The 576,716-nt window shown below is 40.0% G+C and overlaps 5 protein-coding genes, 1 long non-coding RNA gene and 15 other non-coding genes across 26 annotated transcripts; 5 read left to right on the forward strand and 16 right to left on the reverse strand.

Annotated features, from left to right (window-relative positions):
• Positions 1-9,055: 9,055 nt before the first annotated feature.
• Positions 9,056-9,196, forward strand: LOC124861668. The gene has a single exon (XR_007036709.1). It is a non-coding gene; the product is annotated as a U4 spliceosomal RNA (small nuclear RNA).
• Positions 9,197-18,235: 9,039 nt separating this feature from the next.
• On the reverse strand, positions 18,236-38,197 carry LOC124879929. The gene is made up of 3 exons (XR_007041174.1): positions 38,066-38,197; positions 31,453-31,511; positions 18,236-18,467 (listed from the first exon to the last, which is right to left on the reverse strand). It is a non-coding gene; the product is annotated as an uncharacterized LOC124879929 (long non-coding RNA).
• Positions 38,198-39,920: 1,723 nt separating this feature from the next.
• LOC124861598 lies at positions 39,921-40,061 on the reverse strand. Its single transcript, XR_007036682.1, has one exon. It is a non-coding gene; the product is annotated as a U4 spliceosomal RNA (small nuclear RNA).
• A 754-nt stretch (positions 40,062-40,815) lies between these two features.
• Positions 40,816-40,956, reverse strand: LOC124861653. Its single transcript, XR_007036706.1, has one exon. It is a non-coding gene; the product is annotated as a U4 spliceosomal RNA (small nuclear RNA).
• Positions 40,957-43,694: 2,738 nt separating this feature from the next.
• LOC124861605 lies at positions 43,695-43,835 on the reverse strand. The gene has a single exon (XR_007036683.1). It is a non-coding gene; the product is annotated as a U4 spliceosomal RNA (small nuclear RNA).
• Positions 43,836-44,588: 753 nt separating this feature from the next.
• LOC124861638 lies at positions 44,589-44,729 on the reverse strand. The gene has a single exon (XR_007036699.1). It is a non-coding gene; the product is annotated as a U4 spliceosomal RNA (small nuclear RNA).
• A 2,738-nt stretch (positions 44,730-47,467) lies between these two features.
• LOC124861611 lies at positions 47,468-47,608 on the reverse strand. Its single transcript, XR_007036684.1, has one exon. It is a non-coding gene; the product is annotated as a U4 spliceosomal RNA (small nuclear RNA).
• Positions 47,609-48,361: 753 nt separating this feature from the next.
• Positions 48,362-48,502, reverse strand: LOC124861659. The gene has a single exon (XR_007036707.1). It is a non-coding gene; the product is annotated as a U4 spliceosomal RNA (small nuclear RNA).
• Positions 48,503-51,240: 2,738 nt separating this feature from the next.
• Positions 51,241-51,381, reverse strand: LOC124861616. Its single transcript, XR_007036687.1, has one exon. It is a non-coding gene; the product is annotated as a U4 spliceosomal RNA (small nuclear RNA).
• Positions 51,382-52,134: 753 nt separating this feature from the next.
• Positions 52,135-52,275, reverse strand: LOC124861646. Its single transcript, XR_007036704.1, has one exon. It is a non-coding gene; the product is annotated as a U4 spliceosomal RNA (small nuclear RNA).
• Positions 52,276-55,013: 2,738 nt separating this feature from the next.
• On the reverse strand, positions 55,014-55,154 carry LOC124861620. The gene has a single exon (XR_007036688.1). It is a non-coding gene; the product is annotated as a U4 spliceosomal RNA (small nuclear RNA).
• A 753-nt stretch (positions 55,155-55,907) lies between these two features.
• LOC124861663 lies at positions 55,908-56,048 on the reverse strand. Its single transcript, XR_007036708.1, has one exon. It is a non-coding gene; the product is annotated as a U4 spliceosomal RNA (small nuclear RNA).
• Positions 56,049-58,786: 2,738 nt separating this feature from the next.
• Positions 58,787-58,927, reverse strand: LOC124861625. Its single transcript, XR_007036689.1, has one exon. It is a non-coding gene; the product is annotated as a U4 spliceosomal RNA (small nuclear RNA).
• Positions 58,928-59,682: 755 nt separating this feature from the next.
• LOC124861630 lies at positions 59,683-59,823 on the reverse strand. Its single transcript, XR_007036694.1, has one exon. It is a non-coding gene; the product is annotated as a U4 spliceosomal RNA (small nuclear RNA).
• A 570-nt stretch (positions 59,824-60,393) lies between these two features.
• LOC124861635 lies at positions 60,394-60,534 on the reverse strand. The gene has a single exon (XR_007036695.1). It is a non-coding gene; the product is annotated as a U4 spliceosomal RNA (small nuclear RNA).
• Positions 60,535-61,680: 1,146 nt separating this feature from the next.
• Positions 61,681-61,821, reverse strand: LOC124861594. Its single transcript, XR_007036681.1, has one exon. It is a non-coding gene; the product is annotated as a U4 spliceosomal RNA (small nuclear RNA).
• Positions 61,822-72,721: 10,900 nt separating this feature from the next.
• plxnb2b (plexin b2b) lies at positions 72,722-252,690 on the forward strand. Of its 2 annotated transcripts, none has more exons than XM_047387797.1 (37): positions 72,722-73,180; positions 104,013-104,215; positions 186,918-188,047; positions 189,276-189,464; positions 189,595-189,720; positions 192,995-193,095; positions 194,562-194,688; positions 195,228-195,387; positions 198,705-198,816; positions 199,310-199,421; positions 201,409-201,510; positions 203,232-203,327; positions 203,907-203,994; positions 204,115-204,293; positions 206,574-206,722; positions 209,604-209,715; positions 211,274-211,410; positions 211,803-211,985; positions 213,895-213,988; positions 216,091-216,288; positions 217,381-217,560; positions 224,183-224,319; positions 224,499-224,599; positions 224,944-225,173; positions 228,095-228,276; positions 231,580-231,646; positions 234,674-234,820; positions 235,819-235,975; positions 237,761-237,861; positions 239,897-239,981; positions 241,757-241,908; positions 242,126-242,286; positions 245,044-245,191; positions 245,998-246,062; positions 246,203-246,278; positions 249,119-249,193; positions 249,709-252,690. In XM_047387797.1, exons 3-37 carry the CDS (start codon positions 186,920-186,922, stop codon positions 249,811-249,813), a joined length of 5,562 nt encoding a protein of 1,853 aa, XP_047243753.1. In that variant the 5' UTR covers positions 72,722-73,180; positions 104,013-104,215; positions 186,918-186,919; the 3' UTR covers positions 249,814-252,690. The 2 variants fall into 2 exon arrangements, with proteins under 2 accessions (XP_047243753.1, XP_047243744.1); XM_047387788.1 differs by having other exon boundaries at positions 104,013-104,199.
• Positions 252,691-265,949: 13,259 nt separating this feature from the next.
• Positions 265,950-310,773, forward strand: tubgcp6 (tubulin, gamma complex associated protein 6). Of its 2 annotated transcripts, none has more exons than XM_047391538.1 (25): positions 265,950-266,281; positions 271,621-272,425; positions 272,537-272,700; positions 274,592-274,805; positions 278,033-278,191; positions 279,682-279,803; positions 279,959-280,022; positions 280,123-280,232; positions 280,357-280,448; positions 283,417-283,556; positions 285,805-285,954; positions 286,197-286,278; positions 286,694-286,782; positions 291,958-292,073; positions 294,915-295,053; positions 295,214-295,303; positions 295,401-297,021; positions 297,977-298,126; positions 299,190-299,358; positions 299,753-299,894; positions 305,608-305,802; positions 306,372-306,504; positions 307,950-308,163; positions 308,604-308,797; positions 310,401-310,773. In XM_047391538.1, the coding sequence occupies exons 2-25, from the start codon at positions 271,643-271,645 to the stop codon at positions 310,490-310,492; spliced, it is 5,424 nt and encodes a 1,807-aa protein (XP_047247494.1). In that variant the 5' UTR covers positions 265,950-266,281; positions 271,621-271,642; the 3' UTR covers positions 310,493-310,773. The 2 variants fall into 2 exon arrangements, with proteins under 2 accessions (XP_047247494.1, XP_047247486.1); XM_047391530.1 differs by lacking the exon at positions 265,950-266,281 and adding an exon at positions 271,324-271,360.
• A 2,512-nt stretch (positions 310,774-313,285) lies between these two features.
• On the reverse strand, positions 313,286-380,742 carry appl2 (adaptor protein, phosphotyrosine interaction, PH domain and leucine zipper containing 2). Of its 4 annotated transcripts, none has more exons than XM_047389226.1 (25): positions 380,611-380,742; positions 379,850-379,922; positions 377,290-377,451; positions 377,117-377,212; positions 376,873-376,989; positions 333,677-333,775; positions 333,146-333,205; positions 332,295-332,366; positions 331,356-331,443; positions 331,233-331,274; positions 331,086-331,144; positions 330,595-330,741; positions 327,464-327,546; positions 325,416-325,568; positions 322,573-322,761; positions 322,432-322,474; positions 322,125-322,181; positions 321,209-321,303; positions 317,796-317,951; positions 317,546-317,595; positions 317,289-317,463; positions 316,243-316,279; positions 315,997-316,152; positions 315,840-315,887; positions 313,286-314,277 (listed from the first exon to the last, which is right to left on the reverse strand). In XM_047389226.1, exons 3-25 carry the CDS (start codon positions 377,320-377,322, stop codon positions 314,146-314,148), a joined length of 2,187 nt encoding a protein of 728 aa, XP_047245182.1. In that variant the 5' UTR covers positions 377,323-377,451; positions 379,850-379,922; positions 380,611-380,742; the 3' UTR covers positions 313,286-314,145. The 4 variants fall into 4 exon arrangements, with proteins under 4 accessions (XP_047245182.1, XP_047245172.1, XP_047245194.1 ...); XM_047389216.1 differs by having other exon boundaries at positions 317,289-317,466; XM_047389238.1 differs by lacking the exons at positions 377,117-377,212; positions 377,290-377,451; positions 379,850-379,922; positions 380,611-380,742 and adding an exon at positions 335,728-335,926 and having other exon boundaries at positions 376,873-376,980.
• Positions 361,672-371,631, forward strand: LOC124882700. The gene is given in 14 exon segments (XM_047389204.1): positions 361,672-361,833; positions 361,940-361,999; positions 362,086-362,164; positions 362,252-362,355; positions 362,451-362,723; positions 362,835-362,928; positions 363,147-363,214; positions 363,306-363,450; positions 363,453-363,538; positions 363,626-363,691; positions 363,784-363,918; positions 364,006-364,068; positions 364,281-364,418; positions 364,605-371,631. Coding segments are annotated over 14 exon segments (8,169 nt in total). The 5' UTR covers positions 361,672-361,737; the 3' UTR covers positions 371,367-371,631.
• A 1,738-nt stretch (positions 380,743-382,480) lies between the features above and the next one.
• LOC124879842 (overexpressed in colon carcinoma 1 protein homolog) lies at positions 382,481-396,860 on the forward strand. The gene is made up of 6 exons (XM_047384620.1): positions 382,481-382,852; positions 388,854-388,878; positions 392,788-392,823; positions 394,158-394,237; positions 394,726-394,756; positions 395,242-396,860. The coding sequence occupies exons 1-4, from the start codon at positions 382,810-382,812 to the stop codon at positions 394,231-394,233; spliced, it is 180 nt and encodes a 59-aa protein (XP_047240576.1). The 5' UTR covers positions 382,481-382,809; the 3' UTR covers positions 394,234-394,237; positions 394,726-394,756; positions 395,242-396,860.
• The last annotated feature ends 179,856 nt before the right edge of the window (positions 396,861-576,716 follow it).

The raw sequence follows: 576,716 nt of genomic DNA on the forward strand, positions 1-576,716 counted from the left end.
CACAAATGCCTTGGCCCATACAGCGGTATCAAACTGAAGGGTACAAGCTAGTGAACATTTTAGGGTGCGCTAATGCTACCAAATGCTAGCTTTCCATAGTGGTCATATACACAGTAAGCCCAGCGTACAACTATTTAACGGTTAAAGATATTAGTTATTAAAATATGTTGTGACTAGTGAAGCCGCCCCCTCCCCAAACAATGACCGACAGTCTTCTGGCAGTGCAATTTCAGCAGGCACGGTCGGAACCGCATCCTAAGTGCTATTTGACCTTTATGGATATAACAAGAGAAGCAAAATCTTGAATTGACAATGAATTAATTCCTGAATTTTCCCACTGTGGGACCACAAAAGGTATTTCTATTCTAAAAAAAAATACTTACCTGATAAATCAAATTGATGCAGTTATTGTTACATCACAAAGCCTGAAACTCCCTTTTAAGGTTTGTGATTTAGACATTTGCTACATTAAAAGCTGGTCTTCCTGCAAAGACTCGGCGTCTGCAAATGCTTTGGCTTGCTCAAAGGTCAGCTTCCACACACAAAGTATATTTATTCCAGCAGGCGAGTTATGACTCATGCTCATATAGTTCAAAACAGTTGACCACATTCAGTTGGCTATAGTAATGAGGAATGTGAAAGTTTTCATTGTAAGATACCATTATTATTTCATATCAGCCACATCAGGCAAGAAGTGTATGAACCAGAAAATTTTAATGATCCCATTTACACATTCTATTACTGTCTTCTTTTTTATGAATCATCTGAGAACCTGATATAAAACAGGAGATGCAGAATCTACTCAATTAAATAAGAACAGTAATGTTAAAATACCAGTCCATTAGAGAGACTGCATAAAACTGAATCGAGAAGCCTTTCACACCTACCATCTTATGTGGTGGGTCAACGCATACAATAGTCTCATTGTGTAAAAGCAACACAAAAAATTATAAGACCAAAGGCCAAGAACCAACAGATGGTCCTAATGAAATGTATTGCGATTGGAAATCGGGATTAAACCTCTTCATACTTTTAATAATCTCCCATGTGCACCTATGCAGATATGGAATATGAAAAATGCTCTAAAACCTGAGGCAAGTTCTTTAAAACATGTTGTTTACAGTGCAAGCTGGTGTTAATGTTCAGCCAAGCTTACCCATGAGTGAAACTATATTCAACTCTTTCTGTTTTCTTTTCAAGTGCAACTAGTGAGACCTGTATCAACATAAATATCCAAGGTTATAAGGGTAATATGTCACAATGAGGTGGCACAGTTGGAGGAGCACCATAAGCATTCAAGGTCATCTGTTAGCTTTCGTCCTATTCTCTAAGCCTGTGTTTTGGACTGTTAGGATGTGGACTAAAGAGACAAGAAAGATGTTACAGGCCTGCTTTGACTGCACAGATTGATGTTTTTGAGTGTGCAGACTGTTATGATTTGTGCGTGTTTTTGGGTTTTGTTGGTCTGTTTCACAGTTAAGGTTTTCAATCATGTTTCTGTTTATTATTTTCCTAGTCATGCTTTAGTTTTTGTCTTCTAGTTCATGTGTTGTCAAGTTAAGTTTTTGGATCTGGTTATGCTTTCGTTTCATGTTTTTCTAGTTATGTTTCTATGAGTTTGTATTCTTGAATTTGTTTTGCTCAGTCACGTTTGTTCTCTCCTGTCAATTAAGTTTATTCGGTTCACCTGCACCTAGTTAATCTGTATTGTTTCACCTGGTTCACACTCCATATATACACACCTGTTCTGTTTATTTCTTGTGGAAAACTTTTCTAATCATGCTCAAGTCTTGTTTACTGGATCATGCTCATGTCTAGTTTTTTTTGGATCATGCCAAGCCTGTCTTGCTTGCCCGTTTATTGTTTTGTTTCTGCCTCTTCTATGAGTGAGTTTTTTGTTAATTAAATCCTTTTGCACTTACCGTCATGCTGCCCGCTAGTCTGCATTCTGGGTTCCTCCGTTGCTCAAAGGCTAACACAGACAAAGACCTTTCCTTTCACAAATACAACAATAAACATGGTTCATTTCAAATCTGAGGAAGCTGTGTAAGACCAAAGGGGTTGTGGTAGTGTGGGCGGTCGTCCTCCCAGGGTTCTTGTGCTGTGGGGAGCCTTTGTGTGTCTGTGGCTCAGATCTTCTCCGTGTCTGTCTCGGGTTCTAGGGAGCAGGTTGATGGCTCCTCACACTCCCTGTTGCATATTTTTATAAAGAAACCTTATATACACAAGCACGCTCATACATCCACACACAGGTGTTTGGATTCAGGTGTTAACAGATACACAAATATCCTCTATATTGAGCTGCGGTTGCCACTATATACATCTTGCATTTTTCCCTTTCGTTTCCGTCTCCGTTTCCATTGAATTTGAAAAAATCCCAAAGCAATTTTTGATAAAGTTTTTTTTCTATATGTCAAGCAGAACATTATAGCGTTAGCTGTATTGCTCCACTTGTGTAAAATCTGTTGGACTTTTTGGCACTCAGACAACAACTCTGAGGGCTTCTCCGCCAGACAGGGCCAGGATTAAAAAAGGAAAAGAAATTGAAATAGTGAAATCAGAATACATTGCAACTCTAAATCCAATCAAAGATAATGACTTTCAGCTGAAATGGTCTCTAAAACAAATGTCTTCTTTTATCTTTATTTACTGTTTTTATATTAATGTTAAAGAGTTAAGTCTCAAATGAGACTCCGGGTCAGTTTGTCCCTTCGCCAATGCGTACCCCCATTTCACACCCACCCGCTGCCATTTCTTTCCCTCTTACTTCCACTTCATACCCATGAGCAAAACATTTCATACCCATGCACTTAAATTCATTTTATGTCAGTTTCTTCTCTTTGCAAGTTAGTAGTTTCATGAATTATTAAGAAAACTTTTGATTTCAATTAAACGTACTGTATACTATTTTCTAGACTGCACAGTTGCACAGTTGATAGCACTGTTGCCTTGCAGCAAGAAGATTCTGGGCTCAAATCCCAATCTGCGGTCTTTCTGCATTGAGTTTTCATGTTCTTCCCATGAGTGCATGGGTCCTCTCCGGGTACTCCAGCTTCCTCCCACAGTCCAAAAACATGACCTTAGCTGTGAGTGTACCCGAAGGACAAGTGATGATAGATGGATGATTTATTTTCTAAAAAACTTAATACACTATATTTTCCTTTGTTTTGGTTCTGCAGAGTAAAAAAAAATAACTTTTTGAACAGTAAATTTTATAAAATTACCTTTAAGCAGACACAAAACGCCCCTTTGGTGGGCATTACATGTTTAGTATGAAACACGTAATGGCAGATGGGTTCTCACCACCAAAACTACAAATGTAAGAAGTGACCGATGCCTAGCAATTGCACAGTACAGGGGAAAAGTGCTTCCTTGACAGCTTGCAGGTAATGTTATGACGCCAAGCAGTTCATATCCTTAAACAAACTCAAGTGCGATATGTTCTCCCGTTTACAGTCAGAAATCTTCAACATGAGTGAAAGTGATATTAAACATATTAACCTTCTTAAAGGTCCTTGTGCGTGTCAGCTGCCACTCTGCACCCTGATGTAACAGCTCCCCTCGCACCGGTCTGAGGAGGTTAGTGAATCCATTAGATGCCTTTGATCAACAAACAGCCTTGAAAGGGACAAGACACTCTCCTTCCCCTTAGCTAATTATTGGCAGTGAGCTACCAGGACAATGACAAAGCCTAGCTCACTACTACATACTGATCATCGGCTGTCATAGTTAACACACAGTTACGAGGTCATCGCATGGAATCACTGCTTTGTGCTGGGCTATAAATAATAATCTGCTGAAAATATGAAAACATACAGGATCATTTGTGTACAGCATGATGAGACTAGAGCTTTTAGTTGTTTAATGTGAGAAGTTAAAGGAATAAAATACATCAAACTATCAGGTTTTTATGTTTATAATTACACGTTTGAAACAGACTATTTAAATAAATATCATTATTTATCATTTGTAAAATATTTCTATCTACACATAAAGGTCTACACATATTCTGTGTAGACTTGCATGCATGCTCCAATTAAATCTGTGTGAAGTTTCTAAAGCTGTGAGGAATGTAACCGTGAAATTGAAGTACTTGCAGGAACTTCAATTACCAAAGGACACTGAGACTCTCTCTCTATTAAGCTGCTTTGGGATTTCTTAGAAAATAAAAATAGACCTTTATAAGCTCTCTGTATTGTTGAGAGGGTTTGAAAAGTTGTTCTGATTTCACCCTTGGAATAAAATGGCTAGATGGGAAATTTGTAACCCCCTTAAGAATGTGACCCTTACAGATCTCACTTTCAGCTTTTATCTTAAGGGTTGTCTGAACACATTCATATACCTTCTAACTGTAGTATGCTCTTTTGAAGTTTAACAATCACTGTGCAGGAGTAAAATGAAAGAGCTTGCTGAAAGAGACATTGTCTTTGTGTTTTTAGTGAATACAACTGAAGTAACCTCCTTGTTCCAAAAAGGAGACTCTCATGGAGAACATTACTAAAGTAAAGATTAAAGATGATGGTAAAAAGTTAAGGAAGAAATGAAAAGGTGCCATAGTTATATAAGGTCCGACAATTACAAACATTTTGGTGCTCCTGCTTTTTGTTCAGGATGCCTGTGTGATAATCTGAGAAGAAATTTGTAATCAACAGTAGCATCAATATCTCATAAACTCACATCAGTCAGTCACTATAATCACTGCTTGCTGCACACCTTCTTTAAAAGTCAAACTCTCATCCACAAACTGCACAAAGAAAGCAATTATGGAAGCAAATGTGTCCCAATATTCAAATTAAAATGTATTAATAAAATGCTTTTTCATTTACAAACTGAAGCTGCATTTTTTGACTCATAAATAAAATTAAAAATAAATCATCCAAACTGCATTTTCATTTTCTTCTCCAAGAATGCTCAATTTGTAAATTAATTACAAAGACAGATACTATCAGATTTTGTTGCCCTTCCAGGGCAGCTGCAGCTTCCCTTAGCAGCTCTGGTACAGATTTGGAAATGGTGATTTCCCATTGTCTCTGAACACAATCTTCGCGCTCGCTTTTCATCTCGGGAGCAATGCACACTGCTTCCTGGTGCATTATGGTACGGTCTAGGGCAGGAGAAGAACAGCCCTGTCCCAATACCCACACTACACCCTACGCCCCTCTATGAAGTGGGTACGTTGTACAAGTGCATGTAAGGGTTGAAGTGCGCAGGTTACAACCTGCAAAATTGGAGAATTGGGACAGTAGGGGTTACGTCATCGACTTGCACCTCTGCACCGTAACTGCAACATCAAAAAGGGCAGGAACCAGCACTGTTTTCACAGTCTTGCTGTTAAAAAAAACTATTTAAAACTGCAACAAGCAATTGTTTTGAGGAGAAGAAAGTGCAGGAAGCGAAGGAGGCTTATACACCAGACTCTCGCCACGCCAGTGTTTGTTTGAAAGGTAACTTCAGTGTTATGGCCTACTGACTGCCCAGACTCACTCTGAACCCAGTGGTATCTTACAATATTGAGCCTGGAAAACCAGTAATAAAAATTATTTGTCGGCTTGCTGTCTAAAGTTTACGCAGTTCTTATTATTCTGATTTGATGGCTGGTTACGTTGACGGTTGTGATTGGTTTTTGCTCAGAACGTCATCTGCAGCAGTGAATTGTGGGTAATATACTTCGGCGAAGTCCGCTTAGATGCGGGCTTCGCCGAAGGGCGGATGTGGGGCACAAAGGGGGTGGGGCTAAGGACAACTCTGGAGAAATGGGACACACTACGCACTCGAACCCATCAACGGGAACGCGCAATTCAGGGACACAAGGGTGGAAGTGCAGGTATTGGGACAGGGCCGAAATTTATGTTTATATATAATATATATAAATATATATATATATATATATTATAATATTATGTTATATGTTTCTCTCACTCGCTTGAACGCACGTTTTGAAAATTGCGATTGTTTTTTTACACTGGTGAACTCTTACGGCTGGCCGCGTACACGGCCAGTCAGTGAACGTCTGTTTGTTCACGTCACGTACAGTCCCAACTCGGCCTCGCTTAGCCTTACTAAGAGGTACCAAAAAAGTAAGTACCGGTACTGAAATAACATTAATGGAAATGCTCGCGAAGCATTTGACTTCGCAGTTCCTTGCGGCGCAGGAGAGTGACGTCAGTGGCAACACTTCGGCCCTGTCCCAATACCCGCACTTCCACCCTTGTGTCTCTGAATTGCGCGTTCCCGTTGATGAGTTCGAGTGCGTAGTGTGTCCCAATTCTCCAGAATCTTCCTTAGCCCCACCCCCTTTGTGCCCCACATCCGCCCTTCGGCGAAGCCCGCATCTAAGCGGACTTCGCCGAAGTATATTACCCACAATTCACTGCTGCAGATGACGTTCTGAGCAAAAACCAATCACAACCGTCAACGTAACCAGCCATCAAATCAGAATAATAAGAACTGCATAAACTTTAGACAGCAAGCCGACAAATATTTTTTGTTACTGGTTTTCCAGGCTCAACATTGTAAGATACCACTGGGTTCAGAGTGAGTCTGGGCAGTCAGTAGGCCATAACACTGAAGTTACCTTTCAAACAAACACTGGCGCGGCGAGAGTTTGGTGTATAAGCCTCCTTCGCTTCCTGCACTTTCTTCTCCTCAAAACAATTGCTTATTGCAGTTTTAAATAGTTTTTTTTTAGCAGCAAGACTGTGAAAACAGCGCTGGTTCCTGCCCTTTTTGATGTTTCAGTTACGGTGCAGAGGTGCAAGTCGATGACGTAACCCCTACTGTCCCAATTCTCCAATTTTGTACGCTTGTAACCTGCGCACTTCAACCCCTACATGCACTTGTACAAAGTAAACACTTCATAGAGGGGCGTAGGGTGTAGTGTGGGTATTGGGACAGTGGAAATGCAACACACAATTTGCAGAGCCGTGCGAGCCGTGCGGAGCTGTTCCGAGCTAGCCAAATCGAGTCAGTGGAAAAGGGGCAAAATTGATTTATGGAACACTTTGTGCGCGCGGGCATGAAAACGAAAAAGCATTTTGCTCTTAGTTTGCTCTTTCGTTGTGTTACACAATGAACAGTCTTGAAGAAGAAAATGAAATTGCAGTTTGACAGATCTATTAGCAATTTAATTTATGAGTCAAAAAATGTAACTATCACCTTAAAATGAAAAAGCATTTCGGTTAATATATTTTTATTTTGAAATTTGACATTTCAAATGAATTTTGGTCACTATTTGCTGAGACATCTTTTGAAAATGAAATGCTAAATTTTATTTTATTTATAAGTTTAATTAATTTACAAATTAGGCAGTCTTGGAAAAGAAAATGAAAATGCAGTTTGAATGATTTATTTTGAATTTTTAATGTCAAAAAATGCAGCTTTGCCAACATGTAAGGAATGCAACATTTGTAGCTCATGTCTAGTGTTGGTCTGTGTGTGGTGGTTCTTGATGCACTGACTCCAGCCTCAGCCCACTCCTTGTGAATGGATTTTGCTCGGCAATCCTCTCAAGGCTGCAGTTATCCCTGTTGTTGGTGCATCTTTTCCTACCACACTTCTTCCATCCACTCAATTTTCTGTTAATATGCTTGCATACAAATCTCTGTTAACAACCATCTCCTACAGCAATGAACTTTTGTGGCTAATCCTCCTTGTGAAGGGTGTAGATGACTGTATTCTGGACATCTTTCAAGTCAGCCATGCTAGTGTAGCCTATGACCCAGGGTGAGAGAACGTTTAAAGGCTCAGGAAACCTTTGCAAGCGTTTTGAGTTACTTAAATGATTAGGGTTTGACCCCATGAGTTTCCAATAATGAACCTTTTCACTGTATTCTACTTTTCTGAGACACTGAATTGCATTCCTCAATCCACAGTAAACAGGACAGTTTCACACCCATCATAGTCTTACCAAGAAAATTAGCCCCCCCGCCCCCCCTTCTAATGGTCACAAAGCATGTAGATCTAAACATGCAAAACCTTTGGTGTATATTGAATTGATTTTTTTTTTCACTAAATTACAGTATGTATTTCCTTTTCATTTCTGTTTATTTTTGGCAAAGTTCATTATATGAATTAATATAATGTGATTAGAGTTTATTCAGCAGAGGAGTTGCTAAGTGATGATGAATTAACGCTTACAACCATCAGTAGATGGACCTGTACTTTACCAACATGTAAGTATCAAAATATGTTGTTTAACCAACTCATTAAACCAAGAAAATAATAAGTGTTTCAATGCCTTGGTTACTGGTAAAAATATGTCCTTTTTAAATATATTTAGAAAACGTTATTATTTCCAAAACAAGGAAGATAACAACAAATAGCCTCTTGTTTTTTCAATGTCATGACTACAACAGAAGATATGTAGCTTTATATATTACACTGAGTGTTGTACAAAACTATCATGATCCAACACCTTGCTATGTAAACCTATCTGCTCTATACATTCAGTGCTGGAGTATATCAAAAACCATTTTTGATACACCTGAAGATTTCCACCAACTGAAGAGGAAGTGTAGTGGCAATGGCCTTTTTTGACAATTGTGAAGAAAGTAGATGGAATACATAGGCTGTTCAATTCTGTGGACTTCATTGTTCTTCATCAAAGTTATATGGAAGAACTTGATAAAATATTGTGTTTTATGAAGTGAACCCGAAATTTGGTTAGTTTGGCTGCTGTCAGTTGAATTTTTGAGGTCTGAATTGCATTTCTCAATCCACAGTAAACAGTACATTTAATCAGTTTCCAACCACACCCATCATAGTCTTAACAAGAAAATTAGCCCCACCCCCCCAGTAATGGTCACAAAGCATGTAGATCTAAACATGCAAAAACCTTTGGTGTATCTTGAATTGATTTTTTTTTTCACTAAATTACAGTATGTATTTCCCTTTCATTTCTGTTTATTTTTGGCAAAGTTCATTATAGGAATTATTATAATGTGATTAGAGTTTATTCAGCAGAGGAGTTGCTAAGTGATGATGAATTAACGCTTACAACCATCAGTTAACATGATAGGGAGTGAATGGCATACTGCTCCGCTTAGCTCATGAAATCAGCTTTGCGCAGTGGCAGTATCGTAGCCTATGAGGTTTATCCGAGGTGCGATTTTTGCTAGTTGAAAACTTTACCCAATACCCCGCCTTGACGACTTGAAATACAGTCTGCAATGGCAATTTTTGGCCGTCTCTCAGGAGGCTGATTAGTCTGTGAAAAGAAAGAGGTGATAATGTACAGAACCACACTGTGACTGTATAACCAGAATTGCCTTTACTGTCTGCATACGTATAGGTCAGAAAATTTTATTTATTGGTTGTACGTTACTTGGCTTCTTGCGTTCCTGATTGAAGGTTAATGACATAGTGATTTGTACAGTAATTCCCAACAGCGTCTCAAATCATCCAAATGTATGTCGATTAACATCAAGATTGATATCATAAAAGGTAAGATCTTATCACTGTTAGAACCTTAACACCTTTTGGGTTGGTAAATGCCTGAGTACAGGTACATCTACATAAAAATTTGAATATTGTGTAAAAGTGCAATATTTTTGCTCAGCTGTTTCAGAAAGTGAAATGGTTATTTATTAGAGATTCATTCCACATAGAGTAAAATAATTCAAGATTTTATTTCTTGTAATTTTAATGATTATGGCTTACAGGTTAAGAAAACCCAAAATGTAGTGTCTCAGAAAATTTGAATATCATATTAGAAAGATCAAAATGTGAAGCTTCTGAAAAGTATGCCCATTTCTATGCACTCAGTACTTGGTTGGGCCTCCTCTCGCATTAATTACTGCATCAATGCGTCATGGCATAGTGGTGATCGGCCTGTGGCACAGCGTAGGTGTGATGGAAGACCAGATTGCTTTGAAAGCAGCCTTGTTGGGTCTGGCGTCTCTCATCTTCTTCTTGACAACAGCCCATAGATCTTCTAGGGGTGTCAGGTCAGGGGAGTTTGCTAGCCAATCAAGAACAGCAACGCCATGGTCATTGCACCAGCTTTTAGTACCTTTGGCAGTTTAGGCAGGTGCCAAGTCCTGCTGGAAAATAAAATCAAACCTATCGTGATCCAACACCATGCTATGTAAACCTATCTGCTCTATACATTCATTGCTGAGGTACAGTACAGACCAAAAGTTTGGACACAACTTCTCATTCAAAAAGTTGTCTTTATTTTCATGACTACTCTATATGGAGTGAATCTCCACATAATTTTGATGCCTTCACACTGAATGCATCAAAACCATGAATTAACACATGTGGAATTATATACTGAACAAAAAAGTGTGAAACAACTGAAAATATGTCTTATATTCTAGGTTCTTCAAAGTAGCCACCTTTTGCTTTGATTACTGCTCCACACACTCTTGGCATTCTGTTGATGAGCTTCAAGAGGTAGTCACCTGAAATGGTTTTCACTTCACAGGTGTGCCCTGTCAGGTTTAATAAGTGGGATTTCAAAACTTATAAATGGGGTTGGGACCATCAGTTGTGTTGTGTTGTATCAGTACACAGCTGATAGTCCTACTGAATAGACTGTTAGAATTTGTATTATGGCAAGAAAAAATCAGCTAAGTGAAGAAAAACGAGTGGCCATTATTACTTTAAGAAATCAAGGTTAGTCAGTCCGAACAATTGGGAAAACTTTGAAAGTGTCCCCAAGTGCAGCCGCAAAAACCATCAGGCGCTACAAAAAAACTGGCTCACATGAGGACCGCCCCAGGAAAGGAAGACCAAGAGTCACCTCTGTTGCGGATGATAAGTTCATCTGAGTCACTGCCTCCGAAATCGCAGGTTAACAGCAGCTCTGATTAGAGAACAGGTCAATGCCACATAGAGTTCTAGCAGCAGACACATCTCTAGAACAACTGTTAAGAGGAGACTGTGTGAATCAGGTCTTCATGGTAAAATAGCTGCTAGGAAACCACTGCTGAGGACAGGCAACAAGCAGAAAAGTGTTGTAGAAAAAAAACAACAGCTGAATTTTTACTCTAGGTTTATTTTTGTTATTAACCTACAAAAAAAAAATACTAATAAAAACATACTAATACTCTTTGCTCCCTCAATATGTATTGAAATCATGAAGTCCAAGGAACACAGCAGACATGTCAGAAAGAAAGTTGTAAAGTGTAAAGCTGGGTTACCCTCAGCTTTGAACGTCTCACAGAGTCATATGAAAAAGAAACGAGTATAGCATAACTGCAAACATTTCAAGACACGACCATCTTCTAAACCTGACAGGCTGGGTAAGGAGAGTATCAGAGAAGCCGCAAAGAAATAAACAATATACCTGGAGGACCTGCTGAGAACCACAGCTCAGGGGAGTCTGTTGACAGGACGACTATTAGCAGTATAATCCAAAACTGTGCTTAGTGGAAGAGCGGCAGGAAGAAAGCCATTGTTGAAAGACACCCATAAAACGCCTTGATTATTGTTCACCATGACCAATGTAGAGGACACATTGGAAGAAGGTGCTCTGTGGACCAATATTTATCTTTAGGTCTTATGTGCACAGTAATGCACAACACTCTAAACACACAGTTCCCACCCTGAAACCTTGTGGAGGTAGCATAATCCTCTGGGAATGCTTTTCTTCAGCAGGGACAGTCCTGGACGAAAACATTTAACCTTAAAGCAGGAAAACAACCCTAAACATTCAGCCAGAGCTACAGTGGAATGCTGCAAAATAATATTGCAATGATTGAAAGCCGAGGTAGAAAACATCGATTCTCCACCATTTCATCATAGAAATTTATTTGGTTTCCTTCTTGTGCACGTCTCAAAGGTCTGTCCCTCGGACATTATCACTTTGCATGTAAATCCTATTTAACCTATTTTGAATCTGGGGTGAGGTCATAAGCAACCATTAAATGGCAGCAAAACAGGGAAGCTGGTCCATAAGTCAAATTCATCAGCAGCCGCAGCATGAAATAGCTGTCTGCTTGAACTGACAGGAAAGGGTTCAGAATGAGCACAAAACAGAGGAACCTGAACATCTGAAATAAGGTCATGCCCATGTGTTATTTTTCTCCCTTTAGTCAAAGTTTAACCAGCCAAAATAGAGCTGCCCCTATCCGAATTTCCTCCATTTCTGAATTTTAGTCACTGTTAAAAGACAGATGGATATTGCAGGATTCATTTGGATTCACAATGTAGTGCAGAACTGAGCTTGAGTTCAGAACACTAGAGAACATGTTGTCCAGAAAGATTAATATTTAATATGACTCAGTGTCTGAAGGTCTGTTTTGGAAAGAAATAAACACCTTGTCAAATCCTGCTCATAAAAAAAGAGTGAGGAAAAACATAAATCTACTAGACATTTGTTGATAATACATATCGCTGCAAGCACTTTTACTCTGCCACTAATAACAATTTGCAACTTTTAAGTGCTACGTTTTTGCCAGAGATGTTACTTTAATAAGCTAAATGCAGCGACTGCTTTCATGGCTGGGTGATCTTGCCAAGGACCCAAAATGCATAAATAAATGGCTGGGTACCTATTAAGTCCCCTGTTCCTTCCACCATCTAAGGACAACGTGCGATGTCCCCCTGCTAGATAATCACTTGTCCTAACTTGGATGTTTTTCTTAACCTGGACTGTGTCTGATGGACCAATCAGAAGGCAATAACTAATAGGTTGCTGATTAAAGGAGTCAGCTGAAAATTACTTCATTATTAGATTGGCTCAAAATGTGTGGAAAATTAAAATAAATTACTGAATTATTTTATTTGCTGCCCTTCACACAGGGAGAAACAAGCAACATCTTCTATTTATTTTTAGACTAATTGTGTCTAAGATATGAATCAGTGAAGATTTTATTTTTATTTCCATTCATCTTGTGCGATCACACCTTCTAACCAAAGACAGCAATGAAGACCCAGATCTTGTAACATAAATTGTGTTACACAAAGCATTTTCAATATAGCCCCAGTATGGTTTGCCTGTCAGAGACCTATATGGATAGCAGATATCAGAGAGATATGTATAAGACATTATTACCCATTCTGCTCATGATCATTTGCTCCTCCAGCATGCTTTTACTGTTTTGATCACTCTGGATCTATTCCCTCTTGTGCTGGATGAAATAGTGGGCTCTTTGAAAGCCCACTCTGGTACAACTGGGGGTTATTTTCCCTCTCCCCCTGATAGAAGTTGTTGATGAAATCAAACCTAATGTTCACCCTATCAATATTACCCTATTGGACTGTTCTGATTTATTCAAAAGCATGAGAAAACAAATTGATCAAATGAAAAATAATTTACACTGAAGGAACTACTCTTTTTCTTTTAATTTTTGGCCTGAACGCTCTTTTCTCTCAAACAAAGATGACAACAAACCCTCTTAGAAACAAATGTGTCCTCTTAAAAAGATCTGATTATGTTTAGAACATAATTTAGAACAGTGCTACAACAAGTATGAGTAGTGTCATTTATAATTTAGTGTATCCAGTATCTCAATCTCTCAAACTGAATCATTTAGGGCCATTAACAAACTGTTCAGATGGTTTAAAATACATTTAACAGAAATACATTTTCTGTAAGGCTCTGAGTATTTTATCTGATTGCCGTTTAGATAATCTCATGTTTATGACCTTAAAAAATCTACAACCCATGGAAAGACATTGTGGGGCTGTTTTGAAAAAGACAGGTGGCACCATGTTTTTAGGTGTGAGTGAGGCAAAAACAGAAGAGCTGCTTTTTTTTGTTAACCATGTCCTGTCTGGGACAGTAGCACACACCAAAGCACCCAGCCCTTGGACACCGAGAACCACAAGTACACCAGCAGGCAGAGACAACGACCACCGGCAGGTCCTGTGGCGGAGAGGAAAGAGGCCCCAGATTTGATGGGCGGCCTAAACTGATCCAGGAGAGAGAGCAGTCCGACACCCAACCAAACACAAATACCGGCACACACAGTCACGATCATACATTCCCACCCTCATGCGTACACATAAAAACACTCACAGCCACCCACCCAACGTAAAGACAAACAATAATGGACATCCTACACTCACTTACACACCCCATACATACTCTATACTCCCAAGTCCAGGTGCCAATACCCCATAGGGGCAACCAGCTCCCAGACCCAGGAGGTGGTCCCCTTCCCTCCGGGGGTGGAGACAGGCAGACCGCCCCAGCACCTGAACCTGGGTTGGGTTAGCCTGGGCTGGTGCGTGAACCTGAGCGACCCCAGCCCGGACACAGAAGGTTCCTATACTGGTTAATATTAACAAGGTTTTTATTTTTCCAATTCAGGAGGATAGTTTTCTTAGCGATACATAAGGCAGTGAAAACCATGTGAACTGAATTTGTGTCTGTAGTGACATCATCTAAGTTGCCCAACAAGCAAACTGAGGGGGAAGGTGAAATATTACACCTCAGACACTTTAATAACTCTTCACATATCAGGCACCAGAACCTCTGAACAGGTGTACATAACCATAGTACGTGGATGTAATTGTCGGCTATATTGCCTATGCACTGTAAGCAAGTATTAGACGTTGCAAACCCCATCCTGAACATCCGTTGAGCTGTATAGTATACTCTATGAAGGACTTTATATTGTATTAATTGTAAACTAGTGTCACTAGTCATTTTAAAAGTTCTGGAACATATCAGAGACCAGAATGTTTGGTTAAGGTTAACTGATAAGTCCACCTCCCATTTTGTAATAGGAAGGGAAATTGATTAATCTATATAAGGCAGTATCCTGTATATTTTAGACAATAATTTGGGGGGGTTGATGGTATTTGTAACCCAACGTTTTAGGTCTAAATTTATTTTTTATTATAGATTTAATTTGTTGATATTCTGAAAATGTATTCTTGTCCATCCCGTATTGTATAATTAATCTTTTAAATTGGATTAACTGAATTCCTTCAAATATATGTTCCAGGTATTCAATTCCTTTACTCCTCCAATCTGAAAAGTGTATCATATTATTTTTTGTAGGATGTCAGGGTTGTTCCAGATGGGTGTATGTCTGCATGGGATTAGTGAAGACCCTGTCATTTTTAGATATTCCCACCATCCTGTCAGAGAGGTGCTGATATTGAGGCTTTTAAAGCATACATGTCGTTTTATATTTGAGCTAATAAATGGTAGATCTGAAATCTTAATATAATTACATAATGTTTGTTCTACGTCTAGCCAAGGTTCATCTAGAGGACTGTGTTTAAACCATTTTGAGATGTATTGTAACTTGTTGGCTAAGAAGTAATGATTAAAGTTAGATCTAGTCCTCCTTTATCTTTGGTCTTTTGTAGTGCTTTTAAGCTAATACACGGTGGTTTATCTTTCCAAAGAAATTTAGTAATGGAGGAGTCCAGAGATCTAAACCAGTCAGATGATGGTTTATCATTGAGAATAAGTAATTTGATTTTTGGCAAGACCATCATTTTTATTAAAGCAACCCTGTCCATGAGTGATATGGGTAGAGATTTCCAACTAGCGAGATCATCTTCCACTTTTTTTAAAAGCGGGATGTGGCTTAGTTTTGTTAAATCTGCCAATCTAGGAGAAACATTAATACCCAAATATGTAATATTACCTGACTGTAGCTGTGTATTAAGGGAATTGTGGAAAGAACAATTAATGGAAAGAACTGTCGATTTTAACCAAATTATAGGATAATCTGAAATTCTTGAGAAAGAATTTACCAATCCAGTTACCTGAGAGACAGAGGTTTGCAAATGCTGGAGAAAAAGTCATACATCATCTGCATAAAGACTGATTTTATGTTCGATATTCATGCACTTTATGCCTTTAAAATCTTTAGTTTGCCTGATTGCTGCCACTAGTGGTTCAATAACAATAGCAAACAATAAGCAGAAGAGCTACTTTTTTGACTAGTCAATGTTTTCTGCAACTTTATTAGTGATTTTGGTTCTTTGAAAGCTCATCAGCCTTTGCAGGAAAAAAAACTAGTTATTTTGACATCCCCTTTACACTTGACAAATACACACTGTTGTCAAAGTCCATTTCTTGCACTTATTGCAATAATATAATAAAGTTTATCATTCATAATCTAGTTTTGTTTGGAATAGAATATTGAAAACATTTGATTTTTAAACCTTAAGAGGTTATCTAAAAACCTTATCCATGAGTCAAAATATATCTAGTTCCCAAAAACTGCTTTAAATATTTTAGTCTTTCAATACTACTTCAGGGTTCAGGGTTCTACAAGTGTGTATGCAAGTGTGTTTTCAGAAAATTAATTTCCATAAAGGTGTATTTCCATAAAATACATACACAAACTTGTTTGGACACACCATTGTTCAGTATCGATAATGCCAGACATTTACTTCAGTAGCAATGTGTTCTTGCAGAAAACAAACCACTAAAATAAAACAGAAATTTTGCTTTATGCTTTGAATAGTGAAAAAATAGTGGAAAAAGCTAAAACAATAAAAATTGATAGCCAGTAGTCCAAAATGAAGTCTTAACGTAAAGAAAGGCATCAGCTTATTTTAAGGTAAGCGTTGGATAAAAAAAGCATTTTCAGTGGTTTTCGTTTCATAGGCTAACATCATGTTGTCTATGTGGTCATATCATTTTATGAATTTGATCCAAAAAGGTCACTAGAACAGATTATTATTATTATTTTGCATCTTTGATGTACACTGCCAGTTCACGTGAAGGAATTTAGGCTAAGACGTTTTCTTCATCAAGGTCACTTCATTATTTTGCATTTTAACAACAGTGATACATCATATTTGCTGTTTCTTTGTTCTAGTTTATTTGTTTGGTGAGGTTTTTCATTGCCTTATTCACTCAGTGGTCTCTTTGCTTGAAGACTCTACATTTTGTCTGCTTTGATAAACTAACTTAATGCAAGTTATTCCACTCTTTAAAAACAACTGCTATGAAAAGAGCTGGAATTTTAGAATTGAAAAAGTGTGTGTTTTTCTCAAGGCATACCATGAACACTTCATTTGAAGCTCAGGAATCTGTCACCTAGTGGACATAGTGTATATGTCTTCTTTGAAGCAAGGCAAGCTCAATCGCAGGTGAGGTTTGGAGCTTTAGCATTTCCTCTGATCTGCAGCAATCATAATGTAAAATCATTGTAATATTTTCCATTAGCCTCTGCAGTACCAGTAAGACTTATCTAATAGAAATATAAAATTTCCATTATTTTCTCATCATTTGCAACTATTTTTCCATTAGCCTCTGCTGAATTAATCGTATGTATATATGTAAAGGCTGAAGTGTCAAAATTATGATACCATCCCAGCTAAACTCTTATAAGCATGTACGGACATTAATTGCAGTATCCCCCCCTCCACTCAGATTTTACTTCAACCAATAATGATTATTTTGTTCTTAAATATTCTCTCAAATATAATACTAATATCACAAGCACTCTTCAGAATTTGGCTTTGCTGGAGGTCATCCAAGTGGCAGCATTAGCAGACTCTTTATCCCTGTGTTTACTTTGGTTCCGGCAAATATGAGGGAGGCAACATTCAGCGCACTCTACGCCTCATCAAATGCTGAATACATTTTCACCATTGATCACATTCCAGTAGTATAATTACCTCTGTCAAACACAAGTAGTGTAGCAGTTTCTTAGCAACAGCTATAAGATCATTTTCAGCTACCCAAAAACACGTATTTCTGATGGGCCTCATTACTTATAGGACAAAACCCAGCACTGAAGAGATTGTTCTAAACACAAATGCATATCTTAATCTTCTGGTGGAAAAAATGTCATATATATAACACAAGTGTGCAGTCAGTTACTGAATTTAAATATTTGTTAGGGGGAAATTTAGGAGTCAAAAACAAACCATAACATGGTAAATAGAAAAAAGGGAATGAAAGCAGTCAGCTTTCTCTGTTTATGGCAAAACAATTCTAAGCTGTAAAAATGCTGCATTCATTTGTATAAATGCTAATTCAAGGATAGCATCAGTCAGCAATGGAATGAGTTTCCTTAAACCTGAAAGGAACAGCGCCTGGCAGTTACATGAGTTAATATGATCTGTTGCCAAAGAATCAATCATTGAATGCATTTTATCTTCTAAGATCATTCTGAAGTTCTTCAAACAATGCCTGAAGGGAGTTCCGAGAGTCTAAGTGGTAGATATGGAGGCTAGAGTCCTTGATGCAGCTGTACCGGGTTTAATTTCTGGTCCAGAGCCATTCAGCACGTCTTCCCCTTCTCTCTATGTGTCATTTTGCTGGTATGTAAGACCCTGGTGTCAGAAACAACTAAGGACAAGTGAGGACACTTTAAATGGTTTATTAACACAAACAGCAGAGCGTTGGAGGGTGGACAGGCAGGTGAGAGTTGTAGGTGCAGTAACGAATGGTTCTGATGTTGGGTCCAGGGTATCAGCCAGGGGAGCAGCCATTGGAGAAACCAGAGGAACATTGAGGAATTTCCAGAAGGTAGCTCTTCCAATAACCTTGACAACTAGGAGGCAGTGGACTGAGGTCCTGGACGGAACCATGGACTCTAGACAAGGGATTTGCAAGGAAGGAGACAAGGACATAAGCAAAAGGACATAAACGATTAACAAGCTAGAGATTAGAAGGATGATTACCACACTGTGAGTAGGAACAATCTGGCATCTGCCTCAGAGGAACCCGCTCCTCTTAAACTTTTCCTGGTTAGCCATGATGGGCGGTAGCTGTGAGGATTCACCTCCTGTCTATCTTCTACTGAATAATTATGTAACACTTTTCTGTGTCCTTCATAGAGTATATACATCAGCAGTATTCTTCCAAGATAATCCTGACATCTACAATTATGATTGCACCACATCTTTGCCCTGGTCCAGACTCAGCTGGATGCTAGAGGATCATTTGATGATACTACTGTGCTGCTGCTGCTGCTGCTACAGGCATCACTGCTGCGGCAGAATGTTTTCATGACTTTGCAACAATAAAACAAACCTCCAATATATAGTTTCTATATTTAGGAGGTTTTGGGGCTTCCACCATCTGATTCATTCTTGGTATGAAGGAGCAATGACTATCTCACCATGTTACCAGCAGCATGAGAGGATCCAGGTGAAACGATTTTAACCTTGCACAGCGTTCTCACATCATTAAGTATACCGTAATGGGTTCAGTTAAAAGTATGATGAAACACAGAATCCAAAATGTCTGTTTGATTATCCAGTATGCACTCTTAATTGAAACTGTGGGGTGGGAACGTTTTTGGTTATGTGGAGCCAGGACCAAGCACATACCAACTACTACTTGGAGCGTCACTGGGGTGTAAGGTAATGAGGTTGTAGTCTTGACATGACACAACCTTGCTCAGCCTTGCTTCGGTTTTTCTAATGACCTGGCAATGCCTGTTTTTGAGGGCCTGAAGTTCATGGACACACTTTTACCATCAAGTTTTGTGTATATTAACAGTCTTTCACAAAAAAACGAGAGCCCTTTTTGACCCAGATGACTTTGCTAAAATTCTGCAAAGACCATCTATGTTGAAGCTGATTTTTAATAATGTAGCACAGTGTTACTATGATATGAAGGAACGCTTACTTGTGACAGCCAAACAAGCTTGAAGGTATTCAGGGCATCCATATATAATCAAGAGCATTTACTGAGAGCTAAAATATCATTACAGTTACACAGACACGCAGGTTCTGAGAAGCATGCTCTATTAATTGGGTTGTTATATGGAGCTTTCTGTTTTTTCTTTATTGCTTTGGTTTCTTCCTCTTTTTCTTTTGCATTATTATGTTAAACTGGAATTCTCTAAGAATGTGGTTAAACATGCAACAAAGAATGTGACAAATTCTTTCTTTATTTTTTAAATAACTTTTTATTATTTCTTCATTAATATGACCCTTGTGTTGGAAGCTGCATTGTTGTTATGCATGGATAAAGGGGATCCCCCAAATGTCCATACTGGCTCCCAGTATGGGGACCCAGTATAAAAAAACAATTACTTATCTTTTACTCCAAGAAAAAACTTACACCACCTAAATTGTATTAATACTTTACTATGGAGACATTTTGATTTCATGTAATGGTATTTTCTCTGAAAAAGTTAGACTCAGTGTATTATGTAGGATTAAGATTTGTAACCGAGTACAGTATTGAGTTATATGAGAAAGTTGGTTGGGCTTCTTTGCACAATCATAGATTGAAACATTAGATTTTCTTTACAGGACCATTTTAGGTCATTGCCCTCTTGTTTTTTATTCCTGAAGGAATGAAAATCTTGATGAAAGTGCCTTTAAATTCTTTGCACCTTTGTCCCTTCCTGATTTAAGGAGACATCCTAAATTGGATTTCCTGCCAAGTATAGCTCATTTTTAAAATAGGATTTTAGACTATTTGAGAACTCAGTGCACATGTGTTGTTAAAGCTGCACATGGTTATTGTGCTTTGATGAAAATGGCCAATTGTTTTAACTAGTTTTGTTTCATGTTTTCTGTCTTTAACTTATTTTTTAATTGAGTAACCATCAGGTTGCTGTCTTGGCCAAAAAACCGTTGAAAAATAAATATCTTGATCTCAGTGGGAATATCCTGGTTAAACACATTTTTAAAAATGCACACAATTCATGCATCTAGTTGTAAGAGATTTCACTTAAGACTAACATTAATATTTGGCACTTTGCTCCTGTTATAATCAATAGTACTTATATCTCCTACTAGGTTGAAGTGAAGTGAAAACGTCTTTGAAATGATCCCCTTCACATTTGGAGTCACAGACAGACACGATAAAGACAGGCTCATGTACATTGAAGGAAGAAATGAAAACCTCTGGCTTGCCTTTGGTCATTATTCATCCACCCTTTTCGAGCTGGCCTGAGTTCTGCATGCCAGCATAGATGGCAGATGACAACCCCAGGCAGCAAGCTGAGGGAGCCAGCCTGGGTTTTCATCATTGAGCTTGTAGCTCAGATGGCTGCATGAGTGGCAGCCAAGCAAACAGAAGGGACTGGAGCACAGATATGGTTGAGACCTTGTTTAGGAACGTTTAAATCAGAGAGATGGTATTTGAAAAGCTTAATCTTTAATCCTTTCCGTTTATTAAATTAAATTTAGAGCTCAAAAGAAGCCAGAACTTTCAGCTTTGTGAAACTGGGCTTTTAAGACATGTAAGGAAAGACTTCTTAGGAAAATTAATTTTAGTAAGAAATTGTACACAAATGGGTTTGATCATCATTATTCAACAGATGAAATATGTTTGCCAAAGCATTGTAAAGCTGTAAAGCAGCTGTGGCCGCTGCAACTGAGAGATCTATCAGGATGGGAATCAGAAAAGATTGGCTAAAAATTATGGAAGCAAATCGTTACCATATTTCAAATGAAAAAGCATTCAGAAATGCTTTTTCATTTTAAGAATGTGGCTGCATTGTTTGACTCATAAATGAAATTAGTTATCAATAATCCTATTTGCATTTTAATTTTCTTCTTCAAGACTGCTCATTCTTTCACTTAATTAAAATGAAAAAGAAAAAGACATTTGAGATTTATTTTTCAAAATATGCCCCAGCAAATAGATACCAAAATTCAATTTGAAATGTAAAATATGAAAATGAAAAAGTATTTCCAGAAATGCTTTTTCATTTTAAGAATGTGGCTGCATTATTTGACCCATAAATAAAATTAGTAATCAATCATCCTATTTGCATTTGCATTTTCTTCTTCACGACTGCACATTTTATGCCATAATCAAAAAGAAAACAAAGCAGACATTGCCTTTTTGTTTTTGTGGTCTGCCCGCAAAGTACTGCCCAGAACTTGAAAACGAAAAAGCATTCCGAGCTGCGGGCGCAGCAGAGTGACGTCAGCAGCCGCTCTTCCTCAGCTCCCTGCTGACCGAGCTACCCATCTTGTTCGGTGGGAGGCGCTGTGCACGTCTGCATTGCATTACATTGCAAACATGCTGAGAAATTGATTGAATTGCAGCAGGACCGAACTCAATTTGTGGCAGTGGCAGACAGAACTGGTAGTTCCAGTGGCAGGCTGTGGTATCCTCATGGCCTGGGACATCCAGCATGTTTTTAAGCATTTATTTATATTTTTCTGTGAGTGACAATTCAGAATAGCCACTCGAAGCTGGGAGGGGATTCCGCGAGGATGCCAGAAGGTGCCAAACCGGCCGTAAAAGCTTGCCTAACTAATAGAATACTATAGGCAAAATGCTTTTCAGCAAACAAGGTGCAGTCAAAATAGACACTTTAATACCAAAACTTTACAGATTTTTAGTATAACTTCACATAAACTTGCAAAAGGGAAATCTTTCTTCATACCTTCTGTACTTCCACACAGATTGATTTAATCAGTTTGATATAACTCAACTCATAACCCAACACTTTGTTAAATGTTGACAGTTTGAGTGCAGAAATTAACTGGAGAAAAGGCTAGTTCTTCTGAGAGTTGTGCAGTCAGGACCAAGAATTATACATTAGCTGTTTTAGACAAATATATATTCCATGGTATGCAGAAAAACTGACCAATGGTTGCCTGAGATTAAATCTGCACAAGGCAATGCAACTAAGTTACTGTGCAAATATCATAGTTCTGGATTGTGTGTTTGTGCGCGTCCGTGCGTAGGTACTCATTTATGTTACCTATTTAGGACTTTTTCTGGTGTATCTACTAACCTTCTGAAAACTGACTGGCCTTATGGGGACTAAGCCTGGTCCTACTGCAGCAGACAACCATTGTTAAGGTTAAAGTTAGAGGTAGGGTATGAATTAGATTTAAGATTCGGTCTTAGATAGAAACCGGTAATGATTAGGGTGAGGTATTAGTTATTACTAAAATGAATAGAAGACAATACAAAGTGAACATGGTTGTCAAAGGCTGGACCCATGTTACATGAAAATACAGATTGTAAGAAAGTAGTGGGCAACCTCCATCAGTCTCTATATCTTGGTAGAAATACAATTGTGTGTGCACGCTTCTTTACCTTCATTGAGCTGCAGGTTTCCATCACTTGGTGTGGCCAGGAAAGATGCAGCATTCACACCTGACTACAATCTCCTGATTAGGCGGCTTGGGATTCAAAGAGCTGGATGCTGCCCATTCCTAATCTGCTAAACTACCATAATGGTAGAGTCAAGCCTCCTTTTGATGAACCTGTTGTTGGGACCCACAGCCATGGAAACAACATTAAAACTCCAGTACAAACTTTTCTGGAACTTTCAAAATAAATTGCATTTAACTGACTTCCAGCAACTGAGGGAAGGGGGGTAACAGCAGACTTCCCATGATGCCACTGCCCGCATAAAACCCCCCACTTCTCCCACAAGTCTTTTTCTTCCACGCCGGTGATCATCGGGATAGGAGGAGGCAGCGCCCTTATGTCTCTTTGCTGGCAAAAAGACAAACTCTTCAAACTGGATCCAAGGATGTCATAAGATCAAGCGATAATATGCAAAGTTAAGTACAAATGAAATACTGTATGTGTATCCGGTATTTTCATTCATGAACGGGGAAATTAAGGTGTAAGCATTGCTTACTTTCTCTCTGAGGCCTGCAGAAGTAAACTGTCCCAGAGAAGTTCCCTACAGAGACGCGGTCTCAACAAAGCCGAACGGTTTTCCCTGCCTGAGAGAAGGACAACAGGAGCCGCATCATCGTGGTAACGGTAACGTGCAGTTTTGGCTGGCCGACAGAACGGCTGCCACTCCCCACAGCTAAAGAAGTTAGCTGTAGCTAACCATTTAAAGACTGTGGACGTTTCTTCAAACTTCGCCGCCCCGGACACCTTTTCCTCAGCATGGTTGGGTTTGGGCAGAACAATAATAGAAATTTAGATTGAAATGATCTAAACGTTTTTCATTTTATGAAGTTTGGTTTTGTTTGTGTTGAACTCAGCTATCTTGGTGCTAGAAGGCTATCTGCAGCACACATGTTCAGTTTTGTGTTCTATGTTTGGGTGTTTTTAAAGTTAAGACAAACTTAACTTTACTATTTAAAGGGTGATTTTAAACAGAAGGTTAATCCTAACGCACCGTCTGCGCTTATGCATTTTAACCCTTTTATTAACCCTGGTATTTTAAAGGTATGTGTTGATTCTGGTGCTAAGCTATCAGCTTCTTTTGTTAGCTCAACTGCTAACCGGTAAGAACACGTGCTTGCTACTAAGCTAGTGAATAATAGTCCCTGAACATCATTTACTAGATTTGATAACTAAGTAAACACCATTAAGCCCCATTTCTCCAGAAAGATTTGGCTCTTTTCCAAAATACTCCCTTAATAATATTTCTTTAAATATTATTTTAATTAATAAAGGTAACTAATTAGACACCGTTGAGAAATGGTCATCCAGAAGGTTGGTTTTATTCAGCAGATCATTATTTAAAACATTATTTTATTAAAATAATATTTTATCTGATCTTGCGTTGTGAATGGTTGTCTAAACGTTTGCTGATTATTGCCTAAATTTGTTCCAAGACTAACTTAACTTAATTTCCAGATTCTTCAAGATAATCCTTGGTCCTCAAACATAAATAACATTGCATGGTAATGTTGCATCACTCTTTTGGTCATGGTTTTCAAACATCTTTAATCAACTTGTTTATATTGTATATAGCCCATTAGTCTTCCCTATTCTTTAATTCTGCTTGGTAGTTACTTGGATTGTTTTAGCATAGTAAAGAGTTTGTTGATTGAAATATGTTTGACTTGAGTTGACTTATTTTTGTTGATAAATTCTTGTATTTTAAGAAATTGTCTGAATTTATTCCATGTGTGTGCAGAGTTTTGCTGTTCAATAATGTCAGAGCTCATCTACACCTTTCTATTTTGTCCTAATGCCATCGCCTTACTGGGCTGGTATTCACAGGACAACCCTTAACACACCGAAATATTATTTGATAAAATATTTAAATATTAATATTAAATATTAAATAATATTCTCAGATTAATAATCACAACACTGTTACTTGCCTTCGAGATTTACCTCATGCGTCTTGTATGCTCCCAGGTAACCTCTATGGATGTACTTACCTCCTGAGATGACGGGAGCTATCCTTCAAGTAAACAGAGCTGAATACTGAAATGCTTCCACATTCGTCTTTCCAAGCTTCCTCAGCTGAAATGACTGCCTACCTGCTGTCCTACATTTACCTGCATGCAAGTTTGAACAGAGGCCTCCTCCACGTCAAGTTTCCATGCCACTCCCTTTTGGAATTACCAGGATTTCCTATATGTCATCATCTTCTGAAATCTGTAACATACTACCCCTTCTCTGAGAAGTCCTAAAATGTCTCTTCTTCCCAGGGAGGATCAGAATCTTCCTCGACTGTACAGAACTACTATTTTCTAAATTTTCTTTAGGCCTATGATATAGCTGTTGTGTAGCTAGACTGATCATGCATGAGGGTGGAGTCACTTCATAAATGAAACTACAGTTTGAAGCAAAGTGTACTTCAAATCTGAAATTCCCATTAAATATCAATTGCATTTGGTAGTAACAAATGGAAATTCCTTCTGAAATGTTCATTAGTCCAAATTCTTTGTTTAATTTTCTGTATTTTACATAAGCGAAAATGTAGTAGATAATGATTCTAATAATTTCATATTTTTACTTTATTGCTCAACCTTACTTTTTCACAAAAATGTTTGTCTTAAAGATTTTAATTCTAACTTTCACATTCTGAAATACAATTTACGAAATGATTTATTATGTATATTTTTTATTCATTAAATATTTTGCTATTTTTTAAAGTTGAATTTCTTTAAAATTCTTGAAATGAAATTGGCAAAAATTATTCCTCAGAAGCATCTTATTTCATTTTTTTTTATTTTGGGAAACAGTAACCACAAACAAATTATTCACTTTTTGTCTATTAAATCAAGACTAAATAAAATAGGAACTTGTATTCGTATGACTTTCCGCCATTTGGATTAAATCTGGACGTGTGTGTGCTAATTTCTCACCAGGGTTGGGGTTATTGCAAAGTTTCTAGAATAGTTAGTGACAAACTCGACGCAGTACTCGATGTTTAAGAACAGCACAGGCCAGGTAGCTTCGGCCCCCGAAGGCCATGGCAGCCCCAGGCAGACAGACACCCCCACAGGATAGTCTTATGGCCAACATAGAGGTAGGTTTGTAGTAAAGAACAGGAGCAGCCCCCAGGCCAAAGAGAGAACAGGAAAGCTGCAGGGCACCGGAGCCCCCTGACCCAACACTGCAGCCATCTTTCCCACAGCACTGACCAAAGCCCCAAAATTCATTCCCACACCACCAATTCCTACAGAGCTGGCACAGGGGCAAAAGAGAGGCATGTTGTCACCATGTGCCTAGCACGGGGGCTTCACCCTTTTACTCTTAAAAGAAATCAAACTTATTTTAGCATCTCAAAATGTTTTCATAACTGAGTTTTGCAGCGTTGTGTCATCCATCCATCTTCTATACCCTCTTCTTTTGTACAGGGTTACAGGGAGCTAGTGCCTATCTCCAGCAGTCTACGGGCGAGAGGCGTTGTACATCCTGGAGAGGTCTCCAGTCCATTGCAAGGCAACACAGAGACACACAGGACAAACATCCATGCACGCACCCACTCACACCTAAGGGTAATGGGGAGAGACCAACTAACCTAACACCCATGGTTTTGGACTGTGGGAGGAACAGGGAGAACATGTAAACCCCATAAGAACATGCAAACTCCATGCAGAAAGACCCCCGGCCAGCAGTCAAACACAGGACCTCTTTGCTGCAAGGCAACAGTGCTACCAACTGTGCCACCGTGCCCCCCAGCACAGTGTCATTTCAGTATAAATATTCTCTGTTCTGTCATCCCCTTCCTAAAGTGTCTAAGGTAGTTAAAACCACACAGGACTAAACAAACTGGTTTTAAGTAATATTAACAACTCGGGAATTTGAATTGATTTTAAATTGTGAAAACAGCTAAGACAACTGGCTTTGTCAAAACAGCACAATTTTGATTTATTGTGATTCTATTATTATTTTGCTATGCAGTCTGAATCTCGTTGCATCCTGTTCCAATATGTTCCTTGAAATGCAAAGGTTCCGCATCCAAGGTAATATAATTTATGTGTTTGGTCTGTGGAATCAGAATGAGTCTGGCAGTAGATTTGTTATGGACACTGATCTTGAACTACTGCTTTATGCCTCCCAGGGTTCTGTGTGGGCGAATGTGACCTAACAGACCAGGAACCAGACACAGATCAGCCTGCTCTTTGGGAAATAATTGACACATGCACAAGAGCAAGTAAAAGGTTGCAATAGAAACTAATACCAGGGCTGGCTAAGCCCTTGTTGCTGCATGCTGGTTTCTCCATTGATATTCTTACACTCAATAGATCCACCTTTTGATAAAGCTGACACAGAGGAGCTTTGAAAAGCAAATGTCAAAGCCAAGTAGTTTCATTGACTACTGCTCTTCCCCCACATATAAAGCTGATATCACTAAGAACGACTCTTTCTCTAACAAAAGACTGTGGGATGCTGAGTTAGTTGGCAAAGTTTAACAGACAAATCTGTTGGAGAATTTTAAAGAAGGGCTATCTTGAAGTAATTTAATGAGTGCCAAAGATGGTCACGTTTACTGGAAGGAATGGTTTATATTGTGTTCCAAAGTTGTCATGAAATTGTTGATCAAACATCTTGGTTTCATTCTGTTGTATTTTATTGTCTTAGAAATGATATGTAAAATTATATGTAGTACCAAAAATGTAAATTTTGAGCTTGACAGATTTCCAGTGGAGCATTATACTTTTCAATCGAATACCTGCAGGCAATTTATCTTCAAAAGGAAAGTAGTCTAAATAGATTAACACCTGTACATGTTGAATTTTCTGAATGAATCAAATAGGAAGTATTTTTTTGCCAACTTTGTCATTGTAAAGCTTTAACTCCACCCATCCATCGCTTACCCTTACCTAGGTGGTGCCTATCCCAAGCGGTTATAGGGGGAAAGGCAGGGTACACCCTGGACAGGTCACCAGTCCATCACAGGGCAACACAGAGATGCACAGGTCAAACAACCATGCACATACTCATACCTAATGGCAGTTTAGAGAGATCATTTAACATGACATGCATATTTTTGGACAGTGGGAGGAAGCCCGAGTACCTGGAGAGAACCCACACACATGCAGAGAACATGCAGACTCCATGCAGAAAGGCCATAGGCATGGATTTGGACCCAGGACTTTTTTGCTGGAAGGGGTCAGTGCTAACCACCAAGGTGAGATAGAAAGGCAGGGTGCGGTGATGGCACAGGGGTAAGGAGCATGACCCACGTATAGAGGCTACAGGCGTCACGGGTTCGGTCCCAGCCTGTTGATCTTTGCTGCATGTGTTCCTCTCGCTCTCCACCTCATTTTCTGTCGGTCAACTTTCAAAATAAAGCCTGCTAGTGCCACCAAAAAAAAACATATAAATTGCTTTTATTTAAAAAAACCATGAGTATTTTGGTAATGATGCACGTTTAACAGCGAGAGTAAGATGTCAGCGTTAATAGAAATGTATTTTCTTCTGAAACAACCGAAAGTCATTTATTACAGAGGTAAGTTTGAGAAAAGTCTGTTTGTTCATTTTTATGATGCTATGATCTAACATAAAGACATTATGAGCAATAACATCCTACAAACATCCAAGGACAAATGAAATGCTCCCTTTAAGAGTAAAATGTCAGAATCACCTGTCAGAGATGAGGTCATATTGGCTTCTTTTCATCCCTCATTACATGAGATACAGATTTATCTCAATAAAAGTTGTTAATCTTGGGAAGATCCTATCATTCTTGGGGCTTTGAAACAGTAGCTGGATAGGTTGTGTTTTGTAGTGGCTTTCAATTCAATTTCAATTCAGTTTTATTTATATAGCACCAGTTCACAACACATGTTGTCTCAAGGCTCTTCACAACAGTCAGGTACATACATTCCAATTAATCCTAACAATTGAACAGTGCAGTCGGAGTTAGCTTTTTATTCAAATTGGATAAAAGTTTTTCTATCTAAGGAAACCCAGCAGATTGCATCCAGTCAGTGACTTGTAGCAGTCACTCCTCCCGGATGAGCATGTAGAGACAATGGACAGTCACTGGCGTTGACTTTGCAGCAATCCCTCATACTGAGCATGCATGTAGTGACAGTGGAGAGGAAAAACTCCCTTTTAACAGGAAGAAACCTCCAGCAGAACCAGGCTCAGTGTGAGCGGCCATCTGCCACGACCGACTGGGGGTTTGAGAGAACAGAGCAGAGACACAAAAAGAACACAGAAGCACTGATCCAGGAGTACTTTCTATGGGAAGGAAAAGTAAATGTTAATGGATGTAACTCCTTTAGTCGTTTCACCTAGAAAGAAAGAACAGATAAACTCTGAGCCAGTTTTCAAGGTTAGAGTCTGAAAGAGAGCACATAGAGTCAATTACAGTTAAGCTCAGTCAATCGCCATGTCTAGGAGAGAGAAAGGGCATTGTAAAAACTTTTAAGTCAAATGCACTTCCAGAGATCCACCGTACATTGTACACTGGACAAATTGTGATGAGGTGCACTGGGGCAGATCAGATTAATGTGGCCATAGCTGTGGATGGTTTAAGTGTTGATGGTGGAAAATACAAAATATTACTAGGGATAATAATAATAATTTTTGACTTGATTCAGGCGCCACAGATTTGTGTCCCAAAACACAAAACCCAGCAAATAAAAAAACCCACTCAATATGTCACCTGAAACATAGCCCACCTCTAACACAAGATCTCACGTAATGGGGCTTCAACACATGGTTAAAATCAGTCCGTTGCTTTAGTGTATTTTTTAAGCAACAATATAGAATATAGGGGTCTTAAAAATATGTTTAAGATTTTATTGTATAAAGGAAAGAAAGCACATTAAATTTAACATTAAAAGATTAAGACATTGAGGTCAAAATCTCAAAATCAGAAGATCCCCTGACCTTCTGCTGGTGTATTATAAATAAGATTAAAGAACAAAGGGAAGTAATAAGTGTAGAGGTATGTCCTCAGTACAATGATTAAGGATCTCTCCTTCAATGACACTCACAACATATATCATAAGGGTGTCATCTTATATCCCATTCTGTAAATAAATATGAGGATTAAATGTCCCAGTGTTTTATCTTATATTAGAAAAACAATGTTAATTAAAACAAAGCAGGGTCGCATGACAGTTTCACTTAGAAGAACAACAAGGATTTTCTCACAGCACATTTCAGTAACCCCTTATCATTCATGTTGCAAGGGACTGAAAAGTTGACTGCTTCACAACAAGGGACAACATTGATAAAATCATGGACAGGGGAGGACAATATTGGCTTTTTAATTTGCATCTTTTATTCTCAAAGGGTCTGAAAGGTTGGACTACATTCGACCAAATGATCTTTATTATCCCCTAGGGCCCATTTTGTTCACCACAGGAGTCAGCATAATACACTCTCAATAATTGTTATGATTCTGGCACATCTGCTCTACCCTGTCTCCCTGGCTGCAATCAGCTGATGAGATGCACCTGGTGGCTGCTGCAGTGTAGTGCAATCTGTGGAATGCCAAGCACCTGTGTCTTCCCTGATATATACTGACTCTGACAAGCAGACGGTGCCAGATTTTTGAAAGCCATTGTGTGAGTAGATATCCAGCGTTCCTTCCTGTCTGATCATTGTTCTTGACCTTGCCTTGCCTTTTGGATTTATGCCTCTGCCTGCTCCCTGTCGGACTATTTGGATTTTGGTTGTCAACCTTGTTTCCTGCACCTGGTTTATGCCTCTGCCTGCACCTTGCCTGACGCCTCTTGTTCCGATCGTTGACCCTGTTTCTGTCCTTGGATTATTGAGCCAGCCTAGCCCTCAGATTATTGAGCCCGGAGTCACTTCTTACCTGTGCTGTGGAGATCACCGCCTGCCGCCCACTGAGGTTTCCCCTCTGGGTTTCAAGTTCCACTCAAGACAAAAGCAAGTTAGTGGCTTTTCTGATCCCTGCAAAATCTGGAGAGACTACAGACACACTAATCCCTCTTTCTGCCTCAGTGATTCCTGGAAGCTGTGAGGAGTGTTACCTGTGTGACGTTTTCCTGTGGCTGAATAAACCTTTTAAACTTCCAGTGCTGTGTCTGGCTGAATCTTGGGTCCGCCTTTTTCTGATTCATAGCAATAATCGTTAATTCACACTCTTCATGATTAAAGTCCTAACCATCTATGGATCTACTTTAATTTCCCTTAAATTAAATGGACTTTAAAGAATCTGCATCAAACTATTCTGCTTAAGTTGTTTTAGTCAGAATTTCAAGGACATTATAGAACAGTAACAGCATCAGGGAAGTTAGCTCTGGACTTGTGCGTAATGCTGGGTTGTTGGATCTTAGCACTGCTTTTGTTTTGATCAATCACCATTTTGCTGGAGTCTTGAAGATGGTATTTTGTAAGAGTTGTTTTTCTGACTGATTTCAGTTAGTTCACATACACAATAAGTCTTCCTTGTCATCAGAGTTTGTGCTTCAGTATTGTTAGATAAACATAGATACACAACAACTCACACATCGATGACTTGTTTTCCTGCTGAGATAGTGTGTCCTCTTTGTGGCACTACCTTGGCCTGAAATGATAAAGATATTTACTCGAATTACTCGGTTACAAAAAAACCCTGTTGGCAAAAACATTTGATTCAATGCTTTGTTAAATCCATCTGACTGCCATCATGGTTGACTGGGGCAATAATTACTGTTGAACAGCTTGCAAACATCATGTAGAATGGAGAGAGACAAAATATTAAGGAGACAATCTTAGAACAATGTCAGAGATTAGGGACGATTTCAAACAAAAGTCAATATCCTTTACTGTTAAGCCAAATTAGCCACCATAAGAGTGCAATGTCAACAACTCGGTACAAGGAGTATATCAATGCATTTCTGATTGAAACAGCATTCCCCACAGACACAATCAATCTTTGCAAGACCAACAAGCTGATTCAGTGCCTTGAAACGCTGTGCAGTTTGTTTACTTTTTAAGGAGGCTTTATATATTCCAGCTACGTTCCACTCAATAGTAACAGTTCAAACATCTACAAAATATTACATGGTTTATGAAAACCACAGGTTGATGTTTTCATTCAGAATGTAAGTGGTCGTCATTAAAAACCTACAGAGATAACATGTCGGAAAACAACCTCGGCTTTACAGCATTGCACAACATGAACAACAACTACTTGGGGGGCCTTTCACATCAATTTTTATGTTTTTTTTTTTTTTGAGAGATTCAGTTTTTTTTTTTTTTTAAGCTTATGTGTTATAAAGAAAATATATTATTTTAACAAAAAAGTATCTAGCCCTATGGTGTGCTGGGGAATGCCTTATCTTCTGCCAAATCAATTTCTTTGAACCACCTGGAAACTAGGGACTGATAACTAATAACAATATCAGTCTCTAATGTGGCTGAAAATAAATGGCTTTCCATCTGCTGAGCTTTGTAGGGAACTGAAGGCTTGCAGTGGCTTTTTGAAAGGCAGGAACTGCTTTAACCAATTAGAAGGCCAGGCCTTTGGTGCCAAATGCTTCCAAATGTAACAAAATCTCTCTACCTTCTCTCAAAGTTACCTCCAGAGTTCACCCCTGGATCCTTCGCCCTGTGATACCTCCCGGTTCTTCGCTCAGTCTCCCTGGACCTCTCCCTTCAACATCCAGCCCATGAGATTTATTTCTATCACTCCTCTTTCAAGAGTCCCTGTTCATTCCCCTGCTCATCTCTTGCCTCTTTTTCGCAGTGATCCGCTGTTCCGTAATCCCGGACACTCTCCCGAGTCCAGCCATCAACTTTCCTTGTATCTCAATAAACAGAATAAACTTTTACCACCGTCTCCTGCATGTGGGTCAGAAATATGCCACAGACAAAATTTGGAGTTCCTGTACCCCAAGATGAAATAATATACTTTGCAACTAAGCACCAGCAACCTAAAAGGAAAACAAAAAAAGAGAAAGAGTGGAAGAAATCAGACCCTTACCAGAGATGCAAATTAGTTAAAGCTAAAATACAATCAGGACAGCTGCCTTCCATGTTATGGTGTCACAGAAGGCAACTAATTGGTGGTAGTCCCTTGTACACCATGCAGAGATTAGACAGCTTTAAAGGACTGCAACAAGTTTAATTGGGTTTGTTAAATAGTGTTTGGGTTTTCTCATGTGATCTCTAAATGTATTACTTGTCTCCTAACATACCTTCCACTCCCACAAAAAAAAAAAAAGAGGACCAGAGGAGAAGACTTGCTACAAAGGTGAAGCAACAAGGGTGTCCACAATTGGATACAAATCAAAGCATCTCTTTTAGATTTGCACCTGCTTTTTAAATAGAATTGGCTGTGATCTCTCAGTCTTTGAAGACAAGCGTGGTTTTCTATTTACAAAATGGAGATGCAACACCCACTGTGACAAACAATACAAAACCTGCTTAAAAAGCAGACTGCAGATTGACTGGACAAACATTTGAGAAAAATGTTGAGGAATAATTTTGTCTGCTGTAATAAATAGTTAGCTTTTGTAATGGAGTTCGCGTAATGATTTTTGAACCGGTTTTTTATTCGTTATAATAAAAGGCTGGGTTTACGTTCAGACATTTTTCAATGAGTATTGGAGCACACAGGCTTTATTGAAATGATTCCACATCATAAAATGATTACTTTAAAAGTAATCAACATTTGAAACAAATGCCCTGACAAACTGAAGCCAGGGCACCTAAAAGATAATATTTTATCACACATTTCCTAACAGACATTAGAGAGAGAAACAGAGATTGAGAAAGAGAGAAGGGGGGTACACTGGTTTCCATAGCAATTGTGAGCACTGTCACATGGTTACCTAGGAACTAGTCCTGTCATGTTGTGCTGTGTATTTGTTTATGTTTGGCATTTATTAGGTTCCTGTTTACACAGAGGACAGCCAAATCTTTCATATAGTTTTGGATGGCTGAAGAATCTTCAACAGAACATCAGACATTAACCCAATAAAAGGTTCATCAATTTTTTATCTTGTGTCATCTGCAAGAAACCATAATTACATCCCAACATGTAGCAATCACTGGGTTATAAGCAGGTCAGGAGGACCGCACACAGGAAATGTAAGCCTAAAAGATTCACCAAGCATGGACTGATCTAGGCTCTGTGGATCTACATAATAGACAGCAGGCCAATGCATACGCTCCGTGGATCGTCACTTGATAAGGCTATACACAAAGGTCATCCTAAATAATTTTAGTAAATATAAATCGCTCTTCAAATTTGTTTTTCATATGACCAAATGCTCCATATGTCTGTAGGCATCATGTTTCTCTTTTTCACTGTCTCATTCCTAGAGCTGGCGAGCAATAACAGACGGCTTTCTATAATTGCACTCCAACATCTGAAACGATGATTCATTATGAAGGGTAAGATAAAGAAACCACACTAAATGATTTAGTGAAATAGCATGTCTAAACACTATTACTTTAAAAAAGCAAAACTGTAGGCAAACATAAAAAAACATATTTACAAGTGTTAGCAAGGCAAATTGATTTTATACCATGACATTAATCCCCTTATTTTCACTGTCGTAAACAGGAACAGTGCAAGAAACTGAGGAACTTAAGAATGTTTACAAAACATCAAAGTTATAAGGTCATTAGTGGGGTGAGACAAGAGTCTTTGAGTTCAGCTGGTAAATGAGCAGACAGCCCTGATTAAGCCCTCCACTACTGTGATTGAATAAAGCAAATCTTTTTCTAATCCAAGAGCAAAGCAATGATGTCTCTCCCTCAAACACTAAAAGAGTTTTTAGGCCAAAAAAATGTACGAAGGAAATGAATTCCAAGTGATTAACCTTTCACATAAACAACTAGATATTCCACTGCTTCAGTCTGTTTCCTCTTCTCCGTTATCACGGGTCTAGAGCGCCCCTACCTGTTCTAGAAAGCACAATGCATCATAATATGGATATTTTCCATCAGTTTCCAGGCATTAGAAAATGGTCAGAATTTAGCTCATTTTAACTGTAATAGGTAAAAAAAAAAAGAAAAACAATCTGTATGTTAATTAAGGAGGGGCTGATAACTTCAAATGCCAACAGCATCTAAGTACAGTGTTATTTATACTGATACAACAGGACTCATCCATTTGTTTTAGTTTTCTTCCTTGGGGAAGCAAAGTTGGGACTTGATGTTTTTTCTGAATTGTTAGAAGTTATGAAGCTGTAACACATGAACTAGAGATGCAATTCAAGCCTTATTAAATTACGTTAATGATCATTTGCCACTCTGCTGTGGTTGGAGGTAAGATCTAAATGAGCAGCGGTAGAAAATCTAGATAGCAACATGTCCTCATACACTCTGCTGCAGGCTGATATTTGGGATGGCCTTACATTTAAGCAAAGAAATGTTACTGACAGCCAGACAAAATTAAGACATAAAATACAAGTACAGAGAAACCAAATCATAACAAGAATTCATAGGCCGATTACATCACAGAGAGGCGGTGAAGGCTGTCCAAATTTGTAGAGCCCTTCAATTGTGGCCGCCAAATATGTCCTTCTTTTTCCCCAGATTTGAAGGATGGGTCCAGTGCATCCTTCATGGCCCATCCTATCCCATGATTTATTGCAGGTTAAAGCGGATTACAGAAGCAGCAATGGCGGAGGAGAGCGGCAAAAGCTGGTCTACTGGCTGGTATATGACACAAAATGAATGCTTACAATGTTTTTAGATGAGAATGTAGCTGTGTAAACCTGGAATTTCTGCTCGGTTTATCAAGATATTGCCTAATTGCGAAAGTGCTCTGACATTTTTGGAGATGTCCATTTCTGGGCAGTCGAGGCTCAATGCAATTCAAAGGACCCCGTCTACGTAGGCTGGATCCTTTGAAGGATGCAGGCCCTGCATTTGGACACAGCTCTTATCTGTGAAAGCGCCTAATATAAACGACTGAGGATTCCTTGGTTGCAATTGCGCCTCCTCAGGTGCATCATCCCAGCATCACTCAAACACAAACATTCAATTCAATTAAAAAAGACTTTATTAATCCCAAAGGGAAATTAAAGGTTGCAACTCATATTATGCAGGTTTCTTCAGAGAGCTGTTGTAGAGGCTAATGGCTGTGGGCAGGAAAGATCTACTAATCCTCAACAAACATATTTTCACCTTCTTATCTTCTCACACATGCACTGAGGATTCCTGTGTAACAATTACTTCTTTTGAAAGCATCTTTGTCCTGATTGGAAATACGTTCTCCCAGAAATTGAAAAAAGGGAAACAAGAGACTTTCATGAACATGTGAGATTTTAACCACACCTTCACATACTTTTAATCACACCTTCGGTCATGTTAAGCAGGACACCATTAACAAAAAGCTCCTAATATACCTGTAAACCTCATAAGGTACAATACCATCACTGCGCAAAGCTGATTTCATGAGCTAAGTGGAGCAGTATGCCATTCACTCCCTATCATGTTAACTGATGGTTGTAAGCGTTAATTCATCATCACTTAGCAACTCCTCTGCTGAATAAACTCTCATCACATTATAATAATTCCTATAATGAACTTTGCTAAAAATAAACAGAAATGAAAAGGAAATACATACTGTAATTTAGTGAAAAAAAAATGAATTCAAGATAAACCAAAGGTTTTTACATGTTTAGATCTACATGCTTTGTGACCATTACTGGGGGGGTGGGGCTAATTTTCTTGTTAAGACTATGATGGGTGTGGTTGGAAACTGATTAAAAGTACTGTTTACTGTGGATTGAGGAATGCAATTCAGACCTCAAAAATTCAACTGACAGCAGCCAAACTAACAAAATTTCGGGTTCACTTCATGAAACACAATATTTTATCAAGTTTTTCCATATAACTTTGATGAAGAACAATGAAGTCCACAGAATTGAACAGCCTATGTATTCCATCTACTTTCTTCACAATCGTCAAAAAAGGCCATTGCCACTACACTTCCTCTTCAGTTGGTGGAAATCTTCAGGTGTATCAAAAATGGTTTTTGATATACTCCAGCACTGAATGTATAGAGCAGATAGGTTTACATAGCAAGGTGTTGGATCATGATAGTTTTGTACAACACTCAGTGTAATATATAAAGCTACATATCTTCTGTTGTAGTCATGACATTGAAAAAACAAGAAGCTATTTGTTGTTATCTTCCTTGTTTTGGAAATAATAACGTTTTCTAAATATATTTAAAAAGGACATATTTTTACCAGTAACCAAGGCATTGAAACACTTATTATTTTCTTGGTTTAATGAGTTGGTTAAACAACATATTTTGATACTTACATGTTGGTAAAGTACAGGTCCATCTACTGATGGTTGTAAGCGTTAATTCATCATCACTTAGCAACTCCTCTGCTGAATAAACTCTAATCACATTATATTAATTCCTATAATGAACTTTGCCAAAAATAAACAGAAATGAAAAGGAAATACATACTGTAATTTAGTGAAAAAAAAAATCAATTCAATATACACCAAAGGTTTTGCATGTTTAGATCTACATGCTTTGTGACCATTAGAAGGGGGGGTGGGGGGGCTAATTTTCTTGGTAAGACTATGATGGGTGTGAAACTGTCCTGTTTACTGTGGATTGAGGAATGCAATTCAGACCTCAAAAATTCAACTGACAGCAGCCAAACTAACAAAATTTCGGGTTCACTTCATGAAACACAATATTTTATCAAGTTCTTCCATATAACTTTGATGAAGAACAATGAAGTCCACAGAATTGAACAGCCTATGTATTCCATCTACTTTCTTCACAATCGTCAAAAAAGGCCATTGCCACTACACTTCCTCTTCAGTTGGTGGAAATCTTCAGGTGTATCAAAAATGGTTTTTGATATACTCCAGCACTGAATGTATAGAGCAGATAGGTTTACATAGCAAGGTGTTGGATCATGATAGTTTTGTACAACACTCAGTGTAATATATAAAGCTACATATCTTCTGTTGTAGTCATGACATTGAAAAAACAAGAAGCTATTTGTTGTTATCTTCCTTGTTTTGGAAATAATAACGTTTTCTAAATATATTTAAAAAGGACATATTTTTACCAGTAACCAAGGCATTGAAACACTTATTATTTTCTTGGTTTAATGAGTTGGTTAAACAACATATTTTGATACTTACATGTTGGTAAAGTACAGGTCCATCCCAAAAATTTTTATATTGTGTAAAAGTTCAAAGATTTTTGCCAGTTTCAGAAAGTGACACAGTTAGTTTATAGAGATTCACTCCATATAGAGTAAAATATTTCAAGCTTTTGTTATTTGTCATTTGATGGTTATGGCTTACAGGCTAAGAAAACCCAAACTTCAGTGTCTCAGAAAATTAGAATAAAGTGAAAAGGTTCATTATTGGAAACTCATGGGGTCAAACCCTAATCAGTTAAGTAACTCAAAATGCTTGCAAAGGTTTCCTGAGCCTTTAAACGTTCTCTCACTCTGGGTCATAGGCTACACTAGCATGGCTGACTTGAAAGATGTCCAGAAGTCAGTCATCGACACCCTTCACAAAGAGGATTAGCCACAAAAGGTCATTGCTGAAGGAGCTGGTTGTTAACAGAGATCTGTATCCAAGTATATTAACAGAAAATTGAGTGGAAGGAAGAAGTGTGGTAGGAAAAGATGCACCAACAACAGGGATAACTGCAGCCTTGAGAGGATTGCCGAGCAAAATCCATTCACAAGGAGTGGGCTGAGGCTGGATTCAGTGCACCAAGAGCCACCACACACAGACCAACACTAGACATGAGCTACAAATGTTGCATTCCTTGTGTCAAGCCACTCCTGAACCACAGACAACATCAGAAGCGTCTTACACGGGTGAAGGAGAGAAGGAACTGCACTGTTTTTGGTCCAAATTCTTGCTATTAGATGAAAATCAATTCTGTATTTCATTTGGAAATCAAGGTCCCAGAGTCTGGAGGAAGAGTGGAGAGACAAATGATCTGTGTTACTTGAAGTCCAGTGTGATGTTTCCACAGTCAGTGATGGTCTGTGGTGCCATGTCATCTGCTGGTGTTGGTCCTTGTGTTTTCTGAAGTCCACAGGCATTGCACCCATCTACCAGGAAATTCTAGAGCACTTTGTGCTTCCCTCTGTTGACAAGCTTTATTGAGATGCTTATTTTATTTTCCAGCAGGACTTGGCACCTGCCTACACTGCCAAAGGTACTAAAAGATGGTGCAATGACCATGGTGTTGCTGTTCTTGATTGGCCAGCAAACTCCCCTGACCTGACCTCCATAGAAAATCTATGGGCTGTTGTCAAGAGGAAGATGAGAGACGCCAGACCCAACAAGGCTGCTTTCAAAGCAATCTGGTCTTCCATCACACCTACGCTGTGCCACAGGCTGATCACCACTATGCCACGACGCATTGATGCAGTAATTCATGCGAGAGGAGGCCCAACCAAGTACTGAGTGCATAGAAATGGGCATACTTTTCAGAAGCCTCACATTTGGATCTTTCTAATGTGATATTCAAATTTTCTGAGACACTACATTTTGGGTTTTCTTAACCTGTAAGCCATAATCATTAAAATTACAAGAAATAAAATCTTGAATTATTTTACTCTATGTGGAATGAATCTCTAATAAATAACCATTTCACTTTCTGAAACAGCTGAGCCAAAATATTGCACTTTTACACAATATTCAAATTTTTATGTAGATGAACCTGTACTCAGGCATTTACCAACCCAAAAGGTGTTAAGGTTCTAACAGTGATAAGATTTTACCTTTTATTATATCAATCTTGATGTTAATCGACATACATTTGGATGATTTGAGAGGCTGTTGGGAATTACTGTACAAATCACTATGTCATTAACTTTCAATCAGGAACGTAAGAAGCCACGTAACGTACAACCAATAAATCAAATTTTCTGACCTATACGTATGCAGACAGTAAAGGCAATTCTGGTTATATAGTCACAGTGTGGTTCTGTACATTATTACCTCTTTCTTTTCACAGACTAATCAGCCTCCGTAGAGACCGCCAAAAATTGCCATTGCCGACTGTATTTCAAGTCGTCAAGGCGGGGTATTGGGTAAAGTTTTCAACTAGCAAAAATCGCGCCTCGGATAAACCTCATAGGCTACGATACTGCCACTGCGCAAAGCTAACAAGCTACAGTCGCAGAGGGATTCTTGGGTCTGAGCTGTATCCCTCTGGGTCACGGTTTTACAGTGACTGTGGTTTCAAAGTAAACAAGTAGGTTGAGTTATATAGTTGTAATTACAAGTGTAGGCAATCCTATTCCTAAAACGAATATCAAAGATTCACTTCTAGAGATGTTAGGATAGCCTCTAACAGTTTATAAAGGACGACTAGCGTAAAACACAGTGACGTTTCAGGATGTAGCCAAAAGTTGCCGACCGCTTTGTTTATATACTTGAGAACAAGCGTGGATAGTGTCACTTCTGAGAATAAAAGAGACAAAAATCACTTTCAGTTCAGCAAAAGCCAGTGCATCCAAGTTACAAAAAAAAAAAGTGATGGCGTCACATCCTGTGCATCATCATTTAAGGCTCGACAGACGTGGTCTCGAGCAGCGCGAGCTCCAACAATTATTGTTCCACAAAAAAGTTCTCACTGCTTTAAACATTCAAGCCATTTACTAACCCAAAACATGTGAAGGTTCTAACATTGATACGTTTTTACCTTTTAAGATATTAATCTTGATGGTAATCTAAGTACATTGTGGGTGAGTTGAGAAGCTGCTGATAATTACTGTACAATCACAATGTTATTAACCTTTAATTAGGAAGCAAGATTTATATATCAATACATACAGAATTATCAATGTGTGTTCTGATATTCTTAGCGTGGGAAACATACAGTTATAAATATTTTTAATTTCAACAAAAATAATAAGCCTCCGCAGAGACCGTCAAAAATTGCCATTGCCGACTATATTTCAAGTCGTCAAGGCGGGGTATTGGGTAAAGTTTTCAACTAGCAATAATCGCACCTCGGATAAACCTCATAGGCTACGATACTGCCACTGCGCAAAGCTGATTTCATGAGCTAAGCGGAGCAGTATGCCATTCACTCCCTATCATGTTAACTCATGGTTGTAAGCGTTAATTCATCATCACTTAGCAACTCCTCTGCTGAATAAACTCTAATCACATTATAATAATTCCTATAATGAACGTTGCCAAAAATAAACAGAAATGAAAAGGAAATACATACTGTAATTTAGTGAAAAAAAAATTAATTCAAGATAAACCAAAGGTTTTTACATGTTTAGATCTACCTGCTTTGTGACCATTACTGGGGGGGTGGGGCTAATTTTCTTGTTAAGACTATGATGGGTGTGGTTGGAAACTGATTAAATGTACTGTTTACTGTGGATTGAGGAATGCAATTCAGACCTCAAAAATTCAACTGACAGCAGCCAAACTAACCAAATTTCGGGTTCACTTCATAAAACACAATATTTTATCAAGTTCTTCCATATAACTTTGATGAAGAACAATGAAGTCCACAGAATTGAACAGCCTATGTATTCCATCTACTTTCTTCACAATTGTCAAAAAAGGCCATTGCCACTACACTTCCTCTTCAGTTGGTGGAAATCTTCAGGTGTATCAAAAATGGTTTTTGATATACTCCAGCACTGAATGTATAGAGCAGATAGGTTTACATAGCAAGGTGTTGGATCATGATAGTTTTGTACAACACTCAGTGTAATATATAAAGCTACATATCTTCTGTTGTAGTCATGACATTGAAAAAACAAGAAGCTATGTGTTGTTATCTTCCTTGTTTTGGAAATAATAACGTTTTCTAAATATATTTAAAAAGGACATATTTTTACCAGTAACCGAGGCATTGAAACACTTATTATTTTCTTGGTTTAATGAGTTGGTTAAACAACATATTTTGATACTTACATGTTGGTAAAGTACAGGTCCATCCCAAAAATTTTTATATTGTGTAAAAGTTCAAAAATTTTTGCCAGTTTCAGAAAGTGACACAGTTAGTTTATAGAGATTCACTCCATATAGAGTAAAATATTTCAAGCTTTTGTTATTTGTCATTTGATGGTTATGGCTTACAGGCTAAGAAAACCCAAACTTCAGTGTCTCAGAAAATTAGAATAAAGTGAAAAGGTTCATTATTGGAAACTCATGGGGTCAAACCCTAATCAGTTAAGTAACTCATAACGCTTGCAAAGGTTTCCTGAGCCTTTAAACGTTCTCTCACTCTGGGTCATAGGCTACACTAGCATGGCTGACTTGAAAGATGTCCAGAAGTCAGTCATCGACACCCTTCACAAAGAGGATTAGCCACAAAAGGTCATTGCTGAAGGAGCTGGTTGTTAACAGAGATCTGTATCCAAGTATATTAACAGAAAATTGAGTGGAAGGAAGAAGTGTGGTAGGAAAAGATGCACCAACAACAGGGATAACTGCAGCCTTGAGAGGATTGCCGAGCAAAATCCATTCACAAGGAGTGGGCTGAGGCTGGATTCAGTGCACCAAGAGCCACCACACACAGACCAACACTAGACATGAGCTACAAATGTTGCATTCCTTGTGTCAAGCCACTCCTGAACCACAGACAACATCAGAAGCGTCTTACACGGGTGAAGGAGAGAAGGAACTGCACTGTTTTTGGTCCAAATTCTTGCTATTAGATGAAAATCAATTCTGTATTTCATTTGGAAATCAAGGTCCCAGAGTCTGGAGGAAGAGTGGAGAGACAAATGATCTGTGTTACTTGAAGTCCAGTGTGATGTTTCCACAGTCAGTGATGGTCTGTGGTGCCATGTCATCTGCTGGTGTTGGTCCTTGTGTTTTCTGAAGTCCACAGGCATTGCACCCATCTACCAGGAAATTCTAGAGCACTTTGTGCTTCCCTCTGTTGACAAGCTTTATTGAGATGCTTATTTTATTTTCCAGCAGGACTTGGCACCTGCCTACACTGCCAAAGGTACTAAAAGATGGTGCAATGACCATGGTGTTGCTGTTCTTGATTGGCCAGCAAACTCCCCTGACCTGACCTCCATAGAAAATCTATGGGCTGTTGTCAAGAGGAAGATGAGAGACGCCAGACCCAACAAGGCTGCTTTCAAAGCAATCTGGTCTTCCATCACATCTACGCTGTGCCACAGGCTGATCACCACTATGCCACGACGCATTGATGCAGTAATTCATGCGAGAGGAGGTCCAACCAAGTACTGAGTGCATAGAAATGGGCATACTTTTCAGAAGCCTCACATTTGGATCTTTCCAATGTGATATTCAAATTTTCTGAGACACTACATTTTGGGTTTTCTTAACCTGTAAGCCATAATCATTAAAATTACAAGAAATAAAATCTTGAATTATTTTACTCTATGTGGAATGAATCTCTAATAAATAACCATTTCACTTTCTGAAACAGCTGAGCCAAAATATTGCACTTTTACACAATATTCAAATTTTTATGTAGATGAACCTGTACTCAGGCATTTACCAACCCAAAAGGTGTTAAGGTTCTAACAGTGATAAGATTTTACCTTTTATGATATCAATCTTGATGTTAATCGACATACATTTGGATGATTTGAGAGGCTGTTGGGAATTACTGTACAAATCACTATGTCATTAACTTTCAATCAGGAACGTAAGAAGCCACGTAACGTACAACCAATAAATCAAATTTTCTGACCTATACGTATGCAGACAGTAAAGGCAATTCTGGTTATACAGTCACAGTGTGGTTCTGTACATTATTACCTCTTTCTTTTCACAGACTAATCAGCCTCCGTAGAGACCGCCAAAAATTGCCATTGCCGACTGTATTTCAAGTCGTCAAGGCGGGGTATTGGGTAAAGTTTTCAACTAGCAAAAATCGCGCCTCGGATAAACCTCATAGGCTACGATACTGCCACTGCGCAAAGCTAACAAGCTACAGTCGCAGAGGGATTCTTGGGTCTGAGCTGTATCCCTCTGGGTCACGGTTTTACAGTGACTGTGGTTTCAAAGTAAACAAGTAGGTTGAGTTATATAGTTGTAATTACAAGTGTAGGCAATCCTATTCCTAAAACGAATATCAAAGATTCACTTCTAGAGATGTTAGGATAGCCTCTAACAGTTTATAAAGGACGACTAGCGTAAAACACAGTGACGTTTCAGGATGTAGCCAAAAGTTGCCGACCGCTTTGTTTATATACTTGAGAACAAGCGTGGATAGTGTCACTTCTGAGAATAAAAGAGACAAAAATCACTTTCAGTTCAGCAAAAGCCAGTGCATCCAAGTTACAAAAATAAAAGTGATGGCGTCACATCCTGTGCATCATCATTTAAGGCTCGACAGACGTGGTCTCGAGCAGCGCGAGCTCCAACAATTATTGTTCCACAAAAAAGTTCTCACTGCTTTAAACATTCAAGCCATTTACTAACCCAAAACATGTGAAGGTTCTAACATTGATACGTTTTTACCTTTTAAGATATTAATCTTGATGGTAATCTAAGTACATTGTGGGTGAGTTGAGAAGCCGCTGATAATTACTGTACAATCACAATGTTATTAACCTTTAATTAGGAAGCAAGATTTATATATCAATACATACAGAATTATCAATGTGTGTTCTGATATTCTTAGCGTGGGAAACATACAGTTACAAATATTTTTAATTTCAACAAAAATAATAAGCCTCCGCAGAGACCGTCAAAAATTGCCATTGCCGACTATATTTCAAGTCGTCAAGGCGGGGTATTGGGTAAAGTTTTCAACTAGCAATAATCGCGCCTCGGATAAACCTCATAGGCTACGATACTGCCACTGCGCAAAGCTGATTTCATGAGCTAAGCGGAGCAGTATGCCATTCACTCCCTATCATGTTAACTCATGGTTGTAAGCGTTAATTCATCATCACTTAGCAACTCCTCTGCTGAATAAACTCTAATCACATTATAATAATTCCTATAATGAACGTTGCCAAAAATAAACAGAAATGAAAAGGAAATACATACTGTAATTTAGTGAAAAAAAAATTAATTCAAGATAAACCAAAGGTTTTTACATGTTTAGATCTACATGCTTTGTGACCATTACTGGGGGGGTGGGGCTAATTTTCTTGTTAAGACTATGATGGGTGTGGTTGGAAACTGATTAAATGTACTGTTTACTGTGGATTGAGAAATGCAATTCAGACCTCAAAAATTCAACTGACAGCAGCCAAACTAACCAAATTTCGGGTTCACTTCATAAAACACAATATTTTATCAAGTTCTTCCATATAACTTTGATGAAGAACAATGAAGTCCACAGAATTGAACAGCCTATGTATTCCATCTACTTTCTTCACAATTGTCAAAAAAGGCCATTGCCACTACACTTCCTCTTCAGTTGGTGGAAATCTTCAGGTGTATCAAAAATGGTTTTTGATATACTCCAGCACTGAATGTATAGAGCAGATAGGTTTACATAGCAAGGTGTTGGATCATGATAGTTTTGTACAACACTCAGTGTAATATATAAAGCTACATATCTTCTGTTGTAGTCATGACATTGAAAAAACAAGAAGCTATGTGTTGTTATCTTCCTTGTTTTGGAAATAATAACGTTTTCTAAATATATTTAAAAAGGACATATTTTTACCAGTAACCGAGGCATTGAAACACTTATTATTTTCTTGGTTTAATGAGTTGGTTAAACAACATATTTTGATACTTACATGTTGGTAAAGTACAGGTCCATCCCAAAAATTTTTATATTGTGTAAAAGTTCAAAAATTTTTGCCAGTTTCAGAAAGTGACACAGTTAGTTTATAGAGATTCACTCCATATAGAGTAAAATATTTCAAGCTTTTGTTATTTGTCATTTGATGGTTATGGCTTACAGGCTAAGAAAACCCAAACTTCAGTGTCTCAGAAAATTAGAATAAAGTGAAAAGGTTCATTATTGGAAACTCATGGGGTCAAACCCTAATCAGTTAAGTAACTCATAACGCTTGCAAAGGTTTCCTGAGCCTTTAAACGTTCTCTCACTCTGGGTCATAGGCTACACTAGCATGGCTGACTTGAAAGATGTCCAGAAGTCAGTCATCGACACCCTTCACAAAGAGGATTAGCCACAAAAGGTCATTGCTGAAGGAGCTGGTTGTTAACAGAGATCTGTATCCAAGTATATTAACAGAAAATTGAGTGGAAGGAAGAAGTGTGGTAGGAAAAGATGCACCAACAACAGGGATAACTGCAGCCTTGAGAGGATTGCCGAGCAAAATCCATTCACAAGGAGTGGGCTGAGGCTGGATTCAGTGCACCAAGAGCCACCACACACAGACCAACACTAGACATGAGCTACAAATGTTGCATTCCTTGTGTCAAGCCACTCCTGAACCACAGACAACATCAGAAGCGTCTTACACGGGTGAAGGAGAGAAGGAACTGCACTGTTTTTGGTCCAAATTCTTGCTATTAGATGAAAATCAATTCTGTATTTCATTTGGAAATCAAGGTCCCAGAGTCTGGAGGAAGAGTGGAGAGACAAATGATCTGTGTTACTTGAAGTCCAGTGTGATGTTTCCACAGTCAGTGATGGTCTGTGGTGCCATGTCATCTGCTGGTGTTGGTCCTTGTGTTTTCTGAAGTCCACAGGCATTGCACCCATCTACCAGGAAATTCTAGAGCACTTTGTGCTTCCCTCTGTTGACAAGCTTTATTGAGATGCTTATTTTATTTTCCAGCAGGACTTGGCACCTGCCTACACTGCCAAAGGTACTAAAAGATGGTGCAATGACCATGGTGTTGCTGTTCTTGATTGGCCAGCAAACTCCCCTGACCTGACCTCCATAGAAAATCTATGGGCTGTTGTCAAGAGGAAGATGAGAGACGCCAGACCCAACAAGGCTGCTTTCAAAGCAATCTGGTCTTCCATCACATCTACGCTGTGCCACAGGCTGATCACCACTATGCCACGACGCATTGATGCAGTAATTCATGCGAGAGGAGGTCCAACCAAGTACTGAGTGCATAGAAATGGGCATACTTTTCAGAAGCCTCACATTTGGATCTTTCCAATGTGATATTCAAATTTTCTGAGACACTACATTTTGGGTTTTCTTAACCTGTAAGCCATAATCATTAAAATTACAAGAAATAAAATCTTGAATTATTTTACTCTATGTGGAATGAATCTCTAATAAATAACCATTTCACTTTCTGAAACAGCTGAGCCAAAATATTGCACTTTTACACAATATTCAAATTTTTATGTAGATGAACCTGTACTCAGGCATTTACCAACCCAAAAGGTGTTAAGGTTCTAACAGTGATAAGATTTTACCTTTTATGATATCAATCTTGATGTTAATCGACATACATTTGGATGATTTGAGAGGCTGTTGGGAATTACTGTACAAATCACTATGTCATTAACTTTCAATCAGGAACGTAAGAAGCCACGTAACGTACAACCAATAAATCAAATTTTCTGACCTATACGTATGCAGACAGTAAAGGCAATTCTGGTTATACAGTCACAGTGTGGTTCTGTACATTATTACCTCTTTCTTTTCACAGACTAATCAGCCTCCGTAGAGACCGCCAAAAATTGCCATTGCCGACTGTATTTCAAGTCGTCAAGGCGGGGTATTGGGTAAAGTTTTCAACTAGCAAAAATCGCGCCTCGGATAAACCTCATAGGCTACGATACTGCCACTGCGCAAAGCTAACAAGCTACAGTCGCAGAGGGATTCTTGGGTCTGAGCTGTATCCCTCTGGGTCACGGTTTTACAGTGACTGTGGTTTCAAAGTAAACAAGTAGGTTGAGTTATATAGTTGTAATTACAAGTGTAGGCAATCCTATTCCTAAAACGAATATCAAAGATTCACTTCTAGAGATGTTAGGATAGCCTCTAACAGTTTATAAAGGACGACTAGCGTAAAACACAGTGACGTTTCAGGATGTAGCCAAAAGTTGCCGACCGCTTTGTTTATATACTTGAGAACAAGCGTGGATAGTGTCACTTCTGAGAATAAAAGAGACAAAAATCACTTTCAGTTCAGCAAAAGCCAGTGCATCCAAGTTACAAAAATAAAAGTGATGGCGTCACATCCTGTGCATCATCATTTAAGGCTCGACAGACGTGGTCTCGAGCAGCGCGAGCTCCAACAATTATTGTTCCACAAAAAAGTTCTCACTGCTTTAAACATTCAAGCCATTTACTAACCCAAAACATGTGAAGGTTCTAACATTGATACGTTTTTACCTTTTAAGATATTAATCTTGATGGTAATCTAAGTACATTGTGGGTGAGTTGAGAAGCCGCTGATAATTACTGTACAATCACAATGTTATTAACCTTTAATTAGGAAGCAAGATTTATATATCAATACATACAGAATTATCAATGTGTGTTCTGATATTCTTAGCGTGGGAAACATACAGTTATAAATATTTTTAATTTCAACAAAAATAATAAGCCTCCGCAGAGACCGTCAAAAATTGCCATTGCCGACTATATTTCAAGTCGTCAAGGCGGGGTATTGGGTAAAGTTTTCAACTAGCAATAATCGCACCTCGGATAAACCTCATAGGCTACGATACTGCCACTGCGCAAAGCTGATTTCATGAGCTAAGCGGAGCAGTATGCCATTCACTCCCTATCATGTTAACTCATGGTTGTAAGCGTTAATTCATCATCACTTAGCAACTCCTCTGCTGAATAAACTCTAATCACATTATAATAATTCCTATAATGAACGTTGCCAAAAATAAACAGAAATGAAAAGGAAATACATACTGTAATTTAGTGAAAAAAAAATTAATTCAAGATAAACCAAAGGTTTTTACATGTTTAGATCTACATGCTTTGTGACCATTACTGGGGGGGTGGGGCTAATTTTCTTGTTAAGACTATGATGGGTGTGGTTGGAAACTGATTAAATGTACTGTTTACTGTGGATTGAGGAATGCAATTCAGACCTCAAAAATTCAACTGACAGCAGCCAAACTAACCAAATTTCGGGTTCACTTCATAAAACACAATATTTTATCAAGTTCTTCCATATAACTTTGATGAAGAACAATGAAGTCCACAGAATTGAACAGCCTATGTATTCCATCTACTTTCTTCACAATTGTCAAAAAAGGCCATTGCCACTACACTTCCTCTTCAGTTGGTGGAAATCTTCAGGTGTATCAAAAATGGTTTTTGATATACTCCAGCACTGAATGTATAGAGCAGATAGGTTTACATAGCAAGGTGTTGGATCATGATAGTTTTGTACAACACTCAGTGTAATATATAAAGCTACATATCTTCTGTTGTAGTCATGACATTGAAAAAACAAGAAGCTATTTGTTGTTATCTTCCTTGTTTTGGAAATAATAACGTTTTCTAAATATATTTAAAAAGGACATATTTTTACCAGTAACCAAGGCATTGAAACACTTATTATTTTCTTGGTTTAATGAGTTGGTTAAACAACATATTTTGATACTTACATGTTGGTAAAGTACAGGTCCATCCCAAAAATTTTTATATTGTGTAAAAGTTCAAAAATTTTTGCCAGTTTCAGAAAGTGACACAGTTAGTTTATAGAGATTCACTCCATATAGAGTAAAATATTTCAAGCTTTTGTTATTTGTCATTTGATGGTTATGGCTTACAGGCTAAGAAAACCCAAACTTCAGTGTCTCAGAAAATTAGAATAAAGTGAAAAGGTTCATTATTGGAAACTCATGGGGTCAAACCCTAATCAGTTAAGTAACTCATAACGCTTGCAAAGGTTTCCTGAGCCTTTAAACGTTCTCTCACTCTGGGTCATAGGCTACACTAGCATGGCTGACTTGAAAGATGTCCAGAAGTCAGTCATCGACACCCTTCACAAAGAGGATTAGCCACAAAAGGTCATTGCTGAAGGAGCTGGTTGTTAACAGAGATCTGTATCCAAGTATATTAACAGAAAATTGAGTGGAAGGAAGAAGTGTGGTAGGAAAAGATGCACCAACAACAGGGATAACTGCAGCCTTGAGAGGATTGCCGAGCAAAATCCATTCACAAGGAGTGGGCTGAGGCTGGATTCAGTGCACCAAGAGCCACCACACACAGACCAACACTAGACATGAGCTACAAATGTTGCATTCCTTGTGTCAAGCCACTCCTGAACCACAGACAACATCAGAAGCGTCTTACACGGGTGAAGGAGAGAAGGAACTGCACTGTTTTTGGTCCAAATTCTTGCTATTAGATGAAAATCAATTCTGTATTTCATTTGGAAATCAAGGTCCCAGAGTCTGGAGGAAGAGTGGAGAGACAAATGATCTGTGTTACTTGAAGTCCAGTGTGATGTTTCCACAGTCAGTGATGGTCTGTGGTGCCATGTCATCTGCTGGTGTTGGTCCTTGTGTTTTCTGAAGTCCACAGGCATTGCACCCATCTACCAGGAAATTCTAGAGCACTTTGTGCTTCCCTCTGTTGACAAGCTTTATTGAGATGCTTATTTTATTTTCCAGCAGGACTTGGCACCTGCCTACACTGCCAAAGGTACTAAAAGATGGTGCAATGACCATGGTGTTGCTGTTCTTGATTGGCCAGCAAACTCCCCTGACCTGACCTCCATAGAAAATCTATGGGCTGTTGTCAAGAGGAAGATGAGAGACGCCAGACCCAACAAGGCTGCTTTCAAAGCAATCTGGTCTTCCATCACATCTACGCTGTGCCACAGGCTGATCACCACTATGCCACGACGCATTGATGCAGTAATTCATGCGAGAGGAGGTCCAACCAAGTACTGAGTGCATAGAAATGGGCATACTTTTCAGAAGCCTCACATTTGGATCTTTCCAATGTGATATTCAAATTTTCTGAGACACTACATTTTGGGTTTTCTTAACCTGTAAGCCATAATCATTAAAATTACAAGAAATAAAATCTTGAATTATTTTACTCTATGTGGAATGAATCTCTAATAAATAACCATTTCACTTTCTGAAACAGCTGAGCCAAAATATTGCACTTTTACACAATATTCAAATTTTTATGTAGATGAACCTGTACTCAGGCATTTACCAACCCAAAAGGTGTTAAGGTTCTAACAGTGATAAGATTTTACCTTTTATGATATCAATCTTGATGTTAATCGACATACATTTGGATGATTTGAGAGGCTGTTGGGAATTACTGTACAAATCACTATGTCATTAACTTTCAATCAGGAACGTAAGAAGCCACGTAACGTACAACCAATAAATCAAATTTTCTGACCTATACGTATGCAGACAGTAAAGGCAATTCTGGTTATACAGTCACAGTGTGGTTCTGTACATTATTACCTCTTTCTTTTCACAGACTAATCAGCCTCCGTAGAGACCGCCAAAAATTGCCATTGCCGACTGTATTTCAAGTCGTCAAGGCGGGGTATTGGGTAAAGTTTTCAACTAGCAAAAATCGCGCCTCGGATAAACCTCATAGGCTACGATACTGCCACTGCGCAAAGCTAACAAGCTACAGTCGCAGAGGGATTCTTGGGTCTGAGCTGTATCCCTCTGGGTCACGGTTTTACAGTGACTGTGGTTTCAAAGTAAACAAGTAGGTTGAGTTATATAGTTGTAATTACAAGTGTAGGCAATCCTATTCCTAAAACGAATATCAAAGATTCACTTCTAGAGATGTTAGGATAGCCTCTAACAGTTTATAAAGGACGACTAGCGTAAAACACAGTGACGTTTCAGGATGTAGCCAAAAGTTGCCGACCGCTTTGTTTATATACTTGAGAACAAGCGTGGATAGTGTCACTTCTGAGAATAAAAGAGACAAAAATCACTTTCAGTTCAGCAAAAGCCAGTGCATCCAAGTTACAAAAATAAAAGTGATGGCGTCACATCCTGTGCATCATCATTTAAGGCTCGACAGACGTGGTCTCGAGCAGCGCGAGCTCCAACAATTATTGTTCCACAAAAAAGTTCTCACTGCTTTAAACATTCAAGCCATTTACTAACCCAAAACATGTGAAGGTTCTAACATTGATACGTTTTTACCTTTTAAGATATTAATCTTGATGGTAATCTAAGTACATTGTGGGTGAGTTGAGAAGCCGCTGATAATTACTGTACAATCACAATGTTATTAACCTTTAATTAGGAAGCAAGATTTATATATCAATACATACAGAATTATCAATGTGTGTTCTGATATTCTTAGCGTGGGAAACATACAGTTACAAATATTTTTAATTTCAACAAAAATAATAAGCCTCCGCAGAGACCGTCAAAAATTGCCATTGCCGACTATATTTCAAGTCGTCAAGGCGGGGTATTGGGTAAAGTTTTCAACTAGCAATAATCGCGCCTCGGATAAACCTCATAGGCTACGATACTGCCACTGCGCAAAGCTGATTTCATGAGCTAAGCGGAGCAGTATGCCATTCACTCCCTATCATGTTAACTCATGGTTGTAAGCGTTAATTCATCATCACTTAGCAACTCCTCTGCTGAATAAACTCTAATCACATTATAATAATTCCTATAATGAACGTTGCCAAAAATAAACAGAAATGAAAAGGAAATACATACTGTAATTTAGTGAAAAAAAAATTAATTCAAGATAAACCAAAGGTTTTTACATGTTTAGATCTACATGCTTTGTGACCATTACTGGGGGGGTGGGGCTAATTTTCTTGTTAAGACTATGATGGGTGTGGTTGGAAACTGATTAAATGTACTGTTTACTGTGGATTGAGAAATGCAATTCAGACCTCAAAAATTCAACTGACAGCAGCCAAACTAACCAAATTTCGGGTTCACTTCATAAAACACAATATTTTATCAAGTTCTTCCATATAACTTTGATGAAGAACAATGAAGTCCACAGAATTGAACAGCCTATGTATTCCATCTACTTTCTTCACAATTGTCAAAAAAGGCCATTGCCACTACACTTCCTCTTCAGTTGGTGGAAATCTTCAGGTGTATCAAAAATGGTTTTTGATATACTCCAGCACTGAATGTATAGAGCAGATAGGTTTACATAGCAAGGTGTTGGATCATGATAGTTTTGTACAACACTCAGTGTAATATATAAAGCTACATATCTTCTGTTGTAGTCATGACATTGAAAAAACAAGAAGCTATGTGTTGTTATCTTCCTTGTTTTGGAAATAATAACGTTTTCTAAATATATTTAAAAAGGACATATTTTTACCAGTAACCGAGGCATTGAAACACTTATTATTTTCTTGGTTTAATGAGTTGGTTAAACAACATATTTTGATACTTACATGTTGGTAAAGTACAGGTCCATCCCAAAAATTTTTATATTGTGTAAAAGTTCAAAAATTTTTGCCAGTTTCAGAAAGTGACACAGTTAGTTTATAGAGATTCACTCCATATAGAGTAAAATATTTCAAGCTTTTGTTATTTGTCATTTGATGGTTATGGCTTACAGGCTAAGAAAACCCAAACTTCAGTGTCTCAGAAAATTAGAATAAAGTGAAAAGGTTCATTATTGGAAACTCATGGGGTCAAACCCTAATCAGTTAAGTAACTCATAACGCTTGCAAAGGTTTCCTGAGCCTTTAAACGTTCTCTCACTCTGGGTCATAGGCTACACTAGCATGGCTGACTTGAAAGATGTCCAGAAGTCAGTCATCGACACCCTTCACAAAGAGGATTAGCCACAAAAGGTCATTGCTGAAGGAGCTGGTTGTTAACAGAGATCTGTATCCAAGTATATTAACAGAAAATTGAGTGGAAGGAAGAAGTGTGGTAGGAAAAGATGCACCAACAACAGGGATAACTGCAGCCTTGAGAGGATTGCCGAGCAAAATCCATTCACAAGGAGTGGGCTGAGGCTGGATTCAGTGCACCAAGAGCCACCACACACAGACCAACACTAGACATGAGCTACAAATGTTGCATTCCTTGTGTCAAGCCACTCCTGAACCACAGACAACATCAGAAGCGTCTTACACGGGTGAAGGAGAGAAGGAACTGCACTGTTTTTGGTCCAAATTCTTGCTATTAGATGAAAATCAATTCTGTATTTCATTTGGAAATCAAGGTCCCAGAGTCTGGAGGAAGAGTGGAGAGACAAATGATCTGTGTTACTTGAAGTCCAGTGTGATGTTTCCACAGTCAGTGATGGTCTGTGGTGCCATGTCATCTGCTGGTGTTGGTCCTTGTGTTTTCTGAAGTCCACAGGCATTGCACCCATCTACCAGGAAATTCTAGAGCACTTTGTGCTTCCCTCTGTTGACAAGCTTTATTGAGATGCTTATTTTATTTTCCAGCAGGACTTGGCACCTGCCTACACTGCCAAAGGTACTAAAAGATGGTGCAATGACCATGGTGTTGCTGTTCTTGATTGGCCAGCAAACTCCCCTGACCTGACCTCCATAGAAAATCTATGGGCTGTTGTCAAGAGGAAGATGAGAGACGCCAGACCCAACAAGGCTGCTTTCAAAGCAATCTGGTCTTCCATCACATCTACGCTGTGCCACAGGCTGATCACCACTATGCCACGACGCATTGATGCAGTAATTCATGCGAGAGGAGGTCCAACCAAGTACTGAGTGCATAGAAATGGGCATACTTTTCAGAAGCCTCACATTTGGATCTTTCCAATGTGATATTCAAATTTTCTGAGACACTACATTTTGGGTTTTCTTAACCTGTAAGCCATAATCATTAAAATTACAAGAAATAAAATCTTGAATTATTTTACTCTATGTGGAATGAATCTCTAATAAATAACCATTTCACTTTCTGAAACAGCTGAGCCAAAATATTGCACTTTTACACAATATTCAAATTTTTATGTAGATGAACCTGTACTCAGGCATTTACCAACCCAAAAGGTGTTAAGGTTCTAACAGTGATAAGATTTTACCTTTTATGATATCAATCTTGATGTTAATCGACATACATTTGGATGATTTGAGAGGCTGTTGGGAATTACTGTACAAATCACTATGTCATTAACTTTCAATCAGGAACGTAAGAAGCCACGTAACGTACAACCAATAAATCAAATTTTCTGACCTATACGTATGCAGACAGTAAAGGCAATTCTGGTTATACAGTCACAGTGTGGTTCTGTACATTATTACCTCTTTCTTTTCACAGACTAATCAGCCTCCGTAGAGACCGCCAAAAATTGCCATTGCCGACTGTATTTCAAGTCGTCAAGGCGGGGTATTGGGTAAAGTTTTCAACTAGCAAAAATCGCGCCTCGGATAAACCTCATAGGCTACGATACTGCCACTGCGCAAAGCTAACAAGCTACAGTCGCAGAGGGATTCTTGGGTCTGAGCTGTATCCCTCTGGGTCACGGTTTTACAGTGACTGTGGTTTCAAAGTACACAAGTAGGTTGAGTTATATAGTTGTAATTACAAGTGTAGGCAATCCTATTCCTAAAACGAATATCAAAGATTCACTTCTAGAGATGTTAGGATAGCCTCTAACAGTTTATAAAGGACGACTAGCGTAAAACACAGTGACGTTTCAGGATGTAGCCAAAAGTTGCCGACCGCTTTGTTTATATACTTGAGAACAAGCGTGGATAGTGTCACTTCTGAGAATAAAAGAGACAAAAATCACTTTCAGTTCAGCAAAAGCCAGTGCATCCAAGTTACAAAAATAAAAGTGATGGCGTCACATCCTGTGCATCATCATTTAAGGCTCGACAGACGTGGTCTCGAGCAGCGCGAGCTCCAACAATTATTGTTCCACAAAAAAGTTCTCACTGCTTTAAACATTCAAGCCATTTACTAACCCAAAACATGTGAAGGTTCTAACATTGATACGTTTTTACCTTTTAAGATATTAATCTTGATGGTAATCTAAGTACATTGTGGGTGAGTTGAGAAGCCGCTGATAATTACTGTACAATCACAATGTTATTAACCTTTAATTAGGAAGCAAGATTTATATATCAATACATACAGAATTATCAATGTGTGTTCTGATATTCTTAGCATGGGAAACATACAGTTATAAATATTTTTAATTTCAACAAAAATAATAAGCCTCCGCAGAGACCGTCAAAAATTGCCATTGCCGACTATATTTCAAGTCGTCAAGGCGGGGTATTGGGTAAAGTTTTCAACTAGCAATAATCGCACCTCGGATAAACCTCATAGGCTACGATACTGCCACTGCGCAAAGCTGATTTCATGAGCTAAGCGGAGCAGTATGCCATTCACTCCCTATCATGTTAACTCATGGTTGTAAGCGTTAATTCATCATCACTTAGCAACTCCTCTGCTGAATAAACTCTAATCACATTATAATAATTCCTATAATGAACGTTGCCAAAAATAAACAGAAATGAAAAGGAAATACATACTGTAATTTAGTGAAAAAAAAATTAATTCAAGATAAACCAAAGGTTTTTACATGTTTAGATCTACATGCTTTGTGACCATTACTGGGGGGGTGGGGCTAATTTTCTTGTTAAGACTATGATGGGTGTGGTTGGAAACTGATTAAATGTACTGTTTACTGTGGATTGAGAAATGCAATTCAGACCTCAAAAATTCAACTGACAGCAGCCAAACTAACCAAATTTCGGGTTCACTTCATAAAACACAATATTTTATCAAGTTCTTCCATATAACTTTGATGAAGAACAATGAAGTCCACAGAATTGAACAGCCTATGTATTCCATCTACTTTCTTCACAATTGTCAAAAAAGGCCATTGCCACTACACTTCCTCTTCAGTTGGTGGAAATCTTCAGGTGTATCAAAAATGGTTTTTGATATACTCCAGCACTGAATGTATAGAGCAGATAGGTTTACATAGCAAGGTGTTGGATCATGATAGTTTTGTACAACACTCAGTGTAATATATAAAGCTACATATCTTCTGTTGTAGTCATGACATTGAAAAAACAAGAAGCTATTTGTTGTTATCTTCCTTGTTTTGGAAATAATAACGTTTTCTAAATATATTTAAAAAGGACATATTTTTACCAGTAACCAAGGCATTGAAACACTTATTATTTTCTTGGTTTAATGAGTTGGTTAAACAACATATTTTGATACTTACATGTTGGTAAAGTACAGGTCCATCCCAAAAATTTTTATATTGTGTAAAAGTTCAAAATTTTTTGCCAGTTTCAGAAAGTGACACAGTTAGTTTATAGAGATTCACTCCATATAGAGTAAAATATTTCAAGCTTTTGTTATTTGTCATTTGATGGTTATGGCTTACAGGCTAAGAAAACCCAAACTTCAGTGTCTCAGAAAATTAGAATAAAGTGAAAAGGTTCATTATTGGAAACTCATGGGGTCAAACCCTAATCAGTTAAGTAACTCATAACGCTTGCAAAGGTTTCCTGAGCCTTTAAACGTTCTCTCACTCTGGGTCATAGGCTACACTAGCATGGCTGACTTGAAAGATGTCCAGAAGTCAGTCATCGACACCCTTCACAAAGAGGATTAGCCACAAAAGGTCATTGCTGAAGGAGCTGGTTGTTAACAGAGATCTGTATCCAAGTATATTAACAGAAAATTGAGTGGAAGGAAGAAGTGTGGTAGGAAAAGATGCACCAACAACAGGGATAACTGCAGCCTTGAGAGGATTGCCGAGCAAAATCCATTCACAAGGAGTGGGCTGAGGCTGGATTCAGTGCACCAAGAGCCACCACACACAGACCAACACTAGACATGAGCTACAAATGTTGCATTCCTTGTGTCAAGCCACTCCTGAACCACAGACAACATCAGAAGCGTCTTACACGGGTGAAGGAGAGAAGGAACTGCACTGTTTTTGGTCCAAATTCTTGCTATTAGATGAAAATCAATTCTGTATTTCATTTGGAAATCAAGGTCCCAGAGTCTGGAGGAAGAGTGGAGAGACAAATGATCTGTGTTACTTGAAGTCCAGTGTGATGTTTCCACAGTCAGTGATGGTCTGTGGTGCCATGTCATCTGCTGGTGTTGGTCCTTGTGTTTTCTGAAGTCCACAGGCATTGCACCCATCTACCAGGAAATTCTAGAGCACTTTGTGCTTCCCTCTGTTGACAAGCTTTATTGAGATGCTTATTTTATTTTCCAGCAGGACTTGGCACCTGCCTACACTGCCAAAGGTACTAAAAGATGGTGCAATGACCATGGTGTTGCTGTTCTTGATTGGCCAGCAAACTCCCCTGACCTGACCTCCATAGAAAATCTATGGGCTGTTGTCAAGAGGAAGATGAGAGACGCCAGACCCAACAAGGCTGCTTTCAAAGCAATCTGGTCTTCCATCACATCTACGCTGTGCCACAGGCTGATCACCACTATGCCACGACGCATTGATGCAGTAATTCATGCGAGAGGAGGTCCAACCAAGTACTGAGTGCATAGAAATGGGCATACTTTTCAGAAGCCTCACATTTGGATCTTTCCAATGTGATATTCAAATTTTCTGAGACACTACATTTTGGGTTTTCTTAACCTGTAAGCCATAATCATTAAAATTACAAGAAATAAAATCTTGAATTATTTTACTCTATGTGGAATGAATCTCTAATAAATAACCATTTCACTTTCTGAAACAGCTGAGCCAAAATATTGCACTTTTACACAATATTCAAATTTTTATGTAGATGAACCTGTACTCAGGCATTTACCAACCCAAAAGGTGTTAAGGTTCTAACAGTGATAAGATTTTACCTTTTATGATATCAATCTTGATGTTAATCGACATACATTTGGATGATTTGAGAGGCTGTTGGGAATTACTGTACAAATCACTATGTCATTAACTTTCAATCAGGAACGTAAGAAGCCACGTAACGTACAACCAATAAATCAAATTTTCTGACCTATACGTATGCAGACAGTAAAGGCAATTCTGGTTATACAGTCACAGTGTGGTTCTGTACATTATTACCTCTTTCTTTTCACAGACTAATCAGCCTCCGTAGAGACCGCCAAAAATTGCCATTGCCGACTGTATTTCAAGTCGTCAAGGCGGGGTATTGGGTAAAGTTTTCAACTAGCAAAAATCGCGCCTCGGATAAACCTCATAGGCTACGATACTGCCACTGCGCAAAGCTAACAAGCTACAGTCGCAGAGGGATTCTTGGGTCTGAGCTGTATCCCTCTGGGTCACGGTTTTACAGTGACTGTGGTTTCAAAGTACACAAGTAGGTTGAGTTATATAGTTGTAATTACAAGTGTAGGCAATCCTATTCCTAAAACGAATATCAAAGATTCACTTCTAGAGATGTTAGGATAGCCTCTAACAGTTTATAAAGGACGACTAGCGTAAAACACAGTGACGTTTCAGGATGTAGCCAAAAGTTGCCGACCGCTTTGTTTATATACTTGAGAACAAGCGTGGATAGTGTCACTTCTGAGAATAAAAGAGACAAAAATCACTTTCAGTTCAGCAAAAGCCAGTGCATCCAAGTTACAAAAAAATAAAAGTGATGGCGTCACATCCTGTGCATCATCATTTAAGGCTCGACAGACGTGGTCTCGAGCAGCGCGAGCTCCAACAATTATTGTTCCACAAAAAAGTTCTCACTGCTTTAAACATTCAAGCCATTTACTAACCCAAAACATGTGAAGGTTCTAACATTGATACGTTTTTACCTTTTAAGATATTAATCTTGATGGTAATCTAAGTACATTGTGGGTGAGTTGAGAAGCCGCTGATAATTACTGTACAATCACAATGTTATTAACCTTTAATTAGGAAGTAAGATTTATATATCAATACACACAGAATTATCAATGTGTGTTCTGATATTCTTAGCGTGGGAAACATACAGTTACAAATATTTTTAATTTAAACAAAAATAATGAGCCTCCGTAGAGACCGTCAAAAATTGCCATTGCCGACTATATTTCAAGTCGTCAAGGCGGGGTATTGGGTAAAGTTTTCAACTAGCAATAATCGCGCCTCGGATAAACCTCATAGGCTACGATACTGCCACTGCGCAAAGCTGATGCAATAATGTGACCGATGGACTCTTGTATTTGAGATGTGTCTCTCTCGGTTATGGTTTAACATTGGGTGTGTTTTCAACATACACAAGTTGAGCTATAGAACTGTAATTGCAAGTGTGTGCAATCCTATTCCTAAAACGAATATCAAAGTAAAACGTTTTAGTTCAATAAAAGCCAATAATGCATTCGAGTTACAGAAAAGATGTACTAAACAGCGATGACATCACATCCTGTGCATCATTTAAAGCTCGACAGAGGTGGTATCGAGCAGAGCGAGTTCCGACAATTGTTGCCTCACGAAAAAGTGCTTCCTGCTTTACTCAAGGCATTTACTAACCCAGAACATGTAACAGCGATACTTTTATTTTAACCTTTTAACAATCTTTTTGTTTATCTAAGTATGCTCAGGTACCTAACTACTGATTTGACACCACCGTCTTAACCTTTTTCCTGGTAACACAGATGCTACATTTACGGTGTTTGAAGATTAAGTCCTTCAGTTCGTCCAGACGGGTTTATGTGGTGACATTTTAAAGTCAATAATTTTTTACTTAAACAAAATTATCAGTCTCCGTAGAGACCGTCAAAAATTGCCATTGCCGACTATATTTCAAGTCGTCAAGGCGGGGTATTGGGTAAAGTTTTCAACTAGCAAAAATCGCACCTCGGATAAACCTCATAGGCTACGATACTGCCACTGCGCAAAGCTGATTTCATGAGCTAAGCGGAGCAGTATGCCATTCACTCCCTATCATGTTAACTCATGGTTGTAAGCGTTAATTCATCATCACTTAGCAACTCCTCTGCTGAATAAACTCTCATCACATTATAATAATTCCTATAATGAACTTCGCCAAAAATAAACAGAAATGAAAAGGAAATACATACTGTAATTTAGTGAAAAAAAAAATGAATTCAAGATAAACCAAAGGTTTTTACATGTTTAGATCTACATGCTTTGTGACCATTACTGGGGGGGTGGGGCTAATTTTCTTGTTAAGACTATGATGGGTGTGGTTGGAAACTGATTAAATGTACTGTTTACTGTGGATTGAGGAATGCAATTCAGACCTCAAAAATTCAACTGACAGCAGCCAAACTAACCAAATTTCGGGTTCACTTCATAAAACACAATATTTTATCAAGTTCTTCCATATAACTTTGATGAAGAACAATGAAGTCCACAGAATTGAACAGCCTATGTATTCCATCTACTTTCTTCACAATTGTCAAAAAAGGCCATTGCCACTACACTTCCTCTTCAGTTGGTGGAAATCTTCAGGTGTATCAAAAATGGTTTTTGATATACTCCAGCACTGAATGTATAGAGCAGATAGGTTTACATAGCAAGGTGTTGGATCATGATAGTTTTGTACAACACTCAGTGTAATATATAAAGCTACATATCTTCTGTTGTAGTCATGACATTGAAAAAACAAGAAGCTATTTGTTGTTATCTTCCTTGTTTTGGAAATAATAACGTTTTCTAAATATATTTAAAAAGGACATATTTTTACCAGTAACCAAGGCATTGAAACACTTATTATTTTCTTGGTTTAATGAGTTGGTTAAACAACATATTTTGATACTTACATGTTGGTAAAGTACAGGTCCATCCCAAATATTTTTATATTGTGTAAAAGTTCAAAAATTTTTGCCAGTTTCAGAAAGTGACACAGTTAGTTTATAGAGATTCACTCCATATAGAGTAAAATATTTCAAGTCTTAACCTTTTTCCTGGTAACACAGATGCTACATTTACGGTGTTTGAAGATTAAGTCCTTCAGTTCGTCCAGACGGGTTTATGTGGTGACATTTTAAAGTCAATAATTTTTTACTTAAACAAAATTATCAGTCTCCGTAGAGACCGTCAAAAATTGCCATTGCCGACTATATTTCAAGTCGTCAAGGCGGGGTATTGGGTAAAGTTTTCAACTAGCAATAATCGCGCCTCGGATAAACCTCATAGGCTACGATACTGCCACTGCGCAAAGCTGATTTGAAAATGTGAGCGGAAGGCTAGTCACTTTGCTACATACCATTGTAACTCACGGTTTCATGATCAGCGTATGAAGCACTCGCTTATTGAAACGTTCAGACCTAAGCATGAACACTTTTAGAGATCTAGTGGACAAAACGTTTTTGTCTTCATTTGTTTTATGTTAAACCTATTCCAAAACTGTCGACTTTGGTGCAATGCATTCTGGGTTCTAACAAAACTATGCAACGTCACTGTTATCACGGGTTTGCTTTAAAACACCACGGAAACGGTGGTCGGCTTATGCTTGGCTTGAAAAGAAATAAAACTGTCAAGAACGGCTAAGCGTTGTATTTTAAAGATTAAAGACAGTTCAAGTTATTTCCATTGGTCCCCGATCACTAATTCTCACACACTCATCGCGTCAAAAACGCAATGCTAGGTCCTCGCCACCAGATGGCAGTAGAGACAAGTGGAAAGCTAGTCTGGCTTCTCAAGAAGGCCGAACACAACTTTTTTTCTTCTTTTTCTATGACACGTCGAAAAATAAGATATAACTTTTTCTAACCTATAAACAACTGTAAAAGCACGTTTGTTAAGTGATATAACTTGGTTTACACCTCCATAGCTTCCTTACTGGCACCTGTGTGAAATTATTTATTACCCTCCAACAAAGCTTAAGCTGATATAAAATAACTCCATATTGAATAAATTACGCTAGGTCAGGTAGTACTATTTCCACTAATTGTGCCTGCGTCAGAGAGGCGCCTTTTTTCATCGACTGACTCAAATTAACACGATAATTAAGAAAATTCTCACGTTTTTGCTCGATGTTTGAATGGCTCTCAGTCGATGAAATGTTTGAGCTGAAAACTGGATAATGTTGAAATAAAAAGACAATCACCAAAACTCAGTAAATAAGTCCATTAGGGTCTTCAGTGTGATTTATAAGCAACTGTTATTAACTGGTCCAGAAAGGCCGTTTGGTGATGCAGACCTGCTCACTCTAACTACTGACGAAAAAACAAAAAAGCCGAACCGTAAATTGAATGAATAATTAACATATTTTCTCAAATTTGTTTTTATTTGAATTGTTTATTTTTTTTTTACCTTTGTTGTTTTTTTTAGTGTTTTGTTTGGCTAATGATTTCATGCAATTGATATACATTGTTTTTGCACAGTGTCAGAAGCAGATATGCTACTTTTATTTTCAATTTTAAAACATAACACTTGGATGCAGCATTTAAAATTTCAGCCCAGGCCTTTCATTTGTGTTGCTTTTTTTAGTGTTCACCTGTAGTAATATTTTAAAAAACAGCTATCATATACCCTTATATCAACCTTTTGCCATTTCTCTTTAGGTTATGCAGTCTTTACTAACTGTAACATTTTAATGATTTTAGAAATCTTTTTCATCAATTTATTGTGAATGTCTTTAATCCATTCATGGCCAAAACTACACACTTGGGTTCAAATAAATACACACACCCACTAATATTTAGTTAAATGTTCTTTGGCAAATTGTACTTTTACCACAAGGCTTTTGTGGTCATCAACTAGCTTCTGACCTAATTCTGGCTGGATAATTTGCCACTTTTATCAGAAATGGAAGGATTAATTTAAATTGATTGGTGTCTTCAGGAACCATGATCAGGAGTTGAAATACCAGTGGCACTTACCACACTGAAGCAAGCTTGACATCAACATGGACTTGGAGGATGGAATTTGTAATGGTTAAACCGACTAACATAAGGGACTTTGCTTAAATGTCAGAGCAGCGCTTGAAAACCACCTAACTGAAATCAGCTCTGCCAATTCGGATCGAGATTTTTATTTAAATATTAGTGTGGGCGTTGTTATATGTTTAAGCCTCTATTCATAATTTTTAATCTGTCTGGATTAGAAAAATTCAGCAATAAATTCAGACTTTTGCCCAGCCTTCTAGTATTATCAATCCACCACAACAGTTAAAATAAATGATTAAATGGTCCAAATTAATATGACATTCATGCCAATGATAGGCAAACGCATCCTGACTGTAGCTGGATGTGTCATACAGTACATGTACTGAAATCCGGTCTTAAGCCCTTAGAAATGGACTGAGCTTTACACATTGTCTGTTCGACACAAGCAGTAATTTTACTGTGTGGATATTAGAAGCCCATTCACTTGCTGTGAAGCTTCAGCGGTGTAATGCAGGTGCTTTTGGGTGCTCGGCAGATAACCGTTGCTGTGCCAGGTGTTAAAGCTGCCTGAGCTGACACATTAGACAGGGATTTGCTCGTGCCAGAATGTCAGGCCAATGAGGCTCATAGAGGTAGGCTTGGATCACTGTCAGGGACAGGTAAGTACGTAGATAAGGGGATTACACTATGTTTGCGCCGAGTAATCTCAAATGAATTCTGCCGGCTTCTGTTTCATCTTCAACCTGGAATGCACAAATGTCTCTTTTCTCAACCCAAAAAGCATGTTACACAAACAAAGTTTAATTCACGAAATCAGTCTTTTATCCATGCTTAAAGTGCATTTCAGGGCATATTGGGTTATGGTCATTTAATAACCTTGACAGTAATATTTCCTCTAATTTTCTTAGAACCATAATTTCTTTTAAATTTCCTCATATCAGCAGCTATGCCTGCTCTGTGCAAGTTTTGCAATCACCTGGGCCTTGTCATTTGGTGGTGCCACTCTACAAAGGTTAAAATTGACTTGTTGAACAATTAGGACCTTTTAGGAGTAGTTTAATTTCCTCTAGCCTGCGACTTTTCCTGATGGCATGCAGTGATGAAAATAGAGTTGAACAGATGGCTTCGCTGTTTCTGCCATTCAGCACAGGATGGTGGGTACCTTGCCATCTAAAAGGGCCTCAGAGAAGAGCCGGCAGACATGTTGAGAGCCATCTTCCAACTGAACCATCAAAAGCAAAGAAAGCTAAAAAACTAGTGTCACATCTTCTAGTTCCAGTTTAAAAGATCATAGGTAAGGTTCTGTTTGGGCTCAGGAACAAGAAGAGAAATACAGAGATCTGGTCGGTGTGATCTACACAGCGCAGCTTTCGCCTGTAATCATGCATTGACAGCATTTATCAAATGAACGCCATCTCCTTATCTCTGATCAGTGGCTGAAATGGAAGGTGCATGCTTCTAGGAGCATGTGAGTGGAGCCAGGTGTGTTTGTGCTTTTAGCTGGACATGAAGAGGGTAATTTTGTAATCTGGTCTGCATCAGATCAGGGCTGTGTTAAACATGTTTAGCTATGTTAAAAGTCTCTTTGTCTCTCCACACTGGGGCCACCTGGAGATGGTAAAAGTGTGATTAGATTGTGTTAAGAACAGAGGGAGGGAAACAATTAAATTTTTCTTGGGTGATGTGACAGCTGAGCAAGTATGAATGAACATCTGATATGAGAGGGACAAACATGGCTCAATGTACCTTCTGGTTTCTGTCTAAACTTTAAAGCCAAAACCACACTTTCTGTGTTTTATTGATCCAGAGAATTTACCACTTGGCTTATATAACTCCACATTTATTATGACATATCTTTATGCATCATTCTACTCATTTAAATGTCGCTCTTTCTGTCCAACACTTGCAGACTGTTCACAACAACCCACACACTGCTGCCACTCTGCTATTCCCAGCTTGTGGTTTTTCCCAGACTGAGTCAGAGTGACACCATAAGCCTGTCTGTCCGTTTTATCCAAACCTGATGTCTCCTTGTCGCACGTGGCTTTGCCAAGGATGTGAGCCTTGCACACAGTCCATGGCTAGGTTAGAGTCACATCCCCTTCCTCCATCTGCATACCTCTCTAATAACTTATAAGTCTTCCACCTGGAGGTGCTCTCCACTCAGTCAGGAAGCCAGCCATCTAAGGGTGTTGTCTCCGCTTTAACTAACCCCCTCACTCCCTCATGAGTCTGTCTTCACACCTTTATCATCACCCCCACAACAAGTTCCTGTGTCTGTGAACTGCTCCATCTGTTGACCTTGCATTTCATGATCTGCCACAAACGCATATCAAAACTGATAATGCAGAAATTAAATCACTCATTTGAACTTTTTCTCATTATGGCACATCACAGACACAAACCCGAGGGTATTTTTGTGGGATTTTATGTAATGAGCGAACACAATGTAGCACAAAATATTGAAGTGGAAGGAAAGGATACATAGTTTTTATACGTTTTTCAAACATTTTTTACAAATAAAATTTATGTTCATCTCCACTGTGTCAATAATTTGTAATGCTACCCTTTGCTGCAATTACAGCTGCAAGTCTTTTGAGGTATGTCTCTACTGGCTTTGGACATGTACAGATGGAAATTCCTGCCCATTTCTTTTATTCAAAATAGTTCATACTGTGTCAGACTGGATAGAGATATTTGAGCATCAATTTTCATGTTCTGCCATAGATTCACAGTTGGACGTATGTCTGTGCTTTGATTGGGTCATTGTAACAGCCGAAAATGCTTCGATCTAAACCACTCCATTGCAGCTTTGGCTGTATGTTTAGGCCCGTTGACCCTGGCAATTTAGTTGTAACTATGTTCCCATCTATTCTGACAAGTTTTCCTGTCCCTACTAAAGACAAGAATCCCCACAGCATGATTCTAGTTAAACGCCACGCTTTAAGCAGGACTTCTTATGGCTTGGTCTTCCACCCATATAGATCGGATTTGTGTAGTAAATGACTAAAAAGGAGTTTTCCTCTTCACTGTTACTACATGCATGTTCAGTATGAGGTATTGCTGCAAAGTCAATGCAAGCCTCTGTCGCTGCATGCTCATCCAGGAGGAGTGAACGCTGCAAGTCACTCACTCGATGCAATCTGCTGGGTTTCCTTCAGTCCAAAATCTTTTGAAGTTGAAATATTCTCCCATCTGAGTTGTGGATCTTCCAGAGTTACGATGGACCTCTTGGCTGCTTCCCTGCTTCCTCTGTAAACATGTTTGTGTGAATGACTACTCCTAGATTACGCATTAAAATATTTATATGTACATCATATAATACCCTTTCTGGTATTGCGTTAGTTTACAAAAAACATAAAACATTTAATAATAAATTAAGTGCAGAAAAATGTGTCATTTGTCTTGTAAAATTTTTTGGAAAGTCCTTCACAACTCGTTAGGTTTTATTGATACTTGTTTGCAATGTTGTTTTCACGAATGTGTACTTTTCTTTTATGAAGCTTGTGTCCAAAAACTAAATGTTATCTCAAACTGTGTAAAAATTCAAATACTGTTTTAAAACGATATAGTCATTTACCCTTTCAGAAGAAGAGTGTACAACAAATAAACATAAATAAAAAGGTTTTAAAAAAGGATGACTGAATATATTAAACTTTTGTGTTCAGAACGCAATAACGGATGTGGCCAACAGAGGGCAGTCTGTCCTCAGGGCAAACATTGTGAACTATGAACCTTGAAAGTGTTATGACCACTACATCATTGCGGACGCCTGGAATACTGCATCATAAATGAGGTCATATAATGTGTTGATAGTCAAACATTTCAGTGCCAGGACCAGCCGAGGGACACTGTATGAATAATGGCAGTGTTTGACACCAGCATAATAACAGATCATCACTATTCGAGCAACATAAAGGGACCTTGCAGGCAGGTGTAAACGCATTGATCAAAATGTCATCGGGATATCTAATAGAACAAAGTAAAACTGTTCTGCTCCAATGAATTTCAAGAGCCTCAACTTGGCCTTTCTTTATTACCCCTGGGCTAACATGCTTCAAGACACGGCAGCCTCATTACTAGACAAACAGATCTGGACATATTGAACTCAGACCCAAAACAACCCGGCTGTGTGCCGCCACTTTCCACTCTCCAGGCTCTGTGTGTGATTGGAGGGTGTTTGTCGCTCTCACCCTTGTCTCTGGCTGTCTGTTTGCCTGACACTTGTCTGGCTTGGCCTACTTTCTTCTTGATCTCATCAGTCAGCATGAAGACCTGTGAAGGCCATCTTCCCATCTAGCTCTGTGAATCCCTGCCAGCTCAGTGCCTGTGTCAGCAGTTAGGGACTGACTCGAAACCCACGCCGTCTCCAGTGTTAGCTCCAGGGCCCACAAAGCAAAGGCAGCACTTCTCCCTCAATTCAGCAGACAGGCTCGTTTGCATGCTCGTGAATCACTCAAAAAGCTGACACTGAGCCATGCACTAAGATATGTCACAGTTGTAAAACTCACAGAGCCAGCTTTTAATATTATGAGAAAAATACTCTAATCTGGGAAAATCATTCATATAACCCTACACAGCCAATGGGCTTTAAGTTCTTCTAAAACCTTTTATATCAAGTACCACCTCAGTAAATAGTAAGGATTCATTACACAAACATACTGGCAGATAGTTAAAACTGGTAACACAAGATAATTTATTATTTCTTATTTTGTTGTGTTGTTGGGCATTGGCAGTATGTTCAGCTGAAGGATGTCATTTAAGTATGGATTTCATTTTTACTTAGAAATGATATGTCCCAAGGTGAAAAACTGGACAGGAAGTCAACAATCCTAAATTTAATATCCAATCGCTGCGCAAACAAATTGTAGGAATTGCTGTAGTAATACTGTAAACTGCCAATGGCTGGATCGCAAAAAATCTTTTTAACAAACAACCTGCCTTAGTGTTTGAATACAAAAATACAGTTTTTAGCTATTATTACTAAAAGAAGTTAGCTTGTCACTGAGCCCAGCAATTAACATGTCCTACTTGTTCTCTAGCTTTTTATGCCCGGTTGCGTGCTGATAAATCACTCAGAAACCTGACACTGAGCCCTGCATTAAGACATGTCACAGTTTGAAAACTCACAGCGTCAGTTTTTACTGTTATGTGAAAAAATACTCTAATTGGGGAAAATCATTCATATAATCCTAAACAGAACCTTTTATAACATGTACCACGATAGTTATGAACTAAAGTACCACCATACCGGCAGATATTTTGAAACTGTAACACAACACAGCTTTAAATTTTTCAATTTGTTGTATTTTTTTTTTTTTTTCAAAAGAGAAGAACATGATCTGCCGTATTCCGTTTTTACTCAGAAGTCAAAACTGTCAAGTTCCAAGTCGAAATGTTAAATGGGAGTCGGTTTACCAATGCCAAAACATAAAATCCAACATGGCCACTGTATGTTTTAAATATAGCGCAAGGTGCAATTAAAAACTGTTGATTTGCATTTCTTATGGTTTGCATCTCATTTTGTCTTTTCCACAAATAGTACTGTACAGCAGTGGCGGTTCTAGACCACATTTACCAGGGGGAAAAGGTGGGGCTGTGTTTTTTCATGCTGGCAAATAACAAAATAATGAAACCAAAAAAAAAAAAAAACTGGCCAATATTCCATCATTTAAGATATTAAGTGAGCCACTTGTGGCTCTGGAGCTGCAGGTTGCAAAGTCCTGATCTAGCAGATGAAAATTGTAATCCTATCTCAGTAACGCTGAAGCTAAAACACATTACTTTTTTATTCATTGTTAAAGTAAAACTGTCAAGACAAATAATTTAAGTAATCCAAGGGACCAATCAGTTATGGTTTCTGTGCCAGCATCATCATAAGAAATTGATTTAGTATGTCTTCAGTACAGGGGACATAACAGGGGACAGAATCAGTTCTACAGGGGCCAGAATCCCAGTTGGCCCCTGTCTAGAACCACCAATGCTGTACAGGTTCTGTTAGGGAACATGTTTCTTTATTGCATGTTTAGCAGTTGACTGTTATTACCTAGCATTGCTAATAGCAGTTGGCTTGTCACTAAGCCCAGACATTAACATCTTGCACTGGTTTTCCTACTGGCTAATAGAATCGGTTTAAATTAATGTTTCCAAATCCATGTTGGATCATAGGAGGCAAAGTCACTAGCATTATTCCCTGGTTTACTGATGTCAGCCTTAGTAGGAGTTCTCAAACTACTCCCCACGGAACATATGTTTTTTGTAGTTTCTGGAAGGCACACAAACAAACGTTAGTGTGCCTTAACAACTTATCGTCTTGGTCAATTTTTAGCTCTGCATTTCTCATGTTAGTGGTTTGTATCAAGACTTACTCTGAGGTTACCAATTGTACTTAAAACCTTGCTTTTTAAGCAGCAGCAGCACTCAAAACAAATGTGCCCAAAGCCTGTTAAGTGTTCAAAGCTTAAAAAAAAATTAAGAGCTCCAAAATTATAGCTACTTCGTCTGATTAACGATTCAGCAGCCGAGGTACAGAGCGCGCACAAATAATTTGTGTTATTCAGACAGCTAATCCTTCTCTTTTGAGGACACAGGCAAATGGGGCTGTGTGAAATCTAAATGAATGAAGAGGGGTTGGTTTAGAAAAGTATTTTTAAACCAAACAGTCTCCCACAGAACCCAGAACTGCATTAATCAGGACTGATTTATTTGGAATAAGGGTGGTGTGTATATGCTTTCTTGCTTACGTACCAAGAAAAGTGCAATTAACATCATTACATCTAGCCACCTGAAATACAACGTATATGTGTATAGTTTACAGTGACAGCTAATTTCTAATTACTGTCAGCTTGTTTTAATGCGAGCTGATCCTGAGGCTTTTGTTGCTGCCACAACAAAATGGAAACTTGCTGGATGATTCAGACAGGATCACCATGTGACAACCGTTATGTCTTCCCTTGCAAAGCTGAAAGACCTTGTTGTCAACTGGTTTATATCCAACCAAAGCAACACAGACCAGAAGCTGTCCACAATGATGCCTGTCGTTCATTCTGAGTACCATGAGATTGTTTCTGGATAAACGCACATTATCTCTGGAGTGTATTTTTCTAGGCTAGTTATTAAATGCTGTAAGCATCTGTAGCGAAATAGCTGAGGTCATGTCCTCCATCTTGCAAGTGGGAAGTAGAACAAGGACCTGTAGAGGGGTTTTTTACTTCATATATAGATAATCTAATAATAATCTTGAGAATTATATTGCATTTTAAGGAAAAAAATAAGTCATTAAAATGTGCAAAAACTATTGGTTTATTCGCGATTGCATTAGTTTGTACAGAATACCATAATACCAAATATATTTGGGTTTACATGAGCTTTACGCCACAAAACATCAACAGGCAAATGGGGAGGAATTTTGAGTTAAACTTGGGGTGTACCCTGCCTCTCGCCCATAGACTGCTGGAGATAGGCACCAGCTCCCCCGTGACCCACTATGAAATAAGCGGTAGAAAATGACTGACTGACTTGGAAGTAAAAGAAATAATTGAAACTCCTGACCGCAGTATTTTGTAAATAAAGTCCAATAAATCCGTAAGCTGTTTTTTGTATCTAACATTTTGACACGAGCATGGAAACGTGGAATAATTAAAGTAATTAGAGCTGAATTTCAATCAGCCTCTTTAGTTTTACTATAATCTCTTGTTCTCGCACTACTAACTGTAAAGATTTAATGCTACACTACACATCTGTGCAAGCTATATGTATTTATGTATATTTTTAATGAGTAAAATTCAATATTAATGTGCAAAAAGATCTGTGAAGTATGGCAAACTTCCCAATTTTTGATTTTGATAAGATTTCCTTAGAGACAATGTGAATGGGGAACAAAATGTTGTAATAAAAGTGATTTATAACAAGCAAAGCTTTGATATATTTACAGTAATCAAGTTAAATCATATAACAGAAAGTTTAAACCTTTATTTTTCACAAACAATTGGTTCTTCTGCTCAGAATACTTTTCTTTAAAGTTTTTTGTATAACAAAAAATGCAAAAAAAAAAAAACACAACCAAGCATATGTGTAAAAAAACTGCACAAAAAAAAACAATTGCAAATAAATAGTACTGAAGTGATTGAATAACTTGAATTAAGTGACTAGTAAAGTGGCTGGAGAACTTAAGTTTAACAAACTTATGCATATATAACCTGCTGTTTGATGAAGTTTCACACTTATAAAAGGAAGTTAAGACCCTTCTTCCAGCTGGTGCCAATCTGTTGAGATGGATATTTCGCGATGATCCTGGATGGAAAGAATGCACATAACTAATCCCATTTGAAATGGGTTAGATCAAAGTGGAACAGATGCAGGACTCACTGAAGTGCTAATAATATACCAGGAAAGAACTCCAGATTTACCTAAATGTGGCACTGATTCTAAATTGCCACAATGAATATTTTTCAGACTAAGACAACATGTCTGAAAGTCTAGAATATGTTTAGTTTGGTCAGGAGAGAACCACTGGACAGCACCCAACATTACTTGTTTGTTTATCATTCAGTTTGTTTATCTTATTTACTCACTGTAACAAAGACAGTAAAGGGTTAAGGTTCAGTTTGTGGTGGGTTCAGAATTTTGCTGAAACAAGGAGTTGTCCAAAACATATGGATTAAGGTGGTCTCCCAAACATTAATTTTAACTTGTCACATCAAATACTAAATGTCTTGGATATTTTTTTACATGTTTTTATGAGTTTTACTTCATAAAGTGTTCACAATGGATTGATATAATTATGTAACAGCGTACCGGACACACAGCCAGCTAAATTATGGTAGTGAAGTAAAAGCCGTTACTTTTCATAATGAATATTAGGCTATCTTGCTTGAATTGACCTGGAAACGCCCGCACAGAGAGCTGAATTCGGGGCAACACTTTGGGAGCCACAGCGCGGGGCTTGCCTTAACCGCCTCCGTGCCGCTCCTTTTCCCTACCCGCGGTAATATTTCTGTGTGCCTGTCTATCGGAGAACATGCGACACAACCTGTAGCCTTCTCCTGGTTGCCTCCACACACAGCGGCTTCGCTTTGAGCCTGGAACGGAGTGGGGGAGAGAGGAATACTTCCTCCCCCCTGGTCGGAGTCGTCTCTCCTTCAGTGCGCGCTTGTCTCCAACCCTCCCTGCCTGCCCGCTTCGCTCCCCCCCCCCTCCCCTCGTTCTCCCTCCTTATGTACGCAACCCTCCGCGTCTCCAGAACGAGATGAGGGTCAGGAAGAGCGCGTGAGAGACACATCCCACAGGTGTGTTGCCGCCAAGTCGAATGGTGCCTCGCGGCTCTTCAGGACAGGCACGCGCGCGCATACCTGGAAATTACCATGTGACTCTGCACCTGGGCGTGGAGAAAGTCCTAATTCCGACCGGAGACTCTTTTGTTGAGGAGTTGACCGCGCCGTCTTTTAACAGCAGCGACAGTTCAGTCAAACACTGTAACCCGGGGGGTGTCTTCCCTGTTTTTCAGCGGACTAGTGCCTTTTCCTGAGACCTACTCACCGGACGCGGGAGGAGATGTGAACTTCCTCACGGACATTTTTATTTATTTTTTGCAAATAAATAAAAGTCGGCAGATTTCATTTCAGCGGGATTCTTCAGTTGGCTTTCTTGGACTGTTTGCATTTCAGTAACTGCTCCGCTCTTCCACCTTCAGGGTGAGTTCCGGGGAAAGCTTGTCAGTGCTATTGTTTTCATCACCTTTTGACTTTGTATGAATGTCTGTCTGTGGTAGGTGGGAACGTTGACACACATTTAATGCCTGTTAGTGTTACGGGAGTAGCAAACCCAAGAATGTTATTTAACTGAAGGAACCTCTTTACTCCGCTATAGTGCTGTCTCAAAAGTGGCTTCGGCTGCTGTTTCGTTCCAGTGAACAACCATTTCGTACCCACGTTCCTTGACCTTTTCTTATCGGGTTATTTTTGTTGGTAGGGTTATGTCCATATTAACACATATGCATTCCTCCAATTTTCTAAACTGTCAAGAGTTTACCCCGATCACAACAGCAACTGATATTTCTGGGAAAGTTCTACAAGTTGTAAAAGTAAGTTATTTATGGAGAGCCTTGTGAAGCCAGGTCTTGTCAGCTGTAAGGCAAACCAAAATAACGGTTTTTATATGAGGACAGAAAGCTGTGGCAAATGGTTTGAGAGTCAAATAGTTGCAGATCATGACGCATTCCAAGGATATAATCCAGTCATCGGTTCAGAAACTGCTTGGTTGAAGGTACCAATAGTTCCCTGAGGACCCATACTATACCAAGTGTCAACAGAGAGGACCATATTGTGTAGTGTACTGGGGGTTGAGTAAGTTTTGTGAATGTTGTTCAGATTTTGTTGATGATATGGACTATAGGAAGCCAAAAGAACATTGCCAAAGATTGCTTTCCTGTCAAACTGCTGTTTACCACAGGGAGGTCTTTAATCAGGTTGCTGCTTGTGCTTTTGATATCTTTTTAGACTGTCAACCCTTATGGAACATGAGATTATTACCCCTGATCAAACCAAACTGACATCTGCTGATCTAGATTTCCCAGAAATCATCAGTTGTCAAAGAAGGTATGAAACAATACCAGGGCGTTACAAATTGACGTACCCACATGGAAAATTAAGGGTTGAAAAGAGCAGAAGTGTAAAAGCAAAAAGGGAAAAGATGACCGTCACCTCTTCAAAGCTTACGTCCTATAGGCTATAGTCTGTCCTCCCCAGAAAAACAACTTTGAAGACAAGCCTTCCTTGTTCACAACCAGAGCATCATCCTGACCATGTAACGCACCAGTAACATTGTGCTGCATATCTAAATGTTTAAAAAAAAGTCGTTTTGTGCACAAGTAATGAGCTGTGTCATTGTAGCGGTTCACAGTTGCACTCATGACTGGGTGAAAACTTGTCCTTCTGTTATTAGATTGAACAGCTGATTGATAGTACAAGGCGAGGGAATAAAGGTCCTAGAAGACATGTGCTTCGCTAAAACCATTCATTTAACGTCAGATGCACTACCGCCACTGCATCTGCCCAGTCACCTCACAAGGGGCCGTGCGTCCCTCTGCATTGGCAATTTCAGTGAGAAATGGGAACGTGAGCCGTTTTCCTCACCTCTGGACAGTCGAGCCGTACATCAGCATCCGGGAGCACAGATGTAGTAGAGAGTGATGCCTCATGTTTGTTTTTTCCCCTTACTCTGTATCCCCTCTGTCTTGTCTCCCTTATGGAGTACAAGGAAACAGAGGCACTATTGAATCTCAAATGCTGTTCTCACCAGTCTGTATCTCTCAGTCCCTGGCTCTCAGAAAACCACTGTACTGCTTTGTTGCCATTTAAATCGACTTTTTTATCATCTCCACCCTTGTTTCTGTAGGAACACCTACTGTATGCGGAATGATAAACCTCCTGGAGATTATCCCAATTAAATAACTTCATGCAAACAGACTCATAGTGGGAATGGATTAGCACAGGAAGGGGGCGTGCGAAAGCCGGAAAGGTGGCTGGAAGGGGGTTCGAGCAGGGGGTCAGCCTCCAGTTTCTTCTCGGCACTGGGGGAGATGCCATCTGGTCACACAGAGCAGAGACACACGCGGGCAGTTTAAAAAGTAACACCACCTCACCGTCTCCATTTAGTATGTCTTTCTCTTTCTCCCTGCCACACAATGCTTCATTCGGTGTTTATCTCCTCTGCTCTGAATAAATAGAGACACCTTATCTGTGCAGAGGAGAGTGTGATAAATGTTTTCTCCTGCTCCCCACAAGGGTGAAGAAGACAGGCGTACCACACTTCTTCATCATAGATGCTCTTTTCAGGACAGGGGAATGGGAGACGTTTCTCATTCAGGTCATGTAAGGGGTTTCAGGAGTCTGCAAAACAATTCCCAAAGCTGAGCACAGACTCATACCCTTTTAATACAAGAGAAACAGGAAAACAAATTGAGCTTTCCCCTCAACCTCTCTCCCTTTGGGTAAAAGGCTGCCATATGTGGAAATAAACTTTTAGATTAAATCGACTCAAATGCAGCATAGAGTAGCGTGTGAATGTTTTCATACCACTTAAACTTTTCAAGATTTGTTATATTTATATATTTTAGTGGGATTTAATGCTAGAAATCAATGCAAAGTAGTGCTTAATTATGAAGCTGAGTGAAATGAAATGTGGCTTCACTTTCTTTTTTTTTTTTACAAATGAAAAAGTGAAAAGTCTATTCATCTCCTCCCTTTCAATACTGTGTTGACCTACCTTTTGGTGCAATTATAGCTGGTCGTCCTTTGAGGTATGCTTCAACCAGATTTGGATCTCTGCAGCTCCTCCAGAGTAACCTGGCTGCTTCTCTGATTAATGCTCCCCCTGTTCAGCTGGTTAGTAGACAGTAGACTGTTCTGATCAACAGATTTGGTTTGTAAATTAATTTAAAAACCATGTATCATTTTCCTTCCCCCTGATTATTAATTGCTACTGTGTTTTGGTCTATCACATCAAATCCTAATAAGATCTGTTGTAATGTGTTGTGGTTGTAATGTGACCAAAATGTAAAATGCTTGTGGCATGTGAAGACTTTTTCTAAGGCCCTGTAATGGTGTTTGGACTCCTAAACTGGGGCATTTTTTTTATTATGCAGCAAAGGCTGCTTAATGCGATCTATTCTGGGCAATTGTAAGTTCTTGCTATAAGTTGGCTAAAGTTCAAATTCAGCATGTCCTTTTTAGTTTCTTCACTGAGTCTAAACTATGTCTCCTGAATGCATGTGGCACATTTTAGGGAATGACAGGATTTTTTGAGGTCAGATGAATTCATACTCATCCATTGTCCCCTTTGTTTCCATTGCTCAGGATTACATACTCCTGTCATTTTCATTTGGAAAATAAAACCTTAATCCTCATAAACCAAAAGAAATCCCATCCCTCCTGTCCGTAGCACACAGGCAGCAACAAAGCACTGGACAAGCAGAGACGTGACAAGTGTTTATATCATTGCTCAGAGCCGGTGGTAGATAAGCTGCTCTTTTTAGTCCTTTCAAATCTATATAATCAAAATTATTATCCTCTTGCTTTCCTTATGTGCACATAGCTTTCAGGGGAGTGTGGGCAGAACCTTGAAGTGTGTGTCAGCCTGGCGTTAGGCGGTTGAAAGATGGAGGGGAAATTAAAATTTCCTTTAAATTTTCACGTCTAAGGATTATCCGGTGATGACAGGGGGCACCACGCAGAGGTGGATTTTTGATCTTATCTCCGCTGGGTTTTACAGCTGCCACTCTTGCCCTTGGAAATGAAGGCCTTGTCCTGAACTGTTCTTTACAGGGATTCTGCGTCTTTTTGTCCCTCCGCCTCGATCTGACTGGTGTCTGCACTTCACACACCTAAACACCCGCTACCCTTTCCACTCAACACTTTTGCTGTCCTCTCACGCGCTAGAGATCAGAGTAAACAAAGCAGATGTTTGACAGATCGAGGAGTTGTGATTATGTTAATTCTCATCTTAAGTCCCCTAGCACCAGGCTGTGAAATTGGCTCTGTGACAGAAGAGCCTGGCACCTCTTTGCAAGCTCAAACATCAAAAGATGAAGTTCACCTTAAGGTTCTGTAGGCTTTCACTCTGAAGGGTCAAACACAGCTCAACATGTTTTACTTTTACTGCTAAAACAACCATGACGCTTTCACAATTCAAGCTGTTTTATCCCCATGTCCACCAGCGACCACACCTACCAGTCAACCCGTCATAGCCGCCAACTCATGCTGGTTACTCCTGCTGCTCCTCACTCCACTTGTCCTCTGCCTTCCCCTCTGTCTTTGAGCTATAGTCACTCCCCCTCCCCCTTTCTCTTTGAGCATGAGTAAGAGAAACATGATGAATCTTGCAAATGCCTTTCTAAAAAAGCTAGGTGAAGCACCTGGGGCGAGAACTGCTTTAATTGCTTAGTTGAGGAGTTGTGGGCCAGTTCCTCGCTGATAAAGATTTTTGCTTTTCTTTGAGGACTGACTTCCCAATGCTGGTTTGACAAATTCAGATTTTCTTTAACTCCTAAGGACTTAAAAGCATAAGCAGAGTGTGCTATGGGACAGGTTCTTTGATGGAGGTAGTAGATTTGAATCCAGTCTATAAAATGAAGAAATTACAAGATTATCCCCATTGACAGTGGTTTGAAAAGGTATTTGCACTCTCACAGATTTCTTCTGATTTTGCTTTTTTGACACACTTGTTTAAGATCTAATGGAAAAATATGCATATTGGACAAACATAATCTGAATACATACAAAAAGCATTTAAAAAAGATTTTTTGGCACTAGTGGCCCTTATTGTACAGTAATCAGACATGAAAAAGGGTGGAGAAAAAAGGGGAAAACATGCAGCAAATGGCCTGAGAACGTGAATCGAACCCAAGACTATAGCCTATGCGCATGGTGCTTGTGCACTACCAACTGAGCCACCAGTGCCCCAAAGAGCAATTTTTCAAAGGCTGTAATTTTATAAAGGGGAAAAGCTACCCTAAGGAGCCTGGCCCTTTGTAGAAACATTAATTTCACTAGCCATACACAAGCCGGATTACCACCAGAGCTGTAAAATCAAAATTTCACTTAAATAGAACCTGTCTGACAACAGGAAACAGTTTAAAAGATCTCAGAAAACAACACATTATGCCCCAAACTAAAAGAGTTCAAGAAAAGAAGACAAGGTAACTTACCTCCATCTGTCTGAAATGGGTTAAAACCCCAATTTGAAGACCTTGGGACTCCAGTAAACCACGGTGACAACCATTGTAGACAAATGGAGAAGATATGAAAAAGCGGTGAACCTTCCGTAGAATGAACCTACCAAAATTACTCCAAGAGTCTTTTGACGACTCATCTAGGAGGTAACGGAAGAACAGCATCCAAAGCACTGCGGACATCGCTTGGCTCAGTTGATCATGATTTAACAAAAGGAAATGGGCTGAGTATAAATTGCATCTATGGGAGAGTTTCATGGCCAAAACCTCTGCTCATCAAAACGAACACAACGGCCCGTTTCACATTTGCCAAAAAACATTTTGATGATCTCCTAAACCTTTGGGAACATTTTCAGTGTACTGATGAGACAAAAGTGGACATTTTTGGAAGGTGCGAATACTGTTACATCTAGCATAAAACTAACATTGCATTTCAGAAAAAGAACATCATAGTCATAGTGAACATGTTTGTGGTAATGTTATGTTCTTGAGCAGCTATGCTACTTCTGGACCAGGACATCTTTCTTTAATTGATGGATCCATGAATTCGGTTCTCTGCAGAAAATTCTGTCGGAGAATATCCGGCCATCAGTTTGTGACGTTAGTTGTAGGCACACTTAAGCAGCAGAACAATGATTCAAAGCATGTACACCTCTGAATGGCTAATATAATAATGAGCACTGGCCTAGTCAAAGTCTGCACTTAGATAGAGAAGTTCTGGTGTCCCTTTTAATGCTTAAAAATCATACAATGTGGCAAAATTAAAACAATTCGGTAAAGAAGAGTGGGAAAAAATTCCTCTTTAGAGATCTAGACCTGTCGCCAGTTAGCGCAAATGCTTGGTTGCGGTTGTTGCCGCTACAGGTGGCAAACCAGTTATTAGGATCAGGGGCAATTGCTCTTTTAAATATGGCCCAGGTTAGTTTGGATAGCTTTTTTTATTTTATAAATAAAATAATTTGTAAAAGCTTTTTAGTTATTAGTCATGCTGTCTTTGTCTGATTATTAAAATGTAAAGTGAAACGTTTAAGGATGACAAACCCCCATGCACTGCATGGGTGATTGCACATGTCCCTAACCTTTATCTAATTTTAATTAACTCAAAGTACATGCTGCACATGATATGTTTACTGACCAAAAATTCTCAGTTTTGCTCCATTTAATAAATTGCAAATAAATTCTTATTTTCCAGTATTTGAGCTTTCGATCGGAGTTGATCAAAGGGAAAACCGTTCGATTCCGGCCGGTTGATTGGCGCATCACTCATTACCATGGCTGTTAGAAGGCCTCTTTGTAAACAGCAGTATAGTGTGTCGCCAGCAGTAAAGACTGAAGCACAACGATAGAAAGGGTAAACAAACATTTGCCTCAGTCCGCCTCCTCTGAGCCACTTTCATTTGGCTTAAACAGACACTGGCTTTTGATGGTGCCTGTTTACTGGAGGCATGTCATGAAGCCCACCAACTCAGCAACATTTCACACACAGTAAGGCATTGCTCCTGGTACCACATACAGTTTTCTGAAAACAAATAGAACACTGTTCAGGTCACCTTGTTTCCCTGTATAGAAAAATCTTGGATTGTTTCTTACGATTTAAGAAAATACAAGAGGAGAAAGTTAATTTATCTGTTGCTTTTATAATTAAGCCTTGTTTGATTCACTAACCAAAAGTCTTATTTAAACACTTTAGAGGATAGTTGGCTGTTTCATCTAGTGTGATGTGGCAGCCGATGTTTAGTCACCCTCTCTTTGCTTATGATGAAAAGATCCCTCAAACTGAAACATACCGTAGATGAGTCGATGCTTCATTTCTGTGCAAATTAAGGGGGCCTGTGAAGGATTTGGCAGCTTGCTGATACATCTGCCTCAGAAGGCTTTGGGGCTGAAATGGACTTAGGTCTACACTCCCTGCAGAATAATGGAAACTGTGTAGAGCTACTTATTCCACCTGTAATGCTTTACCACCGCACTTTTTAAGTCTTCAGCTGAGGGTTTCTCTACAATGAGTGGCATTTAATCCCAGCAATGGCACCAGAGGATGCAATTCATTTTCATTCATGTGAGTCATTTCACAGTTAATCCTCAAACTGACCAATTTACTCCCGCCAAGATCATTTTTAATAATCACCTCTGCTTTACAGCTAATGGGATGTCCAGCCGGTTGATGTTAATAGGGTAGTGGCTGTCGACTGTTGGCCCTCTGTTGCTTTTTCTGTCTCTCCTTTTTTGCCATGTACACTGGGTGATTAATTATACACTGCTGAAAATGAGGCTCAGCCAGAAATGGTAGGTGATAGATGCATGAAGGGGTCAGCAGCTGGAGACTAAGGTCATAACACCAGATAGCAAAGAGATACGATAATGTGACAAACTGTGGAAGAGAGAGGGATGTCGTGTACAAGTGAAATTTTAAAGCAGGTTTGCACAGTAATATCAGGTATTTCACTATTTTCAAACTAATTTTGTCGAGATGCATTGACAGGTTTTTTCTGGCTGCTGCTGATTTTAGTTTCTAAGGCCTATAAAGCACAACAGAAGAGTTCTGTAGAGTCTTTGATTGAGGTGGAATTTATAAATCCAACAGAAAATTAATTGTGATCATCCCCATTTATGCCTGAAAACATGTTTTTCTTTTTTTTTTTTAAACCAAGATAAATATGCAACAAAGTTCTTTCTGCTTGCAACATTTAATTGAATTATAACAGATTATTTTTTCGGTATGTGACCTGCCAATCCCCAGGCAGAGTCAGTTCTGGTTGCAGTTTAATTGATAGGGGGATCTTTATAATTTTGACCAATAGCCAATGTAGATCGATAATTTCTAAACCCGCCACTCTGGCAGAATTGAGATATTGTTTCTACTCTTGTCATGATTGTCTAAGGTTTGTCATCTGAAAAGAAGGCTCACCTTCTATAGTAATTGATATTTATTTAATGTTTTTTTTGTTGAAATGTCCTGCTAAAACACAATTAAAACATGATATGCAGCAGGAATAATTAGGTAAAAATAAATAATTGAGTTTAAAACAATAATTTTGCAGACCTGAGCTCTCAAATAGCATGAACAACATAAGATCATGACACCATATGCTGTCATTATTTCTGGCATGTATTGAAACATGCTGGCAGGCAGTACTGCAGAAGGTTGGATGTCTGTCCCTTTGGTAGTTTCAGTCAAATTTTGAAGTCTGCCTTGGATTGGCTGCAGAAAGATGATTTGTTTCACTTACCTTGCTTATTTGCACAAAGCATGACGTCTCCTTCACACCTAATTGTTGTGTATCTCAATACAGGATGTAATAATGAATAACATGTAGACTAGACAACACATGTTTTCTAAATATAGCATATTCAGCAGCACTACACAAATCCAGGCAGTTTAGTAAACCTTTTGCCTTGCTCTGATTTAAATCTACATCCTTTTATTATCAAGCTGGCATAATGAAGTATATGGACAAGGTTATGCTTTATTACATTTTATAATGAAATAGTATAATGATTTTTTTTTTTCTTTTGTATCATGCCCTTGTCTCTGTTAAATGAGGTGGGTATAGTGGCCTTTCGGTACCCTATGATCCAAGAGGGACCCATTAAAATCTGTTCATACTGCGATTGTTAAAGTTGCTGAGAATCTAGTTAAATGCCAGTGGCTGTGTTGCTTCTCATCTGTAAACTGACAGACCGTTTTACTGTGGCTGCACTCTCAGCAGCAGTAATAACACCGCCTAAAAAATGGCCTCAACCTCAGAGACTGACATTTTGCCAGTGACCGTCGGTCGCAAAAAATTAACTAGACTTTGCAATAATTTTTTAAGGGAATCTCTTTTTATTGATCCCCATGAAGGAACTGGCTCCTGGGAGTAACTGTAGAGTGATTCGGCAGGAAAAAAACGAGTACAATGCAAGCATAAATATAAATAAAAATGCACCCAAACAGCGAAAAATGGCCCACGTGGAGGCGAGCTTTGTCATATTTCGTTGCACATTTAATTTTGCTGTGCAGATTTATAGCAGGCGTTGGTGTGAGTCAGGTTTTTACCTCTGCGATGACCTTGTCATGTTGGGGGGCATGGTTGTGGGCTAAAAGCAGCCCTGCAGGACTTTATGTAGTTCTAGTTTCATGATAATAAACAGCAGCATTATTTACAATGCCGTTCAAAAGTACAGGCACTTCTTTTCGTAAAACAATTACAAATTTCAATAATTTTCATTGAGATTTTATGTGATTTAAACCAGGACAAGGTAGTCCGCAATTCTGAATTGGAGGGAAAGGATGCATGTTTTTTAAAATCTTTACACATAAAAAGTATTTAAAAAGTTTGGCATGTAAATGTATTCAGCCCTCTTGGGTCGATACTGTTTAGAAATACAGCTGCAACTACAATTATTTTTCTACGAGCTTTGCACTTTTAGTATTTTATTTTTTACAAAATAATTCAAGGATGGAAAGAATCTGTGAACATCATTTTTTGACTCTTGGCACACATTCTCAATCAGACTTAGGTCTGCACTTTAAGTAGGCCATCCTTTGTCTCTACTGAAGGCAAAGAAAATCCTCATAAGATGATGCACAGCTTGTGGCAAATGGAAGACATGACACGATGAAGACATTTCTTTTAACAATGACTGTCTTCTTGCCACTTCTCCATCACAGTCAGATTTGAGGAGTGCATAGTTATGAGTTGACCTGACAACAGATGATCCCACTTGAGCTGTAGCTCTCTGGAGCTCCTCCAGAGTTACCCTGGGCTATTTGGCTTCCTTGCTTTTCATGATGTCGTTTGTTACCTAATGTTCTAACAAACCCACGAGGGCTTCACATAACGGCTGGATTATACTGTGATTAAACTAGAAGATGTTATTAGATGTTTGAACTACATGATGGACTCTATTTACCAATTAGATGACTTCTGAAGAGTGTGGGTTCCACTGGATTTTACTTGGAAGTATCAAAGCGGGCTGAGTACAAATGTATGCCAGACTTTTTAGGTTTCATCAACCAAAAAAAACCAAAATCTACAAATACCATATTCCCTTTATTTCACTTCTGTTATGCTCTTCTTTGTGTTGGTCTATCCCCATAAATTACACATTGACATTTGTGGTTGTAGCATGCCAAAAAAGGGGAAAAGGTTCAAGTGAATGAATACTTTTGCAAGTTAGTGTATGTCTAACCAGCCAACCAAAGTGCTTTTAGTACAACAATGTGGAAGTACTCCATGCCCTCATGACCATAACTTCCCTGTAACATCTCCTCCACTGAACCTGCCTGCTTGTTCTTTATCATACTCTCCTGTTTTGCTCCGTTACCTTTTTTTTTTAAACTCCATTCTTCACTGTTCTTCTTGCTCAGTATGTCTGCTCTCTACGTGAACATTTTTCGTGGCATTCTGAACCTGCCCAGAGCCTGAAGCTGTCTACTGAAATGTAGATCTGTGGAAGTGTCATCATTGCTCTATGTCTTAGGTGCCTGCTTTTGCCCCCTGGTCTCACTCCTCTATTCAAGCAGCTGTGATGGCATGCATTATTCTTCACTGACTCATCTGGGCAGCCTTAAAACTACCCAGTTTTGTTTCCCCATCTCAACTTTTTTCAGCTGAGAAAAGGAAGCTTGTCGGCAGTTTTTGCTGGTGTCTGCAAATCATTTAGACACCGAATCTGTTTTTTTTTTTTTTGTTTTTTTTTTTACTGCTCTAATAGATGGTCAGATTTGTGAAGCTTATTCTTTAGCATACTTTTTTTTTTATCCTGCAGCACATTGTTTCACACTGTTCCCCTTTTATTACAGATCTCTGTTTACAGTTGCTCTGCACTGGCTGTTCAGCCTCTAACCAAAGCAAATGGTAGTCTTGGGAGAAATGACATCAGAGTTGCAGCCACATACCCTTGTAGGAATGCCTAAATATTTGTGAGCTCTCATAACACATGCTAGCCAACCACTTAGTGGTGGATATGTACAGCCTGTTAGTTTTTTAAACTCAGCCTTGTGGTCCCTTCAATCCAAACTCAGCCTTGTGGTCCCTTCAATCCGGTGCAACTACGTCTATCCTCCATCTCGCCTGAGCTGAGCCCACGTCACGTCCTTCTTTGAAGCCCAGCTCTTTAATTACAGTCATTAGCCATAGTGGATGTGCTGCTGGGGTTACAGAACCTTTATTACCAAGACTTTGTCTCTCTTTTTTTTCTTTTTGTACCACACAACAAACAGCCTCATGCTTTCTCTCTAGTGCCTTTGAAAGCAAGTTGCTGTTACACTGTTTACAGAACATATTCTGCCAAATTGCATCCCCAAATCACGTATAAGTCTCACCAAGAGACAGCACACCCCACATCTACCATCATCCTCTCTCAAATGGATATGGACAAGTGTGCACAGTTTAATAACAGACTATAGCAAAGTGGGGATGTTAGACAGCATGTTCACTGTAGCTCGCTTACTTGTTGACTGGTGCCAATTGGTGTTTAGACCAGACCTCAGTTGCCATTTATCCAGCACTCTGGACCTCCATTAAGGTCTCTTTGTAGTTGTTCTTGTTGAGATCAACAGTACACTTACACTAGCATGTCTGTGCTTTTCCCTTAGCTAGTGTATTTTTATCTATTTATTTATTTATTTATTATTTTTAACCAGGTTCTGCTCTGTTTCATCTCAAGTACATGTTTTTGTCTGCTGTCAGGAATTCATCACACATTCCTCTGTGTCTGTTGTTTAATTAGTAATACAGAGTCGCATGCCTCTTTGGGTAATGGAAAAACTAAGTCACATCTTGTTCCCACTGGGTTTCCATGCGTCTCTCTACCTTCCGACTTGAAAACAAAACATTATCCCCCTTGAGCAGAGTGCTAAAACCACACATCTGTTCTCCACAGAAGATGTAAACAAAGCAAATCCTAATTACTGAAAACCAGTGGGATTATTAAATATAGTCTAATTCCATGCATAAAATGTATTTGTTTTCCTGCATATGAAAACTGATTAAACTGGATTAAAATAGTAAATATTTTGCTAAGACTTGGCCATACACCGATAAGGCATAACATTATGACAGGTGGCATGAAAGCCGCAGATTATCTCCACATCATGGTACCTGTTAGTGATATATTAGGCAGCAGGTGAACATTTTGTAATTCAAGTTGTGTTTTAGAAGCAGGAATGGATAACCAACTCGGTCAAAACCTGTCTAAAACTGCAGCTGTTTTGGGGTATTTATGGTCTGTAGTGGTCCATCTTTTCAAAAGTGTTTGGAGGAATAAGCAAAGGAGCGAAGGGTGGCTCACGTGGTCCGATCCCACTAATGGGCAACTGTTGCTCAAATTGATGGAGATGTCGTTGGTTCTGAGAGAAAATTGCACCAACAGACCCAAAACGGTACTTATCTTTTTTAATGCACCATTCCGCAAATCAGAAATCGTCCTGTTGTGGTTTGAGGAACACGAGATTGAGGTGTTGGCTTGTTCTACAAAACTGCCTCAAATCACTATAACAAGCTCCTGTTGCATGTCCTAGATAAACGATGTGAGGAGAGACCTTCACCTTACATCTTACATTACTTTAAGGATCTGCTGCTAATATCTTGGTTGCTAAAGACAATAGCAAACATTCACTGGTTCAGTGGAGACTATCTCTCAGTGGGGCAGGGTGATTTTGTTTTTAACCAAGACATTCTATAATGTGATCAGTAAGCATTAGTCTATTAAGGTTTTAAATTTAACCATGATTTTAAAATGCTAAGTTTACCAAACCGCTAAAACTTTCCATAATACAGCTCCTCAAGTTTAATGTCCTTTTTATTCGATATGAGAAAATGTGGCGGAATGACCAAAATGTTTGCCAGCTGTACAGAGCAGAGAAGCACAGTGTTCCCCCATCCCTCATCTGCTGCTGCACACTGCTGACCAGATGGCTGAACCCAGGCTTCTTCACTTTTCATTTGCTTACGAAAATGACAGATGCTTCTGTTTGGAAATGTTTTTGCTAACAGGAAACGGGAACTGTTGCTGCTAGAAAATAAAGGACCCCTACCTTTTACTCTCATTAGGGTAAATAATAAAACTCCATTTGGAGCTACCTATGTGTGGTATGTCAGTTATACATCAACGCTACATGAGCAGATAGCACTACTAATGAACCAGCTAATATCAGCTTGTTATATTTGATAAAGGGCAAAATGGCAAAAAGATATATTCTTCACAATATACCTTCATGAACACATGACTTAATTTAGCAGGTATTGTAGTTTTTCTTAGCTCTATGTATTAAAAGTAAAATAAAAATTACAGAACACATTATTTAAATTGCAATAATCAATATGCTACTTTAGCTTGGGAATAATTGTTTTTCTATTTTTAAATAAAAGAAATTTGATCATGTGATACATTTTTATGTAAACATTTTGTGTTAATGCTGTAAAACCATGCTCTTTTATCCTCAGGGTTAGTAGAGTTACCGCCTTATGTTCAGTGAGCAGGGCTAAAATCATTTTAGGTCATAAACCTGTACTTTTTTCCTGTGTGCTGGTATTTGAGAAGCCAGTCCTGGTCACATGTCTGTGGGTCCAAACACCCACATGACCTGGTCCAGGAAACAATTAGTCACACTGTCCAGTTTGTCATGCTGTCCAGGATTCAGGAAGTGTTGGAAGGTTAGTAGGTAAGGTTGGCATTTAGACATGACACCCTTCTGACACACACACCCAGTTCTACCTCTGATGTTGTGAATACCAGTGTACTCACTAAGATGAGCTTTTTTGTTTTTGTTTTTTTTGCATTATCAGCGGCAGCAGACTCAAATCCAGCTCTGAAATTGTGCCTCTACCATTTCTGTTGGTGGTATTAGAAGCTCAGGATTGTGCTCAGGAAGAAGGAACTGTGTGTGTGTGTGTGTGAGCAGTTAAAGCTCTTCCGCGTTAAGGTTGAATGAGACTGAGGCCTTCCTTCCGTATGCATCACCCCAGTCAGCCTGATCAATTCATGGTTTGCTCAAAGTCCTCTTAAGTGTGAGCTCACTGTGGCCTCTGGAAATAATGTGGACATCGACCAGAGCAGACTGCTTCCCCTGCACACAGCCACGTGCACAACCACTCAGAATATTTACATGGATAGAGATTCCAGACACAGTCTTACAGCCTGGGGGAACTGGGCGACCAAGGCATGGATCCATGAATTTCTCATAACACAATCTGTTGGCTGATCAATAATTCAATTCTATCTGTGAGCAAGCATGTCTGGATCCAATCTCACCTGCACCTCCGCTGGCCTTCTCTTAACAAGGTGGGTGTTGTCTTCTTGGGGTCAACTCAGCTTATGCCAGTATTGGGTTTTCTGTCTTTGTGTGTGGTGATTAGTTTGCTTCAGTTAGTTTGCAGGCAGTTGCTGTTGCAGAGTCCATCTCTGTGTATAGACTTCCCATGTGCTTGTGTGTGCACGCATGAGACCTCTTGGTCACTTTGGATTTCCGTGTGTTCATTATTTTGACTGTATAAGTCCCTCTTATCTCTCTTTGTCTCCACAGCTGCATGTGTCTATCCACTGCTGTCAGAGTTGAAGTGCTTCTGATGTGTGTGACAAAGCTCATGCATGATCTGTCTCTCTTCCAAGCACCAAGACAAATCAAAGACAGAGAGCTTATTAAAAGGTATGGAGCCTGTGGAGAGGTCACCAGCCAAGTTCTCTGATTAGCTGGATGCAGTGGGGTATCAGGCTGCCCTGTTTGCTTCGCTTGGGTTGGGAGGGGTACCCTCATCGTAATGCCTCTCATCTCTCTCCAATCCACACCTGGCTGGTGCTGCGGCTAACAATCTTTCTCACCGCATGCCTCGATCTCATCTGACGGGGTCAAGGACGGCACACAGGGGTACGGATTTGCCCCCAGCCACTGTGCCCCCACTATCTTTGCTGATTTATGCGTCAGTCTAATAGTTTTCCTACTTCCAGTTCTGTTTTTATCTCTCTTGAGTGCTTTATCTAAGGCCACTATAAGTTCCGATCCTGTGACAGCATTTCCTGCTGCATATCAAGCTCCGCCCGATGAGGAGCTTTTTGGGTCGTTAGCGGCTTGTTCCAGGGCTCAGGCTAATATTAAAGCAAATGACCATAAACCAGGGATGACTTTGAACCAAGGGTATACTGTCCATATGTGTATGTGTGTTACTAAGTTAGTAAGACGGGACACATCTAAAGGGTTCCTGACTTTGGACAGGTTCTGTTTCCTTTGAATGGTCTTTTTCTTTATTCTGGCAGTCATGTCCCGTGTGTGCCTCTCGGTTTAATGCCCTTCCAGATAAAACATCAGTAAATTTCCTTTTTGTTTCCCTCCTCCTTTCTCCTACTGATAACCACACTATCTGAGAGTAGATCCTGGCAACATTCTCTGTCTATTCACTCTCCCTGCTCCACTTCCCTTCACCTCCCCATCCACTCTCAGTATGGTGAGGTGCATTCTATGTAATCAGTAGATGGGATGGGGGAATTTTTTTTCTTTTCTTTTCCTGACCGCCAGAGGAGATGCTGGGAGCAATTGCGGATTGAGCGGACCGGTGCATATCTGCTGACTGTCACTCCTAGCAAGTATGCTGTCCTTGGCTGCCTCCTTCATATGCCCAGAACCCCCTCTCTGACACCACCTTTTGTTTGGTGTCTGGCCTCGCTAGTTCACAAGCCCTTCAACCTAAAACTTCCATACATAAAGATTTATTTTATTTTCAATGTTTATTTTTTTTATTGCTAAATTTGTTAGAGGTGCCACAAAGCCATACAGCAGTTATTGCCTACTTAGCCATAAGAATAGGGCCTTAAGCAATACCATTTGCTTTGTCTTTTCTGGGCTAGCTCAAGGTTATATACAGAAGGGTCCAGTGGAACCTCCAAACTCAGACATTTCTTAACGTCCGTGAGTATGTCTTGCCAGTATCTTGTTGATAATGGATAGTCCCATGTGGTGTCCACATTGTGGTGGCAACATCATCATGTGGGTATGCTGTACTTGAATATGGACATGGAAGGTTGTCAGAGTTTGTAGGAATGTGTAGGGAGTGAAATATTAGTTTGCTAGAGAAAACAAAAGGCTTGAGTTTGGGACAAATTTGGGTATAAATTTCATCAGGTCAATCATGCTAAACAGACTGCCAGAACTGCAAAGGAATGGTGTAGATCAAAGCATTTTCAATTGTTACAATGGCCAAGTCAAAGTCCAGACTTAAATGTAATTTAGAATCTGTGGTAAGACTCTAAAATTTATATTTACAGAGGTTCTCCATCTGAATGAGCTTGAGATATTTTGTAAAGAATAACGGATAAAAAAAATTTCTGTCTCTTGAAGTGCAAAGGTTTAGGGATATGAATACTTTTACAGTGCACTTCATATGCATTTTTGTCAAAGACTTTGGTATGTCAATATCTTTCTAAAACTAAAGAAGAATAAATTGTCTGCACTCTGTTTACTTTCCTCCACCTCTTGAGCTTAGTCAGTTATTAAAATTGGACATTTGTTGCACGAAACAAATTCAGGTGCCTAGTTTTGCCACTGACTAGTATGAAATCCCCTGTCTAACTTTTGTTTTCTGCTTGCATATCAGAGGTTTCTCTGGACAACAGCACGCTGCCAAAACGACGTCCGTCAAGGAATTTTGTTTATTGCCGTGCAAAGTGCCTTCTCTAAAGGGCAGTGCTGTGCTTCTGGTTGTCTGTGTCCGTTTAGCAAAATAATCAGTGCCTTAATTAACAAAAGTCAGCTCAGAATATCAATTATAGTATTACTTTATCTGCAGTCTCGTCACACCAACAAGCAATTATGACTGCTTGCAAGTTTCCATTGTCTATCGCTGGTGATAATTGGTAATTTTTTTGCTCATAAATAACTTTTGTCCCGTCTTCATGCGCAAGTTCCAGTCATGAAGATGAAGAGACATTGGTGTTACTTTGGAGCTGAAGGCTTTTAACAGCATTCTCTCTGTCTCCTCCAGGTCCAGACATGCTCTCTTCCCTCTGGTATTACAAAGATTGCTAAGATACTGGCTCAAAGCAAAGTTGATCCTCAGTAAAACCCATTCACCTCCACTGCCAAACGCATTCAAATCAATTTTTTTTTCCCTATTCTGTCTGTTTATCTTTCTGTCACCCTCACACAAACACTCTCCTAACTGTCATGTTTTCTGAGAACACTAAGCCCTGGTGTTCCTCTTCTCCTCTGGCTGAAGTAATGACATGGTTGTAGACCTCAGTGTGGTGGGGTTGAAACAACAGATCTGCTTCACTGCTGCACCTCTGTCCGCCTGTGTGGCTTGATGAAGTGTGTGTTCTTATCACAAAGCTTTCCATGGGTCCACTGTCGAGCTGTCATCACATCTAGTCTTCCATAGCAGATAAACATTGTTTTTGTTTCACCTCCTGTCTTCTTTTTTCTGTTTCATACCTTATTTCTGTCGTGTCTGGTTTAAAACTAAGCTCCTGTTTTCATTTCTTCTCTGTTTGTAAATAATTTGCCATGCTTGATCATCTCTGAGACTTACCTGGGATATGGTTCTCCTACAGTTTCCGTCGAATAGTTTGCATTTGGAGCCTGGGCCATTCAGAGCTGGTACAGGGTGCAGTGAAACCAATTATAGCAATAGGTTTTGTGAGCAGTAAGCATAGCATGGTTGTAGTGGTTGTGATGGGTTTTTAATGGGACTGGGCCAGAGTCACAGATGTAAGGGATTGTTGTTTTTGGTGATTGCAATGGTCAGTGTGTGATAGGTGAGCCAGCACAGCGTCGCACACTCTACTTGAAACTGTGACTGATTGTTAGGCTCAAGCAGCTCTCAAAGCCAGATGGTTTCTCAGCAGTGTTTTACTTGTTTGTTCCACCAATTTTTAATTGAAATGTAACTCAACTTGCCAAGAAATCTTGCAAAAACTCAAAATGGAATGAAAGTCCTGTGTTGCTGGGGTTTTGTGTTTGTGCCTCCATCTGTTCATAACATTTTGTTATAGGCTGTGCTTGTTGGTTGGGTGTTGCCGAAAAGGTTTGTCAGCGCACTTTAATGTTTTGCCGAAATTACTATATGTGTTGCATGGCATTGAGGCAAGTCGACTTGTTCCATTGCTAAGGTGTTACTTTAACCCTCTAGCCTTTTACCTTTAGGCCCTAAACTATATATATATGGTTGTGAGTTGTAAAATGTAGCTCAGCTTTCTAAAAACTATAGTTTAGTCACAGTTAATTCATTATATATTAGAATATAATATATGCACTGCTGAGAAGGCTGATCGGTGCAGCCTTAGGCAGGATAATTTTGCATAGTAACGTTGACCTTGTTTGCCTGAGAACATGGTAACAAACTGGCAAATGTGTAGAGACCTAATATCGCCTTGTTACCTTACTGATATAACGTTTTTAATTTGACTTCACTAAAATTGTTAAAATAGGGATGCATATCTGAAAACCAGTTGGCTGTCCATTTCTCTAAGGATTTCTTCACTTTTCTACAAGCCTAATGTGATCTGGACACCTGTAGACTACAGGTAAGAGAGCTATAACTGATAACATCCCAGAACTACCCTTTTAATAAAACCTACCCATCCCTTTAAGTAGGGAAACAGAATTAAATTACCTAAATCTTTAGTGCTTAAAGTCATAATTGATGTGCCATTTGTGTGCTTATTCACCAAAGGGTTTTAATGCAAAAACTCACCCCATTTGAAGAATTCTTGGGATGTTATCTTGTGAATAATGAAAGTGTATCTTCCTCCGTGTCGTTGGAGCCGCTGTGAGATCCCGTATCTGCAAAGGCCCGTGTGCTTAATGATATGGCCAAGGCCATTAGCTAGATCTTTGTCTTTTCATCCTGCTGGCTCCTCCTGATAGCTGACGTGTTCCTCTTATTAACCATACTATCATATGCTCTGTTGTAAAGATGCACATTAATCTAAATGCAGACTATTACATTGAAATTCCTTCCACACATTGCTCCACATGAGGTTTGATCAGCTAAGAAATGAGCGAGAGTGTGCCAGTTCACTAGTTTTTGCTTAGCTCAGTTTGGCCCATCAAAGAAGTGATTTGTATTCGCGCCGCCTTGCATTAGCAAGTCTGGACAGGGGGGTTGTTATCAGAAGACCTGAATGAAACAGCTGCCTAGCGCTGCTCACCGCTGTACACTTCAGGGTCTTTTATGCTTTTGAAAATGCCATGTTCTAGCCTGTTGTGTCGGACACATTGCTTGCTAATGAATTCTGGCTCTTATCCAACTTCATCCTGCATTCTCACCCACAACATGGTCTTAGCTTTTTCATAAGGGCCTAGGCTTTGACAGCTAGCAGACTTTTCTGGGAAACGGCTTTCCGCAGCGGTGGAGACATTTCGAGGATAAACTCTAACCCACAGTCTCCTCTTGGAGTGGATGGCTAGCACCTACCGTTGTCAACGGCCTAATATTCTGCGACGGAAGGATGTTGGCAAAGCTCTGTGGGGGAGCCACAGTGAATTTTCCACTTCACAAACAAGCCCTGTTGCATTGAGGTGGTTTCTCTTGTTTTGGTCTTGCACTCTCAACGTCCTTGACTCTGTTAGGTACCATTTAAATTAAGGGCACGTAAAAAGTTGGCGGCTCCATATAGCTACTACCTGCAAAGCCCTGGTACATCACCTTTATCTGTGATGTCACGTGTTGTCACTTGTTTCCTCCCCTGTCCGCGCTTCTCTGATCCAGGTCATAATCGCCCTCCCCTCCCTAACCACAGATATGTCTGTTTAGGTAAAATACAAGGGCATTATCCCACATTTGTAGGCACAACTTTTTTCATCCACATATGGAAAAGGCTGCACCAAATGAGTGATTTTTCACTACTTTCTGCTTGTGCATCTTACGAAACTGTGTTAGAGCCTCTGGTTAATGTTGACCCTACATAGTTTTGATTACTGCAGGATGTGACCAACAACCTAAATGAAGATAAAATACAGAGGTTTGCAGTTTGTTTTTATCCTTTGCATTTCTGTACTTGTTTTTGTGCGCCACCTAAAAGCACCATCCCTCTCCATCACCCACCCTTCCCAAAATGTTTCCCCTGTGCAATCTCATCTCCAGCTTCGACTCTGCTTGGGGGGCTCCCATCAGCAATTTGGAGTTCAGCTCTCATGCCTGTAGGCTGGTGTAATGATAGCTTTTGCAAAAAAAAAAAAAAAAGCACAGGTGTTTGCTGAACACCTCAGTGTGAGGCTAAAAAGTAGGAAAGGGAAAGAGGAGGCCCTCTATTGTAAGTTGCAGTGTCACACTGCTTATGACACACTCTTAACAAAAGCAGCAACACGTGCACCTTGAAAGATTAATTAGTTGCTGTTAGCTCTAACTCATCACCTGCAGCAGGGAAGGCAGGGAATAAAATGTTTGCTGGTTTTAAGTTGTTTGTAAAAAGCAATGGCAAAACGTTTCTCTGGTCAAACACTGCAACATTGAAAGCAGAAGCTGAGATCCAGTTGATTTTTATGTCCTCTTGTTCTAGTTACCTGGGTGATGTCTCATTGGGTTGCACTGATTAGTCTGTGGATGGGGTTAACAGCCCTTCTAAAGGCTCCTTTTGTGTGTATGTGTGTGCAAGCATGCGTACAAGGGAACAAGTGTGTGAAATCATAGTGAGTGTGCCGCGTACCACTGTCCAGACGCATCTGCTTGGCTTTAATTAGTTTTGGCTGGCACAAGAACCCACCAGTCTCTCTTGTGTTTAATAACAGCCAAGACAGTGGGCATTTATCAAGGTCTGAATCCAGCTGAACGGGTTGTGTGTTCATTTGGTAAAATCACTTTAAAAGTAATTGTGCTCTTTTAATTTTCTCACGTTTGTTACAAAAGAGGTTCCTTCTCTCTTCAGGGAAAGAAACAAAGTTGCTCTGTGCTGTACCTATTTTGGCCATCTATCAATTCTCCTTTCTCACTTTTTTCTTTTTATCAGTCATTTTATTAATTTTTAATGTGACTGACCCAATTATCAAAGGCCTTGGAGTTCTTCCTGGGTTCTGCTTGGCCTTTCCTTTTTCTTTTTAAAAGAACCATCATTTCTGCAGTTTCTGGAGAAACAGAGGCTGTGTTATTCCTCTGTCTAAATCAGTAAGCAACACTCACCGGTCTCTCTCAGTCTACTAAAAAGTTTTTTTTTGTTTTTTTTTAATCAGGTTTAAAGATATCCGTTGATGAACCGATGTAAGCTGACAGACACTCCTCTCACCCAGCCCATCTCCTGCCTCCTGCCTCCTCCTTCCCTCCCATCCTTTCACATCTGTGAATCTTACCTGACGGGACTCATTCATCAGGCCCCCTCCCAAGTCTCTTCTTTCCTCTGCTTGCCCCAGCCACCTGATCCCACCCTCCTATTGTTCCGCCAGCATCAACCGAGCTGAACAGACTATTGCTTCTGAGAGTCTGAGGAGATAGAAACTAAACTGAGCAGAGACGAAGGGCACACAGGTGCAGCTCCACTTGCTGCCTGAGGGATATCTGTCAAAGTCTCTTCATTTTGTCCTTCTCTCTTAGTGGTTTTACCCACTAAGAGCTATAACTTTTTTTTTTTTTTGCTGAAATATAGCTCCAGTCTGGCTTCGTACACTTTGAGGTCAGGGTGGTCCCAAGAGCCACAGTCCCCACAGGAAACATCCCTGCAGGCTGCTACTACAGAAGGAGGCAGGACCTGAATGAGATTCTAACAGAAGGATACCCTGCAGTCAGAATACCAGAGTATCAATATATGAACACACCAAAAATAAGATCAGAATATATAACATGATATAATTCCTGGTATTCAAAACAGATATAGTATCCCTTCTGCTGCTAAAATAAAATCACATATTTGATATTGTCAACAGGGGTGTAAAGATGAATCCAGCTCATGAGACCAAATATTGGGTATATGAGAATAAGATGAGATTTTTTACAATATTTCAGATGAAGCTAAAAATCAAAATTTAATTTGTTTCCACAAATTTATTAAAGGTTTTATAAATCTGTGTTATGGAGAATAGAATCAGTGTAGAATATCCCAGTCCAGGTTTGATAAGTTTAGTATTTTACATTTTGAACCATAAATGATTCATTGCATTTAATCATAGAAATGGGGTGAAATAGCTCTTTTGTCTAGCACCAATAGAAACCTCCATAGCAGATGCTGACTTTAGCATCAGTAGTTGCTTAACGGATTGTCAGTTATGGTATTCTGAGTGCTTAGAAATTGTATGTTGCCCGTCACTCTGTCTCAGTTTCTTTTTACTACAGATTGCCCAAAATCCTATCAGATCAAATACTTTTTAGGTGGAGCCTTCTTTTAGCCATTTTGCTGGCAGTCCACAGCAACAGGTGGGGGAGGGGAAGCGCTGCATTTCTTAGTTCTCAGTAATTATCAAAAAACATTAGCAATGGTATGATGAAAATTTGAATGGTTTTGATGCTTGTCTTATGTCACCAATGTGTGTTGACCTTTAATTTCCATGGAATGACTGTCCGTGCTTTTCCCCACAGGAAATATGTCAGAACACCTAAGTGTGTCTGTCTCGTAACCAAGAGCAAAAGTTTGAGGTCTTCTTTTAACGACTGACCAGCAGAGTGCAACAGCACTGCATTACTATATGTTCAATAAATAAAAAAAATTGCATTGATATGATAAAAGGTTAAAAGATTAACCATTTAAATTTTGAGTATGCCAATAACCAACACTCCCCTTAGTATTTTTCACTTTAAGGAAAAGTTCCCCAGAAAGGAATGATAAAAATGTCCGCCACTACTTTAATATATTTGATACCCTAAAATGTGAAGAATTGGACGGAAGTTGAAGTATAGCTCAGTTTGGCTTCCAATTCTTCCTGTTCATGTGAATGCAGCTGAAGTTGTTTTGTTTTTAAATAGTGCAGAGTTTCCCCGTTTTAATGTCGTGCATATTTTACATAATGCCGTTTAGCCCATATTGTGTCGTTCAGTTCCCCAGCAAGTTCCTCTCGGGTTGTAGTTGTCTGTCTAATTCAGCTCACCAAGGAGGAGGGTCCTTTTGATTTTTGGGGCACACCTGACCAGATTAAATGGAGCCCGTCCAGGCTGTGTGGACGCGTGGCTCCCAGCCATTTTCTCATTTGTGTTTCTCATTGTCGGTTGCAGCTCTCTTCCCTTCCCTTTGTTTGCCTCACGCTTCTGCTCAGTATCTGGCCAACGATTGATAAGACCCAATCCCTGACAATGCTTGGCACACGGCACAGGATCAGTGGCCACAGCGCTCGAACATTGTGGTGACTGTGTGTCTTTGCTGGCTTTAGGAAAGAAGTGGAATGCAGCTCACATCATTGTTTATCTACCTTTCCACTTCCAGATGGCACTCAGCAGAGAGAATGTGCTTCTTGACAACCTCCGTCTTTATCTCTTTTTCTTCCTTCTATCCACCCCTTTCTCCATCTCTCCTGTGGTTCTCTCTGGTCTGTGGATTTGCTTTTGGGTCCAGAATATGCAGCATGAGGTGAGACAGAGAGAGCCAAGAAGGCAGATTGGAACTTGAGAGGGAGCCCTTGAAAGTCAGGTGGTACTTTGATTGTTTGGAAAAAGTAATATATAATTTATCCTTTTTTGTGTAGTATCTTACAAAAGTATTCACAGCCCTTGAGCTTGTATACGTATTGTCACATTACAACTACAAACCTCAGCATATTTTTGGGGGATTTTCCATGATGGATCAACACAAAGTACTGCTTAATTGTGAGGTGAAAAGAAAATGATACATGTTCAAGTTTTTATTTGTATATCTGTATAATTTCAATGTCAGTACTTGTGGATCTAAATTTCAACTTATAATCTTACACCGAAGTGTTTGAAGCGCTTTCAAATCTTTTATTTTTTTTCTCAGGTCTGTGAATCATAAAAATCTTGCCTCAGATAACAATTGAGTCACCCAGCCCCAGTTCTCTTGGTCGTCTTGATTGATGGATGGTCAATTCCAGCAGCTGGAGATAATCACAGCATGTCAGCCTCCACCGATCAAAAGCCTTATCTGTGTCTGCCCACTGCCAGCATGCCACAAATGACCACAGGGACGTGTATTTTCAGTTTATTGTTTCGAAGCCCCTGGGAAGGGGAGCATGTTTGTGTGTACTAAACCTAGCCTTTTCAGGATTGTGCAACTGCATGCTCTGCTGGATGGATGCATTCACACGGAGATCACTTTTACAACAGGGCTATTTGCACCAAATGCTCCTTCCTACATTGGAAAACACATGCACTTCAATAAAAGCTGCATTTAAATGTTTTTTTTTAACCTATTTTACCTTGTGCCATTTAAGATGGAACATTCTCTTTCCTCTATTTTCCAGTGATTAGCTATTTGCTTCACAGTCTATGTCAATACCCTCAAACTGGATTGGAGCAATGCTCCGTGGTACTGTGTGATGCTTTTACTTTATAGTCCCTCTGCTTTCACCATCAAGAATCTGAACAAATCAAATTATCGGTCTTGAATGTTTATCTCAACAGTGGACTTGGACGAAAGTCTTGCTTCTCGCATCCGCTCTGCAGCCCAAGGGGCTTTGGAGGGGCTACTTTTCCCCCCAATGAGCTGCGCTAATTGTGGCCTAATGGCAAGCTGTTATAGCCTAGAGTGGTAAAAAGCCGTCGGTTGGTGAGGCTCACTGCTTTTCCTGTGCGGGCTGATTACGCTGTCCAGTTAATGCACCCTCCTCAGATACAAATGGAGGGTGGTTATTGCATGAGCAGAGACAGTCAGCCTGTCAAAATCACCCTCTCTGCCAGACAAGAGAGAGATAAGAGACAGGGAATATATTCTGGAGAGCCAATTTCACTGAGGGGACACAAGCATGGTGGTGCAATTATGAAATATAGCTTTCTGTTTCCATAATAACCTTCTATCCAAAGTCCATATACTGTATATAGACCAGTAACAAATGACCTGGTTACTGGTCCAGTGTAAATTTGAACCCATGGAATCCTACCGAAAGATGAAGCACTCCACAGTGAAAGTTTGTCTCGCTGGCTCAAAATTTTGTATTTGGATATTTGAAGTGGCAGACCAGACGAAACAGTAAAACACGTCTTTTTCGAGTTGTTATTGCTCCTGTTAGCCATTTCCAGTTTGCGTGGGAGTACGCGCCTGTGTGCCTCGGCTCCAGTTCTTCAGAAGTAAATGGAGAACTCTCATATGGGCTGTTTTTCTCTTACTATAATTAAACACCAGAGGATCACATGATTGTTTCAGCTTAAGATGCATTTTCTTTAAAAATATGTCCCCCCTCAGCATAACATTTGCTGCAAGACACACACTGACACCCAGTGAAACATGGCCTCAGCACTGCTGCCAGTTGTGTACAACACCCCCAGCCACTGCTGTACTGCTTACTGCGCATCCGTCTGGATAAACACTCAGACATGGTGCAAACCAGCTGTGTTACCAGCTCTTGAGCAAAAGTCTGAGGTGAAATAAAAATAGAGGGTTGGAAAATGATGAACTCAGCCTTTGCCATCTTTTTGGCAAAGGCTGATTTTTGTTGAAAGAAAAGCACCTATAAACCAGAAAACATCCTGGAGTTAAATGCGTACACCGGCTACTGAGACACAACTTTTTGCAAGAGAGTTCCAACCAAGTTTGTGGTTGTTGCTGGACAAACTTTGGACAGAAGAAAAGTTCAGGAGTGTGGATACTTTTGTAAAAAGCTACATTTATGCAGAACCACTCGACATTTGTTCCTCATATGTACTGTATATGAACAGACATCTAAACTATAATTTATTACATGACTTAGGATCTGGTTTGGACCCAGCAGCAACACAGTTACATACAATCAGTCTAAGTAAAATATGGTGAAACTCTTTTTTCTTTTTGCATCACTGCACATGCGAACTCTGCAAATCTTGCATCATTAAATCCAAATGTAGCTGGCATCAAATTACTCTCCTCAATAATTTTGTTATAAATCAATGTTTTAATTACCAACTCACATTTTATTGCTTAACTTTGTGGAAATGAGGCATTTCCAAGTCATTTCTCAGAAACCTGCTCGTTGCATACTGCAGTATCAGGTCCGATTCTGTCATTGTCCTATAACTTTTTTTTTTCTTAGTCGTTTTTACACCAAGCTAATATTTGTTTTCAATAACATAACCGGTAACTTTGCAACATTTTGTCCTTTTATTGCTAGCACAAACTTCAATGTATTTTATTGGAGGTTTGTGCGATTGAAACACAACGTAGAGCACAACTCTGAAGGAGTTCGATAAATTGTTTGAGGGTTGTTTTTCTTTTTTTTAAATAAGTGTTTAGTTAGCCCCCTTTACTCTAATGTTTCCAGTTAAAATACACTGAAATGCCTTCAGAAGTAAAGAGTGAATCTGTGTGTAATTCAATCTCAGGATAAATACTTTTGCATTGCACTGTATATCATAACACAGTGACCCAACTACTTACTTCCATTGGAGATGTTCCCATATTATCTAGAGCATGCACATCTCTGGAGAAAAAACAGTTTTTAATTTAGGTTTGGATTAAGAAAATCATTGAACACACCACGACATCGAACGGTTGCCGATGAGACGCTCTCATCCCTTTGGTACCAGAACACAGCCATGCCTGAGTCCACTTGCCATTACTGTGATTGTCTGCTAAAGGTGGTGGGATGCTGAGCACATTCACTCTGCCAGACAGCTTCATAAAACTGCTACTGATGATTCCCAGGGGAGCCCTCATCAGCGGCAGAGCACAGTGAAGCGCCTGAGGACTCTGCTTTCAGAAGTCACAACAGTTCTCCTGCCCACGGAGGGATAATAGCGAGAGGGGAGGGTAGAAAACAAGATGGCCGCTAAGCAATTGCATCTCTTCAATGGCTCATAGGGAGGTCATCCAGGAAGTAATGAGGTAAAGCGCTGCAGTCAAGCAGTAACTGTCAATCAGTTTGAAGATCGTTGGGTTATAATGAGCGCCTGTTGTGAGTAAGCACCTACATAACTTGGCAGCTCGGTTGAATGTAGACCACCTTTTAGCCTCTTTCAGCATCTGCCTCTCCTTCTGTAATCCCTTACATCCCTCATATCCCACCCCCCCCGCTCATTGAGAACTAGACAAGTAAAGCTAGCAATGGACCATTTCCCAAGCATAATCCAACATCTGTCTTCCTCATGTCTCCTACTTTGGCATGAAAACATTCCCTCCCTTCCTGCATCTTGTCTCCCTCCTCCCTCCCCACTTGCTGGTAGCCGTCACAGCCTCCGAACGATTTCCTCTCACAGGGAGCTTTCTCAGAGTCATTGTGGCAGTGTCAAACCAGCCTCCTATTTAAGCTCATTAAATCTTTCCAAGAGAATAGGAAATCAATGGTCCATACCGGTGCGCAAGAACTTTTCTCTTAATTTAATTTCCCCCTCCCCTGCATATCTGTTTGCATATCTTCTCCCTTTCTCCCATCATTTATGTCTGTTCTCCCCATCTTGTCATTCTCCTTTAAGTGGCAGAGGTGGTGGAGTGAAGGCCAAAAATGGTTGCCTTCAGAAACAGACCCCTGTTTGTGATGGGCTCCATGGTGAGAAGCTGTCCAGGCTGTTAGCTGTTGTTTAGCACCTGCCACTTGGAGCAGAATTGACTTGAAAGTTTTCTGCATGCTGACCAGAGTCAGGAGTTTGGGCTTTTGTTTCAGCCCATGGTGTTAGGAAGCAGCTTTTGAATAATACAGAATGTACTGGTGCAAAAATGTGGGGGATGTAGCTTGCTGATGTTTTAGACCTTAAAACACTCCGTCTTGTTTCCAACCTTGCCATTTTTTCACTTCATGTTTGCTTGTTGCTCCTAGGGCTACTAGTATGGAAAAATATTAATATTTTAAGATTATTGCCTGTCCCATTGTTTAAATAGTCTTTCTGTCTGTCCTTCCATCCATACATCCTTGCATTTGTTCATCCATATACCTGTCTATTACTTACCATCATTACTTACAGCCCATTTTTTTTCCAGTTCCCATATTTAAAGCCTGACCTCTGTAGAAATGGGGACCATAAAGTCAAAGTATACTGTAGCTATACTTGGGACAAATGACTAAAACAGACTGAAAACTATAGAAATCTCGGTCTGAAAAACGATGGGATTTGGACATAAAAACGCTGTATGAGCCCCGTATACAAGCGTCTGTGTGTGTTTGCTTGTGTGTCCTTGTGAGTACATGTCTGGCAGGGCTTTGTGCTGTTTGAAACCATGCCTTGGGACCAGGCCCACACCTTCTCTGGAGCTCCTGTAATTGCTCTTTTGGGGCCTTGTCTCTGGCTCTGAGCCTGTCGCCATCACTCTTCCTGTCATCTTTTTTTTGCCCTCCCTTTCTGTCTTCTTTCCCTGCATGGCTCATTATGGCTGATCCCCACCTGCCCAGTTGGGGAAATTCTCTTTGTACACATACACACTCATATTCAGTCATACATACAGAACCGCTCATACATACAGAACCGCTCAGCAGTTTTTTAGAGCTGCCTGTCACTCGGATGGTTTGTACACTATCTGCTATAAAACAGCTTTGCTAATACAATTTGGCAAAGAAATGGAAACAATAGGGCCATCAAAAATCCCCCCCCCCCCCCCACCCCCCCCTACTGCTGGTGCAAACAGACAGTTTTTCATTTATTTTGTGGCTGTTGGGGCAAAATGTTTCATCAAACCCCAACCCTTCAACAGTAGCTTCTGCTTTAGTACACATTAGCCTCAGGCACAGGCCTTTAACCACAGCCTTCTTTTCTATTTTAAATCCAGCCTTCCTTCTGCCATGTCACCCAGCAGCCCTTTCCATACCTATTCCCAGGCTAGTGGGCTTCGTTTGAACGATAATGGATATGGCCAGTTGCAGCTGCTCAGCAGCAGGCACTATCACAGGACTTATCTAAGGACCTGAGAGTGGCCTGTGATGAATGGCTTGGAGCTGTGTGTCTTCTCCAATCAATAACCTACTAGCACCCAGATGAGCTAGATCCCTCTTCGTTCGCTCTCTCTCCACACCCCAACTCATCTACTCATACATCTCCCCCTCATAATATCCCACCATGTTTGTGAACTTTTCCCTCCCATTCTTTCTCTGAATTGGGCCATTGATCTCTTATCCTTGACTTGTTTTAAATAAAGAGCTGGTATCTCTTCCACCCGAGCATACAAACCTTTTGACAGTAGTTATTGCTATTCTGGCAGCCCACCTTACACACACTTTTTTTTTTTTTTTAGGTAGGTCAAAGCCTTGTGGTCCCAACGCTTCTGTAATGGAGAAATTATTATTATTATTTTTATTAATTTATTATTATTATTATTATTATTATTGGACAGATTAAATACAACTTGAGTAATTTTCAAAAACATTAATATATAAACAAGACGTGTTGAATGTATTTAAAATTTTCTCTAATCCAAACAGGATTAAAATGGCACATACAGGCTGTAATAAATGTATACACACCCAGTAGTATTTGGATAAGCATCCCTTAGTAAACAGCAGGGAAACCCCTCACTTTTTATATCCATAAACAAGCTACTGATATAAATCTAGCTGCATATTTGACCACTCTTTTAATAAGAGTTGGTAGAGCACATTTATATTGGTTTGTGTCCTGAGACTAAGCTTTTAAGCGTAGCCCATAATTTTTCAACACAATTGAGGCTGTTGCCATTCCAGGAGCTTTATGTTAGTCTGCTTGATCCAATCCAAAACCAGATTTGATGTTCTTTTCGGGATCGTTGCCCTGTTGGAACAGGTCTGAACTCTATGATAAACTGGAAGATGCTAGAACATCAATGTGACTCTTCACAGGGAAGTGATGTTCATACCAACATGGACTGAGAGGATGCTGATCAAGAAAGACGTTGATTGATGCAAGTTGGGCTTCGGACAAGACAATGATCCTAACCATCAAACCTGTTTTTTCTTGGATAAAGCAGGTTAACATAATACTTCTGGAATGACCTCAGTCTCAACTGTACTGAAAATGCAGTGACTATACCACACCAACCAATTTGAATGAACTGTACTATTTCTCATAAATATAGGCATATATCCAATCAAAATCTAGCCAGAACCGTGCTAATGGCTAATAGATAGATAGATATAAAATCAACAATTTCACACTAGTGCACCCAATTAATTAAAAAACTTTTTGTTTTTTGTTTTATAATCATAACAAACTAAAAAAAAAAGAATTCACAAAAGCCCAAAACTAATCACCTTCATGCTGATGATGAGTGAAAGTAAATCTCTGATCGACAGTGTAGGTTGGCTTTTGATCTACATTTTCTGCACTTTTTCTGAGGAACTGGCGATCAAAAGAGCGTTACTGAGTTTTTTTCCTTCCATCCTCTAAGGACATGTAGTAGTGCATCCTCTCTTCCCTCTCATCTCTGTCTCCTCCCATCCTGCTTCTCTCCTCTCCCCCTGTAGCTCTAATCTTCCCTCTGATCTGCTCTTGTCTCTGTCACAAAGAGCAGAATCTCAGCCTGATAATTGCATGTCTGCCGGCCACCACACCTGTTGCTGTCACTACAGCTGTGTTGGGGAGCCGTGCAGGCGTTGCCCTCTGGCCTCGGTAGCTCTAACTCTCACCTCCACCACCTTTGCTGAAGGTAGAAACCTTCAGAGATGTTGGAGTGTGATTTTGGCAGTGGGTACATGTGGAGTTGAGTGCATTCCCACACTTCATTGTGTTTATCTGTAACCTTCAGTTCCACCTTAAGCATAAATGTCTGTGCAAAGGTGTGCATGCATCTTCCCAAACCTTCACCAGTACTGACAATCTCCTCTCTCACCTTCTAATCATCCCCTCTTTCTTCCCCTCCAGAACCCAAGCCCTTAATGAAGCTGGGGGTCAGCGGCAGAGTGTGGCTAATTGGCCAAGTTTGCCCGGGGCTCCGGCTACCTGTGATTGAAGTGTCCAGTGAGCACCCACTGTGCAGCCACTGCTGCACCCTTCTCTGTTCCACTCCAGCAGCCAAGACGCTCCCTGCACCCCTGTCGGCCTCTCTCTAGTGAGTAGCACCCAAGGTCATTTTTTTTTTCACTTATCCTCTAATTTACTTGGTCTACTTTTCTCTGTTCTTGTGCTTTTTTGTGCAAAGAAGAATCCTCAGAGTCCAGATATTTTCTGGATCAATAGCTCTGCTCATCACACTTTTTGGAATATTCTTAAAAACCTTTACAACTTATATGCTCTTTCTGAAGCTGTGTTTTTGCTGCTAAACTTGTTAAATTTCCACTTGTATTCCCTTCATATTCTCACTTTCTGTGGCTTGCGCTCTGCCAACACTCTTTGTCCTCACAGTTGGACTTGAAATTTTTGATGGTCTCCCATTTGTCAGCAGCCAATGTGGGAGGAAAAAAGCAGTTCATCTCCTGTTTTTCTTCTGATGGGTGAATCAGTCTCAGGCTTTGAGTATACAGCAGGATGTGCATCTAATGAGGTGGAGGTTGTATAATGTCAGGGTTACTATGCAGTCTGAAAAGGTATGGAAATAGGAATGGGTGTTTTTCAGGTCTGGATGAGAAAAGAGGAAGAAACATATTTGTACATCCAGATTTGATGATCAATCCCCCTGTCTAAAAGTTATTTAAGGGGAAAAAGTCCCACTCTTTTAGATGTTAAATAATGCAATTATAGCTGTACATGAGTATGACCTAATAACTGTAACTATTCAATCTTAAGCTGTTTGTCCCCCTTTTTTTTTTACTTGCACATTTTTCACATGGTTTCTACTCATTTCCATCCAGCCATCCATCCATGCATCCAACCAGTAAATAGTCCAGCCCCCTCTTTCCTCTTTTCACTTGTTAACAGTTTTGACCCCTATGTTTAATCTGTTTGCACACCAGTTTTGGAGGAAAGAAACTGATGAGATTCAAGAAAAGGGTCGTCGAGGTACAAGTCCTGTTACCCAGCAGATGGCTGCAGACCTCACCTGGGAGATTTGCTGGTGGTGTGTAACTCCAAAATACCATGAGGTGTTTTTATTTTATTTTATTTTTATTTTTTGCTGCACTTATGGATGTGGAACATTGCTGGACAATAAATGGTCAGCACTCTGTGTCAGGAAACAATGGCCCAATTATAAGTCAGACTTTCTCCTACAAGTTGAGAGAAGTTTATAAAAGTTATAACTCTGTCCATCCTTGTAAAACCTTATTTGCACACTATTAAGATCTCTGCTTGTTTAGTAACGGATATGAGTAATTAAATCTGCTCTGATGCTCATTAACTGAAGATTCCCAGTAATTAACTGCTGCTGTAATGGTTTTATGGAGAGCGTTGTTAAAACTTTTTCTTCACATGTTTAATTGAAGGGGAGAAACAGTACACTGCGCACCCAGTCAAAGAGATGAATTAAGGTGAACAACATTGCAACATAGTTGTGAATGATATATTATTGCTTGTCTGATATTTATCACTTTGTCATAAACTGTTTCTGTGGCGTTCCTTAAACATTCAAGCCATCAGAACGCTCGAGGAGTTGCTAATTTCTTATGATGCCTCTTACTCATCTGTCGAGTGCATAGCTTGACAGATTACTCATTTTTTTTCTTCATGCATCTTCCTCATTATCAGCTGTTTTCTTTGGTTATTACTGTTGTGCTCCACGTTCCATCACGTTTCCAGCAGTCTTCTGCAACCACCAGCTAGCCCTCTGCTGTTACAGATAAATAAAATGTGGATAATTTGAAATCTTGGCTACCCCAGGTGGCAGAGCACAGGCATCTCTCCATCCCAGTTCTATTAAGTGAGCACAGCCAGAATAAAATATTTAAACTACACGTGTGACCCAAAATACATCCCATTAAATATTCACACTCCTTATTTATGGAGTTTTCACTGTTTATCCTTTTGTTGTTTACATTCTTTATCTCATGTCCCAGAAGATGGTGTAAATGTCATGGTAATGACATACTTTTTGCTATCCATGAGGATTAGGAAGTGTCAATCATTTTTCCCAGGAGGCTTTGCATTGGCGCTACCCCAGAGCAAAGAGCTACGTGGGGGATGAATGAATCAACATGCACAAATAAATGTTGTTTTTTTTTCTAGTGAGAGGGCAGGGCCTGGAGTTTTTTATAGTCTTGTGCAACAGAATTATGCAAATTTTAGGTCAAGATTTTAGATTTAAAATCTTTCTTTTTTTTCTGTATGTTGTTTAGGAAATAGTAATCAAAGCTGTTCATGGGGCAGTATTGTCTTATGAAACTTCAAACTGAGCAAAAATCATTGATGCACAAATAAAAATTCTGCATGATTTTCTCATTACCAGTTTTTGTTCTTGTCTTCAACTTGCTTGATACAGAGTTTTGCTTATTCTGTTTTCTCTTTAGGAACTGTAGAAAAAGAAAAGCAATGTTTTTCATTTTTCCTTCCCCATTTATTGCACAAGCAGAGGTGATGTCTGTGTTTTTAGAGTGCACTCACTGTAAAACAGGGTTTTAATGCAAAACAAATCCTTTATGATTATGCAGTCGACGTTTTAAACTGCCAATAGCAGTAAGCACAGTTAGTGTGGCGAGCATTGCTAAAACAGCCCGACTCCAATGCTGAGATTTACAAAAGGCTGTCAGCATGTTTTATGACAGAGGTCTCAAGGGAAGAGACAAAGTCCCTTTTCTGTACACGTTCACCCTTCCTGTTATCTGCTGAACAAACTGCAGCCACGTCTCAATGTGTCTCAACACTTGCTTGCATCCTTTTGCTTCCTCTGTTTTTATTTTCATCATATTATAAATCCTAAAAAAGCAGAGCTTTGAGTTTTCTTCAGTTAGTAACATCATCCACAACAAATATTGTCGTCGTGCGGTGTGTTCACTGTCCTGTTAGATCTCAGTGCTGCATTTGATACAGTCGATCACAATATTCTCTTAGAAAGGCTGGAATATTCTATAGGGATCAGGGGAACAGCGCTAAGCTGGTTTAAATCTTATTTGTCTGACAGATTCCGGTTTGTTCATGTAAATGATAAATCATCTTTAAACTCCAGGGTTAATTGTGGAGTACCACAGGGTTCAGTACTTGGGCCAATTCTTTTTATTATATACAGGTCCTTCTCAAAATATTAGCATATTGTGATAAAGTTCATTATTTTCCATAATGTCATGATGAAAATTTAACATTCATATATTTTAGATTCATTGCACACTAACTGAAATATTTCAGGTCTTTTATTGTCTTAATACGGATGATTTTGGCATACAGCTCATGAAAACCCAAAATTCCTATCTCACAAAATTAGCATATTTCATCCGAACAATAAAAGAAAAGTGTTTTTAATACAAAAAACGTCAACCTTCAAATAATCATGTACAGTTATGCACTCAATACTTGGTCGGGAATCCTTTTGCAGAAATGACTGCTTCAATGCGGCGTGGCATGGAGGCAATCAGCCTGTGGCACTGCTGAGATCTTATGGAGGCCCAGGATGCTTCGATAGCGGCCTTTAGCTCATCCAGAGTGTTGGGTCTTGAGTCTCTCAACGTTCTCTTCACAATATCCCACAGATTCTCTATGGGGTTCAGGTCAGGAGAGTTGGCAGGCCAATTGAGCACAGTGATACCATGGTCAGTAAACCATTTACCAGTGGTTTTGGCACTGTGAGCAGGTGCCAGGTCATGCTGAAAAATGAAATCTTCATCTCCATAAAGCTTTTCAGCAGATGGAAGCATGAAGTGCTCCAAAATCTCCTGATAGCTAGCTGCATTGACCCTGCCCTTGATAAAACACAGTGGACCAACACCAGCAGCTGACACGGCACCCCAGACCATCACTGACTGTGGGTACTTGACACTGGATTTCTGGCATTTTGGCATTTCCTTCTCCCCAGTCTTCCTCCAGACTCTGGCACCTTGATTTCTGAATGACATGCAGAATTTGCTTTCATCCGAAAAAAGTACTTTGGACCACTGAGCAACAGTCCAGTGCTGCTTCTCTGTAGCCCAGGTCTGGGGAATGCGGCACCTGTAGCCCATTTCCTGCACACGCCTGTGCACGGTGGCTCTGGATGTTTCTACTCCACACTCAGTCCACTGCTTCCGCAGGTCCCCCAAGGTCTGGAATCGGCCCTTCTCCACAATCTTCCTCAGGGTCCGGTCACCTCTTCTCGTTGTGCAGCGTTTTCTGCCACACTTTTTCCTTCCCACAGACTTCCCACTGAGGTGCCTTGATACAGCACTCTGGGAACAGCCTATTCGTACAGAAATTTATTTCTGTGTCTTACCCTCTTGCTTGAGGGTGTCAATAGTGGCCTTCTGGACAGCAGTCAGGTCGGCAGTCTTATCCATGATTGGGGTTTTGAGTGATGAACCAGGCTGGGAGTTTTAAAGGCCCCAGGAATCTTTTGCAGGTATTTAGAGTTAACTCTTTGATTCAGATGATTAGGTTCATAGCTCGTTTAGAGACCCTTTTAATGATATGCTAATTTTGTGAGATAGGAATTTTGGGTTTTCATGAGCTGTATGCCAAAATCATCCGTATTAAGACAATAAAAGACCTGAAATATTTCAGTTAGTGTGCAATGAATCTAAAATATATGAATGTTAAATTTTCATCATGACATTATGGAAAATAATGAACTTTATCACAATATGCTAATATTTTGAGAAGGACCAGTATATGCTTCCAATAGGTAGTATTATCAGGCAGCATAGGATACATTTTCACTGTTACGCTGATGATACTCAGCTTTACTTTACCAGGAGTAATGTTGAAAAACTTGTCCATGCATTTGTTACTTCAAGGCTGGACTATTGTAATTCGTTACTATCAGGATGTCCACAAAATGTAGTTAAAAGCCTTCAGCTGATTCAAAATGTTGCAGCAAGAGTTCTGATGAAAATTAAAAAGAGAGATCATATTTCTCCTATTTTAGAGATCATATTTCTCCTATTTTAGCGTCCCTTCATTGGCTTCCTGTTAAATCCAGAATAGAATTTAAAATTCTCCTCCTCACATATAAAGCCCTTAATAATCTAGCTCCATCATACATCAGAGATCTGATTGATCCATATGTTCCTAACAGAGCACTTTGTTCTCAGACTGCAGGTTTACTGGTGGTTCCTAGAGTCTCTAGAAGTAGAATGGGAGGCAGATCCTTTAGTTATCAAGCTCCTCTCCTGTGGAACCAGCTCCCGGTTTTGGTCCGTGAGGCAGACACCCTGTCTACTTTTAAGGCTAGGCTTAAAACTTTCCTTTTTGATAAAGCTTATAGTTAAGAGTGGCTTAGGTTATCAGGGAGGGAGCCTTCCTCCCTCCCTATTGGATGGAGTAAGGGGGAGTCAGGTTTAGCCTAAACCGGCTCAGTTATGGTTGAGATGCAAACACACCCTCCATTTCTGCTACCTGTATGACCCCCTCTCTTTTCCAATGGTTATGGTCAATCTGACAGAGAGAGGTATCCCAATCATTGTGATTTTTAGTATAACAATGACCATCAGTGGGCTCTAGATGGACAAACTGTCTACTTTTAAGGCTAGGCTTAAAACTTTCCTTTTTGATAAAGCTTATAGTTAAGAGTGGCTTAGGTTATCAGGGAGGGAGCCTTCCTCCCTCCCTATTGGTTGGAGTAAGGGGGAGTCAGGTTTAGCCTAAACCGGCTCAGTTATGGTTGAGATGCAAACACACCCTCCATTTCTGCTACCTGTATGACCCCCTCTCTTTTCCAATGGTTATGGTCAATCTGACAGAGAGAGGTATCCCAATCATTGTGATTTTTAGTATAACAATGACCATCAGTGGGCTCTAGATGGACAAACTGTCTACTTTTAAGGCTAGGCTTAAAACTTTCTGTTTTGATAAAGCTTATAGTTAGAGTGGCTTAGGTTATCCTGAGCTATCTCTGTAGTTATGCTGCTATAGGCTTAGGCTGCTGGAGGACATAATGACCAATTTCACCCTCTTCGCTACATTCTCACAATACTCTCCAATTTTGCATTATTTGCTGTTATTTTAGTTTTTAACTTTATGTTCTCTCTCTTTTCTCTTCCTAGAAGCTACACCTGGCCTGACTCTGTGTCTACCTGTGAGAGGGGCATCGTCCAAGCTTCTGTTGGCAACAACTTAATGCTCACCCTCTACCGATGATCCACATAGCCCTGTCTTTCAGTGTTTAACCCTTTCTCTCTCCTAGACATGGCGATTGACTGAGCTTAACTGTAACTAATTATATGTGCTCTCTTTCAGACTCTAACCTTGAAAACTGGCTCAGAGTTTATCTGTTCTTTCTTTCTAGATGAAACGACTAAAGGAGCTACATCCATTAACATTTACTTTTCCTTCCCATAGAAGGTACTCCTGGATCAGTGCTTCTTTGTTCTCTTTGTGTTTTTGAAAACCTTTACATTTTCGTCACGAACATTTCTTTGAAATTACTAAAAGTAACTTTTTTTTACATAACACATAATATTTAATGATAAATTTGTTTTGCTAAAACACAGGAATTCGTTGTTTGTTTTTCTTTAAAGGATATTTTCCCATGGTCTCAGTGACTTTATTTTTGTTTTTTATACCCGTGAGCTACATGAGCTCAATCCTGTCTATTTTTGTCTCCAATGGTAATTACATAAGCTAACTGCAGGCTTTAAAGATGTATAATCATCAAGCAAGTTTTGAATGGTACAGGGTGTATATATAAATGCCTAATAAATGTCTGAAAATGTTCAGAAATGCTCATATGTCCTCCAGACACATGTGCTAGCTGGTAAACGTTTTTGCCTGAGGCCAGCATAGACATGGGACCTCCTTCACCCACCCAGGTCTGGTGTTGCTCATCAGACTCTGCAAATGTCACGTCCTTGCGGTACCAAAAATAATATAAACCACCTTGTTCCTGACTCATCACAGGCCCCCGGCCCTCCTCCTGCAAGCTCCCCCACCTCCAACATGGTACTGCAATGTTCCAGTTTTCCATTGCCCCCTGCGAATATCCAAGCTGTCGAGTCGGACCGGGCTGAGCGTTTTCTTGCCGGGGCACAGTTGGAACAGATCCGGCCTCCAGGCCACATATAATGCTCCACTCCAGGTCGTGCAAACAAGGCCTGCCCTATGCAGCTGTCATGTACAGCCTTTGGATTTCTACTGTGCGTTTCTTTTTGTAATTACTTTTTCAGTGTTTGTGATCAGTTGCTTATTTTGAATGTGATAGCTCTGCATGCTTGACAGCTTTAAGCTCATTCTATGAATGACTGAATTTGCACTGAATCATAGAGATCAGCCCTTTGTTTATCAACAAGGTGTGGAATTGCAGATGTCTATATAAATGATGCAGATGGTTTTTTTGTTTTCTCTGCCTATTTTGCAGAGATGTGCTTTTTTTTAAATCAGCAGGTGTAATAACGGTCGTCTTTCAGTGGATTTTACGAGCTATAAAATAGGCTGAGTTAATCACCACATCTGCAGCTTTTGTTAGGCTGGGAACTGAGGCCTTCAGGAATGATAGGAACATAACATGAGCAGCGAGGGGAGGGTGATGGCTTGTTGAAAGACGGATTCCAGACGAGCCTCTCAAACAAGTTTCATGTCAAATGCACAGACATACAAATCTCCACAATGATCTGCCAAGTTTCCACAGAAATCACTGGAGCAGGAATAGCCGAATTTCACACCCCCGCCCTCAGCCTCCCCCTTGCTTCCCTCCTGTCAGCTATCACTGGACGCTGCTTGGCAGGAGGGGGTGATGGGGAACATCTGTGAAAATCTGTGTGGTTGAATACACTTACCCGATAAAGAAGGTGGTGTTTATTTATTTTAATATTTTTGAGGATATATTTAAAATGTAAGCAGTTCAGTCAATTATTTCTGCACAGATCACATTGTGGAATGACTGAAATTTTAACTTCTATTGGAGGAGAAGTTAACACACTTCCTACGTAGCTAAATTACTTCCTGTGGCTGACAAGAACAAAGTCAGAGCACTTCCCTGTTGGTTTATTTCCAACTTTTTTTTGCATATGTGTGCACCGTCAGTGCTCTGTTCGTCTGGTTACTAGTTTATCATCAGGTAAATAAACTGGGAGAATGATTCAGCAGGTCTCTGGACGCTCCTCTGCAGCTGCCAGAGATGTGAGTGCTTGGATTAACTGAAGTCTCTTTTATTTGGTCGCTCGGTGGAATATAAATAATGAAATGGAGCTCGTAATTGGTGGTTCTCGGTAATTAGGACCAAGCTGTCAGCTAGTAAAGTTGCTTCAGTCTGATGGCGCAGCAGCAAGGGCAGTAATTACTATTATCTATGGGGGTTTGTTGACACAACAATAATCCTGTCCTCAACTAGGATGGTAAGGCTTATGTTTACTGTTACTAGTGTTTAAAGGTTCAGGAAGAAAATTGTGATAAAGACAGAAATGTTTTTATATTTGGTCAAAGAATCTGTAGAATGAGCAACATCAACTCATCGCTGTAAATGGAGCAGGAGACCCCTGTCTCAGAATTTTCTGCTGAGAGACCGACTGTGAGAAAAACTTGTCCATATTTTCATTAGTGAAACAGTGTGACCTTCAATCATAAACAGCATTATCAACCATTTCAGCAGGTTTTCTAATGCCCATGTAACTCTGTCATTTCATTCATGGTCACTGCCGGGGTCATCCTTGGTGTGGAGCATATCTGCCTGCCTGACTCTGCTCCTCAGTGAGATAGATTGGATTCCCAACTTCTCACATCAGAATCAGAATCCGCTTTATTGCCAAGTTCGTACATACAAACAAGGAATTTGACTCCGGTACACTTTGCTCTTTTGTTCTGTTTTTGCATTACAGAATATCCAAATTTACAATTTACAATGTACAATATACACATATCTAACAGAAAAGGTGCATTTGCAACATCTGTATGCTGTTGTTCTGTACTCTATTGAATGTTCATCAGAGAAACGGCCTGGGGGAAGAAACTGTCTTTGTGGCGGCTGGTTTTAGTAAACAGTGCTCTGTAGCGGCGGCCTGAAGGTAAAACTCTAAACAGTTTATGTGCAGGGTGTGTGGGGTCTGCAGAGATTTTAGCAGCTCTTTTCTTGACCCTAGACCTGTATAAGTCCTGGATGGAGGGAAGGTCAGCCCTGACTATTCTCTCTGCATTCCTGATTATTCGTTGCAGTCTGGACCTGTCCTGTTTTGTGGATGAGCCAAATCACACTGAGATGGATGAAGACAGGACAGACTGAATGATGGCAGTGTAGAAGATGACCAACAACTCCTGTGGAAGGTTGAACTTCTTGAGTTGCCTCAGGAAGTACAGTCTCTGCTGGGCCTTCTTTCGAACACATGCCTCTATTTCTACACACACACACACAGCTTGAATCTTTCTATTCTTACAGGGACTTTGCATTGACTTCCATTCATTTTTCATTCCGTTATATAGCCTAACCCTGACACCAAACTCACCCTAACCTAAACTCAATTCACAACTTGATCCTAAGCCAACAACAGCATTTTCCCCCATGGGGACTAAGCTTTGGTCCCCACAAGCAGCAGTGGGTCCTAACAACTTTGTGGATTTTCAGAAAATGGGCCTCATCATGTAACAAACAACCAAAAAAAAAAAACAAACTGATGGTTACTTCAGATTGTTAAATCATAATCTTATGTTAACTACACAGGAGCCCTAAGTAGCCTTTCTGTTGTGATCGACAATTAAATTTTTATATGAAGACTAGAGCTTTACAATATATCGATTCACAATCATCTTCTTAGTAACAATGTCTGCAAAATTATAATTTCAATGGATTGCTTTGATACAGTTTTTGAGTTTCAATCAACAGGCTTTAAAACTCTGGATACCAATGATATATAATTGGCCAGTTGGAGAAACTCGTACTCCTCCTGATGCCTACATGAGATTCATATTTAAATGGATAAGAAGCTCACATGGTGAGGAGATTGAAATGATGGAAAATAAAGAGAAGAGTCAGGATAATGTAGGTCAGTCTTAATCAATATAGTCATTGCAACAATCGGCAATACTATCACTATGACATGTTTTCTTGAGTTTTTATTAAGACCAAGGGTGACGTCACCTCATGTATGCAGTTAAATACGATTTCACTATGTCAAAACATAGACAAAATGATTTTGAGTTCCCAGTTAAATGCATGTTCTATATAGTCTTTAGCATGTTATATTTGCATGTAGCACTATTGGCACAGTTAACGTTACACAGTTATCTCTGCATGTATTCTCTGAAGAACTAGTGGTCCTTTTGAGGCCTCTATAAGGCTGCAAAAATTACTTTATCCAGCATTTTCCATAGCAGGTGGAGTCAGACTCCCCAAACATATAAAAACAAAGCAACTGTTGAAAACGTTCAGCTTCCTGTTATCTGCCAATGTCTAATTTCTTGTTGTAGCAGTCGGATGGAACAGCAGATCTTCCTACATTAACAATAAATAGAAAAATAAAAAAATAAATATATATATACAGGGGTTAGACAATGAAACTGAAACACCTGTCATTTTAGTGTGGGAGGTTTCATGGCTAAATTGGACCAGCCTGGTAGCCAGTCTTCATTGATTGCACATTGCACCAGTAAGAGCAGATTGTGAAGGTTCAATTAGCAGGGTAAGAGCACAGTTTTGCTCAAAATATTGAAATGCACACAACATTATGGGTGACATACCAGAGTTCAAAAGAGGACAAATTGTTGGTGCACGTCTTGCTGGCGCATCTGTGACCAAGACAGCAAGTCTTTGTGATGTATCAAGAGCCACGGTATCCAGGGTAATGTCAGCATACCACCAAGAAGGACGAACCACATCCAACAGGATTAACTGTGGACGCAAGAGGAAGCTGTCTGAAAGGGATGTTTGGGTGCCAACCCGGATTGTATCCAAAAAACATAAAACCACAGCTGCCCAAATCACGGCAGAATTAAATATGCACCTCAACTCTCCTGTTTCCACCAGAACTGTCTGTTGGGAGCTCCACAGGGTCAATATACACGGCCGGGCTGCTATAGCCAAACCTTTGGTCACTCATGCCAATGCCAAACGTCGGTTTCAATGATGCAAGGAGCGCAAATCTTGGGCTGTGGACAATGTGAAACATGTATTGTTCTCTGATGAGTCCACCTTTACTGTTTTCCCCACATCCGGGAGAGTTACAGTGTGGAGAAGCCCCAAAGAAGCGTACCACCCAGACTGTTGCATGCCCAGATTGAAGCATGGGGGTGGATCAGTGATGGTTTGGGCTGCCATATCATGGCATTCCCTTGGCCCAATACTTGTGCTAGATGGACGCGCCATGCCAAGGACTACCGAACCATTCTTGAGGACCATGTGCATCCAATGGTTCAAACATTGTATCCTGAAGGCGGTGCTGTGTATCAGGATGACCATGCGCCAATACACACAGCAAAACTGGTGAAAGATTGGTTTGATGAACATGAAAGTGAAGTTGAACATCTCCCATGGCCTGCACAGTCACCAGATCTAAATATTATTCAGCCACTTTGGGGTGTTTTGGAGGAGCGAGTCAGGAAACGTTTTCCTCCACAATTATCACGTAGTGACCTGGCCACTATCCTGCAAGAAGAATGGCTTAAAATCCCTCTGACTACTGTGCAGGACTTGTATATGTTTTCCCAAGACGAATTGGCTGCAAAAGGAGGCCTGGATTTTGAGTCACACACAAAATTAAAGTGGAAAAACACTACAGGCTGATCCAACTTTGATGTAATGTCCTTTAAACAAGTCAAAATGAGGCTCAGTATTGTGTGTGGCCTCCACGTGCCTGTATGACCTCCCTACAACGCCTGGGCATGTTCCTGATGAGACAGCAGATGGTCTCCTGAGGGATCTTCTCCCAGACCTGGACTAAAGCATCCGCCAATTCCTGGACAGTCTGTGGTGCAACGTGACGTTGGTGGATGGAGCGAGACATGGTGTCCCAGATGTGCTCAATCGGATTCAGGTCTGGGGAACGGGCGGGCCAGTCCATAGCTTCAATGTCTTCATCTTGCAGGAACTGCTGACACACTCCAGCCACATGAGGTCTAGCATTGTCCTGCATTAGGAGGAACCCAGGGCCAACCGCACCAGCATATGGTCTCACAAGGGGTCTGAGGATCTCATCTCGGTACCTAATGGTTATCAGGTTACATCTGGCGAGCACATGGAGGGCCATGTGGCCCTCCAAAGAAATGCCACCCCACACCATTACTGACCCACTGCCAAACCAGTCATGCTGAAGGATGTTGCAGCCAGCAGATTGCTCTCCACGGTGTCTCCAAGGTGCCAGTGGCGAATTTGCCAATCCTGGTGTTCTCTGGCATATGCCAAGCGTCCTGCACGGTGTTGGGCTGTGAGCATAACCTCCATTTGTGGACGTCGGGCCCTCATACCATCCTCATGGAGTCTGTTTCTAAGCGTTTGTGCAGACACATGCACATTTGTGCTGGTGGTCATTTTGCGGGGGCTCTGGCAGTGCTCCTCCTGTTCCTCCTTGTACAAAGGCGGAGGTAGCGGTCCTGCTGCTGGGTTGTTGCCCTCCTACGGCCTCCTCCATGTCTCCTGGTGTACTGGCCTGTCTCCTGGTAGCGCCTCCAGGCTCTGGACTCTACGCTGACAGACACAGCAAACCTTCTTGCCACAGCTCGCATCCATCCTGGATTAACTGCACTACCTGAGCCAGTTGTGTGGGTTGTAGAGTCCGTCTCATGCTACCACGAGTGTGAAAGCACCACCAACATTCAAAAGTGACCAAAACATCAGCCAGAAAGCATAGGTACTGAGAAGTGGTCTGTGGTCCCCACCTGCAGAACCACTCCTATATAGAGTGTGTCTTCCTAATTGCCAAAGATTTCTCCCTGTTGTCTATTCCATTTGCACAACCGCACGTGAAATTGATTGTCAGTCAGGTGTTGCAAATCTTCATCACATAGTAACAACTTCATCACCAAAGACTGGGTGTTTGTGCAACCTGATAGTGCTTAGGTATGGTTCGATTTTCTGGTGAAAATATTTTTGCTACACTTCCTGCTGTAAGCAGTCAATACATATCTATTTAAGGAGCAGAGGCAACGTTACAGCATATATGATTAGTCGTTTTAAACATTTATTTTTGTATTATTTTTGTATTATTTTTGAAGAAAAACGTTATTATGGAATGTACCTTCTAAACTGCCTTCAGGATCTTATATCAGTGATTAGCACAGCTGCCTTTACTGAATATAAATGTCACACTTTTGGTAAAGAAAGTAGAAAGAAAGCAGATCACTACCTTAACTCATCCAACACTGAAAGCTGAAAGCATAAAACTTTGCTGTACTCCGTTTGGCCTTCCTGTTACCTGCTGAAAGTCTTGTAGTCTGAATGAACCCCAGACATGCCTTTTTACATAAAGTGCATTCTTTGATTGGAAAATTATCAGATTTTGGTCACCAGCTGATTTGTCATTCTATCTTTGTATCTAACCAAGGAGAGGAAGGAAATGAATGGCCATAAAATCAGAGAACCCAGGCAATAATTCTTTTTCAGCTTTCAACAAAAGTAATGAGTCTCAATAACATCTTGTTAAAAGGTGCAGCTTGTTAATATTGGGTGTATGGAAGGAAGATACAAAGGTTGCACATGTTGCTGTTTTCATCTATACGGTGACACAACTCATATCTAGCTGTGGCTCTGAATTAAACATGTAGCGCCTGATTGCCTGAGGCATGATGGACATTCAGACATATTGGGAGGCAGAGAAAATGCTTTTTTAAGTAGGCTATTTATGGTGAAGATATTGTATTCATTTTATTATAATAAAACATCCATTAGTTTTTGAGTGAAGGGCATGGGGAGTGTGAGGCCGGGAGAGTGCAGCTCAGATAATAACAACAGCGCGTCTGCTCTAAATGAGCCAAGGAAAAGAGCAGCTTCCTGCAGATATTAGTTTCCTATAAAGGGGTGCTCAGATCTGGTGATATGCTTTGTGAAGAGTAATAAAGAAATATATCTGTTTTTATTGTGCCTTGGCGACACAGTTATGTTTAGATCTGGCATAAGAAGCCTGAACATGGCATAAAATGATATTATGGCCCATTAGGTGGGGGCCCGAGCTAAGCGTTGCTAGCAGTAAGCGAGTACTGGGGGTAATGGGGCTGTGGCGTATTGTCTGCGATCTGCTCTTTCACTTCTCTCTGATTGAATCGTCTACATCACTGACACTCCATCTCCTGGGGAACCGCAGTAGACAGGGTGATTTTGGCTGAGGACATCACTCTGTCAAACATGGGAGATAAGAGAATATGGTGGGGGAATTGGAACAAGTGCGTCCTGAGATGTTAAGGCTGGATGACGCACAGGAATTAGAGCTGACTGAAAAGTGTGATCTTTTGTTTTGAAATCAAATCAGCTTTCTTGGGCTTTGATGTTATAACAAATGGCTTACTGTGGTTTAAAAATAAAAAGTACACCTTTAACGTTTTGATTGATCCCTTTTTTCCCCTGCCATACTACTTAAAGTAGCAGTGCCAAATATCTGACTTTTTCACTGGTTCAACATGCCTGTATCAAAAAAAATGTTCATTACTACATAATTTGTTTACGTGCTGAGAGTAATTCAGTCATTTGGATCAGGTGTGTTGGCAACACCTAAAACAGGCAGGACAGCACACTGTTAGGACTGTTAAACATCACTGCCTTAAAGGGATACTTCACTATTTTTTTTAAAATACGGGTGTTGTGAAGCTATCAGTAATAGGTTTGTTCCCTGTATTAAACAGATCTCTTCTCGCCGTGGGTTTGTTGAAGAGTGATGAAATCATCAAAGTGGTGGAAGGCTGACAGCCAGTCAGACAGACCCTCGTTTGAGCTTATTTTAACCTTTTCAAACAGCTCCAACTAAAGGTCTTCACATGCTGGGCATACAGCTCTATATTAGTGGGTTTTACCATCTATGTTTTTACAAGATATAGCCAAGTGTGGTTCTGTTATCTCAACCGAACAACAGCCATGTTACTACAGTGAAGTTTCGGTGATTGAGGCTGCCGCTTTGTTAATCTACTTTACCAGTTGCTGCTCTAGTGGTGCTACCTTTTAACTATTTGGAAGTTATTGTTTTTTTTTTTTTTGAGTTCCCTGTTGAAAATGCAATAGAAGACCCCCTGAAATTGTAGTAGATCGCATTCCCAAATTTAGTATTCAATATGGCTTCCACGCACAGGAAAGATAGTGAAAGTTGCAAATATAAACGGTTTATTAGCACCTCTTACTGCGTGTAACTAATTTAACCAGTGATAAACACTGTATTGTAAAATATCTATTGGTGAACACACACACACACACACACACACACACACTTTAAAATAGAGAAAAAGTCCCAAATTGGAGCCACGACTTATGAGACAAATAGAGTACAGCATAGGTTCGTGAGAAAGGGAATAAAGTTTTTCATTTTCAATCAGGATGTTATTTGTGCAACGGCATCAAAGATGTTACATTCTTGGAATTTTCCAGGTCTCATAGTTATTTGGAAATGATCTAGGCAGACTCATGATCAACTGATCGGATGATCCAGAGAGTTAATACAGCCAATAGACTGGTGTTCTTCAGCTCAGGATAACATCAACAACCTTAATGGTCTCTTAAAAATTATGTAGATGTTTATCATCTTCTAATATAGTGTTGCATCCCAGAGACATTAACATTTTTCAGTTTGAGTCTATTTAAATAGCTGGGATTAAATACAAGTGGGGCTCATTCTCACTAACTGTTGCTCTACTACATCTCTGAAGCTTTCAGTTTTAGAGAAAATAAGTTTCTTTTTAGTTTTCTATAAACTCAGTGATATAACATCCTTCTGTTACAGGTAGAACTCCACAGAGCTTCACTTTAAAAACTCTGAACTTTCCCTTTAATGCCTACCAGCTTCTTCATGCCCTGACTTGTGTATTTCAATCTTACTGGCCTAAGTCTTTTTATTGCTGACCCTTTGTTGGTGGGGATTTGCTATTAGAAATAAGTGGGAGGGGTGAAGGTTTTTTGCCCTGGCAAAACATGCCCTTCCTTTGGGAGTTCGCTCCTGCCCGATGCACTGTAGGGGAGGCTCTGCAGCAGGTTAGAAGGCATAAATAAGAGCAGCTGCTTCTTTAGAGTTTTCTGCTTAAGGCTCATCCACACTGAATGTAAACTCGTTGTAAATCCATATCACTTGTTGGATTACACCATCTTGATTGCATGTTGAAAAGTCAAGGCATTGTGTTGAGGGGCAAAGTTTATCTGTTGACCTGCACAGAAAGCATTGAAGCTCAGGAAGTAATGTGAACCAAGCAGCAGAAGAATTCCTGGCATTTTGAATAGAACCAGATGTTTCTGTGTTTTGTTCTTATTCAGCCACACAGCGTGAGCTCTGAAAGATTTTAACCAGCTTGTAAGACTGAAAAGACGTGTGAATTTGTTTTTATATGAAGATTTGCACATGTGCAGTACATTCCATGAATAAGCCTGTGGGGCATTCTGACATTCATAACAAAACAAGATGATGCGATAAGAAATGCGCTGGTTTGTTTATGTCTGCATAGCACACTGACCAAGCCGCCCTCTGTCCTGACATAGATCTCCAACAGATTACCATTCAGACCGTCTGTTCCGAGGCCGAGATGACATGGGCAACACCCGTGTCTCCACACTTTTCCACAGGTTTGACTGACGAATCTTTTAATGCTTTCTTTGTTTTGATTTTGACAGCCTAAGAGAACTAGTGTTGAAAGTTCTTCCAGAAGAACATAACTCATTTTGTAAATGCCCAATAAATCACAGGCTTTTCAATGCCAGGCTATGGTAAATCATTCTGTGCTAAGATTTCTGGAATTAGAATATCTTATTGACACGTGATTATTACACCTGGGCTTTTTTTGTCTGCCAAGAAAATGTCTCATATTTCGCAGATGGAATAACAAAAGCGCAGGATGTTTGTCTTTCAATACCTTTGACAAGAAATTATTCTTTGCAGGTTAAAACATCAGCCTTGTTTCTGCCATTACACCCACATTGCATAAGTGTTGACCCTAAGGTAGAAGGCTGAAAGACTTGGATGTTTCTGCTAGGGCCACATAAAGGCTTTTCAGATTTATTCATTGTCCGAAAGCCTTGTTCCTCCTCCTTTTTTGGCCCAGCTGTACCATCAAAGGAAGTGGAGTTCACCAGCTGATGTTTTGCTAACAGGAATGTGTGACTAAGTGTGTGCGTGCTTGTTGCCTGAACATGCAGGCCCATATCAGCCATCATCACAGGAAATGGCCAGCCGTTTGCTTTGAAGTCCCAGCAGAGAGTTTTTCATTATTCCCGCTATCTCCAGAGACATAAGGCGACAGATTCTTCCTCCTACTCAATCCACAGATTCACTGTGCGCTCACCCTCTGCTGTTACATGCTCTGAGTGGGGCCTCCAAATGTCTGTTATAATGCAGAACAAGCGTCTATTAGCATAGAAAATGGTAGCACAAGTTGCCACGGGGCACAAACTGCAGCACTAACCTCTTACTTTACACACCACACTTGCCTGAAAAGCCTGAGAGGGCATGTGTAATTGCATTTTCTTCACCTCTTGTGAGAAACTGGGAATTCTAAGATTCCTCAACCTTGGCTCATCCTTTCCTCTTCCACTTTATTTTGCTTTCCCACTTGCCTCACTGTGCACCTCCACCTTATTGAAACCTCCACCTCATCTCCTTAACGCTCCTAGCATGTTGAAATGTGTGGTGTGTGGAGATGAAATTAATTGGATCCAACCATAAAAATGTTCAGCTTCCCCATGCTGTGCGGCTGTGTGAGGCAGGATTGGCACACTCACACTGGATCCTTCTGCAAAAGCCTGCTCTGCTACTACATTGTGCCAATCTGAAGCCCTGCTTCCTACATACAGTCTTGCATGGAATCAAATGTTTTTTCCTGACACCACTCTATACACTCTCTGCCTTGTTCCTACAGAGCAGATGCCTTTTAGCAGTGTCTTATGGAAGATATGTGAACAACTTTGATAGCAGAGAAGCAGATGTTACTCTGCCAGCAGGATGCATGCCAAGGCAGCATGCCTGGGTTGGGTGTGGTTGAAATCTGGGTCAGGAAATCCCCTGTTGAGATTATTACATGTAGAAATGGTAATTGTTCCTGCAAAATCCGTGTTAATAAACAACGAGCCCTCATCTTCTGAATGTGCACCATAAATTGGAGAGATTGTCATGATTACAAAACAACTAATCTGCGAATGTCAGTATGATCTTTATTATTTGTATGGTAATACAGGCTTTTAATTAGAAACCAAAACAGAAACCATTGGCTTAAGTCTGATTTAGGAACTTATAAAAAATCTTTTACCCTGAAATCTTCTAAATTTGGATAAAACAGAAATGTCTTTTTTAATAAATACCGTTTAATATAGATTCAGTGCTTATACAGCTAACTGGCCGTTTACCATCAAGTTATACCAAAGTTTTAAAACCACGTAAATGATCTGTCATACAAGGTTGATTCCTAATGAGATTCCAGAGGAAGTGCTAGAGTTACTAGAGTTTTCTCTGGCGCTATAGAACCTAGAGTGATGCGTCACTGCCAATTACCCAACCTGTTGCTGCACACTCCTGGTCAGCTGACTGGAACATGACCACAACACCTTTCCCTCACTTACAAGAAAGGCAAATTTAGCTGCTCGTCACTCCACCCATCACTCTGATTAAGTTGACCATGTTACAAGTTTAACAGTCGGCAGGCTACTAATAGTATGTTTGCTCGGACACTAAAAACTGTTGCGTTTGCATTTTCACTTTGGTCAAGTCAATGTGTCAAAATAATGCAACTGTAAAAAATATGTGTTAAGATGAGGAATATTTTTTTCAGCTGTTATGTTTGTTTTTAATGTCAGTTTTTAATAAAGATAATGTTTATACAATTTTATTGTAACTGTTTCTGTTAATGTGATGTGATGCCATTAAATTCAAGGTTTATACTAAAATCTATCATACAGTGTACTGGCCCATGCTTGGCACCAACAAATGATGTTTGCAGATTCTGGGTACTGTGGTGTGTTAGGTTGTTTTAACATAAGGGATACTTCAGGAAAATTCAGGATGGCATTGTGGCTCAAGGCACGGATTAAAACTTTACGGAGACTAAGGGCTAGATGGACAATGGATGGAAGTGCAAGGCTGAGCATAATTGGCCAAATCTACTTCCTGTTAACACTGAGGTCTTATTTCAAGACCCTTTGTCTCAGTGACAGTTTTAAAGCCACCTAGCAAGCTTGTTGTAGATTTATGACATCCAACACTAAAGCATTTGTTTCATTTGTTTCTGACCGGCCATTCCAGAAGGAAACGGTTAATGTGAGCAATTAGATTTTTTTTATTTATTTATTTATTATTTGTTTTACTTTTAACCTTTTTTTAATTAAAGATGCAACAAATTGTTTGCCGAAATCACATCACAGAACAATGTGTTCGAAATATTAGCTACAGTATACAGATAAGGACCCAAACAAAAAGTAACATTACAGTAAGATTACAGACTCAACACATCACCCAAGGTTGTTTTTTTTTTTTTTTTTTTTATGAATCTGGTCTAAATAATGGAAGTAGGAAGCTGCACACCTCCCAACTGAAGATCAACTCTAATAAGTACATGGAGCGCACATAGGAGAAAATGTTTATTTTATCTAGCTCCATTGATCCCAGACGCTCGGCAGTCAACATTGCTTTGGTTTGTCCTTCTGCCTGTCTCACAAATTAAGACACCGCCTCTCATTGAGGTTACTTTAAGTTTTAGCTTCCTTCTCTTTATACTCAAACAGTTGCCAAATACATTTTTCAAGATTTTTAAATACAGCAACATATTTTAGTTTTGATAGATTCTTATGTAATTTATAGATTTTCTGTTAGTAATATAAAAAATAATAATAAATGCCGTGGTTTGAAGCAAGCCAAATGTAGCGTCTAAATATTTGAGTGAATTGCACTCTATGCACTCTACCAAACACAAGGTGTTGCTGTTGAGAAAATCTGCACAACATGAATGGCAGTAGAAAATGAGTTAACAGGAAGTATCTCTTCACATGCAAAAACAAACGTTGCATTTAAACTTATCTCTGCATGGCCAACTGCAAATTTGCAGCAGTTTTATATGACTATATGTAAAATGTAAATTGATATAAAGATATGTACCAAAATTAAAAACAACAAAGGCTTCAAAGGATGATAGGTGTAATATTCATCTTCAATGTATTTAGCCCTCTATGTTTGCAGATGTTTATATCAAATGCTTCGACTGTCCAGAGGCTGTGGTTTGTTGCCCCTCCCGGCCTGGTCGGTGGTGTGCAGCTGTTGTTTTTTGACTTCTCTGTTTGGCCTTCTCCTTGGTCCTGCTGGCTGGCTTTGCCTGATTTATGACAGTCTGGAGCTAATGGTACAGAACCGGGATTTGTGTCCGTTGTGTTGTGACTGGGCTGGTGCCGGCTCATTGGCCTCCTTGCTTTGTCTGTCCCTCTCTGTCTTGCTCCCTCTAGATGTTGAGAGCAACAGAGGGAGAGGGCCGATGAGTGACTCTGCTGTTGATCAGCATCCCCATTCACCAACTCATTCGTCTTCATTCCCTGCACTTCTTTACGCCAGATGAACCAGGCTGAAGGCTGGCAGGGGAGCTGACTCACCTTCAGACAAGGCCACCAGCCCTCGCCTCACCTTTCAGCCCATTTCATCTCTCACACTCCCCCAGCCCTTCCTCTCACACAACAACACAGCTTTCACTCTGTTCCTTCTTGTAGGAGCACAAGGCAGGGGCCAGCCTGAGAGGCCAGCAGGGGGCCTTGTATGTGGAATTGTGTTAATTAGCACAGCAGTCTGGAGACGAAAGCTGCGTTATCTACTCCCACCACCCCTTTCTTCATATAACCCCTTCCCCACTTCCTCTCTCCCTCTCTCCTGGCATCTCTTGAGGTTGCTTCCATCATGCCGCTTGCGCCGCCAGGTTTGTGAAGGATGTCGCTGCCAGCTGTCTTTTCATGGACGAGTGCCAGCTTCTCTTCATGTCTACAGTTTGCTGTCATTTTTTCGTTTATTCCCATCTCTCATTGTTTTTCTTCATTACCTTCCGTTGCGTATCTGTTCATGAACTCTGTGTCCTGAGGCAATTTTGTTATTTTCCAGCCTCACCTTGGAAGAGAGGGTTTTTGTGGAGTACTAATGGCACATTGGTGCAGTTTTAGAAAGGTCGGGTAGGGCAGAGATCACTCAGGATGACAGACTGTCTGCATCCACTTTGCCACACCAGCTCTGCAATCCGTGAGCAGTGTGTTGAGAGCAGAATAGACCCGATTTCCCTGACACCCCAGTGCTGTTTGCTTCCTATAGCGTCAAAGGGGAAGAAAGCACAAGCAGACAAATGGGGCTTTTACATTCACCAGCCACTTTTACAGGTATGGCTTTATCAATGCCTATTCAAATCAGCCAGTCACTTGGCAGTAACTCAATGCTTTGAGGCGTTTAGACATGTTGCAGATTATTTGCTGAAGAAAGGGGATTCAAGTGAGTGTGATTGTTGCTTGGTTGTTGGTGATGGGCTGGTCTGAGCATTTCAGAAACTTCTGATCTACCAGGATTTTCCTGCACCACCATCTTCCATGTTTACACAGAATGTTCTCAAAAAGACAAAATATCCAGGAGTGCCAGTTGTGTGGGCGGAAATGCCTTGTTGATGTCAGAGGGGACTGGGTTTGAGAAGATAGAATGGCAACAGTAGCCCAAATAACCACATTAAAACCAAGAAGAGCAGCACTGTACAAACACGATTATCATCGCGGTGATAATGTGTGCAATGTCACAATCACATAGGAATGCTTTAAGGTAATATTTTTTATTTTTAATATTTCAAGTGGCAGCTTGCTGGTTTGGTGAGATGGATGGACTTTCGCTCTCCTTTAAACCCACTGATGTAGACCTTTGTGACTAAGATACTAAAGTTCAGGAAGAATGATGGAAAATAAACAGTTACGAAAATGTGGGTTAATCACAATCAATATAATCATCGCAATATTCAGTGGTGATATCAAGATGGCATGTTTTCCTTCTATTTTGTAGCTCTACAACCAATGTATGCAGAATAATATCTTAAAATGTATAACACAATGAAGCCTATAGTATACAGAAGGAGAAAACCCCACTGGGTGCCACTGCTTTTGAAACTAATACTAAATACTGAGGAAACTGAGGCTACAAATCACACAAGCTCACAACAATTGGACATTAACAGGTTTTAAAAACCTCGCCTGGTTTAAGACTCCACTGATAATGAGACTCCATATTTCTTGGCACACTTTGGGATCCATAGTACCTGCTAATCATCATTTATACACCACAGTCTACCTGATTATTGTTGCTGACAATGTCCATCCCTTCATAACCACAGTGCACCCATCTTCTGATGGCTATTTCCAACTGGATATTGCACCATGTCATAAAGCTCAGATAATCTGAAACTGGTTTGTTAAACATGACAACAAGTTCACTGTACTCAGATGGCCTCTACAGTCACCAGATTTACAGTACCACCAAGGTCTGCCTAATGAACTGCCCGGTGAGCATGTATATCCAATCAGACCAATGAAATTTCCAATCATATTGATCTGATCTGGTTCTACATGACCTTCCTCACTTCCCAGCAGGCAGAGTAGGTTGTTTTCCACATGTAAACCCTTCTGCCACTGAGTCTTCAACCCTGATTGAATTCTTTGCTCTGTGGGTGAATTGTATCAGATTTCATTGCTGAGTTTTAGATGGAGAGGAAGAGAGAGACAGAAGCAGGAGATGTGCGGGGACACTATTATGACTTATGAAAGTGTTGATGTGTTAGCCACACAGACGGCCAGCTTCATTTAGTTAAAGGCGAGTACGGTCTGCTGTTTGTCTAGAGATTTTTAGTTTATCTGTCTGGGGAATTTTTGTCTGTTTGAGTGTGAAATAGTTTGATTTATTTAAATGTCTGTTTTAGTTGTGTTTTAGTTGTTGGGAAGCACAGTCTCCACTGCTGTGGGGGAGCTGTTTAGATCTGCACTTTGTCTTACCCTGGCCTACTATGAGGTGGCAAACTGAGCCAATTGTAACACACATCTATAAAGACATGAAACACGTCCTCCTGTGGAAATGAAACTCTCTCTCCTACATCCGAAAATAGTCATTGCACAAACAGGGATTTCAGCATTTGCTCCTCAGTATTCTGGCTTTGTAAATTAAACTCCTTTGGTCTGTGATTGCATCGTATAATCTATTGGCGGTGGTTTTTAAAGGACACACCGGGCGAGAATAATTGCACCTTTAAATTAGGTACATAAGACAGTTCCTTTGTTTGAAGTAACCTCTTTTCAAATTAGTTTTCTCCAAACCCACTTCATCTTTGTTGTTTTGTCTTTTTATTTTAACTGGCTGTTTTTCCATTATGCATCACCCCCACCACACACACACAGCCTTCCACTAAATTCCAAACATGGTTCTTTTGCGCTTTTCAGATATTAAATTTTAAAATTCTCTTAATGATGAAGTACTTTGATACCCTTGGTAAAGTGAACCAATTCCACCGTCGGGAGAATTAGAGCTGCTTTTGTACACTGAAGCTCCCTTGGTACCGTGCAGAGCTGTGATAGTGGTTTCTCTCAGAAAATAGAGGAACAGGGACAGAGCGGGTTGGGTGGAGAATCTCTCTGATCTTCTGACTTTCTCAGAACCTTCTGTGTGGTGCTGGCCCAACATATTAACACTTACAAATATATATATTTCTCACATCTAGAGTCGCACTGCTTGCTGAGAAAGGCTTGTGAATAGGAAAAGCAAATTGGAGCGCAGCAGAGTTCTGGGAGCGAGTTCTGTCATTATCTGATTGATGGCAGAGGTGAGAAGCTAGTAAGGGGTTGGTATGCACACAGGACCAGAGGTTGGCTGTCATCAGGGCTTGCTATAAATCCCAACTGACAAATGGGATACAGTGCCTTGCAAAAAGATTAATAACACTAGAACTTTTTCACATCTGCCACGTTTTAAACACAAACATCATTGTATAGTGGGAGGGAAACCATACATAGATTTCAACTTCTTACAAATAAATGATTGGTTGATTGGGTTGGATAAAGGTCTGGTCGTTGACTTCTAACACATGAATATGTTAAACGGTTCCATTGTAGCTTTGACTGTACAATTAGGGCCTTCTTCCTGCTAGAAGGTGAATCTCCAAACAGAAATGTTTTGTAGCCTCTTGTTGGTTCTCTTATAGAATTGCCCTGTAATTTTACTGTATCCATCTTCCAAGTTAAAGAAAAGCATCCTTACAGCATGATGCTACCACTCCCCTGTTTTACTGAGGGGATTGTCTTCATGCTGATGTACAGTTAGTTTTCTGCCTAACATAGTATTTTTGGGCTGCTGTAGCTTAGTAGGAAAATAGGTCTTCTGGCAAAAGAGTTGTGATTTCAAGTCCAGCTTTTCCCACAACATGTTTATGTGCTCTTGGGCAAAACACTTAAGCCCAAGTTGTTTCCTGCATCTGCATCTAGATATACGTGAGTGTACCTGAGTGTAAAAGTTCTGTTTTGACCTTATAAGACTATAGCACCTTCTTCAACATGTTTGCTGTGTCCCCAACATGGTTTGAGGCAAATAACAAAAGGTGACCTCTGACCTGTGGATCTCTGTAGCTCCCCCAGAGAAAATATGTGGTTCTGAACTGCTTCTCCAATTAATCTCCTTGCTCAGCTTGTCTGTTTAGATGGATGGACATGTCTTTGTAGGTCTGCAGTTGAGTCATATTCTTTCCATTTTCAAATTATGAATTTAAAAGTCCTGTGAGATGTTCAAAGATTAGGATATTATTATTAACCTAACCTTGCTTCAAACTTCTCCAAATCTTTATCACTGACCTGTCTGCTGTGTTCCTGTTCCTTATGCTGCTGTTTATTCCCCAGTGTTCTCTAACAAACGTCTTTTAAAGTTTGAGAGGGTTTAAATACTTTAGGAAGGCACTCTGTTTGTTTCCGGCATGTCATCATGGCCTGCATATGTATCAGTCTTTCTCCTTCTCTGTTGGTCGCCTAAATCAAGGATCAGCAACAGGTTTTATCCTCCACCATTTAAGCTCTCTTGTAAAAACAAAGACTTTATTACCCAGCATGCATAATAATGGATTTATTTTGATTTATTTCTTGTCATATTATTGCACCAAACAATAGCGTTGCTCTGTTAGTTGCAGGTAGATGGTTAAGAACGTTTAATCGGGGCACATGCAAGGTGGTATCCTCAAATGCTAATAAGCTACATACAGTGTGTGGCTCTCTCTGTGTCGACTGTCAGCTAGGTAAGCCTTAGAGACACGATTTGGTGTTATGTCTGTCTGCTGCTCTCCTTTTTTTTTTTCTTCTTTTTTTCTGTTTTTTGGAGATATCTTAGGGTGAGCAGCTTTTATCCATGGCTTCTATTTCTCTTTAGAAGCCAGTGACTGACTCCCCCGCCCCTCCTCCTCGGTTCCGCGCTGCTGTGAAATGGAATTGCTTTCTCGTTCGTTAAAGATTTTCTTGTCGGTGGCTCGTAGTACTTCAGGAGTGAGATCACTCAAGTGGCTGAAAGTTCTCCAAAACCCCTGGAAAATTATGGTGTTTTAGTAGGAAGGTGTTAGAGGATGGATGGGTGTGGAATCCAAAATAAATAGAAAAATATCTTTCTTGTTTTTATTCTTCAGAATTGAATCTATTCGGGGGATCTTTTATTTTTTTTATGACAACACACAAAGGAATTCCGGCATGTTGTCGGTTCACATTAAAGCATGAAGCGGCCTACTGGTGTAGGGGAAAGCAATCTGTCTTCTGGTTGCCATGGAAGCAGTGGCGTTGTGGGATTTGGTACCAGGCATGCTGGTTCTGCCAAAACCACTGCCCACCTATGTCATACAGGCTTTTCCAGAAGGTGAATGGGTTTCCTTTCAGACCATGAAGTCTTCTCTCTGACAAACATTTGGATTGTGTTTGTATTTACTGCTCCCATGTGTGGCTTCCTTCAGTCTTTTCATGTGATCTCTTCCTCTCGCTGTAAGAAGGAAACAGAAGAGGATAATCTGCATGTGCTTGAAATAATCCCACTATTCTTACATGATGTTTCTCTAAACAGTTGTTTGGAGCAAATAGGCTTTTGGATCACATTCTCATAACTCTACTCCCGGTTTCCCCTCCATTTGCTCTGTCCTCTTTCACTCAAACTCTCATCATCGTTTCCATCTGCCCCTTAACAACGCAACTGTTCCCAGCATCTCGCAGTCATGCCCCAGCACTCATGGTGTTGGCGTACCAGAGCAGCGTCACTCGGTGGGTGCGTAGCGCCAATCTTAATCACACTGGGCGAGCACACCTGTGAAAACAGATGTCCACCGGGGCTGCCGTGCTGTTCCTCTTTAGGTGGACCGTCTGCATGTGGCTCCGAGCCACTCGTTCCCTTCCCTCCACGCTGCTGTGCACAGATTTTCTCAGGTTTACAATGAGCTGGTCTGGACCCAAACACCCAGATGGGAAGATGCCACAGCGGCATCAGGCGGGGAACAGGAAACCCCGGTCCTCAGGCACTAAGACGAGTCCTGTTTACAGATGATGTAATGCAAAATCAAATTTAGAGAATTTTGATGCTGCTATGATCCCAAATCAATGTTTCAGCTTTTTTTTTTATAAGAAAAATCAACAAACATCAGGCATTGACCTTTAAGGATGAATCTCACTGATAATGAGAAGATTTGCAATAAGAATGGGCTTCTGATGACCCTTGGCATATATAAAGGGATTACTTGGAGCACACTAATGCCTCCTTTTATTTCATTTGTTTAACTCTGCAGCAGTTAATACAATATTTAGTTTAGGATAGTTAAATCTGTCTGATAGAAGGCATCTTTTAAACCCAGAACCACAGCCTAGCGCTGTTTAGAATAATGTATGCTCTTAATTTTTTTTGCCAGATAGCTACTGATGTTAATGAGTTACCACTGAGTAGTCTATATTAGTAAATCTAAAGAGGCAATAAACTCAATGTTAGCCTTAGTAAGAATGGATTATATGCTTTCTGTCCAGTGAGGCTTCACCATTGCATTTGCTGAAACCCCAATCCATGACATGCTGTCAAATTCTTCTGGCTATACTTCATTTTGTTCAGGTGCTCCTCTTGAGCAACCAGCCTACAGAGAAACTGCCCATGCGCATCTGAGCTAAACCTTTCAACAACTATCTCATCCATATTACGTAAAGAAAGCAGTTAAAATTCAATTGAATGGTTTTTAGCCCTGTAGATAAAATGTTTGCATTTTGAGATGCCCATCTTATTTAACATTCTTGACACCATGAAACAACAGCAAAACTGAAGAGACTTCCCTTTTACTGCCAAGTGAAAATTACATTTACAGTTTTTGAACATATAGTGGCTCTCAAAGGTCTAAAACTTCTGTTTAAAATATCAGGTTTTGTCATGAGACCATAAGAAATCATTTTAATGCATTTTTTCCTGTAATGTGACATTTATTCTGCACAGTTCACCTTTAAAAAAAAAAAGAAAAAGAAAGCTTTATGGGGTTGTAAAACAATAACTTGACAGCAAGTGTGATGACAGGTGTGTACCTTCTTAACTAATAATTAGCTAGAACTCCTTCTGACTAATTTTTAGCATTCAGTCATCGAGTTTACACCTACAATGAATTATATTAAATATGAACAAATGTTTAAATGTCCTTGTCGGGTTTCCCACATTTTCTACATTTTATTCCTTCAGGTAAAGCAACTGTTTGCAGAGAGGCGACAGAGGATCAAATGGATCTTATTGTACAAAAGTATCAGTCAGGAGAAGGATCTAAAAATGCCATTTCATTATTTATACACTGTGGCACAGTGAAGGTCATTAATATTGGTAGAAAATGTGGGACAACCACCAAAATATAAACTGGTTAGGGAAGCTGGTAAGAGTCTGAAAGTAACACAGAAAGGGGTGAAAGAGTTTCCTACAAGGACTGGTTGTGTTCTACATGTGATAACAAGCTCCACTATGTTTCATATGTCTGAACTCGGAGGTAAGGCTGCAACACTGAAGCCTTTTGCTCCAAGGAAAACATCCGAGCCTGATTTAAATCTTTCAAATCCTTGTGAGGGAATGGCTTAACTTTGTTATTGGTCAGTGATTTCAGGGCACTTCCACGAAGTATTACTTTAAAGGTGGACACACTGTTGCACTTTTTTTTTTAAATCTTTTTTTTTGCCTTAACAGATTTGTTGTTCAGTTGAATTGTGCGGGATAAATGTCACATGTGGGAAAAGTTTTAAAAGATTTATTATGATCTAATTATTTAACCTCACAAACATGGCTTTTTAACAGGTCTCTGACTTTTAGGGGCCACTTCACTTTGTACACTTACTGGTTGTACTTTCTACCACAAAAGTTAGTCCTATATTTCATTGGGGGGGCGGGGGATTTATATCCTAGGGGGACAGGTATCATGATTTCACAGTTACTTGCGCTAGGTAGTGATTTCATCCAGTCTGGAGACTATATGCCTGTGATATTTCTGTTCTGTCCCCACCCGAGAAACTGCTATTATAGAACAAGTTATTCTTTCATTATTTAGGTCTGTCCAGAGAAACAATTTGAACATGTCATATCGTTTCAGTGCATAGCACTGCCTTTGCTGTTAATGGCTTTCATCAGCCTTGTTCGCATTAGGTTTGCTGAAGTTTCAGAATAACTCTGCTGACCTTTTCACTGTTGGTGTAAAAAGCTTGGCACAAGATCTTGTGATATTAAAATGTGATGAGCTATATCATTTTTTTTCTTTAGCAATCTGGACTGTATTTTATCATCTCTAGTTTAAAGTCTAACATTCTTAGGCTGGTCAGACTGGAGCTGGGTGACCAAAACATTATGACCACTGACATGTTTGTTAAATACTATTAAACCATGCTTATCTTATCTTTCTACAGTCCAGCTGACTGATGAGAAAACTTAGCTTTTCGACACAAACTCCCCGCAAGGAAGACAGCGATGCTGAGGTGTTCTCAATTTTTCATGCATGTCTATATTCCAATGAGATAGAATCTGATGGCACTTCTGTAATGCTGTCCTGCTCCATGAAGACTTGTAGCCCAGAATCCACCAAACACATGGTTGCTTCAGCTGACTGCTCTGCTCAGGCACTCCAGAATAGTCTTGGGTTTGTATAAGGCTGGTATGATAACCTGGACTGAAAATACAATGATGTCACAGTACCATGGTACGCAAAGATTTCAAACAAAGATGGATACCATAACCTAATTCAGGGCTGTGCAATTCATTGCAAATGTACCATCATAGTAATATCATTGTGCACAATATTATCGGATGCCAATTTTGCCAATGTGGAGTCTGTTGCGTAGAGCCTTTCTGCAGTAGACACCCACACCTGACGCAGATGGTAGTGGCCACACGAGACGAATAGGAGTTGGGAAAATGTGGAGCTATTGCAACAGATATCATCATAGTTATGTTTACAAATAACATAACCATTGCATATTTTAATACTGTACAGCCCTTATCGAATTAGTCTTTCTTGTGAGTGAGGGAAAAGCGACATAGCCTTTGTTCAGTCAGCTGACCAGCAGTGCACTTCAGCAGGTTGGGAAGAAGGACCGCTTCTCTCCTCTCAAAACAAATAGAAAAACTCTCGTCACTTCAACAATTTCTCTGGCATCCAATTAAAAGGCCCTTACATCTATGAACAAGATGTGATGGAAACTGAAACTTTAAAAACCTTGTTACACCGTGATGCTCTAATCAGCTCATGCTTACTCCACAACAGGGGGTGGGAGGAAGAGGGGTGGGGTGGAGTCCTTTGTCTTATTTCAAATTTTTACTATGGGAAATATAATTAAAATATTTAATGACTCAACTGAAACCAATGCTTTTGGTAACATTAGTTCCTGCAGGTTGTCATTACCTACCCTCATTAATTTACCATTTGCTTAAATACTGTCTGGAATTGTGGCTCTTAGTTAAGGAGAGCGGGGGGACTTTTTATCACCCGCGGTTCTCTTTAACTGTCCTCACCAAACTGACCTCATGGCAGCTTTCAAAACCACAATTAATTTGAAGTGAATAGTTCATTTTCCCTTTAGGGATGTGTAAATTATGTCTAGTCAGTTTTAACCTGGAGTCGACAGTGTTTGTACACTCAGTTTGGAGGAGCTTGGGGTGTGTTTTTTTTCAGACAGGAAAACTAATTTACTGGATGTGTACAACATATGAAACAACTCTGGCCTTAAAAAACAATTTAAACCACAAAATACTCAGCATGGTTTGAGCAAAGCCGTACTGTGTGATTTTTCCACTGTGCCAGTTTCGTGTCATGCAGTTACATGGGTCACGTCTACAAAACGTGGTTCATGATTTTTCACACTGATTGTATTGCAACACATACATTTTGTTTCTGCATAATTAACTCTCTGATGCCAAAGTAATGGGGTGGAAAAATCCCGGCAGTTTTGTTCACTCAAACTGTTCTGAAATCTGTGAAGGATGGAGTTGTTTTGGATTGCAGCAATTTGCTCCTCAGGTTCTTCTGTATGACCATCATCTAGCATGACTCGGATCACAAATTTTCAATCTCTCTTAACACTTCCATAAGAATGCTGTGTATCTATAAATACATAAATCTATGTAGAAGATAAAAAGGTGCATTTTATGATATATGAAACTTCTTTTAATTTTCTTGACATGGCAGCGAGTTCTCCACGCTCACAGGCTCTATACCCTCCACCCTTGCTCCAGCCTTGCATCCAAACAGCATCGATCCAGCATCTTATCTTCACTCTGATCCCTATGTTATTTCAGGAGCATAGGGAAAGCTTAATGATCTATTGACCTGATCTATCGATCTGTACAGTCAACCACAATGGACCATCAACTAAAGAGGTGCTTGTAGGGCACGAACTCCTCTCTGGCCTGAATCCATTCAACTCACACCCTCCCACATCCTCTGCTAGCAATCTACACCCTCCTGTGTACCCTCTTTACTTCCACAGAAATTAGGTCTTAAGTTGCTTTTAGCCAGTGGCTGTAAAGTGGTTTACATATTTCAGCTCTGCAACTAGTAGTGTTTGTCATGTGATTGTAGATCTGTTGGCTCAAATAACCAAAAGCACAGGGTTAACAGCTAACTTTAGGCCTATATGTATATAAAAATATAGTTTTAGCACAATCTTCATGCATTTCGAAGGGATTTTGTGCAATAGACTAACACAAAGTGGACGTAAAAGGATACATGAGTGTTTATAATTTTATTTACAGAGGTAAAATCTGGAAAATGTGGTGTGCACTAGTTCCTTTATGGATTAGTCAAATCTAAGAAGTTTATCTGGTTCCAAATTAAACTGTCAATATACAGCTGTTCTGCAAAGGCCTGAGATGTTTGTTAGAGAACATTAGTGGAAAAAAAAGCATAATGAAGACCAAGGGATCTAGGTCCAGGAACAGAAATTGCTCATTTGTGTACATATGGAAGAAGGGGCTCTAGTCAGAGCTCTGGTTACACTGAAACCAAACTCTGTGGTGTGCATGCAAAATGTGGATGGCAAGCTAACGATGCACATCACCCGAAACACACCAATCCATAATAAAACATGGTAGTGACAGCGAGATGCTGTGAGAAGACCTTTTTTCAGTAGGGAAAGGAAAACTGATGACAGTTGAAGGGAATATGGATGAAGCTAAATACTAAGAAATACTGAAAGAAAACATGTTTTTTTTTTTCAGCACTAAGTGGCCTTTATTTGTTTATTTTTTGACAGTAGGCAGACAGGAAAGAGGGGTAGAAAGGGGGAGACATTCAGCAAATGTCGCCGGGTCCGGGACTCAAACCCGGGACAGCCGCTTCTAGGACTGTAGGCTCTGCACGTGGTCGCGCACCTAACACCTACACCATCAGCGACGCGCCCTCGAAGGAAAACATGTTTGAGGCTATAAAAGATTGGGGCAGCGGGGCACTTTATAGGAGGACAATGACCCTAAACATACAGCCGGAGCTACGATTGAATGGTTTAAATCAAAAACAAACTTATATAAATATATTTACACCATGGGTGCCGACCCCAAAGCACCCATGGAGATTCCTGAGCACCCATGTGTACCAGGCAGCCTACACTTGTCATTGATCTGCTAATGACCACTTCCCCGCCATCTATCAACACATTGTGTTGTGATGTCTAAACAGCCAAAAAGGTTGGATGGCAACTTGCTGATAAACTTGTATAGTGGTTGATTAAGCAAACAAAATAGACAAATTTGTGACAAAAACACCAAAAATATCCACTGACCCACACAGTCTTCCAGTAAGAACTCTACCGTGTTAACGACTGAGGACAGTAGCAGTGCAGATGTCAGGCAAAAAAAAGGTCGACCTTTTCAATCTAGCTGGAAAGGCTTAGGTGTTGGATTATGAATTTTGTTTTTCCTTTATCTTTATCTGAGTCTTATGCGTTAGCTTACATTGACATTACCTCCTAGAATCCACCACCAGTGTGTAGACTGTGTGTGTTTGTGAAAGAGAGCAAGTGCGTGTGTGTGTGGGCGTGCGCATGTAGGAAAGAGCATACGTGTGTGTTCATTGCGGTTGCTGCTGATAATTGATCTAATGGGTGTTTTGCTGTGAGTTTAACGTGCGCATGTGTCAACATAGCAACGAGTCATGGAAGCAAGGTGAGCACCCACCAGCAGAAACATAAATCTGGGCCCCTGATTTACACTCATTTTTTTCCAATTCCTGATTATATGTAAGTTTGTATCCTAGTAAATTAATTTAACGTTTGTGGTTATAACGTTACATAATTAAAGGAGCTCACGGTTTCTGACAGTTACTTTGTCAGCCGCGTATTTAGATCAAGTTGATGGATAGGGCTGCACAATATATCGTCATCGTGATATCATTGTGCGCAATATTCATATCGCTAAGCACTGCTTGGAGTGCAATAGTTAATGGCTGATATATTCCAAGTGTTATTAACTAGATGCTCACAGCGGATACAAATGACCTCGCCCAATATGCTAGAAGTCAGTCATGAAATCCCAGATGGGAAAGACGGGAAGGAAGAAAATGTACATATATCGTACCTGATATTGCCACCACTATTATTACCGACATTATCGCCATCACAAGATTTTCGAATATCATTGAGCCCTATTATTACATAGATGTGGCATTCAAATATAGCCCAGTTTAAGAGTGTTTGTGACACATTTTAGTTACTGATGATGGTAAACATACAGAAAGTATCACCCTGACAGTTTTAAATGGGTCCTGAGTTCATGCTGTGTATACAAGTTAACATGCTTGGTATAGTCCAACAAATGTGAAGAAACTAGTTGCACATCAGCAACACATCTGATTGGATCCTGCTTCGTGTCTTATTTGCAATGTGGCACCTTTGAGTGTGACTGCAGTTGTTGAGGTTGTCATGGGTGAGAACCTTTGGGATTTGCAAGACTCTGCTAAATGACTCTCCTTTGTTTAATGCATTTTTGCCAGATACTTTGTGAGTTTATTTTTCTTCCCCGCTGCACCGCTTAAAGATGACGAGCCTTGTTGGTCAGCGTGCCGGCAAGTCCGTGACAGCTTCAGGCAATTTCCATTGAGTCTGAAACTCATTTTTATGCTGTTAAAAAGAATGATTTATGAAATATCAGTCTTGTGGTCCTGCTTACTGGTAAATGCTGTTTTTTGTTTTTTAAACCATGTAGGAGAAAATGTTTATTGTATTGAATTTCTGTTTTTGTTTTTGTTGTTTTTGAGTGTTCATTCAGGTTGCTGATGATGTTCTGAGTGCTGAAGAATTCATTTTTCTTGACAACAGATGTTTTGTCCCAGGAACAGTTTCTGTTGGACAGCCTTATTTTTATATGGTTCCACACTTACAGCTACAGTATATAAAAAGCTCACATATTGCTCCTACCTGATGATATTTTTATTTGGAACATGTTTTCTCTCAGTTCTGATACAGGTTGTTGGTAGTTCAGCTGGCAAAATGTTTCAGAGCATTTCCTGTTTATCGCTTGCAGGCAGTATTTTTTGAGTATTTTGAAAATTTAGGTTTGTTTTTGAAATGCAATGCAAATTGTGCCCAAACTGGAGTGTATTAGACAAAACGAACTCAGACAGCAGACCTACTATAGGATTTGGGAGTTGAGTTTAGTTGGGCTCTCCTATATGGATAATTGAAAATGTGATCACGATTATTGAATCTCATCCGGACATCCTTAGTAACATTGCTTTGTTATAAAAAAAAATATTGATCTTTCATAATGGCCATTATTTGCCATGGTATTATAAGGGTTAGTTGTAAAATCAATTGAAGTCTGGAAATGGGGTTCGGATTAAAGATGCTCCAGTTAAATCAGCGGTTTTTCACTTTACTGGCTCCGATCGGTGATCAGTAATTTCAAAAATTTGAATTCCCCCCCTCGACTCAATACTACTTCCTCTATCAAGAGACCTGCAACACCTTTCCTATTTTATCTGTTGTCAACCTTAAAAATATAATCAGAATCTGCAGGTCAGAGCTCACCTGGCTTCTAATTGGCCATTTAAGGCCAGAGTTTTGCATATGAAGATCTTTCTATAAGCAGCTGAGCTTTAGATCCTCTAAGTTAATAATAAACTCCTTTTTATTTATAATAATGAAAAACTGTTGCTCAAACCATTACCACTTACAAGAGAATATCACACCTATGCATCAGACTTGCTTGGTTAGATTACTGAGATAAAAAGTTAATGTAATTCACTGGTCAGGTGTGAACGACACAGTAGGTTACTATCCACCAGTTAGGAACTGCGACACATAAAATCACCACAAATGTTACATGCAACTCTCGCAACAGATACACATACATGACACACCAACAGCAAGTCACGCTGATTGCAAGTCATGAGCGGTGGCACAAGCGGGCACACAGATTCCGTGATGCGATTGTGAATGGTGACCCACTGTATGTGACATTATGAAATTAATGTGGCTGCGATCGATATCGGATGACTTTCAAGCAGCTCAATTTTACACTTGCGGCAGGGAACAGATGGTACTCGCTGATAGTGTTTGCTGGAGGTGGATCTGTGGCGGAGGAGCTGCAGAGAGAGAGATGGGAGGGAATAGATCCTCCGGAGCACAGGGGAAAGAGGGGAAAAGAGGTTACGGTGCTATGTTTAAACGTATACTTGTAACCTGTGTGGAAGAATGATTCCCTAATCAGTTTTGTGTAATGAATAGTTAATTTCACATCATCACCTACTGGTTATGTACCCAACACATGACCCCCTCGTAGATTCATTTACACTCAAACAGCAGCAACACAGCTGAACTAATGTCTGCACTCCTCCGATGTAATCATTAACATCATCGCTTCATATAGCCAGCGGGTACAAATCTTCGTTCTTACTGTTTTTGCAGGCAACAGCGTTCCAGAGAAACTTAAATATTTATGTGCACCCCCATGGCACACTTCTGAACTGCACTTTTGCTTTTTAGGGCTGCAGAGATACCTGCTCAAGAATTTCTGGGTCTAGAGGACTTGTCTCTGTATAATTGATAAGGTATTGGCAATCCCATTGATAGGACTAGGCATCTATGGAAAAGAAATCCTCTGCCTCCTCCTTGTAAATCTGCCCTGTCATGCTGAATCTCTTCAAACTACAGAGACGTCCTGTGGGAAAGGGCGAATGAAACAAGCGTCCACTGCTGAAAAGCATGTTATTGAAATCCTGTCCAGGTCCTGCATTCCTTTTAGACCCTTGTGATTACAGGGCTTCAGTGAAACTATGAGTTTGTGCATTGTGTGTGTGTGTGTCCTCGGCCTACCAAATTTGTTGTGCATCTGCTGTAACTTGTGTGGCTCACTCGCAGCTGAAAGCAGGACGGAGCACGGAGTCAGACTTCTTAAAACAAGTCTGGGCACATCTGGTTCTGATTGGCAGGGGAAAAAAGGGCTCTTGTGTTCTGGGAAATGGCAGCAGAAAAAATCCTGACCCAACCCAGCATAACCCAGCTCAGGACAGTATAGAACCAGCCAACATGGGGGAAAAATGGCATGACTGATCCACTTCACCCCTCCCTTTTTAGCCTGACTCTGGGCCAATTCTCATAATCCCACAGTAAAGCCCCTGGCAGCATTTTTTTTATAAACAGTGTTCAGGGCTAGAACATTCCTTCCATTTCAATTTAAGAAAGTAAAAGCTGCCATGAGCCAGGTGGACCCAGAGCTCCATTATTTTTGGCGGCAACTCTTGTGTCTGGGATAATGATACCCTGGGGATGAGTGTGTGCTTGAATGTCTGTTTGCTCATCTTGCCACCTTACTCGACGAAAGAGGGAAGGAAATCACCATGAGCAAGCGGTATATTGAAAAGCTTTTCATGATGGGAGCTAAAGTGGATTTATAGTTCCATTTGCTTGATTCATCCAGTTAAAGGTAGAAAGGTCTGTATGTCGCTTTTATAAAGCAAACAGAAAAAGACCCCCCCTCTGTTCAACCAAGAGAACAGAGGCAATTAGAAATTGATGCCAGAGTTTAGAACCGCTGCCTGAAGCTATTGTTTGCCCTGCCGTCTTTCATAAAGCTCATTATCTGGAGCGGCATTTTACCTGTGGCACGTCACAGTGGTGCTGGTTTAAGAGATAGCCAGGTGGCGAAGTCCGAAAACAAGTCCTGTCACCTCACGAATCCAGCTCTGATTCAAGTGGAGCGTTTGCATTAAGCCTTCTGAAACTGCAGCCCTCCACTTGGACACGGAGACAGTTAAACTCCCCTCTACAGGGAGAATATCATGGCTTCTGTTATTGTGCTGTTAGTGCTGGAGGGACCATTTGCAGTCCTTATTAGGCAGTCTGATTGGTGACTGGGCAGCGAGCCTGAGTGTGCGGGCCTTCACAATGTTCATGACTCTGCTCACTTCGGGATGTGCATGCATATACAGCAGGCAAGGGAAGTTATCAAATATGTCTATGTTTTTTCTGTTAATTTATTTCTAGGGGCTATGGCCTTGAAATTCACACCAGCTGTCAGTAACATCCCAAGTAATCCACACATGCAATGACATAAAACAATGAAGGGTATATTTTTCGTGTGTATTAAAGTGGACTGAGAGAGGGAGCTGGTATTGAAGGCACAGAAAACCAAGAAAGTAGTTGAAATTTGTCTGTATTTAAAATAAAATCCTCCACCCTGTCAGTGTAAAAATAGGATCTGCTGGTAGCAGCTGATGACCTATTGAAAGGTTTTTCCGTATCAAGGTATCCTACAAGAAGCAGCTCATGGTGGTTAAAAGTAAAGAGCTGAGAAAGAGAAGACTTGGGGTGCAGATGTATTTTAAAACTTGAATGGATATTCCACTGAGCCATGATGGACCTTAATCCAGAGGTGCCATATTTGGAAGACCCATGCATGATTTCTTAAAGTGGGGTCAAAAAATGCTTAGAAAAGCTGTCAAGCAAAGGGCTTTGGAAAAACTTGGTAGTAGCAGGAACAGTTTTTCCATGAAAACAATAAGTTATGCTCTCCCCTGGCCTCTATTCACACTTGCTGCAATGACTGATTGGAGTTCATTTTAGACAAGCCACTGAAATACTGAAAAAAAGAGTTTGGTTAGATGAGGCCAAAATGTAACTGTTTGATTTGTATTGCGCAGACCATTTTTAGGGGAGAAAATGCACTCCACATCACTCCAAAGACAGCAACGATGAATTTTGGAGGTGGTAATATCGACTATTGTCCAGCATATGGTACTGGCAGACTTTATATAACTGTATGGTTGGAGACATTTTTTGAGAGATACTTGATAAGAATGTAAAGATAAAACAAAGGTGGATTTTAAGCAAGACAATGATCCCAAAGACACAAAAAAGCTCTCATTTGGTTTCAGAGAATAAAAAAAAGTTGCTAGAATGTCCCAGTCAATTTACAGACCTCAACCCAACTGAACATCTATGGAAAGAACTGAAAATCAAAGTGCATAGATGAGGACCCAGAACCTTCAGGATTTAAAGACTGTGTAGAATAAATATGCTGAAAATCACACCTGAGCAATGCATGCTACTACCCACTGTACAATTTATAGTCATGATTTCCACCTATATCTCGTCTAGTTTTGGTCCAAGCGAAACTGTCTGGTCTGAAATTGGTCGAAGGCTAAAATTAAAAAAAATTGTGAGGTCCTATTTGATTCCGTATTATAACTATATTTATACCTTTTTTCTATGTGATGTCGCTGTTACCTTGATTAGAAAATATATTTGCTGACCATGTGTGTGTGTGCAGGCAGGCATGCTGACAGGATGCTTGAAGTTGAGAACTAAAGTCAGAGAACTGCTGGTGTTTCCACACATGCCATAGATCCACTGACCCTTACCAGCATAATGACTGCGGGGTTAATTCCCCAGGAGCGCCCAGCACTCAGGGAGAAGAGATGAGAAGAAATGCAGGGAGGGGTCACAGCTAAACAATGTGCAGCCGCTCTTATTCTTTATGCAATGCAGAGCAATATGTCTTAACCTCATCAGTCATGATGGGATTTAGCGAACCACCAGTAATCCACTGCCACTACACAAGACATCTTTCTCTACCCCCTCTTTTTTTTTTTTTTTTTACTTTCTCCCAGTTTCCCATTCTGGACTTTTAAAACTAAAAAAACAATTTCACCGCAAACTGGTGGAAAGCTTGAGTTGGGAAGCGAATGGTGCTTTTGTTCTTTTTTTTTTTAATCCCCTAAATCATGGCTGAAATGTTTTTAAGGGAGGGCTTCACTGGCAGAGAGCAAAACTGGAATTACACTCTTGCATTCTTCTACTCCATCGCAAAAGAGCCTTTAGAGCAGAAAAAAACGCCCATTTCCCCCATGGCATTAAGTAATTTGCTGGGCAACGTTTGAGGAGAAATCATCCATTTGCATGGCATTTTGCCTCTCAAAGGGGAAAGTTACTGCTATTTGCTTCTACGCACAGTTATGTAAAAAATGGTAAATATTGTGTAAATGTTTTGGGATGACACTGCAGTTACCTATTTGCCCAAGAATGTCCCTGAATCAAACCTCCAAGGCTCATTTGCCCTGCTGCTATTTTACGTTGTTCACTTATTATTTCTGCTAATGTTGCATGTCTGTGCTGCCACTCTCCATTTGTATTCACAGTGTACGATGATGAGATCGAAATGGTTGAGTTTATGCTTTGCATGAAAACCATTTTGTAGATTTGTAGATCCTTTGATTGTAGTAAGTTTTCAAAATTCCAATTTCTCAGACGTGGCTGCAGTATACTTGCCCATTTGCCCCTTTTTTGAATTGATGAGGGCTGTCAGTTTTGACTGTAATCTGGCACAGAAATAGTTTTGTGTGGAGTGTGGAGAGCAGTGGCTGCACTCCCTGTTGTTACATAATGATAAGATATCGACTGTGTGACCCAGTACGGCTTTATCGCGCTGTGCACAGATTGCATTCCATAATCTAATGAGACAGATATTCTTTAATGGAAATGCTCGACAGGGTCATGATTGCAGTGATAAAGCTTAAGGTCACACTTCACATTATGCAAGGCTGACATGCATATACGCGTAACAATTAGAGTTGTTATTGCAATTGAGAACATATTGTAATCATATGTCTTTTCATATTATTTTCTTTGCTTGTTAAAAAGCAAGACAAAATTGTTTGTGTCATGGTCCAATGTCACAAAGTGTGCCACAACGTAATTACTAATAAATCGGAGCTCCGCAAATATTTCAGGGAACAGAAAGGCAGGGATCTGCTATAACAAGAATTATACCCAGAAAGTGCACTAGAGTGCATTAAAAATATTCATGCAAATTTGATCATCACAATGTCTGGCACTGTCTGGGTGTTAGTACTGAAATATGGGCAACAAATAAGTCAGATGATGCACAGTCAACATGCAGGCTGTGTTTGTTGCACTGAGCTAAATACAAGATGAAGCAACCATATGGAAAGTCCTGCCAAACAAGGTTTAAAAGAAAAAATAAATAATAATTTTAGACCCTAAAAAGTCTTAAATATACAGATTTTCAATAGAAGATCTTAAACTTTATTTTCAGTTGGGATTAAATTTGTATGTCTATTTATTCATAGCTTCTTCAATGTTTTGGTGGAATTCATTTGTTCTATAATTTGTAGTTCTGGCTGAGGATTTGGGGTGTTATAATGTTGTTACAAAACTACAAGCTCCATGATTCATAACAGCAATAATTCTTGTTGACAGAAATTTATCCCAGCACGTTCCCTTTCTATGCAAACCTGCAATATAATTTTGCTTCTGGAACGATTTTACTTGATGTTTAGCCAATTCAAATCAAAATGTTCTTATTAGGTTCCTTCTAGCTCCTTAGTCATGAGAAAGTGTGTATTTAATGAGACGTGGCTTGAAACAGGGATGATGTCAGCAACTGTTTTCTAAAGATACATCTCAATAAATGTGAGTATCATCGAAAAGATAGTTTCAGTAATTTGATTTCAAGTGTTTCATTTTAATTTTGATTATTACTGCTACAAATAATGAAACCCTAAAAATTCAGTTTCTCAGAACATTAGAATATTACAGAAGACCAATAAAAATGGATTCTTAATATCGAAATGTTATGGCCTGCACAATCATTAGAAACACTGCTAACGTGACAGTTTTCCAGCAGTCATTCACAACCTTTATCCTATAAATAGGATAAAGACCAAATGTAATTACCAAAGTACTGGCTGTTCTTAGCACTGTATTGATATAATGGAAAGTTGAGTGGAAGGAAAAAGAACAGTCTAGAATGGGGCACAAGCAACAGGGATAACCACAGCCTTGAAAGAACTGTAAGCAAAACCCATTTAGCAGTTTCTACTGTCTTGTATCTGGGATTTCCTGATATATAAATGCTCTTTAAATGTTTTAAAGAGAAAGTCAGACAGATCCAATTTAAGGGCTTAATTTAATAGAAAAAAAAATCTTTCAGTGCAAATTTAATTTACAACACAAAGAGTAAAATAATTCAATTCAGTATATTAATATAAATCGCAAATTACAGATGTAATTTCAAGGCACTTTACAAACAGGTTCTGTCAAATGCAGTTATTTAAGATCCAATGTTGTCCAAATTAATTTCATCTTAACTCAATTGATGTTGTCAATATTCATTCCAAATGTGTAAAGAATTACAATGGATAGTAAAAATATGATTGAATATGTGGATTTGACATAAAAAACCAATTAATCATCTGCATAATGAGAAACTTTAAACCTTCCATTAATGTAGCTTTTTTAATAAATTCCTGTTACATTGTGCTAAATCTTTAAAGAGCTGATGGTAACAGAATGAAAGTGTCGTAGCAAAGCAGAGATGTATGGGGCTGAAGAGGGGAGGAAAACAACATCATATATTACGTAAATGTCAGCACAAACTGCTGCATCAGTGCTGAATAAATTCCTCCAGCCTGAGATGCCACAACAACACCATCAAGCAAAAAGTCATCTTACCAGACGGTGAAATGTCTTAATTTATGATCACCATCAAAAAAAGAGGCCTTTAATTATGCCTGAATAAAAAGAAAGAGAACATACGAGCTTTGCAGCTGGATAAACAAAAGACTACCACAGATATTTGCCTCAAAATCCTTTGGCAACTTCAGCGTGTTTGGTTTCAGATCATTATCATTGACACTAAGAGCAAGGGAAAGTTTAGGTTTCCGAATATGGAGTCAGAAGCCTCAGATACCGCGCTACATTCCTCCATTTCATCTTGCTCTAACTAGTTCTCCCAGTAATTTTTTTTTTTTTGGCCTCCAAACTTGCAAGCTCCTCACTAAGGGGTTTCTCTGCATGATGCCACAGAGAAAGCCCAGCTGCACAGATGTGTTGCCTGGCTCACAGCTTTTTTTAGCATTCGCCTGGAGCAGCCACCCCTCCAGGACGGCCAGCCCTGATGAAGAAGCTCCATTTGGCAGCTTCTCATTCGAGATGGGGTTTCTGTCCCTAGACATTCACCCTCCCTCGCACTGTTTCTCATCCTGACTGTTCTTTTGAAAACAAGGGAAGCAACCGGAATAGGGAATCCATCATTGTGTTTGGCCCAGGGCGTTACATTTAACGTTGGCGCCCAAATGGAAAAACGTGCATTGCACGACAAGAGCGCTGTGATGAACGGACCATCTCTTTCCTTTGTCATCCACCGGAAAATCAGGAGCACTCAGCCCACCTTTTCGTTTTGATTATCCATCACCCTGGAGCTTGTTGAAAAATCATTTACTGTACGTGAAGGTGATTGACGACTCAAAAGGTGACTCTGCCTTAGTTCACCCCCACAGACATAATACTCTCTCAGAGGACAAAGGGATGTACAAACATGTCATAGACACCATCTCTGATTGTTTCCAGAGATGTGAAAGTTAAAGTTCAAAGGAGACTGGAGGGGTTTTGCTTGCAGAATGCATCACACTTCTCAACAGTTGTTAACACCCCCAGAGAAATGTTTCTCTCGTCTCTCTTCGCCAGCTTCTCTTTCAGAAAGTCGCACTAACATGCAGAGGAAAAGTTGACCTGCTTGGTTCAGTGCTACAGTATCCATCACAGGAGAAGCAGTGAAAGCAAAGATAAAGATAAATGGTTTATTTCTGTGTTTTTCAGAAGAGACTACCACTCTGACCAGTGTCCAGTGACCTAATAGCATCAAGTGATTTGGTCGAAGTTAAAAAAGCTTTTGCTTGATGTAGTGAGGGGCCTTAGCTCTGCAGAAGTCTAATCTGACCTTGGCACAGGGCTTCAGTTTGCTGTAACTTTTACTGGCGGGTTTTAAAAAACGTTTTGCGGATTAAGTAGAAACTTCTGGAGAATCCTTTCTAATCCACCATTCCTTCTGATCAAAAGGGAGCCAGATAGCTCTGACTTAAGCTTAGTTTTTTTCCCCACCTTTTTTTCAGTGTCACAGCTGCACTGTAGAATCTTTCAAATGTGTGCTTCGCCCTTCCCTTGTCTGATTGCATTCTGAGTGAAGGGAGTCTGAAAATGTAAATGGCAATATATTTTGTGTGGCCAATGGCTTTTCTGTACCTCCAACTTTAGTGACCTAAAATGTTTAGTTACAAGCATGTATCCATAGACTAGCAGTATAACTAGGTGTATCAGCAGTTATTGTTGCTAATTTGACTCTCATAGCTTATTGTTTTTTAGGGTTATTTGTGCATCTTTAGTTGCGGGTTCTAAAGTTGTGACTCAGATAGACAGGCTATAACTAATGAAAGACAAACATATGCTTGTTTAAATACAAACAACATTTGTGAAAACATCTGGAAGAGCATAAGTCATTTACCACTCAAAACTTCCTGAAACAACAACATCTTGTTTCAGGTTGAACCTAGTTATTTCTCCAAATTTGTTTCACTCAAATATTTAAATTTACAGCTTTTACTTTCTTAGAAAATGTGAATTTTTACTTATTGATTTTATATTCCTGAAAAAAATGTCCTCATTGAGAGCAAGCCAGATTCCTTGTTTGTGTTCTCAAACTTGGCCAATAAAGCTGATTCTGATTCTAATCGCACTGTTTGCGTTCTTTTTCTCCACCTAAAATATCTCTGCCTGTGAGGTCAGACATTAATTTATAAGCAGCTCAAATGAAGAGGCACTTGTGTACAGCAGTTATTGGACCATAGAAATAACAGCCTGAGACCTTGGAGAAGAAATGTTGAGTTTTTTTTCCATTTGCTAAGCAAAGATAAGACAGAAGTATTATAGGTACAGTTAAAATAATGCATTAGTCTCCCTCCTAATGGGATTATTTTCTTGGAATGAATATCATGCTGTTTAGAAAAAAATGGGGTGTACTTTTTGTTTTGTTTTTTATGATGGGTTTATGTTTATTTGTGTTCCACTATTTATATACTGGTCCTTCTCAAACAATTAGCATATTGTGATAAGTTAATTATTTTCCATAATGTCATGATGAAAATGTAACATTCATATATTTTAGATTCATTGCACACTAACTGAAATATTTCAGGTCTTTTATTGTCTTAATACAGATGATTTTGGCATACAGCTCATGAAAACCCAAAATTCCTATCTCACAAAATTAGCATATCATTAAAAGGGTCTCTAAACGAGCTATGAACCTAATCATCTGAATCAACGAGTTAACTCTAAACACCTGCAAAAGATTCCTGGGGCCTTTAAAACTCCCAGCCTGGTTCATCACTCAAAACCCCAATCATGGGTAAGACTGCCGACCTGACTGCTGTCCAGGAGGCCACTATTGACACCCTCAAGCAAGAGGTTAAGACACAGAAAGAAATTTCTGAACGAATAGGCTGTTTCCAGAGTGCTGTATCAAGACACCTCAGTGGGAAGTCTGTGGGAAGGAAAAAGTGTGGCAGAAAACGCTGCACAACGAGAAGAGGTGACCGGACCCTGAGGAAGATTGTGGAGAAGGGCCGATTCCAGACCTTGGGGGACCTGCGGAAGCAGTGGACTGAGTCTGGAGTAGAAACATCCAGAGCCACCGTGCACAGGTGTGTGCAGGAAATGGGCTACAGGTGCCGCATTCCCCAGACCTGGGCTACAGAGAAGCAGCACTGGACTGTTGCTCAGTGGTCCAAAGTACTTTTTTCAGATGAAAGCAAATTCTGCATGTCATTCGGAAATCAAGGTGCCAGAGTCTGGAGGAAGACTGGGGAGAAGGAAATGCCAGAAGTCCAGTGTCAAGTACCCACAGTCAGTGATGGTCTGGGGTGCCGTGTCAGCTGCTGGTGTTGGTCCACTGTGTTTTATCAAGGGCAGGGTCAATGCAGCTAGCTATCAGGAGATTTTGGAGCACTTCATGCTTCCATCTGCTGAAAAGCTTTATGGAGATGAAGATTTCATTTTTCAGCACGACCTGGCACCTGCTCACAGTGCCAAAACCACTGGTAAATGGTTTACTGACCATGGTATCACTGTGCTCAATTGGCCTGCCAACTCTCCTGACCTGAACCCCATAGAGAATCTGTGGGATATTGTGAAGAGAACGTTGAGAGACTCAAGACCCAACACTCTGGATGAGCTAAATGTCGCTATCGAAGCATCCTGGGCCTCCTTAAGACCTCAGCAGTGCCACAGGCTGATTGCCTCCATGCCACGCCGCATTGAAGGAGTCATTTCTGCAAAAGGAATCCCGACCAAGTATTGAGTGCATAACTGTACATGATTATTTGAAGGTTGACGTTTTTTGTATTAAAAACACTTTTCTTTTATTGGTCGGATGAAATATGCTAATTTTGTGAGATAGGAATTTTGGGTTTTCATGAGCTGTATGCCAAAATCATCCGTATTAAGACAATAAAAGACCTGAAATATTTCAGTTAGTGTGCAATGAATCTAAAATATATGAATGTTAAATTTTCATCATGACATTATGGAAAATAATGAACTTTATCACAATATGCTAATATTTTGAGAAGGACCTGTACAAGGCAATGTAAAGAAGCCTGCTTTAAAGAAAAAGCTAATATATATTCTGATTTAAAGGAGCTGACATCTTCTGGCCATCTCATGTTTTCCTGGAGTTGGTTCCAGAGCTAAGGGGCATTGGAAATAATTGCTTCCTCTTGTTTAGTTCTGTTCTTAGGAACACTGACGAAGCAGGTCTGAGAAGACCGGGGGGCTAGATGGTTCACACCTGACAAGTTAATCTTAAGATATTTAGACCTGAGACCGTTCAGTGCTTTAATGACTAGTAACAAGATTTTAAACCTAAAGAGTGGTGTGATTTTCTTTTTTTTTTCAGTCTTTCCAGGCTTTCTATAGACTCTGGCACCAGCATTTTGGGTAAAGTTTAGTTTCCTAATTCATGTTCCCTTCAATGACACAATTATAATAACCTAACCCATTGAAAATCTTCTAATCACCTTAAGATCAGTTTTCAAACAGTGTTTTCTTCTTTAAAGGAAAAATAATTTCTTCAATGTCTCTGGTAGTAAGCAAATTTAGTAATAGTCGTTTATGTGCATGATTAAATGTAGTACATAGCTATACATAGGTTTCTGGTATGCACTGCTATTTTTAACCCTCATTTAGTCGAGACAGGTGCTGATCTCAAACCTTGGCTTTTGCAGCCAAAAAGAAGTCATATTTCTTTTCTATGATAAGCAACAGAAAATTCCTACTTGATATTATAAACACAAAAGTGACTGTGGTCATGTGGTGACAAAAAAATCATAAGTATGGCAGGAGACGTTGTAATAGCTCATAATCTGAGCTAAGCGGAGCATGTGAACATTGAATAAAAATGGCCTGAAAACAGAGCCTTGAGGAGCTTTACATGTGAGCTTTATGCATTCAGAATCATAATAAAATATCAAATGACAATGTGTCAAATATGCTGTTTAGTGTATTACCTCAGTAAACATTTTCTAAAACTAAACGGGGTTGAGATCTGGTTCAGATTACTTGAATTTCATCTTTCTGTTTGAGGAGTTAGGTCCCGAAACACTTGTGCACTGGCTTTATTTTTTTTTTTAAACTTAAAACAGGCCTGTTTTGATGAGTCACTAGATTCTTAGTTAACATTTGAAGGGGACCATATCATTAAAGGTACAGTCAGTTTACTTTAGCGAATGAGGCAAATACACAATTTTATAATATCATAAGAATTATAAAATTGTTTCAGTATGGTTGTTTTCTTAACATCTATCAAGATGACTTGTTATGGAATAATTTTAAATTGCTGTTTTTTTGTCTTCTAAACCTAAAGTGCTGGGCACTTCTTCCATCACAGATGTAAGAAATTAATTGCAGAGAGTGATTAAGACTACATAAGAAAATCTGTTTGTTTTCGTTTTCCAAATGTGCCAACAAAGCCAAAAAAAACAAAACCGACAAAAACGAAACAAACCCAGGTTTTTTGAAGTGGGATATGTTAGTTGGCCTACCATCTGCTTGAGTTGATCAAGACAATTGACATGTTCATGATTTCTGTGATGTTTTAGTCAATAGGTTCAGTCTCTCAGCTTAGGGAACAGAAGGCGCTGTGTTGCAATCCACATTCTCAAGAAGCTCAGGCTTGCTTATTTCAAAACTGGAATGTGCTTCTGTGTTACTGCCAGAGGGGGAAAAAAAGATAAAACCACAACAGTAGGATCTGTTGTACATGACGGTAGGCTACTGAAGGCCCCTTATTTTAATATGTTATCTTATGTGTGATAGGAGACATGCAGCTGTTGCTATGTTGAGTCTATGTAAATGACCCCTGACCCCCCCAAAAAAAAGAAATCTCAGTACATTTTTGGACAGATAAGCTGGAGAAAATGAGTGGAAAACTGAAATGTTCAAATGTTTGAGGTTGACCTTTGAAATGTGGCGCTTTAAGATCTTAAAGGCCACTTAATGTACAGGGTAGATTCAGTTCTTTACCAATTTGAAAAAAAAACAAATATGTCAACAGTGTAATTTAAGTTTTTTTCATTTTTTAGAAATTATATCAGACATTTCCCCATGTCTAGGCAGTGTTACAAGCCTTACTGTAGGCGCAGAACTAAATATAGGAACCCTTTTATGTAATAAGAACATTAATAAGAACAGAGATGGCTTCATCTGTGATACAAGGGTGCTAACAGTAAGGAAAAAACTAAACATTGCCTTGGATAAAACTCTTTATGCTGATAATATGAAATGACCTAAAGCAGAAATATGACTGTTTCATGATTTTCAAGGTTAAAACAATGCTTCTATTCCTACTCTTCAAACTATATATCAACGCTATTTGAAATAATGGTTGTTTTTAGTTGTGATGGACAGAAACACAACAGAATAAGAGAATAAATAAAAACCTATACCAATATCTAATGTATTTCATTCAAATACAAAATTGTTGCAACTTTTATTACTGCTGCAATTATATCATATATTGCAGCAACTTTTAAATAAAATTTTCTTTTTAATTTCAAACTGTTTTGATGAACAGAAATTCATAAGAGTGCCAGAGAAAACAAGTTTATTGACATTTTATTTTCAAAATCAGCCTGTTGGCAAAAGGACTAGAGCCAGCTGGCAGTTTTCAAAAGATGCCATTTTAAACTGTGGTAGAAATAAAACCCCCAAGGAATCACGCTGTGTTCTGTTTGTCTTTGGAGCTGGAAGATGGTTTTGGGGAAGACCTCGGACCTAACTGGACAGTGTTTCAGGTGCAGGTTGAAAACCAGTGGGACTAATTGCTGTGCTCAGAAACTGGGAGAACTGTTAGCAGCACAAGCCAATGGGAATGAGTTTCACTCCATTTAATGCTTTCAAGTAATAAAGGAACATGTTTGCGAATAGTGTACAGGACTATAAATCCACTGGCCACTCTATTAGGAACACCCAGATTCAGTGTGTCGGAAACATTCCTCAGAGATTTTGGTCCATATTGATAAGATAACATCACACAGTTGCTGCAGATTTCTCAGCTAAATGTCTATTGTTCAAATCTTCTTCACCACCACAACCCAAAAGAGCTCTGTGTGACTATGGAGGCCATTGGAGTACAGTAAACTCATTGTTATCTTCAAGAAACCAGGGTGAAAAATGTTTTGAGCTTTAACACGATGGCGTTACACAGTTGTTACAGATTAGTTACATTACCCTGCTGACGATGGCTAACAGATCATGGTCTGTGGTCAAAAACGGACAGAGATGGTCAGCAGCAGTGCTCAACACTGTAGCTAAAACTACAAAGAACTGTATAATTGCAAATGTTGGTGAATTTGCAACATGTCTTGTAAAACTGTGGTATAGACTCAAACCAGAAACCATTCACAACTTGGGTTTCAGTTATTGAGAAATAGGACAAAAACGCTGCTGTTTTAATTTTCTTGGTTTCCCTTCAGCAAGCAGATTTCTCAACTTTGTGGATATTTTATTATGCTGGATTTGCAAAGATATAATGCTAAACATTAAGAATTGCATTGAAACGTTAGATTTTTGCCTTGATCCTCAGCACAGCTTCACCCGCCTCGAATTCTCAAGGAGCTGCAGCAAAGATTTTGTTTGTCAACATGACCGCTGAATTTCTAAACTATGACTAAAATAGCAAAATCATCACAATCCTCCTCGTTTAACATCCATGATTAGAAACCCATACGCCTTCAACTTTACTGGCAAAGCCAAGTAGAGCCGCCACAGAGCAAGAAGATGATTAGATGATATTTAACAAACAACAACAGGGCTGGGTAAGTATCAGTCTTGTATGTTTTGAGGCCTTGCTTGGAAGCAAAGTCCAGTCCAATGTAATGTTACTCCTCCAGACTGGAGCAAATGTGCAAGTCAGAGAGCTTTCAAAAACATTCAGAAGAATACACTTGTAAGGTTTACACATTTCAGAATGCTGCTTTAATGCATTTTAATAGGAGTGGGCTATATTTAGTCAACAGAGGATAGTTTACTTTTTAATCTCTACTTTTGAAAAGGGGGTAATTTATATGGATTTTAATTTCCCAGTCCCATCCTCTGAACCTGCATTGTAAGTGCTGATGATGAATGGTCTATGGAAACTGTCATTTCTCCTTTCATACTGCTGAAACTGGATAATTTATTTTCTCACAAGCAAATGTCTTCCACGCTGAATGCACCGATAGGTCATTGAGAGCCACTAAATTCATAATAAATAACAGGTAAGTACAAAAACATTAAAAAAGCATACACTTAAGCATCCTTTAAGGTGGCCCTGTCTGCAGTGATTCATTTGAAAGAGAAATTCGGGCAGCGTTTTACTAAAACGAAGGTAATCAGTTCTACTTCAGGCTTATTTAAAAGCTTACAGTTTCTTTCTCTTTTTGTTTCCCCATCTGAGAATATCTTGAATGCTTCAGAACCTGCCGATACCAATTTTTGACAGTTCTGGTTGCTCTTTAAGAACTTTAATGAACATATGAACATTTAAAGTATTTTATTTTCAGTGTTGCATTTATTTTGGTGTTGTAATCAAATATAAAAAGGCCACACTGTTAGCCATACTGCTGCAATTTGTGCCCATACTAATTGATAATTATGTAATAAGCCTTAGAGTGATCCTTTCATGCTTATATTAAACTTATGCTGCAGAGCAGCCAAATCTGTAAACAGACGGCAGAGACAAAGGAGGGGATTGAGTCCCACAATGGACCTCACAACAGTTTAAAATAATGCTGCTGCCTACTTTTTAGCTTTAGTTAGGTGTTAATGTTGCTAAAATAGTCTAAAAAGCTGCTACACCTAGCGACATAAACCCACAATACTATGTTTTTCTGGCTTGAACAACCATCGTTCATGGCCACGGCTATAACCATGTTGTGTACATGAGGGATTAAGAGAAGTTGAAACAAATGGCTCAATAAAATACCTTCTATTGTAGTCAAACGATACCAAGAACATATGACGGTGACATCTTGAACACTGTTTTTGTTTTTTGTGATTAGCACAGTTAGCTCAGTTAGCAACACAAACTGTAACTGAAGTCTCTTTGTGTAAACATTTCTACTTGGGTGAAATTCTTTCAGTGGGCAGCGAGCATTTCCACTTCCTTAATGCTCCCTGGTGAGTAGAGGTTAAAATTACAAAGCAATAAGATAAGGCAGCTGTCTGTATTCTAGTTAGTCTTCCTGTTGTCTTGTGAAGCTCCTTCTAATAATTTGTAGTTTTTTCTTCAATTATTTTTACTGCAGCAGTTTGAGAGAAATTTCACCACTCTTAATGTTTGCCTAACAATATATTTAAAGCATTTAATTTTATACACTTGTAGAGATTAATATGTTTGCAAAAATGTTTATAATATTCTGTCTGGATAACTGGATGGATGATCTCAACCGGATATCCAACGATTGATTTCAGTGTTCGGTTGAGTTTCATATTTGATTGGATCAATCTTCTCTACTGAAAATGGCCAACTGAGTCTTCTTCCTACAGTAACATCTTCTCCACTGAAGTGTGTTCTTGCTTGCGCAACCAGTGGACGCTCAGGTATGGTGTCATTGATCGACAGATGAGGGCCAGTCGAGCGAAAAATTGTCTGATTCTTGTCATCATCTGATTTCTCATTGTATCTCTAGGATTATTAAAAAAACATCACAACCATGGATGAATAAATTAAACATTTGGAACCCCAATGAGGTGATTTTTCTTACCACCAGCAGTACTTTTAGCAAGATTTTTACCGATCATTTGACGGGGGCTTCACCTAACCTTTCCCCCCGTTGTTTTTCTGTCTGACTTAAAAATCAGGGAAATGAATTTGTCTGTCTTGTGTTATCTCAGCATTTCTACAGCAGTAGCTCTCCCAGGCAGCCTTGACAGGATATTGATGGGTCTCTTCTCTTACGTCTCTTCGATTTCCCACTCTTTGCCTAACTGCCCCCCACCCCTCCACGCTATATCCCAGCTGACACACCCATCGCTCCCTGCAGGACAAAAAGCGGAAATCTCTGGCAGAGAGGAGTCATCTGGCTCACTGTCAACTGTCGTCTTCCCCCCATGGGAATGCAGAGTTCAGATGTTAGACGGGGTGATTGAAAATAAAACCACACTCAAGCGGAGGGATGCTGCTCCACTCTGCGCTGGGTGTTAACATAAGTGATTGGCTGTCATGCATTTTGTTAGTATCAACACTTTTCTTTGGGCAGGCCTGTGGAGAGGGATTGCCTGTCCCAGGGAGGAGATAGTTTTCAGGGCCTGGCAAGGTTGCTCCCAGAATGGAGACTAGCAGGGGCCCTTCCGCCTGCCTCATTTCTAAGAGCAAGATAGGAGGGGAGGGTGAGAGGATGAGAAGAAATGGGGTTGTAGGAGATACTGGAGCAGACTGGTTCCTGAAGATCTGAGCAGTGAAGTGGAAAAAAGGCACTCTCTTTATCAAAGCTTCACTTCAAACACTGTTTGGTGACCTGTCATTTCTATAGAAGACCCTATGGCCTGGTCAGGGGAAAAAGAGGCACCATCAGTGTTCAGGGGGAAAGCAGTCTTAACAGCCCTGGTGGGAATAGAGGACAAAGTTGAGTCTATTAGCCCTTTAGAAGATTTCTGTGTATGCAGATGCATCTCAATGGGACTCTTGCTCTAATTTGACCAAAGGAAGAGCTTTTATTAAATCACTTAATGCGGAGAGGGCGCAAGCTGTTTTTCTGAATACCGAATGTACTTTTCGATTTAGCATATTATCCACACAGCCGCTTTTACTACAGGTTATTCCTGTCTTTTGACTTAAACAGAAACTATTTCCAACCATCCAGAAAGATATCCAGCAACCCCCACCCACATCTCTTTCAGTACAGGGAATGGCTTCCTTCAGTACAGACAGAATAACAACAGTGTGAGTTTGAGAAAGTTGGAACGCTAGTTGTTAAACTAGACATTTACTTGCTGCTTCTAAAGAGAAATATGAAAGATGTTATACTGCGTTCTCTATTTGCTACAGAAATGCACTCGCTCCTCATCTCTTTTTCAATATTTTGTGATAGAAAACACCGTTGACATGTTATCAACATCCAGCATTGAGGTTGTTGGTTTAGGTCATAGATAAGGGGGCTTGAGGAGTTTTAAAGGGGGCATTTGACTTTATAACCAAGCATGTGACTGCCTCTTTCACTTCCCTTTTTCTAATCTTGTGCTTTTTTGTTTAATTTAGTGCTTCTTGCTTAATCATAGGCTTTAAAATCAAGGTACAAGTTTTCTGAATATATGTTTTACTCCATAAATTAATATACCTATAGTTCAATTGATTTTCTTAACAAAATCAAAGAAAAACCAAGCAGGATTTAATGTTTCAGAAAATGAGCTTCATGGTAAGGAAAAGGTCAGGCCTACTGCACCCTCAGTGTATAATTATTTGCATTACAGCCTTTTGCATTTTGAACACAAATATTTGTCTTTTTGCATAAATCCTATTGTCAACAGCTGTAGAGATGCATCAAGCAGTCAGCCAGAGACCAGTATTAGATGTTTCCCTTCTTCTTCTTGTTGATCAGCAAGTCAAAATAAAATATCAGTTTTTGTTTCTATGCATGAAGTTAACAAAAACTAACAATTTCTACCAATTACCTTTCATTGACACATTTTGTTATTTTATCATAAATTGGATAAAGGTTAGCAACATACTCTTGGACTGATATACAGGAATAATACTTTGATCCATTTTAAATGGTATAGTCTGATATTGGCCAGGAAAATGGTGTGAATTCACCTTGTAGGTGAATCTTTAAATGGAAATAAATCAAGCCCTTTTTGTAGTGCTTAGAGATTAAAAACTGCACCTAATATAGCTTAGAAACCATCATGATGACCTTAAAGTGCATCATTTTATTATAAGAAGCTTATTCAGTTAATATCACAGTACATCTTGCGACTGTTTTGGTATCGATTGGGAAATATCCTCTCGGCCAGTACAGTAGACCAAGTGTCAGCAAACAACACTCCACTCAGAAAAAACTGGTCATATCAGCATTATTTGTTTTAAAACTGTGATCGCTATATCCTAATGTAAAGTGTGCCATGCAGCATTTAATACTCTTAACACCATAAGCATGCTTAACCATACTACAGTTTTGAACCTCAGTTTCCTTCTTCCCAGTTTTCTGTCTGAATTCCAATTTTTTCCCCTAATATTTTTTCTATTCGCCTATATCATCTTCATTCCTTGCTTTCTGTTATGTTCCTCCTTATTTTTTTTATCTCCTTCCTCTGCCTTCTTTCCTCTGACCCCATCTGTCTGAACTCTGTCCATTTCTACTGCTGACCTCCATAAAGAGGAAAGTAAGAGGATTGCACTCCTTCGCAGTGTCAGGCAAAAATCACGCTGCAGCCTTGTATAGGATAAAGAGCTTAGATTCCAACCATATTTCTGCTATAAAAAGCACCCTGTGATGTCCATCTTCCAGTCATAATGTGCTTCTTGATTTATGCTTTCCCAATAGATTGTCAGTACTACTCTTACAGAACTCATTAAATCTCTTGCATCTCTGTCATATCAGTCTGTTAAATCATTTGTTTGTTCATGAAAAAGTGCTTTACTTGTATGTGTCCTGTTTACGAAGTCTTTACATTTAAAAAAGTAATTGGAAGGGTTTTTGTCTTTGTTTCTGTTTTCCAATTCAATTTAATGAGAACCTAAAGATCAGACCAGTAATTTTCCACCCAATCCCCAGATGTGGGATTTTTGACATGCAGGGTTTTAGCGAAATCTCAATGGCATACCTGGGTAGCAAACGATGAAACGAACTATTGAGCTGTGCAGAGCTGTGCAAGGTCATTGGCCTTCACAAAGTGCAGTGCTGTGAAGTATCAAATGTTTGGCACTAGACAGATTTTTTGTTTTGCATTTTTTGTAACCTTTAAATGTTTCAACTAGTCAAATAATTTTGTCATTAAAGATGCCTGAGATGATGCAATAGACTGATTTCACACTATTAAGTATATTCAGCAGTAAAACGGCTATGCAAACCAACCTGTTTTCTTGACCTACTAGCTGGTAGTTTCACCCTTGGTGGCATTTAGAGCTATAGAGATGACTCTATTAGTGTTTTTCATGATAATGTAGGCATTTTGTCCAACTCTTTTTTGCAGAATTGTTTTAATTCAGATGCATTGGTGTGTATTCGAGAATAAACAGCATGTTTATAGGTTAAATTTTGACTTAGCCACTCCTAAAAAAACTTTTTAGGAGCTGTGTAGACCTGGGCTTGCTAGTGTGCTTTGGATCTTTGTCCTTCATCCTTACCCAGGTAGAATTTGAGCTTAAGGTCACAAAACCAACCTGATGCTCCCCTTCAGGATTTTCTTGTAATGCTGCATTCCATTTATACTCAGAAGTCGGAATTTCCAATCTCCGAGTAGGACATTTCAACTGGGACGACCCAAAAGTCGGAATTACAAGTTGGAAAGTCAGGGTAACACGACCATACCCAACTTCGAATTCGAGATGGTTGCTATTTGCATCAACAGTAGTAAAACGTTCTTACTGTTTTTAGCAGCTCTTTATTGTTTATGCAATATGTAATCAGTCGTACACGTACTACTTTTCAATGTTTATAAGACGAGATGTTTCAACACTGTTTATATGCACGGAATACCGTGTAGAACAGTGTTATTGTCATTTTTATTGTTGTAAGCCTGCTGTTACACTTACTCGGAGATGACGTAAACTCCGACATTCTAGTTCTGACTTCCGAGGTTAATGGAACGCAGCATTAATATCTAAATTTAGGGATCCATACCATCACACTACCGCAACCATGTTTAAGAATGGTCATGTTTTTTTTCCAAACACTTTCACTTTTGCCACAGAATAATGGGGCTACTTGTCTCATCAGTCCACAAAATATTTTCTCAAAAGTCTTGGAAATCATCAAGATGTTTATTTTGGCAAATATGAGATGGACATTTGTGTTCTTTTTATTCAGTGTCTGTTTTTACTTTGGAATTCTACCATGAAAGCCATTTTTGCCCGGTGTATTTTTTATTGATGAATCATCAGTTCTTTTGAGACTTCTTAGATGAGTCATCAGTGCACTCTTGTAGTAATTGTGGTAGGTGGGCTAATCCGGGAAAGGTTGACCACCATGTTTTGTAATCAAGCCCTGGTGTGGCTAGTGAAATTGAACTGCTTTTCTGAAAATGTTGACCACAGTAAATTCATGATTTAACAAAGGGGGTAGTTATTTTTCCAGATAGTGCTAGTTGAAATCATCATTTGAAAACTATTCCATATTTAGTGGGGTTATCTTTGTCTGAAGGTCTGAAACAATTTAAGTGCGACAGGAAAGCAAAAGCAGAAGAAATATTAGGGGGTAAATACTACCTTACAACACTGTAGTTCCTTCTCCCTCTTGTAGAGGCTAACCATTCATTTAACTAGCAAATGATCTAAATGGAAACGTAATTTGGTTCAGTATGAGATGTTAAATTTGATAAGACGCCACTATTTTCCTCCATTTATTGATTGAAGTGAAAACAAAATGTCTTATTTGTGCAGAGTGAAAAAGTAAGCCTGGTATTTTCCCTGATGTCAGGGGGTTGTTGTAGCAGTGCAGAACTAGATTTAGCAGAAAACAATTCTTCTCTCTGCTAATGTGACCCTCGGGTGAACTGTGTCAGCTTAAAAAAAATGCTTCTTTAAATCCAGTGAGCACCGTAGATTATTTTCAGCGGCAGCAAATTCATTACAAGTGGGGTTTGATTTGTTTGGTTAATGTTTCACCTTAGCCAAGGAAACGTGACCTGCTGCCTCTGTTCTCTCTGTATCTTAAAGGCTTGCTGTGCCTGTGTCTCCCCAGAGAAGCGCTGTGTTGTCTGTTAGCGCTCTGACACTCTGACTCTCAGAATCTGATACCCATTTAGGATTGGCCATAGCTACTCTGTCTACTCTCCTGCATCCTTCACACATGCACTCACACACATTTACTCAGACACAATCTCCCTCTGAGCCCCGAAACCGTCTCTTACATATAAATAAATCCTAGCCAATCTACCATAACTGATTTCATGCGCTTGTCATCTGTCAACCCTATCCTTCCTTTGCAATTTCAACACTTTTCCTTCAGTGCTCGTAATCAATGTTATTTATTGTGATAGAGATTAACCCGGCTTAATCGACACCACCCAGAGAGAAACTATAAACACGCCTGTCTCTATTAAGTGCCTTCTTATAAAAATTCACACTGAAAGTTGATGAGGGGAGCGGCAAAATGGGCACACCACAGTGAAATTAGATTTTATTTTAAAGTTGGCTGGCATTGATTTTATCCTAAATGCATGTTTACATAACTCTGAGAGCTACTGTTGGTGTACATACGGGTTCTTGATTGAGAAAGACAAAAACATAAGCAATGTCGGATTAGCTGCACGGCGGGTTGTAAAGATTCTCTTGTTAGATTCACACAAACTGCTTTCTATAAGTTTCTTTTTTTCTGCTGAAAGTAGGAATACACGGGATGTAGTGAAAGAAGATTGTCACTCATGGCAGAGATGTAGGTAGGATTTTAGGATTTCACTGCCAGTTGGAAGCTTAGGCCAGATGAGTTTCTGAGACAGATTGGAGAAAATGCTCCTGCACGCACACTTGCTTACTTGTGAATACTTACATGTAAATATCCATTTGTGTGCATAGGCCACTTGAGCTGCTGGTTGACTGTGATTTTAAACCTCAGAAAAAAACTCAGATGCACGGCCTCACACAGCTATGAAGAGCTGCACGCCATGCAATCTAACCTCCTGATCCTTGGTCCGCAATTGTCATGGTAACAATCAGTTTTTACGCCACCCAGCCACCACCACCGCTGCCGCTGCTGCCCCATCCCCCGTCTCCAATCAGATGTGACTTGTCAGTTGCTATTCAGGATGTGGATTGCCAGGCCACAAGCCCAGCAGGTCCTCTGCAGAGCTAGAATAGAACCAATCAAGGAAATGGACCAGGTCGACCAGGTGCCACTTATGAGCATTACCCGCTTTGCACACTTTCATGCTTATCTGTACAGCTACTTATTTATTTGTACCTGTCATCAGTACACACGTCTGAATTTATCAAGTAAAATGCACAACGCTGTAGTTCTTCCAATGGCCATCAGTGATAAGGCAGTTATTGTTTATGTTCCCCGAACGCAGACCCGTGACAATGTTCTGTCAGACATCAACAGCAGATCTTTTAAGTCCTCTTCATAGATTTTCAGGAAGACATATCAGTGGATTTGGCAAATCAGCATCTTTTTTTTTCTCTTCCTAAAACTTTACACAGTTTTCATGGTGTGCCAGCAAAATCTTAGAGGAAGCTGTGATTGTTGTCACGAAACGCCAATGTAGTTGTGCAAGTCTAAGAAACTTTTAACCGGACATAATTTTTATTGAGAGAGCGCTCTTACCAAAAGCTGAGAAATCGATTGCCAGGCAATAAGACCCTTCAAACTAAGGGTCTTAAACATAAAGACAAGTTGTCATAATAAAAGCAGTAACTTGTATTTTCAGGTCTTGCAATCATAACTTACACGTCAGGAGATCTTTGCACCCCTATTATATCCACTTTTTGTTCTAAATCATTTGCTGGCGCTTCATAGATCCTTCAATAGAATGAAGTTAATGAGGTAAAATACTGCTCACGGCTGTCTTAATTCTTTACAGTGGCACAGATTCAGTATATTGTGATCCACACTGACATGACAATATCACACAGTTATTGCAGATTTGTTGGCTGTACCTCCATGATGCGAATCACCCGTTCCACCACATCCTAGCTCTGTTGGACTGAGATCTGGTGACTGTGGAGGTCTTTCAACAACTCGTGTTAAAGAAGTCATCTGCACTAATACTGAGGTAGACTGTGATGATCAAACAATGGTCAGTTGGTACCAGGAGGTCCAAAGTGTGCTGAGAAAATACGGCTCCTGCCGTGTGATTGGTTGAGTTGCTGTTTGTATTAATACGCAATGACACAAGTGTGGATAATAAAGTGGCGGCTGATTTATCCCAATTTGAGTCCAATTTAGGCAGTGTATCCAGAACATTCACCTGATATCTTAGAGTTCTGTTCATGTCAAGTTAATCTAATTATTGTCCAAATTTATACAAGTAGTGAATTATGAGCTATAAACTGATTTTATATAAATTTTCCTTTAATTCAATCCCATGTTCTGAACTTGATTATTACAAACTATGTGATCATAGTGGCTTAAGCTTTAAGTGTTACTTTTCAATCTAAATGGGTAAATAAAAAGGTTGTGCGGTTAATGTTTCAGAAGTAAGAAAAATGAGACTAACCAACTCCAGAGGGAAACTTAAATTTGGTCCATATCTTTATACACCTGGAGCCAATGACTGACTGAAGAAATCAGCAATGATCTGAAGTTTGCTTTGGACCAGACACATACAATTAAAAGCAATCTCAGAAAGGCAATAAATGTCCCCTTTTTAAGTTGTAGCTGATTTGGTGTGCAGGTGCAAACAGACATGGCTATGCTAGCTAGCTGTAGGACTGTAATCTCAGCCAGAGAAAAGCACTGCAGGACTTCATTCAGTTGGGTCTAATTCTGTGATAGACTGTATGTGCTTTCCTTTTTACTGATGCGGGTGATTGTGGAGCACAGTAGACTTGCAGTTGTTAAAGGGTAACAGAAACATGCTGGGATGAAGCAAAGCCTTCACTTTGCTGCTGGTACACCTGAATTTTCCCACTGACGGACAATAAAGGTTATTTTCTTTTTTTATTCTCCTAAAAGTCTGGCTCCTTTCTAGTCCACTGTAGAACTTTCTTTGGAGACAATTATGTGCTCATTAAAAAGCTTAAAGTTTGCACAGGGGAGAAGAATGATCACAGCACTAAATGCTTAAATTTTCTGTGTCATATGTCAAAGTTTCTGGGATCTCTTACCCCGGGGCATAAATAGCTGGGGGTCTGAGAAATGTCTTTCATGCCATGGTTCTTGCCAAGGAGCTGGTGATTCTTTTTCACCCAGTGAGCTTAATGTTAAATAATGTTCTTTCTTCTAAAAAACTTCACTTGAACTCCTTTGTCAGATGCTTGTATCTCAACTCCCTTGGGTGCCATTTTAACGGCTTCCTTATATAGCTGCAACCAAAAATGCAAAATCACGGTGTCATTGAAGCTCTTCAGAATCCAGGCCGCATTTTTTTCTCGTCTGTCTCTTTCTTTAAGAGACAGCTGGTGGATCAGGCTCTATAGGCCGTACTTTGCCGGCATAATCCACAAACTGTTTCATGAGCCCACAGTTGTTGGCCATGTTTTGCTGTTGTGATTTCATCAACAGATTTTCCTTTTTTTACCCGAGCAATCATCATTAGCTAGTGAGCCCGAAAGATGGAGACACTGACAAGTCAAGCAGCCACTTGCTCAAGCACTCATACAAGGAAATGTATTTAATTAGTTTAAAGATGGCCGGGTGATCTCGGCATCAGCAGCATAGGGAAGCTGAGTGCTGTCTTTACTTTCGTCTGTTATTTGATGAATACAGGGCAGGAAGAAAGAGGCACACATTCCTTCATCTGAATGTACCGTCCTTTGGATTTGGGTGTAATTGTGTGCATGTTAGCCTCTGGTATAACAGATACAACTAATTAGGCTCTTGTGCATGTAATTAAAACAATGTACCATGGCCAAGCTTTCAGTGGGGTGTGTGCTCTACAAAAGCAATTAGGAAATTTATCACCTGGAAAGATCCTTTATCTGTTTTTATCTGCATATCAGGCACATCTCTCTCTGCATCTCTCTTTTTGGACAACAAAGAGAAGTCTGTCCTTTGTGACAATCCTCTGCAGCTAATCGAGACTCTGCTGAGGCAGTAGAGGTGTGAAGAGTTAGGTTGGTTTTTGGCGGAACATAAAGGGATAGTTCTGGAGTCTTTGAAGTGCAGTTTTGTTAAAAATATTGTATGCAGATAACTTGGACTAAATATTTTTTTGCAAAGTCTACGATGTGTGCCCTATTCTGAGAAATTACAACTTGATTTTAAATTATCAGACCCAAAGGTCAATGAAAAAGAAGTCCATGTGCATTTTTGATGATCGTTTTTGTTAAAGATAAAAATATATATGAAATAAATAAGTACTGTCATTCATCTTTACTACAAATTTGAGATTGGAGTTGTTTTAAGCTGGTAAAAGTCCAACTTGGTTTTGGCCTGTCTCAGACTAAGCATTCATTTAATACTCCAGGTCTAAATACTAAATGAAGATGCCAAGAAAGGTATCTACTGTAGCTCAGATATTAACTTATAGTCTCTTACCAGAACCTAACTTGAAAAGGTCAGAACTATCCTTTAATGTGAGTATTGATATACAGGGAGCTCAGTAACTTCCTGAAATTCTTTCTTTTTTATATACATATTCTCCCCTCCTCCCAAACCTCCATATTAAAGATTCATATGGCACCTACACTGTATTCAGAATACACTACTCCCCTGTTGCTTGCTTCCTCCTTACTCATTCTGCTCTCTGCTCCCTGCTTTATGCACTCAACCTTTACCCCCCCCACCACCACCACCACCACCATCCACCCCAGCTCCCCTCATATCTGTACGTCCCTACTAATAAGAATACTTAGAGCAAATCCTCCCAGCTCTACTTTCCACAGCGGATTAGTTGTCTCACGCTCTGTGAAGCCAACAATCAGTTGAAAGAAGCAAAAACAAAAGGCCTCCTTGTTGGTGATGTGCTGTTTTGGCTCTTTGAGCTTGTTTTCCCTCTTTCCCACTCTCTTTTTTTATCCTTCCCATGATTTAGATAGAGGGTTACTCATTCACTCCATCTCCTTTACCCCTTTTCACTCTGCCTTGAGCTTCCATTTCTCATTAATAGATGTGACGTTGGCACACGTGTGGGCCGACGACAGTTTATGGATTTGTTTTCCAGTAACAATTTCCAAAGTCCTCCTTGAGATGGACTCACTCTAACAACTGATACCCGTAATTTCTGTTGGGTTAAACACAAGCTCCTTAAGGATTGAATATCTTTGCCCATCTCTTGACACTTGGATTTTACTCACTGCAAACCAACAGATGAGACAACAGAGCTCACATAAATAATCTGGTGGTTTGTACCTCACTGTCGCAACCTTCTCCGTCACATATAGAGACGAGGCTTCTTACTCCAACCCCACCGGAGTCTTCCAGCAATTAGGCAAGTGCCAGAAAAACACATTAATCTTGCTGTTATATCTAGCCGTTTTAATTTATGGTAGGGTTGGGAAAGCTTGCTCATTAATTGGCTGTGTTGGACGACACACAGAGAAATTACATTTACATAGATCATTTTTAAATTGCCACACAGCATCCTGCTGGGAGCAATGCTGAGAATAAACCTTTTGGTTTTAAAGCGTTTGATGGGAGTCACGTTGATGAGAAGGAACATGCATGGAGAAAAGGTGTCTGAGAGAACTGTGTGGGAGCTGCAGAGCATTTTTTTTTCTCCTAGACTGGGCTTTGAGGTAGCCATCTCGCCCACGTCTCCATACAAGCCGAGAAATTGGCTGTACTCAGCAGACCAGGACAGAGATAGCGACTGGCGGGGGGCAGAAGAGCGGGCGCCCAAGCAAACTGAGGGTGGGAGACGGGTGTTGGGGGAGTCGATTCCAAAAGGACTTGAGTTTCATTCCAAAAATCGAATTGTCAATTTCTATTCAGTCCACCACTCTGCAAGATTGGAAATGAATGAGTGTCAAAGCAGTGGTTCTCCTGGAAATAAGGGGTTAGCCTTAGAGTGAAATTCAGTGGTGACAGTGTGGGCTGACTCTGAGAGAGGAGTGGATAAGTGGTAGGGGAGAAAGGAAGGTGGACTGGAATCAAAAGTGTAATTGAACAGAGGCCCTGACCTTGGGATGCTCTGTTTGGCAATGTCCAGAGCTGATAATTCCCCCGGCTCAACATTCATGGTTCGAATGCCTTTGGGTGACAGTGTCCAAAAGAAGGACAGGTTTAATTAACAGAGAGTTTCGGGAGACGCAGACTGAAATGTTGGATTTAGCTGCAGACCTCTGCACTACAGCCAGGCTTAAACTTCTGGTCATTGTTTTTAGTCTGTTCACCCTCAGTGTTAGTTAGAAATTCACATAGAATCATCCTGAACATGATTCATGAATTCCTGGCCAACCCTTCCGTTTTAGGGTGGGCAGATGATTGAACATTAACTTGATTCATTTTACAAACAGTAATTTCAATTTGGTGCGCTTATTTTCTAATCCGGACAGGGATCAGTTAATGTCCTTTTTAAACACCAAAGCATGGTCAAGTTTCAATCATTACTTGTTGATTTGAGGGGAAGTTGAAGAATGTAGAGTTGGTCTGCCTTCATTATTTCACTTACTGTGGGCAATTTACTAGTACCACTGACTGCCAGACAGACCCTAATCATGATACTACCACCTCCATGCCTGGCAGTTTGTGCTGCATCTTTAGACTTGAAAGCATCACCATCCTCCTCATACTTTTTATCATGATGGTCAAACAGCTCTATCTTTGACTTGTCTAACTATAAAAACTTTCTTCAGAAGATATTTAGGTTGTCCATAAGGGCAGCTGTTGATTCCACGTGTTTAAATGTGTTGGTTTTCAAGCTGGTGCTTCTTTCATTAAACTGGATTCATGGTGGCACTGGTGTTCTGAGGCTTCAGCCTCGAGGGTTCGGGGGTTGTTCCTAAACATCCTGACTGAATCTAAGGTCACATTTGAGCCAAAACGTTAAAATTTGGATTTAGTTTGGTGTTCCAAATGTATAATGATCCCAAACACATGCTGCAGGATGGATAAAGCAGGGCTAAAAATCAGGGCTAAAATTACAATCATGCTTTGTGCAAGAAAACCCAATTTTGAACTGTACCATTACTGGCCAGAAGAGAGGTCAAATATCCAGTCAGAATTATGTTAGAAGCTTGTTTGTGCCTTGTCAAGATGCAACTTGCAAATATCAGTGGAGGTTAATTTATATATTTAAGCCTGTATGTATAATTTTGAAACTGTCTATATTAGACAAAATCCTCAACTTGCCCATGATGAGTGTATCTTCTGACTGGAACAGATACTGGCCCTCTACCAGCAACTGTCCTCTACCACCCCCTCACCTGAGGGTGACAAAGTGACAAAATGTCAAGACGTTCACCTGACATGAAAGACACAGTGACCTCTTCAGAGATGAGCTGCAGATGCTATTGCTGACGATATGCCACACAACTGGTTCTCACTGTCACACTGCTGCTCAGACCATCTGCATCCTGATTAAAGCAGCTTATTTTTAGACAGTGAGGTGCCTTCTGACCTTTGGGCATCTGCATTTGATTAGAAATGGATTGGGCAATTAATCAAAGGGAGTACAGAAAGTAAAACCTAATCATAGCCATTTATCAGAAGGCAGTGCATACATATGCAAAGCATTGTGGTTGAACTTCACTTGTGGTGTATTAGGTATACAGATCCATTACTTTAACCAGCACCTCAGTACCTTTACATTTAAATTAAATGGTAAATAGTCTACTCCTATTAGTGCCTTTTCAGGTTTATCTGTACTCTCCAAAGCACATTATAATGTGTTTCTCAATACGTTTTGCATTGCTTATACGTATGCATTGCAATTTAGGATCAAAGTCGGATTCATCTATTTTTTTTTTATCTATTAGCAGCAACTTTATTTCTTTGGCAGAAGAGAGGCAGAAGAAATAAAGTTCGAACCCTCATTTTTCATAGTCCACACTAATTTTTCTCCTTCACATAAAATAACCTCCTGTTTCATTCAAAGTTATGCAAACAAACACCCCCTGTACCTGTCAGACAAGCTCAATAATAACAGAGAGGGAGGATGGCAGACCAAGTGGCAGCACCAGTGATCATCTCTACGATTTCAAACTTAATTGACCTGGGCATCACGCCGCACGTCCTCCTGCCCATCAGCAGCAAGTGCCGATCTCCTCTGAGATCTGTCGCAATGACGGCTGGGGAAGAAAAAAAAAAAGATGAGACAGATGGAAACTTGCCGCACCACTACCAGCACTCACTATAGCCTTCTGTTTTCAAGTCATTCCTGTTTGCCTCAACGTGAGTTTTGTTTTTATACTTTTAGTCGGCACTTCTTCTGCATATAACAGCGTCGTATTTGCCCAATTAGCCTCTGATGAGGGGTCAGCCAGCTTGACGGGTTGGAAACATTGACAAAAAACTCCTCACTTGGAGGTTAAACTGAAGGCAAGCAGTGTAATAATAAGTTATAATCCAGCCCCCCACCCCCGGAAATAAGAAAAAGGTGTGCTGATTTACTTACCTAATTATAACCATTGACCATAGAGTCTAATAAAAAGTCCACCATTTGGGAATATTTTTATTTTCTCCCTCAGACTGATTTGCCTAACCTCGGGCTAGTTTGAAACCTCTGATTTTCTGGGTGCTCCTTTTTCACTAAATGTTAAATGATGAGGTGTTGTCATTATGACTGTACCGAACATCATGTAGTTTTTTCGGCTCTCGTTTAAAGATATTAAATTTGCTTACAACCTTATAGCTTATATAAATATATAGAGACCCAACCACATGGGTGACAATTATCCTTACCCAATTAAATAAATTAACTGTAATTTCTTTGTAAAGAAAAAAGAGTAGCTAACAGCAAAGCAAGATACATTTCTATGTGATAATTCAACAAATCATATAGACAAGTGTAATATTTTTAAGTGCACAATCTTGAAAACAGGTCAGCACTTTACCAGCTTGAAGCAGGAAGCTGTGGAGCAGTCTGCTGGTTCTGCTTCTGATGTTGTACTTTTTTTCTGATGGCAGCCATTCAGAACATTCATGGAGAGGCTGTGAGCAGTTCTGAGCCCTGTACCTGCACTGACTCTGAGACAGATTTTGGATCGAGGCAAGCCCCCTCAATTACTTGTTCAGCTTCCCTCACTATCCTCTGCAGGACCATCTTGTCTTGCATACTGCATCCGGAGTTCCATGAGATGCAGGCTTTAACTAGGCCTGGGCCGTTACTATTATCAAGGTGTATGCCAAGGTTTTATAAAGTTATGGCTTCAAAACCACAGAAAATGTTCCTTCATACGCTTTTTAGAATTTAAAATCTTTTAATTAAATGCCAGAATTTTCTTTGATATTATGGAGTACCATGGCACTGCCGCTTCTCCACCTGCTGCTGCACTCATTCTGCCTGTTAGCTAGCTGAAAGAAGGCAATTACACCTTGTCTTGCTGAGAAGAGAGACAAATTTGGTTGTTGGGAAATATTTACAGTCTCAAAAGACGCCGATGGGCATTGTGTGAAAACTAAATAAGTGATATACATCATTCTTAAGGTAATGCTGTTTTAAAACAAGCGCCACATTCACCAGAAACATCTCAGAAGGAGAGATGCTGTATCTCATTAGGACTTTCCACACTAAATAAAAAGCTACAAAGGGGATGTCTGTTAAGCAGCCCACTGCAGGCCAGCACAATCAGACAGCTTGTCTAATTAACACGTTAATATTAGTTTGTTATACTTTGTTAGACATTGTCTATAAAAAAACCGCTAAACATACTACTAATAAATTTAGCAGGAGTTTATTCTTAGTGTTTGCTTTAAGTTTATGTGTCAAAATCATGATTCTGACTAAATGTTATAGGTAATAATTAAAGCTATGATTTAAATATATTTAGATTGTAATATATTTCACATAAAAGCTGTTAGATTTTGTTAGACATTTTTATGTAAGATTCTTATGTAGGTACAGTGAAACTTTTGTATATTTTTAGTCAAGGTTATCATTCCATGAGAATCTCATACAGACCCATGTCTAATGTTGACACATTCTCCGACACTCTCTGAGATGTTTGCTTCAGTTTCCTCATAAAGTCCGTTCTTTGCTGGAACGTTTTCACAATCCTAGGTGTGTTTTCTGACCAGGTAAGGTCATCAGAAATCTATTCTCCATGGTGTTTAATGCTATCCACTCCCTTTACTGCACAGGTGCTGATGCCAGGTGGTGTATGTTCAGTTAACAACAAGACTCTGCACATACAAAAGATCTCTGGAAGCTATTATTTTAGGAGTCCTGACTTGGACTGTCTGCAATTCTGTCCGTCTAGAGATCCGGGAATGCGGAGTGCAGACTCGACTGTCTGGTGGCAGATGGGGAGGTCAGTGCCCCCTAAAGGGTTGTGCAAAATTCCCTCAACTCAACAAGGACTTTAAAAAATATGTCTATTTATTTTAGTTTTGCTGTTACTCATGCAGAGAGGAGGAGTCAGACAGCAGATTGATTGGTAAAGGGATTCATTCCTTCCTTCCCTAGTATGTTTGGATGCTTCTGTTAATGCCCCCTCCCCACCAAATAAATAAATCATACCATTGTTACATTTTCCTTGTAAGCTTATCCTCAGCTGTTTCTTTCTCTTCCCTGCCTGTCCCTCCTTCATCATCACCCTGTCTGCCTGGCCATCTCATTTAAATCTGTGACATTTGATGTGAAGTGGCGTGAGCCTGAGAGCTTATAGCCACTGACTCATAAAAACACACATGCGCGTAGAGGACTGGATGTGGAAGGAAAGGTCAGGCCTACTCTCCGAGGGCCTAATCACCCACTCTCATTGAGTGGCTCGCTCGCTCAGTCACACTTGATTGAGTGTGTTTGTCTGCGTGTGCGTGTGTGTATGTGAGATGTTATGGCGGGTGTGATGGGTTTATGCAGTAAGGCGACTCGAGTGTGAGTGGGATAGATTGCAAGCCAGAGAGCGCTGATTTGTGGGTGAAAGCGTGTTCATCAGTAAATGTGCATTCCTGAGTTGGGAACATACAATTAGCAAAGGACCGCTTTAGGTCAGGTGGCATACCCTTTGGAAATGTGCATGCAAATATACACACCATTCCTCTTGCTTCCAGACGTGTGGTGCAATCAGCCGCCCCGTCGGGGGAGCTATGGGGTCATAACAGGCTCATTAACTTTTCCCTGAATTTTTTTTTATTGAGGAGAATTGGCCGAGACGACTAGGCCGCGCTTGTCCCCACACCCTCTTAATACGGCCTTTAACAGCTCCGTTGTTGCACTAAATGATTGCATGTGTGAGCCTGAATATGTGACCCTTCTTTTTATTCACACCTTATCCTTGCTCATGTTTCTGTGCTTATTCCCTCATTAGAGGACCTTCCGCGCTGCCCATAGCTTTGAACAGCCGTAGAAAAGCAGGGTGGCAGGGATTAAGTATTAAAGAGACTCAGCTGCTCTGGGGCTCCTGTAGCTCAGCATTTGGCCACCAAGGCCTGATAATGGTGTTTGTTTAGCCATTAGTCAGGCCCTGCTTAGCAGCTCTCTCCCCTCTGGCTACAGCAGCGCTGATAGATGATGGATGAAGATTGCAAGGATCGGCAGACTGAGGGATGAGAGCTGTGGAGGGATTTCAGTAACCCAGGGAGCATTTTTTTTTTTTAGCGTGCTCAATTAAGAAGCAGGTAGTCTAAGCAAATGTGGTTTTTCATTAATATTTTAGAGCTGAAGTGAAAGTTAGAAGGTGCTCTTGCGTTAGGAGTTTTGTACTGAGGCATGCAGACGTTTATCACAGTCCACCCATGCTGTGATTAGTTTTCTGCGTCCAACTAATTAAAAAGAACTCCAGTCTATTTCCTTCTTCTCCACCAGCAGAAAGCAACTCAAGTTTAATTCTATGAGGTATTTTTGCATCTATTAGACGTTACCTTCTAAGTTCCAAATGTGACCTTTTCTCCATATGCTGATGAGAGCTAGCTCATTTCAGAGCCATTAGCTGTTAGCCATTACCAACAGCTGGGATCTTACTGGGCCTCAGTTAATATACCCATCACAACAATGCTCTGTCACCACCACACTCTGACTGATCTTGACAAGTGACAGGCATCTGCCAGCTCACACAATGAAGTTATTGAACCTCAGTCAAGAAAGTGTGATGCCCCCCCTCTCTGTTTCTGTCCTCCCTCCTTTTGATCCTCCTTCCCACCTTTTTCTTAGATATTCAACAAACGTATTCATACACCTTTAACTTTTCCACAATGTATTTTATGTTATGATAGGCACAAACTGGTGTCTAATTGTGAAGTGAAAGAAAAGGCTTATTTGTTTTTTACAAACATGCATCTGAAAAATGTGGTGTGCATGGTATTTACTCCCCTGAGTCAATATTTTGTAGAACTGTCTTTTGCTGCAGTTCCACCTGAAAGTCTTTTGGGCTGAGTCCTTCCCAGCCTTGCATGTTTTTCTAGAGAATGGCATTTTTGCCCATTCTTCTATACAAAATAACTCAAGTTAGATTGCAATGATAATATCTCAACATCAACATTTTAAGTCATGCAAAGGATTCTCAATTAGATTTATGTCTAGACTTTGACTAGGCCATTCCAACACATGAATATGCTTTGATCTAAACCATTCCACTGTAGCTCTGGTTGTATGTTGAGGTCCATTATCCTGCTGGAAGGTGAACTTCTGCCCCCAGTCTCAAGGTCTTTTGCAGCCTCTAACAGTTTCTCTGTTGCAAGGTTGCCCCGTATTTAGCTCCATCAATCTTCCCATAAACTCTGACCAGCTTCCCTGACCCTGCAGAAGAAAAGCATCTCGGCAGCATATTGCAACCATTACGTTTCACAGTAGGTGCTGTGTTGGTTTTCCACTGCGCATAGCGTTAGAAAAAAGCTATTTGGTCCCATTTTACCAGAGCAACTTCTCCCACATGTTTACAGTTTCCCCTACTTGGCTTGAGGCAAGATTTGTAATTGTTCCCCTGACAGATTCTAGCTCCTGAGCTGTGGATTTCTGCAGCTCCTCTAAAGTTACCACGACTGTTTCTGTGGTTAATTTTCTCTTTGTCTGGCTTGTTAGTTTACATGTCTTTCCTTGTCTTTCCATTTTGAGATGATGGATTGAAAATCGCTCAGTGAGATGTTGAAAGCCTGGAATAATGTTTTATAACCTAACCAAACCCTGCTATAAACTTCCCTGATCCGTCTGTGTGTTCCCTGGTCTTTATGATGCTGTTGTTAATATTCCCTAACAAGCCTCTGAGGCTTTCTTGAACAGCTGGATTTGTACACTGGATTTTATTTTTGAGCATCAGCATAAAGGGGGCTGAATACAGCTATATGCCATATTTTTGATTTTGTTTTTTTCTATTTGTAAGAAAACAATTTGAAACACTTTCACTTTAGTTCTACTTCATAATTCTACACTTTGTTGTGTTGGTCTGTCACATGAAATCTCAATCAAACACATTGAAGTTGGTTGTTGTAATGTGACAAAATGTGAAAAGGTTCTTGATGTATGAAAACGTTTACAAGGCACTGTGTATGCCTGAAGCATTTGTTTGGATGCATGTGCATATTTGGTTTCCCTCTTTTAGCGAGATGAGAGGATTATGTCAAACTTGCCCAAGAAGGAGAAAACGAACCCTACTAGAGCTCCAGAACTCCTCAAATACACAAATCTTTGACTTTACTGCACACATTGAAACCAAGACAGGATCAGGAAGGCTCGCCTGATAGACATGTTTCTTGGCAAATAGAACTGACCATGCACAGCCAACTTTCTCCATTGTTTTGCGGTCATAAGCTGCTTTCCCACATGTGACGTCTACACTATCAGGTTCAGCCATTGTCCAAAGTTGCCTTTCGACACACAACAGGAGTTTATCTTTGTTAGACAGCAACTCATTACTGGAAATTTTCCATGTGCGAGTTTGTCACGAGAGGCAGGACCTGATAGAGAAAAAATTCATTAACAATTAAAATCTTTTTTTTTTCTAGTAGCATACTGGGAATGATTTACTCAATGATTGTGCCGTTACGATATCAGTACTGCCTGTATCTGAGATTGCCTCCATAAAAGTTACAAGCAGTGGAACTCCACACAGAAGCAAGTAGGAAGCAGTAGCTGTTACAGTAAAGTTTCTGTCCTGGGCTTGATGAGACATTATTCACCTGCTGTCTTATAGAGCTGACAGAGGAAACTCTCCGCATACGTGCTACAATATTGTAACAATATGGATTATCATACAACGGTCAGGTTACAATCTAGATATCATCAGTTTGCAGAGCATGCGTGTAATGGCTGGTACATTAGAAAACAGTTTTTTGGCAATGACATTTATTGTAATTGATTATTAGAATTGGATTTCTGTAGCTGAAATTTACAATAATGTTTATCAGCCTTTTACAACAATTGTAAACCTCAAACAGGGAAACCTGCAGAACCCTAATAAAAAACACATCAATTCATAGTGTAATCCTGAATGACTCCATCTAAAATCTGTTTTAATTTACAATACCAGCTATCTTTTAGAAAACAAAAGCAATGCATTTTCACAGCTTGTCATTTGACTGTCAAATTCAGGGACATTTTAATGCCACAAGGGATAGCAGAGACATCTGAACAGTCAGCAAGCGTTCTCTACACAAAGATTTCCTCAAATATGCAAACTAAGGTTTTAAAGCAATAAAATGTCAAAACTGCTAAAATGTTCAGTGTTATTGTTACTAATTTACCTATTTTAACTGCAGTAGGAATAATAATTGCTTTTCTGTTTTAAAATATAAGCAACTGGATCATGCTCTACATTTTTATTTTACATTTTGGTATAACCACTATGATACCAAGACACTATGATACAGTGGAACCTGGAATTTGTTCAATTTATAAATTTGTTTGAAGGAAAGGAAAAAAATTAAATGTTTTGTTCCAACCTCTCCACTAACACCTCTGTCAAAGTGTACACAGCAGCTACAATTTGTGTAGCTGCTGTGTACAGCTTCCCCCCAACACCAACACCCATAGAGAGCAACTCAGACTTGTTGATATTAGAGCTGCGGAAATTATTGAATTGCAGTCTCAGTATGTGCAATATTGCATTCGCAACAATCTGCTTATGTGCAACATTTGGTAGGATACTATATTTCAAGTGTCGCACATTCACGCTCTCCATATTGATTTGGTCAGCTAGATGGACTCTAACTGCCCTTAATAACCAACTTGACCAATATATTTAGTGGCTGAGGCGCTAAAACTCATGGAGTGGTGGGAGCTTGTATAATGGTAAAGAAAGGCAAGTGTCAGGAAAATGTGGGTTAATAATAATCAGTACTGTTACTAATTATGGATATTGTCGTTTTATACATTTCTAATACTATGATATTTAGTTATATCAGTGGATGCATGTGTAAGCTGCTGGCAGATATTTGAATTTCCCCATGGGATGATGTCAGTATGTAGGCAGGTACATATGTATTTAATGAATGGTACAAACAGACTTCTAAATTTTCGGCAACAGTGTGGGTGTTAACTATGTTTCTGATATCATGCAGCTCTAGTTCATATTTAGAGGTTTCACATTATCTTTAATCAAGGTTATCATACCATGAGAATCTCATGCTAGCCCATGTCAACCCCGATGCAATCGGTAGTAGAGAAGAAAACGGGTTTGCTTGTGTCCTGTTTAAGAAACATTTGCCAGAACACTGAATATAGTCTATATTACTATATATATACTATATATAATATACTATATAAGTTAGAATACATACAGTGACTCCAGCTGCGCACTGACACTTATTTTGCTCTTCTCATCCTATGCTTGGAAGGAAAGCAAACAGCCATATTACAGTGTTCCTTGAACTCAGAGCCACTAAACTGACAGAACAGTTGTGTCTTAATGTTCACCATTACATAGGTTTCATGTAAATATCTGCTGGAGAGAAAGCGAGCAATCCGTCACCATGAGATCAGTATTCCCCTTGGAACCAAAGGAAAGCTGGCCACTGAGACTAAACCACATTACAAGATACCTTCATGGCTCATTGGCGTTTATGCTCGTGAAGTGAAATCATTATAACCAATAAGGTGTGTAATGGATTCCTTCCCAGCAGTCAGTCTCCCGGCTTGACTTCTTAATTGTCACTGCATGAGTGTTGGAACATGAGTGTGCACTGTGTAAGAGCAGGACGATGAGCAGGGTGTCACCTCGGGGTGGGGCATGGATTAAGGAAGCTGCCTTCCAACCGGATGAAGCACACATTTTAGGTTTCTAAGTGTGAGAGAGGGAGCTTCCAACCTGCTGAAATGCCTTTTAGCAAGACACTGAGTTATTACCTGTTTCCTTTTAAATCTAACATGTGGAAGTAAAAAAGAAATTGCCTGCAGCCATCAGTCTTGTGTCGAACCGAGTTAAGGGTGAAACCATTAGTTGATCATTTGATTAGTGGATATACAGAAAATTAATGGACACATATTTTGCTAATCAAATGTTGGAGTCATTCATCAAACAAAACATTGCAAGCTTTGACATTTTGTGGACCTAACAAATTTAATCAATGCATCAATAAAAAAAAAGAACATGTTGATTGATGGCAAAAGCATATCTAACTGGAGTCTTGGCATGGGTGACAGTTCTCATGTGCTGTTGCAGATTTGGTTTTTACATTCAGATCCCTGAATGAGTCAAGGAAATGAGCTTGTACATGCATGGCTGCCTGCGACAACTGTTTGTGTGTATTATGGCAACCGTCTGGACGTGGCGGCTATGTTGGGCTGAGGATGCATTGGCTCCCAAAAGTAGCTCTCCTCTGCCAGGCCAGGCCATTTAATCAGGTTCCCCACATCCGCCAGCTGTGTCCACACAGCGAACAGCCACTCTACACCACTGGAGAGCTGCAGCATCCAGCTGGGGAGATGGCGTTGTAGGGGGGGCAGGTGGTTTAGCAATGGGAGATTAACCGAATATGCCCAGACAGACAGAGGTTGCATTTGTGTGTTTTGTCTGAAAGACAAACAGAGATTGAAAGATTACAAGAGACTGCTGAGAAAAGAATGGGTGAAAATTCAAGCACCGAAATTTCTGCGCGCGTGTGCACCAGTGCACACAAAGCGCGTTAAAGCATGTGCGCAGCTCAAGTAGTTTGTGTGTCTGAGCCTGTGATTTTGTGCTTTTGCTGCTCAAGTGTCCAGCTGGCAGAGGGGAGATAGCAGGAGCCTTAAAAAATGGTGATGGAGCAGTAAACAGACACACAAACAGTCTATCAGCCCTAATGAGGAAAAGTGCTGCGCCTAAACGGATGGTGTATGTGTGTGTGCACATGCTTGGTTCACACCTCCTGACTCGTGGTCATACATCACAGCAGACGGAAACACAACACACATGAGAGGACACACAGAGACAAACAAAGTAAATAAACATTAAATTTGGGACACATGCTAAAAAAAGTACCCTGGCATGATCCACATACTCTTTGGGTCACGGGCCAACTTTAAAGATGTTAACTTATTTAGGCCAGAGCAGCTGGATCCCTCTGAAATGGACCAGGCTCATCACTCCCCCGCCTCTGCTTGGTGCCCTGAATACAATGGCCTGGCTGCCTGCTTTGGTGAGCGAGCTTCTCCCAGTCAGTCAAATTGAAATAAATGAACTGCCAGCCCTGACGGCAGGGTAATTGTTCATATGGAAATTGGATTGCCATCGTCACGGCAGCCTCCAGTTGCAACTTGTGAAACGTTGCTGTAAGGATTGGACAAGTGTCTGCATGTCAAAAAAAATTTAAAAAGGCCGAATAGAAGACGTGCAGATAAAGAAAATGTTCTCCATAGTCCCCCTTTTCATGTGTCTCATCTTTAACAATGCTTCCTGTTCTGCCCGTCCCCCCATTGGTGGTGGCAGGGAAATAAAGGACAGACACGCCCCATTTTTCCAGTTTGTTGCTGTAGCTCCAGACCTATCTTGTGCTCCATCTACCCCCTTCATAAACTCACATGGTGTAAGAAAAATGGTGAGGAGTCCTTGAGATCAGTTGGTGTACAAAATACTGTCCTCATACATTGCCTTGGAAAATAATTTATAACTTTGACCTTTGTCACATTTTGTCACCTTTGAACCCAATCAAAGTTGTGATTTAAATCCCCGGTATTTAATATTTAAACCACCTTTCAGTGCAATTATAGCCGCAGGTTTTTTGGTCCATGTCTCTTACTATGGCTGCACAATATATCGTAAATATATCTTAATTGCAATATCAGTGTGCCCAAAATTTATATGGCAATGGACTGGAATTCAGTAATTGTTTGCTCTTTTTACTGTCGTGAGTGCAAACTTTGCATGCCAGTAATATGTTCAGCCTGTTGGATGGAGTCTTGCTGCAGTCGATGCCCACAGATGACATTGATTACACTGTCAAGGTCACAGACTGCTGGACATACACATGAGAAAGACTTTACTTAAAATATAACCTTTACAGGATTTTATTATATCATTCAGCACCCAGCTCAACTAGCTTGGCACATTTGGACACTGCATGATTTTAAAGACATCTCAAGCTCAGTCAGATTGGATGAAGAGAATCTGTGAAGATAAAATGTTAGTTGTTGACAAAGATCAGATTTCAAGTCAGATTTAGGTCTGGACTTTGATTTGGCTGTTCTAACCAATGACTATGCTTCATCTGGCTGTATTTTAAGACACGTTGCCCTGATGGAAAGTGGACCATCACTCTAGTCTCAGTCCCTTCAAAGGCTTCAACAGGTTTTCCTTCTGGGTTGCTGGATTCCTTCTGGATTGATCTATCACATCAAATCCTGCTAAGCTGTAGGGCTATTAATATTTTTCCAAGGCATTATATCTAACCCCTTGGAGACCTCCCTATGCATCCCTCTTTGCACAAAACTGAAGCCTCTGGGGTACCGGACAGTAATTTAATTGCATTCCGCCTTTTCTCTTTTCACATCAGTAAATGCACTATGATTAGGAACATAGCCACCACGTCAATGTTGGAGCTGGTGTCTGTTGAAACCAGCTCTTCTGTAAAGAAAGTGCTGATTGTGAATGATCCCATCATGGGGTGATATCCTATTATATTTTCTGTGTGGCATGTCTTTTGTTTATCTATGACATCCGTTTCTGTATCTGTTTAAATGTGCAAGGCAGCACTCGGTGTAAAACCTGCCAGGTCATCAGTTCGAAACTGTTTGTGCGGCTGATCGAATCACAACTGATTCTACCCCTCCAATGTTTCCCATCATTTTATCCTGTATGATCTTTGGCTCACTCTTCCAGCCATGTTGGCAGATTTTCTTCATGGCAAGAGGATTGGATCATAGGCATGCGAGCTTGCATGCTGGGTTTTACTTCCCCTGTGTCAAAGAAACACAGCATGGCAGTTTGAGGAGAGGAGTGTCTCTGTGTGGTCAGAGGGGGATTACTTCGTCAGCACTCCAGCCTGAGTCAGTGCATGAACTGCTGTGTGCACATGTAGTTCAAAGCCTGTGTGAGACTGCATGCATGTTGCGTGTACACCTACAATTTTTCAATTATCTGTCATTTTCCTCTCCTGAGAGCTGCCTCTCTTGTCTTGGCTTGCCCTAACCTGTTGCAAGTGACTAAAAGAAATTATGTTATGTATGCCAACAAAAGGTAGGTGTGTGTGTGTGCGCACGCAGTACTTGGCAAGCTAACAAAGAGGCATGCCTTCATGAGGTGTGTATAAATCTGTGTAAATAGTGTCCTAAGAGTTTTTCTTGTAAGATTTAACTAAGAACCCTGAGGTACAAAGAGGATGTCACTTCCCTTAATCAAGTCTTCAAGGTAAAATGTATTCACCACCTCATGTCATTAGTTTTTAGTGGGTTGCTCAGTTGGCCAATCAATTGCAGAGGTTTGGCTGTAAGATCTTATTGTTTAAAATGTATCGGATCAATCAGAAATCTCTTGAAACTGAATAAGTCGAGAAAATTATTAGTCGAGACGTATCAAACGGACATTAGTGGCAGATATTCAATCTTTAGGTTTTATCAATTCAGATTTATCTTTAAGAACTATAATACTGATTGTATTCTCTGCCAACATTTCACAATCCAGCCCATTCCAGGTCTGTTCCATGAACGACAGAAGTTGGAAGCTGTAAAACAGATCAACTTTCAGTTAAATGTTTAACCTTCCTGTTATTTGCTAACATCTGCTCCAGATTAATTTAGCCCAAAATGTCCTCACTGTTGGTACAAATTATCTTCCAGTGCCAAAAGACTTTATTTCAAACCTGACTTTTTTAGGTGGGAAACGACTGAAGCTGCAAAAGCAAAAATATCAGTACCAGCCTTGCTTTCTGATGTAGCGGCGTGAGTGAACGGCCAATATTCATTTGCAGAAAATGCAGTTTCCTTTTAAATAACTTTTTGTACTTTTTGTTGTTTCTCCAACTTCATTTTCAAACATTGTATGGAAAATGGCAAACATTGAGTTTTATTCCCTTAGTAACAGCTCCTACACTGCAGATTATTTTAGTGCAACATGGTAACACTTACGTATTCACTGATTGGGGAAAAAACATTGAACTTTTGAGTTTGTAACCAACTGTCCATTTCTATGTGCATCTCTAGCTAGGCAAAGTGTTTGACTGTCCAGGCCTGTTGTGCTGCATTGTAATGCAAAATGCAGAATAACTCTAAGAAAGAGCATATTTTGACTCAACCTATCATTATATCCTTTGCCCAACTGAGTGATTTTTGTTGCCTTGGGCGACTGTAGATCATTGGTAAAGTAGTCATGTCTGGGTGTCCTTGGGCAACCACTGCAGCTCCAGGTTGCACCCGATTATGCCTATCGGTGAATGAGTGTGAACTTAAAGGACTGTGTAGGGTTCAAATACATAGTAAAAACAGTTGGACTGTGTGGCTGTTTCAAACAACATATTTCAAAGAGCTATGTGGAACCCTGAGGTTGAAAAGGAGCTATGCATGCGAAGATTGAAGAAAATGTATTAGTGAGCACAACTGAAACTGGATGTAAGTAAAATCTAAGACTTGTTGTAGTTTTCCTACTTTCATAACCCTCTTTGCATCAAATACCACAGCTGGTGCACCACAGCTCACACACCACAACATCTGCTGCAGTGTTTCCTAAATCATTTGACAAAATGGTGATATTAACACCCAGACTATAGAGATTATGTGGTAGTTCCTAAATTGTACACCCAGCCTTCTGTGCTGCATTTAAACAGCCATTCATGAGAAAAGACATGGGAGTTTCGCTATATTGCCTGCTGGCTTTATATCCACGAGCGAGCTCAGCGGTGAACCATTTCTTTACTCGGTTACATCTAACAGCTCTTCAAGCAAACTCAGGTAGATGTCTCCTTTTTGTACCTGAAGAAGTTGGTAAAAAAACAACAACAAAAAAACCCAAAACAGCCAAAACTGTACAGAATGACAAAAACCCGAAATGAGCAGCACCTGTTGAAGTCTATCTGTTGGATAAGCCTGAATGAACAGCTGACATGCTTCCTTAGGGATTAGTTTCTTTAACTAAAAATCGTTTTTTTTCCTCTGACTTTATATTGTAAACACCTCGCTGGTGGCGAAAAATTAGCTTTCTCTCTGAAGAGCGTTGTGGTTGGCACAACCTGGTCACGCTTACATACGAGGTTTTCAGTCATCAGAAAAATATCAGATTTTTTTCCTCCACTTATCAGTTGGAGACATTTTTTGTCTTGGTGCACCTCTGGTGACAACCTCTCGTTGTCATTTAGGCGTCCCCAAGGCAAGATGAGGAGAAACTTTTTTTTTTTTGGCAGATTTACTACTACCAGTTAAATTCTTTCAGCTCATTAGTTTTTTTTCAAATTATGTTTTAATGAACTGGTTGTTCCTCAGCCAACCACCTTTAGGATGTCAAACATAAGTATTCAGATAGAGATTGAATTAAATTAACTAATTATTATTTAGGTTCTTTACCTGCCTTTCATATATGTGGGTTTGCATGTTTTAAGAGGATAAGATGCATTTATCTTAAACTTTAACTGGGGGTGAGGGGGGGGAGTCCATTATTACTAGATATTCATGTAGTCGAGGATAACTGCATTTTTAATTTGAGACTTCTCTCTTCAATATGTTCTTTGAAATGTAGTGTAATACAGGGATAAATTGGACTAGATACCTAATTCAGCGTCAGTTCGTCACCCCTGTAAAGCTTGCTGTATTCAACAATAATATTTTCTTCTTCACAGGATGACATTTTTCATATGTGCCACCTTCATTAGCACCTGATGTGTTTCATTATATTTATTCCAGACCATTTGAAGCGTCATTAGCAGGAGGCTGATGTGGCACAAATGTCGAATAACATGCCCAGTTGCCATGCTCCCCCATCAAAGCTTTCACATATTTGAAGAAAAAAGACGTGGGCTGGTCTGAAGAGAATGGCTCCTAATTCACCTGTACCACCCCTATTAGGCTGCAATCTGTCCTCAGCTCTTTAAACCATCTATAAATCTCATATTAAGAATTGAGCTAATGAAAATACAAGTGGATTTATGTGAATTTGTTTGTGTGTGTGAGTAAAATAGTGGCCAGTAGCAATACCTGTTTGGTCTGTTCATATTCAAAAAATATTTTAATATTTAGTGGCTTTGAAAAACCTAATTTTCTGTTTATAATGGTAAATACAGACGGCTTTCTAATTCATTTATCAGTTTGGTAACTTAAGTTTTATTATCTTTCAAACCTTCTTAAACAATGGACATCATAGAAGATCCTGCTAATTCTGAATCCCAGTATGTTGTCTTAGTTCTGACCTTCTTTCTACATGTACAGTAGTCCATTTCCTTCATTTGTCTTCCTTTTTGGATCTTCTGGAGTCGAGTTGGTGGGTCTGCCTGATGCAATTTCCTCTTTATTGATTTTCAGTTATAATAATTAGGTCTAAATTTCCTGTCATATGATACCCACCTAAATAATGGTTGATCGCTTTCCTTTACAATTTTGCTGGCAATTTTACACCACATTCTGAATGTAAAATTTGCAATTTAGTCTAAAGTGCATTTCTATATTGTTCTTCATCTCCTGTCAGATTTTGAATTACATTTATGTTTTGTCTTGATTCAGTTTCTTTACATTTTGCTGTACAGTCTGGTTGAAATTAGATAAATCTTTCTAAGTTTAGATTAGAAAAAGATTACAGTTTTGTGCCGGAGTTTTATATCCTTTTTGTAAATCTTTGAATTGCCAATATACATTTTAGTTTGATTCAGATTTCCCTTAAAGAACTGTGAATATAAGAAGATATAATAAACAGCATTTAAAATGTTTTTTGTTTTACTTTCTGGTTGTCATTATTTATATTAGAAGAGAGGATGATGTCACTCTGTGTGTAAAGGAAAACATGGTTTTTACCTTTTTTAAAAGGTAATATTGTTAGAATTCAGATATTAAACTTTCTTTAGCTTCTTATTTATCGTTAAGCATGATCAGCACAGGTAGGATTACTAAAACAGTAGTCTCCTTGTGTATTCTGCCAAGAATGTAGATCCTTTTCTGCTGTGTCCTTTAATCTGCCTTATTTCTCACTCTCTTCCAGATATCTCTGCAAATGAACTGTAGACATATCCTGACATACAATGGTGTAGTGAATACAGTTTCCTTACATCTCTGACGTAGTTTAAAACACTTCTCTGCTACTGAAAGGAGATGACTTGAAGTGTTGTAGGAACGTTCACACTGGAGGGTGTTCTTACCATGGCCAAGTAGCCCTTACTTATGTTGCATTGACCAGTCAGAAAAAGATTAGCTTTTTAATTTCAGATTCCAGGTACCAATCAAGCTGAAACCTGACAAATTGCTTGCCAGATTCTGATCAATAGCCATATCCTCTTTGCATCTCTAGATGATATATAATATGCTTTTAGATTTGGAACGGAGATCTGTCTCTTTATTTTTGGAAGTTCAAAAAGTCAAACTTAACTCTCAGGTTTTTTTCTCTCCATATAAATTGATAAATGTTTTATTTCAAGTCCTGACATAGGTCTGTGGTATTTCAGTTTTTAATGATTGAAACAGGTTTGCCTCCTCTTTCCAGTTTTAAACAATAAGCATAAAACTTCTTTTACATCACATGTTTTGTTCAGGGACTACCCATTCAATCCCAGTAAAGGTTGTATGCCTACATTCTTCTATCAAATACTGCTTAAATATCAGCTTTCTGTGAAACACTAGTGTGTTGTAAGGAAATGCAATGAAATTACTGAAAAGAATTGCTAAATGTGTTTTGAATCTGCACTCACTAAGGCTTGTTTGTAAGAGCAAACGTTTTCATCCAATTCTGTGATCATTTTGTTATTTTTTAAATCAGTGTGTTTAATCATTTTCCTATAGGACACGTGTCTTTGTCAGTACCAGGTGGCTGCGTTTTGCTTATTTTCCCAACAGTTTGTGGCAGCAAGGATGTTTTGCAGCTCTTGCGGTTTTTGTGACGTTTCCTTGAAAACCTGGACATTAAAGTTTTCTTGCCGTCTCTTCAAGCTGAGACAGGCTCATAATTGCTACTAGAAATGTCTTTGAAATTGAGTTTTTGTCACTTTGAAAATGAAATTATGGTTCACCCATTTTATTTTATTTTATTTTTTGAAGCTCACACTGCAGTATGCGTGTAACCTCAAGAAAACTCTTTTGACAGAACACTGGCTACCCCTTTCTTTTTAAATAAAGCTGTAAAAAAAACAGGCATACACATTTCTGTCCTGAATTAGCAACGACGGGGATTTTATTTCACTATTTCAATTTTAATGGCAATATTTTAACCTGTAAAATAAAGGGCATGATACATGTATGCAGGGAGATTGGCTAAGGTGAGAAGAAAGATTGTGGTAGTAACTCGAGAAAGAAAAAGAAAATCATCAAATTGATTTGTGGGCACTTAAATGCAAATGAGTGTTTCTGGTGAAATTAAGTCATTCCCCCCTTGAGGCAAGTTTCAAATCAATGGTCTCCCCACTTAGTGGAGTAAACAATGGCAGGTTAAGGCAATAGAACACAGCTTTGGCAAGTTTCATCAGGGTACTTTCATTTGACAGAATGTGGCTTTGGATTTGAATGACAAGGTGAAATAAGACAGGAGGCTACTACAAAGTGTGGAAGCTCGAAGCTGCCTTCAAACATAGACGCACATTTGTTGTGTGGGCAATAGCTGCTGCAAAACCACCTGCGGTTCCATATTTACCACAGCTTGGGCAAACAGCAGTGAGCAAGGGCTCCATAGGCACCTGCTGTGGCCTGGTACCTGATGTTGTCTGTACTTGATATTGTGTGATCGTGTTCTCCTGAGACAAAACGGTGTTCTTCCTCAGCACATTGTTTTTGAGGTGTTTGTGAGTTGAGAGGACAAAGTGCAAATGAAACTGGCTAAAATCCAAGATCTTTATATAGGCCTTGCTGTGTTTTGGTTTGAGATCTCATTCTTGGCCTTAATCTTTCTTTACCTCCCTGAACAGAACAGCAATCGTTGTCGATATTAATTCAATTAAATCCAAAATAGCATGCCCTTTTTATAAGTGGAGCACAGATTTGAGTCATACACAAACACCTACACTACACGCTGTTAGTTGGAGGCAGTTTTATTTTTAAAGATTTTACCCTGATAGCTGAACTATAAAAATACCTTTATGTTTTAAAATATGAATCACAGTTCACTACCAATATTGTGTTTAACCTAGGGCTGTAGTGATATGTCTATCGTACGAGAAGAGATGAAAAACAAGATTGGGGTCACAAGATTTGTATTTTATTTTTTAAAGTTTGTGGCACTAATGGCCTTGTAAAAAAATGTCACAAAACATGAACTCTGGAAATTTGAGTCTGCAAATGTTTGAACACAACATATCAGCTCCTGAACTACTTAATGTTTGACTTGGAAATAAGAATCTCATACATAGACATGGGTGCCAAGCTTAAAACACTCAGCTTTCATATCAGGGGCTCTTAGTTTAAGATTACTTTAACACATAAAGTAATGCTAATGTAACTGGTCAGGGCTTTGTGAGACACCTTTGATGTAATATACTATGGCGTTTTAATATCAGGGGATCTCTTATTATCCACCATTATAAACATTGAACCGGTTTGGATAAATAATGTAAACAATGTCTAAGTTCATTTCTAGTTGTTCTTTGTTGCTCAACCTGTCATGCCACTTTTTATACCACTCATAAATGTGTCCAATGGGATTGTCTGGACATAAGTGCATTAACCCTGTTTAAATGGTGCTTCTCTCTTTGACAGCAGGCTGTACCTTTTGAGTGACTAAAAAATTACCTGTCTAAGTTTCAGAAATCAGAAATTAATACCTTACATGACCCTGACCTTACATAAACTCTTTGTATATGCACTGATGTGTTGGATCTATGTTAACCACCCAAATGCTGTTGAGTCCATTGTTTCTGGCCTTTAGAGTGCATTGATATATGCGTTTAACTTCATTAATAATAAAACACTTCCTCCTTTCCTGTTCCCAACAGAGATGGCAAGCTGGGTCTCCCTTCTTCTCATCCTGTTATGGCAATCAATATCACAAGCCCAGGAGGAGAGCAGCAACGCCCCCATCCTGGAGTTCATCTCCGAGACGAACATTAACAATGTGGTTCAAGACCCCCAAACGGGCCGTATTTATCTGGGAGCAAATGACTCCATCTACCAGCTCGGCCCTTTCCTCAAGCTCCAGGCCCGTGCCGAGACGGGACCCAAAGAAGATGCGCGTAGCTGCACACCTCCAGCTTCAGCCTGCCAGGACATAAAGCCAATGTCCAACCTCAACAAGCTTCTGCTAATCCATCCATCTAATGGTACACTTATAGTCTGTGGCAGTCGCTATCGAGGCATCTGCTCCCTCCTCAACCTGTCCAATGTGGAAGAGCAGATTTATTACAGTGACAATAAAGGAGAGAGGACTTATGTGGCGAGCATAGAGGATAATGTGAATGTGGTGGGAGTCATGTCCTACTATAAAAAAGATGGACAAACTTTCAACGTGTTTGTTGTGGGGAAGGGCTATGGAAGCTTGGACAGTACAAAACTCATTAGCACACGAATCCTTCAGGACTACAAGGAATGGGTTGTGTTTGAGAACATAATTGAGGCTTCTACAGTACAGACGACGCCATTTGTTCCAAAGTACTTGCATGATTTCAGGCATGCCTTCAAAGAGGACGGTTATGTGTATTTTATCTTTTCCCGGACTCTTGATGGTACGGATAACAAAAACTTGACCTTTGTGTCCCGTCTCTGCGAAGACGACCACCACTACTACTCTCACACAGAACTTCAGTTAAACTGTGGACCAAAAAATCAATACAACAAAGTCCAAGCGGCTTTTGTGGCTTCTCCGGGAAAAGAACTGGCACGGGCAATGACTGAGTCAGGTATGTACGGGAAGGTAGTCTCATGGAATAAGGTCCTCTTCATGGTGGCAAGTTCAGATGAAGATGACAGTAAGTCAGCTCTATGCATGTATACCATGAACTCCATCAATGAGAGGCTGATGGACATCATCAGCGCTTGTTACAGTGACCATGGGAAGATTTCAGGCTTTCCTGCTGTGGACATCCCCTACTCTTCGAAAACAGATGAATTCTGCTCATCAAAAATTGGGGTAAGATTTCAAAAATCTGCAGATTGTTTATACGTAGATAGTAATTGTTCAATTCTAACAAGTAGTACTTGAATATTTGAAATAATGTATTTTTTTTAAAGAAATATCACTGGCATTCAGGCTAGGCATACGTACTATGGATGGTCCACTCAGGAGTATTTTTTTTTGTCCCCTGTATTGATCAGTCATTAAAGAGGCATTTACAAAAGCACTCTTAGTCAGATACTATATTAACATTAAAACTTTTAGTGCCAGCCCATAATTATTCATACCCCTGCCAGATTGAGATTAGTCACTTTATGTGAACCAAGAAGTTTGTTTTTGAGGAAATCCCACAGGCATCTCTCAAACATTAAGGCTTTTGAACAATAAATGTCTTGTTGAAATAATGTATACCCTTCTTAATTAACAGGGGGAAAGCCTTTATTTGCATTGCAGCAATCGAACCCTGTTTCCACTGGTATCTTTGATCATGCAAGTCTGAGATCTAAGTCTGAGGTTGAAGGGCCTCCTTGCCATCACCCTAATCTTTAGTCCTTCATCAAGTCAGGCTCTGGCTGGGCCAAGATAATTAGATGCATATTATGTAAATCAGTAAAAGGTTCATGTCCGATTGAACGTTTGAGCGTGCTTACCAATTTAACAAATACAGCTGAAAATGTTCTAGCAAATTTTTTATTCTAACTTGTCAAAAAAGAAGAAATCAAATCAGAAGTTGTTCTCAATCAAAATTCAATGAAGGTTTATTTTCATTGTATTAATTAATAATTTTACTTTAGTTATTTCCTTCAGTGTGTTAATTGACTTTTTGTGTTACAAAGCCATCACTGAACTAATTCTGCTTTTTTATAAACTACCTGAAATACCGGGCTTATAGTCCATAATTTTTGATTTAAAATTTTTGCTACTTCTACAATCAAACAATGAGTTTTTGTCTAAAAGCCTACATATGACAAATAAGCTGCGCAATCGGGTCTAACGTGACTTTTTGGGTAGGGGGCATAGGATGTGTATAAAGTTAAAACTGTACATTTCAAATGCAAGAAGATAATGTAGGTTATGACTGTAAAAGCAGAAAAACGAACTAGTTTACACATATGTGGCCAGTATATATTTTTTTCAACAAACAAGTACAGGTTTATTTACAGTCAGATTGTTTATCATGTTTAGGAAAAAACAAAGAAAAGGTAATCTGTCATCTTTCTGTGTAATTGTCTACCTTTCACAGAAAGACATGCTGGAAAGCTACAAGTGTGGTGCAGACTTTCTGCCATCACCTCTGGCAAGCAAGCCAAGATATGCCTTAACGGCCGGTCCAGTGTGGACCACTTCAAGCCTGTTGACCGCTGTGGCTGTTGCTGTGGAAAATGATCACACCATTGCTTTCTTGGGCAACAACAAGGGAGAGGTCTTCAAGGTGCTGTTATTTCATCAGTTTCTTTTCTCAGCTTTTCATTTTCTTGAACCCTTTGCCAGAGGGAGCTGGTGTCAGGTTAATGGCGAAGCTCATGTCTGACAGTGTTGCCCTTCTTTTCTTGTTTGTCCAGGTACATCTCACATCAGAAGCAAAGGATTACAGCAAGGCTCCTGGTGACACCATTGGGGAGAAGGTCAACAAGAACCTCTTCTTTGACCTCAGTCACAGCCACCTGTACATCACCACAGAGAAGAAGGTACATCTGGCAGGGCTTCTGTCCACCTCATTTTTTTTATGCAGGTGGAAATGCCAGAAGTAGGGGTCTTCGTAGAAGTCACCTGCTTTATAGCAGTGCTCAGAGCCAAATGCAGTCTCCTCTTGCATATCAGCACAATAAAAAGTTGTAAACTCCTTCAGGTTACATTGCTCCCTAGAGGCAAACAAGGATCCCTTGTAGATGTTCGATTTTACTAAAATGGATAACGTGGTGACTGAAGAGACTTTTTTTTTTGGAGAGAAAATCTCATCCTGACATTAATTTTTTTTATTTGCCATTTTTTTTCCTGAACATTTAAAATTGTTTTCAAAGCAAATATTGTCTGGCTTATTTATTTTTACTGATTGCAAGATTTATTTTTAATCCTGCTTTGTTAAAAAGCTACAAGTCTTAAAGTTAATCATCAGTTCAATGCTGTTCTTTGAAAGGAAAACTTCGAGGCTTGGACCCTTCACCCTTCCCATCAAACCACATAAGGAATTCTGCTCCTGAAACTGTTTAGGAAGTTAAAGTCAAATGTTCTTGCAATGTTCGCCATTGTTATCAGCTATGATCCACTTAAGATATTCTGTCCGTGACACCACTCAGAGTTATTTAAAAATAGGCGCTGGCCGATACCAAGTCGCAGTCCAATAGTTAAAATGAATAAAACCAATCCCATCTTCATTCTTGAACTCTCAGTAGCTTTACAATTATAGCTTTTGGCTTTGCAGTGAAATATGATTCATGGTTTCATCAGTAGAACAACTCACCATTCTGTCAATATGGCCTGTGACCCAATCAATATCTCACAGGCTTTGTTTTTGGGTTTGTCATTGTGTTTACATTGATCATTCCTATAATTGTGAGGAACAATTAGGAAAAAATAAAAAGCCACTGGTTGAATACACACATTTTATTTTTGATTTACACATCATAGGTAAAAAAATAAGTAAATACATTATTTGTTGATATACAGGTCCTTCTCAAAATATTAGCATATTGTGATAAAGTTCATTATTTTCCATAATGTCATGATGAAAATTTAACATTCATATATTTTAGATTCATTGCACACTAACTGAAATATTTCAGGTCTTTTATTGTCTTAATACGGATGATTTTGGCATACAGCTCATGAAAACCCAAAATTCCTATCTCACAAAATTAGCATATCATTAAAAGGGTCTCTAAACGAGCTATGAACCTAATCATCTGAATCAACGAGTTAACTCTAAACACCTGCAAAAGATTCCTGAGGCCTTTAAAACTCCCAGCCTGGTTCATCACTCAAAACCCCAATCATGGGTAAGACTGCCGACATGACTGCTGTCCAGAAGGCCACTATTGACACCCTCAAGCAAGAGGGTAAGACACAGAAAGAAATTTCTGAACGAATAGGCTGTTCCCAGAGTGCTGTATCAAGGCACCTCAGTGGGAAGTCTGTGGGAAGGAAAAAGTGTGACAGAAAACGCTGCACAACGAGAAGAGGTGACCGGACCCTGAGGAAGATTGTGGAGAAGGGCCGATTCCAGACCTTGGGGGACCTGCGGAAGCAGTGGACTGAGTCTGGAGTAGAAACATCCAAAGCCACCGTGCACAGGCGTGTGCAGGAAATGGGCTACAGGTGCCGCATTCCCCAGGTCAAGCCACTTTTGAACCAGAAACAGCAGCAGAAGCGCCTGACCTGGGCTACAGAGAAGCAGCACTGGACTGTTGCTCAGTGGTCCAAAGTACTTTTTTCGGATGAAAACAAATTCTGCATGTCATTCGGAAATCAAGGTGCCAGAGTCTGGAGGAAGACTGGGGAGAAGGAAATGCCAAAATGCCAGAAGTCCAGTGTCAAGTACCCACAGTCAGTGATGGTCTGGGGTGCCGTGTCAGCTGCTGGTGTTGGTCCACTGTGTTTTATCAAGGGCAGGGTCAATGCAGCTAGCTATCAGGAGATTTTGGAGCACTTTATGCTTCCATCTGCTGAAAAGCTTTATGGAGATGAAGATTTCATTTTTCAGCACGACCTGGCTCCTGCTCACAGTGCCAAAACCACTGGTAAATGGTTTACTGACCATGGTATCACTGTGCTCAATTGGCCTGCCAACTCTCCTGACCTGAACCCCATAGAGAATCTGTGGGATATTGTGAAGAGAACGTTGAGAGACTCAAGACCCAACACTCTGGATGAGCTAAAGGCCGCTATCGAAGCATCCTGGGCCTCCATAAGACCTCAGCAGTGCCACAGGCTGATTGCCTCCATGCCACGCCACATTGAAGCAGTCATTTCTGCAAAAGGATTCCAGACCAAGTATTGAGTGCATAACTGTACATGATTATTTGAAGGTTGACGTTTTTTGTATTAAAAACACTTTTCTTTTATTGGTCGGATGAAATATGCTAATTTTGTGAGATAGGAATTTTGGGTTTTCATGAGCTGTATGCCAAAATCATCCGTATTAAGACAATAAAAGACCTGAAATATTTCAGTTAGTGTGCAATGAATCTAAAATATATGAATGTTAAATTTTCATCATTACATTATAGAAAATAATGAACTTTATCACAATATGCTAATATTTTGAGAAGGACCTGTACAGCAAATGTACATATCCAACACTTCCTATTTGGACAAAAAAACTGCATCATATGTAGAGAGAAGACTGAAAACTGAACCCAACTTTGATTTTCCTTCATTCAGTCGTTTTGAGCCGGTCTAACAGAAGAGAGATGCAGGGTTAAAGGGTGACTTGTACTCGATCAAAACAGGTTTGAATGACATGATGTTTAGCTGCGTTGGAAGCGACAAGCGTTGCTCTGCCAAGCTCAGTAAAAAGCGGAGTTAAATGCCAACTTCCTTACAGATAGACGAGATGTGAATCCTTTTAAAATATGGAGAATATTTTTAGACTGTTTCTCCTGGAAGACATTCATAGTGGTAAATAATTGAATCAGGACTGGATAAAGAAAATAAAATCTGCAACCTTCCCCTAAAACATAGAAGCCATTCCAAATACATTTAGGTAATCATACAAGCATATATTTTGAAGAATACTGACAGCAAAAAGTAACATCTCATCTCATGGAAATGCATAGGGTAATACAGTAAACATTTACTGAGTGCTCTGTGTAAATTGTTTCAGTAATTGAACATGACCGTGTGCTTTGACAAGAGCACTCTTCCAGCAAACCAGAAGGCATCTCTAGTTGAACAGCCCGTGTTCGCTGCAGTTTCTCCCCTTAGGTGCACTGTTTGATTGTATTCTGCTTTATAATTCTCAAGATCACCAAGGTGCCGGTGCAGATGTGCCTCCACAAGACAGACTGCCAATCATGTGTGGGGCTGAGGGATCCTTACTGTGGCTGGTGTGTCCTGGAGGGCAGGTGAGAATCCCACGGTCACAGAGAAACGCATGCATGCACCTGCAGATGTTTACGCACAAAATCACAGTAACACAAACACCCAGGAATGCTATTCCATCTGTATAACACAGTGGGATATTTGTTTGGTGTGTTTTATGGCAGACTCTTTTAGTACCCCTTGGTGTTTATATTCTATCTTCTGTAGTCCACGCAGCCGTAAGGAATTAAAGCTGTTTGTCAGTCTCATGACTTGTAGCCAGACTGCAGTTTACTCTCATCAGCCTATATTTATCAGGGTCAGCAGAGTAGGAAGGTGTTAATATATCATATGTTTCACAGGGATAAAGTTTGGAGCAGGGCGTTCTTATGAAAGTTAGTGCTACTTTTAATATAAAATGTTTGTGTTTGAAGGGATAAACAGTTGTTCAGGAATATGCCTCTGGCTTTAGTCAGAAAATAAAAAGAATACCAGTTAATTACAGCATATATATATGTAAGATGGAAAAAAAAAAAGATTTGTAATTTTGTTTAAAGTAGTGTTCCCTTTTATAAAGTGTTTGTATAGTTCATACTCCCTGAAAGAATTTATCTAGTAGTGGCAAAAGAAAATAAAACAACTTTTACTAAAAAGCTAAATTATAAACAGCATTTAGAAGAGACGGACATTAGCTGCTGGCCTGATGTGTTAGATTGGTAGAGTGTAGGTATTGAGTATTACACAAGCAGACATATGTACATATCGTACTTTTATACAGTAAATTATTCCTTTCTGGCGTTCTGTCCTTTATCAAAGAACACAAGGTTATCTAGAGCACTAAGGGGATATTATCTGTGGTTAGTTAGTCATACTATGTTGTTATTCATTAGAAATACTGTTACAGTTACCTTAACAGGAGTGATGGGTGGCACTCCTTCAGTGTTTTTCCTGTCCGGAAATATTTTCAAACAGCCAGTTTCATTTTTGTAAGCAAATGCAGTAGCTTTCTTCCAGCCAGCTGGGGGACCCTGCCCTATCCTGTGGTCCATATATAACCAGGGGAAAACTCAGTCATTCAAGCTGTTTCTCTGGAATCTCATTAAAAGGTCTTTAAACTGCAGGAACAGTATGACTGAAGACTTTGCTTGTATCAAACACACTGGTAACATTTGTTACAGAATAGTGGTATTTTGGTCCAGAATTTCTCAAAACAGGGGAAAATGGTCATTTAATTTCCAGTTTCCTCTTAGTGAGTAGTCATTTTTCTAAGTAATTTTACACACCTTAAACTTTAAATTAAACAGATCTATTATAAATGAGCCTCTACACACTGCAATGCCTTCATGCCTATATAAGTTTGTTTTATAAATATGGATGTTTGAGGTCACTTTGGTGCTGAGCTATTGTTCACAAAGCATATTGAAATTCTGCTGGAGTCGGTGGGGTTAGGGAAAGTGTTTACGGGATGCGGAGCAGATGCTGATGGGGGTTGTTCATCTTTCATTTGAAGGTGTACCAGGAGGTCTGAGTGCCGTCGGGCAGAGGAGAAGAACGGCTGGCTTTGGAGCCCCAGGCAGCAGTGTGTCAAGATTGTGTCCTTCTATCCCTCAAACCTCTCCTGCAAAAAAACAGACAAGGTACACCACTCCTTATATTTGCTGTTTTTGTTTTTCTCTCCCTGGCTTCAAATGCATGTTTAACATCCATTATCTGAGTTATAAACTGTTTACACTGTGAGTCAGAGACCCTCAACTCTGGGTCTTCCTGTTCTGTATTGATCTACCCAGAAAGCTCCAAACTTTCTTATTATAACCAGGCTGGCTGATTGGGCCTTTCACTGTGAAGATGGAGAGCCTTTCTTATGTGCTTTGCTTCTAAAATGGTTTTTCTCATTCCTTTGCCTTCTGTTTTTCTGTCCCTCCTTCTCTGAGTCACTTGAATTTCCATCAAAAGCATGTCTCCTCCTTTCTTACTCTCAATCAATCTCCTGTCTTTTAAAAGGAAATTGTTTCTTGTTTTGTGACTTCAGATTCACAGATGTGTTTGATTCATTAACAAAGCAGAGAAATTAACTGAGGTCTTTTTATAATCAAAGTGTGTGTGATAAGCAGCATTGATTTTTTTATTTTTAGCAAAAATCAATTGGTTTTAAATTCTTTGTGTGTTTTTCCACCAGATCCAGATCAACATCCCCTCTCTTCCTACTATCGGACCCTCTGACCGTCTGCAGTGCAACATTGGATCGTTCCAGAGTGACGGCACCATGCTGGACTCCAGTCAGGTCTCCTGTGATCTGCCACAGCCTTCACATATCCCCAAAACACCTGAGGATGAAGGTCTGGCCTACCTTTTTAATGACCAATCCAATTTCTTTAAGGTGCCTTGCAAAAGTTTTCAAGCCCCTTTAGCTATTCCACATTGTCACATTACAGCTACAATCTTAACATATTTTATTAGCATTTCATTTGGTGAACAAACACAAAGTAACACATAATTGTGGCGTGGCAGGAAAATTCGTTATGGTTTTCAAAATAGTCAGTCAGTCACTTTCTACCGCTTATTCCATAGTGGGTCGCGGGGGAGCTGGTGCCTATCTCCAGCAGTCTCTGGGTTTCAAAATTGTTTTTAAAATATAAATGCAGAAAGTGTGTCATACATCTGTATCGAGCCCTGTTTACTGTGGCACCCCAAAATACAGCCCCATAGTCAATATTTTGTGGAACCTCCTTTCACTGCAATTAAAACGAAAGTTACGTATGTAACTACGGTTCTATGAATCCCGGATGACCGCCAGAGGGCGGTGCTGAAAGCACTGAGTGTTCCCTTCGTGCATGTGCAGTTCGAGTAATTATACCAACAGAGTCACACCTGTGACACCGGATGACCACAGAGGCTATATATGCCTTCGTCATCCAAGGCTCTGTTCCTACAGAATCTTCTCACAGAAGCAAGGATTCTGAGTGACAGAGAATCCCTGGCGGTCATCCAGGATTCATAGAACCGTAGTTACATACGTAACTTTCATTCTATTTCATCCCTACTGACCACCAGAGGGTGGTGCTGAAAGCACTGAATGACTAATACCAACCATGTCACGAGGAATCCTGAGCACATACCTCACTGAGAGGGCCCAGTGGAGCCTCGCAAAAGAACCTGGCCCATCGGATGAGGCGCGGCCACATTAACATTGTAGAACTTCGCAAACGTGCTTGGCGAAGCCCATGATGCAGCAGCACATATGGCCTCCAGCGGAACCCCCCTCATAGCAGCCCAGGAAGCAGAGACACTCCTGGTAGAGTGGGCCTTCACATGGACCGGCAGTGGACGGTGTCCTGCACTGTAGGCGTGGCAGATGACATTCACAATCCAGTTGGAGAGACGTTGTCTGGAAAGGGGACAACCAAGCCAGGGACCACTATAGCACAGGAAAAGCTGGTCTGAGCGTCAACAGCTTCAGTGAAAGCAACGTATGCCTCCGGCGCCCGTACTGGGCACAATAACTCAGACCCATCCGCTGTTGCACTTGACTGAGGCCGAAACCGAGCCAACCTCAATGGCTGGTTACGGTGCGAACTGGACAACACCTTAGGCACAAACGCAGTGTTAGGCCACAAGGCAACACCAGAACCATCTGGACCCCATCAGAGACATGAGGGACTGACAGAAAGAGCATGCAGCTCGTCAACCCTCTTAGCCGAAACAATAGCCAACAAAAAGGCAGTCTTATAAGAGAGCCACTTGAGGTCCGCCTGCACCAAAGGCTCGAAAGGGGAGCAGCACAAAGCTTCGAGAACCAAGGGCAGATCCCAATCGGGCACTCTCCGAACCAGCGACGGGCGCAACCTAAGTGATCACGTCCAAGGCAGGTAGGACACAGGTCATGGCCATCCTCTGCCTGAAGCACAGCCCCACAATCCATGCAGCAGTGGGAGCCATCCATGTCCAAGATTGAAAACAAGGCTCACCCAAATTCAGATGGGAAAATAAATACGCTAAAATCGGGAGAGGGGGCCCTAACGCTGCCGTTACCAATTATAGCAGAGCAGGCAAGCAAAAAGAGCCAGGCACAACTAAGAAAAACAGACACTGCACTATCTGTTACACTGGGAGAGGGGGCGAGCACTGCTGCAGTCACTAGGTATAAAAATTTAATAGTTTTGTAAATCAAACCGTTTTAAGGAAGGCTTAACGCCGTGAGCCAAAACGGACCACGCGGTCGCACTGGGAGAGGGGGCGGACACCGCTGCCGTCACCAGGTATAGAGCCAAATAACACCACAGACACCGTAACAAGATGCCGTGAGCTGGGAGAGGGGGCGCGAACGCTACCGTCACCAACAAACAGCAAACTTACCTGCAGAAATCCTCCACGAAGATCAACCCGTTGCAGCCCTAGGTGGGCGAAAATACCACAACTCCAGCCACCAAGTGACAGGGCGTCCAGGCAACGGGGAAGCAAAGCTCATACGAACAGCACGCGAGAAGAAATAAGGAACAGAGCCTTGGATGACGAAGGCATATATAGCCTCTGTGGTCATCCGGTGTCATAGGTGTAACTCTGTTGGTATAATTACTTGAACTGCGCATGCACGAAGGGAGCATTCAGCACCGCCCTCTGGCGGTCAGTAGGGATGAAATAGAACTGCAAGTCTTGAAGGGCAAGTTAAGGTCTTCTTTAGCTTTGCAGAGAATTACATTTGTGACCACTCTTCTTTGTAAATTAGCTCAAGCTTAGCCAGATTGTATGGAGAGCATCTGTAAATACTATTTTTAAGTCGAGTTAGTGATTTGCAATTGTATTTATGTGTGGACTTTGACTGGGCCATTCTAAGTCATGACTGTATTTGGATCTTAATCATTGCATTGTTGCTCTGGCTGTTTGGTTAGGGGTGTTGTCATGCTGGAAGGTGAACTTCAACCTAAGTATCAAGTCTTTTGCAACCTCTAATAGGTTTTCTTCCACGATTGCTGCAAATATTTGCTCCATCCACCTTCCTACAGCATAAGGCTGCCACCTCTGTGTTTTTAAATTGGGAATGCTGTTTTTAGATGCATAGCATTTTGAACATAAGCCAGAAAGTTAAATTGTGGTCTCATCTGATCAGAGCTTCTTCTTCCACGTTTTCTATGTCCTTTGGATGACCTCTGGGACTTCCTTAGGTATTTTTCCTGCCACACTACTTTCTAGAATTGTTAAAAAATAGTTTTCTGTTCATTTTAAAATTAAGTCCTTCTTTGTGTTGGTCTGTCATATAGAAAATGTAAGGGGTGTGAACACTTTGGCCAGGCATTTTAGATATTTAAAAGAAGCTAATTCTGTTTTTTCTAAATTTGTTTAACTATGATTTTTGTCTTTTATGATATAGGTGCCATCTGTTAAAATGTTGACATTTTCTAAGTTGTGGTTTTTTAACAAAAATCGTTATAGATCATGACACAATCTACGACTGTTTTTTTTTTCTTTTTGTGGTTATTTTCTTGGTTGGCAGATAATCTTTCAGTCAGTGAACAGAAGATTTGTGCCAATGGTTTACTATCTCTGTTAAATACTCTATTTACTGCATCACTATTTTTTCTGGTCCTGATGAGTACACATAGAACTTGTGCTTTCCCTGTGTTCTACAGAATAATTAATTGTTTTGCCCTCTCCTTAGATTTTGTCGCTGTTTCAGTCAAGATTTTAGTCAACAAGACCGTGGAGCTGGCCATGAGGGAGTTCAAGTTCTACAACTGTGCCGCCACTGTGAGGAAATCAGAAAACACACCGTGAGTGAGATTGTTACCTATCAGTACCGCTCTGTCACTCACCAAAATGCACAGTGACACTGAACACAGCATCGGCTTGACAACCTTGATGTAAATTTATCACCACGCATGAATAGATGAGAGATCAAGGCTCTGTTTGTAAATTGTGATGCATGGTGGTTTTGAATGCACCTCTCGCATTTTTCTGTGCCTTCATTACCAAACCGAGGAAATTGCCTGTTTCCTTTTCATTAATCAAAAAATTAAAGTCGATCACACCGGTGTCCCCCCACACCCACCCCCTATATTTTTTCTTCAATTCTTTCACACTGAGGCATTTGTGATGAACGAGCTTTGCTTATGTGAAGTTGCAGAAATCCATTTTAATGTCAGCTGCATAGATTTTTGTTGTGCCGGACACTCTTTGATGAGTTTGCATGTTTTAAAATTTTGTCGGCATGGTCTTTTATTTATGTGCAATAATACAAACATGCAAATCTAAATTCTGTAATAGGTGTAAGGCATGTGTGACAAGTCCATGGGGCTGCCAGTGGAATACGCATGATCACACCTGCAGTGACAAAGATGACAACATAGCGGGGCCAAACATCATTGGACACCGTAAGGTCAGTCCCAGCAAAGACAAGTCTTCTATCACTCATAATACGTGCATGTTACATGAGAGGAGTTGGCATGACCCCAGGCCTGTGTGAAGTTGTTCATGCCCCAAGAACTGTTTCACATTTTGAGAACCACAAACTTTGACGCATTTCTAACATCATGCACTACATAGTAGTGCAAAATTAGGAAGTAGAAATAAAGGATATTGTTTTTTAGCATTTTCTTTTTCTAATGAAAATCTGAAAGTGTGGTGTGCATTTCTGCTTAGCCCTCTTTGTTCTAATATACCAAAATAAAATCCAGTGCACCGAAAATGCCTTTAGATGTTACCTATAGAGTTCACATGTGTGGTTATTTAAATAAGCCATAAGCACATGGTAACTCTGGTTGAGCTGGAGAGATCCACAGCTCAGATGGGAGCATCTGTTGACAGAGCAACTATTAGTTGTGCACAATGAAAAGCTGGTCATTAGAGAAGAGTGACAAGAAGAAAATAAATGTAATGGAGCAGCAAGATGTCAAATTTAGACTTTGCCACTAAATGTGTAGGAGCATACATTGAAGGAAGGCACTCTGGTCAGATGACACCAAAATTGAACTTACTGGCCTGTATGCAAAACATTATATATGGCAGAAAGCTAACACTGCATGTTGAAATATGGTGGTACTAGAGCTATGGGGTAGAAATGCTTTTTAGCAGGGACTGGAAAGCTGGTCAGAGTTGATTGCAAGATGGATATAGTTAAATACAGGACAATCCTGGAAGAAAACTGTTTGCAGGAGTTCAGACTGGGGTGGAAGTTCACCTTCCAGCAGTACAGCAACCTAAAACAATACAGCTAAATCTACAATGGAATACTTTAGATCAAAACATATCCATGTGTTAGAAAGGCTCAGATAAAGTCAGAACAAAAATCCAATCTAGAAAATTGCTGTACTTCCTTTAATCCGACTGAACTTTAACTATGTTCCAAAGAAGAATGGGCAAAGCTGGCAGAGCCATACCCTGATAGGCTTGCAGCTGTCATTGCAGTGAAAGGATGTTGTACAAAGTTTCGATTTGGAGAGAAGAATTCAAATAGATATCACACTTTTCAGATTTCTTTTGAAAAACAAAACTCCAGTATTATGCATCACTTTCCTTCCACTTCATATTTATCCCATATGCTGTGTTGATCTGTCACATGTAATTCAAATAAAATGCATCAAGGTTTGTGAGTTCTCGGCGAACGGGGGTGTATTTTCGGGTCAGCTGGGGAGCTGGCTCCTTCCCTCCCCATCCCCGGCACCTCGGTAAAAAGGCTGGTAATACGAACATTTCTGCAGGTGTAGAAGCCAGCAGGGTGTTATCTAATGTTCTCTTCATCCTTCTTTCTTTCCTCCATTTTATTATTTTTCTCTCCCCTTTTCCTTTTTGCCCCCCTTTCTCTTTTTCGTGCTTCTTTTTTTTCCTTTCCATTTCTGTCTCCGTGTCCGTAACAATTGAATAATCCCAAACCATTTTCTAATAGTTTCTTTTTATGAATATCATAGCAGACCTTTAAAGCGTCAGCTGTTATGCTCCACTTGTGAAAGTAAATCTGTTGGGCTTTTTTCCTGGCACTCAGACAACAATTCTGAATGCTTCTCTGCCGGACAGGACACGGTTAAAAAACAAAAAAAGGTTTGTGAGTTCTAATGTAATAAAGTGTGAAAAGTGCAGGGGGTATAAACACTTTTAAAAGAAACTGTATCTAATCAACACATGTGACGCAGCATCCGAGCAATGCACAGTCTTACTGAAAATTAATAAAAACGCAAATCCCTCAATCAGCTGCCAGCATCTTCCATAATAAATGCTGGGGGTGGAAGATATCAATTTACAAGTCAGCAGATGTTCCAGCGATACACTTATCTGTTGCCACAGATGAGGGCCTCTGTTAAGTGGCTTGCATGTTTGAAATGCAGATCATTAAAAGTGGGTGTGTCTGACTTGCTTTGATGTGTTTTCAGAGATCAGAATGTCCTCAGTTTGAGAATCCAGATCCGGTTCTGATCCCAGTGGGTTACAAGACTCGGATCAGTTTTGAAGGGATCAATTTAAGCAGCCACAAGGTAAAGTGGATTCTCAACGCACCACATTCAGTGTTTTTAGGAGCAAATAAACATATGCGGTAAATAAGTTATAAATAATTAACTATACACATTTTGACTTGTTAAAAAGCAAAAGCTACACCTGGAGAAAGTAAAGATAAAGCTATGGTTCGATGTGCTAAATTCCATTAATCACCTACAGTGTCTTGCAAAAGTATTCACCCCCCCTTAACTATTTTGCTACATTCAAACCTGCAATTAAATTGGTGTGATGCATCTTGCTTAGTGGTGCTGCAGCCTCTGTTTATACTGACAGATTATGTGACACATAGATTGCCCACAGGTGGACTTCACCTTACTAATTATGTGACTTTTGAAGATAATTCGTTGCAGCAGAACATTTTAGGGGCTTCATAGCAAAGGGGGTGGATACCTTTGCAGATCACTGTTAATCACAACAGGAAGCTATTAGTGAAAAGCGAAATGGTAAATGCACTGTGTTTATGTAGCACTCTGATAATATTATTGACCACTCAAAGTGCTTAAAACATGAGCCACATTTATGCCCATTTATGCTGTGTTTTTATGTCTGACATAAAATACTTCTTGTATCACAGACACACTGATACATCAGTGGCAAAAGATAGATTTACCCGTGTTACTAAGAACCCGTTGACATGTTGACCAGACTGGCCGTGGATGAAGCACCTACCTTCTGGTTAATGGTGGACTCCCTATGCCCATTTAATCATCACTTCTGATTAAAACTTTGAGTGTTAAACCAAGTCTTAATCCAAGTTTTGTAACCAAACTTGCCACTTCTCTGTGGTTTTATAAGACTGTGATGCTGAACCATCTATAAACTTACCTGCAATTTACTAACATATAATCATTTCGGTGTGGGAGGGCTGAGCAGTTTGCATGTATATTTTTTGCCGCGCTAAAAGAATAGGTGAACATTGATGAAAACAGTATGTGCCAACAGGTGCACCAAAAAAATTTGCATTTTATTATGAAGTTAATTTATTCCATAATTGACTCAAAACAGAAAAACTGAGAAATTGATTAAACACAGAGTGATATATTTCAAGCTTTTTTTCTTTTAATTTTTACCTACATAATCATGAGGCTGAGATGCTGGCTGTTCAGAGTGCTACATCAAAGCATATTTAAGAATAAAGTTTAGTGGAAGGAAACAATCTGGTGGAAAAAGGTGAACAAGCAGCAGGTATAGTAGCAGCCTTGAGAGGATAGTGAATCAAAAGTTATTCAAGAGTTTGGGGGATATTCACAAGGTGTGACCCGAAGTCAGAGCTTGAAGAGCCACCACACACAGAGGTATCAAGGACATGAGCTACAACTCTCACATTCCTTTTATCAGTCAAATTACCACAGTGTGCAGGAATAGTGGAAAGGCACAGAATCCAAGTTACTCAAGGTCCAATGTTTGTGACCCTCCATGTTAGACCCTGGCCAAGTGTTGTTGGGGCCTGTTTTTGTTGGTCTCATGTAACATTCTAATTTTCTGAAAAACTGAATTTTAGGCTTTAATTTGCTAGATGTCTTACTCATCAATAATAATGTAAATAAACACCTGAAGTATATCACACTTTGTGTAATAAATCTAGATAACCCACAGATATCACTTTTTGAGTTCTTTTTCAGTAATATAGTCATTTACCAAGATGCTCCTCTGTGTGAATGTTCCAAGTTTTGTTTTTTTCCTCCTTGTGGTCATGCAGGGTCGTGTTTTCACCATTGGGACCGAATTGATAAAAAACATCGAGGAAGAGGTCATATCTGAGAGCGGTCCTTTTTTCACTTTTAGTGGCTTCAGTGTGAGTATATTACAACAGTATATACAGCACAACACTTTCATTGCTTTCCTCACTTTTGGCAAAAAATTATCCTCCGCTTAACTATAGCTCCTAAACTACAGCTCAGTTGTGGAACGTTTTCTTAGAGTGCAGTTTATGGTGTTACATAAGGGACAACATATATTGTAGCACAGCCTCAATTTTTTTAGAGGACATCAGCTTGGGTGCATACTTTGTTTTATTGCCAAGCATTCTGTATGTTGCATAATTATAAATGAAATCACCCTTTAGCAGCTTTTCACAGTCCTTTGATATTCTCTAGCTCCCTCTAATGGACAGGCTCCACTCGTTTGAGTTATTTTAGCTGTGTCTCTGAACATTTTTGAATTCTGTAATTGGGAAACTGTACCTTGCCCCCAGCTATGTTCTTTCTCCTACATTGATTTCCACAGCTGAAAATCTGCCAGACTGGATATAATTTCTTTTTTTTCCCTTGGCAGCGGGTAACAGCAGCAGCCCACACTGTTTTTAGAGAAGAGTTTAAATGTAATAAATCCCTGGATCTTATGGCATTTATTTAGTCTGTTTTCAATTTCCTAGTTTTCCTACAATAAGTCACCGGAGACCAACATCCTTTTCTACGTGAAGGATAGGGAGACTGGCAAGAAGATGGACAGCACTCTGAACGGTGCATTTCTTAAACTACCTTTAATCTCCAGTTGAAAATAAATAGTACAGATGTACTTCTAAAAGTAAAAGTGAATTGGACAGAAACTGTATAATTTTACTCTCCTTGCTTGTCATTCAGTCACCCTGTACAACTGCTCCGTGGGGAGGGAAGACTGTAGCCTCTGCAAGTACGCTGATCCAAAGTACCGTTGTGTATGGTGCAGCAAGCAGAAGGCGTGTGTGTATGAACAGCTCTGCAGTGGTATCCAGCAGGAGGACCTCCACAACACTGGGTGCCCCAACCCTGAGATCACCAATGTAAGTACTGCAGGACCTCACATTTATATGTTGAAATGTGAAACTGTGTCTTCCTCTAGAGCCTGTGAACAGCAGAGAACACCCTGATCTTTGTGATTGGATTATTGATTGGACCAGTTTATTGGCTGTGTATTGTCTGTCTCATCTTTGTGTTGACAGGAGATTTGAAAGTCTCTTTGCAAGCATGCTGCAATGTCCCCTCATTATGTCTAGATTGGATCAATATTTTGTTTGCTTACTTGGTTGTTGGTGCCTATTTGTCATTGACACAAAAAAACAACCAGTAATTGTGTTGATAAAATTCAGACAGAGGTTATCTCCAGACATAAAGCCGACAAACAGACATATTGGTTGATGAAACTACTGTTTATAAATGGCATTGGCGGGATTGTTTAGGGTGTCAGTGGGTTGATTTTTGCACCAATCGCTTTGAGTTGTTTAAGGATCCCAGAGGGCAAATCATGTTTGTCTGCTTACCCTGACTTTACCTGGTCACATAAACAGCGCCTCCTAAATATCCAAACCCTCAATGTAAAACCTCAATGTATTTCATTTGGATTTTATGTGACAGACCAACACAAAAGTGTGAAGTGCATTTGTATTCAGCCCTCTTTACTTTGACGCCCCTACATGAAATAAAGTGCAGTAATGTGCCTTCAGAAGTCCCCTAATAAGAAAGTACAGTCCACCTGTTAGTAGGTTAAACACAGTATAAATGGAGGTGTTTTGATGGAAAATGTTAGCTCTCGTGATGAAGACCAAGAAAGATGGGAGGCAGGCCAGGGATAAAGCTGTAGAGAGGTTTAAAGCAGGGTTAGGTTAAAAAAAAAAACAGCATCTCAAGCCATGAACATCATTCAATCAATCTTCTGAAATTGGGAAAGAGTATGTCACAACTGTAAACCCACCAAGATATGGCTATCCACCTAAACTGACAGGTTACACAGGGAAACAGGTTAGACAGGGAAAGCAATATTAAGAGAAGCAGCAATGGTAGCTCTGGAGGAGTAGAGATTCATGGCTCAGGTGGAATCTGTTTATAAGAAAGCTAACAACTGTGCACTTTACTAATTTGACATTTATGGTGAAGTGGTAGGAACAAAGTAGTTGTTTATTTAAGACTGCAAAAGCAGTCCAGTTTACCACAAGCCTTAAAGGGGACACAACAAAAACGTGGAAGAAGCTGATCTGGTCAGATTAGACCAAACATTTTTACTGCAAGTCACTATGAACATACCATCCCATGGTAAACATAGTGGTGGCAGCATCAAGCTTTGGGGATGATTTTCTTCAGCAGGGAATGGTTGATGGAAAGATGGATGCTGCTAAATACAGGGCAATCCAGGAAGAAAAAAGGTTAGTAGTTGCAAAAGACTGGAAACTGAGGTGTAGTTTCACCTTCCAGTAGGACCTTAAATATACAGTCAGATGCAATGCAATGGACTGTGTTTAGATCATACCAAGAGTGGTCCTGTCAAAGTGCAGACCTAAACCAAACTGAGAATTTGTGGCAAGTCTTGAAAACTGATCTTCCTAGGTGTTCTCAATCCAATCTGATTTATCTATTTTTCATAGAAGAACAGGGAAACATTTCTGTGTCTAGATAGATCTGTCTGTAAATAGAATATAATAGAATAGAATAGTCTTTATTGTCATTGTACTGGGGGGTACAACAAAACTGAGCCGTGACACTTGCAGCTGTATAATTGTGAAGTTGAAAGAAAATGATGGATTTTGATGTAAACCTATAAAAATCATAAAAGTGTGGTGTGCCTCTGAATTCTACCCCTCTGAGTCAATACTTTATACAAACACCTTCCTTTACAAATACAGCTGTTACAGGTGTTTGTATAAAGTATTGACTCAGAGGGGTAGAATTCAGAGGCACACCACACTTTTATGATTTTTATAGGTTTACATCAAAATCCATCATTTTCTTTCAACTTCACAATTATGCACCTTGTGTTGGTCTAACACATAAAATCCCAACAAAATATACTGAGTTCAAGGGGTATCATACTAGTGCTGCATGTACTAAACACTGTAAATTTAATTCTTTTAGACTTTTGTGCTAATCAGTAAATCCCTGATGCATGTATATGTGCGTGAACATATGGCTCATGCAAGGTTGATATTTTATAGTCACAGTAAAAACAAATCATAAGCCTGGTCAGACACAATCAGTAAATCTTTTGAAAATGTTTGCAGAAGTAATAATTAATTTTAATGTATTTCTCCCTATAAATTTCCACATCTCCCCTCCAACCTTTCTCCCTCCAGATCATTCCTCATTACGGGCCCATTCATGGAGGCATTACCATTACCATCCGTGGATCCAACCTTGGTATTCATAAGGAGGACATTAAAAGCATCACAGTTGTCGGAGTGCCCTGTATTCATCAAGAGGAAAAGTACTCTGTCTCTACAAGGTAATGTATACATAGTATGATCTGCACTCTGAACATCCTTAAATGTAGAATTGTGTCAGAACATTAAAATATAAATTTCCTAAACCTTTTTTGAACTTGTATTTTGAGTATTTTTCCCACTCCTCACTGTGGTCTTTCTGCATATGTTATATAGCTCATTATACAACTGTATTGATCAGAAGGTCTGCAGAGACAGGCTGATTTAGTAAGAAGTCTTCTAAAAGGAGACTAACACTGCATATTCTTTTCTCAGTAATAATAAAACAACAGATCAAATTCAGCTCCTTCATTGAAATTCATCTCAGGTTGAAATGACCAAGGTGCCAGGAGTCCCAGGTTAAATATTTTTGTAAAGCTCTAATTCTTGAAATCCGTGGAAATAAATATGGAGTCAGGATTGCTGAAGAACATCTGTAAAAAAAATGTTTTATTAAATTTCAAGCAATAATGAAGTAATGTTTTTCAACAACTCTTGTTTTGCTAATAACATATATAAAATATAGCCTGTCTGTAATAAGAAATTGTGATTGAAGCTTCTTATGCCCCTTTTCCACTTGCATGTTTTAGGCAGGGCGGCTCCGCTCTGTTTCGCTCTACTCTGTACGGTACCTGTTGGGTTTACACTGACCCACTGACGGCTGGAGCTATGGCGACTGAAGCTCCGCCTCCAGCCATCAGTGTAGTGCTGTGCTGCCATTAACATTACTGTGAGATGTTATTTCATTAAAGTAATCTGTATGAAATGATTAAAAAACTAATAATTAAATAGAAAATAAAAACACAAATAAACTAAATACTAATGTTTGTATATTTGTATATGCAAAAATGTCTTTAAATATGTTTTCATGTATAAAATGGTCCACTGGGATAATTATCTGGCCCACATCCCAGCCAGAACTTAATATAATAAGACTCGAGGTTCAAGTTTACCTGAAGAAGTTACAATTTTGGGCTTTATGATGAAGTGTTTGCCTGAGCCCTGGCAATAACAAGGACAAGGACATTGAAGTGCAAAACTGTGGACTTCTGACCGCTTCGAAGTTAGTTTTAGGTTGGATATTTTATATTCACGCTCTGCTGATTCAGCGGGCTCATCCTCCCATTTGATACAATAAAGCCAGTCTGATTACGGGCAGCTGCTCTCTGCCTGCTCCCTCCTCCTGCAGCCTGTGGTTCGCTTAAGGACCGTCAATAAATTTCCAAAACAGACTGTTTCATAGTGGTGTTGTTTTGTGTTTTGGGGAAAAAATTTAGGGCGTCTAAACAACTGGTTTTATGTGTGATTTGCTGGTTTAGGATGTTATTTAAAACATTGCCCCGATTGCATGTAATTCAGAAAGCTGATGTGTCTTTTTTTCTTTTCTTTCAGCCTTCAGGCACGGTGTATGATTTATAAATAGTATATTTATATTTCGATAGAACCGCTTCGGCAATTGTGGTCCTTAATATTATTGTAGTTGCTCTTGAGTTTTATTAACTTTTCCCTGCACTCCCTCAGCGAAAGCCTTCTCATTTCTCCTGGTCCCACGGCCAATCAGAGAGCAGCAGTCTGTTCACATCACATGTGGTCCCGACTCGGCCCTGATCGTACCTGCTCAGGAGCAGGGACCAAAAAAGTAGGAACCGGTACAGAAAAAACAGTAATAGAAACGCTCGCAAAGCGAGCCGTGTGGAGTCGAGTAGGGCCAAATTGAGCCGGTGGAAAAGGGGCATTAATTGGCTTTTTGTTGAAACATGGAAGTGTTTAGATGCCAGTGGGTTAACTTGTGCAGACTTTGTGATTCCTGACTGATTCCTGTTAATAAAATACCACCACAACATTCAGGGAACAGATAGAATTGAATGAATCAAGATGCTCCCATTTTTGTGTTTAGGCTGCATAGCCCTGGACTTGATGGTGCTTGCAGGGACAAAACAGAATTTAGAATTTCCAGCTTCTTTGAACCTCACAAAAAGAGACCTAATTTCATATATGGAGTATTTTTTATCACACATTAAATAAATAATGTAGCTACAAATATTTCTCTTACAGCTAATACTCAGCTGTAAGAGATTTTCTTTGTAAAATAATGGAAAGAAATTTAACAACACACAGAAATATTACAATCAGTAAAGAACATTTTTAATACTGTACTTTGCATTTGAAAACCTCCTCATACAGGCCGAGTGTTTTCAGTCCAGTCTTATTTATGGTATTATTTCAGTAATGATAAGATCATACTTGGTTTGGTCAGATTTTTAATGTTTTTTTTCCATTCATCCTGTAGGAAATTTATTTGACAGGGCACTGTTAAAAAGATAATTACATTAACCAAGTCTTCCAAATTCACTTGAGTCACAGCTGGGTTTAAAAGTGCTCACTTCATACAAATGGTCTATAAAACAGAAAACAGCCACTTGCCAGAGCAGTTGACACCTGGCAGGATGGAGCTACATTTACGACAAATCCTCGCCCCACCATCTGCATGATAAGGCATAAACTGGGATTTATGTGACCAGATGGACGTCTTGCAGTCTTAAATCATTCACTTTTGTTGCTAAAACGACTGTGCTCCTCTTATTGCTGCCCTGCATTTTTGTTTTTTAGGTGGAAGGGTGCTTTGGTTTGAGCGCCTCATCCTGATGTTGTGTCCTACAACACACTTCCCCTTAGGTCTGCCGAGGATTTGGACATGGTTTCCACTACTGTTACTAAAATATGAACTCCGTGTGTTTAAATGTCCACTTACCATTTCCTTTTCTTTCTGCTTTTTTTTCCCTGATGTAATGCAGTCCTCATTTTTATAGTTACTGAACACATGAAACTGAACTATGATGTCGAGTGACCATCTTAAAACGGGGATTTTCTCATGTTGTAACTTTTCTCATTGGTTTTGTGCAGTGTGGTGTGTGAGATTGGACCTGTAGACCCTAATAAAATTCCCTGGGGTCCAGTGGAGGTAGAGGTGAATGGGGGAAAGAGAGGAACGTCCCTCATGGTCTTCACCTACAGAGTAAGTACACAACTTTACTCTGTTGATCAACTAGAATTAAGTCTTAAATCTTTTATTTGAGAAGGGGGAGTATTCAAAAGCTTTAATGTTATCATTACTTTCGGTTGCCATACTTTTATTTTTGACTACTCAAAAGCTCACATCAGCATACAGTGCCTTGCAAAAGTATTAACACCCGTATTTTGTTAAGTTATCCACGGATCTAAATGTATTTTTTGGGGGGTTTTGTGAAAAAGCAACTCAAAGTAAAGTCGAAGTAAAATTATACATTGGTTTAAATGTTTAAAAAAATCTAAGCCTGCTATGTATTTATTTCCAGTTTTTTGGGCTATGTTTGCATATCTAGTGACTGAAATTTAGTCAAATTTTCTTTGCAGTATACCTCAAGCTCAGTCAACGTGGATGTAGAGCATTTGTGAAAAATCAGTTTTCAAGGCTTGGCACAGATTCCTAATTGGATTGAATTCTGGACTTTGACTGGACTATTTTAAATGATTAGGTTTTCTTCCAGTATTGCCATGTTTATAGCCAAGGGTTCCCATCAACTCAAGCCCAACCTGCTGAAAAAGCATCCACACAGCATGATTCTGCTGCCACTATGTTTTACCAGGGTGTATTCAGGGTGATGTGCAGTGCTAATTTCCACCATGCATAACATTTTGCATGTAAAAAGGTTATATATTGGTTCCTGCTGAACAGAGCATCATCTTCTGCTTGTTTGTTTCAAACTTTGAACAAGACTAATGGCTGTTTAAATAAAAAAGCTGCTAACACTATCTTTTTTCATGCCATTCTTCATAAAGGCCAGATTTAGGGAGTGTACAGTGCTGCCACAGAGTAACCGGGGGAACACCCCTTAATAAAACTGGGTTTTCTTTATGGACGTGAGAGTAAAGGGGGTTATTACAAATGCATGCCGCACTTTTTGGGGGGATATTTATAAAGAATGTTTGAAACTATGTATTCTTTTACTTCCATTTCATATTTATGTGCTACTTTGTGTTGGTTTTCCACATAACAATTCCCCAGAATGCATTGAAATTAATGGATGAAATTTGCCAAAATGAGAAAAGGTTAAAGGAATGTGAACACTTTAGCAAGTCACTGTATATTCCTTAAAACTTAGATATGTACTTTTTTGTTTAAATTCTGTAAATAAGAGTGTGTTTACTGTTCATTTCTGAAATGCTACACAGTAGTTCTGTTACAGTAGATTTTAGTTTTTTTTTCCAAGTGTAAAAAATCAAAATGGATACTTTTTAACTGGCCTTTCATATCACCGTCTTTTCCCCACAAGGGAATTGCTTCCACCTAATGCGGCATATAGAGGCAGACGTGGAGCTTATATGAGTTTGTAGCAGATTGCTTTGATAATGTTGTTGGTGGTTGTTCGAGGAGCCTGAGAGGAAGCATGCAAGTTTGTGGCACAACACTTATCTGTGTGTGTGGCTCCCGTGGTTGTATGAGGTTATGAGTTGACGCTTGTGTGTGTTTTTCAGTCCTTGCAAGATAGAAATGTGCATTTATTGTGCCTTTTTTTTTTTTTTTTTTTAACCAGGACCCAATTCCAGATGGTGTGCAGCCTTCTAAAGGGCCTAAAGCAGGGGGCACGCTCATTACAATAACTGGGAGGTTTTTGGACACCGGGAGCAAAGAGGATGTCCAGGTTAACATTGGAGGCATGGACTGTGCTGTGTAAGGATTGCATTTAGATTATCACTCATGCCACTAGGCTTTTAGATTAAATGGTCTACTACTATCCAAACCTTAAGTCCATAGATATGCTTTTCCATACATAATGTAAAAATTTTATTGACCTTAGCAGTAAAAATGTATGCAAGAAAGATAATTTTTTCCATTCACAGTTTCACTCTTGTGGCTGGTAATGTTCCTTCAAAATCCACAACAATAGTTCAGGGAGAGCTAAGAGAAAAATAACGAGCAGGAGAGAGGTACCAGAGCTAGGATGTAACTAACTGTCAAGTAGCTGCCATGTTGGCTTGCACTGCAGAGCGACCTTTCGCATCCTCCTGCCTCCCACCCACCCTTCAGACAGCATGTACTGAGCTTTGTCCTTGTCTTGGCAGGGAGCACTTTGGAACAGCTATTATCTGCAGGACAGGTGAATATCGATTGGAGAAGGTGCCTTCTGACCATCTCCCCGTCAGAATTCAGTATGGAAAAGGAACCACAAAAAGCGTCTCAAGTGCCTTCCAGTACTTGGAAAACCCAATTGTGCTGGACCATCAGCCTAGAGGAAGTTTCATCTGGTCAGTTCAACAAAAGCTTGCACCTTTGGTCCCAGTGCAATATGATCTGGTTCTGTTTGATGTACATATTATGTTTTTGTGTGCTTTTCAGTCTGGATAGAATTTCATAGAAAATTGATTAAGTTTTGTAGGTATTTTCAGCCATTTATTGCTCATGAGAGTGGCTTACACAACTCTTCTGTTGCAGAGATTCGTAAAGAAGTTTTTTTTTTTTAAAGGACTCGTATAGACTCGGAGACAAGTTGTAGTGTTTTTGACATGAGTCCTTATACAACCACCATCTTCACTGTATTTTCTGGGAATTGTTTTGTGGTAGACCAACACAAAGTAGTGTTTCAAATTTGTTTTACAAGTAAAGAGCTTCATCCGTTTCCCAAAAGCTATGACCAACTCCCAAGTCCCCAATAATGTATTAAATAGTGCTTCATTAGGTGTTCAAATCTTCTGATATTGTTTTAAATTACACATATTTTGACTGTAATTAATAATTGGTGACCTGTGAAGAAAGATTTCACAGCATCTTCCTTCCTTATGCACTTCATCTGTTGGTCAATTATATAAACTCCCAATAAAGTACACTGAAGTTTGTGGTTGTGTTGTGACAAAATGTAACAAAGTTCAAAGGTTATGGGGTTTGTCCCTGACCCATGATTTTGTTTTACAGAATCACAGGAAAAATATGAGAAAGCACATAAATTATGTGTTTTTAAACGCCACAGTTTTAGAAGCAGTTACACCTCCCCAAGAAGCAGATGCAGCATCTGAAATCAAACCTCAAACTGGAGTACAACCCTGAAAAAAGTCACATTGGGAAACTAAATCAGTTCCATTTTATAGCTGATGACATGTTCGTGTCAAAGGAATCAAAGGGGTCCAAGTGCTACATGTCCAGCCTGAGGGCTTGTCTTCAAGCAGATCGGTGGGAAAGAAATCATCTCAGGACAATATCAACTAACATTTCAGATAATTAAAGGACACACTGCTATAATCGGACTGGCCAAACACACACAAGTTGCATTCAGCACTGTGTACCTGTCAGAGACAGCCTTAAACATCTTGTAACTATAAACCGACTATTACAGACATCAGCCCTGACATCAATTTCCTTGAAAGGCAGACACACCTCAGGTTGTTGACTGTTGTTTTTAAGGATAGAAATTGTTCTGGAAAGGAGTTTTAGGTTATACATTTTACAAATTGCTATTTGTCTAAGAGGTAAACTTACCCATTTTTCCTAACCCTTTTTGTTAGCACTTTGCTGATTTCAAAAAGATAACTTGCCTTTCAACGCAGTTTCATCGTCCCCAGACAAACAAGCATAAACAGTAACAATATTTGTTTTCACTTAGCCAGTAAAAATGTCTGTACCTGCTGGAACACAATACACATTTTTATGAATAAATACATCCAAATGGTGAATATCGTCTACATTATCTTACAACCAAAATCAATACGTTTGCACTTCGCCCCAAGCAGTCCTCTGTACCAACTGAAGGCCTCTCTGTATAGTGTTGTCTTGTTTTGAAGGTTTTAGGAGATGCAATTTACTGGCCCTAACAGTCATCATCCTGCCAGAGCTGCTGATGTCTAAATCTCTGCAATGGAAGTGATGTAGAAAATATAATGAAGACCATTAAAGTCAGGGAGAAAAAAACAAGCGAACAAGACTCATACTGATTGCACCTTTTGAACTTTGGGAAGTAAAACAGAGTTTTGAAAGCAGAAAAAATACTTTTTAAAATGTCTTGCGTTTTGTGTAATAATCTGTTATTTCCTTAAACAGTTTCTGTTTTTCCTCCAATATCTGAATACCTGTTTTCTATAATTCACTCTTTTTTATGTATGTTAAATCTGGACTCTGTGTGACTGAGAATTCACATGCCTAATTTCTGTTTGACTTGTGTTTTAGTGGTGGGAGGAACATTGTGGTAACCGGCTCCGGTTTTGACCTAATCCAGACCGCTATGATTAAGGTCCAGGGAGACAACTCATCATACGTCGAGGTCTGTATTATATTTCTTCGCTACTATTTCTCTTCTTCAATCTGATCTGTCACCGAACATTTGCCTTTTCCACAATCTTTGTCATCAGCAGCACTGTTTAGTCCATTCACTGCCGATTAATTCAAACATTACTCTTGTTGGCATATTTCCATTCCTCCTTTCATCCACCACTTAGAGGGACTCTATAAATTCTTAACACCTGTTAAATTCAAGGTAACAGACAATGTTTTAATCTTACTCAAAAAGTAACTATGCTCCTTGAACGCCTTAATTAGATGGATCTGACTCTGCCAGGAAACTCCAGCCAGAAGGTTTTCACACAGCTTGCTGCCATTGACCCATCTGTGTACTGGTCAACACTGCTCTATAGTAATTTAGTCATTTTATTAATTTTATTTAAAGACCTAAATGTAATACCAGATTTAAAGTTTCACAGGATTATACAGCTGTGCTCAGCTTTACCATTTTGTTTGTGGGCCAAGATCCTGGGCAGAGATTGAAAAATACTTCTGGCTAGCACAGACTAGCACTGGATGTAGAGTGGTATCTCAAAGGCTTTGACTGTTCTATTTAATAAGCTCCTCTTGGTTCAAGTCCATCCAACTAAGCTCAAATATGCACACTCATTATGGCTCCTGGCATGTGGTAAACCATGTTTATTTGTAGGTCAGGTTAGTGGTTAGCCATCAAGTGTTTTTCTTTTTTTTTTTATTGAGCCGTAGTTCTTATTTTAAAACACAGACCTCTGAAGTCAGCATATCAGTTGTTTATGGTGGATATGCTTATACCACTCAGACTAAGAGATAGAGACATATCCTCCTAAGCAGCTACTTTAAGGACTAAATTAATTAATATAATGGAGAGTCGCTCATATTAAAGTAGAATAGTTGTTGTGGTTGACTATGATTGCCTGATTAAAAATAATATGATGTTAAAATATTAGGATGATATTGTAGTGTTGTATTAGGCCAGATGATCTTGGGCAAGATTTTGCTAAAACCTTAACATTTGAGAACTTAATGGTGCAAATGTATTTATTGGTAAAATCTAAACATTACATATAGTCCTGTTCCAAAATAATTCCAGTGTGGTAAAAATGTGAGTCAAGCTCTGATTTCATGTAAAACACAAATCAATGGGAAACCTGCAAATCAAAATACCTTGAAAAATGTAACAGGTTTGTGTTCTCAGTCTCCAGAAAGTGAGGAAAGGGAAAATATTAGGCTGTTCAAAAAATAATAATAATGACTGCATATCTCTATACAAAACTAAAATATGCTTGAAGATTTAGCTTTCCTGTGAATCACTGAACTAACATTTAGTTGTAAAGTGTTTCTGAGAACTGTTCCAGGATAATTGGAGTACCTCTCAAAATTCCTCAGTATTTCTTGGTTTTGCCTCAGAAATGGCATGATTGAAGTCACCCCAGTCTGACAAACTGTCTGTGGCCCCTAGACGTAACAAAAAAACTTTCTTGCATGTCTTCCTGGTTTGGGTTTCTATTTTAAAGCATTTGTATATACATTAAAGCTTTTTAGTGGGGGAAAAAGGATTGTTTTGATAAACAATTTTACATACGAGTTCCGATGAAAGGGCTATTGGCTATTTACAATAAAAAGTACAAAGAAAAGGCTGTATATTCATTTGTTTTTATGAAATTAAGTGGAGAAATGTAGTTTTAAGGCAAACAACTTGAATTATGGCACACCTGCTTTCTGCTGTAAAAATAAACTGAGTTTAGCTGTTGTTTTCAGTCTGTTATCAAAGCAATCAGTGACTGACAGAAAGTAAAGAAAACATAGGAAAAGAAGTTTAATAAAGCATTGAAGTGCTGGTGGAGGAGTGACTGATTCGTGACTCATCAGAGGCAGCTGCTGTTCTCTGATTTAAAAGCAATGCATAATTGTATCCCCTTTATTGTACAAAAACAGGTTTTTCTCACAGCAAACAAAAGCGTTTCAACACCCACTATTTGGTTTTGAATCTCTAATCCCAGTCAATAGCTTTCTATGCTAATTAACTGTTATGTTTTCATTTGTGTCCTGTCTTCTTCATTTATTTTGTTCATGTCTTTCTCAAAACCTCACACTGATACGACTCAGCATGCCCACGAGAAGAACGACACACTCATCCAGTTTCAGTCTCCAGCAGTCAGCAGCTCCCTGAGCCAGAACGTCAGAACCTACATCCAGCTGGACAACTGGATGAAGGAGCTGAAGCCCTTCGACTACCATCCCAACCCAAGCTTCAACGAGCTGAAGAAGAAAGTCATCACCGAGACCAGCATCATCATTGTCACCGTGAGCACACACTGCGTTCATGCCAGCAAACCCTTTTGTTCAAAGGAATTCCGACAAATTGTGTCATTATCTACATGAGGATTAAAATGAAAAGAAAAAAATGCTGAATTGCAGTCCTAACACATTTACATTAGTTGGCAGCTCATGTCCTGTTCAGTTCTGTTGCGTGTAGAAATTATGCAAATAACAATGCACTTGTTATCGTTTAGTGTTGATTTAAAATGATAAATGCACATTGGTGTCAGCAGACATGCATCATTTTAAATGTATGAGAACAGGTTAAAAAACAGAGGTCTTGGCTCTTTTGTGTTATACTGTAGGACATTAGAAAATCTAAATACAAATGGCTGGACATAAGGGAACATGAGTTTTGTTTTATGTGGTCCTGAACAATAATGAGATACACCTGATGCTTTAAATTTACCTCATGATTAAAATTAAACCATGGGTAACTTGGTTTAACATACTTCCTCATATTTTGTTCTAATTTTAAAATGTTTTGTTTTAAACTCTTAACTAGGCGGTTTAAATGAGGCTTCAAGACCTTATCTTCTTAAAAATGAATAAAAAAACCCTTCTTGTACATATAATGAGATATTGATTAATACTGCATATTGTTTCATATTGCATTGTCTTACTCAACTAATAATTATGAAAAAGCTTTGAAACATTTTGCGGATTAACATTTAGATTAAATCAGTGAGCTCAGATCAGAGTAAATAGAGACGTTTTCAGTTTTTAGACGCGGTCCACTTATACCTGGCTTTTTTTTTAATTATAGGAAGTTTGACTTAATGACTCTGCTGCAGACTCTTAAGTGATTTGATTTGACAGAAATGTAATGTTGATTTTCTTAAGTTGGCGATACCTTGTTATTACGCTTCCAGCAGCCACAATCTTAGTAATTTAAATTATTTTTAATTACTTTTCAATCCTTAAATGGCAAGGAGAGCTTACACTTTTCACCCATTTCTAATTAGAAAGCCTAGAATAATGCTCATTACGTGATTCATCTAATATTGGTAATTTCTTTTTCCTCCTATGCGGTTCAGTCACGACACTTTGAGCATTGCTGTTGCTCTTCTCCTGCAGGGTCGAGGATTCTCCAGAGCTATGACCGCCAAAGAAGCCCAAGCATTTGTGGGCGACGTTCAGTGTCAAGTCAACATACTTCAGGACGAGAAGCTGTTCCTGGACCCACCTTCCACCCCACCCCGCGCCCGCTCCAGACGGCAACGCCGAGACACCAGTCCTGAGCTGCTGGATCTAATGGTAAGAGCCAGATAAAGACAATTAGTTGAAAGATGGAAGACAAGTTCAGGATAAAGTAGTACTGCCGTTATATTCTTGATATAGCATGTAAAGTATTACAGAGCTTCAACAATTCCCATTCAAAGTAACACATAAGTCACTGCGTACAGCCAATATGAATAAAAATCTAAATTTGTAAATATATAAATAGAACAATCCAAATTGGTTTTTAAAAGTAATACATTAAATATGGCCTAAAGAGTTATTGTAATATTGCTAAAACTATTGGAATGAATAAAGGTAAATATCCAAAGTCTTGTTTGGAGATCAAATAAGCAAAAAAGGCATAAGCGATTTTTAATTGTATTATTATTGATTATACTTTTGGTATAATTACCATATAATAAGCATATTTATTGTATGAATGTCACACTGGCTGTCTGTGCAAACTCTTAGTCTTTGTAACTACAACTATGGGATGAAAACAGAGGCATTTAAGTGGGGACTTTCCTTGGCAGTGGAGTGGGAGTGTAATAGGAATATGACAAGAAAATCTAACGTACATGTTCCTCAAATCAGCACCAATGAACCTTATTTGAGTAAATGTTCTTTGCTGAACTCCAGACCCATATACAGACTTGCAGATGAGAACAGTTATTCATTTTGAATATTGGCTGTAGTTCTCTAGGCATGTCCTCTATACATCTTGAGACATTTCTTTTTCTTTTCTCCGGCTGAAGAATTTATCTGTAGCTATGGGCCCCTATAATTACATTTAATTACATCCAACCCACAACTGTGATGAATAGAGTAATCTCTCCCATGGGTAATACCTAAAAGTGAGCAATTGTTTCATATCTGTGGCTGTTCTGTACTGTATAATTAAGTAACATGACTGGACTATCAATAGTCCAAGATGTGTGCAGGAAAAAAAGGGGGAGTATATATGGATCAGGCATAACATAATGACCATTGACAGGTGAGTTTGCACTGATGGTCATCTCTTAAAAGTGGCACCAGTTACTGAGTGGGACATTTTAGGGAGCAAGTGAACATTTTGTTCCCGAAGTTGATTTGTTGTAAATTGGAGAAATGAACAAGGGTAAGGATTAGAGCGACTAAGTGAGGCGAAGACTGGCCCGCGTTGTCTGATGCAACTGATGTGATACTATTGCTCAAAGACCTGAAGCAACCTCTGAAGCCCAACAGGCCTCCCGATGGGCCCACTAGGCCACGCTCCTTTTTGGCGGTATATAAAACTAGGTTAAACTCCACCAATTTTTTTCGTTCTTAAATATATCACAAGAAGAGGCTTTAATCTTCACAAAACAATTCACAAATATTTTACACAAATATCTTTTCGTTTTACTGCAACTTTAACAGAGGCATTGACATTTTAAGGTCCCTCAGACATTGCTGACTCTGTAAACAAAACTGTACAAAAAGCACCTTTCTCTTTGCAGCACCCCCACATGTCTCATATCATAACAAACTAGACACTTACATTTCTATCAAGGCATAACTTGTCTTTCTAGCACCTTCTCTGGTGATGTAATGTGCTTGCACATTACAGTCTGCTGATTGCTGGCTGCTATCTTCCGCGCTACTCCGTTAGCTCCCAGATATGCTTGCAACTGTACATTTTGATGATACACAGGGTAAATGTCATAACCAAAAGCTATGTCATATTCTGGAAAAACTCCTACAATGGAAATCAGCACTTTCATTTGAGCAGATCCCCTTTTATTTTCTTTTATGAGGTAAAAAAACACATTTGGGCAAGTTTTGGCTCCCTTTGCGTAACTAAAACTTTTGTGGGACATATATGCTTCAACTTATTCAGTCCAAACTTGGCTGCAGTTATAGTGAAGATGTGGATGATGTGTACTATGTTCATTTAGAAAAAACTTTTGGCGAGGCTCAAAAATTTAAATTTTTTCTTTGTTTAACCACAAATAAATCAGACATAGTAACAATTACAATAGTGGTTCCACTTTTATGTCTTACCTTTACACAGGTACAAAATGTTTGCATGTAGGCCTTATAACTGTGGAGCTATACTTTAGTTATTTAAGGTATGTGATTTCAGGCGGAAATTGCTTTAAAACCCCTTACGGCTTAACAGGTTAATATTTGTGTGTCAAAAGATACTTTCCAAAAAGACAAACTGTGCACCACAGTTTCTGGTGCAGTATAGACACAGAGCTGTCAGGAGGGCCCATGCTGACCCATGTCGACTCCAGAATTTGCCAACAATGCAGATAGGTATCAGAACCTGACCATAGAGCAAAGGAAAAGAGTGACTTAAATTGCTAAGGCTTGTTTCATGACACGTGAATAGCCATGTGCATGTGCGTCTCATACGTTTTACCAAGGGAGCACATGGCACCAGGATGCATTTTAAAAAGAAGGCAAGCCAGTGGAAGCAGTATGACAGTTTGAACAGTTTTCTGCTAGATAAACCTTGGGTCTTGCAGTCCGTGTGGATATTCCTTTGACTCTCTGCACCCTTTAATAGAATTATTCAATAATGACTACATGATAATGTGCCATGTACTAAGAAAAACCTGCTCAGGAATGATTTGAGGAGCACAACAAGTTTTATATGTTGTCATGGCCCTTAAGTTCCCCAGATAATGAACTTATCGCGCATCAATGGGATTTTCTGGACAAACAAGTCAGATTTAAGTAGGGCCCATCTCGTAGCTTAAAGGATCTGCTGCTGACATCTTTGTGCCAAATACCCCACCACCCCTTCAGGGATTTAGTAGATTAACTGCATTGATGGGTCTGGGCTGTTTTGACAGCAAACGGAGACCAACACACTATTAAGTGGTCGTAATGTTATGCCTAATCATTTCATGTGTAAACATTTGTCCACTTTAGGAGGGAACAGCGACGGCTTCACACCAGCAATGCTGCATGTCTGAGTCTGATTGTCTGTACTTTGGCTGATATGGACTTAGTATTTTCTCACATTTTGTGGCATTTATTGTGCTAATGATAAAAGTAACAATAAAATGTCTTTATGACAAAATATCACTGCTTAAAACCAGAGCCCCATAAACACAATTGCTGCTCTAAAAGTAAAACCTACAATAGTTACATTAAATAGTGACGCAGTACAACCAAACAGCACACAATAATTATGTTTAATAATATAGTCAAATATATTGATATTCATTGATGATCTTGATGTACTCGTACTCGTCGTACTCGTCGTCTTCCGCTTTATCCGTGACCGTGTCGCGGGGGCAGCAGACTCTGCAGAGACGCCCAGACGTCACTCTCCCCGACACCTCCTCCAGCTCCTCCGGGGGGAGCCCAAGGCGTTCCCAGGCCAGCCGAGAGACATAGTCCCTCCAGCGTGTCCTGGGCCGTGTCCTGGGCTTCCTCCCAGTGGGCGTGCCTGGAACACCTCCCAAGGAAGGCGTCCAGGAGGCATCGGCCATAGATGCCCGAGCAACCTGAACTGGCTCCTCTCAATGTGGAGGAGCAGAGGCTCTACTCCGAGCCCCTCCCGGATGACGGAGCTCCTCACCCTATCTCTAAGGGAGTGCCCAGCCACCCTACGGAGGAAGCTCATTTCAGCCGCTTGTATCTGGGATCTCATTCTTTCGGTCATGACCCAAAATTCATGGCCATAGGTGAGGGTAGGAACGTAGACCGACCGGTAAATCGAGAGCTTCGCTTTTCGGCTCAGCTCTCTCTTCACCACAACAGACCGGCACAGCGCCCCCATTACTGCAGCAGCCGCACCGATCCGTCTGTCAATTTCCCGCTCATTTCTTCCCCCACAAGACCCCGAGATACTTAAACTCCTCCACTTGAGCCAGGAACTCCCCTCCAACCTGAAGAGGACAAGCCACCCTTTTCCGGTTGAGAAACCATGGCCTCGGACTTGGAGGAGCTGATCTTCATCCCAGCCGCTTCACACTCGGCTGCGAACCGCCCCAGCGCATGCTGTAGGTCTTGGCTAGAGGGGGCCAGCAGGACCACATCATCTACAAAAAGAAGAGACAAAATCCACTGGTCCCCAAACCAGACCCCCTCCGGCCCTTGGCTGCACCTAGAAATCCTGTCCATGAAAGTTGTGAACAAGACCGGTGATAAAGGGCAGCCCAACATGCACCAGGAACAGGTCCGACTTAGTGCCGGCAATGCGAACCAAACTCCTGCTCCACTTGTACAGGGACCGGATGGCCCCTAATAAAGGGCCCCCTATTCCATACTCCTGGAGCACCCCCTACAGGGCATCACAAGGGACACAGTCAAATGCTTTCTCCAGGTCCACAAAACACATGTGGACTGGTTGGGCAAACTCCCTTGAATCCTCGAGCACCCTGTAGAGGGTATAGAGCTGGTCCAGTGTTCCACGGCCGGGACGAAAACCGCACTGCTCCTCCTGAAGCCGAGGTTCGACTATTGGCCGGACTCTCTTCTCCAATACCCTGGCGTAGGCCTTACCAAGGAGGCCTTCTTATGAAGGGGGACCACCACCCCAGTCTGCCAGTCCAGAGGCACTGTCCCCGACCGCCACGCAATGTTGAAGAGGCGTGTCAACCATGACAGCCCCACAACATCCAGAGACTTGAGGTACTCAGGGCAGATCTCATCCTCCCCCGAAGCCCTGCCAACGCGGAGCTTTTTAACGACCTCGGTGACTTCAGCCTGGATGATGAAAGAGTCCAACCCCGAGTCCCCAGCCTCTGTTTCCACCAGGGAATGCGGGATGGCAGGATTGAGGAGATCCTCGAAATACTCCTTCCACCGCCCGATAATGTCCCCAGTCGAGCTCAGCAGTCTCCCACTCCCACTGTAAACAGTGTTGGCGAAACACTGATTCCCCCTCCTGAGGCGGCGGACGGTTTGCCAGAATCGCTTCGAGGCCAACCGGTAGTCCTTCTCCATGGCCTCACCGAACTGCTCCCAGGCACGAGTTTTTGGTTCTGCCACCTCCCGGGCCGCGGCACGCTTGGCCTCACGGTACCAGTCAGCTGCCTCAGGGGTCCCACAAGCCAACAACAGCCGATAGGACCTCTTCTTCAGCTTGACAGTGTCCCTTACTGCCGGTGTCCACCACCGGGTTCGGGGATTGCCGACAGGCATCGCAGACCTTACGGTCGCAGCTACGGGCGGCAGCATCAACAATAGATGCAGAGAACATGGTCCACTCGGACTCTATGTCTCCAGCATCCCTCGAAAACTGCTCAAAGCTCTCCCGGAGGTGAGAGTTGAATACATCCCTGGCCAAGGGCTCCACCAGACATTCCCAGCAGACCCTCACTATGCGCTTGGGCCTGCCAAGTCCGTCTGGCTTTCTCCTCCTCCAGCTGTTCTAACTCATCACCAGGTGGTGATCAGTGGACAGCTCAGCCCCTCTCTTCACCCGAGTGTTCAAAACATGCAGCCGAAGGTCTGATGATACGACAACAAAGTCGATCATTGACCTCCTGCCTAGGGTGTCCTGGTGCCAAGTGCACTGATGGACACCCTTATGTTTGAACATGGTGTTGATTATGGACAATCCATTACTAGCACAGAAGTCCAATAACAAAACACCACTCGGATTCAGATCGGGGAAGCCATTCCTCCCGATCACACCTCTCCAGGTGTCACTGTCGTTTCCCACGTGGGCGTTGAGCGTGAGCAACAAGCAAACCACCCAGTCCGCCGCCTCTCCCCATGGGCCACTCCAGAGTAGAAGAGAGTCCAGCCCCTCTCGAGGAGATGGGTTCCAGAGCCCACGCTGTGCGTGGAGGTGAGCCCGACTATTTCTCAGGCTCCTTCCCCCCCCAGCGAGGTGACATTTCACGTCCCTAGAGCCAGCCTAAGCATCCCGACATCGGGCCGCCGAGGTCTCCGCCTTCGTCTGCCGCACAATCCTCTTTACACCGGTCCCTCACGGTTCCCCCTGCAGGTGGTGGGCCCACTGGGGGATGGCCTCGCGTCTCTCGTTCAGGCTTGGCCCGGCCAGGTCCCGCGAGGAGCAACCCAGCCACCAGGCACTCTCCGACGAGTCCCGACCCCAGGCCTGGCTCCAGGGTGGGACCCCGGCCCTGCCGAACCGGGCGACGTCACGTGCCTCGATTTAGTAGTCGTCATGAGGGGTTCCTGATCTTAATGTACTAATGGTAAAGAAAACAGTTAACAATCCCAGCCATGTCCTCAGTTTTTGGGGTTCAAAACATCATCAATTAGAGATGATTATTTTAATAATAAATCACAGCTCTCACGATGATATTTTGTTTCTCTGTTGCAATAAATAGTGTGATGATTGTTTATCCTCAGTCTGTACTACATACCCCCGGTACAGAGTGTTCATGATTAATACAAACACCAGTTATGTGTAATTGCAATTAATTTTAGGAAGGATTAAAATGACATTATTGTCATCACAATCATAGAAGATAATACATTTTAATTTGTTTATATTTTAATAACATACATTAAGCTGTAGGTCAATAACATCCCATGTAGAACACACATGCCTTTATGCTGACGTGAAGCAGACTTAAAAATGTTTTCAGTTGAAACGTGTAGATTTACATTTATATATTTACATGTTGCCACTGACTGTCTATTGGTAAAATGTGCTCTGCTTGTATAGACTCTAAGAGTTTCCTATCGTTTTCATCCACAGATCAAGTTTGGAAAAGGGGAGTGGGTGATCGGCTCGGTGCAGTATGAAAAGAAGAATGATTTGTCGCTTTACATAATCATCCCGGCAGTTATTGTGCCTATGCTGATCATCATCATCATTTCTGTCTACTGCTACAGGTAAATTAGGCTCACTTTTTATGTACTATAATACAGTAGCTATTATTCAAACCATTTCTGATTTAAATATGTCAGAATTTAAAACAGTAGCTGTATAGCACAGTTCAGATGTTTTATTTCAGCTGATTTTCAAAGCAGTTACATATTACCCTTTTCTTTCCTTTTTGGTATCTGTTCAGGAGAAAGAGTCAACAGGCAGAAAGAGAATATGAGAAAGTTAAGCACCAGCTGGAGAACTTGGAGGAGAGCGTAAGAGACCGCTGCAAGAAGGAATTTACAGGTAACGGGAAACCAGCTGCTAATGCTCAGCAATGTTATTAATGTCTGATGAAGAGTAATGTGTGCTTCATAGCTGTGATTACATTTATTTTTTCGCGCTGTAATTAATTCAGTTCTCCAATTCAGTGTTGTTCTTTCATTAATATGGGAAGCAGTTCGGCAAGAACAGTTATAAAAAGCAATCATTTATTGTGGAATTGATTTTTTTTTTTTTTTTTCCTGGAAGGGTTTTCTGTTCTCCGTCTCTAACAACATAATTTAGACAGATCAGCAGTGCACAAAGAAAAAGGGAAAAAACAGCTTGTTAGGCAAAAATAAGGCAATTTTCTTTTTGTTGTTTTGCAGACCTAATGATTGAAATGGAAGACCACACGAACGAGTTGAGTGAAGGACGAATCCCCTTCCTGGACTACAAGACCTACACAGACAGGGTCTTCTTCCTGCCTTCTAAAGATGGAGCCAATGATGTAATGATCACCGGGAAGCTGGATATTCCAGAGGCTCGAAAGGCAACAGTGTCACAGGCTCTCAACCAGTTCTCCAACCTGTTGAACTCCAAGACATTTCTCATTAATGTAATTATACTACACATTAACTTTCAAATAGTCTGAAGGGGTTTGTTTAACACTTTAACCCAGCTAGAAGCTAGCTCTGCAAGTGGATTCCCATAAATTTTGAAAAGAGCTGTTAGGCTTTTTGGCCACCCTTCCTCCGTAGGGTGGCCGAGCACTCCCTTAGAGATAGGGTGAGGAGCTCGGCCATCTGGGAGCCGCTGCTCCTCCACATCGAGAGGAGGCAGTTGAGGTGGCTTGGGCATCTATACCGGATGCCTCCTGGACGCCTTCCTCGGGAGGTGTTCCAGGCACATCCCACCGGGAGGAGGCCCAGGGGACGGCCCGGGACACACTGGAGGGACTATGTCTCTCGGCTGGCCTGGGAACGCCTTGGGCTCCCCCGGAGGAGCTGGAGGAGGTGTCTGGGGAGAGGGACGTCTGGGCGTCTCTGCTGAGTCTGCTGCCCCCGCGACCCGGTCCCGGATAAAGCGGAAGATGACGAGATGAGACGAGGCTTTTTGTATGACAGTCTGTGCTTTTATACCGTGATGAGCATGAGAAATCATGTGCAATGGGTTACCATTCAGGAAGTTAGCCATATTCCTTTGCTCTCCACCGTGATGTATTTTCTAATCATCCCATGTTCATTCTAATGGCAACATGGTAATCTCAACCTAAGATGTGGTAAAAATTTTACTGCTCAATGTTGAGACTTTAAGTCTCTGTGAAATATAGAAGTTACACTCTTGTTGGTCTTATCCTTTATCCAGCAATTTATGATGCAGTTGCACTATCAATACACAATCTGCACCACGCATTTTATATATCTGTATTTTTGTGTTTGTATCTCTTACTCATTTTCATGAATCCGCTTGCCAGTTTTAAAAGACAGACAGTGATAATACCGCCACTGTGGCAGTACAAACTTACAGCTAGCACAACTGAAGACACACAATTATTATACAGTTGTTGATGCGCAGACAGCTCCAGGAACACTCACCATTTGTTCATGTGACAGTGCTCATTTGGAGGCTCTTTTCTCAGGATTTATTTTTTGTATTATTTAATACTATAATATCCACAACATTTTCTTTTCAATCGTGTTCTGGTTTGAAGCTTCTGAATATTGTTCACAATTCAGTGTTTGAAGTTAAGAAATATGGAAAATAGTGTAAAAGAAGGAAGTGAGCAAAAAGCAATGGAACATAGCTAAAAGTGTCTAAAGAGTGGTGGTGTTACCTGCAGAAAACCCTAAACTAGGGCATCAACGCACAACAAAATGACCTCCCAGGACAAAATGATTATTGAAAAAGTCTACAGGTTGACAGTGAGATCGAAAGGATCTGTGGAAGAAATTAGGACAAGTGTCATCTGAGAGTAGTAGTTAGGAATTTAAACTCACTCTGAGCAAGCCCAGGCTCCATAAATTTCATCTCAATGGTGAACTTGTTCTGGCAACAAAAACTGTGCTTTAACAAAGTAAAATTCTTGCAGCTTTTAGGTAGGTGTTGCAATCTATTGATATGCTTACAAGTAATGTTACTTTAAAGCCGGTACACAGGAGTTTACTGGCAGTCCCGTTTTTTCCCCTGCAACTCTGTGACAGAATGAACCCACTGTATTGGCAGGTCTTGCAGTGGTTGTGTAAAACATAGCAGAGATGAATGGAAGCAGCTGAAAGTCTCACTTTTCTACACATTCAGTCCGGATTTGACTTATGCTGATTAAGCTTTTCTTGATCAGTGAACGCCTTGAAATGTTATTTCAAGGATACAATGTCACTTAAAAGGTCACTTCAAGCTAATGCTAAAAATCTTGTGGACAGAAGGAAAGTCAAAGTACTGATACATTGCTTGTTTAGCTCAAACACATAACAAATTCAGTTGTTGCAGTTGTTCTTATTATCATGGAAGAACAGGCAAAAGAAACGTGTCCTCACCTCTCACCAATAGGTTGTTTCTTTCTTTGAACCCAATATTCCAGTTGTATAACCACAAGGCAAAAGTATTATGAACAAGAAGACTATTTTAGATGACTGTGGAGCAATCTTTCCTCTTCACCTATTTACAGTTTTTCTTCATGAATCTCACCCCACATTTCCTACATTGGAGGATCTTTGGGAAAAGTAAGCGTGCTTACCCAATCCAATGAACGGCCATACATCTAGTCAACATATTCACATTACATTTGTAATTTCTGACAAGAAAACAGAAAGTTTTCTATTTACAACAATTTGCAATTGTGTTCTGTAGTTCCAAACAACACTTCATCATCAATGCATGGTGGTACTATTAAAAAAAAAAAACAATCGAAACACTGCACATGATTTATGTTTAATTATTTCCAGATTTATTGTTTTTTTTTCTCTCTCTTGTGGATCTTTGCTTTTTTAATTGAATGTATTTTAATAGACAAATCTAGAAGTAAAAATACAAATAAGTGTTACCCTTAACAATGTTTTTTGTGTCATAAAGTAAATGCTTTTATTGTAGAAAAGATGACTACCCAAATATTGACTTGGCTTGGTACCTTCTATCTCTATTCACTTTGAAAATCCACCTTAACCCCTGTCAGTATATTGCAAGAATCTATTTTTAAGTCAGGCTACCATCCTTTACATTGAGGACTGTCATGTTTTAGATGGAGATACAGCATCAGAATAGCAGAAGACAGAGCAGAGAGGGACGTGTGAAGCCTCCTATTAATCCAATATTGGTGGCACAGAAACAGCCTCTGAGGTGTTAATTGGGATCATTTCTAAGCCACAATGTTTTACAGGGCAGAACTAAAATTACCTTGATGAGTATAATTTTCACTAGCATTAGTCATTTGATCATTTAAAAGCATGTTATGCTGGATTTGCTTCAGTGTGTTTGAGCTTCATGATGATGATTAATTCACCTCATCCTCTGCCTCTCTGTGCGATCCTGTTTTTGTTGTAGTTTATCCGTACTTTAGAGCGCAGTCATGACTTCAACGCCAGGGCAAAAGTGTACTTTGCCTCCCTGCTTACTGTGGCTCTGCATGGGAAGCTGGAATACTACACAGATATCATGAGGACATTGCTGCTGGAGTTGATGGAAGAGTACGTCCACAGTAAGAACCCCAAGCTAATGCTGCGCAGGTGAGTGCAAATCAACTTAATGCTGCTTCTCTGCAGATAATGCCATGCTTTTCATCTCAGACATTCAGTACAGCTGAGGGATCACTGGAAATATGTGACTTGGAAGCTGACTTTTTAATTTGTGGTATCAGCAGATCAAATTTTATATAACAAGTAAAATGTCTTCCATTAACAAGATTGTTTGTCTCCATATTTACTATGCAAAAGGTGAATTAATGAGTTTAATTAGTAGTAGTTCTCTGCTTCTTTGCTATCTGAATGGAATATTTACCATGTGGGGTCGGAACAATTGTTAATGGGTTTTTAATGAACTTTTGAGAAAAACTTGGAAATTTCTAGATTAGTTCAACTTTTTCACAGATCCTTAAATGTCTTTGTGCTGAGGCTCTATAAGGAGTCTCTCCATTTCCAGATTTTGGCACTGATTTTATCAGCCAGTTGAGGCAGACTGGGAATCAGATCAAGACTGTTTCATTCTGTTGCCATATTATCTGTTGAATTTTGCACTGACTACTGTAGTTCTCTGATAGAGCCAGGCTGCAGCTCAATCTATTCCAGTCCTCCTCCTTCTGTTCTTCCTTCTGTTTTTCTTTTTCCTCCATGGAGCCCAACACAGTCACTGCAGATTATTGTTGTTCATCTTTAACATCCTTAATAACATCTATAATATTATTTCTGATCAGATTAACCCTGATAAAACATAAATAAAATCTGCAAATAATGTTCAGCTTTTATCAAGCATTATACTTTAAAATCTTTAATTAGAAACTTCACTATGTATAATTGAAACAATTTGAAGGTACAAATATACACCATGCTGGCCAGATGTTTACTTTACAGATTTCATCTTTCTAACTCTTACTCTGCATTCATGACTTGTCTCCCCAGGCAGATTTTCAACCATTTACATCGTGAATAGCATCGTTAGGGATATGTTTGGATTGTCGTGCAACAACGATGCAAACATTGAGCTGAGTAGAGGGTAGGGCCAGTGACTCACGTGTCCTAATTGCCCCATTAATGACTTCAATGGCCCTGTCAGTGTGATTATTCTGACTAACAGCTTGTTACTTCCAAAAATGTTCAGAACTGAAGAAGCGTTTTGGATGAGAGGCGAAACATCTTCAAGAAACGAGAGATGTTGACTTGTCTTCTACTTAAGACATAAATGTCATGTTAACTACAATAAATCTCAAAAACAAGAATAAGGTTCACATGTGAATTTACTGTGAATTTTCTCCAGTGGTTGCAATTTTACATACAGGCTAAAATAGATGCATACACCCCTACGAATCTATGTATACATTTCTTTTCGCCAGTTATACCCTGACCCCAGGCTTTTTGTAGTCCCCAACAAGCTTCTGGTGTAATTCTAACTGGATATTGGACCACTATTCTTATTACATTTGGTAGGGTTTATCTGAATTGACATATGGACCCAGCTTTGAAGCATAGGCTTTTAACAGAGTTGAGTTCTGGGCTATTCCAGAAACAATCTTACCTCATATTGCCCATTCTGAAACCAGTTTTGTTATGTGTTTGAAATAATCGTCTTCTTAAAATGCCTGGTGGTTTCCAGATGTCAACTATTTGGGTGCTGATTTGATGTGAAGTTAAAGAATTTGGAGGTAGTTCACCTTAATTGTTCTTTCCACGTTGTGCAATAGACTAGCACCACGGGCTTAAAAACAGACCCACGGCATGATATTTCCACCATGCTTGACAGTTGGTCAATAGTTCTTAGTGCTTTTCTCCTGTTCATGACCCTCTCAGTCCCTGTCAATGTTAAATATACAGTACTGCTCCAACATCTTTAACTGATCAACTTGAGCCATTCAGGTTTTGGGGTTGCTCTTGAACATGACAAATTTTGTTTTATCTGAGACAGAAAGTTTACATCAGATGTTTAATACATGGAGGCAATTATTTGTTCCAGAAGGATGAAGTGTCTAAATACACATCAAAATGGGTTTTGGAAGACTTGCATTAAGCATCCTGAATTTCCTTCCCAAAGCCCTGACTTTAGTACAATCGACAATTTAAGGTGTTTGATTAATAGCTGGGTCTGTGCCATTAAACAAACTAATTTAAAAGAGCTTTACCATTTACTGATATGAGGAGTGGACCAATATACAACCAATTTATCTGCAACCTTCTAAAGGACATCTATTCGAATATTACTAGAAGTGTATGTCCATATTTGATCCGGTATGTATTATTTTAAAGCTGTGCAGATCAGAGAAAATCCACAATAAATACAAACCTGTGGAACATGATTCCTATGTATGAATTTCATTAAAGTTCCTGGTTGTACAATCATTCCACCCTTGGAAAAATAACATTAAAATGCATAATTAAAAACTCCAAGTTAATACGACTCATTTGCCTGTGATGATTTGAGGTAAACCCGTGACCGGCACTGTCTGACTTGCATTAAATGTAGGTAAACATTATTAAAATAACTGGTATTTCTAAGACATTCCCAAATACTGTTTTTATTTAGTAATTTTGACATTGAATGCTTAATCTCTTTCATATTTCATCCGCTTTGCTAATTAGATTAGTCTTTCAAACATTTACCTGCATTTCTGTTTGAAAAAAACCCAGAAAGCTTTGAAATTTAGCACCTTCACCACAGTCCATTTTATTTGTTTGTTTGTTTACTGTTATGATGACATCAGTGTCAAATCATCTCCTGATTACACTACAGTCACTCATCACCTCTGAGACGGGGTTATGTGATCTGAACTATCCGCTGTGCTGAGGGAGGCTGTGACTGGCTGTAAGCAGCAAGCACACATCCTAATTATTCCCCAGTGGAGAAGCTCATTATGTTGATTAGGCCGTTGTACAAACACAGACACCCCTTATACACGAGACTAATTGCGTATGCCGCAAGTTAACAGTGGGGGTCACCAGCCTGTCAAGTGACCGCTGTCACGAAATTTTGATTAAAATATCTTGATGCTGATTAGCTGTTCAGAAAACACTGAAGTGTTTCAGCATTTTCTGGAGCACATGATGGAGATGTTCCATTTTATTTATCCTTAACGTTTCTTTCAGCTGTGATGGATGTTGTTTACTTACAGTAATGGGGTATGCAGACTTAAACCTCACATAACATGCTAATAACCCACAAGCAAGTAATTCCACTTTGATCATCACTCCATCCCTATCGAGTCATTGATTCATCCGTCCATCTATCCGTCTGTCCATGTATGCATCCATGAGTAACAAATTATAACTGAAAATTTTAATTACTTTTGTTTTTTAGGTTAACTTTATGCCTCATCTGTTTTTCAGGTCAGAGACAGTGGTGGAGAGGATGCTTTGCAACTGGATGTCCATCTGCCTTTACCAGTTTTTGAAGGTAACGAGAGATTTATATTTGGCATCTCGGAGTGTATTAAATCAGTTTGATGACTGAAGATGCAAAGACAGATTAATTAGTCTTTGCATCATCAGAAAAAACTCAGTAATAAAAATCAACTTTCAGTCACTCATCTGCACCACCACAGGAGCAAAACAGCCATAAATTACCCTTGCCTGGTGTTATATGTGCAGGGGAGATGAAGAATAAATAACTACAATTTCCTTGTGTGTGCTTATTAAATGAGGCAAGGATCTGAAGTTACATCTTTTCAAGAGCTACAGTGAATATGTTTGTAATAAATATTATCCAACATCAGCAGCTAACAAGAGTAATTTCTGGGGTATAATAAATGCATGAGGGCCAATAATTGTTACAGTGATTTTGATTATAAATGAAAAATGTTCCCTCACATTATACTAAATTTAAATTGTGTTTTGCCCTCTTGTTATAATAACTCAACACAGGCGCTTTTAAAAATAAAAGACTCAGTGTTATCCACTATGGATTTTGTTACTGTAGGTTTACATTCTTGATATCTTCATCAGCACTGTACAAGGGATTAATTTTAACTTTAAATAAATCTTACATATACTCTTCAAAATAAAAGGCAAAATATTGGTTAGATAAGAATATTGCTAATAAAGAGCATACCGGAGTAACCAAATTTAAACCAGTGACAAAAACAGGATTGTTGGCCTTTCAAAATAGACCTTATAAATACTATTCCAAATAAAAGTCCATATCTTTCATGGGCTATATTGCAAATGTAGGTTTTGAATTACTAACAATAAACCAGTAATTAAAAAGTAATCATCTTATCATTCCAAGTTAAAGCTTATGTATACTCCATCCATTTATCCATTGTCTTCTGCTTATCTGAGGTTGGGTCACGGGGGCAGCAGCCTAAGCAGAGAGACCCAGACTTCCCTCTTCCCAGCCACTTGGGCCAGCTCATCCGGGGGATTGCCAAGGTGTTCCCAGGCCAGCCGAGAAACATAGTCCCTCCAGCGTGTCCTGGGTCTTCCTCTGGGCCTCCTCCTTTTGGGACGTGCCCAGAACACCTCACCAGGGAGGCGTCCAGGAGGCATCCTAACCAGATGCCCGAGCCACCTGAACTGGCTCCTCTCGACGTGGAGAAGCATCGGCTCTACTCTGAGTCCCTCCTGGATTACCGAGCTTCTCACCCTATCTCTAAGGGAGAGCCCAGACACCCTGTGGAGGAAACTCATTTCGGCCGCTTGTATCTGTGATCTCATTCTTTCAGTCATAATTCAAAGCTCATGGCCATAGATGAGGGTAGGAACGTAGATCGACCGGTAAATCGAGAGCTTCGCTTTTTGACTCAGCTCTCTCTTCACCACGACAGACCGGTACAGCGCCCGTATCACTGCTAACGCAGCACAAATCCATCTATCGATCTCCCGCTCCATTTTTCCCTCATTCGTGAACAAGACCCCAATATACTTGAACTCCTCCACTTGAAGCCGGACACCCTTATGCTTGAACATGGTGTTAGTTATGGACAATCCATGACGAGCACAGAAGTCCAATAACAAAACACCACTCGGGTTCAGAAAGGGAGGGCCATTCCTCCCAACCACACCCCTCCAGGACTCACTGTCATTGCCAACATGAGCGTTAAAGTCCCCCACCCACCCCCGTGGGCGGGGGGAGGGGGAGGGTACCCTCTCGTTCACCGGGGTGAACCCCAACGCACAGGCACCAAGATGGGGGGCAACAAGTATGCCCACCCCAGCTCAGCGCCTCTCACCAAGGGCAACTCCAGAGTGGAAGAGTGTCCAACCTCTCTCAAGGAGACTGGTTCCAGAGCCAGAGCCATGCGTCGAGGTGAGCCCGACTATTTCTAGCCGGAACCTCTCTAACTCACACACCAACTCAGCCTCCTTCCCCACCAGAGAGGTGACATTGCACATCCAAAGAGCCAGCTTCTGCAGCCGAGGATCAGACCGCCAAAGTCTCCGCCTTCGGCCGTCACCCGTACGACATTTCACCCGACCCCTTTGGCTCCTCCCACGGGGGGTGAGCCCATCTGAAGGGGGACCCACGTTTCCTCTTCGGGCTGTGCCTGGCCGGGCTCCATGGGTGAAAGCCTGGCCACCAGGCGCTTGCCAGTGTGCCCCACCTCCAGGCCTGGCTCCAGAGCTGGTCCCCGGTGACCCACGTCCAGGCGAGGGAACACTGTTTCCATCTGTGGTAATCGTCATAAGGGGTCTGTAGGTTGCGCTTTGTCTTGTCCCTCACCTAGAACCTGTTTGCCTTGGGTGACCCTACCAGGGGCTTAAAGCCCCTGATAACATAGCTCCTAGTATCATTGGGACACTCAAACTGCTCCACCACGGTAAGGTGGCAGCCCCTCCCTGCCACCATAGCAGTTTACTCTTCAAAATAAAACCCTCCATATTTTATTGGTTATAATACAAATGTATGTTTTATATGACTAATTGCATTAAACAAGTGATGAAAAATAAAATTCTTAGCCATTTTAAACCAAAGCTCATACATATTCTTCAAGGAAAGTCCTTAGTATTTCCAAGGTTAAAATGTTGCAGATGTTGGTTCTGCATTACTAATTGAACTAAACCATAGATGTAAAAAGGCTTGTTATTTTGTCAAAATAAAGCACATTCATAAGCTTTAAAGCAAAATTCTCAATCTTTTGTAGGTTAGATTGTTGCAAAAATAGATTTCACATTATTAATGGACCTAAACCATTCTTTAAAAAGTGATTGTTAGCCTTTCAAAATAAAGGCCCCAGATACTTTTCAGAATAAAACATCCATTTTCTTGTTTTAGTTATTAGTAGGTTAGGGTCCAGATTCCTAATGAGCTTAAAAGAAACCAACCAGGCATTTTCTAGTTTGATTTTAGGGTTTGCGTGGATGTTGTGAATTTCTCTTGTGAGCTGTTCATGACAACAATTAACTTCCAGGTAACAGAGAACTCCACAAATGTCTTTGTGTTTCTGTGTTTCTGTGTGTGTATGATATGATATGTGGGTACTAGGACACTGCAGGCGAGCCCTTATACAAACTGTTCCGAGCCATCAAGCACCAGATTGAAAAGGGGCCTGTGGACGCCAGAGTTAAGAAAGCCAAGTACACCCTCAACGACACAGGCCTGTTGGGTGACGATGTAGAGTACTCTGTCCTGGTGAGATGAACACACACACACGCATTTCTGCATCCATATTCAGAAACTCTGTCAGACTGCACACACACTGCTTTCTGATTACAGTGTTTTGTACATGGTGGGCTAAAGAACCATGCACATGCATGCTCTGTGGTGTTGCCATGGTAGCCATACACAGGAAGAAATCTTAGGACGACCACCCGCTTTTATGTGACATCCATTTCCAGCTGCCAGTGCTTTTAAGCCTAAAAAAAAGAAGAAAAAAGTCTCTGGCGACTCATTCCGGTACAGCAGTAAAAAACATGCAGTTTAGGTGAGCACAGTACAAGTCAGGACAAGAATGGTGTACAAGCCCCCTCGGCAACCTTTCCTCGACCTTGCCACCTGCACGTGCTCTGCATCCATTTGGGCAGCTTTCAGGAGTCAGGGAAAAGCCTGCACCTTTCATTTTAGTATTGTGTTTCCATTATGGAAGCTAATCTGAGCACAGCTGTTTTCTGTTAAAGTCAGTACAAACAAAAAGACCCATGGGTAATGGCGTTGTTGAGGACAATTATCAAATTAGGTTGCATTACACGTCTCCTGTTTTGATGGATCGCCTTCTGTGATTCAATTTCACTGGGAGGGGGAAAAAACACAACTTGCCGGATTTCGCATGCAGATGCCGAACTGTCTGTGTATGAAGTCTTCACTACTGCTTTATTCTCTCAGCTGGCCCACTATTGTAGGTGAGGTGGGTTAGGGTTTTCTCCTGCTGAGCCTTGGTCATTAGCCAGCCCAGGTGACAAGAGCCATGTCAGGTGTCAGTGCAGCATGTGTGTGTTTGTGTGTGCCTTGAAATGCCCAGTTGCCATAACAGCCGCATTTCAATGCAGCTTGACATACATACAGGGTCGGCTGGCTACTCTGGACCACGTGTAAATTTTTCTGCATTGTTTTCATTTGCAGGACTTACACGGTGGTTCATGTGCTGTCACCAACTCGATAACAATGTGTATATCTGTGTGTTTGCTTGGCAGACCTTGCAGGTGCTGGTTCAAGGCGAGGGTCCAGATGTGACACCCGTCAAGGTGCTGAGCTGTGACACCATCTCACAGGTGAAGGAGAAGATCATAGAACAAGTATACAGAAACCTACCTTATTCCCAGAGGCCCAAGGTTGACAGTGTCACTCTGGGTGAGTATAGAAGAGACAGTAATGAGTACTGTAATACAGTGGCTTGCAGAAGTAGACAAACCTGTTAAACTTATTCACATTCGTCATGTTACAAACACAAACTGCATTGTATTTTATTTGGATTTTTTATGCTTGACCCAGACAAAGTAGCACATAACTGTTTTTATAAATAATTGGAAAAGTACCTTCTCCCCTTACTCTAAAACCCCTAAATGAATTCAAATACACACACCAGCCCTCAGTAATCAGTCAATAGGGTCCACCTGATGTTTGTTAGAAAACATTAGTGAACAAACGGCATCATGAAGACTAAGGAACACAGCAGACAGGTCAGGGATACAGTCATTGAGAAGTTTAAAGCAGGGTTAGGTTATGAAAGAATATCTGAGGTTTTGAACAACTCAGGGAGCACTATTTAGGCATGTCAAGGAGAATAATTAACAGAGGCAACTGGAAAAAGGTGCTTTGTTTAGATCAGAAAGAAATTAAACTTTTTTGCCTTTATTCAAAACACTGTGTGGCAGAAAACTAACACTGAGCATCAACCTAACTACATAATCCCTATGGTGACAACATGGTGGTGGCTGCATCATGCTGTGGAGAGGCTTTTCTTCAGCTTGTATATGGAAGCTGGTCAGCATTTATGGAAAGATTGATGCATCTATAGAACAATCATGAAAAATAAAAACTTTTAAAAGTTGCAAAAGACTTGAGGTAGGGGAGAAGGTTCTCCTTCAAGCAGGGCAACAACAACAACCAAAAAGACATAGCTACAATTGTTGCATTAAAGCAAATGTATTTGTTAGAATGGTCCAGTCAAAGCCCAAACATAAATTTGGTTGAGAATTGTGACAAGATTTTAATATTGCTGTTCAGGACATTTCCATCCAATCTGATTAAACGTAGGCTAATTTGAAAAAAATAGACTTCAGTCACTAAAAGTGCAAAGTTTGCCTTGTGGGGCTAAATACAAATGCCTGCCGCACTTTTCAGAATTAAACTTGTTAAAAAAAGGTTTGAAAAGCATGTATCCTTTTCTTTCCATTTAAGTGATGTGCTGCTTTCTGTTTGCCACCATTAAATCCCATTCAAATGCCTTTTAGTTTGAGGCTGTAACATGGTAACCATTGAAAAGGTTTTCGAGGGTGTATCAACTTTTTTGCAAGGCACTTCAAAAAAGAGTGCTTGTCAAATTATTGAAATAATACTTTATTTATTAAATGTGGTAATTTTAAATATATGACATGTTTATATGAATATCTGAATATTTTTGGTCAGCAACATGAAGAATTCCTTCATCATTTAACCGTTTTTCTACTAGTGTAGACAGAAACCTTGGGGCCTGACTTCAAAGGCTAACGCTCAACAGATATTTTCTAGCATCAAAGCCATTCACATCATACTGTACATCTTAATTCATTGTACATTTTAGATAGAGAGCCATCTTTGTTCATGATTAATGAAAGGATGGCTCCCTTAGACTTGGTGAACTATTTGAAATGAGTGATCCGGAACATCACATGTGATGTCAAGTCTGCAGTGATGCAGAAAATGTTAAGGTGCAAAACACAAATTTTAATTAAATCTAAATTATTCATAAAAGAGTTATGTCTTTTCTTTACCCCCAACCTCCTCAAGTGTGTCTTTAAAACCCCTACAGAAAGCTGGGTGCCTGCCATGAATACATGAATTTAAACTCTCATGATTACCACAAGAAAAGCATACGTTTATGGACATCCTGCTAAATTTTGCAGTATACCTGCCATTCTCTTTCCATGTTGGCAGAGTGGCGTCCCGGCTCGACAGGACAGATTTTGTCTGATCTGGACCTGACCTCCCAGAAAGAAGGCAGGTGGAAGCGCATCAACACTCTGGCACACTACAACGTGAGTACTGACAAAATATTTGATCATAATTCTATATACTGTATCCTAACAATCACTGCTCCAAAAAGCTTTGGATTTGATAAGAATGTAAGGAGATGAATAGATAAATGTGGGAGTGTAGAATCGAATGGGGGCTATTATTTTCATTCCATCTCAGTCAGTCTTTGCTGCATATTGGAGCGATTTGCATGAAATCTGTCTGCAGCAGATTTTCTGACCTGAATATATTAGCACACATTGAGTTAATACTTGTTCTTATCACAAGTTTGAATTTTACACCATTTATTGCTATTGAGGGGACATGGGGAAATAAAAAAATACATCTCTCCCTCAATTCGCAATCTGTCAGATCTAATTCAAAGTATTTAGGGCAAAATAAATCTCAGTACCTGCCAGCTAAATAGTTTCAAAATCTCCATACAAAGTTGAAGTATGACACACAACACGATGACTGTGACTCTATCCCATATATTATGTCTGTCAAGTCACTTACTGGGGAGAAGGAGTTTCATAATGAGGGGAAAGGCAGTATTCATGACAAGGACATTTCTCTTCACTACTGCTTATGACCCCCAAATAACATTCTGTTGTAAATTCAATGTAAATTCTGCACCAATGAGTATGATCCTACACATCTTCAGGAATATATGTCGGAACATTTATGCCATATAACGAGATATACGTCAGTGGCATGTTCTGGATATAAATAATGGCTGATAAAATAGTGTGCATTTGTAGTAGTTCAGATCTATCAGGCAGCTTGGAGTTTTATTTTTCCTGTGTTGTATTTTAATTAAAAGCTACCGGACGAAACAACTAGCTAGCTAAGATATTATTTTTAAACACGTTCAAGCCAACACTGTTGTCTCTCTTGGGCTGCCCCAATCACCTTTGTTGTACACTAGACTTGTATTTCCCCCAGCCACTCCCTGCTGGCCAGTTTTAGTTCACAACTGAATGTCACTAAATCTTCTTGCCACTGTATTGATTCTGAGGAAAATAAAGGTCGCTCAGTAATATCCCCTACTCATCCTGCTTTTCTGCTGCTTAAATCCTGATCTTTCTAAGCAGTTTGGCATTCTTTGATCCTATGTACCTCTCAGTTCTTCTTAGACCTCAGCCTAACTCCTATGGATTCATTGCCTCTGTCAGAGTGCTGCTAATCACAAGATATGTGCAATCAATAATAAGGTGTTCCACAGAAACTGGCCTCTAAATATCACAGTTAAGACCCACTGTTGATGTCTGCTCAGTCTCATTGATTTGAAATAAATTCTGGGGCAAGAAATGGGATGGACAAACACAGCTGAAATATAGTGAAGGGCATGCCTTTTTATTGGGATTTTATGTGACAAATCAACATAAAGTAGGGCATAAATTTCTAAAGGGAAGGAAAATTATGCATGTTTTCATAAGAAATCTTTACAAATAAAAACCAGTCCGCTTTACTTTGGTACCTCTAAATAAAATCCAGTGTAACCAGTTGCCTTTATAAATCACATAATTAATCAATAAAGTCCACCTGTGTGTGTTTTAATCTCATTGTAAATGGAGCTGTTCTCTTGAGGGCTTATATGTTTGCTAGAGAACATCAGTGAACAGACATTTGTGAATATAAATATCATGAAGACCAAAGAGCTCACCAGATAAGTCAGGCATTAAGATGTGATTAGGTTTAAAGTGGAGTTAGGTTCTAAAGCAATATGCCAATATTGCAATAATAAAGAGACCAGCCAGTAGGCCCTGGGGTAACTCTGGAGGAGCTGCAGATATCCACAGCGCAAGTGGAAGAAGCTGTCAACAGTTCAAGTATTACATTTGAATTCCACAAATCTGACTTTTGTGGAAATGTCAAGAAAAGCAACTGCTGAGAGAAAGCTATTTGTTCCAGTTCCTGTAGGAACACGAAATTACTTTGCAAATGTATGCTTGTTTTGTCCATGAAATAAAATCCCAATAAAATATATGGAGGTTTGTTGGCCGGGTTTGAATGCTGTTACAAATAACTGTACTTCTCAAATTCTGTGCTTTATAGGTACGAGATAATGCCACATTAGTTTTATCCCGACTGCTTCACACACAACAGAACTACGACCAGAACCAGGAAAACCATGAAGAAAGTAAGTGTCCCTCAGCTAACATGATACACACATTACTAGTTCAATTCAAAAGAGCAAGTAACTCATGTCTTTGACATATAATACATTTCTTTCTCTCGTTTCCTTTGGGCTTCTCAAAATATCCCCTCCTTCATTAAACATGCTAATATATGTTCTATGTACAGGTCCTTCTCAAAATATTAGCATATTGTGATAAAGTTAATTATTTTCCATAATGTCATGATGAAAATTTAACATTCATATATTTTAGATTCATTGCACACTAACTGAAATATTTCAGATCTTTTATTGTCTTAATACGGATGATTTTGGCATACAGCTCATGAAAACCCAAAATTCCTATCTCACAAAATTAGCATATTTCATCCGACCAATAAAAGAAAAGTGTTTTTAATACAAAAAACGTCAACCTTCAAATAATCATGTACAGTTATGCACTCAATACTTGGTCGGGAATCCTTTGGCAGAAATGACTGCTTCAATGCGACGTGGCATGGAGGCAATCAGCCTGTGGCACTGCTGAGGTCTTATGGAGGCCCAGGATGCTTCGATAGCGGCCTTTAGCTCATCTCCATAGAGCTTTTCAGCAGATGGAAGCATGAAGTGCTCCAAAATCTCCTGATAGCTAGCTGCATTGACCCTGCCCTTGATAAAACACAGTGGACCAACACCAGCAGCTGACACGGCACCCCAGACCATCACTGACTGTGGATACTTGACACTGGACTTCTGGCATTTTGGCATTTCCTTCTCCCCAGTCTTCCTCCAGACTCTGGCACCTTGATTTCTGAATGACATGCAGAATTTGTTTTCATCCGAAAAAAGTACTTTGGACCACTGAGCAACAGTCCAGTGCTGCTTCTCTGTAGCCCAGGTCTGGGGAATGCGGCACCTGTAGCCCATTTCCTGCACACGCCTGTGCACGGTGGCTCTGGATGTTTCTACTCCAGACTCAGTCCACTGGTTCCGCAGGTCCCCCAAGGTCTGGAATCGGCCCTTCTCCACAATCTTCCTCAGGGTCCGGTCACCTCTTCTCGTTGTGCAGCGTTTTCTGCCACACTTTTTCCTTCCCACAGACTTCCCACTGAGGTGCCTTGATACAGCGCTCTGGGAACAGCCTATTCGTTCAGAAATGTCTTTCTGTGTCTTACCCTCTTGCTTGAGGGTGTCAATAGTGGCCTTCTGGACAGCAGTCAGGTCGGCAGTCTTACCCATGATTGGGGTTTTGAGTGATGAACCAGGCTGGGAGTTTTAAAGGCCTCAGGAATCTTTTGCAGGTGTTTAGAGTTAACTCGTTGATTCAGATGATTAGGTTCATAGCTCGTTTAGAGACCCTTTTAATGATATGCTAATTTTGTGAGATAGGAATTTTGGGTTTTCATGAGCTGTATGCCAAAATCATCCATATTAAGACAATAAAAGACCTGAAATATTTCAGTTAGTGTGCAATGAATCTAAAATATATGAATGTTAAATTTTCATCATGACATTATGGAAAATAATTAACTTTATCACAATATGCTAATATTTTGAGAAGGACCTGTACTCCACACTTTTAGATTATGCTGAAGCTGTATGCATTTTAAATTCTCTTCTTCTTTTGGGGCGCATTTCAGTTATTTTTTTAGCGTTTCCTTTTTTCTTTCAAATCTGGCTGAAAATGTCCGTCACATGTTTATTCATTTTAATTTAATTTTTTCAGGAATAAACATGGTTAATAAAATTTACTGAAAGTACAGGGAGAAAGTCTTACAATTTGGTCTTTTCCACAATAGGAAATGCTCTGTTGGACGATGATAAAGTTTTTCATCTGGTGAGGCCAACAGATGAACTGGATGAGATCAAATCCAAACGCGGGAGTATAAAGGACAAGTCAATGACCAAAGCCATTACAGAGATCTACCTGACTCGACTTCTGTCTGTAAAGGTAAAACCCAAAACTGTATATACCATCGGTTATTAGATTTACAATTATTTTATTTGCTGGCATAGCATTTTGGAGGTGCAGATGGTTTTTGGTGGTGCTTTTTTAGATGAGATGGTCAGGATATCTCTACTCACAATAAAGGCACAGGTCTGTCTCAGAGCTTTAGTATAAATAGCCATCAGCTGACTAGTCTCACATTGTTTCTGTTCACTTTCAGGGAACACTTCAGCAGTTTGTGGATGACTTCTTCCGCAGCGTGCTGTGCTCTGTGTCCGTGGTCCCACCAGCCGTCAAATATTTTTTTGACTTCCTGGATGAGCAAGCACTGAAACACAACAATGTTGATGAAGAGACCATCCATATCTGGAAGACTAATAGGTAAAAATAGAAATGGCAAACATGTCATATTTGAACCAGCTTATTTACTATGGCTCTGTTTTTATCAGGATAATATAAAAGCAATACATTTTAATGTATTTTTCTAGTTTTTAATAAAACAGTTACTAGGTTGCAGTTTTGACATTTTCAATTCAATTCAAAAATATGTTATTAATCCTGAAAGGGATATTACCTAAAATTAAATAATATTTATATTGTTTTTTATTACTTATATTTATAATATTGATTTAATATTTTGGTGCTTCAGGTGTAGCAGATACCCAAGGAACAGATCTGCAGGTTTATAAATCTTTATCTTCATGCTAATGGTCAAGAAAGCAGATCAATTGTGCAGCATCTCTGTCAGATTATAGCTGATTGCTAAGAGAAAATATTTCAGTCATTGTTTTTGTACAGGCTCTTTATACAGAGGTTTTTCTGTATATAATAAAAGCTACTGCTAGCGTTTTTTTGGACTAGAAGCAGACGGAGAAACTAAGAACTTGCAGTATCAAAAATCATCATTTTGCCACATTTCCTGCAACCAAAGATTAAAGCACAAAAGAACTGAAATATTAACTAGATACCACAAGATTTTATTGTTTCATCAAATACCTATTTTTGTTGTTTCCTATTAAGATTGTTTTGGTATTCTTCAGTTGTACACTAATAGTATATTGCGTAAACTTTATGTTTGAACTAAGAGTTTGCTATAATTAGACTCTTTATCACAGAAATTAAAGTTGGTGTTTAAATCATAAGGACCTTTACAGCACTTACTTGCTTCATTTATCATCTTTGAAGTGTGGGGAATATTGTCCACTAATTTCCATGAGATTATTTCAGAAACCTAACTTTGTCTAGCTTCATGTCTCAGTGCTCTACATTTTAAATTATTGTATCTATTTTGGGCCTTGTCTCAGATCACTGTCCAGTCCATTTCTACTTGGACCTGTCACTCTTACAAATGATAAGTCTCTGTGGTTAAAGCTGTGATTTATTGGAACATCTAGTAAAGATGTGGAAAAGCTTTAAAGTAAAGTAATCTTTTTTTAGCAATAGTTCACAAAAAAATAAGAAAACCCCAACAATTGATGTGTACATATAAATAGTGGGGAAAAAATCCCATGTTAAGAAATAATTATATTTTTCTGCCATTAGTATGATTGTTGGTACCCCTAGCAATCCTTCTGAAAGAAAAGTAACTAACGCATTTTTTTTAATTGAAGTTGATCAGAGCTTTTAGGAGCTTCTAATTAGTATTACATAACTTTCTGTTTCCTTGGGGTAATAATATGACATGACATAAAGGCCTATTTCATTAAGCCACTGACATCAGGCTGAATGAGGCTGAATGTTTATCTTGCCACCCCACAAGGTAAAGAGGACAGTAAGGAAGGTAAAGCGCAAAGAGTGTCATCTTGGGGTCACCACATTACCATAACACCCATTAGATGACAACCAGGTATTTGGAATCTATGCCAGAAAACATCCTTTCCTTTTCTCACCATCACAAATTCTTAAATAAATAGAAAAATGCAAATTTATTAACCTGAAGAGGAAATTTATTCTCTTCACGCTAATAAATTCGTATTTTTCTATAAACTTATCCCTATCTCAAAGTACAAAAATAAACAGTATTACCTTCTGAAAATTTGACGACATTCAAGACCTTCATTGACTAACAAAAAGACAACTGCACCTCTGCCCAACAATCCGATTTTTAGAAACTGTGATACAATAACTTACCAAAAAATTAGACTTACTTGTTCAGGAAAGTGCCGAATACAAATGCACAATTTGAGCATACTTAGTTTGCATTTGCAATCTCTGTGCTCCCATGTGGCATTTAAGTGCATAAATTAGTGTCACGTCGGCTGAGGCTCAAGCGTACAAGACGACGTGTTGCATGTAGATGCCTGTGATTGACGTGGTGCCGGCAAGAGAGCACCCACACAAGGACACGAGATGAGCGATTTAATTACTTACTATACTCTACAACCAATTCTGCATCCACCCGTTCTGTTTATCAAATCAACTGAGGGCCATGTAGTTAATATGAATGTGTGTATGAAGCATAACAAACAAACAAACATGGTAATTATTTCCCAAGCTAAATTAATTCTGTGATTATAGTAACATAGCTATTTTTATGCTTCTATTGTGTTCCAACTGAAGCCTTCCCAGAAGATATTAGCAAATCAGTATGAATTTTATACGGCGCGTGTTTCCTCTCCCTGATGGTGGGATGTTCATGGCGTTTGGGGAGGGGAGGTTTGTGAAAACTGCTGTATTTTGGGCATTTTCATGAATTCATAAGCTGAGCTTAGCTTAGAAGGAGGAGTATTGAGCGCATGTTTTTCTGTTCCTGGGAGAAATTAGCACAAGCACTGGGGTGTTGCATTATGTAGTCTGGTCTTTACGTTAAGCTCCACAGGAGCTGAAAAGGTCAATGTTTTGCAGTTACTTTCACTTTCCTAATCTGTTTGTTAGCATAGTAAAGATTTACACAGAGGTCAGCTTCTTGTAGAAGACTAAAACACAGACAGTATTGTTCTGAATAAACTGACACATACAAAAAGGCTTTTATCCACCCCTGTTATTACCTTGTATTGTAGTCAGTTCAACCACTGACAAGTGCTCTTTCTGAAGGAACGCCTCCTCTACTTAAATTAATTTTCTGTTGAGAATTTCCTCAGTTTTTAAAACATTGATGATGATAATCACAGTAATTTGTTGCCTCCCTCACTGGTCCAGCCTGCCTCTGAGATTCTGGGTGAACATCCTCAAGAATCCCCACTTCACCTTTGATGTCCATGTGTCTGAAGTGGTCGATGCTTCGCTGTCCGTCATCGCCCAGACCTTTATGGATGCTTGCACCAAGAGCGAGCACAAACTTAGTCGGGTGAGTAAAACCAAATAAAAGGAATAAGAATAAGGTGGAAATGCAAGAGGGGGTGACTGAATGAGGCCTAAATTGCAGAGAGAAAGGGAAGGAAAATACAGGAGACTGCCATTAAATTAGAATATCATTAAAAGGTTAAATCATTTCAGTAACTCAATTCAAAAAGAGAATCTCGTATATAGGCTCATCACAAAAACAGGGATATTGGAATCGTAAACTGTAATGATTATGCCTTTCAGCTTATGAAAAATCCAAATATAGTTGCTTAGAAAATAAGAATATGTATTGGATACATCCATGTGTTGTAGGTTAAGTACTGACTCCATCCTCACTCCAAGCCTTGTAAAGTTCTCCCAAATTTTTAAATGGGCTTTAAATAACATTCCTTAGCTGCAGATATCCCTGCTTGGACACCTTTTTGTACCACACTTTCCTTTCGCTCACATTAAAACGCTTGGGTACAAAACTCTGAAAAACCACCTCCTTTAGTAGGTATTATTGGTGGCTTACCCTTCTAATGGAGAGTGTCAGTGACTCTGATGGAAAAACTGTCAGGTCAACAATCATCAGTATTACTGTGTTTATGCATTTCTGTGTTTAACCTCTTTTTTTATGGTCTTGTGTATTCTCATTTTCTTTTGTTAGATGTAACCCATGGTCATATGAATTGACTCAAATATACAATTAAAATAAAACACTTCTTGAGTTGAATTGCTAAAATAAATTACATTTTCAACTGTATTCTAATTTATTGAGATGCAGGTGTATATCATGTCAATCTTGTTTGTAACTGTTTTTGTCTTCAGGACTCCCCAAGCAACAAACTACTCTATGCAAAGGAGATCTCCACCTATAAGAAGATGGTGGATGAGTAAGTGTGAGCTTTTTATTTTCCGTCTGTTTTCATGTTAAGTTTAAAATCCTTCAGAATTCTGCTAGATGTTTTCTTCTTATTAGCGCTTACAAAACTGAGTCATTACAACCTCTTGTCTGCTCTTTTTGTGTGTGCAGCTACTACAAGGGCATCCGGCAGATGGTCTCTGTCAGTGATCAGGACATGAACACTCATTTGGCAGAAGTGTCACGGGTGAGAGACACAGCTGTCATTATCTTTGGCTTGTAGTCGACCTTGCTTTAAATATTACGCTCTTTTTGGTTTCAGCTCAGAATGATGCAGCAAAGCCATTGGTTACCACGTTAACAGCATGTCTGTTTTTAAAAGAGGAAATATTTAGTATCGAACTGACTGTGGCTCACTAGGAAAAGTAGTTGTCTTGCAATCAGAAGGTTGTGGGTTCGATTCCAGCTTCCTCCTGCCATATGTCGATGTGCCCCTGGGCAAGGCACTTAACCTCAAGTTGCCTGCCGATCTGTGTGTCGGTGTATGAATGTGTGAGTGTTAGTGAGTGCGATTGGGTGAATGTGGCTCTAGTGGAAAGTGCTTTGAGTGGTCTGTATGACTGGAAAGGCGCTATATAAGATCAGTCCATTTACTATTTACGTAGATGGTAGGAGGGCAGGCATTACTATCAATTTAATCTTGTTGTTGCCTCATTTTAAAGCTTGTCATTTTTATGCAAAACACACCCTGACAGTTTTTGTTTCATTAGGTTGTGATATTTTTTTATCCGCAGGAGTGTGCCCTCAAGTTCATTTCAAAATTACTGATGTTGAGACATTTCTTGGCAATCCTTGTAAAAATGTGTAAAAATCCTTAAAACAACATCTTTTACCGCAGCAACATTGTCTTCCAGTGAATATATTGAAGAAAATTAACCCTTTCAATTTCAGTTATTTAGTGACAGGAAGGGGTAAGAATTGTTTTATCAAAATCACAGGTGGAACAATTGTTGGTGCTAATAAGAATCCCTTTGTAATAAATGTGACTAAGGTTTAGCAGGTGGCTGGGGTGAGGATGCTCAGGAAACTGGTCTGAATTCTGAGGAATGAGACTCACCCACTGCATGACCCAGAGGTGTTTAGGGAGAGCACCATCAGCCACAGACTTATACCATCTCAGTGCAGGACTGAACACAGCAGGAAGTCCTCCTTACCATCAGCCATTAGACTTTACAATGATCAAGATTAGTTTAAACTTTTTTTATTTGCTGTTACATAAGTGCTGCTGTGACAAAGCAATTTCCTGTGATGATTAATAAGGTTCTATTCTATTCAAAAGCATTTTTACTTATTAAGTTGATCAGAGTTTCTAGGAACGTTTTATTTTTATTCCATAATATATCTTGCCAGCATGCACAGAGAGGAGGTGAAGATAGGAAATCACCCAAGCTCTCTATCAAAGAACTGCAGCACAGATTTACATTCTCGGGTTTAGCAACCATTAAACGTCATCATGCCAAACGGTTCCTTCTGAGTAATGCCTGGAAAGTCCTGTTCTGTCCTACCATCAGACATCTTAAACAGGTGGAGTTTACTAAACTCTTCTGAGATTTTACCTGGAACCATGTTCTTTTGTCAGATGAGACTAAAACCATTTTCCCACAACATTTTGCACTTTAAACATGCAACCACAAACCCCCTATTAAAGATCCCTTTAAACCTTTACGTCATACAAGTCAAATCACCGAGATGGCATGTCCTGTGTGCTTACGCAGGATTCTCTGTGACAGCTAAACCAAAGGGGCAAGGTTTACCACCCACTGGATTCGCCTGAGCAATACGAAAGATTTTTTCCTGAGGGAAAATCCACAAAGGGCGGAGATTATGTTGTATTCCACATGCAGGCTTTCCATTTAGTGCTTTTTTGCAAGTAAAGTTGTTGTGGATCATGTTATTATTGCACTAAAAACTTATTTTATTTTATGCTGTTAGTACATTTTAGGAGGGGCCCCAATAATGTCCCCAGTAATGTAGGTGGTGTGAGGTAGTGTAGAACAAGTGTCAAGGAAGGTGGTAGGTAGACAGCATCAGACATTTGGAAATTCTTCCTGGAGGAAATTTATTTAGGAATCTCATCATTTTCCAACTCAAGCCACTAGTTACAAAAGTAACACTGAATTTACACAGGGATTAATGACCAGATCTTCATCAGCCAGTACCATTAAAAAATGGGTTAAACCAAACAATACAAGGTAAAGTTGTTAGCTTGATTTACAAATTAATCTACACAACTAAACGGTTTACAAAATACAATAATCCAGACGGTGTAACTCAAAAATTACTTTAAAGAAAACAGTTAATGTTATTCAAAAAGAAACCCCTTCATTTAGTTTTAACCAGTGATGTAATCAATGACATCATGAACCTATACAATCAGGAAGTGCTGGGCCGGCCCCTCCCATACAACTAATCTGGATGTAGGATCTAAACAAAGGGAAAAACATGGGTGAGTGTATACAAACATGCATTAACAGAAATAAGTCACTGCAAACTGACTTTAACAGAAAGAAAATTCAAATTTATTATTCACAGAGTGTTTACTTTAAAGAAACATATGCTTAGATGTAAACTGTAGCATAATGCTACTACAAACAAACCCGGGATAGAATGGGAAGCAAAGATATCACAGCAATGCTCAACTAAAACACTAAATAATCTTAAAATGAGATACAACAAATGATGGTATGTTTTTTTTTTTTAAGGGACAAGTGGTGAGTAAATTTAGCAGCCACTTTGTCACAAGTGGTAACAGTTTGCTCTCCACTGAAATCTCTGTTGTTACAAGCAATAACGGGAACAGATCATTTATTTCTTGAAACAATATATTTTTTAAAGTGTTCTCCCTTGCAGTGGTTATAGTACCTGGGATCTTTGGAGATTCCTTTTGCTCAGAACATTTTTGAGTTGCCTCTACAGGTAGAGACATTATTTACACCAGGGAAAGAAATGGGCAATTCAGCTGTGTGCAATTTTGTTCTATCATTTTGTTGAATCTCTTACCTTTAAACTGTCCTTTATGTTCTGCAGTCTCACACCGACAAACTGAACACCCAAGTGGCTCTCCATCAGCTTTACCAGTACGCCAGCAAATATTATGATGGGGTAAGAACCTCCTAGCTTTCCTGTCGCACACAAGAAGAACTATTCCACTGTATGCACTGCTGCCCACTATATTTCTTTTTTTCCCATCCCCTTCACTCTTGATATGCCAGAAAAGAGATTGTGTGAAATTTTAATTGAAAGCATTTCTGTGGGATGTGAATTGGAAAATTGCTTTGGGAATTGATTTTTAAAAGTCCACTGCATGTCGCCACTTGAGGTCACAAAAAGGGGGATAAACAAAACCTAATGAACAAGTTGGATAAACAAATGGGGCTGTCAGTCTCCCCTAAGAGGGGCTCACAAACAATAACAGCTACTATGACGTGACTGTTGATAGTGAATAACACGCCTCTCCGCCACTTCTCACCTCTTTCCAAATGTTGTTTTTTTTTACTATTCCAGCACTACCCTTCTGCTGTCCTTCATCCAAGTCCTCCTCCCTCCTCCTCTTCTCTTGATATTTGTGACTGCTCTGTCGATCATTCCAATGACCGCCCTTCCATCCTCCCTTTCAGATCATTGCATCCCTGGATGAGGATCCAGCTGCTCAGAGTAAACAGCTGACCCTGCGGCTGCAGCAGATCGCAGCTGCCCTGGAAAACAAAATGACTGATCTCTAACCCACCGAGAGGAGGGACAAAAGTCGAGACATAGAGGGAGATGACCAGTGACTACAGGGGCTTATTTCTCTGTTTTTCTGAGCATAAAGTATAGAAATGCAAAATCTGAAAGGGGACCTGTTTAGATGTGTGCATCCCTGGAGTGTCTTTTTTAGGTTGTCTTGAGTAACCAGGACTAATTAATTGCACATAGACAACAAACAAAAAAAAAAGGATTGGGGAAAATGATGGGTTACACTGTAATTGGTACGCCTTAAAATCTCACTTGCCAAACCATAAAGGTTTGAGCCCTCTCTCATGCTCCTCTGGATATTGCTCCCAGGATGCAGTATGAGAGAAATCTCTATGAGAATTAAGCCCCACTGTGGAGCACTGGTACAGCAGATAATCAGATGTTGAATTTCTCTCTGTGTGGAAAAGGGGTTAAAGAGTCGTATTATATATTTTTTTTATTGTGCAGTCTTTATGCAGAAAGCTTTATAAGAAAAAAAAATATCTTTTTAATTGGAATCACTTTGTGGTGCGGACAGTGTTTTTATCAGCCTGTGTGTGTGTGCGTAGATGTCTGCGTGATGCGTGAAGAGGAGCGTGTGCGTTGTGAGTTTGGGGCTGTGTGGGAACATCCGTGCACCCACAGGATGCCTACTTTTACAGGTGTGAAAGCAAAGCGACGCCTGCTTTCTCTCATTTTAAGTCCCCGCCACCCAGAACAACGCCGGAGGCTGTGCTCTCGCCGAGCTTTACGACAGAGACCAAAGGTTCCGAACAGGGACGCCGGCCCGTTCGACTGACAGGTTACCAGAGGTTTCGCAAACATTTCAGATGAACACTTTGCTTTTTATACAGAGTTTTTTTTTTTTGCTTTAAGCTTAATTGCCATTCGTGCTCATGGAAATCGATAGCAGCACAGCCTGTCTCCCTTTATTGTACAGTGCCATGAAACATTCCACTTCAACTAAAGCACAGAGGGACATTTCTGAGTTTTTTTAAGACATTTCAGTTGATGATTTCTTTTTTTACAAATTATTTTCGTTTTACAACTTTTTTTCTTTAGTTCTCAGCAGAAAGAAGCAATTTTATTCTCCCATGGCGCCATGTCACTCATGTTAGCCCTGCAATAATGTCAGTATACCGGGAGCTACAACACCGTAGATTCTCGCGTTTTCTTTCTAATTATAGTTGCCATATCGTAGCAGTTCAGCAATACGTTAAAGAACAATTGATTTATGTCTTTCTTATGTTCTTTGTCTTTTATTTTCGTGCCATTTTTTTTTTTTTTTATATTATTACCATTGTAATGTTCCAAATAATCATGATGAACTCTGCCTCTAAAGCTATAAAATAGCCTAATGCTGATGGTAAAAATCTGCCAGAGATGAAGTCGGTACTGTAGCTGCATGTTGCAAACAAAGAGTTGTTCTTTCACATTGTTTCATGATGTCGGTGTGCTTGGGTTCAGTCATGTATATAATTGCTTATGGTAAGTGAAATATTGACATGTCAGTGTCAGAGCGTGGACAGGGTCGGAATGAGAGTTTGACATTTCTTAGTCCAATAAACACCATCCCTAAATTGTAGGTCTGGCCGTCGACAGATCATTTAATTGTCCTCCCTCGTATCTGACACACAGCAACAGCTCCAGAGACCCCAGAATGTTAACGATTCCTGCCTTGGCTAGAGTGACGTTTGCACAGACCTCGATCCTGCCCGCCTGCCGTCTCAGCATGGCGCTCCGGCTTCCTGACTAACAGCATTTGGCACTGCCCACTCAGTGCGATGCGGAGTGGCACTCTGTGTAATGAAATCAGCAGGGGAGGCTTTTGATCTTAATTGCATGCCGACTGCGGACTCCATCCTCGTCTCCGCTGTTGTTTACTGGTGACTCCTTTCTCACTGACAGAGTTGATGCAAGAAGCTTCTTCTTTCAGAGCCTTTCTTTAACCAAAAATGTGCCTTATTGAATAGGATAATACATATACATTGTTTCTAAATTATTCTGTTGGTAACATAGGTGAATATGATGATAGTACTATAGACACAACAGTGTACTTGGACTTGTGATCTTATGTGTGCTGTCTAAACGCTAGATGCGCTGCTGCAGCCATTTGCGTGCCATTAGACTGAAGACATTTCAGTATGATTTCTTTTACGGCTGCAGTTTTGACCTGTGCATTTCCTTTGGGTGTCTTTGGTGTGTGCTTACTAGGACTTTGGTGGCTAAAACAAACGAGCTGAAAAGATTAAATGTTGAAGAATGACCAATTGGATCTGGGTTTCCCTTGAAATTGTCTCACATTCCAAAATTAGACAAAAGGGTATCCATGTGTATAATTGAACATTGCGCAAAATTGTTCCAATGGTGTTGATTCTTTTGACCTGTGTTTGTTTCTAAGCTATCCTACAGTGTGTACGATAAATGACTATCTATACTCGACAAATGATTTTTCTTACTGCTGTGCAGTTATTTTTATTTCTTGTTTCCTATAGCATATAAATCTTTGTAACACAAGTTGAAATACTGTATTCTATCTGTACACCCATATGCATTGGTTCCTATGACAAAAACTAGAAAAGATAGAAAAAAAAAAACTGTTTGTGCTGTTGTCGAGACCTGTTTTATTTTTCCCCATTTTGAAACTTGTGAATGTGCTGTAATGATAAAAGAAACTGGGACACTGCACTTTCGGTACAGGACCAGTAATGGAAGCCAATGTTTCCCTCCCCATCCGAGGCAGCTTTGAATATTCTCGATCTTGTACCTGATCTGGTTGTGCTGGATGAACATAATTTTAAAAGTCGTATGTGTGGACGGAGCTGTTACCCACAGGTTTCATCATGCACTCCTCCGTGAATAAACTCAGAGACATATAAACCCTTCGTATTGGCTGTTTCTTTCATTCGGACAATATTGATTTGCTTTGACTGAAACCGCTCTCATGGTTTATTCATAAAGAGTTACAATCACCTTGGGTGATAAAGTTGCCACAGGCAGCAGCTTTTCTTGTTGAAGTGAACTGTGTGTCTTTAAAAATCTCTGGCATTTATAGTGTCTTGCTAAAGTATTCATACACTCTGAACCTTTCCACATTTGTCACATTACAACCACAGAGTTCAGTGTATTTTATTGTGATTTTATGTGACAAACCAACACAAAGAACTGCAAAATCGTTAAGTGTAAGGACACGTATTCTCAACCCCCCATGTCAAACGTATACAGAACCATGTTTCGCTGCAATTAATGCGGCACATCTGTTAGGGTATGGCTCTACCAGCTATGCTTTTCAAAATCATTTTAAAGTCAGTCAGATTAGCTGGAGGACTATAAATATAGATTATGAAGTCTTGTGACAGATTTTCTTTTGGATTTAGCTCTGGCCTGACTAGACTAATACATGAATATGCTGTTCAAGGTGAATGTGAACCGTCAGCTGTTTAGTGGTGGTCAACAGTGAACTAGGGAGCAAGGACTGACGGCTGCCTATGTTGTGTAACGCAACTGTTCCAGTTCCAAGTTCGCAAACCAGTAATATTTGCTACCTTGCAGTGCTCAATGACCAGGATAACTACTACTAGCAATACACGATAATGGCAATGTGTTTCTTTACATTTTGTACTTTGAAAAACTGCAGCAAAAAAGACGTTTGTATAGTACTGTGTGTCACTAATTGAATAACATACAAATCATAGGAAATGCAAATAATATTTTCTCTCTTTGACAATCATTAGGTTTAATTTCAAACCAGCCATATTAGATTTTGAGGTCGGGTTTGATGAGAAACCAGACTTTCACAGTCAGACCTTTCACTTTTTTGTCTGCTTTTACAACTTTGAGCATAGATATTTGTGCCAATGTATATAAATGTTTTGTACCTAGTAAACTGAAAAAGACCAAGTCCTGTTTTATTACTGACTTTTATAGGTCTGTAAAGATGTAGGTGTATTGAAAATTTGTATAGTAAATTTCTTTCCTGAGATGGTACTTGAGTTTGAAAGTTTGAGAACCATTGATGTCAACCATTGTTTTGCAGCTCTGCCTGCAAGTTTAAGGTCATTATCCTGCAGGAAAGTAAATCTCCTCCCCAGCTTCAAGTCTTCTGCAGCTTGTAACAGGTCTTCTTACAGTATTGCCTTGTATTGAACTACACCATCTTCCCATCATATGACCAGCTTTCCTGTCCCTTCCTGAAAAATGGCATCCCCACAGCATGATACTGCCACCACCCTGTTTCATTGTGAGGTACAGGTTTTACAGAATTGGATTTAGCGGTATATGAATAAATTGGGCTGAATACAAATGCATGCCACACTTTTCAGATTTTTATTTGAAAAAAAACTAAGTAAAAACACATAAATTATGTATTTAAGTCCTGCGACTTCACAAAGATTTTGCACTAGTTTGTGTTTGTCTACCACATAGGGCCACAATAACATACATTGGAGTTGTGATCTGACAAAATGTGAAGAAGTTGAGAATGAACACTTGCAAGGCACCATACAGTTAATAAGCTGGCCATAGAACTAAGCTCGAGTTAAGGATTATGAAAAGTAAAACCAACCAATTCATGAAAATAAGTGCCTTAACCTAACCTAATTTTGTAATGGTGTTTGGTTTTTACCTAAACGCCACATCAGGTCCCATCACAGCCCAGAATACAAACTGGAGGTTTAGGCATGAAATGACTTGTAAAAGGCAGCGCAAGATCTCTTTCAGAAGCACTGAGGGTTACACAATTGTACTGAAAACTACTGACAGCTAGGAAGGAAACTGAGGGAACAGAAATAAATTGCAGGAGTTACACAATTGGTTACACAATTGTACTGAAAACTACTGACAGCTAGGAAGGAAACTGAGGGAACAGAAATAAATTGCAGGAGTTACACAATTGGTTACACAATTGTACTGAAAACTACTGACAGCTAGGAAGGAAACTGAGGGAACAGAAATAAATTGCAGGAGTTAATGTTTATGAAAGACAGACCACATGTCTGCGGTTAGGCTTTATTCCATGTGAGTAGATCACCAATGCAGCAACAGATGGAGTACCTTCAAGGGTTGCTGAATAAACTTGATTATTGCAAGTACAGCATCTAGCATAATATTATCCCTGATCCACTTGTAAATCAAAGAAAATATAGCTCTTTATATCTCTATAAGGACATGCTGCTTAAATCAATTGTGGGAGGCCAACATTATTTGCACTTATAAGATTAAACTTGAAAAATATATGGCGTCCTTCACTCTGTAGAAATCAATACGGCACACTGACAATTATTATTTAAAGTCAGCATCTGTGCTGGAAATGCTCAAAGAAAATGGGTTAAAATCTGCATGTTGCTGGCTTCTGTTTTCCTTCCCGGGACACATCCCTGCACACAGCTGCCAGCCTCTCCTTCAGCAGGAGATCTTTGTATTTCCCAATGGGTTGCTTTTCTCCTCAACGTTTCAATGTTCCTAATGAGATTTGGCTTTGATTCACACCTCCTTAAGGGAGGAAACGGAGGGGTAGAACTTGGAAGAATAGAAACAATTATTGTGTGGTATCCTTTTTTGAACACTGCTGATGAATAATTCAAAACCACTGAGAATGATTCTACAACTCTGTAAACGCATATCCAACTGTTTTATTAAAATGTGCTGTGCTGACTTTTTCTTTCAATATTGGGACACATAAGACCATTATGAAGTCAATATGATCTAAATTAGTCCTGTAGAGGGCTATATTTAATCAACTGATAAGACAGATAAGTCAAAACTGTTTTGTGGACAGCTTAAAATTCCAATAATAACCTTTCATCTGTGTATGTTGACATATTTTTTAAGTGCAATCAGGTCAAAGGGGTTTACACCAGATGGAGCAAATAACTTGTACTGCAAATGAAAAGTATCTCTGCTTTTGATAGTTTATTTTGGGACATTTGCTTTTTGTTAATTTATAATGCTTATAAAGTATTCACACCCCTTGAACTTTTTCCCCATTTTGTCACTCTACAACCACAAACCTCATGGTTTTTGTTTGGTTTTCAGTAATAGTCCAACACAAATGGAACACAATTTTGAACTGGAGAAGCATAAAGAAACATGGCTTTGAATTTAAAAAAACAAAAACAAAACCAACCTAAATACTCAGATATTCTTCAATAAAACTGAGTGCAACCAGTTGCCTTCTGAAGTCTGTTAGTTTTTCTGTACGTCATTGAATTTCAGTGTAGATCCAGCTGTTCTGTGAAGACCTCTGAGATTGGTTAAAGAACATTGGTGAAGAAACAGCATCACGACAAAGACTATGAAGTTGTGGAGAATTATAAAGCAAGGTTAAGTCATAAAAAGTATCTACAAAATTTGAACATTTCATCCAAAAATGTGAAAAGTCGGGCACAAATGCAAACATCCCAAGAGATTGGCGTCCAACAAACTGAGAGGTCGGGGAAAAGTGAGCATTGACCAGAGAAGATGTCATGAGATTCATGGTAATCCCGGAGGAGCTGCAGAGATCCACAGCTCGGGTGAGTCATGCATTTCAAACATCTAGCTCTTATAGAATGGTAACAAGCAGAAAACAACAAGAAGTCAGGAGTGCTGATTGCAAAATGTTGCGGAAAGTAACACTGCACATTACCCTGATCACACAATCCCTACAAGAAAACGTAGGAGTGGGAGGGTCATGCTGTGAGGGTGCTTTTCTTTGGGTCAAATAAGCTGGCCAGAGTTAGTAGGAAGAGTGAGGGAGGGTTATGAAAGGAAGAAAGTCTGACATCTAAAAGACATAAAACTGAGTGGGAACTTCCAGCAAGGCAGAAAACCTAAACATACAGCCAGAGCTCTGAATACTTTTGCAAAGCACTTTGTATTATAACTGTGCATTTAGATTCAACCCTTTCCAGGCCAAATAATTATTTTTTTTAAGAATATTACAGATTGTTTTCATGGTGTGTTGTATCCTTTATCCTTTAGATGCTGCAACTGGAAAATTGTACTTGACTTCCAATCTTTTCCCATCATTGTTCACAAGACAAATCCCTTTTAACACATTTGGATGATAAACAATACAACCATTATTTTTGCTTGACCTCTTTAAAGAACTTTCATCTGTTCTTTGTGATGCACTCTTGCACAGAAAAAAATTTACATCCACTGTTCTTTATCACTCATATTGCTTTCAAATTATTATTTTTTTTCAACAAGAAGGATGCCCAAAATGAACATCTGTGGGCTGTGTTTGTTGCACAGTCCCACAGAGCCATGGGATTATGTTTGCTCTGTTTTGAGCTTCTCCTTGACATACCCATTTCTTTGGCTGAGTTGTGCAAAACTGAATACCACAAACAGCTTTAAAAATGACATTAAAAAGCATAATTTTGAAAAAAAAAAAAAAAGATTTGTGCCAGCCACAAAGGAAACAAAATCCACAGAGACATGGGTAACCCAAACAAAAAATACCATCAAAGAGGTGCAAATCCACAATAAAGAGATTTAAACTGCTAAACAGAGACAAAAGAGATTGCAAATGGAGGCAAAACAACCAGGGCTGACAAGAAATGAAAACAAATGTACAGATATATTCTGAAAATAGACAGAGCAGACTGTAAAAATAAATGCAAATGATTGTTAAGATACACACTACTCACAAAAACACATGTTCTCAGGTGGAAGTGCCATAACCAGGTTAGAACAGAGAGACTTGAAGAGTTGCAGAAAGGCATAGGAGTTTGGCAGTAACCCACACTAATGACCACTTCATTGTGAACAGTGCCCTGTGAAACTGGATGATGGATCCCATTAAACTCCAGGCACATTTAAGGGGGATGAGAGGCACCCAAATGTCATGTCAGACCTTTTGAAATCGTTTACATCAGTATGGTCTGCATGCTGGACAGCCCGCAAGGGTACCTGACCACACCACCAGGCGCTCAGGTATCATCTTCTTGCATGGGCCAGGGAGCATTTAGGCTTAGGGACCAGTGGTCCTCAGTGCTGCTCTCTGATGAAAATTGATTCGTGTTGAGCAGGAATGATGGCTGCCAATGATGTTGAAGACGTCAAGGAGAGCTCTATTCATCAAGCCACTGTTACCAGACGAACCTTTGGTGGTGGTGTCACAGTGTGGGCAGGTGTGTGAATAGAACAGTGACCAGCCCATACCACCTGAATAACATAATTAATCTTGTCATTGTGCCCCAGCATGAACATCACAGGCCTAACTATACCTTCATGGAGACAATCCCTCAGCTCATCAGGGTCGCATTATTAAGGAACGTTTGCTGGAGACTTGAGTACCTTGAAGGGAGTGGCCTGCACTTTTTCCACATTAACTTTTTTTGTTGTGCTATACCCACCACTGTTGTTGGCTTTTGTTTCAATAAATTGTTTGAGATGAGAAAATCACCATTGCATGCTTCTACTAAAATGCCCTGTTTTCTTGATATAATATCACTGTAGTGTTAACGTTTTACATTTTCCATAAATTTCACCTGAAGGCTAAATATCCCTAACTTTTTGTGAGTGGTGTACATTACAACAACAGCCAAAAACAACTATAAATTCCTTGTAACTGGAGATTAAATGAGCATAAAAACTATTATGAAATAAATGGGGAGGGCTTTTCACATGTGTTTCAAGTGTGTGCCCAATACTTTATTATGTTCTGTCCATGGTTGTAGTGTCTTAGTCAGTGCTCAAAGTTTATCAGATTAAAAAGACAATTTTATAGTAGAAACAGGTGTGTATGTTAGCCCATATTCTACATTAAGTGAAACACTGCGGGTAAAATGTTTACTTCATGATTTATCTCATAAGCTGGCAAACATTCGAGCATGTAACTGTAACTTTATACCACCTACACTATCTTGTAAAAATATTCATGCCCCTTCAACCTTCTCACATTCTGAAATGTTATAACCACAAACTTTGGAGTGGTATTTCTTGCCCTCCTTCCCAGCCCCCCTCGGCCCACCCAGTTCGGGATATTTTTTGTCTTGTTTTTTTAATGGACTCTGGTTGGGCGTCTTGTATCCACCCTTGGGGGGGGGGGGGTGATAATGCCATTAGTCGCCTGTGTTGGGTGTCTGAGTTTCTTTCTTGTCTGTTTCTCTGCACTCCCTGTTTACATTCCTTAGTTGCTGTTATTTTAGTTGATCCCCTTGTTTACTTGTTTCTTGTATTCTTGTACATTTAGAGTTCTGTTAGATCCCTTCTAGTGCTCTGTGTTCCTGCTCATTTGTGTTAATTAGCCTTCCTCCTTTAGTTGCCCTGCATTCTCCCTGCCACCAGCTATTGCACTTTTAATCTGATTAGCTCTTCTAGTTCTTTGGTCATTTCTCTACCCTGTATTTAAACTATCTGGATTTTATTGCTCGCCACTGGATCCTACTGTTTGTCATGCCGGTCTCATTTCCCATGTTCCATGTCCTGTTTTCTCCTCTGTAATTCTTCAATTCTATTATTAAATACTTCACTGACCATCTGTCTCCCACACTCTTGGTTGGAACTGCACAAGATCATCTATATGACAAGTATGTTGTTATAAATAGAATCTGAGACTTTATCCTTATTTAAAACTGTTTTTTTGTTCCACAAAAACATGGAAATTATAAATAAAGCTAAGAAATTAATTTATGCAAAATTTTAAATGGGGACAAACAAAAAACACAGAGTCACCAGGAAGTGAAACAGAAACTAAAATAAAAGGTGATGTTACCTGTTAGTCAGCTCTGTTTCTCAGTTTAACTGCATGAGGACATATTTGGTTTTGCATGGACACATACACACACACATTTTGTATTGAATCCATTTGTACCTAACACCACCACTTACACTAACTTCAAGGTTACCTTACAGAAGGTCAGTCACCATGAAAGGTTGTACATAATTAATATAAACAAGCACGCACACACAATCACAACTGTGGACACATACAATACAGACCAAAAGTTTGGAGACACCTTCTCATTCAAAGCGTTTTCTTTATTTTCCTATGAATATTGTAGCTTCACACTGAAGGCATCAAAACTATGAATGAACACATGTGGAATTATATACTGAACAAGAAAGTGTGAAACAACTGAAAATATGTCTTATATTCTAGGTTCTTCAAAGTAGCCACCTTTTGCTTTGATTACTGCTCCACACACTCTTGGCATTCTGTTGATGAGCTTCAAGAGGTAGTCACATGAAATGGTTTTCACTTCACAGGTGTGCCCTGTCAGGTTTAATAAGTGGGATTTCAATACTTATAAATGGGGTTGGGACCATCAGTTGTGTTGTGCAGGATGTGGATACAGTACACAGCTGATAGTCCTACTGAATAGACTGTTAGAATTTGTATTATGGCAAAAAAAAGCAGCTAAGTAAAGAAAAACGAGTGGCCATCATTACTTTAAGAAATGAAGGTCAGTCTGTCCGAACAATTGGGAAAACTTTGGAAGTGTCCCCAAGTGCAGTCGCAAAAACCATCAAGCGCTACAAAGAAACTGGCTCACATGAGGTCCGCCCCAGGAAAGGAAGACCAAGAGTCACCTCTGCTGCGGACGATAAGTTCATCCAAGTTACCAGCCTCAGAAATCGCAGGTTAACAGCAGCTCAGATTAGAGAACAGGTCAATGCCACACAGAGTTCTAGCAGCAGACACATCTCTAGAACAACTGTTAAGAGGAGACTGTGTGAATCAGGCCTTCATGGTAAAATAGCTGCTAGGAAACCACTGCTGAGGACAGGCAACAAGCAGAAGAGACTTGTTTGGGCTAAAGAACACAAGGAATGGACATTAGACCAGTGGAAATCTGTGCTTTGGTCTGATGACTCCAAGTTTGAGATCTTTGGTTCCAACCACTGTGTCTTTGTGCGGCGCAGAAGAGGTGAACGGATGGACTCTACATGCCTGGTTCTCACCGTGAAGCATGGAGGAGGAGGTGTGATGGTGTGGGGGTGCTTTGCTGGTGACACTGTTGGGGATTTATTCAAAATTGAAGGCATACTGAACCAGCATGGCTACCACAGCAGCTTGCAGCGGCATGCTATTCCATCCGGTTTGCGTTTAGTTGGAGCATCATTTATTTTTCAACAGGACAATGACCCCAAACACACCTCCAGGCTGTGTAAGGGCTATTTGACCAAGAAGGAGAGTGATGGGGTGCTGCGCCAGATGACCTGGCCTCCACAGTCACCGGACCTGAACCCAATCGAGATGGTTTAGGGTGAGCTGGACCGCAGAGTGAAGGCAAAAGGGCCAAGAAGTGGTAAGCATCTCTGGGAACTCCTTCAAGACTGTTGGAAAACCATTTCAGGTGACTACTTCTTGAAGCTCATCAACAGAATGCCAAGAGTGTGTGGAGCAGTAATCAAAGGGAAAGGTGACTACTTTGAAGAACCTAGAATATAAGACATATTTTCAGTTGTTTCACACTTTTTTGTTCAGTATATAATTCCACATGTGTTAATTCATAGTTTTGATGCCTTCAGTGTGAAGCTACAATATTCATAGTCATGAAAATAAAGAAAACTCTTTGAATGAGAAGGTGTGTCCAAACCTTTGGTCTGTACTGTAGCATCAACTTCTCCTCTTCAGATGTTCCTGGAGCTCAGACCCAAGGAAAAAAAAAAAAAAAAGCCTGAAGACATGTTCGAGATTGGACTGACAGACTTGAAGAAGTCAGATGGTGTGTGGACGGATTACCACTGAACCCAAGGTTCAGGAAAAACAATTTGATAAACTTATAGACATCACTGAGATTTCAGGTTTAAAGTCACATCTCTTTGCTGCAGTTTGTCTGTTTTTCTTTTTTAAGATTGAGTTTTTGGTATGGGCGAGAACCCAACAACTGTATACATGTGAACTCTGGTGGAGGGGGCTGTATGAGGATGGAGAAGAAAGGAAAACCTGAAGATCTGAAAAGTTGTGCTGATCATTCCTGTAATGTTTCTCACAGAGGTGTCTGTGAGAAAGCAGCAGAAAGTTGATTGTGTTTGTGCATGAAGTTCAGTTCGGTCTCTAACACCATCTCAGAGCAGAATCAAGATGCTGCAGAGATGCTACTTTTATAAAGATGACTTCACAAACAAGTTCTTAATTTTCTTTTAAAATGTGTTTATTCTGGTTTCATGATTATCCCAGTATCTTCTGAAACAAAAAATATCTTTCTGTAAAGAATAAAAGGTTTTTAAACTGTTTTCCTCTTTTAACTTGAAACATTTAAACAGATAAATATTTGGTTGCCATGGAGACAAGAACCCAGACCCAGGACCATGCGGTCAACCTTAATAAAAGCCAAAATTCAAGATGTTGAACAAAATTAGAGATGGAAAACAATTGCGTTTGCTAATTCAGCCTTTAAATTAACTGATTGAAAATGATATGCTTTAAATGTGTTAAATCTGACAAAGATCAAAGAGTTTTAAATAAAAAGAATGAGGAAGCAGATGAAGCCTTGGGCAGGAAGTTACTTCAACATAGAGCTCTAGAACCAGAAAGTGACAGATCTTCTGTCTGAAAGTGGGAGAGAGAACACATTGATGGTGAGTCTAGAATGTTTTCCATTCCAGAAATACTCAAAGAATGCTGAAAGCATTTAATTCACCACAGTGTGAATTTGTATTATAAAATTCACCTTCCAGATTATCAACATGAAACTTTAAGTGGTTATTTACATTTTTGCTCAGTTGCAACAGATAAGCAATGTGTCCCCATGATGAGACGTCCACAGAGCTGTGGAGAAGGTAAGAAGATGAATGTGGTGGTAAATCAGCAGAAAGGTGAAGAAGAAGTTGCAGTCAGACCGCTTTCTTTGACAACATCAGATTAGCAGAGCTGGGATAAAACTCATTGTTCTGTAAAGTGAGGCTTTATTTACGTATGTGATCTTTAATCATGAATAATTAAATTAATATAAAAAGGACAAAAAGTAAGAAACATGTAATTTTCTGGTGATAGCCACATAAAAAACTGTTTTGTTTGATCTTAAAACTTCAGATTTATTATAAAAGCCACCTCAGGATCATAATCTTAAAGAGAGAAACAGAAGGTTTCATTCAGAGCAGCATTTGGTGACGATGAGGACAAAAACTGTCCAACAGAAACGGACTGAGGCAGGACTGATATCTCAATGGAAACACAACATGATCACCAACTAAGAAGATATTTTCTGTTCATAAAGGAGAAACTGTAAATAAAAACACACAACAGTGATTCATACAGAGGAAGCTGTTCAGTGTCTTTGACTCAGGGTCAATGTCTGGCTCAGATGTTGGATGATTGCTGTGAGTCTCTCCAGGTTTTAATGTGGTACTCCACTAAATACTCCTCAGGTGAAGCTGCTGCCTCTCAAGATGAAAATCCAAACCAAACCTCCAATAAAGTAGTTCTGCTGGTTCTGAGCTCTCTGTTGGCTGCTGCTCTCTTTATCATTTATAGACTCTGTGAGTTTGCATTGGCTTAAACTTTCTCTACTTTCTGAAATATTAAATACTTTTTTGAGAGCAACACTCGGTTTTGGTTTGTGTGAAAATGAAATAATGTTTGTCTTTCTTAAATCAGCTTTTGCTGTTTTAATGACCAACTAAACCATCCTATCCTTGAAGGTGAAGAATGAAGCTCTGAGGAAACATCTCTCAGGTGAGAGTGTCAGGGTTTGAAGATGTCCACAAGGTTCAGTCTGAGTTCCATTCAGTGCAGATGTTTGGAGAGTAATGTCAATATTTAATCTTTGTCCTGTTTGTGTCCTCTGATGATGTAAAAGAGACATTGAATGGAATCACAGATACAGGGAGTTAGACTGTAACTGCAGGACAGAAGCCACCTCCTGTTGCCTTCAAATCATACAAACATCTACAAAGATTTCTTCCACCTGATTCTCAGATGGTTTTGTTCTGATCTGTTTTAAGATCAGGGATACCTGAAGTGTGAAGCAGGCTGGGAGCTACATAGAGAGAAGTGTTATATGTTCAACACCAGGACATCCTGCTGGACTGAGAGCAGACGTTCCTGCAAATATCTGGGAGGAGACCTGGTGAAGATAGACAGCGAAGAGGAGCAGGTATGAGACACAAATGCAGGGTCATGTTCTGACAGATTTTATCATCATGTGTCTTCATCTCAGCACAAAAAACTTTCACAGAGTCATTTTCAATAACTTATCCTATTCAGATGTTCCTGGAGATCAGACTGAGAAACCTGATGATGGAAGCAGAGGACAAGTTCTGGATTGGACTGACGGACTCAGAGGAAGAAGGCAGATGGTTGTGGGTGGATGGATCACCTCTGAACACGAGGTCTGAATGCTGGGAATATGCTTTGGTGCCTTTAAAGAATTTAGCCCTGGGCTTTGAATAACTCATTCTGTTCTTTATCTTAGTTGTAGGTTCTGGGCTTATGGGCAGCAAGATGACCTGGGTGCAAATAATCTACCTGGAGCGGACTGGGTGGAGAAGGGTGGAGCGAAGGATCTGAAGTGCTGGCATGACAGAGGCTGTGATGATCATCAGAAAAGTATATGTGCAAAAGCAGCAGGAACTGTAAAAGTTAATCTGCTGGTGGGTGAAGTTCCATTCAGGCTGTAAAACAATTTGAATCCAGGATCTAGAGATGCTGCTTTTATGAAGATAAACATTTAAATGTCCCTTCTTCTCATGCTAAAAGAGACAAAATATTTGAAATACTATGGATTGTTTTATTGTGTTGGGATTATTTTCTTGCTTCCTCCAACACCACAGTCCTCTGTTAAATATACAGTACTGCATATAAGAACGTTTTGATCCGTGAAGAATCTAAATTGACCTGGTTTCTGTTTTTTTTTTTTTTTTTACGTGTCCTGTGGCAGCGTTTCAGGCATACCATGTAGAGCAGATGACTGCCTACATGTGCCAGGGCAGGTTTACTCTACAAAAACAATATCTTAAGACAGTATCCTAATTGTGTCATTACCTTTATTAATTCCAGATTAAATCCAGCATTGAAGTAGGAAGGCCACATTGATGTTATAGTGACCTGTGCTTGTATGACCTTCAACCATTCTTACAAACCAACAGAAAGTTTTACATGGCTGTGAAGTGGAAGGAATAGTATAATTGATTTTTCATCAAAATCTGAAATGGATTATATTCAGTTTAGTTTGAATCCGACCTTTCACACAATCCAAGGAAAATGGCTTTCCCTTGGATTGCTTTTATTTACTTTACTCCTACAAAATATAAGAAGCAGCATGATGCTGCCACCTGCATGTTTTAACTTGGGGATGGAATGTTCATGGAAATATTCAGTAATAGAATTTGGCAAATTTGCCAACCCTTATCTAACCAGAGCAGGATCATCCATATATTTGTTATGACCGACACATGATTTGTGGCAAACTGAAAATTGGACCTCTTATAGCTGAATTTCAAGAGATTATTTAATTTGAGGTCAGGCTAAGGTGTCAGAATCTCAGAAAGGAGAACACTATTTTTGAAGTAGGTGACTCCTGATAGCAATTTGTTGCATTGGATTCACTTTAGGTGTATTAGAGTAAAGGCGAGTTAATACAAATGCATGCCACACTTTTCAGTTTTTTTAGAGATTTTTAATCCATGTATTATTTTTCTTCTACAGTGAAGTTTGTGATTGTAAAATGACATAATTTGAAAATGTTCAACGGGCATAAAATACTTTTGCAAGGCACTGTTGTATAGCAATGCAGAGCGAGAAAAGCTGTTTTCACAGCCCGTTTGAGAAATGTGCAACAGTGGCAATTGACAGCAATTTATTCATAATAACTACTGTACTAGGATCTGACGTTTTTATGGTCGTTTGCTTTAATAAATAATAAAATTGTACCAAAGAATGGTACGTTTATTTTCAGATTTGAAAAATTTGACAAAAAGTTAACCTTGTCACTAAAGATATCTTTATGTGTCCCATCTAAATAAATAAATTTTTTATTATCTATTTGCAATACCCTGGTTATCCTATTTGGTAAGAATGTCATATCTTGTCACAAAATCGTAAAAAACAATTGTGACAACACCATAAAGAAAAATAGTACCTTTGTCCGAGTGCAACCTGAATGCAGCATGGTGGCAGTTTTCCCACATCGTGAATGGCTGTCAGGATTGGCCTAGCGATGATTGCTAGCGAAATCATCCAATGACATTGAAGTGGGTGGGCTCCAGATTCATATGTAGCCCGCGTTTGATGGTAAAATATGAACGAGAACGATAGCTTGAATTGAGATACTTAGTGTAACTTTACCGAATTTGTATTATTTCTGTATAATAAAACGAGGGAGAACGGGCTAGCATATGCACTTTAGGAGCTGGGTTTATTGACTTCGTTGGAGTTTACGACACTGGAAAGGGAAATAACGCACCAGCCTATTGCTAATAAACATTAGCACGGATGGGGAGCAGCTGTTTGCGGTGGATGGGAGGTTGAAACTTAGGACAGTGATGTAAACGGACCATGTGAAGAGGATTGACAACACCAAGAAGCGTCGTTTTTGCTTGGTATGAAACTCGCATAAATGCATATGCAGTTTAATGCGGGGGAGCGGCGATTGATCCTGCTAGCATGTAGCTAGTAGCAGTTAGCTGCATCCTGCGTTGCCATTAAGTTTTACACGGCATTCACTTGTCTCCTGCAACAAGTAAAATATTTTAGATGATTTTTTGGGGTTGTTTTGTGTTTGAACGTTGCGTATTGCCTTAAATTCATCTGCTGTTAATAACATGACATTATCCGCAAGGCACACTGCCCTGTATGTAAGATGTTTCCCTACTTTAACACAACTGATCCAGATGATTGCAGGTCAGCAAAAGCCTGTTAATCAGCCATCAGTTGAAATCAGGTGTGCTGGAGCAGAGAAACATCTAAAACATGCAGGCCAGGGTTGAAAAAACAAACAAAAAACTGTTAAGAAGTTTACATCTACTCATCGTGGACATGACAGTCATATTACTTTGGGGCTTCTAGTAATGCCCCAATTCTGAGCCGTTCTATTTTGTGGCGGAATGATAACATGATGTAACATCAGCAAACATTTGGCAGGAAATTATTGTTGGTTTCCTGCTACAGACCTGGCTTTTAAGGCTAGTTTCCAAATTTCCAAAAGGGTTTCGGTTTGATGTATGTTTGGGATCATTGTCCTGTTGCAATACCCAATAATATCCCAAATTTTCACTCGTCTGAATCACCCTCAGATGAACGGATAGATGTTTGGATAATCAGGGAGAAGCCTGGATCCACCCGTGTTTAAGCCTGTGAAGTGAGTTCTACATCAATGTGGTTGAGAATTAACACCTAAAAGCCATAAAGTAGATCTACACATGTGGACAACATGTCTTCTAGAGGGACGTTTTATGGACACAATAAGAAGAATATTTGGAGAAGTTAAGGTGGGGCATTAAGATCTAAGAACTGTGTACTGGTTGTTGAGCACAAGGTTGGCAGTATTATGCTGTGGGTCTGTTTCACTGCCGGTGGTATAGATTGTTTCCGGAGGTAAGTGACTCCGGAAATGCGCCGTGTTGATAGTATACTAGTAAACGATGTTGCATAGGAAAAGCATTACAAGTGACATTACAACTGTTTTTATTCGTTGTTTTTTTTTTCCCGTTAGCTATGGCTCTTTCAAGTGCTGGAGCGCATTACAGAGACTCTTTAAATGCCTTGTCCTTAAAAAGGTACAAAGCAAAGATCGCTGTTATCAGTACAGATCCTTACAAGTGCAACATATCAGCGGAGTTGGATATGCTACCAGCAGTCACCTATATAGAGATTGTGAAATATTTCATTCACAAAAAAAGTGCCTAAACTATGGAAAGAGAGACTACGTATTTTGGCACTTTTAACCTTTTTTTTTCCAGAATATGTGGTGCAACAAGAAGTAATGTGTTCATGTTTGTTATGACATACAAATAAATTATACTGAACGCATTTAAAGGCTTTTTACTGAACTACATCAAGTTTTATGTTCATAGCGTGATCCTGCTTTCAGGACTGGCACATTGTCAAATGCAACATAATTGTGAGTATTCAGTCCTATAAGATAGAAACAGTTTATAAACATTCAGCATTAAAATGCACTGATCCCTAAGTCTCTGGTAGTATTATTTAAATAAACTGTGGAGTCTTTATTTTGTAATCCCAAACAGCTTGACAAGCTACATTAAATGCACAATAATAGTTGTAGAGTGGTATGTCACAAATTGGGCTGTACAGCAGCATATTTCATAACTTTGTGGCAATGTTTCTAATAAATAGTTGCATGGTAGGTCAAGCACAACATAACATCAGTTGAATGCAATAAAATGATTTCTGGTTTATGCACATTGTGAAGGTCCAGCAAGGCAGTGACAGCGTCAGAGTTTGGTTCTAGTTTGAAACATTTGAAATTGTCCTTACTGCTAATAAAGTGATCAGAGCAAATCCGTTGCCGTATTTGATAGCTTGTGCTTCTTGTGGGTATTAGCCAGTCACACTCATCGACGCTGGATGCTTAGTTGCAAAGTTTGCTCACCTTCACTTCTTTGGATTCTCTGTATGTAATGAAAATTCTCTACTCCTTTATCGCCTTTGTTTTTACATTATTGAACCCAACAATACACAACCATCATGGTTCTCTTACATGCGACCAAACGACGTGTAAAGCGGCCTTCGTACTATCTCGATGGCGGCTGAGCACCCAAATGTATGACGTGTGACGTCATGTGTGAACTATGTGTGAACTGTCTATTGGTATATTGTGTGTGGAATACTGAATACCTCATGTCCCCTCAAATCAAAGGCTGGATAGTTGAAACTGGAACAATGGGGTGTTCCAACGGGGCAATGGTCTCAAACACACATCAACGCTGATTTATTTTTTTGAATGGATAAGGCATGCTGTGGACAATGCTTAAATCATAACTCTGTAGCAGGAAACCAACCAATGTACACTGCCTGGCCAAAAAAGAAAAGTTGTCACCAAAAAAAAAAAAAAAAAGATCACACTAATATTTCGCTGGAGCGCCGTTAGCTTTGATTACGGCCCGCATTCACTGTGGCATTGTTTCGATAAGCTTCTGCAATATCACAAGATTTATTTCCTCCCAGTGTTGCATTAATTTTTCACCAAGATGTTGCATTGATGATGGTAGGGTGTCACTGCTGCGCAAAGCCTTCTCCAGCACATCCCAAAGATTCTCAATGGGGTTAAGTTCTGGACTCTGTGGTGGCCAATCCATGTGTGAGAATGATGTCTCATACTCCCTGAACCACACTGATGAATCCTGGTATTGTCATCTTGGAATATGCCCGTGCCATCAGGGAAGAAAAAATCCATTGATGGAATAACCTGGTCATTCAGTATATTCAGGTAGTCAGCTGACCTCGTTCTTTGAACACATACTGTTGCTGAACCCAGACCTGACCAACTGCAGCAACCCCAGATTGTAGCACTGGACCCACAGGGGTGTACAGGAGGCACTAGGCATGATGGGTGCATCACTTCACCTGCCTCTCTTCTTACCCTGATGCGCCCATCACTCTGGAAATCTGGACTCATCAGACCATATGACCTTCCATAGCTCCAGAGTCCAATCTTTATGCTCCATAGCAAATTGAAGCCTTTTTTTCCGGTTAGCCTCACTGATTAGTGGTTTTCTGAAGGCTACACAGCTGTGTGGGAGGCTCGTACCTACAGGGGTTGGACAATGAAACTGAAACACCTGTCATTTTAGTGTGGGAGGTTTCATGGCTAAATTGGACCAGCCTGGTAGCCAGTCTTCATTGATTGCACATTGCACCAGTAAGAGCAGAGTGTGAAGGTTCAATTAGCAGGGTAAGAGCACAGTTTTGCTCAAAATATTGAAATGCACACAACATTATGGGTGACATACCAGAGTTCAAAAGAGGACAAATTGTTGGTGCACGTCTTGCTGGCGCATCAGTGACCAAGACAGCAAGTCTTTGTGATGTATCAAGAGCCACGGTATCCAGGGTAATGTCAGCATACCACCAAGAAGGACGAACCACATCCAACAGGATTAACTGTGGACGCAAGAGGAAGCTGTCTGAAATGAATGTTTGGATGCTAACCCGGATTGTATCCAAAAATCATAAAACCACGGCTGCCCAAATCATGGCAGAATTAAATGTGCACCTCAACTCTCCTGTTTCCACCAGAACTGTCCGTCGGGGTCAATTACACGGCCGGGCTGCTATAGCCAAACCTTTGGTCACTTATGCCAATGCCAAACGTCGGTTTCAATGGTGCAAGGAGCGCAAATCTTGGGCTGTGGACAATGTGAAACATGTATTGTTCCCTGATGAGTCCACCTTTACTGTTTTCCCCACATCCGGGAGAGTTACGGTGTGGAGAAGCCACAAAGAAGCGTACCACCCAGACTGTTGCATGCCCAGAGGGAAGCATGGGGGTGGATCAGTGATGGTTTGGGCTGCCATATCATGGCATTCCCTTGGTCCAATACTTGTGCTTGATGGGCGCATCACTGCCAAGGACTACCGAACCATTCTTGAGGACCATGTGCATCCAATGGTTCAAACATTGTATCCTGAAGGCGGTGCCGTGTATCAGGATGACAATGCACCAATACACACAGCAAGACTGGTGAAAGATTGGTTTGATGAACATGAAAGTGAAGTTGAACATCTCCCATGGCCTGCACAGTCACCAGATCTAAATATTATTGAGCCACTTTGGGGTGTTTTGGAGGAGCGAGTCAGGAAACGTTTTCCTCCACCAGTATCACATAGTGACCTGGCCACTATCCTGCAAGAAGAATGGCTTAAAATCCCTCTGACCACTGTGCAGGACTTGTATATGTCATTCCCAAGACGAATTGACGCTGTATTGGCCACAAAAGGAGGCCCTACACCATACTAATAAATTATTGTGGTCTAAAACCAGGTGTTTCAGTTTCATTGTCCAATCCCTGTATTTGCTTAGTTAAATCCAGGTGGCAACTTTTCTTTTGGCTTGGCAGTGTATATGTGCTCTACCAATTCTGATGAGTAGTTGCCAATCCAGGTGAAATTATGGCAGATGCTTGTTGATGGCTATAAAAGGTATGTGGTTTCTCTTTAACTTGCTAAGGAAAATGTAACCAAATATTTGTGGGATGTAGATTATATATTAATTTTGATCCTGTTTGGATAAGAGAAAATCTGCAATATGTTTGAAGTTGTACTCTTAATTCTAGTTTATAAAGTTGATTGACGCTGCTTGTTGTATAATCATGTCATGCCATTAAAAGCCAAATTATTGTGACATTCATGTCAGGTTTTTTATGTATACAAACCTTTCAGTGGGTGACTTTAGCTGCAGTAGAATCTGTACATAAGGCAACATTGTATTGTTAGAGATATTTGAGGTTGTTGCATGATGTTGTTTTGTAAACTTGTTGCTTCTTTGTGCTGAGGTTTTTTACAATCTCAAACTGTATCCTGCTAAGGATGAAGTGTGAAATATGATTTTTTTCCCTCTACTTACCTAATGTGGCCTCTTTTCTCATCTAGTAAGGGCAGCGCCTGTGAGTGGACAGCAAAGCCTCGGTGACCTGTACCCCCTTGTCTTGTGTCATGATGTATGTTTGGATGGGTTGTACTGGAATTCTAATTTCCCCTCGGGGATCAATAAAGTATCTTTGAATTGAATTGAATTTGAATTGAAAAGGTTACAGTTTAGTTATGCTTCTGAAAATGATCCTACTTTTTGTTTAAAATAAGAATGACCTGTTCAAGTTTCTGTGAGTCTTTGCAAGTTGTGGGTAGTAATTTATTGTGTTTTGCAGTTCAGAGATAGTTCTTACACAAAATGACAGGCATGTTTTTATTTCCCTCCAAGGGTCCGGGACAGCCGCGCTACCATGTATGCAAGCTCAAACAATCCCACAAAGGCCGGCTCCAGCAGCAGCATCACTGGGCTGCTGAGCGCTCTGTGTGACTGCAGCCTCTCTGGGGTATCTTGGAAGCGTAGAGCCCTCGGAGGAGTTTCCAGAGAAGGTTTCCACCGAGCTCTCAAAAAACGGGCATACAGCGCCCTGTTGTCTAAGCTTTTTCAAGATGGCACCAAAGGGTCAGCCTCGAGACCGAGTGCCGCAGCCAATACTCCACCCAGGAACAAAGTCCTAATGATGTGTTTTGACTTGCGAGTGGCTGGGTGCCGGGAGGAAGCCGAGGCGCTGGAGGACCAGCTGGAGAGGCTGCATGAGGGAGCGTCCTCTGGTCTGAAAGAAGTAGACTCTGTGCTGGAACTCCTGGTGAGTCTTGCCGGCTCTGCACCTCCACCTTCTACCTCTTTCAGCAGGGACTATATGAGGCGAGAGAGGCCCGTGCTGCGGAGGCCTCGACCCTGGAGCTACCAGAGCGAGGACCTGCAAAGGCTTGAGGCCAGGGCGTGGGGTCTCGTGTGTGCAGAGGAATGGGGGACTTTGGAGACTCTGTGTGGAACTCAGAGGTTGATGTACTCTCTGCCGGGGACAGGGTTACTGGCTTTGAGGACTAAAGTGGAAGCAGAAGAAAGATTTGAGAAGGAAACTAGGCTGACATTGTTTGGGGCACTGCAACACACTCGAACATCAGACATGGACATCAGACTGGACCTACCTCCTGTTCCCAGTAATATTGATGTTACTGGGCTGGCCATCAGGGTAGGTGACTGATGTTTTATCTCCACAGATACACTAAACTTTTCAGCTGTTATATAACAAACTAAATCTATGCCTATTTTACACATTACATGGACTGTGTTATCTGTGCAGGTTCCTCATTATTTAGATCAGTCTGAGGACGAGGGCTTCCAGTCAGCCTCCAACCTGACCCCAGACTCTCAGTCAGAGTCGAGCCCTGTTCCAGATGTTGACATCTGGGAGGCTGTCCGGACATTTGAGCCTGGAAGACGCCGCTGCTGGGAGTCTGTTGGCTGGTATATGATCCATTTGCTAATTATACAAGTACATCTCAGTAAATTAGAACCTCACTGAATAGGTATGTGAGTTCAGTAATTTAATAAGTGAAACTCTTATATGATATAGATTCATTACACAAAGAGTGATGTATTTCACTTTTTTCCTTTTTCTTCCTTTCTTCGCACATTATTTTTTGTTAAATTTAATGAATATGGCTTACAGCTAATGCAAACCCAACATTCAGTTTGCGAGAATATTAAATGTATTAAATATAAATTTCAGCCTACTGAAAGGTATCTCCATGTATTGTACATCAGAAGCACTCAACACTTAGTCTCGGGTCTTTTTGTATGAATTACTGCATCAATGCAGCGTGGCATGGAGACAATCAGCCTGTTCTGCTGAGGTGTTCAGGAAGTCCAGGTTGCTTTAACAGAAGCAACCTCAACTCATCTGAATTGTTGGTTCTGGTCCCTCATCTTCCTCTTGACAATGATTCATATATTCTATATAGAGTTTAGGTCAGGCCAGTTTCCTGGCTAATCACAGTACACAGTAACACCATGGTCATTAAAGCAGTTTCTGGTACCTTTGTCCGTGTGGGGAGGTGCCAAGTCCTGTTGGAAAATCAAACCAGCATCTCTAAAGCTTGTCAGCAGAAGGAAGCACTAAGTGCTCTACAGTTTCTGGGCAGATGGGAGTGCTGATTTTGGACTTGATAAAGCACAGTATCCTAACACTAGCATGGAACATGGCATCCTGAATTATCATTAGTTGTGGAAACGTCTCGCTGGATCTTGAGCAACTTGGATTCTGTGCCTCTCTTCTATTCCTCCAGTTCTTTTTCTCCTATTTACTGAACTCCTATCACTTGAAGAACATCTCCAGGATTAAAGGACTAATGTCTCAGCAGGACCTTGAAAAACTAATTCATGGGTTCATCTTTAGTAGAATTGATTACTGCAACGGTGTCTTCACAGGTCTGCTTAAAAAGTCGATCAGACAGCTGCAGTTGATCCAGAACGCTGCTGCCCGCGTCCTCACTAGAACTAAGAAAGTGGAACACATCACCCCGGTTCTAAAGTCCCTACACTGGCTCCCTGTAGCTCAAAGAATAGACTTTAAAATACTTCTGTTAGTCTATAAATTCGTGAATGGCTTAGCACCAAATACATTACAGACTTGTTGTCAGTGTATCAACCAGCCAGACCTCTCAGGTCTTCTGGCTCAAATCTACTCTGCATACCCAGAACCAGAACCAAACATGGACATGTGACAGCTGTAACCCATGTCCAGGATATGTCTGGTGGCTTTTGAAGCACTGACTCCAGCCCCAGTCTAATCCTTGTGAATTTCCTCTAACCTCTCAAATAGGCAGCAGTTATTCCTATTGCTTGTTTCCCTTTTTTTCTACGATGCTTTTCCTTACACTCAACTTTCTAATAATATGCTTGTATACAGCACTCTGTGTCAACCCAGCCTTTTAAGCAATGAGCTGTTGTGGTATTAGTGACAGACTGCTGCCTTGAGTTAATTGGACTTGTCCTGCAGACAGATTGTGAAGGTCACAACATGGTCATAAGATAACGTTTTATATTGAAAATCCTTTATTTGTCTTATTTAATATTCTTATTTCCTGAGAAACTCTCCTGAGAAACTTTTAATTAGCTATAAGCCATTATCAAAATTAACGAGCACTAGAAAAAAATAAGCTTAAAAACACTCTGATATCATGCAAACGTTTAACAGGCACAATTATTATTATTATTATTATTTTTTTTAGATTTAGAGCATTGTTTAGTTCAGTTAAGTAAACCACAGACTCTCCGAGAATTTTAAGAAAACAAAAAAATAAGTGCATATTTCTTTCGAGGACTGAATTCCTTTGTTTTTTTGTTGTCCAACTAGCCCACCAGGAAAAAAGGAGTCCATCTTTCTCACAGAGGGAGGGAGGGAGACTTTTGACCAGCTCTATCGACTACGGGAGGGAGAGATGAGGGTTGTGACTTCTGGTGCATCTTCTCCTATCTTCATGCTGCCCCAGGACTCCCAGAAGCAATTAGTATCCGACCTCCTGAATGTTCTGATAGGAGTGGCGTCCACTACCTTCCCTCTCAACCAGGTAGAATTCATCATCATTTGTTAGACTCTGCAAGATGCACTTAAATGCAATCATTTCCTTTCTTTACACGCTGCCAGTGCACAGCACACAAAGAAATAAGAATCAATGCACATTTAGTCTGAGCTATAAACAAACGCAGTTCCTTTAAAAAAGCTTATTACCCTAAACCTTCAAGAGGACTGAGCCAAATCGTGTCAAGCCATTAACCTGATTAAACGATGAAGAAGTCAATTGCAGCATTCCTCATGTTAAAAACTAAACCACAGGGGAGACCAGCAGTGGCTTTGTGTCCCATTAAGTTTTTCTGTTTTAGGAAGGTTGTAGTTTTTTCTTTCAACACAAATTAACTTACGATTCCCTGATTTCCCCTGGCCCCTTCCTTATCCTGTTACTGCAGAAAGGTTTGACACCAACATACAATAATGTGTAAAGGCTTAGAGCACTTCTCATTTAGCTTTGGAAGATTCAGACCTTCTGGTAAACTTGAAGTTGTTAGGTGGAGTTTTTTTTCTATGAATTGTTGCAATCTTTCTTCCAATGATGGCAGTCAGACTGATCTCAGTTTGGAGAATCAAGAAGAATTTCTCAAGAAAGAGTCGAGCTAAAAGCTGCTCATAGCAGGACCATTTCGGGAAACTTCAAAAACCCAAAATGTTTAAAGCAGTTAAAAAAAACATGTGCCGCAGTATAATTATCTTCAAAATACCAGATTCACACAATTACTGGATTTACACAAAAAATGCAAGCAGATTTTATTTAGAACAGACCAAAAAACAGGTTTGCTTTCTTCCGCTAATATGATACATCTTGATTATTAGTTGTATCAGTGTTCGAAAACATCTTTCATATTCTACTTGATCTATAACATTTAATCTAATTTTGGTTTTGATACATACTGTTTCACCTCACTGTAAATTAGGTTGATTGTCAAAACATGCAAACTAGCAGATGTTTTTAATAACATTTCATAAAATTACATGTTTTTTTTAGATTTAGCTCAAAATGCCACTTTTTATTTACTATTGCAGGTTCAAAAACTTTCAACCCTTTCATGACGAGCATCTTCAGTGCACTTCTGTAGACCTCTGTAGAGCACCTCTCTGTTGATTTATAGCTAGACACCAGCTTCTAGCAAGGGAACCTTAAGCCTTCCTCATGGTCAATGGTCTGCTGCTCACTAATATTTTTGGATTTGTGTTCTTCAGCAACTTTTTTCAAGTTCCATCAGAGATTTTCAATGAAGTTCACGTCTTGTGACTATGATGGCTGCTCTGGTATCTTCCAGAACTTCTGTTTCCCGACTGGACTTTGAAATATGCTTGGTGTCATTTTTTGTTTATGTTGTCGCTATTTTCTGAAGTGAATTAATATTTGTGTTCCTGTGCTATTGCTGCACACAATGACAACTAAAATATCCTACCCTAGACACAGAAGCATCTTGCCAGGGCTCAGCATTCCTTTATTATTGCCAAATTATTCTGTTTCCAACCATTTCTGTTTCTGAGCAATTATCTATTGCCTGAAGTCCATTGATCTGGGTTGTCTCGGTGTCCTTCTCTGCAATCTGTTTGTGAGAATTGACCCATCTCACTGAAATGTAAAAATGACTGGTTTGGAAAGTTTTGAGTTGGAGGTATTTTAGATTGGTGGTTCTATCAACTGGTCATTGTTCACAATCACTCCTTACTGACAAGCCATGACCCAGGCCAAGGAAACTTCCAGTCAGGTTTTTAAATCCAGTCACTTATTAATCATAAAGCTGACCTGCCAATCAGAGAAAGCAGTAAATATAATTTTCTAATATACTCTGACATTGTTTTCATGGGAAATGTCAGGCTCAATGTCCAGTCTATCTGTCTTCACGCACATCTGTTCCACAACAAAGAAGCCACACTTAACCGAGCTAGTGCTAAATGCTAGGAGGGGTTTTTCAGTTCATGGGGCAATGAAATGATACTTGTTTGTCACAGTGCAGCACCAGAACTGAAAGCGGCCTCAGCAAATATCAGCATGGGGTCACATTGCAGCCCCACCAGATGCCTCTTCGTTGTTGGTAACCTGATGGTTCGTATGTTGTTTCTGAAAGGGTCGGGTATCCAGTCATCACTTCATTTTCAGATAATCTGTGTCTTTTATAGTCTGTGTCGTACCTGCGTTTCTCCATGCTCACTTGGCATTGGCAAACCTCATTTCCAGGTCTTCTTCTATGGTATGAAATGATGGCTGTCATCATAGGACACTATTGCGACCTACTAAATGTGAAATACGAGACTCCATTGATTTCATTTTATTCATTTAGTTTTTATTTATTTAATGTTTTTTGGGCATTTGTTTCCCAAACAAAGGCCTCCAGCCTAATAAAGTGGGTTCATGACCAACATTTGGATTTGGGTCCGCCAGTAGAGATGTTTGATTTTTGAAATGATATTATGAGTAAAGCTTGCTTCTAACTTGAATCCCTTTGGCAACATCTCTTCTACTGAGATGCAGCTAATGAAGCAATATTTGGTAGGATACTGTACCTCGTGTGTCTGACATTCATGCTCCAGGTAAAAAAAATGTGTGGCTAGTTGGGTGGATTAAAACTGCCCATAATCCCCACACAGGATGTACATCTTTAGTGACCGAGATGCTAGAGCTCACAAAGAGAGGTGGGCACGTCGTGTCGTGATAAAAAGAATGGCGGTAAAATGGATTAATCATCAATAGTATTGCAATAAAATAGTTTCCTACTGTGCAGCTCTACTTTAGACCAAAGGTTTGATAGACCTGGGGAACAATTGCTTGGGCCAGATTTAAAAGACTACATTAAAGTATTAAAACAATATTTTAAGAAATGAGATATAACTCAGCTTTGTTCAGAAAATGAACAAAGGGATGACACGGTGCAGTGAACAGTAATATTAGACCGTAGTTTAATATCTGAAGTTAATGTGATTTTAAAGCCTTTTTGCTTTAGTGACTAGATGTTTTTTATGACAGCAGTGGTCTTTGTGATTGTAAAATATTTTCCATGTTGTTTTTGTTTCCTCAAGTGAATGCTGCTTAGAAAGACAATATCTAGTTCTCATAAAACGTCTGCTTATGTAATCTAACTGTGCCTTCAGAAGTCATCCTGGAGGTGACTCTCCAACACCCCTGAGTTTAATTTTGTGTGTGTGGCCAATTTTTATTAGTCTGTACGGTTCCTTTAAAGAACTTTTCTAAATATGTGCTTTCTGCAACAGAGCGTTCAGTTTGACGTCAGGCCCGGTGTGTGCGTGTCGGGAGCTTCTCCAGAGAGTGTGTCTCGTCTTCTGGGGGAGTTGGCCCAATACGGCACCTACTACCTGAGGCTGAGCCGCTTTTCTCTCCAGAGTGCTGACAAGAAGGGCCTAGTCTTGCAGGTATGTTTGTCTAATCGCCATTAATTAATGCCATGGGGACCACATGTTTCCCTCCACTCATTTTCTGCACTAATGTCATTGCTACCTCCACTGTGTTCATCAATTTGGAAAGTTTTAATCGTCCCTTAAGGGATAAATTAAGACAAGCTAGCACAAATAGGCACAGTATTTTCTAAATATACAAAAGAAAGAAAAGTGTAAAAGAATTTATTGAAAGTACAGAAATGCACAAAAGTATGAGTGCATTAAACAAGGCCAATTTACACTTTTAGTTGTTTTACATCAGCAGAGATGGCATAACTTGCAAAAGTATGCTTAGTGTTAAATCTTTTCTGTTTTATCACCATATAATCACAACCTTCAAAGGTTTTTTTTTGGGAATTTATGTGATAGGCTAACGCAAAGTAACCAGTAACTGTAAGCTAAAAGGAAAAGGATATATTATTTTTAATATTTTGTTTTTTATAAATAAAAAATGCATAATGTCTGGTTATATTTCGCCTTCTTTATTCTGATCGTCACAAATAACAGTGAATGCAATTCATTTCCTTCAGAAGTTAAGCCACATTAGAAATCGAGCTGTTCTGTGAAGGCCTCAGAGGTTTTTTAGAGAACGTTAAAGAGCAAACTGCATCATGGAGGCCAAGGAGCACAGCAGACAGGTCAGAGAGGAAGTTTTGAAGATATGTAAACCAGGCTTCGGTTATAAAACAATATTTTAATCTTTGGACATCTCCCAGAGCTCTGTTAAATCCATCTTCTGAAAAATAAATGCTCACAAATGCTGTTTATCCAGTCTGACTGAGCCTGAGCTAGTATGCATAGATAAATGGGCGAATGGTTTAGTCTGTTGCTGGTAAATACATACACTATATTGGCAAAAGTATTTGTCTATTTTGAGATGTACATGAACTTGATGACATCCTATTCTTAATCTATAAATTTCCAATTTGTCGATGGACCCACCATTACCAGCAACGGCAACTTTAACTATTCTGTAAACATCTTCCAAAAGGCTTAGGAGTGTATTCATAGATAGATGAGAAACCCAGAGTGGCAGCTTCTGCTCCAATTCATCCCAACTGTGTTCAAGAAGGTTGAGGTCAAGGCTCTGCAGGTCAGTCAAGTTTCTCCACACCAAATGTTATACATCTGCAGCCATGGGAGTGATTGAAACACCAGAATTCATTGATTGGGTGGTGGGACCCAATACTTTTAGCAATATAGTGAATGTGGAAAGACACAAGTATTGACTCAAAATACTTAACAACAATGCATGCCAGACTTCTCAAGTTTATATTCGTAAAAAAATAAAAATATAACCATGTATTATTTCCCCTCAACTTCACAAATATACTCTTTGTGTTAGCTTATTACATAAAATCCCAATACAAAACTTTTAAAGTTTGTTGTTGTAACCTGAAAATGAGAAGTGTGAATACTTTTAGCAAAGCACAGCATATGGCTGATAATTTGTTTTCTTCTCCAAGGCGTTCACTGGTGGTTTGAGGAAGTATCTGCATTACTACCGAGCTTGTGTTCTCAGCACTCCACCTACTCTCAGCCTGTTGACTATTGGCTTCCTTTTCCGCAAAGTGGGCCGCCAACTCAGGTGAGATCACACCTCCTCCTTTTCTGCTGATGGTTTCTTTGTTTTTAACTTGTTTTAACCTTAACCTCACGCTGTCAGACAGTTCTGAAAGAGAACGGCTTGATGCACACGTCATCACATCAAGAACTCCCTTTTCTCTCTCTTTTACTCCAAAGGTACCTGTCGGAGCTGTGCTGTGTGGACGGCCCTTCGGGTACAGGCCAGGCCACCTTCCCTGTGGTGAGAGCTCTTTTATCTACAAACTGCAATTTGTCATCTATCAGGGCTGTGTTTAACCTTCCAGATGAGATGTCAGCTCTGTTCATGTGGCTCTCCTCAGGGTGTTAAGCTGCTGTCCTACCTCTACAGTGAAGCTCAGAGTAACTGCAGCAACGAGAACTATCCCGTCCTGCTGTCACTGTTAAAGAGCTGCTGTGAACCTTACACCCGGTTTGTGACTTTGCACCTTAAAATGAGAGATGCCTCAAAGTCCAGAGACATGACTCAACTCTACAGACAAGCAAAAGTTCTTCGTACTGTTTCTCTAACAGAGTCTCGGCTCTGCTTTGTTTAGGTTTGTGTCCGACTGGGTGTACAGCGGCGTGTTTCGAGACGTTTCTGGAGAATTCATGATCCAGGTCAACGAGGAATACCTTAGTTTCAGGGGTGAGATATCTCACACATATGAAAACAGAAACACACACAGAAAGGTAAAGCCTGCCAGCCAGACTGTCTATAGTAGGAGAAAACTCAGATTTAATTTGAGCCTTTATTGTCTAGTTGATTTCTCCTTGTGTCTATAAAGGACACCATGAAGTTATTGGAAAATAATAAGCAGGAAACTGAATCGGTCTCGGCTGTGGGGACCAGAATCCTCTCCACTCAGGAGGCCACACGAACAAATATTATTGCTTTATTCTTTTCGTTTAGCACACCATGCTGATTGTAAGAAAAAAACAGAAACTTCATGACTGGGCTTCTCTTAGATTTGCCCTTGAAAGCTGGACTTTCTGAAGTATTTTCATTTAGTCTTAATTAATCGGCTCCATGAGGAGAGAGGAGCTAGGACACGGGTTAGGACACAAGGAGATGAAGGAAGAATAAACCCAGCTGTGCTCTACAGAAAGTTACACACCAACTTTGTGGGTCTCCTTTCTTTATCTCCATGCAAGCTGTTTTTCAATGCCACGTCTTCTATCTTTATCTTTTACATTTCAATCACTGAGACTTAATTCTCAAATGCAGCTGAGATTTTTTCTGAAAATGGTTTGTTCTACTTAAAAAATTTAACTTTTTTTTAATGGACTGAACTGTTTAGTATTTAAATAACAGGAAAAGGGTTCCAGTCATTGTAATCTAAGATATGTTTTTGTTTGAAGATTCAGAACCCAATGTATTTACTGCCAGTTATGGTAAGGATGTGTAAAATGCCTTAAAATAAATTCATCTCTTGTTGCTGCAGCATAGTCTGACACTATGGAAAATCCAACCTTTACTTTGAGGACCAGAGTAAAGATTCAGTGTCAAGATATAATATATAGTAAAGTGTTTTTTTTTTTTTTTTACACAATCACAAATGTTACGATTAGAGGCACTCCTCTAACAATCAGTATAAAATAAATGTGGCAGAACATTTTTCTTCACCTTTATACTTCACATTTTTAAGTTGATTGTAGTGATTATAAGGGTCCAATTAGCAGTCCAGGAAATAATATCCGATGTTGCACAGAGGCCCATTTCTGTTGGCCATTGTTCAAAATGGAAAAGAACAAGAACATGTCCTACAAGGAAGGCTGATGTGTCTCATTACTCACTACAAGAAAAATGGTACCATCCCCACCCTGGTAGACAAGGACCAAACGTATCTTCCTCCCATGCACAGTGAACTACAGAGCTCATAGTTTTCATTTTAAGGCCATCCTCGGTGTTCCTACACAGTTTGAATGAGTATGGAGAAGTTTAGAATTTAATTCAAGTCCTTCCCAGGTTTGGATAAGTATGAGAAAATAAAATAGAGAATGGAAAACTATTATTATTTTTAGACTTTCTCTGTCCAGTTAACTAAATGTAGAATCCAACAGTCCATCTGTCCCATAATGCTTCAGTCTATTCATTTGTTTGTCCAATATCCGCCTGTCCATCCGTTCATCTGTTCATTACCCATTCTGTGTGTCCAGTATCCATCACTCCATCTTCTGCCTTCTGTCCATGATTTTTGTAGATCCGTACTTAAAGCCTGACCACTGTATAAATATCTTTCGTTCATTTAAACAGGGGGTTTGGACATAAAAAATGGGCTACAAATGAACTGAGATGGCTTGAAAATGGAGTCTAGAATAGTATGGAATTCTGAGATGGAGAATGTGTAGGAACCATGTATGCCTCTGCAATAAAAGGTGTATTTATTTTGAGTCTTGGGATCCCCAGAATTTACTGGAGTGTGTTGCTGGGGAGAAGGATATCTGGGCTTTTCTCCTGGACCTTTTACCTCCATCCATACAAAAGATGGATGTAGCTTTTTTTCTATTCGTACAGATAGCTAGGAACTTTGAATTATTATTACATTTATTTCTGTTTCCTTAGGGTAGAAATATGATGAGGTCCATATCTCGTATATCTCTTATATAATAAGAGAACATGTTAAGTGAGGCAGATTTGCATTAATCCTCATAAGTCAGGAAATAGTGACAGTAAAATAGCTTCTGTTTTAAAATTGCCCAAACCTCCAGCCTGTCAATAATTGCATTCAAAACAGCTGCAGCTGTGATGGAGGAGCCTGAACGAGGATGGTGATTTATTTTGCCACCACACAAGTCAGGAGAATAAAAAAGGGAGTAAAGAAAGATCTCCAAAGCTCTGAGCTACAGTATATCTTTCCTTTTTATAAGATTATCTTTGAGGCAAAATTACCAGGGGTAAGCATTTTTTGTCAAAAATAAAATCTATCCGAAAATAATCCCCTTTTTTGACCCAGGTCAAATATCAGATCATTTATACACATAGGTGCTGTCAGCATGTTTACCTGTCATTGAAAATCATTCATGGGTACGCATGAATATTCATAATTCTCACAAACACAAATATACAAGCTGTTACTTTTTAATGTTGACATTGGCTGATAAATACAGCGAGTGAATGAATGATTATAGCCTGTCTAAACATTGTATGTAACGCAGCATCCCATTCAAGGTCACATCATCACACAGGCTCTGTCTGGCTAACAGTTTCATTTGCTCATCGGCTACACCTCATCAATTCCAGCAAACCTCCTCGATTCTCGCTCCTGCCGTTTGAAGGACACAGATATCACTGTTCTCTTCGAACTCCGTCAGCCAAGGAAGCAATCAGCAGCAGCAAAGCTTTCTTGGCAAGCCTCAGGGTTCCTGTAAAGCACCCTTGAAGCTCGTGCATTCATGTTCTCTTGTGCTTTTTGCTCAGGATCAGTGAGCTAAGTGCTGACAATTACAGGTGTTAATCCAAGCGGCCAGTTTTGCCATGCCCTGTAAGTCATAGTAAAAAGGAAAAAGTTTAAGGCTAAGTATGCCTCCCTCACTGGTAGGTTTAGGCGTTACATTCATCAGAGGGTATGTCTTAATACTGGCAGAATCCAACGTGTATGTTTGAATTTCTGCAGACAAACACTTCTGGGTTCAAGGCTACACTCTGATCTCGAAGGATGTGGAGGACTGTGTGCCAGTCTTCTTGAGACACATTGCCAACGATGTCTACGTCTGTGGGAAGACCATAAACCTTCTCAAAATCTGCTGTCCACAGGTTAGTTTTACGCATTTATAACCATTCATGCAAAAGCAGAGGAGAGATGTTTTAATGCACTTGAGTTCTGCGTAAAATACTCATGTTGCTTAATTAATATTTATGTATTATTCAGAACAGACAGGAATCTCCCATTCTTGTTTGCAATGAATTCATTAAGCATAGAAATGAACTGTTAACTGTTACTAACTGTTTATTTTCTTGTTTCCAGCAAGGACTCAATTGTTTGTATTTGGTAATAAATGCACAGACTGGCTCTGCTTACCTATGGTACTTGTCCATCTGTCACCATATGAGGTTTTGTTTTATTTTGTAATTCCATTAGCCTCTTAAAAATGAAACACATTATTATTTTGACATAGAACAAGTTTCTTAGTTTTCTTAAACTAAGAAACTTGCAGAAAAAAGTGCTTCTATAGTGAGCAAAGGTTAATATTGTTACATATTTCTGAGAGAAAATCTGAATGATTGGTGACAGATTTTTAGCATTTAGGTGATTCTTGAACAGAAGTAGACATAAAAATGTCACCCTGCATAGCAGGACATTATGATGAACCGTTGTGGATAAAAATGGAGACTAGAAAATGTTTTTATTGAGAATGATCTAATGAATCTAATATTTTACATATGACATAAACACATTTTAAGATTAATTTAATGAACAGTTAACTGTAGTAATATCTAGAATTTCTTATGTATTTTCCTCAATGAGTCAGAAATCCCAGATTCTAGAGGAAGTTGATATGAAATGCATCATATTAAAGATGCTGTAAATCTGATCATTTGAGCTAATCAGTTCCTTTAATTCAAAGAAATCCAACAATGCCACGCAAAAGTATTCACACCCCTTGAGCTGTTCCACATTGGTAAACCATACCCCTCTATTAATATTGAGATTTTATCTAACAGACCAACATGAAATAATGCATAATTTGAATTCGAACAATAAAGAATACATTTCTTCCAGGATTGCCCTGTATATAGCACCATTTGTTATCTGATACACTCTGACCAGCCTCCCTGTACCCGCTGAAAAAATGCATCCCTGCAGTATGATGCTGCCTCCACTGTGTTTTGGTGTGGGGTAATGTACAGTGTTAGTTTTCTACCACATGTAGGGTTTTGCATGTAGGCCACAACATTTCTATTTTTGTCTCATCCAACCAGAGAACCTTCTTCCACACGTTTACTGTGCCCCCTACATGGTTTGTGGCAAACATTATAGGAACTTTTAAAGATATTTTTTCGGCACTAGTGGCCTGTATTTTTTAATTTTTTTGACAGTAGGTAGAAAGAGTGGGACCCGGGACGGCAGCTTCGAGGACAATAGCCCCTGTATATGGTCGCGCATTTAACCCCTACACCATCAGCGCCGTGCCCATTATAGGAACATTTAATGGCTTTTTTTATCAATAGCTTTACTCTTGCCACTTTTCGATAAAGTGTAGAGTTTTAGAGTGCACTGTTAATTTGAGGCTAACCCCCTGTTAAAAGATTCTCCAACCTGAACTGTGGTGGTCTGCAGCTCCTCCAGAGTCACCATAGGCCTCTTGGCTGCTTCCAAATTAATGCTCTACTTGTTCAGTCTGTCGGTTTAGGTGGACGGCCATGTCTTGAGAGGTTTACAGTTGTGCCATTCTCCTTTTATTTTTAGTTGATTGATTAAACTTCTCCATACCTTTATCTCTGTCCAGTCTGGCCTTTCATTTGTCTTCATGAGACTGTTTCTTCTCTATTCTATAACACATCTTTCTAACTCCTCTGAATGCTGTTAATTGCATTATATTTTATTTAGGGGTATCAGTAAAAGCTGCTTTTCAGATTTGTATTTATAAAAACCAATATATAATCTTTCCCTCTTTTTCACAAGTATGTACAACTTTTGTTGGCCTACCACATAAAGCCCCAATTAAATACGAGAGTTGTAGTTGCTTCAAGACAAAATGTGGAAACGTTCCAGCGGTGGGAACACTTTTGCAAAACTTTGTACTTCAAAACAAGCTTCTAAATCCTGTTTGTGTCCAAATCTCTCCCATATGTCATCCCAGATTGTTTGCTAGTTTACTTTTGGATCTAGCAGTGAAAAGGAGTTATACTTTCTGACAGCTGGTGCAACATATTTTGTTTGTGAAATGAACTCTGAGGTTATAAAACATGATGTCAACATGATGAGTCATCCAAATTAGCACTTGAAGCAGCGAGCCTCCTTTTGCAGCACTAACTTCTCGCCAAATGTGTTCTTCCCCAGCACTACATCTGCTGGTCGGAGCTGCCGGTGCCTCGCATCGCTGTCACCTTCTCCCTGCAGGAGGTGGAGGAGATAGAGCGAGAATGTGCGGTGTATCGTGGACGCATGGAGAGGATTGCAAAACACAGCGCCATCAGCAGGGAGGAGCAGGTAAGATCACATATGAGCTCTGTTTTTACCTTTTTATTTTGAAGCTCTAGTATTTGATGTTGTAGCTTTTCGTACCTTGATCTGTTGCTTGTTTGCTATTTAAGGCATCAAGCTAGCTTGTATGGCCTGCACCATGTGTGCAGCTGGCAGCTGTGACTGGCAGAGATTGGGGAGGAGAGGTGAGCTCCAGAGTAGGGGGATAAATCTTTGTTAATGATGATTTCTGGCCTGTCTATTGTTAGGCCCTGCGAGCAGAGCGAGCGCGCCAGGAGCTGATCAATCAGGTCAGGGAGTCAGCAGCCAAAACCCTGGAGAGCATCCGAGGTTAGCGTCACACTTAAGCATTCAGAAACACTGGTTTTTATATAGTTCATGAAGTGGCTGAATATACCTTCAACATATGACATTAATTACACTTCAGGTAAAATGACACTCATTCGCTGTATGATGGCTTGTCTTCCATTACCCTAGGTTGTGAAATTTAACAGTCACGGAGTTCACCAAAGTCTTCACACCCTTTTTCTCTACAGAAAATGTAAAATAGTGTTAGCAAAGGGGGATGACTGGCTTGGGGAATGCCTGCTCAGGTGCTTTATGCATGACTCGGCTTATTTGAGTGTGAGGCAGATGGTGGTGTTGTTTTGTGCTGCAGCGCGCGCGTGAGAGGGATGCGGATGTTGAGTTGCTTTTCTACGAGGATGGGTAAACAGCCCACTGCTATCTCCCCCACCTCCTGCAGGGCACCAGGTGTCGCAGCGTTTGGCTGAGGAGGCCAAGAAAAGGGAACGCTTTGAGGAGCTGAAACAGCACCTGGAACAGGAGCAGGAGGTAGTTGAAGTGAAGATGCACGTTTTTTTTGTTTTTTTTTAAGTAGCAACATATTTAAACTGTGTATCCATGTTTACACAAATATTCAAGAGAAAGTGTATGTTGTCTTATGGTAAAAAATGCAAACTACTAACACAAACTACTAATAGGTCGTTGTCTTACCTGCAATTCTCTGTGCCCAATATATTGTTAGTTTAGTCTTACATTAAAGACTCCTGAAAGAAGCTACCCAGAAATTACCACAAAAACAAAACTATTTCCACAACGCAGCCATTGGTGTGTTTCCTACCATCCTTATCTGTATCTATATCGTGGCTTGTTAAAGTATTTTCACAGTTTGTCACTACATAATGAAATTCTGTGCAACAAAGTGCCTTCAAAGTCAAAAACTGTTACCTCTGTTAAATCTAATCTTAGAATAAGTGCAGCTTTAGCGTGAAGGACTCAGATGTTTGTTAGAGAATGTTAGTAAACAGCAAAAGACCTCAAAAATTGGAAAGACTGTGACACAACTACGCGCCCACCCAACTGCAAGACTTGGCTGTCCACTTGTACTGACAAGAGACCATTAATCCATAAAGCAGCCAAGAGGGCCATTGTAACCCTGAAGAGGCTGCAGAGAACCATGGCTCAAGTTGGAGAATCTTTTGATATGACAACTCTAAGTAATGCACGTCACAAATCTAGCCTTTATGGAAGAGTGGTAAGAAGAAAACAGCAAGACGTTTGCCATTTTACACAAGCAACTTAGGGAAAACAACAAACATGTGGAAGAAGGTGCCCTGGTCAGCTAAGTCAAAAATGAACTTTTTGGCCTATATGCAGTGTATGACGGCTATGTGTGGTGGATTCTGCACATCATGCTGAAAACACCATCCCCATTTGGAAACTTGGTAGTGGCTGCATCATGCTTCAGAAAGTTCACCTTCCAGTTGGATAAAGACCTTAAACATGCAGCCAGAGGTACAATGTTTGGTTTAGGTCTAAGTAAAATCACATGTCAGAATGGCCCTGTCAAAGTCCAAACTTAATTCCAATTAAAACTGCAGGATTTGCAAATCAATGTTTACAGATTCTCTCCATCCAATCTGAATGAGTCTTAGCTGTGTTACTAAGAAGAATAGGAGAAATGTCAAACTCTGGATATGCAAAGCTGGTAGAAAACTACCCCCAATGACTATAATTGCATTGAAAGCTGGTTGACCTGGGACTAAAAACAAATGCACAGCATGGTTGTCAAATTTTCGTTCGTAGAAATTTTTGAAAACCAGGTATGGTTTTCCATTCACTTCACAACTATAAATACTTTTGCAAGGCTCTATTAAAAACCTCTGAACTTTGCATCCATCTCAGGATGGAGGGCTAATTTTTATTATGCCTAACAGTCTTTCTGGCATAAATTGTGGGTCATTTTGTTGGGATGGAGATGAAACACATGAAATACACAAATCAGTTAATTCTATGTTCCTTCAAGCCCATCAGTTATCCAGGTCCCTGCTGTGATAAATATGGTGCTGGCTTCCCTTGTCCACAGTAGCTGGACACCTTGAAACATGCTGGAGAGACATTTCTCAAACACCACATAGAAGCTAACCCTCTGGTTGCCCTCTTTGGTACCATCTGAAAGATTGAGACTCCTCTGACTCTCTGTAAAATGCCATACATTATCTTTCGCTTCTCTTCTGGCAACGCACGATTCTGCTGAAATGGAGGGACACAACCCCCGGTCACCCACTCCAACTCCAGGGAAAGGTTCCGGAAATGTTTCACTAGGTGCGCAGAGCTTTTTCTGAAGTATCTCTCTTCATACTCAGAACCAAGCCAAGGGTTTAAACTGAGGGAAAGTGATTGTTTCACTTAATAAAACAGACATGCAGAATGACTTTATTATTGCTTTGATTCACAAGTCAGTAATTCATTCTGTTTACTGTTTGCACCACACACGATGCACATCTTTGTTCTTTAAACGTTAAAGTTAACTTCAAGAATCCCTCATGAGGACCAAAATATCGAAGCACGTGACGTCGCCCGGTACGGCAGAGCCGGGGTCCCACCCTGGAGCCAGGCCTGGGGTCGGGACTCGTCGGAGAGCGCCTGGTGGCTCCTCGCGGGACCCGGCCGGGCCAAGCCCGCACGAGAGACGCGAGGCCATCCCCCAGTGGGCCCACCACCTGCAGGGGGAACCGTGAGGGACCGGTGCAAAGAGGATTGGGTGGCAGACGAAGGTGGAGACCTCAGCGGCCCGATCCCTGGATGCTTAGGCTGGCTCTAGGGACGTGGAATGTCACCTCGCTGGGGGGGAAGGAGCCTGAGCTTGTGCGGGAGGTCGAGAGATATCGACTAGAAATAGTCGGGCTCGCCTCCACGCACAGTGTGGGCTCTGGAACCCATCCCCTTGAGAGGGGTTGGACTCTCTTCTACTCTGGAGTGGCCCACGGGGAGAGGCGGCGGGCTGGTGTGGGTTTGCTTGTTGCCCCCCAGCTCAGCCGTCTCGTGTTGGGGTTTACCCCAGTGGATGAGAGGGTCGTATCCCTGCGCCTTCGGGTTGGGGAGAGGTCTCTGACTATCATTTCGGCCTACGGGCCGAGTGGTAGTGCAGAGTACCCGGCCTTCTTGGCGTCCCTGTCGGGGGTGCTGGATAGTGCCCCTCCCAAGGACTCCATTATTCTGCTGGGGGGGACTTCAACGCCCACGTGGGGAACGACAGTGACACCTGGAGAGGCGTGATCGGGAGGAATGGCCTCCCCGATCTGAATCCGACTGGTGTTTTGTTATTGGACTTCTGTGCTAGTAATGGATTGTCCATAATCAACACCATGTTCAAACATAAGGGTGTCCATCAGTGCACTTGGCACCAGGACACCCTAGGCAGGAGGTCGATGATCGACTTTGTTGTCGTATCATCAGACCTTTGGCCGCATGTTTTGGACACTCGGGTGAAGAGAGGGGCTGAGCTGTCCACTGATCATCACCTGGTGGTGAGTTGGATCCGCTGGAGGAGGAGAAAGCCGGACAGACTTGGCAGGCCCAAGCGCATAGTGAGGGTCTGCTGGGAACGCCTGGCAGAGCCCTCGGCCAGGGATGTATTCAACTCCCACCTCCGGGAGAGCTTCGACCAGATCCCGGGGGATGTTGGAGACATAGAGTCCGAGTGGACCATGTTCTCCGCATCTATTGTCGATGCTGCTGCCCGTAGCTGCGGCCGTAAGGTCTGCGGTGCCTGTTGTGGCGTCAATCCCAGAACCCGGTGGTGGACACCGGCAGTAAGGGATGCTGTCAAGCTGAAGAAGGAGTCCTATCGGCTGTGGTTGGCTTGTGGGACTCCTGAGGCGGCTGACGGGTACCGTGAGGCCAAGCGTGCTGCGGCCCGGGCTGTGGCAGAGGCAAAAACTCGTGCCTGGGAGGAGTTCGGTGAGGCCATGGAGAAGGACTACCGGTTGGCCTCGAAGCGATTCTGGCAAATCGTCCGGCGCCTCAGGAGGGGGAAGCAGTGCTTCGCCAACACTGTTTATATTGGGGGTGGGAGACTGCTGAGCTCGACTGGGGACATTATCGGGCGGTGGAAGGAGTACTTTGAGGATCTCCTCAATCACGCATTCCCTGGTGGAAACAGAGGCTGGGACTTGGGGTTGGACTCTTTCATCATCCAGGCTGAAGTCACCGAGGTGGTTAAAAAGCTCCACGGTGGCAAGGCTTCGGGGGTGGACGAGATCCGCCCTGAGTACGTCAAGTCTCTGGATGTTGTAGGGCTGTCATGGTTGACATGCCTCTTCAACATTGCGTGGCGGTTGGGGACAGTGCCTCTGGACTGGCAGACTGGGGTGATGGTCCCCCTTCATAAGAAGGATGACTGGAGGGTGTGTTCCAACTACAGGGGGATCACACTCCTCAGCCTCCCTGGTAAGGCCTACGCCAGGATATTGGACAGGAGAGTCCGACCGATAGTCGAACCTCGGCTTCAGGAGGAGCAGTGTGGTTTTCGTCCCGGTCGTGGAACACTGGACCAGCTCTATACCCTCTACAGGGTGCTCGAGGGTTCATGGGAGTTTGCCCAACCGGTTCACCTGTGTTTTGTGGACCTGGAGAAGGCATTCGACTGGTCTGGTTTGGGGACCAGTGGATTTCGTCTCTTCTTTTTGCGGATGACGTGGTCCTGCTGGCCCCCTCTAGCCAAGACCTACAGCATGCGCTGTGGCGGTTCGCAGCCGAGTGTGAAGCGGCTGGGATGAGGATCAGCTCCTCCAAGGCCATGGTACTCGACCGGACAAGGGTGGCTTGTCCTCTTCAGGTTGGAGGGGAGTTCCTGCCTCAAGTAGAGGAGTTTAAGTATCTCGGGGTCTTGTTCACGAGTGAGGGAAGAATGGAGCGGGAGATCGACAGACGGATCGGTGCGGCTGCCACAGTAATGGGTGCGCTGTGCCAGTCCGTTGTGGTGAAGAGAGAGCTGAGCCGAAAAGCAAAGCTCTCAATTTACCGGTCAGTCTACGTTCCTACCCTCACCTATGGCCATAAACTTTGGGTCATGACCGAAAGAACGAGATCCCGGATACAAGCGGCTGAAATGAGCTTCCTCCGTAGGGTGGCCGGGCACTCCCTTAGAGATAGGGTGAGGAGCTCGGCCATCCGGGAGGGGCTCGGAGTAGAGCCGCTGCTCCTCCACATCGAGAGGAGCCAGTTGAGGAGGCCCAGGGGACGGCCCAGGACACGCTGGAGGGACTATGTCTCTCGGCTGGCCTGGGAACGCCTCGGGCTCCCCCCGGAGGAGGTGTCTGGAGAGAGGGACGTCTGGGCGTCTCTGCTGTGTCTGCTGCCCCCGCGACCCAGTCCCGGATAAGCGGATGACGACGAGTACGAGTTAACTTGCAAAATATTTTCTTATGGAAACCATAAACAGCTCAAACCTTAATACCAAGCTGCTCTTTTGGGACTGGGGCAGTTTAACAAGATTTGTTTACAACAAAGACGTTTTTTCTCCTGGTGGATAAAAAAATATTACAAAGCCCTTAGTTGTTGTAAAATGATCTACATGGCAGTGCTCATTGGAACAACAATGATGTTTGCAGGAGGGAATTTTGGGGGCATGAGAGATTAAACCATGTCCACTAAAATGTATAAACTTACAATGAAATGTTTCCAGCTTAAAGAAGGTGTGTTTGTTTGTGTTTCTGGGACCAGTGGCGAAATGTAGCCAAGAAGAAGCAGGAGGAGGACGACTTCAGCTTTGCCAGAGAGCTGAGAGACAGAGAAAAGAGACTGCAAGCCCTGGAGGAGCAGCTGGAGCAGAGAGCCAGGTTTGACAGCTTCAGCAGTCCCAACTGCTCTTCCTACTCCAGCTAACTGATCAGTCTATGTTGAGATTTCTCTTGATAATATGCAGTGTATGTTTGACATGCTGAAACATCACTTCCACGAGTATTGCATATGTTAGTGGCGAGACTTATGCAGCATTTCCGTGCAGTTAGGATATCTGTCTAATTCCACAAATGCTATGAGAGCTTGTGAGGCACGCAGCGAGCTGTCAGTCATCTCGACGACATGTTGGAGATCAGAGCGTGCCAAAGCTGAAGGAAAGAAGCACTTCCCGTCTGCAGCCTCTTAAGCAGCCAGTTTGCATCTTTCAACTCCTCTCCCCTTCAGGAGACATTTGTAAAATTCAGAATTTAAACACCTAATTTGTTTGGGATATGGACATAATAATAATAAAGTGGAAGGTAGGGTTTATTGAAGGCAAAGATTCATATTTCTTTGACCTGGAGTCAGCAACATTTACCATCCAAAGAGCCATTTTTGCTCTCCGTCCCACTAAATTTTGTCTAGAGTTGCAAACTCGATTTGACCTTCAGAAAAAAGGTAATTTATGAGGTTTAACATAAGAATGTTTAAGAAAACATCAAAGTTTTACATCAAGGCAAAAAATACACGCCTTAGGTAAAATGAGGCCAATATAGTCCATCATATTTTAAAGTACTAAAACTTTTTCTATCTCCGATCTTTTTCATCTTCATTCATTTCATCATCCTTTTGTGTCAAACATATGAAAAGCTGATCTGGACGGGCCTAACAGCCACGTGCATTTCATGAGCCACAGGTTGCAGATGCCTGTCTTAGGCCTTATAAGTTAATCATATACTGCGAATGAAAATATTTCAAGGTTAAGGAAATATCCTTTTGTTAGAGAACGTATAGGTCTTCAGTAAGCAAAGGTTGGTTATTTTTAGCATCGTATAGCACATTAAAAAAAACAAAAGTTCTTTGCCAGAGAAGTGCCAGGCTGACCAGAGTTTTTTTTTCTCCCCTCCCCCACCTATTGCTGTACATTGCTTCTAAGTTGGCTAACCGAAGAAACTACACTTTTCTGTTGCTTACAAGAAAGATAAATTTCTCAGTTTTAAAATACAGCTTTTGACAAAATTAAGACCACATTTTCTCTGATTTAAAAAATTTTGTTTAAGTTATATGTGTAGATAAAATTATTATTTTTGTTTTTTATTCTGTAAACTAATCAAAATGTTTCTCCTAGATTTCAAATAAAACGCTGTAATTTAGGGTGTGTCATGTAGCAAAGCGGTTGAGTGTGTGACCCACACTCTGGGTCGCCAGTCCTTGACGGAGCTGTGACCCACTATGGAATAAGCGGTAGAAAATGACTGACGTTTGACAATCATGGAGTGCAAAACAAACTGGCAAACATCACTCTAATTAAGGCATTGTTGGTTAATAATGATCGGCATGTCTGATAAACAGCTGACTGCAGGCTCTGTCTGAGCAAATATCCTAAATAATTACCAACTTTTGTCAGCTTGTTACACTTTGGTGATTATAAATAGCAGAATGGTGAAACGTTAATTCTGCACAATTAGTTTAGAGGGTGTTAATTCTATATTTTTGGTTCAGTCTGTGTATAGAAAAAAAAACACAATAACACTGTCATAGCTGTAATAATTGGTGTTATATTGAGCAGCTGTAGGAATAATTTTGTCTTAAATCAAAGAAATGACATGTTTTACCTTTTCGGTTAACATGTTTTTCTGTGAATCCTACAATGCCATAAAACATATTTTTTACTAGGTTATCATAATGTGAGAATTAGAGATGGGTACCTTTGATATTTGAACCGATACGATACCGACGCCCGATACCTGGGAATCGGTATCGGTACTCAACTGTACCAATTTTGGGTACTTTTGTGTGTCTTTTATGTGGTAATAAATGCTAATTTGTTTATTAATAAAATCTCTAAATATTTCAATTTAACATATTTACTTCTCATATAAACTTTAACTAATATATCAAAACAACATCCAGCTGTTTGTATTGTAACATCTCAGTTGTTTCAAACATTTCTTCAACATGAAAACCCTTAAATAACTACGCAATGTTTTTTCTGAATAATGCACAAATTTAAACACAGCTCCATGTATTCCTACTGCTGTCCTTTCCCCTCTGGAAAAATTGTGTGATGGGGTCCATGGAAGGCAAATAAGTTTAAAACAAATTAACAAAGGATGGAGTAAAAATAAATAAAGGAATACTATTTTACAAATTGAAGTATTACAAAATACAAATGACATTTACTGTTTATCTTGGTTCCTTGTGTAGTTCTTTTTCAAGAACACTAACACGACAACTTTCTTGTGCAAGAGCTCGTTTCACACTGGCCTTGCACTTTGCAAATATTGCAGCGAGCGTAGTCTGCATCGCATTTTGAAAAGTGGAGCCATACTTTCGAGCACTTTCTATCAGCCATGCTTTGTAGACTGCACCAGCGGCTACTGACATCATTACGCTCTTGTGTGTGCAATGCTGTGTTCATAGCCGGCATGGAAAATCACCCACTCTTACACTCCCTCAGGTACCTATAACAGTATCCAATTTGGGACCCATCTCTAGCAAGAATCTCATACCTGACCATACATAGTCTCCAGTCTACAAACATGCAATAAGGTGGAATAGCAATAAAAAAAAAAAATCTGATCTTAAACCTGGATCACCCTCATGCTAAGGAATCAATTCAAGAATACCTTCAGTTTTAACATCAAGCTGAAGAAGGTTTCCTGACCTTGCTGTTGCTGCCCTGAATAAACCTTGCGTCTGAAAGGACGCTGATGTTCTGATTCTTTATCACATCATAGAAAGGAGCTGATTGCTCAGTACAGCCGTTTGTCGGAGGAAGCAGCTTGCAGAGAGAGGAGGGCCATGTGGAGAGTGCAGCGAATGAGACTCGAAGAAGCCAGGGAACAGTTCTTCATGCTCGACAGGCAGAAAATTCAGGTTGGTGACAAATAAACACACACAGGAGAATGAAAACCTGGATGGCTGATTTTCTGCCAAGGTCATATCCTATGGTTTCTAAAGCAAATAGTCAAATCTTTTTAACTGTTTCTCACAGTTTGCACTTTTTATATCAAAGCTTTTGTTGCTCACCTTTCAGGCATTGCTGGATAAATACCCCTTAGGCCAGGAGAGCCCTCCCATGGATGTATTGCCATCTGGTCCCTCATTCACACCACAACAAACCCATGTATGAAACCCCCTTATTCTTTTATTGATTTTTCTTTTGTTTCTGCTTTCTTAAAAAACTAATTTAGTATCCTTGTTTACATGATTTTCTCACTCAGGAGGAGCAGTTAGCAAACATTCAAAGATCAGAAGCTGTTTCCCCGCGACTTAATCCATCTGCAGCAGACCCTCTTCTCATCTCTGAGGCCTGTGACATCAGTGACCTTCTCCCTAAATCACCGAAGCCTCACAGTCAGCAAGTGGATAAAGCCCTGGAGAAGATTGGCTCTGACCTACCTAATGCCCGTCCTGCTCCACAACTCGTTGACTATGACTTTAGTGCCACCTTTAGTCCGCTCGACGGTATCGCCGAGCAAGCGTCAGCTCTACCCAGGACTCGGTGGGCACCTGCAGTCCAACCTCAGCTAATGCAGAACCCCTTTCTCACTGAAGAAAACATGTCTCAAGTTCAGGAAAATGCCAGCTTTCGTCAAGGTCAGCAGACACAGAAGGAGAATGAAACTACGAGTGTTCACAGGCAGCACTTACAGGCTTCTGGCTCAGGTATAGACCAGGATCAGCATGAAGCTGCACTTGTATCAGAACAAGAAGCAAAAGATGAGCAGAACAAAGATCAAACTAGGACTGAGCGAGTTGAGGCAGACACTAGAGACCAAAGCTCAGAGAGCCTAGATAAACCTGGTGGAGGTAATTCTCCTCCAGACCTTCAGAGCACTGCCCCCATTACTAACGCAAAGGTTGGAAAGGTGGTTTCCGACAGAAGCTCCTCTCAGCCCTCTCTCAGCACCCATGGCCATTCGTCTGATGCTCATATAAAGGTTGGACAGTTTGTCTCTGAGGTAACTGCTCAACTCCCCTCCCCTAACATTCATGGCCATGCATCAGACTCGCACATCAAGATCGGAGAACACATGTCAGAAGTCAGCACCCCCACACCATCCTCCAGTGTCCACGGTCACTCCTCTGATGCTCACATCAAAATTGGAGAATACATTTCTGAGTTTGTACCTCCTCTTCCTGTCCCTAATATCCACGGTCACGTCTCGGACGCCCACATCAAGGTTGGAGAACTCGTTTCTGACATAGACGCTCCGTTACCGTCACCAAACGTTCACGGTCACAGTTCTGATGCTCACATAAAGGTTGGAGAAAATGTTTCAGACATTGCTGTTCCACGACCTGCCCCCAGTATTCATGGGCACTCCTCTGATGCTAATATAAAAGTGGGTGAGTTTGTGTCTAATGTCACTGAAGCGAGACCTCGTTGGAATAAGCATGGGCATGCCGCGGACTGTATCCTTCAGCCAGGCTGTGTTGTCTCTGGGTCAGAACTCCCCTCAGCCCCTCTACCTGGGAGCTCTTATGGTCACTCCTCGGATTCTATCTTAGGTATTGGATGTGTAGTCCAGGGAAATGAGCCCAAACGATCTTCGTTACCTGGCAGTACCTATGGCCATTCGTCGGACTCGGCTTTGGGTGCTGGATGTGCTGTCTCAAAAGCCGATCCGCTTCCATCGCCGCTACCAGGCAGCGCCTATGGTCACTCCTCTGATTCAACACTGGGAGTTGGCTGTGTGGTGCTGGGGTCAGATCTACCACTAGCTGCTCTTCCAGGCAGCTCATACGGTCACTCATCAGACTCTTCACTAGGGGTTGGATGTGTGGTGAAAGGAAAAGAAGGTCTCAACCGACAAAGGATCAAGAACGAGGACGATAAAGGTACTAAATCACAGAGAGGTGAATATCGGGCCACATTTAGGCATAGGGTGGTTTGTGATACGGTTGCAAAACTGCAGCATCTTTCTACTCCACACTGTTTCTGTGCTATGATTCTTTTTTAATAAGATGGCAAAGAAAAAGATGGATGAGTGGAGTTTCTCTGGCTGCATGATACTCAGAGTAACTCCGCATTCCCACTACCCCACTTGTTGCTGCACACAGCCATCAGCTGGCTGAAAGAAGGGTCCTACTCTTTTCTGTCGTTTACACAAAAGACAAATTTAGCTGTTTAGTGAGTGTCTATTCTGTAGTTTTATTTCTATGCACCAAAATGAGAATAATTTAAATTTATTATAACTGTAACAATCAATATATTAGTAGCAAGTCCAGATGGTGTATGATTATATTCAAGTCTAAGTAATTACTGTTTTCCCTCAGCACTTATAAATACAGCACATAAAGTACATGATGAGCCTGTTCAGCATGATTTCTGCAGGCCCAAATAGAGAAAATGAACTGATCAAACTGAAGATAATGTTTGTACAGTTTTTGGCTTAAAACATTCACTTTGATTGCAATTAAATAGACCATTTTTCAGTTTTTGAAGATTGCATGTGTATCTAATAAGGATTGTTTATTCAGATGGAAAAAAACTAAGAAATGAACCTTATCTAAAGTCTTATCTGCTGTATGGCTCCTTTTTAAAATCATAGTTTTCTGGTGATATTATGAGTTTGAAATTGGCTCCAATCAAATCCCTCCCATGCAGAAATGATTTTCTTTTCTTAAATCCAAATTGTTGTTTGGATGAGTTTTTCAGTCAACTACTTTCATACATATTTAGTAAAATCATAGATTTTGTTGTCGCCTTGTTCTCCGAGGGTAAATCATAACCCTTTTTTGCTCGTATTCTTGTTTTAAAAAAAAAAAAAAGATATCTATAATTTCTCTTCAGCTTCCCCTTCAGGCTCTCTTGTTGGTGGATTGGGCTCCTGGACATCGAGTTTGTGGTTGTCCCCCGGAGAGAAGTCACAGGAGGATTACCTCATGGCCTTATCCACCCAGTACCAGGTGGAACACTATGAGGACTGCTACAACTTACTAAGTTAGTGCAAAACCTGCAGCAAGGGGAAAAAAAAGGCTTCTCATGTCTCTGATATACAATGTCTTGCAAAAGTATTCATGCTTCTTAGAATTTGCACACTTCCCCATTTTGCAAACACAAACCTTTGTGTTTTTTATGTAATAGAACATCAAGAGGTTCATAATTATGAATAATTACCTTTAGAGACATTCTGTCTCAATCCCAGTGAAATGCGTTGTAATGTTACAAAATGGGATATAGTTTATCTGTACGAATACTTTAGCTTATTGCATGATATCCAAAGTGCTTACTTGCAGTGTTTACCTGATAAAGCTCAGTAGTTTATAGTTTGTTAAAGCTGAACAGTTTGCGCCTGATGTTCAGATGTAATTTCAAACAGAGTGGCCAAAAAGAAACAGTTTCACCTTCATTTGTTGTTTCACGTCTGCTGGGAGCACTGCAAGGAAAAGGGTCCACAAGCAAATAAGAACCAGATGATCCAGTCATGTACCGTAATGTTTAGATCATTACTGTAGATAAATAAATGTGTATAGCCTTTTCCAACATTCTTGTCCACATCATTTAGAAATTTCTTGAAACTTTGCATAGCATGTTAGCTTTGTGCTTGGATTGGCTTCTTGTGAGAGAAAGCGTCGCAGTTCTTCTTTCAGTTAAACATGTGTTTGACTTGCATAAATAGAGGTGGTTAATGAAAAACAGATTTATGTTTAGTGGGGAAGGATCATGGCTTTTTAAAGTTTCATCCACTTGTTTTTACTCTCAATTTGATGTTTATTCAAGCTGCAAGCATTCATGCCTAAATTAATCGGCATCTTCTCAAGCGAGTTTATCTTCCACATCGCTGATCAAGACCAGCAGCCATAATTATATAGGCTGGGTTTGCATAAATGCAGGGATCGGATCGAATCAGCTTCTGGGTGATTACTGTTGTAATCAGTCTGAAACGTACCTAACTAGACCCTAAATAAAAAAACAAAATCCAGACATCTAGTTTCAGTTATGTAACCTGCAGCTGTGAGAGAGACACTTCCTCACCAGCACGCCCATCATCTCCCTCTCACAGCTTCCTCCCCTGAGTCCCAGCTGCTGAAGCAGGTAACGCGGGGGCCCTGGGGCCTTCCCATGGATCCAACGCTTCGCAGAGCCACAGACACCACAGCTGTCCAGCTCAGTGAGATGGTTTCCCTACCAGTGGTGATAAAGCACTCCGTCACCGCCCCGCTCATCACACAGTAAGTTCCCTTCTGGAAGAGTGCAGCATGAGGAGAGGCTCACTTTGCATTGGGCGAGAATAATGGCCATATTTTGAAGCGGATTTCTAGTTTAGATTATAGGTTTACCACTGTGCATAAAAAGACTGATTAAGCTTTAACCGGACTCAGTCTTACTTATTTAATTTAGACAGGCTTATCTTTCCAGAAGGATGCAGCTGTCTAAATGCAGATTGCTTTAGTAGTATTAACAGTGATGAGAAAGAAGACAAATTTCAGTATAATACACATGAACACTAATAGATTTACTGTGATATCTTCTGGTGTTTGGTTGTTAGGGGTGCAAATTTTCTGTAATCTTATTCAGCAATGAAAATGTTTCTCTCCTCATCTTTTCTTTTCTCCTTTTTCCCAGTGTGTTGTTGGTAAATAAGGCTATAGTGGACTACTTCTTTGTGGAGCTGGGGGTGGAAAGACACTTTGAGGCGCTGCGGCACTTCCTGCTGATGGAGGATGGCGAGTTTGCCCAGTCTCTCAGCGATCTGATCTTTGAAAAAGTGAGGCTATTTTTTCCAGCTTTTCTATGGTCGGATTTGAAAGAGTCTTTTTTTTTAGTCATTAAGATGTTTTCTGATCTTCTGTATTTCTGGTGTTAGCCTGTGTAGGTGATGTGGGAGAGTAGATTTATGGGATCAATAAGCCATGTTTAAAGGAACTATCCCTAATCCTGCACAAATTTGAAACATGAGTGAGAAGAACAGTTTAGTTTGAGGTGTAAGTCCCGCCCCCAACCGTTTTTTCCCACAAGAAACCCTCCTTCTCTCCTTCCTGGTCTCCTCCCAGTCGACATGCACAAGACTAAACAAACGCCTCAAGCTCGTGCACGGTCCTTCGGAGGACACAAGGCTTCATCGAGGAACTTCGTTTTCTTTGACATAAAAATGGTTACATCTCTGGTAATTGATATTTTAGGCAGTGGAGGTATCGCTACTTTCCCTCGTGCTTTGGCAGCCATGCTGTTCCCTGTCGAGCACACGCTAGAGGAGCTGCTGCTTAGCAAAGGCTCCGCCCTTCATGGTGCCATTGGCAGAGAACAGTCGTACCATATTGTCCCCAGTTCACTGCTTATTCCTACTAAAGAAAGCCTGGACGCACTCGATTGCCCAATTAATTAGTCAATTGTTATCATTAAAGCACATAATTTAGTTCCTAATACATTGTGTAAAAATCATTTTTCTAAACCAGACAAAAATAAATTCAGGTATAGTTCTTTGAAAAATGTGTACACACCCATTTAGGAACCATTTTTGTCCCACATGGGGAACACTTAAGTCAAGTCAAGTTTATTTATATGGCGCTTTTCAGCAAGAAGGCACTCAAGGTGCTGTACATAAGGAAAGACATAACAATGATATAGAAAATCAAACAATAGAGGTAATTAAGAAAAAAGAGAGAATAGAATGATGGATAAGAAAATGAAAGGAAAATTGGATTGAAAACTTAACTAATAATGTTTAGATAACACAGTCAAAGACCACTCTAAACAAATACATTTTTAATCTTGATTTAAAGCATCTTAGGGTTTCGGCGCTTTTACAGTTTTCTGGGAGTTTATTCCAGATTAGTGGAGCATAAGAACTAAAAGTTGCTTCTCCATGTTTGGTTCTGGGTATGCAGATTAGATTTGAGCGAGATGACCTGAGAGGTCTGGCTGGTTGATACACTGACAACAAGTCTGTAATGTATTTTGGTGCTAAGCTATTCAGTGATTTATAGACTAACAGAAGTATTTTAAAGTCTATTCTCTGAGCTACAGGGAGCCAGTGTAGGAACTTTAGAACTGAGGTGATGTGCTCCACTTTCTTAGTTCTAGTGAGGACGCGGGCAGCAGCGTTCTGGATCAACTGCAGCTGTCTGATCGACTTTTTAGGCAGACCTGTGAAGACACCGTTGCAGTAATCAATTCTACTAAAGATGAACGCATGAATTAGTTTTTCAAGGTCCTGCTGAGACATTAGTCCTTTAATCCTGGAGATGTTCTTCAAGTGATAGAAGGCTGACCTTATTACTGTCTTTACAGTATCTTGCGAAAGTATTCGGCCCCCTTGAACTTTTCAACCTCTTGCCACATTTCAGTCTTCAAACATAAAGATATAAAATTCAAATTTTTTGTGAAGAATCAACAACATCATCAGTCATTTAGGACAACATTGGATCATTCAGAGATCCTCACTGAACTTCTGGAATGAGTTTGCTGCACTGAAAGTTAAGGGCCCCACTTTTCACTTTTTATTTGTTAAAAACGTTTGACACATCCAATAAATTTCATTCCACTTCACGATTGTGTCCCACTTGTTGATTCTTCACAAAAAATTAGAATTTTATATTTTTATGTTTGAAGCCTGAAATGTGGCAAGAGGTTGAAAAGTTCAAGAGGGCCGAATACTTTCGCAAGGCACTTTATGTGCCTCTGAAGGTTCAGGTCTGAGTCCATCACTACACCCAGGTTTTGAGCCTGACTGGTGGTTTCTAGCTGTATTAACTGAAGCTGTGTGCTAACTTTTAAATGCTCTTCCTTTGGTCCAAAGATTATTACTTCAGTTTTGTTTTGATTCATTTGAAGAATATTTGGCCCATCCATGCATTGATTTCTTCTAAGCATTTACCCAGCACTTGAATGGGTTCATGGTCACCTGGTGACATCGTAACATATGTGTCGTCTGCATAGTTATGATAACTTATGTTGTTGTTTATTAAAATTTGAGTTAGGTGGAGCATGTAGATATTGAATAAAAGGGCCCCTAAGATGGATCCTTGGGGAACGCCACATGTGATTTTTGTAGTCTCTGATGTAAAGTTACCTACTGACACAAAAAAGTCCCTGTCCTTCAAGTAGGATTTAAACCAACTGAGTGCTGTACCAGAAAGGCCGACCCAGTTTTCCAGGTGCTCTAATAAAATGGAGTGATCAACAGTGTCGAATGCTGCACTAAGGTCCAATAATACCAGCACTGTGGTTCTTCCACAGTCTGCATTTATACGGATGTCATTGAACACCTTGACAAGAGCAGTCTCTGTACTGTGGTGAGCAGGAAGCCCGACTGGAAGACATCGAAGCGGTTGGTTGTTGTTAGGAAGTTGTTTAACTGCTGAAACACAGCTTTTTCAATAATCTTACTGATGAAGGGGAGGTTTGATATAGGCCTGTAGTTCTGTAGTAGCAGCTTGTCCAAGTTGCTCTTTTTCAATAGAGGTTTGATAATTGCTGTTTTCAGGCCTGGTGGAAAACACCTGAGAAAAAGACGTGTTTATTATTTGTGTTAAATCAGATGTTATTACAGGCAAAGTTTTCTTAAGGAAAGCTGTGGGTAAAAGATCGAGACAGCAGGAAGGAGAGCTTATTTGCTGTACGATTTCTTCTAAGATTTTGTAGTTTATTTGGTGAAATTGGGAACTTTTGTCAAAATCAGTTCTAGTTGGAGACAACATTGGTACTGGAGTTGATGTGGATGTGCTGACAGCCCCTCTGATCTTTTGGGTTTTTTCAGTAAAGAATTTAGCAAATTCATTGCAGGCCCTGGTAGAGTGGAGTTCAGATGCTACAGTTACAGGAGGGTTTGTTAACCTGTCGACCGTGGCAAATAATGCACGAGCATTGTTAATGTTTTTGCTGATGATCTCAGAAAAGAAAGATTCCCTTGCATTTTTCAGTTGTAGGTTATATCTGTATAGTCTCTCTTTATAGATAATATAGTGAACCTGGAGACCAGTTTTTCGCCACCTGCGTTCAGCTTTTCGACACTCCTTTTTTTCACTTCTGACTGGTGGAGCATTTCTCCACGGAGACATTTTCTTCCCAGAAACGACTTTCGCTTTAATTGGAGCAATTGAATCGATGAAGTCCGAGATTTTAGAATGAAAGTTATCTACCAGCTCATCTACAGTGTCACAAGGCAAAGTGGAGGTAGAAGAGTAAATCTGGTTAAAGGTTTCAGCAGCACCGTCCTTAAAGATGCGTTTTCGTATGTCTCTTTGGCTAATTGAGTCATTGCAGATGATGCTTTCAAAAATAACAGAAAAGTGGTCAGATAGAGCAACATCAGTTACAGACACCTTGGAAATGTTTAGACCCTTAGTGATGATCAAGTCCAAAATATGTCCCTGTTTGTGCGTTTGCTGTTTAACATGTTGAGTCAAACCAAACGTTCTAAGAGTGTCACATAGTTCTATTGCACTTCTATCTTCAGGATTGTCCATGTGGATGTTGAAGTCTCCCACAATAATTAAGCAGTCATAATAAACACATATCACAGATAAAAGCTCACTAAAATCACTGATAAAGTTTGAGTTGGACTTAGGAGGCCTGTAAATATTCAAGAACATGGTTCGGACCGGGCTCTTTACCGAGAGAGCCAAATATTCAAAAGAGTCAAATTTGCCCAGAAATGCTTTTTTACACTCTAATAAATCTTTAAACAAAGTGGCCACCCCTCCACCTTTTCTTTGCTGTCTGCTCTCACAAAGAAAATTGTAGTTCGGAGGCATCGACTCTATCAGAATGTGAGCTTCATTAAATTCATGTAACCATGTTTCTGTTAAAAACATAACATCAAGATCCTGGTCAGTAATGAAGTCATTGATTAAAAATTATTTTCCTGACAGAGATCTAATGTTCAATAAAGCCAGTTTATATGACTTAGTTGCTGATATTAAGTCTGTGTCTAGTTGTACCTGAGAGTTTATGGCTTTTGTTGATTGTTTATTACTGTCTCTTATCCTTTTGGCTTTGTTCTTTCTGCCACCTAAAAGCACACAGATTTTACAACTATCTCCTTTTAGGGGCCCAAGTTTTTCCTGGACATGCTCATTTCTGATAGAGTTACCACTGGGGTCCAGACTGTATCACAGAGAAGTGATTTGAAGGTCCTGATTAGGAGGAGATAGATTAGGAGGTGGTGGAGGTCTGCGGCATTTGGAAGATGTTGGTTTAGTAGCAGGGCCTCAACCACGGGGGGTGTTGAATGGAGAAGATGTCAGAGCCATTTGGGTCCCCATTTTAAGAGCTCCTTTCATGTCATCAGAATCCAGTAAAGCAAAAAGCGGGCTCAGTGGGGAGATGGGAGAGTTCTGTGCGGTCTGGGTCTGGGGTGAGTGGGGTTTAACGGGGGTGTCGGTCTGGGTTTGGGGGGATGGGGGTATAATGGGGGGGTCCACTTCTCCTGTGGATTTCGACGGGGAGACCTTTTGTGATGACCTCTCTTTCTCAGCCAACTGGCTGATTGTTTCTGCTGGAGCTGTTGGAGGCAGCGTTATCATTGTTGTTGATACTTCATGTTCTCTGCTGAAGGTCGAAGCTGCTAGCGGATTATTTACTGAATAAAAGAGATTAAATGTGAGACGTCTGCCTCCTAGCTTGTTCAAACAGAAACCATCTGGCTTGAAGAGTTGTCTTTCTCCCAAAACATATTAAAGTTGTCGATGAAGTTCACAGATGTAGTAGCACATGTTTTTTTCAACCACTTATTAGTCATCAGAAGTCTCGAAATTTTTTATCTCCACAGAAAATCGGTGCAAAGGGTCCGCTGAGGTGCTTTTAAGATTGTCCTGCAAAATATAATTAAATGCAGCTAGACCTGTTACACAGACTACTATTCTGGTATGTACTTGAAAACCTAGCATTTAAAATAGATAGAGCCAATATTATGAGATGGAGTACAGTTTGAAAGTGTAAATGCCTAATCTGGCCTCCCTCCCTCCCTCCATGGGTGTCATTCTTTGCTTTGATCCTTATGTTTTCCAATCGCACCGTCCTTCCTTCTCTCTGGTTTCTGCAGGTTGCATTTCTAAAGCCTGAGAAATATTTCCCAGAATGTTGTATTTTAATATGGGAAGAACGACTGGGATCCCTGGAAATTTCAGTCTGTAAATGTTGGGAGTTTCTCTTTGTAGAAACCTTGTCTATCTAAATTTAATGCAGGCTTTAAGCTTCGTGTCATGATTAACGAGCACAGGCGTTGCTCACACCTCAGTGCGGTTCTGCAGGAACATTCATGTACATCTGTCTCCTGGGGCCTATCGGACAGAAGGTGTTTATTCAGCCAAAGCTCTAAGTCTACTGATAGGGACACCTTCACCCACAGAGGAAGCTGAGCGTACCAGTTTAAGAACTACAAACTCGAGTCTTAAAAGTATACTTATTTAAAGAATAAGAATATTAAAGTCACGAAATGTTTGATCTGTGCCACATTTAACCCCACCTCCACCTTCCAGATGGCCAGTGGCCAGACTCCAGGCGAGCTGCTGACCCCATTGGTTCTGAACTCCATCCTCAGTAAGGCCCTGCAGTACAGCCTACATGGAGACACCCCTTTAGCTTCTAATTTCACCTTCGCCCTGCGCTTCCTGCCTGAAACTTTCCACCCCCATGCCCCGGACTCCCTCAACTGTTTGGAGCTGCGCTACAAGGTGAGGAGCTTTGATGGAGCGAGTGTCACTGTGAGGACCCTGACATGTGCGTGTTTGTCCCAGCGAGAATGTGACGGCCTGTCATGTTTTGACAAACTGCTCTTTGTGTAGAAAACGACCTTATCTCTCACTGAAATAGTTGAGCATCATAGATTAATTAGATTCATGTCGTTGTGGTGACATGCTCAGAAACTAATTGCGCACATATTGGTTTTAGCTCTCCTCTCTCATGTTTCCTGAAGCTGCTGAGTCTCCATCTTGTTCCATTCTGAACCCATCTGTCTGCTTATCTTCATGTGTTGTGCTTCTTTATGTTGCCATATTTCTTCATCCTGTTCCTCTCACCCCCTTCACAATCCTCTCACCTACTTTATCAGCGTCTGCATATTCACACCTTTTTCTGCTCGAATTGCGTCATCCATCACTCTGCTTTTACCAGTTATTTTTTTGTTTTTGTTTTTCTCAGCTCTTGTTCCACCTTCCTGTAATTTCCTTCCCACTCCCAACCTCTCTTAGCCTTTCTTTCTGACATAGGTTTCCTTCCTCTCCTCTCCCTCGTTTCCCCCTAGGTGGACTGGCCGTTGAACATCATCATCACCGACAGCTGCATGAACAAGTACAACCGCTTGTTTTCGTTCCTGCTGCAGCTCAAACACATGGTGTGGAGCCTCAGGGATGTCTGGTTTCACCTCAAAAGGACAGGTAAGGGAAAGGTAGCTGCTGATACAGCTTCAGTTTGGACTCTACTTCACCTCACAGGAAGGAGAGATAGGAATGTGCTTTATAGAGAGTTATTTTATGATGTATTTATACAAAGCACAGGTCAAGGCCAGTGGGAATGTTGTGTAGCTGTTTTCTTCTTGGGGTTTGATTATATTGATCGCAGCTCTGTGTGCAGATCTCACAAATAGATAAACTAAAAGGGGAAAAACAAAGCATAACTTAAAAGAAGATGGAAAAAGATGATAAAACATGATTTTATGGGTTATATAGAATATATTGGCACAGGGCTAGAAAAATGCGACTATATGTTGTACTTATTTTATCCAAATGTTTAATAAAACATTCTATTACAATAACCAGGTCAGGAATGGGAAATATTTACAGCTTTAATTTGTGACCCTTTATTAATTTTTTTCACATTCCAACCACACACTTTAGTGTATTTTATTAGGATTATGTATATTAGACCAACACAAAGTAGTATATATTTATTAAGTGGAAGGAAAGGGTACATGGTTTTCCAAAAAAAGATCAATTGATGGATGGATATCTTTGCACATCTACAGATTATATAGTTTACCCAATCTGCTTTGCTGATTAACTCAAGCTGCGGTCGAGAATCTCTGAACATCAAGCCCCCTCCTCACAAAGGGTGGTGGTGGATGTATGTTGTAGACAAACTCTTTGTCCTCTTTTCAACAATATCCTCTTTTGCCACTCTTCCATGAAGGCCAGATTTGTAGGGAGGATAAATAATGCCCTGTCAACCGATTTTCCCACTCTCTTCATCTGATCCGGAGTTATTATAGGGTCTCTTTGCTGGTTCCCTGATAAATGCTCTTCTTAACCAGCCTTTCTCTTTAGGGGCAGCGTTTTGTTGGTAGGTTTTCAGTTCTCTTGCCATACCGTTTCTACTTTCAGCTAATGGATAGAACAGTGTCCCGTAGGAAGTTCAGAAATTGGTGTATTCTTTATTAACCTAACCTTGATTTAAACGTCTCCACAACATTCTTTCTGACCTGCCTGCTGGGTTCCTTGGTCTTCATGATGCTGTTTATTCACTGATGTTCTTTAACAACCTCTGAGGCCTAAATTACACACAGTTGAACTTTATTTGCCAACTGGCTGCACTGCATTTATTTAGGGCCATCAGAGTAAAGGTGTCGGAATACATATATGCATGCCACGCCTCAGTTTTGTTTTTGAAAACTGCACATCTGTCTCTGTCTATTATTGTGATGTTGGTTAAATATGAAAACAAGGTTGAGAGGCATCAAGAATTTTCAAGGCACTGCTCCAAAATAAAATCAATGTGTGATTATTGTTCCGAGGGGTTTCCAAGCTATAATCCTCAGTGTGTGACCAGCATGTTTCTGTTGCCCCTTCAGCACGGATTCTCACCTGTTCCCATGCATGTTTTGCAGCACTGGTGAAAGGCGCAGGTCGCTCTGTGCAGTTCCGTCAGCTGCAGCTCTACAGGCACGAGATGCAGCATTTTGTCAAAGTCATACAGGGTTACATCGCCAACCAGATCCTGCAGGTTTCCTGGACCGAGTTCACGGCCAAGCTGGCCACTGCCAGCGACCTGGATGCCATCCACCGCACACACGCTGACTACCTCAACAGAGCCATCTTCAGGTGAGAACTGGAACCGCAAATGTTTAATCTGTAACGCCAAAGCAGTGTTTTGTTGTAATATACAGCTGTAAGTGTTGTGCAGAAAATGGGTTGTATTTGATATTTTTCAAGAAGTCAAGAGGTGACTGTTTGTTATGCATTGTTTAATCAGTAGTATTTTTATTGATCCCAGCCCCATGTATGATGTGTTTTATAGGTATAGTAAGTCAAGTGCCACATTTTGGTCCTATTATCTGCGATCATAACACACTCATTCACATTCCGGTTGAATGACTAGGCTAACTTCCGAACCTAATGAATCATTTAATCTGCGGATGAATAATTCAGGAGAGGTTGTTATGATCACACATAGGTGTTTCACAGTTTTGTCTTGTCTGACAGGTCATTAAAAAGTTAACTTTAATATTTCTGTGACCTTTCTCTCCGTTCAACATCTCCAGGGGTCTGCTGACAGAGAAAGCAGCTCCAGTCATGAACATCATCCATAGTATTTTCAGCCTGATCCTCAAATTTCGTGCTCAGCTCATTGCACATCCCTGGGACAGACAGCAGGGGGAGGCAGTGCACCCAAGCTTCATTGCCATGCAGCAGTCGTACAACACTTTTAAGTATTACTCTCACTTCCTTTTCAAAGGTAAGACCAGAGAATACTGTTTCTCCTCTGGCTGAATGAAAGAGTTTTTTAAAAAAAACTGTTTTTTAAATACAGAAAAAATAACTTAATTCAATCAGTGGATTTCTGCTTTTACATTGTAGAAAATCTGTCAGTTTGTAATCTTCCTAATAGATTTTGCGCAGCGTGGTAGCCAGTTTAGTGTATAAAATGTACTTAGTTTAATGTGCTAATTAGTACCTTTTTGATAAAGTGATGCCAATGCATGTTACCGAACAGGTGCGGTCATAATGAACCGCACCACTCTTCTCAAGCTTTAGCATCTTGGTCACCAAGATCAACATTAGGCGTGGGTATGAAGAAGCAGTGAAATCCATCCAACTGGCCTCTTATATTATTTGCCGACAGAGAAATAATCGCAAGCGGTCATTTGTGATTGTGATTATGCACATATTGAAATTGCAATCCGATCAACTTGCAGAGAAATCACATACTCTTTTGGCCATCTTAATCCTTTTGGCATAATTCTAATCAGAATTAGTAGAGCTCATTTAAATTGGTTGGTTTCCTGGCACATGTTCTGCTTTTGAGTTTGGTCCACGCATTTTCTATAGGGTTGAGGCTGGAGCATTGGAGAGGTCATTAAGGAAACCTAATGTTAGCTGTTATCAAAACTATTTTTGATGTGTTTCAGATCATTTGACTGTTGGAAACTCATATTGTGCCAAAGTACCAATCATCTGACCCAAATTGCTGCACTCAGATGGAAGGAAACTGGTTAGAATGATCAGTAATAATCCAGATTTGATGTGGCCAGTAAACCTAACATGGAGGCTTTTAGACTGTGGAAAAAAGCCATAGTTGCCTAGAGAATTCTACATGTATATGGGGTGTCCATGCAAAGTCCATCCAGAAAGATCCGGGCTGGGATATGAACACAGGACCTAACTGTGCAGCCCACAGAAGAAAATTAAAAAGAAGCCCCTGCTGGAAAATGGGCGGCTTCAAGCTTGAGTAAAATCTGCATCTGCCCATTCAATCAAACCCTTAGTGGAGTGTTATAATCAACAAGACTATGTTAATCTATTTAGCCTCTGTGTTGATAAGAATGTATGAAGGATTGAAGGTGGAGCTTCTTAAACCTAAGAACATTGTGCCAACTATCAAGCAGGTTAGTGGCAGCATCATGCTGAGGGCCTGTTTCAGTGTTAGATATTCTGTATATTCTGCACAAACTGGATAAAAGAATGAAGTTAGAGGACCGCCTCTAAGTCCTTTTGCCTCCATCTGGATATGGGCTAACATTGAGCTTCTGATGATATTTCTCCGACATAAACCTTATTGGAATTGAAATGCCGAGTCCAAGCCATGACACCAGCCAGTTTAAATGAACCCCACCAATTCTACCAAGAGTGATCAAATCTCCAGACACAACTAAATATTGGGGGGCATGCATGTATAGGAGCCTGTATATATAATTCGAACCCTGTGTGGAATAGCCAAAATCTACATTAAATGCAAACAAAACATTACCATGATATTCATGCAGGTGAGTGTATGTAAACCGCTGACTTAAACTGTGAGATTGAAGGACTAAAACATCTTTCTTTTCTTTTTCTTTCAGTGGTGACTAAACTGGTGAACAGAGGCTATCAGCCTCATTTAGAGGATTTCCTGCTTCGCATCAACTTCAACAACTACTACAAGGACTCTTAAAGTGCATGCTGGTCTGGTCTGCTGGTAAACATCAGTTAATTGGCTGAAACCTCCCTGCTTGCTGCTTTTAGAAGATATATGTTGGATTTTATGATGGTGTCCAAAAGTCCTTAAATAATCAACTTGCTGCCAACATGCATCAGATGAAGCTCATGTCTATATTGTAATGCATCTCATGTCCATGAAGTGTACATTTGAAGCTAATATAAACTAACTGTTGATGTGTGAATAAAATTGACATCTTTTTTTAAATAAAAGCTCTATTATGATTTAAAAAGTAATGTAAAAAAAAACAATTACTTTGTTAAGAAATGACATATTTATTAAAGACTGAATTTTAACATTAGTGGTTTTAGAAAACCGGGTTTAATTAAGTGCAAAGCATTTCAGGTAATAAATTTAGCCGTTTGTAAAAAAGACAGAATGAGGAAATGCATTCTTACTATGTTATGATAATGTACATCATGCACCATGAGTACCAAGATTTGTCCTAATGATAAATTTACTTACAAAGCAGAAACATATCAAGGCTGTAGCTTAAATGTAATAAGAGGAATAGAGCTGCAGTAGGTCACATACAGAAGGAAGTTTTACTTTCCGGATGGGATATTATGGTTAAAACAAGCTTCCTCAAGCCAGACATATAAAAAAAAAGAGAAAACGCAAACAGCAGCTTGATCATCAAACTGAAAAAAAACTTTTCTTGATGGGAAATACTAAGCATATTTGTATGCATTATTCAAGACTCTGGAGGAGTGAAGTTTGCTTTACAACATAAGACACATTGCAAATAAACCTTTCTATTAGGTAACAGAAAAGAGCATTTGTGGATGTTTAGTAGGTGGTTTGTGGAATGCAAGAGTCAGAGAAGTGTAGTATCTGTAGTGCATCTCTACTCTAGTACGCTTGAATATGTCAGAGTTTCTCTTCCCACTGATGGGCGGTGTTATGTGTTCACACCTGAACTGACGAACCTTTTCTTCTTAGTCGACCACATGCTCTGAATGACCTTGTGTTTTTATTTCAACTCTGCTTTCCCTTCGTTCAGAAGCCAATATGTAGCTACTTTGAATATTTCCAGGTATACCAGGCCCCTTTTAAGGAATTCATCTCCAGCATTATGCCTTAGTCTGTAAGTTATAACAAATTATGAGATACCATTTATACAACCTAGACACAGATCAGAAATTACCGCCTACTTTTTGCAGTTGTAAATATTAAATACATTTCCTCCAGCTTTACCAATGTGTACATTCCCCAAAGTCATAATCTGTTTAGTGTCTGTCTTCCATGTTGGTTGTTTAGAAGCTTCAGTTTCTCCTCCTTGTCTTGCTTTCCTCTGTCCATCACCTGATAGAGGGTAGATGTTTGTGTACCTAGGGGAGCTATACTTTAGTAAGCCATGTGAACGCTGATGCACATTTCCCAAAATGAGCTACTCCTTTAGACTCAACTATATATAGCATTGGTGAAAAGCTCACATACACTCACACTGGATGTGAAAGTCAGATTATTTAAAGGCCTTTAAGGATGCATTTAAGTTGTTCCTAATCTCAGGGTGAAAAGATTTAAAAGCAGTTAATGTGGAAAACACTGAGTGCAGGAGCTTGAATTACACACACACACACACACACACTACTATTTGGTTAGATTGATGTCACTTAGGAAGTAACACACCTGGACCACATGGCCCATTAATCATCTTCATGTTGGAATACTCAGAAATTTAACCTGAGAGGACATTTACAAACAACCAAGGAACCACTTGGGCACAGCATTACAATAAACAGAAATATGCAGGAACATCTCTCCAAAGTTCAATTCAATTCAGTTTTATTTATATAGTGCCAATTCACAACACATGTCGTCTCAAGGCACTTCACAAAGTGTTTGGAATGGTGTGGGATTGTTGGGGAGGTTAGATTAAATTACAGAGTTTTAGAGTTTGGCCATTTTATAATGGGCGATGTGTAGGGTACTAAGTAAAATAATAAACTGATAAAGTTTGTCCATCTAGAGCCCACTGGTGGCCATTGTTCTACTAAAAACCACAAGGATTGGGGGTACCTCTCTCTGTCAGACTGATTATAACCATTGGTAAAGAGAAGGGGTCACACGTGAAGCAGGTTTAACAATCCCCACAAGCTAGGAGGGAGAAGGAAGCACCTAGTTCAAATCAAGAGCTTCCCACGTAGACAAGCTAAATGTTTTCTGAGTCAGTTTTATGGTCAGGCGGGAGAAAAAACCTGAGCAGTTCTAGTTTTTAACATTCACTGAGGATGTATAACCTGTACACCCTGGAAACAGAACTGCTCAAATGCATCATTTAAGGCCAAAATTGACTCAGACGTTCATATCTGTAGTGAGTACATGTCATCTTCCCACTGGTGGTGTAGTACGGAAACCAGTCCTAAATGGAAAAAGTGCTTTGTGTTAAGGAATTCTTTGCCTCTAAACCTTTTACATTGGTGACATACAAAACCATGTAATGTAACATTCAAGATCCGTTTTTGTTTTATCTGTACAAAATATCTCCAGTTTACGGGTCATCTGCTGAAATGCTAAATGCACAACATTCTCACACAGCCAGTAATTCCCACAGATAACTCCACTTTCAGCTCTTCTCCTTTGATTATCTTTAATAAACATGCAAAACGGTCTTTTTCCAAGATCGCAGTACCTGGCTGGGTCTTGTTTCATGCATTACTGGAGAAAGCCTGAGTTGAGTTTCCTCTTGTGTTACAGTTCAGTACTCAGCTGAGGGGCTTTAATCTTCTACAAATGGAGCAGGAGTGAACGGTGTCATTTAATCATGCACCGCAACAGTGCCTACACACACACACACGCAGATTAAACAGCAAACCGACACTCTGACAAATCATATTTACACACGACTCAAAGAAGTGGAGCGCAGAGTTGTTTTTGGGGGGATTCTCAATGAGGATGTTGCAGACAGATTATCCACAGATTTGTTTTATACAGCCAGGTAGCAGGAGACTATTTCAAGCATGATGGTTGTTTAGTAAGAATGCTGAAGATGGTGAAGATTTTAAGTCTGCAGAGAGAGCAAAAAATGTTTTCCTCGTGCCCCAAATTTTATTGGTAATTATTATAAACTGCTATATCACTGCGAGCAAAAGCAACCCAACATTGTCTCATTGTTTTTTCTCTCATTTCAATAGTTTTAGCTTCTTTAGCTGTATTAATTAGTGCTTAACCTTAAAAGTGCAATAATTGTTTTGTATATGGATCTTTAAGAAATAAAAATGCTAAAACAGATTAATTACATACAAGTTTACAAGGTTTTCACACACAAACACCCTCACACTATGAAAAGCTGAAAGAAATGTAAACCTAAACCGAAGGGAATGATTTACCACCACCTCTTTGACGGACACCAACAGTACCAATCAGGGGAGGACCTTGGGATGCTCAGGCCATGTGAAGTGGTGCACAGGGAAAGAAATAACTTCAAAGATCCATACTAATGTAAGCACACAGTAAATGGGTTTTCCTGATGTATTTGGTCAAACCCTTGTCAGTGAAGCCTACCCTCTTGAGATGGTGTTACAGTACTAAACTTCAGGTGGAGGTCATAATGAAACCTGGCCTTTGTTGTGTTTTCTCGGGGGGAAGGAATGTTCTCAGGGCAACTAGGCCTCAGACTCCAGGTCCTCTTGGCCCTCTCCGCTGTTTGAGTCGCCCGTCTCAGGCTCCAGGAGCAGAAACTTGCCGTCATTGGTCAGAGGCATGTTCTTCATAAGCTGGGCCAGAGCATCTGGGTCCTTTAACAGAAACAACACACCCACAAGTGAGAATTTACTCAGCTAATTTGTATTAAAGCAACTCAAGTGATTCTATGTAGTAAATACAGCGACTTGCAACAAGTATTCACACGCCTTTAACCTTTTCATCTTTTGTCACGAAACCACCACAGCTGTCAATGTATCTTAATGGGATTTTAGTCCAACACATAGCGAGTGCATAATGGTAACGGGAAAGAGACGTGTTAATTTATTTTTTTTGTAAAGAAAGTGTGATGTGCCTTTGTATTTAGCCTCCTTTCCTATGATACTCCTAAATAAAATCCAGTGCTACCAACTACCATCAGATGTCACCTAATTATAAAATAGATATAATCTCAGTATAAATCCAGCAATTCTGTGAAGGCCTCAGAGGTTTGTTAGGGAACATTAAGAGAACAAACAGCATAATGAAGACCAAGGAGCACAGCAGACCAATTAGGGGAAAAGTTGTGAAGAAGTTTGAAGCGGGGTTTGGTTATAAACAATATTCTAATCTTTGAACATCTCACAGAGCTCTGGTTAGTTCATCATCAGAAGAGAATGGAGAAACTGCAAACCTAACAACACATGGCTACCCACTTAAACTCACAGCTCACATAGCAGAAGCTCTGTTCTGGTGCTGGGACTTAGACACTGCTTTGTGGAGAAAAACTGCACATAATCATCAACATCTGATCTCTATCTTCAACAGGAACAGGGAAGCTGGTCAGAGTTGATGGGAACGTCGACGCAGTTAAATACAGAACAATCCTGAAAGAAAAACTGAAACGTTTCTAATATGTTTAGAATGGAGCTGAGGTTTACCATTAAACACGGAAACAACCCTAAACATACAGCCAGAACTACAATCGGATGGTTTAAATAAAAGTCCATGTGCCAAATTCCAAAAACTGAATCTAGTCTGACTGAGCCTGAGCTTTTCTGCAACGAGTCGTAGAGACATGCCCCAAAAAACCTGCAGCTGTCATTGCACCTGTGGATGATTCTACAAGAGACTGACTCAGAAGAGCTGATTACCTTTTATTTTTACATCACAATTATGCACTAGTTTGTGTTGTATTAAATGATATCCTAATGAATTACAAGTTTGTTCCTGAAACATGAGAAAATGTGGAAAAGTTCTTTCACAGTCACTTCATTCCAAGTGCTCCCTCTAGTGGACATGTTCCAACTTATTCAAATCACGTCATTCATTACATGGGTAGCCATGACATAAACATGACATGAACATCAGGGTTCTCGCCAGCGCATTTCCTGCTATGCTGAAAATTAGGCTGATACGGCAATTTTTTATGAGCTTTCTAAAATCATGTCAGCTTCAAAGGGTCTGCAGAAGAAACCCCCCCCCCCCAGCCATAAAGATTCCTGGTGAGAACCCTGAACAAAATACTGTATCCTTCTCTGCAGATAGAAAGATCAAAAAGCTAATCATTTAATGTGTTTGTTTATCGTTTACACGTTAACAACAATAGGATCAATTTGGGTTTAGATTTTTAATTCTAGTTGGTCGCTGTTTCCAGTGTCTCTATAATAACGTTTACCTTCTTTGCTTCTGTAATCTCCTTTGCCAAATTTATGGTGTAACATATCTGTGAATGAAAGGAGAAGAGCAGAACTAATTACACCCTTTTAACATCCGTGAACATGTTTCCCAACTCAAGCAGAAAAACAAAACTCTGATGTTTGAAGCGAGCCAACCTTTTCTCCCTCCGTGTTGCTCTCAAACACAAAGGCGCTGAACGAAGGTTCTCCCTCCTCGTTTTCGTCACTCCAGTCTCTCCCCTCGACCACAAACCCCATCAGCCGCCCGTTCTCTTGGTGAGCTGCGAACTGGGACACCTCTTTTAGCTGGAACTGGGGACATAAAAGTATTAAGGTGGTGCAGAAAACATAACGGGAGCTTTTAACTAAAAGCAATGATTCGATAATTGAGGTCATACTTACGCCTATTCTTGTTACTTGAGTTTGGGGGTCAATTAACCTGAAAATGGAAAAAGAAAGCAGCACCTGTAATTTTCTTGTTAGGACGTTTTTGCCTCTTAACTGTCACTTTCATTTGTAACCAAATTTTAACTGCCATTGTTTTTTTTTAAACTGAAAATACAAATACTTTGTAGGGCCAACAACAGATATATAGCTTGATAAGTCGAAGTTTAACAAAACCACTTTCACTAAAACCAGCCACCACAGAGACAGTTTCTTCCCCCAGGCTGTTTCTTTGTTGAACATTCAATAGAGTACAGAACAACAGCATACAGATGTTGCAAATGCACCTTTTTATTATAAATTTGTATATTCTGTAATACAAAAACAAAACCAAAGAGCAAAGTGTACCGGAGTCAAATTCCTTATTTGTATGTACGAACTTGGCAATAAAGCTGATTCTGATTTTTACATTAAAAGACAGGAAATATATGAATAGTTTTTCTTGAGAAATAGATGGTTTGCATGATTTGGTATGTTGATACGCTACCTTATGGCTGTTCAGCAATCACAAGTTAATGTTTTATTCCTAGGTGGAAAGCAATGGCATGGGTAATACGACTCTCACCCAGGGGAGCATCAGACAGAGGGTGGCAAGATCAGTTGGAAAATAAAATGAAATGTCATCGGTCAGTTGTGCCCTGAATGAGTTAGCATTTTATTTTTTGAATTTACATAGTGAGAGGTTTAGCTGCAGGCCTTAAGGAAACTCTCCACCAGAAGCTCCACTGCCAAGAACATATTATGTACACTTTCACACGTATGTAGTAAGAATAACGTTATTTAGCAACGACTACAACACAGTTTATAGCTTCCTTCAATCATGGGGCTTGTAGTTTTTGCATTTTAATGCTCTGGTTCCTCAGCCAGAACTACAAATCATAGGGCAAATAAAAGCTGCAAGCTCATATCTAAAAAGAAGAAAAAAAAACCACGTAATGAATGGAGAAAAACACAAATCCAACTAATAAATTACAGTTTTGGATGATTAAATGAGGATGCTCTACCTCAGGCTGCTGCTGGTGACCATGAGGTGGGCCTCAGTGGTCCTGAAGATGTTGTGGATGGCGCGGGCCGCCAGCACCTGCCTCATGGCTTCGTAGATCACCTCCTGGTTGTTTCCGCACCGAACGGCCATGGAGCCCAGGAAGCGCACATCGAATACCTGCTGCAGGAGGGAGTCTGCTGAAATAAAGAAACATCATTTACAGAGGTTGAACTTGGAGAGTATTTTTATGGTGCATGTGGAACACATTAAGGTTACCATCACTCTCTGCTGTACACTCGTCTGTTTCTCCAAACGGATTTGTCCGCCTGTAACGATGCAAGAGCAAGCATCAGCAAAACAAAAAAGCAGTTAGCCCCCTGCATTGGTTAATAGGGAAAACTATCAGCTTCCTGGAAATGATTTAATGAACCCAGTTAGGCCAGTGTTTGGGAAGAAATTAGCAATGCCAGACCGCTGCCCGTGTCCTGCATATGGATGAACATGCAAACCTTCTGCCTCGCCTCACCTCCCCCCAGCTCTGTTCTGGTCCTGGAACTCAGATGCTGGTAGCATGATGTCGAACTGAATAGGCGTCCCAGGAGCGATCAGGTCCTCTGGTTCTGGAGCGGCTCCTGTTTTCTGGGAATCGCTCCCAGCAGGTTGAACACCTCCAGGCTTGGCTCTAAAGGAACAGGACACAGAATGACGTTGAGCTTCAGGGAATAAACTCGTTAACTCAAAAAACGCCCAAACTTCTGTTAATGGCAATTTCACCTTTATCTCCAGGACTTTAAGAAATCTCCCTATGGAAGTACTGACTCCTTATGTACCTCAGATGTGAATAAAACATCTAACAAAATGCTAATGCCTCTTTTTATTTTGACCTCATTATTTGACAAAATTGGAAAACATATTTTGTGAATGTGAAAGTATTTTCACAAGCAGTGGACCAACTGTTGAAGATGTCTCATGCTTCGCTATGCTTCATCTTGAATTAAATATCAATATTTGGATTTTTTGGAATACAGGTCCTTCTCAAAATATTAGCATATTGTGATAAAGTTAATTATTTTCCATAATGTCATGATGAAAATGTAACATTCATATATTTTAGATTCATTGCACACTAACTGAAATATTTCAGGTCTTTTATTGTCTTAATACAGATGATTTTGGCATACAGCTCATGAAAACCCAAAATTCCTATCTCACAAAATTAGCATTTCATTAAAAGGGTCTCTAAACGAGCTATGAACCTAATCATCTGAATCAACGAGTTAACTCTAAACACCTGCAAAAGATTCCTGAGGCCTTTAAAACTCCCAGCCTGGTTCATCACTCAAAACCCCAATCATGGGTAAGACTGCCGACCTGACTGCTGTCCAGAAGGCCACTATTGACACCCTCAAGCAAGAGGGTAAGACACAGAAAGACATTTCTGAACGAATAGGCTGTTCCCAGAGTGCTGTATCAAGGCACCTCAGTGGGAAGTCTGGGGGAAGGAAAAAGTGTGGCAGAAAACGCTGCACAACGAGAAGAGGTGACCGGACCCTGAGGAAGATTGTGGAGAAGGGCCGATTCCAGACCTTGGGGGACCTGCGGAAGCAGTGGACTGAGTCTGTAGTAGAAACATCCAGAGCCACCGTGCACAGGCGTGTGCAGGAAATGGGCTACAGGTGCCGCATTCCCCAGGTCAAGCCACTTTTGAACCAGAAACAGCGGCAGAAGCGCCTGACCTGGGCTACAGAGAAGCAGCACTGGACTGTTGCTCAGTGGTCCAAAGTACTTTTTTCGGATGAAAGCAAATTCTGCATGTCATTCGGAAATCAAGGTGCCAGAGTCTGGAAGAAGACTGGGGAGAAGGAAATTCCAAAATGCCAGAAGTCCAGTGTCAAGTACCCACAGTCAGTGATGGTCTGGGGTGCCGTGTCAGCTGCTGGTGTTGGTCCACTGTGTTTTATCAAGGGCAGGGTCAATGCAGCTAGCTATCAGGAGATTTTGGAGCACTTCATGCTTCCATCTGCTGAAAAGCTTTATGGAAATGAAGATTTCATTTTTCAGCATGACCTGGCACCTGCTCACAGTGCCAAAACCACTGGTAAATGGTTTACTGACCATGGTATCACTGTGCTCAATTGGCCTGCCAACTCTCCTGACCTGAACCCCATAGAGAATCTGTGGGATATTGTGAAGAGAACATTGAGAGACTCAAGACCCAACACTCTGGATGAGCTAAAGGCCGCTATTGAAGCATCCTGGGCCTCCATAAGACCTCAGCAGTGCCACAGGCTGATTGCCTCCATGCCACGCCGCATTGAAGCAGTCATTTCTGCAAAAGGATTCCTGACCAAGTATTGAGTGCATAACTGTACATGATTATTTGAAGGTTGACGTTTTTTGTATTAAAAACACTTTTCTTTTATTGGTTGGATGAAATATGCTAATTTTGTGAGATAGGAATTTTGGGTTTTCATGAGCTGTATGCCAAAATCATCCGTATTAAGACAATAAAAGACCTGAAATATTTCAGTTAGTGTGCAATGAATCTAAAATATATGAATGTTAAATTTTCATCATTACATTATGGAAAATAATGAACTTTATCACAATATGCTAATATTTTGAGAAGGACCTGTACAAGTGAAGGCATTATCTCCAAAATCACTCAAATAATTCCAAACCTAAATTATAAATCATCTTATTTTAAACTAGGTTGCGATTTTTTGGCATTATGCAAGGTTGAATAATCACAGCCTGAGTTCTTCCTTCCTCCACACCAGGAACCAGGAAAGCTTCTAACACTACTTCAAGCTAACACCAGAGATGCGCCGATCAGAGTTTTGTGGCTGATTTCTGATCTCCAATGTTTGGAGAGGTTTAGTCTGCTGATACATATTTTAGCCACCTCCGATTTCTCTATTATACATAAAAAAATAAGAAGAGCACTGAAAATAAATATTTTCACCATTTGCCATGAGTGGTCATTATAACAGACTTAGAGGTGATGTCATACTGTGTGAGATACAGGACCAGTCGCTGTAAAGCAGGTTTAACTATTATTATTTTAAAACAAAAAATAAAATTTTAAACTGTTTAACATCTAACATAAGTTATTATCAAAATTAGCGTGGTTAGCCTAGCTAATGCAGGAGTCTCCTTGAGTATACCCTCGAAAACACAGATCCTTGCCTTAACTTTGAGATTTCCAATAGGTTGCCAACATTTCTAAACACAGTTCCTTCTCTGTCAGACCAAGGCTGAAGGCTCAAAAAGATAAAGCAGAGAAAGTTCTCCACTCATTTCAGCCATCCTGTTATCTGCTGATATTCACACTCTCTCTAGCTATTTCGCAGCCTGATAGAACCACCGACATGTCATAGAAATTAGTTTCCTTGTACATCTCTGCACTTCTTCTCAGTAATGTTTAAACACCTCATTTATGTGGAATATTGCTAACTTCTTCTTCTGTCAGTAGAAGCGTTGACACCGCCTTGTCTGGGCAGATCACACAGAAAATTGCCTGTCAATCAAGTTTTTGTGTTGCATCTCTTATTAAGATTAAAGTATTTCTGACTTTGTTTCTTTCCAAGTTGTTTTCATATTGTACACTGAAGCTGATTGCCTCTACTGTATATTGAAATACTCAATTTTCATTAGTTTCTTAAAGCCACAGTCCTGAAACATCCAAAAACCAGATTTGTCAAAGATAATAAATTACAAAACGTAACACCAGTCCAAGAAAGCTGTGCTGTGTCAGGCTCTTTTTTTTTTTTACTTGTCTTTCATTATAAAGGAAATGTTCCACATAAAGATGTAAAAAATAACTAAAGATGTCAAAAGCTGTTCTTTAGACAGTAACCAGTTTACCCTGCTGTAAAGATTTTACACAAACAACAAGCTGTACTAATCAACTAATCAGTTATCTAGTGTGAACCTGACCTGTCGGGGTTGGCTGAACCCTCTTGTCTCTTCTCAAAGCTGGTGATCGGAGTGACTGCCTGAATGGCGGTTTGGTTCAATCGGATGGCCACGGCCTAACGAAGGGCAAAGAAGTTCAATAATTAACATAAATCAGGATTAGATTGTAGAAAACTGAATGAAGAAGATATATGACAAAAAAATGAGAGGTTGAAGCTGAAACTTTACTAAACCAGTTCATTTTAAAATTATTCTCCATCTGCTGCTTATTTCAACATGTTGAAGCTCTTCCAGACTGTCTCATTTAGTATTTATTGCTCTACAATTATTCAATCTGACTGTCCACGAGCTCAAAACTATTTGCTACAAATGTGTGTATTGAAGTGACTGATGAGACTAAATGTAATTTTCAAAAATGTAGGAATACACCTTGATTAGTGACAGACAGATAGTAAACGCATGACCTTACGAAAGTATTTTTGCCTCTAGAATCTTTTTACGCTTTGCCCCATTACAACCACAAACTTCCATGTAGAGTATCTTACAGCTATTTTATGTGATGGACCAACACAAAGTAGCATGTTTTAATTAGAATTTTAAAGAAGCATATCCATAAAGTGTTGTGTGTGTTTGTTTTCAGCTTTTCCACCTTTTGTTGCATTTACAGTAGAACAAAAAGCATTCCTACAGCATGATACTACCACCACCATGTTCTACAACAGGATGGTGCCTTCACAGTGTTGAGCAGTGTTAGTCTTTCATGCCACACAGTCTTTGCAAAAGGCCAAAAGGTTCAGTTTGATCTCATCTACCCAGAGCACCTTCTTCCACATTTGTGTTGTTTTTCCCCACCTCCACCAGAAACATACAGATAAACTGCAGCGATCACCTGCTATGTTTAACCTTTAAAAATTCAAACAGTGTATTTGTGCTTTACCTCCGGGTTGTCGGTCAGGTAGATCTGCCTGGAGATGTTGTTTACAGTGCAAATCCACTGAGAAAGAAACACAGAAACCCACATTAGGGCTCCCTCTTGATCTGTCACGACTTCCCTAAAGTAACTCGACTGACACCAGCTGTCACAGACCACTCAGATGTGTCTGAGCACAAACGAAGATGAAAACTACACATATGAAGCCCGACAGCATCTCCATTGTCCCGTGACAGTTACTTGTAGCAGCACATCTCTCTGTGATGAAGATCAAACATGCTGCAGTTTAAGCGGCCTCCTCTTTCACACAAACCTCTTCATATTCCTTTTTGCTCTCAGCTTGTAGAATCATCAACCTGGAGGTGTGACAATAATGGAGGCATTTAAATAAAGTATGTTCAGTCTCTGAATTGTTTGGTAAATAATCTTTGTCAGAGGGGAGGAGCGTGCATACATCTTTCCTGAAGGGGAAGTTATCTGAAAGCAGTAACGTCTGTCCTCACACTCCACCGCCATGACGGAGCTGTTGTCCAGGTCCAGGACCATGCCCCCTGCCACCGCCCCTCGCGGCTGGCACATGAGGTTTCCTCCCTGGGTGAAAAAGAAGAGTCGATCCCAGGCTGTGGTCACCAGCCCTGTTTTACTGGGAAACAGGAAGAACAAGTGTGAATCTGTTGCAGAATAAATTAATAATAAAGAATTTTTTGTTATAACTACTAATATAATTGTAATAATCTATATATAATCAGATGGCTTATTTACTGATCCATTTTTCAATTTTTTTAATTGAGAAAACAAGGACCACAGTTTTACAAAAAGGCTACAATGAGTCCATCCATCCATCTTTAAAGGCCCGGGTTCTGTAGAAATATCAACACTATGTAATGATTTTATTTATATGTGAGCAGCAGCTTAAATACTGACTAAAACCTTTTAGATTCTGGACAGGTATAGAATTTTGAAAATATGTAGGAACCTTGAGACCGCAGAAAGCTGGAGCAGTAGGTAGAGAGATTAGGACATTATTTCCAAAAAGCACATAGAAAGAATCTTAATTCACATTTGATTAAAAACTAACACCAGTGCTGTTTACCAGCAGCACAAGTTCCCATCAGGGACTCAGTATGGTTATTTGTGCAACAGAGAACTTGCCAGATGTTTTGATCATTTTAAAAGAGCCCCATTAGACATGGATGGAGCGTTAAGCAATAGAGCTTCATCCATGAGAATCAGGAAGTCATTAAGATCAGCCACACAGGATGATAGCACCTGTTTAGGTTTTTCCTAAAACTTAAGTTTGAGACACTTTTGATCCAAAAGTCATTTGTCCTGATCATTTAGCTGTCAGCCATTTCCACACGGAAACTGAAACATAAATCACAGAGAGAGCCTGATGACTTTCAGCAACATCAACTAAACTGCAATACACACCAGCTCAGTACTTATTTCAGTCATGATGCACAACTGACAGAGAAGTGATTACATCTTTGGTCAATGAAAGTTTGGGCACTGTGAAGCAATTTTCTGAATGCTGAAAGACCATTTGGTCTTTTTCCAGGCCATGAGAGATTTTGCAACCGCATTTTACAATATAATGAGGCGCCCATGAGTAAAAGCATAAATCCATCCTTTTCACATGCTGAGACTAAATAACTGTCTCAACGAATTTGAACTATGTTCCTCAGAAGGAAGAAAATCCATTCAATTTTCTGTTGAACACCATGTTAAAGAATCAAAGCAGGCAGTGCTTTTAATTAAATGGTCTTTCCACATTTATTACATTTGTTAAAATAAAATCTATAGTGGTAAAAAATAAAGTAAAAAATAAAAAGCTGCATTTATAAATGTATGTACCTATAGCATGGTACCTAAAGACAAATAAAAAAATGTTAGTTTTAGTGAAAAATTTGAGTTTTTTCTTGGAATTGTGCAGGACACAAGTCACAATAGAAGTGAAAAAGGTTTTGAGCCTTTTTAATGTCACATATCCTAGCATGTAACAAAGGTGTCTAAACATTTGAGAAAATTAGCCAACTTGCTACTGGTAGCTAATTTTGGTATGTTAGCATTTAAAACCTTTTTATAACTACAACAAACCGTAAGATACTCCACGGCTGCCTTGAGGAGTCTACACCGCTTCTAGTTTTTCTGCGGTTGTTTCCTATGTTAGTTTGGTGATTTTTCTGCTTTCGTTTTAGTATGTCAGGTTCAGTTTGTCGGTCAAATTTGACTTGAGTTTCTTAAGCAGTTTTCAGCTTCCACTCTATATTATGCAATTGAAATGGCTTGTTTCGGATTTTCTTAGGTTTAGTTGAGTTTAGTGATTTATTTCAGACATCAGTTAAACATGAAATAGCAGAAACAAAACTTGTAAGACGTATTAAAAAGAGAAAAGGAGTAAATAGATGTACAGATTTTTTTCTCTTCTAATCGTTCAGTGTTTTTGTTTTAGTTTAGCTTCTTTGGCAGATCCGTTCACCATTTCGGCTTACTGGATTCATAATGCATTTTCATAGAAAATACGATTTATTTTCCTAGTTGACTTATGTGTTTTATTTTATATCATCTCCATGTTTAGGAAAGCCATGAATATATGAATTTGTAAACTTCAGGTGTGTGAATCACTTGAATTAGTCTGTGAATCTTTGAATTACCGTACTCTGTCCATTTTTTCTTCCACACCCTGTATGCAAAATGACAAAAATGCTTTATATTTGATAAACGATGAAGCGCATGGCTCACAGTGCAGTCGGTGACTCATACCCTCAATACTAAGAAACCATTTAAAACTGCGAATCTCATTTGCCCTCACTGAAAGGAAGCGGAGATTGTACTCAGTATGCAGAGTGACTGGTGTTCTAGGAAACCTTTTTCCTTTGGAGTCACAGGCATTTATCAGACAGTGTTGATGTATATGAGGCAGCGACGGGGTTTGACAGTGTTGGCATTTCACTAAATCACATCGTATGCTACGCTGCAGTTTTAGCCCCTCTGGCTATTAAGGAGGTTCCTCTTTTCATACATCTGGTCTACAATAAGCTGACAGCGCATGCTCTCACCACATTACCTGACCCACCTTGTCTTCTTTGACAGACCTATTGTTTCTCTCATTCCGGTTTTCTGCATATTTTTACACACGTTTTCTAAGAAAAGCTACCTTCATAACTCAGTTCTGTCTGGCTGTTGAGGCATTTAAATGTATTTTCTAACGCAGCCATTAGAATACCAACAGGTACAAATGAATACAAAACATCACCAGACTTCAGACAGGATCAGAATTACTGTAATTAATCTTACTTCCTAATGTTGAGGTAGCCAGCCTTCTGGATAAGTGTGCGATTGACGGTCTCAGTTTCCTTATCTGGCATGTACACGGTGTCTTCCACAGACAGCAGCTCCTTCTGCACCATGCGCATGGCCTCCGCCTCAGCCTCCAGCTGTGTCTGAATACTGGACAGAAAAATTGCGTTTTAACTACAGATAACTTACAGATTTTCTCTTCTATCAGTGTTTAATGCTGCAGTGCCTTGCAAAAGTATTCAACCCCTTGTTTTCTTGTCTCATAACCTGGAATTAAAATGAATTGTTTGAGAGTTTGCACCATTTCATTTATAGAACATGGTGACAACATTGAAGATTTATTGTTTTTTTGATTGTGAAGTAAAGAACAAACGAAAAAATAACAATTGCAGCTAACATGTCACTTTGGACACGTCTCTATGAGCTTGCCACATCTTGCCACAGGGAATTATGTCCATTCCTTAAGGCAAAACTGCTCCATCTCCTTCATGTTGGATGGTTTTCACTTGAAAACACACGATCTTCAAGTCTTAACCACAGATTCTCAATTGGATTGAGGTCTGGACTTTGACTAGGCCATTCCAACACATTTAAATGTTTCCCCTATAGCAGTATGCTTCGGGTCATTGTCCTGCTGGAAGGTGAACCTCCTTGACCCAGTCTCAAATCACCAGCGGACTGACAGGTTTTACTTAAGAAATCCCTGTATTTGGAACCATCCATCTCACGCTCAACTCGGACAGGTTTCCCAGTCACTGCTGCTGAAAAACATCCTGGCACCATGATGCTGTCACCACCATGTTTCACTGTGGGGATAAGGTTATTGAGGTGATTGGTCTGCGCCAGACATAGAGTTTTCTTTAGTGGCCGAAAAGTTCAGTTTTAGTATCATCTGACCACAGCACCTTCCTCCATACTTTTGGGGAGTCACCCCCAAGCCTTTTGATAACCTCAAAACGTGCCTTCTTATCTTTAACACTACGTAAGTGCTTTTTCTAGCCACTCTTCCATAAAGTCCAACTCTGTAGAGTGTACAGCTTATTGTGGTCTTATGGACAGCTACTCCAGTCTCTGCTGTGAAACTCTGCAACTCTTTCAGGGTTACCTTTGGTCTCTGTGCTGCCTCTCTGAATAATGGCCTTCTTGCCTGTTCTGTGAGCTTTGGTGGGTGTCTCTCTCTTGGCAGGTTTGTTGTGGTACCATGTGCTTCCCATTTGAAGAGGGTGGATTTGATGGTGCTCCGAGGGAATATCAAAGACTTGGATATTTTTTTTCATAACACCACCCTGACTTGTTTGAGAGCTCCTTGGTCTACACGGTGTGATGTCTCTTGCTTAGTGGTGCTGCAGCCTTCAGAAAAGGTGTGTTTATACTGACAGATCATGTCACTTAGATTGCACATAGGTTGACTTCATTTAATTAATTATGTGACTTTTGAAGGTAACTGGTTGCAGCAGAACTTTTCAGGGGCTTCATAGCAAAGGGGGTGGATACATATGCACATAGCAATATATATATATATATATATATATATAAGCTTGAGAAGCTTATATATATTATAATGTCACTTCACCAATGTAAGACTCTTTTGTGCAGATCCATCACATAAAATAAGACATTAAAACATAAATTACAGGAAGAAATGAAGCAAAATATGTGAAAAAGAAATACCAAAGGGGGTGAATAATTTTGCAACGTACTGTATCCTTCAGTGCCTTGCAAAAGTGTTCACTCCTCTTGAATTTTTCCACATCATTACAACTACAAGCCTTATCGTGCTTTCCGGCACAAACATGTCCCCACAGCACGTTTCACTGTGGAAATAGTGTGTTGAGGGTGATTAGCAGAGTTGGCTTTCCTTCACACATAGCATTTTGCATGTAGGCCATTCCTCACATAAAACCATTACAAAAACAGACGCTTGTGGTTGCGATGTGACAAAATGTCGGAAAGTTCAAGGAGATTTAAAACAATTGCAAGGCGTCGTAAGCCAAAGTCATGGTTCATCAGTTGTCTAGTACACATTAAATCTGAAAGTTAATTACTTTTGGGTCATGTTGGACACTGAAGAGAGAAAACTTTCCATCTTCTTTGACACCAGCTCAAGGCCCTTCTTGAAAAAGCTGATCTGTGAGTGAACAGATACCAGAGAGTGATAGTTAGATACTAGGCTAAATTGTATGGGTGAGTCTACAAACAAAATCGTTTTTATACATACACTATATTGCCAAATGTATTTGTCTGCTTTTACATGTACATGAACTTTGATGACATCCTATTCTTAATCTATAAGGTCCAATTGGCTGATGGACCCACCATTGTCATCAATAGCAACTATTCTGTACACATTTCCAACAAGGTTTAGGAGTGTGTTCATTGTTAGATGAGAAAACCAGAAATGTGCCCTCTGCTCTAATTCATCCCAAAGGTGTTCAAGACGGTTGAGGTCAAGACTCTGAAGGTCAGTCAAGTTTCTCCACACCAAACGTTATACATCTGCAGCCATGGGAGTGATTGGAACACCAGAATTCACTGATTGGGTGGTGGGACCCAATACTTTTGGAGATATAGTGTATTTTTCATCCTTAGGGTTTGTCAACAAAGCAAATAAGACACAGCTAACTGCAGCACCCTTTACATTTTGGGCGCATCCTAATGAATCTGTGTAAAAAGCCTTCAAAAATTAATCATTTATTGCAATAGTGCAATATCATACTTTAAAAATGATATAAAACCATTACTTTAATTTAAGCACATGCTCTGTGTAGTGGAGATACAGTACAGACCAAAGGTTTGGACACCTGATTCAAAGAGTTGTCTTTATTTTCATGACTATGAATATTGTAGCTTCACAATGAAGGCATCAAAACTATTAATTAACACATGTGGAATTATATACTGAACAAAAAAGTGTGAAACAACTGAAAATATGTCTTATATTCTAGGTTCTTCAAAGTAGCCACCTTTTGCTTTGATTACTGCTCCGCACACTCTTGGTATTCTGTTGATGAGCTTCAAGAGGTAGTCACCTGAAATGGTTTTCACTTCACAGGTGTGCCCTGTCAGGTTTAATAAGTGGGATTTCAAGACTTATAAACGGGGTTGGGACCATCAGTTGTGTTGTGCAGGAGGTGGATACAGTACACAGCTGATAGTCCTACTGAATAGACTGTCAGAATTTGTATTATGGCAAAACAAAAAGCTGCTAAGTAAAGAAAAATTAGTGGCCATTATTACTTTAAGAAATCAAGGTTAGTCAGTCCGAACAATTGGGAAAACTTTGAAAGTGTCCCCAAGTGCAGCCGCAAAAACCATCAAGCTCTACAAAGAAACTGGCTCACATGAGGTCCGCCCAGGAAAGGAAGACCAAGCGTCACCTCTGCTGCGGACGATAAGTTCATCCGAGTCACCAGCCTCAGAAATCGCAGGTTAACAGCAGCTCAGATTAGAGAACAGGTCAATGCCACACAGAGTTCTAGCAGCAGACACATCTCTAGAACAACTGTTAAGAGGAGACTGTGTGAATCAGGCCTTTATGGTGAAATAGCTGCTAGGAAACCACTGCTGAGGACAGGCAACAAGCAGAAGAGACTTGTTTGGACTAAAGAACACAAGGAATGGACATTAGACCAGTGGAAATCTGTGCTTTGGTCTGATGAGTCCAAGTTTGAGATCTTTGGTTCCAACCACCATGTCTTTGTGCGGCGCAGAAGAGGTGAACGGATGGACTCTACATGCCTGGTTCCCACCGTGAAGCATGGAGGAGGAGGTGTGATGGTGTGGGGGTGCTTTGCTGGTGACACTGTTGGGGATTTATTCAAAATTGAAGGCATACTGAACCAGCATGGCTACCACAGCATCTTGCAGCGGCATGCTATTCCATCCGGTTTGCGTTTAGTTGGACCATCATTTATTTTTCAACAGGACAATGACCCCAAACACACCTCCAGGCTGTGTAAGGGCTGTTTGACCAAGAAGGAGAGTGACGGGGTGCTGCGCCAGATGACCTGGCCTCCACAGTCACCGGACCTGAACCCAATCGAGATGGTTTGGGGTGAGCTGGACCGCAGAGTGAAGACAAAAGGGCCAACAAGTGCTAAGCATCTCTGGGAACTCCTTCAAGACTTTTGGAAAACCATTTCAGGTGACTACCTCTTGAAGCTCATCAACAGAATACCAAGAGTGTGCGGAGCAGTAATCAAAGCAAAAGGTGGCTACTTTGAAGAACCTAGAATATAAGACATATTTTCAGTTGTTTCACACTTTTTTGTTCAGTATATGATTCCACATGTGTTAATTCATAGTTTTGATGCCTTCAGTGTGAAGCTACAATATTCATAGTCATGAAAATAAAGAAAACTCTTTGAATGAGAAGGTGTGTCCAAACCTTTGGTCTGTACTGTATATCCTACTTTAAGAAATATAGAAATTCTTTTTTCCAAACTCACCTAATGTTAAATATTAAATTAATACTTTACTTTTCAGGTTGATCAGAGGGTCAAGGAACTGACTTCCTGCTTTCCTAGGGCGTAAATATGAGGTGATACAGAGGCCAATTTCTCTTGCACACTCTTCCAAATGGGACAGAGATAAGAACATGCTTTCAAACTACAAAAGATAAGTGTTGGTTTTCATAACTTAGGAAAAATCAAACAAAAAAATAGCTGAACACCCTAAACTTGCCCAGATATACATTCAGAGCAATAGTTCTAAAATATAGAACAATTGAAACTGTGACAAACAAGGTTGCAGATCTGATGTTCAACTTGGCATGACGAGGATTGTAAATGATAGAAATCTCCTAATCTTATTGAAAACTGCAGCAAAATTATCCGTGTGAGATTATGTTACTGTAATAAAATAATGATTTATTGTAAGGCTTTTCATACATCTTTACTAGGAGTGTCAATATTTGTCGAGAGCCCTGTATTTGTAACTGACCCACAGTATGAAAATCATGTTAATTCTGCCGTTTGCAAAATGTTTTGTTATGTTTGAGAAATAATAAACCGTGTGCTGCTTCATTCTCTTACAAATAGAATATTTGGCACACAGGCAAGTGGTGTAAATTTGCAAAGCAAATCTGTCTATAAGAGAACATTTCTGCCCCTTTTAATGAATTTGAACACGGATATGATCACGGTCATGTGCTCAGATACAGTTCAAAGGTCAGTACCTGCGCCTGAGTGTAGCCTAGCATCGGCTCGAGCATAGCTACTCTCTTGCGGTACTGCAGGGCATTGAGGGCGCAGTAATACTGCAGCGAGGCCTGGTGCTGCTTCCTCCTGGTGTACGCCACCTCCTTCATCATGTCTGCCTTCAGCTGGCCAAGCAGAAGAGGGTTGAGCATGCAAATGTACCCTGCACATGTATTACTATCAAGATTTGCACTCTCCTGCATATTGTATGCAAACACCAGACATTCTCTTAAACATGCAAATTTAGCAAGCTTCAATTTCCATGTACATTCAAATGGCATGCTGTCCTGTTTTAAAGCTGCAGAGTCTGCACTTCAGTGTGAAGCTTTTCAGTTAAGCACATTAAGCTCTGCAGCAGTTTCATATAGTTTCAAATGGTTATCAAGCACTTCTGCTGCATTAACAGCAGCATTACTGCACTGTAAGGCTTTTTACAGCTTGTTAAATCAGCACTCTGTGGTTATTCTACCTTTTCGTTCTCCTTTTTCTTGGGCAATCGGCTGTACTTGACCATAGCCGCCTCATGCTCTGCTCAGCAGAGGAGATATGAGATTTAGATGCAACTACTAATACTGTCTGTAATTTGCTTCTGAACGCAACATGAGTTGACACTTACCATCAGTGGCGATACCAAATATTTCCTTCAGAGTGCTTATCTCTGCAAAGTTTGAAGATTTATTTAAATAATCGGAGACAAATGTGGAGAAATTGTTTTTTTTCCCTTTCTAAATGAAGCTACCTGTGAGGTCTTTTTCTCTGAACTGGATCAGGGGGAACACCATGCTGTCAGCCATCTGGTTGGCCAGCCCAGAGTGGAGCGAGTTTAGCTGAAAAGAAACAAAAATAATACTGATTAAGCATAAAAAAAAATAGCTCTGCACAAAGACATAAACAGAACGTGAAACCTCGGCAGACATCTTGTAGGATCTCAGCTTATTTATTTATATCAATGGTTATGTTTTCAAGCCAGGAAATAGCCTTTTCATTCATAATGTGGGTTGCACCGCAAACAAAAGCCTCGTGTCGGTTGTCATAAACTCACTCTGTGGCAGAGAGGGTTATATGCAGGAAATACTAAAGACTTTCTGTTTACCCTGATAATGGAAACAGGATCGCACAGATGAGCAAATCCTTCTTTTATTCTTTGTGGTTATCAACAAGCTTCACACCGACGTCTAAAAAAGTCCGAAGGATAAAACAAGCGGATTGGTTTGATCTGATGGAAGTGGATCAGAGTCAGAACTGAGCCTCGTTATCTCTGGTGAATAAGTTTCCTCAGTATGGACGATGAAGTAAAAGGTCAACACCTCGTGACTTTGAGGACGCGAGTCCTGAGGGCTGACTGGGCAGGCCCCTGAAACCCCAGGCCCATCTGTTCTGACTGCAAACACACCTGACTCAACTACACACCCATCCATCGACCTGCTGCTCTGCCTCCTCCACTTCATCCATCCGCCATGAAACACATCACTTTCACCTCCCCACTTAGCCACTCCGTTCCAGTCTCACAGTAGGTCTTTTTATCAGGCTCTTTTTTATGCAGGATGCTGAGGTGCAAACTCCTCCGTAATGTGATAAAGAACCCAACTAACATCTTTGGAGCAGTTCATCATCCATCACTGGGCGCAAGATATACACCAAAACGCCACAAAATTAGACTGAGAAGAAAGGGGCTCACCTCTCCAACAGTTTTTGCGAAGCTCTGTAATGTAGTGATGACCTCTTCGTCACCTTTTCCAAGGGCAAAATTCTAGACAGAAAGAGAAGGGATTTCAGTCGTTTAACTTTAAAAACATGGTATAAATCTAACCAACACAAGAGGCTTATTTAGCACACCTTCAAAGAGAGAGGGTTTTGAGAAGCTTAAGTTCTTTTTCAAAATACATCTAAATGCATCATTAGAGTTTTTGCCTCCCTGTGTGACTCCACATTTAATCTACAGTCAGCTGCTGTGATTCTACATTAGTTTTGAAGACATTCCTAGAAAAGATGTAGCTTTCTGATTTGTTCAGTTTTTATACAAGTAGATGCATTATTGTTGAAGCACATCTGGGCAAGCATTAAACCCACACTAGATGATACCCTGGTCACTAAATTTTGCTTCTGTCTGGAATCAGTGTTACTGCATGGAGACGCTGTATAAGTGTGTAAATAATATTACCACTCTCTCAGTGTTTGGCTCTTAAATAACCATCAATAGCAAGTCTTTTTCCTGACTTTGATATTTTTACTGCAATATCACATTTGGAATAAAAAGTATGAAATTAGTTAATGCATCATAAATAAAATGAAGCTGTGTTTGACTTCCTGCTTGAGCTTTTGGATATTTATGCATAATTTACAGACTTTTTGTGGTTTTAATGAATGTTTGTTTATGTCGAAACTTAAGACTACATTTAGACCAAGCCGTTTTGTTAGGTTGCTTGTTTCATCTCAGTTTTGATTTAGTCAGCTAATTATGCTATGGCAAAAAAGGTTCATTCCTCTAAGAACATTTTGATTCTTATACTTAGGTGTCTGCAAACTTACTTTCTTTTCATAGTCAAGAAGCTGCCTTGAAAGCTGCTCTGTGGCCAGTCCCATTTCACTCTGTAAAGATAGAGGACGAAGTATTACTTATTATGAAAGGTTAATTTCAAGAGCTCTGTATGCAGCTTCCCTTGTGCATCATAAAGGAATTAACAAACTGAAGAGATAAGAGATAAATCAAAGTTCACATGGGTTTTCATTTGACGAAACAAAAGGGCGACAAGTTAAACCAAATCCTGCTGTGGCAGTCATCTTCTGCTGGAAAAAAGACTGTTATAAACTGTTACAACAGAAATATAAAATTAATAATCTAAGTACAAGATCTGATCTTTTAGAAACATTCTTCAAATTTATACACCCCAAGATTATGATTCACAAAACTGCTCCCTGTGAAAATGGGTTTCTGATATAATAAGTAGTCTCATTCCAAACAACATCTTGGTACTTGGTTTTGAAAACCTACCAGGTCAACTGGTTCTTACAGCTGTGATGGATCAGGGTGTAAATGTGAAACTGTTTGTGCTGTGGTACCTGAGCTCCAAACACCCGTTGCAAGGTCTGCAGCAGCTGGTTGGTGTACTCTGTGAGATTCCCTGAATCTTCCTCAAACACACTCAGCAAGGAGCGGGTCTGTGGGACAACACAGAGGATGTGAAATGATCTCCTACTTTAACAAGTGAGAATTCCTCCCATCTCTTTGCTGAGATTTACAGCAGGGGAACTTTTACTTTCAAGATCTGAATTGAAGGGTAGGACAAAGACAGTTCAGGATGTATTTTCTAAAGAAATCAACACTAAATACTTCTAATAACTTCTGTTGGTCTTAATGAAACATATTAGATTTGTTTTAAAGAATATACATTATAGCAATAACTCATAATGTTTAACTATACAACAGAAGTGTTGCTTTCATGTCCAATTTGTCTTTTTCAGCATTGATAATCTGTCATAGGAAACATATTTTAAAAACGAGTATCTGAACCATGACACATAGCTACTAAGCTAAAACGTATTTACATCCCTGCAACTTTTTCACTCTTTGTCAAGCTAGTCACACACATTTAGTAGCATTTTATAGGATTAAAAAACATAAATCGTGGGTTGATTATCTTTACCAAAAAAAATCCACAAATGATGCTTTGTGGGTGGCGAGCATATGTAACTTTCACACATAAATGTGCCTCTCTCTGTTTGTTTAGGTTCATTGTCCTGCTGGAATGATTCCTTTTAACAGGTTTTATTTCAAGGCTGTTCTGTATTGTATTCCTCATTCCATTCTTCATCCCATAATCTCTGACTGGCTTCCCTGTACCTGCTGAAAATTGTCCTTCCCACAGCATGATGCAGCCACCACCATGTTTTATAAGGGGATGTGCATTGTTAGTGTTGCATCTTGGTTCTTGTTTATTCATTCATGTTCTTCACAGAACATTACGCAAAGGTGGTTTATGCTGTGTTCACTGACTGGATGTCTTCTGCGAGCAACTGGCTGCACAGAATTATATTTAGGATTATAAGATAAAGGGAGGTGAATACAAATGCATGCCGCACATTTTAAGATTTTATCCATAAAAATTTGAAAAAGTTTAAGCAATATTAATTTGCTTGCAAGTTACTGCATAAAGACAATAATGGAAGTTGAAAGAGGGAATAAGAGACTGTAGGAGAGGCTGATTTGAGGTAAAAAATAAAGACATGAAGATTTTACTACAGGCTTTCTATGCAAACTAAGAAAAAAAATTAAGCCACTTTAACAAACAGGTGTGGCAAGGAAATGCAGACAGAGCAGACAGGAACACACCCATGAGGGCTAGGTCTGTTTACATTTCACAGCAGCTGACTGAAGAAAGATAAGACATTTCACATTACAAATACATTATTTGGAGTATTTGTAGTCGTGGCTTCGTTTAGATTTAGGCCTGTTTCTAATATGGAAAACTTCTTGAAAAGGGAAAAAAATATATATCTTCTTGCATGAGCTGCACTTAAAATAGGATCCATTAAAGAGGGCAGCACTATTTGAAGAAAGAATGATGCAACAAATAAGAGAAATCAGCCCGGAGCAAGTAGAGGGTCTCCAGAGCTGATTTAACTCCTCTGTTGTGCACAGAAATCCTGCAAGCGTAGCAATATTAGTCAGTGACACAGCCCTACTGCCGACTATAATGGAAACCTTTCCCACACCCAGTGAATCAGGCCAAAACTGGCTCTGCTGCAGGCTGCAACTCAAACTAAATATGAGAGAGGGAAATAAAACTGGACAAGGAGCCATATTCAGGTTGAACTCTTATGTTTGAGGCAGAAGCATTAAGATGTCCACAATATAAATGAAGACACCCCTGACGAGATGTAGCATTGTAAAAACAATATAGACACAAACATGTGACATTTACAGAGGGAACTGTTTGCAACAGACTGGCGTTTCCCCAATCATAGGGGATTACATTCCAATACCAATGGGAACAGTCTACAGTGGGAACTGGATACTGGCTAGGCTAAAGTAAAGCTAACCTCTGCGCTCGTAACACACTAATCCCGATAACTGGGTCTCCACAGGCAAAACCAAACCCACGCAGGCCTACCTGAGGACTGTCCTGCAGGGCGTCCTCCAGGAGCAGTTTGTGATGTACGGCGGGCATCTTGTTAGCTGTACAATGAGACAGGAATGAGGGACTGGAAATACTAACGAGTGAAAACTCGGCTTCCCAGACGTCTCTGCGTGGCTACTTAGAATTGGATGGGGAAGTACTCTGATCGCATTTGATTTCACCCACAAAAATTCTAGGGAAAAAAAAACAGCCACATTAAATCTTTGAGAAGAATATTTGTATGATTTTGATTTTATTATGTTGAATCTTCACATTTATTTCGGTTGAAAGTTCAAGACAAGCTCATAACTATGGGCTCTTCTTAGTAATTTAACAAAGGAATTGTGTTAATAGTGCCCTCTTGTGGTCATAACAGGAATTAGGGTAATTTGCCATAAACATTACACCCACTTTTTAAAAGAACCTATTTGCATTTTAGATTTCAATATCTACCTTTTCAGTTTTGTTTCCTTCAGTAATATTTCTTTGAAAAAGAATTATACTTCTTGCTTCAGCAGAAATATCATTGTTCACATGATTCTGAAAGTGCATGCTCATAATTAAACCTATTGACAAATAAACTAACAAAACAAAAACAAAACGAAATCAAAACTCCAACAATATAGTTAAAATTCCATTGTGTCAGATGGATACAAATGTGAGACAGAAATGGATTGTAAAACCTGCAGAAAGGTACAAAAATCTTGTGTGCCAAAATATTTCTCCATTACAAAAACAGATCTAACACTTCCTGTTATTTCACATCCTGGTATACTGTAATTTGCAAAAACATTCACAATACTTTTATACATTTTATGACATTAAAACTACATACTTGAATGGATTTTATTGGTATTTTAAGTGATAGACCAACATAAAGTTACATAACTTAAAGTTACATAAAATGATTCATGGCTTTTAAGTCTATCTGTGTGTACCGGTAATTAAATCTCAGGATTAATACAGCTGTTCTGTGAAGCCATCAGAAGTATGTAAGAGAATATTAGTGAACCAGCAGCATCATGAAGACCAAAGAACAGCTACAACAATCACAGTTGTGGAGAAGTAAACATAAGCTTGAAGCATATCATTTAGCAGTATTCAATTCATCATGTAAAAAATGCAGAGTTGCATTACTCCAACCCTGCATTACCATATGCGTATACTGACAGACAAGGAGGGCATTAATTCAAGAAGGTAACTATGGATACAGTAACATAAATCCACAGCTCATGTGAGAGAATCTTATAAAAGGACAACTTTTAGACACACTTCATACATCACCATTTAAGAATACATAAGAATGGCAAAATCATTATTGAAAGCAAACCATAAGAAGCCCCATCTAAGGTTTAGCACAAGCCATATAGGAGAGACTGCAAAAATGTTCCAATTTTGTTGTATTTTGTTATATCAATTTTATTACATTTATTTACACATTTAAAAAAGCAACTAGCCTTAAAGTAATAAAATAAAAAAAGCAACAACAAAATTCATTTTTGTGTTAAAAGTCAATGAGTAAATATGTGTTTTAGGATGAGACTCAAAAACATTGAGAGTTGAAGCCTGTCTGATGTGAGGTACAACTGCAAAGGTCCCATCAACTCTATTAAGACGTTGTGGGGATCATCTATGTGATCCAGAGAGTGCACAAGGCTGCAGGAGGTCAGACAGCTATTTTGGAGGCTGTCTATTCAGTGTCTTATAAGTCGCCCAATAAAGCTTTTAAAAATAATTCTAAAATGAACAGGGAGCCAGTGAACAGACGCTAGAACATAGGAGATGACCCCCTCACTATCTAGTGGCTCTTATTTTTCAAATATTTTCAACAGAAAGCTGACAAGAAAGGGGTCGAGAGAGGGGGACTACATGCAGCAAAGGTCACCTGGGCCAGGAGTTGAACCCATGTCGATCTACATCGAGGACTGAAGCCTCTGAACATGGGTCGCTTGCTTTACCTCTGCGTCGCGCTCAAGTTCACACCTTTTTGTGCTTCCCAGAAAATGTGCAGCAGCATTGACATCACAAAGTAAGGATGTGCTCCGCTCAGATGAGCGTAAAATTGACCTACATGCAAGACACTATGTGTGACAGAAAACTAACACCGTACAGCACACTAAACACACCATGCCCACGGTGAAACATGGTTTTGGCAGTATCATGCTGTGGGGATGCGATCCTTTGCAGACACATCGAAACAAGTCAGAGTTGATGGGAAAATTCATGGAGCTGGATATTTCCAGCAGCTGTACCAAAATTGATAGTCTTTGTTGTTTCTGTTTGTCAGAAAACTTTAAACAAGTATTCTGGCTTTTGGCTATTAAGTGAGAAAAATCCTATTTAAATAACCCCAACCTTTTTGAAGATCTGAGTAACAGTCTGACTAAATAAGGTGACGCATTGTGCTGCATGTGGATAGCCTTAACAAGCGGGTCAACATGCTCCCAGGCAGCCAGAGCAGACAAAAAAACATTCTTTCTTCTTCTCCTGGTGGACTTGTGTTGCTCAATAGGCCTAGTAGTGGCTGTGAATTAGATAATGCATTTCCACTCTTGCTATATTAACTTGTTAAACATGAAGGCACCACTAAGTCTGCTTTTACATTTAGATGCACATTCTTAGTATATGTTGAATAACTGATGCAGTTTTCCTCTTTAGGGATCACAAAGATGGGTGAGATTAATCTCAATTAGATGTTAACAAAAAAAAACCACATGCTAGAAGCAAAGACGGAGAAGAATCACAAAAAAACATCTCGATTCACACTTTATTGCTAGAAAATAATAGACATATCAGACATTGAAGAAATCCATGTCCTTCTGTAATCAGGATAGAATGCCGAGGAATTTCTGGTCACATAAAAGTTATAAACTTTTGAACCAGCGACATTTCTCCAAGTAGTTAGGCTAAAGCAGTCCACATGTGGTGTCAGAACTGCATGTGCATGCCAAGCCAAGACCATTTGACTCTGGTCTCAAGTCATATCTCACCCAAACCCTTCACATCAAGATTTTATCTGCATTGTGACAGGATCCCATGGGAAGCTTGTGTGATGCTAACATCCGCAGATTCAAAGAGCAGTCTAAACACTGCAGTCTGCATGACCTGTGGGAATCTGGGGTTGCAGAATCACAGCTGAAAGCAACACAAAATGTTTGTTTTATTAATTTGAAAGACACCTTTATCCTAGGGGCTGCACGGTGACGCAGTTGGTAGCACTGTTGCCTTACAGCAAGAAGGTCCTGGGTTTGATTCCTGGTCTGCATGGAGTTCGCATGTTCTCCCCATGCATGCGTGGGTTCTCACCGGGTACTCCAGCTTCCTCCCACAGTCCAAAGACATGCCTGTTAGGTTAACTGGTGTATGAATGAGTGTGTGCATGGTTGTTTGTGTGTTGCCCTGCAATGGACTGGCAACCTGTCCAGAGTTTCCCCCGCCTCTCGCCCGTAGACTGCTGGAGATAGGCACCAGCTTCCCCGCGACCTACTATGGAGTAAGCGGTAGAAAAATGACTGACCTTTATACTAATTAACTTAAAAACAAAGACATACCAGTGCAATTATTCTCAAAGCTAGCTTAGAAGGAAGCCCACTGGCCAGGTTATGTCAGAGGTGACCATATAGACATGCAGTGCAGACATAGAGGGAAGTGAAGAAAGAGAATGCACTATATGGGGCAGGAAAGCATAGGGTAGGTGCTAGAGTAGGAGAAGCTCTCTGAAGAACTGGGTCTGCAAGAGCTACAGTACAATTCAATTCAGTTTTATTCATATAGCGCCAATTCACAACACATGTTGTCTCAAGGTTCTTCACAACAGTCAGGTACATACATTCCTATTAATCCTAACAATTGAACAGTGCAGTCAAAGTTAGTTATTTATTCAAATTGAATAAAACGTTTTTCTATCTAAGGAAACCCAGCAGATTGCATCCAGTCAGTGACTTGCAGCATTCACTCCTCCCGGATGAGCATGTAGAGACAGTGGACAGTCACTGGCGTTGACTTTGCAGCAATCCCTCATACTGAGCATGCATGTAGCGACAGTGGAGAGGAAAAACTCCCTTTTAACAGGAAGAAACCTCCAGCAGAACCAGGCTCAGTGTGAGCGGACATCTGCCACGACCAACTGGGGGTTTGAGAGAACAGAGCAGAGACACAAAGAGAACAAAGAAGCACTGATCCAGGAGTACGTTCTATGGGAAGGAAAAATAAATGTTAATGGATGTAGCTCCTTTAGTCGTTTCACCTAGAAAGAAAGAACAGATAAACTCTGAGCCAGTTTTCAAGGTTAGAGTCTGAAAGAGAGCACATATAATTAGTTACAGTAAAGCTCAGTCGCCATGTCTAGGAGAGAGAAAGGGTTAAACACTAAAAGACAGGGCTATGTGGATCATCGGTAGAGGGTGAGCATTAAGTTGTTGCCAGCAGAAGCTTGGACGATGCCCCTGTCCAGAAAGGTGTCACAGGTAGACACAGAGTCAGACCAGGTGTAGCTTCTAGGAAGAGAATAGAGAGAGAACATAAAGTTAAAAGCTGAAATAACAGCAAATAATGCAAAATTGGAGAGTAGTGTGAGAATGTAGCAAAGAGGGTGAAAGTGGTCATTATGTCCTCCAGGAGGGGTGTGTTTGCACCTCAACCATAACTGAGCCGGTTTAGGCTAAACCTGACTCCCCCTTACTCCAACCAACAGGGAGGGAGCCTGTTTTTAGTCCCTCATGGACTAAAACTGGGAGCTGGTTCCACAGGAGAGGAGCTTGATAACTAAAGGATCTGCCTCCCATTCTACTTCTAGAGACTCTAGGAACCACCAGTAAACCTGCAGTCTGAAAACGAAGTGCCCTGTTAGGAATGTATGGAACAATCAGATCTCTGATGTATGATGGAGATAAATCATTAAGGGCTTTTTATGTGAGGAGGATAATTTTAAATTCTATTCTGGATTTAACATGGAGCCAATGAAGGGACGCTAAAATAGGAGAAATATGATCTCTTTTTAATTTTCATCAGAACTCTTGCTGCAGCATTTTGAATCAGTTGAAGGCTTTTAATTGCATTTTGTGGACATCCTGATAGTAACAAATTACAATAGTCCAGCCATGAAGTTAAAATTGCATGGACTAGTTTTTCAGCGTCACTCCTGGATAGGATATTTCTAATTTTGGCAATGTTCCGGAGGTGAAAGAAGGAAATCCTAGAAACCTGTTTAATATGGTATTTAAATGACATGTCCTGGTCAAAAGTAACACCAAGGCTTTTTACTTTATTACCGGAGGTCAATTTAATGCCATCCAGGTTAAGTGATTGACTAAGCAGTTTCTTTTTTAAAGACTCCTGTCCAAAGACGACAACTTCTGTCTTGTCTGAATTTAGAAGCAAAAAATTTAAAGTCATCCAAGTTTTTATTTTATATCTTCAAGACATGCTTGTAGTCTATCTAACTGGTTGAGCTCATCAGGATTCAGGGATAAGTAAAGCTGAGTATCATCAGCATAACAGTGAAAATTTATCCTATGCTGCCTGATAATTTGACCTATTGGAAGCATATATATAGTAAAGAGAATTGGCCCAAGTACTGAACCCTGTGGTACTCCAAAATTAACCCTGGAGTTTAAAGATGATTTATCATTTACAGGTCCTTCTCAAAATATTAGCATATTGTGATAAAGTTATTTATTTTACATAATGTAATGATGAAAATTTAACATTCATATATTTTAGATTCATTGCACACTAACTGAAATATTTCAGGTCTTTTATTGTCTTAATACGGATGATTTTGGCATACAGCTCATGAAAACCCGAAAATCCTATCTCACAAAATTAGCATATCATAAAAAGGGTCTCTAAACGAGCTGTGAACCTAATCATCTGAATCAACAAGTTAACTCTAAACACCTGCAAAAGATTCCTGAGGCCTTTAAAACTCCCAGCCTGGTTCATCACTCAAAACCCCAATCATGGGTAAGACTGCCGACCTGACTGCTGTCCAGAAGGCCACTATTGACACCCTCAAGCAAGAGGGTAAAACACAGAAAGAAATTTCTGAACAAATAGGCTGTTCCCAGAGTGCTGTATCAAGGCACCTCAGTGGGAAGTCTGTAGGAAGGAAAACGTGTGGCAGAAAACGCTGCACAACGAGAAGAGGTGACCGGACCCTGAGGAAGATTGTGGAGAAGGGCCAATTCCAGACCTTGGGGGACCTGTGGAAGCAGTGGACTGAGTCTGGAGTAGAAACATCCAGAGCCACCGTGCACAGGCGTGTGCAGGAAATGGGCTACAGGTGCCGCATTCCCCTGGTCAAGCCACCTTTGAACCAGAAACAGCGGCAGAAGCGCCTGACCTGGGCTACAGAGAAGCAGCACTGGACTGTTGCTCAGTGGTCCAAAGTACTTTTTTCGGATGAAAGCAAATTCTGCATGTCATTCAGAAATCAAGGTGCCAGAGTCTGGAGGAAGACTGGGGAGAAGGAAATGCCAAAATGCCAGAAGTCCAGTGTCAAGTAACCACAGTCAGTGATGGTCTGGGGTGCCGTGTCAGCTGCTGGTGTTGGTCCACTGTGTTTTATCAAGGCCAGGGTCAATGCAGCTAGCTATCAGGAGATTTTGGAGCACTTCATGCTTCCATCTGTTGAAAAGCTTTATGGAGATGAAGATTTCATTTTTCAGCACGACCTGGTACCTGCTCACAGTGCCAAAACCACTGGTAAATGGTTTACTGACCATGGTATCACTGTGCTCAATTGGCCTGCCAACTCTCCTGACCTGAACCCCATAGAGAATCTGTGGGATATTGTGAAGAGAACGTTGAGAGACTCAAGACCCAACACTCTGGATGAGCTAAAGGCCGCTATCGAAGCATCCTGGGCCTCCATAAGACCTCAGCAGTGCCACAGGCTGATTGCCTCCATGCCACGCCGCATTGAAGCAGTCATTTCTGCAAAAGGATTCCCGACCAAGTATTGAGTGTATAACTGTACATGATTATTTGAAGGTTGATGTTTTTTGTATTAAAAACACTTTTCTTTTATTGGTGGGATGAAATATGCTAATTTTGTGAGATAGGAATTTTGGGTTTTCATGAGCTGTATGCCACAATCATCCGTATTAAGACAATAAAAGACCTGAAATATTTCAGTTAGTGTGCAATGAATCTAAAATATATGAATGTTAAATTTTCATCATGACATTATGGAAAATAATGAACTTTATCACAATATGCTAATATTTTGAGAAGGACCTGTACATGAACAAACTGGAATCTACAGTACAGACCAAAGGTTTGGACACACCTTCTCATTCAAAGAGTTTTCTTTATTTTCATGACTATGAATATTGTACAGGGGTTGGACAATGAAACTGAAACACCTGGTTTCAGACCACAATAATTTATTAGTATGGTGTAGGGCCTCCTTTTGCGGCCAATACAGCGTCAATTCGTCTTGGGAATGACATATACAAGTCCTGCACAGTGGTCAGAGGGATTTTAAGCCATTCTTCTTGCAGGATAGTGGCCAGGTCACTACGTGATACTGGTGGAGGAAAACGTTTCCTGACTCGTTCCTCCAAAACATGCCAAAGTGGCTCAATAATATTTAGATCTGGTGACAGTGCAGGCCATGGGAGATGTTCAACTTCACTTTCATGTTCATCAAACCAATCTTTCACCAGTCTTGCTGTGTGTATTGGTGCATTGTCATCCGGATACACGGCACCGCCTTCAGGATACAATGTTTGAACCATTGGATGCACATGGTCCTCAAGAATGGTTCGGTAGTCCTTGGTAGTGATGCGCCCATCTAGCACAAGTATTGGGCCAAGGGAATGCCATGATATGGCAGCCCAAACCATCACTGATCCACCCCCATGCTTCACTCTGGGCATGCAACAGTCTGGGTGGTACACTTCTTTGGGGCTTCTCCACACCGTAACTCTCTCGGATGTGGGGAAAACAGTAAAGGTGGACTCATTAGAGAACAATACATGTTTCACATTGTCCACAGCCCAAGATTTGCGCTCCTTGCACAATTGAAACCAACATTTGGCATTGGCATGAGTGAACAAAGGTTTGGCTATAGCAGCCCGGCCATGTATATTGACCCTGTGGAGCTCCCGACGGACAGTTCTGGTGGAAACAGGAGAGTTGAGGTGCACATTTAATTCTGCCGTGATTTGGGCAGCCGTGGTTTTATGTTTTTTGGATACAATCCGGGTTAGCACCCGAACATCCCTTTCAGACAGCTTCCTCTTGCGTCCACAGTTAATCCTGTTGGATGTGGTTTGTCCTTCTTTGTGGTATGCTGACATTACCCTGGATACAGTGGCTCTTGATACATCACAAAGACTTGCTGTCTTGGTCACAGATGCGCCAGCAAGACGTGCACCAACAATTTGTCCTCTTTTGAACTCTGGTATGTCACCCATAATGTTGTGTGCATTTCAATATTTTGAGCAAAACTGTGCTCTTACCCTGCTAATTGAACCTTTACACTCTGCTCTTACTGGTACAATGTGCAATCAATGAAGACTGGTTACCAGGCTGGTCCAATTTAGCCATGAAACCTCCCACACTAAAATGACAGGTGTTTCAGTTTCATTGTCCAACCCCTGTAGCTTCACACTGAAGGCATCAAAACTATGAATGAACACATGTGGAATTATATACTGAACAAAAAAGTGTGAAACAACTGAAAATATGTCTTATATTCTAGGTTCTTCAAAGTAGCCACCTTTTGATTTGATTACTGCTCCGCACACTCTTGGCATTCTGTTGATGAGCTTCAAGAGGTAGTCACCTGAAATGGTTGTCCAAAAGTCTTGAAGGAGTTCCCAGAGATGCTTAGCACTTGTTGGCCCTTTTGTCTTCACTCTGCGGTCCAGCTCACCCCAAACCATCTCGATTGAGTTCAGGTCCGGTGACTGTGGAGGCCAGGTCATCTGGCGCAGCACCCCATCACTCTCCTTGGTCAAATAGCCCTTACACTGCCTGGAGGTGTGTTTGGGGTCATTGTCCTGTTGAAAAATAAATGATGGTCCAACTAAATGCAAACCGGATGGAATAGCGTGCCGCTACAAGATGCTGTGGTAGCCATCCTGGTTCAGTATGCCTTCAATTTTGAATAAATCCCCAACAGTGTCACCAGCAAAGCACCCCCACACCATCACACCTCCTCTTCCATGCTTCACGGTGGGAACCAGGCATGTAGAGTCCATCCGTTCACCTCTTCTGCGCCGCACAAAGATACAGTGGTTGGATCTCAAACTTGGATTTATCAGACCAAAGCACAGATTTCCACTGGTCTAATGTCCATTCCTTGTGTTCTTTAGCCCGAACAAGTCTCTCCTGCTTGTTGCCTGTCCTCAGCAGTGGTTTCTAGCAGCTATTTTACCATGAAGGTCTGATTCACACAGTCTCCTCTTAACAGTTGTTGTAGAGATGTGTCTGCTGCTAGAACTCTGTGTGGCACTGACCTGTTCTCTAATCTGAGCTGCTGTTAACCTTAAAGTATTGATGGCCACTCATTTTTCTTTACTTAGCTGCTTTTTTCTTGCCATAATACAAATTCTGACAGTCTATTCAGTAGGACTATCAGCCGTGTACTGTAACCACCTCCTGCACAACACAACTAATGGTCCCAACCCCATTTATAAGTCTTGAAATCCCACTTATAAACCTGACAGGGCACACCTGTGAAGTGAAAACCATTTCAGGTTAGGGTTAGGGTAATAGCCGGATCGGACATTCGAGCACTTTGAATAACTTCCAAACCGTAAGTTGTATCGGGCTGAAACTTGTTGTGGGGGCTCCCAGGTGGCCCCCCCAGGTCTCCTGTGAATTTGGTGCATGTACCTCACTTCCTTCATATAGCTGCCATTGACTCAATGCAATTGAGCACTGTATCCACCTCCTGCACAACACAACTGATGGTCCCAACCCCATTTATAAGGCTTGAAATCCCACTTATTAAACCTGACAGGGCACACCTGTGAAGTGAAAACCATTTCAGGTGACTACCTCTTGAAGCTCATCAACAGAATGCCAAGAGTGTGTGGAGCAGTAATCAAAGCAAAAGGTGGCTACTTTGAAGAACCTAGAATATAAGACATATTTTCAGTTGTTTCACACTTATTTGTTCAGTATATAATTCCACATGTATTAATTCATAGTTTTGATGCCTTCAGTGTGAAGCTACAATATTCATAGTCATGAAAATAAAGACAACTCTTTGAATGAGAAGGTGTGTCCAAACCTTTGGTCTGTACTCTACTCAATGCACCTCAATATGTGTTAGACATGATGGGTTTAAAGACCCACATATAAAGGACATATAAAGGTTAACATTTAGGGGATGTGAGGGCCATTAAAGATTTAAATGCAAATATGCCTTTCTTAAACAGATATTTCAAATACTATTTTATAGATTTAAATGGGTACTTCAAATGGTTACATTGTATAGAAAAGCTCAACATGTTCCAGTTAGAGGTAATGTTTTCAGGAAGATGAATGGTTGTGAAACATTACCTAGTATTGTGCACATGCCCTCATGTGGTCAAAGTACATTTCCTGCAGAGGTTCATTTCAAGTGCCTTGTGACAACGTGTTGTGAATCTGTGCTACATAAATAAAATAAATTAAATTTAATTGAATTTTGCTACTGTGGAACAGATTCAGAAGGACATAGCTGAAGAGCTGCAAAGAGAACTTTAATACAAGTCACCTATTCAGTGCCAAGTGACAAGGGAATGTCTTATGAATTGTGTGAACATAAACTAAATCGCCTGTTTAAAAGCAGGAAAGATTAAGTTTGGAGTCCATATTTACAAAGCCAACAAATGTGATGTAGAGTTATTGCTAAACCAAGTTACTAAGCTGCAACACTAGAAATCAGTAGCATCTGTCATCTCAGGAGGCACAGAGCATCAAGAAACACTACAGTTGTTTTCACACTGAAACTGATTTTACATGACTATTTTTCTAATGTATTTTTCCATAGAACAAAATACTCGTGCCCATTTCAAAATATTTTTGAATTTGTCAACTACATAATCAGTGAGAGGCATTTTGCAGTTATGTAAACCTAGAGTGGATTCTGTGAGCCACAATCACTCTGATTCATCATACTGTACCAACTGAGGTACAATAACTGATTTTTCTTGTTGCAGAAACAGAACATTTGTCACTTAAAACTTTGGAATTAAGAAAATCACACCTTTTGTCACATACTGTATGTGTGATATCATTCACTATCACAATTTTACTTTAATGCATATAAGGCAGACAAGAGGGGCTGGCAGACAAAAAGAAAGCAAGTATCAGACAGCTGTAAGCTTATAAAGAACCAGTTTCTGCGTGGGAGTCTTGTTTTTGTTTTCATTAGTTGTACTGACAGATTATTGTAATTAGATTTGTGAATCATTAAGTTCACTGCTGACTCTCATTTATTTTTGTTTTGTGCAATGCAGAATATCCTTGCTGTTTCTGCTGTTAAAAGCCAGGAAGAAGTAGACAAGGTCTGAAGAGTTGAGAACAAGGAGCTAAAGGTCAAGGTTAATTTGTTTTTCATTACACTGAACATTTTTAGAGAATGGTAATTTATGTGACTGCAACAGCTTGACAGTAATTGTCTATATTATTTAATAGCTTTCAAAAAATTATTATTATTAGTATTTTGTCTCAGGCAGTTAAAATCAGAACTTTATGCACTGTTTACAAACAGAGCCATTTTAATATCTTCTGTTATCAAATTAGACTAAATCTTTCCTGTTTTAGGTCAGTTAGGATTAACAAAATTATTTCTACTTGCTAAATATCAAAATAATAAGTGAGAGAATTTTTTAGGCCTTTTTTTGTTTTTGCTTTCTTCAAATTTAGAAGTCTACATACATTTCAGGGTCCTTGATCATTTGGAAGACCAATTTGTGCACAAGTTTTAACTTTCCTGCAGATGTCTTGAGATGTTGCTACAATATTTCTGCGCAATGTTACTTCCTCATGAGTTCATCTATTTTGTGAACAGCACCATTGTTTGCTGCATAACACCCATACAACATGATGCTTCCACCTCTGTACTTTATAGTTGGGATGGGGTTCTCAGGCTTATCTTCCCCTTTTTTCTCCAAATGTAACAAACAATGCTCTACAGGTCCTTCTCAAAATATTAGCATATTGTGATAAAGTTAATTATTTTCCATAATGTCGTGATGAAAATTTAACATTCATATATTTTAGATTCATTGCACACTAACTGAAATATTTCAGGTCTTTTATTGTCTTAATACGGATGATTTTGGCATACAGCTCATGAAAACCCAAAATTCCTATCTCACAAAATTAGCATATTTCATCCGACCAATAAAAGAAAAGTGTTTTTAATATAAAAAACGTCAACCTTCAAATAATCATGTACAGTTATGCACTCAATACTTGGTTGGGAATCCTTTTGCAGAAATGACTGCTTCAATGCGGCGTGGCATGGAGGCAATCAGCCTGTGGCACTGCTGAGGTCTTATGGAGGCCCAGGATGCTTCGATAGCGGTCTTTAGCTCATCCAGAGTGTTGGGTCTTGAGTCTCTCAACGTTCTCTTCACAATATCCCACAGATTCTCTATGGGGTTCAGGTCAGGAGAGTTGGCAGGCCAATTGAGCACAGTGATACCATGGTCAGTAAACCATTTACCAGTGGTTTTGGCACTGTGAGCAGGTGCCAGGTCGTGCTGAAAAATGAAATCTTCATCTCCATAAAGCTTTTCAGCAGATGGAAGCATGAAGTGCTCCAAAATCTCCTGATAGCTAGCTGCATTGACCCTGGCCTTGATAAAACACAGTGGACCAACACCAGCAGCTGACACGGCACCCCAGACCATCACTGACTGTGGGTACTTGACACTGGACTTCTGGCATTTTGGCATTTCCTTCTCCCCAGTCTTCCTCCAGACTCTGGCACCTTGATTTCCGAATGACATGCAGAATTTGCTTTCATCCGAAAAAGGTACTTTGGACCACTGAGCAACAGTCCAGTGCTGCTTCTCTGTAGCCCAGGTCTGGGGAATGCGGCACCTGTAGCCCATTTCCTGCACACGCCTGTGCACGGTGGCTCTGGATGTTTCTACTCCAGACTCAGTCCACTGCTTCCGCAGGTCCCCCAAGGTCTGGAATTGGCCCTTCTCCACAATCTTCCTCAGGGTCCGGTCACCTCTTCTCGTTGTGCAGCGTTTTCTGCCACACGTTTTCCTTCCTACAGACTTCCCACTGAGGTGCCTTGATACAGCACTCTGGGAACAACCTATTTGTTCAGAAATTTCTTTCTGTGTTTTACCCTCTTGCTTGAGGGTGTCAATAGTGGCCTTCTGGACAGCAGTCAGGTCGGCAGTCTTACCCATGATTGGGGTTTTGAATGATGAACCAGGCTGGGAGTTTTAAAGGCCTCAGGAATCTTTTGCAGGTGTTTAGAGTTAACTCGTTGATTCAGATGATTAGGTTCATAGCTCATTTAGAGACCCTTTTAATGATATGCTAATTTTGTGAGATAGGACTTTTGGGTTTTCATGAGCTGTATGCCAAAATCATCCGTATTAAGACAATAAAAGACCTGAAATATTTCAGTTAGTGTGCAATAAATCTAAAATATATGAATGTTAAATTTTCATCATGACATTATGGAAAATAATGAACTTTATCACAATATGCTAATATTTTGAGAAGGACCTGTATATGGTAAACCATTTTATTTTGTTACATGAGACAATAGTACATCTCTCCAAAAATTAAGGTGTTTGCCCCTGGCTGTATTTCCAAACTGTAATATAGCTTTTTATTGTAGGTTTTGTAGAACTGGCATCTTCCTTTCCGACTGCCCATTTAACCTATGCCAATACAGACTCGACAGGATACTGTGGCTAATGACACTTTCTTAACAGCTTCAACCAGCATCTTCCAAAGGCTTTTGCTTTATGTTCTGGGGTCCACACCCAGGGATAGCTCAAGGTTGTATGAGGTTTCTAACAGAATTTGATTTGAAGCTCCTCTTCCTGTGAAGAACATTACCATAACTAACAACATTTCAATATAGATTTGGTGGAATTTGGACAAGGGGACAACTTTAAGTGGCTGAGCTTAAAAGCGATCATGGATAATTGGGTATTATTTGCCAAAATTAAAAATCTGAGCTCAAATGCACAAAGAAAAGATTAAATTTGTGTGAAAAAAAGACCAGCAAAAAACTTGTAGCATCAGATTGTAGCTATACAACACTCAAACAATGAAAATCTTTCTTTGCATTTTACAAAATAAATTTGCCAAAATCTTGAAATCTTAAAGAATTTGAAAGTATTTTAATTAATCTATGCTGAATCCATCAAATCAAACTTAATATTACTGTCATTCTCAATCAACAAATATATACATTTTTTAGATCTATCGTCTGTGTTAAAATTCAGACATTTATGGGAGGCCCCTGATGGTTCCGGGGCAGTGGCTTTTCTTATGTCCTGAGCTGGCTCTGTTTTCACCAGAACACGTTCATCTCTGCACTGTAAAACCTGACAAGTTAGGTCAACCCAAATGATTTGGGGAAACCGATTGATTTAAGTTTATTAACTCAAAGTACTTTATTATTGTAATTAACAAAACTAGAGTCTAAAGAACACAAAGCAATTATAATGCTGTTACTCAAAAGCATTACCTTTATTTACTCATTTTATTTAGTATGTGTTGACTTAAATTATCAAGTATGTTGCACTAAAATGCTGAATTTATTTATACTTATTTAAACGTGTTACATGTTCATATTATAATTGTGGTAAAATAACTTAAAAGGTTCTGATTTTAACAACTTAAAACTTTAATACAGTAACTCAATCCAATTGGGGAATCCGATTGCACCAAACTGTATGAGTAGTATTAACACAATAAACTACGATTTGTTCCATTCAGTTTTTATTAACTTGGACTGGAGTGAAAATACAGAATGAATACAAGCATACCCTTTGACATGAATAATGAATACTGCAGCCATTACTGACAACCAAACAATTAGACCTTTTACAACGGACACCATAAAAGGTACTTGTAATGTTTTTATAAGCATTCATCAACCTAAATAGTACAAAAATGTATCAGGTGCACATCACTAAAGTAGAATACGGCACAACATGACAACAATTTCAGTATTTTAAAAGCAAACTAGAAAATTTCGGAAGAAATTTAGACGGGGCCTGCCTCTTGGTGCGTTTTGCTCCGACCAGAGCTTGCTATTTTTTTATTGTCTATGCTATTATCAGCTTAAAATATGACTAGTAACTCTGGAAGACTGAGGCTTTTATTTTGAAATTTTCAGTAAGCCTTATTTTAAAAGGCCAACACTGGGTGAGCTCCAACATAGTGTGAAGCCCAGTCCTGAAAAGATCTATTGTTTAAAATGCAAAGGCTTTTATTTTGTAGAGCATGTTTTGTCTTATTTTGAAAGTCCAGCATGGCTGTACTTTCAGGTCTGGGTTAGTTGCATTGGTTAAATAGAACCCGCTTGCTATTTAAAAATCATTTTCTATGCTCTTGTGAGCTCACAAAATCCATAGTAACTATGGGGGGTTGAGGTTTTTATTTTGAAAGTTTCAGTAACCCATATTTCAAAGGAGCAGCATAGTCCCATTTCCAAGACTGGGTGAACTCCAACAGTAGTGTAAGGGCCAGTTCTGCAATGATCTATTGTTTAAAGTGTAAAGGCTTTTATTTTGTAGAGCATGTTTTGTCTTATTCTGAAAACCTAGTATGGGTGTCCTTTAAGGTCTGGGTTAGTTGCATTGGTTAAATAGAACCTGCTTGCTCTTCTAAAACCATTGTGTATGCCATTATCAGCTTTAAAGAATCATTAGTAAGTATGGAAGGTGTGTGCTTTTATTTTGAAAGTTTCAGTAAGCCTGTTTGAAAGGACCAGCATAGTCCCATTCCCATCACTGGGGGAGCTCCAACAGTAGTGTGAAGCCCACTCCTGCAATCATCTAATGTTTAAAGGCTTTTATTTTATAGAGCAGGTTTTGTCTTATTTTGAAAATCAAGCATGGTTGTCCTTTCAGGTCTGGGCTAGTTCCATTAGTTATATAGAACATGCTTGCTATTGTAAAACCATTGTGTATGTTATTATAAGCTTTAAATAATCATTAATAAGCATGGAGGGTTGATGAAAGAAATTGACCTTTAGGGTCAATCACTGTTGTCTGGGTGTTGGAACAGCAGTACATGCTGTTTAAGTTCCCCACACAACATGGCCGCCATGTAGTTGCCCCCTATGAAGCTGGTCAAAGGGTTAGGTGTCATGTCAGGTTTAAGCCATAGAAATGAATGAATATCAATGAAAGTCAATGCAAAGTCCTCAGAAAGATAGTAATCCATGCATGTGTGGGTGTGTGTGTCTGTGTGTGAGACACAGAGAGGCAGAAAGAAAGACAGAATCACATCCAGACATATACAGTAGGAGATACACAGAGCTATAAATAGAACAGTGAGGAATGAATCAGCCAATCAGCAAAGAGCGTCAGTGTAACTTGACACCTGCTGTTTCTCACTCACGCAGCACCTCTCTCTCTGTCTCCCCTGGTCTAGGCTTTATAACATGGAGGCGCATGCTCCCGAACAACTGGCCATAACTCTGAAACCGTAGGGGCGATCGATGTCATTCTTGGACCGTTTTTATCAGAACGGACAGGGGAACATTAATATTCATCCTTTATTAGTGAAAATATAATAATAAAAACAGAACACTGGGTGAAAAGAGAGGGAAAATGGAGAAAAAGGCAAAAATGCCTGAACATGCTCCCGAACAAAGTCTAATATCTCGGAATCCGTACAAGGTATTTGAAATTATTTTAAACTGTGGGCGACAGCTATCCCTCGTTCCCAATCATGGAGATTTTCATAGCTCTACGTCATTCACAGTATAAAATATTATTATGGAAATAAATGGTGTCACTCATGGATTACAGGTCAAGCTCTCATTGAAAATACATGGGAGAAGGCCTACAGAATTCCTGTGAGTCTTGGTGATCGAGGGTGTTTTGACAGAAATCTATGAGACTTCTAACAATTTTGAAATTATTGTGTGAAAGCAGAGGCCCGGCCCTACAATCTGACCGAAAATTGTGGCTGTAGAGCGAAATTTGTGGCCGTGAGTGCCAGTTGAAACTCATGTTTCCTGAAAAAAATCCCCTCTTTTTACACTCTAGTAACTGCCATCTCCACTGTTAAGAGTGTGATTTTCTCTCAAACTTTGTGTCGCTTGGAGTCTAATTTTAGAGAAACTGTAGCAGTTATCAACAAACCGTTTTCACTTCTGAAGAGCCGGCGGATTTTCCTACAAACTGAAAGTCAAACTGTGTTTCTAGGTGAAAGTATGGCGATACAGCAGAGCCTCAAAAACAGTGAATTTTGAGGATTCCTTCCGCCCCTGACTCCATTCATTCCTATGGGGATTTTGGGGGGGTGGTTTTTCGTTAATTACGTTGCCACGGTAACTCGAAACGCCAATAAAAGTAATAGCACACCTCCCAGGACCGAGCCGGACGTTTTGATGTATATATTGTGGGGGTGCGCGCTGCGGTTCGGGCCGCATTAACGGAGATAGGTTTTGACCAGGTGAATAGTAATAGGTGCCTGCCATGCATTGCATGGAGGCAGTGCATTGCTTTGCAATGCACTGCTCTCCTATGCAATGCTTGGGCAGGCCCCAACTAGAAAATTTCGGAAGAAATTTAGACGGGGCCTGCCTCTTGGTGCGTGCTTCTGGGACCGGAGCTAGCTATTTTAATTGAAATTCATTTTCTATGCTATTATCAGCTTTAAATATTACTAGTAACTCTGGAAGACTGAGGCTTTTATTTAGAAATTTTCAGTAAGCCTTATTTTAAAAGGCCAACACTGGGTGAGCTCCAATATTAGTGTGAAGCCCAGTTGTGAAATGATCTATTGTTCAAAATGCAAAGGCTTTTATTTTGTAGAGCATGTTTTGTCTTATTTTGAAAGTCCAGCATGGTTGTACTTTCAGGTCTGGGTTAGTTGCATTGATTAAATAGAACCCGATTGCTATTTAAAAATCATTTTCTATGCTCTTGTGAGCTCACAAAATCCATAGTAACTATGGGGGGTTGAGGCTTTTACTTTGAAAGTTTCAGTAGGCTTTATTTTAAAAGGACAACACTGGGTGAGCTCCAACATTAGTGTGAAGCCCATTCCTGCAAACATCTATTGTTTAAAGGCTTTTATTTTGTAGATCATGTTTTGTCTTATTTTGAAAGTCCAGCATGGTTGTCACTTCAGGTCTGGGTTAGTTCCATTAGTTATATAGATCCTGCTTGCTATTTAAAAATCATTATGAATGCTATTATAAGCTTAAGAAATCATTATTAAGTATGGAAGGTGTAGGCTTTTATTTTGAAAGTTTCAGTAAGCCTGTTTCAAAGGACCAGCATAGTCCCATTCCTATCACTGGGGGAGCTCCAACAGTAGTGTGAAGCCCACTCCTGCAATCATCTATTGTTTAAAGTCTTATATTTTGTAGAGCAGGTGTTGTCTTATTTTGAAAATCAAGCATGGTTGTCCTTTCAGGTCTGGGTTAGTTCCATTAGTTATATAGAACCTGCTTGCTATTGTAAAACCATTGTGTATGTTATTATAAGCTTTAAATAATCATTAGTAAGCATGGAGGGTTGATGAAAGAAATTGACCTTTAGGGTCAATCACTGTTGTCTGGGTGTTGGAACAGCAGTACATGTTGTTTAAGTTCCCCACACAACATGGCCGCCATGTAGTTGCCTCCTATGAAGATGGTCAAAGGGGGTCAGGTCAGGTTTAAGCCATAGAAATGACTGAAAATCAATGAAAGTCAATGCAAAGTCCTCAGAAAGACAGTAATCCATGCATGTGTGTGTGAGTGTGTGTGTGTGGGTGTGTGTCTCAGTGTGAGACACAGAGAGGCAGAAAGAAAGACAGAATCCCATCCAGACATATACAGTAGGAGATACACAGAGCTATAAATAGAACAGTGAGGAATGAATCAGCCAATCAGCAAAGAGCGTCAGTGTAACTTGACACCTGCTGTTTCTCACTCAGGCAGCACCTCTCTCTCTCTGTCTCCCCTGGTCTAGGCTTTATAACATGGAGGCGCATGCTCCCGAACAACTGGCCATAACTCTGAAACCGTAGGGGCGATCGATGTCATTCTTGGACCGTTTTTATCAGAACGGACAGGAGATCGAGAATATTAACACATTTGTGTTGAAAATATAATAATAAAGACATAACGCTGGGTGAAAAGAGAGGGAAAATGGAGAAAAAGGCCAAAATGCCTGAACATGCTCCCGAACAAAGTCTAATATCTGGGAATCCGTACATGGTATTTGAAAAATTTTTAAACTGTGGGTGACAGCTGTCCCTCGTCCCAATCATGGATATTTTCATAGCTCTATGTCATTCACAGTATAAAATATGATTATGGAAATAAATGGTGTCACTCATGGATTACAGGTCAAGCTCTCATTGAAAATACATGGGAGAAGGCCTACAGAAATGTACTGACTCTTGGCGATCGAGGGTGTTTTGACAGAAATCTATGAGACTTAGAACAATTTTGAAATTATTGTGTGAAAGCAGAGGCCCGGCCCTACAATCTGACCGAAAATTGTGGCTGTAGAGCGAAATTTGTGGCCGTGAGTGCCAGTTGAAACTCATTTTTCCTGAAAAAAATCCCCTCTTTTTACACTCTAGTAACTGCCATCTCCACTGTTAAGAGTGTGATTTTCTGGCAAACTTTGTGTCGCTTGGAGTCTAATTTTAGAGAAACCGTAGCAGTTATCAACAAACCGTTTTCACTTCTGAAGAGCCGGCGGATTTTCCTACAAACTGAAAGTCAAACTGTGTTTCTAGGTGAAAGTATGGCGATACAGCAGAGCCTCAAAAACAGTGAATTTTGAGGATTTCTTCACCCCTGACTCCATTCATTCCTATGGGGATTTTGGGGGGGTGGTTTTTCGTTAATTACGTCGCCATAGTAACTTGAAACGCCAATAAAAGTAATAGCACACCTCCCGGGACCGAGCCGGACGTTTTGATGTATATATTGTGGGGGTGCGCGCTGCGGTTCGGGCAGCATTAACGGAGATAGGTTTTGACCAGGTGAATAGTAATAGGTGCCTGCCATGCATTGCATGGAGGCAGTGCATTGCATTGCTTCGCAATGCAATGCACTGCTCTCCTATGCAAATCCCATAGGAATGAATGGAATCAGGGGCGGAAGAAATCCTCAAAATTCACTGTTTTTGAGGCTCTGCTGTATCGCCATACTTTCACCTAGAAACACAGTTTGACTTTCAGTTTGTAGGAAAATCCGCCGGCTCTTCAGAAGTGAAAACGGTTTGTTGATAACTGCTACGGTTTCTCTAAAATTAGACTCCAAGCGACACAAAGTTTGCCAGAAAATCACACTCTTAACAGTGGAGATGGCAGTTACGAGAGTGTAAAAAGAGGGGATTTTTTTCAGGAAAAATGAGTTTCAACTGGCACTCACGGCCACAAATTTCGCTCTACAGCCACAATTTTCGGTCAGATTGTAGGGCCGGGCCTCTGCTTTCACACAATAATTTCAAAATTGTTCTAAGTCTCATAGATTTCTGTCAAAACACCCTCGATCGCCAAGAGTCAGTACATTTCTGTAGGCCTTCTCCCATGTATTTTCAATGAGAGCTTGACCTGTAATCCATGAGTGACACCATTTATTTCCATAATCGTATTTTATACTGTGAATGACATAGAGCTATGAAAATATCCATGATTGGGGACGAGGGACAGCTGTCTCCCACAGTTTAAAAATTTTTCAAATACCATGTACGGATTCCCAGATATTAGACTTTGTTCGGGAGCATGTTCAGGCATTTTGGCCTTTTTCTCCATTTTCCCTCTCTTTTCACCCAGCGTTATGTCTTTATTATTATATTTTCAACACAAATGTGTTAATATTCTCGATCTCCTGTCCGTTCTGATAAAAACGGTCCAAGAATGACATCGATCGCCCCTACGGTTTCAGAGTTATGGCCAGTTGTTCGGGAGCATGCGCCTCCATGTTATAAAGCCTAGACCAGGGGAGACAGAGAGAGAGGTGCTGCGTGAGTGAGAAACAGCAGGTGTCAAGTTACACTGACGCTCTTTGCTGATTGGCTGATTCATTCCTCACTGTTCTATTTATAGCTCTGTGTATCTCCTACTGTATATGTCTGGATGGGATTCTGTCTTTCTTTCTGCCTCCCTGTGTCTCACACTGGGACACACACCCACACACACACACACACCCACACACACACAGACACACTCCCACACACATGCATGGATTACTATCTTTCTGAGGACTTTGCATTGACTTTCATTGATATTCATTCATTTCTATGGCTTAAACCTGACCTGACCCCCTTTGACCAGCTTCATAGGAGGCAACTACATGGCGGCCATGTTGTGTGGGGAACTTAAACAGCATGTACTGCTGTTCCAACATCCAGACAACAGTGATTGACCCTAAAGGTCAATTTCTTTCATCAACCCTCCATGCTTACTAATGATTATTTAAAGCTTATAATAACATACACAATGGTTTTAGAATAGCAAGCATGTTCTATATAACTAATAGAAATAACCCAGACCTGACAGGAGAACCATGCTGGATTTTCAAAATAAGACAAAACATGCTCTACAAAATAATTGCCTTTAATTTTAAACTATAGAAAATTGCAGGACTGGTCTTGACACTAATGTTTGAGCTCAGCCAGTGTTGAAAATAGGACAGTGTTGGCCTTTTAAAATAAAGCTAACTGAAACTTTCAAAATAAAAGCCTCAATCTTTAATAATACCTAGTGATTGTACAAAAGAAGAAGAAAAATATTTCATTTTTCTAAAATTTTTATGTTAGCTTGTATTGATTTCGATTGCCAAGGATCTGTTAAGACTACTGTTTTGATTAAATCCTGCTGAATCAATGGGGCAGACATGAAGTTCAAAGGCCTGAGCAGTCAATCACACAGCTGTTGGGTCTCATTCATTACCAAAGCAACAGAACACAGCTGCCAGTGAACTTAAGTTTCCTCTGACAAAGAGTGGCTCTGAGCATGACCTTAGGCCAGAAGCTGCCATGACTGATCACATTCAAGCCAGCCATAACTGACAACTACACTGGACTTTCAAAATAAGACAGTGGCCTTTTAAAATTAATCTATAAATAAAACCCTCAATGTTCCATAGCTACTGTAGACCTTTTAAGTTAAAAAACAATTGTATATTAGAAGGAGGTGAAGGTTCCATTTGACTAATAAGATTAAAACAACATTTATTGGTAACCAAACTGGAATTTCAAAATAAGGCCTACACATACTCTACAAAAGAAAAGCCTTTTTATTTTACACTGAACATCATTGCATGCAGTCACTGTCAGTGTACCAGCTTCTACTTAAAATTTTAGTCTTGATAAAAGCCCTGTCTCTAACACACAGACACAGCGACACACTATGACATCCACTCTCACAGAGACAGAGCAGTGGAGAGGAACCCATTGACCTCTGATCCACACAACAGAGACTTAAAAAAAATCTAAATTCATATGAGTGTCAGCAACATTTTATTTCCATTTGGGATCAATAAAGTATTTTTGATTTGGAACTGAATTTGAATTAAATGGCCAGGAGAACCAGTAGAGAGAAAGATCCAGTTCGATGGTTTTGTTTAGGTGAACTCTGTGTTAGTTTTACAATTAGCTGCATCACATTCACACACATTCATATGCACATGACTTTTGGTCTCCAAAAGATGAATCTAATAGGCAGAATTTGGGATCAATACAGTCAGTCAGTCAGATCAATACAGTATTTTTGAATTGGAACTGAATTTGAATTGAATTAAATGCCCATGAGAACCAGTAGAGAGAAAGATCCAGTTCGATGGTTTTGTTTAGGTGAACTCTGTGTTAGTTTTACAGTTAGCTGCATCACATTCACACACATTCATATGCACATGACTTTTGGTCTCCAAAAGATGAATCTAATAGGCAGAATTTGGGATCAATACAGTCAGTCAGTCAGTCAGTCAGTCAGATCAATACAGTATTTTTGAATTGGAACTGAATTTGAATTGAATTAAATGCCCATGAGAACCAGTAGAGAGAAAGATCCAGTTTGATGGTTTTGTTTAGGTGAACTCTGTGTTAGTTTTACAGTTAGCTGCATCACATTCACACACATTCATATGCACATGACTTTTGGTCTCCAAAAGATGAATCTAATAGGCACAATGGATTTTATTTTGGGTCTGTATGGACACATTCACAACTTTTTTGATCCTTTTATCACAATAGAACCAACACACAGACAACTGTTGGTTGTTCAAAGGTCTTTATGTGTCTTAATGATCAAACATGAGGCTGACTCACATACAAATTATTTTTTCATAATATAGCAGACACTCAAATACAACTCCATGCATTGTTAGCACAAAAAGCCCCCCCTAGCCCCAGCCCTAATAAATCACTGCAGCACCTCAGCTGATTGACTGCGTTCTGAGACCGGAGTTTGCCTAGGCAAGTTTAACTCAGAAATAATATTTATGATTCTGGTATCCTTCAAGAGGATGAAAGTAACAATCAGTAATTGGAGCTGATATTTCTGCATGGATTAAAAAGAGGAGCACACTGTTAATTACAAACTACAAATCTACATTTAAAATAAGTACAGAGCATCAGTTTTGTAGGAGATCCATTAAATACCAGAAGCATTTAGGTGTGATTTTAGACCATGTAATGTTGTACTCATGTCTGTGACGTGATGAGCTCTAGCTGGGTAAACACACTGGCTCAATCTATTAAAAAAAAACGTTTTTTTTTTTTCGTTTTTATAATGTCTTAAAGTTTATTTATTTCCTATAAAGATTTTATTACAGTTTATTTAATTTTTAAATTAGTTTTTTGAAAAGTTAAATCCATCAACAACTTTACAGCCCTGACAGATGTCGCTCTCTGATTGGCTGATGCTGCGCTATGTCCCGGTCAAGCTTCTGGAATCTTCCCCCTTCTGAGTCTGCTCCGGTCTAGGTAAGACGTCTGTGTGCTTTCTCTGTAAAATATCGTGTTTAGCTGCTTTATCACGGTGAAATATGATTTAAAATGGTTAGGATTGTTAAACCTGATGCGTGTTTATATAAAGCTAGTGAGTTTTTATAGGTTTTGTTGTCATGAAACGTTCGGTTTTGGCTTGTATATATGCTAACCGGATAGCATCTCACTGTTTTCATTGCGAGTCTGCTCCGGTCGAGGTAAGATGTATCTGTGCTTTCTCTGTAAAATATCGTGTTTAGCTGCTTTATCAGGGTGAAATATGATTTAAAATGGTTAGGATTGTTAAACCTGATGCGTGTTTATATAAAGCTAGTGAGTTTTTATAGGTTTTGTTGTCGTGAAATGTTCGGTTTTGGCTTGTATATATGCTAGCTTTTGATAGCATCTCATTGTTTGCTTTGTATTTGATTTACATAAACACAGTAAGGTATAGAATAAAGGCAAGGGCTTTTATTAATATTCTCTATGGAGTTCATATTTTTGGTGGGGTTTAAAGTGAATTGCTGAGGTATAATGAGGTAAAAAAAAAAAAAAGATCTTAAATCAGTTCGTGTTTACTCCTCAGATAGTGTGCTGTGTCTCAAAGGAGCTCTGCATGTCCTGAAAAGCTCCAACATGTTTTGGGGAGATTTACCCATCTACTTTATAAAGCTATTTTGCTCTCATATGTCCGTTTACATGTTTTTGCCCAAACTGGACTGCTGCTAGTCCAACATATAAAATATATCGTTGTTTGAGCTTTCATTGTGTCTGCAATTCCTTTGTTGAGCAACCATGTGTTACAAACCAGCACAAACATGCGTTGTTTACTGTCTGCTCTGCAGTGAAGCTTTGTTTCTGATGGTGAAAACGTGGATCAATGTAATGCTGGTTCTGTCTGTGTGGAACTGCACAGTAGTAGAAGAGACGGATCTAAATAGTTTTATGGTGATTTTATTTTAACAATAAAGACAGAAATGTATCACTAAAGTATTAAGTTTGTTGCTATTTTATCAGAGATCATGAGGAATATTTGTAATCAACCATATGACTACTTGTAATTTGCTGCCTGATTGTTTGCAACTATCTGTTGACATTTATTATACTATGTTGACTTGCCATTCAGTATTTGTTCCATATTGTTTCATTTGCCTTTTATTCAGTTATCATATTTTATCAATTAAGATGGACTTGATATACATTTAAGAACAAATTCAACATGTTACAGCTGTGTTTGGTTATTTTAATTAGCTCCTACAGTGAAAGATCTTGATAATTTGGTTAAACTTTATTTTTTGTTTACACAAAAAATCATAACTTTGTTTTTGTTTTGCATTCTTTTAAATACTACTAATGACCAGGGTTATGAAATGTGTTGATGTTTGAACATGATATTGGTACTTTAAGAGCATTAATGAGCAATTTTGAGCTTTAGCCCTGGTTTTAAATATATTTTGGAACTGAATATTTTGAATAACATTGTTTTTAATGGATATTATTTTTGCTTTTTATTACAGCTTTTCACTTGTGCGAGACTTTGTGATTTGGAAGTTTTCCAGTGCTGCCAGCTGTGATCTTCACCTGTGCTTTACTACACCCACCTTAAATCATCTACACTACTGTTACATCTCAATCAGACAACAACACACTGACTAGATAAACATATTCAGACACAACAGACATTTTATTTACAAACCTACACATAATATTCACTAACACACACACTTTCACTCACACACATTCACTCACTATCTTCCCACAAACACTGTTTAACTTTAATTAATTTGGAACATATTTAAATACATTTTACAGTTTGTATTTTCTCTGTTGCTTTGATCTAGATAACCGTTTTTTCTCCCCCAGTTTTCTTCTGTTTTTCTCTCTGTCCACCAGGATGCCACGCAAGGGACGACGCTCTGAGGCCGCCAAGAAGAGATGGAGGACCCTGGACCAGGAGGACCTGCAGAGCAGCCAGCCGGACGTCGCCAAGGTATCTTGAGTTATAAATCGTAACAGTTAATTTTTTTACTAGTATAACCGTAGTTGTTGGTACTTTTGTGCTTTCAACATGGTTGTAATTATGCCTGTGTTTGCAGCCCAGGACATCCCCACCCACCGCGCAGGCTTGGACCCCCACCCAGTCTCCGGAGAAGAAGGTAAAGCTGTAGTTTACTTTTCAGTAACTAAGTTTTGGATCATTTGTTTGGTTTTATTTAGTCATTCAATTTTTATTTGTTCTCAGATGTCCCGAGTGCTGGAGTCCCCGGGCCAGGTGGTTTGCCAGGAGGAGCCCCGTAGGCCATTGACCTCTCTTGTGTCACGTATGTACATTAAGTTATTTTGTAGAATATGTTCAATTCTCAATTCAGTGAAATTTTATTTTGAACTGTATGTTTGTCTCTCTATAGGCCGTGGGACGGGGCGTCGCCATCGCATTGTGAAGTGGCCGTTTTCCCCTGTGACTTACCGTAGTCACAAGTTGGTCCTGCCAACCGAGGTCCCGGAGAAGAGGGTATGTTGTTTCTGTCCCACCTTATACTTCATTCTCAGTGTGCACTGAAAACCTAATCATATCACGTTCATCTTTTTTCTTTATTTCTTTTTTAGTTTGTTCTTTTGGTTGGTGACTCCCATCTGCGTGCTTACGTTGATGAGTTTGTCTCCATGCCAGAGGGCAACCTCTCCTTTGGGTTTCTTGCAACCCCCGGGGCCTCGGCGGACGAGTTGAGGCGTGAGGTGCTGGGAGCAGTTCTGCCTCGGACCCCCGAGGTAGTCTGTTTTCTGGCATCCGGCAACAACTTGGAAGCCAGAAGGACCGTGCAGCAGTCGGGCGCGGACTTCGAGGGGCTGCTGCTCGCCGTCGGCAACCTCTGCCCTAACGTAAGTCTAATATTCACTGAATTTGTTCAAAAAAAAAAAAAAAAAAATATATATATATATATATATATATAAATGTTAATTTGTGTTATTTACTTTGATTCAATCATACAGGTGGTTGTTGTGGACTTTCCTCCACGTCTCACCGTGGAGGAAGACCACCAACAGCTGCTCCGGCAGGAGTACCACCGTGTGGCTGCTCGGAGAAGTAAGTAATGTTACACAATTTATTTTTATACTGACATTTTAGTTTGTGGAATTGGGTAAATGTTCCTAATGTGTTCTCAGCTCACTGCCAATTAAAGTTGGAATTAACACAAAATTAGTGAAAAACAGAGTAGTGCTAGGTGTCTCTCTATCATTAAATCACTACAGTGTTAGTCTGAGCGGCATTAAGAATGATTGTTGTCTTCTCCTCTCCTTCAGATGTTCGCTACCTCTCGGTAGTTGAACATTTCCTGCGGAGCAGCTTGGACATGTGGAGCAGGGATAGCGTAAGTTGAATTTTTTATATTTGTTGCTATCAAAATGTTACTAGTGCTTAATGTTCATGATTGAATGTGTTATTTGACTTGTGTGTTGCAGGTTCACCTGAGCGACCATCCTGGGATGGAGGTCCTTGCTCAGTTGCTGTGGGATGCGTCCTACACGCAACTCGAGTTAAGTGCACCGACATCTCCAGCTCCACCTCCTGCTCCTGTGACGCCTCCTTCCCCCGTGGTGAGACGTTCCCCCCCAGGTTGGTTGTGGTCGGCAAGGTTCCAGCTCCGCGTCCTTCGGACCCTTTCGCTTGGACTGTTGTCCGTGGTGGCCAGAGGGTAAGTAATGCATACTTGATTTTTTAATAAAACGTAAGCATTGTTTTAGGGAATTTGTAAGCATTGTAAATCTTCTAATCAATACAGACGTCGCGCCAGGTCCAGAGGGGTGATGGCTCTCCGCACATCACTGGGAGGATGGTTGACCAACAGGTACGTTTTGCTTCACCTCAAATCTGAACATTGTGTGTTCCCTCAGTGAAGGAATGAAAACATTTTAAGCATTTTTATTTTCTATTTTAAAGGGAGACCTGCTGGACTCGACCATTCCCCCGAATCCTGTGTGGTTCAGCCCAACGGTGCTGGAGGAGATGAACCGGATCGTTCCTGCGTCTGGCCGTGACGCTCCGTTACCGACACGTGTTCCGAAGGGGAAGAAGGTATTTTTTTGGATGATCATTTTAAATTTGATGTGCTACAAATGGTCTGTTAGTCATTTCATTGCATTTGTTTTGTTTTTTATTTAGAAGGCCAGTGTGAGACATCGTCCACGACCCGATCCCTCCAAGCCGAGACCGGAGGAGCTGCAGGTCTGAAACTATTTTAACCTTAGATCTATCATTACAGAAAGGATTTCAAACTGTTTTCTGTGTTTTAAAGTTGAATAGTAGTGGAAGTAAGTTGTTTTAAGTTATATTTGCAACAGAACATGTTGTAGACAGAGCCTAAATCACAGATACCTCAAGATGTTTGGTGCATCTTCTGTACTTTCCACCAAACTCAAAGCTCCTGTTGATTTCAGGTGGAGGGAGCTCCGACTGAGAGGACCAGGCCAGCCCGTCGCCAGCCCAGGAGAGCCGCCCCCACGTTGGAGGTTGACGCCCCCGCCGAGTCCTCTCCCGTGCCTCTGGAGGACCATGTCAGGGATGACAGCTGCCAGGTAACTTTCATGAATAATCTACTGTTGTAATGTCAAATATTTTGAATATCTAAATAAATGTTGCCAGTTAACAGGATAAGAAAAGTCTTTGTTTAATACAGTTGTATATTTTTAATTCATTAACGTATGTTTACATAAATTTATGTAAAAATGCTAAATTTATGCAATTTTCTGATTATGATTCAGGCTTCTTCGTTGGAACCCTGTGCCAGCGGTCCGCCTGTCCAGACTGTGAGGGCCACACATTGCCAGGCTGACTACAGATACGGTACATTTTCCCGTAATCACCAGTGCACCTGTATGGCTCTGACATTTTTAGCGTACCACAGTGAGGGGTTGCAGTTTGACACAGTCTTACTTGACAGACTACTTGAGCAAGGAGATGCACTTTATGTTGGCATTAAACAGCAGCTCATGTTGGACGGTAGATTTGTTAATAATCACTTGACAGTTGAAGAGATGCCCCAACAAGTACTGACAGGCGGGAACATCTACTCTGTACACACAACGGGTGTCAGAGTTGGTCATGTTTTGTGTCAGAATGATAGCCCTCAACGGTCACGGCGAATGGGATTGCCTCTTGCTTCACAACTAGAGTGTCTGTCTGAAAATGTCACCCATGCTTTTCTTTTGGTGACTCCAGAGTGCATTGCGGTTTACCGGGACAGAGATGGTAGGTTTGGAGTTTTTGATTCTCACTCAAGAAACTCAGCAGGCCTCCCCCATCCTAACGGAACTGCAGTGGTCATGACCTTTAGCAACCTAATGCTCATGGTTGAACATCTGTACAAACTCTTTCAGAACCGTGGCCCCTATGCCACGTATGAGTTTGTACCCGTATCGTTTGTCAGTGACGACATTGGTGATGCCCCTCCTCCGGCCTTGAGCAATCTGAATATTTCACCTGGATCTACACAAGCAAGCCCAGGTGTTGAGAAACCAGAGAGCACTTCTGATGAAGAGGAAATGCCAGCTTGGCTTGCTGAAGTTGGCAACATATTAGAGGAAACCGTCCTAACAGTGCCAGATGTGTCCAAATTGCCAAAAGCCAGGAGAATAAAAGTAAGAGACAGGATCAAAGCACAGCTGGGACAGGATGTAGTTAAAAAAATGAAACAAAGAACATCTGAGAAAGAAAAATATGATACATCGCCTACATATAAGGTAAAAAAACTACGGGCAATGAAACAAGCATATCTTCTTCAACATGCAGAGAGGAAGATCCAGTTAACTGCTAGATACAAGCGCGATGTTGGTTTCCGGAGGAGACTAATGGAATATGTGAAGGAAAAATACAGCAACGATCCCAACTACAAAGCCAGACAGAAAGCATTTATGAAGAACTATATAAAGGAAAGATACAGCAACGATCCCAACTTCACAGCCAGACAGAAAACATTTATGAAGAACTATATAAAGGAAAGGTACAGCAACGATCCCAACTTCACAGCCAGACAGAAAACATTTATGAGGACGTATATGAAGAAAAAGTACAGCAAGTTACAGTTCCGGGTGCAACATAATAAAAAATGTGCTGTCAACAGGAGACTAAGGCTATCAAAGAAGACACTTTCTCAAAATACAATGCTGCAGTGTGCAATGAGAATCAGGCGAAAATACAGAAGGACTTTAGGCTTTCTCCAAGGAACTCCACAGCCTCTGATCAGCAACGAAATGAAAGCTGCAATTCTGAAATTTCAAGAGAAAATTCAACTTGGACCCACACATGTCTGCACGGTTTGTCACAGAGCTCTTTTCCCGAGTCAAGTCAAGCATTGTAACAGAGCCAAATATACCAAGAACATTCGTGTGGAGGCCGAATGCCTGACAGGTACGTATGTTCACATGTGTGACTCTGCATGCTCCGCCCCGTGTTCTGTACCCAAAGAGAGGACTCAGGAGTGGATCTGCTACACATGTGACAGCTACGTAACCAGAGGAAAGATGCCATCAATCGCTGCTGCCAATCACCTGGACCTGGCACCGATTCCCACAGAGCTTTCCCTATTGAATGTACTTGAGAGGCAATTGATTGCAAAAATACTGCCTTTTGCCAAGATTGTTTCATTGCCCAAAGGACAGCAGAGAGCAATTCATGGAGCTGTTGTTTGTGTACCTTCGGAAATGGAAACAATCGTGAACTGTCTTCCCAGGCCCAGCACAGAAGCACAGCTTTTACAGGTTAAGCTGAAGAGGAAAATTAAATACAAAGGATACCAATACTTTTACACAGTAAACATGGAAAATGTTTTGGCTGCACTCAGAAAGCTTAAAGAGACCCACCCGGATTACAAGGATGTAAATATAAATGAAAGTGCAACATTTGAGGATTTCCAGGACGACCAACCTGTTGAGGAATCAGAAACCCAAGCAGAGGATGCAGTCACAGACCAACCTGACCACATAGGGGAAGAACATCAGGCTCTTCGACCGGGTCTGATCTTGGACACTTGTATGCAGCCACCTGACATAGCACAGGAAGTGCTCTCCTATGGAGATGGAATTTTTAGTGTCGCTCCCGCCCAAGGAAACAAACCCGTTGGCTTCTTTACTGTTCCAAGGCTGGAAGCCAAGGCTTTTCCTGTGCAATTCCCCACTGGCCAAAACACGTTAGACGAAACCAGACGAGTTATACTGTCACCAAGTATGTATTTCAATGTCAGGCTTTTCTCTGTAGACACTCGATTTGCCAAAGACCAGAGTTATCTTTTCTTTGCTCAGTTTGTTACTGAGACTCATATGGCCAACAACAGCATGTCAATTCAGTCAAGAAAAGGCAAAGCCAGGAGCAAGGAAGGACAAAACATTTCCAGCAAGATGCTACAAGACAAAGAAGAGTTAGAAAAACTAATCCAAAATAAAGATGCCACTCGTTTTATGCAACCCCTAAGAGGAACTCCAGCTTATTGGGAGAAAGGTTTGCGCGATTTGCACGCCATGGTGAGGCAGCTGGGAAAGCCAACCTTCTTTTGTACCTTCTCTGCTGCTGAAATGAGATGGCCGGAAGTCATTGAGGCCATCAAAGCTCAACACGGAGAGCAGGTCAACTTCTCAGAGCTCGACTGGAACACCAAGTGTGACATTCTTAGGAGCAACCCTGTTACTGTGATGAGAATGTTCTCCAAGAGGGTGGATGCTCTCTTCACAGATCTCATTTTGTCCCCTGCGCAGCCCATCGGACCAGTTGAGGATTACTTTTATCGTGTGGAATTTCAAGCAAGGGGTTCCCCGCATATACATTCTGTGATATGGATTAAGGATGCACCTGAGATGGAGGACCCCTCATGTTGTGACCAAGTCATCAATTTCATCGACCGTTACATATCCTGTCAGTTGCCCGATGAAACCACAGACCCTGAGCTCCACAAAATTGTAACGGAGGTTCAAATGCACAGCAAAAAGCATTCCAAATCATGCAAGAAAGGAAATGTGCAATGCAGATTTGGATTTCCCAAACTACCCATGGACCGCACCAGAATCACAGTCCCTCTCTTATTCGACTTTGAAAATGATTGTGATGAAAAAGCTAAGCAATCCAGACAAAAGGATGTCCAGAAGAAGTCCAGAAAATCGAAGCCAATAATCATCTCAAACCAACAAAGAGAAGCAAAGAGGAAGCTGAAATCAATAAGGGATTTGCTCATGGATCAAAAATCTTCTTTCAAGGATTTGTCAGAATTACTCCAGGCTTGTAAGATGACCAAAGAAGAATACAACCACTATGTGGATGCTCTGACTTCTGGAATGGTAGTGATGATGAAGCGTGATCCCAAAGACAGCTGGGTGAATGGATACAACCCGGATCTCCTGCGTGCTTGGAATGCTAACATGGACATTCAGTATGTGATCGATGAGTACAGCTGTATTGAGTACATGATGTCCTACATAGCCAAGCCAGAGCATGAAATGGCGCAGTTCCTCAAATCCATTGTCGAGGATCTAAAGAAGTCCGATATCAACCAACGGGACGAGATGAAAAAGATCATGCAGGCCTATTCAAAACAGAGAGAAGTTAGCGCACAAGAGTCAGTAGCCCGTACATGTAGTCTACCCCTTAAAAAGTCATCACGCAGTGTCATTTTTATCCAAACTGATGAAGACTGTGTGAAAATGAGCCTTCCCATGAGCAAACTGATGAACATGGCCCCAGATGAAGAGAATGTTTGGATGACAGGATTGCCTGAAAAATATCTCAACAGACCTGAAACGTTAGAATTTCAACACATGTGCCTGGCGGAATTTGTGTCGGAATACAGGGTCCTTTATGGAAAACAAATTGAAGGACCAAATGCAATCCCCCTCCTAAATGATGCCGGATACATCCAGAAGAGAACAATGGGCAAACCAGCAGTTATCAGATTTACCCGTTTCTCAGAGAAGAAAACACCAGAAAAGTTTTACAGACGGCTTCTGAAGTTGTACTTTCCACACAGAAGAGATGAGGACCTGAAAAATGAGGAACACACAACTTACAAAGCCTTTTACGACAATGGACTTTGTGGTAGCTGGCAAGTTAAACAGTACGTTGAGTGGAACCGCAAAAGATACGAAGGTGAAGGAAAGAAAATCGACAAGATTATGGAAGAACTGACAAAGCAAGGACCGGTTCGCAATGCTTGGAACACTTTTGCTCCTGAAGTTGAGTTGGACCGTTTGGAATGCGTAGCGGAGCGACCCTCAATCAATGAAAATGAAGAACAAGACCCTGTCCCAGAATACCAAGTTGATGTCAACAGTGGAGCCATGCCAGCAATCGAAATACCCAAATTGAGCCCTGATTTTATTAGACAAATGTACCGTAGTTTAAATGAGACTCAAGCGTCCATGTTTTACGCCATTCGCCATTGGTGTCTGCAACGTGTCTGGGGTCAAAATCCAGACCCGTTCTTTTATTTTTTGACTGGAGGGGCGGGCTGTGGCAAGTCTCATGTTATCAAATGTGTTTACCAGGAAGCAACCAAGCTCTTGCGCCAGCTTCCCAGATTTCGCGATATTGGTGACATGTCTCAGCCCACGGTACTCCTCACAGCTTTTACTGGAACTGCAGCTTACAACATCTCAGGCAAGACTTTACATTCAGTTTTGAAGCTACCCAAAAGCTTAAAGCCACCATACAAAGGACTTGGAAATACACTGGATGAAGTGAGAGCCGTTCTTTCCAATGTAGAAATCTTAATCATTGATGAAATCTCCATGATCTCCAAAGACTTGTTTTCATATGTCCACTGGAGATTTCAACAAATCAAGGGAAACACAAGACCATTTGGAGGGATTTCTGTTTTGGCTGTGGGAGATTTCTACCAGCTGCCACCAGTGGGAGGAGCAAAACCTCTTTGTGTCACTGAGGCCGGCGTCCTTGATATCCGGAACGAAAATTTCCACATGGTCAGTCTGACGGAAATCATGCGACAGAAAGACGACAGAGCATTTGCGGAGCTCCTGAACCGGATTAGAGTTAAAGGGAAAGCAGATTTACTCAGCGACGACGACAGATCTCTCTTAACGCAAACTATTACCGACCCCAAAGAATGTCCAATGGACGTGCTGCATGTTTTTGCGACAAACAAAGAGGTGGACGCTCACAATGCAGCAGTTGTGGCTTCTTTATCAACAGTAATAGTTGATGTTCAGGCAGAGGACTACAAGAGGGATACAAAAACAGGAAACATGACAAATCTAGGTAGCTGCGTCAAAGCCAAGAAACGAGATTTGCCTGACAATCTACAGGTCGGATTGGGAATCAGAGTCATGATCATAAGAAACCTGAACGTAGAGGATGGTCTTGTCAATGGAACCTTTGGCACTATTGCAGATATCATCACCAGGACTAAAGATGGAAACAGAACCGTGACGTTAATAGGACTGAAACTGGATAGCCCCACAGCTGGCCACACCAAAAAAATCAAAGGGAAACCAGACAACTTTGTTTACATCGAGAGATTTGAGGAACAAACAAGCATAAAAGGAGTTGTTCGACATCCGTTTCCAATCAAGTTGGCGTTTGGATGTACAGCACACAAAGTACAAGGGATGACCATGAAGTCTGCAGTTGTTTCTTTGAAGAGAGTTTTTGAACACGGAATGGCATACGTCGCCCTCAGTCGCACAACTTCTCTGGAAGGACTTAAAATCATTGATTTGGATGAGAATAAGATCTACGCCGATGAAAATATCAGAGCAGCTATGGATTCGATGAGAACAGCATCGTTCTCAAACGCCAGACCGCTCTTGAATTTTCAATCACGTCATCAAAGTGCAACTTTAACAATTATTCATCACAACGTCGAAGGTCTCATCTCTCATTCTGAGGACATGAAACACCATCATGAACTCAGATTGGCAGATATTTTATGCCTTACCGAGACTCATTTATTTGGATCTTCTGCTCCAGCTTGTTGCCAAATGGAGGGTTATTGTTTCTTTTCACGTAACAGACATGTTTCTTATTCCAACCGAGTGGACATGTCTACCAAAGAGGGGGGAGGAGTCGCCACTTACTGCAGGAGTCTTCTACAACCCCAGGAGCGGAGATACTTTCACAATGTTACCGATCTTGAATACAACGTTGTGAAAGTGGATGCTCCGGTCACAGCCCTCATTGCCACGGTTTACAGGCCACCAAGTTATGATCTAGCTACGTTTTTGACAAACATGGAAAATCTTTTGGATGGCCTGAATTCAATGGATATTCAGCCAGTTGTGGTATTGGGAGACTTCAACGAGGACCTCCTCTCTCCGGGGAAAAAAGCAATCAAGGAGTTGTTTGGAAGCAAAGGATTTACTCAACTCATCTCGGATCCAACAACGGAAAGGCAGACTCTCATTGACCACATTTACATTTCTCAACCAGAATATTGTGTTCAGTCAGGTGTGTTGCAGACTTATTACAGTTACCACAACCCTGTATATTGTATTTTGGCTTCATTTTCAGCTGCATCTTCACCATGACTTGAGAGGAGGGCTCGGAAACAAATTACACTAGGACAATAGTCCTGTCATTTTTAATGGTACTCCATCTTAGGTAAAAACACCAAAGTGAGAACAAATAATCAGAATCAAATGTCCTCAATGATTCGCTTGGATACTGGAAATCCAGTTGATGTATTTAAAGGGTAATAAGAATAACGGTGTCGGCTGACGGCCTGTACAGGTCCAGTAACGGCTGTAAGCTTATTGCTCATGAATACTTCAACTTGAGATGACCACAGTACTCCATTTGAAGCACCGAGTGGTCACCTAGGATACCCCTGGGATATTGTAAGAAAGTGAATGTATTTAACAGGTAATAAGAATAGCGGTGTCGGCTGACGGCCTGTACAGGTCCAGTAACGGCTGTGAAGCTTATTACTCTTGAATACAGCTACTTCAGACGACCACTGAACTAATTTGGAGACCAGTGCATTTTTGAAACATTTTATTTAACTCCCCTAGAGAACCTGCTAGAGCTCTCTAGTATTCTTTTTATTTTCTGATCATGAGCCAATGCTCCAGTCTGATGGAGCAGTTTTTTCCACACTATGGACATTCTCCACTCCGCTCTGTTTGCTTGGCCATTATGTTAATTTGCTTTGAGTGGAAATAACCGTTTTTTGCCCAGTTTTAGTAAGTTTTTGCAGGCTTGAGAGCATGCAACGCACGGCATGACTCATGAGGGTTCCAAGAAGAGATGGAGGAAGCTGGACCTGGTCGATTTGCAGAGCGGCCCATCATACGTCACCAAGGTATCCAAAATCTAGCTGATGATACACTATGAACCTAAAAAGTATTTTGTATGTTGCAATTATAATAGCTGTTGGTTAAATTTCAAATATAACATGAATCTCATGATTGTAATTATTCATGTATCCATGCTTTTAGCGCAGGACACCCCAACCCACCTGGCAGCCTTGATCTTCCAAGCGGTCTACGGAGAAAAAGATATGGCTTTCATTTTGCTTTTCATTAACTGAGCTTAGGATAAGTTATTTTCTGTGCTTTTCTCATTGAAGTAATTTGTCTCTTTATGTCAAGGTTTCTGGACTCCGTGCCCCATGACCAGGTATGTCCATGACAAGTTCAGGGTAATTTGCAAAAACACAATGAAGTTGTGATTGTACATTTTTCTCAAAACTTACTGCAGTTGCAACATAGACCCCTCCTGGGTCACCTACGTAGTTAAAAATCTGCATGTTCATGATTTTAAATGATGATGATTTTTCTTAAGGCTTGAAAGTTTTATCTTGATGTCTGTGTTTCTTTCAACATGCCGTGGGACGGGTCATCGCCATCAACAACTTGACCAACAGCTGGAGCGTCAACGACGCGGGAGCAAACATCAAGCATTTGCGGCACACAGTCTGCAACCTCTGGACTTATGTAAGCTTAATTTCCACTGCATTTGTTAATTATCAAATAAATCAAAAAATGTACCATGTATATTAATGTTTTATTTATTTCAATTGAATTTTACAGGTGGCTATTTTGAACTTTCCTCCACTTCTCACCATGAAGGCTCTGATGTGAAGCAGCAGATCACATCCCAACAGGAAACTAAAGTGTCTCAAGTCAAAGAGCTTTAGAAGAAACTATAGCAGGAGATCACTGAGCTGAACTAATTACATGTATTGCTTTGTCAGACCAAATGTTATTGTTCAAATCCGTTCTGAAGGAAACTAATTGTCATGTTTGTCATCGCTAAGGACTTCAGTAATTTCATTGTGCATACTGAGCCTGGTTCTGCTGGAGGTTTCTTCCTGTTAAAAGGGAGTTTTCCTCTCCACTGTCGCTACATGCATGCTCAGTATGAGGGATTGCTGCAACGTCAACGCCAGTGACTGTCCACTGTCTCTACATGCTCATCCAGGAGGAGGGAATGCTGCAAGTCACTGACTGGATGCAATCTGCTGGGTTTCCTTAGATAGAAAAACTTTTTATCCAATTTGAATAAAAAGCTAACTCCGACTGCACTGTTCAATTGTTAGGATTAATTGGAATGTATGAACCTGACTGTTGTGAAGTGCCTTGAGACAACATGTGTTGTGAATTGGCGCTATATAAATAAAACTGAATTGAATTGAATTATCTCAAGTATCAAGAAGTGGATTTACTTGTGTAAATTACCATTAAAACTCATGGTACAAACGCATCCTGATTCAGATAGTTTTTATTTCCTCATCAACATGAATCATACTCTTGGCTACAGATTAAATTTTAACTACAATATTTAATAAAAACATTTAGTCATGTAAATGTAGAATGCTGAATTTGGTTGAACATTATTATTGCTGCTAAACCATTGTTCCCAGCTGTTTTTGAAATGCATTATTATGACAGGTTCAAGTCTGAAGCCATGTTTTAACCTCATGTAATGAAACCTGAATCCTGTTTCAGGTAAATGGAAAACAGTTTTTGGTGACTTTAATTGAACTAACACACAAATTTACAGTTCTTTTAAGCTCTTCATAGTTCTGCCCTCAAACCTGATGGGAGCTAAACCTAACGGCCAGAGAAACTTTGTGGTCCCAGAAGCACGCACCAAGAGGCAGGCCCCGTCTAAATTTCTTCCGAAATTTTCTAGTTATTATTTTTCTTCCGTCCAGATTAATGCCGCCCGAACCGCAGCGCGCACCCCCACAATATATATATCAAAACGTCCGGCTCGGTCCCGGGAGGTGTGCTATTACTTTTATTGGCGTTTCGAGTTACCATGGCGACGTAATTTACGAAAAACCGAGCCCCAAAATCCCATAGAAATGAATGGAGTCAGGGGCGGAAGGAATCCTCAAAATTCACTGTTTTTGAGGCTCTACTGTATCGCCATACTTTCACCTAGAAACACAGTTTGACTTTCAGTTTGTAGAAAAATCCGCCGGCTCTTCAGAAGTGAAAACGGTTTGTTGATAACTGCTACGGTTTCTCTAAAATTAGACTCCAAGCGACACAAAGTTTGCGAGAAAATCACACTCTTAACAGTGGAGATGGCAGTTACTAGAGTGTAAAAAGAGGGGATTTTTTCAGGAAAAATGATTTTTAACTGGCACTCACGGCCACAGATTTCGCTCTAAAGTCACAATTTTCCGTCAGATTGTAGGGCCGGGTCTCTGCTTTCACACAATAACTTCAAAATTGTTCTAAGTCTCATAGTTTTCTGTCAAAACACCCCTCGATCGCCAAGAGTCAGTAGATTTCTGTAGGCCTTCTCCCATGTATTTTCAATGAAAGTTTGACCTGTAATCCATGAGTGACACCATTTATTTCCATAGTCCTATTTTATACTATGAATGACATTGAACTGTGAAAATCTCCATGATTGGGGACAAGGGATAGCTGTCGCCCACATTTTAAAAACATTTCAAATACCATGTACGGTTTCCGAGATATTAGACTTTTTTCTGGAGCATGTTCAGGCATTTTTGTCTTTTTCTCCATTTTCCCTCTCTTTTCACCCAGTGTTGTGCCTTTATTATTATATTTTCAAAAATAAAGGATGAATATTATCGTTCCCCTGTCCGTTCTGATAAAAACGGTCCAAGAATGACATCGATCGCCCCTACGGTTTCCGAGTTATGGCCAGTAGTTCAGGAGCATGCGCCTCCATGTTATAATGCCTAGACCAGGGGAGACACAGAGTGAGGTGCTGCGTGAGTGAGAAACAGCAGTTCTATTTCGTATAGGCTTCGCCCTTTAAGGCTATCGCTAGTGGGTTTATCCCTTCGCGCGCATCGCAGCACTGAAAACTTTAGTCCACGCCCACTTGCTGTGTGGGCCCCACCCCGGTCCGTATAAATTACGGTGAGACCGGGCAACGGCTCCCATTTTTCTTCAGCGAACAGCTTAACAGCACTATTACAAGAAGAACCATGGCTAACGTCGGCACTATCCGCCTTTGCCCGGCTTGCAACACAGGCTACATCATGTCCTACGACCTGCATGCCATCTGCGAGGGCTGCCTCGGTCCGGATCATGCAAGCCTGGCCTTGACCCCGCGGTCCACCTGCCCTTCCTGCAGGCGTCTGCCTCAGGAGGAGAAGCAGCGGCGTCTAGCCTTTTTTCTCCCCGCTAGAAGGGGAATTCCCCATAGCGGACCAATGCTCCCTCCAGGGGGCATTAAGACAAAACATGCTCTACAAAATAAAAGCCTTTGCATTTTAAACAATAGATGATTGCAGCACTGGGCTTCACACTAATGTTGGAGCTCATCCAGTGTTGGCCATTTTAAATAAGGCTTACTGAAAATTTCAAAATAAAAGCCTCAGTCTTCCAGAGTTACTAATAATTTCTTAAGGTGATTATTGCATACATAATGATTTTTAAATAGCTAAATAACGGCCAGAGAAACTTTGTGGTCCCAGAAGCACGCACCAAGAGGCAGGCCCCGTCTAAATTTCTTCCGAAATTTTCTAGTTATCAATTACTTTTACTTTCCTAAAACATTGTAACGCACTGACATGCACCTACAGTAAATACAAATATAGCTAAGAACTACAAGGACATCAGTAACTTAAATTGTTCTTGCATATTGTAAGAGTGCAAGAAATGAGCTTAAACGTATATACTATATGTAAAGAAACTGTTGGAATAATTGAATAAAGATTTGTCTTATAGTTTCTCCTATTTATTAACTTGACTATTTGATTATATAACTTCTTATGATATATGTGTGAGAAAGGATGTGTGAGTTTGTCTGCAGGCAAAGATCATAAATAGGAGCTGAACTAGCAGAGAAGGAAGCAGTCCAGTTGAGGAGGTCATAAAGATGAAGGCTGATTACACTCAACAAAAGGCACAACTGACCCTACCAGTTGGAGGAGACTGTGGGAAATGTGTTGTTAATGGATAAAGCTGTTTATGACCTGTTTACGATGCAGTTGTTGTTTTCCCCCATCCTTTAGAGAACAATGTTTTTGTAAACTAGGGACCCCCGAAAGACAATAAAAAGAGGAAGTGGTCGGATAGGCTTCAGAGCGGTGCGAGATCTGTAACTGAGCAAATCTTGACCGTTTCTCCTCGCAAAGCGAGTAAAAGGAACTAATATTTTGTCTCTCTTTTCTTTTTGTGTTGTTATAAGTATTGTTAGGTTGGTTAAACCTGTCAGAAACTTCTTCAAAGATACTTGTGTCTTCTTATTTGTTTGACTAAAATTTAAATCACAAGCACTGTCTACTTATTCTTAGTTTTCTGCATATTGCCTTTTTTAGAAGGCCAATAACCTGAACAAATAAAACAACACAAATGAAGCCATTCACTACTGATTCCTGGACAAGCATGAATGTATTGACCTGTGGACAACAAATTCTCATTTTTCAGTGTCTGCAATTTTGGTTTCAGTTGCTTTCTCCCGTCATCTAGCTTCAGCAACTACTTGAATGAACTCAAAAAAGCCACTGCACTTCTCAGGATAGCTCAGATGCAGAGCATAGATTAGTCCAAACAGACATACCAGTGCATCAGTCCATAAGGGATGAGTCATTACAACCTGATCCTCAAGCACGATGAACACTTGGCGTGGTGAGAAAGGAACTCCTGCAGGCACCTCCTCTTCATCCACATCAGCAACCAGAGCAACTGCACCTTCATAGAACTCCATTTCAACCTAATGTCATCCAGAGTGCAAAAGTATTGACCACTTTTTTTGTTATTTCCATTTTTATATTTTGTGCAGTATAACCTTTTTTTAAATTACAATTTGCAAATTATTGGAATGCCTAAGTATAATATACCTTGCATGTTTTGAAAATGTCTGAAGAATCCTCCTTAAGGTAAATGGGTAGGCCAGCCAGGGCTGCTGTTCTTGTTGCATAGATGTCATTTTTGTCCTTCATAGATAAAAAAAATAAAGCATGAAAATAGGAACTACCAAGTAAACAGTAGAGTGAAAGTATTTTTTAAGTACCTGTTGCTGATATGCCAGCAAAAGCTGCTCCATCTTTTCACCAACCAGTCCAGTTTTCTTCTTTTTGTAAAGTCCAATCAGCTGAAGAGCATATTCATCCAGTGCAGCATAAAACACATGAGGTAGATGCTGATTGGTGATCCGGTGAAATTCACCGTAGAACTGAGGAGAATTCCAAAAAAATGATATGAACAAAACACTGCATACTACAGGTCCTTCTCAAAATATTAGCATATTGTGATAAAGTTAATTATTTTCCATAATGTCATGATGAAAATTTAACATTCATATATTTTAGATTCATTGCACACTAACTGAAATATTTCAGGTCTTTTATTGTCTTAATACGGATGATTTTGGCATACAGCTCATGAAAACCCAAAATTCCTATCTCACAAAATTAGCATATCATTAAAAGGGTCTCTAAACGAGCTATGAACCTAATCATCTGAATCAACGAGTTAACTCTAAACACCTGCAAAAGATTCCTGAGGCCTTTAAAACTCCCAGCCTGGTTCATCACTCAAAACCCCAATCATGGGTAAGACTGCCGACCTGACTGCTGTCCAGAAGGCCACTATTGACACCCTCAAGCAAGAGGGTAAGACACAGAAAGAAATTTCTGAACGAATAGGCTGTTCCCAGAGTGCTGTATCAAGGCACCTCAGTGGGAAGTCTGTAGGAAGGAAAAAGTGTGGCAGAAAACGCTGCACAACGAGAAGAGGTGACCGGACCCTGAGGAAGATTGTGGAGAAGGGCCGATTCCAGACCTTGGGGGACCTGCGGAAGCAGTGGACTGAGTCTGGAGTAGAAACATCCAGAGCCACCGTGCACAGGCGTGTGCAGGAAATGGGCTACAGGTGCCACATTCCCCAGGTCAAGCCACTTTTGAACCAGAAACAGAGGCAGAAGCGTCTGACCTGGGCTACAAAGAAGCAGCACTGGACTGTTGCTCAGTGGTCCAAAGTACTTTTTTCGGATGAAAGCAAATTCTGCATGTCATTCGGAAATCAAGGTGCCAGTCTGGAGGAAGACTGGGGAGAAGGAAATGCCAAAATGCCAGAAGTCCAGTGTCAAGTACCCACAGTCAGTGATGGTCTGGGGTGCCGTGTCAGCTGCTGGTGTTGGTCCACTGTGTTTTATCAAGGGCAGGGTCAATGCAGCTAGCTATCAGGAGATTTTGGAGCACTTCATGCTTCCATCTGCTGAAAAGCTTTATGGAGATGAAGATTTCATTTTTCAGCACGACCTGGCACCTGCTCACAGTTCCAAAACCACTGGTAAATGGTTTACTGACCATGGTATCACTGTGCTCAATTGGCCTGCCAACTCTCCTGACCTGAACCCCATAGAGAATCTGTGGGATATTGTGAAGAGAACGTTGAGAGACTCAAGACCCAACACTCTGGATGAGCTAAAGGCCGCTATCGAAGCATCCTGGGCCTCCATAAGACCTCAGCAGTGCCACAGGCTGATTGCCTCCATGCCACGCCACATTGAAGCAGTCATTTCTGCAAAAGGATTCCCGACCAAGTATTGAGTGCATAACTGTACATGATTATTTGAAGGTTGACGTTTTTTGTATTAAAAACACTTTTCTTTTATTGGTCGGATGAAATATGCTAATTTTGTGAGATAGGAATTTTGGGTTTTCATGAACTGTATGCCAAAATCATCCATATTAAGACAATAAAAGACCTGAAATATTTCAGTTAGTGTGCAATGAATCTAAAATATATGAATGTTAAATTTTCATCATGACATTATGTCAAATCTCACTGACTAGTGTGTCGGTAAAGGGAGAGTTGTGCTTTTTTAGTATATCAACTACTGAATTTTTGATCAGAGGTTCTGATAACAAAAACAGCTGATCAATATGCTCAATGAGCTCCTGTATTGCTCTCTGGGACACATGGAGAATGCTCTGCATTTAAGAAAAAGCCAGCCAGATTGTACTGCAACTGCTCTTCTAAACCCTCAGTTGTACTGATTTCACTAGTGGATGCCACTTCACTTTCATGTGATGACTCTATTGAATCAAACTGCATGTCAACATTTTTGTCAACATTTATGACACTTTGCACAGTGTTGTCTTTAAAATTTGTTGAGCTTTGGTGGTCTCTGCATTTGTGGGCATTGAATGTTGAGTATATATTGGTTTTAAAATTGCAGTCCTTGAAAGGACATGGAACAGTTTCCTTCCGTTTTAAATGCCCCCTTAGATGGATAAACATTTGCCTTTCAAAGAATGGTTGTTTATAGTCACACACAGGACAACAAAATCCATATTTATTCAAAGCAGAATAAGAACTGTCTTTCCTTTGTGTAGCAGTGTGCATTCTTGACATGTGTACCTTTAATGAATTAAATGTACTAAATGTACACATGCAGGTGTTGTAGAGACAGGGTAAAGGTGAAATTGTTGAGTACTGACCATGGTTAAGTCGATAATGCTTCAACAACCTCATTTTTATGGCAGTAGAAAAACTACACAACTTGCAATTCCACATTTTGTCTCTGAAGAAAGGGACACAATTAGGTATCAAATGTTTTATATTACCTTCACAGGCTGTCTTTAGTGGCTGAACAGTGGTGGATGATCTCCCCTTGTGTGCTGCTATTTTAGTCAAACACTGCAATGACACATGAAAAATATGATCATATTTTGGCATTTGAAACATAAGCTAGCAGTACAGATTTTACATTTAGGCTATTTTACTACACTTCGAAATGCTCAACTTCAATATGAAAAAGTTTCAAAAACATTTTAAATTTGTTAATTTCATTGTTCTTGCGTAACAGCTCATTTTCAATTTAGGTTGGTCAATTTTTTAGACGTTAAAATGAAACGAATCAATTATTTTCATACACTTGTTGTAAAACAAAATCCCATAAAAGTTTCAAAGTGCAGAAATTACTAAACTTTTAAATGTTGTGCCACGCACCTTCGAAAAAGAAAGTTACACTTAACTATTTTATCAAAATAAGCCGCCAACCGTTATTTTTTTAAATTTGTACAGGTGGACTTGTCCACCAAGTTACTCTTAAAATAAAATCTACTACTTTCACACACCCTCCGTAAGAAATACATTTGAATTTGATTTTACCGTCACGTTGTGTTTCATGCAGCTTCGAAAATGTAGGCTACTTAATTTTAGCAAAATAAGCCACAAACCGTTTAAAATTGTACAGGCGGGATTCAAAAAACGCTAGGCGGGAGTTGTGCTGACAAGCTCCGCTTTTCTACATATCAGCAAAGTAGTCTGATAAATTCACCTGCAAGTTCTATACACGCATTAAAACAATAAATAAAACGTTTACCTTATAATTTTCGCTATGTAGTCGCAAAAATTCTGCTCCGAGTCGAGGCTTGCCTTCAACATGGCCGACAAGTCCGGGCAAGACACCTGCCGAGCAAAGCTCATGACGCAAGATACAGGAAGTCACTCCTTGTAGCAAATGAGTTACAGTAACTGGAGTATTAACAGGTTGGTTGGTGTAATGGTTTAGGCACTCGATTAGGGATTAGAAGTTTTCAAGGTGGAATCAACCAGTTTCTTGATTATATCGCTAAATCAAAAAAATAATAATAAATCACATTATTGTTTTTATTCTCTCCACACTAAGAGAAATGTCTCATTTATTAACTTTATTTTATTATTATTTAATCAAATATATCACTCAAATTCCTACTTGAAAAGGCAAATGTGTAGATGCCATTTGGTACTGATATCTTCTCTGCAAATTCTAAACTAACATAAAATTGGATTATTTTATGGGCTCAAATCCAAATCAACACCTGAAAAACGCAGTTACTGTGATATTCACTCGCATTATTATTGGCCTTCCAATTCAGGATAAAATCCCTGCAGACATTTTATATATATATATATATATATATATATATATATATATATATATGTTGATTATAATAATAAAAAGAATTCAGTGATCACAACTTAAATAGTTTAAAGCAACAAAACTCAAAATTTAATAAAGATATATGTGTACTTATTAGCAGTGAGTTACTACATCACTTTTACTTACACTGTTAACTTTTGGATCTACTTAACACAATTCATAAAAGTTTCTCTAACTATTTAGCAGAACTGAGTAGGAATAACTTACTTCTTTCAGTAAGATGCACCATTGGGTTTTACAGTGTGGGCCACAGAACATGTCTGTTTCCTGGACTGTATGAGGGAGGGACATTCCATGTAAACTTACATAAAATGTTTTAACGAATGAACGCAGCACCTTTAGGCATCTGGAAATTGTACCAAAGGATGATCCAGTCGTTTGAAGGTCCCAAATTCTCTTCTTGATATTTTGGCTGATTTCTTTGTATTTTTCTATGATGTCCAGGAATCAGTGTGTTTGTGGTGATATCTTAAATTACATCTATAGGTGAGCCTCCAGTTAACTTAACAATGCCATATCAACATCACCTGGGCTTTTTTTGTTTTTGTTTAAATTGTTTAAATACATAGCATAGTGTATGCAAACTTCTGAATTTGTCATACAAAACATTATTAAAACAATTTCTCTCTCATTATTCTGGCTTTTAGCTAAAACAAATCATTTTTGTAATCCCAATTTACCTAAATATGGAAAAAGTTTAGTCTGATTTAATATCACACATGTCAAAAACGCCTTGAAAGTTCAAGTTAAAAAAAAAAATAACAATCTAATAAAACGCTGAGGAGAAAAATTCTGATTAAGGTTTGCATTATTAATGCATGCCAGGATTACCATACAATACAACAATAACAAACTGTGTCTATCATGTAAGAGTTCTCAAAAGCATGACTGGAAAAAATAGCTGGGAGCCATGATCTGACCCTTGTGTGGTCCTTGTGGTTTCTTTTAAGTGTTTAGCATTCATCTGTGCCTGGATTTCTTTTGGTTAGAGCCCAGAGGAATCAGCTTTAGCTGTGATTCTCAGCCATAGCAAACCTCACAAAGGTCTTCTGTTTTCATCTCACAAAAGCCATTTTGGGGATTTTACAGTGAACATCTCACCCCACAGGCTGATATAGTGATGCCCTTAAATTTAGTCAATTTTTACACCTTCATGTAAAACAGAAGCTCCCCATTGGTTAAAGTCACACTCTACCCTCCGCCTTCTTTACCCTGGTTTCCCGGGCAACCATGTCAGGGTTGAGAAAAAGAGCAAATCATGTGAGGGCAAGGCATCTTTCTCTCCATCTTCCCCCTCTCTCTCTCTATCTCTGTCATTCTGTCACAGTGTGTGTGTATGTGTGTGTACAAAAGCGTCTCAGTGCTTTCACCTCAATCCGAGCTTTTCGTAGCTTTGTGGGGCAGACCAGCGCAGGACTCAAACACACGACCAAAGGGGTTCCCTCTGAGCAATTTCTTTGACCTTCCCTCTTTTTCAGTTCTCCAAGCCCCTTTCTCTCTCTTCCCTCCAAGGAACTGCGGGTTTCCCTCCTTTCCTCTGCATCCTTCTTCTCACTGAACATCTCTGCTCTGCCTGGACGGTGGCTGCATCGATGCAAAATGGGTTGTGGCAATTCCTCAGCCACCAGCACCTCAGGAGGGGGTGAGTGTTTCAGGAATCTCCGTGTGGATGTGTCAGTCAGTGGTATGATGGGTGGATGTGAATGAGAGGCTGTCACGTATCTCCAGGAAGGGGAGAAGGCATTTTGAATGTAAATAAAGTATGCCATACGCTCAAGAGTGCATCTTTATGGGTGCCTGCTGGTGGCTCTTGGCTACTTGACTTTATTCTGGAAACATCTTCTCCCCTATATCCTAATCTTTTTGCTTTGTATTAATGACAAGATGAATTTGCAGAGTCCTTGTATTTTATGATTGTGTACATATGTACCACTGTGATAATTCCCTGAAAAGTCCAGTTTGACTGATCTCCCTAATCTAAGACATCTGACTTGGCTGAGGCGTGTGCATCTTTAAAAAAATGTATACAGTTACATCTGCACATTTTTAGTTTGTGTGCTTTTCCCCCACCGTGTGGCTTTCCAAGGAAAAACTGACATTCACTCATCCCAACTGCAGACTTTCATTCATAAAACCTGAAGGACACATGTGAACTCAGGATATTCTTCATTCTCTTGTTTGCCCCCACCCAGACATCCTTCTTATCTCCACCTTACACACATTACACTCACTCTGTTCAGACGGACACAAAGCATGTTTTAAATTATACCTGAGAAAATCTCCAGGCTCACACACACACACACACACACACACACACACACACACACACACACACACACACACACAGACACAGTCTTGTCTAGGTAATAATTAGTTTGGAGTAGGCTATCTGCAGAATTACCCCACCAGCACCACTGCCCATTAAAACAGTGTAATGGGTGTATTTGTCCTTGTGTAAACACGCGTGTACTGGCAGGTACCTAATCAGTGCTTGCCAGGCATGTTATCGTAGCCAATTACAGCTGCTGGTCTAAATGTGATCCACTCTGAAGTTCCACGGCCAATAAACAACATCCAAGTAACTCCCTGTAGATTGTGCCTTGTTTGTCTGTAATGGGAAGACATTTTCCATGTTCGTGTGCGGTCCACCTTATCCAATTTTTATTCTCTTAGTCTCAGAGGTCAGTGATCAGAAGAGTGTCAAGGGCATGTGTCATCCTGTCACTCTGATAAATAGGGACTTGCAGCTGCTCTCATTTCTCCTCGACCGCTAACAACAGGCCTGTGTCAAAGTACACTGTTTTTAGTAAAATAATTAAAGCAACTAACCTGATCTTTCTGTCAAATAAATCAAACTCACTTTAGATATATAGTTTTTCACATGTGTCATGGTCAGTTTTTCTGGATGTTTTCCTTCATTGTTGTTGACTGTTATATAATTAATTAAAAAAATCCACCCTCCCAAAGCCAAACGTCCATGGCTCTTGATACATCACACAAGGCATTTATTAAATGATCAGACTTCTTCTGAGGCTGTTTATTTGCACATTTTCTTACTGTTTTTCTGAAATTCTTCCTTGAGTGTTGTTTGTTTGTTTTCTGTTTGGGAGCAGCTATTTGTTTGAGTTTATTTTAAAAACCCTGCAGGCATCTCTGGAAACAACAATAAGACACATGGAAGTGAAGAGGACCAGGGCAGACTGGAATGGCCAGATTTCATTTCTCAGCAATCACCTCGAATCAAGTTGTTATAAAAACATTCAGATTTTTTTTTAGGAATTTCCTTTAAAAAATGAAACTCATTTTCATTCACTCAAGAAGTTTGTATCTGACAAAAAGTGAGACATCTCTCAAAGGATAGTAAAAGTAAAGATAGTAAAAGGTGGAACAATTTAAAAAAAAAAAACCTTGTTATTTTCATTTTATTAAGAAATTGCATGTTGAAAATTGTTTACACTCTTCTTAATAATCAATGGAAAAAATCTTTATAGGCATTACAGCAATTAAACACTTCTTATAATTGCTAACTAGCTCCAATTCTTTGAGGTTGGATGGCCTACCTTCCATCACCCTAGTCTTCAGTTTAGATTCTTCAGTCAGAAGAAACATGTTGGGTAAAATAAAAGATCACTTCTCTCCTAAATCCTCCAGGGGCATTAATAATTTTGGCCATAACTATAGATTCATTTCCCACAGTGCGAACTATTTGAAGCATTTATTTCTGTTAATTTTGGTGATTAGCAATTACAGCTTCCAAAAATCCCAAATTAAATTTCTCAGTAAAATTATCATACAACATGAGACCTACTGAAAAATATGTTCAAGTACTGTAGACTACTTTCTTTGGGCACTTTTTGCATAAATCACAGCATCAGTGTTTGATGGAAAGGAGGCTGATGTCTCTGTTTAACAAGTCTCTTAAGAAAGGCAGCACTTGTAGCCCATATTCTGTTTGTAGTTGCACTAAAGCTCTTACACTGGCTGCTGTCCTCACCATATGAATACCCCTCAAATTCTTATAATCATGAATTTCATTCATAAATTCATAATTCATAATCCTCTCACAGTTCATAGGCTCTCCCTTTTTGTTTGTGCACCTTTTTCTACTTGTGCACTTTTTCCTTCCCCTCAGCTTTCCAACAATATGCATTCTGACGGCCAGCTTCTGTAGCGATGATGTTTTGTGGCTTACCCTCCGTGTGTAGTGTGGTATTTACTTCTGCTGGACTTCTATCAAGTCAGCTGTTTTCCCTATGACTGTGAAGACCATTACATTTCTCTATTGAAATATTTCCTTTTTATGGAGATTAGCTGCAACCCACAATCATCGAGAGAACATAAACAATTGAAATGTATAATTTGTGTGCAATTAATACTTGCAATATATTAATTTCATTTTTGAACTGAATTAATTAAAATAACCATTTAAGGTCGTACATAAATGTGGTATTTACTTATGTTATGAATGGCAAATATTAAATTAAACTAAAAAGAAAGATTTAAACAGAAAAATAAACAGATTCAGTTAAAATTCAGCGATCATTGTCATTGTTCCCATTTGCCTCAGCTTCAACATCGACATTATTTATTATGGCTCATTGTTTATCAGAGTCAAAATCTGGCTTGAATATGTAAAGCCCTTGTAACTCAATCTAGACCTCAAATGCATCAGAATTTACATAACAATTTGTCAAAAGTTGCTTTTCTGCTATATTTAATAATGCAAACTTATCCACTTCATCCGTGTGGCTCCTGTGATGTCATTAAACCCAAATACTCACTAAGCAGAATGAGTGGTTTTCTTCTTCTGTGTGCTTTTTAAAAACATATACAGTACAGACCAAAAGTTTGGACACACCTTCTCATTCAAAGAATTGTCTTTATTTTCATGACTATGAATATTGTAGCTTCACACTGAAGGCATCAAAACTATGAATTAACACATGTGGAATTATATACTGAACAAAAAAGTGTGAAACAACTGAAAATATGTCTTATATTCTAGGTTCTTCAAAGTAGCCACCATTTGTCATGAAAATAAAGACAAATCTTTGAATGAGAAGGTGTGTCCAAACTTTTGGTGTGTACTGTACATATTTTGTGAAATCCTACTATGGAAAACTGTGTTTTTATTCTGTGTTCTTTTGCGAGTAAAATCATTTTACCTAAGGATAGTGCTTTTATGATAAAACTCAGCATTTCTGCTGCTTTAATACTTCATCTAACTGGGATAAATGTTAATATTTGTTCTTTTTGGTGGAAATCCAAACCCCAACCACTGCTGAGGTCTTTCAGGAGGCTTTGAAGTCATGTTAGACAAGAATGTCTTGAATTCAAGCCTGGGCCTTATCGAGTCCGCTCAAATGACCATACTATATGTCACATTGTTCAACCCAAGTCTTGTGCACACAGATACGCAGCCTCGGATTTGAATAAGCTTTTGTCGAGGGTACTGAAAAGGCCTCTTTGTTGTTATAGTAGACTTAAAACCTTCACAGAGAAAAGCTGGTTCTTTCTACATAGATATAGTTGGTCTACGTTTGGGAATAGTATTTAATTTTCCTTTAATGTTCCAAGGATATATATTGCTCTTATACATATAAAAATTGGTTGAAGGACAACCCTATGTTTTTATCTCTACACTGTGTCCACTAGATCTGCACTTACCAGGGGGTGTTATATCACCCTCCAGCTTAACACGATTGCTTTAGAGCCTGTGAATCGGCAAATGTCGAGCATTTTTAACAGCAATTAGTTGTCCACCGGTGTCATTAAAACTAAGGCTTCTTTTGCTGTATTACATAAATTCTTTGGCGCATTTGAGATCAAACAGGTATAGCCAAAGCATGTTCTAGGTGAGTAAAAAACACCAAGGCTGAATACCAAAAGCAATTTTTAACTATAATTGAACCATAAGTACTCTAACTTAACTGAGTAAAAGTTCCTCTGACTTCAAAATACTATGTCGATGATAAAAATGTATTGCATTGTTCAATTCAATTAGGTTTATTTATATTGTGCCAATTAGTAACAAAATTATCAAAAAGCTCTTTACAAGACATATGAGTCAAGTTCATATCCATCAGATTCTGATCCAATTGCATACAGTTCAGTTAAATTCCAATTATTATAAATAAGTTGATATTAAGTTGATAATTTTATATGGTTTGGTAAAATGGTCAACTGCAATGAGGCACTAATGTTTTAGACAGTGGAGAAAAACAACTTTATTTTAATAGTAAGAAACCTTTAGCAGAACTCTGCTCAGCATGAGCGGCTTTCTGCGCTGACCAGAGGACTGGAAGGAGACAGACACAGCAAAAGCAAAACACAGAAACACCGAGCTTGAAGTTCTTTCTATAAAAAAAAAAAAAAAGAGAGGACATGTAGTTAACGGTAGCAATATCAGTGGCACAATCAGGAAAGAGGTAAACAGAGAGGCACTGAGCCAGAGTTATTTCTATGGAAAGAAAAACTAAATTAGCACATACAATTAATGGAAACAATTTCTTTGTAAGTTGCTCCATCCATTAAACAGACACTGAATACCCAAAAGCATAGAGATAGGAGAACTTGTAATGGAAAAAAAACAACTAAACAAAAAAGATAGTACACAGTTAATGGCAGCAATATCTCCTGCAATTGCTCCATTCACGAACAACACACAGGTCAGGCTCACTGCTGGTGGTGTAGGGAGTTTAGCATGCGACCCATATACAGAGGCTTTAGTCCTTGACACGGCAGTCCCAGGTTCGAGTGCTGGTCCTGGCAACATTTGCTGCATGTCTTCCCCTCCCTCTCCACCCCCATTTCCTGTCTAACTACTGGGAAAAATATAGGCCACTAGTGCCTCGAAAAAAAAAAAAATCTTAGTAAACAAGACACAGGTTAACCTAGAAGCATTAAGCCAGGAGTACCTTTTTTCCTTGCCAAAAAAAAAGAGTATACATATTTAATGCTAGCAAGATCTCCATCATAGACTTTGTTTAGAAAAGAGAGACAGATAAACAGAAGTACTGAGCCAGGAGTACTTTCAATGAGAAAGAAAAACAATGAAAACACATGTTAATAGAAGCAACATCTTTGTCAATAACTACATCCAAAACTGTTCTTTCGTGTTTTGTCCTGATTGTCCTGTTTGTATACTAGGCTGAGTTTAGTGCATTTTGAAAGTTATTGTTAATACTGTGGTGTGATAATATGTGATGTACTTTTTTTTTCTGTCCTAATGATTCACTTTGTGATCCTTATGCTTGAAGTAACTTACAGAAGATGGTATATTGTCGCAGGAAAGACCAGGAGATGGTCAGCGATGATGCTCAACAGAGTCATCAAATGGCTTTAATGATTTTTGCTCATTGGTCTATACGTGAGAGGGACAAAGATTTTGCCAGTTATTAAAACACAACTACAAACTGGAAAAACACTTGTCCAAGTCTGCATGTGGTTAATGTCTGTATTTCAATGTGCATTAAATCAGCCTTAATGAAGTGCTCATCAGTCTGCCGCAAGCATCCTATTATTGGCTGTCTTTGATCCAATGATCCCAAACTCAGAAATTAAAAGTTAGTAATAAAAAATATTTTCAATACACCTGATGGTCAAATTTAATTAAATCTTTGTCATTTTATTTCTGTTCTCAGGGCCAACAGAAGCCTCCAAAGATGAGTAAGTACATCAGTCATTTTGGAAGTATTTCAAGTATTCATGAAGCTGTTTTCATTGGCCCCCAGGCCTCATCAATCAGTGTCACACTCTGCATCTTATAAAGTTAGCTTAGGTCAAAAACCACTTCCAAAATCAAATTTCTGGCTACAATGTTCTAGTAACAGTAGGAATAGTTCCTTGCAAAAGTTTTCAGAACCTGTGAACTTTTTAAATGTTTTGTCACATCACAAGCATTACCTTTGCAGTATTGTACAGGTCCTTCTCAAAATATTAGCATTATTATGGAAAATAATGAACTTTATCACAATATGCTAATATTTTGAGAAGGACCAGTATTGGGCTTTCATATGATACATCAACACAAAGTAGTGCAATGTTTTTGAAAGGTAAATGATACAGGGTTTGCAAAAATTCTTCCAAATAAACATGTGGAAAGTTTGGCATGCATTTGTATTCAGCCCTTTTTTTTATTCTGATCATTCTAAATAAAATCCAGTACAAACAACTGCTTTTAGAAGTTACCTAACCAGTAAACAGAGTCATTCTCTGCGTACAGTTATCTCAGTATAAATCCAACTGTTCTGTAAAGGCCTCAGGGAGTTTATAAGAAAACATTTGTGAACAAAAAGCACAATGAGTACCAAGCAATCCATCATCCAGCTAAGGGATAGCTAACATGGATTAAAAGCAGGGTTAGGTTATAGAACAATAAGCCAAACTTAGCACATCCCACAGAGCGCTGTTCAATTTGTCATCTGAACATATGAAAAGTATAGCACAGCTACAAATCTACCAAGACATGACCATCCACCTAAATGGGCAAGCCTGGGCAAGGACAGGGTAAAAGAAGCAGCCCATGGTTTCTCTGGAGGAGCTCTTAAGATTCATAGCTAAGATGGGATAACTATTAGTTGTTGCAAATATGACATTTATGGAAGAATCCCCAGAGGAAATCCCTGTTGAAAGAACAGCATAAGTTCCATTTAAAGTCTGACACAATGTCAGGGAGGCTTTGTCTTAGACAGTCAGGTAGTAACTCAGAATGATCGTATTTATTAATGAAAACAGAAGACTTACAGAAAATGCAACATGAGAAAAGACATGGAGCACGGGCAGGAAGAGTTACAGGCAGTCTAACAGAAGAATCCAGCAAATAGTGAGGACCAGCATACTTCTTGTCTGTTTATCTGCACTTCCCTGTTTTGTTGCTGTTATTCATGTTAAATTAGATTAATTATTCATTCTTGTGTTTAGATTACTTTCTTGGATTTCTCTGTGTTTGGTGTTTTTAGTTCGAATGTCCTTGTAGATATGTTTACTCCCTGTTTATGTTCTTTAGTTTGTCCAATTGTTTACTTAGAAGTCTGTTAGATTCCCTCCAGTATTTCTCTGGTCTTTTGTATTAATTAGCCTCCCTCCTTCAGTTGCCCTGCATTCTCTCTCTCTCTCTCACCAGCTGCTACAGATTTCTCCTAATTAGCTCCCTTGTTCATTGGTCCATTCTCCACCCTACCTCTGTATTTATACTCTCTGGTTTTCATTGTTCTCCACTGGCTCCTGCTGGCTACTACCTGCTCCATGTCCTTGTCTCGACTTCATGGTTTGCTAATTGCTTCATGTCCATTTACCTATCTGTGTTCCTTTACCTTCTGTAGGTCACCAGCTTTATTATTATTATTAAAATACGTCTACCCACTAAGCGGCTTCCCGACTCTGGTCTGCATGTTGGTCCAATCGAAACCGAGCATTTCATGATATTCAGTAGCTCAATTTACTAAATGAAACTAATTTACATATTAATTATACATAGACTGCTGATTTAAAGCCTTTATTTATGTTAATTATGGTAATTCTCTGCTTACAGCTAATGAAAACATGACATTTAAGATTAGAATATTTAATCAGTCAAATAAAAATCATCTTTGATACAGAAATTTGGGCTTAATGAAAAGTATGTTTGATACTTCTGGCAAATAAAACTAATCAAAATGCATATCCAATTTACTGAGATGTTTTTGTAAATGATGCAGCAAACATAACGATGAAGGTCTGGTCAGGTGAGATAAAAACTGAGCTAAAACAGCACATCACCCTAGACACACCTCTCCAGTGAAACATGGTGGTGGCAGCATCCTGAGGTGGGAAAAGGGAAAGTGGTCATAATTGATGCAAATATGGATGGAGCTAAACCCTAGATGAAATCTAGGTTTGTGATCTTACTGTTAAGTGCTTTGGTCACCTTTGCCGGTTGTTTTAAAGTGCTATATAAATCAATAAATGGAATGAGGAGGACAATAACCATAAACATACATCCATAGCTATAAAGGAGTGATTTAGATCAATGTTTGTTCACATGTTAGATTTACCAAATCCAAATCCAGACCCAAGTCTAATTGAGGGTCTGTGGCAAGAGTTTAATTGATGATATTCTCCATCTAATCTGAATGAGTTTGAGCTTTTTTCAAAGGTATTTAAACACTGTCTAATCTGCAAAGCTGACATACATAACCCAACAGATTCACAGCCATAACTGCAGTAAAAGGTGGATCTAAAAAGTGTTTACTCGGTGAGGTTTAATACATATGTCCTCTAAAATATTTCAGATACACTTTTTAAAAACCATGTATCCATTTTCTTTCACTTTAAAATTATGCATCATGTTCCATTGGTGTATCACATAAAACCCCAAATAAAACACAGTGAAGTTGGGAGCTGTAATGTAAATAGTTCTAAGGACTGTGTCAAATCATACATCTGGCACAACAATATTTGCTTCCTTTGCGAAGTATCTCCTTTGAGAATGTGTTGTTTTTTTGAGGTTTTATTCTGAGGCACTTTTTATTTTTGCCATTTACACTTTACCACAGAGTGGAGTGGAACAGCATTTCCTGGAAAACAATGATAATGGGTGTACTTGAATAATTTTTGCAATCTCGTTGGGCTTTTTATTTTGGGAATAGATGTTCAGAGAACATTTATTATCTTGCTGGGTACCAATAGGCTATTTATCAATCCATTTTCTTGTTGGTGTTAAAGTGACAATTAAGCTTGTGTTAGGGCTCAACCACAGTTAAGGAATACATGTTTATTTTTATTAATCTGATCAGGATTAAGAGTTCCAGTAAAAACAGGTTAATTTAGTGTTATAGAGATACGTTTAAAAGCGTGTGTGTTTGTGCGAGCGTACTGCACTGTATCTACTCAGTCAGCAATTGTGCTTCTTGGTAGCCGTCCAAGCAGTCAGTTTAGGACACATGAAAGCTGACTGAAGAACACTGACTCACTGAAGCTAATCAGAGCTTACTAAAGCTGAACTACGCATCAAAATATCACAAACAAATGTAGCACACACTAATTCTTTCTCTTTCTACTAGAATACCCATCCAAAGGATTTGCAAACACATTATCCCTTATTCTGATTGTACCTTTTGCTTTGGCAATCAAGCAGAGTAATCATGTAGTGTCAAGCCTCTAGGGATCCAAAAGATGGTCAAATCCCAACAGTCTACTTGAGGACCTAATTTTAGTTACACCAGAGATAAAACAAGCAAACAATAAAACAAGACTACACATGTGCAAATTCAGATTTTACATTAAAAAAAAATTTCATGCAAACAACAAACCTACAAACTGAGATGTGTTTAATTGTTTAGCGTAGTGCAGTTTTGTGTGAGCTCTACGACAACAAGCTTGAAGCTTGTTGGTAAATAGCCTTGGCTAAAATGATAATTGCCAATATCATGTGCCTCAACATCAGTCGCTGCCACCAGAGAATGATCTGTGTTCCCTGCAGCTCACCTGAAATGCTCTGCAGCTAAAACAAACAAGCCTCCTAGCCTCCAGAACTTGTAGGTGTTTCTGTGTTATGCTCTGGAAGGTGACCTGACCTGTGATTCTTCTCTCAATCAGGACAGAAGACCCCTCAGCAGAAGATGAGAAAAGAAGGTATTTCGTCAATGCTTCTGAGGTTTTAAGTTGTTATGTTTCTTTTGTAAAACAACCAGTATTTTGCAAGAACAGAACCTGACAACATCTGCTAATAAAACAGATATTGGTAAATAATACAGTGCCTTGCAAAAGTATTAATGGCCCGTGAGCTTTCTTTCGTTTTGTCACATTACAGCCCACTAACTTCAACCTGCTTCCTTGTCTTGCACCAAAAAAGCCTTTCCACAGCACGATGCTACCATGACGTTTCACAGTGAGCATGGTGTGTTCAGCTTGATTTGTGGTAATAGTTTTCTGTCTGAAATAATGTTAACATGTACGCCAGAAAGTTTAATTTATCTAGCACATGTTTGCCACATGGGTTGTTGCAAACTTCAAACAGAATCTTTTACGTCCATCTTTTAGCAATTGCTTTCTCCTTGCCACTCTTCCATAAACACCCAATATGTGCACAAGTGTTTTCCTGTCAACAGATTTCCCCACCTGAGCTGTGGATCTCTGTAGCTCCTCTAGAGTTATCATAGACCTCTTGACTGCTTCTCTGAATAATGCTCTGTTATCTGGCCTGCCAGTTTAGGTGGACGACCCTGGATTAAACAGTGCTCTGTGAGATGTCTAAAGCTTGAAATTCTTATTGTTTTGTTTTAAGATTTTTTTTCCTCTGTGTATGAATCTGCATGCTTCCATTTATCATTTCACTTTGCTGCTGGTACACCTGAATTTCCCTACTGTGGGACAATAAAGGAGGGCTTCACAGCTGTAGTTACGAGTAAATTACACAAAAATGGACAATATTTACAAATTAATTGACTTCTCAAGGCAATCAGTTCCAATGAATTTAATTTAAATTATAACAATAAAGATAAATGCTCTCCTTGTTTGAGTTTTCATTTTGAATGTATGGCCATTTCTTGGTGGGTTTGGCTTTGTGTTATACTTTTGCTATTTCCATTTGATGGACTAAACAGTGCTCTAGACAATGTTATTGTTTTATAACCTAACTTTGCTTTAAATGTCTCAATGACACCACCCCTGACTTGCCTGTCAAAGAGCCTGAATGCAAAAGCATGCAACATTCCCCAGAATTATAAATGTAATATTTTCTTCCACTTTTTACTTACGTTTGTGGTTGTAACTTGACAAAACTCTGAAAGAGGTCAAGTGAATACTTTTGCAAGGAACTGAAACTTCTGAAGTGATGAAACTCCAAGAAAATAGATGCCATGAACACATTGTTACTAGCTAAATGTAATGTTACTGTCTATACACTAAATCCAACACTGATAAACTGTTGCACTAACATCATCTCCTTTCCTCCTATCTCCACTCAGGAATTACGGCGGCGTATATGTGGGTCTGCCTGCAGACCCCACCACAGTGGCTGCTAGTCAGTCTAAATCCACATGAAAAGGTGAAAATCTGCAGCACATATTCTAATTTTGAACAACTTTGACATAAATTAATATTTTGAGGCACATCTGGACATAGACGCTTATCTTCAGCCGCTGAGCTACCACAGCATAAAAACACCCAATCACCATCATTGACAGGATCCAAAATAGGATCCATTAAAATGAAAGATGTTATTCTTTATATCTGTTTGCAAACTTTAAACTGATTAAGTTAAAGAAAAATCAGCTTTTTTTTTGTTCTGTATTTTGCAATTCTTTTGTGCACGCCTGATCATGCTTACCAAATTTCAATAAAACTGAGTTATTTGTATCATCTCCTCTTTTGACTGATATCTATCGGTTTTTTTCCTGCCTGGGGTGTGTGAGTGTTTTGAACACAGTTTTGACAGAGATACTGAAAGACCGGAAAGGGGAAAAGATCCAAACTGTCAAACAATGTCTCTATAAATATCTTGTTGCTGAGGCATTATTTCTCGGCTTCTTTCAGACTAGCAGCTATTGAAGGGATTTCAACACAGGTACCTACAAAAAACATAATGCACCACATTTCACTGTTTCATTCATTTTCAAAAATGATCGAGAACCAAACTCACCACAATTCAATAAATAAATACTTACAGTCATTAAATATTTAACGCATAGACATTTTTCTCAGTTTAAATATTTATATTGGAGCTATTGACATGAAATTTCCACCAGACGGTGGTATTAACTCAATTATTCCACATATACAAAGAAATCAATGCAAATTAGTCTACAAATTAAGGTACAGATAAAAATTGGAATGACAGGAAATAAATATTGAATACACTTACAGAAATGTATTAAATACTTTGTGGAAAAGCCTTTCTTGGTAATGACAACTTCAAGAAGTCTCCTGTATGGAGTGACTAGTCAGAGGTATTACTCAGGTGTGATTCGGACCCATTCTACCACACAAATTCATATCATGGCTGTCATTAGAAAACTGATCTGAAAGCTGATGACTTTTTTGTCTCAACAGGAACCTCAATTTTGAGTCACCCAGACATACATTATCAGCAGAGAATGTCTTGGTGCTCTGATTCTGGTTAAAAATGGACTAAAAAAAGATTTTCAGACTCACACTGAGCAAAGACAGGAAAAGTTTGCAGGGACACCGAGGATGCTGGCTTATGGAGCAGTGGAAGGTGGAGGAATGTTTGAATGCATATGGCATAAATCATTGTCCTTTATCATCGAGAACAAAAGACAAAGAAGGAGAAGTCCAAGACAGGCCCCCACCCTTGGACTGGCAGTTGTGGGTGGCAGTGGCATGTATTTTGACAGTCCTCTTGGCAAGACAGTCGCATCAGTAGAACCCTCTCCTTCTCAGGAAATGATGGAGGATACAGTCAACATCCCAACTAACTGAGGGAATCACACAATATTCCCAAACTCCTTGGCAATAATTCTTTCTGCTAATTATGTAACTCAAGGACCTGCTGTTGCATCAGGAAAGTGGGATATTACTCTCAATAATTGCTCTCAGTACTGAAATTGAGGTTGCTTAACATGATGTTCTGGGTGTGGTTGTGCTTACTATCCCTGCAGCCTTGTTTTTTTCTCTGAAAAATATAATACTTTCAAAGCACATAATGGAGTCTTTCTTAAAGATATACATAATGTATAGCTGAACTCTAAATGTTGTCTTTTTAGTGAGTAATCTTTGGAAAAACTGTCAACAAAAGATCCTAAGGTGAAGTTTGTATTGAAACACAGCTTATATTTAGATATTTACACTGCCTTTGCAACTGTATTCCCACACCTTGAACTTTTTCACATTTTGTCATGCTACCAGAAACGCCATTGTATTCAATTGGGATTTTCTGTGATGGTCCAACACAAAGTAATTGTAAAGTGGAAGGAAAACTAGGCATAAATTTAAGTTTGTTTTTACAAATAAAATCTAAATGGGCGGATGTTTGATCATGTAAAATCCTAATAAAATACATTAAAGTTTGTGTTTGCCGCATGAGAAATTGTAAAAAAGTTCAAGCGGTATGAATACTTTTTCAAGGCTTTTTAAACTCCTTGTACTCTACACTATCATGATCTACTCAGTTATCATAATCAGCAGTTTAGTTCAGTTCAGCATCATGTCAACATGTGCAAAAAAGTTGGGCCAAAACTGAGGATAAAATAGTCCAGAAATGAATTGAAGAATCTTAATAAAATCTACTTTGACTGGTTAAGATCACAGCATTGTACTTATTATGTACTTATAGTCTGTACAGATTCTATGTACCCTGTTCTTGTGGCTAACGGGATATTCTCTAACACCCTTTAGGCCATACCGAAAAGGAATAAATGACTTTTTTATGCTTCATGTGGCTTTAGTGCAGTATACTTAACTGAATACTGAGTCAAGAAATAAAAAATTTTCTGGCTTGCTGAAGCAAAATTATTGCAGCAGATAACTTCTTAAAACAACCAAAAGCTGCAAGTAAATAAATCAGGTTTAATTTTATACTAAGGTAAATATAGGCATCAACTCCTTACTGTTATAAACAATAAATAAATGCTGATATATTTCCTGCTGTTTTGATCCCTGTGTCTAATAAACTAAAAACTAAATAAAATGTGAACCGGATCTACAAACTACTTATCAGTGCAGGGGTTATTTATAGTAATTAAAGCTAATTAAGAATCTAAAGGTTATCAAAAGACATCCTCTCGGAAGCCACAAGGGTTATTTTATAGCATAATTCAAGATTAAAACCTCACTGTGAGGCGGTGGAGATGAGGGTCAATAAAGGTGGTAGGCAGACAGCGCCTGCGGACATTTTAAATTTCTTCTTGGTGGATTTTATTTACAAATATCTTTATTTTCTGCCAATTTTGGTAACAAGTAAAATGAGGCATTCTTATCTCACAATTTTCCTTCTTAAGCTCCTGGTTGCAAAATCTTACTGGATGTTTAGAATAGACTACTGTAGTGGTGCAGGTTTCAGAAAGGTTTGCATACATAAATGTGCAGAACGTGTAGGATAAATGGATAATCTATGTAATATTTCTCTGTTTAGCTATTTCGTATACAATTTTTGCCACTCCTGCTTAGTTGCTCTCCCTCTGTATCTACCATAGGCCCGGCTTTGGCTTTTACAGCAGGTTGTGCCTCCTGTCTGTCCGTCTTTATGAGTCTTACAATGCCCTTTATTATTGGTCCTCCTGTATGTCATGAATGTCACTTCCTTTGCTCTGTTCATTTAGTTTTATCCTACTGCATGGTTTAGAATGGGGAAGACTAAAACTGTCATTTACAGTAGAAATCCTATCCATATGCTTCAGCACACCACACTGTGTTAATGTAGGAGGCGTAGGTGTGCTAAGAGGCAACACACGGCGATACGATGTAATGTAGGTTTAACACTGATGTGCTTATTTGATATCTTTTGGGTGGTTCTTTTTTTCATAATTTAGAATACAAGACCATCTGGGTTTGGTGGCACAGTGATGGTAAAAATCATAAAAAGTCATTAAAGATCAGGTTTGTGGAGTTTCAATTATTTAAAGTGCTATCTGCACACAGGGAGAGATCTGGGGAGGTTCATTATTTTCCATAATGTCATGATGAAAATTTAACATTCATATATTTTAGATTCATTGCATACTAACTGAAATATTTCAGGTCTTTTATTGTCTTAATACGGATGATTTTGGCATACAGCTCATGAAAACCCAAAATTCCTATCTCACAAAATTAGCATATTTTATCCAACCAACAAAAGAAAAGTGTTTTTAATACAAAAAACGTCAACCTTCAAATAATTATGTACAGTTATGCACTCAATACTTGGTCTGGAATCCTTTTGCAGAAATGACTGCTTCAATGCGGCGTGGCATGGAGGCAATCAGCCTGTGGCACTGCTGAGGTCTTATGGAGGCCCAGGATGCTTCGATAGCGGCCTTTAGCTCATCCAGAGTGTTGGGTCTTGAGTCTCTCAACGTTCTCTTCACAATATCCCACAGATTCTCTATGGGGTTCAGGTCAGGAGAGTTGGCAGGCCAATTGTGCACAGTGATACCATGGTCAGTAAACCATTTACCAGTGGTTTTGGCACTGTGAGTAGGTGCCAGGTCGTGCTGAAAAATGAAATCTTCATCTCCATAAAGCTTTTCAGCAGATGGAAGCATGAAGTGCTCCAAAATCTCCTGATAGCTAGCTGCATTGACCCTGCCCTTGATAAAACACAGTGGACCAACACCAGCAGCTGACACGGCACCCCAGACCATCACTGACTGTGGGTACTTGACACTGGACTTCTGGCATTTTGGCATTTCCTTCTCCCCAGTCTTCTTCCAGACTCTGGCACCTTGATTTCCGAATGACATGCAGAATTTGCTTTCATCCGAAAAAAGTACTTTGGACCACTGAGCAACAGTCCAGTGCTGCTTCTCTGTAGCCCAGGTCAGGCGCTTCTGCCGCTGTTTCTGGTTCAAAAGTGGCTTGACCTGGGGAATGCGGCACCTGTAGCCCATTTCCTGCACACGCCTGTGCACGGTGGCTCTGGATGTTTCTACTCCAGACTCAGTCCACTGCTTCCGCAGGTCCCCCAAGGTCTGGAATCGGCCCTTCTCCACAATCTTCCTCAGGGTCTGGTCACCTCTTCTCATTGTGCAGCGTTTTCTGCCACACTTTTTCCTTCCCACAGACTTCCCACTGAGGTGCCTTGATACAGCATTCTGGGAACAGCCTATTCGTTCAGAAATGTCTTTCTGTGTCTTACCCTCTTGCTTGAGGGTGTCAATAGTGGCCTTCTGGACAGCAGTCAGGTCGGCAGTCTTACCCATGATTGGGGTTTTGAGTGATGAACCAGGCTGGGAGTTTTAAAGGCCTCAGGAATCTTTTGCAGGTGTTTAGAGTTAACTCGTTGATTCAGATGATTAGGTTCATAGCTCGTTTAGAGACCCTTTTAATGATGTGCTAATTTTGTGAGATAGGAATTTTGGGTTTTCATGAGCTATATGCCAAAATCATCCGTATTAAGACAATAAAAGACTTGAAATATTTCAGTTAGTGTGCAATGAATCTAAAATATATGAATGTTAAATTTTCATCATGACATTATGGAAAGTAATGAACTTTATCACAATATGCTAATATTTTGAGAAGGATCTGTACTGTCCACCTAAATACAATCAAGACTATATTAGTGCTATGAATCAGAAAAAGGTGGACCCAAGATTCAGCCAGACACAGTACTGAAAGTTTAAAAGGTTTATTCAGCCACAGGAAAACATCACACAGGTAACACTCCTCACAGCTTCCAGGAATCACTAAGGCAGAAAGAGGGATTAGTGTGTCTGTAGTCTCTCCAGATTTTGCAGGGATCAGAAAAGTCACTAACCTGCTTTTGTCTTGAGTGGAACTTGAAACCCAGAGGGGAAACCTCAGTGGGCGGCAGGCGGTGATCTCCACAGCACAGGTAAGAAGTGACTCCAGGTTTAATAATCCGAGGGCTAGGCTGGCTCAATAATCCAAGGACAGAAACAGGGTCAACGATCGGAACAAGAGGCGTCAGGCAAGGGGCAGGCAGAAGCATAAACCAGATGCAGGAAACAAGGTTGACAACCAAAATCCAATTAGTCTGACAGGGAGCAGGCAGAGGCATAAATCCAAAAGGCAAGGCAAGGTCAAGAACAATGATCAGACAGGAAGGAACGCTGGATATCTACTCACACAATGGCTTTCAAAAATCTGGCACCATCTGCTTGTCAGAGTCAGTATATATCAGGGAAGACACAGGTGCTTGGCATTCCACAGATTGCACTACACAGCAGCAGCCACCAGGTGCATCTCATCAGCTGATTGCAGCCAGGGAGACAGGGTAGAGCAGATGTGCCAGAATCATAACAATTAGTGGCTTTTCTGAATTTCTGTCTGAGATTTTAATTGGATTTGACCAAGTTCTTATTGTTGGTGATTTTAACATACATGTTTGTTTCCCAGATAAATCTGTTGTAACAGAGTTTCTAACCATTATCTATTTTTTTAATTTGGTGCTGTCTGTGTTTGGTTCCACACATGAAAATGGTCACACATTAGATCTTGTGTTCTGTTTTGGTTTGCATGTGTCTAACCTAGAAATTCATGGCTTCGTCACAAATTTCTAAGTTAGACAGGTTGAATCAGCATCAACTGATGCTGAGGAACATAGTGTTTGGCTCCACTCTTCCTATCAAACCGTACTGAATACTGTGGCGCCCTTGAAAACCAAACAGCCTGGAGCTAAACCTGAACCTTTGTTTAACAGAAGGACTCGAGCTATCAGACAGGAATGTCACAGAGCAGAACGCAGTTGGAGAAAAGACAAGCTGCAGGTTTCTCTTCAGATTTTCAAAGACTGTTGGCGCAGTTACCAGGACACAGTTGAAGCGGTCGCCTCTCTAGCTTAATTCTCTCTCACAGCCACAATCCTAGTGTGCTTTTTAGTACCACTGACTCTTTTCTTAATGCTCCACTGACTGCTAGTTTTGAAGCCGCTACTTTATTGTGCAATAATTTTATGTAGTTAATCGATAAAATAATCTCCATAAGGGCTCTCATTTTATACATACTCTAACCCTTCTGTGTGTGTTCCTTGCTCTGCTGTTTTTAATCAGTTTCAGCCTGTGTCTCAGTAATTTGTAGAGCATGTGTTTGCCTAGATTAAGCCCTCTGGTTCTCCATGTGATGCTCTTCCACCAAGTTTTTTAGAGAGATTTTCCCTTGTTTTGGGCCCTTGGTTGTTGCCCTTTTAAACTGCAGTCTTTTATCTGGTGTAGTTCCTGCTAATTTCAAACATGCTGTCTCAGTAGGACGCCCTGTTGAGTGAGGGCGAACCAGACAACTAGTCCCTCATTCTGGGAGAGAGAAGCACAAACAACTCTGGAGAAACAGAACTACGTCTGCTGGTCTGATTACCACTCTTTCAGACCACTCAGGTGAGTTAATCTGACGTGTTCCTCAGGGTTTCCAGCTGCTTAAGAAGGGTCCTGATTAGTTCTGATGATCTTCAGTTGAGCTGCACCTGCCTGTCTCACCCTGTTGGAGGAGGTGAGATAAACCACACACACACACACACACACACAACAGCACAACCTGTGATCAGCTCCGTGACGTAGCAGAATGTGTTCAGTCTGGTTTTAGAACCCTTCAAAGCACAGCCAGCCCTGCTGAAGTTTGATAATGACATTATCCTGGCATGTGACTCTGGTGACTCTGTGATCCTTGTCTTGCTGGACCTAACCTGCTGCCTTCGATACTGTCCATCATAGCATTTTATTGTCACACTTACAGCACAAGGTAGGCATTGGTGGCACTGCTCTGAAGTGGCGTCTGTCCTATCTGGCAGACAGAACATTTTCCATAAAGGTTGAAGGGTTTCAATTCTCTTCTACTCTTCTGTCATGTGGGGCCCCCTGGACTCAAAAGTAGGGTCTTTGCTCTTTTCTTTGTATGTCCTTCCCCTTGGGTCAAATATTTTAGAAAATTTGGCATCTCCTTCCATTGCTATGCTGGTGATTGCCTAATCTATGTGCCTTTAGCGTCAGGTGATGCCGGGTCTATAAAAGCTCTTTTATCCTGTCTTGAGGATAAGCTTGGATGTCCCTAAATTTCCTGAATGTCAATTAAAAAAAGACTGAGGTACTTGTCTTCAGGCCAAGTGGAGAATGTCAGACCCCTCCTGTTGATGCAGACCCCCTGGCAATGTGTGTTAAGACTGGGATTTTAAACAATAGTCAAATAACGTCCACAGTTAAGTCTAGTTTTTACCATTCAAGAAAAATAGCAAAGCTAAAATAAATTTTTTTAGGGCAACATTTGGAAACAATAATCCATGCCCTTATTTCATCGTTGCTGGATTACTGTAATTCACTCTATCTCATAATTAGCCAGTCCGTACTGACACGTCTGCAGCTGGTTCAAGACCCAGCTGCACGACTGTAAACAGGAACACATGAAAAAGAGGACATTACTCCTGTTCTGGCTTCCTTTCACTGCCTGCCTTTGTATTTTAGAGTCCACTTTAAACTCCTTCTGCTTGTTTTTAGGGTTTTACAGCCTTTAACTGAGCTTCTCCACCACTGCACTCCCACTCAGTCACTTTGGTCCGCTGACCAGCTGTTTCTGGTCATTCTCAGTTCAAAGCAGTAGCTTAGAGAGGATAAGGCCTTCTCGATTGGGGCTCCTAGGATATGGGATGCCTTACCTTTGCACATTCGACAGGCCACTTCACTATCCATTTTTAAAACTTGTCTAAAAACATAGTAATACTGATTGGCCTTCAACCCAACTGAGACTTAATTTTACTCAACTGGTGGTGCAGTTGGTAGCACTGTTGCCTTGCAGCAAGAAGGTCCTGGGTTCGATTCCTGGCCAGGGGTCTTTCTGCATGGAGTTTGCATGTTCTCCCCGTGCATGCGTGGGTTCTCACCAGGTACTCCGGCTTCCTCCCACAGTCCAAAGACATGCCTGTTAGGTTAATTGGTAACTCTAAATTGCCCTTAGGTGTGTGAATAAGTGTCTACGTGGTTGTTGGTGTGTTGCCCTGCGATGGACTGGCGACCTGTCCAGGGTGTACCCTGCCTCTCGCCCATAGACTGCTGGAGATAGGCACCAGCTCCCCCATGACCCACTATGGAATAAGCGGTAGAAAATGACTGACTGACTTTTATTTGTATGAATTTTATCTGTTTTATTATTTGGTTTCTACTATGTTTTTAAATTATTCACACTGTTGTGTCTTAAGCATTGTTATTTTATTTGATGTTTTTTCTTATCCCATTTATCCCCAACGTTCAGCACTTTGTTTTAGCCTTGGTTGGTGTTAAAGTGCTTTATAAAGTTAATGATGATGATGAATATGACACTTCTTAAACATAAAATAATGTTAGGTCTACTGAATGCTGCAAAACCCATTCTTTAAACTCTAGAAAGAAACTGGTAAACTGTTAATAAAAATTATACATTTATCAGCTTAATTAAAAGATGCTCATTTATTTAGAAATTGTCTAAGTAGTTTTCATATTAGTTATTTTATGTTGTTTGTGGTAATTTTTATTTAAAGGAGTTCTAAATAATGTGATTAACAATAAATATATTCCTTGATTATGCATTATTAATTTAATAAGGTATTCTAGGAAATATCTCCTCAATTCTTCTTTAAAATATGAAAACGAATTTCTCCTTCAGATTAATTTTAGATATAAATTGATTTCAGTTATTTCAGATAGGATTTCTTATTGACTATTTAACTGTAGTCCAAATCCATCATTTTAAAGTATTTTCATATCCTGCATTTGAATTTTAAAACTGTTCTTGCTTTTGTGCTAATACCTAGTCTGATTTTACAAAAGATAATGATATTAAGCAACAAACTCATTCAGCTTGTAAGAGTCCGATTTGTTCTTTCAAAATCTCAATACAAATTACATTTTTAGGACCTGCCTTCTCTCTGCATCACACCTGAGCTAAAAGGTGTCCATAATACTGACATAAAAAACAACTGTGAAGTTAGAGGATGATTCAATCCAGCACATACAGTGGGTAAAATAAAAATGAAACAAATAACTCATTTTCTAAGTAAATGTATTTCTAATGGTGCCATTGACATGAAATCCTCACCAGATGTTGGTAACAACCCATCCATTCCACACATGCAAAGAAGTCAAACCATAGCTGTCCATAAATTATGTGCAATACAATTTAATGACAGGGAACAAATAAAGAGAGGTGCTGGGAGGAATGGGAGGTCTTGACATCAGCTGGAATCTATCAGCAATTAGAAAGCAATCCTGCTACTTAGTGCAAATTATATTAGTTGGTTCTGTCCCAACCTATAAAAAGGTTTCTTATTATCAACGTGTCACACAAGAAACATCTCAAGACCTCCGCAACCTTATTGTTGCAAAATGTACTGACTGTCATAAACTGATGTTGTAGAGGGCCAGACTGCAGAGAGGAGGCAGGCAGGTGAATATAACCAGTCTTTACTAAAAAATAAAGGCAAAACAAAAATCAAAAATGTACAAAGATGAAAGTCCAGGGCAAAATCAAGATCAAGACATCGCAAGTGGAACATTAGAAAAAAACTTAGTATGCAAATCAGGATCAAGATGGAGCTTGAGTGACTTAAAATGAGGATCTAAACATCTATAAAAGCTGTTCTCAACCCTGGTAATCAGAGACCTTTATGTTTTATATATGTCTCTGCTGTAGCACACCTGATTTAAATGACTGCATTACCTCCTCAATGTGCCAATAAGTGCTACATAAGCCTGTTAATCACCCATTCCGTGGTGGCAGGATGCTGGCAGCTATCTCCACCGTCAAAGTATTATCCAGAAGCTGGTTGGATCTTCACACACTCGAACCTTAGGACAATTTACAAAGACCAATTAATCTGTCATGTTTTTGGACTGTGAGAGAAAGCCCCTGAATGTGCCTGGAGGGAAACCATTCATGCAATGGGAGAACATGCAACATTCAAGTAGAAAGAGCCCAGCCTGGGATTCGAATCCACAACCCCATTGCTATTAGTGCAATAGTGTCAATGGCTTCTCCACCATTCAGCTTGAGACCCAAATGGACCAGAGAATATATACAGGGAGGAGTGATTGTATACATAGGCACAAGTTTGGTGATTGACTAATGCAGTGCAGCTGTAAGAAGCAGGGATCTAAGGGCTGAAAAATTGAATTACTAAAATAGTAAAAACACAGGGAACAAGGGAACCCAAAAAAGTGTACAAACTAGAAACAGAACAGAGCCCACCCCAAGAATGAATCAAGACACCAACAAAAGATTGGAAAAGAAACTTTGAAACATGATAGGATAACAGGAAATAAATAAAACACAGACCTCAAGGAAAGACAAGTTTCAAAATAAATAGGAACTAAGATATTCTGAGAGCAACAATAGCTAAAAATTTCAACTCAGGTCAGAAAATAAATATGGTTAAAATACTTTAAGTACAGAACACAAGTACCAAGAGTTTTAAAACCAATGAATGAACTGAAAATATAATGCCAAGATGACAAATCCACAAATAAGCCAAAATCAAATAATCTAGAAGTAGAAATAATATCATTATACCATAAACTGGCCCCAACCAAGTGCTCCCCACACAACAAAGGAGTGAAAAGAATAATCTAAAGAGTTGTCCAAGAGCCAAGGACCTCTTGTAGAGAGCTTCAGAAAGACTGCGAATTAGCAGGAACAGTTGCCTATGCATCCCAATGCATTGTGCATTGTTTGATAACAAGGTTAAATTCAGAAGTATGTACTTGACTTGGAATTTGTATGATTCAATGGAACTGACTTGAGATGACATGTGTTGTGATTTGGCACTAGATAAATAAACAGAACTGAAGTGAATGCAGGCTCAACATGCAAGACTGTACTGCTGAAAAAATAACATGTTTATGTATGTTTAAAAGTTGCCAAACAATATTTTGATAATCCTGTGAAATATTGAGAATGTATATTCCGGTCAGATAAGACCAAAAGTGAACTTTTTAGATGTCATAATGCACACTGTGTTTGGAGCTCAAAAAGCACTGCAACCGCACCAACACAAACGTTTGGAGGGCTGTTTCTTAGAATCCTGTCAGCCTTTCAGGCTTCATAAAGTAGAAGTATAAATGAAATAATGAGATGTATTATAGAAATCTGCTACCATCTATCAAAAGGCTAAAGATGAAATGAGGGTGAACATTTCTGCAAGATAATGATCCCACACATGCAGCCAAGGAATCTCTTAACTCTTAACTGGTTTTTAGACTAAGATAATTCAGCTGCTAAGATGGGTCAGCCAATCACTTGAAGGGACCCACAGAACCCTCAGGATATGAAGACCATTTGTGTGAAAGACTGGGTCAAAATCATACCTGAGCAATGCCTGTGACTAGTTTTTCTATTCAGGAGAAGTCTTAAAACAGTCATCAACAACAAAAGGCTTTTGAACGAAATATTAAATGCATTTTCAGAGAAACACAGTCTCTGCTAATTAGCTATTCATTATTTAAAAAGCAGCATTTACCAACGTGGATTAACATCTAAAATTGTGGGTTAATTATAAGTTAATGGTCATTCCACAGTTAGTCCTTGTTCATAATGTCCCTCACTAGTTTCTATCTAAATTACGCAAACGTTTTGCTCCATATTATGAAGCTTTATAAATGTATAATCAGCACTGCTCCCAACAAACCAAATAAAATCAATAAGTATAAACATTCTGTTTATGTAAAACCAGTTATTATACATGATTGTATCCATTTCTGCAGTTCATCTTTCAACACACATCTTTGTCTTTGTTATCATTCTTTGCCTATTTTTGGAACAAATATTGCATAAAAAACACAATTTAAAGGGTACACTTTATTTTACTACACTTGTGGTATTTCTATCTAGTTACATCTATCTAGTTCTATCTAGTTAGTTCTAGTTGTTTTTCTTTTCATTTTATTGTTTTTGTTGCAAAAGAAATAACTCACTATTTAATCAGAATGCTTTGGTATGGCATTTATCATGTGGTAAATTTACTTTGGTAACTCCAGCTTTATCATCCAAACCAGTAACACATGTAATAGTTTGTTGTTCGGTTAATGTTTCATGAGCTCTGGATTTACCTCCTATATCACAATGGTTCTCCGATGTGCTCATAGGATGGAGGAAAGATTGAACTGGTGCAACCTGAGGCACTGAAACTGCAGAATGACAGGTCATCTCTCTAAAAGATGGGTAAGTTCATTTGAAAAATAATAATCAGAGTAGTGTTGAAACAGTATGATGTTTAATTTGTTTAAACAAAAACAAAACATAGTTAAATTGTAAACTTGTAAGCATAATACAATTAAAATACTATCCATCTGCTGTTAGATTTGACCTGTTCTCTCTGGCTGTTAGGATTTGCGAAATATAGGACCCCAGAATGCAGACTAGAAGGCAGCATGTCAGTTAGTAAAAATTTAATTAACAAAAATTCACTCTAAGAAGAGGCAGGAACAAAACAACGAACGGGCAGGCAGAACAGGCAAAAAAAAAAAAAAAAAAAAGCATGACTAGAACCAAAAAACAAACTTGACAAAACATGAACAAGACTAAAACATGACCAGAAAAATAATAAACAGAAGCATGATTCAAAAACTGAGACAAATATGAAAAAAAAACAGAAAACAGAAACCAAAAACCAAACAACCCCAAATCATAACAATTCAATTTCATTTCATTTCAATTCAATTCAATTTCAATTCAATTCAGTTTTATTTATATAGCGCCAATTCACAACACATGTTGTCTCAAGGTACTTCACAACATTCAGGTACATACCTTCTAATTAATCCTAACCATTGAACAGTGCAGTGAGATTCAGTTATTTATTCAAATTGGATAAAATGTTTTTCTATCTAAGGAAACCCAGCAGATTGCATCCAGTCAGTGACTGCAACACTGGCCTTTATCCTAAATATCACAGATTACCTGTCAATCCCTGATGTTCAAGTATTCCAACGCACCAATGTGTGTTATGATGTTGTATTGAGAAGAAAATTAATGAGATTGATTAGATACAGCCATGTATGATTAAAGATCTATCAATCGTTCATGCACACAGCTGTGGGTATTGATTGTGGTCTTTGCTGAAATGTGTCTGCCTTTTGAAATCCACTGGGATATGACTTGTGGGATTGAAATCATTCCTAAGGGTTGCTGTAGACAAACAGCCTGGCAAAATAAAATGAGGATTGCTGAAAAGAAAGAACATTTGTCATTATTGAACCAGGAGCCTTTGTGCAGTCCTTTTACAGAGAGATCAATCACAGCTCCATCTCAGTAATTGACTGTGTTGGTTGTGGATTGAGGGAAGAGAAGGCGGAAGTCAGGTCAGCTTTTTCATTGCACAGAAGCTGTGAGTGTACAACAAAAATCACTTGCTGGATCATCTGAGGTTTTCATCTTCAATTCAATATAACGAAGCTTCTTTTTTAGATCAGGTTGATTTCACCTTCCAAGTTTATACATGCAGATACAGATTAACACAAAGAAATGTCAGCTTTACACACGTTTCATCTGAAGTTATTAAGGAAAACAAAGTACAATATATTGGCAAAAGTATTGGGCTACACCACCAAATCAGTGAATCCTCCAAGGCTGCAGATGTATAAAGTCTGGTGAGGAGAAACCTGACTGGCCTGCACACAGCCCTGACCTCAACCTTCTTGAACACCTTTGGGATGAATCAGGGCAGAAGCTGCAATTCTGGTTTTCTCATCTAACTGTAAACACACTCCTAAACCTTGTGGAAGATGTTTACGGAATAGTTAAAGTTGCTATTTCTGGCAACGGTGGTTCCATGAATAAATTGGACCTTATAGATTAAGAATAGGATGTCATCAAAATTCATTTACATGTAAAAGTAGACAGACAAATACATTTCATCGTCATTATAAACAACAAAGGTCCCACCCGCATCTGTTATTGCAGATTTTTTTTTTTTTTAATCCACAACTGTTATCAGTCAAACCAAATCAATTTTATTTATATGACACATTTTAAAACAACTGCCGTTGGTCAACGTTCTGCACATAAAAACAACAAATAGAATTAATTCAAAAGTTTAAAAATATGAAAGACATAATGCAGCAAAATAAAACCATAAAAAAGAGACTTAAAAACCGCCAAGGGTTGAAACCTGTCTGATCTGAAGGGGCAGCTGGTTCCACAGATTAGCAGCTACAACTGAAAAGGCTTGATAACCTCTGTGGGCCAGCCTGGACCTTGAGACCACTAAACACTTGATCATATGATCTAATGAATCTAGAGGGCACATATGGCTGCAGGAGGTCAGACAGGTTAACAGGAGACTGCCTATTCATGGCCTTACAGGTAATCAATAAAACTTTATAATCAATTCTAAAATGATCAGGAAGCCAGTAAAGGGAAGCAAGCAGTGGGAAGATATATTCACGTTTTTTTTGTTTGAGTTAAAAGACAAGCTGTAGGGTTCTGAACCAGCTGGACTCATGAGAAGCCAGCCTGGCTAACCCCAACGTACAGAGAGCTGGGAGCTTAAGTCTCCATTTAAAAAAGGTTCTTTTTACAACATAATTAACTTGTTTTATAATAAAAGATTACCCCAAGATCGCTCTTGGCCGCCTAGATAAGGAGGAAGAGAAATGCTACGATTTCCACTGGGACCAAAAATCATAACTTCATTTTTATTTTTGTTGAAGTTTAGACAATTTATCAGGATTTCTGCCTTCTTTCTTAAGAATGCATTTTCATACATTCACATTAAATTGCAGGAAGTCTTGAGTCATATCGAGTGTTTAACAAAGTGGACCTTGAGGACGTACAGGTTAAAGTGGAAGAAAAGGAGGATGGATGTTTGGGGTATAGCTCTCCTAGTTTTGCACATCAAAATTTTGCCAGCGTAAAAATTCTTTGGAAATTGTTTTTAGGTCTTGCCTCAGATTCTCAATGGTATTTAGGTCTGGGCTTTGACTGGGCATTCCAACAAGTCAATATGGATTGAATATGTGAAGGTCTAAACTGTTAAATTTTGTTCCATTGTTGTACTGTATTTAGTCCATCCATCTTCCCATCAGCTATGAGCAGCTTCCCTGTTAAAGGTGAAAAGGATACTTCAGTGCTTCAAAGCTGTCTTCAATGTTAGCCTACACTGGAGGATGTTTAATAATTCAGTACAAACTTTTTATGTTATTTTACATGTTTCGAATTAGAACAGGGGTGTCAAACTCATTTTTGTTTAGGGGCCGCATACAGCTTAATGTGATCTCAAGGGGGCCACAGAAGTAAACTAATTGCATGATTAAATAGAACAAATAAAAGTGGACTTGTTTTTTTTATATTAAACAAATTTCACTTTTACAAAATATATTATGAATAAACTCAGTTTCTAAGAAAAGTATGTGCAATTTCAACAATAATTTTACTCAGTTAAACATTTATTTAAGTGTGTTACGCATAAGAACTGATTGTACAAGGTTGCAAAACATTTCTTCACAGTTTTTGGAACTTAAAAACACTGTCCTGCATGACAAAATACATCAAACAGATAAAACTTAAGAAATGATCAAAAATCAATTTCCCACATCTGGGAAGCAATTTGAACAAATTATCTGGCTTCACACATTTGAAGTCTTAATTGTCAGCTGTTTTAAACAGACATTTGATTAAGTACATTTGTCACCTTTTTTGTTGATGCATAAAGTGTATACATATAGAAAAACTTACATAACATGTATTGCATGAATGAGAAATATTTATCCAACAAAACTCTTGTTGTAAATCCGTTACTGACTAGCACTAACTTTAACATATTTAATTCAGCAAATATTCAAAGCTGTAATTTTTAATAGTGCAACATTGACAGTAACATTCCATAGGATTTAGTTTCACTCAGTATTTGTCCCTGAAACTTGGCATCTTTTAGCCTGGACAAGTACATCAATAACAGGCATCATGTCCTGAGCAGCAGCCAATTTCAGAGTCTCATTTAAGTGCTTATGTGTGAGCTTAGAGCGCAGCTTTGTTTTATTTATATTAATTAGTGAGAAAATTTGCTCACAAAGGAAGGTAGTCCCAAACAAGGACAACATTTTTGCAGCCAGTGCTGTCAATTTAGGATATCCGTGTAGGAGACACTTGTAAAATGTGTCCAAGCCAATTGATGCAAATTTGTCCTTCAATTCCACATCACACTGCAAATCAATGATTTCAAGTTGCATATCAACGGGTACATCAGAAGCTCTGACTGTGAATGGTGAGCGAAAAACTGAGAATTCTGTCTCGAGTTCGCTAAATACCTGAAATCGTTTGTCAAACTCACTCAGCAACCTTAAAATCGTATCTTTGTACCGTTTCACATCATGGTTAACTCTTGCTGCGCACACATCTCTCAGACAGGGAAATCGAGCAGGGTCCCCGGTTGCCATTTGCGTCTCCCATAACGTCAGCTTTAACTTGAATGCACATATGCTGTCATAATATTGTGTTACAATTTTTTTGCGTCCTTGCAACATTTTGTTCAGACTATTGAAGTGTCCTGTGATATCAATCATAAATGCAAGGTCCTGCAGCCATAGCGGGCATTTTAATTCCTGAACAGGTTTACCTTTTTTCTCCATGACCTGTCCAATTTCCCCACGTAGATTGGAGAAGCGATTCAGCACAGCACCTCTGCTTAACTATCGAACTTCAGTGTGGTATGGTAAACCAAGGGGAATGTTGCATTCACTGAGAAGGCTGTCAAACTGATGATGATTGAGAGCTCTGGCTCGGAGGAAATTAACAGTTCCGACAACCACCTCCATGATGTGATCCATTTTTAACGACTTGCAGCATTATGCCTCCTGATGCAAAATACAATGAAATGTCCAAAACTCAACCCATTTATTTTCAGCTTGTACATTCTCTCTGAACTTTGTCACAACACCTGCCTTTTTCCCAATTATTGAAGGGGCACCAACAGTAGTCAGGCTTACGGCGCAGGACTAGTCCACCCCGACTCTGTGCAACGCTCCAACAACTGAGCGGAAAATGTCTTCAGCTGTCGTGGTGTCGGTCATGGGCACCAACTCGAGAAACACCTCTGTGACAGTCAACATCTCGTCAACTCCACGAATGAATATGGCCAGTTGAGAGACGTCTGCAATATCAGTACTTTCATCAATTGCAACAGAAAATGCAATAAATGACTGCGTTTTGCGTTTGAGTTGGTTGTCCACATCTGCCGATAGTTCCGAAATCCTGTCTGCCACGGTATTTCTCATCAAGCTAATATTGGCAAAAGCTTGTCGCTTCTCATTACACACAATTTTGGCAGCCTTCAGCATGCATTTCTTCACGAACTCTCCCTCACAGTAAGGCTTTGATGCTAACGCTATTTGGTTAGCAATTAGGTATCTGGCTTTCACCGCAGCATCACTGGTTTCTCGACTCCGGGTGAAAAAAGATTGCTCAGAACCGTCAACATTTCATTTATCTTCTGTTTTCTCAGTTCTCTGTGCAAGTGCTTGTATTTTTCGCCATGCTGAGTTTCATAGTGGCGTCGAATATTGTATTCCTTAAGCGCCGAAACCTGCTGCAGGCACACAAGGCACTTCGGTTTACCATTCACTTCCGTGAAGAAATAAGAAGAAGTCAATTTTTCTTGAAAAATCCGACACTCTGTGTCTACCTTTCTCTTTTTTGACAAAGACATTTCGTTGATGAGGTTGCAAGGGCCAAAATAAAAAGCTGGTAAAGCGATAGAATCGAAGTCGTTTACAGAACCTGAAGCTCAGTGCTACCATCTGCTGTTAGTTCCGATGCAGTGTTGCATCATGTTGTCTGCTCTGAATAAAACACAGCGCCCCTCGTGGATAATATAGGAACTGCAGATTTTAAATTAAACAAAGTACATGTTTTTTTTAATAATCATTGTTGAATAACGATAATGCATTTAGCCACCGGGCCGGATTAAATCGTTCGGATGGCCGGATCCGGCCCGCGGGCCGTACGTTTGACACCCCTGAATTAGAAGTTACAGGCAACAGCACTTTGCAGAGTGAGAGCCCTACTTTAACAGTATGCAGAACTGTACGTCCGTCTCAATGCAAATCTTTTGACTTCAACATATGGAGGGTAAAGTTTCCATAACATGTATCCGTTCTCACATGTACATGTACTGTGTGTTTTACATCAGATAGAGATCTCAGAGTGTGTGAACTGTGAGAGCTATGTGATGGAGAGCATATCCTTAATCATATCATCTGTGCATCTGGCCCATTGTGACGGTTGTTTTTATAGTAAACAATGGTGGTTCCCCTTATGTGCTTCTTGCTGTTGCTATCTTTGCTTCACCTCAAACCAGCTGCACTCCCAGATTTTCTTATGCTAGAAAAGGAAATGCCAACAGCTTTATTATAAACTATTTTATATTTATATGTATTGATTTTAACTGGTCCAAGTCTTTCTTTTGTGCTAATGGCAGAGACTACTACACAATCGATAATTTGATTCAAGCAGATGTTCATGATACCAGCTGTTTGGCCAATTTAATTTAAGACTGATAATGTATTTAATCAAAAATATTCACAGTACAGTTTTACATTCTACAGTTGCGAACAAACCAAGTAAAGTCAAACAAATGAACACAAAATTGTGGCTTTACTGTATATGAGGACAAATGGGGCAGCTTTATTATAAGCAATTTTTTTTGTATGTCTACTTGTATTCTAAGAGGCTAAAGTACCGTCCAATTTTGTAAAGCAACTGCCATTAAGTTTCCAGGAACATGTCATCCATCCATCTATACCCACTTTTTATTTAAGGGCCTTGGGGGTAGGGTTGGGGCACTGCTGCCTATCTCGGTCATCGGTTCATAGGGAGAGAGGCAGGGTACCACCCTGGACAGGTTGTCAGTCCTTCACAGCATCCCAAACACACAGGACAATAAAAGAAACTCGCTAAGAACAATTTAGAATTATCAAGTAATATTTATGTTTATGGACTGTGGAAGGAAGCCAGAGTACACAGAGAGAACCCTGCTTGCATGGAAAAAACATGTAATCTCCATATAGGAATAGATCAGGATTTGAACCGATGACTGTCTGGCATCAAGACAACCGTGCTAAGAACTGTTCCATCCAGAACAAACAATTTATTGATTTTTGTGATGCATGTGGTCACTAATGCCCATTTTTAAAGCACTAAATTCAGAATAATACATATATAATAAGGAATATAAAATAATCATGTGTTTTATAAGACAACACTGTGGTTGAAGCTCAGTAAACGACTGCTGCTTTCATGCGGCTGTGTCTGTAAAGCCAATTCCTACCAGCAGATGTCAATGCAGTAACACACAAACACCAACTCTCTTATGTCCTCCATGACTTTATGGCTGCTTTTAAGGACCGTAGGGTAACTAAAGGATAAAAGCCAGCTGAACAAAAACCAGACAAGCCAAAATAAATTAAAAAAGAAGCCTCAAGAGCTTTCTAGTTTTGATTTGTGAAACCAGAGAGTTGCCTTAATTTTTGGCACTGAAAATGGTTTTCTAGTTCAATACCTAACTGTCAATAATTTGGGAGAAAAATAAAAGATCATCTTTTGCTGACTGGCCAATAGGCCCATGTGAGTTCTTCTTGATTGATTTACAGCTGCTTGTTAAATGAAATCAAGAATAATGCTTAATGATTTTTAGAATAATGAGTCTGACGTCTGATAATGGTTTTTAAAGCACAAAGTTTCCTGTGATTATCTCAGCTTTTAGCTCTCCACTGAGGAAAAAGAAACTGCAAAACAAAATTAAAAACGTGCATTTACATAGTTTAAAATGCTTGTTACATCAGTGATGCTGAAAGTGCTGCCCATTATTTTCTATGAATCTTAGTGACATAACACAATACAGATATAACACTTGTTAAATGCAACAATCCACAAGAAGGCAAATTTGCAATACATACAGTAATGTATAAAATGAGAGGAAATAGTAGGAACAATGTTTATTTAGTTGAGAAGGCCTATGAAGGAAGTTGATTTCTTATTTGTTCCTTAACATTAATGAGTGGAAGCTAAAACCATATTTTTAATCAATAGAGACCAAAGGGAGTTTTGCAATTGATGCCAGTCAGTCAGGCATGGTATTTAGTACTGAGAAATCAAATATTTTAAATCAAATCTAATTTAAACTCAAACTATTGGAGAGTTTTAGTATTCTATTTTTAACATCAGCACCAATGTTCCTAAAGCAAACATGAATTTTCCATTTCTAAAAATCTGGTCTTGAGTTTTGTGAATTTATGTTTATTTTCATATCACATTTTGTACATGCATGCATCTTAATGCAGTTTTCGCTTTATTTTAAGATGTAGTTTTGTGTTGTTATTGTGTTCTACAAAGGTGTTACTTTATATTTATATTGGTTTATGTTACTGAGATACATTACAAATGTGTTTTCTTTGCAAGGCCTGCTGGTTAAATGTAACTGTTTAATATTCGAGCTGAGTAGTGCACCTCTGGTAGTACATACAGAAGCTTTACTAATTGATAGTTAATTGTTTTAAAGTCCAAGATTTGGTTTAGTTTGACCTTTTACAAATATTGGTCCCTGACTTAAGTTTGTAACTTAATTTTGCTCATTAAAGTTTTCCAAAAAAATATTTAAAGTATGAAACATAAATAAATCACATTTGACCTTGCTATTTGCTTTCAAAGCAATAAAGTAATTTTAAAAACAACTTTTGTCATGCAGACAGAGCTGCTGAGTCAGACTCTTAAAGCCAGTTTTGGACATTCACGGACGAGGGTGAAGTATGTTGGGACCACACAGCCATGGGATTTCAACACTAAAACTCCGGTACATATGTTCCTGGAACCTTTCAAAATAAAGTGCATTAACCTTCTTCCAGCACAGCCAGGAAAGGAGGTAACTGCGGACTTCCTGTGGCGCCAATACCCAAATAAAAGCCCTACCTTTCCACAAGTCTTTCTCTTCCACGCGGCTCTCCATAGGAACCGGATAGGAGGGGAAAGCGCGCTGAATGTCTATCACCGATCATATGCAAAAGTTAAGTAGAATGAAATATTGTCTGTGAATCCGGTATTTTCATTCATGAACGGGGAAATTAAGGTGTAAGAGTTGCTTACATTTTCTCTTCGAGGCCCCACAGAAGCAAACGGTGTTCCGAGAGAAGCCGGTGGAGAAGCTGTTTCGACAAGCCGAGTCTGGAGGAAAGACTACGGCCACAACCGTGTTTACGGTAACGAACAGCTGGTCACCTTCTGATCGGGAGAAACTGAGGAAGTTAGCGGGAAGCTAACTCTTTGTTCACAACGGATATCTTCTTCAAACTTCGCCTTGGGACGACATTCCCCCAACAGCTTCAGAGGTTGGGTTTTGGGCAGATTAACAGATTGGTTTAGGATGAAATGATCTAAACGTTTTCATGTTATGAAGTTTGTTTTTGTGGAACTCGGCTATCTTGGTGCTAGCATGCTACCTGTAGCACCCAGGCCGGTTCGGGTTCTTTGTATGTTTTAAAGCTAAGATAAACTTTATTTAAAGGGTGGTTTTAACCAGAACATTGCTCATAACGCGCCGTCAGCGCTTATGCATTTTAACCCTGGTATTTTAAAGGTATGTGTTGATTCTGGCGCTAAGCTATCTCTAGCTTAGCACTTTAGCTAGCTTCTTTGTTAGCCCAAAGGCCAGCCGGTAAGAACACGTGTGCTAGCATTAAGGCTAGTCAACAGAAAGGTTGTTAGTTTTCAAGCTAGTGAATAATAGTCCCTGAACATCATTTGCTAGAGTTGATAACTAAGTAAACACCATTAAGTCCCATTTCTCCAGAAAGATTTGGCTCTTTTCCAAAATACTCAATATTTCTTCAAATATTATTTTAATAAGTGAAGGCAGCTAATTAGACACCGTTGAGAATTAGTCATCCAGGAGGTTGGTTTTATTCAGCAGATCATTATTTAAAACATTATTTTATTAAAATAATATTTAATCTGATCTTGCATTGTGAATGGTTGTCTAAAGGTTGCTGATTATTGTCTAAGTTGGTTCCAAAACTAACTTAACTTCACTTCCAGATTCTTCAAGATAATCCTTGGTTCTCAAACATAAACATTGCATGGTAATGTTGCATCACTCTTTTTGGTCATAATTTCTAATCATCTTTAATCAACTTGTTTATATTGTACATAGTTCATTAGTCTTCATTATTCTTTAATTCTGCTTGGTAGTTTAGTTGGATTGTTTTAGCATAGTAAAGAGTTTGTTGATTGAAATATGTTTGACTTTGAGTTGACTTATTTTTGTTAATAAATTCTTGTATTTTAAGAAATTGTGTGAATTCATTCCATGTGTGTACAGAGTTTATGCTGTTCAATAATGCCTGAGCTCGTCTCACACCTTTCTATTCTGTCCCAATACCATCGCCTTAATGGGCTGGTATTCACAGGACAATTCTTAACAGACCGGAATATTATTTGGTAAAATATTAATATTAAAATATTAATATTAAATAATATTCTCAGATTCATATTTACAACAAGTATTAGGATTTAGCCTTTTAAAGGAAATATGTCAAAATGATGTGTAGCTGCTAACTGGTGGCAACAAAAGGATGCAGTGAACACTTTTGCTACCACAAAGTAATCAGAAATTTGAGTAAGCCACATAAAGGAAACGTATGTTGGGAGGACGATTATCACCAGAATTTATATGACCGTCACAAAGGATCATTAAATAATTTGGTGAATTACAGACAGACTGGGGTCAGAGTGCTGGGGGCTTCTGCTCTCAGATATTTGTCTTGACTTCCTCCTCACTAGTTTTGTCTTTTGAACTCATTCGACATTCGTGCTGCAGACTTTATCACTGCTTTCCATTTGGGTAGCTTTTGTGCTATGCAATGATGCACGAGTTCATGGAACTTCCATCACTTTCAGCAACTTTCAGCTGCCTACTCAACAGCCTTGGGCTCATCTTATGCTTTCATTTTATTATTTATATATTTCTTGATCTTGGCATGTAAGTGAAAACATCTAATGTGAGCTATAAGCCTAATCACAATTAGAAAGGAAAAGTAGTCAAAATGATGACAGTGCCCTTTGAGATATTGTGTTTAAGTATGAATCGTCTTCGCTTTGGTTTACTGTTTGATATTTTCTATTTAGTTTACTTCACTTGGCATTTTTTTTTTCCCAAGCTAGGAAAGACTGAACAATAAAAAACTTTTTGCTATTTACCAATTCCATCTAGCTTAGTGTTATTTCTTTCTTCTCTGGCCCGGCGGGATTACAGCACCTACAGTTGTTTCTAGTCCTTTGATTATTACAGAAAGATTTCCTTGTATCCTTAAGAGACATGATAAATTAAAATAATTAATTAGCTCATTAAATATTATGCATTCCTCTGTTATGTAATCCAGTTTATGTAACAAAATACTGATTTAGGGATGTAGGAGTTTGTGGTGTCCTTCTGTTTTGCGTTCAGACATCACAGACTGGAGAGAATTAAAGGTACACTACAGCTTGCATTCTCAAAGCATCTCGGGCTCCTTGTCAAGGCCTTCTTCCTCAAGGACCTGAAAGATTCACAGGAACACGATACAGTCATCCCACTGTTCTGAATTTGACATGTTGTGCTAGGTCTATAAATGATACAAGGTTCCACATTGTTTCCTAGAGCTAAATGTGGCACCCTAAATCTCAGGAGAGCAGGTAAGAGCAGGAGGAGAAGAGAATGCCTGTTCTGCTTTATTTCTGATTTAGTTGTGCACGCCCTTCCAGTTCCAGACAACAGAGTGAGACAGAGTGTCCTATCCAACATGTGGATCCATTTAGAGCAGGTGAAACAATGTTGGAAAGTAGATTCATCTTCTGTTGCATTCCAGGGGCCACTGAGAAACTTACAAGTTAATCCAGTGTGAAATGGATGGGTGAAATGCAGCTAAAAGTTCTAGTGTGCTTCATCTGTTCTTAACAGTCAAACTGTCCAACATTTCATAGCACCGAGGAAAGCTGATTGGAGCATACTCCCCTACATCCTTTTTAAGTAAACATTTGATACGGCAGATTATAGTCTCCTAATAAATTGTCTGATTAGTTGGCTTTTCAAATTATGTTTAAATTGGGTCAAAACAAACATTAAGGGAAAAATGTTTTATGTCAGTCTAGGTTACTGTTTCTGAGAAATACGCAATTTGTAATTGGGTAGCCCAAGGGAGCTGTCTTGGCCAAATGCCATGTTTTATTATAACAGCTGTCTCTTGGTGATATCATCGATATCGAGTCTGACTTGATGACTTGAGTCAGACTCAAGTCATCGATTTAATGATTTGAGTGTTTTTACGTTAAATGATGTTGGGACCACAGCCATGGTTACAACGTGAAAGGCCAGTACAGACTTTCCTGGAACTTTCAAAATAAATTGCATTAATCTACTTCCGGCACAGCCAGGGAACGGGGTAACTGCGGACTTCCTGTGACGTCACTGTCCAAATAAAAGCACCCTTGCTACATTCTGCCTCTACCACCCGGACTCCGTGCGAGGCTGGCCAGGGAGACAGCGCGCTAATGTCTCTTTGCTGGCAAACAGACTCTTCAAACTGGATCCAAGGGTGTCATATGATCATCGATCATATGTACTGAGTTAAGTACGGATGAATTACTGTTTGTGTACCCGGTGTTCATTCATATAAAAGGGCAAATTAAGGTATAAGCATTGCTTTACTTTCTCTCTGAGGCCTGCAGAAGCAAATTGTGTTCCAGAGAAGTAGTGATGTCAAAATGAGGCTTTTTGAAGCATAGAATCATTTTGAACCATTGTGTCATAAAATGGTTCACTACCCGAAGGTTCATTCAATTCCCTTGGGTGACATCTACTGGCAGTAGTGATTGTTGCACACAATGAAGCCCTGCGAATGTGATGCACCTCTTGTGTAAATAATAGCAATTATGTCTGTATATATGCGTGTTGTACATATGTGTTTTTAGTAACTCATTAAAGATTTTGAGTAATTAACTTATGAAAAAACAATAATTTTAAAAACAATATGAACTGTAGGGGATTACAGATGAAAAATAGTCATTAGGCTAATTCTGGCTTCTTTAACTTGAATTGTCATTTGTTTTATGAAAATCCACTGTCCCATTTTAAATAAATAAACGAAAAAAAGAAGTTACATTTTTTGATTTTTCATTCATATTTACTTTGGGAGTGTGCTTGGTGTAATAAAGAGGTTGCTTGTGTTACTTCGGGTGTTTTTATTCAGGAAAAGTAATTTCTGCACAGTTGAAGGGCTCAAACGCCTTTTTTTTTTTTGAGACAATTTCTCCAGCTTTGGAAAATACTCTTTCACAGGGAACAGAGGAGGCTGGTGTGACAAGGAACTGTTTGGCTGGGTGGTATAGGTTTGGATACAGTGAAAGGCTGGGAGTCCTTCACTATGATGTCCACAAGAGCTTCATAAAGCTCTTGCTTCCTGGATCCTAAAAAAAAATAAATAAAGAAAATTAACTTCAATTTAACTTACAAACATTTAACTGTCATTCTTTCTAATTCTGCATGTATATCTATGTTATGCTGATCTTGATTGGTCGCACGAGGCTGAGTGTTCTCGTGTTTGGCTCTATAATGCCTCAGCATTGATGACGTAATATTACTATACATCAGCAGCTGCGGGCAAAGCAAACACTGCACCTGTAAAACCAAGATAACAACCTGTTACTTCCTTTGCTTCCCCCTTCCACCTGTGTGTCTCAAGAAGTCAGGTGAGACAACTGGAGAGACTGAATAGGAATAAGGCTGCAGGTCCAGATCATGTCAGCCCTAGAGTCCTGAAGGTCTCTGCAGAGCAGCTCTGTGGGATTCTGCAGCACCTCTTCAACCTTAGCCTGGCCCAGAAGAAGGTTCCGGTGTTGTGGAAGACCTCCTGTCTTGTTCCGGTATCAAAGAAAACTCACCCATCAGTCCTCAATGACTATAGACCTGTTGCCCTGACATCCCACATCATGAAGGTCCTAGAGAGACTCCTGTTGGCCCACCTGAGTAAGCAAACAGTAAACCATCAGGACCCCCTTCAGTTTGCTTATCGCTGTGGAGTTGGAGTTGAAGATGCCATCATACACCTGCTTCAACAAACCCACTGTCATCTGGACAAAGCCAGCAGCACTGTGAGGATTATGTTCTTTGATTTCTCCAGTGCATTTAATACAATCCAACCTGATTTGCTTTGTCAGAAACTCCAGAAGACTCAGGTGGAGGCCTCAACAATCTCCTGGATCAAAGACTACCTGACAAACAGACCACAGTTTGTGAGACTGAAGGGTTGTGAGTCTAACCAGGTAGTCAGCAGCACAGGAGCACCACAGGGGACTGTACTCTCACCATTCCTTTTCACTCTGTACACCTCAGACTTCCAGTACAAGACAGACTCCTGTCATCTGCAGAAATACTCGGATGATTCTGCAGTCGTGGGGTGGATCAGAGATGGACAAGAAGCTGAGTACAGGAAGGTGGTGGACCGCTTTGTGGCATGGTGTGGAAACAATCATCTCATTTTGAACGTGACTAAAACAAAGGAGATGATTGTAGATTTTAAGAGAAACAGGAATAAGTCAAAAACTATTTCCATCATGGGAGAAGAAGTGGAGGTGGTGGAGGAGTATAAATACCTTGGTGTTCACCTGGAGAACAGACTAGAGTGGAGATGCAACTGTGAAGCCATCTACAAGAAGGGACAGAGCAGACTGTACTTCTTGAGGAAGCTTAGGTCCTTTGGTGTTTGCAGCAAGATGCTGAATATCTTCTATAAGTCTGTTGTGGAGAGTGTGATCTCTTCTACCATCATCTGCTGGGGAAGCAGCAGAGCCAGGGACTTAAAAAAGCTCAACAAGCTGATAAAAAAGGCTGGCTCTGTTCTGGGGACTCCTCTGGAACCTCTGGAGATCATTGTGGAAAGACGGATTCTTCATAAAATGAAGAACATTGTGGAGAACCCTGAGCATCCTCTTCATGAGACTGTCCTACAACAACAGAGTGTCTTCAGTCAGAGGCTTCTTCAGATCTGCTGTAAGACGGAGCACTACAGGAGATCCTTCCTGCCCACAGCCATCAGCATCTACAACGACTCTTTGAGGAAACCTTCATAATATGAGCTATAACAACATTTAATTTCCCTTTGGGGTTAATAAAGTATTTTTGAATTGAATTGAATTGAATTGAATTGAAAAGAACCACAGGAAAGGAATTTTCAATGGTGTTTGGAATGATGACACTACCATGTGAATTATACTTATATATTGGCATTTAAAGTTGTTTTATGATTGCCTTCATCCATCCTTTCATTTTTAGGATCTTTTAAAAGAGGAGCCTATCCCAGCTGCCAATAAAAGCAAAAAGCAGGGTACACCCTGAACAGATTGCAGAAAGTTGCCAGTCCACTGCAGGGCTGAAAGCCTTCAAGAAAGAAATTAAACATTTATAGAAAGCATTTGTTTAGATGCTATGTGACATTTAAACAAAAACGTTTTAATTTTTTGTGTGTAAAAAGCTATATTATTTTTGAACGAGCACGACTCAACTTTATAACTGCTGTTTATAGCTTAGCCAAACATTGTGCTTGTGGAGACTTAAGAGAAGAGCTCATCAGAGATAGAACTGTTGTTGGACTAAAGGATGCAAAGCTGTCAGTCACTACAGATGGATCCTGAATTCACATTAGCAAAAATTGTTGCCAAAGTGCATCACCGTGAGGAAATAATAAAGCAGCAGCCTATATTGTGTGGCAGAATGGATGAAGACAGCCTGGCGATTTGGATACTATAACAGAGAGGAGGCTAAATGGATTCATGGAAAAAAACTCAGCTCGAGGTATAGGTCAGAAAACAAAAACAAGGAATCAAGCTGTGGGAGATGCAGAGATGGAAGACATTCATGGGACAAATGTCCAACCAAAGACACAGAATGTTGCTAATGTAAGAGAAAAAGACATTGAAAATGTGGATAATGCTTTCCTAGGGGAGATAATAATTGAGACTAACAGTGTTGGTAATGAGTCAAGAACCTATGCAATTAATGGAAAGGAAATAGAATTCAAGTTTGACACTAGAGCTGGAGTTACAGTTATACCAAAACACCACTACTCAGCAGAAAAGCATGGGACTCTCCTGCCACCGAAGTTCCCTCTGCATGATCCAGGCAGACAGCGATTGAAGGTAGGAGGATACTACAAGGGAAAACTGGAAATCAGGAAACTGATTTAAACAACGGATGTTTATGTTGTGGATAAACTGATGAGAACACTGTTAGGCCTCCAGCCATGGAGGTTTTGTCACTTGTTAAATGTGTGGGGGAAAACACTTTGTTCTGAGGAGTCGAGAAGCTGAATAATCCATACAAGGTACAATAAGAACCAAAAGCCACACCTGCTCTGTTGGCCCCACATCAAATCCCCCTGCCAATGAGAGACAAAGTCAAGGCAGAATTGGATTGAAGGGAGGCAATTGGGGTGATATCTAAGGTCACTTAACCCACTCCATCGTCTGCAGGATTAGTATTTGTAGTGCCCAAAGCCAGCTCAAAAGATAAACTCAGACTGTGTGTTGATTTGACATCCCTGAACCAGTGGATCAAGGGAGAGAAACATATTTTACCAGTTGTTGATCACACTAAAGCTGCACTTTCTCTCAGGAGCAAAGGTTTTTCTAAACTAGATGCCACTTCAGGATTTTGGCAAATTCCCCTCATTGAAGACAGAGCACTCTTGACAACATTCATCACTTTATTTGGCCGCTATTCTTTCAAAAGGCTACCGTTTGGGATTTCCTCTTCCCCAGAGGATTATCAGCGACGGTCAACACCAATGCTGGAGTGCTGGGCTTGAGACGACATCATGGAGATGACATCGTGGCATGGATCAGGCTGAACATAACACCAGGTTCTCAGGAGACTGGGCGAAGAAGGACTGACTTTGAACAAGGATAAATGTAAGTTTTCCAAGAGTAAAATCATGGTTCTTGAACACTGGGTTCACTGAGTGAACCCGGACTCAGGCAATGTCAAGGCCGTTCTAGAATGCCAGAACCAGCAGGTGTTATAGATGTAAAAGAGTAATGGAAATGCCTAATTACTTAAGAAAGCTTCTTTCAAACGTTTCATTTGTTACTCATCCTCTAAATAAATTATTGTCAGAGAAAAGAGAATAGTGTTGGAGAGCATCCCAGTGAGAAGCTTTTCAGAAGCTGAAGGCGGAGCCCAGCTCACCGAGGGTCCTTGCTGTATGCTCACCCATGGCAGAGACATGCATTTCAGCAGACCCGTTGTCCTTCGTCTGCTGAAATTCAAATATGATATGTGTTCCCAGAAAGCAGCCTATTGTTGCAGACACCCTGTCAAGGTCACCATGAGCCACACAGCCACTCAGGCAGAGACAGATCAGGAAGAGGACACTAAAATATATCTGGACTCTATTAGATAGACCCTTCTGGCTATTTAGGCTAGACTGCAGCAGCTGGCACAGAAACAGAAAGACTTCATTTGCAGCAAACGCATTTACTACTGCCAAACACAGTGGCCTGCCAAAGCTATCATCCACTTGGCATCACACCATACTGGAAGGAGAGGCAGTATCTGTCCTTACCTGGGGATCTTCTCTAGAAGGGACAAAGTATTGTTTTCGCTGGCTCCCTCAGAGAAGAGACACTTGATATCCTCCACCAGGGCCACCAAGGTATAGTCAAGTGTCATGCTAGAGCCTGTGAATCAGTCGGGTGGCCAGGGCCAGTTTCATAGGATGGAGACACAAGGGAAGAGAAAACAGGAGCAACATTTCAACAGGCTCCACACAGCACATCATAAACCCAGGCCAGAGTGCGTGGGTCACAACAAACAAAACTTATGGAACAATGATACAGCCAACTGCAGCCCCAAGTCATGCCTTGTTAAAACAGATGAAAAACTGTTCAGAAGAACTCTATCACATTTGCAAGCAGCCCAGCAGCCATCATCTGCAGAGGATGCTGACAATAATGCAGATACACACAACAGACACCTGTACACAATGTATAGGTCACAAGGTTCCTTTTTAGTCGAACTGATTACTGCAACGGTCTCTTCACAGGTCTGCCTAAAAAGTCAATCAGATAGCTGTAGCTGATCCGGAATGCTGCTGACAATGTCCTCACTAAAGATAAGAAAGTAAAGCACATCACCTCAGTTTTAAAGTCCCTACACTGGCTCCATGTATCTCAAAAAAGAGACTTCAAAATACTTTTGTTAGTTTATAAGTCACTGAATGGCTTAGCAACATAATACATTAAAGATTTACTGTCATTGTATCAACCTTCGAGACCACTCAGTTCTTCTGTTTCAAATCTACTCTGCATCCCCAGAACCAGAACCAAACACGGAGAAGCAGCATTTGGTTCTTGTGCTCCACTAATCTGGAATAAACTTCCAGAAAACTGCTGAAAGATGCTGAAACCCTTTCAATCAAGCCTTTGATTTTTCTTTTTCAACAATTAACTGAAACATCATTAATTTCAGTCTGTAGTTCAACTTTTCTTTACTTTTCTTTATTATGCCACTGCAATGTACTTTTTTCTGTGTTCTCTTTTCTTATATTTTCATTATCTAAAGCAATTTGAATTGTCTTGTTGCTGAAATTTGCTATACAAATAAACTAGCCTTGCCTTGCATAAAGCCTTGAAAATATCAATCTGTGTCTAATTAATCTATATACAGTAATGTGTTTTACTTGGTGAAGTTAGTCCCTGAAATAAACAAACCTTTCAATAATTATAATTTATTGAATGGATTTGTATATAGATAAAATAAGGGTTGTTTATTTTTTAAATCAAACAATAAACTATAAGAGATAAATAGCAAATTCAACTAAAAGCTAGACTATTTATGCTCTCAGCTCTCATCTGTCCTCAGATCTTTAGGAAATATGTTCCTACCTGTACTTTGGATCAGCAGAGATCAATAGCTCAGGTGGAAGAAATTGTCCACAGGAAAACTATTGTATTAGTTGTGCCCTCCACTAATCTGGTCTTGATAAAATAGTGCAAAGAAATCAATCATTGTTGACAGAAAACCATAGGAAGTTGAATTTGCAGTTTGTCACAAGCCATCTAACACTGCACAAAAACCGTTTATATGATTTTATCCACAAGCAAATCATTCCAACCTTTGTTGTTGAAGCCCTTTTTGTTTAAAAGCTTTTTGCATTCTCATTTCCCACACTGGCTTATGTTAGGCATACGGCATGCAGCTGATCTTGACAGACAGAAAACAAATGACCTCTAGTAACTACAAAAGAGCAGCACTTCCTCCCTGGACTCATGAAGGTACAATTCCCTTTTCACCTAACAATTAACCCAGCAATAAATCATTTCACAGCTGCACCATTACATAGGGACCATTACCCTCTGCAGACCCTCACTCTGAGATAGGGGTCGATGAAAGAAAGCATGGAGCTACAGCTGGAGCGTTTGAAGTCTGAGAGGTAATGCTTACTCACTCGTTTTAGAGGTTGTTTGGGGTTTGGGTTAAGAGACTCCCACATTGTTTTACATTAGGCTTCTAATCCCTGTAATGAAGGCAACTGCAGAGCTTCAGTGTTGTGTAAACTCTGGGGCTTTTAATGCCCGTGCAGTGGTGATGGAACCAGCTCGCTTTCTTTCATCAGCGCAGCAGTTACACACACTAGTTAATCAAGTCAAACTGATGGTGGAAAATCGTGGCGTGTGTATAAACACACATTAACGAATGCAATTAGCGCACAGTGTGCAAACGTGGTTATGGACACGTGCATGTTCAGCTGCATGTGTTTAATCTGCTCTTAGCAAACAAACTGCAGAGCACTAAATCTGGAAACAGAGTGATTTTTGTTTCAAGTGGAAAATGATTTTGTCATTCACAGCTTAATTATTGTAAATGATAATTTCCTGCTTCCTGAACACAACCTTGATGTGTTTGTAGGTTTAACCACATTCTGATTTTGGGGCTACTAAATGACTCCGATGTTTACTTCAAGGCTGATTTTCAATCAGAACTTTTGAGTATTGTTTATAAAAACGTTTCCTGTATTTAAAAAGTCAGGATAGTAATATAACACACCTAAATATATTCATTATGTTTATCTTCATTTCTGGAAGTTGCTTTGGACCACCAGTTACTTCACAAAGGATTAAACAGTTCAAAATACATGGATCCGTTTTGCCTCTCACATAAATTGACTCATTTCTTCATGTAAACATTTATAACTAATATATTTTTTTTCCCTGCCAACCGGTACATTTCTAGAAATCCAATCTTAGAAACAAACACAACTCTTGTCATGTTGAAATATTTAGAGTTATATCCTAATCCTGCTTTAAATCTCTCCACAACTTTATCCATGACCTTCCAAGTGTGTTCTGTTGTCTTCATGATGCTGTTTGTTCAATAATGTTCTATAGCAAACCTCTGGGGTGTGCAAAGAGCAGCTGCATTGGTACACTCCATTTGCCATTGTTTGCAAAATTCACTCCAAGTAGGTTTCCATAATGGCAGGAGAGAGTTATCAGGTTATGCAGAAGATGACCAATTAAAGGGAGAAATCTCAATTTGGAAAAGCAGAGAGAAATGATTATGATGGAGCTGAAGTTCAGAGTATGAGCAAATATCTGGGACAATTACAAGGATTTCACAAGGGTTTACTCAAATGCTATGTTATGGGTTTTTTACATTGCATTACTTTAGTATTAGAAAGTGTATGCTTTAACGACATAGGTGTAAAACAAAACACATCATAATTGTGAAGATTTGATACAAAATGGTGCAGTATAAACAATTAGAAAACAGCATTCACAAGAAGTGCTTTGATAATTTGTCAGTGTTGGGTTGTTTTAAATGTCTAAAATTCACTCTGGAATCTGCTCCAGTATGATTAGTTGTTGACTCGACTCCTACTTGACTCAACACACAAATAAAAATCCAAACTGTCTCTTTAGGTTTTTTTTTTGCTGGAGTTCATTTAGTCTTTTAATCATGTTTCTGCACTTTATCTTAGTTTTTCCTTGATGAACGATAGTGAGGTGTAAAAAAATGCTTTGTTACTTTACATCTTTGGTTGTTTTCACCTAATACATTTTAATTAGGTTGAGTCTGTTCTAGTAAGTACAATTAATTGTCACAAACAATTAGTGATGTTGTAAGTGTTTAGAAATGCATTAGAAATTAGAATTGCCCTGCGATGGACTGGCGACGTGTCCAGGGTGTACCCTGCCTCTCGCCCATAGACTGCTGGAGATAGGCACCAGCTCCCCCGCGACCCACTATGGAATAAGCGGTAGAAAATAACTGACTGACTGCATTAGAAATGTTTTTTGGGAGAAACGTGTGGAAGAAAAGGCTCTGTTCAGATCAAACTAAAGCTAAACTTTTTGCCTTCATGCAAAATGCTAAGTGTGAAAACTAACACTATCCTGTAGTGAAACTTGTGGCAGCATTATGCTGTGTGTGGAGGACCAATCCTGCCATAATAAAATAAATAAATAAATGCTCAATAAATAGATAAGCATACGATTAAATACACACAAAAAATGCAGTAAAAAAATAAATGTAGGTAATAATTAAATCATTCAATGAGATATAAATGAATAAATCTAATTTAATTAGCTTTTGTATTTATTCACCTTTGTAATAATTACCTTATTTATTTATGCATTATCCATTACAATTTTCAACTTTATTTGTTAATTACTTATTTTTAATATCACTTTTCATGTTTGAATCTGTGTGGGGATGCTAGATAATTTTGAAGACTTTAGAACATACTTTAAAAGCCGCCCTGATTTACTTTAATATCGTTACATAATTGGTTTATCACAAAGGGATAATTCAAGTGATTTTCTTTATGTTAGGTGCCTTAAAAATGTGTCAGTTTTACATTTTAGCTGCTGAATAAACTCTAAGTAGAGTTGGTGTCAGCTTTCAGTATAAATTTTAGTGTATGGCATTTAAATAGGGGCATAAAATTATTGTAAGAAACTGTTAGTATAAATCCTTTAAGTTTTATCGGTTTGTATTTTGTGTTATTGTTGTAGTTATAGCATTCTGTAAGACAGAATCTGAGAGGGCCTTATGCCATTGTCATTAAACGTTTTTAATAGGATCAAAATAAAAATAAATAAATTTCAATAAATAATTTAAATTTGTTTTATTTTTAATCCTATTAAAAACGTTTAGAAATAAAAATAAATAAATTTAAATAAATAATTCAAAAAAGATTTCCTACATGTAATAATAAAAGAACAAACACAGATATTCATGGTTTTTATATAAAAAAAGCTACTTTCCCATTGTTTATCGTCCCTTCCAAAAATGTGAAATCAAAACCACAGTTTAGGTAAAAGCAGTAAACCTTTGTGTTTACAAGCGATTACCACAAGGGAGAGCTGTGGTGTAGAAAGTCAGACTGTGCTGTGGATAATAGTCAGTCAGTCATTTTCTACCACTTATTCCATAGTGGGTCACGGGGGAGCTGGTGCCTATCTCCAGCAGTCTATGGGCGAGAGGCAGGGTATACAGGTCCTTCTCATAATATTAGCATATTGTGATAAAGTTCATTATTTTCCATAATGTCATGATGAAAATTTAACATTCATATATTTTAGATTCATTGCACACTAACTGAAATATTTCAGGTCTTTTATTGTCTTAATACGGATGATTTTGGCATACAGCTCATGAAAACCCAAAATTCCTATCTCACAAAATTAGCATATCATTAAAAGGGTCTCTAAACGAGCTATGAACCTAATCATCTGAATCAACGAGTTAACTCTAAACACCTGCAAAAGATTCCTGAGGCCTTTAAAACTCCCAGCCTGGTTCATCACTCAAAACCCCAATCATGGGTTAGACTGCCGACCTGACTGCTGTCCAGAAGGCCACTATTGACACCCTCAAGCAAGAGGGTAAGACACAGAAAGAAATTTCTGAACGAATAGGCTGTTCCCAGAGTGCTGTATCAAGGCACCTCAGTGGGAAGTCTGTGGGAAGGAAAAAGTGTGGCAGAAAACGCTGCACAACGAGAAGAGGTGACCGGACCCTGAGGAAGATTGTGGAGAAGGGCCGATTCCAGACCTTGGGGGACCTGCGGAAGCAGTGGATTGAGTCTGGAGTAGAAACATCCAGATCCACCGTGCACAGGCGTGTGCAGGAAATGGGCTACAGGTGCCGCATTCCCCAGGTCAAGCCACTTTTGAACCAGAAACAACGGCAGAAGCGCCTGATCTGGGCTACAGAGAAGCAGCACTGGACTGTTGCTCAGTGGTCCAAAGTACTTTTTTCAGATGAAAGCAAATTCTGCATGTCATTCGGAAATCAAGGTGCCAGAGTCTGGAGGAAGACTGGGGAGAAGGAAATGCCAAAATGCCAGAAGTCCAGTGTCAAGTACCCACAGTCAGTGATGGTCTGGGGTGCCGTGTCAGCTGCTGGTGTTGGTCCACTGTGTTTTATCAAGGGCAGGGTCAATGCAGCTAGCTATCAGGAGATTTTGGAGCACTTCATGCTTCCATCTGCTGAAAAGCTTTATGGAGATGAAGATTTCATTTTTCAGCACGACCTGGCACCTGCTCACAGTGCCAAAACCACTGGTAAATGGTTTACTGACCATGGTATCACTGTGCTCAATTGGCCTGCCAACTCTCCTGACCTGAACCCCATAGAGAATCTGTGGGATATTGTGAAGAGAACGTTGAGAGACTCAAGACCCAACACTCTGGATGAGCTAAAGGCCGCTATCGAAGCATCCTGGGCCTCCATAAGACCTCAGCAGTGCCACAGGCTGATTGCCTCCATGCCACGCCACATTGAAGCAGTCATTTCTGCAAAAGGATTCCCGACCAAGTATTGAGTGCATAACTGTACATGATTATTTGAAGGTTGACGTTTTTTGTATTAAAAACACTTTTCTTTTATTGGTTGGATGAAATATGCTAATTTTGTGAGATAGGAATTTTGGGTTTTCATGAGCTGTATGCCAAAATCATCCGTATTAAGACAATAAAAGACCTGAAATATTTCAGTTAGTGTGCAATGAATCTAAAATATATGAATGTTAAATTTTCATCATGACATTATGGAAAATAATGAACTTTATCACAATATGCTAATATTTTGAGAAGGACCTGTACCCTGGACAGGTTGCCAGTCCATCGCAGGGCAACACATAAACAACCAAGCACACACTCATTCATACACCTATGGGCAATTTAGAGTTACCAATTAACCTAAAAGGCATGTCTTTGGACTGTGGGAGGAAGCCAGAGTACCTGGTGAGAACATGCAAACTCCATGCAGAAAGACCCCAGCTGGGAATTGAACCCAGGACCTTCTTGCTGCAAGGCAACAGTGCTACCAACTGTACCACCATGCAGCTGCTGTGGATAATATTTAGAGCTAAACACACAAGAGACTCTCCTGATTGACTGAAACAAAAGAAAAACACAACTGTGCAAGATGTTTCAAAATAAATGTTCTCAAGTTTTAAATATTTTATTTTCCTTTCTTTCTGTCGTGTCTGGTTCAGAAAGTGTGAACCACTGATTTTTTCCTTCACCACTGAGATTTCTGCAGTCAGGATATTATATTTCTTTTCCTTCAGCACAGGCAGGAAGCTTACCACATACAGTTGAAACAAAGAAAACGGCAAGACACTAGACATTTATCTTATTGTAATTGAAACAGTACTTCTAGATGATCTTAGCATTAAAGTGTGTTCTAATAGCATTTATTGAGAAAAATGCCCACGTTATGCACATTCCTCGCACATATTTTTTATGTGCAGTCAGAGATGATAGAAATGTCACAGTTGAAACCTTGATGTGACTGAAATGCAAGGAATCACTTTGAACCAAAAATCCTCATGAAAATTAGATTAATTGCCAAATAATTTCTTGCTGGTGCTCCAAAAAGTAGACGTGGCAGATACAGGTGGGGACAGAGATGGAGTTTACTGCGGTTGAGAAGTAAGGAAGAATGGAGAGTATTTGTCGTTGATGTTACTTGGATTGTAGTTGTTGCTAGGACTGGACAGAGCTGATGTTGTAAGTTGATGTGGTGATGGAGAAATTGTTAGGTGGGGGTAACTGGTGCTCTGGAGTTTGTTAGCTTATGCAAATTAATGGGAGGTGAAGGCAGACGAGGGTGACAGGTGGAGTAAGGCAACTCTTGTGGAAACAGGTAAATGAACCAGCTACACATAGGGATGTTACCTGGTTCTCTAGTGCTGAGATCCAAGATGGCTAGTCTATAACACACTGCGTGCATTATACTTGGAGGCGTTGATTGTTAACAATGGTTGGGTTAATCAAGTGAGAGTTCTGCTGCTCCTTTTAAGCAGCACTGGAACAGAAGACGAGTGAAAGAAAATAGGAAAACAAACAACCAACCCAGAATCATGATAAACACTGTTTAATCAACTACCCCGAAATCTAGAACCAGTGTTCAGACTGTGTGTGCCATTATGCACAGTCCCTCATTTAGTTAAAACCAAACACACCACTTCAGTCCACTTCAGCTTCAGAGAGGCATCAAGGTGGATGGTAAATGACATAGTTATGATTTGCTTTCATAGGACCTCAGCAGTTCAGAGATATCGGCTCGACCATCAAGCCTCTGTGTAGTAAAATATTCTTGCAGGAAAATGTAAGGCCACTTGGCCAACAGCTCAAGCTTAGCAAAAACAAAAATATGTAATATGTATTAATGACAAGTACATTGGTTATTCAGCAATATAATTAAGCAATAAATGTTTTGATGGCTTGGGAGACTTCTAGACATATACCTGGGCAAAATACTATGGTGGGAACGTAAGAGACCCACATATACAGGTCCTTCTCAAAATATTAGCATATTGTGATAAAGTTCATTATTTTCCATAATGTAATGATGAAAATTTAACATTCAAATATTTTAGATTCATTGCACACTAACTGAAATATTTCAGGTCTTTTATTGTCTTAATACGGATGATTTTGGCATACAGCTCATGAAAACCCAAAATTCCTATCTCACAAAATTAGCATATCATTAAAAGGGTCTCTAAACGAGCTATGAACCTAATCATCTGAATCAACAAGTTAACTCTAAACACCTGCAAAAGATTCCTGAGGCCTTTAAAACTCCCAGCCTGGTTCATTACTCAAAACCCCAATCATGGGTAAGACTGCCGACCTGACTGCTGTCCAGAAGGACACTATTGACACCCTCAAGCAAGAGGGTAAGACACAGAAAGAAGTTTCTGAACGAATAGGCTGTTCCCAGAGTGCTGTATCAAGGCACCTCAGTGGGAAGTCTGTGGGAAGGAAAAAGTGTGGCAGAAAGCGCTGCACAACGAGAAGAGGTGACCGGACCCTGAGGAAGATTGTGGAGAAGGGCCGATTCCAGACCTTGGGGGACCTGCGGAAGCAGTGGACTGAGTCTGGAGTAGAAACATCCAGAGCCACTGTGCACAGGCGTGTGCAGGAAATGGGCTACAGGTGTCGCATTCCCCAGGTCAAGCCACTTTTGAACCAGAAACAGCGGCAGAAGCGCCTGACCTGGGCTACAGAGAAGCAGCACTGGACTGTTGCTCAGTGGTCCAAAGTACTTTTTTCGGATGAAAGCAAATTCTGCATGTCATTCGGAAATCAAGATGCCAGAGTCTGGAGGAAGACTGGGGAGAAGGAAATGCCAAAATGCCAGAAGTCCAGTGTCAAGTACCCACAGTCAGTGATGGTCTGGGTTGCCGTGTCAGCTGCTGGTGTTGGTCCACTGTGTTTTATCAAGGGCAGGGTCAATGCAGCTAGCTATCAGGAGATTTTGGAGCACTTCATGCTTCCATCTGCTGAAAAGCTTTATGGAGATGAAGATTTCATTTTTCAGCACGACCTGGCACCTGCTCACAGTGCCATAACCACTGGTAAATGGTTTACTGACCATGGTATCACTGTGCTCAATTGGCCTGCCAACTCTCCTGACCTGAACCCCATAGAGAATCTGTGGGATATTGTAAAGAGAACGTTGAGAGACTCAAGACCCAACACTCTGGATGAGCTAAAGGCTGCTATCGAGGCATCCTGGACTTCCATAAGACCTCAGCAGTGCCACAGGCTATCGATTGCCTCCATGCCACGCCGCATTGAAGCAGTCATTTCTGCCAAAGGATTCCCGACCAAGTATTGAGTGCATAACTGTACATGATTATTTGAAGGTTGAGGTTTTTTGTATTAAAAACACTTTTCTTTTTTTGGTCGGATGAAATGCTAATTTTGTGAGATAGGAATTTTGGGTTTTCATGAGCTGTATGCCAAAATCATCCGTATTAAGACAATAAAAGACCTGAAATATTTCAGTTAGTGTGCAATGAATCTAAAATATATGAATGTTAAATTTTCATAATTACATTATGGAAAATAATGAACATTATCACAATATGCTAATATTTTGAGAAGGACCTGTAAATAAGTTCCTGCAATGTTGTGAGAAGTTGTCAAATAGCCCTCCAATAATGGTGTTGAGTAACTGATTGGCCATTGTGGCTGTCAGAGTTTTTTTGCTGCTCCTGTTGGTTCTACAACTGATTCATGTGGTTTTTCCAACTCTGTTTCTGAGCTTATGTAATTACAAGGTTTAATGTGTCATACTTTTTAAAAATTCAAGAATACACTTTCCTTTTACCAAGACCATACAAGTCTTTTCTGGTTTGAGTCTTTGAAATATAGAGCTAAAAATAGAGGTGTATCCTCACCTATTGCCTTTGAATTTTGTTTTGAAATGTTAACTTTTTGTATACAACACAGTGATTTCTTCCTTGCATAATTGAGAGACATGGTAAACTTACTGATGGGCCTAACAATACCCTGTGTTCTTTTGTTATGCAATCCTGTCTGTATAACAAAGCAGAGAGGTGAGATTAGGTGATCCCTCTCCTCTGACCCTGGCCTGTCTCTGTGTTCAGGCATCACAGACTGCAAAGAATGAAAAGTACAGTACAGCCTGTGTTCTCAAAGCATGTCAGACTCAATGTCAAGGCCTCCTTCCTCAGCAAATGCCAGACTGTCACTCACATTTAACAGTGAGCGCTTGAAAGACTTGCAGGACACATGATACAGTTATCCTATTGAACTGAATTTGACATGTTGTGCCAAGTCAATAAATTATCTCAAGATCTGCACTGTGGCCTTTGACTTGGCCTGGACCAGAATGTGGCACCCAAGTCTGAGGCAGTCAGGGGAAGGGGGACGCATGTCATTTTTGCCGGCTTCGCTCTGCTTTCGCCTTTGTTGTGCATGCTCTTCCAATTACAAAGGAGAGGCAGTCCTGTGCAGCATGTGGTTCCACTTAGAGCAGGTGAAACAATGTAGGAAAATACATCCGTCATCCGTCGCATTCCAGCGGCCAGTGAGAGTTAATCTTGTGGAGAAAAGGCAAGGTAAAAGGCGGCCGAGGGTCCTGGAGGCTTCCTTAGCAGGGGCCCTCAAAACCTAGTCAAAGTATACAGGACTTCAAAGGATTATGGGAAGCTGATAGGAGTATTACCTTCCCCTTTACTGTTTGTAATATATTAGACTACTTCCACTTCCATCGCTCATTCCCCACACTTAAGACCTTTAGTACTGCTAACTGTGCTTTGGATGACATTATGAAACAGGGAGAGACTTTGGTCTACATTGAACTATCCTAACCATTCGATTACATTGCTTGCCTGGAAAACTGACATTTTTGGAAATCTTTTATAGTATTAACCTGAGTTGTTAGTAGTTATATATGGCCGTATCCCATTTCCTAGGGATTCCTTCGCCCTCCCCCATAATTCAGGTAGCGGTTAAAATATTCCACTGGTAAATTTGACACTCTTTCAAGAAACTGATACATCATCAAATGCCATAATTTAATATGCCTGTATTCATTGTTGTGAACAGTTATCAGTTCTGCAGCTGCATTACCTTTTCTTTTTGAAGAAAAGGAAATATAAATATACCTAGTAAAAACTAGATCTAATTTAATGTATTTATTATGCATATAGATTTTTGTTACTGTTTTGCCGATATACTAGCAGAAAAATATACTACATGGTTTGAGTATACATTCACCGGCCACTTTATAAGTGTAAGAATTATGATTATTGATTAATTAATATTTATCAAGAATTATAATTTAAAATCATAATTTGATTTTTTTTAATTTCTTAACAAAAAATCATTACTTACAAATAGAAATCAGAGATGTCCTCTGGTGTTGTGATTATGGGCTCAAAGCTCTTTAATAATTACAATTACATATTCATCATTAATAATTGATAAATTATTAACCAAAACCACAAAATCTCACTGTTTATTCAACCACTTCACCGAAGGTGGGGGAACTTCGACATTGTTTTGACAGATAAATCACTCTTGCACGAAATAAACATAAACGCTTCTCTTAATTATATATAGGAAGATTTATTGAAGCCAAATAATTCTGATATACCATTATTCTGGTCCAAAAACCTTCACCTGACTAACAAGCACTATTTTACACAAAGGGGATAAAAATGACTACCTGACAATAATAATAAAAGAAAAATATATGCGCATTTAGTGTCTATGAAGATCAAACCAGCAGTTTTATGGACAAAATGTGCAATTTGGGTTAAATGGAAAGAGAAGTCCTCCTGGTGTACTGATGTCAAGATAGCAGCGATCAGCTGAAAAAACGGTGGGGCCACGCCCCTTTAGTCTCTAGCAGCTGATTGCCCCAAATCTCGAACAAAGAGTCATAAAACTCTGAGGCGGGAACTCTGTGGAAAAACTCCAGCAATAAAACTGGAACAAAAGAATGGTCACACCACGAGGTACAGAATGAAAAACTTTTAAAAGTCCAACTTCAAACTCCTGGCTGATTTGGGATCAGCCGGACAAAACATGAACACGCACAATTCAGCAGCTCTTGCGCAGCAAATCAAAACACAGCTCAGCATAAAACATTTCAATCAGTATTGCATGCAACAAGTTAATACCTGAGAATAACTACTGGTGATCCTACATCACCTTCACTATGCCTCATCCTGCCCAGACCTCTAAATGCACCTATCAGGTTTAATATGAAAAGAACGAAATTACTTTGACGTTGATTTTTTCTCTTCTCTGGTTGATGATGGATCAGGTCTGAAGAAAAATGAAGGGGGAGGGGGATCACGCGTCCGTGATCACTTCAAGAAAAAAAAAAAAAACGGTAAACTTCTCATCCGTCCAGGAGGGGAAAATATGATGAACCGTTTAGTCGACTAAATCAACAAGGAGGAAACTCATCTCCTTGGAAATAAAACTTCTGTGGGTTTTCACCTGCGCCGGGTGTCGGCGTGGTCTTCGATCGGCGGATGAATCTTCTGACCTTCTTGTTTCAGACAGATTTCCAGCTTTCAAGCTCTTCCGAGATTGGCCTTGTGGAGAAAACGTTTGCCTGCGAGCTTTTGTCTCTCCAGATGTGCGCCTCCATTGCGTCGTCTTGTGAGACAAGCGGGAAATGGCAACAAAACTTTATTTCCTGCGGGTTTTGCAATCCGGGTGACGTCAGAGCAGCGATGTCTGTTGAGCTGCGCATGTTCAACTGTGCGACCAAAATGGATGACTCCAACATTAGGTACACCTTGCTAGTACCGGGTTGGACCCCCTTTTGCCTTCAGAACTGCCTTAATACTTTGTGGCATAGATTCAACAAGGTACTGGAAACATTCCTCAGAGAGTTTGGTCCATATTGACATGATAGCATCACACAGATGCTGCAGATTTGTCGGCTGCATCCATGATGCGAATCTTCCGTTCCACCACATCCCAAAGGTGCTCAATTGGATCGAGATCTGGTGACTGTGGAAGCCATTTGAGTACAGTAAACTCATTGTCATGTTCAAGAAACCAGTCTGAGATGATTCGTGCTTTATGACATGGCACATTATCCTGCTGGAAGTAACCATCAGAAGATGGGTACACTGTGGTCATAAAGGGATGGACATGGTCAGCAACAATACTCAGGTAGGCTGTGGCGTTGACACGATGCTCAATTGGTACTAAGGGGCCCAAAGTGTGCCAAGAAAATATCCCCCACACCATTAAACCACCACCACCAGCCTGAACCGTTGATACAAGACAGGATGGATCCATGCTTTCATGTTGTTGACACCAAATTCTGACCGTACCATCCGAATGTCGCAGCAGAAATCGAGACTCATCAGACCAGGGAACGTTTTTCCAATCTTCTATTGTCCAATTTTGGTGAGCCTGTGCGAATTGTAGTCTCAGTTTCCTGTTCTTAGCTGACAGGAGTGGCACCTGGTATGGTCTTCTGCTGCTGTAGTCCATCCGCCTCAAGGTTCAACATGTTGTGCATTCAGAGATGCTCTTCTGCATGCCTTGGTTGTAACGAGTGGTTATTGGAGTTACTGTTGCCTTTCTATCAGCGCGAACCAGTCTGGCCATTCTCCTCTGACCTCTGGCATCAACACAACATTTGTGCCCACAGAACTGCCGCTCACTGGATATTTTCTCTTTTTCGGACCATTCTCTGTAAACCCTAGAAATGGTAGTGCGTGAAAATCCAAGTAGATCAGCAGTTTCTGAAATACTCAGACCAGCCTGCCTGGCACCAACAACCATGCCACGTTCAAAGTCACTTAAATCACCTTTCTTCCCCATTCTGATGCTCGGTTTGAATTGCAGCAGATCGTCTTGACCACGACGTGATGTTCACTTCAAACACACCTGACGTATACTGATGATTCCTCTAATTTTGTATATTTATGTGTTAGAATTTAATAGTATACTAAGTGCCTTTGTTTTACACTAGTGTAATACATCAGAATACATCACATTAAACATCACAGTGTTTTTTTATGTTTTTGTTCTTGTGGTAATATTTTGAACTGAAATTTACAAAAAAGGTTGTTAGTATGCCTCAAACTATAGTTGATTATGCATTTTGTGATAGTAATATGGGATATATTTTGCTTTTTCGTAATGAATGATAGTAGTATAGAGTGATAACAAACAGAAATTATCTGATCACTTCCAGGGATTTAACTGCTCGGTTACAAAGAACCTATTTTAGGTTGCTCACCAGGCCCTGGGTCAAATGTGGACAAAGTAGGTTTTAAACTAATAAAAGGATTACAGTCACTAATGTGTTATATAAGTAGTAAGAGAGGGTTAAAAGAGGAAGCAATAACATTGATAACTGAACAAGAAGTATTTTAGTTCAAATAAATCACCCATTTTCTTCACTTGCTTTATCATTAAAGTATCATGGACAGTCGGGTGTAAATCTGCAAGTACCAGTGGCCAAGTGGTAGGGTACACCCAGGACAGGGAGCCGTTGTATCACACTGGCACACAATCATGCACACTCACTCACACATGGAGGCAATTTAGAGTGGTCAGTCAACCTAACGTGCATACTTTTGAACTGCAGAAGTAAACTGGATTACTCAGAGAACCATACACGCACATTCTAATTCCATGTAGTAAGGCCTCAGCTGGAAAAAAAAAAACACTGAAACTGATTGCCATATTGCTGCAAGCCAATGAGGATAACAAATGCTGCCCAGAGTGAGGATGACAACAATAAAAAAAACATTTCACATTTCACCCATTGCAGTTTTTATACGTTTGCTGCTTTGATCAGTTTGTATCCCACTTTTTCCAGTACAAAACAGTGCCGTCTAACACAAAACATTTTGTACCAATCATGGATCAGTTTGTACCTGCCAGATAGACATGTTGTACCCACTTTAACAACTGACAATTTAAAGTAACTGTCCTGCTCATAGTCTACTATAAGCAAACGCTGTTAGATGAATCCAACAAATGATATCTTAACAGCAGGAGGATGCTTAGAGTTGTTTTTGTTTTGATCAGGGCTCATAGGCTGTGAATTGTCAACGGCCCTAAATGAGGACGGAATCTAAAATAACTGCTAATAGAGTGTAATAGCAAGTTTTCAGAAAATGATATAAAACTGAATTAAATTATTTGAGCATTTTATTGACCATTTATCTCAATAACTCATTAAAATACATAACTACATTAAAAAAGAACGGTTTCCCCATGATAAAAAGTATATGGGTATGAAATAGTATGGGTATGGTTGCCAGTTAGAAATGGAAATAAGAAGTGAGGAAATGGCAATGCATAGATAAGAAATGGGGCTAGTGATTGCCTAATGGGCTAATAAACCCAACGTCCTAATATTGTATTGAAAGACTTATTGATAAACACTTGAATCTGGATAACATAATTCATACTCAATAACACTATTATATTCAGTTAAATTCAACACATATAGCACTAGATTGTGCTAGCTATTTAGCAGCTGAAAGGCTAACAGAAAAGAACAGAGAGAGAAATATCCTTTATATATATATATATATATATATATATATATATATATATAAAACGTGCATGTATGTTTGTGCATAAAAACAACAGACTATTTACTAGAAATTTAAAAATTGTGCAAAAAACAGCAGGGGTGTGCACACTCATTGAGTTTGTTGGGAACAGAAATGGCTATAAAATCTGAAAGCTGCTGGGACGAAGGACGAGCGATAATGTTCCTTTCTGCGTCTAGAATACAGCAGTCTGTAAATGAACAGCTACATGCATGGGGTTAATGTTATCTTATGTGAAAAAAACTTGTTTTCTAGTATGAGCTGAACTCATTAATGCCACTCACTGACATTAACATAATTTGGCCATCTTACCTTTAGTATTCAATCCTGTGAAATAGTTTCAGAAGTCTGATCAAGTCATTGTTTTGCTCAAAATGGGCATCTGTTTTCATCTGTTGCTTGGCTAAAACTTTCCAACTTCAGTCCCTACAGCATAAACCCAGCATTTGGATTAAACAGCATTCGGATTAAACAGATGACTGTATTTGGTCCTGAACAGCTACTCAACAGTATATGATAGTAGCTAATAAACCATTATGGTCAGGATGATTAAAAAACATTTGTGTCCAGACAGTACTGTGGACGTGGTGTGGTGTATGAGAGAAGGCATGTTGTGGCTGCTCACTGTAGTATGCAGGAGAAGGTCAATGGGTGATTTTATCAGAGCCTTTTCTTCATTTGGCCTTCACGTGAGTGCTCTGTTGGGGTTTGTCTCTTTTCAGCATGTGGTTATATTGGGTTCATGTAGCCACTTTACTCTACTGGAAAGAATGTAGGTTAATACAGCAAGTGGGATCTGGACATCACGCTCTCCTTTGGCGTTTACAGACCATAGGAGAGAGAAAATAGCGTGTGCTTTGAGCTGTAAATCAGAGTATGTTTGGCGTCCCACTATTTTAACGGAGGGGGAGTTTAGGCCTCATGTTGGGCCACTGACCAGCAGCACCCAGTAAAGTTCCAACATGCACGATGAGGGAGGAAAGATGAAAATAAAGGAGACATATATTTATGCTGGATAAAAGCCCAGAAAGTTTCAACTAGACACTGGGTTAACAAGGACGTTTTTTGGGGATTACTTCACAGCTAACAGTTTCAAAGGGATACCTTTTTCTTTGTGCTTCTGCCAGTACCCACATTATAGGAAATAATAAGAAAGATATAGAATTGGCCATGCCAAGATTCAGTCAGTCACAGACTCAAAACTTTGGCAGTAGGCTTTCCATCTCTCACCTTCAATTTTCTCACACATTTAGATTCCATAGTCTGGTCAAGGATTTTGTGTGTAAAAGCTGGCATTTATTTCTGCCTTCAATGTGATTCTAGGCTAATAGAAGGAATTCGATTTTTTTCTTAACCACAAAGCCAAGATTTTAGTTTAAAGCACATTAAATATTGGTCATTTAAAATAGGAAGAATTAAACTGTTTCTGTTCTGAAATGTGTTTTCAAAGGGCAACACATTGCTGTGTAGGTTGATTGCAGATAATATCAGGAAACTGAAGATTTCAGTCTATTAGGTTTGACCCTCATGCTTTTATGCCATCACTCCTTCAGCTCCCTATAGTCCATTCCTGCCTGATATTACTTATTTGATCCATCCTGATTTTGGTTTTACAAAAACTGTCATATTATGTTCAGCTTACTTTCTGTTCAAACGTCAGTTCAGGGAGTTCACAAAAAAAAAAAAAAAGATTTTCCAAGTACACAACAGAGGGGTGAGGAGCATGGTGTAGAGGTGAAGTGTGTGTATTTTTACATAGACTATGAGTCTTCGTCGCAGCTAACCAGAGTTCCATTCCCGACCCTGGCACCTTTGCTGCATGTCTTCGCCCTTTCTCTCTCTGCCTGTTTCCTGTCTGTATCCTTCCAAATAAAGGCCACTAGTGCCACAAAATAGTGCTACATAAATAAAGATTGATTGATTGATGTACCTTGTATCAAATGGCTGCATTCAAGTCCATGTGGAGTACTTGGTAGGCTCTTGTAGGCTATTTTCCAATATCTATTGGGCACTGATATGGTATGTGCTACTTAAGAAGACACCTCTGGGGTTTTTGAAAAGCGCCTATGGTGTGGTTACTGTTATGGCTAGCGAGATAAAGGACCCCAGAATGCAGACCAGAAGGCAGCATGTCGATAAGTAAAAAATATTTTTAACAAAAATTCACTCTAAGAAGAGGCAGGAACAAAACAACGAACGGGCAGGCAGAACAGGCAAAAAACAGACTTGGCCAGGCTGGCGAGACAGGCGTGGCGTGACTACAGGACAGGAGCATTATCTTAATAATGTTTCCGCGATGAACAACTGAACAGGAGTGAATATATGGAGAGTAAACCAGCTGAAGCTAGGAGACAGATTAGTTTGGAGCAGGTGAACCGGATAAAGATAATTAACAGACAGAACAGAATGTGGCTGGAGCAAGAACTGTAGGATCTCAGCTTCTCTCCTCCTGGCTGGTTCTGGCAGCTCGTTATCAGCAGCTGCAGCTCATCTCCTGATGAGCTCACTAGGCTTCTTAAGGCAGCTGCTGGAACAGGTCTTTGCTGGAACATAACCTCAGTTATGTGGACTGCCTGTCTGCCTACCTGCCCGGCTACCTACCTATCTGCCTGTCTACCTGTCGACCTGCCTGTCTACCTGTCGACCTGCCTATCTGCCTGCCTGCACCTGGTAAATACTCACCTAAGGACTGCACTGTAAATATACTCACCATCAGCACTCTCACCTTGGATTCCTGGATTCCGTCCTCCTCCCCTGGTTCCTGGACAACACCAACTTATTATCCTAGGCAAGTCTACACTAGGAATAAAACTTCACTTACCGTCTACATCCTGTGTTTTGAGCCTGTTTTCATTCTCTGGCTTGTTCTACTTCGACTACCTTAGTGATTCATCATATTATGTTCCAGCCATCTAACATGTCGAAGAACAATTCAGATGATGAACAGACTTCCATTAAAGAACGTTTACAATCTAATGAAACCATGCTCCAACAGCTACTGCAACAACAAAGGACTACAGACTCCCATCTCACATAACTTGGTGGTATGGTTCATGCTCTAAGTGAAATACTAACCAAACTCACCTGCTTCTCCAACTCCTCCAGTTCAAATAGAGAATCCTCCAACGTCCTCAACCCTCTCTTCTGGGATCCGTGAGCCTGACTTCCGTTCATCTGAACTCTTTGATGGTAATCCTAATAACTTTGGTGGCTTTTCTCTCCAGTGTGAGTTAGCATTCAGTCGTTCCCCCTTTCTTTTTCCTACCGCTGCCTCCAAGATTACCTATATTGTAACCTCGCTAAGGGGACCTGCTCTGCGCTGGGCGCACGCCTATTTGGCATCTAACCCTGTTGAGTCTCTTAGTTATGCTACTTTTTTCAGTCACTTTAAGAGGGTCTTCGACCAACCACTCCAGCAGGAGGCAGTGGCTAAGAGAATACTCACCCTTAAACAGGGGTGAGTGTTCCTGGACAACACCAACTTATTATCCTAGGCAAGCCTACACTAGGAATAAAACTTCACTTACCGTCTACATCCTGTGTTTTTAGTCTGTTTTCATTCTCTGGTTTGTTCTACTTCGACTACCTTAGTGATTCATGATAAGAACAAAGACTCTTTGTTGAACTCATTGTTGAACCGGACCCTGGTACAGGTCCTCCTAATAAGAAGTATGTACCTACCTCTGTTAGGTTTAGGCTCATTTGCTGGTTTCACACTGCCAAATTCTCAGGTCACCCTGGAGTTAGCAGAACTGTAGCACTCATTTCTAGACGGTTTTGGTGGCCATCTGTTCATAAAGACGTCACTGAGTACGTACAGGCCTGTTCGGTTTGTGCCACACAGAAATCGTGCAACCAACCTCCCTATGGCCTACTTCAGCCACTCAGTACTCCAAAATGCCCTTGGTCTCACATCGCTCTGGATTTTGTCACAGGTTTACCCATATCTAAGGGAAATACTGTCATTCTCACTATTGTTGATCGTTTTTCCAAGTCATGCCATTTAGTACCATTAAGGAAACTTCCTTCTGCTTTTTGTACTGCCCAGCTGTTGGTTCAACATGTTTTTCGCCTCCATGGCATACCTCAGGACATTGTGTCAGACCGTGGTCTTCAATTTATCACGCGTGTTTGGAAACAGTTTTGTTTAGCCATTAGAGCCAAAGCTTCCCTGACTTCAGGTTATCATCCCCAATCAAATGGACAGACTGAACGCATGAACCAACAGATGGAGTCCGTTTTCAGATGCATGACCACAACCGAACCTCTGGACTGGTATATTTTTCTTCCCTGGGTAGATATGCTATAAATTCAGGCCTCTCACCTTTTGAGATTTCCCTGGGCTATCAACCTCCTCTGTTTCCTGCTGATGAAAAGGATATAGGTGTAGCATCTGTTCGGCACCACATACACCGTTGCAAACCGATCTGGGAAGACGCAACCAGAGCACTTCTTCGTACGGCAGACCAGAACAAGAAATACGCAGACCGCAGACGGCGGCCTGCGCCTACATACCATCCTGGCCAAAAGGTTTGGTTGTCCTCAAGAGACATTCCACTGAAAGTTATGTCCAAAAAACTGTCCCCTCGTTTCATTGGCCCTTACACTTTTGACTCTGTCATCAGTCAGTCTCTCAGCTCTACGTCTGCCTTCCAGTTTACGCATTCATCCTGTATTTCATGTTTCCCAAGTTAAACCTTTCATTGCCAGTGCTTCTTATCAACAACTTAATGGATATCTGCTTGGTGCATATGGGTTACCAAAGGGATAATTACTGTGTACATACTGGACACTTTTTTGCTACATATTAATGAACTGATGGTTACCTTTGGGGTGCTAATTAGGTACCTACAGGATACTTAATATATAACTAGAGGGTATGTACCAGATACCAATAGGGTAATTAATAATTACATACAGGGTACTTAACTGTTATCTATCAGGTACATATTATGTATACACTGGGTACCTATGGGGTAACTGATATGTAAATCAGGGCTCTTTTGTGCAACCTATGGGGTACTCACAGGGATCCATTTCAGGCACCTACACAATACTTATGCAGTAATTATTGTTTACCTACAGGGTACATACAATGCCATGCTTTGCAGAATCATAACTTAACGTATCTTTTTGATATGCTAATGCCACTACAATTTTAGATGTCACTGATGCAATCCATTGTCAGTGATGTACAAAAAAACATATATGCAAAGCTGGCTTTCTGCTCTTTCTCTGCTGTGATTTTATTGATAACATACAGAACAATGCAATTACTGTTTGTAACTGTTTCTAGAACCCATGTTGATTTAAATCTGGAGAAATCCTCCTTAGTTCTTAAATATCTAAGTAAGGAAAAAGTCAGAATCAGATAGAGCGACATAAACATGAATGTATTTGATGAGCATAACTGAAAACACTGAATAATAAAAACAGTGAGGAAATGATTGCTGACACAAGGCAGGTGTGATTTCTAAACCAGAACAAGGTGTGCAGGGAAGTAAAAGGCAAAACAAACTGAGACAACAGTGAGGGAACAGACCAAGGAAATAGAATACAGGTGCAACAAACCAAACTAATGGGAACCAAACAGAACCACACTTGATCATGTAAAACAAAATCAACTACCAAAGGCCTTGTGATCTCTCATGGCTGCCTCCTAATTTCATTAGAACTGCCTTGGACAGTATCAATTGTTGTGCATCATATATGACCAAAACTGCAATTTAATTACATTACAGAAAAACCAATTGCATAAAAAGAATATTAAATATGTCAGTTAGTGTTGCATGTAATGTATATTTACTTACACTGGATAGAGGGCATGAAACATCTGTTATTTGCAACCATAACATTGTGAAATGTTTTCTGAAAATAAAATAAATACTTACTCAAAAATAAAGCTAACTTTAGCCATTGAAACTTACATATTGTCTAATTGCAATAATTCCACAGGCTTTTTTCCCGGAGTGGAAACTAATTATGTTGTTCACAGCTTAATCATTGTTAATGATGACTTCCTGCTTCCTGAGCACAGCCTTGATGTGTGAGTGTTTAACCACTTTCTGATTTTAGGATGTGATAATAGGCTACTGCACAACCCTGCTGTTTAATTAAAGGATGCATTTTAATCAGAATGTTTGAGAGCTGTTCATTAAGTGCATTCATAAGGTCAGAAACAGTAATATTTTACATCTAGCTGTCTTTATCAGTCATTTAAACAGATAAGTGTTGGCCTATATCCAGTAAATGCACAGATATACTTTTCCTTAGACTTATGAACTGTATGCTTTAAAACTGTTCAATGAGTTAAGAAAAAAAAGTAACATAACTTTGTTTTTGTTTTTATAACCCACAATCCTTAAGTTTCTGTGAGAGTTGAAGATGAAGATGGATTTCATTTTTCCTCATCATGTTGAGTACAGACATACACCAAAATCAACAAAAGAATAACTTGATGATAGGAAAATTTAAGTCTTAGAATGGCCTAACCAAAGTCCAGAACTAAATCACACAATTGGGGTCACCTGAACAGGGCCGTGGACAAGAAATGTCCTCACATCTGATAGATTTGTGGAACTTTTGAAGGGGATATATCATGCTTTTAAAGGTTCAACTCTCAGCCAGACTCTTTTCTCCCAACCCTGGCCTAGGCCTTCCCAGGGAGGTTGAGGAGTGTGATCCCCTGTAGTCGGAATACACCACCGCAGTCTGCCAGTCTGGGGCACTGTCCACGATCACCATTCACTGTTGAAGAGGCGTGTCAGCCACGACAGCCCCACAATATCCAAAAACATGAGGTACTAAGGGTGGATCTCATCCACCCTCTGAGCATTTTGACCACCTTGGTAACTTCAGCCTGGGTGATGAACAAGTCCAACTCCAAGTCCCCAGTCTCTGCTTCCACCAGGGAAGGCGTGAAGGCAGATCCTCAAAGTACTCCTTCTTCTGCCTGATAATGTCCCCCATCGAGGTCAGCAGCTCCTCACACCCACTGTAAACTGTTGGTGAAGCAGGTCTTACCTCTCTTGTATGCTAGACTGTTTACCAGAATTGCATCAAGGCCAACCGATAGTGCTTCTCCATGGACTCACCAAACTCCTCTCAGGCCCGGGGTTTTGCCTCTGCTACAGCCCAGTCTGCGGCACACTTGGCCTCACGGTACCTTTCACCTGCCTCAGGATTCCCACAAACCGACATGGCCCGATAGGTCTGCTTCTTCAGCTTGACGGCATCCCGAACTACCGGTATCCACCAACGGGTTCTGGGATTACCTTACGTCCACAGCTACAGGCGGCCGCATTGACAACAGATGATAAATGGTAAAGGGCCTGCATTTGTATACCGCTTTATCAAGTCACCAGAGACCCCGAAACACTACAATCAATCATCCACCCATTCATATTCATACACACATTCACACCCTGACAGTGGTAAGCTACAATATAGCCACAGCTGCCCACAGGTAGTGCACTCTGCTGCTATGCCCTTAGGTCAAAACAAGAGTCAGAGACCTCTCCCTGCCCCGCAGGCGCAGAGATACAACATTCACCAGACTAAACCCAAACATGAGATGACAGAGCTGGCGGGCGACAAGCAAAACCACCCAGCCTGCCTCCTATAGCCATGGGCCACTCCATAGTAGAAGGGAGTAGAACCTCTTTCAAGAAGCTGGGTTGCAGAGCACACGCTGTGCATTGAAGTGGTTCTGACTATTTCTATCCCTCAACGTCCTGCACAAGCTTGGGATCCTAAATTCAAACTGAACAAAATATATTTTTAAAACGTAATTCAGTTGACTATTGACACAATCAATCTCCTTGAAAATAGAATTAAATATTTAAACATGTATTTAAATGCCAGTCATTTTCTACTGCTTCTTCCATAGTGGGTCACGGGGAAGCTTATGCCTATCTCCAGCAGTCTTTGGGCGGAGGACACCCTGGACAGGTTGCCAGTCCATCGCAGTCACACACAGGACAAACAACCACGCACACACTCATTCGTGCCTAAGGGCAATTTAGAAAAATCAATTAATTTAACACTCATGTTTTTGGACTGTGGGAGGAAGCCGGAGTACCTGGAAAGAACCCACGCAAACATGCAAACTCCATGCACAGACTCCATGCACAGACCCCCGGCCGGGATTTGAACCTTCTTGCTGCAAGGCAAAAGTGCTACCAACTGCTCCACCGTGCAGCCTGACTGACTGTAATTAAAAGCCCAAAATGTTTCTGAGATACATGTCTATGATTTCCATTACCACGAATACACCTTCCACCACCACAAGCCATGTCCTCAGTTTACATTTATTTTAAAAACTAAAAATTTTATGTCATATTTAAAGTGTTGCTGTTTACCTGAACAGGGTAAAAATAACCAGCAATAAACTAAATTGTGACAAAGCTTGTCCATGGTATTTAATCCTCTCTAACACACACACACACACACACACACACACACACAAACACACACACACACACACACACACACTCTTGTTTTGCTATATGTAGTGAGGACCATCTGTTGACTCCCATTGACTTCCATTGATTTTCAGTCATTTTCAACCCTTTCTATGCCCTAACCCTGACAATAACCCTAAACCTAACTATTACCAGTGCATGCCTAACCCTAACCTTAACCTAAACTCAATTCACACCTTAGTCCTAAACCTAACCGTTAGCAAAATAGGTCGTGAGGACCAGCAAAATGTCCTCACTTTGGTACAAACGGTCCTCAATTTGATGGTGAAATCGGGAAAATGGTTCTCACTGTGATGCCAAGACAGGAACACACACACACACACACACACACACACACACACACACACACACACACACACACACACACACACACACACACAATGAGCCTTTCTCTCTAATTTTCTTTCTAAATATGCTATTCCAGGAGCTATAATGAGCACTCTCTTCACTTTCACTCTATAAAAACCCTCAAGTGTTTTGCAAAAATGCCCCAAACTTCTCCATTTCCCAGCCAGCAATGATCAACCCTTCGCGCACACAGTGTTTGTGCCAAGTCACTACTGTCTTTCCGACATCCTTTCAGCTTCCTTTACCTCCCTTTACCTCCCATAACGTCCTTACAGCACAGCCCTCAGTCATTAGTAGACATAGACAATTGCCTGGTAACTTACTGTTTCCCTTTATGGTACTTCATTTGGCCTTTTAAGCATTGATGTTATAAGGTGAGTAAAAGGAATTCAGAACAAGTAAGCATTGTTGAAGGGCATGGCACCATTGAAATTTATACTATATGAAATAAAGTATGAATCTGGATTACCTGGCCTTGGAAGCTAAAGCTAATGGCAAGTTTGAGAGGATCCAAGACCAAAGTGGACTTCAACCATCTTAATACTACTACGATCTCAAAATCATCATAGTGGTTAATGCTAACGTCACAATATCATCACGTTTGCATAGTTGGTATTTAAACAGTCATCACTTACACAGAAAATGGAGGTAGGAGGCAGTATGACACCTATGTGAATTATGTACCTAAAATGGAACATGTGAAGTTTTTGTCAACAAAGTGACTGTATTGTAAATAAATAAAACTAAGGAAGCGTACAAATCACTAAAATGTCATTCACTTAAAGCACTATGTTTTTTACACCACTCTAGTTATGTATCAGACATTTCCTCCAACCAGTAAATATTTCAGACAGGAATAATGTTGGTAGTGGACCACCTCCAACCTTCTTTTTCCATGTATTAGAAGTAATAATCGTCTCCAACACCTAAATAAAATGATGAATTAATTCTTGTGTTGTAGCAGGGATACATCTAAATTATGTAGCACAGTGGCCCATATGAAGTTTTTGAGATTAAGGTTGTTTTGACATAGTAGAATGTTAAAACAACATTACGGACAAGCCTTCAGCTTCAGCCCCTGGAACCAAAAAAATCTGGATTCATTCTAAATGAAGATGCCAAGAGACTTGAGAAATTTCCGGCTTATTAATTTTGTCTCTGTTGGGCGATTTTTGGTGCATTTTGTAGATTACTAACTCAAGAGGAGTCCATCCCAAGACCTTTTTGAAGGACTGGAATGACCAAAAATATTTCCAGTACAAATGGGAAACAAAGTGTTACCGGAAGTATATTAAATGAAACATGAAAATGCTGTGGAATATCAATTTGGCCGGACTTAGGTGCTTTTTTCTAATCAAAGTCACATGGTTTTTTAGCTGTCATCAACAATTGTCTGAACACCAGCTTTTATGTCAGGAGTCCTGTTTCCTGTAAGAACCTGAGGGAGAGTGCTGATGGTTGACAGGAATGTAGAAACACATATCCTGCAGTTTTATCCTCACACAGAGGCCTCTGTAAACTCAACATCTCAAACTTTTCACTGTCACACGGCTGAATAAACTATGACAGGGTCTATAATCAGAAGCCATTTGTGAAATGTGAGCGAGACCAGGAGCTACAAGGTCTGACCCCTGATGTATACTTGTCCTGACCTGGGGTCGAGCAGACGTATTACGTTTAAACCTTTGTCCAAATGGGAAAAGACAACGTTTAAAGTAGAATACAGTGATGAAGTTGTTTTGGAATGACATCTTGGCCCGGGACCTATGAACAGTTAGTTCCACACCACACCAAACATCACAATAAGAAATATTTGAGAAGAAATAAATCTGCAAAGGAAGATTTGGAAATGTTTCATTTGTATATTTTTGCATTTCGTAAAGTGCCTGCAGTACAATCATCATAACCAATGCAGGTAAGAGGGAAAAGTTGAGCCAAGCAGCATTTTCTCATATACGTAACAGCAGATTTATTTTGATTTTTTATTTTGTGTTATTTTATGCATCCTTCATCACTGTTTAATCTCATGGGGTCTTTAAGGAAGAGGTAGAGTACAAGGTACAAGGTGCATGCATTTATGTATTTAACCTGCAAAGTTGACTCCAGACGAATAAATTCAGTAGAAGTATGATCACATTAGAGTTATAGATTTATTATTTAGTTAATAAAGGGGATGTATATGTGTGTGTTTGTGGTTATCTTTCTGTGTTTTGTTCTGAACGCCATACTGACCTTTAACTTGCTGTCAATGTTTATCATGTTGGAAGCCCTAACATCTGTGCTTTTAATTTTAGGAGCACACTTAACATGCCTGATTGGCAGCCACACTGACTTTTCAATGCTTCTGTGAAAACTCAGTCTGTCAGTGCTGGCTGCTAACATCCTTTAGCTCAAATGACCAAACAGTGGGTCTTTTGCATGATATCCAGATGTTGTGGTAAAAATTTGGTTTAAAACAGCTGCTTTTTGATCTTCTTGTGAATATGCTGACCTGTAAGTCAACGTGGCTGAAAGATCCAAGCAGAGGTGTGGACTTAGTTGATGGGTCAACAGTGACAGACACACAGATGGAGACCATGAAAAATGGTTGAAAGACAAAATGGTGTGACTGAGTCTTTAGTTTGACTCTTTGCGTGCAAACTTGAGCTTTTGAGTTATGACTGCATGTGTTTCTGTGTGATTGTGAGTGAATGAGTGTAATGCTTTCTGACAGCACCACCCTGTCATTACCATTCTTAATTGCAGATTACTGGAACTACATGGCCTGTGGAGGTGCACCTGGGAAGCTCACACCTGTCCCAGCCATCCCCAGGTTAAGAAGTGCTTCAAGGGCCTGTTTTCGATCCACTATTCAAGTTGCATTCAGCAGACTACTCATGTCCATGTTTTTATTATGTTTTTACACTTGTAAATCAACATGTGAGAATGTTCTGGCCTAGTCTAATGGCTCTTATGTAATGTCAGAACAGCTTGCATTACCTCCCACACAATCTACACCGGCTCAGACATGTTGCTGTGTTGTTACACATAGTGTATCCGCAGGCACAGGTGTTTGTTTGTCATCAGTATCACCTAGCATCACATGCAATGCAATGTTTGTTATTGATTACATACATTAATGCTTGAAAATGTATTAAAATATAAAATAACCTTTTCTCATACATTTAATACAGCATATAGAAGCATATGGCAACTTTTTAGTTTATAAAAATGATGGCATGCTAACATGAATGCTAACATGCCAAGATTAGTTGTGTAAGTTAACAGCTTCATGGCAATAATTCATTTTAACTCCAACAGCCCTAACATTTTCACTTTTAATTTCAGGAGCTCAATTAACATGCATGATGGGCTGGCACACTGACTTTTCCTTGTTTCCATTAAGGGAAGCATCCATCCAAGCATCTCTGTGAAAATCTTCTCCCTGTGCTTATTTTTTTAATGTAAGAATGTCTGTTTGCACCGATCAGAATTTCTACTGAAAAATGATTTTTTTTTATGTTATATGGAGGATAGTGGATGCCTTGTTGTGGAGCAGGGGGCTGACATGGCCAACTGTTGAGACGGATCCCAGCCGGTCGAATTTGCTTAGTAAAGAAGTATGGAATGGAAGCTTGGGACCAGAGCTGTTAGCCTGACATGGCTTAGAGTTGATCTGCAGGAAACAACTGTTCCAATGTTTCTCATGCTAATTGTTCGTACATTGGATAACGGGTTGGATTATGTACAGTTTCAAGTACACATGCAAGATACTTGAATACCCACAGTTAAAAGACTGCTGTGTTTCTGTTTTTGACAATTTCCATAGCAAACTCAGCATGGCTTGACATGCTTTCAGTGACACAAAGCAGTGGGACTACTGCATGACATCCAGATGCTGTGGTGAAACTCTGATCAAAACCCAATGCAGTAATGGAAGTAGTGGAGACTCTCGCCACACATAGGCTATTGCAGCAGTTGGTTACCATGGAGAATAAACACAAACTCGAGGACAGAAAATATTGCTGGCCAAAGAGTTACACTGACTTCCTGCAGGCTGGGCATCAGGATGGTGCTTCTACCCTCCCAAGGGCTGTTTTGTTTTGTGCATCTGAAGGAAGACTCCATTTAATCTATATCCTCTGGTCAAAAGAAATGCAATTCTGTTTTGTCATATATGTATATCAAATGACAAACTAATTACATATTAATCATTCTGTTTTAGATCTCACCTCTTTAAATGCACACTGGTATTTACTTTGATAGAATGAGGCCCAACAAATGTGGATCCATACATGCACTGTCACAGTCTAAAAGGTTGTGCTTTAAGCTTAGAATCCATTATTGACCAAGTAAAATTTTACACATAGTCAAATTGTTGGCGTTTTCACATGCTGTACCAACTGTAAGTACTATACCATTTTATTTCATAATCAGAAACATTACCACAAAGAACCAAACATTGAAGAACACACCAATGTAACTACATTAGACACAACTGCCATACAAACTCATTGTTTACTTGATTGTCCAAAAGTTATTCTCGCCCAGCCCTGATGTTTTGGGCCTACAAAATAAATAACAATTATAGAGTGCAGTACAAAAACCCCTTTCTGATAATTACAAAATGGAGAAAAGAAAGATTGATTTCTATTTTTATCCATAAATCATGCACTTTTAATCTTACACTATTAAGGAAAGTCAATACTGATTGGGGACACTCTATGTACAGACCTGCCCAAATACAGGTCTGGTGATCCGCAGCTCTCAGATGGTACACCTAAAATTTATTCTATTTTCTTTGTTGAGCAATGATTTATAACATGGAGGTGTATTAGCTTGTGTTCATCTGTCAATCAAATAAGTTTTATTGACAGGTTGATGAATTTGAAAAATTCTTATAATACATTGTGTGACATGAACAAAATTAGGAGAGGTGATATGATCACAATGTGTCTCCATAGTAAATATTGTTTCACAATATGTAAAAGTCTTCATTTTATAAATTAGTGTAAAAATCAAATGGCAGTTCTGTTGAGTAATCAGTTGTCAAGTGATCTGCTGTCATCCGTTGTTTTTGACATATGGTGGAAAAGGTTAAAGGTCGATACCACAAGACGAAACCCTTCAAATCTGCACCTTAGCGTGATCATCTGTTTAGTAGATGATGCCTGAGACACTGACGGATATTCACACTTTGTTCCCCGATGATTCCCATCTTTGTTTTCTTCATGCACAGTTGATTAGTCAGACCTAAAATGGTTTAAATATTGTTTTATTTTTCCCTGTGGGTTCATCAAGGGCTGCTTTTTTGCTTTCTATTCTGTCTGCCTTTTGGACTCATGAGCTGAATATTTGATAGCTTGAACTTGAGCTTCCTCTTTACTCACATACAAGTGGAAGTTCAGATGATCACAGCGAAGTCAATCTTCCGAGTTAAGCTCTGTTTTTTCTAGAGTTTTGATTGATATTGTTCTAGAAAGGACTTTTTTTTGTGATTTTATGTTCTGCTTCCACAAATACAAAAGCAGCATAGAGAAGATGTGAATGGCTGTGTCATGTGTTTTCACAGAGCCATGTAATGCCGGAGCCACCGTTTAGCCCCCACCATTGGGTTAGTCCTGCGCTCTGAAAAGGCCTGCTCCATATATCATCTGTGCACTGCTGCAAAAGTAGGTCAGGAAAAGAAAGTTTTCACTGTAGTTCTGAGAAAGTAAAACAGGACAAAGTCTCGGCCATAGCTAAGGATGTAATGTACCAGTGAGAATGATTGGGTTTCCTGCAGTAATAATGTTTCCAGGACAGCTTTGCATGATCAAATAAGGGAATAACTTCTTGATTCAAATGTACATACTATTAATTTTTGTGGGTATAGTCACAAATTTATTCACACAAGCACCTCTCTTTGCTGCCAATTTAGCCGAGGGGTAGAGGAAACATCTTCATTTAAATGTGATAAATATTAAGAATTAAACATTGTATCATATGTACAAAATGGCCTAATTTACCACACTCTCCATTACCTAGCCTGCCTCCAACTGTCAGTTGCTGTCTAGATTTATTAGCCAATATGTGTGAATGGGCTAAGACAATATTCCTGATCAATTTAGGTTTATTAAATATGTACCTGCATAAGGTGGGCTCAGTTCAAATTTGTCATAAGGAATGATATCCATCAGTCTGTAGACACCCATCTTAATTTTTCTCTGTATCTGGAGGCTCAGACCCATGTCTGGTCCACACACTGGGCCTGGACATGTAACCATAGCAACAATGACTGGTCTATAAGGAAATATTACAGTAACAGAAACTAAGTTGATATATAGTGATCTGAGCAGACATGGGCATAGTGTAGCCTTGAAAAAATTGTCCCTTGGTGTTTTTTAGTCATGTTATCTTCTTCTAAATAATTCCTCTTTTTCATCACCTTGGTTTTTAATAATGCCAAAAAATGAAAAGCCATTTTCTCCCTGATTTCCACAGTTTACAGCAACACAGAAGTACCATAAACATGATTTTTTATATATCTATTTTACATGTTCGAAATAAAGAAGCTAATCTAAACTAATCAGACGACATGTTGCAAATCTCCCTCACTGTTTTAGTTTGTGTTTCAGAGACTTAGCTTTGTCTTAAATTGCTGCCACTTCTTTGGCATGCACACGCTAAGATAACAACCGAGCCTCACACTCACACAAAGAAGCCAGTATGTGCACAGGGCCATGGCCATTAGGCAATCTAACAGAGTGACAAGAAGGTAGATCCCATTTCGTTTGCAGTTTCCAAGGGACTACCTTCTATTTACCTTCATTATGACTCAAATTGTAAGGTATGTGAAAGGCTGCAGCAGCTTACAAGCTCCCCAAAGACCTTGACTTTCCACCTACCTATATCTGGTGAAAGGTGAACTGGTTTACGGGGCTTGTAGTGTAAAACAGAAAACAGAAAGCATGAAAAAACTAACTCATGGCACAATTTTAGGCACAAAAACATTAAATATCAGTTGAACAAGACTGACATGGTTACCGTGTGTCTTTTCCACCTACGACTTAAATTAATGATCATGTTTGCGACAATTCTGTTTTATCAGTTCCAACACTGGTGCAGACCTCAGGTATTTCGTCATTACTGTGTATATGTATAGCATACAAAAAATTTATTTGCTCCTATAAACAGATTTTTTTAAATAGGACTGGAGAGCAAATTTCTTTTGTTGATTTAAAATATGTTGAGAGTCTTATAAAGAAAGACGAAATGGTACATCAAGAAGGGTAAAAGTCCTCCTTACCCAGGCATATCCTGCAAAATCAAAGGAAAATTTGGTATTGATTTTTCTTGGGAAATATTGTTCACACGTGCATTTCATAGAAGCAAATCATGTTTTCAAGATACTGTTATTACAGCTGAAAATACTAGCAGAGCTGTATAAAAGAACATTAAATACAATAAAGAAGAGCAACACTGTTGGATTAACTGTACTGACATCTGTAAAAACAGAGGATGGCTTTTATATGTAGACCATGTAATTTTCAAGAAAAGGCCTTCACAAGTTATTACTGTAGACATGGCAGGTAAATCTTTGCTTTTAACTTTCTCAGTCACACCTGCCAACCTTGCAGAACATTTCTGGAAATTTAGGAGCTGCAGTGATTGTGGCTAAAACTGTCATCTCTTTAGAGATTTGTCTGACCCACATGCAAACCACACTCACGAGCAAATAAAGTTGAAAAAGGTTTATTAATACAGCTCAGGGTTAGTTCAGGGTTTCTTAGGTCAGTCAACCATGGGAAGGCACAATGGCTTCTTAGGCTTCACTGGTGAGAGAGAGAAGAGTTACTTTGGGAAGATTTCTTCAAAAACGTGTGAAAAGCCAAGTTGTGCTTACTAGGTTTCAGGTAGGTTGCAGTACCGGGAGGCTACTGAAGAGGTTGGGAGTCCAGGAGTTTTTTTAGGAGCCAAACCAAACAGCCAAAATGTAGGAAATCCAAGGTCACAAACTGTCGGTAGGTAATCCAGGTTAGAACAAGGTCCAGAATAATATGAATCCGCCCACACCTCACAGGTACTAGAAGGAAGCAGGAAAATAGGCACTGGTTAGAAGACAAAACTCAGTGACTGGCAAGACGTTATTCGGGCTTACGATTTACCACATGGGCAAAACACTCAGGCGTCGAAGGACTGGCGGCTGGCTCCTAAGTACTCCTCCAAGGCATCCACAATCAGTTGTAGATCAGGGACACCTGTGGAAGGAGTACACTGCAGCTCGAAGCGGACCTCTGGTGGACAAAACAGCATGATACTCTCAAGCCCCGACAGTACCCTCCCCTCAACGACCGCCTCCAGGCGGTCCAGATGAGGCCAGGGGAAAAGAAGCCAGGAAGTCGGAGATCAGAGAACGGTTGCAGAGAAAGGACTGGGGAACCCAGGTACGATCCTCAGGACCGTATCCCTCCCAATCTACCAAGTACTGCCACCCGCGGCCTTGCCGCGGGGAGTCCACAATTTGGCAGACGAGGTAAGCAGGGTGACCCCCAATGTCCCGGACGGGTGGAGGGGGCTTGGCTGGAGGGCTAAGGTCACTGGTCTGGACGGGCTTGATCTGAGACACATGGAAGGTTGGATGGATGTGCATAGAAGCGGGCAGGTGTAGGCGCACAGCCACGTGACCTATGATCTTGTCGATCACATAAGGACCAATAAATCGTGGGAACAATTTCTTTGAAAATGATTTAAGGGAAATGTTACGAGCAGACAGCCATACCTTCTGTCCTGGGAAGTACACGGGCGCCAGAACCCTGTGTCGGTCCGCATAGCGGCAATTCCTGTCTGTAAACAGTGTTGGCCCAAATCCTTTGGCAAGAGCGGATATGGTGTTGTACAGAGGTCACAGAAATCTCTTCATCAGCCGAAAAGGCGGACGGAAGCTTCTTTAGGTCGACCAGATGACAGGATTTGGAGAATCGGTCCACCACGGTGAGAATTGTGGACATGCCCCGTGAGGGCGGTAATCCAGTGATGAAATCTAGTGCAATATGTGACCAAGGTCGTTTCGGTATGGGTAATGGTTGAAGAAGCCCAGCAGGGGGCTGATGAGAGGGCTTACTGTGGGCGTAGATGGTGCAGGCGCTCACAAACCCCTTCACATCATTGTGGAGGATTGGCCACCAGAAACGGCGGGTGATTAGGGCGATGGTGCGGGAAGAACCCAGGTGTGCAGAGAACTTAGATGCATGAAACCACTGAATCAGACGAGAAGGGACAGACAAGGGGACATAAGTCTTATTGGGAGGACAGTTGCTGGGACCTGGGTCAATACATGATGCTTGGGTTAAGAGATTGTCAATTTCCCAGGTGAAGGAGCCGATCTTGCAGCTGGTAAGATAGTGCCTGGAGCATCATCAGTGACGTCTGGAGAGAATTGATGGGATAGAGCAAATATGGACCCTGAATGGACCATAGGAAATCCCTAATAAATTCCCAATTGTGCTTTTTGAGATTCACCCGGTTGCCCACTGTATAAATTATTTACACCCTGGATTAAAGAACAACACAAAATACAATTTAAAGACAGAAATTATAGAAATATTCATGTCCAAGATGAGAATATATAACTTTAGGCGAGAACTGTAATTTTATTTTGTTAAGTTACACTCTGTAGCTGCCTCAAAGTGATCAAAGCAACCCAGGAAAGGTCTTTTAGAAACGTTTTAACATATCTTTAGGAAAGAGACAGAATTCTTAATGTTCAGGGATTAAACTGGTATGATTTAATCCTGCAACTCTCAGTTTGACTCTGTTAAAAGGAACTTATTTCAAAGCTTCCTAGTCTCAGAGGAATGCACCATGAGCTCCCACATGTCAGGATGCACAGGGTCAGATGCCTTGGAAGAGAGGAATCAAAACAAAATATTAAAGGATGAAAGGAAGAAAGAACATTACAAGGTGAGGCTGAGACACATGTTGACTGCAGACATGCATACACACTTCCACCCATGGATTCCTGTTAAATGAAGGCCAAGCATGACCGCTCAGCTAGCACCGTCTGTCTGTTTCTCTTTGGCCCAGGTTTAAAAAAGCATGAGTGGATGGATCTGCTTTTACTAGAACAAGAAATATATCAAGTTACTCTACCACCCTTATTTGCTCCTGGGTCTGTTTAGTAAGTCAGCCCCAACGTAATAGCATTTTAGGAGAACTGATCTAATAAAGGCTGAAAGTGGGAAAAATGGACCAAAATTGGGATGAACATAAAAAAAAAATCATTTCAGCATGATGGGTAAGGTTGATTTGAACCACATTTAAAGTTCAAAACATTTTACAACACATTAGACTTATTAATGATTAGTTTTGTGTGAACAGTGTTCAATTAAAATGCATTTGGCATGGCTAAAAAATAAAAATTGGAAGAACTAAGGCCAACCTTGCTGTTCAAACCTAAAACATGCTCCCTAATGTGGCATAGAAGATATAACAAAAGAAAGAGGAGGTAGGGAGTACATGAGGATATATGGGAAAGGGGGATCCCATTGGACTTTATGTTTTAAAAACATCTAGCATCTGGGTCTCATTCAGCACAAGAACCTGAGTATCATCCCTGTTATGCAACATAGTTAAATCAGTAACATCTTAATACGAAGTGGTCCTCCACAAGAATCGCTGGGAAAGTTCTTAGGACAGGTAAAATTTAATTGTCTAGGTTTTCTCTTTGACTTATCTGAGCCCAGTTTTCAAACATTTAGGGGGTACAATGTAAGGACAATGTATGGACAAAGACCTACATTTCTGGTTAAAGGTGGATGGTTACGAGGCAGAGACAATGCTTTGAAAGCCAACTCTGGGCAAAAAAAACTACTGTGGTCTCTCACTCCCCAGGCACCAGGAAGCAGAAAAGGCAGTTGTGTTTTCAGGATCTGAAATGAGCTCTTCCTTACTGCTGTGAGTTTGTTTTTGCAACGAAAGCGGAGAGGATTGATGCCTATAGGTAGCAAGGGAGAGGCTTGTGCAGCCAGAGTGTCTGGAATGGATTACATATCCCTGTCCCAGTCGAAAATACCTCACCTCTCAACATTGCGCTCCCCATGTGGTCCAAGTCGCTACACAGGCTTCGTGTTACAGAAGGATCAGAGAATTGCACGCTAACGGACAGTGAAATAAATGCTTGTGGGTTTCACTCTCAGATGAGCTCATGTGAAAGGTTGAACAAATGAACAATTTAAAAGGTGAAATATTAAAACCAAATAATACAATTTGTCGCATCTAAAAACTCATATTAGTTGAAAAAGAATGTTAGATCATGTCAAAGATTTGCACCAAAAAATTGTCAATATGGTCAGACAATATAACTTACAAAGATTTTGACTGATTAGGCAAATTAGGAAAATGATAACATCATAAATTGTACAATTATCACATTTCATGGTTTGCAACAATAACCAATAAATTGTGGTCAGGGATGAAGAAGATCACTTGAAGCAGAAGGGCGATCGGACAGATGGTCAGTGAACTGAAGACAAGCTGTAATAGGTTCAGTTCAGAAACAAGCTCATCGTCCTCCTGTCCTGCTCACAGCCAAACAGACATCCGACCCTCCTTTGACCCACAGCTTTCCTGTCACACCTCAAATGTTTTATTTTCCACCTCAGCCATGGACCTTTCTGCTATCTTCAATCAAATCAGATGATGCTGATGCTCCCTTTGCTTTCCCCTTTCATCTGTGTGTCCCAAGTCAGCTGAAGAGGCAACTGGAGAGACTGAACTGGAATAAGGCTGCAAGTCCAGATCTAGTTAGCCCCAAAGTCTTGAAGGCCTGTGTAGAGCAGCTCTGTGGGATTCTGCACCACCTCTTCAACTTTAGCCTGGCCCAGAAAAGGGTTCCAGTGTTGTGGAAGACCTCATGTCTTGTTCCGGTACCAAAGAAAACTCACCCATCTGTCCCCAGTGATTATGTATAGTCCTGTTCCCACATCCCACATCATGAAGGTCCTAGAGAGACTCCTGTTGGCCCACCTGAGTAAGCAAGCAACATTCAGGACCCCCTGCAGTTGACTTATCGCTGTGGAGTTGGAGTTAAAAATGCCATCATACACCTGCTTCAACAAACCCACTGTTATCCGGACAAAGGCAGCAGCACTGTGAGGATCATGTTCTTTGATTTCTCCAGTGCATTTAACACAATTTAACTTGATTTACATTGTCAAAAACTCCAGAAGACTCAGGTGGAGGCCTCAACAATCTCCTGGATCAAAGACTACCTGACAAACAGACCACAGTTTGTGAGACTGAAGGGTTGTGAGTCTAACCAGGTAGTCAGCAGCACAGGAGCACCACAGGGGACTGTGCTCTCACCATTCCTTTTCACTCTGTACACCTCCAACTTCCAGTACAAGACAGACTCCTGTCAACTACAGAAATAATCAGATGACTCTGCAGTCGTGGGGTGGATCAGAGATGGACAAGAAGCTGAGTACAGGGAGCTGGTGGACCGCTTTGTGGCATGTTGGGTAAACAATCATTTCATCTTGAACGTAAAAAAAATCAAGGAGATGACTGTAGATTTTGAAGAGAAACAGGAATAGTTCAAACCAGAGGTTGTGCTAGACCTCTTCGTTGTTCGTCATTTTGACTGACAGGGTCAAAAAAATCCTGTCTAGCATCTAGAAACCACCAATCAGTAGTAGTGATGGACTCAGACCTGAACCTTCAGAGAAACATAAAGACAGTAACAAGGTCGGCCTTCTATCATGTAAAGAACATCTCCATGATTTAAGGACTAATGTCTCAGCAGGACCTTGAAAAACTAATTCATGTGTTCATCTTTAGTAGAATTGATTACTGCAACAGTGTCTTCACAGGTCTGCCCAAAAATATGCTGTTGCCTGTGTCCTCACTAGAACTAAGAAAGTGGAGCACATCATACCAGTTCTAAAGTCCCTACACTGGCTCCCCGTATCTCAGAGAATAGACTTGAAAATACTTCTGTTATTCTATAAATTCGTGAATGGCTTAGCACCAAAATACATTACAGACTTGTTGTCAGTGTATCAACCAGCCAGACCTCTCAGGTCTTCTGGTTCAAACCTAATCTGCATACCCAGAACCAGAACCAAACATGGAGAAGCAGCTTTTAGTTCTTATGCTCCTCAAATCTGGAATAGACTCCCAGAAAACTGTAAAAGTGCCAAAACCCTAAGTTGCTTTAAATCAAGATTACAAACTTGTTTAGAGTGGCCTTTGACTATGCCATCTAAACATTATTATTTAAGTTTTCAGTCCAACTGTCCTTTCATTTTCTTACCAATCATTTTATCAGTTTATCTTTTTTATCATCATGTTTTTAAGTATTCGTTTTTTATTGTCTTTAATTATTTAATTACCTTTAAGCCACTGCAATGTACTTTTCCTATTATGTCTCTTTTTTTTTCATGTACAGCACTTTGAATTGTCTTAGTACTGAAATGTGCTTTAAAAATAAACTTGCCTTGCCTAGCATTTATTTTCATTCATTTTAATTGATATTCAGTCCTAACAAGCTGAACAGAGAATCCAAATTCATCCAGATGAATGCATTTACATAACTTTTTCTAGGCAGTGACAAAAAACACTGACTGAAATTAAATTAAATGATTGCATGTAAAATATGAACACATCACCTGATGTGGCCTGAACACACAGTCTCACAACTTCCTCCTGGTCCACATGGACTTTTAATGTGGGATTGCTGCAGAGCCTTTGGTCATTAGGTTTTGGACTTTGGACAGACGACTTCTCCTGGCTGTTTTGATGTTGTTCTGGAGGCTGAATCTGGGCTCTGCCGCCACACTAGAAATTGGAATTACAAGCGCCACATGCACCAAAGTTTGGAAATTTCTCCAAATTAATTGATCAGAAGTCAGCAAGACTCTCCGAATGATGGGCTTCCGGATCCTAGCAAGCACTCTGCTTTAGTGCACCTGCGGGAAAATACAGCTAATTACCATGCTAGCTTGCCACCAAGTGGTTAGGGATGTGAAGGGCAATCTGTCAAAGTTACAGCTGGCCTTCAGATTTTTTCATCACCGTTTAAAAAAAAACCTGATCAAAAACGGAAAATATTCAGTTAATGCGACCCCTGGGTCAAACATTATTTCCATCAAGAAAAGAAGTGGAGGTGGTGGAGGAGTATCTGTGTTCACGTTGACAAAAGACTGGAGCGGAGATGCAACTGTAAAGCCATCTACAAGAAGGGACAGAGCAGACTGTAATTCTTGAGGAAGCTTAGGTTATTGAATGTTTGCAGCAAGATACTGCATATCTTTAGTTCTGCCCTTTGTAAGAGATAAGTTCATTTGTGTTTTTTGCGCTGCACAACAGTGACTTCCTTTGGTATTTCACTTTAGTGTTTACCTGTGTTAAAGCTGGAAAAGACGGTTGATCGGACGGGTTAACGTTGATCTGTTCATGTTTTTAGCTCATTATTCACCATGACGTTGTAGGTTTGGACAATATTTGTCCGTGAGTATTGTACACAGTGCAGCCTGCAAGTGTACAGCTGTACGCACTGGACGTAACTTGAGATTTTGCTTTGATTGTTAAAACAACCTGTTATTATAGTTATTTGACTTTTCCTTTACTATTACCAAAATTCTGAACAAAATAGATAAGAAATGGTCTTCTGTGTCAAATCATCTTGTATGTACATCTGTGAGCGTCTGAAGGGGTGGGCTTGCGTGCTGCTAGACTAAAGTTTATTTGGTTAGCTTACTTTTGTGTATCTGGCAGGTGGTGGCTTTTCCTAAATGTGACTGAGATGAAGCTAACTAAAAATGACATAGCAGATATTGGTACAATTAATCAAAGCAGATTAACTTAAAACATCCACGGATTAAGTGAAATGTATTGTCCTGTAAAACCGATTTATATCCCCCAGAAACTGGGTAGCCCGTCACGAATCATATAAAAACAAAGTACATCAGTTTATGTAGTAGCTACAATGAGGTACAGCATATCACAGGATGGGTTGTTTTGTACGACATTTGTCCTTTTTTTACCTGGTGACATGATTCTCCGAACAAAGTCAGTAAGTGACTGGAGTTCCGGCCAAAAATTGTCACTAAGCATCTATCCATACAAGCCACTGGAGAACCCGGTTATGTGCTTAGATTTTCGTGTCTGCTCAGGGGAGAGACATCCTGTTTGTGGAAACCTATTCCCAAATGTACATTTAGTAAAGGTTCTCCTGACTATGCCAGTGTCCACTGCCTGAGTAGAGCAGACCTTCAGCACACTGAGGCAGCTTAAAACATATCTACTCAACACGATGTTGGACACCAAGCTCACTGGGTTGGCCCTGATGAACATTCACCATAGATGCGACCGGCTTTGTTTTCATTTTGTTTATTATTATTTAGTGTAATCAGTAACAAATAGGCTATGTAGGCATATATGTATGTTTGTTTTTTGTGTGTGCCCGTGTCTCATCGTACGCATTGGGCCTTGTGTGGGTCAGCTGCGCTGCTTTTGGGTTCCTGTGGCATGTTTGTGTGGTTCAGCACCTGACCATCTGGTGCATGGTGTGATGTGGCTGTTTTTGTCCGCCACGGACATGATGCGCATCGGGGTTGAGGTTGTGTGGGTCAGGTGCAATGTTGGTTTTGTGCGTAGCCTTCAATAAAATTCTGCAGGTGCCCCTGATTGTACACATTGTGTTAATTATGATAAATAATTTTTGTAGATCATATTCGAGAAGGAATATGTGTTATTCTAACAAGCAAGCTAAGTAATTTGGTAGAAGCTAACTGGTAACAAGATAAACAGAGCTAATATAATTTCTTTTAGTGTATTTTATTTGCAAGTTGCTTACATATTATTTTGTATTGTTTCAGTTTTACAATGTTGACTGTGTTTATGGTAAATGGCAATGGCTGGAAGCCGTCCTTCAATAAATAAGAAAAGAAAGTTTGTTATTGGAGCATCGTTAAGCTGGATGTTTAGCTGTCAAATCATAACGAGGATAGCACATCTTCTGTAAGTCTGTTGCAGAGAGTGTGGTCAGAGCCAGGGACTTAAAAATGCTCAACAAGCTAATAAAGATTGCTGGCTCTGTTCTGGGAACTCCTTTAGAGCCTCTGAAGATCATTGTGCAAAGAAGGATTCTTCAGAAGAACATTATAGGGGACCCTGAGCATCCTCTTCATGAGACTGTTGTACAACAGCAGAGGGTCTTCAGTCAGAGGCTTCTTCGGGTCTGCTGAAGAACAGACCACTACAGGAGGTCCTTCCTGCCCACAGCCATCAGCATCTACAACAGCTCTTTGCTTACAGAGGGTGATTTGGAGATCCGCCAGGGGGGAGGAGAAGAAAAATGGAAACTCCGGGAGCCTGTCGGGTAAGTGAATGGTCCAGGTAATCCTGTCTTAATTGCACTTGAGGTAGAGGTGGCACCAGTTGGATGATCTTGGAGGGGAGCACGGTGGAGGGTGAGCCAGGTTCGTTCACAGGAAGCCCGAGGAGCCTTGAAACCGGAATGCAGCCAACTGACAAGATAATCCGTGAAGTTCTCTTGCAAAGAGAGGATCTAGGTTTTCTGCATTAGCAGACTGGATGCAGAAGCTCGGGTCTGGGTAACCTGGGAAGGAGGACACGAGAAGGTAAGTACTCAGAAAAAAATCACAAGAGACTTGTGTTTGCCAGCTAGAGTTACCACTGCAGGTTAACACTCAGGCACCCGAGTGTTGGCAGCCTTGGGTTCTTAAGCTCCTCTCCTGATGAGGCTGATGGAGAACACCTGTGGACTCAGCTCCCAACGTGCGTCTGGTGCCATCTAGACGTTGGATGGGGTTAGTAGCAGGTAAGGCAGGTGAACAGAAAATTCCCAGAACTCTGACAATTTCCTTTATTCTTTCATGTTTGTTTGGTAGTTTGAGTCAATGTTAACTAGCCAATTTAGAGAGTTATTGACTGAAATATGTTTAACTTGGAGTTTAATTGTTTCTGTTAATAAATTCTTACATTTTGGAGAGAAGCTGTTGTGAATGTATTTCACTTTGCAACTCAAGGGACAATACTTGACAGACCAAAAGTTACTTAATTAACTATTAAATAACTTAAACATTTTATTGCACAACAGGTTGTGCTGCATAGTTTTTTCCTTGATGAATGAAATCATTTATAAACTGCATTTTGTAGTAACTCATGTTATCTTTGCCTGATGTTAAATATTGTTTAATGATCTAAAACATAAATGTGAACGAAAATAAGAAGGGAGGAATCTAAAAGGGTTGAAGACTTTTTGACTGCACTGTATTAATGCTAAATGCCCTAATTAGGCTAATCAGTAATATGAGATGCTAAAGACATTTTAAATGCCTGCTTTATTTGTCATATCTTTTCTACTCTATCCATAATATTTGCTCAAACTATCCTTGTTTTTTTTGACACCCCAGATTGTCGCTGTAAAAAAATATTGGGTAAAAGTACTAGTTTTTTCTCCTGCATAAACCTTTTTGGAAAATGTTCGAAATGTGTTATTTGTGGACAGATAATGATTTCCATAACAGATCGTTATTGTGCTCCTGCAGTACTCACCCTCACATCTATATAAAAAGTAACCAGCTGGGCCCAAGCTGTACAAACATTATGGACAGGAAAAAAGGGTTTTTTATAGAACAGAACCACCTGAATGTGGACAGTCTCTACCTTCCATGGCATTTCAGGAATCTTTCTGTACACAAGCATTTTATCCTAAGTCAATAAAGTCAAACGTTTACCATCGCTTGCTTTGCTAAATGAATTTCATTGAAGCCCTCTGAGGGTATCTGGGCTAAAAACATCTATCAACGAAGGCTGATTATTATGCTTAAGCCCTTAAACAACTGACTTTAATTCTACTATTCGCACATTTTGCCTGGCACACGTGTGTCCAGTGCTGCTGTAAAGTAAGGATAAGACTTTGCTGGGTCATACACAGCCACACACGCTGACTAAATCCCATTTTTGTAATGTATCAGCTTGTTCTAATCTAAACACCCTCTTAGCAGCTCAGTCAATGCTTATATGCATACAAATTGAAAAATGTGAGGCCCGCAGTATGTGCATGATTAAGCCCAAATACACCGCCATATACTAACTTAAAAACTAAGACACATTATGAAAGTTTTTATGCAGTTACATATTTGCCTCGTCGGAGACGTTCTCAAAGGAATTCATCAGTTGTTGGTAAACATGAGTTCTGTTTTCCCCCAAAGCCCCAGCAATCTGGCTTGCATTAGCCTGTCCAGGGGTAATATTCAGAGGGACATACCTTAGAAGTAATATGTCTGCTTCATCCACATGTTGGCTGGAACTCTGTCAAACAAAAGACAAAGGCCCTTTTCTGTTGTCTTTTGAGAGGCAGCCCCTTTTTGAATTGACCATGGGCCATGTTAGGGAGACTATTTGAAGAGTAACCAGATGTCCACAGGCTCAAGTCAGAGCAGGCTGCCATCAAGTGGGGCATTACATATGGAGAGTTATTACACAGCTTTGGAAATGGCCCTGTTATTAAAGCTGCAGGCTTATTTTGGGTTTCAGCAGAGCTCTTTGTCGTGGAAACAACAGGGGAGAGAGTGAGGGGGGTGGTTAGAGAAGGCAGGCTCATCAAATAAAGAATAAGAGGTCCTCAAAGTCCATTAAAATTAACAGGTAAACATGTGAAGATGTTTGGTGACCACAAAAAGATGTTAGACATGAACATTTAATAGAAGTTAATATTTATTTCATTATTCATACCATGTGCTCAATGACTGTAATATTGTCTTTTGACAATAAATGTTGCAAAACGTATCCCAAATCTGTTTTTTCCCTCAGTGACCTGTTGTGGGACCTCTATTGGAAAAAAGGATGTCGATTTCTCTTAACAGTCTTTTAAATGGCTTTACCTCTGTGCTGTGGTTCAGTGAACCTTTAGATTAATTTGTACACTTAACTGTGAAACAGAGAGCTGTGGGACGGAATCCTGGACATTTATTATTCAAGACCCTTTCTTCTGAAAACTGCACATAGGAAGGTTTGAGGCTTGCGGATAGCAAGGCTTTATATGTAACCAGTTGAGAAGGATTGGAGTTTACAGTAATGTAAGTTAAACTGCTCATTCAAGATGTATTTGCCTCTCAAAAAGATTTGGTGAAATCAGCCTTAGGCACCATGTATATATGTTCCTATTTACATTTCAGGTAACTAGAATCACCCATCCTATTCTTCAGGGATCCTGATGTGTCTGAGACTAGATCTGTGAAGGTAAATGTTACATTTATGCATGTAGTACTTTTAAATTTCTCATACTCTAATTAATTAAAAATTATTATAGTCAAAGATCTCCACAGTTTGAGAATTGCAAGAGAATTTAAGTACACCCTTTCGTCAAACTTTTTGACAGGTGGGTGGGATTTCCGGTGAGGGCGGGACTTCCGGTTGGCGCCATGTGGGGGCCATGTGGGTGCCATGTGGGCAGGAGGTCACGTGGTCAAGCAGGTGGTGTGTCCAAAGGGGCGTAACCGTGCTGATTGCTTGTCGTCATTAGGGGCGATACCTTAAATGAGTCAATTAAAACACAGGGGTGTGTTTAAGGGTGTTACGGGGAAGGCCTTAAATGAGCCAATTAAAACACACAGGGGTGTGTTTAAGGGTGTTACGGGGAAGGCCTTAAATGAGCCAATTAAAACACACAGGGGTGTGTTTAAGGGTGTTACGGGGAAGGCCTTAAATGAGCCAATTAAAACACACAGGGGTGTGTTTAAGGGTGTTACGGGGAAGGCCTTAAATGAGCCAATTAAAACACACAGGGGTGTGTTTAAGGGTGTTATTAATAATCTGTATGTTTTTTCAGGCGTTAATACATCTGAAAAACAAAAACAAAAAAGACATGCAACCTTTTATATTTTAAAGGTATAATCAACTTAATGTTGACCTATCACATGAAATCCTAATAAATGAACTGTGTAACCTGACAGAATTGTAAGTTCATTTTGCTTTACAGCAGGACCTATTTGTTGAATATATGAGCCAGTCTAAATCAGTTCAAAATAGAAAAGACCTAAAAAGTATATTAAAAGATTGTGCTTCACTACATCGATGGAACGAGAAAAACCTTCAGCTTCTGCGTCAACATAATGGAAAAGCAGCTGAAAGAGGTAAGACGAATATGAGATTAACAGAAAAAAAAAGAACTTCAGTATACTGTTTCCAAGTTACAAATTGACTCTAGCAATGATGTGTTTGTTTTTGAATCATGAGAGACTCAATTTTAGGAAAAAGGAATGATAATTTTAGTTACCTGTAGCTTTTCTAAAACATTTACTTTTTCATCTTAGAGTAAAAGGTTATTCAGGGAGTTACAGTTATACTATATCCATCTGTTAGGGGCGATGTCAGGAAGGGCAGTTAGGTCTGTTCCTTAGATAACCATATCACCTTTGAACTGGAAAAGCAACTGAAAGAGGTAAGACAAATATGAGATTAACAGAAAAAAAAAAAAAGAACTTCAGTATACTGTTTCCAAGTTACAAATTGACTAGCAATGATGTGTTTGTTTTTTGAATCATGACTCCATTTTAGGAAAAAGGAATGATAATTTTAGTTACCTGTAGCTTTTCTAAAACATTTACTTTTTCATCTTAGAGTACCGTATTTTCCGCACTATAAGGCGCACCGGATTATAAGGCGCACCTTCAATGAATGGCCTATTTTAGACCTTTTTTCATATATAGGGCGCACCGGATTATAAGGCGCATAGAATAGAAGCTACTGCAGTCAAACGTTTGCATCCACTAGACGGAGCTGTGCTAAAGAGAATGTCAACAAAACAGTCAGATAAGTCAGTCAAACTTTATTAATACACTACAAACCAGCATACGTATAAAACGTAGTTAGTGCATTCACAATAACTCAACGTTGTTCAAACGTTAATGTGCATATTCACAATATCTCCCAGCCTTGTTCATTTGTAAACACGTAAAAGAAACACAGCTAAATCAAACGTTAGTGCATAACTCAACATTGATCAGTTATGGTATATATATGATACGTAAAGCTCACTTCTTCAATTTATTCCTCGTCCACGAATCCCTCGAATTCTTCTTCTTCAGTGTCCGAATTGAACAGTTGGGCGATTGCGGCATCCAACATGCCCGGCTCCCTCTCGTCATTATCAGAGTCAGTGTCGCTGCTGTTGCCTGGCGGTTCAGTGATTATTCCTGCCTTCTTGAAAGCTCGGACCACAGTTGAGACTGATATATCAGCCCAGGCATCCACAATCCACTGGCAGATAGTGGCGTAAGTCGCCCGGCGCTGTCTCCCTGTCTTGGTGAATGTGTGTTCGCCTTCTGTCATCCACTGCTCCCACGCAGCTCGCAGTCTAGCTTTGAACGGCCTGTTGACACCAATATCTAGCGGCTGGAGTTCTTTAGTTAATCCACCCGGAATGACTGCAAGCTCCGAATTAGTTTTCTTCACTTGTTTTTTGACACCATCGGTGATATGGGCGCGCATGGAGTCGTTAATCAATAAGGACGGAGCTGTGTGAAAAAAGCCACCCGGTCTCTTGACGTAAATTTCTCTCAGCCATTCACTCATCATGTTCTCATCCATCCATCCCTTTGAGTTAGCTTTGATGACGACGCCGGCTGGAAAGTTTTGTTTTGGCAAGGTCTTCCTCTTAAAAATAACCATGGGTGGAAGTTTCTGGCCATTAGCCTGGCAGGCGAGAACTACAATGAAGGATGACTTCTCATTCCCTGTGGTGCGTATAGACACCGTACTGGTCCCCGTTTTCTCCACAGTGCGGTTCACGGGAATATCAAAGGTGAGTGGAACCTCGTCCATGTTGGTGATGTGCTCTGGCCGGATCTTCTTTTCAGTGATCTTGTTTTTGCAGTATGCGCGGAACTTGGCCAGCTTTTCTTGGTAATCTTTTGGCAGTTGCTGCGAGACGGTAGTTCGTGTGCGGATGGAGAGATTACGTCTTTTTATAAAACGAAAACACCAAGAAGGACCGCCTTGAAATTCATTAATGTTCATGTCCTGTGCTAGCGCTTTTGCCTTCATACGAACAGTGACTGTAGAGACGCTTCTACTTGCTGCTCTCTGTTCAACAACCCACTGTTCGAGTTTGTCCTCTAACTGTGGCCATCTCGCTTTATTCCCTCGGAAACTCTTTTTAGTCTTGTTTACTTGGCACAGGTCATCTTCTTGCTTCCTCCACTTCCGTACCATTGATTCATTAATGTTGAATTCTCTCGCTGCTGCTCTATTACCATGTTCGACTGCGTAGCTGACAGCCTTGAGTTTGAACTCAGCATTGTAAGCGTGTCTCTTGAAAGTTGCCATTTTGGGGTCGTTATACACACACAAGTGGTGTTGAACTATGAGTAAGCACAATACAGGTGTTTACCGCTATTACTTCGGCGACGCCCCTGACTACGGTAGCCGTAATGCTGCAAGCGGTGCGGCTTTGTAGTTTACCAGTCGTACTGAAACATTTTGACAGAGCGCCGTGTACAACCAGTATGGATCAACCAATTAACCAATTGATCCATATATAAGGCGCTCCGGATTATAAGGCGCACTGTCATTTTTTGAGAAAATTAAAGGTTTTTAAGTGCGCCTTATAGTGCGGAAAATACGGTAAAAGGTTATTCAGGGAGTTACAGTTATACTATATCCATCTGTTAGGGGCGATGTCAGGAAGGGCAGTTAGGTCTGTTCCTTAGATAACCATATCACCTTTGAACTCAAGAAAGGGTTTTGGTCTTAAAAACATAGTCTTTGCAGTTGAGATAACACTGTCATGTTCTGGTATAAATACTGTGAGTAAATGTTGTCCGGGGGCTCTGTTTCATTGGCTAACCTCAGTGTCAGGGTCTTCAAATGCTGAATGTCTTTGAACCATAACACTTGTTACATTGAAAATACCAGTACTGACAAGAAAAAATGTCGGTAAATATTTCAGGAAACCCGGAAATTGTGGAATCTACTTCTGATAATTCACAAAAGCACAATGACATCTTTAAACGTAAGTAAGTAAGTAAGTATTCATTTTTAAGAAATCATTGAATGCATGTGAATGTTCTCTAATTTTTGTTTATATATATTGTTTATATATATATATTTGTTTCTTTGTCATAGAACACACCGCTGATGACCTTGATGATTTCATCTTGACACAATCAGATTATGGTAAGTAAATGTTAAATGCAATAAAATATATATATATACATTTATATATTATAGTTAACCCTTGACAATGTTTCAATTTATAGATTTGATGAGAGAGGTAAACCCGAATGATCAAGTTGGAGGGTTCAGTGGCTGGAATCGACAGTCAAAATTGAGAAGGCGAATTATTTCCAAACAAGAAAAAACCCCAACCACAACTGAAATTAAAACTGATTCTTTGAATACTCCTCCGTCAATTATCATCATTTCCCCTGAAGACACACCGGATAAGTTACCAGCACCACCAGAAAGTAAGTAAGTCCTAAGAACTATCTATTTTTTCTTTGAGAGTGAATGTATTTTAAACCTCAGATAAAAACTGTTTACAGATTCGACTGAGAGCTCTGTGGAAGACACAGCTGTCGAGCAGCAGCAGCAGCAGCAGGGTAGAATTTTTTTTTTTAAATAAAAACAATATATATATAATATATATATATATATATGTATTTTAAGCATAGTTCAATAAAATGTCATATAAACCTGTGTACAGATACATCCAAAGATGCCACATTGAATCCGCCCACCAGAAGGTCGCTTTTCAAAGATCAAGACAGCTTTCAGCAGAGAGGCACCGTTTCAGTTCAACAAGAAGTGAAATCTGGAGGTTTTACCGCAAAGAATCGGAGTAAGATAAAAAAAAAACTTGTGTATTTTAAAAACCATTTTTCATTTTATTTATGAACGCTGTGCTGCGCAGCGTAAGATAACTTTTATTGTCTTCTGTTTTTACAGAATATTTAACCCCGGCCAAAAGACAGCGACTCTCTGCGCTACAAAGCAGAGCAACGCTAGTGAGTGGATTAATGAACGGTACGTTTTAATTCATACATACATACTGAATTAATTTGAATTCCTTTGTTTTTTTTCAGCTTTAATGTGATTATTTCAATATATATATATTTATATACATATTGTTATTTATTTATTTATTTTTTGTTCATTCTCCTTACAGAGGTAACGTTGATGGTAGGACAGATTGGCCACAGAAACGGACAGTGCAGGAAGACAGTCTCTACAGCCTCACGGGATCTTCGTAATAAGGCCTCATCGTTAACGCTTCTGGCAGCATGTCAGATTCTGTTAAAGAAGCATTTTGGTGACATCAAGGTGATTTTAAACTGAACTGATCACTGTGATTTTTTTTTTTTTCTGTAGGTTAGTTTTATTTTATTTATTTTTTTTCTTATGTTCATAGAAATGGATAACCGAATCAGACTTGCCCTGGATGAAATAAGAAATTTAGTTAATGAACTTAACGAAATTCCCGTAAATGCAGAAGTAGCAGATAACATCGTTTTAAATGCATCTCCTGCTAACAGTGAAAATGTAATAAATGAACATCAGCACGGTGACGTTTTAAACGTAATCAATCAGGCTCTTGAAGATTTAAATAGAGCATCGTCTCCACACAGCATTGAGGAAAATGATTCACCTGACACTCATCAGAATCCTTCTATGTCACACGCCGCAGATCAGCACGGGGGTCATTTCAATACGGACGTAGCAGTTAGTTCTGATCAAATAGGACGAAACCCTCCAGCTGTGGTTGAACGTGAACATTTTAATAACCATGAAATAAGGAGACCTTTTACCATACCGCCGCCCTGTCCAAGTAACGTTCCAGATTTGAACAGTTTGTTGAGAGAAGCAAGGTGTTACAAACTGTGTACGGCCTTCGTCTCGAAGTCATATGGGAGCATGAGTGGATTGAAATGAAAAAATCAGACCCTGGGGTGATCAGCTTTCTTGAGAAAGTTAATGCACCCGAACCGCTATCCCCCCGGGATGCTCTGTATGGTGGTCGCACCTGTCCTATGAGGTTGAGGTACACAGCGGAACCGGATGAAACTGTACACTATGTGGATTACACATCTCTGTACCCTTATGTAAACGCCAACTGCGTTTTTCCCCTCGGACACCCCACCATCATTTACAAAGATTTTGATGACCCCAGCAGCTACTTCGGTATAATCAAACCTGTGGTCTACCCACCACGTAACCTGTTGTTCCCTGTTTTACCTTACAGAACATCCCAAGGTAAACTTGTGTTCACTCTCTGCCGCTCATGCGCTGAAATAAATAACCAGTCAGGTCCCTGCAGGCACAATGATGAGGACAGAGCTCTGACGGGAGTTTGGGCGAGTGTAGAACTCTGTAAAGCATTGGAGTGTAGTTATCGTCTTGCTAAAATCACAGAGGTGTGGCATTTTGAAAAAAGAAGTGATACAATCTTTAAAGGTTACATTCATTGCTTTTTAAAGGGTAAGCAGGAGGCTTCAGGCTATCCGTCTGAAGCAGTGGATCAGGAGAGTAAGTCAAAGTATATAAGCGACTACAAACAGCATCAGGGCATCCAATTAGACCCTGAGAAAATCGAGATGAATCCTGCCAAAAGGCAGGTTGCAAAATTGTGTTTAAACAGTTTTTGGGGGAAATTTGCACAAAGAAGTGATCTGTCTCAGACCACAGACATCACTAACCCTGAAGACTTTTTCAGCTTCATGTTCTCGAGTAAATACATGGTTAACTATTTTCATTTTTTCAACCCTGAAATGTGTGTAGTGCAGTGGAACTACAGCAAACGTGTCATATATCCACCAAGTAAGACAAATAATGTATTTATTGCAGCATTCACCACCGCTTATGCACGTTTAAAACTTCTCAGCAGCATGGAGAAGTTACAGGACAGATTGATTTATATTGACACGGACAGTTTGATTTATGTGACAAAAAGTGGTGAAACTCCTCTGGAATTGGGGAATTATCTGGGTGATCTTACTGACGAGTTAGATGGTGACAGCATTTCGGAGTTTGCATCGACAGGACCCAAGAGTTATGCATACCAGACCAAAAACCGTAAAAATGTAATGATACGTGCTAAAGGCATCACTCAGACGCATGAATGCAGCGAGAGGGTCAATTTTGACAGCATCAAAGGGCTGGTCGAGGGCTACTTACAGGGGTCAAGTGAGGGTGTCATTGAAATCCCTCAGCACACGATCAGGAGGGATAAAAAGAGATTCCGTTTGACAAACGCGACATTTCTTAAAAAGTTTCGACTGGTGTATGATAAGAGACGTCTTTTTTCTGACGGGACAACTCTGCCTTTCGGTTATTAGAGTTGAAGAAGAAATAAAATAAAAAGTCACATGGATTTACAGGAGATTGATTTTGATCCTAGATTTAGAGCACCTTTTTCATGTATGATAGTTGGACCCAGCGGCTGCGGGAAAACTTTCTTTGTAAAAAGTATTTTACAAAACTGTAATCATGTCATGGATATTGTTCCAGAAAATATTGTATGGATTTACACATCTTTTCAACCCATGTATGCTGAATTGCAGAAGATGAATAAAAATATTGCCTTTGTGGAAGGATTGCCTCATTCTTTTGAAGATGAAAACCTGTTTCCTCCTGATCAGAATCATCTGATTATTCTAGACGATGTTATTGCTCAAGCCTCAGATGATGAAAACGTGTTGAAGGTCTTTACCCAGTTTCGTCACCATCGTAATATGAGTGTTATGATGTTGACTCAGAATGTTTTTCATCAAGAAAAGTTCAGTCGCACTATTAGTTTGAACTGTAATTATATGGTGTTGTTTAAGAACCCGAGAGATAAGCTGCAGCTGAATATACTGGCCCGCCAAATGTTTCCATCTCAAAAGGGTCTCTTCTTGGAGAGTTTTGAAGACGCAACGAGAGAAGCTCATGGATATTTAATCATCGATTTTACGCCTACCTGCCCAGAACATTTCAGACTGAGAACGGGGATACTTCCTCAGCAGTGGCCTGCTGTGTACGTGCCCAGAACAAAGTAAGTCATCATGTCTGCGTGTATAAAAAGGAATTTACCATTATTCAGAGCTTTGTACCAGGCCTGTCCACAGAAACGTAAAGATATTCTCGCACACTGCTCTCCCGACTTTATTCAGGCTCTGTGCGAGATTGCACTGAATATCCTAAAAGGTAACATTAAACTATCACCCTCTCAACACCGACAATTGAAGAAACAAAGAAATATCATCAGATTGTTGGGTGATAAAAGAACCGGGATAAAAACTAAACAGTTGGCTCTCAAAAAGCAACGAGGTGGTTTTATTCTCCCCATCTTAACGGCTCTTGCACCCTTGATCGGTGATCTAGTGGGTGGAATCATCAGGAGATAATGTCTCTCAGAACATCGCAGAAGATGTTTCTCATTTCACCTCATCAATTCAAGCGTCTGACCCAGTCAGACACGTCCATCAGACAGACGGCGGAGGAGAATTTGGATGCTGAAATGAGAGCGATATTAAACGAGCTGGGTTTGACTTCTTATGAAAAAATCAAGAGATACGATGCTCTTCTCCAGAGGTATCTGACTTTACTTAAGCAAGGTGTCAAAGAAGAAAAACAGCGGGTCAGTTTAACGCTGCAGCGTGACACAGAGGTTCCTGAACATGAGCGGTCCCAAGAAAAACAAGGCCCAGGGCAGGACGAGGCCCCTAAGGATCAGGTTCTTACGGAAGTACTGAAAAGCCTTCCTAAACACAATCGTAAAAATGCCGAGTACATTTTGAAGAAATTATCCGAAAGAAGTGAGAGTTGGACTTCGCGAGGTGAATTTGTATTTAAAGGAAATGTTATAAAAGGGGTCCCACATGATTGATTTGTTGAAAAATCTCATGCTTCCGTTTAAAAAATCTGGAGCATCACAAACCCGAGGATGGTCTGATTTTCTACGCACCTTGTCAGAAGTAAACATCCCTATATCTTCAGTCATTAACCCTTATGCTCGTGAAGAATATAGACGTTTCAAAACAGAGGGTACATCGATTGAAAATGGGGGTACACCCCCCAGCGTTAAGCAGAGAAGAAAAAGAAGAAGAAGGCAGATAACTCATTCTCCCTACTGGTCGAGATCTGAGCTGGAAGATCCAAAAAATGCTGATGGGAGATCAAAAAGGTCTCTTCGTAAGACGACACTACCACCCCGATGGATTACATTTTCACCATAAACCGTTATAAGAAAAATGAAACATGTAGTCTATTTCTTTTATTCAATAAAATATTTATTGATTATATTTTTCAAGTCTAACTTCGTTCTCTACTTCACACACTAACATATGATATCATTACACAAATATGAAATCATAAGAAGAAAAAAAAAAAAAAAACAATGAAAAAAAAGAAATAAGACATTTTAAATTCCATAACAATCCAGAAACATCTCCAAAGAGCATGTTCCGTGAGTATAAAATGTACAACTTTGATTAATGACACATTTCTGATATTTTTTCACAAAGTTAGATACCATTAAATCATTCTTAATCACATCTCCGGTGTATTTCGACAACACTTGCTGCATTGATAATCCGCACGCTCTATGACATAGATAAAAAATGCAATGGTGACCGCACACAGTGGACAGAGTGTTTTGAAGCTGATTATTATGATACAATATTTTTGAGGATCTGTCTTCTAAAAATGTTACGATGCTTGACGGGTAGAACTCGAAATCCGGAGAGAATCCATAAGAGTCAAAAAAGCTGGATTGACCATTCTCATCCAATGTCAGAGCTAGCCAGTGTTCTCCAGGCATGTGTGAAGGATGTGGGTTCACAATAAAGTAGGCCGGCCCTGGGAATTTGTCAGCTAGCAGCGGCAGCTGGTCGCACGGCCACACACCACAAAACAAATCTCCCAGCAGATGACGCATCAGGCTCTCAATTTCATGATTATTCATGCCTGATTAGATTAATAATAATCCACCAGCACACGCCTCTTTGAATCAATCTCTAAAATAGAATCATAACAAGCGTAGATGAGGTGGTATGAGGCAACGGGTTTCTGAAGCGCATTTCCAATCTTAAATTCCCACTGGAAACTGGAGATAGAGCATCTGTGTCCTCGCCCGGGTTAAGATTAAATGTGAATAGAGAGTATCCTTGATTAAATTCCTGACATGTTATACTCAGTGGAAGATCTTTTAGATGTCGTCCTGTAGCCGTAAACAAGTTGTAATACTCTCTCACTGAATGGCCTTGGTTAAAATTGGGCTGGAAGGCTTTAGCAGGAATTTGTCTGCCATCCTTACACAAAGCTAAATATTCCATATCAAAATGATTAAAGTCAAACGGATTGAGATTGCGTGTTCCTGTAAAAGCGTCATGATCCAGTAACGCAATCACCACATACTTGGGAAAGACGCCTAAGAAAAGATTCTCTTGGTTGCATACCCTTGAATTTTCAGGGATGGAATATGTTTTTACATTCACACGTGAAAGTGGATACAGAGCATTTGCTTTCATTAAAGCTGAAGCGTGCCCCAGTCGTACAGCTGGAGAGACAGTAACTTTTTTGATAAAAAGAGATGCTCCTAATATCCTGAGTTTGTAAGTGGAGTCTCTTGCTGCCATGAGACAAAAGGCATCGTTGGCTCTTGTAAGTTTAATTTTAAGGTCAACAGAGTTTAAAAGAAGTCTCTCGCAGAAAAATATGTCTGCATGCAGGGGGCCTAGGAGATGTACCTCCCTGGAATTTGCCGTAAAGCCTGCTCTGCTGTTCAGACCTAGGTTAGGGCCGTTAGTTGTAACAATAGAGTTCAGAGCACCTGCAGTGTCTTTATAAAAAAGACCAGAGCTAAACTGGGTTTTTAAAGAATCCTCAGAAAAGTTTAACAATGTCTCAATCATGGCTCTATATGGATGTGTAGCGCTGGATTGTGAAATCATTCGATCTCCGAGAGTGACGTCACACTGACTGAAGATGGTGTTTAACGGGTAGTTGATGAGCCCTACAGGTGCATCATCTGGCAGGTTTGTTCCATTCTCGTTAGTAATTTTCACTCTGAGATGCAACAGCGTATCGTTGAGATCCAGATACTTTTCTCCGTCTCCCGGAATGAAAAACTCGATCGGCCCTCCATCAGTGATTGCTGATAAAGGCTGGATCTCGGTGTAAATTTTATCTTCAATCGATAGCTGCGTCATCGGGGCAGAAAGTCCAACTCTGCCAGCGTGCACTCTGATGATTTGTTATGTAAAAGAGCCATTATTTAAATATATCAAAACTTGCGGATGACTTCCTTCCTCTTCGTTTGTCAGCTGCGACTGATCTCCTTTTTCGCGTTTGTCGTTGTTTTTTAACCGTCCTTAAACGATCACCAGGGGGTCTTGTTCTGGGTCTTTTGGATAAAACCATAATTCCTGAACCTTCTTGACCGTCGATGTGTGTAGAACCACTCATTTTACTCACGGCTCTACCGATGACATCCGAAGCAATATTTGATGCAGCCGTTTTAAGATGGGGTTTTGCAATTGCAAATCCTTTTGTAACCAGAGGGGATACGAAGCGGAATAATTTTGAAAATAATGATCCAATTCCGCGTCCGTACATGACCGGGGCCCCATAAAACCCTGGCAGATTACCGCCTGATTGACTTACATAGTAATTTACAAAGCGATTTGGATCACGTCTCAGACTTAGCTGTGCCATGTTCTCTCTTGCCTGTTTGATACAGTGTTGAATGACCAGCGTAATATGAATGATAACCAATCAATCTTAGAGGTTATATACATATCTCTGGAATAGTTTATACAAATAAAATTTATCTCAGGCTACGTTGTGATATCACCGGTCTGAAGTGTAGTCTTATGACGGTCTTTCCATAGACGACATTTACAGGAACGTTTTGGTCCGATTTAATTTCTATATTGATATTTTCAATATGTCTTCTGGAGACTGGAAGGTAGTGGGCGGGGTTAAACGTCTGAGTAATCATATCACTGAATTTGCCTTGTACTTTGACGGTCCGCAGTAAAGGTGCAAAAGTGTCGCCTACTATTTGAGGGCTGACCACGTCGCTGTAACAGTATAGGTGATAGAAACCAGCCTTTATATTCGCCGGAAAAGGAGCCAGTTTTGGTTCAGAAACATGAATCCATTCCCCTGGTTTCACGCCCATCATATAAGCTAGAGTGTTGAAGAAGCGTATTTCATACGGACTGTTTGCTTGAAATGCAAATCTCTTTTGAACTTTGCTGAATTTAATGCGTAAACCCGATTTCAATTTTTTGAAAAACATTTCCATCTCTGTCTCGAGTTGAATAACGCTGTTATAGTAGCCACTTCTGATCCTTTGCGTATTGATCTCCACATCACCAACCTTCCTCCATTCAAAGTAGGCATCATAATCCGGTAAATTATGCCATGTATGAGGATATGAAATCTCGGCTAATGCAACCATCCATTGGCCTTCTAAATCAATATGTGGAGCTAAATTTACACGGAAACTTGAACTGGTATTATTTTTAAACACTTCCATGCTAGCATTAGATGGAAGAGTAACGTAAAAGCCATCATCCTCTACCTGACGGTTCATGATGCTGTGTCAACTGTGAGGTTTAGTGCAAACCTTTTTTATACGTTTCGAAGTTCATCAAACTTGATCCAACTGTTGAATTTCTCAGGCCAGTTTTTCCAGCTTACAAAAACCTGTTTGACTCCCTTGACCGTACGTCATTTTAATATTTTTTCCACTTGATACATCTTGTCGTTAAATATTTTTACTTTTTGAAGTTCCTCAGCGTAAAAGGAACCCTCGATAGGTTCTCCATCCAAATCTTTGAGTTTGTATACAGGAGGAGAACGGGGTATCCGCTCATACACTGTAAACACTTCATCCGTAAAACTCTGCTCGTATTTTTTGTCAAACACTCCACGGACCTTGGATATTCTGACAAGATCCCCTTGTTTAAACGTTGTCACCGAGTCCTTGCAATATCTGTTGGACTTGACATCATACAGATTCTGAAACACTTGAAAGGCATTTTCTGGGGTCACTTCCATAGGGCTCATTTTAATGCTGGAGTGGTAGGAATGGTTGTAACTTCTAGCTAGGTTTTGCAGTACATCGACGTACCGCCGGGTATTGTTAGCTGTAAAATATCTCCACATCCTTGTTTTTAATGTGCGGTTAAATCTCTCGACCACTGAAGCTTTTGCTTCACTCGCTGTGGCAAGATGTTCAATACCGTGTTTCTCCATTAAAACCTTGAATTTCTTGTTAAAATATTATTTACCGGCATCAGTCTGACGTTTTTTGGGGATCTGACTTTCTGTAAAAACTGATTCAAATGCCTTTACCACCTCAGCGGCTGTTTTCCTCTTCAAAACTCGTACATACGCCCTTTTGGAAAAGATGTCAATGACTGTTAATAAATAATTATAACCATCATTTTCCATGGCCAGAGCTTGCATGTCACAGAGATCATCCTGGAACTGCCTCAATGGTCTGGTGACAAAAACTCTGTTTCTCGGGAACTTTATTCTTGCAGGTTTACGGAGAGTATAGGTATCTTCTCCTGATAAAAAATCTTTAACTTTTTCAACCGCAACCTTCTTTCCCGTTTCATCTTGCATAACCCTCCTCAGCCTATCTACACCCCCAAAACTTCCCGGATTTGAAGGGCTATAATATACTTTCTTCATCAGCCGTCTTCCTGCCATCTCTGCCTTATGCTCACTCTGCCGATTACTTGTTAAATAATGAGAAAAAACACACAGGAGGGTAGATTTATCCTTATTTTTTTTAATTTTTGTATTTAATATAAAAACAAAAAACAACCAGAAAACAAAATCAGATAAAATGCAGATTAATGCAGATGAATTCAAACACTACTAGCTTTTAAACAACACTTTTGGGAAAGGTTACTATGTTCCTACTTTAATTGTATTTAATAGTAAAAAGAAAAAAGAAGAAAAATCATATAATGGAGACTAATTAAAGTACTCTGAAACAGAGTTAAGTTGTTTGAGGTGTTTCTCTTCGACCATGCGATCATAAACGTGCGCTATTGCACTGTGGATGCCTTGTACCGATTTCAGTTCATATAAAACCGTCTTGGCAATCGTCTTCACTCTGAAGTCATCCGCTTGTATGCGTCGAAGTACCAGAAGATTCTGAATAGCAGGAAAGAGTTTGGGGGTTACGAGTCGTCGTACAATGCGTTGAAAGTTGACTTGGTAATAATCCTCCCCCAATACCTCCAGGCAATGGTGTTGACGCTGGCTCGGGTGGTTCGTTATACATCCATAGCAGGTTTCTCTGAGATAGTTCAAAGAGGTTATGTTGAATAAATGAAGTATCGCTGTTTTCACCGTATTGATGAGGGTGGTTGAGAACCAACCGTCAATTTCGTCCTCCTGGTTACTCTCATCCTCTGCTGAAGGCTGAGGGTCCTCCATCGGTTCCAGGGTTTGTGTAGGGGCTTCGGTAGAGGGTGAGTAGCCGGTGGCTACCTCCTCCTCCACGACCACCTTCATGTCTTCTGGCAGGACATTCGCGTCTACAGACTCAGCCATGAATAGCGGTGATGGTGAGCAGAGGTCTGGAGAAAGCGGTAGATATTTCATGTTGTATCCTGTAGGTGATGCAGGACTGAAGTGGTTCTCTGAGAATGAGGATGTTGAGGTGGATGGTGAGAAGAGGTCAGGGGAAGGCGGATGATATGGTCCAATGTTGAAGCTTTCATCGTGCTCAGGAGAGAAGTGGATCTCTGCTCGGTGGTTGTAGAGATCCCTGTATGGTGTCGGTCCACTCATTCTCATGATACGATTCTCAGTGTCTGTGAGCTTGCAGTTATCCCCCCATATATATATCATAGGAAGGGGCGTGTCCTCAGAAGAGCGTTCGTTCTAAACATAAAACAGGAAACGTCAGCGTTTTTTTCACTGACATGACATCGATCCAACTTCGTAACTTTTGGAAAAGGTCGGAAAGACGATGTCCAATTTCACTCATCTTCTCTGCCCAAGCTTCAAACGGCAGAGCCAGCATTGTCTTGAATACGCCGCAGTCCTGATTGAAAGCCTCCAACACAAACAGATCTGAGGGACTCGTCCGGTTGTTCCTGCGTCTGCTTGCCCGAAAAGACCAGCGGCCATTTGCTGTGGTTTTTGACCCCCACACTGCGCTAAAGAGAGGTTCTCTCTCAGCTATTTCAACATCGGATGGTATATGAAGCATTCTCGCCCGTTTTACAGGTCGAGGAGACAGTTCATTTTCTTCTTCTTCTTCCTCCCTCTCCTGCCTTGAGACTGTTTCAGGGCTATCATTAAGGTGCGGGATTGCAAGCCTTAACACAGCCCAGTCGCTGTGGGTGAGAGTACACAGAGCCAGTGATCCATTAAATACCTCATCTTGATCCAATTGATACAGGCAAAGCTCTCCTATTTCATACATGAAAATATAACCCCAGCTGCCAACCAGGCCATATGGCTCCAAAGACCATTCTTCCTGCAGAGTGTCGAACGGGGGTCTTTGTACCCTGCAGATGTAGTATGTTGATTTCTTAGGAGCATTCAATTCACGGGATGAATACTGGTAGACGGTCACTGGGGTTTCGCACAGAACTGACATACCTCTTGGCCGAACCGAGGTCTGATTTTCAACCATGGTTGTTGAAGTTGATGTTGGATCCTCATCATCGGTAGAGTATGTCATGACGGGAATTCCGATAGGTATCTCCGTTGAGGAAGTATATGATGCAGTTGCTTGTTCATCATCGATAGGTATCTCCGTTGAGGAAGTATATGATGCAGTTGCTTGTTCATCATCATCATCTTGGCACGCGTTGCGTTTCTCCTCCGCTTGACGATAAACTCTCTTAACTCTAGCCATTGTTGAACGGGTGTTCTTTTTTCCAACGAATGCTGCATGTAAAGTGCAGAGTTTTATCTCTGTATTTAAAGTAAACACTAAAGCACCCCCTATTGTTTTCATTGGGTTATTCAAGGTTTAACGATGCTTACAAACACACCCCCTCTATTTTTAATTGGTGCTGATGCCAAACAGTTTCCGATAATACCATATTTGTCTTGTTCTATTTATAACAAACACACCCCTGTGTTTTAATTGACTCATTTAAGGTATCGCCCCTAATGACGACAACCAATCAGCATCCACGGTTACGCCCCCTTGGACACACCACCTGCTTGACCACGTGACCTCCTGCCCACATGGCACCCACATGGCCCCCACATGGCGCCAACCGGAAGTCCCGCCCTCACCGGAAGTCCCACCCACCTGTCAAAAAGTTTGACGAAAGGGTGTACTTAAATTCTCTATTGCATATTTGATGAGGTAAGCTTTTGCACATTACAGAACATTTGGAATTTAATTTAACTTATGGTCCAATAGAGGTTTTAAAGGATTACTGCTTTCTAACCTAATGGGTAAATAGATCTGGGTATCATATGCAAAGTATTGTTCATAACATGTATAGAATGCGTAGTGATAGACCCAAAGAGGATTACTGATAATATATGCCCTGGAATGGCCTGTCGAAGAGTAACAAATTTTATTGAGAATATTTTGAACCTGGACAGAGACTTTTAACAACAATGGCCTGTTTAATCTGTGAGTTGGAGCATGGTAAACCCTACTGTCTAATTTCTCAACTTTAACCAGGGATTTAATTGTCATTACATTTTAAATGAAATAACCAGTGTGTCTCCAGTGTTGTGATTATTATTAAGAGTATATTAGTTAATATTAATATTTTAAGCTGCACGGTGGAGCAGTTGGTAGCACTGTCACCTTGCAGCGAGAAGGTCCTGGGTTCGACTCCCGGCCGCCGGTTTTTCTGCATGGGGTTTGCATGTTTTCCCCGTGCATTTGTGGGTTCTTTCCCACCGTCTAAAAACAAGACTGTTAGGTTAAGTGGTCTCTCTACATTGCCCTTAGGTGTGAATGAGTGTGTGTGGTTGTTTGTCCTGTGTGTGTCTGTGTTGCCCTGCGATAGACTAGCAACATGCCCAGGGTGTCTCCGCCTCCAGCCCATAGACTGCTAGAGATTGGCACTAGCTTCCCCGCGACCCACTATGGAAGAAGCGGTAAAAAATCACTGACTGACTAATTTATATTTTATTAAATAATAATTTGGTCTTAAGTGTTGTGTAGTGAATACCAGCCCAGTAAGGCGTGGCATTAGGACAATAGTGAAAGGGATGAGCCAAGCTCTGACATTACTGAACAGCAAAACTCTGCACAAAACATGTAATAAAATCACATAGTTTCTTAAAATACAAGAATTTATTAACAAAAATAAGTCGACTCAAAGTCAAACATATTTCAATCAACAAACTCTTTACTATACTAGAACAATCCAACTAAAACTACCAAGCAGAATGAAAGAATAAGGAAGACCGACTATATGCAATATGAACAAGTGAATCAAAGATGGTTGAACACCATGGCCACAAAGTGATGCAACATTAGCATTCAATGTTATTTATGTTCGAGAACCAAGGATTATTTTGAGGAATCTGGAAATGAAGTTAAGTTAGTCTAGGAACTAACTCAGACAATAATTGGTATACCTTTAAACAACCATTCACCATGCAAGGTCAGATAAAACATTATTTTATCAAGAAAAATAAATAAAGAATGATTTGCTGAATAAAACCAACCTTCTGGATGACTAATTCTCAATGGCGATTAATTAATGTATCTTTAAAATACCTTCAATATGCTCAAAATCAAAATGCATAAGCGTTGATGGCGTGTTATGGCCGATCTGTGTTTACAAACCACCCTTTAAATATAGTTTGTCACAGAACACATCATTAGCTGAGCAGCTAGTCTCCTAGCACTTAGCTGAAGTTTCTCAACACAAACAAAAACAAACGTCATTAAACAAACATTATTTACATTATTTCATTATAAACTAATCTTCTCTGCCCAAACACTACCTCTTACGTGAACCATTCTGAAGACAGGGTTTTCTAGGCGATGAGTTGAGGGAAACAAAGCTGTCCCAGTAATCCACGTGTGGGCATTAAAGGGACTAGTGTCGCAGTTAATCTCAGTAGCTGCAAGGCGTTGGCTTTTTTAGCCGAACTGTACGACAAAGGCATGTTGCAGCAACTTCAGTAGGGGTAGCCCTCGCTACCTGGACATGCACGCAGGAAGGCGTGCTATGCTGCAGTCCCGATGTCTTCTTTTCCAGGACGTGGGGGGAAATCTGCTTCAATTAGGGTTAGGGCTGCTTCTGGAGGACTCAGAAGAAATGTCATGCCACCCTTGTCTTATTACACCCTTTTTCTGAATAAATGCACAAATGCACACAAACAGCTAAATCATTACTTAACTTTGTTGCATACGATCGTAGTCACTTTTGGATCCAAGGATTCTTTGAAGGAGAAGCCTTACTCATCCAAGAGTTTCAACGCTTTCAGCTGACGCATGGTCTGGTATCTACATTAACCGCTGTCCACAGCCAGAATGAGACCAAGCAGAGGAGGAAAGTTGTCTTTGGGTGAAAAATTCCAGCTCTCTCCATGAGCTTCATGAGGTGGTCATCTAAAATAGTTTTCCAAAGAGTCTTGAAAGAACTTCCCAGAGGTTCATTGAGAGACCAAAAGGTTAGAATTTCAGTTATTACAGCAAAGGGCGACTACTTTAAAAAATGTAAATATAAAACATATTTTTCAACATCAGTTCTTTTACAATTTTTTGTTTGCTACATAATTTCATATGGGTTCATTCATAGTTTTGATGCCTGCAGTGAGAACTACATACAGTTAAATCGTCATAAACATAAAGAAAACCATTAAATGAGAAAGTGTGTCTTTTTGACCAGTAGTGTATGTTTACAAATTTTTCTTTTTATGTTGTACAAAATATATTATATACAGAAATACAGAAATTGATGCAAGGAACAACTGATGTATATAAACATTTCTTTTTAATATTTTTACTTATTTGGTATGTTGGGAGGAGTGCTGGTTACACAGTCCAACAGTTGCTGGGAGGAATGAGGGACAGCTTTGCTCCTGTAATTTCTGATAATTCTGTGATACTTTTCTGAAGCGTTTTTAACAATTATTTTCAAGATTGTTTTTAAAAGTTGACCAGAAATTAACATTTAACCCCTAATGAGCATTATTATTTTTCTCTGACATAATTATTAGGTACAAGTCTAGGCATCCTATGTTTTGATTCAACATTTATGAAATAACAAATAATAATAACAATGAATATTTAGAAGTGTCAAATATTTAGTCAAGGATCTAAATACTTGTTTGCCTGTACATACAATCTTTTATAGTTTTTATATCTAAATCACTTTTCTGCATAATTAGTAGAATAGACAACATATGAATCATCATTGTACACATTATCTAAAACCACAGTTGGACTTTCACAGTTTAAACATTTCTTTATAACAGAAAGAACATTTTGTTCCCTCTGTTAGAAAGCACGTGAACTACTATCAGCGTTGGATCTGTAGAACCTGTGTTTAAGTAGAGCGTTAACCCGCACCATGGAAAGGTTTCAGAACCCAAACACAGACGTATTAGACGTATTTGGCAAACATACAAAAATTACATTCAATCAGAGGAACATTCAAACTTTCCATTCACATTTGATTAGAGCTGCTGAGCTGTTTGTGGGGCCAAAGTTGCTGCACAAGCGACTTGGGCACAAAACACGGTGCCTTGCAAAAATTATTAATATCCTTTAAACATTATCATAAAAACCATTGCTGTAAAAAAGTCATAAGAAGTGTCAGGTAGCGTGATTTTTGGATTGGACCCAGAAGGCAGACAGGCAGGCAGTCGCAGCGAGTAGAAAATGTTTTATAAAAGGCAAAGCTTACTGGGCTGGTATGGATGTGGCATGGACAGGCACAGAAAACAGTATGTATCTGAGAGGAGTAGACAGAAAAGCAGAGTATATAAAGAGCATGGCACAGGTGAAAAAACTGATTTCCTTGGCAGTGGCAGAGAATGAAAACAACACAAGACTGGAACTAAACAGAAATCCAAGGACAAAATCTAACCAAAGGAAAATTTTACAAAAGTAACAGAACATAAAATGCACCATAAACAGAACAAGTAAGAAACAAAACCTAAAGGAATGAACTAAAGCAGCACCTGCAAAACATAATCATGAAGAGAGGAAAAACCCAAAACAAAACACAAACATCTTCAGATCATGACAAGAAGTTTGCCACAAGCCAGTCTGCCACAAGCCATACAGGTGACACAGAAAATGTGGATGAAGGCGTTCTGTTCACATGAGAACAAAACTAAACATTTTTTCCCAAATGCAAAATGCTATGGGTGGCAGAAAGCTAACTCTGTTATCACCATAAGCACTCTATGCTAAATGTGGGGTAATGGCCTAAAAACAAAGTTTCGACGTACACTATCAGTCAAATGATTTAGATATGCTTTCTCACTTAATCGGTCTGTTTATTTTCATGACTATTTACATTGTAGATTCTCACCAAAGGCAACAAAACTGTGAATGTACACATATGGAGTTATATAGTAAACAAAAAAGCACGAAATATCTCTAAAAAATTTATATTTTATATTCTTCAAATTAGCCACCCTTTGCTTTGATTACTGATTTGCACCCTTAGCATTCTCTCCATGAGCTACATGAGGTGGTCACCTGAAATGGTTTTCCAAAGAGGCTTGAAAGAACTTTCTGGAGGTTCATTCAGAGACAGCCAAAGGTTAATATTTCAACCATCACAGCAAAGGGCAGCTACTTTAAAAAAATCTAAAATCTAAAACATAAAATTTGTTGTTCGCTATATAATTCCATGTGTTCATTCATAGTTTTGATGCCTTCAGTGAGAATCTATGTACAATGTAAATAATCATAAACATAAAGAAAACCATTAAATGAGAAAGTGTGTCTAAAACTTTTGACTGGTAACGTATTTTGGCTTAATCTCTATATAACATAAACATAGCAATATTAAAAAACAGTTCCTAAACACAGTGTCAACACTCAACCCTATAATGCAATGATAACCTGTGACTGAGAGGCCTTCTCCAACAAATCGGTCTCAACGCTGAAATGGTGCTAGTGCTTACTTAGAACCAGATCTTTTGGTTCAATATTTGAAGTTAAATTTTGTTTTTGTCCAGTCAAATTTGAATCTTAAAAACTGTTGTGCTATTAAATTTGTTTTGCTTCCTCTCACCTTCATCTTTTTGAGTTTTCCGGATAGGCGAGAGAAGAGCAAGTGAGTGATGCGTTCAAGAGCATTTAAAGAAACTGAACTAGAGGATTACATAGAAATATGTAAAATTAGCTGTGGCAATGCATATTTAAAATTGGAGACAGTGTCTTCCCAGATGTCTCCTATAAATTTAATCTTGATAGATTGAATAGATCAACCAGTCCTACAGCTTCCTTAATGTGAAACATAGTGTGGGCAGTGTCATGCTGTGGTGATGCTTTGCCAGAGTTAATGGAGCTAAATACAGAAGAGTCCTGAAATAAAATCTGTTAGAGACTGCCAAAACATTTGAAACTGGGGTGGATTTTCATTCTTCAACTGGGTACCGAAACTAAACATACAGCCAGAACTACATTGGAATTGGTTTAAATGAAAGCACATTTAAGTGTACAAATGGCCCATTCAACGTCCCCACCATGATCCAAATGAGAATCAGCAACGAGACTTTAAAGTTAATGTTTAAAGATCTTCTCCATCCTGTCAAACTTGAGCGTATGCCATTTTCCAAAGACAATTGGAAATATTTTTGTCTCTGGATGTGCAATCTGTTAGATTAGACACATAGCACAGAATCCTTCCAACTGTAATTGCAAGGAACCTCTGGAGGTCTGAATACAAATGCATGCCACACCTTACAGATTTTGGTTTGGCAGTCATTTTTAAAACCATGTATGCTTTTTCTTTCGTTTACAGTTACGCACTACTTTATTTTAGTCTGTCACATAAAATAATAAAACAAATCGAATTTTGTGGCCATAATGTGACAAAATGTTAAAATGTTTATAATTAATGAGAGTAATGATATTTCTGCGATGCGCTGTATATCAAAATTTGTCACTCAAGCTTAATCTTTCCCTAGTTTCTACTAAAATCAGTGTCATCACATCTCAGCCACTTTAAACCACAGGTTCTCCTTTGCAGCAGCCCAGCTTTCTCTCACATGTTCACATATTCCTTTTTCCTCCACCTTCATTTTGGCTTTATTGCGGACCTGGAATGCCTGGTATGTCCACAGGCACACCCGTCCTCTTCATCCACATACACAACAGACAATGCAAACACATGCCTGGACTTGTAATTATGGTTTCCCGCACCAAAGCCTCATCTGCTGGCAGATTTGGCACGAATAATAATCAGACCCGGTAAAACCCAAAACCTCGGACACAGCCCCACCTCCAGGGCCTCGTCTGCATGTCCATCTCCTTGACCAAGTGGTGCCTTCAAGTTACGGTCTGAGATTTCACCTCCGGTCACCCCACGCCTGAACTCGCCCAGGGACTTGCCTTTTGTGTCGGTGGCACAGAGGAATCATGTCGCCTCTTTGAAATATTCATGTAGTGCCATTTCTGATGAAAAGACACATTCTTCTCACTCCCACCTTTTGTGCTGAAACCGGGCCAGTAGGTGCTGTTCAAGTGAGTAAGAGTCACATATGCCAAAGAGAGAGAGTGGATGAATTCTTAAGATGCACACAAAGGCACTTATACACTCATATCCATGCTTCTTGGGCTAAAAAATGATAGATAATGTGCATTAAATTCCTTACGACTTTGCTGAACCATACCTCTCCTTCATCCCTTTCCCCCACAGTGGGAATGCTTGAAGGTCCTTTTACATTTTAGTTGTCCCACGGGAAAAAAGGCACTACATGTGGTGTTCATAATGACTCTTTTCGGAAGTTTACTGTCTTAATGACATTTCAATCTGAAAAGACTCACAAACAGAGAGATGACAATTAGAAAAGTTTTAATGATGAGAAATTACATGGTTATTTCTTTGGCGCTCGGACCTGGGAGGAAGACATGAATGCTGAGAATGACGTGAGCTAAGATGATCATTCGTAAAGTTTAGATTTAGAGATGTCTTCCCCCTGATCCGACACTGGTGGTGGATTGGTGGCCAGGGAGCGAGGAAGCCAGGAATAGATGGGAAGGAAGATGGTGGAGGTGGGGTGGAGGAGGGATGAGCTCAGCTGACAAGCGAGGATGAACACAGCTGAAGGTCCTTTAAAAGCATGGTCACGGAAGGTGATTGCATGGAGAATCAGATGAACAGGATGCTGACTGGAAGGCCGGGAGACGCACAGAAGAATTGGAAGGTGGAGACGGTGAAGGTGAGTCTTTCATTCTGAATTTTCGTCTAAACTCCATAACTTCCCACATGCCAAGTAAAACAAAGCCATCTGGTTTAAAAGGCACATACATGCTCTTTTATTCTTATTGTTCAGTGAAAGGAGGATAAACAGTGTAAAATTCAGAAAAGCTACTGGATGTAGCAATATAAAGGCTACGCTGCTTTGCAAAGTCATTGTGGTGGCTTGAACTTTCCCACATTTGGTCACGTTACAGCCACAAATGTCATTGTATTTCGGTTGGGTTTTGTGCCACAGACCAACACAAAGTATCTGCATAATTGTGAATAGGAAGGAAAATGATACATGGTTTTCAAAGTTATTTGACAAATAAAACTCTGTAAAGTGTGGTGTGCATATTTATTTGGCTGTTATTTACTCTGATACTCCTGAATAAAATCCAGTGTAACCAGTCAGCTTCAAAGTTCCCCTATTTAGCAAATGGGATACACTTGTGTGGCATTTTATATCAGAGCTCTGTTCAATCCTACATCCAAAAATGGAATGAGTATCCAACAACTGCAAAGCTACCAATAGCTGTCCATCTAAACTGGGTGGTTAATCTCACGAAAGCCCACAAAAGACCCCTGTTAACTCTGGAGGAACCACAGAGATGCACAACTTGGACTGGAGAATCTTCTGATAGGACCATTATCACACTCAAAAGACTCTGGCCTTTATAGAGGAATGGCAAGAAGAAAGCCATAGGTGAAAGAAAATCATGGGAGGTACTGCCTTGTAGGAGACAGAGCAAGCACGTGGTTGAAGGTGCTCTGGTCTGATGAGACCAAAATTCAATTCTTTGGTGTGCATCATCACATATAAAATATTGTGGTGACAACAGTATGTAGTATAGATGCTTAAAAAAAACTAGACACTTTGGGTTTTTGTTGTAAAAAAACATTGAAAACAATGCATCATTTTCCTTCATAATGCAGTGCTTTGTGCTGGTCTGTCATATTAAACCCCATTAAAATACAATGAAGTATATGATTATAATTTGACAAAATGTGAGAAGGTTTGAGCGGTATGAATACTTCTGCAAGGCGTTGTATGTAGAGGACTTTATTCTGAACCACCTGGAATTCACTAAAAATAATTTTGTATATAATCTACAACAAAAAAGATTAATTCAGACAAATGTGAAATGGCAGAAATACAAGCACCAATGATGATACATGCTGATGAGGAGAAATGTAATCTAGGCAGGAAGCTGATAGCACTTGAAAGCATAATCTAAAAGTTCTTTGACAAACTGCTGGAAGGTAACAGCATTAACAGAGCTTTCAGCCCAGACTCATCAGTCACTTTGTAAATCCATGTAAGCAGAAAATGTGTTTGTCTTACAGCTTTATGTGACTGTTTGTTAATACGTGTCTGCATTCTTGTACATGCAGACAGTGTCCTCACAGAACCTCAGTTGTTTTGGGAGGTGCTTGCAATGCTCTTTGTGCGCCGTTGACTCTGAAAATCTCCACTTCAGTGGAATAAGCCTAGCCTGTCATTAGCGAGCATGGCATGGGCATGCTTTTTAACCATTAGTGAGGAGAGCAGTTCAAGGATCAGTTTTGTTCCAAGAACAGCGCTGCTGTGCCACGAGGGCAGAAGGGAGGAGACAAAATTTCTGCAGACGCGTTTGTATTTTTGAGTTCTGCTGTGTATGTGTGTGTGTGTGTGTGTGTGTGTGTGCGTGTGGGAACAGATTTTACACTCATTTTGTTTTGATTTGGGAATTTCTATGGTTGTTTCAAAAAAAGAGTCAAACTAAATATTTTTTCCCTGTAACCATTTCTCACTCTCCCAACATTTCAAACCACACAGTTCACATTGATTGACAGCCTGCAGGACCCCAGTCTCCTTCTGCAGCTTTTCAGCATGTTTTACAGAGCTGTGGGCAATGTGGGGAACACAGACGGACGCACTAGTGACGCAGGCTGGCCAGGAGATCCGTGGAGTTGATGTCTCTGAATTACAGAGTACATTTGAATTCATGCTGCTGGAGCTCAACCACCTCATTAGATTGTGGGGAGTGCATTTAGCCGGCATTTCCCCCATCACACATCCAGAGAGGCCGCATCAGACATGGTGATTAAAGGCAGTGTAAACACGTTCACCTCCAAGGTCTCAGGTCTCTGCTGTACAGCCCGGATGGTATCCCAGCTTTTTGCAACTACCAACAAGGAAACATTGGAGGCCCCCCATGAGTAACAAACCATAACTGCTTTGACACATGCAGCTCACCACAACACTTTTCTAGACATTACATGGAAATGCATAACGGAATATGCATTTTATTTTTAGACCAGACTTTGTTGGGTCTTGCTGGACCTGTAGAATTATTGTGTTTCTGTGCATAAAGCTACTGGAATTTAATTGTGCCACAGTGTTCCAAAGTTTCACCCTTCAGTCCAAAAAGTGGTGATTACAAGGTGGTTTTCCCAATGTTCCATTTGGAGAAACTTGATTTCTCAATAGGAATTGTAAAGGTATTTGGATGCAGGCATCATTCTCAGGCTTCTGTCCATTTGCCATTGTTAATTTCTTCCAATTATCTGATTTTATCCCCTAACTTGGACACTCAGTCCTAACCTTACGTACAATATTATTGTACAAGTCATTAAATTATTTTATGTAGTACCCCGTGCAGGGTTGTGAACCAGAAGAGACTAGTTTTTATTCGGGCATGTGGCAAGAGCAAGGAACATCAAGCATGATTCCGTATCATGCTTGATGTAGGCTTGGAGTAGTGGTAAATTAATTTATGTAGCACTTTCCTAGTCATACTGACAACTCAAAGCACTATTTACTATAGTCACATTCTCCCAAACAACTTGGGTATAGGCAACAAAGGGTTAAGTGGACACATCGTCATGGCCGATGTGTGAGGAAGCTGGTATTGCTACCACGGCTTTCAGATTGCAAGAAAACTGCTCCTTCCACTTAGCAATAGCCATTCTTGCCCATGTTGAGACTCTGAAGCTGAATATTGGAGTTTTTGACACAATTATGTGGATTCAATAGTTTGTTGGTTTTTAATAAGCTAGTGTCATCCATCAGTCCCATCCTTCCATCCATTGTTAATTATCCTTGCAGGGTCATGGGGGGACTGGTGCTGATCTCCAACAGACATTGGAAAAGAGCCCACCCATACAGGTTGCCAGACCAACAAAGAGCAAGCCAACATCATGTCACTCTTTTCGAGCACATACAGAATAAAGCAATAACTAGACACTGCTGATGTATTGTTTTTTTTTTAATGGACAGTGTAGGTTTCTGTGCTGCTGGTAACAGTCAGAACTAAATCAAGGAGAAAAGAAGAACTTTATCATTTACCACCAGGGTAAGAAAGCAATAATTATTAAAGGTGATTTGTCTGTCAAAAATACATATGAGGATTTATGCAGTTCAACACTACGCTGTCTGTGCCAGCTCAGATCAATTTATTTAAATATTGTGTCTGTTACTGTCATATTTTCCAGAAGAACAGTAATCACTAGGCCGGTAATTTGACTAGATCCAGTTCTAAACCTGACACATAAGCCTATTAATAATTCCTTAATAGGCATGAGGTTGGCATTCTAAGATTGGTGTATAATGTCTTTGATGTCAAATTTAAACTGACTCCAGCTTATGCATGTGTTTTTGCAAAACCTAAAATGACTGAAAACTGACTGTCGTAGCCTATGCACATAAGTTTGCTAATAAATCTTGACGGTATATGTCAATTTAGTGGCCATTTACTGGATGTGGGGTGAGGGTTGTGTTGGGGCTGGAGTTTCTGTTGTATGTTTTTGTCTGTGTTTTTTGACTCCTAGTAGGCGCTAGCGCTCAGCAATAGTGGAGACAAGTGTTTTCCATCTCGGTGATTGAGTCCTGGAGTACCTAAGCAGGAAGCAGCCAGCATCTCGTCGCTCGAGTATTAGCCTCTGTGGTAGCTACTCAGCTACTCGTATTAATTAAGTTTATGTGTACTTTGCCTTCGACAACGTTTAACTTGTTCTTTGTTCTTCTTAGTGAACTGAACCGGCGACTACCTGGAGGTTACCCAGGCCGGCCCCGGTGGCTTCGTTTTGCACTAGCCTCACTAGGATCAGGAAGGATCTTCCACACACACCTACCCGACACCAAACTCTGGAACTTCCCTGGCTGGCTGCTTCTGGACCCGGATTCTCCAGAGACCATTCAACCTAACCTGTCCACCCTCCACCTCTCCGCTAACGCTTTGCCTGCACTACAAGCTCTACCCCAAGTAACTAAGAAATCATCAGACTTACCATTGACTCCATATTCACTTCTTCTCCAGTCCCAATTCCTCTCCTTCTGGCAGATTGCCTACTCCCTCCTAGTAAGAGACATTTCACATTTAAGTTCCGGTTTCGTTTACTGTGCGACTTACCTGTCGTTTTTCCTTACAGTAGTTCCTGCACACCATACCGATCCATTCTCCTTAAATAAACCTTTTCTCAAACTTGTACCCGTTTCCCTTGAGCGTGATTCTGCATGTGGGTCAGAGCCATACGTAACACTATGACAGAAACTGCTTAGTCAATCACTTAACCTGGATGGCATTAAATTGACCTCCGATAATAAAGTAAAAACCCTTGGTGTTATTTTTGACCAGGACATGTCATTTAAATCCCATATCAAACAGGTTTCTAGGATTTCCTTCTTTCATCTCCGGAACATTGCCAAAATAAAAAATATCCTGTCCAGCTAGTCGATGCATTTGTGACTTCAAGGCTGGACTATTGTAATTCGTTACTATCAGGATGTCCACAAAATGCAGTTAAAAGCCTTCAGCTGATTCAAAATGCTGCAGCAAGAGTTCTGATGAAAATTAAAAACAAAGATCATATTTCTCCTACTTTAGCTTCCCTTCATTGGCTCCCTGTTAAATTCAGAATAGAATTTAAAATTCTCCTCCTCACATATAAAGCCCTTAATGATCTAGCTCCATCATACATCAGAGATCTGATTGTTCCATACGTTCCTAACAGGGCACTTCGTTCTCAGACTGCAGGTTTACAGGTGGTTCCTAGAGTCTCTAGATGTAGAATGGGAGTGTCAGAATCCGTGGTGTGTCTGCCTGCAGCTAACCATTTTACCACCAGGTGCCATTGCCTGGAGGTGCTGGAGAAGGGACAGGTACAGCTCATCAGGCTCATCAACTGGACAGTATATGAAGAGGCTGCGCCTGCACTTCGTTGCCTGAGCGTTTTGCCCTTGCGGTACAGCTACTGGCCTCCCCTGAAATCTACTCTTGTAGTTTGAAAGTTATTTCTGAAATTTTCTGTAAACTTGCACTGATTTTGCCTGTCCTGACACTTCCAGGTGCCTTACCTCTGGATCCAACGGAGTTGACTAGAGATTTAAAGAATCAGTCTGAACCGAGTCCCGAATTGAACCTTCAGGCCGACTCTTCTGTGAGCCACCAGCGAAGAGAATCCTGTCCGCCCTCCCAGCACCTTCTGTCGGCCCCGTCTCAACGAACACGGCGGTCAAGGCGAGCCACTCTCTCTTACACCACTGGATATATGACCATTCCCCCCATCGGGTTTCCCTGCGCTTACCTGTAAGCTGCACAATCAGTTCTGGTGCATTTTCTGAGGTCCAATTTGTAACTCTGCTCTTCTCCCGCAACCAGTCTTGTTTCCCGTTCCCAGGATCATTTGTTTAAATAAACATTCACTAATCTCATCTGTCTCTGGTTGTTCTCTACATGTGGGTCTGGTCGGCAGTTAACATTATGACAGGGAGGCAGATCCTTTAGTTATCAGGCTCCTCTCCTGTGGAACCAGCTCCCAGTTTTAGTCCGTGAGGCAGACACCTTGTCTACTTTTAAGGCTAGGCTTAAAACTTTCCTTTTTGATAAAGCTTATAGTTAGAGTGGCTTAGGTTATCCTGAGCTATCTCTGTAGTTATGCTGCTATAGGCTTAGGCTGCTGGAGAACATAATGACCACTTTCACCCTCTTCGCTACATTCTCACACTACTCTCCAATTTTGCATTATTTGCTGTTATTTCAGCTTTTAACCTTGTTCTTTCTATTCTCTTCTTAGAAGCTACACCTGGCCTGGCTCTGTGTCTACCTGTGACACCTTTCTAGAGAGGGGCATCGTCCAAGCTTCTGCTGGCAACAACTTAATGCTCACCCTCTACCTCTGCTCTCTTTCAGACTCTAACCTTGAAAACTGGCTCAGAGTTTATCTGTTCTTTCTTTCTAGGTGAAACGACTAAAGGAGCTACATCCATTAACATTTCCTTTTCCTTCCCATAGAAAGGACTCCTGGATCAGTGTCTTTGTTCTCTTTGTGTCTCTGCTCTGTTCTCTCAAACCCCGAGTCGGTCGTGGCAGACGGCCACTCACACTGAGCCTGGTTCTGCTGGAGGTTTCTTCCTGTTAAAAGGGAGTTTTTCCTCCCCACTGTCGCTACATGCATGCTCAGTATGAGGGGTTGCTGCAAAGTCAACGCCAGTGACTGTCCACTGTCTCTATATGCTCATCCGGGGGGAGGAGGGAATGCTGCAAATCACTGACTGGATGCAATCTGTTGGGTTTCCTTAGACAGAAAAACTTTTTATCCAATTTGAATAAATAACTGAATCTGACTGCACTGTTCAATGGTTACGATTAATTGGAATGTATGTACCTGACTTTTTGTGAAGTGCCTTGAGACGACATGTGTTCCAATGACCTAGTGAGTTTTTACATTAACAGTGATTCTGTTTAGCTTTGTGTTGCCTGAAGGTCTAAAACTTAAAAAGGGGGATGTAGATAACAGTGTCATTATGTTTGTCCATACTGTTTGCCGTTGCTACAGTTACTTCTACATGGTGTCAGAAATGGGATGGTGCGTAAAGCCTGCACAGTCCAATGAAGGCAGTAGAAGCCGGTTAAGAAAATACTTTGAAAAGGAGCGCTGGGCACTGCTCCTTGGGGCATCGGCCACTGAACAGAAGCTGCCATTATGGGTCATTTTATAAAAAAATTATAGAGCCACATTTATGACAGCTGCCTGCACTGCCAGTGTTGCTCTAGGCATCTGATCACAATGCATCCTGAACACCTGTGTTTGGAGGTTTTTCAGGCATGTTCCACTGGGAGGAGACCCCGAGGCAGCCCTAGACCTAGCTGGAGGATCTTTATATACAGGTCCTTCTCAAAATATTAGCATATTGTGATAAAGTTCATTATTTTCCATAATGTCATGAGGAAAATTTAACATTCATATATTTTAGATTCATTGCACACTAACTGAAATATTTCAGGTCTTTTATTGTCTTAATACGGATGATTTTGGCATACAGCTGATGAAAACCCAAAATTCCTATCTCACAAAATTAGCATATCAGTAAAAGGGTCTCTAAACGAGCTATGAACCTAATCATCTGAATTAACGAGTTAACTCTAAACACCGGCAAAAGATTCCTGAGGCCTTTAAACTCCCAGCCTGGTTCATCACTCAAAACCCCAATCATGGGTAAGACTGCCGACCTGACTGCTGTCCAGAAGGCCACTATTGACACCCTCAAGCAAGAGGGTAAGACACAGAAAGAAATTTCTGAACGAATAGGCTGTTCCCAGAGTGCTGTATCAAGGCACCTCAGTGGGAAGTCTGTGGGAAGGAAAAAGTGTGGCAGAAAACGCTGCACAACGAGAAGAGGTGACCGGACCCTGAGGAAGATTGTGGAGAAGGACCGATTCCAGACCTTGGGGGACCTGTGGAAGCAGTGGACTGAGTCTGGAGTAGAAACATCCAGAGCCACCGTGCACAGGCGTGTGCAGGAAATGGGCTACAGGTGCCGCATTCCCAAGGTCAAGCCTCTTTTGAACCAGAAACAGCGGCAGAAACGCCTGACCTGGGCTACAGAGAAGCAGCACTGGACTGTTGCTCAGTGGTCCAAAGTACTTTTTTCGGATGAAAGCAAATTCTGCATGTCATTCGGAAATCAAGGTGCCAGAGTCTAGAGGAAGACTGGGGAGAAGGAAATGCCAAAATGCCAGAAGTCCAGTGTCAAGTACCCACAGTCAGTGATGGTCTGGGGTGCCGTGTCAGCTGCTGGTGTTGGTCCACTGTGTTTTATCAAGGGCAGGGTCAATGCAGCTAGCTATCAGGAGATTTTGGAGCACTTCATGCTTCCATCTGCCGAAAAGCTTTATGGAGATGAAGATTTCATTTTTCAGCACGACCTGGCACCTGCTCACAGTGCCAAAACCACTGGTAAATGGTTTACTGACCATGGTATCACTGTGCTCAATGGGCCTGCCAACTTTCCTGACCTGAACCCCATAGAGAATCTGTGGGATATTGTGAAGAGAACGTTGAGAGACTCAAGACCCAACACTCTGGATGAGCTAAAGGCCGCTATCGAAGCATCCTGGGCCTCCATAAGACCTCAGCAGTGCCACAGGCTGATTGCCTCCATGCCACGCCGCATTGAAGCAGTCATTTCTGCAAAAGGATTCCCGACCAAGTATTGAGTGCATAACTGTACATGATTATTTGAAGGTTGACGTTTTTTGTATTAAAAACACTTTTCTTTTATTGGTCGGATGAAATATGCTAATTTTGTGAGATAGGAATGTTGGGTTTTCATGAGCTGTATGCCAAAATCATCCGTATTAAGACAATAAAAGACCTGACATATTTCAGTTAGTGTGCAATGAATCTAAAATATATATGAATGTTAAATTTTCATCATGACATTATGGAAAATAATGAACTTTATCACAATATGCTAATATTTTGAGAAGGACCTGTATTCTATTTCACCTGAGATCCCCAAGAATGAGCTGCATGGTGTTCCTGTCTAGATTTACTGTCTAGATAGCTGCATGGTGATCCTGAACCAGTTACTCCCACAACCTAATCAAGGATAAGTGTAAGACAATGGAGGAATAGATGGATGAATGAATGGATAGCTGGATTAAAGGATGGATGTACAAAAGGTCTAACAGTGCACATTTTGCTGTGACTGTTCAGATAGTCTTTTAAAAGCAGCTACACCAAGCACGAATCGCATCATCAAAGTTGATTTTTTTAGACAGCAGTGGCATTTATTGCTTTTAGCCATTGTGTGTGAAGCATTTCATTCACAACAGATGTAGGATATTTGGTGTGAGGTTTAGGTTTTGTCATCTGCTTGAGGATCCCAAATGAACTGAGAATTTTTTTCACAAGCTCTTAGTTGAATGTTTGGAAAACCCACAAGTTTTGGGTCCAGAAACAAAGACTTTTAAAAATCTAAAACAAATCTGCAGTTTCATTGTTTCTGCCCACCAGAAACAACATGCAAATGCAAGACAGGACTATCTCTTGACCTTATTCTTTGCCCACCAACCAGAATTTGTGGAACCAGCAATGACACAAAATGTTGATTCATGTGTAGTTGTTATTTATTCAAACTATTCACTGTTTAGGACAATTACAATATCTGTGTAATTATCCTGGAATTCTTTAAAAAATAATGACTGACAACTTAGTTTTAATTGTAAAATACCACAAACCCATATTTATGATCAACCTACTTTGCCCCTGAAAAAAAGGAGCTGAAGATGGCTGAACTACCTTGTTCAGAATCCACTTGGACAAAAAGGCAGAATACAACAGCAGAAAAGTATGTAAGAGGTGGATTAATCTCTGGAATATCTACAGGAAAGCAGCGCTCAGTTTTTACACACTTCATTTATTCACTACTGCTTTTCTCATGGGTTGTAAATGAAGTTTACCTTACTCTTGCCACATTTTTGTTTTACTGATTTATTTTGGAAATTGTGGAACTCCTGCCAAAGCTTCACTTTTGCTATATGGAGGGGAAAAATGTGAAGAAACCTGAGAACACTTTTTTTTATTTGTGTTTATTGTTCTGTAAATGTTACACACTCAAAGCTATTTCTAATTTTATAGAACTCCAAATGTACAAAATGCATATTTGTGTTTTATATATTTCTATTCTCCATATTTTAATGTGATTGCACCTATCCAGCACAAATGTGGTAAGTTTGTGGGTGGTTCGACAAAAACATGTAGTTATGGTTTTGGTGTTATGCTCAGGTCATGATGGATGCTGTAAAGAAAGGACACAGAGGTGTTGGAAAAGAGCTCTACGCTGCAGGCTACGTGACCCACCTCTGGAACTGCAACTTCACTTTTGCATCAACAGCTGCAGACACCCTGTCTGGATCAGCAGCTGGCCAAGATGTCTGAGTGAAAAGGGAGGGGCAGGAAGAAAAACCATGACTGAGAAAAAGAGGAAGGTGGATGATAAATAGGCACAAAAAGGAGAAAAAGGAATGTTGAACAGGAAAAGGGGGGAGAAGGGAGAGGTAGGCCAAGGTGACAAAAAAAGTACTAGACTAGATATAATACATCCAGAAGCTCCGGAGAGGGGCCTCTCTGTGGGAAAAGACTGGTGGAGGCTCATAAATCTGACCAGGCTGTGCTTGTCCTGGTTGCCTGATTTCACACTGGGTTTATTCAGGTGGCCCTTTCCATCAGGCTGCTGCTGCCTGCTCAGAGTGCTAAAAAAAAGCCCAGCTTATACAGAAATTTGTTGGAGGAAAGGAAGAGAAGCCCTTTATGGTTTTATGGTTTCCTTGTCTCTGCAGGCACTCTTACAGTCTGAATGAACTGGGCTAAGTGGCATGACTGGTGTGCAGATGTCTGGTCAAGAGTTATGAGGTTGAACTTTACTCTGTGGACTTTTTAAATCTTTAATGATTCGGGGAAAAGTTTGCCATCCGTTCTTTAACATTTCAGCTACATTAATGCTTAAGAATGGTTGACGTCCTCTACATGTTGAAAAGCTTTTGTGCTATGAGTCACAGTTTTCCACTGAAGCACTATAAGTGAATTGTAACAATCAAAGAAGTGCATCAATAATGCCATTTTATAGCTTAGACAGATCTTGTCAAATATATTTATTAGTGTAAATTGCAAAAATACTCTTAAATTGTTTCCATTTTGTAACATTACAACCATAAACCTCTGTGTATTTTAACATGCTATATACTAACACATATTTTGTGACTGAAATTTTGGCTCAAGCTCCGTCAGATTGGATGGAGAGTATCTGTAAACAATTTTCACATCTTGCTGTAGTTTATCAATTGTATTCAAATCTCTACTTTGACTGGACCATTCCAACATCTTACTATGTGATAAACCAGACAATTATAGCTCTGGCTGAAGCCTCTATGAGGTTTTCATTCAGTATTACCCTATATTTCACTCCATCCATCTTCCCATCAACGCTCGTCAGCCATTTTACACATTTGGGATAGTGTGTTCAGAACAATGAGCAGTGTTTGTTCTAGTGTTTAACAGGAGTGCATTTTTCCACGTGCTTGAGTGCAAACTTTACTTTGGTCTTATTTGCTTTTTTACTCATTTTTCACCTATGAAAATAAGAGGTGGGCCAGTGGACAACAATAGATGTGTTAGGGTAAGAAAATAAATCCATGAGGCTGGTGGTTAAAAAATGTCAGAGATGCAATTTAAAATTTTTCTTTTTTTTTGTTGCTAAGATTCCCATTAGTGTAAAGTGGATCCAAACAAAAACAAGATGAGCAGCCAATCCTAAAGAAAATCTTTGAAAGACCTTTAGATAGCCTGGAATGCTTTTGATCAAGATCACTAAATAACAAGAAAGTCTGGCTCCTTGGAAGCAAAATATAAAGAAATAAGGTATGACTGAAGACTGAAAAGACCATATGTGTGTAATATATGTCTGTGATTAGGGCCAAATTTTAACAGACCTCAATCAGTTAGTGCGGGGATTCAATCCTGCAACCACCAGCCAGAAGCTGAATGCTTATTAGTTCTCTGGATCAGTTGAGTTCAAGCGGGGATTTTTCAGCTCACACCACTGGAGCCAGAAAATGGCCTCTATGTGGCTGAAGTCCAGAAACACTGGCCTAGTGGGAAGACTGACAATGGGAGACAGTTTGAAAAACCAGTGGAGTTGAGGATGAGGAGGGGGTTGAATGGAAACTGAGAGGAAAAAAAAGACACTCCATGCATTTCAAGCACATAAAAAGAGCACTACAAGTTGTTGCTCAGTGGATCTGAGTCACTTTCATCAAAAGATAAAACACGGCATGAATGTTTTAATTATAACTGAAAAAATGCAGATGCACAAAAACCATGAAACCCCAAACATGCCACAAACGTTCCGTCTTCATCTTACATCGTGGCATGAGAGTGAGAAGGATGTATGGAAGGGCCCCATTTTTCTCATTTTCTGTGTGACTGGGGATTTATTTTCACAACTCTCCAGAGGGAAAACACTGTATTTGCTGAATATGAAGCATTTAAAGTAACTGAGGCCCTCCACCCCTGTTCCACATTAGAGACATTTGGACCTGTCAGGCTGTATAATGGCTCTTAGATCACGTCTACTTACAACTCGTCAAGCCGGGTCACACAATCACTCCAGCTCTTGATCTCATTATATAATTTACCTCTCTTTCTTGCACAGGCTCAGTAAAGGTTAGATCTTCCATCCACAAAAAGTGCGAGTGATCCACAGGGAGATTAGGCTAATGAAAAACGGCCACACTGAGATACAGTATGTTTGTGTATGGGAGAGGTTTCTTATTTCAGATAAACCTCAGTGCTGGGAGTGGGGAATGTTATCTCTAACTGCTCTGTTTGGCACATGGCTGTCTGGGCTTCTTTCAGCTCCTACAGGAAATAATTTAATCTAACGGCCATTGAAAGACTCAAGCTGAAAGGACGGTTTTGCCAAATCTTCTGTCAAAGTGGGGCAATGTATATGAGTTCAAAGTGGAACGCAACTCCAGCATCCATAAATTGAGTCAGTGATAGTTGGTGACAATTTGCCATATGGAGAGTCTCTTCTCTGGTGAGTTATACACTCTTCTGTCTGTAGGGGCCCACTGTACCTGCACTCACCTTACATTGAGTTTAGCAGAAAGGATTTTTCAAGTTGACAGTAGTCCAACTTGAGACTCACTCATTCATTTTACATTTGATCCACTTAAGGTAATTAAATTAGATTAGATTTGTCTCTATTACCGACTGCCTGGCTGCAACTTCCTTAATTTCATAATCAAACCAGCGAGAAGCAAACAATCCATCTAAGTTCTGTTTTAAAGTTATGAGGAGGGCTCCAAGGCTGCAGATACACACTCTTGAACAAACAGAACCAGTAAATATTGAGGTCAGCTGTCCCAGAGTGAAGTGTTCCAGTTAAGAAAGGTCTAGCTCAGAACTAGGGCAGATATTCTCAGCAATCCCAAGGTTCCTATCTCTCTGGTCTTAGGTTTGTATGCGTGTTTATATATGAGGCAAAGATTGGGTAGTTCATTTAAAAATGAATGCAATTCTCCCCAGAACCCCACTGATATTGTTTTTGGCTGAACCATTATAAGTATTTTTATTTAAATTGGGAATTGGGTAAACATGTTTGAATCTATTGTGGAATTTCTCTAATCCCCATAGGTTCAAAAATTTAACCTATAGGCTCAATATATATATGTACACCCCGCTAATACAGGTCCTTCTCAAAATATTAGCATATTGTGATAAAGTTCATTATTTTCCATAATGTCATGATGAAAATTTAACATTCATATATTTTAGATTCATTGCACACTAACTGAAATATTTCAGGTCTTTTATTGTCTTAATACGGATGATTGTGGCATACAGCTCATGAAAACCCAAAATTCCTATCTCACAAAATTAGCATATTTCATCCGACCAATAAAAGAAAAGTGTTTTTAATACAAAAAACGTCAACCTTCAAATAATCATGTACAGTTATGCACTCACTACTTGGTCGGGAATCCTTTTGCAGAAATGACTGCTTCAATGCGGCGTGGCATGGAGGCAATCAGCCTGTGGCACTGCTGAGGTCTTATGGAGGCCCAGGATGCTTCGATAGCGGCCTTTAGCTCATCCAGAGTGTTGGGTCTTGAGTCTCTCAACGTTCTCTTCACAATATCCCACAGATTCTCTATGGGGTTCAAGTCAGGAAAGTTGGCAGGCCCATTGAGCACAGTGATACCATGGTGAGTAAACCATTTACCAGTGGTTTTGGCACTGTGAGCAGGTGCCAGGTCGTGCTGAAAAATGAAATCTTCATCTCCATAAAGCTTTTCGGCAGATGGAAGCATGAAGTGCTCCAAAATCTCCTGATAGCTAGCTGCATTGACCCTGCCCTTGATAAAACACAGTGGACCAACACCAGCAGCTGACACGGCACCCCAGACCATCACTGACTGTGGGTACTTGACACTGGACTTCTGGCATTTTGGCATTTCCTTCTCCCCAGTCTTCCTCTAGACTCTGGCACCTTGATTTCCGAATGACATGCAGAATTTGCTTTCATCCGAAAAAAGTACTTTGGACCACTGAGCAACAGTCCAGTGCTGCTTCTCTGTAGCCCAGGTCAAGCGCTTCTGCCGCTGTTTCTGGTTCAAAAGTGGCTTGACCTGGGGAATGCGGCACCTGTAGCCCATTTCCTGCACACGCCTGTGCACGGTGGCTCTGGATGTTTCTACTCCAGACTCAGTCCACTGCTTCCACAGGTCCCCCAAGGTCTGGAATCGGCCCTTCTCCACAATCTTCCTCAGGGTCCGGTCACCTCTTCTCGTTGTGCAGCATTTTCTGCCTTACCCATGATTGGGGTTTTGAGTGATGAAAGAGAATTTAAGTACACCCTTTCATCAAACTTTTTGACAGGTGGGCGGGACTTCCGGTGAGGGCAGGACTTCCGGTGGGGGCCATGGGGGCGCCATGTGGTTGCCATGTGGGCAGGAGGTCACGTGGTCAAGCAGGTTGTGTGTCCAAGGGGGCGTAACCGTGGATGCTGATTGGTTGTCGTCATTAGGGGCAATACCTTAAATGAGTCAATTAAAACACAGGGGTGTGTTTGTTATAAATAGAACAAGACAAATATGGTATTATCAGAAACTGTTTCGCATCAGCACCAATTAAAAATAGAGGGGGTGTGCTTGTAAGCATCGTTAAACCTTGAATAACCCAATGAAAACAATAGGGCGTGCTTTAGTGTTTACTTTAAATACAGAGATAAAACTCTGCACTTTACATGCAGCATTCGTTGGAAAAAAGAACACCCGTTCAACAATGGCTAGAGTTAAGAGAGTTTATTGTCAAGCGGAGGAGAAACGCAACACGTGCCAAGATGATGATGATGAACAAGCAACTGCATCATATACTTCCTCAACGGAGATACCTATCGATGATGAACAAGCAACTGCATCATATACTTCCTCAACGGAAATACCTATCGGAATTCCCGTCATGACATACTCTACCGATGATGAGGATCCAACATCAACTTCAACAACCATGGTTGAAAATCAGACCTCGGTTCGGCCAAGAGGTATGTCAGTTCTGTGCGAAACCCCAGTGACCGTCTACCAGTATTCATCCCGTGAATTGAATGCTCCTAAGAAATCAACATACTACATCTGCAGGGTACAAAGACCCCCGTTCGACACTCTGCAGGAAGAATGGTCTTTGGAGCCATATGGCCTGGTTTGCAGCTGGGGTTATATTTTCATGTATGAAATAGGAGAGCTTTGCCTGTATCAATTGGATCAAGATGAGGTATTTAATGGACCACTGGCTCTGTGTACTCTCACCCACAGCGACTGGGCTGTGTTAAGGCTTGCAATCCCGCACCTTAATGATAGCCCTGAAACAGTCTCAAGGCAGGAGAGGGAGGAAGAAGAAGAAGAAAATGAACTGTCTCCTCAACCTGTAAAACGGGCGAGAATGTTTCATATACCATCCGATGTTGAAATAGCTGAGAGAGAACCTCTCTTTAGCGCAGTGTGGGGGTCAAAAACCACAGCAAATGGCCGCTGGTCTTTTCGGGCAAGCAGACGCAGGAACAACCGGACGAGTCCCTCAGATCTGTTTGTGTTGGAGGCGGGAAAGTTTTGGGGGTGTAGATAGGCTGAGGAGGGTTATGCAAGATGAAACGGGAAAGAAGGTTGCGGTTGAAAAAGTTAAAGATTTTTTATCAGGAGAAGATACCTATACTCTACATAAACCTGCAAGAATAAAGTTCCCGAGAAACAGAGTTTTTGTCACCAGACCATTGAGGCAGTTCCAGGCTGATCTCTGTGACATGCAAGCTCTTGCCATGGAAAATGATGGTTATAATTATTTATTAACAGTCATTGACATCTTTTCAATAAGGGCGTATGTACGAGTTTTGAAGAGGAAAACAGCCGCTGAGGTGGTAAAGGCATTTGAATCAGTTTTTACAGAAAGTCAGATCCCCAAAAAACTTCAGACTGATGCCGGTAAATAATTTTTTAACATGAAATTTAAGGTTTTAATGGAGAAACACGGTATTGAACATTTTGCCACAGCGAGTGAAGCAAAAGCTTCAGTGGTCGAGAGATTTAACCGCACATTAAAAACAAGGATGTGGAGATATTTTACAGCTAACAATACCCGGCGGTACGTCGATGTACTGCAAAACCTAGCTAGAAGCTACAACCATACCTACCACTCCAGCATTAAAATGAGACCTATTGAAGTGACCTCAGAAAATGCCTTTCAAGTGTTTCAGAATCTGTATGATGTCAAGTCCAACAGATATTGCAAGGACTCAGTGACAACGTTTAAACAAGGGGATCTTGTCAGAATATCCAAGGTCCGTGGAGTGTTTGACAAAAAATACGAGCAGAGTTTTACGGATGAAGTGTTTACAGTGTATGAGCGGATACCCCGTTCTCCTCCTGTATACAAACTCAAAGATTTGGATGGAGAACCTATCGAGGGTTCCTTTTACGCTGAGGAACTTCAAAAAGTAAAAATATTTAACAACAAGATGTATCAAGTGGAAAAAATATTAAAATGACGTACGGTCGAGGGAGTCAAACAGGTTTTTGTAAGCTGGAAAAACTGGCCTGAGAAATTCAACAGTTGGATCAAGTTTGATGAACTTCGAAACGTATAAAAAAGGTTTGCACTAAACCTCACAGTTGACACAGCATCATGAACCGTCAGGTAGAGGATGATGGCTTTTACGTTACTCTTCCATCTAATGCTAGCATGGAAGTGTTTAAAAATAATACCAGTTCAAGTTTCCGTGTAAATTTAGCTCCACATATTGATTTAGAAGGCCAATGGATGGTTGCATTAGCCGAGATTTCATATCCTCATACATGGCATAATTTACCGGATTATGATGCCTACTTTGAATGGAGGAAGGTTGGTGATGTGGAGATCAATACGCAAAGGATCAGAAGTGGCTACTATAACAGCGTTATTCAACTCGAGACAGAGATGGAAATGTTTTTCAAAAAATTGAAATCGGGTTTACGCATTAAATTCAGCAAAGTTCAAAAGAGATTTGCATTTCAAGCAAACAGTCCGTATGAAATACGCTTCTTCAACACTCTAGCTTATATGATGGGCGTGAAACCAGGGGAATGGATTCATGTTTCTGAACCAAAACTGGCTCCTTTTCCGGCGAATATAAAGGCTGGTTTCTATCACCTATACTGTTACAGCGACGTGGTCAGCCCTCAAATAGTAGGCGACACTTTTGCACCTTTACTGCGGACCGTCAAAGTACAAGGCAAATTCAGTGATATGATTACTCAGACGTTTAACCCCGCCCACTACCTTCCAGTCTCCAGAAGACATATTGAAAATATCAATATAGAAATTAAATCGGACCAAAACGTTCCTGTAAATTTCGTCTATGGTGTTGTGGAATTTTCTTATCAAAGTGGGTAGAAGTTGACTCATAACAAGAGAAAATCCGGACTTTGTCTTATAAGTTTTATTCAAAGGCATTCAGCGTTTGAAGACCCTGACACTGAGGTTAGTCAGTGAAACAGAGCCCCGATCAACATTTACACACAGTATTTATACCAGAACATGACAGTGTTATCTCAACTGCAAAGAGTTTTAGAAATATGGCCCCTAGACCCTCCCCGGGTCAGAGTTAACAAAGTTATTTATGAGGGCACCCATCTACCTTCCCTTGAAATATACACTTCAGGAAGTGTTAACCATAAAACTCTCCAGCATTTGAATTTAGAGTCCATCTGCTCTAAATAACAGAACACTAATAAAACACAGAGGTCAGAGGAGAGAGGTGAAGGGAATATCAGAGCACTTTAAAAGAATTTTCCATTACACTCCTTTCTTCTGATTACAAGATAATCACATAACTAAAAGAAAATTCTACAAAACCATCACCCAAGAAAAAACGACCTCCACCAACCTGTTATCTGGAAAGAAAGTAGCTAGAGCATAAGTAGTATCAATAGGAACTGGTACCAAAAATGGTTGATCATTAATAGCACGTGAAATCAAACAACAAACATAACAACAATCATTTCTTATCTTCCTCACGGTTTGATGCATCAGTTGCCACCAGACATTATCAGCATGTTCATAGTAGTCAGAAAAGTGATGAATCTCTCTTCGAATCCGCTGATGAATATTATTAGTCAGATTAACCACACATTGTCTTTGCTGTACCTTTCCCAAAATGAACACAAGAGTTATAAAAAATATTTGCAATACCAATTATTAGCATCAGAACAGACTATCTTCCATTTAACTGCATCGTGACCTTGAAGTGGAATGTCCTTTCTTCTGGTACTGAAAGCAAACAGTTTCTTTTTTTAAAGAAAACAAATTATAAACACAACTTAAAAAACAAAGAATCCTGCTGACTCTCCTGAGTGGCTTCAAGCTGCCCTATTACCAGTCTGGTACAGGTGGGCGGTCGTAGGAAGCTCCTCTAGAAATATGTTTAGAAACAGGAACTCTAACCTGCTGGAAGTTAGGCTTCCATAGTCCAACTAAACAACGGTGGAAATGAACACATTCAAATTTGTAATAATACCATAATGATAAATATCAAGCAATAAACATAAAAGTTAGATAAAAGCATCCGAGATTTCCTCCTCAGAGTCAGTCTTGCTGTCAAAGTGGGAGGAAAGAATCTCTCACTGTGGTGTGTGTGCAGTGAGGCAAATGACCTTATGATTTCTAACTTTCAGGCAATGCGATGGCCTTAAGTAGATTCTGAAATAACGTTGCACTGCCCAAGGGATTATTGTGCCCTTGTAAGAACAGTGTTCTTCAACCACCTCTTCAATCACTCGCCAGTGATCAGCTTACAGTTCTTTGTCTTGTGGTGGTCCGCTGTCCTCACACCTTTCAGGCCGTGGATGATCCAGTTGGAAGATGACTTGTCCTGGAAGCCAGATGAAGCTGGAGGAGCTGGAGCTTTCCTGAAGCTTTCCTGGGTGTCTAGTAGGATCTGATATGGGCCATTCCAGCGCCTGGACTTCCTGTGTTTTCTCCTAGATTCTCTGACCAGAATCCAGTCGCCAGGAATAACGGACTGGAGGGTGGAAGTGGCTGTTTCTGGTAATGCAGCCTTCACCGTCTGTGAAACTTGAGAAAACACAGTGGACAGGTTTTGACAGTAAAACAACATCCTATCTTCACACAAAGATGTGGAAGAAAATTATCTTGGCAATATCCCCATGTCCAAAATAGGAGACCTGCCACACAGCACTTCAAAAGGACTGAGATTTGCCTGTGTCCTTTGTCTCAATCTCAAAGAAGTGAGAACAGGGCCTTCACAACGCTTGGCTAATTTTCAATTCAAAGTCCCATTCTCAAACCTAAGTGCTTAACTACATGAACTTCATCAAAACATCCAACAAAATCAAAAGAATTGATCTTCTGACTTCACCTGATATACTAGCAATGACCATCAGCTAAATATTCTGAATATCAAAAATGTGACATGATGTTTGAGGAAGGTCTGATTACAGGTCAACATTTCATAGTTTCAGAAAACCCAAAAAGAATTTCAAAAATGGTCTAATCTGTGGAGATGTAAAATTTCACAAAAGAATCAACACCATAATTTCAGAGAGGTTATCATAATGTGGTCTTAGGGAACTATGCACCATTTATATAAACAAAGTACAACGTCTCTCTCGCATTGTCACTAAGTCCTCACTGGAGGTCTGAGCTACCCTTTTTCCCATGAGTGCTAAAACTTTTGGAACCCCATGTTACTTTATTCTGACATTCCCCTCTTCTGGCGCAGGGTCCAACCCATGCGACAATCCAGCAAAAAGTTTGTACAAAAATGTTCTAGTAACCAAGATCACATTACATAGAACCAAAGAAATGAATTCTGACATAACTATGTGTCACTATGAATTTAAGAAAAGCAACATAAAGAAAATCCAGATGTTTTTAACTGCAATTCAGTTCCATTAACAACTAAACACAAACTTTAGTTATTCACGTCATCAATGTCTCACTTAGAAATTAGTCACACATCATCCTAATTTGTCTTGTACAAAGATGAGTATTAGATTAATGGACATCCAATGTAATTTGGATGAATAAACCCTACAAATTGAATCAAATAAATAATTCCCACCAAGTATAAAGGCTTGATTCTTTATCAAAAATATATTCCTTACTTTTGCATATCTTGAACTGTCAGCTAGCTTAATGGCACCAGGGAAACTTTCAATCTAATAAATCACCAATGATTCTGCATGCAAAACTAATTCTTCAAACTAGTTTAAACTATTTCATTAACCTTTTAGTAATAAAACACATAAATCTAAAAGTCATGCTACATCCTTAATTATTATACAAAAAAAACATGTTTTTAAGGCAACAATCACTACAAGCATTTTGATTCTATTGTCTCTTAAACAATGTTAAAACTCAGGAAGGGAGGTGCTGAGCGTTACCATGACAACAAAGGCATGAACCAACCTAGTAGGTGGGCGGAGTCAGGCAGAACTAACCTCTGATTGACAGCCTATGGGCGGACCCACAGTTTCTTCATCCCATCCCACATTAGTGTAACTTAAACTGCTTAGCTATTAACATGCACCTACCTGAGAAACAAGCTGCTTCTTAACTCTCCTGAAAACTCAAAGTTTTAATCAATCTGGGATTTAGAAACATTATTCTAAAGATGGATTATTGTTTCATGCAACATATAAACAAACATTAATTCCAACAAAACAAAGACAAAACATCAAAGACAGACAAATGGCCAAATTTGAAGCTTCAAGAATTCAAAGAAATTTTTAACAATCTCTTTTCAGAATATGTTTTCTCAGCCATATCTTTTAATGCTATAATTGATCAATTTTGTTATGACAATCGTCAGGATCCTTTTTAAAAATGAGTGCACATAGTCCAAAGAGATCTCAAAGTATTTAGAAGCACAGCAACAGTTTTCTCTTATATGAATCCAAATTTACTGATGCTGAAACCTTTTGCTAATTCTTTGTACTGTAACTCTGTAATAATAACTACAATCCTGAGAGTTATTGTTATAGTTCTCTTTTTGTTTGGCTCAATTTGATCGCAGCTGCATTGCAGAATTTCAAGTTAAATGCAAAGAAGTATTTTTTATTTAATTCAATTCAAATTCAAAGATACTTTATTGATCCCCGAGGGGAAATTAGAAAAGTCGGCATTGACATTTCTATGGTATACCCAAACTAAACAAAACTGCAGTGTTTGACTTAATCAGAAATTAAGATAAGAAGCTTGTCTCCAAACTGGACTTTTTCCCACATAGTGTTTAAAAAAGAACAAACATCATTTTCTTTAATTTGGCTATTTAAATTTTGAGAGTTGGGGAAAACTTATTACTAGAACCCCTCTTTAATAATCCAAATGCTGATAAATGTTTCAATATTTTATCTCTTAATAATCTGAAATTACCTTGTGTATCTTTGTACTCATATGTATTCTTTTAATCTTTAAACCTTAAGAAATCAAACAAGGAGACTTGAGTTTGAGCCGACCATCCTCTTACTGTTAAGAGAGCATTTATTTCTTTTATTTTCCTAAAATAAAGAATTTTACTTGTCTTGATTCTGTTATAAAAATCCTAACCTTGGTTCCAAAACTAAACTCTTCAACCCCAATCTGTGTCCCCAGAGTAGAAATTTTGAGTATTATTGCATTTCAAAGTCACCAAAATGACTGGAACTCATCATTGACTTAGATCTATTCTAATAGGTAATCGGTCTACCTTTAATTAAGTATTATAATTTCATGGACCCAAAATCTATGGCTTACAGGCTTCAGGAGTCCAGGAACCACAAGTTGAGTACTACTGCATTGAACAATGGTGTTAACTTTCTGCAGAGATTGAAGGATTGGCTAAATATATTATTTCTGCTTGGACAATAATCAGATTTAAAATTATTAGTTCACAGCTCCTAATTTACCTCAGATCATATTTGCTTCTAACCCAGTTCATAAGAAGCTTCAGACAAACATTATGCTAAAAAGTCAAAAACAAAACAAAACCCAGATCTGTTTTAAAATAAAGAAAAAGCATCCTTAAAAACTTGATACTGTGGTGGAAAATAACTCCACGGTTCTGAAGGCCTTTTCATGCAGAGTCTTTTAGGAAGCATGAGATTAGTTTAATTTTTGTGTGGTACCACTGTCCAAACAGATTCTTTCTAAATAACCCAATTTTTTCATACTCATTTTAAAGGTTTGTTTTACCAAGGAAAATGTGTTTAACAAAACCAATTACTCTCAAAAGTTTTAAAAGTTTTTAGCTGGTGATATCTTAGAAAACAACAAGTGTTTTAATATTTCTATGCAACACAGAACTGATCAGGTGTCCTTTCCTTCTCCAAAGGGAGAAAAAAGAACCTGCAGAACCAAATCTTTCATAGTTTTTGTCAGGACCTGATATAAGGTACAGTGTAAATAAACACGCTGCATGAATCAGAAGAGGGAAGAAAAACCTAATATAACCTCATCCCAGCAGCTGTTGTGAAAAACAATGAATTTGTACTTTCCACAAGCGTCAGTTAACACTTGCGGACAAAAACTGCACCAAACTGTAAGTACTGTGTCAGAGACTGTATGAAGACCATCTGCAGTAGAACTAAGCCTGTTTTAATGAGGTCTCTACCCATTAGATTTATGGAATACAAACTCTGACAACAGAAAATAATATCTGAAGGAGAAACCCATCAGGTTTTACGCATGCGCTGGGTTTTAAAAATGCTCCTTCATGAGATCTGTCCTGAGAATAACATAGAAACACTTGGTTACTGCTGAGTTTTGGAGATGTTGTAACTTCCTCTGCATTTTCATAACTTTTAATAACTATAATAATTGACCCTGAATATTCCACGACAAAAGAGAACTTGTTTCTCTAAAAGAATTAACTGGAAAGTATCAAATGAGTTAAGTTATCACCCTTTTAAAGATACTTTTCTAACCCTAAAATAATATTTTAACCCGCTATATCTGTCAACGTCAAGCAAGCGTAACATGAGCAGCGGTTAATAAGCGTTCTTCATTGCAGAAAATAGGAAAAGATTTATGCAAATGTGTGTTTGTACGTTACCCCCATCAGTTTCTAAATCGCTCCAGAGTCAGACTGTCATGGCACACAGTCCTCTATCAGTCCAAAAAACAACCAGGCCCTTCCCCGGTCTGTTGGTGAGACATTCAATCATTCTTTGTCCACTTTAACTTCTCCAGGAGGGAGAAAGAAGAAACTTTGCTCCGGTTTCTCTTCTGCCCGCATAAGATGTGCTTTCAATATAAATCCAGTGTATCACTCTTCTGGCTCTTGCAAACAGCATGGATCATTGTCCATCTCAGTGGGTCCAGACTTCTTCTGAGTTTCGTTTTTTTTTTTTTCCTTGTAGAAAGTCACACTGCGATTTTCAACATGCAGGAAGGCAGATCTCTCTCTTTCAGGCCTTGCTGGAGAAGCGTCTCTGGTGGAGTAGCCATGGAGAAGGGCAGGTTTCTAAGGTCCAGACTCAAAAACGCAGATGTTGAACTTAAATCCCATATATGTGTGTATTTGTGTGTGAGAGAGGCAAAAGAAAAGTTTAGTATAGGTTCAGATTTTGTACAAATACATATTATCAGTCAGTCAGTCAGTTGTCCCCCTGCCTGTCACTTCCTTCCACAACATGAACTATACTCCTTTCTAAAACAACTTTCTTTTCGACTCTCTAATGTCCCTTTTCAATTTTACCTTCTTTTCCGACTGATCGCAATATTTAAGACAAACAAAACTTCCTTCAGGAAGGTTTTAACTCTTTAACCCCTTAATTGATGCACTCTGTGCTTTTTAATATTCTTCTTATGTTTTTTTTATTTATTTTTCCATCAACTGTTTTACTTGAAACTTTTTAAACTATTTAACTTATTCACACTCAAACTTCCACGCTGTGAAAAGCCAAACTTATCTTCCAAATTAAAGCACATTTAACACAAGCATCCCCACTTTTTCCTTTCATTATTTTATAACTCAGAGTATGAAGAAGGAGACACCCCTGATGCCTCAAGGTTCCGGAACCATTTTTTTTTACCTGTTCAGCGGCACGTCTGCCCACTGGCTTTTCTCCTTTATGAGGTGTAGAAAATTGCTAAAAACCACCCGCAAAACCCTGTGTTTTGCTTTATCTTATTGTTACCAATAAGAACCTCCCTGCAATTCCTTTTGCAGGGTAACCGGGCCCTCAGCTGATGTCCTCCCTCTCGCAACTCTGGAACCTAATTAATTAGTTAGGAGATGATGGTTAATGTGTAATAAAAATAATAATATACATTATATCATACAGAGCAACTTCTCACCCAGATATATTTGAAAACAAATTGTTCGGATCTAATCAGCCAGAAGCCGCAGGCGGACATGAGGACTCCCCTCCGTAAAATGGAAGTGGACTGAGGACAACGTCTCCAGGCTGGCCAGGCGTCCGTGTCCCATCCTGCGGTCTCCTCTGGCACGTTAGATCCTGTTCGTGACGCCAAAATTGTTGTGGAATTTTCTTATCAAAGTGGGTAGAAGTTGACTCATAACAAGAGAAAATCCGGACTTTGTCTTATAAGTTTTATTCAAAGGCATTCAGCGTTTGAAGACCCTGACACTGAGGTTAGTCAGTGAAACAGAGCCCCGATCAACATTTACACACAGTATTTATACCAGAACATGACAGTGTTATCTCAACTGCAAAGAGTTTTAGAAATATGGCCCCTAGACCCTCCCCGGGTCAGAGTTAACAAAGTTATTTATGAGGGCACCCATCTACCTTCCCTTGAAATATACACTTCAGGAAGTGTTAACCATAAAACTCTCCAGCATTTGAATTTAGAGTCCATCTGCTCTAAATAACAGAACACTAATAAAACACAGAGGTCAGAGGAGAGAGGTGAAGGGAATATCAGAGCACTTTAAAAGAATTTTCCATTACAATGGAAAGACCGTCATAAGACTACACTTCAGACCGGTGATATCACAACGTAGCCTGAGATAAATTTTATTTGTATAAACTATTCCAGAGATATGTATATAACCTCTAAGATTGATTGGTTATCATTCATATTACGCTGGTCATTCAACACTGTATCAAACAGGCAAGAGAGAACATGGCACAGCTAAGTCTGAGACGTGATCCAAATCGCTTTGTAAATTACTATGTAAGTCAATCAGGCGGTAATCTGCCAGGGTTTTATGGGGCCCCGGTCATGTACGGACGCGGAATTGGATCATTATTTTCAAAATTATTCCGCTTCGTATCCCCTCTGGTTACAAAAGGATTTGCAATTGCAAAACCCCATCTTAAAACGGCTGCATCAAATATTGCTTCGGATGTCATCGGTAGAGCCGTGAGTAAAATGAGTGGTTCTACACACACCGACGGTCAAGAAGGTTCAGGAATTATGGTTTTATCCAAAAGACCCAGAACAAGACCCCCTGGTGATCGTTTAAGGACGGTTAAAAAACAACGACAAACGCGAAAAAGGAGATCAGTCGCAGCTGACAAACGAAGAGGAAGGAAGTCATCCGCAAGTTTTGATATATTTAAATAATGGCTCTTTTACATAACAAATCATCAGAGTGCACGCTGGCAGAGTTGGACTTTCTGCCCCGATGACGCAGCTATCGATTGAAGATAAAATTTACACCGAGATCCAGCCTTTATCAGCAATCACTGATGGAGGGCCGATCGGGTTTTTCATTCCGGGAGACGGAGAAAAGTATCTGGATCTCAACGATACGCTGTTGCATCTCAGAGTGAAAATTACTAACGAGAGTGGAACAAACCTGCCAGATGATGCACCTGTAGGGCTCATCAACTACCCGTTAAACACCATCTTCAGTCAGTGTGACGTCACTCTCGGAGATCGAATGATTTCACAATCCAGCGCTACACATCCATATAGAGCCATGATTGAGACATTGTTAAACTTTTCTGAGGATTCTTTAAAAACCCAGTTTAGCTCTGGTCTTTTTTATAAAGACACTGCAGGTGCTCTGAACTCTATTGTTACAACTAACGGCCCTAACCAAGGTCTGAACAGCAGAGCAGGCTTTACGGCAAATTCCAGGGAGGTACATCTCCTAGGCCCCCTGCATGCAGACATATTTTTCTGCGAGAGACTTCTTTTAAACTCTGTTGACCTTAAAATTAAACTTACAAGAGCCAACGATGCCTTTTGTCTCATGGCAGCAAGAGACTCCACTTACAAACTCAGGATATTAGGAGCATCTCTTTTTATCAAAAAAGTTACTGTCTCTCCAGCTGTACGACTGGGGCACGCTTCAGTTTTAATGAAAGCAAATGCTCTGTATCCACTTTCACGTGTGAATGTAAAAACATATTCCATCCCTGAAAATTCAAGGGTATGCAACCAAGAGAATCTTTTCTTAGGCGTCTTTCCCAAGTATGTGGTGATTGCGTTACTGGATCATGACGCTTTTACAGGAACACGCAATCTCAATCCGTTTGACTTTAATCATTTTGATATGGAATATTTAGCTTTGTGTAAGGATGGCAGACAAATTCCTGCTAAAGCCTTCCAGCCCAATTTTAACCAAGGTCATTCAGTGAGAGAGTATTACAACTTGTTTACGGCTACAGGACGACATCTAAAAGATCTTCCACTGAGTATAACATGTCAGGAATTTAATCAAGGATACTCTCTATTCACATTTAATCTTAACCCGGGCGAGGACACAGATGCTCTATCTCCAGTTTCCAGTGGGAATTTAAGATTGGAAATGCGCTTCAGAAACCCGTTGCCTCATACCACCTCATCTACGCTTGTTATGATTCTATTTTAGAGATTGATTCAAAGAGGCGTGTGCTGGTGGATTATTATTAATCTAATCAGGCATGAATAATCATGAAATTGAGAGCCTGATGCGTCATCTGCTGGGAGATTTGTTTTGTGGTGTATGGCCGTGCGACCAGCTGCCGCTGCTAGCTGACAAATTCCCAGGGCCGGCCTACTTTATTGTGAACACACATCCTTCACACATGCCTGGAGAACACTGGCTAGCTCTGACATTGGATGAGAATGGTCAATCCAGCTTTTTTGACTCTTATGGATTCTCTCCGGATTTTGAGTTCTACCCGTCAAGCATCGTAACATTTTTAGAAGACAGATCCTCAAAAATATTGTATCATAATAATCAGCTTCAAAACACTCTGTCCACTGTGTGCGGTCACCATTGCATTTTTTATCTATGTCATAGAGCGTGCGGATTATCAATGCAGCAAGTGTTGTCGAAATACACCGGAGATGTGATTAAGAATGATTTAATGGTATCTAACTTTGTGAAAAAATATCAGAAATGTGTCATTAATCAAAGTTGTACATTTTATACTCACGGAACATGCTCTTTGGAGATGTTTCTGGATTGTTACGGAATTTAAAATGTCTTATTTCTTTTTTTTCATTGTTTGTTTTTGTTTTTTTTTCTTCTTATGATTTAATATTTGTGTAATGAATATCATATGTTATTGTGCGAAGTAGAGAACGAAGTTAGACTTGAAAAATATAATCAATAAATATTTTATTGAATAAAAGAAATAGACTACATGTTTCATTTTCTTATAACGGTTTATGTTGAAAATGTAATCCATCGGGGTGGTAGTGTCGTCTTACGAAGAGACCTTTTTATCACCCATCAGCATTTTTTGGATCTTCCAGCTCAGATCTCGACCAGTAGGGAGAATGAGTTATCTGCCTTCTTCTTCTTTTTCTTCTCTGCTTAACGCTGGGGGGTGTACCCCCATTTTCAATCGATGTACCCTCTGTTTTGAAACGTCTATATTCTTCACGAGCATAAGGGTTAATGACTGAAGATATAGGGATGTTTACTTCTGACATGGAGTGTAGAAAATCAGACCATCCTCGGGTTTGTGATGCTCCAGATTTTTTAAACGGAAGCATGAGATTTTTCAACAAATCAATCATGTGGGACCCTTTTATAACATTTCCTTTAAATACAAATTCACCTCGCGAAGTCCAACTCTCACTTCTTTCGGATAATTTCTTCAAAATGTACTCGGCATTTTTACGGTTGTATTTAGGAAGGCTTTTCAGTACTTCCGTAAGAACCTGATCCTTAGGGGCCTCGTCCTGCCCTGGGCCTTGTTTTTCTTGGGACCGCTCATGTTCAGGAACCTCTGTGTCACGCTGCAGCGTTAAACTGACCCGCTGTTTTTCTTCTTTGACACCTTGCTTAAGTAAAGTCAGATACCTCTGGAGAAGAGCATCGTATCTCTTGATTTTTTCATAAGAAGTCAAACCTGGCTCGTTTAATATCGCTCTCATTTCAGCATCCAAATTCTCCTCCGCCGTCTGTCTGATGGACGTGTCTGACTGGGTCAGACGCTTGAATTGATGAGGTGAAATGAGAAACATCTTCTGCGATGTTCTGAGAGACATTATCTCCTGATGATTCCACCCACTAGATCACCGATCAAGGGTGCAAGAGCCGTAAAGATGGGGAGAATAAAACTACCTCGTTGCTTTTTGAGAACCAATTGTTTAGTTTTTATCCCGGTTCTTTTATCACCCAACAATCTGATGATATTTATTTGTTTCTTCAATTGTCGGTGTTGAGAGGGTGATAGTTTAATGTTACCTTTTAGGATATTCAGTGCAATCTCGCACAGAGCCTGAATAAAGTCGGGAGAGCAGTGTGCGAGAATATCTTTACGTTTCTGTGGACAGGCCTGGTACAAAGCTCTGAATAATGGTAAATTCCTTTTTATACACGCAGACATGATGACTTACTTTGTTCTGGGTACGTACACAGCAGGCCACTGCTGAGGAAGTATCCCCGTTCTCAGTCTGAAATGTTCTGGGCAGGTAGGCGTAAAATCGATAATTAAATATCCATGAGCTTCTCTCGTTGCGTCTTCAAAACTCTCCAAGAAGAGATCCTTTTGAGATGGAAACATTTGGCGGGCCAGTATATTCAGCTGCAGCTTATCTCTCGGGTTCTTAAACAACACCATATAATTACAGTTCAAACTAATAGTGCGACTGAACTTCCCCTGATGAAAAACATTCTGAGTCAACATCATAACACTCATATTACGATGGTGACGAAACTGGGTAAAGACCTTCAACACGTTTTCATCATCTGAGGCTTGAGCAATAACATCGTCTAGAATAATCAGATGATTCTGATCAGGAGGAAACAGGTTTTCATCTTCAAAAGAATGAGGCAATCCTTCCACAAAGGCAATATTTTTATTCATCTTCTGCAATTCAGCATACATGGGTTGAAAAGATGTGTAAATCCATACAATATTTTCTGGAACAATATCCATGACATGATTACAGTTTTGTAAAATACTTTTTACAAAGAAAGTTTTCCCGCAGCCGCTGGGTCCAACTATCATACAAGAGAAAGGTGCTCTAAATCTAGGATCAAAATCAATCTCCTGTAAATCCATGTGACTTTTTATTTTATTTCTTCTTCAACTCTAATAACCGAAAGGCAGAGTTGTCCCGTCAGAAAAAAGACGTCTCTTATCATACACCAGTCGAAACTTTTTAAGAAATGTCGCGTTTGTCAAACGGAATCCCTTTTTATCCCTCCTGATCGTGTGCTGAGGGATTTCAATGACACCCTCACTGGACCCCTGTAAGTAGCCCTCGACCAGCCCTTTGATGCTGTCAAAATTGACCCTCTCGCTGCATTCATGCGTCTGAGTGATGTCTTTAGCACGTATCACTACTTTTTTACGGTTTTTAGTTTGGTATGCATAACTCTTGGGTCCTGTCGATGCAAACTCCGAAATGCTGTCACCATCTAACTCGTCAGTAAGATCACCCAGATAATTCCCCAATTCCAGAGGAGTTTCACCACTTTTTGTCACATAAATCAAACTGTCCGTGTCAATATAAATCAATCTGTCCTGTAACTTCTCCATGCTGCTGAGAAGTTTTAAACGTGCATAAGCGGTGGTTAATGCTGCTATAAACACATTATTTGTCTTACTTGGTGGATATATGACACGTTTACTGAAATTCCACTGCACTACACACATTTCAGGGTTGAAAAAATGAAAATAGTTCGTTCGTTCGTTCGTTCGTCGTCTTCCGCTTATCCAGGACCGGGTCGCGGGGGCAGCAGACTCAGCAGAGACGCCCAGACGTCCCTCTCTCCAGACACCTCCTCCAGCTCCTCCAGGGGGAGCCCAAGGCGTTCCCAGGCCAGCCGAGAGACATAGTCCCTCCAGCGTGTCCTGGGCCGTCCCCTGGGCCTCCTCCCGGTGGGACGTGCCTGGAACACCTCCCGAGGAAGGCGTCCAGGAGGCATCCGGTATAGATGCCCGAGCCACCTCAACTGGCTCCTCTCAATGTGGAGGAGCAGCGGCTCTACTCCGAGCCCCTCCCGGATTGCCGAGCTCCTCACCCTATCTCTAAGGGAGTGCCCGGCCACCCTACGGAGGAAGCTCATTTCAGCCGCTTGTATCCGTGATCTCGTTCTTTCGGTCATGACCCAAAGTTCATGGCCATAGGTGAGGGTAGGAACGTAGACCGACCAGTAAATTGAGAGCTTTGCTTTTCGGCTCAGCTCTCTCTTCACCACAATGGACCGGCACAGCGCCCCCATTACTGTGGCAGCTGCACCAATCCGTCTGTCGATCTCCCGCTCCATTCTTCCCTCACTTGTGAACAAGACCCCGAGATACTTAAACTCCTCCACTTGAGGCAGGAACTCCCCTCCAACCTGAAGAGGACAAGCCACCCTTTTCCGGTCGAGTACCATGGCCTCGGACTTGGAGGAGCTGATCCTCATCCCAGCCGCTTCACACTCGGCTGCGAACCGCCACAGCGCATGCTGTAGGTCTTGGCTAGAGGGGGCCAGCAGGACCACGTCATCCGCAAAAAGAAGAGACGAAATCCACTGGTCCCCAAACCAGACCCCCTCCGGCACTTGGCTGCGTCTAGAAATCCTGTCCATAAAAGTTATGAACAGGACCGGCGACAAAGGGCAGCCCTGCCGGAGTCCAACATGCACTGGGAACAGGTCCGACTTAGTGCCGGCAATGCGGACCAAACTCCTGCTCCGCTTGTACAGGGACCGGATGGCCCCTAGTAAAGGGCCCCCGATTCCATACTCCTGGAGCACCCCCCACAGGGCATCACGAGGGACACAGTCGAATGCCTTCTCCAGGTCCACAAAACACATGTGAACCGGTTGGGCAAACTCCCATGAACTCTCGAGCACCCTGTAGAGGGTATAGAGCTGGTCCAGTTTTCCACGGCTGGGACGAAAACCACACTGTTCATCCTGAAGCCGAGGTTCGACTATCGGTCGGACTCTCCTCTCCAATACCCTGGCGTAGGCCTTACCAGGGAGGCTGAGGAGTGTGATCCCCATGAAAATAGTTAACCCTGTATTTACTCGAGAACATGAAGCTGAAAAAGTCTTCAGGGTTAGTGATGACTGTGGTCTGAGACAGATCACTTCTTTGCGCAAATTTCCCCCAAAAACTGTTTAAACACAATTTTGCAACCTGCCTTTTGGCAGGATTCATCTCGATTTTCTCAGGGTCTAATTGGATTCCCTGATGCAGTTTGTAGTCGCTTATATACTTTGACTTACTCTCCTGATCCACTGCTTCAGACGGATAGCCTGAAGCCTCCTGCTTACCCTTTAAAAAGCAATGAATGTAACCTTTAAAAATTGTATCACTTCTCTTTTCAAAATGCCACACCTCTGTGATTTTAGCAAGACGATAACTACACTCCAACGCTTTACAGAGTTCTACACTCGCCCAAACTCCCGTCAGAGCTCTGTCCTGATCATTATGCATGCAGGGGACCTGACTGGTTATTTAATTCAGCGCATGAGCGGCAGAGAGTGAACACAAGTTTACCTTGGGATGTTCTGTAAGGTAAAACAGGGAACAACAGGTTACGTGGTGGGTAGACCACAGGTTTGATTATACCGAAGTAGCTGCTGGGGTCATCAAAATCTTTGTAAATGATGGTGGGGTGTCCGAGGGGAAAAACGCAGTTGGCGTTTACATAAGGGTACCGAGATGTGTAATCCACATAGTGTACAGTTTCATCCGGTTCCGCTGTGTACCTCAACTTCATAGGACAGGTGCGTCCACCATACAGAGCATCCCGGGGGGATAGCGGTTCGGGTGCATTAACTTTCTCAAGAAAGCTGATCACCCCTGGGTCTGATTTTTTCATTTCAATCCACTCTTGCTCCCATATGACTTCGAGACGAAGGCCGTACACAGTTTGTTACACCTTGCTTCTCTCAACAGTGGCTGCGTAAAACTGTTCAAATGCGACCCCTCTCAACGGACACTTGTCATGAGGCATGTAACACTTTTTACAGCCGTGGAAAATACAGCCTTAAAATTCAAACGCAACTTTGACACCGTTAATCTCTGCATACCCATCCACTGAATATGGCCCGATTTTCTTTTCACCCCTATTTAATGCATGCTCGATAAATATGGCTCTGCTGTCTGCAATCCAGCCGAGCCATTGAATGGACGCGCTGGAGAACGTTTTACTGCTACGTCTTTAGTCCAGAGGTGATGGAATGGCTAAGGTTTGAGGAGGAAGGAAATTGGTTACAAAAACCTTCATGCAGGCTGATGCTATTGTGATACTTTTAAACGGATCCACACTTGTCTCCTTAAAGAACTCGTCTCTGAATTTTAAGCATCCTTGAAAAAGAATTTCAACGTCATTTTTACAATAACGAATAGCTTCTTTCTTAAAGTCAAAGACCTCTTTGCTTGCTTCTCTGTACCAGCTGCTAAACACCTGTTGTTCTTGAAGACTCATGCGTTCTACAGCGTAGCAGGATGGAGGAGGAAAAGGCCCCACATACTGGAGACGTTGTTCAGAGGAAAATAGGTGGGGAATAAAACCCTTGCTTTGATCGGTAAAGCCTAACGCTTTCGGCATGGCACTAAGCTTCATGCACATGAAGGACAGGCTATCAATGTATTTTAACCTGTAATCAGGGTCGGTTAAACAGAGAAGTTTACTTCCTACCATGACGAGATGAGGTTTAATGCCTAACTGCAGCATTGCTGTGAGAATCAGGTAACCATCATACCCCCGCGCATTGTGCGCTATTAAGGTGAAGCCTCTGTACTTCGGCCTCCTGAAATGCAGGAGACATATTTGGGTGCAATTCAGTCCATAAGCGTACCATTCATCACCTTTCAACGTTTTAGCACAGACCAGAAAGGGGGTATGCACGCCGCTCTCATTGACGAGGCATTCGAAATCATAAAAAATCAGTTTATCATCAAGCTGATTAATTGCACTGCAAGGCTGAATGTAACACTTATGATCATCGCATGTAATGTCTAGGCTGGGGGGTACATTTTCACCGCAAATACTGCATTTTACATTACACACGTGTGGTTTATTCGGTTTACTGATTGGAATAACGTATATCCGTTTGCATACTTTACACAGTTTTACAAACTCACAGTCACTCATAGGCCTTTCAGCACTATTTCTGATGCACGGTTCCCTGTGTCTGCTGAAACATGAGGAATTACGACAGATTCTTTGACAGCCTGCATAGCTTACAGGATTGGTAATCTCTTGCATACATTTATATGTTTCACACAGTGGACAATAACCTTCACAATGGTGTGTATTTGCATTATCATAGCTGGTGTAACAGTAATTACAAATATATCTGCACCCCATAAAACCTTTGAGATTTTTTATCCCATAGTAATGACCTTGAAATAACAGCAAAAACAGAGGGTTTGAACGATCAGGGAAACTGGTCTCAAATTTACACAGAGCAGTAGAGCCCGTGGTTCTGTGAAACACTACAATTTTTCTCTTCAGAATGGTTTCAAATTTACCAATATCACTAAAAGTAACTGCTGTTTGCTCGTCGAGGCCTGCCTGATGCTGCCATCTCCTCCTCAGTTCTACAGCACGGTGATCCGTGAGCTCAGGATCAGAGACGTGTGCGAGTCTGATTGCAAAACATAACTGATTACCGGTATTGTTTATAATATGCAAATGACGCATTTTCTTATTAAACAGTTCACAGTCTAACGTTCCTGCAGCTTTACGCTTAGAACCTCCTGCTGGGTCATTAACAACCTGAAGAACAAATTCCATGTTATTATCTACAGGTATATTTGCATTCGATTGTACTAAATCGTCGAGGAAGTTTTCGAAAGCAGGCAGGATCATATTTCCATCATCTGTAACAGTAAATGTGATGTGACGATTGAGATTTTCACCCACTAATTCCAGCTGCACAACGTCGTTACGTCTGGTTAACGATCTTGCAGCGTCGGCTAATTCAATGATAATACGCATGATGTCTGTATAGAATGCTGCTAAATCTGGAACGTTACTTGGACAGGGCGGCGGTATGGTAAAAGGTCTCCTTATTTCATGGTTATTAAAATGTTCACGTTCAACCACGGCTGGAGGGTTTCGTCCTATTTGATCAGAACTAACTGCTACGTCCGTATTGAAATGACCCCCGTGCTGATCTGCGGCGTGTGACGTAGAAGGATTCTGATGACTGTCAGGTGGATAATTTTGCTCAATACTGAGTGGACAAAATGCTCTATTTAAATCATCAAGAGCCTGATTGATTACGTTTAAAACGTCACCGTGCTGATGTTCATTTATTACATTTTCACTGTTAGCAGGAGATGCATTTAAAACGATGTTATCTGCTACTTCTGCATTAACGTGAATTTCATTAAGTTCATTAACTAAATTTCTTATTTCATCCAGGGCAAGTCTGATTCGGTCATCCATTTCTATGAACATAAGAAAAAAATAAAAATAAAACTAACCTACAGAAAAAAACAAACAAAAACAAAACACAGTGATCAGTTCAGTTTAAAATCCCCTTGATGTCACCAAAATGCTTCTTTAACAGAATCTGACATGCTGCCAGAAGCGTTAACGATGAGGCCTTATTACGAAGATCCCGTGAGGCTGTAGAGACTGTCTTCCTGCGCTGTCCGTTTCTGTAGCCAATCTGTCCTACCATCAACGTTACCTTTGTAAGGAGAATGAACAAAAAATAAATAAATAAATAAAAATATGTATATAAATATATATATATTGAAATAATCACATTAAAGCTGAAAAAAAACAAAGGAATTCAAATTAATTCAGTATGTATGTATGAATTAAAATGTACCGTTCATTAATCCACTTACTAGCGTTGCTCTGCTTTGTAGCGCAGTCGCTGTCTTTTGGCCGGGGTTAAATATTCTGTAAAAACAGAAGACAATAAAAGTTATCTTACGCTGTGCAGCACAGCGTTCATAAATAAAACGAAAAATAGTTTTTAAAATACACAAGTTTTTTTTTAAATCTTACTCCGATTCTTTGCGGTAAAACCTCCAGATTTCACTTCTTGTTGAACTGAAACGGTGCCTCTCTGCTGAAAGCTGTCTTGATCTTTGAAAAGCGACCTTCTGGTGGGCGGATTCAATGTGGCATCTTTGGATGTATCTGTAAAGAGGTTTATATGACATTTTATTGAACTATGCTTAAAATACATATATATTGTTTTTATTTAATTTGTATTTATTTTTTCTACCCTGCTGCTGCTGCTGCTCGACAACTGTGTCTTCCACAGAGCTCTCAGTCGAATCTGTAAACAGTTTTTATCAGAGGTTTAAAATACATTCACTCTCAAAGAAAAATAGTTAGTTCTTAGGACTTACTTTCTGGTGGTGCCGGTAACTTGTCCGGTGTGTCTTCAGGGGAAATGATGATAATTGACGGAGGAGTATTCAAAGAATCAGTTTTAATTTCAGTTGTGGTTGGGGTTTTTTCTTCTTTGGAAATAATTCGCCTTCTCAATTTTGACTGTCGATTCCAGCCACTGAACCCTCCAACTTGATCATTCGGGTTTACCTCTCTCATCAAATCTATAAATTGAAACATTGTCAAGGGTTAACTATAATATATATATATATATATATATATATATATATATATATATATATATATTTTATTGCATTTAACATTTACTTACCATAATCTGATTGTGTCAAGATGAAATCATCAAGGTCATCAGTGGTGGGTTCTATGACAAAGAAACAAATATATATATATATATATATATATATATATAAACAATATATATAAACAAAATTAGAGAACATTCACATGCATTCAATGATTTCTTAAAAATGAATACTTACTTACTTACTTACGTTTAAAGATGTCATTGTGCTTTTGTGAATTATCAGAAGTAGATTCCACAATTTCCGGGTTTCCTGAAATATTTACCGACATTTTTTCTTGTCAGTACTGGTATTTTCAATGTAACAAGTGTTATGGTTCAAAGACATTCGGCATTTGAAGACCCTGACACTGAGGTTAGCCAATGAAACAGCCCCCGAACAACATTTTACACACAGTATTTATACCAGAACATGACAGTGTTATCTCAACTGCAAAGACTATGTTTTTAAGACCAAAACCTTTCTTGAGTTCAAAGGTGATATGGTTATCTAAGGAACAGACCTAACTGCCCCTTCCTGACATCGCCCCTAACAGATGGATATAGTATAACTGTAACTCCCTGAATAACCTTTTACTCTAAGATGAAAAAGTAAATGTTTTAGAAAAGCTACAGGTAACTAAAATTATCATTCCTTTTTTCCTAAAATGGAGTCTCTCATGATTAAAAAAACAAACACATCATTGCTAGTCAATTTGTAACTTGGAAACAGTATACTGAAGTTCTTTTTTTTTTTTCTGTTAATCGCATATTCGTCTTACCTCTTTCAGCTGCTTTTCCAGTATGTTGACGCAGAAGCTGAAGGTTTTTCTCGTTCCATCGATGTAGTGAAGCACAATTTTTTTATTTACTTTTTAGGTCTTTTCTATTTTGAACTGATTTAGACTGGCTCATATGTTCAACAAATAGGTCCTGCTGTAAAGCAAAATGAACTTACAATTCTGTCAGGTTACACAGTTAATTTATTAGGATTTCATGTGATAGGTCAACATTAAGTTGATTATACCTTTAAAATATAAAAGGATGCATGTCTTTTTTTGTTTTTTAGATGTATTAATGCCTGAAAAAACATACAGATTATTAATAACACCCTTAAACACACCCCTGTGTGTTTTAATTGGCTCATTTAAGGCCTTCCCTGTAACACCCTTAAACACACCCCTGTGTTTTAATTGACTCATTTAAGGTATCACCCCTAATGACGACAACCAATCAGCATCCACGGTTACGCCCCCTTGGACACACCACCTGCTTGACCACGTGACCTCCTGCCCACATGGCAACCACATGGCGCCCACATGGCCCCCACCGGAAGTCCCGCCCTCACTGGAAGTCCCGCCCACCTGTCAAAAGGTTTGATGAAAGGGTGTACTTAAATTCTCTCTGATGAACCAGGCTGGGAGTTTTAAAGGCCTCAGGAATCTTTTGCAGGTGTTTAGAGTTAACTTGTTGATTCAGATGATTAGGTTCGTAGCTCGTTTAGAGACCCTTTTAATGATATGCTAATTTTGTGAAATAGGAATTTTGGGTTTTGTTAGGTATTATTTAGTCAACTCAGAGGTAAGAACGATACAGTCATAGTTACTTGTGACAAGGGTAGCCCACTTTGCAGTGAAACTACAAAGTTTTGACACCCTATCTCTTTATTTATATACACAGTTCAACAGACAGTTCAGACAGGGTGTATGTGTGTGAGACGGAAAGGAGGCTGGTTCACACAGAGATAACAATGATCTCACACACACAGGGAGGAAGGCATAGTGCAGGTGCCTTCCAACCCAAGGTTTTTACATGAGTGATAACAAGTTTTTGCACCCATCCAACAGTCCCTCCTTTTATCACAAGTAAAAACATTTAATATAAAAACGAGTAAGAAAAATACTTTGTATGAGCGAAAACCCACGGACGGTAAACAGATTATATTTTGTGGGAAATACTCATACGGCCCCGCCGCCCTCGGCGACCATTAAAAGTTAAATGTTGATTAATACTTGAAATCATAAAAATAAAATAATGATACTTGAAATCATAAAAATAAAATAATGATACTTGAAATCATAAAAATAAAAGAATAATACTTGAAATCATAAAAATAAAAGAATAATACTTGAAATCATAAAAATAAAAGAATAATACTTGAAATCATAAAAATAAAAGAATAATACTTGAAATCATAAAAATAAAAGAATTAAAAAATCTGCCCTGTTTATGTCATCATTGTACTTTTTCTCATTTCACTTAAGCAACAACTTCTTCCGATTTTCTGCTGTAAGGTTATTTTATGAAATACAATATATGAGTTCACTCAGGCTTTTGATGTGATTTATTTACAACATGTCATCATAATCGTCCCCTTCATTTTCGTGCATTTCTACCTGGTTCAGTGTTGCATATGCCACCATGAACAATACCAGAAATTCTGTAGGAATGGATGTGCGTCATGTTCTTCCGTCAGTGTTCTGAGATGGGTCCCGTCTGATGTCCATCTCTTCTGGTTCGGTATCACCTCCTGTGGATCCTGCTTTAGATAGAGAAAGAGTCCTGCTACCAGAATTAAGCTCAGGCTTATCAGTCCTGTCCACAAGTTACAGAGAGCCATTTTATAATTGGGCGCAGATCAGCTGTTTTCTTCACCGGTTTGAGACGCTGGGCCATCTTTGAACCCGGACTTCCTCTGCTACCCCGTCGGTTGATCTGGCTCCTGTAATGGCAAAACTGGCTTACAGTGGCTTTTATGGATCCAGGAAGGCCTCTCTGCTATTTTCAGAGCTGTGGGCGTTGTCAGGAGTATTTGAAACGGCCCTTTCCACCAAGGAGTGCTCCAATCCTTCCGGTGGAGTGTCTTAATCAGGACCATGTCTCCAGGCCTCATTCTGTGGGATAGGAGCAGAGATTATCGGCAGACCACTGGACATTTGTTCTTCTTTTGTCTGCAACATTTTATTCATCCACTCAGCTAATGAAGGTTCCTGTTGTGCTTTCTCTATTTCATTCATGTCAGAGGGCAGAGAAAACGGTCTGCCATGTACTATTTCTTTGAGAATACAAATTCACATCAGCAACTTGGTGTCACGTGATCTCAGGCTCAGAATATAGTGGGTGGAGTTATACAATGATGTACAGTAGGTGGCAAATGGAGTAAGACCAGTTTGATTTGGAGTTATTCTCATCCATAATTAACCAGGGATAGGCATTTGGGCCATGGCCTCCCTGTTTCTTCCATTGTTTTCCTTAATCTTTAACTGAAACCCTAATGCTTTAGAACTTAGTTCTATTAATTTATTTACAAAATGAGTTCCATTATCTGACCTTATAATCTGTGGGATACCATATGTGGGGAAGAAATGTGTCACTAGGTTCATCTATTACAACTAGGCAATATTTCTTCCCCCGTGTTTGCAACAAATTATGCATGATCTGCAAAAATGATTTGCATAGTCAGAAATATTTATAGTGTAGCATTAATGCTTTACCAGATGTGACATATTCCCCCCTTGACACGTGGGTCTTCCCAATGTGTCACTGTAGCCGCTGTGTTGTATAACTTTTTTGGGAGGATTGGTTTATCTTCTATCTGATAGATGTCATCTTTTTTCTGTGCTCCTCTCTTTAGCCAGGCCTTTATTTCTGTCTTGGTTGCTGACTGTTGGGCGTCTTTCAGCACGTCTGTGTCTATAAATAGCAGATCTGACATTTTCTCTTTAATAGGTTGAAATGAGTTAGTTCTGTCCCTGATGATGTTTTAAAACCTCTATTTTGCCAAATCTTAGCATGGTGATGTATTGATCCGAAAACGTACTGGCTGTCTGTGTATATAGTAAGTATTTGTCCCTCATGTAATTCACATGCCCTTACTACAGCATATAATTCTGCTGTTTGGGCTGAGCATGTATTGGGTAGAGATTTAGCTTCTATTATCCTATCGATGGTTGTTACTGCATAACCAACTCTATTCTTTCCATATTCATCTTTAGATGTTGAGCCATCTACAAACACAACACATTAATCTGGTATAAGGATTTGAGAAATGTCTTGTCTGGGTTTGGTGTCTTCTTCAACTTTTGCTTTATAAGAATGTGGTTTTCCATCTTCTGCAGTAGGTATTAGAGTACTTGGATTTAAAGGGCACATCTTTTTAGAGTTGTGTTTGGCTGTGATAATAATAGCGATGTCAGTGTGATATGCCTTGCATGTAGCGTCAGGTGCTTCTCTTAATATTCCTGACTTCAACATATCTTGTATTATTGGCTTAGTATCTTCTTCAGCTTCTGGCTTTAAGGGGTATTGACGGACTGATTGCCTTTTTTCAGATATTAGTTTAACCTTGTATGGTGGGAACCCCTTTATAAGCCCTACATCAGTTGATGATTGGGACCACAGTTCAGGTGGGACAGCAGCTAGGGCAGGATGCATGTTGCTCTCAGCTAAGCCCTGTATTTGTCCCTCTGCCTCATCTAAATGTATCCTTGGATGGACTTTGACTATCCACGCCAGAATGAGCTTCCAGATTCCTGTATTAGGATCTACCTTTGACAGTGTCAGTGCTGTTCCTGCAGAGGTTTAAAGCCTCTGTTTTTCCAAATTCTTATTATTCTTTTTTATTATATTTTATAAAGTAAGTCCTTATTACATTTAAAAATGAGATCAATATTTTTGGTAGTTGCTATTATTATAAATAATGCTTGGTTTAGTTCTTATTAAAAATAAAAAATAAAAACTCACTCACTGATGAACACAAAAAAATGAAGGGCATATTATATCTTATAATCTTAGTTTATCTTACCCAGTTTTATAGATACAACATACAGTTTCAGTCAGCTTTGTATTTAGTTCAAGTAACTAAAGTTTGTTTCAATTAACTCACGTTTTCTCTATTTCAGTCCAGTCCAGTAATTCTGTTAAGGTTCATTTCATCTTATGTTAAGTTTGAGTCTAATTCAATCATTTTGAACCTGACTGGAAAAAGTCTAAACGTCTGTTAAAATCTTTTTGTTTAACCATAGAGAACTGACCTAATATTATTATGGTACTGTTGAGGACTCTAATTTTTACATAACATGAAACAGACATTTATTTCACAAAAACAGAAAGTCAAACACAGACATTTGGCCACATGAAAGTTTAAATAACCTGTTTGTACAAGAATTGTGAAAAATTGAAGACAGATCTATGAACTTTCTTATGGTTATCAGTATTTTCAATACAGGTAGAACCTTTGCCATCTTTATATGATTTTTCGAAAAAGATTCTGGAAACCTTATTAAGATATAAGTTTGGCAAAGATCATCAGAACATCAGACCTTTATTAGCGCTTTTAAGGTCCCTCAAAGATGCATTACAATGAAATCAGTCATTCCCATTCACACACATTCACACACTACTTACTTATTTTTCTGTCAGAGTAATTTTTATTTGCAAAAATTTGAACATAATTTGACTTCTATTATTCTTAAAATGCACATTGTTTCCTCATAACCCCTTTTGTTTCCACTAGGTCTGTTTTGAACGCTTCAATTTTTTTTTTTTTATTCACCAAGAATCAATAAGGTGGTCTTAGTGGGTCCACCTTAAAGGTGTTGTCTGTTGGGTGTCATGTTATCATTGTCAGGTCAGTGAGGTTCATAAGTCAGTCAGAACCTTGGTCATTTGTTCTGTGCACATAATGTTTCATAGATCCAGCCTATGATTAGTCAGCAAAACATCCACCTATAGGAGAAAAATTGATTGTTAATGAATGAGCTGCATTTCCTAGGAACACTGTCTTCCTCCTGGATGAGCATCACCTGTTGAAAAACTTTCATCATTGTTTGTTTCACATATTCACTTACATCTTTATATTATACCAGTAGGTGAAGTTGTTAGTATCTCATGTAGACTGACATATACTGTTGCATTTGGAGAAGATCTCAGATTAAATAAACTTAGTTAGAGCTTCAATCCAGGTTCATTTTGTGTCTGCAGACTTTAGCCAATTTTTCTTTTCTTTCTTTTTTTTTTATACATAAAGAGCAAGATTCAAAACATTTTCAAAAGGCAGATTGTGGCAGAATGTAGACAAAACTGCTTATTGATTGACAAAATAACATTCAAGCACACAATCACCATATTAAAAGGCTCTACTTCTAGAGAATCACTAAACTTTTGGGGTCCGGTTTTGGCCCGCGGACCTTGAGTTTGACACATGCAGGGTAGAGTTACAATTTTTTTCAGACCTTTCAGCAGAGACAGGCTTCTGCTGTTTGCAGAAGTTTTATCTTTGTTTTCAGGCAGCTGCATCTCTTTGTCAAGGTCGTTTCACAGAGCTGAAATTTAACTTCTCTCAAAGAGGAAAAATCAAGAATGCAAACAATCTGAGCCAAATATGGAATTATTTCCCTGTAAAATGAATCTTTTGCATTTTATCATGATATTGTTGGTAGTATAACACCATAGAATGATTTTTAAAGCACCTGTTTCTCACTAATGCTTGCCTACAAAATCTTTTACTCTCAGATTACTTCTTTAACAACATTCTGTTCTCCCTTCTCTAGTCATTGTTCACTGGGTTGTCCAGTTGGACAGTTTCCATGTTGTCCACATTGTCACCTCCTCTTTTAACTTCTTTTACCACGTCCTCTAAAACCATCTCTTAGTCTTTATAATCTAACCTGGGATGGGTGGCAGTCCGCCCCCCCCTTTATTTGTTTTCAGTTAAGCTGAAAGTTTTTTCCTGTGCTTTTCTTAAGGCCTCAGTATTATGGCTATGTCAGTTAAAAGCTGCTCTTATTGTTGTTTTTTTAATTTTAATTCATCTTTTTGTTTTAATCTGTTTATCAACTGTGAGCACTCAGGGACTGAAAAGTCCCCTTTGAAATTATAATCTGGCAAGGTTTTTTATTGTCTCTTGAATCTTTTGAATGCATAATCTCCAGTTTAAGATCCCCGTGTAGTTTTAGGATTTCAGTGATAATTAAGTTACCTGAAAATCCGTATTTTTATGCCATCGTGCACATATTTCTGTTAAATCAGAGCTTTTTCTCTGTTCTTCCCCCATTGTTCTTTGTTATTTTTCTCTTTTTAGTTTTCATTATTGCTAATTTTAGATCCCCTTGTAATTTTAAGACATCCTTTGTATCTAATTTGCCCAAAAACCCATGTTTTTTATTTTTTATTCCATCTATGACAGATCATACCTGCTCCTTTTACATAGTTCTCCATAAACTTTACCTCCCCTTCTAAGTCAATTAGTTTACTTTGTTTCTTCCCCATTATGTTTTATGTTAGTTTAATTGTAGTATAAATGTCCCAGATAAAAGGTCACTGGCATGAGACTTTAAGGAGAGGACATTAACACGGCCTTCTACTGCGACTAATTCGCAGCGGTGTTAATTTTCTGGAATGAAATCCGACCTGAATCTCCAAAGTCACCAGTACGTAGTTTTAATCTGGGCAAAAGAAAACACAGGACTAGCAGAATCCTGCTATGATTCTATTAAAATGCTTAGTCCTCCATACACACACAACACAGTCACACAGTTAGTTTCAGGTACCTTGTAATTTTTCTAAGTTAACTTGGTGTTATTTTATGAGCTCAATTTACTCCGTTCTTTTTACTTGTATAGCGCTTATTCTATTCCCTCGCAGGGGAATAACCCTTAGTCGTTTTATTTGGCCCCCTTCTTGGCGGGGCCCTACCTTAATTTGTCACTATTCCTTTCACGGTGGAATAAAACCATCCCAATGCAGCGTCCTTACCGGCGACGCACTACCAACGACTTTTAAGTACTTTTCTTCTTTTATTTATATAGCGCTTACTCTATTCCCTCACAGGGGAATAATCCTCAGTCGTTTTCTTTAATCCCCTTCACGGCGGGATTGTACCAAATTTGTCACTATTCCTTTCACGGTGGAATAAAACCATCCTAATGCAGCGTCCTTACCGGCGACGCACTACCAACGACTGTTAAGTACTTTTCCTATGAACTGTATTTTAAAACTGTCTCACCTCGGAGTTGACTTCTTGGTGACTCTTTGGACCCTGTGAGAGTCACCCCGCGCAGAGGAAGGCAATAACCCACTGGCCAGGTGTGAATTCACACACACCGGGACTTTCAGCCACTCCGGCTAAAGGAGGCTGTGCAGCGGTGCTTCGCTCGACGTCAGGCTTCCCCCACGGATCCCAGAGTCACTGTTAAAGCAAAGAGAAATAAGGTTATTGAATTACTCCGGCTCGAAGGACCAATAAATGTTAGGTATTATTTAGTCAACTCAGAGGTAAGAACGATACAGTCATAGTTACTTGTGACAAGGGTAGCCCACTTTGCAGTGAAACTACAAAGTTTTGACACCCTATCTCTTTATTTATATACACAGTTCAACAGACAGTTCAGACAGGGTGTATGTGTGTGAGACGGAAAGGAGGCTGGTTCACACAGAGATAACAATGATCTCACACACACAGGGAGGAAGGCATAGTGCAGGTGCCTTCCAACCCAAGGTTTTTACATGAGTGATAACAAGTTTTTGCACCCATCCAACAGGTTTTCATGAGCTGTATGCCAAAATCATCTGTATTAAGACAATAAAAGACCTGAAATATTTCAGTTAGTGTGCAATGAATCTAAAATATATGAATGTAAAATTTTCATCATGACATTATGGAAAATAATGAACTTTATCACAATATGCTAATATTTTGAGAAGGACCTGTATATAGTTTGGTAATTTTTTCTAAGTCAAGTCTCAAGTCATCAGAGGCCAAGTCAAGGTCTTAAACTCGAGTTGCCATCAGGTATATGTGAGCTCTCAACAGATTTATTCTGAGCAGAGGGGTGCGGCTTATTTAATTAAAGGTTTTTCCAGCACAGACCTAGCTTTAAGGGTAGTTTGTAAAAGTTTTCCAAAGGTTATAAGGCCATTCCTTGATCATAGCATACTTTATCTATTCCAAAACCAGTGTGCATTTGGGATTATTGTGTTGTTGGAACTATGTTTTAACTAGCTAGCTGCTCAATTGAGACAATGCTCAGGAGTTTGGGATAGTCTTTTGTCTTGATATTGTACTGCCCACCTGTTCCCCACCACTGCCATTCTTAATAGTGAATACAATGGCCTTAAATGTGTAAGCTCCAGTTTGACTCCTCCAAATGTACTTCTTATAATTGTGACCGAACTAATCTTTTTTCTCTTGAAGTTTTGGTTTTGGAGCTGGTGCTCCTCATTCCAAGATGTTCGAAAACTTGCTTTATTGTGAACAAGGACACTGGTATTCCAGCAGCATCCAGTCTGTGATTGGGTTGAACCTTGGTGATTTCTGCATTGTTTCTGAACATGTTGACCAGTTTACCTTCATCTGAGGCGGGCAGTTTGGGCCAGATGGTTGAGATTTTGACACCACTGGATATTACAGCAGAACAATAAAAATGTATTGGTTTTTGGAAAGCTTGGATTAAATTTCCTTAATGGTATAAGAATTATGATTATTGATTATAAATATTTATCAAAAATTATAATAAAAAATCATGATTAGAAGAAATCAATTCTAACCAAAAATCATTTCTTGCGAATAAATATCAGAGATAGACTCCGGTGGTGTGATTATTGGGCTCACAGCACTTAATAATTACAATTAGTTAATTATCATTGATAATTGATCATTATTAACCAAAACCTTGCCAAATGTCACTGTTTAATCAACCATTTTACCAAATGGTGTGGAAGGCCAACCTTGTCTTGACAGACAATCACTTTTACACAAAATAAACACAAACTCTTTATGTCAGGGCGTTGGGTTGGTGCGCAGTGTATGTATGTATGTGTGTGTGTGTGTGTTTCTTTCCAACCTCTGCTCTAGAGCGTTTCCTAGCAGGTGCTCCTGATCAGGGCCTAATCACTAGCCTTCTGACGGAGCTGAGACCAGGAGGGAGACGTTAGCCCGTTGCTACATTTTTGTGGTACTGACCTTCAAACTCATGGTTCTTGCTCTCTACCTCCAAGCCCATCCTCTCAAGGAGAACCGTCAGACCCAACTTAGAGGAATATTCACCTGCATTTCCATGCTCCATCGTTCGCATCAAGTCACAGTGGAGTTTTTTTCCCTGCGGAAGAAAGGACAGTTCTCTAACTGGAGATCACAGGAAGGACTTATTCCCCTACCTCCTTACCCAGCCTCTCACTCATCTAACAAATCACTAACAGCAAGATTTTTTCCCCTGAGTCTGGACCCGTCTAAATTTGTTTTTTGCCTGCCTAGAAAACTCCAGTATTGACCCGCTTACCCAGTTCCTGGTTCCCGTTCATCCTTGCATCTACTGTTTGAAAATAAACTGTTTCAAAAGTTTCTCTTAGCCTCTTGTGGTTGTGTGGTATCAGAGTCTAAACCAGCATTATGACATAACCTTGTCACCTTCCCTTACAGAGAAGAACCAGTCTCCTGCTGTCATTGCCTGGGTCCCTGTCTCGCCTTGCTCCTTTTTTCTTCACAAAATAAATCTATTAAAACGCTGTCCTGAATCTGTGGTTGTGTTCTCCTCAGAGTTTAAAGAAATGCTACATTATGACAGAACGGGCAGACCAAGAGAACTCTGAGGCACAACTACGGACAGCCCATTAGGGCATTCTTTTAGGGCAGCATCAGGCTACACTACAATCATTGTCCCAACAGCAAACAGATATTCAACAGACAGTAAATCTCATGGCTGAACAGCTTCAAGCAGTGCTTTCCTCGCTCTCCACTAAGAGTGTTCCCTCTGCTCTTCTTCCAGCTCTGGTGCCGCCCACACCGGTCCAGTCACGAGCGGTAAGCCAGGAAATTCTCCCACCTCCTCCAGAGACTTTTTCTGGAGATTTGAGTAAAACTAGAGGGTTTCTTCTTCAATGAATACTTGTTTTCCACCAATCCCCATGCTCTTTTCCTGATGACGCCAGTAAAATATCTTATATAGTTGGGTTACTCAGGGACAGGGCACTACAATGGGCGGAGGCTCTTATTGATGAAGTTTCCATTCAGTATTATTCTTTTCAGGAGTTTTTGGATTTATTTAACTTAACTTTCACCCCCAAGATAAGTAATGAGGAGGCAGCTAAAACATTTTTGGCTCTTAGACAGGGCGCAAGGTCGGTAGCTGACATGGCCATTGAGTTCCGCACACTTGCGGCTGAGTCAAAATGGAATTCCCCGGCCCTAAAAAGCGCTTTCCTAAATTCATTAAATGAAAGCCTAAAGGATGAACTAGCATGTCGAGACGACACAAGCTCTCTAGAAGAATTGATCGAACTATCCATTCGAATTGATAATCGGAGAAGAGAAAGAAATCGAATAAAGAAGGAGTTTAGTACTCCATATCCCAGATGCCCTAGTCAGTCGCATAACATGACGTCATCAGTTTTCGACAAGCCTCCTAATGTAAACAACCAGCAGCCCGAACCCATGCAGATAGGCAGAACTAGTCTCTCTTTGGAGGAGAAACAGAGACGCCGAAGTTCAGGTCTTTGTCTGTATTGCGGAGGCCCCGGCCACTTTCTTTTTCAGTGCCCTGTTCGCCCAAAAGATCAGGCCCGCCAGTAAGACAGGGGGTGCTGGCGGGCGCAATTCATAGCAATCACTTCTCACGATTAATGCTCCCTGCTTCTTTAATTGCATCACAGGTTCAGATTCCTTTAAGGGTTTTGATTGATTTGGGATCTGAACAGAATCTAATTAGTCCAAAGTTGGTTCATGAATTCAATCTCCCTGTTTTTGAACTAAATCAACCTATTCAAGTCAATGCTCTAGATGGCCAAGCCCTTCACCTCATCCAAGTCCTTCACTCCATCACTCATCAGACTGAGACCCTCAAGTTAATCACTTCAGGGAACCATCACGAGACTATCTCATTTTTTGTTTTTCCCGCTAAAGAGGTGCATATAGTTCTGGGCCACCCTTGGCTCAAGGCTCATAACCCCCATATAAACTGGTCCCATTCCCGTATTGAAGCTTGGAGCCAAAACTGTCATGCCTCCTGCCTTCTTTCGGCCGTCTGCTCCTCTTCTCTTTCCGTCCCACCTTCAGAACCGGATCTTTCTAATGTACCTAAAGAGTATCATGACCTCCAGCGTGTATTCAGTAAAGACTCTGCCCTGTCACTTCCTCCACATCGTCCCTATGATTGCTCTATCGACCTTCTTCCTGGTGCTCCTCTCCCTTCAGGTCACCTTTTTTGGTTAGCTGAAGCTGAGCATGAGGCGATGGAGAAATACATTAATGATTCCCTTAAGACAGGCATAATCCTCCCCTCCTCCTCTCCCTTAGGAGCTGGATTTTTTTTTTGTGTCCAAAAAGGATGGGTCTCTAAGGCCCTGCATCGATTATCGCAGCCTAAATGAAATAACCATCAAGAGCAAGTACTCTCTTCCCCTTCTCTCAGCTTTTGAAGTAGTTCAAGGAGCAACTATCTTCACCAAACTTGATCTGTGAAACGCCTATCATCTTGTTTGGATTCGGGAGGGGGACGAGTGGAAAACTGCTTTTAAGACTCCTATTGGACTAATAATGTCCTATTGGACATTATTAGTTATGGCTTTTGGTTTAACAATCGCTCCAGCTGTCTTCCAGGCTCTCGTAAATGACGTCCTGAGGGATTTCCTGGACGTCTTCGTTTTTGTTTATCTGGATGACATACTCATTTTTTCAAAGGACCCAAGGGATCACCACAATCATGTCCGGTCAGTGCTGCAGAGACTTTTAGAGAACAGTCTGTTCATTAAAGCCGAGAAATGTGAATTTCATGTCCCCACTGTAACCTTTCTTGGATTTATTTTTGAGGGTGGACAGGTGAAGCCAGACCCCAGTAAAATTTCTGCAGTTCAATAATGGTCGACCCCCACAAGTCGTAAACAGCTTCAACGTTTCCTAGGCTTCGCCAATTTTTACAGATGTTTTGTCCAGGATGTCAGCCGAATTGCTTCTCCTCTTACTGCCCTGACATCCATTAAACAACCCTTTTTATGGTCTACTCAGGCTGATAAGGCTTTTGCTATCCTCAAGCAGCGTTTTGCATCAGCTCCAGTTCTTACCCATCCCAACCTCACGGAACAGTTTATTCTGGAGGTTGATGCATCTGACACTGCAGTTGGAGCTGTCCTCTCTCAACGCTCCCCGACAGATGGAAAGTTGCACCCATGTGCTTTTTTCTCTAAGCGGTTCTCCCCTTCGAGAGAAATTATGATGTTGGAGACAGAGAACTACTCGCCATTAAAATGTTGCTTGAGGAATGGAGATATTGGTTAGAGGGAACTTTGCAAACCATTGTTATCTGGACAGACCACAAGAACCTGGCTTACATCTAGAAAGCCAAACGCTTTAACCCGTCAGTCACGTTGGTCACTATTCTTTTCTCGGTTCAACTTTTCTATCACCTACCGCCCAGGTTCTAAGAATTTAAAACCTGATGCTTTGTCCAGACAGTTCTCTGCCTCTGAGGAAGAGGCCGAACCTGAGCCCATCATTCCTCCACCCTGTGTAGTGGGAGCATTGTCTTGGCAACTTGAAGACCTTATCCACCAAGCACAACTGGTTGAACCTGACCCAGGTGGAGGCCCAGCTGGCCGCCTATTTGTTCCTGAGACTGTTAGATCCAGAGTATTACAATGGGGCCATTCTTTTAAGTTTTCGGGTCACTCAGGAACTAGCCGCACTATTGGTTTCCTTTGCCGTTATTTCTGGTGGCCTTCTTTACATAAAGACACCGCTGAGTTTGTGTCTGCCTGTGCTTTCTGCGCTAGAAATAAACCTTCTCACCAACCCCCGGCAGGTCTTCTTCAACCCTTAGCTGTTCCTAATCGTCCATGGTCACACATAGCCTTGGACTTTGTTACTGGACTTCCTCCGTCCAGAAATAAGACAGTCATTTTGTCAAACATTGACCGGTTCTCTAAGGCTTGCCACTTAGTAGCTCTCACTAAGCTCCCCTCTGCCTCCGAGACAGCTAGACTCCTGGTAAACCATGTTTTCAGGTTACATGGTATCCCCACAGAGATTCTCTATGATCGAGGTCCTCAGTTTATCTCACAGGTCTGGAGGGACTTCTGTGCATCTTTTGGGGCTAGATCCCAAACCTCTTCTGGCTATCACCCCCAGAACAATGGGCAGCGCGAGAGGCTCAACCAAGAGCTTGAGAGCACCCTTCGTTGCTTGTGTAATAATAATCCCTCCTCTTGGAGTCAACATCTACCTTGGGTTGAATTTGCAGACAACAGTCACATATCTGCTGCATCTGGCGTCTCGCCTTTTGAGGCTTCTATTGGCTTCCAGCCTTCTCTCCTCTTCCAGAGAAGAACCAGTCTCCTGCTGTCATTGCCTGGGTCCCTGTCTTGCCTTGTTCCTTTTTTCTTCACAAAATAAATCTGTTAAAATGCTGTCCTGAATCTGTGGTTGTGTTCTCCTCAGAGTTTGTGACATTTATCCATGTGAAAATTTATTAAACCAATTGTTACAAACGACTATTCTGGTCAACAACCTCCAGCCAATTAAGCATGCACTATTCTACAAAAAGGAGTACACTAATAATCAAAGTTAAGGATGGCCCTGTCCCAATACCCACACTTCCACCCTTGTGTCCCTGAATTGCGCGTTCCCGTTGATGGGTTCGAGTGCGTAGTGTGTCCCAATTTTCCAGAGTGGTCCTTAGCCCCTTTGTGCCCCACATCCGCCCTTCAGCGAAGCCCGCACCTAAGCGGACTTCGCCGAAGTATATTACCCACAATTCACTGCTGCAGATGACGTTCTGAGCAAACATCAATCACAACCGTCAACGTAACCAGCCATCAAATCAGAATAATTAGAACTGCGTAAACTTTAGACAGCAAGCTGAAAAATATATTTTTTACTGGTTTTCCAGGCTCAACATTGTAAGATACCACTGGGTTCAGAGTGAGTCTGGGCAGTCAGTAGGCCATAAAACTGAAGTTACCTTTCAAACAAACACTGGCACGGTGAGAGTCCGGTGTATAAGCCTCCTTCGCTTCCTGCACTTTCTTCTCCTCAAAACAATTGCTTGTTGCAGTTTTAAATATTTTTTTTAGCAGCAAGGCTGTGAAAACAGCGCTGGTTCCCGCCCTTTTTGATGTTGCAGTTACGGTGCAGAAGTGCAAGTCAATGACGTAACCCCTACTGTCCCAATTCTCCAATTTTGCACACTTGTAACCTGCGCACTTCAACCCTTACATGCACTTGCACAAAGTACACACTTCATAGAGGGGCGTAGGGTGTAGTGTGGGTATTGGGACAGGGCCGATATGTGCTGAGAGTAGATGGAGATCAAACCAGAAGTTTATGGAAAAATGAGAATAACACAACAGTTTGGATTAATTTGGAAAGATGAACAGAAACAGCGGGACTCAACGAGTTCCACATAGGCAGCACCTTTGGGAGCAGCTTAGCTCTTTATCAGCATAGAGTCATGAAACTCCCCAAAGCAGGAACTTTGTGAACACAAAGGCCCATAAACTGTGAAACAATAAGATGAACACAAGGTTCAGTCTGTAGTTTAAGTCTGCTTTAAGAATCAGCGCTCAGTATTTAAGACACAGTAAACACTTCTGAGTTCAACAGTATTAAACAGCCATCAGACGGTTCTGCAGAACTTCAATAAAGCATTGCATGCAATATACTACTTACAACACATTGAGTTAAATAAATGGTGACTTTAAAATCACCCTAACTGTCCCACTTTATCCTGCCCTGGATATTTCTGTAGTACCTACAAAAGGAACCGGATTACTTGGTGTCATCTTCTCTGAGCAGCAAGAGGTGGGGCTTCATTTGTCATGCGTCCGTGACAAACTCAGGAACGGTCAGCTTCTCCAATTTCGGCAGAAACAGGGGAACAATGATGGACTGTTTGCAGTCAACTGGAATAAAACTAAAAATTTGTCTCCTTTCAAAAATCTCTGTGGGTTTTTCTTGATTTGCAGACATGTCTTTGATCAGTAAAGTAAATCTCCTAGTTTCCTTATCCCAACAAGATTTCTAGCTCTCTTAAGCTTCTCATGAGGTTGGCCAGTGATGGAAAATGCAATGAAAACCCGCCTGCGAGCTTTTGATTCTACAGAGATTGCCTCTGAATGTAGTATCAGTCCACTGTGGCTGGAAATGGCAGTTAAAAGTTTGTTTCCTCGGCTTTTAATAAGCTCTGATGACGTCAGAGTTGCGACGCCTGTTGAGTTGTTACGTCCGTTGCTGCGACGCATGCTGAGCTGCGTAGTACAGTCGTTTACCTGACCAAAATGACAGGTGTGACCGCAACAATGGGTTCCCCAATGTCATGACTTCAGCGCTGTTAAAAATGTAAGGACTAATTTTGGTGAGTTATGCTAGGAACCCAACCAATTTAAATGAAAAACCCAATTCTGCCAATAGGAGACAAAATACCCTGAAACAAAAATGTCAGAAGTTTATAGATGGTGTTAAATGTGTATGGGACATCATCCCGTATGTGTGTATTTGTTGGGGTGTATGTACAATTCTGACCATTTGTGGATTACATAGGATGCCCAATAGTTTCAAAGTTATACATCCATTTATTGTTTTTAGCTATGATTTCACGCTTAAAAAAAAGAACAACAGAAATAAATAAATTTAAAGCCCAAGACTAAATTGACTATCATGAACATAATACATTCATGATACATTTGCAGCAAGTGTGAAGTGGTTGGTGATGAGACTCAACTGCTTTAAGTCTAAGGTCATGGTTCCCATGGCAAGGTTAGAAGGACACACACATCTTAAACTGTTCTCCAGTTCCTCATTCACGCGTTCACACAACCCATTGCTCTGGTGGTGGAACCCAGAGGTAAGTTGACATTAAGCTCCGAAGGCAGAGCAGAAACCCTGCTAGATCCGAGCAATAAACTGGTGCCCTCAGTGTGAAAGGGTCTCAGAAGGAATCTCGTGGAGGCGGAGACCTTGCTGGACAAGAAGGCTGGCCATCCCAGGGGTTGGAGAAAGTTTGGAGAGATTGACGAGGTGACAAGCCTTCGAGAAGCAATCGATTATTGTGAGTATTACACATTTATTTTTAGCAGTGGGAAGACCGGTCACAAAGTCGAGAGCTATATGGGACCAGGGTCTGCAGCAAACAGGAAGAGGCTGAAGGAGACCAGCTTTCCAAGTCCCAGGAGATGGCTTCAGTGGTACATTCCTCGGAATCAATAAGCTCAGGTTCAGTTGGTCTTTCATCTACAACTGAGAACTGTCTGGAAAGAATGTCTGGTTTAATATTATGTGAGCCAGCTCTATAGGTGATGCTAAGGTTGAACTTGGAGGAGAACAGAGGCCAGTGAGACTGATGGGGTTTACGACTTCCAGCAGACTGGATGTAGCCTAGGTTTTTATGATTAGACCAGATGACTATGGGCATTTCAGAGCCTTCGAGCCAGTGTCTCCATTGTACAATGGCTAGTTTTACAGATGGGAGCAGAAGAGAACTTCTCTTTGGTTTCTCAGAAAGCGGATTCAGCCACTGGAGACCAAATAAATGGTTTCTTTATGAAAGGCGGTAAGGGGAGCTGCAATGAGGCTGTAGTTATAGATGAACCTCCTATAAAGGTTGGTAAACCCCAGGAAACTGTTTTGCATCCATCTCCTTCCTTTATGCGGACAAGATAATTGGCATTGCGCAAATCCAATTTGGAAAAGATGGTTGCTTCTTGGACGGGTTCAAAAGAAGAGGAGATCAGAGGCAAGGTATATTTATTTGTAATGGTGAGATGATTAAGTTTGCAGTAATCAATGCAAGGTCTAAGGAACTTATTTTTTTATTCCACAAAGAAAAACCGTGCGCCCATAAGAGAGGAGGAGGGGCAAATTATGCCTGCATTGAGAGAATTTTAAAAAGATGGGTGGAGAGTGGCACCTGGAAGATGATCTTTACTGAACACATTCTGGAGGTCATGATTTTCGAGTGGAACTTTGGAAAGATCAGGATGGTCCTGAGTACTCAGTTAATGAAGATGATAGTGGTCTGGCAGAATGCAGGCAGGTAGATAGACAGGTGCAACTCCAGGCTTCATTCCAAAACCAATTTATGTGGGAGTTATGAACAATGGGTCACACAATAAGTCTTGTGTGTGGACAACAACAAAATAAATTTCCTTGTGATCATTTCCTGAAGTGACAGTCTGATGTGTTGTGGTCTTCAGTGGGTTTCCATCAAGGGCTGAAACGGAAATGGGAGAGTGTAATTTGTGAAGGTGAATGTTGCATTGTTAAGTTCTGTTCTCATCCTGAATCAACTGAGGAATAAGCAGGGTAAAGATCCTGATCGAAACTGACAAGAGTCTTTAGTAGAATGCTGAAGGATTTTTCCTTGATAACTATCACTCGCCTATAACCCCCTCTTTACTGGCGGGCTCTGGCTTTTGGGTGAATGGGGCACACAGAAATAAAAGGGCCAGATTGCTGTCTCTCTTCTGTGGTTAGTCTGTACTTCCTAATTGCATTTGTTCAGGAGCCCCCTGCTGGGGTAGAGAGCAACGTACTAGAGAAATAAATTCTCCATTTAAATTTAAATTTTTTAAAATTGAATTAAGAAAACAGTTTTTAAATCTACTGTTTGTTTTTAAACCTACAGTTTGTTTTTGAACCTTCAGGACATTTGTCTCCCTCCTGTGGAAGTGAGCTAATACAGTATGTGCTCATAATCACGAACATTACATCAGATCTGATCAATGTAGGAATTGTGAATATATGGATTTTTTTCCAGACTTATCTTATTACAAAGTATAGCCGAAACAGAAAGCTTTTCGTGGAAACTTTCAATGTTTTTGCCTTGGTCCTGTTCTTGCCTCAATTTCTCTCTGGCACCTATATCTTCAACCAAATTCTGTTTACATAATTGTTTTTCTGTTTGGTACATCCCTAAACCAGTTCCATCTGTAGTTTTTCTGAATACAACGTGCCAAAAATAATGGATTAAAGTACGATCATATAGAAATAACAGCATGCTTTTATCTTCACGATATGTATGAAAGTATCTATTCTTCACATATTGACAATACAAATCTCTTGCGCCAACAGAAGGCATTATTTGCCAGTGTCTATTAGTCACCTGAGGTTTTACTTCACCCGCAGTGGGGCAATTAACAGCACACTAAGTTCACTGGACTTTTTTATAGAGCTTTACCTGAGTTGGAAAAACTCTTGTACAGGATTCAGTGGTGCATATGAATGATTTTCAGGCTTTACCCAGGCAACACAACCCTACTGACATTGATGGATGAAGGTTTTGCATGCACAAACCCACTAAAATCCCACGTTCAGTAAAAAAATAGTTGTTTGGTTCTCCTGCAGCATAAAAACACTTGGAGGTATCTCCTGTCTACTAATTCAAATAGCAATCACAGGGTTTGACCAATTGAAATGATGAAGTGGAAAGCATGGGTATACCATTTCTGCTTTTCTGACTGCCACACTTGCACAACGTTTCACACCCACAAAGTGTGACTTTTTGTAACTAAAGTAGAGCATAAATAAAAAATGTAAGGATAACTGTACATAGTTTTTACTTTTGTGTTCAAGTAGACATCTAAAAAGAGGGGCTTGTATATGTATTCATCCCCTTTTACTCTGAGACCCTTAAAAAAACAGTGCACCCAATTGCCTTTAAAAGTCAACAAAATGCAAAACACTTTGAATGGAAGAAGACTAATGCTGCACTTCACCCTGAATCCTCCCCTTGAAATATTGCAGTGGTACCATCATGCATTAGGGATGCTTTTCTTCAACAGGGAAAGGGAAGATGATAGAGGTATGGGAACAGATGAATGGATCTGGGCAATTCTAGAAGAACACCTGTTAGAAGCTGAACATGATTTTACCCTCCAGCAGGATAACAACCCTAAACATACTGCTAGAGCTACACAGGAATGATTTACATCAAAGTATATTTGTGTGTTTTGTTGTCTCTTACTGCATTTCTGTTAATTTCTCTATGTTTATTATTGCTAGAACATTGTTGCCATATCAGTTCATTCCTTTGTTTTTAGTTAGTTCATTCTTGTGTTCTGTCCTTTGTGCATTTGGATTTATTCTCTTGTATCAGTGTTAGTCTTTTCCCCCTTGATTTGCAGTTTCTTTGTGTCTAGTTCAGCTTTCTTTGTGTTAATTATTCACCTTCACTCAGTTGGTCTGTTTACTCTTCCACAGCTGTTTCTAATTCCTTGATCAACTCATCTCAATTCAATGTCATTCTCCACTATTCCCTCAGTATACCAACTCACTGTTTTTCATTGTTCTTTGCTAGTTCCTCCGTTACACTGTCTGTGCTCCATGTCCTGCTCTTCCTGCGATTCCTCTGTAAGTTCTCCTTATAGTTTATCATCGAAAAACTCTATTTTTGCCACAGTCAGTCTCTTCGCTTAGGTCCTTCCCCAAACATGACACCACCACTGTCTGTACTACCGCATTTAACACATACGCAGCAACAAGCTCGATGCCTTGCCTTGTTGTGATATCGTTCCTAATGAGCAGCTGTTGTAATTGAAGGCCTTCATCCTGTCAATTTAATCTACTTTCAAAAGTGCAGTAAATAAAATCTAAACCAAATGAAAGTATGAAATTTTTTATCATTCCCTTCTAAATTGAACTAAGGGACCTAGACTATCCTGGGATGAAAGCATTCTAAGCCTCTAAGCTGGTAGAGACACAGTACATAAAAACCCCGAAGTACTCACTCGGGAAGGCTACATGCACTTTCATTTTCATTTGCTAAACATTTGGAAGACCACATTTAATTTTCCTGGCACTTTACAACTATGCACTACTTTGTGTTGGTCAGTTGCATGGAACCCCAGTGAAATACTCTGGAGTTTATGCTTGTAGGGATACAAATTGTGAAAGTTTAAGGGCTTTGCAGAGGAAATATATGTCAGGATGTGAGATCTGTGTGAATCACCTGTTTTTCTCCCTATTTATTCTGAGCTCTGTCACTCAATGCCTGTAACATGTGGTTTGTGTTTGTCTTTGTTTATGTACGACTGTGGTATATATTTGGATTTATGTTTTCAGTCACACATGCTAATGGGGCTTATGTAATGACATATAGCTTTTGCATATACAGGACCACTTTTTGTTACTTGTTACGGCACATTAAAGTCCCTCTTGTCAGTCAACATGTGTGTTTTTCAATTTTTTTAATAAACATAGTTCAGCCTGTGTGTAAAAAGAAAGATCCATGTGCCCGGGTCAGATTCTTCAGGCCCTTCTCCCCCCCACATGCTCCCTGGCTTTATTAATTTTCCAAGTCAAGCTGCTTATCTGTGGGAACAAACCATTTCAACACTGGTATGATCGCAGTGTTTGACCGCCATATTTCAGTGGCGAAAGACATAGAACTACGGTATGTGGACTTGACAGCATACAGCAGATTGTTTACTTCAGTGAAAGCTATGTGAGGTTATTGTTATGATTTATCTGTCAGAGAGGCCAAAGTCAGGTGTCAGCATTAAGGAGGGAATTTCAAGGGAGGGTGGAGTACCAAATGCCAGGGATCTGAAGGGGGCTGGCTGCAGACGGCTACCGCATAAACGCCACTACATCACTTACATCAAGGGTGCGATCAAAGGCAGCATACATGGCTCCTACACTGGAGAGGCAATACCAAATAGCTTCACATCAAAGATCAAATGACCTCATGTGGGTGCCTGGTTGGTAGCCAAATCAGGGAGGGGAGGACAAGCCAAGGCATCAAGGACACTAAGCACTGGGGATGGGTTTAAGGTTGGAAAATGTGAGAGTGATCAGATTAAATAATAGATATTTTTATTGGCTCATTTTTGGTTCATTTAATGAATACAGCACATTATCAACAAACTAATCAGTAACATTTTTATTATGTTCAGCATTAATATTAAAAAGTATACCACAGAATTCTGTCCATTAAAGTCAATATGCAAACAAGACAAGAACAAAATGACCACACAAGAGAGGTCCTCGGTATGATTTATACAGCAGCTGTCCTCATCCTATATTGGGACAGAACGGCTGGTACAGAGCAGGTGCAGGTGACTCAGTGAGCGGGTCTTAACTAATAAAATAAAGTCCTTATTTCATTTTTAAAAGGTTATGGCAGTAAATTAATTTGAAAATCAAAAAGACATAATACCATCACTGGTCACTTCACTGGGTACACATTGTGGAAACCTGGTTTGACATGGTTTTCGTTGAGAACTGCCTCAGTTCATGGCCTAAATTCAACATTCAACATTCAAACATTCTTCTGAGATTTTCTGTCATTATTTACGCATCCCATAGGTGCTCCATTGAATTACTATAGGGTGACGTAGATCCCGTTAGCGCACAATGAACTCATTGTCATGTTTGAGAAACCAGTTTGAAATGTTTTAAGCTTTGTGTCATTGTGCATCATCCAGCTGGAATTAGCAATCAGAAGATGGGTACACTGTGGTCATAAAGAGATGGACAAATCCAGTAACAATATTCAGGTAGGTTGTGGTGTTCAAATGATGGTAAATGGTACCAAAGTGTGTCAAGAGAATATCCCCCACACCGTTATACTACCACCAGCAGCCTGAACTATTCATAGAAGGCAGGATAGATTCATGTCTTTATGTTTTAACTCGGAATCCTACCATTTGAATCCTACCAGCTGAAACTGAGACTCGTTAGATCAGGCAACATTTTTCCAACCTGTTCACACCAGCAGTCCAAATGTATTGAAATTTATTTATTATTATTGAAGTGGAAATAGGCTCAATTTATAAATCTTAGCTGACAGCAGTGGCAGTGGGTGTGATCTCATGGTGCTGTAGCTTATCTGCTTTATGGTTTGACGTTTTGTGTGTTCAGAAATAGTATTCTGCAAATCTTGGCTCTAACAACTGTATTTTAGCTACTGTTGTCATCATCTCACACCAGTCTGTCTTGTCTCCTCTGAAAATAGACTTTTGTCCACACATCTGCCAATCACTGAATATTTTTCTCCTTTTCGGATAAGGTTCTCTAATCCCGGGAGAAGGCTCTGTAGGTGTGTGTGTTTTGTTTTGATGTTGTTATACTTGATAATCACCCAACAATGCAAGGCTGACAGTTCATTGCTTTAGACACAGTCATGCCCCAGGGCGTTAAATAATTATTGTCTAAATAAAATAAAACGCTTCTTCATTGTTAAAGCCATTTCAAGCATTAAGCATGGAAATGTGTGTAAATCTTCGTCAGTGCAGCTAGAGTGTCTGCATAGCATAGCATGGGATTAAGTTGTTATCATCATGCTTGGACCTCTCTGACAAGCATGCGGCTTAATTCATACTATGTGTAGCCCAGCTGAGCTATGTCACACAGACTTTGACCAGACAGTAAAGTTGATTAGGAGGTATGATTTAGGTTTTTTATTGCACCTTTTATGTCACAGAATCTTTTTAAAGGTTTTCAAAATCAACAGCAACTTGGTTTAGCTGGATATCAGCTTACAAAAGTATCAGTATTAGAGGCTTGGAAATGTGATGCTGGAGGGTGTTTTTCTCAGAACTGCATGTCTTTAAATGCCAATGAAAGGCAAAGCTGACACGCAATCATCAATTAAATCACCACTAACCTAATATGCCTGTTTTTGGTTTGTAGGAGAAAATGAGAGTACCCGGTGATGTACCCGGAGTACAAGACGCATACATTCACATGGAGAACATACAAAGCAGAAAGTTTGAGGTGACAATGTTAACTACCAAATCACCATTTAGTCTTAAACCAGAATCTGACCTGGAATTTGGAGCATAATACAAACATGAATATGTACAGCAAGAAATAACCCTATGTCCTTGTTTGGTAAATCAATTACCCTATTTCATTTAGTTTGCAGTTCAGCTGATGCCTTTCCTTATACGTGTACATATAAGTGTGTATGGGAGATAAAATGGTTCTCTCCCTATCAAAACATTTGGAGGTTTAGTGCATAGCTTTTCCTTATGCTGCAGGGACCACAGACTCATTGCTGTAAACATGCTCTTTCAGAGACTGCAGAGAAAAAACAACAGCTGCATGAATAAAGACCAAATGAATAATAAAAGCTCTCAGAGTATGTGTGAACAAATTAAGTACATCATAATGGACTTTTCAGAACCTAAATGGGTTTGAAAAGTATAGGTCTCTGTGATTTAGATGATGCACTGAAGTGCTAAAAACTCAGGGAGAATCCTTTCAGGTGAAAAACAGCAATAGAAATGCAGCCAAAACTCTGCCACTTAACTGCAGGCCATATTTTTCCCTGCGCTCTTGATTGATTGTATGGCGGTGTACATTACATGGTCATAAACGTGCTAGACAAAGTCGGCACTCATCCAAAAACCTTCAGTATAGAGCAGGTAACAGAGTAAAGAGAGCAGACCTGGCACAGCATTACTTCACGTCTGACCTCAAAAATTTTTGACAAAAAGACAATTATTGAATCCCTTTAAATAATAATGATATCACGTTGAGAAAATGTTTATGACAGTGTTTTCTTTGATAAACGTTCCTGCTCACATTGCATATTTTAAACATGTTTCAGAAACCACAAACTCTGCTAAAAAGACTGAATGTGGAAATAGCTCATGGTAAAGACATGTCTCCAAACATGTATTTCCCTTTCTGGGGCTGGATACTTACACATTTACAGCAGCTTTCAAATGTCTCACACACCCCTGGTAAAATGCTACATTTTTGTGATACCGTGTGAGACGATGATTAATCATTTACATGTTTTTGCCCATATAATGTGGCATATTTCTTACACAATTTAGCTGATAAACAATGTTAGGAATAACCTTTATTATGCTCATAGCTGTTTTCCCATTTATACTATAGTGAAATAAAATATAAGTTCTAATGTTTCCCTTTTGTTACAATAGGATACAGTAAAGGATAAATGGCCCAAGGATTGTCATAAATGACCTGAAGCTGGGGCACTGGGTTTGATAGTGGAGCAGCCGGTATAACTGGGTTGATTAGAAAGCTACAGCACACTTAGATTAAGGATGGACACCCGCTACTACACAATCTAACAGATAGACACCACAATGGTGACACATAGTCTACTGATAATCTCTGAGGGAGTGCACATTCATTGCATTGGAGTGCCAGATATAAAACTACATGTGACCTTCTTTCGGGGTCTTCGTCATCCTTACACAGATGGCGACGGTCCGAAACGGGACCCTCAGCGCTGATCTCTGTAAACATTCCTCTGCCTTAATTTAGATTAAAGGAGCTTAAAGTTAGAAACTGATTGAGATTCGTTTATTTTAAGAGTCTTTAGATAGAGTGTGTGATTGTTTCCAGGGTCCAAGGACCGGAGGAGCTCCGAGGAATCTGGCCACCAACAGGGTGCGGTAGCTCGGAGAAATTGGTGTTCCCGCCCACGCCCCGGAAGTGAAAACAACTTTTGGATAGGGTTGCCACGGAAGGACAACACATCTCAGCAGCGGCCGCAAACTAAAAGGTAAGGAGATTCCTGTTAAAAATCTCCACTGTGGTTAGTTCTGAGTGATCTGTTTTTGTAATTCTTGAAGTGCAGAGAAATGGTTCAGAATAATTGTTGCGTACGCATTAATGAGTGATAAGACGTGTTAATAAGCAGTGCGATTTTAACGGTGACTGCCCGGGAAGAAAGGTACAATATTCTAAAAGACAGCTAAAATCTAAGGGTGTAGGTTTTGAATTCCTTTATTGTATGCAAGGGAAGATCGGTTTCCCTAGCACATAATATAAAAGGGACCTCCCTGAATGAGGCACGCAAAAACTCGGTTAGGGGTTTGACGGGTCCCGACTTTCCATAAGAAAAGTCAAAAGATACTACCGAGGGAAGTGTTAGGTTTTGATAGCTCCTTGGACTTCATAAAAATCCTTAAAGCAGCTTACTTCCGTGTGAGTAAACACGCAGAGATAGATGCACATCCTCTGCATGGTTTAAAGGTCCTTCGGTTCTCTTAAAGAACCTAAAAGCGCCGCCGAGAGGGGGTCTTGAGTTTCGATAGCTCTCTAATTTTTCCATAAGAAAAATGTAAAAGCCGCTGGCTCCTTTTTGAGTAAACAGCTGTATAAATATAAAAGTGTAACATCAAATGGCCAGTATGAATGTGTGTGAGTCTATAACAGTGAGCTGACGGAAGTGACATATTACACTGACGGACTTTGACTGCTACATGCTAAGCTAACCGACCCTAGCTCACTGAACAAACTCTGCTGTGAATAAGCTTTGGTGTCTGAGAGATAACGAAATAAGCTCTCATGTGGACCAGGAAACGGTGCTGGTGGCCTGGTTGGCCAGAGTGTGTGAACGTGTGTGTGAAGTGAGAGAATGACTGAGACGTCACTAGAAAATGAGCTCCCTGCTTGTTCTGTAGGAGCAGACTTGGAGACAGCGAGGAAAAATATATTAGCAAGTTTCACCCACAAAGACGCTTAAACAAGTTAAAACAACAGTTTGATGGAGCTTGGTTGGGTCCCGGAAATAATTGTTGAGTCATCAGAAAAGGGTAAGAAATAATTTTTAACCATTAAGTGACACAAAGTGGTTCCACTCTAAAATGCTGTATTTACAGGGTAATCGAACTTTTCATGTGGCCAATGTTTGTTCATTTTGTCTTTCTGTTTTTGTGAAATGAGTGTCTGTTTCATGTTATGTAAAAATTAGGGTATATGTGGCAGGATACATTTAATTTAAATTGTTTTCTGATATGAAACTAATTGGAATTTTGAGTTATTAGGTCTGGAGAAGCAGTCCTGACCATGGACCGCCTGCTTGAAAGGTAAAAACATTTTAAACTATCTGACGCTCTGATCCTCAGCAGTATCACAATAATATTAGGTCAGTTCTTTATGATAACACCAGAAAGGGACAACCTCTCCCCTCAAAACAAGATTTTAACAGATGGCTTGACTTTTTCCAGTCAGGTTCAAAATGATCAAATTAGACTCAAATTTAACACAAGATGAAATGAACCTTAACAGAATTACTGGACTGTACTGAAATGGAGAAAACTTGAGTTAACTGAAACAAACTTTAGTTACTTGAAATAAATACAAAGAGTAATTTATAGCTGACTGACACTTTACGGTGTGTTTATAAAACTGGGTAAGACAAACTAAGAGTATAAGACACAACATGCCCTTCATTTTTGTGTTCATCAATTTCGTTAAGCCTTCTAAACGGATGAGAAGTGAGTTTTTTCCACAGGACTCAGTTATAGTTAAATGTAATTGAACCAGATTTTAAAAAATGGTATCTATGGTTCAGATTTAATACTTACATTCACAATTAAATGAACACAATATTCTGACCCTTTTTGATGCCTACACTACACATAAGAAGAGACCAATCGAGGTATGGAAAGACAGTAAAACAAGCACTAGAACTAATGAAATTAGCATTTCGCATTATTAGAATAATAACAACTAATAAAAACTAGTGACCCCATTCTTAAATATAATAAGGACTTACTGCATAAGAAAATATAGATAGATCTAAATAAGGCTATATTAGAATAGAACATTCAGAGCCGTTATAATCTTGCTGATGAATACCACAAAAGAGAGAGAGACAAGAGAGCAGCTTTATCATGTCCAAACAGAAACATTTGCTGGGAAGATCCAATGTCCTTGTCCAATGACCTGATTTTGACTTTATTTAACCCTATCATGGCACAGATTAGGTATGGAAAGAAATAAAAGGTATAAGTGGCAGCACTGATACCTGATTATTTCAAGGGTAACCCCTTGAGATGTACCATCTCAATTTTGAGAGGGTCCTTGCAGAGCAGAAGATAAACAACAGTAATACGAATCAAACAAATGTGAAAGAAATCACACAGAAATACCCACAACATTCTCAAGGACCCACAAACACATACTCTCAGAACCACATAGTCACATACACTCTCACAACCACCAGCATAGCAACTGCATGGCACATACACTTAACATCAAGTAGACACATACAGATGCAGAGTTCCTGTGCATAATATCTCTGTGAGGATTAAGTCCAGAATAAACGAACCTTTATTCTTACTGAAAGCAAGAGCAAGATGTTTTACAATAAAGTAAATATGAATAGCAGTGATACAGCTAAGTAACTGAGGCAAAGTATTCAAGCTGATGAAGCTTTAAACGGAAATGCAAAACGTCTAATTTTTCCTAATTCTTGATGTAAAACACAAAAAGATAACTGATCAGTATTTCTCAGACCATATTGTGAATTAAATTGGATTAAGTACTTCTAAATACAGAGTATTTCAAAGTTTTAGGATTGGCATTACCAGTTGTGTGAAAACTCTTTTGCGAGCTGGAAGGGAAAAACATTCTCAGAACGATAATGATAAACAATATTAAATTTAGGATTGTAACTCGACCAGTAAGACTCAGATTTTTCGTCTCAAGAAGATGATTTTTCGAAAACTTTACAACAAATAATTGCAGATTAAACTTAGAAACATTTTCACTCATTTAAGACTTATAAGAGGAGGAAAAATGCTGTTAACTTTATATCATTTGAAAAGAATAAACCTACCATTGCCTTCTGACAAAATTAAAATTAATGTTCTATACTAAAACTTTTTGTTTTCACCAAAAGTGGTAGTTGCATTAAATGATAGAGTTGATTTAATTAAAAACAATAAAATCCCTGGCGGATTATACGTACCGATTTATGTCAAGTCAAGTCAAGTTTATTTATATGGCGCTTTTCAGCAACAAGGCACTCGGGGCAATGTACATAAGGATGAGCATTGCTGTGGTACGGAAAATCAAACAACAGAGGTAAGAATAGAATAACGCATAAGAAAATGAACGGAAAGTTGGACTGAAAACTTAACTAAAACTTAACTTATGATGCTTAGATAGCACCGTCATTATTTATGCATAAATAGGTTTATTGTGGTAGGCAGAAGTACAAATTAATTTTTCAACTTTCACTACTTGATGCTGCAAAAAGGGTGACAAGAGGCCAAGTATCCATAGTTTTTGTGTCAGACCACCAGGTGCTACAAAGATAGACTATACTTTCCTTTTCTGAACAAAATGATTCTGTTTATAACTAATCTATTTGCCTTTTTATCTTCTTTTACTCCTTAATAAGCTGGTACCCATCAAGACTGCAATGTCGTTTATTTTTGTCTTCTTTGTACATAACAATAATGGAAATAACTGTAAAAATATGATTATGTGTTGTGAAATGAAGATGGTGAAAGAAAGAAAAATGCTGATTCCACTACCCAAGTTTGTGATTTGTTGTAGTGGGATGGCTGTATGATCAAATTATTTATTTTCAGGCATTGCCGGTCACAATACTCATGATTTCTCTGGAAAGGTTGATGAAGAGTCGTCCCATTATATTGCCTGAGTGATAACCCTAAACATTTATTTTTCTCCTAGGTGAAGAAGGCCTGAAAAAGTGGCTGGGACCAGCCTGACAAATGGGTCCATTGACAAATTATTAATTAGAACATGAGATCTCTGGGGTTCAGGAACAATAGGAATCCAAAGATTGTGTTTGAGGGTTGAAAACGTGTGGTTGAGAAGAGTGTGACAGGAATGAATGAAGGCCCAAGGTATGAATGATGAATGATGTGGGCCACATGAGTGAAAGGTTCATGAATCGAATGGTATGTTTTAGTTTCTGTGAGCTTATTTTTGTTTTGGGTTTTGATTCATAGTTGTGTTCGGACAACTAATGAACGATTCAGAGTGCACCAGGTTTTGTTTTTCATTTGTTTTTCTCTAATGTCGGTGTTCCCTATATGTGTTCAGATGCTCGCAAGTTGGAACAATTTTCTGTTTTAGTTTCAGAGGGTGAAAAATTAAATTTCTTATGAATTGTCTTGAGGTGAAATTGGATCTAAATTCTCTTTGGGATGGGAACAGAACCAAATAGAACCTGTCATTCTGCCATAGGGTCCTGGTTGAATAATTTGATGGTTAAAGATTTGGCCACCCATTCTTCTTTAAGAGGGGAGGCCGAAGCCGGCATGTGTTGTGTGTCTTAAGTGTTTGTCTAATTCAATGTTTGTCTCAAATGTTTGTCTGACTAACCTTAAGTCTTCAGAGAAAACCAAAAGAAATAATAATAATCATAGGATGGAAAAATGGAAATGAATATATCGTGGAAAAAATGACTGGTTATAGTAATCAAATGTTTAACAGGAATAAATAACTAAATAATGGTATGATTAAGGTTGTACAGAATATGCAAATTACTTTTATCTAGTATTGGGGGTAGAGGTTACGGGGAAGAACCCTAAAGGTCTAATTTAGGTAGATATAATCAAATTATCAACATGCTTAAAAAGTAGGTTGTCCAAAACACTGGACACCTTCATGGTAAATGATGTGAAAACTTTGTTCTGGAGATGATTTCAAAAAATTATTATGGAAAATAACAGCTTGAACAAATCTAACTTTGGCTACTAGTTAATGGACAATAAAGTAGCAACTATCTGGGTTACAATATAAATATGATTTTTGGTTAAAGGTGAGAAGATGACTGTTATATTATCTACATATAAGATTCTCATGAAAACAGGTACTGGAGCATTTCCTGTTCCCAACAAGCCCTAAAGGAAACTGTTATTGATTTTATGGGTTCTGACAACAGAGTGAAATGATGTAGAGATGTGCTTGACACTTTCACCAGGTCTGAGAAAGATAATCACACAATCAAAAAACTATTGGCTAAAGTAATACAAAAATGAAGTGGCTGGATGCGCTGCCCTTGGTGATGTTTTACATCAGATCATCACCCACTGAGCTCATGGGTTTAACTCCCCATCAGCTGCTGGCAGGAAGAACCATGCCCTGTCCTTTCATCTCCTCTCTTCAGTCGGGTTGTGCACCCAGTCTGGATTCACAGAGAGAACAACTGACATGTCCAAAGATTTTAATCTGCTGTGAAGTTTTTGTCTCATAACACACAGGAGGCTCTATCCAAAGAACCAACAGGAAAAACAAATGGAACTCTGGATGAGGGCAAAACTAAGATCAGCTGATCATATTGCAGGACGGGAGAGACGTCCTCCGAAGGAAACCTCAGAGAAATCAGAAAGCACCTGAGGAAGAACATATGAATAGGTTCGATTGGATATCTTTTGACTTAACATTTCATTTCCACCTAACACATCAAAAATGTGCTTGTGGAATTAAATTAATTTATTCCAGTAACCATAACGTCATAAGGTAAGATTAACTCATCTTTTTGCTCTCAACTAACAAAATACAATTACAGGTCCTTCTCAAAAAATTAGCATATTGTGATAAAGTTCATTATTTTCCATAATGTAATGATGAAAATTTAACATTCATATATTTTAGATTCATTGCACACTAATTGAAATATTTCAGGTCTTTTATTGTCTTAATATGGATGATTTTGGCATACAGCTCATAAAAACCCAAAATTCCTATCTCACAAAATTAGCATATTTCATCCGACCAATAAAAGAAAAGTGTTTTTAATACAAAAAACGTCAACCTTCAAATAATCATGTACAGTTATGGACTCAATACTTGGTCGGGAATCCTTTGGCAGAAATGACTGCTTCAATGCGGCGTGGCATGGAGGCAATCAGCCTGTGGCACTGCTGAGGTCTTATGGAGGCCCAGGATGCTTCGATAGCGGCCTTTAGCTCATCCAGAGTGTTGGGTCTTGAGTCTCTCAACGTTCTCTTCACAATATCCCACAGATTCTCTATGGGGTTTAGGTCAGGAGAGTTGGCAGGCCAATTGAGCACAGTGATACCATGGTCAGTAAACCATTTACCAGTGGTTTTGGCACTGTGAGCAGGTGCCAGGTCGTGCTGAAAAATGAAATCTTCATCTCCATAAAGCTTTTCGGCAGATGGAAGCATGAAGTGCTCCAAAATCTCCTGATAGCTAGCTGCATTGACCCTGCCCTTGATAAAACACAGTGGACCAACACCAGCAGCTGACACGGCACCCCAGACCATCACTGACTGTGGGTACTTGACACTGGACTTCTGGCATTTTGGCATTTCCTTCTCCCCAGTCTTCCTCCAGACTCTGGCACCTTGATTTCCGAATGACATGCAGAATTTGCTTTCATCTGAAAAAAGTACTTTGGACCACTGAGCAACAGTCCAGTGCTGCTTCTCTGTAGCCCAGGTCAGGCGCTTCTGCCACTGTTTCTGGTTCAAAAGTGGCTTGACCTGGGGAATGCGGCACCTGTAGCCCATTTCCTGCACACGCCTGTGCACGGTGGCTCTGGATGTTTCTACTCCAGACTCAGTCCACTGCTTCCGCAGGTCCCCCAAGGTCTGGAATCGGCCCTTCTCCACAATCTTCCTCAGGGTCCGGTCACCTCTTATCGTTGTGCAGCGTTTTCTGCCACACTTTTTACTTCCCACAGACTTCCCACTGAGGTGCCTTGATACAGCACTCTGGGAACAGCCTATTCGTTCAGAAATTTATTTCTGTGTCTTACCCTCTTGCTTGAGGGTGTCAATAGTGGCCTTCTGGACAGCAGTCAGGTCGGCAGTCTTACCCATGATTGGGGTTTTGAGTGATGAACCAGGCTGGGAGTTTTAAAGGCCTCAGGAATCTTTTGCAGGTGTTTAGAGTTAACTCGTTGATTCAGATGATTAGGTTCATAGCTCGTTTAGAGACCCTTTTAATGATATGCTAATTTTGTGAGATAGGAATTTTGGGTTTTCATGAGCTGTATACCAAAATCATCCGTATTAAGACAATAAAAGACCTGAAATATTTCAGTTAGTGTGCAATGAATCTAAAATATATGAATGTTAAATTTTCATCATGACATTATGGAAAATAATGAACTTTATCACAATATGCTAATATTTTGAGAAGGACCTGTATGTGGAACCTGTTTCATACATTTTGAGTGGGCTGGGTTACTTCAACAGAGGGAACATGATAAAGAAAGAAACAATAAAAATTCTATTTGTTGCGTTAAAGCTTGAAGGAGTATGTCCTGGTAAATTTGAAATAAGGTCACAAAATCAAAAATCACAGAGGGGAGAAGGATTTCTAAAGTAAAACTGTGTAAATAATGAACAAACAAATGTGTACTTCTGTGAATGTGGGAAATTGTGGAATACTTTGCATGAAGTGTTAAATGAGTGTTCATCTATTTAATCAATTTGAATAACATCATGAATAGAAATTATAACTTCCTTTGTGCTTCTGAGTTATTTATTTATAGATGATCATGTTTGCAACTTAGATTGTAAATTAACTTGATACAAGGCCTTGAACTTTTACTTGCTGCTGAACAGAACTGATTCAGGGGGAATAATTGCTTTGGGTGTGACTACCTATTGACTGGACAGGAAAGATGTGCCCTGGTTTCCCTCTCCATCCAGGATGCCCTGACACTGATTGGCCTACTTCGTCAGGGGGAACCTTTCAGAAAATGTGTTTTTGAATTTGATATGTCTGCTAGAATACAAACTGCTTCCTGTTAGAACCGATTCTAATCTTTTAAATGACACCACAGCAAAACAGGAGAGACAGCTGAAGGCTGTGTAAACAGGATGTTGAAATTATTTCTTGTCAAAATAGAATAGCTTTGGATATGATCCTAGCAAAAGAAGAAGGTTGTGTGGTGTTTTTGGAGAGGCTTGTTGTTCTTTTATCCCCAACAATTACAGCACCTGATAGATCTCTGACGAAGGCCCTAAAAGGATTGCAATCACTGTCCATTGAATTAAAATCGCACTTAGGAATCGATGAACAATTCACAAACATGTGCGAGACATGGTTTGGAAAATGGGGAAACCAACTGGTGAGTATATTCACTTCATTGCCTGTTGTGGTGATCGCAGGTTGTGTTTGCTGTTGTGCAACGTGTATTCGAGTTCTCATCCTCAGGTGTATTGATCGTGCGATTGGTTCTAGTGATACCAGAGGTTTGAGATTACCAGAATATCAAATGGATGTGGTGCCAGAGCACACACTGATGTTGTCCACTGAATATTTAAGCACAAGTGATGATGTGGATCTCATGGAACCAAACCAAAGTGCTGGAGAAATTATGATACTGTGCTAGGAGGAGAGGGACCGGACCAAACGACTGCAATAGATAATTGAACAGGGTTTACAATTCAGGGTCTACAATATACTGATACACATTGTGCTGCTCATTTCCACTGTGCTTCTAGCTTTTTATTATTTTTGTTTTAATTTTTCAACAGAGCATTATTATCTATTTGTGATGTTTTAATGATTTAAATTTCAGACACACATCAGCATAGGTCTGTTCTATGGGAAACAGAGGGGGTGCACACACTGAGGGCTGCAGGCAGTTGCCGGAGAAATGGCACTCCGTTTGGGGGGGGCGGAGTTACGCGACGGCCGGAAGGAACTGCCTCCCATATTCTAGCTTAGGCCCATATGCACTGGACACATTGATTGATGTAAGGTGGGTTTTTCCCACATCAACAGCGGGATTGTTATGAATGTATGATTCTGTGGCCTTTTCTAATTATCTCTTTGCCTCCTTAATTAAATATATCTGCCCTTGTTGCTTATCTGCCGCACCGCTCACTGCTACAGCTTACACAACATCCTTAGGTGCATGACTACAACCATGGGTTTCATAGACTCAGGGGGTCCGGGAGTGACAACCGCCTGTCAGATGCCGATGGTTAAGGGGTCGGGCCCCTCAAATCAAGGGTGTAAGAAAGAGAGGGCCGTGATCAGGCTCACTGGATTGACAGCATTGAGTATTCTTTGGTAGGAATCTGTCAGCGTTCCACAACTGGACTTGGTAATGTTTGCTCTCTACCATGTAGTTTTCTAAATCTATCTGTTTGTGAAGACATGTCTTATCCACAGATGTGCCCCCTGTCATATTGAGTTCTGAGGTATGGGTCTGCTAATCCAAAACCTATTTTTTTCTTTTGGTGAAGCCATTTCTTTGTTGATTTGGATGTCTGTGTGAAGTCACTTTAATGTTTAAAAATAAAATTCGTATTCATCTTCAGCCTTCAAGCAGACATCAGAGGGGTTTTCGGTCAAAACTGGCTGGTATTTAGAACTATTCATAATTCCATCCATACTAATGAAAACCCCAGATCCATCTGATGGAAAGCCACATCAAAGCAAGATTCCACCGCCACCGTGTTTGATTGTGAGCATCATATTCTTTTAGTGATGTGCTGGGTTAAGTTTGTGTCACACAAAAGTTTAGTTTCATGAAACCATAACATTCCGTGTCAGTGTTTTTTCAAAATTTTCTTAAATAATTGATGACTGTCTTTCTTGCTCCAAGGTTCATAAATTATTCTGTGGAACACTTTGTTCCTTTTTCTGAGTGATACCTTTGTATGAAGAAGTCCTTCTGATCGTTTGTCACCTGGAAACTGGTTCTAGGTAAATGATGCAAAAGTCCAACCAGGACAGCTTAACTTTATATCAGGTAATTCAGATTTAATAAAAATAGTGGGAGGTGTGAAATTTAAAAGACTGAATGCTGGGAATTAATCTTCACTTATGCAACCAGTTTATTGCAGTTTTTTCATGCTGATTTGTTTGTTTTTTAGTTGAATTGTGCGGAGTGCAGAATAAATGTCACATGTGTGGAAAATGTTTGGAAATGATTTATCATGATCACATTTATTTACATAACAAAAACCTAGCGTTTTAACAGGACTGTGTGCACTTTGAGCACTACTGTATCTTTGATACAATAAAAACAGAAAGAAATGTACAAATTGCGAGTACAGTTTTCTTACTCCCACTTTCTTCTTCCACTTTTGTTTTTTATATTGCAAGACATAATTTTGATTTTTGCATATAGCTTTTTTTTCTTACTAATGGTTTACTTTGTTTACTTTACCTGTTGTTTGCCGTTTTCTTAAATCATTTAGAGAACTTAAGGTTGTACAGAATTGTTTGGATCATATAAATGTATTCCAGTGAAAGTTAAAAAGATTGACTATTTTTTATCTGATTTCTGAGTAAACACATTTTGTTTCCACTTAAAGTTGGTTTGGCCTGCTATTTGTCCTGCACTGGTACACTACATTTGCATTATGCAGACAAGTCTGTTAATGTGAGACTAGCGTGGGTCTGACTTTATGATGCAGCCACCGCAGAGAACTCTCATTCCGAACTCTTAACTAACTCCACATTAAATTGCTTCGGCATCTGTTTTCTTTTCCCACTCTTACACAGCCTAAACAAGGCAACGGATTTGTGTGGAAAAAGATATGAGATCACTCTTTCTTTTTGTTTTCCCTTGGGTGTCACATCATCACAGGTTCTTGGATACGGGGCTCCGCTACTTATGGAGGCCTTTGGGGGGCATCTGAAAAAGGAAGGCCACATAACAGAACACACAGACCCAACCACAGATGAACACAAGTGAGGAACTTGTACATTTGGAAGAGGATAAAACATGTAGGAAAAGGAAGGCAGTATATCAATAACAAAAATGACAAGGGTCACATATGCTTGTGGAGAGGGAAGAATGCAGCCATGAAGATCACAAGCTGAGAAATAATTTATCACTACTCCTATCGTTTCTTCTGGCAGAGACAGATGGCCTGGAATCCTATTGACTGCCTTCTTGTTTTGCTTGAAATCGTGCCTGTTGTGTGTTTTATCCACATGCACAGATTCATTTGAGCACACATATACATACACCCACAGATACATACATAGGAGACATTTTGTTATCCATGTCGGCTAAATGACCTTCATTTGAATTTGTTCTAATTCTAGTGACAGAATACAAGTGTTTTTTTATTTTTTGTATTTATTTGTCCCCCAGCTCACATTAGCTCAAGGAACACGTGCATGTCTCACCTACATGTGTTAGCTGATTTTGAGGTTTTTGTTTTCTTTCGTAAAGCATGGCTGGCTGTAAAGGTCATGTGTTATGAGCTGCATTAAACTGAATTAATATATGTAAAAACTCAATGTGTCAGTCTAACAATCATTCCAATACCTTAATCTAAATCATTAATTCTTCATCTATTTTATTGGTCGATCCCATCACACATCTAGGGACATTCAGCACATTTTGCAGAATTAACGTTTATCCCATCCAATTGTTAAAAAAAAAAAAATGTAACCAAAAGTAAAACTTAGGAATTTAAGATCCAGTTATGCAACTGGATCTTAAATCCCAGTTGCTGAAACTGAGATAGATCCGTTGCTCTAAACTGATAAAGGTCCAGTTATGCAAAAGAAACATTAAACAAACAATATGAAATAAAGATGCTAACAGCAAAACCTAAATACTAATGCTTTAGGGGAAAAATAGTACGTTTTTTTAAGAAGAAATGAAGCTTCATAGTATTATCTATAGTTGAAAGGTTTAAGTTTATTCAAAGATTTTACTGGTCTCTCTAGAGAAAAGAAAAGGTTTCATGAATTAGAATTCTTAGTTTTAATATTGAACATTATTTTGAGTGTCAAAATGTCAAAATCACCCGGACACATCGGTTTCTAACACCAGACTCACCACAATGGAACAGGATAAAAGAGTGCCTGCTTTGTGGGTCAGACAGGTTGGTTAGTCTATCAGAACCAGTTTATGCTTCTTCAGTTCCCTCACCCCTGTCTTTCTCCCAGTTGGATCGATAGTTTGGGAACTCAAATGCCCCTTTTCCACTGGCTTGTTTTAGCCAGGGCGGCTCTGCTCCACTCAATTTGGCTCTACTCAATACGGTATCAGTTGTGTTTCCACTGACCTGCCGGCAGCTGAAGCTATGGTGGCTGAAGCCCCGCCTCCAGCCATGAGTGTAGAACACTGTGCTGCTATTAACGTTAACGTGTTACATTGTTACATTAAAGTAATCTGCGTAAAATGACAAAAAATACATGGAAAATGAAAACATAAATAAACTAAATACTAATAACGTTAGTACTAATGTATATGCAATAATGTCTTATTTATGTTTTTTATGTCTAAATTGATCCAGTGGGATAATTATCTGGACCACAGCCCAAAATAAGCATAAAATAAGGCTCAGGGGTTCTGATGTGAGGGGGTGTGGCGAGAGAAGCAGAGAGGAGAGACGCTGCTGTCTGGATTGGTAAAGCTCTAAATTTTCCTGAAGTTACAATTTTGGTGTCAGGAGCTGAGTGCTATGTCTGCTTTCTGGTGGTGCTTACTGTGCTTAGCCCCTAAATGTCACTGGAGACCGTGGGGAGAAGTGACAGGTGTTCCCATCTCCTTGATCATCCCTGGGGGCATTTAAGAAGGAAGCTGCCAGCAACTCACCGCTAGAGTGTTGCCCTCAGTGGTATAAGCTCAAGCCACACTAACCTTTGCTTTATGCTAAGCTCTAAGTAACCTTCTTTTGTGCTTCTTTGCAGGTTGTTTTACCTGAACCTGACTTCGCTCTCAGCCTTGTTTGCTGTTTTTGGATTTTCGACTTCTGGTGAAAGGTCTCCTATTTTGTGGATTAAGATCCAAGTTTCCTGTTTACTTCATCTGGACAACAACCGGCTGGCAGCTTCCTGACTCAACCATTCCTTCGACCTCCTCAGACGAACCCTGTCCACCCTCCACCAACTGCGGTACCACCACCAGAGCCACGGTGTCAAACTCCTTGTGTCAAGGGCTTACCTGCTCCGGTCTCACCTGTGCGCAGCTCCGTTGTCTCTCACCCCCTCCTGGCAGATCATTCCTCATTTCTAGTAAGACAGATTTATTATTTAGAAAGTGCACTTAAAGATCCATTCTCTTGCTTACCAGCTATACTTCCCTTACAGTTGACGCCCATGTTCCGGTTTCCTTGCTCCTCCTTGTTTCCTGTAAATAAGTATTTTTTCGTTACTTCTCCGTCTCCTGAGTGCTTACTGCATGTGGGTCAAATCAGTTCCTAAAAAGATGACAGAACACTCTGGCCAACCTGACCCAGCAGAGGCACTCAGCAGAACCCTTTCAGAACAATCTCATCAGATTCAAGCCCATGACTCCACTATCCGGTCTCTTGCTGAGCAGCAAAGGCAGACTAACATACAGATTGAGCAGTTAGCCTCTATGCTACAACACACACTCAGCAGTATTACTGCCCGGGTCATAGAGGGCGCTACAGCTCCACCGGTTTTTCAGCAACTTCCGTACTCACGTGATGTCACTTCCATAACCCAGAAAAATATTCCGGGGAGAGGAGTAATTGTAAGGGTTTCCTCCTACAATGTGTGCTTGTTTTCAACCGCTCCCCGCAGTCTTTCCCACATGACGACGTTAGGATTTCCTATGTTTTGGGTTTATTGACGGATAAAGCTTTAAGATGGGCTGAGGCACGCTTTACTGACTGCAGAAATTTTCACTGTACTTTTCCTGAGTTTGAGAAGGAATTTAGGCAGGTTTTTTCTACTGAAGTTGATCAGACTGCTACAGCCCGTAAATTGTGGTCTTTAAGACAAATAAACCAATCAGTTTCTGAGTTTTCCATTGAGTTCCGAACCCTAGCAGCAAGCTCAGGATGGGACAATTGCGCCCTCAGAGTAGCCTTTTTTCAGGCTTTAGATGAACCTCTAAAGGACTAATTAGCTTTAATAGATGAACCCAAGACTCTGAACGAATTAATCAACTTAGCGACCAGGCTGGATAATCAAGAAAAAGATCCCGACTAGATCATAGTAGTGCTAGAACTCAACCCTCCAGCCAGGTTTCTTTAGCTGTTTGTCCCTCCTCCCTAGTACTGACCTCTGAGTCTGAACCCATGCAGGTTGGGTGTGCTCGTCACTCCCTCGAAGAGAGACAGAGATGCCGCCAGACCAACCGGTGCTTTTACTGTGGCTCCCCCGAGCACTTCTTAGCCGACTGCCCTACATGCCCCATAGGACCAAAATATCGGGTCCATCAGTAGTAGAGGGGGGACTGGCGGACCATTAAATGACTCTTTTCCCCCAGATGTAGTTTGCCAGCTTCTTTAATATTCAACCGTCATATACAGAACCTCTCTGCCCTGATCAATTCGGGGAGTGAACAGAATCTTATTGATCAGAGACTGGTAAAGGAGGCGCAGATTGAGACTTAGCTTCTTCCCTCACCACAGTTAGTTTCAGCTTTGGATGGGCAGAGATTACAACGAATAACCCATCAAACCAAGCCATTGACTTTAGTATCGTCTGGTAATCATAGGGAGGAGATATTTTTTTTGTGTTTCCCATTGCTCTGAACTCCATAGTTTAAGCTTTCCTTGGCTTCAGAAACACAACCCCCACATTAATTGGTCGGATAGCCGAATTGAGTCATGGTCCACTAGCTGCCTTTCCTCATGCCTTCGGTCAGCTGTTGCCCAACTCCAAACTGAAATTGTTTCAGCTTTCGCGTATCCCCACTGATTATCATGATCTAAAGCTAGTCTTCAGTAAGGTCAAGGCTCTAACACTGCCCTGCAAAGACCTTATGACTGCGCCATAGATTTACTTCCTGGCGCTCCCCTACCGGCCAGTAGGCTGTACAACATATCTACACCCGAACAAAAAGCTATGGAGAACTATATCAATGAGTCTTTGGTTGCCGGCATAATTCGCCACTCATCATCTCCACTCGGAGCCGGGTTTTTCTTTGTAGGTTGAAGGATAGATCCCTCCGCCCATGTATAGACTACAGGGTGCTAAATCTGATTACAGTTAAAAATAAATACCCACTTCCACTCCTTACTTCGGCTTTTGAGCATGTTCATGGCGCTACAATCTTTTCTAAGTTAGATCTTTGGAACGCTTATCATTTAGTCAGGATCCGCCAGGGGGACGAGTGGAAGACTGCATTTTAAACTCCACTGGGACATTTTGAATAACTGGTGATGCCTTTCGGCCTTTGTAATGCACCAGCAGTATTTCAGTCGTTTGTCAATGATGTTCTCAGGGACTTTTTGAATGCCTATGTTTTTGTTTATCTGGATGATATTCTGATTTATTCAATGGACATTGAGGAGCACCGCCTTCACGTTCGCTTTGTCCTTCAAAGACTGTTAGAGAACCGGCTGTATGTGAAGGCCGAGAAGTGTGACTTCCATAAGACATCAGTACCATTTTTGGGATTCATTCAAGAAGGTGGACAGGTTCGCTCAGACCCAGAGAAGATCAAGACAGTCCTTGAGTGGCCTGTTCCGGACTCCCGCAAGCAGCTATAGCATTTCTTAGGTTTTGCAAACGTTTATCGCAGGTCCTTCAAGAACTATAGTCTGCCGTTCCGCTCACTGCCTTGACCTCCACAAACACTATGTTCTCCTGACACCAGAGGCTGATAAGGCTTTCCTGGCCCTGAAGGAAAGGTTCTCACAGACTCCCATCTTGATTCACCCAGATTCCTCCCAGCAGTTAATTTTAGAAGTTGACACCTCTGATACAGGTGTAGGAGTGGTGCTTTCTCAGCAGTCCCCCGCGGATGGGAAACTTCATCCATGTGCCGTTTTTTCTCGATGATTTAGTAACTCTGAACAGAACTACAATGTGGGGGACAGAGAGTTGTTAGCCATTAAACTGGCCTTAGAAGAATGGCGACACTGGCTTAAGGGTGCTAAACACCCCGTTTTAGTGTGGACCAACCATAAGAATTTTGGCCTATTTGCAGTCAGCCAAGAGACTGAACCAGCGCCAATCACGCTGGTCACTTTTTTTTTCTCGTTTCGATCTCTCTATTTCCTATAGGCCTGGTTCGAAGAACATTAAGCCTGATGCTCTGTCCCGACTGTACTCAACAGACAGCTCTGAGAAAGAGGCTGTGCCTATCGTTCCTCCTCATTGGACCTTTGGGGCTTTGGTTTGGGAGATTGAGGACCTTTTTAATCAGGCCAAGCAGCTCGAACCTGACCCAGGCACGGCTCCCCCCAATAGGACTTTTGTTCCTACATCTGTCAGGTTTCGGCTAATCTGTCAGGTTCACACCGCCAGGTTTTCGGGCCACCCAGGGATTAGCCGTACCATTTATCTTATTTCAAGAAGGTTCTGGTGGCAATCTCTTCATAAAGCTGTCAGGGAGTATGTACAAGCATGCTTAGTCTGTGCTAGGCAGAAACCAGGCAACCAGCCACCTTCTGGCCTTCTCCAACCCCTCAGCATTCCCAATCAACCCTGGTCACATATCGCCCTTGATTTTGTAACTGATTTGCCCATCTCTAAAGGGATGACGACCATCCATACTATTGTAGACCGCTTTTCTAAGGCCTGTCACCTCATTCCCTTAAAGAAGCTCCCATCAGCGTATCAGACAGCTTAGCTGCTAGTACAGCAAATTTTCCACCTTCAAGGCATTCCTCTGGACATATTGTCAGATCAAGGGCCTCAGTTTGTATCTCGAGTATGGAAACAGTTTTGTTTGACTCTTGGGGCCAAGACCTCCCTGACCTCGGGTTACCATCCCCAATCTAATGGACAGACTGAACGCATAAACCAGCAAATGGAGTCCGTTCTCAGGTGTTTGACTGCTACAAATCCTCTGGACTGGAGAATTTATCTTCCTTGGGTAGAATATGCCATAAATTTGCATGTTTCCTCAGCTACGGGCCTCTCACCATTTGAGGCCTCTATCAGCTACCAACCACCTTTGTTCCCAGCAGATGAGAAGGACATGGCGGTTACCTCCGTTCGCCACCACATTTGCCGTTGTAAACGGGTCTGGTGTACTGCTTCCTGAGCCCTCCTCCGCACTGCTGACCAGAACAAGAAGTACCGTCCTGGCCAGAGGGTCTGGTTGTCCTCTCAGGACATACCCCTAAAAGCCATGACTAAGAAACTCTCTCCTCGTTTCATTGGGCCCTATGTCATTGAGTCCATCATCAGTCCCTCTGCCCTTCGTCTCCTTCTGCCTTCTAGTCTGCGTGTTCACCCCACATTTCATGTTTCTCAGGTAAAGCCTTTCATTTCCATGGGTCAAATCAGTTCCTAAAAAGATGACATTTGGGATTTATGAGGAAGTTTTTGTTTTATCCATGGCAATAACGAGGACAAAGACTTAAAAGCGCAAAACCACAGACTAATGACCTTTGAGGTTAGTTTTAGGTTAAATATTGCATCTTCACGCTTTCATTTGGTCCGATGCAGGCAGTCTGATTACGGGCAGCTGCTCTCTGCCTACTCCCTCCTCCTGCAGATGCTGGTTCGCCTAAGGACCGTCATGGTGGTATTGTTTTGTGTGTTTTGTGGGAAACGTTTGTGCCTCTGAACAGCTAATTTTATGTGTGATCAGTTGATTTAGGATGTTATTAAATACATCGCTCTGCCTGCGTGTAATTCAGAGAGCTGATGTGTCCTTTTTCTTTTCTGTCAGCCTTCAGGCATGGCTTATGATCTGTAAATGGTAAAATTACATGTATGACGTGCTCTTGCCACTGTTGTCCTTAATATTATTGTAGTTGCTCTTAAATTTTATTAACTTTTTCCTGCACTGTCTCAACAAAAACCTTATCATTTCTCCTGGTCCCACGGCCAATCAGTGAACAGTAGTCTGTTCACGTCACATGTAGTCCCTACTTAACTCTGGATGTACCTGCTCAGGAGCAGGGACCAAAATACCGGTACAGAGGGGCAAAAGTGGAAGGCTCTTGGTTCAGGTTCAGTTTGTTTTATGTCCTGGATAGTTTCAGACTAAGAGATTTTTCGAGAACCAAATTGATACAGATGCAAACTTGTATCTACTTTATGAACCTCACCACCCACTAAAACATAAACTGTCATTTAACAGAAATCTGCACCATCATGCATAACAGGTCAGCACAAGGACAAAAGAATAGGACAAGAAACACAAACATATCAAGCCAGTGATTCAAAGCTGTGCTACCCTAACTTGGCTTATGTTAAAGGGGACATATCATGTTTTTAAATCCTTCCTTTTCACACTTAAATCATTCAGTTGTGGTCTATATAAAGTGGAACTGCAATACATTGGTATGAACTCCTTGTTAATATAGCTCCACAGGCCCCTCTTTTACTCTTGTTCTGAGATGAGTCTGAGAGCAGCTCATTTTGGTGCGGTCTCTTTAAATGCTGTTGAGGTACATACCCGCAACCCTCCAGGTCAAGGAGCTCTGCACTATAACCCATTAGGTCATCTTTGTAGTTTGATAAAAATGATCTAGTGCTGCAGAAAAAAGACAAAAATGGCAAAAGCAATGCAAAATTCTTTATGTAATAATGCTATTCAAAACATGCAGTACGGTTCTGTCCTCAAGGAGCTAAAATCAGCACACAGCACTAACTTAAGCAGAAGGCATGGTGCTACTGCTATCAAAACAATAGCCAGGATGTCATATCAACACACAATAAATTCATGTCTAAAATAAAGTCTGTTGTCATTTTAGCATTATTTGCAGCTTACCGCATTGCTGTGTCCATTGTTTCCATTGAAGGAACTGACCCCTTAATCAGATGAAGTCTTTCAGCAAATCCTTCTTGATACTGCACAAGCACTGGAGAACACAAAGAAATTCAGCAAAGATTCAGCGAAAGCCATATCTATAACAAAGAGGATAACCGAAATGATTGCACTGGACGACCAGCCTTTCTCTATAGTAGAGAACACATGGTTTCGTCAGCTCATGGAACACATTGCGCCCCGCTACAGCATACCGAATCGCCTTTTTTTTTTCGACACTGGACTACCTGAACTATACAAGGTTGTTGCTGCACGCATTCGTGACCAGTTGGATGGAAATGTGACTGCTATCACCTTTACGACGGACATCTGGAGCTCCACTGTCAATCAAATAAGTATGTTAAGTCTCACAGCTCACTGGATTGATGAGAATTTCAAACTAAAATGAGCTGTGTTGCATGTCCATAAATGCACAAGCTCACGCACAGGCACTGCAATTGCCGCTGCGTTTAACAACAAGTTGGCTCAGTGGAACATTTCTAAAGAGAAAGTGCACGTAGTCCTTCATGACAACGTCGCCAATATGCAAAAGGGACTTGACGAATGTGGTATTAAAAGCCTTGGTTGCAGGGCACACAAACTGCAGCTAGCTGTACACGATGGACTTATTAGCCAGCGTAGCGTCTCTGACTGTGTTACTATGGGAAGAAGTTTAGTTGGACATTTCAAGCATTCACAGCTCGCTACATCACGACTGCGAGACATCCAGTCAGAGATGGGCTTGCCTAACAAGACTCTCCAACAAGATGTCACAACTCGTTGGAATAGTACTCTGTACATGATGAGGAGCTTACTGGAACAGAAACGTGTGCTCGGAGTGTATAGGGCAGATCACGAGCTCACCGTGTCAATGACTGTGAAGCAATGGAGTCTTGTCGAAAACATGACCACACTGCTGGGCCCATTTAAACAGCCGACTCGAGAAATAAGTTCACAATCAGCTTCTAATGCAGATGTGATGCCTTCCGTTGTGGCACTAAAACGTTTACTAAGCAAGAACACGGACACAGATGCCAGAGTCGGCACTGCAAAGGCCACCTTATTGGAAGCAGTTAATAAGCGCTTCACGTCAGCTTTCTGTGAACCGCTTTACTACTTGTCAACCATTTTGGACCCAAGGTACAAAGATTGTTACTTTGACACTACACTGAGGGCAACTGCCATTAATGAACTACAGCAAGAAGTTCACATGATGGCAAATGATGAGGATACAGACAAGGATCCTGCAGAAGAGGAGTGACCAAGGGAAAAGAGGCACAGACTGAGCGATGAAAGCGGGGATTCAGTGATGAACATGTTTGATGAGATTTTAGAGGAAAGGAGGAGCTCAGAGCAGCACACACTCCAAAGAAGCCCATCAGTTGGCCAGGTGAGTCTTTTGTACAAAATTTCCTAAATTAGTGATGCAATTTTATAAATATAAGTGCATAGTGCCCTCTTGTGCTGATTTTGTGGTAATTGCATCTCTCGAGACCTCTGAGAATTGTGATTTAATGTTAAAAACTTTTTACTAGCAATGTAGATGCTGGCAGTCCTTTTAAATGTGTTAAAAATGTGATCTTGATTCTATTTTCATTTTGGTACAGAATTATTTGACTGAGCCAACCATATCTAGATCAGTAGTTCTTCTTTTGGAAGAACAACTGTTCCCGCTTCCCGGCACTTGCTCAACTTGTACGCAAGTATCTTTCGGCTCCATGCACCAGCGTAGAGTTAACATCTCTTCTCAGCTGCATCACTTATTGTTGATGAAAGAAAAAACCATTCTGAGAAAGCAGAAATGCTTCTCTTTGTTAAAAAAAAAACATGGACCGATGGACGGATGGAAGTAGTTGATTTCAAATATTTAACAAAAGCACTTAAGTTCACATTGAAATTGTTAGCTTAGGGTTCAAAGTCATAGTGTAATGCACACTTAAGTTCATACCTAAAACTGAAGGTGGATGTTGACAGTTACATCAAATAGGTTTACAGTCAGATAAGCTGAGCTTCTACGTTTTTTTTTATGGCTGTTGTTTGCTGTTACAGGGGCTTTGTAAATGTTCCTCCTACATCTTTGCCTAAATGTTTTAAGGCCAATGCAATGTGATTGTACAATTTAAAGGCAAATTTGCGTATTCAATTAAAAATAGAATCTGAATTTTTCCTATTGTTATTATTATTAGTATGAATATAAAAAATTTCCATTCGTTTTAATATCGGCAAATATCGGATATCGGCCACCGCAGTAATACAAATATCGCACATCGGTATCAGCAGAAAAATATCATATCGGACCCTCCCTACTTCAAAGAGGGACTGTAAAGATTATAATTCTTGATGAATTAATATTCATCTAAAATTAGAATAAAAAATCATAATTCAGAAAAAAACTATTTCTTAACCAACAATAGAATAGAAATCAGAGATGTCTTCTGGTGTTGTGATTATGGGCTCAGAATAATAATTACAATTAGTTTATTCTCATTAATAATTGATAATTATTAACCAAACCACACTAAATGTCACTGTTTAATCAGCCACTTCACTGAACACTGGGGGAACTTTGACCTTATTTTGACAGATAAATCACTCTTGCACGAAATAAACATGAACATTTATTGACCATATAACAATACAATTACTAATCTGGTCCACAAATCTTCACCTAACTAAATATGCACCATTCTACAGAAGGGGGGTCAAATCACTATGCAAAAATAATAATAAAAGAAAATATATGAGAATTGAGTGTCTATGAAAATCAAACCAGCAGTTTTATAGACATAATGTGCAATTTTGGTTAACTTGGAAAGTGAAGTCCTCCTGGTGTGCCGATTGCCCCAAATCTCGAATAAAGGGCCATAAAACTCTGAGGCGGGAACTCATTGGGAAAACTCAAGTAATAAAACTGGGACAAAGGAGTGGTCAGACCATGAGGCCCAGACCGCAGCTGCTTTGAATGGAAAAACTTTAAAAGTCCAATTTCTAACTCCTGGCTGATTTGGGATCAACCGGACAAAAATATGAACACACACCTTGCTTATCGCATCCGTGCTCTGCAATTCATCGCGCTTGCACTGCAAATCCAAAGAAGCTCAGCATAAAACACTTCAATCAGTATTGCATGCAACAAGTTGATAGCTTGGATTAGACTGAATCAACAAGTAGGAAAACTCATCTCCTTCGAAACAAACCTCTGTGGGTTTTCACCTGCGACGGAGTGCCAGCGGGGTCTTCGATCGCTATATGAATCTTCTGACCTTCTTTTATCAGACAGAATTCCAGCTTTCAAGCTCTTCTGGGAATGGCCGTGTGGAGGAAAAGTTCGCCTGTGAGCTTTTGTCTCTCCAGATATGCCCCTCTGTCCCGTGAGACACGCTAGAATGGGTGGTTTAAAGGTTTGTTTCTTTGGCTTTTATAGCTCTGATGACCTCAGCCTCGATGTCCATCAATGTGACGAATGTTGAGCTGCGCATGTCGAACTGCGCATCCCAGTCAGTCTATCTATCCAAAATGGATGACCCCCAACAAGGATGGTGTAATGAATTGTGTGGGTTAATACACCCAGCAACCGAACCAAACCTATCCTCTTTCAGCATGGGCATACTTGAGCTTGGACTATAAAATCGCAGCAAGAAATAAAGATGACGGATAAGTGAAATTAATCAGCTGGAAGTCCATGACCTTATTTAGCTGTTCCACAGCAAATACTGTGACGTAACAGTTAAAATAGGAAAAATAGGAAAATAGTAGCACTGCAATTCAAACAACAGAACATTTAATTCTGTATATGGTTGGACTTTGTGAGAAACTAGATTTTTTTCTACACATAATTTTTCTTTGCATTTAGACCTAATAATTGGCAGAGACTGATCCATTTCAAGGACAAAGCACACAGAAAGTCCACTCCAGTGCAGAGATGATTGTGGAGATCTCTACAATGGTGATAAAAAAAGAGCCGACAACACAGAAATGCCAGTTCTTCAGATTAGGATTCGGCTGTGCATCTAGATTAAAAGGAAAAGGCACACTCAGTAAAAAACAGCACTCTGCACATCTCAGAGATGGGAGAAAGGTCCAACAGAGGAGAGAAAAAAGTTAAACATAAAAACCAACATTAATCAGACATCAGAGTGTGTCTTTCTAACTCCTATAGTGCAGGCTTCACAGGCAGTTTAACAACCAGGAAGCAATCGCCAATTGACAATGACCTAATGACTTGGAGGGACAGGCGGTTCAGTGCCATATGTGCCCTTGACAGTCCTATTAGCATGATTGTTCCAACTAAAATTTATAATCTTAAAACTCCTAGCCCATGATCAGAACTCAAAATGCCTAATCGATGAAAGAGAAATGAGAGAAGAAGTTGCCTTCTACATTTAGGATTATCAAGTACTGGATGCCTGAGAATCTGCACCAATGTTTAAGGAAGCAAATTATAATTACTCAGCCAATAGGAACCTCATACTCAACCATTTATCTATTAGAACTCATTTGTATTGAGGTTTTGTGTCAAAACAAGACATATATTTCGTGTTTATAAAGATCCTATTTTTCGAATAAATTTGATGTGTTTTGCTTGAATGTGGTTGAGAACATTTATCAATGTGTTGTTGTGCTATTAATAATAATAAGTACCAAGGGCAATT

Source organism: Girardinichthys multiradiatus, chromosome 2, assembly GCF_021462225.1.
Source record: "Girardinichthys multiradiatus isolate DD_20200921_A chromosome 2, DD_fGirMul_XY1, whole genome shotgun sequence".
Taxonomy (NCBI): Eukaryota; Metazoa; Chordata; class Actinopteri; order Cyprinodontiformes; family Goodeidae; genus Girardinichthys; species Girardinichthys multiradiatus.

Excerpts from the sequence above, each read along its gene's own strand:
- plxnb2b (XM_047387797.1), top strand. The coding sequence starts at position 186,920 with ATGGCAAGCTGGGTCTCCCTTCTTCTCATCCTGTTATGGCAATCAATA. Across the intron at positions 189,465-189,594 it reads ACAAGGGAGAGGTCTTCAAG|GTACATCTCACATCAGAAGC; the intron begins GTGCTGTTATTT and ends TTGTTTGTCCAG. Across the intron at positions 204,294-206,573 it reads CCAACCCTGAGATCACCAAT|ATCATTCCTCATTACGGGCC; the intron begins GTAAGTACTGCA and ends TTCTCCCTCCAG.
- tubgcp6 (XM_047391530.1), top strand. Across the intron at positions 286,783-291,957 it reads ACCTGGAACAGGAGCAGGAG|TGGCGAAATGTAGCCAAGAA; the intron begins GTAGTTGAAGTG and ends TTCTGGGACCAG. Across the intron at positions 306,505-307,949 it reads GTTTCACCTCAAAAGGACAG|CACTGGTGAAAGGCGCAGGT; the intron begins GTAAGGGAAAGG and ends CATGTTTTGCAG.
- appl2 (XM_047389216.1), bottom strand. The coding sequence starts at position 377,322 with ATGGAGCAGCTTTTGCTGGCATATCAGCAACAG. Across the intron at positions 316,280-317,288 it reads GTCACCAGCAGCAGCCTGAG|GTTAATTGACCCCCAAACTC; the intron begins GTAGAGCATCCT and ends TTCCATTTTCAG. Across the intron at positions 314,278-315,839 it reads AGATTACAGAAGCAAAGAAG|GACCCAGATGCTCTGGCCCA; the intron begins GTAAACGTTATT and ends TTTCTGTTAAAG.
- LOC124879842 (XM_047384620.1), top strand. The coding sequence starts at position 382,810 with ATGGGTTGTGGCAATTCCTCAGCCACCAGCACCTCAGGAGGGG. Across the intron at positions 388,879-392,787 it reads ACAGAAGCCTCCAAAGATGA|GACAGAAGACCCCTCAGCAG; the intron begins GTAAGTACATCA and ends TCTCTCAATCAG. Across the intron at positions 392,824-394,157 it reads GCAGAAGATGAGAAAAGAAG|GAATTACGGCGGCGTATATG; the intron begins GTATTTCGTCAA and ends ATCTCCACTCAG.